At 38.1% G+C, this 461,979-nt stretch overlaps 3 protein-coding genes, 1 long non-coding RNA gene and 1 pseudogene across 37 annotated transcripts; 3 read left to right on the plus strand and 2 right to left on the minus strand.

The window, feature by feature from the left end:
* Nucleotides 1-6,679: 6,679 nt before the first annotated feature.
* SNRPD1 (small nuclear ribonucleoprotein D1 polypeptide) lies at nucleotides 6,680-20,472 on the minus strand. 7 transcript variants are annotated; one of them, XM_082418757.1, is made up of 6 exons: nucleotides 16,692-16,805; nucleotides 15,430-15,473; nucleotides 11,385-11,461; nucleotides 9,697-9,888; nucleotides 7,041-7,145; nucleotides 6,680-6,875 (listed from the first exon to the last, which is right to left on the minus strand). In XM_082418757.1, exons 3-5 carry the CDS (start codon nucleotides 11,452-11,454, stop codon nucleotides 7,069-7,071), a joined length of 339 nt encoding a protein of 112 aa, XP_082274883.1. In that variant the 5' UTR covers nucleotides 11,455-11,461; nucleotides 15,430-15,473; nucleotides 16,692-16,805; the 3' UTR covers nucleotides 6,680-6,875; nucleotides 7,041-7,068. The 7 variants fall into 7 exon arrangements, with proteins under 7 accessions (XP_082274883.1, XP_082274884.1, XP_082274879.1 ...); XM_082418758.1 differs by lacking the exons at nucleotides 15,430-15,473; nucleotides 16,692-16,805 and adding an exon at nucleotides 20,335-20,472; XM_082418753.1 differs by lacking the exon at nucleotides 15,430-15,473 and having other exon boundaries at nucleotides 6,680-6,855; nucleotides 16,692-16,847.
* A 248-nt stretch (nucleotides 20,473-20,720) lies between these two features.
* Nucleotides 20,721-86,850, plus strand: ESCO1 (establishment of sister chromatid cohesion N-acetyltransferase 1). 9 transcript variants are annotated; one of them, XM_082418664.1, is made up of 13 exons: nucleotides 20,725-20,861; nucleotides 34,251-34,340; nucleotides 38,198-38,278; nucleotides 42,085-42,187; nucleotides 45,729-47,860; nucleotides 51,801-51,918; nucleotides 53,525-53,585; nucleotides 54,497-54,611; nucleotides 57,354-57,485; nucleotides 74,635-74,724; nucleotides 77,270-77,413; nucleotides 80,177-80,364; nucleotides 85,693-86,850. In XM_082418664.1, exons 5-13 carry the CDS (start codon nucleotides 46,313-46,315, stop codon nucleotides 85,838-85,840), a joined length of 2,544 nt encoding a protein of 847 aa, XP_082274790.1. In that variant the 5' UTR covers nucleotides 20,725-20,861; nucleotides 34,251-34,340; nucleotides 38,198-38,278; nucleotides 42,085-42,187; nucleotides 45,729-46,312; the 3' UTR covers nucleotides 85,841-86,850. The 9 variants fall into 9 exon arrangements, 7 of the variants coding, with proteins under 7 accessions (XP_082274793.1, XP_082274788.1, XP_082274794.1 ...); XM_082418667.1 differs by lacking the exons at nucleotides 34,251-34,340; nucleotides 38,198-38,278 and adding an exon at nucleotides 45,385-45,487 and having other exon boundaries at nucleotides 20,721-20,861; XM_082418663.1 differs by lacking the exon at nucleotides 38,198-38,278.
* Nucleotides 86,851-88,370: 1,520 nt separating this feature from the next.
* On the minus strand, nucleotides 88,371-351,759 carry GREB1L (GREB1 like retinoic acid receptor coactivator). Of its 18 annotated transcripts, XM_082418579.1 has the most exons (38): nucleotides 350,927-351,074; nucleotides 350,737-350,839; nucleotides 329,675-350,137; nucleotides 329,516-329,606; nucleotides 251,074-253,380; nucleotides 224,492-224,599; nucleotides 211,802-211,966; nucleotides 211,397-211,594; nucleotides 202,893-203,069; nucleotides 190,641-190,817; nucleotides 188,243-188,365; nucleotides 161,309-161,437; nucleotides 158,273-158,389; nucleotides 157,557-157,676; nucleotides 156,389-156,526; nucleotides 154,622-154,807; nucleotides 150,120-150,446; nucleotides 148,947-149,075; nucleotides 148,273-148,407; nucleotides 145,692-145,889; nucleotides 129,214-129,394; nucleotides 127,194-127,386; nucleotides 120,353-120,486; nucleotides 116,543-116,882; nucleotides 112,427-112,542; nucleotides 111,504-111,748; nucleotides 108,658-109,229; nucleotides 108,362-108,464; nucleotides 105,587-105,742; nucleotides 105,174-105,313; nucleotides 103,150-103,311; nucleotides 102,803-103,010; nucleotides 97,876-98,041; nucleotides 96,686-96,913; nucleotides 95,625-95,766; nucleotides 94,579-94,779; nucleotides 94,004-94,142; nucleotides 88,371-92,981 (listed from the first exon to the last, which is right to left on the minus strand). In XM_082418579.1, exons 7-38 carry the CDS (start codon nucleotides 211,956-211,958, stop codon nucleotides 92,818-92,820), a joined length of 5,901 nt encoding a protein of 1,966 aa, XP_082274705.1. In that variant the 5' UTR covers nucleotides 211,959-211,966; nucleotides 224,492-224,599; nucleotides 251,074-253,380; nucleotides 329,516-329,606; nucleotides 329,675-350,137; nucleotides 350,737-350,839; nucleotides 350,927-351,074; the 3' UTR covers nucleotides 88,371-92,817. The 18 variants fall into 18 exon arrangements, 16 of the variants coding, with proteins under 16 accessions (XP_082274705.1, XP_082274704.1, XP_082274706.1 ...); XM_082418578.1 differs by lacking the exons at nucleotides 329,675-350,137; nucleotides 350,737-350,839; XM_082418580.1 differs by lacking the exons at nucleotides 329,516-329,606; nucleotides 329,675-350,137; nucleotides 350,737-350,839 and having other exon boundaries at nucleotides 350,927-351,076.
* Nucleotides 137,138-140,523, plus strand: LOC309640236 (tumor protein D52-like; annotated as a pseudogene). Its single transcript, XR_014268570.1, has 2 exons — nucleotides 137,138-138,518; nucleotides 139,612-140,523. The product of XR_014268570.1 is annotated as a tumor protein D52-like (transcript).
* On the plus strand, nucleotides 233,187-277,724 carry LOC309640259. Of its 2 annotated transcripts, XR_014252135.1 has the most exons (4): nucleotides 233,187-239,304; nucleotides 241,365-241,425; nucleotides 264,856-264,979; nucleotides 270,015-277,724. It is a non-coding gene; the product is annotated as an uncharacterized lncRNA (long non-coding RNA). The 2 variants fall into 2 exon arrangements; XR_014252136.1 differs by lacking the exon at nucleotides 241,365-241,425.
* Nucleotides 351,760-461,979: the final 110,220 nt, after the last annotated feature.

Below are 461,979 nucleotides of genomic sequence, written 5' to 3' on the forward strand. Positions count from 1 at the left end.
CATCCTGTCAGGACCATATCAAAAGAGGTCTAATTTACCAATCCAGATATAAACAATGAGGTGGTTATACTTCAAGCCAGAACAGAGAGAAAAGAGCTGAAGAGAGTAGGGAGATGTTCAGGGTGTGCAATACCACTGTAAAAGGGCAGTTTGTCAAAATTTCAGAAATGTTGTGAGCTGTTTAACAGCATGGCAATGGTTAAATTTCCAAGGCAGGAAGTCAGCAAATGCCACAAATTGTTAAACATTTACCAACACATCACAGGCTGACAGTGGACGGGCATCTGAAATTTTCTTAACAAGCTTTAACTTTTATCACCCAAACATAGTTATAGCAAATGTCCACCTCTTGTACCCAAAATCATCAATGTCATTTTCAGAGACAGTGTAGCTGAATATTTATTTTTCTTTAGCCAAATTTTCAAGCAGTTTAAAAAATTATATAACATTTTATATTAAAAAATGCACAGAAATAGTAAGCTGAACGATATGAAATCAATGTTTTTGTAGGTCAAGACAATCAAACATCAGCAATTTCATATGGTTCAACCTAAGTATACCCATCTGCCAGCTTGAGAAACAGAACATTACCCAGTTAAAACTCATGCATCCCCATCTGCTATCACACTCCCCCCCTTCCTTCCATCCCTCAGAAGTGACTGCTCTCCTGAATTTATCATTCTTGCACACATCTCTAAACTTTAGCCACGTCAGCATCCCTAAATACAGTTTACATCTTCCTTATTTATAGAGAATTTACATAGAATAACATATGTATTCTGCTACTTGCATTATTTGCTCAATGTTGTCTGACTCATCCATGTTGACACATGCAGCTCTAGTTCATTTTCAGTGATGTAGTTTACTATATACATAAACAATTTACTCAACTCTTTTCCTGTTGGACATTTAGATAGTTAGGATTTACTTATTTATTTTTTACTATTATAAAAATATTGCCTATAGCTGCTTTGAGCAGAGTTGAATAGTTGAGACAGAGACCATATGGCCCATAAAGCCTACAACATTCACTACCTGGTCCTCTACAGAAAAAGTTTGGTGACTCCAGGTTTATCCTTTAGGTGATTTAACCATTCGTCTAATTTTGGACAGACAGGGTTGTTTTCCTTTTTAATTAAGAAATATAATGAGCATGCTGTCAACGTTTTTCCCTTGGACTCTCAAATGGAATCCTGCATCAAAGTACGGAAAAAAATTTAAGACTTCTGACATATCTTAACCCGCTTAAAGTTTTTCAATTTAGATTCCCATTAACCTATTCCAAATGGTCTTCTACCTTCATAGCAATAAGCACTATTAAAAAATTACCTGATAAACCAAAAATGAAATCTGGCTGAAAACTGCATGCGTATCAAGATAATTTCCTTTGATTTTAATATTTTACAATGTTTGGTATCTAGTAAGGTTAAGTTCTCCCACACCTTTCTAATTCCTTTCTAGAAAGATAATGAATCTCCTACAGCCTATTCCTTCTTCAGAATGAACATTGGAACCAATTTACCAGTTAAAAACACAGGGTTCTTAGAGACTTGCATCTAAATTCTAGCTCTGCTGCTTACTAACTCAGACTTTAGGCAGTTATCTAACCTCTCTGGGCACAAGTTTTCTTTCTGCTACAGAGCTGCTCCGAGGGTTAAAAGAAATAACATGTAAGGGACTTCCCTGGTGGTCCAGTGGTAAAGAATCCACCTTCCAATGCAGGGGACGAGGGTTCAATCCCTGGGTTCCCACATGCCACAGGGCAGCTAAGCCCGTGCACTGCAACTACTGAGCTCACACAGCTTCAACTAGAGAGCTTGCATGCTGCAAACTACAGAGCCCACGCGCCCTGGAGCCTGTGCACCACAACTATAGAAAACCCGCATGCCACAATTAGAGAGAAGCCCGCGCACTGCAACAAAGAGCCCACGTGCCGCGACAAAAGATCCCGCATGCCTCAATGAAAATCCCATGTGCTGCAACTAAGACCCGATGCAGCCAAAAAATTTAAAAAAAAATAAAAAATTTTAAAAGGTGAGTTATTAAAAAAAAAAGAAATAACATGTAAAGGGCTTATTAGCACAGAACCTGGCAGAGTTAAGTACCCAAATATTTGTCAAATGGGAGGAATAGTTATTGTCCATTAAAAAAACCCTTTTGGCAATTTCATTAAATCTGTAAATTAATCAGAAAAACTGGGCACAGAATAAGCATTAAGTACGTATTAGTTGACATACTGTCAGTAAAGAAGTTACTTAAAAATTCACCAAGGTAATTGCACTAAACCTATAAATTGGAGAGAATTTCTATCTTTACACTGGTCAGTCTTCCTACACTGGAATATGGTACTATTTTTTACTTCATGGCTCAGGAATTTTTAAAAAGCTAGAACTGATTTTTGCCACTGTTCCTCAAGCACTCAAAGAGGAGAAAATTACAAAGTTCTAGAAAACATGGAAAATCTTTACTCTCCTTGCAGATTCACAATGCATATTATCCTTTAAAGACAAAGTAGAGTATGGCTCTACTTAAGAGCCATATGAATCACACCATAATTTCTGTAGTTCACCAAATCTAAGACATCAATTTTTGGATGCACTTGTTATTGTATGTACTACTAACAAAGAAAAAAGCTTGATGATTTAAGTTTGATACCAAATCTAAATTTATACCATTTAAGATGCATCTCAATTTCAGAGATATTAAAATATATTTTAAAAATCCATCTTAGAATAGGTGAAATTGTTAGAATTCAAATAGTGGGATAAGATATCCCTCACTATAGTAACAAAATACACAAAATACTTCAGAATAACCTTACCAAAATATGTTAAGTATGGTCAATCATCATTAATCATTCTGTACTCGGGAAGTCACTTCCTTGCTAAAATTTATTTGTAACTCCAAAATCAGTACTAATGGTGCTTCCATGGTCATGCATGGACCATGCATGCTTTAGAGCAGCAAAAAAACGCTACCTGATGTGCCACCTGGGTGCTCCAGGCTGAGGCTGAATAAAGTGACAGTGCCTTTTGTTTCTGGTCTCATACGGTAAACAAACATCCTTCATGGTCAATTTAGTGCCACAGTTTTTTGGTACTTTTGTGCTTTTTGGTGGTGAGTTTGTTTAAAATGGCCCCCAAGCATAGTGCTATCTAGTATCCATAAAGCAAGAAGGCTGTGATGTGCCATTTGGAAAAAATACATGTCTTAGAAAAACTCTGTTCAGGCATACATTACAGTGCTGTAGATTGTGAATTCAATGTAAATGAAACAATATATACTAAATAAGGTGTTTTTAAACAGAAAACACACATAAAACGAGGTTATGCATTGATGAGTTGATGAAAATGCCGTGACCAGAGACTCATACACAGAGAACCTGTGTTCCTCCTAGGAGCAATGGTTCACTATTCACTAATTCAGGGTTCACAGCAACTTTATAGAACCTAACTACCGTCAATAGCAAGAATCTACTGCATTTGACATCTAGAGCTTTTGCTATTATTCTTTTGTAAACTGAATCTCATGTTATATACTGACCTTACTCAAAATATAGGAAATACACAGAACTTTAAAACTTTTACTGAGAAGAAAGGCTGGTTCAGATAAATGGAATACTACCATGTTCCTGCAGAGAAAACAGTAATACTGCAAAATTTCTCTTCCTTCTCAAAAGTATACCTCTTATTTTGTGGATTCACAAAAATTTTCACATTAAATAAAGACCAATATCAGATATATTCTTTGGTTGTTTTAATTGGAATGTCTCTAGAAATGTCTGCTGTTGGTTTAAGATAGAAAAATCTTCCTTCACATGATGAGGAAAGTCCATTTTAGGTTTTCAGGAATGAGTGTTGTGTTATTAAATGCTATTCTGATATCTATTATAGAAGATTGTGTGTATTTTGACTGCTGAACATAATACATTTCAAAATACTAAGCCATCCTTGCTTAACCAACCTAATTATAGATTAAAACATGTTGTGAAATACAATTTCTCTATTATTTCACTTAGTTTTCTGTTTAAACTCACAATAACTTTCTTTAAACAAATCCCCAAATTTCACAAATAAAATCTTAAGCTTTAAAAGATATCAGACTGGGAATTCCCTGGTGGTCCAGTGGTTAGGACTTCGTGCTTTCACTGCTGAGGGCCTGGGTTCAATCCCAGGGTTGGGGAACTAAGATCCCACAAGCTGAGTGGCACAGCCAGAAAAAAACAAACAAAAAACCCCCAAAAACATAAAAACAGAAGGCATTACTGCTTCTTGTAATACCACACACATGGTGAAGCCTCCCCTGCAAAACCAGAGGGAACAAGACAATAAGGAAAGTTCTGCTGTCCAACTGGCCAGCTTCACTGCAAACCCAATTACTTCAAACAGGAAGAGACGTGGCCCTACATCTGGACAGGAAGGTGATGCCTACTTTGCTATCCAGCAGGAAGAAAACGGCTCTTTTCCCAAGGGCAGCCCAGCCAATCAGAAACTGTAGTCACCCAACCAATGAGAAGCCTCTTCCTGCAAAGGACTCTGCTTATTACTGCCCCTCCCAAGGTCCCCACCCACATGCCCTATAAAAGCAAGCTCCCCTTCCTGGTTCTCTGGATTTGCCTATGGCCTGCCATAGTTTGTATATGCCAAATTGCAATTCTTCTGGCTATTCTCAAATAAATTCACTTTTGCTGATAAAATAACTATTATTAAAGCTGAAAAACTCAATCTAGTACCCACTAGGGTTTAGCCTTACATTTAAACAGTGTTACTAGACTGGTTTCACACTACAAACTTATAGACGTTAAAATTCACAAAGACACAGTTAGGGGACTCCCCTGGCGGTCCAGTGGTTAGGACTCTGCGCCCCACTGCAGAGGGTACAGGTTCCACCTGTCATCTGAGAACTAAGATCCCGAGGCACGCTTAAAAATCCTTTGTTACTGGCATTCGACTTAAAATCAATATGAGCCTCCACTGCTTTTAAAACAGACAAGATAATACAAAGTATTCTTTATCAGAGTATTCATAATTTGCAATTACGTATCAATGTATATCTGTTTCCCTTTTAGCCTATAAGCTCCAGGAGGGCAGGAGTCAACTTATGTTTGTTTACTCACTACTTGTGCTTTTCTGTTTGTCCCCTTCAAATCTTTCCACCTTGATGCATCACTGTGTTCCCTTGCCTTCTGCTTGCGTTCAATTAATAGGAGTACCAACAAAGGATGGAAAAGAATGAGATACACACATACACATACCACACACAAATGCTCTCGCCATCTCAATTACATTAACTTCCCTACAAGGCCTAAACTTCCTTTTTTGACAACAGTCTTTGCAGAACATTTCCTTCTCATTAAACAAACAAACCCACATACATGATTATATGAAAACACAGATCTAGTTCAATCCTCAGTTAGGTTTTTTTCCTTAGTATATAAACAAACAGTAGTAAGCTTTGTAAGAAACAATACACTGTGAAGTATTTTTCCTCTAAATCTAACCAATTAAAACAATTTTTTAAAAAATCCTTATTAATGACCAGAAAGAATCCAGTTTTTGGCAAAGAAGTCTTCTTCCTTTTGTTCTTAAAGGACTACTTGTAAAAAGTATTTGGTTAAGAATCCGCCTGCCAATGCAGGGGACATGGGTTCGATCCCTGGTCCAGGAAGATCCCACATGCCGCGGAGCAACCAAGTCCGTGCGCCACAACTACTGAGCCTGCGCTCTAGATCCCGCAAGCCACAACTACTGAAGCCCACGCACCCTAGAGCCCGTGCTCTGCAACGAGAAGCCACTGCAATGATAAGTCCATGCACCACAATGAAGAGTAGCCCCCGCTCGCCACAACTAGAGAAAGCCTGCGTGCAGCAACGAAGACCCAACGCAGCCAAAAATAAAATTAAAAAAAACAACCCCCCCCCCAAACTATATTCTATTAAGAACCTATTAAAAAAGTAAAACAGGGACTTCCCTGGGTCCAGTGGTTAGGATGCCTCAATTCAAATGCAGGGGGCATGGGTTCAATCCCTAGTCAGGGAACTAGGATCCCACATGCCCTGCGGTGCGGCCAAAAAAAAGTAAAATAAAACCAAAAAAACCATTAACAATGACAACAAAAGCAATGACTCCTTAATTTAGAAGATGATCATCACCATTTACTAAGAACCTAAGTCTCCATGGAATAAAACTCAGGAAAGGAGAATCAATTTTATACCTCATTCCATAGGACTTTAGTTTCTTAAGTACCAAAAATAACTTTTTTCACTTGTAGGAAGGTTCCACAGAATGGAGTCAAGGTAAAACAATAAAACGCGTAGTCAGGGTGGGAGGGAGGGAGACGCAAGAGGGAAGAGATATGGGAACATATGTATATGTATAACTGATTCACTCTGTTATAAAGCAGAAACTAACACACGATTGTAAAGCAATTATACTCCAATAAAGATGTTAAAAAAAAAAACAAAAAAAAAAACGCATAGTCAGTGCATGTGATATAAAAAGGTGTATATTCTACATATATTCATAAAAGAAATATTTTAGTTCAAAAAATTAAAAGCCTGATCTAAGATTGGAATTATTCTGGGACTGCCTAGTAGTAATGCTTAGGTCTTATTGTGTTTGTATCATGAATATATATATGAACTATTAAAAATTAATATGATATAGTCAATAGACAACTCTGTCCTACATTTATGTTTATTAAAAACTGCCACAAACAAACAAAGCCTGTACAAAAAGCAGCCAGGGCATCGATCACTTTAAAACCATAACCTTGAGAGACACAGTTTGCTTAGGACTCCACCATCTTCTAACTTAGCCACGTAGTCTTCCTCTGCCACGTCTTCTTCTTCTTCGTCTGCCATAAACAAACAAAACCTGTACAAAAAATATCCCATAGTACCTATCACTTTGAAACAGTAATCTTGAGAGACATTATCGCTTAGGACCCCCTCTTCCTCTCCCCTGGCCATGTCTTCTTCCTCTTCCTCGCCTGCCATAAACAAACAAAACCTGTACAAAAAAATATCCCATAATACCTACTACTTCGAAATAGTAGTCTTGAGAGATATTATCGCCTAGGACCCCCTCTTCCTCTGCCTCGGCCACGTCCTCTTCCTCTTCCTCGGCCTCGGCCTCTTCCTGCAACTGAGGGAAGAGAAAAACAAAGTAAAGGAAATTCTCTTCTGTGCTGATGTTACCTGGCCACCACAAACAGCACCTACAGTAAAGAAAAGTTTAATTCAGCTTCTCTCAAATGTAACCTCAGTCACCCTTTCCCAACAGTTTACCATACAGAACCAAGAATTGCTGGCCTACTAATACCTTAATATTTGTTTCATTTGACTTTATTTACTGAGAAATTCATCAAGTTTTAAAATATTTTTTCTTTGTATCATGCCTCAAATTCACCACAAAATAAAATACAAATGATTTGAACCTCACACAAGATGAAAAAGATATAATACTAACGGAACAGAACACAAACACTATGCGCCAGATGTTTCTGTTACTGTATAGAATCCAAGTTAGTTAATTCATGCCAAGAAAACTTAAAACATATTACATCAAATAAAAACTTCCTGACTTTTCAGAATCTTAAGTCATCTGATCCAATCATAACCTAGTACTTTAATCCAGTAGCAATATCCTTGCTACCTGGTCATCCTAGCTCTGAACTTTTCATTTTCAGACATCTATGAATATTTAAAAAATCTTGACATTTCTACCAATTGTTCCTAGTCTTACCATTGAAAGCAACAGAGTAAGTCTAGCACTTCTCTTAAAACAAGGCAGATTAACCACACTTATCTCTAATTCCCTCTGAAGTACTATTCATGATAGAAAAGGAATAAAAATGGCAAATATCCATAAGGGGGAAAAAACAAACGCAGAAAAAACACAGTGGTTGAAAGATTTCAACAAATTTTTTAAGTCAGAAAATAGACTGAGAACTACAGATGTTTAGTAAAGGAAGAATAACTTCTAAAAGACCTAGGACCTTGGAAGCCAGGGGTGAGATGATGAGGCAGGGGGCTGAAAACAGGGTGGGGGGGAAAGCTTGACAATCCTTATGCAGAGCAGTAGATTGGCTAGTCCTCTTCCCCACCTTGCAAAGCTAATGATTATTTCCCTGACAGGTAGGTAGGAAAGAAAAGATAAAATTAACCCAAAGACCTTGAGACAGAAAGGCTTCAGATTTGAAAACACTTGGAAAGTGGATGGCAGCAAAAGTCACAGAGCTGGAGGGAAGGAACAGGGGGATCAAGTCAGCGTTTTTCAAGCTATGTGTTACAACCTGAATTTTTTTTTTTTTTTTAACTGAAAGAGAATAGGATAGGAAGGTTAAGGGCATCTGCATGTATTAAGACTAAATAATTCTTCCTGAAGCTTCTGTTTCATTTATATGTATGAATAGGTCATGATGCAAAGTACAATATATTTCTTAGTGTGAGTGGAAGGAAAAGTCTCAAAATCATTGTGTTTAATATCAGCCCCTTTCTCCTGCCCTTCTCCTGTAATGCTGGCTGCCAGACATATGTCTCCCACAGTAGGTGACTAGAATCTTTTTCTGAGAAAACCAGCTCCAGAAGAGACTTCCAGATCCTGAAATTTTAGGTCTCCTCAGTAGAGAAGCCAACTTACTTTGAACCCACACTCTAAGGAGTTCAGCCTCCATTCCCAAAAGTTCTCTTTTCAGAGTCCTTCTTAAACAACAGATGGCCAAAATGCAAGATACTATAGTAAAACCTTCAACATAAAGACCAAACTAAGAGATCAAATAAAAAGAGAAACCAGAGAAAACAACACCAAGTACAGAATAAAAGACAGAGAGGAAAAATAAAAGACTCAGAAGGAATCAGTCAGAAGACCCAATTATTAAGAATTCCAGGAAGAAAGAACAGAACGAGCAAAACAGAAGAAATTTATCAACGTTACACAAGTAAATTTCTTAGCTCTAAATGGCAAGAATATCCATACTGAAAGGGTCCACCAAGTACCCAGAACAACAGTGGACAAAATGCTAAGTCATTGAGAAATTTCAGAATAGCAGGAATAATGAGTCAATCTCTGGGCTTCCCTAGGGGCGCAGTGGTTAAGAACCCCCCTGCCAATGCAGGGGACAAGGGTTCGATCCCTGGTTCGGGAAGATTCCACAGGCCTCGGAGCAACTAAGCCTGTGCGCCACAACTACTGAGCCTGCGCTCTAGAGCCCGCGAGCCACAACTACTGAGCCCGCATTCTACAACTACTGAAGCCTGCACGCCTAGAGGCCGTGCTCCACAACAAGAGAAAACACTGCAATGAGAAGCCCGCACACCACAATGAAGAGTAGCCCCTGCTCGCAGCAACTAGAGAAAGCCCGCGCGCAGCAACAAAGACCCAGTGCAGCCAAAAATAAATAAATATAAATAAATAAATTTATTAAAAAAAAAAAGACTCAATCTCCAAATCTTTCAAAGTGTGCAGGGATTAGGGGACCAGGCCGTGCACAAAGGGACAGGAAGTAAGAACAACATCAGTCTTTTGAATAGCAATACCAGGAACTGTAAGAAACACTGTATGTACTCATGGTAAGTAGAAGCAATTAAAACAAACCAACCAACCCGTGTTGTTTGCAAATATAAACACATTTTCAATAGCGAATTAGGGTATAAATACACCAGACACAAAAATGTTTATAATCCTTCAAACTTACCAGCTTCCCTTTTCTTAGACTTCACCTTCGGTTCGACATCCACGAGAAGTGTATCCAGAGGTAAGCTGTCTGGCAGAATAAAATATCGAATGTTATTTCCTCGAATACTCAGTGTTTCCAGCTGTACAGGTTCTCTGTTCTTCAGGGTCATTTTCACAGCTTTAAGATGTGTATTCATGCTGACATCTACACCTGGAGGGAAAAAAGAGGGCAGTTATTAGCATAATAAGGAAAGCAACCAATTAATCTATCAAGCCACTTTTAGTACCATGTTACAGAAGAGTATTATCTGTTCTACAACTGGTAATGATGTCAGTATAAATCAGAAATCTTTCCTTCACTAGATTTTTCCTTAGCTTGCTGTTTACTAATCTTCTGTATTCTTCTTTCCCAAAATTAATAAGACTTTTGATACATTCCATCTTGTTGGGGAACTTGATACAACGAGGGACAGGGGAAAAAAATCCAAAAGATTTATGATCTCTTTCTATGTTCCAGGAACTGCATGCTAAGGCATTTTAGTTTAATCCTCAATGTCCTTATGGTAGATAATATGATTATCCCTATTGTGAGGACTAAAATATATATTAAGGATATAAGAAACTTGAAACAGTGGTTGTCAGTGGGGGAGGGAATTGGATTTTTACTAGATTTTGCTCCCCCAATTTACTAAATTTTCCTCCTGGGACATCATTTATTAAGTGCCTACTGTATGTGAGGCAAACCTTACATTACATTACTTTTGTGAGTGTCTTCCACCACTAGATTTTGAATTCCTAACAAGCAGGAAGAACACTCTGCTTCCTCTACAACATACAACACACAGCTCAGAAAAGAGCAGACTAAATCACTGTTTAAAATCACGGAATTTTAACAGGACAGAAATTACATTTCCTCAGATACGATCAGACCTTAAACTATACAGATTTCCTTTCATAGCAATTGGTGTTGCAAAGTTCTAGCAGACTCACAAATATTATCAGTTTAATACTATATATTTCTCAGATGCTGGATCTACATGTTACAAAATTATTTATAAATTTACAATTTAAATATTTCAGAGAGTAGAATGGTACCATATGCTAAGATAGCATTTTCTTTCATCAATTCTTTTAAAAATTTGCCCTTTTTTGGGGTAGCAGCTACTATTAGTGAAGAATCACAGTGGCTTTAAATATAAAACTACATATCATACATACAATATCATCAAAGAGTTAGACAGCTAAGAAAAAAGACAAATGTAATACTCTAATATGTTATGCTTAGATAAAATTATGGTTCTTCATCACCCCCATCCCATTTCCCACATATTTTTTACCCAGGATAATCAGACATGGAAACCCCATCCTCTATCTTCAAGGACTTTACAATCTAACAGGGGTCACAAAATTCTGATACAAGTAATATGTGTTTCGGAAGATGCAACATTCCAGGGGATACGTACAGGCAAAAGTAGAAAAGGCATAAAGCAGAAAAACAGCAGTCACACATAGGATAAGCTGGGGAATCCAGTCTGGTCTTAGCACAAGAACTTAAGGTGAGGCTTAAATAAGAAGGTCAATGAAATAATCCAGACAAAAGGAATGAGATTTGTACTATATAAAACATTCATAAACCAAAGAATTCTGGCCTGCAGGTGAAAGAGATAGGAAATTAAAAGTGTTATAAACGCAGTCCAACCTCCATACCTGTGATTGTTCCATGGACCTGTGTTCCATTCTTTAATTCAATGGTTACAGTTTCGTGACTCAATTTCATCAAAAATCTATAAAGACAATAGGAATAAAATGATAAATTTTCACTTTTAACACTTCAAAAACATGTTTATTAAGCCAAAGAGTGAAATTTCTAGATGCTGAAAACCTACTATGGACGCTATCTGCACCAATTCCTGTTAATAGCGTGCATAACAATTTCAGCTTTCCCTGAATGATACCCTTAACATTTATGAAAGAGCACAGTAACAGAAAGTGTCACTTGGACATTTCTGATTCTCTAAGCCATTATACAGCTTAACCTCTGATCCATGCATATAGATCCTGAAGTCACTATAAGCCACAAAACTGAAATCAAGAAATTACATGGATAAAAGTGCTCAAAAAACACAAGCTTCCAATTATAAGATAGTAAGTACTGGAGATATAATGTACATGACGGCTATAGTTAATACTGCTGTATGGTATATCTGAAAACTGCTAAGAGACTAGATCCTGAAAGTTCTCACGAGAAAAAAGCCATTTTTTTCTTTTCTTTTGTATACATATGAGATGATGGATGTTAACAAACTTACTGTGGTGATCATTTCACAGCTTATGTAAGTCAAGTCATTATCCTGTACACCTTAAACTTAGTATGTCAATTATATTTCAATGAAACTGAAAAAAATGATACATTATAATTGGTATTAAAAGATTATACACTTATTGTATGTGTATAAATAAGGTAAAAGTCTCCTTTTCTAACCCTCCTCCAGGTATGTGGGGATATTCTAGACCATTTTATATGCAAACATAAGCATTTACATAAAATTTACTTTTACAGAAACTGGGCCATACTATAATGGCTTCTATAACTTTTAGTTCTCATTTAGCATTTAGAGACATTTATGCAAACCCCCACCAAATTCATTTATGCAAATCCTCACCAACACTAATTGTCACCAATCTTTTTTTGGTCAATTTGATAGGGGAAAAAAGGCAATTTGCTTTTCCCTATCACTTGTTGAGTAATTCTTCATGAGTACAGGAAATCTGTATTTCTTCTGTTAATTTCCTATTCACGTTATTCACGACTCCAATTAGGTCGAATTCTTCTTTTATTTTCTATCAGTTTGCCACAGCAATTCAAGTTCATGGTTTTCTTTAGCCATACAATTTTTTTTCATTTTTATGTTGTTAAATTTATGAATCCTTCTTGGGTATGTAATTTGTTTAGAAAGATGATTCCCATCCCAAGATTATAAAAAGTCTCTTATTTTCTTCTACTGTTATATTTAGAGTTTTAATCCACCTGGAATTCATCTCTTTTCTGTGCAATGTGAGACAGGAAGCTGCCTTTATGATTTTCCCAAGTTGGATAGCCAGGTGCCTCAATAACGTTTACTGAATAGTCATCCATTCCCCTCTTCATCTATTCCTCTGTTCTCCAACTTTTTATTATGAAATATTGCAGAGGAAGCTGAAGGGTTCACACACTATGAAAATGTTACCATTTGTGTGTCCCCCTCCCCCCCACTTACACTGTCACCATATTATCTGAAAGTAAACTGCAGTCACTTCAGCATGCATTTTCTCATGAGGACCTTCTCCCACATAACCATAACACCGCAATCACATCTAGGAAAATGAACAATAATCCTACAATATGATCTAATATACAACTCATATTCAAAATTTCTGGTCTATAGTATGTACTTTGTATACCCTATCACACTAAATGTAGGATTACCTACTTTCCCCCCAACTAGTCTATCCTTGAGGTTAAGGATCATGAACTTTATATCTAATCCTGGATTGTAACAGGCACTGAATAAGTTGGCTAAAATGTTTCAATGATTAAAGGGAAATCAGCCTTAAAATACAACATATTAAGTGGTATAGACAGCCATCAAAAAAGGGGAAATTACTTGGTCTTGCATAAAGCAAGTCCCAAACTTGTTCTCATATAAAGAAAAAACTGTGTGTTGAATCCCTTCCCTTTCCATATTTGCTGTCAAGAAAAAAAGTCTCTCTTAATGAATTGGTAATGCTTTATTTCACCAGATAAGAATTCTTTAACTTAGCTCAAATTTAATATAACTATATTAGCCTAGAATTTTCACCTAATGGTTTCTTTCCATTATCAATTTAAAACTTGTTTTTACTTTAATTGTCCCATCCAGTAATAACTTCTACTTTTATAAAATTTCTTTCAAATCATTTTTAGAAACAGGCAGGATTCAAGTAAAAATAAAATACTTTATTAATCAAGCAGTCTACCATATGGAAATAAAAGGAAAACCAGCAAGTAAGAAAACCTCTGAAACAATTAAAATACATTTTATCAAGTCCAAGGATATTTCTTTGATAAATAATATTTATCATTATATATTATCTGGTAGTCTCTGTGCTTGGTAATGAGGATTAAAAATGAGTAAGACTAGGCCCCCAAGGAGCTCAAACTCTAGAAGGCAGAACAGACACATGAAAGATTTTTTTAAAAGTAATTACGTAAATTTAAATCACAATGGAGATATGCACAGGTTTTTACCATGAATATAATGTAGCATGGGTAGGAAGGAGTCAGATCTTAGTGGACTTCTAGTAAGAAGTCTGAAAAGTTGGAAATATGCAGCAAAGAGAGACAAGAACAAAGATAATAGTAAGAAACAGCACAAGGTACACAGAAATTATAGGTATTACTGTTGGAATACTAAGTCCAAGAAAATGTGTAGGGAAGAGGTTCCTTTCATGGAATGCCCAAGCTCTGTTGAAGAATTCCCCTAGAAGAACTACTGAAGGGTTTTCATCAATGGAGTGGTGTGCCACATCGGAAGACAAATTAGGCAGCTAGAGCAATAGATAGATTAAAGTAATCAAGACATAGGAACTACAAATAGATCAATGAAACAGAACAGAATCCAGAAGTTCACTATCCAGGCAGCGGTTTGGGTTTCACAGGTGTATACATTTTTCAAAATTGGGAAATGCACACTGAATTTCACTGTGTGAGATATTTACTTTAAGAAGCGAGATTAAAGAACACAGGTGGGAAGAAAAGGGAGCCTGAACAGCTTAGTGGTGTCGACTGGAGTGGCAAGGAAGGTTAATTGAGGGCAGGAGAAATAAACACAGTTATCCGAGCCCAGGAACCAAGCAAATTCAAATTATTTTCTGATGAATCCTTCACTACCTGAATTCTTTCTGCTTACTGTAACTTAAGATATTCAGATAATACTCAACTATTCAGATAAAATAGTATCCTTCAGTATAGCACTGAAATGGTATCCAAACTCACACTATTAAATTCAAAAATCAAAGAGAACGGGATAGTGAAAGATACTTATATTAGGTAGGTAAATTTGCCAAAACCTGGCACCTTATCAGATTATCAGGATTATCAAGAGGAAGAAGTCAAAGGTGACTCCCAGGTTTTTGGTTAGGGAGACAGTATAACAGTGTCACCAACTGAGATACAGAAATAACAAAGTCAACCAAAACCGCAAACCAGTTAGACAAACACCCATTTTTCCTGGCGTAAAATACATTCTCCAGTTATTAGAAATTTTGTTTCTATAGTGTAAGACACAGAATAGGATTCAGTACAGCCATTAAAATTTATAGGAAAATTCCGTCACAACACGGACTATCTTTAAATGAGACAAACTGATTCCAAAGAGTATGACATAAAACTTAACTACAGATTCAGACTGGCAGGTATTGAGAAATTGAAAAAATAAACTTTAAATTCTGAGATGTTTCCCCCCAAAGTTATACTTCAAATAAAAATGGACGAAGTCTTCCAGTTATAAGATAAATAAGTATTAGGGATGTAATGTACAACATGATAAATATAATTAACACTGCTGTATGTTATATACGAAAGCTAAGAAAGTAAATCTTGAGTCCGCATCACAAGAAAAAAAATTTTGTCTATTTCTTTAATTTTGTACCTATATGAGATGATGGATGCTCACTAAACTTATTGTGTTAATCACTTCGTGATGGATGTAAATCAAATAACTATGCCGTATACCTTAAAGTTATACAGTGCCGTACGCCAATTACATCTCAATAAAACTGTAAGAAAAAAAATGGACAAAAAGTTAACCTTAAATGCCCTCTCTACAAACGCCACCCTGAATATAACAATGAGGATTTTATATGTTATTTCAAACATACTACAAACGATCTACTTGTCTACCTTCACCACAAAACATAAAGCTCCAACAAGGCACGGACTCTGTCTTGAAAAAAAGAAAAAAAAGAATACATTATGAGAGCACAGTGTAACAGGTGCCCAATAACACTGACAATCCTTGACTGAACAGACAAGAAACTAGCTAAGCTAGTTTGTAACTGCCGGCTGGGTTATTAGAAACCTCTGCAGGCTCTCAGCCTCAAGGAAAAACACCAAAACCCAATCTATTTGCAAGTAGTTTAGAATGAATTGCTCCAATCAGTAAACAAGTCTTCAGTAGGCTCAGCTAACCGGCCAAATTTAAACAGAAATGAACGAGAAATCTCTATTATCTGTGTAATCAGTCAAAAAATACAGAAAAGAGATTCTGTCCCACGTTGGGAGACTTTTCCTAAAGCAAAGTCCTATTTTAAGGGGAAATGTCGGTTGAATAACATTAAGTCTAGTGAGTAACAACAAGGGGGAAAAACACACTAAAAAAAAACAACTTACGGAGTCAAAAGTCCATCCCTGATTTGAAACATTTCGGAATTGGGCTTCATTATTTCCAGATAAACTCCTGCAGCTTCTAAGTACTCTTCAAAGTGCGGTGGTAGTTTCATCACGAAAAACGCATTAACTTAAACTACTTACGCATTAGTATTTTTATGTCTCCCACATTCTCAGGGAGCGTGGACCTAGTTATATTTGCCGGCTCCTGAGGGCTGAGACGAGCCAGAAACGCAACCTAGACTAGAGCACAAGTTCTACTCAAAATGAAAGTCGGTAAGAAACCGGGAGTAAGAGCTTGTAAGTCTGGCACTGCACCTCTAAGGCCTCGAAGACTCTGTGTGGGAAAACATGACCCGACCTTTACCTCCACTTCTTGGAAAATACGGGGGATCCCCGCGCGACCCAGTCTGAAGCCCGGGCCCGAGCGGCCGCGGCGGCGCGGCCAAGATGGGACGGGAGCGGCGGGCGCCGGAGGCCGTAAGCAGGCCGCGCGCACACGCGGCTTTCGCGCCTCCAGCCTCTGGGGCAGTCCAGCCTCCCGCTCCCGGCCCACACCGTCCAGACCGTCCCCTCACAGTCCTCACCCCGCCTGGTCACCTCCTCACCTCACGAGCTTCATCCTAGCGGCGCCGTCACCCTTTCAGTCCGAGAGCGCACAAAACCGAAAAACCGAGCGCCGACCGGCTACGAATATGAATGGCCGGAAACACTCCCAGGGTTCCGACGTAAAGACCGCGCGTACCGCTGCGGACGCACGGCGGAAACGCCGAGACCACCCTTGAGCTACTCGCTTCCGGCCGTGAGGAGCGCCACTGCGGCCCCTGGCGGCTGGAGGTGTGCCTTGCAACTGCTGAGGGGGTTTAGGGCTGCTTTAGGAGGAAACTTCCGGTAAGAGGGAAATTTGAGGAGATTAAATCCCATTAGCGGGCATGGCTGAGCTCCGTGTATTAAGCAGCACGAAATTTACTCCTTAATGAAAGGAAGTTCTGGGAGAAGTCCAGAGGATTATGCTAACTCTGCTCCAACACCAGGAACCTCAACATTACTTAACGTGCCTGAAGAAAATCACACATTTTTTTTTTTAAATGTCGACTTTTAAAAAATTTAATTTTATTTATTTTTGGCTGCGTTGGGTCTCTGTTGCTGCGCACGGGCTTTCTCTAGTGGAGAGTGGGGGCTACTCTTCGTTGTGGTGCGCGGGCTTCTCATTGCGGTGGCTTCTCTTGTTGTGGAGCACAGGCTCTAGAGCGCAGGCTCAGTAGTTGTGGCACGCGGGCTCAGTAGTTGTGGCTCATGGGCTATAGAGCACAGGCTCAGTAGTTGTGGCGCATGGGCTTAGTTGCTCCGCAGCATGTGGGATCTTCCCAGACCAGGGCTCAAACCCGTGTGCCCTGCACTGGCAGGCGGATTCTTAACCACTGCGCCACCAGGGAAGCCCAGAAAAATCACCCGATTTAACTGATTATTTTCACTTTAAATTCTGGTCACAAACCTCAAAAGGGTTCCCCACAGTGCCCAGAGATCCAGAGATCGTGTTATGCTTCTCTAATGGATACTTTCTCCTTTAGCCTAGGTGATCTCCTCCAAAACTATGGCTTTAATTTGTATCTCCAGCTTGGACTTCATCGCTGGTCATCAGAATTCTTGAATGTTGTGAGGCAATTCTCATCAAACATTAATGTGCATAGGACTCAACTGGAGGAAATATTAGAATGAAAATTCTGATTCCGTTGGTATGGGGTCTGAAATTCTGCACTTCTAACAAGCCTTCAGTTGATGAAGATGCCCCTAGTCCATGGATCGCAATCTGAGTAGCAAGACTGTAATGGACATATGTGTGCTGCCTTCTCAACATCTATCCCCCTGTCTTCCCAACAGTTCCTAATAATCTCCTGGTGATCCAATGTGGACCAAATTGCTATAATTTTTCTTTGTTTTTATTTTTTAGCTTGAAAATTTTTTAGGATTTTTACATAGTATAAAATTTCTCATAGTATAAAACTGTCAAGAGTCCTGAAATAAAGTCAGCAAGAATGGAGCAACAAAGGAAAAGCCTTTATGTGCTGCTAGCAGGAGGGTCAGTCTGAAAGTGAGACTACTCTGTCTTCTTGGAGTTAGCTGAGGTTTTATATATTACAGGCATTTAGAATGGTCATAAGAAAGAAAAGGAACAAGGAAATGAGAATGTAACATGTGGGGCAATACAACTATTTCATCATTAGTTTTTAGAAGTAGATGTCTTAATGATAAGCATGCGCAAAAAAGTACATTCTGCAATTTGGAGTGAGCAAGGAAAGCAAACAATTTAAAGAAATCCAGATTACATTCACAATTTTAAGTTTGGCAAAAGAATTTACAAGTAGGGGCTTATGTTTCTTGTGTAGGGTTCTGAAAAAGAACTTCACAAATTTACAGAACCATAATGTTCAGCACCAAGATGCATCATTTAGGCCACAGCATTTGTTTTTAGCATGTGCACATGGCAAAAGATGAACCAATCACAGCTCTCCCCCCCGGGGACTTTCTCAGGAGCTCTCAGGAATGGAAGCCTCTCTTTTTACTAGGATAATTCGCTGTGAGCTTACATGATCTTTGAAAGCTCAATCAAGCAAGATAATTTATTCACTGGATCATGATTATTTTTTAGTAGACAACAAATCAAATGACCCAACTCTGAAGTGTATAATACAGTATTGTAAAAGCAAACTATTTTATATTTTCACAGCATGCTTCAACACCTGATTGTATTGTTTTATAAAAGAAAACCTAGAACAAATTGCACAGGAATTATACATCAAATATGAATTCCTTATGTATCAAAAATAAATACATACAATTTCATATGGTGTGACATTTGTAAGGATTCCAACGCTCCTGATTGTGGCCAATACAAGTATAGTGGAATAGATCACTCAGGAGCAGAGGCCCTGGGACTTCCCTGGTGGTCCAGTGGTTAAGACTCCATGCTCCCAATGCAGGGGGCCCAGGTACCATCCCTGGTCAGGGAACGAGATCTCGCATGCAGCAGCTAAAAGATCCCGCGTGCTGCAACTAAGACCAGATGCAGGCAAATAAATAAATATTAAAAAAAAAGAAAAGAAAAGAAGCAGAGGCCCATTTTTTGGAAATGGAAACTTGTAAATATGATTTGTGTATGTGTGTATGCCAGAATTTGAGTTACTACAGATAAAGTGGTTTACAAAGAGAGATCCCACCAATTGTCTGACAATCTGAAGGTGAAGACAAATATAGGTCAGATATTCTATCAACAGTAGATAACCAGCTTTAATCAGGTTGGCAGTCTACTCCTGAGTTTTTCCCCAATTCAAGCCGTTTGGTATATGCCATTAAAGTATATTGTTGACCCCTGAACAACTCCGGCGTTAGGGGCACAGAGCCTCTGCTCAGTGGAAAATCCATGCATAACTTACAGTCGCCCCTCCATATCCCCAGTCCCACATCCTCCGATTCAACCAACCAGTTGATGATGATTGTTCAGTACTTTAGTACTTACTACTGAAAAAAAAAAAATCCCCGTATAACTGGACTTGTTTAAACTTGTGTCGAACGAGGGACAAATGAATGTATCAGGCACTGGGGATGGGCGGGAGGGCGGGGAAGACAGGTTTTTGCCACAACACAAGCTATGGTGATGTGACCAATGGCTTCACCCACCAATACTTCTCATTTTGGTTTTTAAACCACAGAACCTCCCCAAACTAAACTGACAGGCAGCTCAATAAAGTTTTGTGGAAGATGTATTCTCATAAAAACATCAGGCTTCGCAAACTTAGAACACATTTTGTCTGGACTTGGCTTCAAAAAAGGAGGGACGGAAGAGGAGAACCTCTCTTCAGATTCTCAAGGGCAAGAGCACCCATTTACCCATCCTCACAGTTCTGCAAATGAGGAAAGAGTAGCACAGAGAGCGTGTTCAAAAGCAGGGTAGAACCAAGAATCCTAGTGCGAGAACCCTGGATTCTATCTTTAGGGGTCTCTAAGAGTCAAAGCTTTGAACACCCGCCATGACTAAACGTGGTGGAACTTTCTACAATTTCTTGTCGACTCTTGTGCTCTGATGCCCAGGGAGGAAAGTGTGCAAGGAGACGCTGAAGCCCTGCATTTTGGGGAGGCGCTGGAGTGCAGTGCCGGGAAGGAGAGAGAAGGGTCAATCGCCTACCCTTTTCTTTACATTGGCCCCTGTCGAAGATTAGAGGTATCTGAACTGGAAGTCGCAGAGAGCAGTACCTGCAACCAACAGAAGAACCGGTGGCGACGGATTTTCAACGCAAACCACCACCGCTGGGGGCGTGCGTGGCTTTACTCCAAGAGACGAGCGGGGAAAGGGAAGCGTCTGCCGCTCGCCGCAGAGGCGCCCACCCGCGGTGCGCGCACGCGAGGCCTCCCACCGCGCCTGCGCTGCGGTCCGACGCTGGCTCGTCTTGCCCCGACGCCCAGCAGTCCGGACCGGGGTGAAAAACTGCGTGACACGCAAGTAGCGTGGCGGCCATCTTCATCTTCTGGGCACGTCAGCTGAGCCGGTTCAGGCAAGAAAGGAGCGTTGCGCAAGCGCGCCCAAGACGGTCCCAGGTAACTCCCATCTGACGGGCGAGGCGTAGCCGTCATCGCCGGAAGTTTGGCGTTTCTGCGCCGCGGGAGAGGCGGCGGTGGCGGCAGAAGCGGCTGTGGCGGCAGAAGCAGCTGAGTGTCTCCCGATACCCGGATGTGAGGCGGTCTGCTAGCTCTCGTCGGACCCTCGGCCGGGAGCGAGGAAGGTACGGTAGCGTCCCGACCGCCCCGCCGCCCGCTGTCGCGTCGCTAGCGTCCTCGCCTCCCTGTTGCCAGCCCCTCCGGAGAGCCGGACGCTTCTCCCCCTTCCTGTCCGCCCCTCTGTGTCGTGCTGCCTCGCACGCCCTTCCTACTCCTCGGGTCCCGGCTCCTGGCGCCCCTGGGAGGGAGTGGGCGGCTCGGAGGCGCGGTCGCTTGAGGCAGGTAACCGAGCTACGCGGCTCGGCTGCCCAGTCGCCGCATCACCTGCCGCGGCCCGCTGGGTGGTCAGCGGTAGTAAGGGGCCGTGGCCGAGGACGGGGTCAGGCCGGGCCTCCCAGGCGGCCGTGCGGGCTTCCGGAGCCCCCGAGGTGGCGTGCAGCCATTGCGGCGGCCGGGGAGTTGTCGGCGCCGGCCCGCAGGTAGCCCGGCCTCGTCCCCACCCCCGGCGTCTTTCCTTCCGTGCGTCTCCCCCGAGCCCGCCATTCCAGCCCTGGCGGAGCTGCGGTCCTGCGGCTCGCTCCCCTGCCCGTCGTCCCCCGCCGACCCTGCGTGAACCCTGAGGCCTCTGCAGTCTGCGGGGCGGGATGTGGGGATCCTGGCCTCACGGTCCTTAGACTGGGAGGGGAGCTGTGGCCCGGGTCCAAGGTCATAGTGTGGTTCTGGTTGGACAGGACGGTCTGGGCGCAGGCAGGGCTGCTCAGGAGTAGAAATTGGGTGTGTTGAGGGGCATAGTGAAGTTTGTAGAGATAGATGCGAGCAGAAGAGAATTGGGTCCTCGATTTTGATCGCTATTCTTAAGATTATTTTATAACGGGGGTTTGTTTTTCTCGGGCAGAATGGGAGAAATAGCAACTCCAAAAATTGGAGAACATTGCCACTCCCACACACTTAACCTCCCCCTCCCTCATCCCCAAATGTTTTGTTTTGAAATCCCGGCACGTACGGTATTTTCCAGGAGTGGGGGCGGGGGAGGAGGAAGGAGTTAAATCCTTGAGGTTTTAGAAGTACTGTGCATCTTGTTTTCGGGTAGCCTTCGGTAGCTGAAAAGGGATTCTTTCAGCAGGAAGTAGTTGCAGCACACAGTATTCGAATAGTATTATCAAACGATGTTTCAGTAAATAGCCTTAACAGAAACCAGTAAAAGAATGCTACTTAGTGGAAGAGTAGGATGTGGGTGTGCTTTGTTTTTTCCTCACCTAAACGTTATTTAAAAAAAAAAAAAGGGTAAAACACAATTTCAGTTTAAAACATTTTGGATGCCGTGAATTATGTTATATTCAGCCTCTTCTGATTAAGTCCTTAGTTTTTGCTTTACACAGGGCATCAATACCAATGGAACTTTTTTAATTTGAAAAACTTAAAAAAATCTCACCGTGGAATTAGAAATGAGAGTGGAATAAAAAGTGCTTAATTTGGAATCTGCAAATTCAGACCTAGAGCATGTGCAGAAATGAGAAAGCTGTAACAGACACTTCCCCCTTTTGGGCAGAATGCAGTGTATGCCCCTTAGGTCAGATGTGTGTCTTTGGAAGTACCCTTAGAACAAAATCTCCCCTATGTTATGAGCTTCTGCCCACCTTACTAATTCCTGGGTAAAGAAAATATGCTGTCATTTTTCGTTGATTAGTATTATAATTCTGTAGTGAAAAAGTAGTTTTTTTAAATATCAGACCCAAACAAGATTTTGTGCTAGGCCTTTAAATCGATAAATTATGCTTCCAGAAGAACTGAAAAAGGACCCTAATTAATGAATGTCATTAACCTCTTTTGCTGGATGGCCTTTTTTAGCCTGGTAATTCATCACAGCACAAAGCTGACTGTAATTATTCTAATAATGAAGGAGACTAGCATTGCACAGTGGATTTTTTAATAGTTAAGTATTTTTTCGTGAGTTTTGTTAGCAGATTTATGTTACACGTTGAGTAATTTGAATAACCTCAGCTGAAGGTGATCAGAAGTTTAGATGGTAGGTAGAAACCAACTCCAGTAAAGTTGTTACCATACATAATTCGATTAAGGGCTCTGTTAACCCCTCTGAAGCTCAGACTTCAATGTTTTTCTGTGCATCCCTTTTTCTTGGCACAGCGAAAGTTCTTTGGCTCTATTTCTGCATAAGTTCTGTATATTAGCTACTGTGGTTACTTTTGACAAATAACATCATTCTATTTACTTGACCATCCTGTCTTTTTTGAGGGAGCTACATCTTAAGCTTAACTTCATTTTAGTACACCCGAAGAAATCAAGATTTATGTCATCTGCGCTCTTCAGCTTACTTTAAAGATTTATGGCTTCATATGTGAGATACACGAGAGATAAAACTCAGAATATAAATTAAAAATGGAGTTTTAAGTAATACTTTAATTTTTAATTAATTAATTAATTAATTTTTGGCCTTGCCTCGCAGCTTGCAGGATCTTAGTTTCCCTATCTGGGATTGAACCCTGGCCCCGGCAGTGAAAGGGTGGAGCCTTAACCACTGGACTGCCAGGGAATTCCCTTAAGTATTACTTTAATATAGTGGTCTCAAACTTTTGGTCAGGATCCCTTTACGTTCTTAAAATTATGTAGGACTCCAAATAGCTTTTGTTTTATGTGGGTTATATCTATTCAGTTATTGTATTTGAAATTAATTTAAGTATATTTATTAATTCATTGAAAAATAAATAATAAACTAGTTGCAGGTTAATATAAATAACTTTTTAAATGAAAAAACTATTTTCCAAAACAAAAAAAATTAGTGAAAGAATGGCAACTGTTTTACATTTTTGTAAATCTCTTTAATGTTTGGCCTAATAGAAGACAGCTGGATTCTCTTATCAACTTCAGCATTCAATCTTTATATGTTGTTCTGGTTGAAGCATATGAAGAAAATCCAGCTTCACACCAGTGTGTTGGGAGGAGTACTTTTTTTTTTTTTTTTTTTTTGGGAGGAGTACTTTAATAACATTTTCAAATAATTGTGATACTCTTCTTTGACTCTACAACAGAACTCAACAAGTGTGGTAATTTCTTTTTTTTTTTTTTTAATGAAGGTGTTTTTTTTTTTTTTTCTCAATATTTATTTATTTTGGCTGCACCAGGTCTTAGTTGTTGCACGTGGGATCTTCCTTGCAGCGCGCCCGATCCTTTTTTAGTTGCGGCATGTGGGCTCTTAGTTGTGGCATGCATGTGGAATCTAGTTCCCTGACCAGGGATGGAACCTGGGCCCCCTGCATTTGGGATCGCTGAGTCCTACCCACTGGACCACCAGGGAAGTCCCAACAAGTGGTAATCTCTTAAAGGTTAGTTGCAATGTGGAATCTGAAACTGTATCTATATACTTTTCACACAATGTTGCATTAAATTTCATTGGTCTGTTTGCACTTTGAATTGATCTTTTACCTGTGTATGATTTTGATCTCATGAACCCCCTGAAAGGGTCTCTGGAATCCCCACAGTCCCTGAACCACACTTTGAGAACTGCTGCTTTAATGTAAATAATTTAATAGTTTAGAATTAATGTAATTATTGAAGCTGAAAGGGATAAAAGTAATATTGAAATAGAGTTGATAAGTAGTTAAGTGAAATGAGTAACTAAGGTAAATTTTTTTTTCATGTTTTCTTTTCATCAAAAATATTATATCAGTAAATTAATAAATGCTTGTGTTGTGGCAGGAACTGTTCTAAGGACTTTATATTTGGAAATGTTTCTATTGTGTCATCTTTAGTGATGGTTAAGAGAAAGGCAAGTATAATTTAACTTATTTTTTTTCCCTACAGATAGTACAGTCTTTCTGACATATCCTTTATAATGTAGATATAGTTCCATTTTAGAAGATATATAATACCTAGATAACTTCTCTGTAAGGTATTTGAGATAGAAAATATGCTGATTCCTAGCATCTGTCACTGTTTATGTTTAAAATATATTGTTTTAGACTATATTAACCCATCAGAAAATTGAGTTATTAAATAAATACTAGTAGTTTTAATGAAGATAATCCTGTTGACATGGAAATTTGTTTTATTTTGTTAAATCATTTCAACTAGTATTTGAAACTTTGTTGTGACCATGGTCACTAAATGAAATTTTTCTTCAAAAACAAAAATAGATAATTTTCATAAGACAAATTTAGGTTTATTTAAAAAGCCTGATGCATACTAAAGTCTGTTTCATTTAAGATTCACTTTTTTGGTAATAGCTTTATGGCGATATAATCAACCCTTATAGAATACAACTCTGGGGTTTTCAGTATATTCATAGTTGTGCAACCATTACCACTATCTAATTTTAGCATATTTTCATCATTCCAAAAATGATGAAAATACCTATACTAACATGTTATTCCTTATTTTCTTTTTTTCCCTGCCCACCTACTACCATCAGTCTACTTTCTTTTTTTGAAGATTTGTTTGTTCTGGACATTTCAGATAAATGGAATCAAACAACACGTGGCATTTTGTGACTGGCTTCTTTTACTTAGCATAATGTTTTTAAGGTTAAACCATGTTGTAACATGTATCAGTACTTCATTCCTGTTTATGGCTAAATATAATACCACGTTTTATTTATCCATTCATTAGTTCATAGACAGTTGGGTTATGCCCACTTTTTGGCTCTTATGAATAATGCTGCTTTGAACATTTGTGTACAGGTTATTGTGTAGACATCCAGTTTCACTTTTGACCTTTCCCAATATATTTTACATAGATATAAACACTATATAGTTTTTTTATATGTATAAATTTATTCATTTATTTATTTTTGGCTGCGTTGGGTCTTCGTTGCTGTGCGCGTGGGCTTTTCTCTAGTTGTGGCGCGCGGAGGCTACTCTTCCTTGCAGTGCGCGGGCTTCTCATTGCGGTGGCTTCTCTTGTTGCGGAGCACGGGCTCTAGGCGCGTGGGCTTCAGTAGTTGTGGCTCGCAGGCTCTTGAGTGCAGGCTCAGTAGTTGTGGCACACGGGCTTAGTTGCTACGCGGCATGTTGGATCTTCCCGGACCAGGACTCAAACCCGTATCCCCTTCATTGGCAGGTGGATTCTCAACCACTGCACCACCAGGGAAGCCCTATATAGTTATTTATTTCACAGCTGATACGTACATTCTTTTTTGATGTGAAAGATTCAAACATTGCATAAACATATAAGTAAAATGGGAAGGTATTTTTAAAAATTCTTTGTATACCCTTTCATCTCCATCTTTTACCACCCTACTGGTAAGTACTGTTGATATTTTAGTATGTATTCTTTCAGTGTGTTTTTTTTTGTGTTAGAATACTTATATATGAGACATTAATTTATCTCTTTCTTACAAAATTATTTTATGCAATTTATGTACTTCTTATTTCTAATGACTATCAAAATTCTACCTTGGCATTTTGTTTTTTTCTCCTTTGGACATTTGGGCTGCTTTGGATATTTTTGCTAATGTAAATGCTACTGTTGTCATCGTTGCTGTCGTGTAATTTTTTTTTTTTTTTTTTTTGGTTTTATTTTCTTGATGTGGGTGGATGGTAGTATCATAAATTGTGGAGAACGGACATAGTGGAATGACCTGATTGTTAGATAGTTGAGTTTAAGGTGCTTTTAAGACATCAGGATGGACACGTCCAGTATGTTGTTGGATATCTGAGTATCACTAGGGATGGAAATTGTGTTGGGGATATTCATTTGTATGTTAATGGCTTACAGGTAGCAATTGAAAGTATGAGTATAGATGAAATTACTTAATGTGTGTCTTTTGTGGTAAGAGAACAACACTTGGGGAATGTTAATTTGTAAGAGGCCGGTGGAAGAAGAGAATTTAAAAAATTAAATTGTCCATGTCTGTCTTTTTTAGAGTTTTAACTAATAATGTTGAGTTTTGCTGAATATCTATTATAAGTCTAGTGTAAGAGAGTTTGTCTTTGAATGTTTGGAAAAATTTATTAGGGACAATACCTTTTATTACTGTGTGTGTTTTTGTTGCATTCTGTTAATGGTTTATTGTTGCTTCAGTTGTGACATTTTATGTTTTTGGTTAGTGGTAATTAGTTTATGTTCTTTAAAATGCTTTTTAGTCTGTAAGTATTAATTGGGCATTTTAGAAGGTGAGAAATACTTGGATTACCCTAAAAAGTGTGTGAATGGATTGGCAGGATACATAGAGAAATAAGGAAGAGAAGACTATTTGTAGAGCCAGATCTTGTGGAAGGAAAAAACAGGAATCACCAAACATTAGGCCTTATAGAAACCTGAAGATAATTCAGGACTCAGAAGGTTGCTGAGAAATTTCCTCTGGGGGAATTAAAACGAGGTAGGCCAAATGTTCAACCAGGGGTGATTTTTGCCTCCCAGGGAATATTTGGCATTGTCTGGAGATATATTTGATTGTCAGAACTGAGGGCAAGGTGCTCCTGATATCTAGCAGGTACAGGTCAGGGATGCTGCTGTTAAACACCTCCGTGCTCAAGACAACCACCACCACCACCTCCCCACCCCCCGCAAAGATTTTATTTGCTCCAAAATGTTAGTAGTGGTGAGATTGGAAACCTTGCATTATAGTGACTGTATGTTGGCTGCTCTTCTGTCAGTAATCTCTTTGGGGGCATAGGGGCAGGAGTTTCAGGATATAACTATTTATGAACTCCCTAAGGGCTGCCACTTTTTTTTTTTTTTTTTTTTAAAGCAGGTACATGTGGGCATGGTGAATTTTCAGAAAGGGGTTATGAACTTGACAAGCCCCCAGACTCAGATTTTCAGTGAATATTTCTCTTATCTCTTGGATGTGGCAAAAGGATTGTGTAGTTGAAATGGACTAAGAATTGGTAGGTTATCAGAGTTTAGGAGATTAAGAACCTATGGTCATTCATGTGAATTTTAAAACCTATGAGGTTTGTAATAGTTCGGTTTGAGAAGAAAATTATGCTTGAAGAGTTTTTGGTGATCAATAGATTACTGTAGTGAAGAAAGAAGGTATAAGAGCAGAATGGCATAAACCTTAAAAGAAAAGTGGAAAAAATTTTGCATGTGAGATGAAAAACTGCTGTGCTGGGAATGCTGTAGGTCCCTTGATGTGATACAGCCTGCTTAGGAAGTGTATTAGTTTCCTATGTCTTCTGTAACAAATTACCACAAACTTAGTGGCTTAAAACAACAAAAATTTATTTTCTCACGATTTTAGATGCTCAGAGTCAGAAATCAAGATGTGGGCATGGCTGTGCTCTCTTTATAGGTTTAGAGGGGAGTTTGTTTTTTGCCTTTTCCAACTTCTGGTGGCTGCCGTTGCATTCTTGGGCTTGTGAGCACAGAACCCCAATCTCTGCCTGTTTTCACATTGTTTTCTACTTTCTTTGTCTCCCTATGAGTGACTCTTATAAGGATACTTGTCACTGGATTTAGGGCCCACGTGAATGATCCAGGATGACCTCAAGATTCATATTTTCACTGGGAAAGGGTTTATGTGGGCTTCCAAAGGAAAGGGTTAAGAAAGAGTGAGATCCACTGTGGAAATAGAGTCAGGAGGAAGATAATAAAGGAGATGATAACCGATATGAGGAGCTTGCATTTGGTTGGTGGATGTGCATGACTTGTAGGGCCTTTGAGACTGGATCTATGCAAATTGAAGTTCTTCGGTGTTAGAAAAATGACGCTATTGATAGACCTTTTAGTCTTTGCTTTATGCCAGGTTCAAACTGAGGATTGCTGAAAAGTTGTCCTGTGATCTCAGAAGCAAAATCTTTTCCAGCTGGTTGGATGGCTTTCTGAATTTGTACCAGTGTTTTATGGAACTGAAGAGTCTTTTGAAGTAGTTGGGGAAATAGAACTTAAGTAAATTATTTTGGAATTGAGAGGTGTACTGAGCTGAATTCTGCAGTAAATCTTTTGACAGAATTACTACACCTTGAGATGGTTAGAAGTTTCCAATGATGTATGAAATACCAAAAGCAAGTTGGGCAAAATAGTCCTAGGGTTGTGTAGAAAAAAGGCTGTTTAATTTTAAGAAGTGTTTTTCTGGTGGGCATGGGGGTGGTTACATTGAGGTGATAGGGTAGTTGTTTTTAGTTGACTGGTTGATGTCATGTGTTACTAGAATTCCTAAAATTCGGTCATCTCTGTGTTCCTTTTATCAATTTTAGTTGGTAGTGGTGGACCACTTGGCTATGCCCATGTTGTGTTAAAAATGCTAACTTGTTTTAATTTAAGGTTTTCATGTATCTTTTTGTATATGAGATTAGAAATGTGTGTGTAGTGTGTGTGTGGACACACACGCGTGTGCACACTAGTTTTGTTATCAAGACAAATTTTATATTATTTTGGGTAACTTGTTTTTTTGCTGCATTCTGGAACAGAAAAGTTATCAGTTATTTGAAAGCAGAGCTGTTCCTTCTGCCTGGAACACTTTTTAATCTCAGGTGGGAATATGCTTAATGCAGTCAAGGGATAGCAAGGGGGCCAAGATAACTGGAGCAGAGTGACCAGGGGAAAAACTAGGAAGTAGTTAATAGTTAATATGAGCCTTTGCTTTTGCTCTGATTGAGATGGGAAGTCACTGGAAGGTTTTGAGCAGAGAAATAATGGAGCCTGACTTAAATTTTAAAAGGACTACCTTGGCTCTTTTGTGTAAGAAGCTGAAGGGGGCGGGGGATGCAGGGGAGGGAGGAACAAGGCTGAAGGCACAGTTACCAGTTAGGAAGCTGTTGCAGAAATCCAGGTGAGGGATAGTGATAGCTTGGACCAGGGTGGTAGTGGTTGAGATGCTAAGTGGTCAGATTTTGGATGTGTTTTGAAGGTAGGTGGGTTAATGATGGCTTGAGTGGATATGAAGTTTAAGAGAAAAGTTGGGGATGACTCCAAGGCTTTGTTCTAAACAATTAAGGATGAACGTGTCATTTACTGAGATGAGGGGGAAAATCCTTTGGAAGCTTTAGGTTTAGGAGGCAGGATTAGGGGTTCACTTATTGACATGTTAAAGTTTCAGATGTTTAGTAGTTTAGTAAAAATCTCTCTATGAATAGTATTCCTGTGAGTTTAAATTTTTTGTATTTCAAATTATATTCTCTTGCATTTCTAGATTCTAGATTCTTTTTGTTCTCATTTTCTTTGACCTATTGAGTAAATTGGGGTAAATTATTTTCAGAATTTTCATTTTGGTGAGATTTTAAAATACATTGTATGTGCATTCTAAATTTTAAAAAATGGTTAAAACCTTTATATGCCAGTAAAGCAGACCTGTTGAATGTCAGGATAAATGGACAGAAATGCAATAAAAGTGGAGAACTTTCTCAAAAATTTCAAAGTAATACATGTACATTGTTACTAAAGTCAAATTGCACTAAAAGCCTTACAGTGTTGAATATCATCCCACTCCTCACCTTTCCACATCTCCCAGTACCTTTCTCCAGGAGCTGCCACTTTCACTCTCCTAGCTGTTTTCTTTATATCTAGCTCCATAGTTTTGGTGGTATGCAACTTCTGTATTTTGATTGATCAACTTCAGATGTTACTGACTTTTTGCCTCCATAGTTGAGAATTGGCTGTCCTGCTTTCTTCCCCATATACCTTAATAGAGTTATATTTCATATTGGTTAAGCCAATAGTGAGTGGTACTATAACTATGCAAATATTGTTTACTGCTGAGCTAAGTATTTTTCTGAAACTATATCCCCCTTTTCATTTTTTCGTGGAGTTAGTAATTGCCTCACTTTTCTTTTGCTTAATTTTCTAAGATGCTAGGGCAATTTTTCTCCCCAAATGTCACATGTCTGACAGTATTATTTTTCATACTCAAACAGCAGGTCCAATCCCTTCTCTAACCCACCCACACTACCTTCAAGGTTCCTTTTGGGATCCTGCATTCCATCTATTTCATTGTGGGTTGGTTGCTCTCTTGGCCTGTTCTCTAAAGTGTTTGTGCAGTTAATACTGCCACTGGCAGCAAATTACTCACATTCTTTGAATTCTCAGACTTTTTTTTTGGGCCTCCTCATGCAGCTTGTGGGATCTTAGTTCCAGGGATGGAACCTGTGCCCCCTGCAATGGAAGCATGGAGTCCTAACCACTGGACTGCCAGGGAATTCCCAGAATTCTCAGACTTTTAAATTTTAGCCCATTGTGGTGGTTTTCCATTGCCTTTTTGGATTTCTTTCTCCTTTCATCTTTCTTCCTTCTTTTTTTTTGTGATGAGCTTGTTCAAATTTCCTGTCTGTTTTTTCCTTTGATTGGCTATTTTATTGATTTGTAGGATTTTAATAATATAATCTGTACATACTAATCTTCTATAGGTTATGTTTTACCTTTTACATTTTATATCTATGATCAGTCCATTTGGCATTGGCTTTAGTATATGGTTTGAGGTAGGAATCCAGTTTCACTTTTTTCCCCATATGATATCCAGTTGTCCCAGCACTATTTCTTTAAAAAATCTATTTTCCCAGCTGTGGTACTGTATATCATGAACCAGTTGACCGTAAACGTGAGCCTGATTCTGGGCACTCTGTTTTGGGATTTTTTTCCCCCAACATTTATTTATTTGTTTATTTGGCTGTGCCGGGTCTTAGTTGCGGCACTTGGGATCTTCGTTGCCTCGTGCGGGATCTTTTAGTTGCGGCATGTGGGATCTAGTTCCCTGACCAGAGATCGAACCCAGGCCCCCTGCATTGGGAGTATGGAGTCTTAGCCACTGGACCACCAGGGAAGTCCCTGGGCACTCTCTTTTGTGTTATTGGTCTGTCCCATTGGTCTATTTGTCTATCCCTGAGCCAATATCACACATTACTGTGGTTTTACAGTAAGTGTTGATATCTGGTAGGGCAGGTTCACCCACCTTGTGATTTTCTTAAGTGTGATTTCTTATGGTTTATGTAAAATAGATTTTTAAAATTTCCAAACATCTGGGCATTTTCTACTTAGACTTTTGTGGGTTATTCATTTCTATTATAATTGCATTGTGATCAGAGAGCACTTGTATCATTCCTTAGATGTTTGTGGAGGCTTGCTTTAGGACTTGTATTTGGGGACACCTTTGTAAATGTTCGATGTGTGCTTGAAAAGAATATATTTTGCAATTGTTGGGATAATGTTGTGTATATATTTGTTTCTTTAAATTTATTTATTTTATTTTTTGGCTGCGTTGGGTCTTCGTTGTTGCACGCGGGCTTTTCTCTGGTTGCGGCGAGCAGAGGCTACTCTTCATTGCAGTGCCTGGGCTTCTCATTGCAGTGCCTTCTCTTGTGGCGCATGGGCTCTAGGTGCGTGGGCTTCAGTAGTTGTGGCTCGCCTGCTCTAGAGCACAGGCACAGTAATTGTGGCGCACAGGCTTAGTTGCTCTGCGGCATGTCGGATCTTCCCGGACCAGAGCTCGAACCATGTTCCCTGCATTGGCAGGTGGATTCTTAACCACTGTGCCACCGGGGAAACCCTGTGTATATATTTATTAGGTCAAATTTAAAATTACTTGTCTTGTTCATAATTCTGTATAATTAGTTCATAATTCTGTACATTGGATTTTTTGTGCATTTGTTTTGTTTTTTTGTCTGCTTGTTCTGTCAGTTGCTGAGAGGGGTGTTTCCAAATCTCTAAGTTACAGTTTTGGATTTATATATTTTTCCTTGTAGTTCTTTTAATTAGGGGACTGTATATGTCAAATTTGGGAATTACACGTTTTCAGACTATGTTTTTAGGTATGTGCAGTTTGAAATTGTTACATCTTCCTGTTGAATTGAAGCTTTTATCATTAAGATATGACTCTTTAATATTGCTTTTTTTTTAATTTTTATTTTTATTTTTAAATTTATTTATTTATTTATTTATGGCTGTGTTGGGCCTTCATTTCTGTGCGAGGGCTTTCTCTAGTTGTGGCAAGCGGGGGCCACTCTTCATCGCGGTGCGCGGGCCTCTCACTATCGTGGCCTCTCTTGTTGCGGAGCACAGGCTCCAGACACGCAGGCTCAGTAATTGTGGCTCACGGGCCCAGTTGCTCCGCGGCATGTGGGATCTTCCCAGACCAGGGCTCGAACCCGTGTTCCCTGCATTGGCAGGCAGATTCTCAACCACTGCGCCACCAGGGAAGCCCTTTAATATTGCTTTTTGTTTTAAGGTTCTTGGTTTTTTGTTTTGTTTTTTGCCACACCACGCCACTTTTGGGATCTTAGTTCCCTGACCAGGGATTGAACCCGGGCCCTCAGCTATGAGAGCACGGAGTCTTAACCACTGGACCACCAGGGAAGTCCCTTAACAGACTATTTAATGCTTTGGTGTCCTCTAGAGCAGGCACTGATGAACTGTTTTTTCCCTTGGGCCAAATTTAGTCAGTTCTCCTCCTTTCCTTCATTCCTCAAAATGGTTTTACATTTTTTTTGAGGGTTGTAAAAAAAATAAAAAACCAAAGAAGAATACGTAATCATGACTGTATGTGAGCTACAAAGCCTAAAATATTTGCTATCTGCCCTTTCGAAGAAAGAGAATGTCATGTGAGTCCACCCATGACAATAAATAGTCTTATCAAGCCTTATATTCCATCTTTGTTGGTTTATTACCTTTAGATTCACTCTTGTTCTCCAGACTCCTGTTGACGGTTAGTATAGAGACTGTTTCCTCCTGGGACTGGTCTCTTATTTCTCTGGACTGTGTTGGGATCTAATTCTCATATGACTGGGGAGAACTGGTATGTATTTCCTTTTGAGGCACCTGCTCCAGGTGCAGTAACTGAAAGGTTTTAACTCAGAAGGCTGGTTGGGGGTGGGTGTACCTTTGTAGGCAAGGGATTTGGGAGTTTATAGAGTTTCAGCCTCCTTATGTCTGCCCTAGATGTCCCTGCATCTTTGTCTTGAGTTCCCATTTACTACCCACCTTGTCAAAAAATAAGAGCCCACTGGTAGTACTCAGCAGGGTGGGAACCTGTATCATTTCTAGCAGATATACACCAGAACAAATACTAATTTTTTATTCTAGGACCTTTAAATTTGCTAATATTTCTGTTTGTCCTTAAGCTTTGGGTGATTTAAGGAACATTCTAATCTGTACTTGAATGTAGATGGATGAATGCTGCTGCCCCTGTTTACTTCCTGCTTTTGAGACCTGTAACAGAAATGATCATGACCCATTGAATACTGGGCACAAATCCAAGAAGGAGGCTGTTGGTGGAGGACACTCATTTTTTTTCCTACTGTGAAAATTCCACTTTTTTCAAGTGCATCTTGTATTGCGTAGGTGTTGCACTGCTACTCTGTGTTCTGCCTATTTTAAGCATACAGAAATTGTAGTTGGATGGTCTGTTAATATCAAGCATAAAGTTCTCAAAATAGATTATAAACACAGGTCCCTCTGGTTAGGACCCCTGGCCACCCCCCCCCCCCACCTCGTGTATCTGGAGAAACTGAGTAAAAATTAAAAGTAAGTAGAAGCCTCGGGTTGATACTTAATTCTGTCTTTGGCAGCTACCCCATATGGGGCAGCTGGTTCACAGAGACTTTGCTTCTCAAGAATGAGAGATGGGATTAGAAGGATGGAAGCAGCTGCTGCTTAAGGTCAGTGTTTTTCTTATCTCCATGAAATTTGGTGCAATATACAGAATTGACAGTTTGCTATAGAGCAGTTAAAGAAACTGCTGATTTGCTGTTGTGCCTAGAAATTAAAGGTAGCCTAGTTTGCTTTTCTCTTTTTTAAAAAATGGTTTTAACAAGAAAAAAAGGACTCAGGTTACTAATGTGAGGAATGAAAGAGGGGATATTACTAACAACCTCACAGAAATAAAAGAGGATTGCAAGGGAATACTATGAACAATTGAATACACTAACAATTTTGATAACCTAGATAAAATGAAAAAATTCCTAGAAAGAGATTGAGTCAAGAAGAAATAGAAAATCCGGATAGACCTATAACAAAGAGATTGAATTAGTAACCAAAAAATCATCCAAAAAGAAAAACTCACTCCCAGATGGCTTTACCAGTGTATTCTATCAAGTGTTTAAAGAATTAACACCAACCATTCCTAAACTCCTCCAAAAAATGCAAGAGGAGGGAATACTTCTGAGCTAATTCTATGAGGCCACTGTAAAACCCTGATACCAAAATTAGACAAAGACATCACAAGAAAAGAAACTATGGTTCAATATTTTTTATAAATATACACATAAAAATTCCTCAACTCAGTACATGCAAACTGAATCCAGCAACATATAAAAAGGATTATACACCCTGACGAAATAGGATTTATCCTAGCAGTGCAAAGTTGGTTCAACATATGAGAATTAACAAGGTGATATACCATGTTAATAGAATAAAGGGGGAAAAAAATCACATAATCACCTCAGTAGATGCAGAAAAAGCATTTAACAAAATGTAACATCTTTTATGATAAAAACACTCAACAAAGTTGCAATAGAAGAGCATCTATGAAAAGCTTGTATCTAACGTTACACTTACCGGTGAAGGACTGAAGGCTTTCCTCCTAAGATCAGCAATAAGACAAGTATATCTGCTTTTGCCACTTTTATTCAACATTGTACTGGAGGTTCCAGCCAGGACAATTTGGCAAGAAAAAGAAATAAAGGCATCCAGATTGGAAAGGAATAAGTAAAACTATATCTGTTTGCAGATGATGTGGTTTTATATGGAGAAAATCCTAAGGAATCCACAAAAAACAACCTGTTAGAGCTAATAAATGAATTCAACAAGGTTATAAGATACAAGAACAACATACAAAAAGCAATTGTATTTCTCTCTACTAGTGATGAACCATCCAAAAAGGAAATTAAGAAAACAATTCCTTTTATAGTAGAATAAAAAACAATAAAGTACTTAAGAATAAATGTTTAAAATTATTAAAGATGACCTAAATAAGTGAAAAGATTAAAGATGACCTAAATAAGTGAAAAGATATCTATGTTCAAGAATTGGAAGACATATTATTAAGATGGCAGTATTCCTCAAATTGATCCTCAGATTCAGCGCAATTCTTTATCAAAATCCTAGCTGACTTTTTGGGCAGAAATTGACAAACTGATCTTAAAATTAACATCAAAAAGCCAAAACAATCTTGAAAAAGAAAAATAAAGTTGAAGGAGTCACATTTCCTCATTTAAAAACTTAACTGAAAAAAGAGCCAATGGGAGTTCCCTGGTGGCCTAATGGTTAGGATTCCAGGCTTTCACAACACTGTGTGGCCCAGGTTCAATCCCTGGTCAGGGAACTGAGATCCCGCAAGCGACGTGGCGTGGCAAAAAAAAAAGAGAGAGAGTGCCAAGAATATACAGGGGAAAGGACAGTCTCTTCAGTAAATGATGTTGGGAAAACTGGACAGCCACAAGTAAAAGAATGAAACTGGAACACTATCATATACCATACACAAAAATTAAATCAAAATAGATTAAAGACTTGAACATAAGATCTGAAACCATAAAACTCTTAGAAGAAAACATAGGCAGTTAGCTCCTTGGCATAAGTCTTGGTGATGATTGTTTGACAACAAAAGCAAAAATAACAAAAGCAAAAATAAGTGGGACTGCATCAAACTAAACAGCTTCTGCACAGCAAAGGAAACCAACAAAATGAAAAGGCAACTTACTGAATGGGAGAAAATATTTGCACATCATATATCTGAAAATACATGATGAATTCATATAACTCAATAAATAGCAAAAAAAACAGTTCAAATAAAAAATGGGCAGAAGGGGCTTCCCTGGTGGCGCAGTGGTTGAGAATCTGCCTGCCAATGCAGGGAACACGGGTTCGAGCCCTGGTCCGGGAAGATCCCACATGCCGCGGAGCAACTAGGCCCGTGAGCCACAATTACTGAGCCTGCGCGTCTGGAGCCTGTGCCCTGCAACGAGAGAGGCCGCAACAGTGAAAGGCCCGTGCACCGCGATGAAGAGTGGCCCCCGCTTGCCGCAACTGGAGAAAGCCCTCGCACAGAAACGAAGACCCAACACAGCCAAAAATAAATTAAAAAAAAAAAAAATGTAAAAAAATGGGCAGAAGATCTGAATGGAATTCTTACAAGGAAGACGTAACAGAGAGTCAACAGGAACATGAAAAGATGCTCAGAATCACTAATCATTAGAGAGATGCAAATCAAAATCACAATGCGATATCACCTCATACGTGTTAGAATGGCTGATATCAAAAAGGCAAGAAATAAAAAGTGTTGGCAAGGATGTGGAGAAAAGGGAACCCTTGTGTACTGTTAGTGGAAATGGAAATTGGTGGAGCCACTATGGAAAACAGTATGGAGGTTCCTTAAAAAATTAAAAATAGAACTACTATATGATCCAGCAGTTCCACTTCTGGGTATTTACCTGAAGAAAATGAAAAACACTACCTCAAAAAGATACATGTACCCCCATGTTCATTGCATTGTTATTTGCAATAGCCAAGATATGGCAACAATCTAAGTGTTCATCCATGGATGAATGGATAAAGATGTGGTATGTGTACACAATAGAATATTATTCGGCCATACAAAGAATGAAGTTTTGCTGTTTAAGAAAACATGGTTGGACCTGGAGAGCATTATGTTAAGTGAAATAAGTCAGAGTAAGATAAATACCATACAAATTAGGTCCCTGGACCCACTTACGTGTGTGTGTGCGTGTGTGTGTGTGTGTGTGTGTGTGTAGGTGTAGGTGTAGTGTTTCTCACGCCACACCAAGCAATTCTTAAGACACCAGCAGGGTGTAATTCAATTCAGTTCTGACACTATCTGCTTAGAGATAGCATCAGATCCCACAGGTTATGGATTCAGTCGACAAGACTGCCCCTCCTCCCCCCAACACTTCAAAAGCCCCAGTTGTTACTTGGGGTTCTTACTGACCAGCTACAGACTGGAGGTTCCAGCAACCCCCTCCAACTCAGAATGCCAGTCACAAGCCCAGTTTGTTACCTGTACTTCTGACCAACTGGCTGTAAATCAGAGGTTCCCACGACCTCTCCTCTGGTTCAGTTAATTTGGTAGAGCAGCTCACCAAACTCAGAGAAACATTTTACTAAGATCACTGATTTGTTATAAAAGGATATAACTGAGGAACAGCTAGATGGGAGAGATGCACAGGGCAAGATATGGGGGAAAGGGCTCAGAGCTTCCATGCTCTCTCCGAGTACACCACTCTCTCCAAATCTCCACATGTTCACAGTCCAGAAGCTCTCCAGAATCCTATCCTTTTGGTTTTTTTATGGCGGCTTTGTTACATAGGCAGGATTGATTAAATCACTGGTGATTGATTCAACCTCCAGCCCTTCTCTTCTCCCCAGATGTTAAGGGATAGGACTTGAAAGTTCCAACCCTCTAATCACGTGGTTGGCTCCACTGGCAACTAGCTCTGATCCTTAGGTGCTTTCCAAAGCCATGCATTAACGTAACAAAAGACATCTTGATTGCTCTCAACAGTTAATTCTACAAATTCCAAAGGCTTTGTGAGCTGTGAGCCAGGAACCATGGACAAAGACCAAATACATATGAGAAATACAGGTTGGTCATCTGATCAAATATATATATATTCTTATAAATCACAATGTTGTACTGTGTGACCTCACTTATGTGTGAAATCGAAACAACAACAAAAACCCCCCAAAACAAAAGAAGAAGCAAGCTCATAAATACAAAGAACAGAGACCAGGGTCAGTGAAATGGGTGTGGGTGGGGAGCCCAAAAGGTACAAACTTCCAGCTATAAAATAAATAAATCATGAGGATGTAAAGTACAGCATGGTGATTATAGTTAATAATACTGTATTGCATACTTGAAAGTTGCTAAGAGAGTAGATCTTAAAAGTTTTCATCATAAGAAAAAAATTTTTTGTAACTAGGTAAGATGACAGATATTAATTTAGACTTATTGTGATAATTTCACAGTGCATACACATATCAAAATGATTATGTTGTACACCTGAAACTAGTAAAATATGTCAATTATACCTCAATTTAAAAAACCCAAACCACAAAGCTACTATAATCAAGACTGTGGTACTGGCATAAGATCATATGGATCAGTGGAATAGAACTTAGAGTCCAGAAATTAACCCATATATTTATGGGCAATTGATTTTCAACAGGAGGGCCAAGGCAACTCAATTAGTAAAGAATGGTCTTTTTAACAAATGGCGCTGGTTCAGTTGGACATCTACATGCAAACGAATGAAGGTTTTACCCTTACGTCCCACCAAAAATGAACTCAAGATGGATCGGCGATCTAAATGTAAGCTAGAACTGTAAAACTCATAGAAAACATAGATGTAAATTTTCATGGTCTTGGATTAGGTAATAGTTTCCTATATATGACAGCCTAAATCACAAGCAGCCAAAGAAAAAGATAGATTGGACTTCATCAAATTTAAAAACTTTTGTACATCAAAGGACTCTTATCAATAATGTGAAAAGACAGCCAATAGGATTGGAGAAAAATATTTGTGGTTCATACATCTGATGAGAGTCTAATGTCCAGGTAAACTGTTTCAACTCAATGATAAAAGGAAAAATGACCAAATTTTTATTTAAAATGAGGAAAGGATTCAAATAGACATTTCTCCAGAGAAGAAATACAGATGGCCAATAAGCAAATGAAAAGATGCTCAACATAATTACTCATTAGGAAAATACAAATTAAAACTGCAATGAGATACTACTTTATACCTAAAAGGATAACTAAAATTTTAAAAATTAATAATAAATGCTAACAGGGATGTAGAGAAATTGGAACCCACACACATAGCTGGTGGGAATGTAAAATGTTGCAGCTGATTTGGAAAACAGTCCCTCAGAAGTTAAACATAGAGTTTCCATATGGCCCAATGGTTATATTCTTAGGTATATACCCAGGAAACTTGAAAACATGTTCACATAAAAACTCCTTTAGGATTATTCATAGCATTATTCATGATAGCCAAAAAGTAGAAACAGCCCATCTAACAATCCATCAACTGATGGATAGGCAAACAAAATGTGATATATTTATACAACGGAATAGTATTTAGCCATAAAGCACAAGATATTACTGAAACATGCTGCAACCCTGCTTGAACCTTGAAAACATTACGTTAAGTGAAAGAAGCCAACCACAAAAGGCCACATGTATTTATGATTTAATTTATATGAAACATCCAGAATAGCCAAATCCATGCAGACAGAAAGTGGATTTGTAATTGCCAGGGACTGGAAGGGGGGTGAGGAATAGAGAATGACTGCTAATGGGTTTGGGGTGGCAAAAATATTATGGAACCACTGGCAATTGTACAACTCTAAATATACTAAAACCTACTAAATTGTACACTATAAATAGGTGAATTTTATAGTCCTATCTCAAATTACATCTCAATTATAAAAAAATTTTTTTTTCTGACCACGCAACGTAGCTTGTGGGATCTTAGTTCCTCATCCAGGGATAGAACCCGGGCCCTCATCAGTGAGAGGGCGGAGTCTTAACTACTGGACTGCCACGGAATTCCGGATTATAAAATGGTTTTTAAAAAATCGCTTTAAACTTAAAAATATATTGGGTGATGTAATCTAAATATTTTAATGATTAAAATTTGAGTATATTTTATTATAATGTACTGTTGGGAAATTGGAGGTACTCTTAAATTCTCAGGTACTTTCTAACATATATTTTGTAAATTATCTTTCTATATAAATGTTATTGTGGGTTTTCTGAAGTGATCATTTTATGGGTTTTTTTGTTTTATTTATTTTTTATTTTTGGCTGTGTTGGGTCATCGTTGCTACGCGCAGGTTTTCTCTAGTTGCGGCGAGTGGGGGCTGCTCTTTGTTGCTGCTCTTTGTTGTGGTGCGCAGGCTTCTCACTGCGGTGGCTTCTCGTCGTGGAGCACAGGCTCTAGGCGCGCGGGCTTCAGTAGTTGTGGCACGTGGGCTCAGTAGTTGTGGCTCGTGGGCTCTAGAGCGCAGGCTTAGTAGTTGTGGTGCACGGGCTTAGTTGCTCCCCGGCATGTGGGATCTTCCTAGACCAGGGATAGAACCCGTGTCTCCTGCATTGGCAAGCGGATTCTTAACCACTGCGCCACCAGGGAAGTCCCATGTTAAGTTTGATTATTGTTTTTTGGCCCCAATATTGATTTTATTAGAATTCTATTAATAAGTTGGCTCTGGGTTGTGGAGGGATCTTGTCAGTTTGTTAACAGGTTAGAGAATGCATTTCAGTCCTTGATTGCAAGATTTTATTTAATGGAAAGGGATGTTATTAAGTTGTATAATGCTAGGTTGATAATGATTTAACACGTAGGGCAAACTAAAGTGAAGTGATCCTTAGCATACCTGAACAGGTGAGTGACAAGTACTATAGACTTGTGTATCAGTTAACCTTTTTATTATGGTAGGTCCCAACTGCTAAATGTTAAAATATTTAGAAATTGCGAGGAAAAGAAGTAAAGTAAGGTAATTCATCATTTTTAAAATTAAAATTCTTGGCGCTAAAGTAATAAAGGAAATTAAATGAATTTTCTGTTTTTTCAAGTTATTGTACTTCTGAGGCTTAATCTTGGGTAAATATGGAGCTTCCCAGGAAATTTAACTGCAATATGTATTAATCAGTTATTGCTGAATGAGAAACTGCCCTATAGCTCAGTGGTTTAAAACAGCAGTTATTTTTGCTTATATATCTGTAGAGCTGCTGTGGGTTAGGTGACTTAGGCTTAGCTGTGGGTGTGTGGGTGGGCTTTAATTCTCCCTTTGGGTTGGGCTTGGCACCTCATTTGGGGTTTGGCACAGTCTTACTGTTTGTGTTTCTTCTGGGGCTTAGGCTGAAGGGGCAGCATCTACCTGCTGAAACTCTTCTTGTGATGTTGACAGAGGTAACAAGAGGGCAAGACCAACTGCACAAAGATATTTCAAACCTCTGTTTGCGTACTTTCTGCTAACACCCCATTGGCCAAATCATCAGATGCAAGGCTATGGGGGCAGGAGAGTATGCTCTGTCCACCATGAGGCCAAAGTAAGACATATGGTCAAGCTAAGCATCTGATGGGAAGGAAAATAATATACTCCTTACATGGAGGTGGGGTTTGGGATAGAAGGTAGTGGTTATTTTTGAAGAAAAACCAAATCTATTATATGGTATAAAAAATGAGATGGTGACCGTATTGAGTTGCATGATTTTTGTATGTCAAGTGAAAAGTCGTCACTAGGCCATTGTTCAGTTAGTCTAGCTTAGTCTAAGTTGTTTTAACACTTAATAGACAGTTAATAGACAATACTGTTTCTGTATTCTCATGTTTTTTAATAGATTGTTTAGCTATAGAATTCTTCTTTTTGTTTTATTTTTTTAAGATTAACAACCAAACACACAGGAAGTTATTAGAAGCATCATTCATTAGAAGCATCATCCATCAACCTGAAGAAAAAAGTTATATGTGATTTTCATTTCAGGAAGGTAAGTGGCCTATACTGTTACAATTCAGTGCCTTCAAAGATAATTGGTCAGTGTGCCAAATATACTTAATATATTCAGAGAAATGTAACTTTTTTTGACAAGATTATATGTTTACATAATAAAATGGGGTAGTTAGCGAAAAGTAAGTTTTTTTGTCACACTTCTCACAGTTGGTCCCGTAGTTCTCTTTCCCAGAAGTCTTCACTATTACTAGTTTCTTGTGTATCCTTCCATACCTGTTGTGTGCATAAACAAGCATATGTTTCTATATCGTTCCTTCCTCCCACTGTCTCCCTTTTTTTCTTTTTACACAAAGGGAAGTACACCCTGTTATGCACCTTGCATTATTTGGCTTAACAATGTTTCTCGGCTGTAGGTCCATATCAGTTACTTACAGTTCTATTTTTTAGACAGATTTATTAAAGCATAATTTATGTATAATAAACTGCACCCTTTTAAAGTGTACAATTTGGTGGATTTTGACAGATTTACACACTCTTGGAACCACCATCATAATCAAGATAGAGATCATTTCCATTACCTCCAAAAATCTATCTCTCCCTCCACTTTTGACCCCAGGCAGTGACTCATCTGCTTTCTGTTACTGTAGATAAGTTTGCCTTTTCTAGAATTTCCAAAAGTAGAATCATAGTCTGTATAGTCTTTGTGTCTAGCCTTTTTCATTCAGCATCATGATTGTGAAGTTCATTCATGTGGTTCCAGTAGTTTGTTCCCTTTGATTGCGGAGTGTTCTGTTATATTGACATACCACATTTTTGTTTATCCATTCACCGGACTTTTGGGTTGTTTTCAGATTTTGGTTATTGTACACAAAGCTGCTTTTAAGATTTTTGGACAAGTTTTTATGTGGAATGAACAGGATTCCTTCCTAAAAAATCTTTGTTTACCTCAGAGTCTCAAAGATTTTTGCCTTTTTTTTTCTTTTAGAGTTTTATAGTTTTACATTATGTCTGTGATCAGTCTCAACTTATTTTTGTGTGTTGTGTGAGGTAAGTGTTGATTTTTTTTTTTTTTCTACTTCGATATCCAGTAGTTCCAACACTGTTTTTTTCAGACTTTTCTTTCAACTGACCGTAAATGTATGGGTCTATTTCTGGATTTTCTTCCATTGATCTCTGTGTCCCTTTGTCTTGATTACTGTAGCTTTTTAGTAAGTCTTGAAATCGGATAGTGTATTTCGAATTTTTTTTTTAAAGGGCTTTGACTACTGTATGTGGTTTTTTTTGGTTTTTTTTTTTTTTTGCTTTTTCACGTAAGTTTTAAAATCAGCTTGTCAGTTTCTGTATATAAAGCCTGTGGGAATTTTGCCTGGAATTGAGTTGAATCTCATCTCTGCTTTGACATGATTGCATGATATAGTATGAGTGTATCATTAATTATAAAGCAGTTTATAATGATGGATGTTGTGGATTTTCAGTTTGTTGATCCAGTGTTCCAATGAATTTTGTATTTACTTGTGTCTTTGTGCACTTGTGCAAGTATATCTGTAATATAAAGTCTTGAAAATGAAATTGTTTGATATTTAGCATTTACAATATAATATTGATTGATATTGACAAATTGTCCTGCATAGACATTGAATCACCTGCAGTAATATGAGAGTAACCTGTCACAAATCCTTGCTAAGACTGTGTTGTTAAACTTCTTGATCTTTTGCCAGTCTGATAGGTAAAAAATGGTATTTTGATTTGGTTCTAATTTGTTATTCTGTTATTATTTCACCAGCCATCTGTGGTTTACTTCCGGTGAATATATTATGGTGATAAGCTTATGCTGTTTCTTACCTTTATCTTCTATTGCTTCTATTGACTTTTTAATTTCTTTAATATTAGTTTTAATTTTCAGGAGTTCCTTTTGTACTGTGAACGTTCTTATATATTTGTTTCATGAATGAATTAACTTATTTTTAGTTTTTGTCTGTGCATTGTTTTTTTCTTCCAAGATACTTCCTCCCTGTTTTTTTTTAAGGTTCTCTTGTATGTGGTGATTCTGGTTTTGCTCATGGTTACAAGTGAGACACTAAAAACTGATTGGAAACTGTGTTTGGATGGTGGGTAGTCTCCTGCTGGTAGGGTGTGAGTGAGTGAGTGTGTGTGTGTCTCTGATTTATGACTGTGGGCCCTGTCAGTATTTTTTAGGTCTTTTCTCTAGTTTTGTCAAATTCATTAGAAAATGATCTTTTAGTTTCCTTCCTAGAAGGCATAGGCTAGGCTTCTGTCCTCTGGGAGTCTCTGAGTAGGCAAAGAGGGTTTGGGGTGGAAGGATTGGGTTTCAGTAGTCAGTATGTGTACTGCTACTTACTCCCTCTGTTGTCAGTATGATACTTCCTCCCTCAGCTGTGACTGTTGAGCCCACAGACCAAAGACCTTTTGTTTTACTCCTTCCAAAAATTTATACCAGTCTTTAGGGAGTGGTGCAGGGGTGGTCTTCTGGGTGGTAGTAATTGGAATGGCTGTGTGGCAGTCCTTCCCCTTTTGCGAGTCCCATTTTCCTCCCCATATCCCATCTCCTGGTACTGCCAATTTCTGCTTCTTGAGGGATTCTGTGGTTTACGTAGAGCTGCTTCTCACTTGGCTTTCCTCAATTTCTAGTTTAGGATCAGGTTTTTTTGAGTCTGGAGGTTAGTTATTTGTCCTTCTTTGTAGCTTCTGTACGTTTAATTTTTATCATCTACACTTTTGTTCTTCATCCTTTGGGTTTATAGTTTTGTCTTGCTTCGTTTTAATCTGTTGCTTTTTTTTTGGTGGGTATTACATGAGAGTAGAGGTAAATGTGTGTGTTTAAATCTGCCTTTTTTACTGTGTGTCACTGTTTTTCTATGAATATAGTTATTTATGTATGCTGTTTTTCCTCAAAATAGGATTTTACGAGCTTAACCATTATATGTCTATATTATGAATTGTGTTTTGTATTTTAAAACTTTTTTTAAAACATAAAATCGATTTCATCAATGAAATAGAAATGTTTTATTTCATTGGATACATGTACCATAGTTTACTTCAGGTTAGAAATACTAAAATTAAGTGCTATGTGTAAACTGAGCTCTGAAGACTAATGGTAGGATAGGATAAAATTATGGAGTATAGATTAACATGTTGGTTAATAGATTTGATGAGATGTAAATGAATGATTACATCTTTGTACCTTTTAAACATTTTTAAATATTTTACTTTTAGGTGCTGTGTAATGTGTTGAAAGGAAATTATAAGGAATGATTTTGTCAAATTTTTATGAGTTATGGTGGCTGAAAGATCAATTCTTTCTTGTGGGAAAGGAAATGTAAGTAACCTCAAGGAATAGATTGATTTTCAACTATTCTATGCTTACATAAGACAGGTTTTCCATTATTTATAAGACTGCACTTGGGATACTTTTTTCTGTTAGCCTTAAGTATACAGACTAAATAATTCAGAAAGAGAAGTTAGAGTTTATGTAAGTCATGGTTATTTCTGTATAGTATCAGCATTGCTAAATTTCTTGAATTGTACAAAATTTAATTTTTATTTTTTTATTTTTCCAGAAATGGCAGCACAAAAGGAAATCTATATTAATAGACTATTTTATTAAACGGAAGTGGTTAGATAAGAACTTTAAACGAACAGACTCAACAAACGAGGAAAGAAACGTGTTAACTGTAAGACATGTTTCCAATGAATCAAAGTCCAATAACTGTAGACTTCAGAAGAAAAAAGTTTTCAAAAACTTTGTCAAAACAGACAGGTCAGTGATAAATAACTCCTCCAGTAATAGGGCTAGGCCTGAAAACTGATATTAATTGAATAAAATTTAAAAAATAGATCAAACTTGAATTAAAATTTTTTCATAAAAAGTTCTGAAAATATCAGATTAGATTTAAATTTTCCTCAAATTTTTGTTGCCTCGTCCAAAGTAAAGCAAATATCTTTCAGCCTTCATGCCAGCTTTTCTCATGTCATAAGGATGACAGAAATCTTAGCAAACTAATATTTTTGTTGAAAATGTGTATCAGTATCAGTTGATTTTTAAGACCTGCTGCTCAGTAATAATACTAGACATTCAACATTTACAACTACCAGGACACAAAAATCTCAAAAACTACTCAGAAAAGGAGGACCTTACTCAGGAATGATGTCCATTCAGGAGAAATCAAAAGAAAATTCCTCCAGTGTTATTAAAAAGAGTGAAGATAAGAATCTAGAAACACAAATTCAAGGTTCTCAAAAGAATCTAGTAAAAAAATCAGGTCCAAAGCAAGCTGTAAAATCACTGGTTAAATCTTCCAATGAAAGTAAAGTCAATCAGCCTGAATTAGGAACATGCATGAGCACAAGGTCAGCATCCAGTGATAAAAAAGCTAGTAAGCCTATTAATAAAAATATGGTGACTGTAAAGGGACATTCACAACAAGAATCTACAAAGCAGAAGAAATTATCTCAGAAAAAGTCAGTGCACAAAACCCCTATATCAAATGAACAGCTTAACCGGAGATCACAAAGACTACGACAGTTAACAGAGGTTTCAACAAGGTCTCTGCGTAGTAGAGACATTCAGGGTCAAGTTCAAGCAGTTAAACAGAGTTTGCCACCAACAAAAAAAGAGCACTGTAGCAATACTCAGAGTAAATCTAATAAAGTTAAAACAAATCAGAAACATGTGAAAAGAAAAGTACTGGAAATAAAGTCTGATTCTAAAGAGGATGAAAATTCTGTAACTAATGAAGTAATAAATTCCCCAAAAGGAAAAAAACGCAAAGTAGAGCATCAGACAGCTTATACTTGTAGTTCTGAGTGCATAAAAGGATCTGAAAAGTGTCTTCAGAAGAATACTAGAAAAGAGGAAACAAAATCTGTGCCTATAACTTCTTCTGAGATAAAAAGATCAAAAATGGCTACTTCAGTGGTCTCAAAAAAGAATGAGATGAAGAAGTCAGTTCATACACAAGTGAATACTAGTGCAAAATCCCAAAAAAGTTCACAGCCATCAGTGCCTGAACAAAGTATAGATAATGAGCTGGAGCAAGCAGGAAAGAGCAAACGAGGGAGCATTCTCCAGCTCTGTGAAGAAATTGCTGGTGAAATTGAGTCAGATACTGTAGAGGTAAAAAAGGAATCTTCACAAACGGAAAATGTAAAGGAGGAGAAGCCTACAGAAATAAAATTGGAAGAGACTGATACTGAAAGACAAATACTTCATCAGAAGGAAACAAGTCAGGATGTTCAGTGTAATCGTTTCTTCCCCAGTAGAAAAACAAAGCCTGTGAAGTGTATTCTAAATGGAATAAACAACTCAACTAAAAAGAACTCCAACTGGACTAAAATTAAACTCTCAAAATTTAACTCTGTGCAGCAGAATAAATTAGACTCTCAATTTTCTCCTAAATTGTGCTTATTGCGACCCAGTTTTTCACTGCCTGCATTAGAAATGCATCATCCAGTGACTCAAAGTACATTTTTAGGGTCAAAACCACATGATGATAAAAATAAAGCTTGCCAGCAGGAAGAAATGAAAGAAATTAATTCTGAAGAAGTTAAACTTAATGATATTACAGTTGACATTAATAATACCCCCAAAAAGCCTCCTGAAAATTGTCGTTTGGGTAATCAGATAAAATCACCTCCTGATCAGCCATTGGATAACCAGAAGAAAGATTCTTTTGAATCAACACCAGATAAGGTAATCTATTTTCATCATGTACATAGAGGTGTCTGAGTACTTTCTGATAAGATTTAAGTGTTTACAACATATTTTAACTTAAGAATTAAGTTGTAAAATGTTAAGGAATTCTATTTTATTAACCCAATATTGTAGTGAGTGATAGAACTTACTGACGCCTTTAGATGTCTCATATTTACATGAATGCTTGTCATTGTTTCCTTATTTTCACCCTTCATTTTTATTTTATGTGAAGCATAAACCTGTTGTAGTCTAGCTTTTCTTTTTCCTTTAACACACTGATTTGTTTCCTTTTTCTATTAATTGTAACCACAGAACCTATGTTTCATAGTGAGTGACTAAAATGTAGAACTTGAAGTTGGGCCCAATTCTGAAGTTGGGCCCAATTCTGACCAAGTTGTTAAAATTAATTTCAGCTGGCACAAATCAACTTTCCCCACCTGATAAAATTTTAAAATAAAACATTTCTAATAGTAGAGATGCCTTTTGGTTTGACTTGTGTGGCCATTTTAAACAATTGGCAAATAAAATGTCTGAAAGATGTAAATAATTCAGTCCTCAGGCTAAGAATAAAATTGTAGTGGCCAAGAAGTTTTAAAATGGAAAAGTAAATTGAAAAACAGAATCTAAATAGCTGGAAGAAACTTGAATGATTATCTGAGAAGTAGTTTTGAAACCTTATAAAAGCAGCTGAGCCCATTTCTTTCCAAATTAAATCATAGGTAAAATACCAATATATAAAAGCAATAGGCAGAAATTTTATATGTGTCAAACTTTAGCACTCTATAATACTGATTTTTAGAACTCCACCAATTTGTTTTAGTTATTTAATTTTATAATGAGAAAGCTGAGAGCAATAGAGGAATGTGAGTTAGGTCATATGTTTGGTTGTGCAAATAGATTTGAATTCAGGTGTTCTGATTCTCAGCCCATCATTCTTTCTACAGTGAGATACTCTGAATATTAGAAGATCGTTTGAGAAAAAAATCCTGGGTAGAGAAAAAAGTCAAGTCACCTTAAAGTTTTAGGAGTGATTTAAAGTTCTCTTTTGAGGCATTTGGGTCCAGAAGCAAATTTGAGTAAGGAGTCAGGGCTTGTGTCAGAAGCCCCAAAAATAGATAATTGTCTACTCTCGTGGACTAAAATTGAAAGTGAACTTAAAGGGAACAGATACAATGTGGTACTCTTAGATTTTATTTTTTGTGCAAACGTGAATGAAAGCATCAATTAGAAGACAATTATTCAAATAGTGATAGTAATTAAAGTAAGTAGTGAGTGGTAGAATGAGTAATAAGTGTGGCCTCTTGAAGACACAGAGTGGCTCTCTCTTCAGGGTGTGCCTTTGTCAAAAATTGACAGCTACACTCCAGGTGTAGTTGCAGAATGTATCTTTCAACTCCTTGCTGCATAAATGCCTGTCAAAACTCAAAAGGCAGATAGTTTATGGGGAATATATTGAGAAATAAGAAATCCATTCCTTTGGACTAACTACTAGAATAGAGATGTTTAGTTAGACTACATTATTTTGATCTTCTGTAATGCTGCTTTTACTGAGATGTGCTTTGGATTTATGCAATACCTCTATCTTGAGGAATGTTATGAGAAACAGTCCTATGAAACTTGTGTTAAAATTTTTCTTTACATACAAGTTTACTTGAGAAGTCTTGAGTTTCAAACGTTTAGAATATTACAGAGAGACCAATATTATACTTGTGTCTACCACCCAAATTTGACAAAAATTAACATTTTATTGACTTCAGGTCTTTTAAAATAAGAAAAGTACATTACAGATATAAAGACCATACTTCCCTCTACTTTCCATTCACCTCTCTCCCCAGAGTTAAATATGCTTCTAAAGTTGGTATGGATATTTTACGTTTTTATTTTTGATTTCACTGTGTATGTATATATATCTATTATAAAGAATACTTAGCATTGTTTGTATCTTAAACATTTACATAAATGCTAGCATAGTTTGTGTGTATTCTATATATACATATTTTTTGCAACTTGATTTTGTGCAATCAGCACATTTGATATTTATTGATACATGGGTATTTTAATAGTTGTAAAGGAATATACCACAGTTTATTTATGTTTTCCTCTGTTAAAGCACTTTTAGGTTGTTTCCAACTTTTTCACTGACACCAGCAATGTGATTACTATCACAGAGTGGTCAGGAGATGTGGTGGTGACCACGTCATTTCAAGACATATTTGATTGCCTGCTGCATCCGAGACACTGTGCTAATAAGGCTACAGAAGATGATGTTTCCTGCCTTTAAGGAATTTACATTGTACTAGTCACTTAGAAATTTCTCTTCTCCCATAAACGCTAAGATGTTTTGGTTCAGCCATCATAGTAGCTTTTGTTTAATGAACACTGCCTCTTTGTTAGGCAGAGGAGAGCTTCATATAATTGTCACCACATTCTACAGCATGAGTTCTGTTATTATACATATATTACAGGTGAGGAGAGTGAAGCTTAGAGATTTAAGTGAGGCTTAGAGATCCATGTAAGTGATGGAGTCAGGCTTTGAACTGAGATTGGCTGGCTTCAGAATCTAGCTGGATTTATACTTGGGGAAATAGGAGAATGTAAAAAACAATCCTTAAATCATTTGAAAACTTTTTCTGTGGCTGCTTGTGATTTTGCTCTTTTTATTATATGGTGTCAGTCTCAGCAGTACTGAAAAATAATGATGGTTGATAAGACTGAGCATCTGATAGCCCTCTGAATTTTTTGGGCTGAATTTAAATTATTTGGATTTTATGAATTTTAAAGCTCAATTATTTTATGATTTGTTTTTTAAACTAGTAATTTACTAACTTCCTAATGGAGATTAAGTAGTAACATGTAATTGTTCTTACTGTTTTTAATTTTTCTGCTTTTTAATGACAAAAATAATGTTCATTTTTCAAAAATGTCATGTTCAAAAATAATGTTACATGTTCTTTGTAACAATCACAATACAGATAGATACACACACATACATACACATAGAAAGTTAATTGTTCACCTCCTCATTTCCATTTCTTTGAGACAGCTAATGTTGATAGAGTTTGTAGTATTTTCCTTCGGTAGTTATTGAGTATCTGCTTTGACAGAGTTCTCATTTAGGGGCTCTTGGGAATACAAAGATAAATATAATAATAATAGTCTTTGCTCTTAAGAGTTGTAGGAGATTAATAAAAAACAAATAACTAATTCAAAATAGGAAGTGATAAGGGCATGAAAGACAGAGATGAAGTAGATGGAAAATTTGGGGAAAGGAGATGGGAAAACTTGGAGGAGACTTCATGGGAGGGGTTAATATTTAAGTAATGACTTGAGTTTATACAGGGGGTAAGGTGTTCTAGATTAGCACTATCCAGTAGAAATATAATGTGAGCCACATAAATCGTTTAAAAATTTCTGGTAGCCACATTAAAAAAAAAAGAAATTGGTAAAATTAATAGATTTTATTTAACTTGTTATATAAAAATACTATTATTTCAATGTGTCATGAATTTTAAAAGTTGAGGTGTTTTACTTTTTTTGTACTAACACCTCAAAATCTGGTGTGTGATTTACATTTGTAATAAATCAGTCGTACTAACCACATTTTAAGTGCTCAGTAGTGAGATGTTACAGTGGCTATTAATGGACAGTGAGGTTTAGGTAGATGAAACTCAGAAAAAGTATAGAGCCAGGCAAATATGGAATATATCTGATGGAGAGGTAAATTTTTCAATCTAGTGTGAAGAGGAATAATAGAAGTTGATGCTGAGAAGGGTAGCTTGTAGGGAGATCATAAAGAGACTTTTAAGGCATATCTGTGTGAATTACTCCATGTATTAAATTTTCTTAGTATAGTGCTAAAATTCACTGAAAGTATTGGGATAAGACTCAAAGGTTGATATAAAAGCAAATATTAACGTTTTGAATTATATGTGCTTAGAATTGCAGCCTATGTTTGGAATCTAAGCTTGAAAACAATCCAGTGGAAAATACCACTACTACTGTTTCAACTCTGCTCAGTCAAGCAAAAATTGATACAGGAGAGAGTAAATTTCCAGGTAATACTTTGAAAATATTGTTTGGATTTCACAGTGGTCAGACATATTTTTGTCAGCATAACAGTAGACTATATCCACTACCAAATAAACCTGTTAAATCCTTCTTTTAACCATTGCTGATGTTTTTCTGATGTGTGATTATCACCATTCTTTGAAGGGGGAGAATTGCTTCTGTTGATTGGCTTGTTTACGGTACTTAAGATGATTCTTTGATTCCCTACCAAAAATTCTTTTGTTTTTCAATCTTTTGTTTGTGGACTTACTTTCTGGAGAAGTGTTACTTAATGAATTGCTTAAATTAGTGGTAGCAGTTTATTTCTCAAGTATAAATGACTGTGCTTTACCACTTCAGGTTCTTTAACCCTTAATTACTCAGTTTTCCATCTTAGTAATTCTATCTTTGAATTAAGAATTTAATCAGTTGCTGCAGTGTGTCCACTTATACCATAAAACAACTTTATTTTTGTAACCTTATGAAAATTTTGGGGGGAATTCCCTGGCGATCCAATGGTTAGGACTCGGCACTTTCATTGCCAGGATCCGGGTTCAACCCCTGGTCCGGGAACTGCGATCCCGCAAGCTGTGTGGCGTGGCCAAAAAAAAAAAAAAACTTGGGCAAGTATTATTTGAACTCTTGGATGGGGATTAGTTCACCTATATCAGATGAAGCACCAGGAGAAACAGAAAAGAAATTCCTAATTTCTGTTGTTTCTCTCTGGTAAAGGAAAGATACACTTGGAGCAAAATATTGAGTTCAGATAATTGCTTCTGTTTCATGTCATTTAACCTTTTCTCTTAGTGGGGGAAGGTGAAGTATAATATGAACACAAGAAATGCATTTATTCATTAGAAAATAAATTGATTATAGCATTATTTGATTAGTAATGTGATTAAAACTTCAGAGACTACAGGGTTTTTTTTGTTTTGGTTTGGTTTTTTATAAATTTATTTATTTATATTTTATTTTTGGCTGCGTTGAGTCTTCATTGCTGTGCGCGGACTTTCTCTAGTTGCAGTGAGTGGGGGCTGCTTTTCTTTGCGGTGCTCGGGCTTCTCATTGCAGTGGCTTCTCTTGTTGCAGAGCAGGGGCTCTAGGCTCGCGGGCTTCAGTAGTTGCGGCTCGCGGGCTCTAGAACGCAGGCTTAGTAACTGTGGCGCATGCGCTTAGTTGCACCGTGGCATGTGGGGTCTTCTGGACCAGAGATTGAACCCGTGTCCCCTGCATTGGCAGACAGATTCTTAACCACTGTGCCACCAGGGAAGTCCTACAGGTTTTTTTAAACATGTTTTCATTTATTTCCATTTAGAGATTGTATAATTAGGCAAGCATTTAAACAGTTTCCTTTATTGTTCAGTGCTAATAATTATTGGTGAAACTAGAGACAAACTTGATCTACCATTAGATCTCTTTGCAGCTCTGTAGAGCCTTTTTGCCTCTTCTCTGAAGAGTAATTTCTAGGAAGGGGCTCTAATTTTATCAAATGGTGTTTATTAAAAATAAAGCATTTAGTGCACTGAGGTTTTGTCTTTATTATAATTTTTAACCATTAGGTGGAGAGCTAGTACAAAGGCTTAGTACATAACCCATCTTTTGATTAAATCACAGGTTCAGCTCCCAAACAGCACAATATACTCACTAACCAAACATCTAAGACCAGTGATAACAGGTAAGGTATTAGTTTAATATAAGTATAAATATGAGAACTTAAGGATTTTATACCTGTAAGTTTTGAGTTTGGGGGTTTTTTCCCCTGAAAGGTTGTGCTAGTAACCCTCAGTTTTTCACATAGAGGTGATACAAGTTCTCTTTTCATTTTAGTTTTTTCTATGTCTGTACATACTATTTTGTAGCTTTTATTTTTTTACTTAATGTGTTACGGGCATCTTTTCTACATTCCTTCCTCATTCTTTTAAATTCTGCAGTAGATTTCATTGTGTGAATATTCCATTGTTTAACAGTTCTCTACTTTATAGAAACTTTGGTTGTTTCTAGTTTATTCCTATCAGAAAAAAAAAGTCCTGCAATAAACACATATATCTTTGTCCACTTATGTGACTATATCTAGGATAAATTCATAGCTATAGGACTTAACCTGCATTGCCAAATTTCCCTGCAAAGTGGTTGTGTCTTATACTCCCAGCAGCAGTGTTTGAGAATGCTCCTTTTTCCCCAAAACCCCCATGATACGAGTATTAGCAACATGTAAAAGTGTTTTCAGTAGCTTAAAAGCTTTTTGTTGTCTTTAATTTCAAAATTAAATTAGTATGATTTTTTGGCTTTACTCATTACTGAAAACAGTATGTAGGACAAACTGTAGTGACTCAAACTGCTAAAACTATGAAATGTAAAACTTATACTATAGTTAGTGCTGTAGTTTTTTGTTTATTTGTTGCAAGGTAGTTGTTTCTTTGGGTTTCCTTCCCTGTTTTGGTTTTTAAAAGGTTATTTTTCCCCCCTTGGAATTGATATTTGTCAGTGTTGTATAGAAAATAAGGTTTTTTTTTCCTACCAGTGATTTGAAGTGATATGGATCTATAACATTTAATAGTTTTTGTTTGGTTGGTTGTTTTTTTAAAGGGAGATACCACCAAATTATTCTTGGCCTAAGTGTAATTCCCATTTGGAGATAACAATTCCAAAAGAATTGAAACTAAAAGAAGCAGAGAAAGCTGATGAAAAACAGTTGATCATAGTAAGTATACAACTTGACCTTTTTGGTGAAATGTTATAAACATCTTACTTATGCACATTGTCAAGGAATAAATTCATTTTTTTCCTAAAGAGCTTTTTTGTCACCGTAAGTCTTAATTATGGAAATATTCTTGGTATTATGACAGCCACCCCCCCCCACTGATTCCATCCTGTAACAAATAATAAAAATTCAAATTTCCATACTTCTAGTTTTATTTACAGCAGATTGACACTTTATTTCACATTTGTTATTTATTAAATGTGTCATTTGATCACTACCTTTTTTTAGTAGTTTAAATATTAAAATAACATGGAGCTTAATAAATAAGATGATTTTAAATATCTGTATTTTAGTGTATGTTATAATTTTAATACTACATTTTACAGGAAGATAAACCAATAGTTAATTTGAATTAGAAAATAAGTACAATTAGGTGGCAAGGTGGAAAAGAGGGAGATATTTTGATTGATTAAAAATCTAATTTGAATGAGCACAGTATAAAAAAATGAAGAACCCAAAATAATAGGAACATTTAATGTAGTTCCAGTTAACATAATTAATAGGATTTTTTGGTACTAGATGATTGATTCTAACTTTAATATGGGAGAATAACTTTGTAAGAATTGTCTAGAAATTTTTGAGAAAGATTAGTGAGGGAAAAAGTTGTTTCATCGAATTTAATAATGTTTCTGTTGTCAAATCAGTATGATAGTGAAACAGGATTAGACAAGTAGAATCTAGAGCTGCACTGTCCAATATGGTAGCCACATGTGACTGTTGAGCACTTGAAGTGTTGTTTGTCACAACTGAGGTATGCTCTATGTGTAAACATATATATTGCATTTCAAAGATTAGTACAAAAGAGCATGTAAAGTATCTCACTAATTTTTTAAAATATTTAATACATGTTGAAATTATAACATTTGGGATATGTTTTGTTAAATAAAATATATTATTAAAATTAATTTTACCTGTTTGCTTTTGCAGTCTTTAATGTGGCTACTAGTAAATTTAAAATTACCTTTGTGGATCACATTTCTATTGGATAGTGCTGGTCAAGAGTTGATGGTAATGATGATGATGTTAATGATCATGATAGCAGCTAATATTTTTGAATGCATTGTTCCATCTCCTCCACTTAATTAAGTTAAGCCTTATAAAAAAGTATGAGATAGGTACTACTATTATTTTCCATTTACAAGTGAGGAAACTAAGGTAGCTGCTTACTCATTACTGTGAAAACTGCCTTCTTGAAGAGATATTTGTATGCCTGTATTCGTTATTCACAGTAGCCAAAAGGTGGAAGCAACTAAAGTGTCCATCAGTGGGTGAATGGCTGAACAAAATGTGTTGTGTATATATACAGTGGAATATTATTCAGCCTTTAAAAAGGAAGGTAATTCTGACATGTTATAATATGGTTGAACCTTGAGGACATTATCTAAGTGAAATAAGTCAGTCACAAAAAGACAAATACTGTATGATTCTACTTATATAAGGTACCTAGAATAGTCAAATTCATAGAGATAGAAAGTAGAATGGTGGTTTCCAGGAGGTGGGGGGGCGGTGTTGGGGAGCTGTTGTTTAATGGGTATAGAGTTTCAGTTTTTTGTTTTGTTTTTTTGGCCGCTCCTTGCGGCATGTGGGATCTTAGTTCCCTGACCAGGGATCGAACCTGTGCCCCCTGCAGTGGAAGTGCGGAACCCTAACCTCTGGACTGCCAGGGAAGTCCCTAGAGTTTCAGTTTTGCAAAATAAAAATAATTCTGTAGATTGGTTGCACAACAGTGTGAGTGTACTAAATACTACTGAACTGTACACTTAAAAATGGTTTAGATGGTAAATACTATGTTTTATATCTTAACCACAATTAAAAAAAATTTTTTTTAACTCCCTGAAATTTCAGGTAACATTTTGTCAATAGTTTGAATCTTTTAGAATGAACTTCCCTTTAGTTTTATATGCAATCTTTTATTTACCATTTGATTTCTCTTTGCTCTGTGACCCTAGCTGTAATGCACTAGCATACAGTTATCTGAGATCCTTTTTTTTCCCTGTAATTAGTTGAAATTACACAGTTTTAGAGCAGGGAAAATAAAGGGATTTTGCTTTTTTTAGTTAATATATTATTCTTAAAGTTAGATCATATTGCTGTAATTTTTCTTGTTAAGTAAGGACAAGAATAGAAAACCTTTTGGAAACAATTACTATTCTACAGCACAAGTATGAATTACTGGAGTACAGGTGATTATAATCAGTCTTTCATACTTATTTGATATAAAGAAAATAGAAAATGTTTAATTTTACCTTTTCTCAAGAGTTTCTGGTGACATAAATACTCTTTGTAATATAACTAGAGCAAAACCAAAGATGTCTCTGAAACATTATTTATTCTGAACTTTAGCAGTATAATTATTCACAGATACAAAATACATACTAGTTCGTATTTATAAAGTATTTGCTGTTTGGGGCTCTAGAACTAAGATTGTAGTGTTAAAGATACTTCTCAGTTCCTTTCAGTTGTTATTAAATGCTGTGTAGTGAGTGATTACTAAAATGGAAAATGGTTCGTAATAAAATTACATACAGATTTCAAAGATTAACATCTTAGTTTTTATAATCAACATTGAATGTTATTTTAAACACTTCTCACTCTATGTTCATGTTATAGCTTTAGAGGCTGATGTTCTGGAATTATTCTTTTGGGGGGGAAAAAAACCTTCTGTTTGTTTTTTATAAATAGGATGCTGGACAAAAAAGATTTGGAGCAGTTTCCTGTAGTGTTTGTGGCATGCTTTACACAGCTTCAAATCCAGAAGATGAAACACAGCATCTGCTCTTCCACAACCAGTTTATAAGTGCTGTAAAATATGTGGTAAGTGGAATTCATGACTTCTAAAATGCAGAATCAGATAATTAGAGATGAATTGCCAAATTTAAGTCATTGAAAAATTTTTGTCTTTAGGAGATGGTAATATATACAAAGCCCTTGTAGTATATATACAGGCTTATTTTAAAACAGAGCCAAACATAAAACCCAGCAAATTTATTCTGGCTGGTGTATGTTGTGGGATTTTTGAATTTAAGTTATATTTTTAAAGTGTTATTGAACCTCTTCTAACAAGTAATGCTGTTCAACTTGAGTATTTTAAAAATTTCCTTTGGTTTTAATAATTATTAACTATTGTTAAGCCTGTTTAATATTCAGTATAGCTTGACACGCTTTTTATTTGAGGAATTGATAGTGCTGTATATTATACCAAATAGACTGGGGATTTCCTTAACTTCTCTTTGCTAACATGAGAGCTTTTCTTAATAAAATTAAAGAGAAAAATTCTTGATGGTTAAAACCTCAGAATTTGTAGTATACTTTAAAAAAATCCCACAAAGTAAATAAGTTTTAGTATGTATTTTTTGATGTATGTGCATTTGAGGCATAATGGGTATTATTTAATACTTGTTTTTGGAAGTAGCAAAATTTTAAATAATTTTGAACCATTTCAGATATCTTGTGAAAATAGTAATTTAATGTAATTGCTGTTTACCCATATCTGAAATGGAATTTATTTTTATTTTATACATGTTACCTTCAGTACTGTACACTCACATTAATAAGACCTCCAGGATATCTGAACTGAGATCACCAATTCATTTCATATAGGCACCAGATGTTGGATTATTTAAAGATCTTTATTGGCTTCAGTTAAATTTGTATCCTTACCTTTGGTTGAAGGATTTATATTCATGGTTTTATTTATCCAGTTACTTCTTCCCGAGATAGGTGGGGTTTTCTTTTTTTGGTTCCCTTCTGTGATGATCATTTATATTCCTTATTTCATCTGCTTTTCCACACATACACCCTCCTACTGCTTAACTAAATAAAATATAAGGTGTGTGGACATAGAATATCTATAGCTAGATATTGATTTGTCACTTGAAATTTGTACTTTTCCAATTTGACTGTATTAATATCCTTACAACTTGAAAAGAAAAATAGCTCTATCAGGCAGCTAAATTATAGAATACTTCTTTGGCAAAAATATTTGTTTATTTTACATACGTGAATCTGGTAGAAGTTAAAATGTATTCTGCTCAAGTTACATTATTTGATTCTTGCAACCAGTTTCCTCAAATTATAAAAAGATTTGGTTTAAAAGACTTAATTCTTTATTTTAAAGGAGGTTCTTAATTTCTGACACAATCTGTAAAGAAATCAACCAGGAATTAATGTACTCTGCTCTTCCACAATACCAAAGGAAATTAGTTTATGGAGCAAGGTGGAGTCATCACCTTCTCAACAAATTCTGGCTCTTGCAAAACTGTAAAGCGGTAGAGCAACTTAGGGAAGACTTGATTCCTGCCCCAGACCCCACCCCCGCCCTCCTTGATGGGACAGAGCTATGGGTTATTTTATTTATTTTTGAAATAAGCTCAAGAGAAGGAATCGAGTTTAGCAGTTGGCCATCCTTCACTAACATCAAAGTTAATGTTCTTACCTTTTGCTGTTTTCAGATGTGTAGGTATACGTAGATTTTAAGGTAGAAACTCCTCCAGAACATTGTAGCATTCTTTTCTAGTGTATGGAGAGAGGATAAAAACATACCTATGTTAAAGATATTCTGCTGTGATCACAACCCTGGATTTTGGGTTGTGACATGAATCATTTATTGGGCACCTAATATTGTGCTTTTGCATTAAGTACTCTTAAGTGTTTGATGAAACATCTAAGTTTTTTAAATGCCAGTTCCATCTGTTGTGTCTGATTCTTGGAGAGAAGCACATAGAAAAGAAGTCATTTCGTGCTCTGGCTTTTATTTATTTCAAATGGGCAGTGTTCAGCGATTGGAAATCAAGTTTTCTTCCACTTAGAATAAATTAGAATGAGTTATACCTTTTATATTTTAATCAAACATTCTTTAAAAAATAAGTAGTTTTTCCTTAGGGTAAAAAGTTTCCCTTAGACATGGTAATAATCTATGACAGGTAAAAATGGCTGAAGTCTTCTTTTCAAAAGATTAAAATAACATATAAATTATATAGCCATAGTATCAATAGAAATTGATGCCACAGAGGCTACTTTTGGTTGACTAGAGTATTTTCTTTTTCTTTTCCTTATCCTCTTTGGTTTGGGATAGGGGAGAGAGTGATGGTGCTCTCTTTCTCTGTTCCATCATTGTACTCCATCTGCCTCATTGACACCATTTGAGGAAATGTATTTTATCTGACTTACTAGAAACTATTTAGGAAGGAGCCCCTTAAGCCTTCAGGGGGAGCCTGGATTCTGGTTTAGACCTAGGTTCATTTCAGTTTACCTTCATGAACTAAGATACTGTTTTCCTAAAGGTGTAAAGAGAAAGCAGGAAAAACTCCCCCAAGAACATTGAGCCATGTTGCTAGGCAAGGAGCCTATCCAGAACTCATCTGTATTTTGAGCTTTTAGTAACGCAGAAGAAGAATAATGTGTGGGTTCTTTGCAGAAAATCTCCTAACTTAATCTTTCTTACCTCTGTCTTTCCCTTATCTCCTTTGAACTGATTAACATTTGACTGAATGCTTTGTGGAGGACCTTACTCTCAGGGTATTTGATATACCCTTGCCTTCAAATTTAGGAACAAAGCCTGAAAGAAATGAAAAGTTAACAATAGAAGATTTAAGTAACTATTAAAGCAATAAATCAATATTAACTATTTAAATTAAATTATAAATTAGCTTTGCAATTTAGAAGTGATAATTACTTTGGGAGAGCAGTGGTCAGAAGAGGGGTTTGTTTTCATGTCTTGATGACAAGAAAAACTTTGAAGAAGGATTTGACAGATCCCTGATTAGATGTACAGCTGCACTATCCAGTATGGTAGCACTAAACCACAGAAATGAAAAATGCTGTTCCTCAGTTACAGTAACCAGTGCTCAGTAGTCACATGTTGCTAGAGGCTACGTGTTAGTGTAGATGTAGAATATTTGTATTGTCACAGTGAGTTCAGTTAGACAGTGCTGCTACAGAAAGCTGAGTCAGGGAAGCCATGATCCAGTAACCTTTAATTTCTTTTATGCGAAACTTGAATACATGTGAATTTACTTCTGCATACTTTTTCTATATTCCTTTTGAAGATAATTAGGACAAAGAGGAAACTGGGTGTGGAGCAGGAATAAGGATTTTTAAGTCTTGGGATTGGGAAAGGAATCCGAAGCAAAGTAGCCTTGGCTCTTAGAACTGTACTCCAGCATTGTTAGGGAATAGGGAGCCCAGGTATATTTGTAGGAGGAATTCAGAGAGCCGACTCAGAATTTGGTCTGAGTTTCATTGAGTTTCCCTGCTTAAAGGTTGAAAGTTGAAAGTTAAGAAGTAGTTTCTTTAGAAACAGGTAGGAATTTGTTACATAAAAATTACCAAATGTCTTATTTCAAGCATCCAAGTTTTTTTTCTCTTGCCTGACCCACATTTTTAGTTTTTCTAACTTATTATATCTTAAAGACATAAAATATTGTGGTGTATAAATGTAGAATGGGAGCAGTCAGAAAGTAATTTTCCTTTGGGATGTGAAGGCCATATATTGGAGAAAGAATACCTTTAGAATGAATGTTACATGCAACAAAATTTTACATTTTTTAAAATAAATTTATTTATTTATTTATATATTTTTGGCTGCGTTGGGTCTCCGTTGCTGCGCGCGGGCTTTCTCTAGTTGTGGCGAGCGGGGGCTACTCTTCGTTGCGGTGCGTGGGCTTCTCATTGCAGTGGCTTCTCTTGTTGCGGAGCATGGGCTCTAGGCGTGCGGGCTTCAGTAGTTGTGGCATGTGGGCTCAGTAGTTGTGGCTCGTGGGCTCTAGAGCACAGGCTTAGTAGAAAGTGTTCACAAACTCTGGGGAGGGAAAACATATCTAGTGGCAAATAAAAACTTCAATCTGTTTTTCCCCTACTTTTCTCTATTCCAGAGATGGTACCACCATTTACGCATATCCACAAGCTGAAAACTTCAGAACAGTCCTTCAGTTTTCTTTTTATTGTGCTTCTAACTCAATCCATTAGTGAATTTCACCTTCAAAATAGATTCCAAATACTCCCACTTTTGTCATGTCTACTGCTCCTGCTCTGAACCAAGCTGGCATCACTTTTTGCCTGGACCACTTTCCTAACTGGTCTCCCAACTTCCATTTTTGTTTCCCTGCAGTCTTTCTCCATGTTGTCCATAGCAATCTTTTAAAAACTTGAATCAGATTATGTCCTTCCTTTCTTTAAAATTTTCCAGTGAATTCGCATCACACGTAGAATAAAATTCAGAGTACTTAACTGTGGCATCAAGGCCCCACACACTCCCCCTTCTCTAATCGCATCTCCTTACACTCTTCCCCTTACTTGCTGTACTCCAGTCATGCAGATCTTTCTTGTGTTCTTAAACCACTTCAACCACATTCCATTCTTGGTGTATTTGTACTTATATTACTTTTTCTTGGAGTGTTCTCTCAGATCTTCACATACTGGCTCTCTTCATTCTGGTCTTAAAGACACCCTCCTTGACCACCCAGTACAAAATAGCTCCCCTTGTCCCTCTTCTGTCTGTATAATTTATCACACTCTGAAAGTTTGTTGTGTGTATTCCCCACTGGAGTAGAAGCTGTGTCGAAGCAGAGTCCTTGATAGTCTGTTTATCGTGCTGAAGAGCACCTGCCAATGCGTAGTAGGGGCTCAACAAATACATTGAATTAAAGAACAGATTTTGATTTGAAGCCACAGAACAAGAGTGGTGAGTCTCAGTTTTCTCATTTAAAAATGAGATTAAACCAGAAGATTTCTCTGGGCTTTGGCAACTCTGATATTTGTTGATATTAAATCATTGGGAATTAATAGTATAAATATCTTTGGGGGACATGGAACATATTGTAAGTTAGACAGAATAGTAACATACTTCAAAATATGTAAAGCAGCCCAAATTTGAATTCATTGTGGCAGTTAGAGGTTTATTAACTAGGTTTGCATATTGAATTATATATCTGACTGAATTTAGGTGCTAAAATTGTTTGTTCTTTGTTTAGAAAAATTGAGTAATTTAACTCTTTTTTTTTTTGTTTTGCTAAGATGTAAGAGGTCATTATAGATTATTTTGTACCAGTTTCTCTCCTGAAATTCTTCTTTCACATAGTTTGTCCTCTTGTCCTTTAAAATCTTTAGCATACGTGTAATAGCAATTTTAAAGTTCTTTTCTGCCAATTCAAACATTTGGGTCACACTGGGTCTGTTTCTATTGACTTTTCCCCTCTTGATCTTGGATCATAATTTCCTATTTCTGTCCATGGTCTTACTTTTTTTTATAGACTTTATTTATTTATTTATTTATTTATTTAGATATTAAGCTCCCTGTGCTTGCTTCACTAGCTTTATTTATTTATTTGTTTATTTATTTATTTATTTTAGGCTGTGATGGGTCTTCGTTTCTGTGCAAGGGCTTTCTCTAATTGCGGCAAGCGGGGGCCACTCTTCGTCGCGGTGCGCGGGCCTCTCGTTATCGCGGCCTCTCTTGTTGCGGAGCACAGGCTCCAGACGCGCAGGCTCGGTAGTTGTGGCTCACGGGCCTAGTTGCTCCGCAGCATGTGGGATCTTCCCAGACCAGGGCTCGAACCCGTGTCCCCTGCATTGGCAGGCAGATTCTCAACCACTGCGCCACCAGAGAAGCCCTAGACTTTATTTTTATAGAGCAGTTTAAGTTTATAGGGAAATTGAGCCTACGGTAGAGAGAGTTCCTGTATACTCCTGCCCCTACATATGCTTAACATTCCACACCAGAGTGGTACATTTGTTGCAATTGATGAACCTACATTGACAAATTATCACCCAAAGTCCATAGTATATATTAGGGTTCACTCTTGGTGTTGTACATTTCATGGGTTTAAAAGATACATAATGACATGTATCCAGTAATGTCATACAGAATAGTTTTTCTGTTCTCCCCTGCTTCATCCTTGCCTAACCCCCGCCCCAGCCCCTGGCAACCACTGATCTTTTTAACTGTTTCCAAAGTTTGGCCTTTTCCAGAGTGGTATGTAATTGGAATCATACAGTATGTAGCCTTTTCATATTGACTTCTTTCACTTAGTATTATGCATTGAAAGGTACTCTGCATCTTTTCATGATAGCTCATTTCTTTTTAGTGATGAATAATATTTTATTATCCTGATGTATCATAATTTATTTACCTATTCACCTACTGAAGAACATCTTGGTTGCTTCCACATTTCGGCAATTGTGAATAAAGCTGCTATAAATGTCCATGTGCAGGTTTTTGTGTGGACATACATTTTCAACTCGTTTTTGTAAATACTAAGGAGTGCAAATGCTGGGTCGTGTGGTAGGAGTATGTCTAGTTTTGTAAGAACTGCCAAACTGTTTTCCAAAGTGGCTGTACCATTTTGCATTCCCACTAGCAATGAATGAGATTTTCTGTTGCTCCACATTCTTGTCAACATTTGATGTTGTCAGTGTTCTGGGTTTTAGCCATTCTAATGGTTGTGTATTGTATCTTACTGTTGTTTTAATTTGCATTTCCATGGTGACAGAATAGGGAGCATCTTTTCATATGCTTATTTGCCATCTGTATATCTTCTTTGGTGAGGCATCTGTCCAGGTCTTTGGCCCATTTTTTAACAGGTTGTTTGTTTTCTTATTGTTGAGTTTTAAGAATTCTTTGTATATTTTGGATAACAGCCCTTTATGAGCTAGGTCATTGTAAATGTTGATATCTCCCAGTCTGACGTTTGTCTTCTCATCCTCTGGACAGTGTCTTTTGCAGAGCAGAAGTTTTTAATTTTAAGTTTAATGAAGTCCATCTTATCAGTTCTTTCTTTCATGGATTGTGCTTTTGGTGTTGTATCTAAAGAATTATTGCCATACCTAAGGTCATCTGGATTTTTCCCTTTGTTATCTCCTAGGAGTTTTTATAGTTTTGCATTTTACATTTACATCTATGGTCCATTTTGAGTTAATTTTTGTGAAGGGTGTAAGGTCTGTGTCTAAATCCTTTTTTTTTTTGCACATGGACATATAGTAGTAGTTCCAGCACCATTTGTTGAAAAGACTATCTTTTCTCCATTGTATTGCTGTTGCTCTTTTTACCAAAGATCAGTTGACTATATGTGGGTCTATTTCTGGGCTTTCTATTCTGTTTCATTGTCTCTTTGTTTCTTCTTTCACCAGTGTCACACTGGCTTGATGATTGTAGCTTTACAGTAAGTCTTGATGTCCAATAGTGTTAGTTCTCTGACTCTGTTCATTTTCAATATTGTGTTAGCTATTCTGACTTTTTTGCCTCTCCATATAAACTTTAGAATCAGTTTGTCAATATCCACAAAATAGCTTGCTGGGATTTTGATTGGAATTGCATTGACTCTATAGATCAAGTTGGGAAGAACTGACCTGTTGACAATATTAAATCTTCCTGTCTTGCCTTGTAAGTTTTTCTTGGACATTGGACATTGTGTATAAAAGAACACTAGCAACTGAAGTAGATAATCAGATAATTCCCTTCCCTGCCCCCACCCCCCGCCCCCTAGCCAAAGCTTTCCCTTCTTTCTGTCTGGCAACTACGTTAAGGGGCTGATCTCTTAGATTTCATTAGGAGTTGAGTTGGGTTGAAATTTTAGTTATTCTATCCATTTGGATTTTTAATGTCTTAAGGTTGGGATCAGGTGCCTCTCTCCAGCAGAGGTTGAGGATCTAAACTCCACAGTACACAGATCTCTCTATACCTCCTAGTGCCACTCAGCAGACGTCCCATGGGAGAGAGTTGGTGGAGAATTACCTCTGTGTTTCACGCTCCTCCAGATTTCAGACTTCCATGTCAGCTCACTTATGACCATTAAGAATTTGATTGATTTTTCCCTGTCCCAGTAGGAGACTTTTCTTGTTCTCTGCCTGTGGCAATCCTGCTCCTCTAAGACACTGATTGGTCAATGTCTTAGGGATAAAAATGGCTGCTGGTCTCTGCTCACCTAGGTAGGGTGGGTTCATCTCTGGAAATCAGTCCACAGCTCTTCATTGCCTTAAAAAAAAACATGCTTTTTAGTTTATTGGGTGTTTTCTTATTACAGCAGGACCAGTGATCTTTTTATGACCTTCTTTATCTTAACTGGGAGTGGAACTCCCAAAGATATACATTTTGAGAACATTTTTCACTAATGGATTTGGGACTTGGGGTGGAGTGGAGTTTGGGCCATGAATTTTTAAAAATCATGAGTGAAACAGAAGAGATCAGTAGATTTGCTCACTAAGCCCAGATGACCTTGAGATGAGACTGACATCAAATGAAATATTTCTTATATACTGGGAGATTATTGCTACAAGTTGAAAAGTGCTTAATTGATGAATCCTAATAAAGGGATGTTTTGGATTCCTTAGTATTTGCGAATGACAGGAGAGAAAAGAATCTCATAATTCTTCATTTGACTTTTAGTTAGGTCTGACCCGAGTATACCTTAAGAGAAATATTATTCCTATAGTAATAGATTTGATGATGTTTTCTTAACTGACACAATTGGGAAAATTGGGTCAGTTAATCAAAAAAGTTGATTCAAGTGTAGATCCTTAGTATCAGAATACCCAGCTAATAGTAGCTTAAATCATAAGGATATATGTTTTCTTAAGAAGAAGTCTGGAGGTACGTAGTCTTGGGGTTGTTCCATTCAGCAGTTCAACAATCAAAAAAATGTTTTTTAAAAATACCCAACATGAACACTGGGTATTTCTCCTTCAGTGCCCTCCTCGCCTTAGTGTGTTGACTTTTTAGCTTCATAGCTGTAACTTCATGGTCCATAAAGTAAACTTCTGTAGTCCAGATACCATGTTCAGATTTAAAGCAGGAATGTTGGTTGGAGTGGGTATTCTTTCAAAAAGAGTCCCTCAAGTGGTTTTTTCCTTTTATCAGTGAAGAACAGCATTTTTCCAGAAGCTCTTGCAAAGTTCCCTATGTCTCATTCACCGGAACTGGGCCTGGTAGCTCCCCTTAGCTGCAAGAGAGCTGGGAATGCAAGAATCTGTCAAAAAGAAGTAAGAGAATATGATTTATTATGCCAGTGGTTCTCAAGGTAGGGCAATGGGGTGTTTATTACATAACTTCTGTTAGGTAGCATCTGGAAATATGTGGAGAATATTGACATTTGGTGGGCAGGGTTTAGGGGTACTAAACTTTTTGCAATGCGTGTGACAGTTCCAAAGAAGGTAGAATGTCTAGCCTAAAGTGCCAGTAACAGCCCTGTTGAGAAACACTGGACTATTTGGAATTTATTGTTGGAAATACACATATTACCGCCCCAAACAAAATGGTCAAAAAAAGAATGGGAGAGAATGGCTTGGGATGGGCAAAGAACACTGTCTTCTATAGGGTCATTACACAGTTTACACGTTTTATTCTAATTTGAAGCCTATCAATGTATGTTAAATGTAATTGATGGGGGGAAGCTGTTTCTTTGAGTATGGATCCTCTAATTAGTTTAGCTTTGTTTTTTTTCCTCATATAAATCACACCCATAGCCATCCTTTATGAAGTACTTTTAAAAAAATAGAGGAAGAACTTAAATATTGCAGAGCAACCTGAGAATCTGGGTATAGAATTGTTCTTGTTGCATTTCTGATTTTTAAAAGAGACTTGGCCTATTTGCTTTTTTCCAGAGTGTTCTGCCTAACTTTCATTAAAACAATTATTTTTGCACTCGTTTTTTAAAGAGGAGATGCAGACCCAAATACCTGTGCTTTTCTTTTTTTATAAAAAAATAAGTTTATTTATTCATTTATTTTTGGCTGCCTTGGGTCTTCGTTGCTGCGTGCGGGTTTTTTTTTTTCTAGTTGCGGCGAGCGGGGGCTGCTCTTCGTTGTGGTCCACGGGCTTCTCATTGCCGTGGCTTCTCTTGTTGCGGAGCATGGGCTCTAGGTGCGCAGGCTTCAGTAGTTGTGGCGCACGGGCTTTAGAGTGCAGGCTCAGTAGTTGTGGCGCACGGGCTTAGTTGCTCCGCGGCTTGTGGGATCTTTCCGGACCAGGGCTCAAACCCGTGTCCCCTTCGTTGGCAGGCATATTCTTAACCACTGCGCCACCAGGGAAGTCCCTGCACTATAATTTTGTCAGTTTATTTGATTGCATTTTATAGTTAAAATAATAAATAAATTGGCATAAACAAGTTTAGGAACAAACAAATGACTCTTGGTAATCACGTCACTTAGTTTTGGAATTCCAAAGTAGTTGTTTACTGGTTGACAGTCAGTGTGCCCCAGGCATCAGCTTCTGTTACCCAGGGAAAACTAAGCATTGGTTAGTCCAGCAAGTTGATTAGGTGGACATCATTTAAGAAAGTTACTGCCATGTATTAAAATATCTAATTAGGTGAGCTCTAGACTTTTTTCCTGAATTATAAATTGGGTGACTTTAATAAAAACCAGACTTCATCACTTCTGTTTCTTTTAGATTTTTGTTTTTCTTAATCAGAAGCTATTAAAACTCCAAGTAGTTTTAAGATTCTACCATTTTACCCATGAAAATGTTTTGCTGTTCAGAACATATTAAGCACCTCTCATAAAAACCTATTTCTTAGAACTTAGATTTTTCTCAGGAAGTGGTGAAAACTATAATTTAAAAAAACATATATACACATGACAGGGATGTTAGAGAAATGGAAAATAACTGTTGAAAACAGATGTTGCTCTGTAAATCATTGAGTTCCTTCCAAAGTAATTTTAAAAATTGTGTTTCAGAATCAGATGGTCCTTAGTTATGAAAAGGCATTATTGAAAAAATTTTCTTATATACCATTGTATTACTTGCAAGAAAGAGCATTTAAATACTTCTCTTTTTAACATGTGCTTTTAAGAACATTTGTTCTTCAAACCTCCATTGTGGAGAAAATTTTCCTTTCACATTTTTTTCCTTAAAAAGATTTTAATTTAGGTGAATTAAAGGGTGGCCTTCAAAGTTTTTATTCTTCAACTCATCTTTTAAAAGAAAATTTATAAAAGCAGTATGTGTACCTGGAAATGGAAATTTCCAGAATTGTAAGGTATAAAATGAAAAAAAAAAAAAAAAAGCCTCCTTTTTCCCTCCCGTATTTCCAGTCTCATTCTCCACTGGTTAAGCACTTTTGTCTTTTTCAGTGTTTCCAACATTGTATGTATAGCTTATATGTATATATATATATCTCAAGCTGTATATAAATGTGTTTTAGTAAAATCTTCTTTTCCCAGTTTTTACTAGCTATATTTTGATGTTTAGTTTTGTTGATTGCCTTTAATTTTAATATTTATAAATGATATTTGACTCCTTGGTGACTGCATTCTCCCCCTCTTTACCTTCCAAATTCTGTCAGGTATAACTAAGTTTTGTAATTGTTCAGTAAGTATTATTTAATTCACTGTAACTTAGTGAAGTAGTTTTCATTCCTCTTTTATGGATTACAAAACTAAGACAGAGAGGTTAAGTTCTTGGTTTTACGAATAGAGGCTTTAGTCCTTCAAGCACACTCCAGCATTTCAAAAATATTTATTGGTTACTTAATTTTCAGTGCTATGACTTGGGCTATAGTGTGTGTCAAACGAAGTCTTAGTGGTTTTGGAGCTAATGGTCTATATTTATAGTAAGTCTCATTGTAGGCCTCAGCAGTCTAGTCATCCCAAAACTCCAGATCCCTGTAGCTTAACCCCTGGATCAAAGAAAATTGGTCATAGGATACAGGATTTATCAAAACAAATAGTTTTACTGGAGGAATAGAAGCTTTTAGGGCTTCTAGCTTCTGTTCAGTTCAAATATTGCAGAGAATGAGAAAAGTTCACTGGAGGAGATCCTGCTATCATAGCATACCTACAAAATGAAAAGTCTATAAAACATCTTTAGAATTGAGTCAGATTTTTCTAAAATAAAACAAATTCTTGTGTATATTCTTTGATTTGTGACTCACTTAATGAATTAAAAAACCCCACTGTGTCATGGGACTTTCGTTTTTCTGAATACCTTCTTTAAAACTATGAAAAATTAACTTAAACAGGTTGGCTGGCTTTTTAGTGGTTAAGTCATTTAAAATGGGAAGCCATGAATCTTGAAATACTCTAGTAGTAGTAAATATAGCTAACGGATTTGAAGGTTAACTTCAGATAGCATTGTGCTTAATTTTGCTTTAATAGACTGATTATATCATTCATGCCTGGTTGACTGAACACAAATCAATATATAAGATATCTTCATGTTTTTTAATTCCCAGAGGAATTTTTTGGGGGTAAATGAATTGATACAAATTAATTTATTTTACATTTAAGAGGGAAAAGAAATGACATTAGTTAAGGTCTCTAAGCATTTTACCCATATTAAACTCCTCTTAGTTCTTTTAGCAGATCACTAAGTAGTTACAATTAATTTATAAATGAGGAAACAGCAGAAAGAAGGATATGTATTTTGCCTGAAATCACACAGCTAGTGAGTGACGTAGTTGGCTCTAGGGTCCATGAGTAATAGACTAGGTTCTTATTATTTTATTTGAATTTCAACAAAATATATTGTGTGTACAATAAATTTAGCTCAGAAATAATTGACCCCATCTTCAGTGCTTGTCCTGACTCACAGCTCCCAAAACCTTTGGAATTTCCTAAGTGATGGGAGAAAGTGTCTTTTGTTACGTTAACGAGATGACCTTTGGAACTCACCCAAGGACGGGGTGTTGTTTGCCAGTGGAGCCGACTACAGAGGGTTGGAACTTTCAATTCTCACACCCTGATCCTGGGGAGGGGAGAGGGGCTGGAGATTGAGTTCTGTTACCAGTGGCCAATGATTTGATCAATCCTGCCTCTGTAGTGAAGCCTCCAAAAAACCCAGAAGGACAGGGTTCAGAGAGCTTTTGGGTTGGTGAACACATGGAGATTCGGGAAAGGTGGTGTGCCTGGAGAGGGCATGGAAACACATCTTCATCATTATTGTTGTTAATACAAGATTATTTTTGCAAAGTATCCAAACATGAATTAAAACCAACTGCTTGGGGGTAGTTAAAGTATATTAATACTTTTATTATACCATTTTATTAAAGTAGAAAAAACAGGAAATACAGATAAACTAAAAGGAAAAAAATTAAATCACTCAGATAACCTCTGTTTATATTTTGGTGTATGTCCTTGCTGACTTTTAAAATATTCATAAGTACATATTTACGTTTAAAATTCATTTCAACAAAATATTTTTATATATTTCAAGAGTCTATAATTTGTTTCTCTTACACAGTTTTTCTGCAGTTTTTTATGCTTTCTGCCTTGGGTACTGTCAAAAAAAGCATGTGACCGAATTTTGAATGAGTTAATTTTAATTTACTTTTGTTTCTGAAGACTTAAAATTTTAAAAAGAGATGGTGTTTAGAATATATCTATTTCAACATATAAAAAGTGTTAGACTTGCTGTCGAACTAAAAATGTCTGTTTTTCAAATTCCTTTAGTAATTTTAAGTAAAATTTTAATTGAAATACAACATGTAAAGAAAGGTACCCAAATAATGAGTGCTCAGCTTAATGGTGTAGTTTTGCAAAGTGAACACCCACATGACAAGAAACACCACTAGCATCTCAGAAGCCGCTCTGTGCCCCCACTGCAGTCAGTGCTTTTCCCAGCCTCAGGTCTAACCACTCTGCTGACTGGATTCATTTGACATTCATTTTTCACTTCTGAATAAATGGTATTTGAGCAAGCCTTGGGCCTTGGGCACAGTTTTGACAATGGGTGATTTGAACTTTCCAAAACAGTATACCCCATCTCGCCCCCCATCCCCACCACCAAACAGTGAGTCCCCAGGTACTCATCACTTAGCTTTAACAAGTCACAATTCATGGGAAATCTTCTTGCATCCAACCCTCCTAATTATTTTAAAGTGAAACCCAGGTATCACATTATCATTTTAGTGGATATTTTTAAATATGTATTTTTAAAAGATGAAAAGATTACTTTTTTTTTTTTTTTTTTTAACCATAAACAGGATTTAAAGAGTATAACCACACCTTTAAAATTTAATTCCTTAATATCAGATATTCCCTCAGGGTTCAGAATCTCCCCAAATATCTCGTAATTTTCTATACTGTTTGAATTAAGGTCCATATGTTGCATTGGTTGGTATGTCTCTTAAATCTCTTTTAATCTAAAGTTTCTCCCTCTAGGTCTTTTTTTTTTTTTTTTCCTTGCCATATTTGTTGGTAATTTTTTTGAAAAGCTGGTTATTGGTTTTATTTTTCAGGGTATTCTTTCATGGGTATTTCCATTCAGCCTTTTATGAAAGTGATTAGTATGAACGTATATAACTTGAACGCACAAATCTAAATGTTTGGTTGATGAATTTCAACAATTGTATACATCAGTATATTCACCACCCAATGTATTTTGTTTTCAATTATAATCTTTTTCAAATGGAAAAAGAGGAAAAACCCCTTCCATTCTTTAGACTCTGAAGTCTAGAGTAACTACAATGGGGTTGGGGCAAAAAAAAAATCATTGATTGCTATCAGCAGTGTAAAGCGTTCTGCTTTTCAGTAGCCGGATGGGTGAATTAAGAATATTTGGGGTTTGGAAAATACCACTTGCTAGCAGAGGGATATGTGTAACATGTTAGAGCTAAAGGTGAAAGGTGTAAATGCACTGCATTGAAATTTATATCTTTGCAAAAAAGCTGTGGCTATTTGGTTCTTCCTCTAAATTGCATTTACCCTTCCCAAAACCTCCACCTCTGCCTCAGTTTCAAGTAGCAGACACATTTCATCTCATCTAAGTATTCTAAAGATAGGAGGATCATGTGGTTATTGACTCCAGGAAAGAGTTAACTGCAGTTGAAGCATATAAATGTCTTTAGTATCTTATTTGACAGATATTAGCCAAATTGGTTCTTTCATCTTTGCCTTGTCCAGGATTTGAATTTATTGTCGTATTTAACTTTGGGGACTTTATTAATTGTGTTTTCTTAAAGTAGTACATGGATTTTAGTTTGATGCCGTTAGGAAGGTAGAGTGGAAGTTACTAAGAGTTACTGAGTGGCTACTCTCTGTGAGGTATCATCTCTTAAATGCAGTCCTCTAAACTCCTAAGTAATGTATGTGATGACAGCGATTTTGTCCATAGCCTAGGTCAGGAAACAAGGAGAGTTCCAGTGATTCGCCCAAGACCATGTAGCTAGCAACTACCAAGAAATGGGATTTAAACCCTGAAATTTTATTCCAGAACTCTTAAAAAGTTTTCACTTAAATATGCTGTCTTCATGAACATTAGAAACCTAAGCAGTAATAACTCTGCCCTTTGCAATTCCTGCTTCTTATACATGTACATGAAAAAACAATCATATTTAAAACATTTTAAAAAATTGTATCAAATCCAATTGTGATAACATTTCCTGTGTGAACACGCAAGTCTCAACTTGTTTCAAGAGAAAGTTTTGTACTAAAAAGTCAGTAAAGCAAAATAATGTATCTAGTGCCTACGGTGCAATATAATGACGTTAGACCAGTATTGTTATTTTTAAAGACAGTAGGAAAATAGCTTATCAAATTATCTTTAGGTAATTCAGTTCAGGACGTATGACTTTGTTATAAGTTGGGGTTACTTAAATTCTAGCTTTTCATTGAATTTGTCGTTTAGTTTTTAAAATGAAAAGTCTCCATTTTCATTTTATGTGAAATAGATTTATTTTTAAAACTTTTCCCAAAAATAACATATTAATGTAAATTTGTTTTTAAAGAGGGTGATATCTTTTATGCCTTTTTAAAGCATTTACCTATATTCAAGTCTGGATATGATTCAGATTTCGTTTCTAGTTTGAAAAAAATGACTTCTGTAACTATTGTTTCTGCTCCTTTTTTCTTCTCAAATCTTGGGAACGCATTACCATCATAATTATAGTCTGAATTTTACTTTACCTTTGGGTGCTCTGTTTTTTAAACAAATTCTGATTTTAAATACTTTAATCCAAATTGTGATTTATACCAAGTTTGTTTCTAGACTTTTTGTCCCCAGCTAAGATCCTGCCCTCTCCCAAAAAGACCATTCTGGATTATTTAAGAAAATCAACCTCCTTTCAGACTTGCCATAGTATTTTTAAAAATATAGTTGCCTTTTTCTTGGTTTCATTGAGCTTTAATATTCTCAAACAAATCTCAGAAAGAAGGTGCTGGTTTTCTTTAATAGAAGTACATATTGCTTCTTGAAAGGCATTTTTATTTAAAGTTGGTTGGGTAAGACAAATGGAACAACCAGTTAAGCTCATTCCTTCTGTACTTACTTTTAACTTCAAAGCTCCTAGTTTTAACCTCTGGTTCAGTCCCATCTTACTAGATTTAAGTGGCTTTTGTTTTGTTTTTTTTTTCATGCAGGTTCTGCTCATTAATCACCACGAGTGTGGATCTGAAGAAGAGTTTATTACCTCTCTTTTTTTGAGTATGTTTAACTTCAGATACACACAACGTAGCCTCTCCTTCCCTATTAGATTCTTAGAAGGTAGTTATATATTTTTATAGTATCCTTCTTGTGACTTTGATAGTTGTGATCAATAAGAATAAAAACTATTCCTTACATATTGGGCTACTGCATGCAAATCAGTTCATTTAAAACCTCCTGGAGGTCTTTGGCATGCCAGACATAAAACCATGAGTGTTTGTTTGTGGAGGTAACGATGTTCCAAAGAAATTTAAGACTTTAATTCTCTTATCAAGAAACTGGGTGAGTTATCCTTTAGGTGCTGGGAATCACTGACCTTAAGGGGCTTGCTTTTGGTGTGTCATTTTCAAAATTAATTTAAAATGGGAAATGATAAATTAGAAATGCTGTTGTGGTATTAGATCTCTGAATGAATAGTAGAGAGAAATTAGCTTGTATTATACCTATTATACAAATTAGCTGATTTATCATGTCTCATTAAATATTAACGAGCATATACTTTTCCATGTTTGTAATTTTTAGACACATTGATATATTTTTCTTATTGTACATGAATATGATGTATGAAATGTGATAAATAAATTAATTCTTTTTTTTAATATATATGTCTAGGGTTGGAAAAAAGAAAGAATTCTAGCTGAATATCCTGATGGCAGGATAATAATGGTTCTTCCTGAAGACCCAAAGTATGCCCTGAAAAAGGTAAATTTCCAGTGAAATTTCACACAGAATGAATAGTATAATTTTGCAGCTAATTTTAAGAGTATAACTTATTGCTGGCAGAGCACATTTAAAAACCAGTTCTGAAAACAAGAAATAAGCATTTTAGTCACAACCCAACTGAAAAATTATGCTTTAACTTTGTAGTGTATCTAGCATAAGTGAAATGAATTTTTAGTGGATTGATTGATTACTGTCTCATATTACCAGTAATTTGAGTGATGGTATGAAGGCATAGTAATGAATAATGCCACATAAGTGATTTCAAGAATCAAAATTAAAATAAAAATCTGAATCATAATTTATAAAACTAAAATTAATAAATGTCATTTTATTCTGAGAGTAAATTTCTAAATAAAAGCTTATTGCAGAAGGGGATATAGTAGTAGATCATAGTTATCCTTAAGTTAAACATGAAGTAATCGTAATCTTAAGGTAGAAAATCAGATATATTCTGATTTATAAATGTAACGGAGAAAACTTAAAATCCTCTTATCTAGTGTGAGCCAGGTTTTAGTCCAATTTAGGGTTCAGAGAAATGAACCAGAGAGATAATGAAGTCTGGAACCATTTTATTTATATAGAGTACCCTAAATGTCAGGAGGCCATAGGACAAACTTATTTTTAATGAGTATATTAATTACATTTTCAAATAATAAACTCAAAATGTTTTTCCTCCAGATGCTTTTTCAGAAGTACCTCATAATGTAAAGCAATGGGTCTGATTGTTTATCTGAAAAACTTAATTAAACTAGAGTGTTTTCAACATATCTAGAAACACAGGGAAAGTAGTTTATTTACTTTTCTCAGGTTAATAGTTGGACCTCTTTAGATTTAGGAATACTTCACCTGAAAGGGAGGTTGAAGAAAAACACTTTGAACCTGTTATTTGAAAATATAGCTAACTTTCCACTTACAGTACAGTTGATCCTTGAACAGCGGTTGGGGGAGGCAGTGTTAATCTACATATAATTCGGTGTGCTAGGTTCCTCTGTATCTTCGGATTCAACCAACCACGGACCATGTAGTACTGAAGTATTTACTATTGAAAAATATCCATGTAAAAGTGGACCCATCCTGTTCAAACCTGTGTTGTTCAAGGATCATTTGTATAAGTTTGTCCTGTGGTTCCTGACTTTTCAGGTACCCTGAATATATAACTGAACAATACCCGATACTCAAATAAGCCCCCATGTTACCACTGCTGAACAGTATAGACAAGTAGTATTTAGAATGGCACATAAACCTGTCTTGTATTTGAAACATTGATCCTTGCACAGAAACAAATACTTGTTGAATTAATGTTGGATTAGTAATTGACTAAATGAAAATTAAATTATGGAATTTTTGGAATTCCAACTGTTATCATTTGGAAATGCACAGTGGGTACTTTGCTTTACTGCATGTGGCGTCCAGACATTTCTTACCAAGACTCCACAGGAAATTCTAATTTCCTCATTTTCATTTCTCAGGACAGACTCTTAGTAACCTACAATTCAGTATGTTACTGGTTAGTAACCCATAATAGGTTAAAAATTAAAATCTAAGGAATTGTGAGTCATTTGCCTTTAGGAACTGAGTCAAGTATTGTATTGTGGGATATTGTTTTAGGATTAAGAGGACTTAAGTTTTCATCACTGAATAAGAGATGTATTACATGGTATTCTGCATGTCAGAGGTGTGAGTACTTAACCCTCTTAGGTGTTATTTGCATTTTAAACTTAGTGTCACAAATGAATGTTTATTGGACTGAATATTTACAGACTATTTTTTAACTGGGGAAGGAACTAATGTTTGAGTGCCTACAAAAATCTTGACTTTGAGAACCTATAAAAGTTTGAGCTTACCGTATTTGACCTTGACCACAATTCTAGGAGGTAAACAGAAAGAAGCAGTTTGATGCCATATTAACATTATAGGTTCAAATTCCAGAAATCTCAGCTTTTTGGTTCTAGATGTCCCATATCTGACATGGGAAAGTTACTTTTGAATTTTATTTCTTCCGTATGCAAAAGAAACTATAAGCCTCTAAGAGGTGTTGGATTTAAATGAGATACTATTGATAAAGTGCTTTGCATATGTCTGGCCTATAAATGGTTGATAAGGAGTAAACATTTATGTCTGTCCTCTGTGTTCACCTGCATTTTACTGATGAGAGTACTCATTAAGCCTTGCGAAGAAGAAAAGCGTGGCTTGCCTGGCGAAGATTCCAGTGAAGTTCTCTCCAATACTCAAACCCATGATCCTTCTAATGGGAATTCTTTGTTCTTATTACCTATTGTAGGAGCTCTCACTCCTGTTGTTCCCAGACTGCTGGGCTTGACATTACTCTCCATTCTTTCCTCCTTTTGCAAATTGGTCCACAGGGCTTGAAAAACATTTATTGGTCAGGACAGTCATTCAGAAGCACTCTTCAGAGGATATCCTGCTTGGAATAATATACTCAATTTATTGAACTGAAATAGTATATTTTTACATATATAAAATGCTTTTGTTGTTAAAAAAAATATTGTTCTTTATTTGGCAGGTTGACGAGATTAGAGAGATGGTTGATAATGATTTAGGTTTCCAGCAGGCTCCACTAATGTGCTATTCCAGAACAAAAACACTTCTCTTTATTTCTAATGACAAAAAAGTAGTTGGTTGCCTAATTGCAGAACATATCCAATGGGTAAGTGATTTTTAAAGAGTGGTCGTATGTAGTATGGTGTTTAAAGAGTTACAGGAATAACATAATCCTGGTAAATTTTTCAGCATTTTATGTAAGGAAGAGTATGAATGCAAGAATTCCTGTGTGTAATTCTTTACTACAGTGGAGTTGTATCTTGCATGGGAATTAGTTTCTCAAGTCAGTATAAAGTATAAGAGAAAAATTCTATAAATCAAAAGTACTATTAAATTTTGTTCGGGAAGTTTCCTTGTTGGCTGCTAACGTAATGTCTGTCTCAGTCCCTTCAGCACTGGAATAAATCAAGGGTTGGCAAATTACAGCCTGAAGGCAAAATCCAGCCTGTTTTTATAAAGTTTTATTGTAACACAGCCATGCCCATTTGCTTACATATTGTCTGTGGCTGCTTTCACACTACAAAGACTGAGTTGAGTAGTTGCAACAGAGGCCAGGTATGCTGCAAAGCCTAAAATACTTATTGCCTGGCCCTTTATGAAAAGTTGCGCACCCCTGCAGTGGATCACCACTTCTTTGGTTGAGCTCTAGATGAGGACTTGGCTTGTGTGTAAGAGCCAAATTGTGCAAAAAAACAAACAATAGTATCTTTTATTTGCCTGCAAGTGTATGCTTCATCATAAAATTTTCTAATAAAGTACAAAGTCGAAACAAATCTGCGTGAGTTAATTTCCATATGTTAAGCTGCATTAAAAAAATTCAACCTGAAATTGTGTAGTTTATGAATCTTGCTGTTTGTAATTACAAATTCGATTTAAATAGCTGACAAAGTAGTTTGGAGATACAAATTTGATATAAAATGACTAACTCATAGACGCTTGCCATACTGTAATTGAGTTAATTTTTGCGTAGTACAAATCGTGTGGGTTTATTTTTTCATTGCAGTGGATTTATTCTTTGCTTTATCATTTATCCGCTTGATAGGTCCCTGAGTCTTTTTTTTTTTTGAAATCGTACATTTTTTTTTTAAATTAATTAATTAATTTATTTATTTATGGCTGTGTTGGGTCTTCGTTTCTGTGCGAGCGCTTTCTATGGTTGTGGCAAGTGGGGGCCACTCTTCATCGCGGTGCGCGGGCCTCTCACTATCGCGGCCTCTCTTGTTGCGGAGCACAAGCTCTAGACGCGCAGGCTCAGTAGTTGTGGCTCACGGGCCTAATTGCTCCGCGGCATGTGGGATCTTCCCAGACCAGGGCTCGAACCTGTGTCCCCCGCATTGGCAGGCAGATTCTCAACCACTGCGCCACCAGGGAAGCCCAGGTCCCTGAGTCTTGATTGTCCCACTTTTAAGAGATATCAACAATGTCATGCTTGATTTTCCTGAATGCCACAGTGCTTTCAGTGTGTATTGAATAACTGTTGTGTGTTTAAGGATTGTCCTTAGCAACTCATCTCCCTTAATTTCACTCCAACTAGCATGATTTATTACTCCTGAGGAGGGTTAATAGTAAGATACCGACTTGAGGGAAGTATCAGTTTTTAGACAAAATTGATGATTGAAACAAATGAAGTTAATTAGATGAGGGAAATTAAATATTTGAAGTCAGATTTGCACAGTGACAAAGATATTTGCAAATTTTATGATAGAGCATTCTTACATCTGTTTGGCAAATGACTAAGCATTAAAAGAAATTGCAGACATCTGTCTTGTTTTTGACTGTTTCTTACAGTGTTTTTTATTTGGTTGTTGTTGTTCACAATGAATGTTCTTTAGTAAACCCTTGTAGTTTTCTGGGGTTTGTTTTTTTTTTTTTTTTTTTTTTTTTTTTGGCCGCGCTGCATGGCTTGCGGGAGCTCAGATCCCTGACCAGGGATTGAATTGGCCACGGCAGTGAAAGCACTGAGTCCTAACCACTAGACTATCAGGGAACTCCCCACCCGTGTGTTTTTTAAATTTTTATTCTACCTAGTTCCAAAAATGACTTGTAGCAGTGTTTAGATTAGAACATAGTTGTGTAATATTTGCTTATTTGTTCTTTGTTAACTCTCACTTGTGTTGTCTGATTGTTTTAACTTGTGTACCATGTCCCATCAGAAGGCTAGCCATGTCCCTTTTTGGCCACTAGACTGGCAGAAGAGATGTATGTTTTTTTAGAGTATTTATTTATTTTTTTAAGAGGTAGGAGTGTAGGGAAAGGACCTTTTTAACTCTTGATTCCTCTGCCATCCCTCATCCTAGTTCCTGCACAGCTTTGAACCCTAGAACTATGGCAACAGTCCCAGAAACAGTTGTGACTGCCGAGTTCTTAACATGTCCTTTTGCTGGTCCTAGGATATGGGAGGTAGAGAAAATTAGCATTCAGTTCCTGTTATGTGCCAGCTGTGATGGCAGGCTGCTTTGTATATATTTCCTTATTTAATCTCAGCAATTCTCTGAAGGAGGTGGTGGAGAGTTCCAATTTATTGGTAGGGAACCCAGAGCATAATTAAGTAACTTTATCTCATGGTCACATAACTAGTGAGAACAGAATGTAGATCCAGGTCTGTTTATTTCCTAAAATGAGGGTGAAAGCGTAAGTGGTTCCCATAGTTTGTTAAGAAGCCAGACAACAGTAGTGACCTCCTCACTAAGGTCAGTACTAGACAGTTGCTTAATAATATTCCCACTTTAAAATTCTCGCCCCTCCAACAATGTCTGTGTGTATAGTGGAGTCACTTTGCCATGCAGCAGAGACTGACACAACATTGTAAATCAACTATACTCCAATAAAAATAAAGTTTAAAATTTTCCCCCTATTTTGCTACATATAGGGCTACAGAGTTATAGAAGAAAAACTTCCAGTTATCAGGTCAGAAGAAGAAAAAGTGAGATTTGAAAGGCAAAAAGCCTGGTGCTGCTCAACATTGCCAGAGCCTGCGATCTGTGGGATCAGCCGCATCTGGGTGTTCAGCATGATGCGTCGGAAGAAAATTGCTTCTCGCATGATTGAATGCCTCAGGTAACTTAAGTGTAATTCTTCAAGTCATTTTCAGTAGTTTAGGATTTAAGCAGAGTTCTGTATAAAGATTGGCATTTAGTTAATCTTAAATGTGTAACCTTTATTTATATTAATTTAAAATCTGCATAAGATTGTCAGTATGTTGGATCTGTGAGTGCTTTTTATGTGAAGTTAACCTGAGGGGGAAGAAAGCACTATTGGTTAAGTATTATTAAACCATTTTAACTTTTTTAATTTGCATCTATGATATCAGGCCAAAATAACCCACTTATTTCAAATTGCGTTCAATATTAGAGAATTTTAAAGATAACCAAAGAAGTATGGGAAGTTTCTTGGGAGTTTAGCTTTTGGGAAAATTTGTCTTAAGAATAGTATTTATAAATAATCTAAATCTCTTAATAGTTTTTCTTCTTGCTTTTATTGCTTGATTTTTTAATCAAAGGTATAAAGGAGAAGATTCAGAAAATTACATGTTTTTTGCTCTTTAAATCATCTTTGCTAAAGGATTAATGAAAGAGGTTTAAATTAATCATGCAAATGAGGTTTTTTAGGTTCGTCTCTTGTGTCTATTTATTCATAGAATACCTATCTACTACTACTTATAGGTATAGCTTTCAACATAATCCATTATTGTTATAAGTGAGATCCTAAGACTCTTAAGTCTCTTAGAGCCTTACTGTGTTTCAGGTCTCTCTCCCTTATTTTTATTTCATCAATGAGTAGTGATCCAGAAGGGCTTAGATCTACCTACCCTTCTCTTGACAAGAGGCAGGTCTGTTTTTAGCTCTTTCAGAACTAAACCTGGAAAATGCAGCTGATTAAATAATTGTCCTAAATGAGGGTATTGTCCCTCCTTTAAATCTTGTAAAACTTAGGTCTTGTCAAAACCGTAAGATGGTTCTAGTTTATAAAAACATAAAACATTGTAGTCATTGTGTTTGTTCTGTGTGATACTGAGATTGCCACTCTAAGCTTCCTGTTAAAACCATAGAGGTTTCTAACTTTTTTCGTTTATTGTTCCTTTATGTACCCATCTCACCTTGTTACGATTACAATATGAAAATTCTACTAATAGTCTATACCCTGGCAAAATTTAAAACATTTAAAAATAACAGCTTTATTGAGATATAAGTACATAGCACAAAATTTATCTTGTTTTTAATTAACCATTTTTTCTTCCAATTTTATTGAATTATGATTGACATACAACACTGTATAAGTTTAAGGTGTACAACAAATGATGTGACTTAACATACATCATGACATGATGATCACAATAAGTGCAGTGAACATCCACCATCTCATATAGATGCAAAATTAAAGAAATAGAAAAATTTCTTTCCTTGTGATGAGAACTCTTAGGATTTACTCTCTTAACAACTTTCATATATAAATAACACACAGCAGTGCTAATTATGTTTATCATGTTATACATTACATCCCTAGTACTTATTTATCGTATAACGAGAAGTTTATACCTTTTGACTGCCTTCATCGAATACCCCCTCTCCCCAAATCCCCACCTCTCGTAACCATAAATCTGATCTCTTTTTATGAGTTTGTTTGTTTATTTGAAGTATAATTGACCTACAACACTATGTTAGTTCCTGTTACACAACAGTGTTTCCGTACATTTCAAAATGGTCACCACAATAAGTCTAGATACAGATATGTCACCATACAAAGATATTACGTAGTTATTGACTATATTCTCCATACTGTGCGTTTCATACCATTGACTCATTTATTTTACAACTGGAAGTTTGTGCCTCTTAATCTCCTGCACCTATTTCTCCCTACCCGCCTCCCACCCCTGCCTTCCCTCTGGCAACCACCTATTTGTTCTGTGTATCTATAATTGTGTTTCTGTTTTGTTATGTTTGTTCATTTGTTTTGCATCTTAGATTCCACGTATAAGTGAAATCATACAGCATTTTTCTTTCTTTAACTTATTTCACCCTCTAGGTCCGTCCGTGTTGTTGTAAATGGCAAGATTTCATTCTTTTTTGTGGCTGAGTAATATTCCGTTGTGTGTGTTTGTGTCTGTGTGTATGTCTCTGGTTGTGTGTATACACACAACATCTTCTTTATCTATTTATCTATTGATGGGCATTTAGGTTGCTTTCATATCTTGTCTATTGTAAATAATGCTACAATGAACACAGAGGTGCATATATTTATTTTAATGTGTATTTTTTTTCCTTTGCATAAGTACTCAGGAGTAGAATTTATATGGTCATATATGGTAGTTCTATTTTTAATTTTTTTGAGGACTTTCCATACTGTTTTCCATAGTGGCTGCACCAGTTTACATTTCTACCAACTGTGCATGAGTGTTCCCTTTTCTCCACATCCTCACCAACACTTGATATTTGTTGTCTTTTTGAAGTAGCCATTTCGACAGGTGTGAGGTGATACCTCATTGTGGTTTTGATTTGCATTTCCCTGATGATTAGTGATGTTGGACATCTTTCCATGTGCCTGTTGGCCCTCTTTTTGTCTTCCTTGGGAAAATGCCTTTGCAGATTCTCTGCCCATGTTTTAATCAGGTTTTGTTTTTGATGTTGAGTTGTATGAGTTCTCTGTATATTTTGGGTATTAACTCCTTACTGGATATATCATTTGCAAATATCCTCTCCCATTCAGTAGGTGGCCTTTTTGGTCATCTTTTTAAAGTGACACTTCACTGGGTTTTAGTATATTTAGAAGGCTGTGTAACCATCACCACTGTCTAATTCTAAGACATTTCCTTCAGTCTCCCCAAAACCTGATACCCAATTTCCCCATTTCCTTCTCCCCCAGCTTCTGGCAACCAATAATCTACTTTTGTCTCAATAGATTTGCCTATTCTGAACTGTATTTTTTTTTAATGTTTATTTATTTATTTAGCTGCATCGGGTCTTTGTTGTGGCATGTGGGATCTTCATTGCAGCATGTGGGATTTTTCGTTGTGGCGCATGTTGTGGCATGCAGGCTCTTCATTGTGGCATGGACTTCTCTCTAGTTGTGGCGTATGGGTTTTCTCTTCTCTAGTTGTGGCGCAGGCTCCAGAGTGCATGGCATGCAGCCTCTCTCGTTGAGGAGCGCGAGCTCAGTAGTTGTGGTGTGCGGGCTTTGTTGCCCCGCAGCATGTGGGATCTTAGTTCCCTGACCAGGGATCGAACCCACGTCCCCTGCATTGGCAGGCGGATCCTTAACCATTGTGCCACCAGGGAAGGCTGTGTATTTTTATTTCTCTTGGTTAAGAGAGAAGTACTTGCATATGTATATTTATTTTGGTACATACGTAGGAGAATTGGGCCATATGGTAACCATATAACATTTTGAGGACCTGCTGAACTATTTTGCAAAGTGGCTGCACTGTTTTACAACTCCACGAGCAATGTTACAAGGGTTCTAATTTCTCCTCATTCTCACCAGCACTTGTTATTATCTGTCTTTTTAGCCATCCTAGTGGGTATGAAGTGGTATTTCATTGTGGTTTTTGATTTACATTTCCCTAATAGGTAATGATGTTTATTGGCCATTTATATATATCTGCAGAGAAATGCCTATTCAATCAATCCTATGTCCATTTTTAAATCGGTTCATTTGTCTTTCTCTTGTTGAGTTGTAATAGTTCTTTATATATTCTGGAGATGAGTCCCTTATCAGATACATGATATGCAAATATTTTCTACCATTTTATGATTGTCCTTTCATCTTCTTAGTATTCTTTGAAGCACAGAAGTTTTTAATTTTGAACTCCAAATTACATATCTTTTTTTCTTGTCACATATCTAAGAAACAATATCCTCATCCAAGGCCACAAAGATTTAGGCCTGTATTTTCTTTCAAGAGTTTATAATTTTAGTTCTTATATTTAGGTCTTTGATCCATTTTAAGTAAATTTTTGTGTATGATGTGAGGCAAGATCCAACTTCATTCTTTTCAATGTGGATATCCAATTGTTCCAGCACCATTTATTAAAGAGACTTTTCTTTCCCATTGAATGGTCTTGCCACCTTTGTCAAAAATGATTGATCGGGCTTCCCTGGTGGCGCAGTGGTTGAGAATCTGCCTGCTAATGCAAGGGACACGGGTTCGGGCCCTGGTCTGGGAAGATCCCACGTGCCGCGGAGCAACTAGGCCCGTGAGCCACAATTACTGAGCCTGCGCGTCTGGAGCCTGTGCTCCGCAGCAAGAGAGGCCGCGATAATGAAGAGGCCCACGTACTGCGATGAAGACTGGCCCCCGCTTGCCACAACTGGAGAGGGCCCTCGCACAGAAACGAAGACCCAACACAGTCAAGAATAAAAAAAAAAAATAAAGATTGATCATAAATGTGAGGGTTTGTGTCTGGACTCAGTTCTATTCCATTGGTCTCTTATGCCGGCAGCCCACTGTCTGGAATACTGTAGATTTGTTGTAAGTTTTGAAATAAGGAAATGTGAGTTCTATAAATTTGTTCTTTTGTAAGATTCTTTTCACTATTCAGTTTCTCTTGCATTTTCATATGAATTTTAGGACCAGCTTGTTAATTTTTGCAGAGAAGCCCAGTATAAATCAAGTTGGAGAGTAATGCCGTTTTAGCAATATTAAGTCTTCTGATTCATAAACGTGGGATGTCTGTGTTTACTTAAGTAGGCTTTAATTTCTTCCCACAATGCTCTATAGTTATCATTTTTTAGGTCTTGCATGTCTCTAAATTTAATCCTAAGTATTTACTCTTTCAGTGTTATTGCAAATGGACTTGTTTTCTAAATTTCATTTTGAATTGTTCATTGCAAGTGTATAGAAATACAATTAATTTTTTAATATCGATCTTATATCCTACAGACTTGCTGAACTCATTCTTTATTAGATCTAATAGTTATTTTGTGAATTCCGGAGGATTTTTGTATATAAGATAATGTCATCTGTAAAAAGAGATAATTTTACTTCTTCCTTTCCAACATGGTTGCTTCTTATTTCTTTTGCTTGTCTTATTTTCCTGTTTTAATAGAAGAGGTGTGAGCAGACGTAGACTTATTACCCTGTTCCTGATGTGTGAGGAAGTTTTCAGTCTTTCTTTTACCATTAACTTTGATGCCTTTTGATACTCTTTATCAGGTTGAGGAAGTTCCCTCTATTTAGAGTTGTTGGAGTATTTTTATCGTGAAAAGGTGTTGGGTAAATGTTTTTAAAACTATGATTGCTTTTATAAGACAATTATTTTTAAGTTTCTAGAATATACAGCATTACCTAAAGTCTATTCAAATTTTATTTGACAGGTTTTTCCAATTTTAATGATTAAAAATAATATACTTTTTTTTTACCCTTCTACTCTCCCCCCCCTTTTTTTAATAGGAGTAACTTTATATATGGCTCATACTTGAGTAAAGAAGAAATTGCTTTCTCAGATCCTACTCCTGATGGAAAACTGTTTGCAACACAGTACTGTGGCACTGGTCAGTTTCTGGTATATAATTTTATTAATGGACAAAATAGCACCTAAAATAAATTCATGTCTGCAGTACGGAAGACATCTACTGAAGAGAATGGATTGGTTGCTGACTTTAACCAGGAACTAGGGCCATTTTTATTACAGTGAACTCAGGACTGGCAACAACTGTAAGGTTGTTCCATTTTCATAAAATTGGAAAAAATGCAGTAATTGCTTATTGTTGTTTTGTTTTTTAAAGAAGATATTTTATTATCTTTTACAGAAATTTATGATTGATGTATTTTATCTATAGTTAGACATGTTTACATGCAGCAGATAATTGTTCATAGTGGACTGAAACTAATGCAAGGACTATGGTCTCAGTGATAAGTATATTTTGAAGTTCTTAATTATGGAAATATACCAGTGTAGCTTGGTACTGTATTTTTTTATATTGATCTGCTGATACCAGTTATAGTTTTAAAGACTGTATTTTCAGAGTGGAAACCGATGTTTTTGCAGTATTGCTCAAGGAGGGAGTGATGTGACCTGTTTAGGAACTCAAAGCTAATTCGTAAAGGGTCTGGTATATAATTTAAAAGAATCCTCACAAAAAAGCAAAGCCGAACTTTTTCTTCCATTTCTCTCTTTCCGCTTCTTGACAGCAGCAAAAGGTGGAAGGTGGAAAAGAATTGAGGCTTTCCTTCTTGGAGAGCTATAAGTGACTAGAATTAGAATGGTACCCTCTAGTGTATTTATTCTTTCATTCTGGTTTCACTTTTTAAAATAAATGGCAACTGGCACACTTCAGCTGTTAACAATCCCAAAGAGATTTATAAAAACCTGGGGAATAGTTGCAAGCTAAATATGGAGGACTTGGTATCTGCTTCGTTACTCCTCAGAAATACTACACTGGGTATATGCCCTCATTATTGGACTTCATTTTGATACTTGTCTATCCTTCATAGTGCCCTCTACTTTTAAAGGGTTTATATGTTGAAAAACTGCTGTGGCCTTTTATGACCTGTATATAATGTAGAATAAAATAATAAAATACTTGATAGCTTTTTCTAAGTGATAAATGTGATAATGGTGTATTATTATTGTGCTTTTTCAGGAAGTTTGTTAGTTTTGATACCTTGAAATAAGATTAAAACACTGGCTTCTTAAGAGGTAGTTTTCACCAGTTTGCCATAGGATAAGTATGTCAGTAACATCTCCAAAAGACAAGATCCTAACATGAGAATTTTCTGCTCTTTCAAAGAAATAAAGAGCCATGGCCCAAGAGTGAAGCGCCACCGTGATTTAACGTAGGTTAATTTTATGAGCTGAAATTAAAACCAGCGAAAAATTAGGGCTTTTAAACTATGATTAACAGACAGGTATATATTTTATCACCCTTAGATGTGTGCTTTTAAAATTAATAGAGTGGTGTAAGGCTCTGTAGTCTTTATAGGGTGGGGTGGTAAGGCAGTGTAAATATTTCCCTCTGATTCATCATGATGGTCCAACTGTCAACACTGCTTTTCTCTTTGGGCTTGAGACTCTTCTAGTTATCCCTGGTCTCAACGTTTGCCTGACAGGGACCGTAATTTTTTAAAAACAGGATGAAATTTTCAGGTGTAGTGTAGATGTCCCAGTAACTGTTAATCTCATAATACAGGCCCAATTTCCATATAAGCAATAGTATGCTTCTTTGGGGAGCCAAACTTGGTGGTTTCAAGGGGACTTGGGAGTAGAGAGGCTATATTTATTGGTTGGTTTAAAGGTTACCATTAGTAGGAAAACGGTTTCTTTTCATGTTTGTATTAAAGACACAGCCCCTCAAATAAGTTTTACATCTAGCTATTTCTCTAAGAACAGAATTGTTAATCATATTTAACATTTGAATGTTTGCCATGTGTCATACCTTGTGTTTAGTGATGCATTATTTTATTTAATTATCATGACAACCCCATGAGGTAGAGTTTACAAGTGAGGAATCTAGAACTTAGACGATAATTAAGAGCTTACAGTAGCAGTCTTTGTGAAAGTTGCTGAAAACTGAGCTAAACCTATGATGTGTGGGTGAAGATGGGGAGACAGATGAACTCTGAGGAGATAAAACTGAAGAATTGATAGAGTTGATAACTGACCAGAGAAGGATCATGACAGGAGACTCTAGGGTAATTTTCATTTGGGTAATTGACTGAGAAGGGCATACTGGAGAATTAGGTTGGCAAGATTAGATGGGGAAGGATGAGCTCAGTTTTGCTCACAATTTTAAGGTGGTTGCAGAATCTCCAAGTGGAAATATCTATTTGGTATATAACTGAACATGTAGATCTAGAGTTTGCGAAAAGTTTGAACTAAGCAAATTTATTAATTTAGTTATTTGAAGGTTTAGAAGAGATCACCACCCTGAGGTTTATGAAACGAGAGGGTAGGAGAGAGTATTGAGGAACACCTGAGAATGCACGTGCAAGGGAAGAACCATAAGAGAGTGGTAGAAACCAAGACTCAAAGAACGGTCGACACTGTCACACCACAGTTGAAGGCTGAAGAGTGATGACAGAAGAACGGTCTCTGTGGAGTGGTGGAGGCACTGGTGGACACAGTGAGTAAACACTAACGGCCACAGACATCGAAACAGGTTGATTCTGTAATTGCTGATTATATAAAGGTGCCTGTAAATTTTTTCTCAGCTACCCTTGAATAGTTGTTGGTCCATTATAAAAATGTCTAGTGTATGGACATTATAGGAACCACCAGTATAGACAGGAACCATGAGCTTTTAGGGGTTATGCCCTTGTCTGCATGGACATACAATGGTTTTATTTCATTTTGTAAGCATTATAAAAATCAGTATTTTACCAGTTCGTAACATGCAAGAGTGCATTTGGTATATCTACTAAAAGCATGTATCGTAAGAACAGTAAGTACAGTAGACATGCAGTGATATTTTCATTGTTGCTTACTTTGCATGGCTGCCCAGCTAGGGCGTCTGGGTAGGAACACGGCCACATTCCTGCCTAGCTGTAGTTCACCGGCAGTTAAGATGGCTAAATTGATTTCTGGGATAGCGACTGCAGGCATACATATACCTTCTACCTGTTCTCATGGCTCTTGGGCCTTCTGGCAGATAAAGGGAAGATTCGGTCTTACAACAACAAAGAAGTGGTTAGAAAACTTGTTTTTTCTTTCTTATTATTCCACCTGCTGTCATAATCACTGAAGCACAGTTGACCCTTGAACAACATGGGGGTTACCCCACACAGTTGAAAATCAGGTGTAACTTTACAGTCGGCTCTTCATATCAGCGGTTTGCATCTGTAGACTCAGCCAACCATGGATTGTGTAGTATTATAGTACATATTTTTTTGGAAAAAATTTGTGTATAAGTAGACCTATGCAGTTCAAGCCTGTGTTGTTGAAGGGTCAACCGTAGATGCTTTCCTTAGCTTACTACTTGACAGTTAAGACATAAGGAATTTATAGTTTGAATGGCTGTTTCCTTGGCCTCAGAGGTTCTTCCTGAAGTCATCTTTAGTGACGATTATTTTGTTTCTTTTTTGGGTTTTTGTTTTTTTCAGGGAAGCCAGTACTTCATTGTTTTATCAATATTCTCTTAGACTCAGAGGAAGCTTATGGGCCAGTTGCCATGACTGAAGACAAGCCTGAGGAATGTTTGTTCCCTGATGTTGTTCAGCTCTACGTAGTTGAATACAAAGGTACAGCAGTCAGAGTTTCACAGCTGTTAGTCTTTTTTTTTTTTTTTTGCTGTTAGTCTTTCTAAGGCAGCTGCTTTGGAGCATGGAGTGGAACACTGGCAGTTTCTACTTGATCCTGAATCTGTCATCATACTTAAAATAGTTATTGCCCCTCCTGAGGTAACAGCCAGGGGGGCCTCTGGCCCTGAAGAATGCTTTTATGGTTCTATATCAGTCTATTATTTTAGCACTCTTGATAATAATAGAACTGAAAGGCATTTTTTTTCCCCTGGAATAACAAGTTAACTCCCAAAAGTTGGTGAAATTAGAGTTTAGAAATCAATTGGAGAGTAACACCTTAGGGTTATACTGCACAGTTCTACCAACCCAAAGTCTGCTTCTCAGGACACGGAAGTGAGTATAGTTGCCATCTGTAAAATAAAAGATTGGGGATGTACCATGAATATTTCTAACATCTCTTTAATAATCGTTTCTAGATCTGTTATTCATAATTGTGGCACTCTGCAAATGGGCATGGTATGTAGATACCTTATATGTGTGTATCTTCTTTGGATAAGCTACAGATTTTCAGTGAACAAATATTTACTTTCTTGGACTGTTATGCCAGAATAGTATCTTAGAGTCATCCAGCCTATGACATGCGGACTTCTCGCCTTTCTTGGACATTGCCGTGGTCAGCTCATTCCATTTTTGAACATACCAGAACATGTAAAGAAAACAAACTTTCTCTTTGGGGGGGTGGGAGAGAATTTTAATACGTTCACCAAATTAAAGGACAAGAACATACTGTAGACACAACTTAAGACAATTTAGAATCATAAACAAAATGTGAGGTAGACTGACTAGTGAAATTCACCAAATTTTGGTTAAGAAAATTTTACAGTAATAAAGTAACACAGGTGCCTCCTTTTCTAAAAATCACAAAAAGCATTTGCATAAATTACAGCCAAAAAAATTGAATACAACAATTCTCATTGTAATTTTAGTTTACATTCAGTATTAACCTGTGTGAACTGTCATATGTGGCAAGGTTCAACAGGTCTATAGGTCAGTTATTATGCAGGCCTAGTGAACACATTCACACCACAATATTCTTAAGGGATGGCAAGGCTCGAAGTGGAACACACCAAGGTACGTATTAACCAATCATGGTGTCCTGTGCTTGTGCAATTTTATCCTTGCAGGAGAACGACCTAACATTCTCTAAAGAATTATACTGATGATAAGGTGATTTTAAAAGATCCAAACCTTAGTAAGATAGGCATTGAAAAGAATAGGCAGGTCAATTTGAATTCTCCATCATTGGGGTGATGGGCTTTTGGCTTTATTCTGGCATTTCTCTTCCCCAGAGTTAAATAGTATTTAAGAGATCAGAATCATTTGATTTTTCAGAGTGCAGCTCTAACTAATATGGGGTCCCCTCAGGTCAAGTAACTACTTTAAAAATTTTTCCTTAGCCTATGAAGCTATAAAGCCTGAAGAAACCCTGAGAGGCCATCTGCCCCAGGTACAACTGTTTTAGGATTATTTCAAGTATTTTATTTGCCCTATATAGTAAATATTTTTGGAATATTGCACAAATAGTGGGTTTCTTGATATTGTCTGCGTTAGGCCCTTTCAACAAAACAGGAACAACTGAAATACATTCATATCTAAATCAGCCTGCCTCAGAACGTACCTCTTTGCCAAGAATTCCGCTCTACTAAAATTGAGTATTTTTAAAGCATCTATAAGGCAGGTCCTCTTTCAAGGTCAGTTAAAAATGGAGTTTAAAGGAATTGTTCATTTCAAGAGACATTTAAAGCATCATAAGTAGCTATATTAAAACCAAGAGATCTGAAACCATTTTCAGATTAGTACATGACATCTTTTCACTAGCTGTAAACTCCTTGTTATCACAAACTAATAAAGCTGGTCAGTTAACACTATTTGTTCGAAGTAAATGCAGGCTTCAGGCCATAAATATGACATCAATTCAAGCTAAAAATGGCCATTTAAAGTGGGAATAAAGTGGTACATATGGGCTAATGAGAAAAATGTCAGATTGTTTAATGATGAGAAGTGGAGTAATTTAAGAGTGAACGTCCAATAGACCTAGTTTGTTCTAGAACATTTTCTAAAAATCTGTTTTTGATTAAAATATGTGGTAAAAAATCTGTAGAAACTTACTTATGCCTCCTACTGTTGATACTGAACAGAGACCCCCTATTGATTTTAATGAGTCAAAGAGACTTACTGGCATCTTCTTTAACACACGCACACCCCACTGGTAGGATTAAAACAGCCTCTCTTTCTATGGCTCTGTTTCCCATTTCAGCAATTTCTGTGGTGTCGTCAGTATAAGGCAGCTAATATTCATTCAGTGTATTTTTTAAAGGAAACTTTGCTTTAGTCTTTGACAGGAAAGAAACTAGTTCCACTTCACACAGAAGCTAAGCCTCCCTGACATTTAGCTTTGCTGGTGCCAACTGCTAAATTCCAACCAAACAGGGTGGGTGTGGGGTGACTGCTGAAAGCTTCTGAATTGGCTCAACTACTGAATCAGGCTCTCCTTGTGCAAGATTAATCGCTGTTCATATTCTCACAGGCGTGCTTAAGAGACTGAAAACGAAGAATGGATAAAGCAAAAGAACTTAAGCCAGGAGAAGCTACATGAATACACACAATGCCTGCTCTGCATTTACTAATTTGTTTGTTCAGTTTTAATAGTAAACTTTTAACTCCTGTGGAAATTTTGCCAAAAGTTTCAATACATACAAGATTATAAATCTTAAACTAACACTGCACAGAGAAAGACAAAGCTACTTCTTTTTTTTTAAATACAAATATCTTCTACATTCTATCATTTCAGACCCCTGAGTAATACTGTACCAAAGTACAGATCTGAAGAGAAACTGAGGGTTCAGGCCTCAAACGTTAATCTTCAATTAATTCCACACCAACGGTGTGAGTCTCACGTAACACATTCAGGCTAGCTAATGCTGACAGTCAGTTTTCCCCCCCGACACAGCATAGTAAAAAAACAATGCAGACTCCCTGTGGCCTCTCCAAAGCATAATCCTCCTCAGCCTCCCATGGGCAGACCACGTCTTAAGTAATTAATTGCATAACTACCTAGGGTGGAGTTAACCTGAATTTAAGTCCTGAAATTGGAACTGAAGGAGAGTGATGCCCCCCAAGGATCTAGGTCAGATTTGGGGGGTTCTTTGGAGAAGAGACAAATATGTTGCACTTGGCTCCACAGTGATTGTACTTTAAAGGAAAAAAAACATCCCTAATAATCGTTACTGCCCCACCCCACCTAGGCATCCCTTTGCTGGTTTTGGTCTCTCCCAAAGCTCATACGTGACGCCCGGTAAGAAAGTAGAGGGGCTTGTCATCAGCACTGTTAGCAGTTTGAAACTCGTCCCGGAGGCGGAACTGCCACTCGTCCTCTAGCTCTAAGCGGACAATCGTTTGGCGTAAGGAACTTCGGTCTTGGCAGATGACACACAGAGTAGCACCTTCAGGAAGAAAGCAGAAGTGTGGCTTAGGCTCAGGGATTGAAATGATAAAGAATCTTACCACCTCCCTCTGATTATATCCCCTAAACTAACACATGTGAGAACCAACATGTAAAGTAACCTATCAGATTTGTTCATTGTACTATTTATTTTGAATAAAGTAGTTATTACAAATTCAAAAGTTGAAAAGAGTATAAAGTAAGAGCCCTCCTAACCACATCCCCCCTTCCCCTGTAGTAACCAGTGATAAAACCCACGTCCTAACATTTCATGTGTCCCTGTAGAGCAGGTGTTCTCAACCTTGGCACTGTGGGCCGGACAGTTCTACTGTGGGAGCTGTCTTGCTCTTGTTGGGTGTTTAGCAGCGTCCTTGGCTTCTACCCACTCTGTGCCAGCAGCACCCCGCCCTGTGACAACGTAAAATGTCTCCAGATATTGCCGAGCGTCCCCTGGGACGCTCCCTCCCACCCCCAATGCACACGCACAGCTCCATATGTATTTTACACACATAGAAGTAAATACAGTTTCTCCTGTTCTCATAAAAATGGTAGCATGCTGTGCACAGCATTATGAACCTTACTTTTTTCACCGACCTCAGAGGTCATCTTGTCAGGATCATTTGTGATGCTTAATCTGCAGTTTGTTCTTAGGCAAATTTAACTCTTTGTATGGTGCATACTTACTGAAACGACTTTAGCTTCTATACCAGAATCATACCTCATTAACCTGATTTTTATTAAAATTAGATTATATGAGAAGCATCGCTTCTCTTCTTACATTGCATCATTCCTTTCTAAAATTACTAGTGGCAAACATATTTAATATGGTCACAAACCTGGCTATATTTATCTGCATTTAGTCTTAACTCTCCCCCATTTAAAAACTCAGTGGCCAGGTTTAAAAGTAAGGTATTTAATTTACTGGCAAAATGATTGTTAAAGTGCTCTTTTATGTCTTTCCCACTGTATTTTGTCCAGTGGGAACTAATAGCATTCACAAGCAAGATGCTAAATTTGATTTACCTTTTAGAAACTTAAATTTCTTAAGAAGATCAGCACCTACAAAAGAGTCACAGAGGTACAAGAGGAGTCCACTGAAACACACCCCCTCACAGTTGACATTGCTGGAGTGGGGTCTGGAGCTGACGTAGCATATGGCCACCTGGAATCATCAAGCAGAAATAGCACAAGCATTTCAAAAGCAAGCAAAACCTCTGCAACTTCAGCTGAATGAAGTAGCGCCTGCCTTTTTAGCTGTCTCAGGGTCAGGTAAAGGAGACACCTTCCGCGCCCACCCCCGACCCGGCACGGGGGATCCTAGCTCCCCGACCAGGGATTGAACCCGCGCCCCCTGCAGTGGAAGTGCAGAGTGCTAACTAACCACTAGACTGCAGGGAATTCCCAGACAGTTTTTTTAATTGAAACTTCAATGGGCTGGTTAGTTAAGCTTTGTACTCCCTTTATTTTCTGTGTCAAGTTTTAACCTATTTAAAGCCTCTCTTCTTTATTTCTCATAATAAAGGACAGTTATGAGAGAAATTAATAGAAGCAAAACAAGCCCCTCTATCTAATAAGAGTATCAGCCCCTTCCCCTTTACCTCTGGTCCAATGTTAAGGTAGCAGTCGATGGCCAACACGGGACTCTTGAAGTTATGGATAGCTTTGGGGAAGAGTTTGTATGAGGCGTGCTGAAGGAACTTCTCCAGGAGAAACTGTGCAGGGGCTGCCAGTAGTGTGTGTTCGCTGTCGGGAGCACAGACATACTGAAGGGGCAAGATGGGTGCTAAGCTCTCTGACACCTGAAATCAGAGCCAAGATGATCATGGGAAATGTGTCTGTCACTATGTGAAACTGGCGAGGAAAGCACTGCATTGCATCCTAACAGTCCGCAAGTAATAGTAGCACAGAGACAGATACCAGGCTCAAATGTAAGTCTGTCATTCTTGGGTTCTGAAATTTTTTTCCCTTGGAAATAGTGCAGTTGGATTTAACAATTTATACACAGCAAGGGCAGGAGCAAATGCAAAAGTAGGCTTCTTTGAAAGTTAGTGCATTTAGCATGTACACTGTAAGAACCAACAGGAAGCCTTTTACAGCGCTGCTGGGTGTGGCTGGTCAAATCCCATCCCATCAGCACCAAAAAAAACAAAGAGGTTTCTAAGCTCCACTGGGGAGTCCACATGCTAAAAATGATGAGATACCAGTAAATCTCTTAAACAGAAAAGGGTAGGCCCATGGAATTAACCCTTAACAGGTTTTGATCCGCCTTACTTTAAAAAAAAAAAAAGACTGGCAAAGGACCATGCGAGCAGCTTGATGTACACTTCCTTCATGTGTTACATAAAGAATGTAAAAATGTTAACTTTGCCAGTTTAAGAATATAGAATACGTTTGAAACTAAAGCTTTGATGGCGTTAAGCCTTAAATCTAAAGAAAGGTAGTTTTGTTGAATTTTCAAAACTTAGATTTGGCCCTAGATGAGTCCTCAGTAAGGGAAACAAGACCGCAGATTTGACATGAAGAACAGGCTCCCTTGTGTTACTTTCCAATCAAGTGGCAAGTGCTTAATGCCAGTACCTGATAACAAAGATACTAATGAAAGATCATCTTATTTTCAAAAGTAGACTCAAGCTTGCAAACTTACCATGATCTTTGGTTTAATGATAAAGTCCCTTTGCCCTCCAACCTGAACATGTTTCTTCATGAGACTGAAGTTATTAAAGCGGCAGATGAGCAGGCCACTACTGTTCGTTCTCAGGTTAAAGTCAACATCTTCGCAGAAATACCTAAATTATAATCACAACGACAGGTTTCCTTGACTACCTGTCACATCTCAACTGTGATCGTTACACACCGAGAAATGTGTGGCAGATATTGGGAGACAGCCCCAAACAAAATCAACCTTTCCCCCTCATAGAGCTGGCTCTCTTGACACTGGCCTGTGAACCTCTTGATTTGGGCATTAACAGCCATTAAGGAAGGAGGAAGTGAGGTGACTGGTCCCAGACATTCCACAGCGCCTTAGGCATTCCTGAACTGAAATACGAGCGCACATTCTGTATACTCCTGTGGGACAGGAGTGCAGAGCTGCTCCAGGTTTTAAAATCCTGGCTGCAAACAGGATAAAGCATCTGCCAAATTTAAAACACAGAAGTGAAATAGCTACAGAATGTTCTAATAGCTACAGGGTTGGGGGTTGACATAAGAGGGACTTTATGGTCTCTGACATTCTTCCTTGGCCATTTCAGATTTTCCAAGATGTGGGCATAATTTATTCAGGAGGCAAGGCCAGGGCTAGCTGGCTTTTCCCTACAGGATCCAGATTTCAGGGTCTTGCTAACATCTAGGGAAGAGATTACCTTCTGAGTTCTGAGGGTTAATCTTGAATAGGTTTATGGGTCCACACACTGATTTCTGTTGATAAAAAGTTTTGTCCCTGTTTCAGTTCTTGTTGAATAATAAGATGGCCAAAATATGTTTTCTAAGCATTTCATATTGCAGCACCTATCATTAAGGGTCTGGGTCAGTTTGAAGGGTGATGAAGGGGCACTTTGGGGCTTGTGATCCCCCTTTCTCTGTCCATATAAAGAGAGTCTCAGTTTCTCAAAGACACAGAGACAGGAATAAAAACATTGCTGAGGCTAGACCTGGGCAGAAACAATCAGTGAATGCCAGGACCACATACATCCAGGAGGCCTGACTTACCTGTTGAAGTCATACTGCACATTCTGAGTCAAGTCTATGTTGAGGAGAATGAAGTCGTGCACATGGCATCTAGAGAACGGGGCCTTCAGGCTCTGAGAAGTCAGCTTGCTGCTCCATTTCTGTATGCCCAGGATTGCGTAGTGGATGATTTTCGGTGTTGCTTCAATATGCTGCAAGACACTCTTCAAGGACACATTCTTACTGGAAACTCCTGTTTCCATGGGCTGGCTATGAAATGTAGAGTTAGTTTACATAAGATACCACTCAGTATTACTGAAGAGAGGGTCACTTATGAAGAGCTAACAGCACTGTACAGTATTAATACCTGAAGGATACAATTAGCTGATTGACTTTATATTAGTCTGGAATGGAGAAGGATGTCAAGCCCGGTTTTCATGCTGCCTGTCACTGTTAACCTAGGGAAGCTGCCTTCTGGGGGCCGGGTTGATCACTTCCAGCCCATTTCAAAGTGAGTAATGAACAGGGAGTCACCAAAGAGAGGTAGCCAGAGATTAGAAGCACACAAGTATACTTCCCAGTTCTGGTAATTACGGAATAATAAAGGAATATTTGAAAACTTCACTGGCTTCAAATCCACAGGGGAAACAAGGGCACAAAATCACAATGCCTGAGCTGGAAGGGCCTAGAGACCATCTGGCACAGTGTTTCACTGGGGCTGTGAATACTCGGGGCCATTTACTGCATAGGACTTCTCCAGGCTTAGCATTTCACGGTCCTCATGGATTCCTGTCACCTCTGCCCCAGGAGGAGAACCACTGATTTGGGCCCAGCCATAATTTTATATGTGATAGAATTGAGACAGAGGTGAAGGAACTTTCCCTTTTCATCCAGATAGTTAGGAAGCAGAGCTGGGGCTAAAAAGCAGGTCTCCTGATTGAGAAGCCAGTGGTCTTTCTAAATAAACCATAGTGTCTTTCAACAGACTTTTATAGCAAACCTAAGCTGTGATGCACAAATGGTCCAGGAATTTAAAGGTAGGTTGAGTGTCTAAATTAAAAAATTCCTAAGCCACCACAAAATGTGCTAGTGAGAGTAGTCTCACAGATGATTGTTTTGCTCTGGAAAGCTGTACCTCTCTTATTTACTTCCCTGTGCAATGACAGCCAAGGAGAGGGTCTTCTCCATAGCACTGTGTCACACTCCTAGAACTGCATAGGAAGCACCACTACCTGCTCTGCTCCTGAGCACTGTGAATGTTCCATAGGACACACGAGTCATCCATCACAACGATGAAAGGCCAGACACACTGGCGTTTAACTCCCAGCTCTTCCAGGCGGTTCCTCTCCAGCTCCAGGTTGTGATATGACAGCTCCTTAATAAGAAACCTGGCAGCACCTGAAAGGCAACACAACCAAGGCTTGTACATCCTTCACTCAGGCTTGGCTGAGGCCCTGCACACAGCTCACATTCTCTCCGTAAGCATGCGTGTTCACGTGGTGACCATGCACATGGATGGGGGTCAACCAAATGTTCAGAGCAGTGGCTCTCAAACATCAGTGTAGATAAGAATCACCCAGGAAGTCTGTTTAAAATGCAGATTCCTGGAGCCCACCACCAGAGATTCACTCTAGTAAGTCTGATGAGGGGCCAGAAACCAGAGATGTCTTTGCAGGTGATTCATGAACTACACTTTGAGGAGTACTGCAAGAATCCAGCTTCCCTGATAGGACAAAGGATACCACATAGAGGAGATACTTACTACTGGTTTCTTAGAGCCATGATTAGATTCTCAGCAGCAGCCACTTGCATGTCCTGCACTAGGGAGCCACCAGGGCTGCAATAGTGGGTATGCCACTTACACTAATGTGTCCCCTGCTTTAGGCACCTTTAGGAAACTGGCAGCAGTGTCTTTGAAGAAGACTCTGGAAACTGGTATCCTTTCCCTAGGTCTGCTTTTTTGTAAGAGGCATATGGTACAGAGAAAGTAAGAGAAAAGACTGGAGCCAAGCTGCTTCGGTCTGAATTCTGATTCCACTGCTTTCTAGCTGTGTGACAGTGAAAAAGTTAACTCCCCTGTGCCTAGGCTTCCCCACCTGTAAGAAGGCGATGATAATGTCTACTTCATAGGATTGTTGTTTGGTGCTCAGGACAGTGCCTAGCACTTGGTAAGTACTCAGTGAGTGTTAGCGATTATTAAGATGATGATCATCAGGAATTAGCCAGGTTTTATGAGTGGGCCACCCTAAAATGAAACAAAATGTAGATGATAATGAAATAAAGAGGCTAAAAAAACCCATTAAGTCTATGGAGGAGCCAGGAAAACAGTTTGAATAGATCAAGGATAATACTAGGATTTAGGAAAATCTACCTTTCAATATCATTGTGTATAACAGTTTGCATTCTCAACATAAGGACCATATATGAAAAGCCCACAGCTAACATACTCAATGCTCAAAGACTGAAAACTTTTCCTTTAAGATCAAGAATAGGACAAGGATGCCCACCTTTATCACTTCTATTTAACATAGTACTGGAAATCCTAGCCAGAGCAATTACACAAGAAAATGAAATGAAAGTCAACCAAGTTGGAAAGTAAAATTCTCTCTTTGCAGACATGATTCTATATGTAGAAAACCCTAAAGATAACACGCACACTTAGAATAAATGAATTCAGCAAAGTTGCAGACACAAAAACAATACACACAAATCAGTTGTGTTTCTATATACTAACCACAATCTAAAAGGGAAATTAAGAAAAGTTCCATTTTCAATAGCATCAAAAGAAATACAATACTTGGGAATAAATGTTAAGCCAAGGAGGCAAAAGACTTGTACACCAAAAAGTACAAAATACTGCTGAAATAAATTAAAGACACAAATAAATGGGAAGACATCCCATGTTCATGGATTGGAAAGTGTAATACTGTTAAGATGTCAATATCACACAAAGCAATCCACATATTTAATACAATCCCTGTCAAAATATCAGGGTTTTTTTTTTTTTTTTCAGAAATAGAAAAATCCAACTTTAAATTCACATGGGATCTCAAGGGGCTCTGAACAGCCAAAACAATCTTGAAAAAAGAACAACAAAGTTGGAGGTCTCACACTTGGCTGATTACAAAACTAGAGTAATCAAAACAGTGTAGTAGTGGCACATAGACCAATGGAATAAGAATATAGAGCCCAGAAACATACACTTGGGGCTTCCCTGGTGACACAGTGGTTGAGAATCTGCCTGCCAATGCAGGGGACACGGGTTCGAGCCCTGGTCCGGGAAGATCCCACATGCCGTGGAGCAACTAAGCCTGTGAGCCACAACTACTGAGCCCATGTGCCACAACTACTGAAGCCTGCGCACCTAGAGCCCGTGCTCCACAACAAGAGAAGCCACTGCAATGAGAAGCCTTCACACCACAACCAAGAGTAGCCCCCACTCGCCGCAACCAGAGAAAGCCCGCACGCAGCAATGAAGACCCAACACATCCAAAAGTAAATAAGTAAAATAAATTTATTTAAAAAACAACAAAAAAAACCATACACTTGCGTATATGGTCAAATGATTTTTGACAAGAATGCCAAGACCATTCAATGGATAAAGGATAGTTTCTTCAACAAATAGTGTTGGGAAAACTGGATATCCACATGCAAAAGAATGAAGGTGGACCCTTACCTTATACTATATAAAAAAATCAAAATGGATCAAAGAGCTAAAACTATAAAACTCTTAGAAGAAAATATGGGGGAAAGCTTGATGATGTTGGTTTTGGCAGTGATTTCTTGGATATGACACCAAAAGCATAGGCAACAAGAGAAAAAAACTGGACTACATAAAAATTTAAAACTTCTGCACAAAGAATGCAATCAACAGTGAAAAGGCAACCTATGGAACGGGAGAAAATATTTACAAACCTTATCTTATAACGGGTTAATATCTAGAATATATAAAGAACTCCTAACAAGTCAACAACAATAAAAACTTTACTAAAAAACAGATTCTCCAAAGAAGATATACAAATAGCCAACAAGCAAATGAAAAGATGATCAACATCACTAATCATTAGGAAAATGCAAATCAAATCACAATAAGATACCATCTCACCCATTAGGATGCTTACGAACAACATCAAAAATTCCCAGAAAAAGCAAGTGTTGGCAAAGATGTGTTAAAACTGGAACCATTTTGCATTGTTGGTAGGAATGTAAAATGGTACACACATTATGAAAAACAACATGCCAATTCCAAAAAAAATTGAAAACGGCATTACCACGTGATTAAGCAATTCTACTTCTGGGTATATACCCAAAAGAATTGAAAGCAGGGTTTTTAAGAGATTTGTGTTCATGTTCATAGTAGCATTATTCACAACAGTCAAAAGGTGAGGAGCAGACCAAGTGTCCCTCAGCGGGTGAATGGATAACAAAAATGGGGAGTTAGCCTTTAATGGTACTGAGTTTCAGCTTTGCAAGATGAAGAGAGTTCTGGAGATTGGTTGCATAACAATGTGAATATACTGAACACTACTGAACCATACACTTAAAAATGGCTAAGATAAATTTTGTGGTTTTTTACCACAGTAAAAAAAATTTAATTTGTGTTTATTTTATTTGCATATATGTTGGTTTCTCTGCCCAGATTATTACAAAAATGACAAAACTGGCACTAAACAAATTCAGTCAGATCTGGGATGAGGGAACTTTTTCTCCTAAAGGTCAGTTAGGCACAGACAGGTGTAGTTTGAGGGTCATATGCATATAGAAAAAGATTTTAGATTGTTTGGAGATCTATCGTTTGGGGGAGGATAAAGGACCAGAAATATATGAAAGTCCTAAGTCATCTGATATTGTGATAAACTTGGGAAATAAAATTGCATTCAAAACAAACCAGTTGGGCTTCCCTGGTGGCGCAGTGGTTGAGAATCTGCCTGCCAATGCAGGGGACACGGGTTCGAGCCCTGGTCTGGGAAGATCCCACATGCTGCGGAGCAACTGGGCCAGTGAGCCACAATTACTGAGCCTGCACGTCTGGAGCCTGTGCTCCGCAACAAGAGAGGCCGCGATGGTGAGAGGCCCGTGCACCGCGATGAAGAGTGGTCCCCGCTTGCCGCAACTAGAGAAAGCCCTCACACAGAAACGAAGACTCAACACAGTCATAAATAAATAAATAAAAGAACGTGAATTTCTTAAAAAAAAAACAAAAAAAAAAAACCAGTTTTGGAAAATATTTTAATCCCATATTAAGGCTAAAGTTTAAGGATATGAAAAGGAATGGAATGGAGAACAAGAACGGAAGAGACCTAAGAAGAAAGGGAGAGAGAGACCTGGAGAGGAGGCCTGTGTGGGTCCAGGGCACTACTCAGGTCTCTTCTGTGTTCACTCCAGCTCTGGGCTGGATGTTCTTCCTCTAAAGCTCTTGATCCTCAGCCCTTCCGAGACTCTGCACTGAGATACCCACAGAAGCCAATGGGAAGTGAGTTAGATGCAGGGAGTGACCAGACAGTAGAGCTCTAGAACACTGGGTCCATGTGGAGGTTTCCTGCCTTCAGGAGGTAAATGAAGGAGCTCTAGACCGCTCTCTCCAGTTCCTCCCCGGCTCTGTCAATACACTCAACAACCAGGTGCCGCCTCTGAGAAATCAGCCCATTGCTCTTAAACTCCTTGGGGAAAAGCAGGAAAGACTTCTTCCAGGCACTTCTAAGGTAACGGCCGTAGGCAGTGATGGTGCTTCCAGTCTCCAGCTGTACAGAGCCCCCAAGAACTAGCTGTGTGCCTTTAAGATCAGTGATGACCCTCAGAGATCCCTCCAGACCGGAGTGTGAACTACTAACTCCCCTCCTCAGACTCTCCTCCTCGCTGTGACGTTCCTGCTGCCAGCCTGCAGCAAGGAACGTTTGGCCTATACTGGGAAGAGTCCCAATCCTTCCCAGAGTGCTCAACCTACCAGTGACTTCTTTGGTTACTAGTCCTCAGGAGTTAAAATTTCTGCAAAACTGCAGATAAAGAGAAATGAAAACTCATTTAAAGAGGAATGAAAAGTCCTTTGGTCTGCAGGGCGAGACACTATCCAGGGGCAGAGGAACCTCTGAAAGTTCACGCCTGGGGAATGGAGCTCAGTTTATCTTTCCAGCCCTTCCCCCCACCTGGGGGCCCCCTTACCCACGCCTGCATTATTGAACATGCCAGGAAGCACCAGCATGATGTGGTTGGGCCAGTACTTGCGGTACAGCGGCATCTCATACTCTTTAACCACCAGCAGGTGCAGGTGGCTGATGCCCTCCATGGCGTGAAAGAGGTTTAGGAGTCCGTGCTCGTGGCGACCACTGGAAGGAGTGAAAATAGGGCTCTTGACCGCATTCAAATTCTGCTGAAAGAGAAAAAGAAAAAGGGAAAGAAAGGACCAGAGACCAAAAAGAGAAATTAGAACCCTTAGATAGAAGAAGCTTAGAGAACCTGATCTAGTACCTGAGGCCTGTCAGTCCTTGTGTCCAGATGCTATCACCCACCTTGTCTGAAACCAGGGGCAGCCGCATGCTCTCCAGGTGTTTGCCCTGCTTGCTGAAGACAAAATGACTCTCTTTGGATTTGGGAATGATGAAATAGAGCTGCACCTCTTCTCCCAGCATAGAGGAAGAGAACGTGAAGGCATGAAGGGTAGAGTCGGACATCTGCGTTTGCAGAGAAGAAAGGGAGGGAATGTAAACTCACGGTTCGCAAACCTCCAGGCCACTCGTTAAGGCTGTTACTGAGAGAGGCAAACTAACCTGAACTTCTTCCTGCCGCCAGACCTGCTGTGCGTGCAGTGTCGAGAGGGCTGGAAAGGCAGACACCTCATCTTTTAGTGGCTGCCGCTGACAAGAGAGCCAAGCATCTTGCCCCTACACAGCCTCTCCGTGTGTGGAGAAATACCTGTTGCTGGAAACTATCTGCATTTCTCTCCTTCTTAGAACTACTGCTGCTCAGTCCTACGGAGGTCCAATATACCAAGGGGATGTCCTGCCACGTAAACATTCCCAAAGGTGCCCAGTGATGGGGGAAAACGCTTCTGTGTGGGTCAGGTCAAATGAATAGCATTTTTCTAAGTAAACTATAGAGACTGACATTATTAAAATGCCTCTGTGGCCCCATCTTTCCTGGCTACAGTGGAAGCTGAAGATATCTGAACAGTCATTTAGCCTAGAACTCTGGCTTCCAAGAGAGATCTCTGACTCATCCAAGCCAAATATAAACCTAACCTATTTTTTAAATTGCTGATAAGTTCACACACTCTCAGTAACCCATCTCAGTGAATGACTAAATAAAGGTCTTTACAATGCAGACAATACTTGGCTTAATGAAAAGATATCATCACTTTTCAGCAGCCACTAGAACCCAGGTAGTTTTCCCAAGAGTTTTAACCTAAATATTACATTCATAGAGAAATAATATTGTAATTCTTCCCTTAAATTCTCCTTCATTCTGCTTTGCAAGTATCGGAATTTACTACTTAGTGAGTACTGTAATCACACAGAAACTATTTAAATAGAGGGTTTTTAATAAATGTTCTAAAAACCAATGATTTATAGATCAGGGGACTTGAATCCTCTATATTCTATAAAGCATTGTGAACTGATTTCAAACTAGCCCACCAAAAGTTTTCAGTAACACAAGAAAACAAATGGGGTATGAAAGGTAACTTGTACCAGAAGAGCAGAATGATCAGTATATCCCTCCTAGTACCCTGTGGGGAAAGAGTGAAGACCTGGTCCTCCAGAGCAGATGCAAGTCTGGGGGGCATCCCCTCAGCACATCCTATAGGGAGGAAGAGTTGTTCTAGGTGTTCAGAGCCAAATAATAGAAGTCAAGAAGGTAAAGTAGGGGAAAGCAACATGGAGCTTATCCCCCAAACAGGCGCTGGATATGACCATCATTGGTTGCCTTTCCCATCTTTTGTGCTTAAAGACGCTCTGGCCAATAAGAAGCTAAATGCTATGGGGTATTTGCTCACCTTCTGTGTTCCTACCTCTCAGTTCTCTCCAAATAAAAAAAGCAAACACTGACTCCTCTGTATGCCTATGGTCAAAACCATCACTCGCTGGTGTTAAGAGTGAGACTAGGTCTCTGCAAATCAACAGACTTGTTCACAGCTCAAAGGGCGCACCCTACAAATTTGTAGATAATAGCACCCTTTTCATCAACAAACTAAAGGAGGGAAAAGACCCTTTTTCCAAACATACTGTAATATCCAGCTTTTTCAGGATCACAGATAGACAACCTCAGCTACTTTCTAATCTAAGCATGACACATGTAACCATTTTGATGAAGTGACTTAAGACACAAACTCAGTTTCTTTCACCCACCCTCCCCCGCCCATAATCCTTTATTAATAAACCCAAATCATCTTAATCAATTGCTTCATGCATTTTGCTCACAAATGAGTGGCTCCATCTCATATATAAGCCATCCTCTGTCTAGGGCTTGAAACTGGGACTTTTCCTCTCTTGCATACAAGATCCACATTGGGTAACAGGCAAGGGCAAAGGGGCGGCACCTGGGAGGCAGAGGTGAAGTCCATGTACTGGTGGCACTGCTCGCAGTGGTGGAAGGTGTTGTAGGCCGCGTACTTGGTCAGCATCATGGACACGGCTTCTCGTTTCCGGGGCTCCTCAACTTTGGATTCCTTTATTGCTTCTGTGTATAAAGGGGCAAAAGACCTTCCCATGATGTGCCTGAAGCCCCTATGCTTAGGAAGAAAGTCCCCCACTCCCTAGAAGGGCTTTTCCCAGGATTCTGTAACTTATGCCCTGAGAGGCAGCTATGAAAATGAAAAGGTGACATGTACGTGTGTAAAACGAGAAAAAAGCAGAGGAGAATGAATGAAGCCGCTCTCAAAGATTAAACTGCCCCAGGCCTCTTGCCCTCATTTAGGTGAACGCTTGACCTTTAGGCTCTACTTGCACTGACCTTGTTTGACCCCTGCCAGCTTCTCAGTGTATACCAGGCTCATCAAACTGTACTTGGGGTCATGCACACTGACGTCAAAGGGCATTTTACTGAAGCTCTCGATGTCAGGCCAGGGTTCTCCCTCTGACTGGCTCACTTCACTGCTTTCGCTGTGATCTAGGCCAAGAAGAAAGAAAGTGCACAGAGCAGGCAGACCAGACCGACTGGCCTCCCTCCCTCCCTCTCTCTCAAGTGTCAGGGAAGGAAGGTTGTATGTATGTATGTTGTCCGCCCAGGTGGGTGGACAAAGGCCTTTCTGAAAAATGAGCTCCCGTGGCCAGGGTAGAGGGAAGCAGACTGTCCCTTCAGATCCCCGCCGGGAGAGACGCTTGTCCTCACTGGTCCCCATCATTAGCCTCTGCACACCCAGTCCACAAACTTCCACAACTAGGAGATCAAATGGTCTCCCACTCCAGCCCCCCAAATTGCCTTAAAATCTTATTTAATTTTGGATGATCTGAATTCTGTCTTAGAGTTTTAGTTGTGGGGTTTTAAGACATTGATGCTGAAGAGATTTCAGGGATGCACTGAGCAAGATTCAGTGTCTGCTGCTTATTAGGAATCACCCGGAGCTTGTAAAATCCCTGTGCCCAGGCCACACTGCCCAGAACCTCCTTCATCACTCAGGCACCTATCGTGGTGTTTAAAGCTCCTTAAGTGGTTCCGACATGCAGTCCAGGTTGACAGCCTGGGGCCCTGGGTTTGAATCCAGGCCCCACCACTTGTGACTTCACACCTGCAGGCACCTTCACCTCTCAGGGTCCCCTGATTGTTGTAAAGACTCCAGATGGCATATCGAAAGTGCTAAGACAGTGGCAGGCACATGGTGGGTGTCCAATAGATGATATTTGTTATTAATACTAAAAACTATAAGATCAAGCTGAAGACAACGTTCAAAGGAAGAAACAAAGAAAAAATTCCAACAACAAAAAAGGCCTAAAGACTAGAATTACAGCTATTAGCTTTTAAACACAATACTGCTTACTTTTATATCCCTGAGCATTTTATTTAAAAGTTTTTTTTTTAGGGGCTTCCCTGGTGGCACAGTGGTTAAGAATCCTCCTGCCAATGCAGGGGACACGGGTTTGAGCCCTGGTCCGGGAAGATCCCACATGCCGTGGAGCAACTAAGCCCGGGTGCCACAACTACTGAGCTCGAGTGCCACAACTACTGAACCTGAGCACCTAGAGCCCGTGTTCCGCAACAAGAGAAGCCACCGCAATGAGAAGCCCGCGTACCGCAACAAAGACCCAACGCAGCCAAAAATAAACTTATTAAAAAGTTATTTTTTAAAAGTTTTATTTTAAAAGTATGCATTTTATTTAAAAGTTAAAGCTTATTCTAGTTTTAAAAAAAGGCGTCCCTGTGCCTCTCCAGAGTACCACTGCATTCACCTGCACTAAAATGAGGGTGAAGGAATAAAGCCAAACTAACAGTGCTTCTTGTTACAAAGGCCAGGTTTGACTCTCACAGCTGTAGGCCCTGTAGCAGGATCTGAGGCGAAAAGTAAAGGCATCACTCTCCTGCAGTGCCAAGGAGCCTGGGGGAAAGTCAGCGGATGACGGCCCTTCACTCCTCGTCTGCTTGGCTCTGCCCTTGCCCCTGGGGCCCAGTCCGCTCCATGCAGCCCAGGGTGTTTCAGTCCCCTCTGTGGTGGGCCTGGGGGTCTGGTACAGCTCAGCTGGGGACACAAACAAGGAGATGTGGATAGGAAGATGGAATTGTATGTGTCTGTGTCTGGAATCATGGATGTGAACTGGTAAGAATGGAAATAGAGCCAAAAGCCTTAGTAAAATGATTAAATATGGCTGATTTTACCTAGTCTTGTTCTGAACTAAACTAGTCCCTTGGGCTGGTCACAGAACAGATCCAACTATTCAGGAAAAGCAAGTGAGGGGAGGTCTCCAAGGGCTAATCTGATGGAAGATGACAAGGCCTTTCCCTTTTCTGGACTCATCTCTGAGGGGCCTGGGAAGAACTACCGCTTCTCTCTCCTGCCCCTGCCCCTCCCTGTTCCTTCGAGCACACGGTCATTCTGTTCTGAGATGTGAAGCCATAGTTTGAAGCCACACTGTCCCGGCTGCAGAGCTAATGCTGGCTGACCCCTGCTCATGCCCCCTTTCTGGCCTTGCTGGACGGGCTGCAGAGCGGAACTGCCTCCTTCACAGGTGACAGCCGGGGTGGAAGGGCCAAGAAGCCGGGCAGGAGGCACAGGCTAGTCTGTCAAGCACCAGCCCCTGCATCTTACTGCCAGTGCCAAGGGGTTGTTTACGGCACCAGGGTTCTGTTCTGCTCCTGGAAGTTTTCCTTTTGTCGTAGTAACCCACACACCTTCCCTCGGAGCCAGCAGGCAAAACATAACGTCTACTCTGACGAACCAACAAAGGCCTGGTTATCCAGAGTATAAAACATGCCCTGGACCCTTAAGCAGTAGACCACCACACTCGAACTTTAAACCTGGACAGTTTGACCATCTGAGCAGTGAACCCACCTGACAGGGCTTTACGACATACCTCTGCCCAGCGTCCCACAAGACACAGAGGGATGGGGGTCAAAAGAGAAGACCCACCCCGACCTCAGGGAGCTCAACGCGGCCACAGCTTGCCTACAACTCTTTGCTGGCTCCTGACCTTTAACCTCTCGAGAACCCTGCCCCTGAGTGGATGTACACATCCAGGAGGACGCGGGAAGCTCCGGCTGTGGTGTTAATACCCACGCGGCCGGCTCGGAACTCACCGGTGTTGATCTCTGCCTCGTCGTACACGTCCACCTCCAGGAGCCTGATGAGCATGCGGAAGAGGATCCTCAGGAACTGCAGGTAGGAGCCAGTCTTCCCCACCTGGTGGAGAGAGATTTCGGCAGGAGAGGGGCGGAAAGGAGAAAAGAGATTTCACACGTGCGCTCTTCCGCATCTCCCTGCCGGAGTGGGGGGCCTCTGTGCCCCGACCACCGGACCCCAACGCGAGACCCCCTCTCCCCCGCGCCTTTCCTCCGGAGCCCCCAGCCCCCCGCCCCCCGGCACCCTCCCCTACCTGCGGGGGCCCGGTCAGCAGCAGGCGGCGGGGATGGCAGGGCCGCGCGCCCGAGGCGGGGTCGGGCTGGTTGCCGTGGTCGGCGTGGTGCGGCCGCGCCGCGGTCCAGCGGCGGTAGTAGAGGGACTGCTCCTCGGCGCTCGCGTGCCCGGGCAGCAGCGGCCGCAGGGGGCTGGCCCAGGCCACGTCGGGGTGCGGCAGCAGGGCCGCGGACGCCGGCAGCTTGCCGCCCCGCCGCGAGCCCAGGAGGCTATAGGCCGCCTTGGACAGGATCACGACCGGGGGCAGCGCGGCGTGCGCGCCCCGGCAGCCCGGCCCCGGCTGTCCCGGCCACCGCGGCGCCCCGGGCCCCGACGAGGACGACGACGGCTTGGAGGTGGTGCTGCTCGCCATCTGGGGGCCCAGGGAGTCACACTCCTGCTTCAGGGTCTCTCCGGCTCCCGCCAGGCCCGCCGAGACCCCTTCGTCCAGCCCCACGCTGTTGGCCGGGCTCCGGAAGCTGGGGGTCAGGGGCTGCTTCTGGGACTTGTCGGCGGTGCTGGACGAGCTCACCCCGTTCTCCATGATGGAGCCTGAAAGAGGACGGACAACAGCCCGCCGCGTGCCCGCTCTGTCACCGCCGCCCCTGCCAGGAGGGACCGGCCTGGAGGCCGGGGGGCCAGGCGGTGCGCGGACTACAGAGCGTCCTGCCCTCGCCTCCCCTCCCCTGATCCTGCGTGGGGTCGGCCAGTGGAGACGCCATAGGAAATCGGTACTTCCCCCCCACCCCGGCTTCCTCTGGGCGGCCTTCCTCTGGGGCCCATGTCTGCCCACCCCCTCCCCGGCGTCTTCAGGCCGCGTGGTGGTCCGGGCGCCCTGGGGTCGACCACGCCACCTCCTGCTCCTTGGCTACATCCTACCCGCGTATTAAACTCTCCTCAGGTTACCTCGTTTGGGTAAGCCTTCTGATTCATTCCAGGACCCTGACCGACACAGGCTCACATCCAAGTCCTGCCCCAGTGCCACTCGCCTCCTTCTTGGGGTCCCAGGGCCCCACGCTTCTGGCTCTGGATACCTCCCCAGCGTGCAGCCCCTTCCACGGACGCCCAGACCAGCGTGGGAAGCGGCTCCGTGGGAAGGGAGAGTTTCATCTCCTCCCAGCTAGATGCTGCTCTTGCTCAGAGATCCCTGCACCTGCGGCCAATTCACTTCAAACATGTTTTCCCCTCTAATCCATCAGCCCCTCTTTGGCTTGAGGACAAACCAGAAGCTCATTACATTCAAGATTGCAGGCCGTCTCTGGCTCAGACCGGTGCTTCCCAGGCCTAGGGGTCATATCCCAGCCTTGGGAGATCCTAGATGAACAGCCAGTAACCAGAGGCTCGTGACACCGTCACTCCACTGCTCATCTGACTTTTGTGTGAGGGCTTTCCTCTCCCTTCATCGGCCCTGGAGTCCACGGGCCTGCACACCTTGGGCAGTGAGCCCCCCTGACGACCCTCAGAGTCACCCCGAGGCCGGTGGGGTGTGTGTGTGTGCAGCACGTGCATCCTGAAAGCGGGGGAAACTCTAAAAACAGCAGAAGGCAAATCATTACCTTTGTGTGAGTTAATCAGAACAAGGCCAGAATAGTGAGGCTTGTGGGGCTGATTAAAGAACTACAGGAAGGAAGTCCAACTCTCATCACCATCCCCACCCCTACCTTCCTTGCCTCTCGGTCACTGATGCTGGTATCCAAAAGCTTCTAGATGTGATAGTCCCCCTCCCTTCTATTACCCTTTACGCTCCTCCCAACCTCTCCCCTTTATTCTGACCTGGTCGCAGACGCAGAACTGGGGAGCCTGTAGTGATGGGGTGGGGGAGGTACAGCCCTGACCCCTGACTGAGGGGAGCAGCTGGGCAGACCCCAAAGGACAGTCCCATGCTCTTCCAGGCTGAGGGGCACCACAGAAAGTCAGAAAACCCCACAGATACCTGCCTTTCAGTTCTCATGGGGAGCCCATCCGACAGCAGCTGACAGAGTGATTAGAAAGACTGGTGCTGCTTTTGGCCATGAAATTGTGTGTGTGTTTGCATGTGTGTGTCATGGAGATGAGAAAAGGGAAGCACGGGGGAGAAGGAACACAAATGGTGGTTCCCTCTGTTGTGGAGTTTTCATTTTTTATCTCTTCTCTATACTTCATTACATTCTCCAAGTTTTCTATATAAAGCTTTATTATAACTTTCACAGTCAGAAAAAAATGGAAATAGTGCTGTATTTGCTTAATACAATTTATCAGAAGAAAACTGATGCCGAGCACTGCCATCAACCACACAGTAACACAATAAGAGAGTGGCTGGCAGGCTGCAGACTGGATCATCCCAGTCAACCCATGGTCCCAGAGTAGCCTTCAGTATACAAACACTTGCCATTAAGTACTTAGAAAAGCCACTCATTCATTCATTCATTCATTCATTCAAACACTTTGTGCCAGATACTAGGCCAATTAGCAAAACATTACAGCTTCAGGATCTGGAAGGAAAAGAAGGCCTTTGTGCAAATATCAGATGCATAATATCTATGAGATGATTAGGGCGAGAGAGACTAGGGAAAATGGTGGCAGCTGGGGTTGATGAAATTTATTTTTTGTATTATTCAGCTTATTAGCAAGCTCTTCATTAAATGCTTCCCCAGGAACGTATCTCGTGGCTGCACAAGAGTCATGTTTTCCAAGTATCTCTCCCAGTGAACCAAGGTCTGGACAGGACGCCTGAGTCACCCAAGGCTCTGAAAGCCTTGATGGGAGTCAGCAGATGCCTCTGCCTTCCATACTCCTACCCCCCCTCCTCACTCCTGCCTCTGATCCCTTGAAAGAGAAAGTACTGACCTGAGGTTCCAGTGACGGCACTGCTGTTGCTCTGGGGCCTCTCCAGGTCGATCAGCAGCTCCTCGGCATCGTTCTCGCTGACGGCGGCTCTCTCCTGCTCCTTGCCACTAAGGTCCAGGGCAGCAGTGGGCCCCCGGATGACCTCTTTTGAGACGTAGCAGCACGCCAGACCCACCTCCTGCTCCAAGGCCGTGCGAGTTAAATAGCTTGAATCAATTAACCGGAGGTCACAGTACTTCAAAGACCTGCACGAAAGTAATGATATCTTTGGCGAGTCTGTCTTTGGCGAGGCACGCCATGTTTATGGGTGTCTGGGTGTCTGGGTGCGGCGCAGCAGTCAAAATCGTGAGCTTCGGTGCCAGGTAATGCCTGATGTGAACCTCAGCTCTGCCACCTCCTAGCTTAGGACCTCGGGCTAGTCACTTCATTTTCTCCACGTACAAAATAGAGTAACAGTGTCCAGCTGACCCCGTTACTGAAAGGAATGAATGGCATGACAAAGGTAAGGCATTTAGGACAATGCCTGACACACGGTAAGCATTCAGTGAGTGCTATGATTATTGGTGCTGTTGCCTTCCAACCTACAGGCCCTGGATCCTTGAGGAAACAGCAGACTAACAGAGACACTTCATCCCCAAAACTCCTCATTGGGGGCAGTGCTTTTCCTCCCTGCCCCTCTGGCTGCCCTGCTTCGATGCATAAACACTTCTCATCTGTGGCTATCTCCCATTCCCCAGATTGCTAGGCTATCTCTGGAAAGTCAAAAGAAAGACTCAAGAAAGGCTAAATTTCTTACATCCTCGAATAAAACAATTCTCTTCTCACTTGCCAACTGAATGAAATGGGTGAGCATTAGCCAAGTTTTAACCAACAGCTCAGGTGGGCAGCTAATGGAAAATAAAAACTAATGATTCACATTGTACCTGGGAAAGGTTTCTCCAAGGGGATCTTTGCCAGTTAATATCACAATACAAGGCAGACCTTCTAGATCTTGGTACGTCCGAGGGGTCCACTCTTCTGCTTCATTTCCTCTCCAAGTCTGTAGAAAGGGACCCATACAATAAAATTAAAACCCTTCATTTAAGTTCCCACCTTCTTAAAGGTTTCTACAGCCAGACTTTATACACATCTGTGGTTCCAAATGACTTCCAATAAGTGTGTTTGTGTGCGTACATATATTTTAATTACTACTAAAAAACATACACAAAGCACTCTAGAAGAATGTAGCCTTTCGTTTTATCTCAGTAGGATAAAACAGGAGATCTTGGTTTATATCACACATTAGCCACACAGGTCAAAGAAACATACAATATGAAATACTCCACCAATGGTGCAAACCTTACAGAAATCCTAGTTAAACTAGTTGACTCAAGGCTCTTAAGTACACTTCCTTCATATAATGGACAGACTCTTCGGACTGATTGACTGAAAAAGACCATTTCAGTTTTAAATGACTAATAAAAGAATCTCAACAAAACTCATATGTAATCAACTTCTCATATATATTAACCCATATATACATATACACACATGAATATCTTTAATAAATGGAACATCAATCTTGAAAACATGAATATATCAAGAGGAAGAAAATCCCAACTTGAAAGATGTTCAAAAGTGAAAAGATCTTATAGATTTTTCTGTCTGTTTTAGATCAGAGAGAAAATAAACCATCTCTTAAGTAGATAAGGTGGTTTCTACTACTTTTTATGAAGTGTGTAGATCTGTGCTTTATATCGGCTTTCTAGAAGGAGTTATTATAAGAAATGAACTGGCATTTCAGATAATGCTTTTGGGAACAAGGACTAAGAAGTGAGGTATTAAGTAATGCATACAATTTTATTTTAAAATAGACTGGTACTTTCTTTGCTAAAATCAGAATGGGATAAAAAAGAAATATATCAGGCAAGATATGATATGATATAAGAGAGTTTGGTTACTGATTTGTTGATGTCTAGGAAAACCAGTCTTTGGAATTAAATATACCCACAATTACTTCGAGTAAAATGCGTATAACTTGTAAAATTGGAAGAACCAACCTGAATCTTGTTGCCCAATCTTTTATCATATGTTTGCATGCCAAAGAGAACTCAGTGGATCTACGTAACTGTTTACAAGTTTGGGAGACTTTCTATGTCTTAGAAAATTAATTTGTCAAAATATTTTTTAAGATATTAGAAGAAAGTTTCTCCCCCCCAAATTCAGTTTTCCATATATTTTCATGTCAAAGGGAACCAGAACATTACCTAATTCAAAGCAAATAATTCTGCAAATAGGAATCGTTTTACTCATAAGCCTTCACATTGGATTTATGATATCCCTGACACTGGGGTCTCCTCGAATACATTTCATCGTTCTAGCGAGAATGAGGTTGGGTTATAATGATGGGATAACAGATATTATGTTTTATAAGAAGATTTATTTTCAAAAGATGATTAAACAAATTCCACTTTTACTCTTGACCAATCAGAACTAGCTAAACCCCGTATAAAATGCTTTTCTGTCACATTGTGACTTCTGATGATTGATGGCTGCCATTCTTCTATGGATCTGTCATGCCCTCAGGATGATTTTCCTGCAGAGGCAGTAAAGACAGCACAGAAGACTAGGCTAGCATTGACTTCAGGCATAATATGGGGTCCAAGGCCAAGGAAATCTAATGAAAGCTTCAGAGGCCTTCTGGATGAACTGATTTATTTAGATATAAACCTTGTATCCTTCCAAAGTACTTGTTATCACTTATAAGTTAACCATGATTTCTAAAGGATAATTAGAGGTAAGCACAAAAATAAGACCATCTAATGGAAAAAGAGGCATTGGATTTTACCAAACGTTAGAGATAAAAGGCACACTGGTGCTATCTTGTCAGTGGTAAAGTTGGTGATTTAGAAATAAACAGGTGAAAAAGAAAAAAAGAGTGAATGAGAGTCAAAGAATGTTACAATGGTTAATTAATGTAACAAATTTTTACATGTGCCTCTTTTGTGCCTGAAACTTCATTGGGTGCTATTCATATTGAGAGGAAAAGTCCTCATGGAAATTTCAGGCTATGGGGGTAGAAATACAAGCCAATAAACAAACAAAATTTTTAAAAAAGAAACAGGTGAAACAGAGACCACCTGGCAAGTGGTCATCTTCCTTAGGATGTGAACATTCCAAAGGGATTTCAAACTTTCACTTCCACACAAATAGAGAATATAAAAAGGATGGATTGATGTGATCGAGAGGTTTTGAGCATGTGGACATCTCTTTTGTGTGGCTGGTGCCTGGCAGCGACTCATGAGAATTGAGATATAACTGCTTTGAGAAGTAATTACTTGAGACCCCCTTCGTGTATGGCGCACACTCCCAGCAGCCCTTTGGAAGCCCTGCAGGTGATTCTGATGTGCTAGCAGCCAGGCTAGGAAGCTCAGGTCTTGACTGCAGTTTTCAAACAATGGCCCAGAGGGGCATATTATTTAGGACTGCTGATTTATACTGACTTAGTGATTGGCATTCCTGAAGGGGCCGAATAAATGACCTAAGACTCTGTAAGTAGCTGCACTTGGTCAGGGTGAATGGAGACCCAGAGAAGTCCCTGCAGCCTCACATCCGTTTAGACCACCTCCCTGCAGTAGGTGTGTGAGAGACTTCACAGAGCAGTGCTGATTATCTGCTTTTCCAGATTCCTCATCATTAGCATTATTCAGATAGGTCTCACAACCTATGCCTCTATGAATTATACCACAAGAAGAATTTCAGGACTCTCATTTGTTAGTTATCCCAGGAATTCTGCTGTAATGTGGTCTATGACTCTAAATTAATATTGTGAGCATTATATCTATATATCCATATGCGAAATGTAAATGTTACAACTTCCACTAGAGGAGCTTCTATTTTTAGACAGATTTATTTGTTCCAGCTACGTATCAAGCTAATACAAGACATTTTGTTTGCATTTTGGATTATTCAAGATAGGTAATAGAATACAATACAAAGGCTTACATTTGCAAAATGCTTTATGAACACTAAATAATAATCCTCAAATTAGAGCTTTTAGAGATCATGCAGTCCAACACTCACTTTGCAGATGGTAAACTGCAGCCCAAGGTGGGAATGCAAATCCCCTAAGACTACGTGCTTTCTTTTCATACAATTTGTGTCAAACTAGGTTTTTCTTCACCCAGTTCAGCTCAGTGTTTAGTGTGCAAGGTGCAGAAACCATGTCGGTCTACCCCAGACACAGTACCTAGCTTAGTACCGTATCTATGTGTACGCAGGATTTTATGAAATGCTGTCAAATGTCTGGGACACACTGGATTATAAAAGTCCCCAGAAAAGTCTGAGCAGGGCATGAGGTAGAGATTTAGGTTAGTTGATTAAGACATTCTCCCCCGCCCGCCACGCCTGACAGGAGGGATTCAGGAAAAGCAGTGCGTCCCTGGCCGTGCAGAGGGGCGGGTGGGGTGGAGGGTGGGCGGCGCTTAGCCATGCACAAATCCCTCTGCAGGAGGCTCGGCTGAATCCCAGCCCAGCCCACGCCTTGGGGCCAAAGCAAATACAAAGAAACAGCAAATTGCTGGGGAATCCACATGCACGAGGGTGGGGAGTAGTTCTCTATGAGCACTGAAGATGAAACAGGATACTTAACCCACTCTGAGCAGATAGGCTACACGGAGAGAAAAGAGTCAGTGAACGGATGATACTTAAAGGCGTGCCCCACGGAGGTCCGAGAGAACAACTTACCTTTTTTTCTGAGAAAACAGATGGCCGTGGGCTAGATGCATCTCGAACAAGGTCAATAAACATGGGGTGAAATTGGGTCATCGCATTTTTGCACCTGCAGTTGGAGAGCATGGAAGACCAACTGCATGCATGTGCTAAAAGGGGGGCCGGACAGAATCTTATTAAACTAGGAAAGTGGACACGTCCCTTAGTTTAGCCTTAACATGGTCACGAAAATCACACTGACACATGTGCAAAACTCTATCAAACTCAGGCCTCTGAGCCACCTACACGGGAGTCCTAGAAAACAGAACAAACGTCTGTCCATTGCTAACCTTTAATCGCGCCACAAAGTGGGCTGCAACACTGAGTTCAGAGGCGGGGTTCCCGAGGATGATCTCGAAGCGGTACTGCAGCCCCAGCTTGTCGCGCACCTCCTGCAGCCGCTCCTTGGCCAGCATCGCCAGCTGCACGGAGGGCACCCTGAGAATGAGCATGTGTCCCCTCCCACTTTTGTTTTTTCCTGGGCAGCTGAGGAGGTCATCCACGATGCTGAGTGTTTCCGGCGTGCTGTGGTCTCGGAGGGACGCCATGGTGGTGAGAGCCATCAGAGCCTCCGAGTACTGCTGGATGAGGAGGTAGCAGCGGACGACCATGCTGTGCAGCCTGGGGTACCTTCAACAGAACACAGGCAGCTAGCATCTGGGCGTGGGGCCCACTGGGACAGCGAGGTCTGTGCTGTAGGAATGCAGACCAAGCATGGCGGGAAGGGGTTCGTGACACGAGTGGGGCTTGAGCTTTAGAATGACCTTGAAGCCCACATCACTAGAAGGAAAAGGTGAGCTCACAAAACCTGCTAGGATAGGTACAGCAAGTTCACGAGGTTTAGGGACAGTCTAGTGACCCGAGCTTCTCCCAGTGCGGTCTCTGGACCAGCAGCATCACCCAACAGCAGCCCCACCTGGGAGCTTGTTAGAACCGCCAAATCCTCCCACCACACGTGTACTGAATCAGAATCAGGCTGGACAAGGTCCCCAGGTGATTTGTATTACACTGCATTTTTTTGGGGGGGTATAGTTTTTTACAGTGTTGTGTTAGTTTCCACTGTGCGGTGAAGTAGAGTTCCCTGTGCTATACAGCAGGTTCTTATTAGTTATCTATTTTATACAATCACATTGCACTTTGAGAAGCACTGGTCTGTTCATATTTTCAACAGAGCCATAATGGATCCCTAGATCCTAACCTCTTGCTGGTGGCTTGGGGTTAGAATGCTTGTTAGCTTATTTCTCTCATACTTAAGATTACAGTTAAGGAAACTGAGACGCTAATGTAATGTCTGTGAAGTATCAGGAGTAAAAAGAGTAATTATTATTGCTAATTTGAGGTCAGCTCCTTTGTAGCAATAACAATATCTTCCCATAAAGATGGAGAAAACTTGGAGCTGGCTGGAGAAATAGCACCCCCTAGTGGTGTGGCCTCCTATCCACCTGAGCCCCTGCTCGGTGAAGGGTGCCCAGCAAACAGCAGGGGTGTCCTTGACTCACCTCAACATTCCCCTCCCTCCACCCTTCACTGGACTGCCAAATTGGCAGTTTTTACGATTACAGAGCAGGCAGAAAATAAATCTCTCATTAATGTGCTATTCCTCAGAAAGCCAGGCCTGCTGACAGAATGAATACAAATGGGCAAAGAGGACCCACTTGCAGGCATGAAGAGGTGCTTGCAGGTATCAAGAAAGTAGGCATGGGCAAAGCAAGGCCCTGGACCCGATCTTGGCCAAGCGTCTCGTGGAAGCTGCAAAACAATGGCGAGTCTGAACTTTCCTTCTGGATGCCAGCTGGTAGCACATACAGCCGCCTAGCAGCTGGGTAGGCCAGTGGGGGATTTCACCTTTGCTCCACTTTATAATTCTATTTAAAGTGAAACAGTCATCACCAGCCTTACACAGAAAAGCCCAGGGTCAAATACCAGTTAGGGTCATCAAATGACTAGTGTGGTTCTGAAGTACTTAGAGCTGGAAAGGACCACAGATTCCCTGGGTTATGACCTCTCTACCTTCTCACAGAAGGAGGCTGAGTTAAAGGTTGGGAGAAATTCAGCTCTTTCCCAAGATCATCCGACTGATCAGAGACAGAGTGTGGATTTTATTCAGGTCTCTGACAATGTCTTCTTACGTGGTAAGAATTTAGTAGATTGGGGAAAAGTAAAGAAATCCTTCAGGGCTTCCGTGGTGGCGCAGTGGTTGAGAATCTGCCTGCCAATGCAGGGGACACGGGTTCGAGCCCTGGTCTGGGAAGATCCCACATGCCGCGGGGCAACTGGGCCCGTGAGCCACAACTACTGAGCCTGCGCGTCTGGAGCCTGTGCTCCGCAACAAGAGAGGCCCCGGCAGTGAGAGGCCCGCGCACCGCGATGAAGAGTGGCCCCCGCTTGCCACAACTAGAGAAAGCCCTCGCACAGAAACGAAGACCCAACACAGCCAAAAAAAATAAAAATAAATAAATAATTTAAAAAAAAAAAAAAAAAAAAAAAAAAAGAAATCCTTCAGTTCAATCAGTCCTGGGCCAATCCCTTCAAGTGTTCAATAAATCATAGCTATTATTAGCCTGGGGTGGGGGTGACTTGGCTAGAGTAAGTGGGCACAGATGATCCAAGTTTAAGGCTTAATGTTTTTTGCTGGGCCATGTAGGAAAGCCAGAGTTAGTTCAAAGAGTAACTTTGACATACAGGCATTTAAGTTTCACACTGAAAGAGCTATGAATTTAGAAGTGAATAGCTTCCCTAGCTTGTTTTGTTTGTATTAAACTGTAACTGTAGTTTTGTAAGTATTACAGAAGTTGTATAGGAGTTGATGGGATCATCCATTAAAATACGAGTTATAAAACTTCGAGCGATGTTACTGGAAGAAAAGATAGGTTCCAAGAGGGCAGACGGAACAGGAGGGTGGGAAACACTTAAAGGGGAGACTCATGGGATGATTCTGGAAATCTAAGATCACATGTGCTGTGAAAGGATTAACATCTCACTGTCAGTTAAGTCTTCTCAAATCCAACAGCTGCAAAAATAAAAAATCCTACTCCAAGCCTGCTCCTCTTCCTGACACTGCATTATAACTTGCTGGGTAGGATGTATCCCCCTGTCCTCATCTTTATTTCTCTTTCTTTTTCTTAGCAAAGTTATAGGGCAGCTTGTTAAATAGATGGTTTGTGATCAATTAGAGCCAGTTTTAAGAACTAGAGCTACTAAAAATTAGAATGTGCCTCATCAAATAGTGCCCAACTGCCCCCATCACTGGATGATCAAACAGAATACTGTAGTGGAGGGCAGGGAGGGACCTCTAGTAGGCTAAATTCTTTTTTTTTTTTTTTTGGCCACGCCTCACGGCTTGCAGGATCTTAGTTCCCTGACCAGGGATTGAACCCAGGCCACAGCAGTGAAAGCTCCAAATCCTAACCACTGGACTGCCAGGGAATTCCCTATTACGTTAAATTCTAATGCCTCTGCCTATTTTTTGAGCCTATGATTCAAGATCAGGGAGGAAAAAAACCCAGAAAAACCCTTGCTCTTCCAGAGTTTGACCTGGAATTGGGGAAGAAAAAGGAGACAGAGAGTCATGAATCTTAACCCCAAGGTCGGGGATGGAGGAGGGCCACTTAGAACTGAACTCACTTAAATCATCTGTTTGTTCTTTAATTTTCTTCAGTCTACACTCCAAATCTCTCAGAATAAAGTTTTGTTTTTACTGAGGGTACTTGCCTGTGGTGGACAGAGGAGAAAAGACAGGAAAATGTAAAAGTGTGGGGAAGGCCAGACCTCAGAGGAATGGTCTTTAATAAGCAAATCCTTCTGTGCCCAAGTCATCTCTGGGTGCAGCAATGAAGGCTGCCTGGGAGACAATTCAGAACACAGAAAGTGGTTCTACCTCCCACTCTGAGTCACTGGTTTCCTTTGTTGGTCTTGGATGATCATAGAAAACCCATCTGAGTAAAAGGTCATCTTAGGAAAGGCTATTTTTATTCTGCCTTCACATGTCATTTGCACAGCCTGGGCTCCACCAAAATTCCCTGTGACACTGACACAAAAGACGTTTGGCTATTTCAGACATGCAAGTACAGCTAAAGAAAAGGTTGAAAGTCCTTATTTACCTCTCCAAGAGTGTGTTCACCATCTTTTCAAAAGTCTCATCACATCTCAGAAGTGGGCTCGTGATTCCCCACTGAAGAGATTTACTGTACTCGTTCATGCCGAAGTACAGCTTCTCCTCGCAGCTCATGTCCTCCTGGTTCAAAACAGAGCAAAACCCAGTGACGGCAGGATACAATGTGTCTTATTTTCTGGGGGTTGGGGGAGGAGGGACCTGTAATAGGCTATTGCCTGGAAGGTTAAAAAATTTGTGAATAAGCAATTAGGACTATGTCAAACTAAAAAGCTTCTGCACAGCAAAGGAAACAAAATGAAAAGGCAACCTACTGAATGGGAGAAAATATTTGCAAATCATTTATCTGATAAAGGGCTAATATCCAAAATCTGTAAAGAGCTCATACAACTCAGTAGCAACCCGCCCCCCCCCAATCCAATTAAAAAATGGGCAGAGGATCTGAATAGACATTTTTCAAAAGAAGACCTACAGATGGCCAACAGGTACATGAAAATGTGCTCAGTAGCACTAATTATCAGGGAAATGCAGATCAAAACCCCAAGGGGCTATCACCTCACACCTGTTAGAATAGCTATCATCAAAAAGATGAGAGATGATGTGTCAGTAGATGTGGAGAAAAGGGAACCCTTGTGCACTGTTGGTGGGAATGTAAATTGGTGCAGCCACTATGGAAAATAGTGTGGAGGTTCCTCAAGAAATTACATATTTGTATGTGTGTGTATGTATATATACATATATTTGGTGATGAATGTGTTAATTAACTAGATAGAAGGAATCCTCATCCTTTAAAAATGTATACATAAATCATCACAATGTATACTTTAAATATCTTTTACTTTTATCTGTCAGTTATACCTCAATAAAGCTGAACAAAAACTGTGTTTCCTTATATAACCTGATACCAACTCTACAATCATCTCTGAAGCACTAACTGAAATTTCCTTTCACTTCAAATGAACTTAGTATGTGATTAGTGGTATGTTGATATGCTTTCTTAAGGCAGATTATAACTACATCGATGGTTTGTTTTCTCTATCTTTTGTTCAGATGTTTTTAGAGGAAGAGAATTTCTTAGGCTTGTACAGTCAGAAGGTCAGATTTTTTTCCTTCTCGAAGCAGCTCTGTAAATTGATACATATATATGAGTTCTATAGAACTCGTTGGAGATCAAAAAACTCAAAAATGCCTCTATTACAGAAAATTTAACTTTTCTGATGTTATTTAATGATGGTGATTCTCTTGCCCTTTTATAAACAAAATTCATTTTAAAGGTGAAATATATAGTTTTCTTCCTTCTAAAACAGAATACACAGTATTTAATCTATGCCCCTTCTTGATGATTCACTCATCACTATGAAAATGAATAACTATTTTGAGATGTGACACAAAGATTTCCTCAGAGGAGCCTGACGTGTGACAGACTGCTTGTCCTTAAACTAAGTAGCTCCAGAATAATCAATAAACTTTGTGAGTTCATGTATCTGGTGTGTTTTTTTTTTAAATAGTTTTCCTTCCTCTGTTGTACACTACTTTTTCATAGTCATTTCTTCTTGCTGTCGTGTTGCCTGTGCATTTTATTCTCACTTTTATTTGTTATTTATTATGTACTGACGTTTTTCTTTAAACACTCTCCAACTCATAAAGGTTACACAGCAGCTTAAAATGTATAAGATGAAATTAGGCAATTAGAGGAAGAAAAAGCAAGGGTAAGAGCAAGGAGACTGGGTCAGGGATGAAGTTAGTACTCTCAAAAATGCATCCCAGAAGTTTCTGCCGTTTTGTTAGAAGTGGAATACAAATTTGGTTCTGAGCTTTTAAGTAACCCATCCAAAGAGATGAGCAATTGTGTCATTTATAAGGTCCATAAAATAAAAATAAAATACTATAATTGGCAGCTTTTAATTTCTTGAGGCCCCCCCCAAAACAGTTTATCCTGCTTATTGGAACAGGGTCTTATTTGAGAGTTAATATGCTTCATGGGAGGGCTAGAGTATGTTCTTATAAATATCAGAGCCTTACAGCAAAGATGAAGCGACATCTATAGTTTACTTGTTTGCTTGTTTCTTTCTGGATTCTTGGCTGTGTTCTGAATAGCTGTGTCAAATAAGTCATTTCAGGATGAAAGAAGTCAGTCACCTGAGTTTCCCTCTTTATCTTTATTGGCACAGAGTAAGGGGAAAAGCTTTATCTAACACGTATGTGGTTTTCACATTCCTTCTCATACACAATCATGTTTCTTTGGGAAGATGTAAAATCCTACTCCAAGCCTGCTCCTTTTCCTGACAGCATTATAACCTGCTGAATAGGAAACCTCCACCTATTTTCATTTTTACTTCTCTTTCTCTTAGCAAAATGAGAGGGCAGCTTGTTAAATAGATGGCTTATTATCAACTGGAGGCAGTATGGTTTTAAGAACTAGAGCTACTAAAAATAAGTGAATAGTTCTCCCATTCTGTTGTGTTTGCATTAAACTGTAAGTGCAGTCTTGTAAGTTTTGTAAGTAGAAGTTAATGGGACTATCTTTTAAAACATGAGTTATCAAACTCAGAATGATGTTCCTCTAAAGAAACACACATCCCCAAGTATCACAAATCATAAGTGATACAATTTATCGAATCCTTCTATCTTTGGGGATAATGTCCCTTCTCTTAAGAAAATTATCTCCCCTCTCAAAGTCCTGCCCTCTCAGTGACCCCCCAGCTGCAGCCCTCCCTGTTCTTTCACTACGGTCTCTGCTTTTCCTCCAGCCAAATGCTCTGCTCTGTGGACACTGTTCCCTGGAAGGTCACCAAGGATTCCTGAGGCCAAACCCTCAGTCCTTGGCCTCACTGCCCTCTCAGCCGTTCTCTTCATTACTTTCTTCCATGATTTTATCTACACCAGCTGCTTCAGTGATTAGCATTTCTGAAAACTATTCCAAATCCTCATTGTAAAGCCCTAATCACAACTCCCACTTTGCATTTGCGACGACGGTGCACTCGTCCCAGTCTTCACTCAGTCCACATCCGTCTCATCTGCCCTCCAGAGGTCCACCTTCCTCTTGACTTCTCTTTTCCCAATAAAGGCATTGCCTCAAAGATATCTCTGACTCTTCCCTCTTCCCCAATAAATAAATCTTAGAAGATTTACCATTTCTTCCATCCTTTGTATTTCCAGGACCACTATTCTGATTTAGGTTCTTGTTCATTCTAACCTGAATTATCAGAAAAGCCAGATGACACATCTCCCCCTTTCTAATCACTTTGACTTGGCCTCTATAGTTGATAAATTGCCTTAAAATGCAGCCTCTTAGTAGCTACTAAAGCTGAACTCAGAACTCAGCAATTTCACTCCCAAATGTATACCCAACAAAAATGCATACATATGTCTACTAAAATGCTTAAAGCAGCACTATTTGAAATAAGTGAATAGGATGAATAAATGAATTGTGGTGAGTCACCCAGCGTAATCTATATACAGCAAAAAGAATGAATGTTTTATGACTCATGCAAAATATAGAAGAATCTCACAAACAATGTTGAGCACAAGAAGCCAGATGTAAGAGAGTGCCTACTGCCTGACTGCATTTATATAACGTTCAAAATGGGGCAAACCAAGACAGAAGAGTGCTTCCCTCTGGAGAGAGAGTGCCTGGCTTCTGGAGTGGTGCTAGTGTTCTAGTTCTTCATCTGGGTGCTGGTCCCATGGGTGTGTTCAGTTTGTGAAAATGCATCAAGCTGTACATTAACATTGTGAATATAAAAAATAAAAGAAATATGTATATTCTGCTATTTCTTTTTTTTTCTTTTTGAATTTTATTTTAGTTACTTTTTTATACAGCCGGTTCTTATTAGTTATCCATTTTACACGTATTAGTGTATACATGTCAATCCCAATCTCCCAATTCATCACCCACCCCCTCCCGGCCCCGCAACTTTCCCCTCTTGGTGTCCATACGTTTGTTCTCTCCATCTGTGTCTCAATGTTATTTCTAATAATACTATGCCTTTGCTAAAATATCGTCCATGCCTGTGTAATAAGTGTAAGCTTTTCCAGCCTGGTCTCAAAGATTCCATATGTATATTTCCAGGTTTCTCTTTATCCCACTAAGTATTCTCTGAAAAATGCCTGATGCTTACTCCTCTGTGGTCCTGCCCGAGCTGTATGCTGCCAGGAGTGGCTGCTCTCCTGTCTGTCTGCTCTGTCCTTCCTCTCCTCCAAAGCCCATCCCAAGTGCTCTGTCCTCTATGTCGCCATTCTTGATGCTCTCAAATAGGTGGGACTTCTCCCTCCTTTCAACCCACAGAGCACTTTGGTTTTCTGCAATTGTCTTATTCTACTTTGTTTTTATTTCGTTACATTTTTTGTTTTGTTTTGACAAATCGTATATATTTAAGGCGTACAACTTGATTTTTTTCTTTTTTAAAAAAATTGAGATATAATTGACATAAAATTATATTAGTCTCAGGTGTACAGCATAATGATTTGCTGTCTGCATATGTTGTGAAATGATCACCACAATAAGTTTAGTTAACATCCACCCGTCACCACACATGGTTATAATTCTTGTTTTCTTATGGTGAGAAATTTTAAGATCTACTCTCTTAGCAACTTTCAAATATACCATAAAGTATTATTAACTATAGTCACCTTGCTGTACATTATTTCCCCAGGAATTATCTATTTTATAACTGGAAGTCTATACCTTTTGACCAGCTTCACTCATTTTGTCTACCCTCCAGCCCCCGCCTCAGAAAACCACCAATCTGTTTTCTCTATCTATGTCTTATTCTACTTTGGAATAATAGTGGCTTTTATACGTACTTTGCTTTCTCCTTAAACCATCAGCTCTCTGTGTGTTCTTGGAAAGATCTAACACAAGCCCACAAGTGCTCACTAATATTTTTTGAGTCTACTTTCTTCGCTTTTCTCTATTATTCCTTCTTTAGGACATTGGCTTCAGGATAACTAAAGGAAGCTAATCACTAGAGCTTCGCCCCTAAATGTGTAAAGTTGTTGTAAATTAGATTCAGTGTTTTTACCTTTTCTCCATGTTCCTCTCAATGTCACAGGGATGATTTTTTTAAAACCTTAATTAGAATATAATAACTCCCCACCCCTCAATTATTTTGAATATGATCCTGGGTATCATATCTCTAATCCACAAATACTTCACTAGATATCTCTAAGATTGGAATCCTTTAAAAAATATAACCACAATACCATCATTATACTTAAAAAAATTAACCACAGTCATAGGAATGACTTTTAAGGAAAATTATTTTAAGCCTGTTTCTCTATTATTTCACATCAGGAGAAAACAAAGGGCAGAAGCTATGAGCCCATCTTCCTATCACTGGAGTGATCCCTTCCAGAAAAAGACTGAACCAACTGTTCAGGATAGGATAGTTCTCCTTTTTCCCCCCTACCAATATGTTCAAGTTAACGTTTAGTTGGAGCCCTATCTGTTGGATTAAAAACAATGTTTCATTTTATCAGTTCTACTGGCTATCCCATTCCATGTCAGGACAACTACTGGGGTAGACCCTAGGCACACCATACGGTTTTGGTTCAGAGGCAAAGGAACTCTGGCAGCCTCTTATCTCAACCATAACTTGCCCACCCAATTCATGGACAGAGCTAGGGTGGAGAAGATACCAGCAAAGTGAAAGCTCAAAGCAACCCCCTTGTGACAGTCAACACACCGAGACAGTTCTCACAAGGGAGGGACTGGTGATGCCAACGTGAGTCAGGGACCTGAGCTTGCTTGACTGTAAGGGACACACCAATACTCAAAGAGAAGGGCTCCAAGTCTTCTTACCTACTTCATAACAGAGTGAAACGCACTGGGTTGAAAAATAAACAGTTATTCTTATGTAAGACATTTCTGGCCTCTTTTACTTAAACATGTTTATTTAAAAATATCTCACAGTTCAGTATTTCTAAACAAAGGTTCTATTGCTTAATGGCTGATCTTGTTTTTTTAATAAAACTCTCATTTTTTTTATTTGCTAATATATTTAGCGTACAGTTTATAGGTCACAGAAAATATCTTTTAAGTATTAGGGACTGGACCTGGATGTGTACAATGCTGAGCTATTCTCAACGCATTAAATGATACTACTGAGTAATTTAGAGTGTTTTGTTTTGTTTTGTTTTGTCTGTGGAGTCCTAACCACTGGACCACCAGGGAATTGCTGTTTAAAGTGTGTTTTTTTTTTTTTTCCTTTTTGGCCACACTGCGCAGCATGTGGGATCTTAGTTCCCTGACCAGGGATCAAACCCGTGTGCCCTGCGGTGGAAGCACGGAGACTTAACCACTGGACCGCCAGGGAAGTCCCCTGAGTAATTTAGAGTTACAGTACCAGCATCTTCTGTTTCAACTAGAAGTCTGTGAGAATTGATTAAAAGGAAAAATCCAGTTGCTGGGAAGCATGAGGATAATTAACATATAGATATACATCTAGATCAGTAAGACTGAAACAAGAGGACAATAAAATTTCCAGGTTTTAGATTGGAATGAATCATTTAAAGGCACAAAGCTAATCCAGGATATTGATGATGGTGTCTGATGACATCACATTTTAGGAGGACAAACAATACTGGATTGACAATTTTGTATCTGCATGATAGCCCAGAAAAGAACCACCGAATCAAATTTATAGAGGACACTATTCACTAGTTTTTAGTGAATAATAATTGTAATTATATGGAACTTTTAGAAGAGAAAGCATTATGTTAGTTAGTTTCTTGAACTCTTTTGCCATGACCATATTTTATTACAAGATTCTGGTCCCCGGGGGAACTGAGAACATGACTGTGTATCAGAGGGTAGAACAGAGACTCACTGTGCTGTCCAGCTGTATCCAGTGAACCTCGTTGTTGGCGCTGATTCGGGACTGTTGGGTCTGCAGAGTGTATGGGCAGGAGGTGACCTGGAGCACCAGGAGGTTGAAAGCTTCCAGAACCTCTCTGCAGTTAATGACTCTGTCAGCCAATCCATGGCCAGGTTCACCATGTGACAAAGAGCCCGAAATGACACTGTAGAAATATTGAAAGTCACATTAAAACCTCCTAATTTAACTGATTAGATGCAGAATCAGAATATCAAAATGGAGGTAATGTTTTAGCTCTTATTTTTCTAGTTCCTATTAATTGGGGGCAGGAGCAGAAGTAACCAACATTGGATTTGGAAGGGCAAAGATGACCCACCTTCTTACCCCTTTCACACAGATTCCAGGGATTTTTTTTTTCCTTTTTCAGTTTGTCGCTGATACACCTCAAAATGTAAACTCAGTTATCCAAGCCAAGGATATCCAACTCCGTAGCTGAGGTGGATCGCTTCAGTTTGAAAGCCCACCTGAATGAGGGAGCTCTCCATCAAAATATGATGCTTATAACTGTGCAATGATCTGTACCCCCAGAGAGGCCCCAAAGCTACAAGGAATCCCCTCTGTGTTAACACACTCTCCTTCCTCCCTTGAAGCTGCTAGACTGTGGGGAGGACTCCCCCGGCCTCCTCCCCACGACCAACATTTTCATATCTCTTGAGTCATTTTCCGTTCCGTTCAATGTGGAGGTACCAGGTTTCCATGCAGCCTCAAAACTCCCCACTCCCAATCCCGCTCTCTCTCCCTCTCTCCCACCCCACCCCACCCCTCTCCCTCTCTCTCTCTCTCTCTCTCTCTCTCTATATATATATATATATATATATATTCAAAAAAGTAATCTCAAGGCCCATGAGAATTAAATACAGAGAGATCCAATGTGTAACCCTCAGAGCTATTACCCCAAACTTTCAAAGATGAGGAATACAAGGTCAGTAAGCTATTTCTGCTCATAGATCATGAGCAGTAACTGAACAAGGTGTGGGCAAAATTTCTTTTCTTTATCTTTCCTTCCTCCCTCTCTCCCTTCCTTCCTTGCAAATCTAACAAGTTATACCAGATCATCTTTTTTACACCTACATATGGCTCTGGACTTCAGATTATGGAGTACCAAACACATTCTGGCTTCTGAACAAGTCTTTTTGCAATTCTGACATTTCTACCACAGATTAAAAAAATCCCAGATGCCTAACCTCAGTGTGTCCTGAGGAAAGAAAATCTATGAATGCTTGATGATGCCTGAAATTTCCCTCCCCCTACCTGGTGAGGACAAACCATGATATGTAATCCTTGACAACTATTTGCCCTTAAAAAAAAACAACAAAAAACAACTACTTGCTTTTTTCAATCCATAGGAATAAAGATACCCCCCTACTAGATAAGTACTGTGACTTGATCTGACTCCGTCACACCACACAAACTGTTATTTCATCAATAAGCCCATAAAGAGATAGGATGGTCTCTTGTTTAAACAGGTAAATTGTGGAAGGTTTTGGATCTGCTCTCAGATCATTGAAGTGGCATCTCCACTGCTGCTAGAGGGAAGAGGGAAGAGAGAAAGGCAAGGAAGAGGAGAAATAGCAGGAAAGGAAGGAAGAGAGGACAAGGAAAAGGAGAAAATGAGAAGAACCACGAGGAGGAGAGGGGGTGGGCGGGAATGCACATGGCCCTTCTGGGAGCTCACTCACCGCAACCCCCTTGTTGCCACCCTTTCGCTGAAGCAGCTGAGTCCCACAGTGCTCTTAAGACGTGATTTTAACAGGAATTTGTAAATTCGCCCACAGTATAGTTAAAATAAAATCAACATTAAAGCGGTAAGAAAAGTTGAGAAAGCAAGAAAAGGGTGGGAATAAGTTAACCATGAGAAGATGCCAACTGGTAGGGTCCATGGTCTTTCAAATCACCACCTTTTAAATTATTTAGTACATGACCATTACTGCTGTAGAAGAAATATTGTATTTGCTCACTCTGAAGCAATCACCTCGTTAGTTCCACATGGGAGTTGTCATGAACTAGCACAAACAGTGTGTACGGGTTCTGTTTCACCCTTCTCATAAAAACTTCAAACTTGGTTTGAATCTCATTGTCTAGACGAACAACATATTTCTCTGCTCTCTGATAGGCTGTCCCATTTTCCTCCAGACCCAAGTCTACAAGGACACCTGCCAAGAAGAAAAAAGAGTTTATCTTTTTTACACACATGTCTATGAGATTAAGTTCAGTGTACTGATATACTGGGTACTAACCATATATAGAGATTTACAGAGCAGATAGCTTTCCATTTCCATATTCCCCACAACAGTTTTGAGGAGGAAATATCAGGTTTCCTTTTCTTTAGAATACCGCACCCACCTCCCATACTTCATATAAATGACAACAGGGACTGACCTGATACGTTAAGTAGAAGCTTGAATGTATGAGACCTCTGTCTAATTAAATTCTATTTATATGTGAAATATAAATTTATATTTATATGTGAATTTAATTATGTCTAATTAAATTCTATTTGTCTGCTAACAGCTACTATAGGCCACTTGGAAAAAATGAAGCTTTGGACTACAGCTCTTGGCCAAATTGATATAATCGTGTAAATCTTCCTTACCCCAAACTTAGCGACAAAACACATATAAGAAAAAAGGAAAATAAAATCTGATGTCCAAAGATACATCGCTAGATCGTGAGCTTTTTTAGGTAGTATTTTACTCATTTTATATAGTGACAATGTCGCACAGTACCTAGAGTATGGGATGCCCTCAACGATTGTTGGATTATGTACCAAATTACTAGAATGAACTGAATTGCTCAAGATAATTATATTCTCAAAATGTTAGAAACTGTAAAACTTGTACTGTATCATTATCTCTGTCTATAGTAAAATTATTTCTACATACAAACATCTAAAATAGTTCTAGGCACATGAAGCTGTTGTTGGATAATTAAAACGCCAAATCCTCCTTTAAAATGAAGAGACAAAGTGACAATTATGTGAGGTGAATTATGTGAGATGAAGTGTGTGTTAACTAACCTTATTGTGGTGAACATTTCACAATACATACATGCATGAAAACATCACACTGTATACCTTAAACTTAGACAATATGTTAATTATAGCTCAATAAAGCTGGAAAAAAACACTGCCCCCAAACAAGAGTGCACAACACTCCCCTGCCCAAGACACTCAGCCCTCTGAGAGGAGAGCCTTGTGACTCAAGCCCATGACCCTCCAAGCAGAAGGAACCAGAAGACTGATTAGGGTTAGATATGTCACATTTGGGGGTTAGATATGGTCCTCCAAGGATATCTATTTAACATCCGATATCAGCCACATCCACCAGTCCCAACTGTGTGGAAAAAATTTAAATTAAAAAAGATAAACAAGTTAAGTGAAGAGACTTTTATGAATTATGTTGACTTAGTTTTGTTTGTCTAGTTTTTCTTTTCATATAAAACCAGACTAATTAACAGCTATATGCAATTAGCATCTAGATGCCGTAATACTAATAGCTCTAAATGGTATAAAAGAAAATAGGAAAAATGTTTTACCATATGAAAAATTCATTATACCAGAAAAGGTAAACAGAAAGGTAATTTTGCTTTCAAACTTTTTTCATTAGGAGCCTTTACTCAGAGATTGTTTTCAATTTCCACCCACGTGTAGTCAAATGATGTTGTGAATATTTCCAAAAGCAATTAATCAAACATTTAATTTGGCAAGTAGTCTGATTTTTTGGAACGTGGATTGCTTATAAAATTTATTCAACATTCGATAGAGATTTACTGAACATCCATTATATATCAGGTACTATGTCAGGTATTGTGTTCAGCCTGGGGATACACAGGAGGGCAGGACAAACAAAGATCTTAATCTCATGGAGCTTATGATGGAGAAGATGGATATTTTTGACACGTGTCATGATGAGAGACAAAGTCCTCTGGTGTAGAGGAGGTGAGCAGAGGCACAGAAAGAGGACCTACTTAATCTCTGGTGGTTTCTGTTTCCTTATTTGTAAAATAGGGAGAGTACAACCAGTTGAAAATTAGTCTATATTTCCTAAGTTTATCCTTAGGAAATAAGCAGTGAGAGTTAGGAGTCTCTTAATATGATAAGACCATAAATAATTCACAAAGAGGAAAAATGCATCTTATGGCTTATTGAGTTGATCACATTTCAAAACAAATGAAATGCCGACCAATTGTATGCCTTTGACAGGTCAAGTCCATACATGCCCTTAATGGAAAGACAAAGTTCCATGAATCTCAGAGGTCATTCTCTTAGACATAACATGGTATATTAGTCTATGCTGCCAGCTGGCTCTGCAGTGGTATATCTGGGTGGGGGGGAGGCACATCAGAGGTACTTGATTGTTTTATTTCTAATGGGGCATTTTTAGTATATCATCCTTACCTTTACATTTTGTTTTAGACTTGCTTTTAGTTTTAAGTTTTGTTTCTTTCCTGGTTATGAAAGTGATAGATACTCATCTTGGGAAAACTGGAAAGTATAGAGATATATTAAAAAAGAAAAAATTATCCATGATTCTTTAACTCAAAATAAGTCACTGTGAACATTTTTGTGCATTCCTTCCTACTTTTTTTAAATGGATATTCTGCTACCTAGCTCACATTTTATAACTGTATATCCTGACTTTTTTTTACCTATAACTGTAAAGTGATAAACAAAACTATCCACAACCAGTCTAATGATACAGTATTTATCCTTTCATAGAAGCTGGTGGTCTTATGCAGTGTATATTAAAATATAAACAGAATATAATTTAATATTCCATTTTAATTCCTTTCTCCCTTCACAGCTTCTCCTTAGTAAATATAAAACAAAAATGGATATTGTGTCTTCCTTCAGAGGGCCTCTTTCAAGAGGTGTTAATGGCATCATTACAAGCATTTTATTTCAACTCAATAAAAATATCTTATGCTCTTACTATATTTAGAAATAAATGGAACCACCAATTACTTAAAAAAAGAGAGAGAGAAAGAAACAAAACTATCACTATTTACTAATAATATGTCTTGGTAGAAAACATAAAATAATCCACCAATAAATCAATTAAATTAATAAGAATTTAGTTAAGTTGATGGATTCAAAATCAATTTATAAAAATTAGTTGTATTTCTTTATACCAACAGCAAACAGTTAGGAAATAGTATTTAAAAAAAACTATTTTACAATGACGTCAAAAAATATTATCTATGAATAAACCTTATAAAAGGTGTATAAGACCTTTATGGAGAAAATGATGAAACTATTAATGACATTAAAGAAGACTTAAATTAGAAGTATACCATAAACATATAGTTAAAATTTAAAATTGTTTAAAAATGTATATGGCAGAGCAAAGAACCAAGAATAGTCAAGACAGCCCTGAAGTAGAAAAGGTGGGAGAGATCTGCCTTACCAGAGACTAAGAATTATACAGCTGTATTAACAAGACAGTGGTTTTGGCATGGAGCAAACCCTGGAAACACACCCACATGCATATAAAACGGAGATTTATGATAAAGCTTGCAATGTAGATCAGTGGTAAAGGATGGGCTCTTCAACAGTCAGCACTGAAGAACCAAGAAATTATATTGGATCTTACCTGATATGCAAAAAAAAAAAAAGGAAAAAAAAATTCAGGTGGATTAAAAACTTAAATGTAAAAGACAAAACTCTAAAACTTTTAGAAGACAATAAAGGAGAATGTGGCAACTCATAGAGGATTTCTTAAACACAAAAGGCCAAATGATAGATAAACTAAACTTAAGAAGGTCTATTCATCAAAGATGTTATAAATAAAAAGACGAGCCTTCCAAATCTGTAACTAGTATTACTAAAAAGGATTAGTATTCAGAATACATAAATTACTCCTACAAATCCAAGAGAAAATGGGCAAAAAAAAAAAAAAACTTTAGCAGGCATTTCCTAGAAGAAACCCAAATGGCCAATAAACATCTGAAAAGATGTTCAGCCTCATTAATAATAAGGGAAATACAAATAAAAACCATAATAAAATGGAATAATACCACATTAATACAAATTTTAAAAAACAAGATAATTGTAAGAAAGAAGTGGATGAAAGAAAATACTTATGTATCTCATTTCTGCAAAACAAATCCAAGAAGGATAAACCACAACCTAAAGAGATTGGTTACCAGTAGGGGGGTGGTGGGAAAGGGGTGTAAAGAAGGGAGAATGGGAATGAGTAGGTATGAGGGAGAGATACTTCTCTGAATATACCGTTTTGTAAAGCTTTGGCTCTTAGAACCATAGAACAAAGTTAATCAAGAATGGAGTGGGGGGGTGGGGGTGGGGGTGGGGGTGGGGGGGACTTCCCTGGTGGCGCAGTGGTTGAGAGTCTGCCTGCCAATGCAGGGGACACGGGTTCGAGCCCTGGTCTGGGAAGATCCCACATGCCGCGGAGCAACTGGGCCCGTGAGCCACAATTGCTGAGCCTGCGCGTCTGGAGCCTGTGCTCCACAACAAGAGAGGCCGCGATAGTGAGGGGCCCGCGCACCGCGATGAAGAGTGGCCCCCACTTGCCACAACTAGAGAAAGCCCACGCGCAGCAATGAAGACCCAATGCAGCCAAAAATAAATTAAAAAAAAAAAGGAATGGAGTGGGGGGACTTCCTTGGTGGTCCAGCGGTTAAGACCCTGTACCACCAATGCAGGGAGCCCGGGGTTCGATCCCTGGTCAGGGAACTAGATCCCATATGCCTCAACAAAGATCCTGCGTGCCACAACTAAGACCCGGCGCAGCCAAATAAATAAATAAATAAATATTAAAAAAAAAAAAAAGAATGGAGTGGGGCATGGGGGGTTGGATGGGAGGAGAGGCAGGCAACATGGAATCCAAATGGTAACAAATGAAACCTAACATAACCACACTGAGGGGGGGTGAGCATGAAAAGAGCAAACCTCAGTAAAACAAATCAGTGTTTTGGCTGGAAACCATAAGGCTAAAGACCAAACGAATTGTACGGCAACACTTTAGCTGGCAATCTGTTTTCTCACAGGGGTGTGTGTTAGCAATTGTGTAACTTCTAGGAAAAAAAATCAAAGCAGTGAATATGTACATTGTAGATAACAAGAATCAGGTTTCTCCCTGTCAGAGAAAAAAGTTACAAATAGAGAAATGGGGAAGGACTAAAAGGAACCTTGCACTGTTCATATGGAATTGGAGATAGCAGTTAAGGCCATGAAAAACAAGGTAAAATTGAAGACATGTCCCAGGTTGCAGGAGACTAAGAGGACAAAAGAACTGAATGCAATGTTTGATCCTGGATTGAATCCTGGAATGAAAAATGACATTAAGGGAAAACTAGTGAGGTCTTTAGTTGGTTAATAGTTTTGTTCCAGAATTGATTTCCTGCTTTGATCACGGTACTATGGTTATATAAATTCTCATCTTTAAGAAAAGCTGGTGAAGGGTTTATGTGAACTCCCTATTTTTTAACAGCTTTATTAATATATAGTCCACATACATTTCACCCATATAAAATGTGCAATTCAATAGCTTCTAGTAAATTCACAGAGTTGTACAACAATCACTACAAGCAATTTTAGAACATTTTCATGAAACCCCAGACCCTTTAACCATCATCCCTCAATTCCCCCCTCAGTCCTCCAGCCCTAGGCAATTACCAATATATTTTCTTTCTCTATAGGTCTGCTTGCTCTGGACATTTAATGTAAACAGAATCATAACAATATCTGATCTTGTGTGACTGGCTTCTTTCACTTGGAATACCGTTTTCAAGTTTCATCCATGTTTTAGCATTCATCAATACTTCATTTCTTTTTATTGCTGAGTAATATTCCATTGTATAGTTTACCACATTTTATATATCCATTCATTATGGGCATGATAGACATTTGAACTGTTTCCACTTTTTGGTTATTATGAATAATGCTGCTGTAAACTTTTGTGTACAGGTTTTTTGTGTGGACCTATATTTTCACTTCTCTCTCATTTCATATCTAGGAGTAGAATGGCTGGATCATATGGTAACTCTTTGTTTAACCATTTGAAGAGCTGCTAGACTGTTTTCTAAAGTAGCTAAACTATTTACATTCCCACCAGCAGTGTATGAACTTCCAGTTTCTCTACATATTACTTGTTATTGTCTCTCTTTTTGCTTATAGCAATCCTCATGGGCATGAAGTAGTATTCATTGTGGTTTTGATTTTCATTTCTCCAACTGCCTAATGGTGTTGAGCATCTTTTCATGTGCTCTTTGGTCATCTGTATATCTTCTTTGGATGTGTGCCCATTCAGATCCTTTACCCATATCTTAATTAGGCTATTTGTCTTTTTATTATTGAGTTATAATAGGTCTTTAAATATTATAGATAGAAGTCTCTTATCAGACATATGATTTGCAAATAATTTCTCTCATTCTGTGGGTTTTCATTTTCTTGATGGTGTCCTTTGAAGCACAAATGTTTTTAATCTTGATGGTGTCCAGTTTATCTGTTTTTGTTGGTGGTGGTGGTGGTGGTGCTCTTGGAATCGTATCTAAGAAATCACTGCTTGATCCAAAGTCACGAAGATTTACACCTATGTTTTCTTCTAAGAATTTTATTGTTTTAGGTCTTACATTTAGGTCTTTGATCTGTTTTAAGTTACTTTTTGCTTGTGAGGTAAAGGTCCAACTTCATTCTTTCACATGTGGATATCAAGTTGCCCCAGCACCATTTGTTGAAAAGATTACTTTCCCCATTGAATGGACTTGGCACCCTAGCCAAAATTCAGTTGACCATAAATAGCAGGGTTTACCTCTGGACTCTCTCAATTCTATCCCATTGATTTACATGTCATCTTTATGCCAGTACCACAATGTCTAAATGCTGTAGCTTCGTATTAAGTTTTAAAATGGGGCAGTGAGAGTCTTCCAACTTTGTTCTTCTTTTTAAATATTGTTTTGGGTATTCTGGGTCCCTTGAATTTCCACATGAATTTTAGGATCAGCTTGTTAATTTATGCAAAGAAGTCAGCTGGGCTTTTGATAGGGAATGCATTGAATCTGAGATCAATTTGCGGAATATTGCCATCTTAAAAATATTAATGTTGGGCTTCCCTGGTGGCGCAGTGGTTGAGAATCTGCCTGCCAATGCAGGGAACACGGGTTTGAGCCCTGGTCTGGGAGGATCCCACATGCCGCGGAGCAACTGGGCCCGTGAGCCACAATTACTGAGCCTGCGCGTCTGGAGCCTGTGCTCTGCAACAAGAGAGGCCGCGATAGTGAGGGGCCTGCGCACCGCGATGAAGAGTGGCCCCCGCTTGCCACAACTAGAGAAAGCCCTCGCACAGAAACGAAGACCCAACACAGCCATAAATAAATAAATTAATTAATTTTAAAAAAAAGAGCCTCTTATTAAAAAAAAATTAATGTCTTCCAATTCATGAATGTAGACTATCTTTATATTTATTTAGGTCTTTTTAAATTTCTTTCAACAACGTTTTCTAGTTTTCAGAGTATAAGTTTTACACTTCTTTCATCAAATATATGCCTAAGTATTTTATTCCTTTTGATGCTATTATAAATGGATGTTTTTTCAGCCAGCATATTGTGATAATTTTCTTTTTTTTTTTTAACATGTTTATTGGAGAATGGAATTATTTTTAAATGTCATGTTTGGATCTCTTGTACTGTTTCTGTGACTTTTCTGAAGATATAAAATTATTTAAAAATTAAAAAAACTTAAAAATAAGCATGACCATATCAAACATTTGCAACTGAAACACATACATCGCTAGTGGGAATGTAAATATAACCAACCACCTTGGGAAAAAATTAGCATTATTTAGTAAGGTTGAAAGTGTACATAACCTATGCCCCAACAATTCTTCTCTCAGAAAAACTCTTGTACATGTGTACCAGCACATGTGTACCAGCATTCCTCACAAAACTTTAAAGGGGAAACAGCAATTTTTCAACCATCTAAGGGTCTTGAAGGGGAATAAAACCAAGAACACAGGCACCAAGTCCACAATATCTTGTGAGCACCAGTGTCAAAGCCATAGAGGTGAAAAGTCTGAATGAGCGGCCAGAACCCATCACTAGAAGGAGCTAATCAGCCTGAGTATCAGGTTAAACCAATAATAATCAGGGAAATCTAAAATGTCCAGGTATCAGTAAAAATGACCCAGGGTTCACCTCAATGCCCCACGGTACGCTTACTTATTTGGAGAGAACAACGTGGTCTGGCTTGAATGTTATTATCTCTTGATGTTTTTTAATAAAGAATTTTACTTCTAAATTTTTTATTTCTAATTTTTATTTCTTCCTCTTCCTGTCAAGAAGACATCCTAAAGAAAAATAAAACTACTCTCGGTTTTAGCTGTTCATCTTCCCTTGGGATCGAATTAATTTCTCTGAAGTTTTGGTATGCAAAAATATTCTAATGCTTAAAAGGAAATGAAAATCATGTTTATTTTTTAATTTTTGGCTGATTTTATGGGTTTGTTATAACTGCTTTTACTGATATGTCTTCAGATCCCTATTACAAAAAAGTAGAATATAAATAATCAATTGCTATTGTTGTTTTTTAAAAAAGGAAATGAAAATCCAGAAAATATTAAATCATTAGAGCATGCTGAATTTTTAAGTCTTATAACAATGGACATTCCTTCACCCTGGCTATCTCTTCTCAGCAAATAACCTGGGAGGAGGACAGGAGGAGCGCGGCGGGCGGGCAGGCCAAGCGAGGACTTGCTGCTGGTGGGCGGGAGACATGGATCGCGGCGAGCAAGGTCTACTGAGAACAGACCCAGTGCCCGAGGAAGGAGATGTTGCTGCCACTATCAGTGCCACTGAGACCCTATCAGAGGAGGAGTGAGAAGAGCTAAGAAGAGAACTTGCTAAGGTAGAAGAAGAAATCCAGACTCTGTCTCAAGTGTTAGCAGCAAAAGAGAAGCACCTAACAGAGATCAAGCGGAAACTTGGGATCAATTCACTACAGAAACTAAAACAGAACATTGTCAAAGGGTGGCAAGATGTGACAGCCACGTCTGCGTACAAGAAGACCTCTGAAACCTTATCTCAGGCTGGACACAAGGCTTCAGCTTCTTTTTCATCTGTTGGATCAGTCATCACCAAAAAGCTGGAAGATGTAAAAAACTCCCCAACTTTCAAATAATTTGAGGAAAGGGTTGAAAACTTAAAGTCTAAAGTAGGGGGAACCAAGCCTGCTGGTGGTGATTTTGGAGAATTCTTGAATTCGACTGCAAACGCTAGTTCCACCACCACGGAGCCTCTTCCAGAAGAGACACAGGAGAGCCTGTGAGATTCCACCTTTGTTCTGCTACTCACTGCCAGATGCTGCAAGCAAGATCCAAGCACATCTTGTCAACATTCATTGCCATGAATTTCCACCAGATGTGCCTTTGTGGAGCTTTACATATTCCTTTGACCAAATAGTTTGTGGGTTGAACAACGTAAAAATATCTTAACCTCTATTCCTGGGAGACACCCTTTCATGTGCATTTAAGGCCCTTTATTTAGGAAATATCATTATAAAAACACATACAGTACCTGGAGATCCTCACTAGAATGACCTAAGAAGCTGTGGGTTATCATAATTGCTTTCCTACTTTACAAAATTTGCTCTGGATCTGGGATACCAGTTTGATCTTTGTCTTCTATACAATTTTCTTTTTTCCTCGTTGAATCTCTGTATATTTGATTCCTACATAAGATTGCTCTTTAAAATTTTCTGTATCCTGGTTATTAAAAGTTTTGGCAAAATGTTCTTTACCTCCAAGGGAAGAACTACCAGCTACAAAAAATATTTTGAATAGATATTGTTTTGGTATCTTATATCTTGGGTGTTTGAAGACACCAGACTAAATATTCAATTGGTTATAGTTTTGTAAGTGACAATATGTACAGACAGTAATTCAAAATCCTAGGTGACTTGAGAGTGGAGCCCTCACATCCTTGTTTATCACCATCTGTGACAGTAACCATTTCAGTGTCATGGTTATTATGCATCATGGTTATTATGCCACTTATAGCTACTTATTTTTCACCAGATTAAAATTTTAGTTTTGGAGTAAATTGCAAGTTAACGTTCTGAATCAAGCATATCGTATTATCAATATGTTGAAATATGAACAGTCTCTGCAAATGTTCAGTTCAAAAGCCTGAAAGTTTTTTAGATCTAGGTAGCTGAAAAGTGCTAAAATCAATCACATTAGGGGAAACATTGTTGTCTTCATTTAATTCATTTAGCAGCATTTACAGTAAGTAGCACACCAAGTTATATGACTAATATAACTTGAAAAAATTTTATACTAAGGGGTTGGTGATAACTCCTGAGGATTTAATACATTAATAAAAATCAACTCATCATTTTCTACTTACTTGTTTTCAGTGTGTTAGAAATTACAAAATGATACTGTAGATATTGCCCCCTGCTTTGAAAACTGAGTGTCAGGGCTGAATGAACCAAAGCCTCTGGAAGTATCTGCATGGAGGCCAAGGTACTCTATTAATGCTAATGGCTACTTACTCATCACCACTATCTTTTCCTTATGCTGTGTATGGTTATGGCCTACAATGTTGTATTTGTTATTTATCAAGTTGTGATTGTTTTATTATTGTTTAAGCCAAATGTTAATTGCCAAGCTTGGAGTGACCTAAAGCATTTTTTAAAAGCATGACTAGATTTACTTTGGGATAAATGATTTTATCCAAATCTGAAAAGCTACAAGTGTTGATTGTTATAAAATATTGATAACATGCTGCCATTCTTGATTGCTGGAGCTTTTGTTAGCACTTCAGATGCAACTGAAACTATGCTCTATTACATGTGAAAAGCTTAATAAATTCTGTATATCAGTAAAAGAAAAATAAATATATAACCTGGGAACTGAAACAGCTGGTTAAAATTCCAGGTAATTGCTTTCGGTGCCCATTGCACTGGTGGTCCCACTGTTTTCTGGTGGCCTGGCTGGCTCCCTTCTGTCCTCCCGGTGGGAGAGAATTCTCTGATTTGGGTTTGGTGAGACTTCTCTGTGTGGGTGTATATGACTATGCTGTTTGTTTGGGTCAAGGAGGGAAGCAGCACTAGATCTGCATAAGAAGAGCATTCTGAATACACAGATACAACTTCAGAGCCCTGTGTGAACTGACAGATACACCTGATACATACCCATGTTAAGGGCTTTACTCTTGGCCAAAGTAGGTTTGCGAAACATGGTTTTATTGACTGAATTTGTTTTTGCCACAGGACTGCCACATCTTAAATATTAATTACTTCTATGTCTTCCTCTTATTTATTTATTTATTTCAGCTGTGCCACACGGCTTGTGGGATCTTAGTTCCCCAAACAGGGATTGAACCCAGGCCACGGCAGTGAAGGCACCAAGTCCTAACCACTGGACCACCAGGGAATTCCCTATGTCTTCTTCTTAAAATAGATTTTAACTTAAAACAACAGAATTTTGTTCAACAAAATTGTTGTTTGTTCAACAACATTCAACAGAATGTTACAAAACTTCAGTTCAACACATTTATTAAGTGTCTCCTGTGCCATAGACAAGACAGACCTATACCCTGAATATTTGCTTTCTAGCTGAAGAGAAAGATCATTAATCAACACACAGCCACTATGCAGTCTTGAGTGTCAGGCTGGAGCACCACAGGGTACACAGTAGCACTGGAGCATGACTTGTAGAAGGAAGGCTGGGAAAGGATGTGTCTTGGAAGCCAAAGGCACTGCAGTGCTTAAAGGAAGGAATGGAGGGCACCTGTGCTGTCAGGAGTCCAGATAAGGACAGAAAAGGTCATTGGTGACATTGGTGAGAGTCCTACAAGCGTGGCAGTGGGGAGTGGAGGCCAGTTTGCAAGGTGTTGAGTGACCGGGAGATGAGAAAATGAAGATGACAACAGACAACTGTCTCAGTAAGTTTGTCACTTAAGCCGAGGAGGACGAACTGGAGGGTTAGGTAGGATAACAGAGGCTTGTTTTGTCTCAGAGAGAGTGGGGCAGGTTAAAACTGGTGGAAGGAGCTCCAGGAGGGAAGGAAATGGAAGGTGACAATGAGAGAAGAGATCATCAGAGTGTGAGGTCCATGAGAATGAGGAGAGCACGGCCTCCAGAGCAAGGTGGGAGAATCAGGCTTACACAGAGGAGGGCAGCTCTTCACTGATCAGGAAGGAAGTGGGAATGATGGGTGTATATGCAGGTAGGTTTCCAGATTTGGAAGGAAGTTTTTATCTGAAGTTTTCCTCCTTTGGGGGTGGGGGAGGGGAGAGACAAGCGGCATGGTCCTTTGCTAAGAGAAGAATGAGGTCAGAACTGTGAGTGAAACGGAGTCTGCAAGAGCCAGTCACTGTGGAAAGCGGGAGAGAGAGCCAACTAAAGAACCAGAAAGAATTTATGAGGCATCAATCGGAAAGGTTGATTTTTTTTCCCCACACAGTGTATGTTGCAAAGAAGTCTGTAGTCTGGTGTTGGGGTTGTTAGAATTTACAATTCCAGGATCCAGCAGCATCTGGGATATGACTCGGGAGCAGGCGACTGAGGGGCAGTAGAGGTAAAGGTGTTTGCGGATGAGAGCTTAATGTAGAGAAGCTAGGATTTGGTGGGGTCATCCACTTGGATGGGAGGTGATGGCTGTGAGGCAGGTGCCAACGCTGTCTATAAACTAGGGGTGGGCACTGGGCAGCTACTACTTGGTTGGAAACTGACTTCACGGATGCTAACGTTAGGTACTTGTTCAGTTATATTTGTACAGAGGAATCTCTGGTGTTTCCCTACTCCACCTCAGGGCAGAGTGCTTTCCTAGTACTTTCTTCCCTGGGATCCCATTCCCTGCTGCCTTTCTCACTTCCTTTTTTCTGCTTACATTTTCTGCTGACTAACAAGGAGATATAAGGTTGATGAGACCAAGAAAATACATTTTAGAAAGTGAAATTGCCTTCCTTTATCTCTTCTCCTCCCCTCCTAATCCCTACCACTGCCTTAAAACCTATCTACATATCAGCAGACGAAACTGTCTCTCTGGTTCTTTTATGATCAGGCATGTAATTGAGGTGTCAAATTTATGTCATTCCCCTGAGCATGATAAAACTTCCTTGACTGGACACTCCTAGATCTGCTCCCATTTGCTGGGGGCTCCCACGGATACAATTTTAAAAGCAGGAAGGAGGAAAATATGGACAGTTATTAATCCTTCCTGTTTTCATCCTACTCATGTTGAGTTGAAAGTGGCTTGCATTTTGATCGCATTTTGATAACCTAGTATTCTAATTTACAGAATTTGGAGCTTCTTGAATTAGAAGAACTATGCTACAACATCAGTCTGTAAAAAAAATGACACTAAAACAAAAGAATTTCCTATCGTCTAAAAATTCCTTATGTTGCTTCTCCACTGATCACTGCAGCATTTACAAGTCCATCTGGGGCAAACTTAAAAATGTTTAACCCATTTCATTTCTCTTTTTTTACCTTCCAATTCTTTCTGTAATGTTTTCTTTTGTCTTCTTTTCCTCCCTGCCTCCCTTCCTTAGTTAGAAAGTAAGTTAAGGTATCAAATGCTTCACCTTAGTGCTGAGTCTGCAACAACGTGATGGTTTCTATTTTCAACTTTTTCTTTCAGCCACACAAGGGCTGCCAAGGATGTGGCCTTTCTGCATGTCCTGGCTGCTTCTCCCTGCCTGGTGCTTTTCCTGGCAGGCTGGCTGCTGAAATGCTTCCTTTAGGGAAAGGCAAATGGAACCAGAGAGCAAAGCACTTGGACACTGGTGTTCCCTCGGCCCATCCCTCCCCTTCCTCCCTCCAGCTCCAGCTCTCCCTTCGAACCCAAACCCGTAGTTGAGCCCCTACTGGTGCCAGGCCCAGGAGAGGCAGAAATGAGGCACCAGGCACACAGAGATGAGAAAACAGCCCTTGTCCCCAAAGCACTGCCCTCTGGACCTTAGGCAAATGTAGCTCTCCTTGATTCACATGGCAAAATATGAGGAAACTGAGTCAGATGACTTCTTGAGAATCCTCTGTGCTTTCATAGCAATGACTTTCAAGAGTTGTTTTAGTGGAGAATCTCTGCTCTGGACAATCTCTTTACACCTTAAAATGCTTCTGGTCCTTCGGGTTCTATCAACTGTTATGTGTTCCAAAAATACAAAGGTATTCAAATAAAAAAAGCAAATAAATTTTGGTGTTGTTATGATATGGAATATCATATACATTCATTACGAATGATGCTTACAAAAGCTTAATGATGTGGAAAAATGTGCCTGCTATAATATCAGACATAGGCAGAGAAGAGAGCCTGGAACACTAGGTATTAAGTCATTTTAACAGTGATTATCCTTGAGTGGTGGGATTATAAGTGTTTAAAACTTCCTACTTTCTTTTATTTTTCAAAATAAAGAAAACCACAATTCTGGTTTTTTCTATAATAAAAATGAATACAGTTATTTAAAAATATATAGAAGTGATTGTTTTTGCAGCAAAAATTTTCAGTATGTATGCCAAGGCCAGATGTGAATAATTTTAAAAATATGCTTTGCCTTGAATTTTCTGAATCTCTCTGTAACACTGATTTTCTTGGATTCTAAGCTTATGTAACTAGTCAAATACCAGTCCTTTCTAAGGAATGATGATCTCAAAATACTCACTTTGGAAAAATCTGAGGGCGTTGAGAAGGGAAAAGGAAGGACCAATAGAGTTTCTCTATCTGTCAAAAATGCAGGGTTTTATTTAGGGTCTTGCATTGATTAAGAAAGGTGAAAATACAGGTCATCAAGAGGTTATTTGAGGAAAAGGCTCTGGGGAGAGAATAACCACTTGCCCATGGATGATTTCACCCCTTGAAACAGGTGCTAAGATGACTTGGCTGGAGTATGACTGGGATATCAGATCACAAACTCAGGAAGGCCATAAATGCCCTTTGGTACAAGTAAAAAACCTACAAGAGAAGGTGCTCCCTCCTTAGTAATGAAGTGGAAAATCCACAAGAAGTAGCAAAAATCTGGTTAATGCCTGGTGTGACGAAAGCCCCTCCATTTCCCTCAGTGGAGGGGGGCGGAAAGAAAATGACGAATGGCCAGTAGCTGAGGATGTCTAGAACTCACTCCGGTTTCTGGGAGAGCTGTGAGAGAAGGCATTTGACCGTCTCTGGCTAATTCACCTATAAGTCAATATTTCTAACAGGCCATTTTGTAACTTGTCATTCAAAATTTTAGAGGCTAAAACGCAGGTTGCACTGTTAACCAGGCACTTGGGTCTCGACAAGGCATGGAAAGACTTTACATGTCTCAGTCACAGCCACTAAGAGATGTTAAAGAGGGAAAAGCCTTTTGTTATTCAGCTCATCTGGCCCATGGAACTTAGAACGAAAGATTTTTTGTAGAGCTGTGCTAATCAAAGAGTGGTCCTCTGACCAGCCGCCCAGGTAGCCCCTGGGAGCTTGTTGGAAATGCAGAATCTGGAGCCCACCCAGACCTACTGAAGGGGAATCTGCATTTTAACAAGATTCCCAGTGATCTGCATGCACCCTAAAGTTTAAGGAGCACTGAATGACAGGTGTGGAACACATAAACTGTATTTTAAGCTCTTCTGAAGTTTTCTGCTTCCTGTTTTCGAATATACTGAAAATAAATTTTTTTACTGTGGCAAAAAGATTTATCCTCCAGTTAAAATCTGTGTGTGTGTGTGTGTGTGTGTGTGTGTGTGTGTGTGTGTGTATGTGTGTTTTCCCCCAGCTAAGGTACTCAGAAGCAACTTCACATTTATAATTTCTTTTTCAAACCTAGTTTACAAAGGCAGGCATTTTCAGCAGTCTCAATTTTCTAAATTCCTTATTGCTTCTTGTAATTCTAAGCAACTTTTATGTTTGAGAGGGATGTTATTTACCACAGACTTCTAAAATATTTGCTCCCTACCTTTTCACATTTTCTGGAAAAAAATTTTTTTCCTCTCTACTTATTCTCTTAAGGTCATTAGGAGAAATTCTAACTTTGAATTTTTTTTAATGAGGTTTCTCATTGCTGACACAGGGGATGGGGTTCTGGTTTCTAGGCTGAAAATCTGCTGGCAGTGTGCAAAAGGTATAAGTATCCTCCTATGAGAATGACTCACTGAGCCACAGAAGGACTTCAGGTGGCACAGACCCCGTCATCCCAGGCAGGGCTATCTTTGCCTTGAGGAAATTTCCCTTCATGAATGAGTGGCCAGTTTCTAATCCACTGATGACATCACAGACTTAATAGAATCAGGCAAACATGCACAGCAATTTACCGTTGACCTAGGAGGGAAAAGGTCAGAGTACTTTGAGGAAATACTCACAGATAAATTTGAAGTAATATTTAAAGTACTCCTGTGATATTTATTACTGTAAAAAAGGATGGAAGTGCCCTAAAAATGTTTGGATTAAGCCAAAGAAAGAGGCAGAGGGAATCTAAGGCTGGATCTAGGTAGGGCCCTCTTTGAAAGTTCCATCTTACCTGATTGTCGAATCCGTTGAAGCGTTTGCTGGACCAGAACCTCTGATCTCGGGACAATGATGATGAAGTCCACTTTGCTGAAGTGGCCGAGGTCCAGGCTCTGGCTGCCGCTGTCTGCTATAGCACACACCTGGGACAAGAGTTTTCTGGCAACTGTAAGCTGCGGTTGATAAATCTGGAAGGGTTCATTATCTAAATCTAAAATTTAAAAAAGTCATAAGAACAAGATTAATTCACTTCTGTGATGGCCTCTATGAATCCATATAGGGACGAATAATACACATAGGGTAGAGTGATGCTCTATCACCAAGAATCCTCACTTTCTATCCTCACTCTATTGACTTTTAATAGATTTGCCCACTTTTCCCTGACAACTTGGCTGAAAGGATGTGCTCAAGAGTGAATGTAGTAGTTTTACAAATGTATTATTTTAATATCAATTGTCTCACAAGGCATGAACTCAGCACCCCTCCCCTGCCCAGAAATGGGGGGACAGACCGCACTCTTGCAGCAGGAGCCAGGACTCATCTCTGGAAAGGGGAAGAGTTTCTTGGTTTCTTTAGGACTATCAGCACAGGTCAGGTGCCTGAGCCCAGACCCAGTTCAGAGCTAATGCCATAACCATAATCATGCTGAGTTCCTCTGAGCTTTTCTGGATGGCACTGCAGTAAACATTTCCTCTCCAGCAAGTCAGTTGTAACATGGCTTGAAATTCTCCTCCCCATGACACTAACTTCACCTTTCTTCCCACTTGACTCCACTTTGCCAGTGCTTGTGACCTAGCAGGTCTGGGTGACTGTGGTCAACTCCCATGCTGATGCCTGTACTATCTGAAGAGACCTGACCCATGACATGGCCAGCTGGCTGCTCAATAGGTGACGTATTAGAAAAACATTGCCCAGATACTCTAAACAAGCCAGTAGCTTTTTATTACAAGTTATAGTCAAGCGATCAATCTCTCTTACACATGCGTGCATGCACACACACACATAATGAGAGACAGGCTTAGTCAGCTAAACACCTGAGCAGAAACATTTAATGCTTCTTGAAAGGGCTGCTTTTTATCAGGAACACATGTGGAAGTCTGACTGGAACACACAAGGGCCCAATTAACCTGTGCTAATGAATGTTTTCTAAAATAAGCTGCAATACTTCCCAGGCAAAGACGGTAGTCATGGGACCCCAGCCACCATGGAACCCTGACAGTGAGTGGAGATTTATACAGGTTGGGTCTCCCTACTGGCTGAGAGAACCTACTAGAAAAGCCCCAAACTGCAACTTTTAATAATAGCCCAAATAGTTTTTGACCCACAAAGATTACCAATCAAAATAAAAATCTGTCTTTGGATAGTTAGGCTGTTGTTTCTTTCATTTTGTGGGTTAGATGAATGGGGAGTAACACAGGGAATGGCATAACTTTGTAGAATTGAACTTAACAAATTTTGAAGTTGGAAACCTAAAAATATCTTTAAGCAATGTTTCTTTTCTTTTTCTTTTTTTTTTTCTAACCACCAAGATCTCTCATTTATTATTATTTTAAGCTTTTTTTTTTTTTTTTTTGGCCACATAGCTTGCGGGATCTTAATTCCCTGACCAGGGATTGAACCCAGGGTACCAGGGAATTCCCGAGCAATGTTTCTTAAACAGGGAATCAAGGATATGAACGTGGGCATCTGAGAATTTCAAAATTTTAACTTTGTTCACATAACACATTTCAGATCATCTGGATGATCACTTTATTGTCATGCAATGTCCAGAAGTCAAAAACTTTTGCCTTTGAATTCGTTTTTACGCCTGAGCTGATGGCAAGCCATGCTACTTTTCCTGCTGAGGTCATCCTAATGCATAAAGGGTGCATTCCCATCAAGTGGAAGCCAAAAGGCTGTCAGCATCCACTTGTATGGACCTGCTTCGTATCCATCCTTCTCCCGTTCTCTGTTCTGTCCTTTCTTATATTGTCCCTATCAAACAGGGAACTGGGGAAGGATTTGAACCTAAAGGAATCCAATCTAGCGATTGAACTCCTCACCCCTGGTCCCACCGTCCGCCTTGGCATTCTGCAAGCTCGTTGTAGGTCAGATGATACGTCAGTGTTTCTGCTCCAGCTGCCAGGAAGACCTCACTAACCCTGAGATTATGTGTGTTTTACACATTGGAGAGTAGATGCAGGGAGCAGAGAGCCAGAAGCCCTGCACAGACTGTAGTCTAGATTCTTTGAAGTAGTTCTTTGAAGCCCTACATGAGCACCCACAGTGATGGGCACAGCTGGTGGAGTTAAGGAAAGTACACCAAGGACCCCCGCTACCCCCAAAAAAACAAAAACAGAGAGAGAGGCACTGCTTAAAATAAAGTCTTTGGCTTTGATTTTAATTCTAGGAGACATTTACTAAGAACAAAGGCGTTGGGCCCAGGCCACAGGGTAAGGCATTTTTAACTTGAGCCAGATTTATCGTGTAGATAATGAGGAAAGGCCTGTCATAGTCTGTGACTTGAAGACAAGACCTCAAAACCCTCAGAATGACTTAGCTTCTATGTCTGTCCTGAGGACTAGTTTCTTCCTTTCGGCCTGAGGTGACATTACCCAGGTTCTGCGTGGGGATCATAGCAGCAGCCTCCTGAGGTGACACACATTCATTAAGGTCTCCATTGAAAGGGGTCACCACACTATCTCCTCTTCTCTGTTGCATTTTTTCTAGCAGCTTGTCTAGGTCATCACCTATTACAAAATAAAGTGGAGATAAGAGAGTCACAAGGAATGACATGTTTGTATCAGTCTCCAAGTTGGGCAGTTACGCTGGGCTCCCGTCAAGATCTGTTGGTCATCCCACTTTTCACGTCGGAATTTACACTCAGCCACCCCTGTAGCAGGATCTCGGTAGCCAGAGCTACCCTCGTTTGTATCGTGCTTACAGGTTCCATGCTCTCACAGACTAAATCTCTCTCAGCCCCTATAATACTCAGAGCAGGCAGGACGGGGTCATTATATCTCCATTTGACATATTAGAAAACTGAGATCTGGGGAGGCAGAGCATTGCCCAAGGTCACACAACAAAGCAGTGGCTGAGCTGAGGCCTCACATCCTTGTGCCTGGACCCCTTTGCTGTGTCAGTAACAAAATGCTTAGGAGAAACCATTCCAAATGAGGGAAGATCAGCGGGCAAGCTTAAGCTCCACACTCAGCTCACACTAAGATTTCAATTCAGAAAATCACGCAGCCAGGGGCCGGCAGTGTTGCTGAATCTGACTGCCACTCACCTAACGATGTGGTTTTGAAATGCGATGCCAGGAAACTGACCTTTCCTGTGATGAGCTCATAACTAATTTCTTTCAAAAACTCACTTGTGGTGAGCATGCTCTCTGCCAGAGCTCTGGACTGATGCTGACCTGCAGAACAGAGGGGGAGACAACATGCCAGTGAACCAATGTTCACCGGGAAGTGACTTAGAACAGCAAGAACTGGAAGCACAACTAAAGTATGTAGCTAGAGGGACTTGGCTAAGAAAAGTATGGCACATCAAAAGATGGGCAATTACACAGCATTTGAAATGACAGTTTCAAAATTTCATTTGAAAAGTTTATAATACAAAGTTAGGTGATCAAGGGAAAAAAATAACATACCTTATGTTTGTAATGGTGAGAACATACCATGTATCTATTTAAAAGGCTCAGGAGGAATGTGAAAAACCTTTAAAAAATTGTGTCTGCATGGCTATTATGAATATCAGTCTTAAAAATATAAACTTATGTTGTTTTTTTACAAATGAAAATTAGAAAATGAATGTGTTACACTTTCTGATGAAGCTTTTTGAAAGAAATATGTATCACAGAGAGATGGGCAGGTGGGTTTGGTCAAAGCAAGAGGGCTTGTCCCCTTTGCTAGGAAGAGGTGAGAGCCATTCACTGAGAGGAGAAAAGCAAAATTTGGTCCAAATGGCAACTCAGGACGGTGCCTGATAGAAAATCAGCACCAGAAACAAAAATCCATTTTGTAACATACCAACTTTCTGAACATTTTCTTTAGGGTCAATGTTATAACATTAAATATCCTCTTAGTGAAGAGGTGAATATATGAGCTAAGTTCCTGGCAAATATGATTAACTGGCTTAAACCACCTGTGGCAATGGCTTTATCACATGCTAGAGTGGTAACATTTCCAAAACATCTTAAGGACAGAAGTTACATGAGGCAAGGGTATCTGTTACTAGGGTGTGCTTTGAAATAATGCTCCCACACCAGCTGACAGGGACACCAGCCAAACTAAGGGCTACAAAAATCTGATCTGAGGAGCAAAGGAAAAGTTAAAATTAGGAGGAAGAACCCAAGTTGTAGCCCTTGACCAGAGATTAATTACATGGATGCCTGAAACACCCCATTAGTATTATTCAAATGGACAGATGATTGAATGAATGGATTGAAAAAATTACTCACCTAATACTACCACACAAAACTCATTTCCTCTGATTTTCGATGCACAAATTGTCACAACATAATCTGGTAGTTTTTGATAGTGTCTCATTTCACTGAGAGTCCTCAATGTCTCTGAAATGCCCTCTGCCAAGGAGTTCTGGGTCACAATCACATGAACCAAGTCTTGAGATACGCTGGCAATTAATCTAGCCAGCCAGGGGAGTTGTCCTGGTGACACAGGCGTGCACTGACCACCCATCTGCAGGGCTCTCTCTCTCAGAGTAAATTCCTGCATAGCTTTCAGCATAATTTGCTCAAATTCTTCCCTGAGAGGTATCTGATCAGGACCTAAATTGAAGAGAATTACAGCTAGAATTTTTTTATTTTTTTAAATCACAGCTAGAAAAGAGACACACACACACACACACACACACACACACACATCAGTGTGCAGTCTATTCCAGCTGGCAAATAAGCCCTTTTTCCTGTAGTGGCCTCAAGTATACTGCCTCTACTAACCATTTTCCATTGGTAAATTACCTTCTCTCTTTTCTGTTTGCCTTGATACACATTTTTTTAAAATGCAGACTTCTATTCTTGATATCTTTAAAAGAAGATGTGCTCAAAGACAGTATCAATTCCATTGTATGCCTTGGGAGATGGTCACCGAAGGTGGTATTTTTGTTGACATATTAAACTTGGCGTTACAGAAATAGTTAACGACTAATGAAGCAAGAAGCTAACCTACTGGTATACAATCAGCTTCAGGCTTCACTCATTTCTCATTTTATTCATAGGCACCTTAGAGAAACATTTTAATGTATTGCCTCTATACCTGATTTTGAGAATACTGTCCACGAGGAAAACTAAGTTTAATTATTTTTCACTCCCGATTTATATTTAGGCAGTTCCACGCTTTCCCCAGATAGAGAATGCTCTCATCACCTAGTTATTCCCCAGGGTTCTGGGTTAAGAATGGCATGCGGCCCTCCCTGGCCGAGGTTATGGCTAAGCTTACATGGGTGATCTGTGGTCCCTGGAATTAGGGGGATTTTGTTTCTTTCTAGAAACTCAACCAGTCTTTTTTTTTTTTTTTTTGGGCCGAGCCGCGCAGCTTGTGGGATCTTAGCTTCCCTACCAGGGATCGAATCCACGCCCCCTGCATTGGAGGTGCAGAGTCTTACTCACTGGGCCGCCAGGGAAGTCCTTCAACCAGTCTTTAAGACAAAGTAAGCAAGTCAATGTCTGGCATCCAAGTGACACAAATGAATTCCTACACTTAGTTTAAATTGAAACCGGCAAGACTATGTTCACTCCTGCTACTCAAAGTCCTTTCTTTTGCTGTGCGGACCTGAGATTTGAAACTCAGCCTCCTGAAACAGATATAGACCCCCTCAGTGTCTGTGATCTGAGATCAAGCAATAGCTTCAGAATCCAAAGCCAAAATCCCCTTGCAAAGAATACAGGGATGAGGGACTGGACTTCTGTATGGGAACGAGGCACCTGAGTGAGTCAGAAACCTTTCCTTCCTCTAACAGGGGTTTAAGTGGCCTCCCTGGACCCTGCCCATCTTCTCAGGGAAAGTAAAAAAAAAATGCAAGTTTAGTAATGGATAGGATAAGGAAAATTAAATAAAATATCATATATTTTAAAAATAAACAATTTTAATTGGAAAAAAACAGTTTTTTCCAGGATTGGTTGGAACCAGAAGGAGGCAGGAGAGTGAAGTCCTCACAGATTTCTCTCTACTATACATGGAAAGAGGGCAAGAAAATGGCAATGCTTACATTGTGTTTATGTTTTCGTACCTTCCCCAATCCCTTACTAGTGGATGCCTTATTATCACCTGGGAGCCACCAAAGCTTCTGATCTTCATTTAACTTTATCAAATTAGCACCACGGTTCGTGGCCACTGAGTACACACTTAGTAGTGAGCTCAAAGCGCAAGATCTGTACTGACTGCATTGAGAAGAGGGGAAGATGGTCATGTACTTAAAGCTTTCTTCCATCAGAACAAATGACAGCTCAAAAGCATGTGGCTGTGACTTCTCCAGTTCCCTCCTGCCTCTCATAGACAATCTGAGGAGGCTGGTTAACAGGTGTGTCCATAAGGCTCCCTCCAAACCACCATTGAGTAACATTTTCTGTTACGCAGCATAATTAATTCCAAATACAAAGGCATTCTGGGAAAATAAAATATCAAACATGTTCATAGCGTTCTCGGTTGCCTTAAAACTCACTTTTACAGAGTTTTGACTGAATTACTGTTAGGAATTGAGAAATGGAGGAAAATGTATCAAAGTTTAAATGAGGTAAGAAACTTTTTAGAGTAAATTGCCCTGCTTCCAATCACCTCCCATCATTTCTGCATCCTTAGCCTTTAGAGCTAAATTGCAGGAGCCTTTTCTCCACTTTTCACAAGCTTGATAATATATAGTAATTTTTTTTCTTCAAATGCTTATCTCCAGTAACTCAGCGTAGCCCAGGCATCAGGTCTGAAGGCTTTTCAGATAGAGTCACCATAATAGGAAAAGACAAGTTTCCAACAGACTCAGAGTCCTCCAAGAATCTCTGGATTTGCTGATTTCATTATCTACTTCAAAAGATTTTCAGATTGTGAAATAACAGAGACATTTTTTTTAAAGTGATTGTAGTGGAAAGGTCTGTTCTTTCTGAAAAATCTTGCTTTTCTTCTTCTCTGTTACCTTCAGATAACTGAGCCATCCAAGTATTACACCTGTCCTTTTAGAAGTTTGGATTTATTTTTTCAAATGTCAATTTATAATCTTTAGCATATGTGAAAATTTTCTTGCTGCCTTCTTCAAAACTTCTGAAGGCAAAAAAAAAAAAAAAAATTAAGGACTCCAGAAGAGTTAAAGAGAAGAGATGTCTCAATGTACAAAATTTAGATTAGGAAAAAGAAATATCTATTTATGTTGGACATTGAGAAACATAATTAATTGGTTGCAAGTAAAACTCTGGAGAGAACTGATCCTGCAGGGTAGAGAAGAGTTTTGTCTAATTGAATGGAGATTGTTCTATTTTTTAAGAAAAGAGCTTTTACTAATTTAAGGAAAGAGGTTTTGTTTTGACCATTTAGTTTCTTTAATTAACTTGGACTTTGACTATTTAAATTGTTATTGAGATTTTAAAAAATGCTATACTGATAGGTTTGGTTAACTAAAATAGCATTACTTTATGTGGCCTTGTATAACTGATTCTGGATACATCTAGAAGCTAGTTTTTCATCTTGGAACACGGTTGAAAGTCAGTATGTATCAATTAAAATTATGACATCAAATGTCAGACCCGGGTGATTTTTATAATTTTACTACCTACTAATAAAAATAATTAGCAAGTCCTAGATTTATCATGAAAGTGGCTCATGAGATACCTGAAGCCTTGCAGGTTTCAAAAGCCCATGTCAGAGCAGATCCCATTTCAAAGTAGATTCCATGTCAAAGCAGGCCTTTGGGCTCTCAGGGTACTAAGAGTTGCAGCCATGATTGCTAGCTGATCTCCAAAGACTGAAGCTGAAACTTGTGTGTGTGTGTGTGTGTGTTTAACATTGTTTGGCCCATGTTTTTTATTATTTAACACCAAAGTATTTTAAAACATTAAAAAAAATTCACAAGAGTGCAGATAAAATTTTTAATGTGTAATTTTACATCTTGAACATTTTCCTAAGTAAATCAGTGGTTTGAAGTCCTGGAGTATGTATATAATTAGGCTGCATATTAGATGGCCTACTGCAGTTTGCAAAATAAAGGACATTGCAATGTAAATGCTGTGGAGCCACTAAAGTACTGTCAGGGCACCTGCATACACCCACTGTGGGGCTCAGGAGGAGATATCAAATAGAGGAAGTGAAGGGTTCATGACCTAGGTATCCCCTTACCCTAAAGCCCAGAAAACCTTCCAGGGAGGTCCAAGTTACTACCTCAGTGAAAGGAAGCAGTTTGGACTACATCAAAGGGATGGAGCTGGAGAAGAAAAAAATGGGTGTAGGGGCAGTGGATAAACAAGATAAAAAGGCTAAGTGGAAAATTGGAAAATAATTGTCTAACACAATGGCTACATTTGCATTCCAGATGGTAGCTGCACTTTCAGAAAGGTGGCTTGGCCTGACTCACAAGGGAGGTACCCATGGCACAGCCCTTGGACAGTCTGCCTACATCAACTACTTTGGAGACTTTAGGACCATTATGGCACTGGACACCAGGTGGAGCAATTTATCTCTTCTAGGACCCAAAGAAGCAAAGCCAGGAGCAAGGGAGGCTCGATCTGAGAGAAATAGGGGGGAGAAAAAGAAGTAGGAAAGAGAAGGAAAGGAGTAGGAAAGAAATGGAGGAGAGGAAAGGGAAAAGCCATAGAGAATGGGGTTGAAGAAAAAGAATGTTAGACGTGAAAGAGGGGAAAGTAAGAGGTGGATAAATGTGAGAAAGTGGGTAAGAAAGGAAAAAAGTATGCTCCAAAAAAGAATAAAAATCGTCGCCATCAAATGATTATTGAAAATAGCTTACCCAGCCGCACGAGATACTGTATTGTCAGAAGAATCATGTTTTCCACGCTCAGGAGTTGGCTGCCAGTCAAACCTAACTGTTCCAAATCTTTGTTTTCCAACTGTGGAATCTTGTAGCAATTCACCAGCAGAGGACTCACAACAATGTCACCAACATTTCCATAGAAATAGGGTAAAGTGCCATAGCCTGCCCCCAATAGAAGCAGGTCAGTAAAGTTCAACATTTCTTTTTGAGGTCCAACCAGGTATACTTGCTCAACTAGGATCAACGATGCTTAACGAAGTTCCCTGCCCTCTGAGATGGCTACCAAACAAATCACTCAAATATATCAATCCCAGGGAATTCATGCGAATGCTCTAAATTCTAAATTCTACCCTTTCATTAAATTAGAAGAACAGGAAGCAAAATACTCAAATTATATTAATATTCAAACTATATTATATAAGAGACATGTTAATATTATATCTCTGCCATACAGGACTGATGAGAGTTTGCAGAAACATCTCTGTACCCTTTGTAAAACGGCAAGAATAAAATGTTTTCAGATAAAATTCCTGATCAAGTTTCTTTTCAGAAAAGAAGTCAGAAAACAAACAAACAGACAAGCTACAATAACATGTGTCACTTCTTGAGGTTTTCTTTTAAAAAATTTAAGCTAAATTCATTGATCAACAGCAATATTCTTCCAGCTGCAGGGACTTGGAGGTTCTTACTCTTTTTGCTATCTTAGCCATTTCTGTTGTGTTCTCTTCCTAATTGTCAGTAAACAGCCTTAAATCATCTTAGAAGTAGATAGGACACAAATGTGTTGAAAATACACCCTGTATTGGTGGTATGGTGAAGAGAACAGTCCCTCTGTGAGTCTTTCTAAAAGGCAGACTCCAGAGGGTCCTCATGTTTTATGTATCTTTCCAAGGCTTAGTTGCACTGTGCATGCAATTCAAATGTTCAGTAAGAACTTCCTGACTATATGGAATTTAAACAACTGGGATTCCCCCTAGTGCCTATAGGTCCAGGAGCAGTGGATAGGGCAGCCTGATAAAGAACAGGGCTCAAAGCGAAACCATCCATGTCTGGCTCAAGCCAACTGCAAGAAACAGATAACACCTCACATAGACATACCATAAAGATCTAGTGGGCTTAAACACCCTATCTGTTTAGTCCCGAAGGTAAAGCCGGCAGTCTTCTTCTTCTGGCCTAGGCTAGCCCCCTGACAAGGGCACTCTTGATGTGGGTATGAAAGGCACTAAATTAGTCATGGAATCTAGGGACCCCTACATTTCTACACCTCCACTTATAGAGAGCTTGGAAAGGCTCTCACTCCTAAATGCTACCCCATGGTTTAGATCTGCAGCTCTGGGGCCTCTTGGTTCTCCCAAGTGGGGCCTCTTCGCTGGCTCAGCTTGTTCCTTTTCTCTGCGGTTTGGCTCCCTTTGACTGAAATGAGCCCTCCCCAACCTTGTCTGCTCTCATCCCCCCCCTCAGTTCCCCAGCTGAAACATCACCTCTGAGATGATGGAGAGCTTGACTGTGAACCTCTAGACTGCCCCACTAAACAGTGCTCCTTGTGGGCCAAAAGACTTTGCCTTATTCCCAACTTCTAGTCCCATGTTTAGGATATCATGAAGGAGCTGACCAATAAATGCTTAAAGAATTAATAGATGGATCAATGAATACCTTCATGAACACATGAATAGACACGCAGTGAAATGGAGAAGTGTTCCTAGATTCCAGCAGACACAGGCAACTTGGAATTCCTTTCCTTACCTATCAGGATTACTGGTCTAACTCCTGAGTTACTCAGCAGATTTTCAGGAACAATTACAGTTTCCCCTGCAGGAATGGGTCGAGGTTGTAAAATTCCAGTTAATGGGGTCTGTGGAACTGGGGCAGATAAAAGGGACTCTGGAAAAAAAGTTGTTTGACAAGAAGGATTAGATAGGAAGGATAAATGAAATATAGTTGAAATCAACACAGTGTTAATACTTTTAATATGCAAGTTTTATAAGTTTAATGGCTTTTTTATTAAAGTAATTTGTGTTTATTGTATAAAATAAGAAATGAGAAAAACAAACAAAAATATCAACCATTATCAAATCGTCTGGAGATAACTACTATTTAGCATTTTGGCAGTTTTTCCTTCTAGTTGTTTTTCCACATACAGTATTTTGGATTCTGTTTTGTATTTTATCTCCCCCCACCCTAGATTATCAAGGCATATCTACTCATTACAGAAAATGTGAAAAGTATAGAAAAGTGAGAATAAGGATAAATTCATCATTAATCAGTACTACCTAGAGGCAACCACAGTAACATACCGGCATAATTTTTCTGTATTTATCATTTCTCTGTAGATTTTAGAATCATTTTTTAAACAAATGTAAATTTTTAAAGAACCCCATCTATGTCTTAGAATTGGTATATTTACATTTGTCTGTGTTTCATACAGCAAGGTAGATGAGCATTTGAACATTTAATTGTAAGCACCAAATGGCCACAGCTTGGATATTATAAAGGAGAACCAGTTGGTTTTTCAGGATTCTAGTCACAGACTGAACCATCCAATTCAGAAATAATAAGTATAGGTCACATAAGGAACCAGATCACAGGAGGATACATCAAATACCACTATTGGCAAAGCAAGTTCATTTATGCTCTATAATGGTGGATTGGTAGCATCACGCCCTACATAAAGAGTGGTTTATTGATACTATAGTGTAAAACAAAGACAGATGGTGAATCAAGATCTTTTGTGATGGCACATATGCTTATAGGGATGGCAGATGTGATGGGGACAAAATATTAGCTGCTATAGTACTGGACACAATAGTTAGTTAAGGAAATTTATCTTCAAGGGTTCATGGAAAGAACGAGAGAGGGAGATACCTTTGTTAATTTAAGGAAACTTAAAACCCATCTTCTGTTGAAATCTTACCAGTTCTTGAAAGAGGGCGAACTGCAGGAATAGGTACAACTAAACCAGGTTGGGGGACAGGTGACCCAGGATACCATCCTCGGTGTCGTTTCTTTGGTGGCCCAGAAATGAACATGGTAGCTGAATACAAAAAGAAAGATGAGCCTTGTCCTTAGTAATGGAAGAAGGGAAAGAAGCCAAAGTAACATAGGACCTTTACTATGATTATACTCAGAAAGTCGAAGTCACTTTTCTAGAGGTAAAGATAAAGTTAGAAAAAGTCACACACTAACAGCACTAACAGCTGCAGGCTGTTTTACAGTGTACCGTTTCACCCAGATTATTTCATCTGATTCTATCAACAACCCTGTGAAGTTGTAGGACAACTACATTGTTATACCCATTTTGTAGATGGTGAAAGGAAGGCTCACATTTACCCAGAGTCACACAACAGAGAGGAACTTTGAACCCTGTACTTTGGTCATCAAAGCCCATGGCTTTTCAAGACACTTCTTATATATTTGTTTCAATGTTATTTCCTAGGTAGGCCCACCCTTGTAGCATCACCAAGATATGTAATCGTAATTGTTCATACCAATCATAAATTTTCAAAACATTGCACGAGAAGCTAAGAAAAAACTGGGAGTGTGCTGCCAGATAATTCATCATTCCAAACTCTCTGGAGCACTTCTTCCATAATTAAGTGTTATTTCAAAACTCTAAGATGGGTATTGTACCTTGGTCTCCTGAGGCAAAGCTAGGTCTTGGTGACAAAGAGTAATTCCCTGGGCGGGCTGGAGTGGAGCTAGACGCACTGCTCTTTCCTCCATGGCTACTGTTTCCATTAGCAGCATCTGTGGTACACAAGAGGAGCCACTCAGAACAGAGTCTGGGCAGGACACTGCTTTCTGTGATGCCGCAACCATATGACAAACCTCACATAGGATTCAAAGAAATCCCACTGACGGAACAGCCCAGTTGTATAGAGTCAACTACAACCATCAGAGTAGTACTTTAACTAACATGAAATGTCACCCAAAATAATTTTCTAGGACCCCAAGAGATCTTTTAGAATCTCTTAGGTGTTTTTTTTTACCTTTTATCATGGAAATTTTCAAACATATATAAAAGCAGAGAGAAGGGTATATAAACTATGTACCCATCACCCAGCTTCAACATTTATCAACATGTGGCCAACCCTGCTTTATTTATACTCCCTATCTTTTCCCTCCACCCACATACACACATATGGGCTCTGGATTATTCTGAAGCAAACTCATTTGTCATATCATTTCATCCATAAATACTTTTGCAGGTGTTTCTAAAAGAAAAGGACTCTTAAAAAACATAACCGTGATCTTTTTTATACTTAAAATTAACAATGATCAATAATTTCTTAATATCCTATCAGTATTCAAATTTCTCCCAATCAGCTCAGAAATGGCTTTTTACATTTCTTGTTCAAACTGGGGTTCAAAAAATATCCACACACTGAATTTAGTTGCTATGTCCCTTAAACCTCTTTTAATCTATAGAATTCTCCTTCTTTTTCTTTCTAACAATTAATTTGCTGAAAACCTGGCAGAATTTCTCATTTCCTGTATTTTGCTGATTGGATATCCATGGTGTCATTTGATGTCTCCTCTAATTCCTAAACTAATCATTAGATATAGATGTTTGCTCAGATTCAAGTTTGATTTTTTTTGGCAAGAGTATCTCATAAGTCCTGTTGTATACTTCCATTAAGAGGCACATAATGACCAGTTTTCTCTTTTCTTGTGATGTTAAGATTCATCAGTGGGTTTAAGAGTTGTCAGCCTAATCTTCAAGTTACAAAGTTGTTCATCGGCCTCTCATCTGATGGTTTTAGCAATCATGATGATTACTGCCAAGATCCATAATTTCATTAATTTTTCTTCTATGCTGTAAAAACTTGGATTCAATTTGTTCCAGTCTGTAATCTAAACGGAAGGCAGATTCCGCAAGAATTGTTGGACCAGAGTAAGAACAAAAGTGGTCTGGATAAATTATGATACCTAACTATTGGAAAGTTTCCAAGAATGATAGGTTCTCTTTCTCTTTATTTTTCTTCTACCTCTCGGACCATTTTTTTTTTCTTAAACACTTAAATTTTCTACAGGTCTGCCTTTAGTTCATAGCTTGCCTTACCCGACATTTCTCCTTGGCTGACACTATCTACGTGGTGATTTTAACCATATGCTGGTGGCTCAACTTTATACCATTAGTCCTACTTTCCCCCTACGATAAATTAAATTACCGTTGAGTAGCTCCACTTGGATGCCTCATTGGTATTTCAAACTCATCATGTCCAAAACTGAACTCACAATCTCCTCCTGGGGAACCTGCTCCCCTTGCTGTATTCCCTATCTCAAGCAACGGTACTAACCATTAGCCCAGAAAGATGGACGTCAACTGAGACCTCTTCTTCTGCTTTACGCTCCCATTAATCAGTCAAGTCTGCTCATTTTACATCCTGAGTAGTTCTCCAATCTGTCTCCTCCACTCCAACCTATTCTCACCCTGGTCAAGGACCTCATCATTTCTCACCCAGACTACTGAATGACCTGCAACTTGTATTCCCAAAGCTTTCTTTTTGCTGCCAAAATGATCTAGCTTAAGTTAAAATAAGACCATGTCACTCCCCTGTGCCATAAGTTATAGAGTGAAATCCATACTTCTTATCCTGACCTCCTATGACCTTTCCCTTTTCTGCCTCTTGCTCACCTCCTGCTACTCCCTGAGTTTTACATTGTATGTTTCTAACCAGTCCAAACTGCTGGAAGTTCCTGCACATGTCATGCTGCTTCTTTCCTTTCCTTTTCCTTTCAAGCTTTGCTCCTGCTTTTCCCTGAATTTGAAATGCCTTTCCCCTATTCCCTGACCAGGGTTTGAACCCACGCCCCCTGCACTGGAAGCACAGCATCTTAACCACTGGACCACCAGGGAAGTCCCCAAGAACTCGTTCTCGATTACTCCCTAAAATGCTGGGCTAACCCCCCCTCCTCTGTGCTCCCCTAGGATATTATGTATTTATTGCAGTACACTGAAAATATCTTCTTTTGGGTTGATCTCCTCTGCAAGATTACAAGTACATTAGAGGTCAGGGATTGAGCCTTATTTATCTTAGGATCTATCCCCAGTTCCTCATTATAGCAGGTATCCAAGAAATTTTCATTGAACAGAATCAACCTGCTTTGTCTCCCCTGTGTGCCAAATGTCATTCACTGACTCTTCTGGATGTAACACAGAAAACACAAAGCTTTGTATAAAAATGCCTTATTGTAGACAGCCCCACTTTTGCCTTCAACTGGCGAAGAAGGAGCTTCTGTTTTCTTCTACCAAACTGTCAATTAAATTTCACACAAGTCTCTTATGGACTAGGTATTTACCAAATAAATATAAGTGAGGAGGGCTTCCCTGGTGACATGGTGGTTAGGAATCTGCCTGCCAATGCAGGGGACATGGGTTTGAGCCCTGGTCCAGGAAGATCCCACATGCCGCGGAGCAACTAAGCCTGTGTGCCACAACTACTGAGCCCGCGTGCCACAACTACTGAAGCCCGTGTGCCTAGAGCCTGTGCTCTGCAACAAGAGAAGCCACCGCAATGAGAAGCCTGTGCACCGCAACAAAGAGTAGCCCCCGCTCGCCGCAGCTAGAGAAAGCCTGTGTGCAGCAACAAAGGCCCAACACAGCCAAAAATAAATTAAAAATAAATAAATTAAAAATATATATATAAGTGAGGAAAACATCACCTGCAGCAAAAGTCTTCCCTACAACCTGCAAAGACAAAGCCAGTGGCTTCACAACATTCTTATTCCGGGTCAGGTCCTGAGCTCCACTTAAATTGATTGCAGAATTAGCTGGACTGAGAACTGGCGAATCTTTAAAATGAAAGAGGTTGTTCAAATTAGAAACTATATATGCAGGAAGGAAGTTAATTCAACAAGAGTGAGCTGAGAGAGACTATAGTAGACTATAGAATTTCAGTTTTTCCCTTGATCTATTTTAAGAAAGTCCATTTCTCTGTACATAGGTTTTATTTTCTTTTTTATGTATTTAACAAACACTCACTAGTGGGTACTATGTGCTAGGTGCTAGTTTTAAGTTTAAGCACTTTAAATATATCAATTCACCTAATTCCTATATGAACTCAATGAGGCTGGTACTATTACCTTAAATAATGGTAGCCATTTAACTTGGTCAAAGTCATATGATGTGGCATCAAGGATATCATCATGTGCCATATTAAAACTGTCTCCATAGTTTCCCTCAAAGCCATATTTTAATGAGATATATTTATCTCTATCCAGATAAGTTTGTCATTTGAAAAGTGTCGTGTAAGCTAAGTCATTGCAATGTAGGGGAAAGAACTTTTCTCTGAAGAAAAGTTGCTTTAATATTTGGAATAAACTAGAATTTTTCCCTATGTAATACCAGAGACATCCAAAAGAAAATTCTTATTTGGCAGAAAAACCATATGCCATTTCAGAGGCAGGTTATGGGAGAGATAAAGACTCCAGCCAACTAGAGTTTTCCGAAATGAATATAATAGACCCCAAATCCCTGACTCTACACCAGCAGAACAGCTTAATCAGGTAACACAGGAAAGTGTCAAAGGGACTGTTAAAACTCTGAGAGTTTGAAAAACAAAGTGTTCTAAAGAGCAGGATACTGATGGTGCTACATTAGAAATGATCTAAAATATTAGTGCTCATGCCACAATGTGATTCCTGATACATCTGATCAGTGCTTATCATAAGAACTCAAAAGACTGAAATGGTTCCCTACCGGCTCAGAAGAGTTATGTGCCTCTCTGAGGGACTGACTTACATCAGGGAGTGATTTTAAGGTCTACAGGAAGAATAGAGGCCAGCAACTGCACATAAAAACATTATAAAGTGACAGGAAACTGAAGAAAACCTGAGTTTTTCAGGTATTAACAGAGAAACTTACAGGACAGGAATCCCAGGTAAATTTGACATGTCACTACACAGGTTGGTTATTACATTTCAGGCCACAAATATGTTGTTTGGTGCAAGACTAGTAGCTTACTACACTAGTTTATACCTAGAATTTTAGCATATTTCTAACAGTCCAGGTGAGCATACAGGTGAAATCTGGTTAGCAAATTATAAAGGGTGGTAACCTTTTCAAGTCAATGAATTCAAATTAGCACAAACAAATATTTAAATAATAACAAAAGGGTACAAAATCAATGCACAGAAATAAATCTTCCTATATAAAAACAATGAACAAGAGTTAGATAAAAGGCCTAGGAATAAGCTTAATAAGAAATGTACACAACTATATGAAGAAAAATTTATCATATTTCTTATATAATGTCTGGGATTTGTTGTAAAACATTGAGGGAGGGAGGGAGAGAGGCAGTAATACTGAAAATATGGCCATGTGTTCATAATTATTTAAGCTGGGTAATAGGTCCACAGTGATGGTCCGTGATATTATTCTCTCTATTTTTAACTTTTCATATTAAAGATTTTTAAAAATTAAAAATTTTTTCTGAAGACCTTGAAAATAGGCCTGAACAAACGTTAAGACAACCATGTTTCAGATCAGAAATATTCAATGTCAAAAAAATGCCAATCAATCTAAGTTAATTCATAAATTTAATATGATCCTAGGAAAATACCAACAGGTTTAGATATTATTAGAATTACTATTAGAATTATTAGTAAGTAAGCAAATTGTTTAAGTAAGCAAATTGATGTAATGTTGATATGAAAAAAATAAGCACACAAGAATAGCAAGAAACATTCTGAAAAATAAGAGAAATGACAAGAGGCTAACATGATGATATAATAAGACATAAAACCACAGTCTGTAAAATACTGTGGTCCTAGTGCATTAGTAGACAAACAGAACAATGGAAGAAAAAAGACAGTAAGAAGCAGATGCAAATTCACATAAGAATTTAGTATAAGATAAAGGTAGCAGCTCAAAGCAGCAATGAAGATGAACCATTCAATAAACTGTGCTGTGGCAATTGGATATATAAGAAAAAAATTAAGTTGGATCTACAACTTACACCAAGTACCAAACAAAATCAAATGGACCAAAAGTAGAAACTTAAAAACTGATGATACAGAAATAATAGGAGAAAACATGGGAGAGTCAATTATCACCTTGAAATGGAAAAGGCCAAACTATTGTTCAAAATGCAGAAGCCATAAAAAATTTATATATTCAGCTACATAAAACTTAAAAAATTCTGTATGACAAAACACACTATATATGCAAACAGTAGCTAGAAGAGAGCTGGAGTGACCATACTAATACCAGAAAAAATAGACTTTAAGAAAATATTATTAAGAGAAGAAAAATGACATTTTATAATGATAAAAGTGTCAATCCACCAGGAAGACATAACAATTATAAAAATATAAACATATAAACAACAGAGCCCCAAATTCATGGAGCAAATCCTGACAAAACTGAAGAGAGAAATAGGCAATTTGATGATAACAGTTTGAGACTTCAGTACCCCACTTTCAGTAATGGATAGAATAACTAGGGAGACAGTCAAGAAGGAAATAGAAGACGTGAGCAGCACTATAAACCAATTAGACGTAACTGATATCAACAGAACATTCCCTGAACAAAAGCAGAATATACATTCTTTTCTAGTGCACAGGGAACATTCTCCAGGAAAGACAATATGTTAGGTGATAAAACAAGCCTCAATAAACTTAAAAGAATTAAAATCATACAAAATACATTCTCTAACCTCAGTGGAATCAAATGAGCAATCAATAACAGAAGGAAATTTGAGAAATTCACAAATTTGTGGCAATTAAACAATGCATTACTAAATAACCAATAGATCAAAGAAATCACAAGGGGAATTAGATATCACTTTAAGACAAATGAAAATAAAAACACGACAATTGAAAACTTATGAGATACTGTTTAAAAAGTGTTTAGAGGAATATTTATGGCTGTAAATGCCTATATTAAAAAGGGGGACTTCCCTTGTGGTCCAGTCAGTGGTTAGGACTCAGCACTTTCACTGCCATGGGTCCCTGTTCAATCCCTGGTTGGGGAACTAAGATCCCACAAGCTGTGCAGCATGGCCAAAAAAAAAAAAAAGGAAGAAAGGACAGAAGATCTAAATAGATATTTCTCCAAAAAAGACATACAGATGGCCAAAAAGCACATGAAAAGATGCTCAATATCGCTAATTATTAGAGAAATGCAAATCAAAACTACCATGAGGTATCACCTCACACCAGTCAGAATGGCCATCATAAAAATGTCTACAAACAATAAATGCTGGAGAGGGTGTGGAGAAAAGGGAACCCTCCCACACTGTTGGTGGGAATGTAAGTTGGTACAGCCACTATGGAGAACAGTATGGAGGTTCCTTAAAAAACTAAAAATAGAGTTACCATATGATCCAGCAATCCCACTCCTGGACATATATCTGGGGAAAACCATAATTTGAAAAGATACATGTACCCAATATTCATTGCAGCACTATTTACAATAGCCAAGACATGGAAGCAACCTAAATGTCCATTGACAGATGAATGGATAAAGAAGATGTTGTACATATATACAATGGAATATTACTCAGCCATAAAAAAGAATGAAATAATGCCATTTTCAGCAACATGGATGGACCTAGACATTATCATAGTAAGTGAAGTAAGTCAGAGAAAAACAAGTATCATATGATATCACTTGTATGTGGAATCTAAAAAAATGATACAAATGAAATTATTTACAAAACAGAAACAGACTCACAGACTTAGAAAACAATTTATGGTTACCAAAGGGAAAGGTATGGGGGGAGGGATAAATTAGGGGTTTGGGATTAACATATGCACACTACTAAATATAAAATAAATAATCAACAAGGACCTACTCTATAGCACAGGGAACTCTACTCAGTATTCTGTAACAACTTAAATGGGAAAAGAATCTGAAAAAGAATAGATATATGTATAACTGAATCACTTTGTTGTACATCTGAAACTACCACAACATTGTAAATCAACTATACTCCAACATAAAATAAAAATTAAAAAAATAAATAAATGAAAAGGAAGAAAATCTCAAGTAAAAAAAGTAAGAAAAGTAAACTAAACCCAAAATAAGCAGAAGAAAGGAAATAATAAAGACTAGAGCAGAAATGAATGAAGTAGGGAATAGAGAAACAATAGTGAAAATCAGCAAAACCAAAAGTTTGTTCTTTGAGTAGATGAACAAAATTGACAAAACTTTAGCCAGACTGACCAAGAAATAAAGAGAAAAGATGCAAATTACTAAAATCAAGAGTGAAAAAGAGGGCATTGCTAGCAAACTTACAGAAATAAAAAGAATTATAGAGGAATACTATGAACAATTGTATGCCTTTGTTATGGACTGAATTGTGCCCCATCCCCACAAATCATATGTTGAAGCCCTAATCTCTAGTACCTTAGAATATGACAGTATATAGAGTCCTTAAAGAAGTAATTAAGGTTAAATGAGGCCATAAGGGTAGAGTTCTAATCTAATATGACTGGTGTCCTTTAAAAAAGAGGAAGAGACAACAGGGATGTGCATGCACAGAGGAAAGGCCATGTGAGGATATAGCAAGAAGGCAGCTGGTTATCTGCAAGCCAAGGAAAGAGGCCTCAGAAAAATAAAACACCCTACTGCACCTTGATCTTCTTGGACTTGCAACTTCCAGAACTGTGAGAAAATAAATTTTTGTTGTTTAAGCCACTCAGTCTGTGCTATTTTGTTATGGCAGCCCTACTTAACTCATAAAGACGTCAAATTAGATGACTCAGATAAAATGGACAAAAAGGAAATACTAAGGAATACACTATAAAACTACTAAAGCTAATACATGAGTTCACCAAAGTTGCAGGATACAAGGTCAATATACAAAAGTCAATTGTATTTCTATGCACTTGCAATGAACAACACAAAAATAAAATTAAGATAAAAGTTCCATTTACAATAGCATCAGAAAAAATAACTACTTAGGAATAAATTTAGTAAGAGAAGTGTAAAACTTATACTGTGAAAACTATAAAACATTGTTAGAAGAAATTTTTAAAGACCTAAATAAATGGAAAGACATTCCATGCTCATGGATTGGAAGACTTAACATTGTTAATATGGCAATACTCCTCAAATTGTTCTACAGATTCAATAGATTCAGCAAGCCATACCAAAATTCAAGCTGCTTTCTTTGTAGAAATTGACAAGTTAATTTTAAAATTCATATGGAAATGCAAGGGGCCCAGAATAGCCAAAATAATCTCAAAAAAGAAAAGCAAAGCTAGAGGATTCATACTTACCTATTTCAGAACTTCATACAAACCTACAATTATCAATCAGTGCAGCACTGGCATAATGAAAGATGTACAGATCATCGGAATAGCATTGAGAATCCAGAAATAAAACCTTACATTTAATGGGCAAATGAATTTTGAAATGAGTGAGTGCCAAGAAAATTCAATGTATTAAAAAATCGTCTTTTCAACAAATGTTATGGGAAAACTGGATATCCACATGCATAAGAATGAAGTTGGACCTCTTCCTCACACCATATACAGAAATTAACCCAAAATGGATTATAGATCTAAATGTAAGAGTTAAAACTATAACACTCTTAGAAGAAAACATAGCAGTAAATCTTCATGGCCTTGGGTTTGGCAATGGTTTCTTAGATGTGACACCAAAAGTACAAGCAACAAAAGAAAAAAAAATATAGATGAATTGGACTTCATCATGATAAAAAAAAATTTGTGCTTCAAAGGACACCATCAAGAGAGTAAAGAGACAACTCATAGAGTGGGAGAAATATTTGTAACTCATATATCTGGTAAAGGACTTGTATCCAGAATGTATAAAGAACTCTTACAACTCAGTAATAGAGAGACAAATAACCCAACTGAAAAATGGGCAAATGATTTGTAATAGACACTTCTCCAAAGAAGATGTACAGATAGCCAATTAGCACATGAAAACATGCTCAACATCATTAGCCACTGGAGAAACACAAATCAAAACCACAATGAGATACTACTTTATATCCACTAGGATGGCTAAAACAAAACAAGACAGACAATAACAAGTGTTGACCAGGATATGGAGAAATTGGAACCCTCACACATTACTGGTAGGAATGTAAAATGGTGCAGCCACTTTGTAAAATAATTCCTCAAATGGATAGACACAGAGTTACCATATGACTCAGCAATTCCACTTCTAGCTATAAAATGAGAGGGAAGTGAAAACACACGCCCATACAAAAATCTGTACCCAAATGTTCATAGCAGCATTATTCATAATAGCCCCAAAGTAGGAACAACCTAAATGTCCATCAACAAATAAATGGAAAAATAAAATATGGTATATCCATAAAATGGGATATTTCAGCAGCAAAAAGGAATGAAGTACTGATACATGCTACAACATGGATGAACCTTGAAAACATTATGTCAAGTGAAAGAAGCCAGTCACAAAAGGCCATATGCTGTAAGCATGTAGTCAGAAAGCACAGTTAGGCATTAGATAAGGTCAGAGTTAACTTTCCAAAATGTAAATCCTTTCATGTTATTCCCTAATCTTTACCACCTTGTGCATGCTTCTATTCTTGAATTTATCAGGTATGGTGACATTGTCATATTCAGCATTTAACACTAGTGGTTTTGATTATTTGGGAGCAGCCCCAATGTCCAAAATGCAATAGCCTGTGATCTTGCTCAGACATGAATTTGAACTGTAGGCTGTTGTGCAGAATCTGGTGCTTAGATAGTGAGTAAGCAGCTGATTGCCCAGCATCTGTATCTCACCAAGGTCTGATTATCTCTACTAGTGAACTTGTAAGCACTGGAGGATTTGCAAACTTGGAAAATTCCTTGAGCAAGTCACAGCTCTATGCTCTATGTTGTAGGAGTCTGCAATTTCCTATTATTCCTTGAGCAAGTCACAGCTCTATGCTCTATGTTGTAGGAGTCTGTAATTTCCTATTTTTCATGAGCTCCTTGAGGGCATTCCCAGCTCCTGGCACAATGTCTGCCACATCATAGTTAAAGAAATAGAGTGGAAAAAAAGAAGCCAAAACGACTTATCCTCTTTATGCAATAGTTGAATAATTCTCTGTTAGTGCAAAATCACTGGGGGGGAATAACTTTCTAAAAAAGGGAGCAATGTGGACCTCCCTGGTGGCGCAGTGGTTAAGAATCCGCCTGCCAATGCAGGGGACACGAATTCGAGCCCTGGTCCGGGAAGATCCCACATGCCGTGGAGCAACTAAGCCCGTGTGCCACAATTACTGAGCCTGCGCTCTAGAGCCCACGAGCCACAACTACTGAGCCCGCGTGCTGCAACTACTGAAGCCTGCACGCCTAGAGCCCGTGCTCCACAACAAAGAGAAGCCACCACAATGAGAAGCCCACGCACCGCAACGAAGAGTAGCCCCCTCTCGCTGCAGCTAGAGAAAGTCCACTCGCAGCAACGAAGACCCAACACAGCCAAAAATAAAGCAAAAGAAATAAATGTTTTTAAAAAGGGAGCCATTTAAGTAGCAAGTTGAAAGAATCTGAATTCTGGTTTTCTCACTTAATAACTCTTTTTAAAAAAAAACAAATATTAACCTTTTCTGAGATTCTGATTCATAATCTGCAAAATGGTCCTAAAACCTACCTCATGGTAGCGATTAACATATTTAGCAAGTGCCTAGAACACAGTAGATATTCAATAAATATTTGTCTTGCTAAATCTTAAGTGTTTTCCAGATGCTTGAGAGCTTAAATCTTTACAAGCTCTCTTTTTGCCCTTGGCACCTGTATTAAACCTAGCCTACATAATTTGCTTCTTTCCTGAGTAAAGTACTCTGGACCTATTTTCACATTCAGACTGCAATTAATGTCCTTCTAATAAGACACAATATTTCTATTAATGCATGCTGAGGCTGCATCATTTATTTGTCAGCCATATTTTACTTTTGACTCAAAAAGTAGTATTTAATTAAAACATTATAATTAAAACACAATTACCCCTATAATTAATGTTAAATCAGATAGCTTCCTAACCTGTTCTTACACTATTCATTTTTTTTTTAACATCTTTATTGGAGTATAATTGCTTTACAATGGTGTATTAGTTTCTGCTTTATAAAAAAGATAATTAGTTATACATATACATATGTTCCCATATATCTTCCCTCTTGCATCTCCCTCCCTCCCACCCTCCCCATCCCACCCCTCTAGGTGGTCACAAAGCACCGAGCTGATCTCCCTGTGCTATGTGGCTGCTTCCCACTAGCTATCTATTTTACCTTTGGTAGTGTATATATGTCCATGACACTCTCTCACCCTGTCACATCTCACCCTTCTGCCTCCCCATATCCTCAAGTCCATTCTCTAGTAGGTCTGTGTCTTTATTCCCGTCTTGCCACTAGGTTCTTCATGGCCTTTTTTTTTTTTTTTTCCTTAGATTCCGTATATATGTGTTAGCATACTGTATTTGTTTTTGTCTTTCTGACTTACTTCACTCTGTATGACAGACTCTAACTCCATCCACCTCATTACAAATACCTCCATTTCATTTCCTTTTATGGCTGAGTAATATTCCATTGTATATATGTGCCACATCTTCTTTATCCATTCATCTGTCGATGGACATTTAGGTTGCTTCCATGTCCTGGCTATTGTAAATAGAGCTGCAATGAACATTTTGGTACATGACTCTTTTTGAATTGTGGTTTTCTCAGGGTATATGCCCAGTAGTGGGATTGCTGGGTCATATGGTAGTTCTATTTTTAGTTTTTTAAGGAACCTCCATACTGTTCTCCATAGTGGCTGTATCAATTTACATTCCCACCAACAGTGCAAGAGTGTTCCTTTCCTCCACACTCTCTCCAGCATTTATTGTTTCTAGATTTTTTGATGATGGCCATTCTGACCGGTGTGAGATGATATCTCATTGTAGTTTTGATTTGCATTTCTCTAATGATTAATGATGTTGAGCATTCTTTCATGTGTCTGTTGGCAATCTGTATATCTTCTTTGGAGAAATGTCTATTTAGGTCTTCTGCCCATTTTTGGATTGGGTTGTTCGTTTTTTTGTTATTGAGCTGCATGAGCTGCTTGTAAATCTTGGAGATTAATCTTTTGTCAGTTGCTTCATTTGCAAATATTTTCTCCCATTCTGATGGTTGTCTTTTGGTCTTGTTTATGGTTTCCTTTGCTGTGCAAAAGCTTTTAAGTTTCATTAGGTCCCATTTGTTTATTTGTGTTCTTATTTCCATTTCTCTGGGAGCTGGGTCAAAAAGAATCTTGCTGTGATGTATGTCATAGAGTGTTCTGCCTATGTTTTCCTCTAAGAGTTTGATAGTGTCTGGCCTTACACTTAGGTCTTTAATCCATTTTGAACTATTCATTTTTTAAACAGCTTTATTGAGGCATAATTGACAATAAATTGCACATACTTAAGGTATGCAATCTGATAAGTTTTGACATATGTATGTACTTGTGAAACCATCACCACAGTCAAAATATGAACACATTCATCACCTCTAAATCTCCTTGTCATCCCTCTTTCCTATGTTTCCCTTGCTCTAAACAATCACTGATCTGCTTTATTTATTTATTTATTTATTTGGCCATATGGCTTGTGGGATCTTAGTTCCCCGACCAGAGATTGAACACCGGCTCCCAGCAGTGGCAGCATGGAGTCCTAACCACTGGACTGCCAGGGAATTCCCTGAGCTGCTTTAGATTAGTTTGCATTTCCTAGAGTTTTATACAAATAGAATGATATTCTTTTTTCTTTTGTCTGGCTTCTTTTGAGTGAATTATTGCCTTAATTATTTTGAAATCCATCCATATTGTTATGAATATCAATAGCTCATTACTATTTATTGAGTTGTATATAACAATTTATTTATCTGTTCACCTGGATAAACATTCACCTGGATGGACATTTGGGTTGTTTCCAGTTTTTGGCTATTACAAATAAAGCTGTTATGAACATTTGTGCACAAATGTTTGTTGCATATACTCCTTTTCTCTTGGGTAAATATCTAGGAATGGAATGGCTAGACTATCTGGTAGGTGTATGTTTAACTTTTTAAGAAACTGTCAAACTGTTTCCCAAAGTGGTTTTACTATTTTACATTCTCAGCAGCGTACAAGAGTTCCAATTCCTCCACACCCACACCAACACTTGGTATAGTCAGTTTTTTAATTTTAGCCATTCTAAGTATGTGGAAAATCTCTTTGTTGTTTTAATTTGCATTTTCCCAATGACTAATGGTGTTAAGCATCTTTTCATGTGTTTAATTGCCATCATATATCTTTTGCCCATTTTAAAAATTAGGTTATTTCCTTATCATTGAGTTTTTTTTTTTCATCATCGACACAGTATACTTTTTATTATAGTACTTACACTGAAAAATGACAGAGGAAATGACATTGCATTCTGTGTATATGCATTTCTGTCAAGTTACAAATTTTGTTGCTGAGATTTTCTTTTAACCCTCCCACCACAAATATTTGTTTTACTTTTTTACTAAGATTTCATTTTATTGTCTTTTTTTTTTTTTTAGTTATTTCTGAGATATACATTTTAAAGTAATAACTAGAATTATGACTTATAACATTATACCGGAACATATAAGATTTTTAGAAACTTCATGTAATGTCTGAAACATTTATATTAACATATTTCCATACAAATAACCCAAAGAAAGTTTAGTATTAGTTGTTTTTTGTTTGTTTGTTTGTTTGTTTGTACTGCAGGTTCTTATCAGTCATCAATTTTATACACATCAGTGTATACATGTCAATCCCAGAATACATTTATTTATTTTAAATAAAGAATACATTTATTTATTTTACTTATTTATTTTTGGCTGCATTGGGTCTTCATTGTTGTGCACGGGCCCTCTCCAGCTGCAGCGAGCAGGCACACTCTTCGTTGCGGCGCGTCGGCCTCTCATTGTGGTGGCTTAGCTTCCGTAGTTGTGGCTCACGGGCTCTAGAGCGCAGGCTCAGTAGTTGTGGTGCATGGGCTTAGTGGCTCCGCAGCATGTGGGATTCTCCCGGACCAGGGCTTGAACCCATGTCCCCTGCATTGGCAGGCGGACTCCCAACCACTGCACCACCAGGGAAGTCCCTATCATTGAGTTTTTAAAAGTCTTTTTCTGGATATGATTCCTATATATGCTTTGCAGAGAGTTTCACCCAGGCTGAGGCTTGTCTTTTCTTTCTCTTAACAGTGTCTTCTGAGGAGCAGCAGTTTTAAATTTTAATGAAGTCCAATATATCAATCTGTTCTTTTATGGCTTGTGCTTTCCATGTTGTATATAAGAAATCTTTGCCTAACCCAGGTCACAAGTATTTTTTTCTACCTTTTCTTTTAGAAGTTTTATAGTTTTCAGTTTTACATTTAGATCTATGGCCCATTTGAATTATTTTGTATGTGGTATGAGATATGGATTGAAGTTCATGTTTTTTCATATTCATATCCAAGTGTTTTAGAACCACTTGTTGATAAGGTTATCCTTTCCTCACTGCACTGCCGTCTGTATTTGTTAAAGGTACATACACATGTGTTTGTTTCTGGACTTTCTATTCTGTCCCATTGATCTATTTGTAGAATATCTTCACACCAGTACCATGCTGTTTTGATTACTGTCACTTTATAATAATCTTGAAATCAGGTAGTGTTAGCCTTCCAACTTTTTCTTTCTTTTTTCAGAGTTGTTTTGGCTATTTTAAGTAATTTGCATTTCCATATGAATTTTAGAATTAGCTTCTCAACTTCTAACAAAAGAAAAAAAAAGCCTCTGAGATTTTGGGTTGGATTGTGTTGAATCTATAGGTCAGTTTGGAGAAAACTGACATCTTAACAATATTAGTCTTCCAACCCATGAACAAGAGATGTCTCTCCAATTTATTTAGGTCTCCTTTACTTTCAACATTGTTTTATAGTTTTCAGGGCACAGTTCTTTCATACCCTTTGTCAGATTTATCCCTAAATATTTCATGTTTTTAATGCTATTATAAATGGTAGTTATTTTAAAAATCTTAATTTCTGATAATGCATTGTTGATATATAGAAGTACAATTGATATTTGTATATTGATCTTGTATCCTGCAATGTTGCTAAACTCACTTAGTTTTAGTAGCATTTTTGTAGATTTCATTGGATTTTCTCCATAGAAAACCTACTGTCTATGAATAAAGACAGTTTCACTTCTTCCTTTCCAAATTGGATGTCTTTTTTTTTTTTTTCCTTGCCTTACTGCACTGGCTAGAACCTGCAGTACAATATTGAACAGAAGTAGTAAGAGTGGACATGCCTATCTTGTTCTGAGCTTAGGGAGAGAGGATTTACTCTTTTATCACTAAGTATGTTAGCTGTGGGGTTTTGTTGTAGATGACCATTATCAGGTTGAGGAAGTTTCCTTCTTTTCCTAGTTTGTTAAGAGTCTTCATCAGGAATAAATATTGAATTTTGTCAATGTTTTTTTCTGCATCTGTTGAGATAATCATATGGTTTTAGTTTAGTTTGTTAACATGGTAAATTACATTGATTGGTATTCAAATGTTAAACCAGTCATGCATTCCTAGGATAAACTCTACTTGGTCATGATATATTATCTTTTTAACATATTGTTGGGTTCAATATGCTAAAATTTTCTTACTAAATTTTGTATTTATTTCATGAAGGATATTGGTTTGAACTTTTCTTATAATGTCTTTGATTTTGGTATCAAGATAATGCTGGCTAGAATGAGCTAGCAAGTAGTCCATTCTCTTCAATTATTTGGAAGTTTGTGTAGAACTGGTATTATTTCTTCCTTAAAGGTGGAATCTACCAGTAAAGCCATCTGGGCCTAGAGGGTTTTTTTTTTTTAAGGTTTTTGTAGCTATTTTATTTATTTATTTTTTAACATCTTTATTGGAGTGTAATGGCTTTACAATTGTGTGTTAGTTTCTGCTTTATAACAAAGTGAATCAGCTATACATATACATACATCCCCATATCCCCTCCCTCTTGCGTCTCCTTCCCACCCTCCCTATCCCACCCCTCTAGGTGGGCACAAAGCACCGAGCTGATCTCCCTGTGCTATGCGGCTGCTTCCCACCAACTATCTATTTTACATTTGGTAGTATATAGAAATCTATGCCACTCTCTCACTTCGTCCCAGTTTACCCTTCCCCCTCCCTGTGTCCTCAAGTCCATTCTCTACATTTGTGTCTTTATTCCTGTCCTGCCCCTAGATTCTTCAGAACCTTTTTTTTTTTTTTTTTTAGATTCCATATATATGTGATAGCATACGGTATTTGTTTTTCTTTTTCTGACTTACTTCACTCTGTATGACAGACTCTAGGTCCATCCATCTCACTACAAATAATTCAATTTCGTTTCTTTTTACGGTTGAGTAATATTCCATTGTATATATACACCACATCTTCTTCATCCATTCATCTGTCGATGGACACTTAGGTTGCTTCCATGTCCTGGCTATTGTAAATAGAGCTGCAATGAACATTGTGGTACATGACTCTTTTTGAATTATGGTTTTCTCAGGGTATATGCCCAGTAGTGGGATTGCTGGGTCATATGGTAGTTCTATTTTTAGTCTTTTAAGGAACCTCCATACTGTTCTCCACAGTGGCTGTATCAATTTACATTCCCACCAACAGTGCAAGAGTGTTCCTTTTCTCCACACCCTCTCCAGCATTTATTGTTTGTAGATTTTTTGATGATGGCCATTCTGACTGGTGTGAGGTGATACCTTATTGTAGTTTTGGTTTGCATTTCTCTAATGATTAGTGATGCTGTGCATTGTTTCATGTGTCTGTTGGCAATCTGTATATCTTCTTTGGAGAAATGTCTATTTAGGTCTTCTGCCCATTTTAGAGGGTTTTTGTTTTGTTTTGTTTTTTTAGGAAAGATTTTAACCACACTTTCAATGTATTTAATAGATATTGGGCTATTCATGTGTATTTCTTCTCATGTAAGCTTTTATAATTTGTGTCTTTCAAGGAAATTGTTCATCTCATCTAAGTTGTCAAATTTATTGGTATAAAACTGTTCCTAACATTCCCTTATTATCCTTTTAATATTATTCAAATCTACAGTGATGTCACCTCTCTCATTCCCAATATAGGTAATTTGTGTCTTCTCTTTCTTTTTCCTCTGTCTGGTTAGAGCTTTATCAATTTTACTGATTTTCTCAAAGAAGTAGTTTCTGGTTTTATCAATTTTTCCACTGTTTTTCTGTTTCACTGATTGCCACTTTGATCTTTATTATTTCCTTTCTTCTCTTTACTTTTGTTTTAATTTTGTCTTATTTTTCCTAGTTTTTTAAAGTGGAAGCTGAGTTCATTGACTCAAGAGATTTCTTCTTTTCTAATGCAAGTTTAGTGCTATAAATTCCCCTCTAAATACTGCTTTAGTGGCATCCCACAAATTCTGATATGTTCTTTTTTCATTTCAAAATATTGCTAATTTCAAAATATTTTTTCATTTCAAAATATTGCTAATTTCCCTTTTGATTGATGGATCATTTATAAGTGTGTTATTTAGTTTTCAAATATTTAGAGATTTTCCAGAAATCTTTCTGTTATTGATTTCTAGTACAATTTCACTTTGGGCAAAGAACATTCTTTGTACTATTTGAATACTTTCAAGTGTATTAAGACTTGTTTTATGGCCCATAACCATGATAACATAATTATTTCTGTTCCTCTGTATGTAAAATGTCTTTTTTCTCTGACTTGGTAAATGTTCTATGTGAACTTGAGGAGAATGTGTATCTTGCTGTTGATGCGTGAAGTGTTCCATAGATGTCAATTGGGTCAAGTGGGTTGATACTGTTGTTCAGATATTCTATATCCTTACTGATTTTCTGTTTACCTGTTCTATCAATTGTTGAGAGAGAAGTACTGAAATACCTAGCTATAACTGTGGATTTATGTATTTCTTAAAATAATTCTGTCAGTTTTTGCTTCATGTATTTTGAAGCTCTGTTGTTAGGTGCATAAATGTTTAGGATTGCTCTGGCCTCTTGATTAATTGACCCCTTTATCATTATGAGGTTACCTCTTTAATCTTTGGTAATATTATTTGTCCCAAAATCTATTTTGCCTGATACTAATATAGCCACTCAAGGTTTCTTTTGACTACTGTTAGCATGGTAGATTTAAAAAATACTTTTACCTTTTACCTGTTTGTGTCTTTTTATTTTAATTGTATTTCATGTAAGCAGCATAGAATCGGGTCTTACTTTTTTCCAAAATGATAATATTTGCCTTTGAGTGGGGGTGGTTTTTTTATTAAAAAAAATTTTTTTTTTATTATTATTACTTTTATTTGACTGCGCCACACGGCTTGCAGGATCTTAGTTCCCTGACCAGGGATCAAACCCGTGCCCTCAGCAGTGAAAGTGTGGAGTCCTAACCAACCACTGGACTGCTGGGGAATTCTCTGAGTGGGGGTGTTTAGATCACTTACATTTAATGTGATTCTTGATGTGGTTCGATCTGAGTCTTTCATCTTGCTATTCATTTTCTAACTTGTTGCATCTATTTTTTGTCTCCCTTTTCCTCTTTTCAGCCTTCTTTTGGGTTAAGTAAGTATTTTTATGATTCCATTTTATCTTCCTTGTAGCTTATTAACTATAACTCTTAGGTTTTTTAGTGGTTGATTTAGGGTTTATAGTATATATCTTAACTTATCACAGTCTAACCTCAAGTAGCATTATACAACTTCATGTATATATAGTACAAGAATTTTACAATATATTCCATATCTCCCCTCCTGGCCTTTTGCTATCGTCATGCATTTTACTTTTCCATATGTTATAAACCTCATAATATATTATTATATTTGTATAAGTCAATTATCTTTTAAATAGATTTAAATAATAAGAAAAAATGTATATATTTACCCAGGTAGTTACCTCTCCCAGTGGTTTTCAATCCTTTGTAAAGATTCAGATTTTCTTCTGTCTGGTATTATTGTCCATCTATATGAGTGACTTCCTTTAGCATTTTTTTATAGTGTGAATCTGCTGGTGGTGAATTCTTTCATATTTTGTATGTCTGAAAATATCTTTATTTCACCTTCATTTTTGAAAGATATTTTTGCTGAGTATGGAATTCTAGGTTGACAGTTCTTAGCTTTCAGTACTTTAAAGATGTTGCTCCTCTGTCTTATTTATACTGTTCCCCATTAGAAATATAATGTCATGTTTATTTTAGTTCCTCTGTACGTAACAGAGGAACTAAATTTTTCTCTTGCTGTTTTAAAGATTTTCTCTTTATTGTTGGCTTTAAGCAATTTTATTATGACATGCTTTGTTGTGGTTTTCTATATATTTCTGTGCTGGGGATTCATTGAACTCCTTGGATCTGTGGGTTTATAAGTTTCATCAAGTTTGGGAAGTTTCTGTCCTTTATTTCTTCAAATATTTTTTGTCTCCCCAACTCCCACTCTTCAGGCACTCCAGTTTCAGTATAAAAGCCTGCTTGTAGTTGTTCCATAGCTCACTAATGCTCTCTTCAGTTTCTTTTATTTTTTCTCGCTGTGTTTCACAGTGGACAGTTTCTATTACTGTGTCTTCAAATGATTAATCTCTTCTTCTCTAATGACTAATCTGTTGTTAATCACATCCAGTGTATTTTTCATTTCAAGCATCGTAGCTGTCACCTTGAGAAGTTCATTTTGGGTCTTTTTAATATTTTCAATGTTTACTTAACTTTTTGAAACTATGAGATATAGTTATAACTGTTTTGATGTCCTTTTCTGCTAATTTTGACATCTGTGTCAGTTCTGGGTTAGTTTGATTGATTAATGAGTCTCCTCAATATTAATTGTGTTTCCCTGCCTCTGCATGCCTAGTAATCTTTGACTGAATGTCAGGCATTGTTAATTTTATCTTGTAGGATGCTGGATATTCCTGTAAGTACTTTCTCTTCTTCTTCTAGTTTTATGGAGATATAACTGACATACAGCACTGTATATGTTTAAGGTGTACAGCATAATATTTGACTTACATACATCATGAAATGACTACCACAAGAAGTTTAGTGAACATCCATCATCTCATATACACACAAAATAAAAGAAAAAGAAAAAATCTTTTTCCTTATGATGAGAACTCTTAGGATTTACTGTCTTAACAACTTTCATATATATAATACAGCAGTGTTAGTTATATTTATCGTGTTGTACATTACATCCCTAGTACTTATTTACCTTATAATTGGAAGTTTGTCTATAAATATTCTTGAGCCTTACTCTGGAATGCAGTTAAATTACTTGGAAACAATTTGATACTTTTTTTTTTTTTTTTTTTTTTTTTTTGCAGTTTTGAGGTAGTGCTCAGTCTAGGGCTAAGTATTCTCTATTACTGAGATAAGACCCTCCTAAGTACTCCAACCAATGCCTGATAAATTGTGAGGTTTTCCTGTCTAGCTGGTGGGAACAGTCCCTGGCCCTGGTCCTGTGTGAATGTTCCCTCTCATCCTTTTGGATGGTACTTTTTACCAGCCTTGAGTAGTTTGCTCACATGCATGCATCAACCAGTACTATGTTGAACATTTCAGGGGACCTTCTGCACAACTCGGGTTCTCTCTCTCTGTGCAGCTCTCTCCCTTCTGGCACTTGGTGCAATGAACTCTAGCTGCTTTGGTCTCCCTTCACTCTCAGTTTCTTCTACTCAACTTAGGGGACCTACTGGGCTCTACCACAGTTCCCCCTCCCTGCATCATGGTCTGGAAACTCTCCAAGCAGTAAGCTGGGAAAATGGTAAGACTCACATTTATTTGTTTCCCGTTGATCAGGAATCAATGTCATTTGTTGCCTGATGACAGTGTCTTAAAAATCGTTTTTCATGTAGTTTTGTCTTTTTTTTTTTTTTCTGGTTGTTTCAGGTGGGAGGGTAAATTTAGTCCTTTTTTATTCATTTTGGCCACTTATTCATTTTTATTCATTTTGATTATTCAGTATCAAAGTGGATATTGAGCTGATCTCTATGGACTTTTCAACCCTAGTGCTCCCCTCTCCTCTTCACATTCCTCCTGCCTTGAAATTTGAGACACAGGAACATTTTGCAGAATTCTAGGTAGAGATCAATATCACCAATGTATAACCCAGAAATTGCCTAATAAAATTGTCACTAGTGAGCAAAGAAAGTTCAAATTCTGGTTTTGTTACCTTCTAGCTGTAGCTTCAATGTGTCTATGTTAGGTACTGGTCCTTATTCCTACACAGCATTCCTATAAAGAATGCTGGAGATTGTGAAAACCAGGTCTTTTCTACTGACCTATACATTTGGCTTAATCCTGAGAATTTTTAGTGCTTAACTATGAAAAATATGACATAAAGGAAAATTCGTACAAACAAACATGTTAAAATCTCACTTCTCCCACAAACCATTCTTTATTCTCTAGTGTATGCCCTTCTATGTTTTATCCATGTTATATTTTTTACATGATATAACAAAAATACCCATAGAGTTTTAATATTACTTTTTTTACTTAACAGGATTATTTCCTATGTGGTTGCACCGTATTTTTTGACATCTTTGTCATGTGCGTATGCTATGATTTATTTGTTTCTATATTAAAAGATTGCTTTTCCTTTTATGCTAATATAAAGAATAACTGCAGTGAATATCTTGACTTTCTTTTAGGTTATTTTCTTGGCTAAGCCCTCTGGAGTGAAATTACTAGAGTAGAGGATATAAATATTTTAATGGTCTTGTTACATATTGCCAAATTTCTTTCTTAAAAGGTCATATCACTGCTTACCTCCACCAGCCTGAGGTCTGAGATTGTCAGTCTTACCACATCCTTGCCAGCCCTGTATATTATCACTTAAAATAGAGTATTGTGGCTAATGCAACTGGTGAAAATGACTTTTCATTGTTATTACTTGCAGCTTCTTCATTTCCGCAGAGTGGGCCATTCCTCCTTATACTTGCTAATGAGTTATATTTTCTCTTTTGTGGGCAATAGGAGTCTCACAAGCACATTCACGGCCCTGCCTCAGAGGAGTATGGTCACTGGCTTTCTTCCCTCTCCCCGACCCATGCATTCACTCATCAGATGCTTATTGAGCCTCTTCAGCAGGCCAGATAGTATGCTAGGCTCTGGGGATAGAACAGGGGAAGAAAGCAAAGATACAATCCCTACCCAAGGAATATACAGTGTAAAGGAAGAGCTTACGTTTTCTCAGTATCTGGTTGGGAGTGGGAAAATCTGCCAGCCAAAGGGTTCCCAACACATTTGGAAAAAGGAGACTGTGTTTTGGTAAAGTAATAATTTGAATATTCATGAGGAACTAAGCTTAGAAAAACCTGCTAGAGGAACTTTTGATTATTCTGACCTCAGGAAGTTTAGTGGCTAAAGGACAAATCAAATAAAGAAAGGGACAAACACAGTTACATTTTAGGGACAGTTAAATAATACATTCTAATGGAAACTGTTTTCTAAATGGCTGTCACCCTGGACAGAGGAATTGTAGTTGGGGGGCAAATGGAGACAAAATAGTAAGGTCTGGGTTGAATGTGGCACATCATGAAATATTCTGGACAAACAGAGGGCAGCATGAGAGCTCTAAACTCTTGGAAGGCAAAGGAGAGGAGGCCAAGACATTGTAGGGAAGGGAAAATATGAGCGCTTAGAGATTTCTATCAGGGTTGGCTCTGCCCCTTCCCTTCTTGGAGACGAAAGTCAGCTGAGGGGCTGCATGCTGCAGCTCTATCACCACAGCAACAACCCCACAGTAGATTCAATGCAGTGGGAAATAGAAAAACTCAAAAGGACTGAAACATTACTATTACACCATAGGATCCCTGGCCTATGATACCACTTGTTCTCAAAGTGTAACACTGCATACCATACATGTATGTAGTTTGAAAGGGTAAATTTGCCCTTTTTCCCAATGAGATATATCAAAATACAGGCGAGTTCACAAAATATTCATGTATAGTTTAAAAATTAATTATAGGGACTTCCCTGGTGGTGCAGTGGTTAGGAATCCACCTGCCAATGCAGGGGACATGGGTTCGAGCCCTGGTCCGGGAAGATCCCACATGCTGCGGAGCAACTAAGCCCGTGCACCACGACTACTGAGCCTGTGCTCTAGAGCCCATGAGCCACAACTACTGAGCCTGCATGCCACAACTACTGAAGCCCTCGCACCTAGAGCCCGTGCTCTGCAACAAGAGAAGCCACCGTAATGAGAAATGAGAAGCCCGCGCACCACAACGAAGAGTAGCCCCCGCTTGCCGCAACTAGAGAAAGCCCACGCGCAGCAGTGAAGAATCAACACAGCCAAAAATAAATAAATAAACTAATTAATTAATTAATTAAAAAATAATTATAAAGCAAATGCCTATGGAAATAACCACTATCCAAGTCAAGGGAAAAAAACAAAACAAAACACTGCCAGCAGCCAGTAGCCTCCTTTGTGCTCTTCCCCATCCCTTCTCCTTCCGTCTCCCCAGAGGCAACCACTGTGCTATGTACGTATTCTAAAATAATTTAGTTTTGCATATTTTTGAACATAACAGAAATAAAATCATATTGGATAGACTCTTCTGTAAGTAGATTTTTGTTCAACATTTTGGAAGATTCCTCCATCAGGATGCATGTAGGTATTACTTGTTCATTCTCATTGCCAAACAGTATTTCATTATATAAATACATCATAACCTATTTATCTATTCTATTGTTGATGAACATTTGAGTTGTGTTCAGTTTGTCATTTGCAAAGAACACTACTCTGAACAGTCTTGTACGTATCTCTTGATGCACAAGTACAAGAGTTTCCTTAGGGAGTGGAATAGCTAGATCATAGGATATGCATGTTTTCTACTTTTCTATGTATTGCTAATCACTTGCAAAGTGGTGCCATCAATTAACACTCCTACCGGCAGCATATGATGGTTTGTGTTGCTTGAAATCTTTGCCAACATCTACTGCTGTCACACTTCAAATCATTGCCAGTTTGGCATGTATATAATGGCATCTCACTGTATTTTTAATGTAATTTCCCTAATTATGAAAGTGGTTAATCATCTTTTCATGTATTTATTGGCCACTTGGATTTCCTCTTGCGTGAGGTGCTTGAAGTCTTTGCTCATTTTTCTATTGATGTTTCTTTTTCTTATTGATTCATAGGCATTCTTTATATGTCCTTTGTACTAGTCCTTGGTTAGTTTTATGTATTACATATCTTCTCTCAATTTATGGCTTGTTTTTCACTCTACAGCACCTTCTAAAAACAGTGAAACGTCAGTTTTTTCCTTTGTGATCAGCACTTTTTGTCTCTACTTTTAAGATATCTACAATATCTAAGCTATTCTACAATATCTTCTTAAAGCTTGACGGTTTTGCCTGTTGCATTTAGATCCTCCAGCTACCTGAAATTGATTTTTGTGTATAGAGTGAAATAGGGGTCCAGTTTTATTGTTCTTCCACATAGTATATCCAACTTCTGAGGACCATTTGTTGAAAGAAAAGGTTCTGCTGATGTGCAAGTCACTCTATACCTACGTGTTATATGAATCTGTCTGGGGACTTTCTATTCTGTTCTGCTGCTCTATGTCTATCCCTGTGCCAACTCCACTCTGTCTTTATTAGTAAAGCCTCATGAGCTTGATATATGATAGGGCAAGTCCTTTCATTGCTATTGTTCTTCCTTCTTTAATGCACAAGCATTAGATGGTAAGGGGTTTACATTATTTTAAGCCTACAGTGGTTCATCCAGAGCAAAATCCCATTTCATGGGCAATACATGTCTCCAGTAACAGGGCCAACTTCTCCATTAGGCATAGAAGTCAGTGCCTTGGGTCCACAGTACTTCTAGGGGTTCATGAAAATGTTTTAATTTCTTTTAAAATCATAAGAAATGTTTTAATTTCTTTTTGTCGAACAAAGTATTGTAGCATATAGTATTAATATATTCATCTTTATACCAACACAGTCATAAAATACAATTTTAAATACTTTAGGCAAATGTGCCCAGGGCCTAAGAAAGTCATAAAGTCATATCAGGTCCTGCCTGATAGCATCTTCTTAAAAATTACACTATTAGTCACAGGGGCAGAGTTTAGGTGGCTCATCCCTGTCCTGCCCTACGGGCTAATTTTTCCTCCTAATGGTAGATGAGCATACCATCTTCATTTGGAAAAAGAGTACACACCAGTAAGTTAACAATCCCCCAAATGCTAATTTAAAATTTAAATAAAGATGGAATTCAAATAACGTTTATTGGAAATTCCCTGGCAATGCAGTGGTTAGAACTCCGTGCTTCCACTGCAGGGGGCCACAGGTTCAATCCTGGTTGGGGAACTAAGATCCCACATGCTGCGAGGTGCAGCCAAAAAAGAAAAAAAAAAAAAAACAACAACAAAAAACACCGTTTATTTCCAGGCATTTGCCAGGTACTAGGGGGTACAGGGATAAATAAAATGAACTTACAGTTTCTAGCATACAAAAGAATACAGATGGTTAACAAATTATTACAATTGGGAGAATGGCACACAAATATAAGTATAGTAGCAAGGCTGAGCTAATCCTTAGTTGCAAAATAGGTATTGTTATTTTTAGTTGTACAAATGAGAAAACCAAGACATAGAACAATTGAGTGGCTTATCCCAAGCCTCAGCCAATATACATCAGGGGCAGTATTTGAATACCAAGACTCTGACTCCAAGCCCTGTGCAGTTTACCATCTGGTCTGAAACAGTGCTCATTCTGTAGTAGACACTCAATAAATTAGACTGGATTCAAATGAGGGAGAAACGTTGCCACTCCAGAGGATTTCACCTTTCTCTTAGAGCAGCTTTTTAATCTTTCCTCCCCACCCCCCAGCTTTATTAAGGTATATTTTACTTATCATAGAATATACCCAATTCAAGTGTACAGTTCAATGATTTCTAGTAACTTGATCAAGTGGTGCAACCATCACCATAAATCAGCTTTAGAACATTTTTATCCCCCAGCAAGAAACCTCATGCCCACTTTCAGTTAATTTTCATTCCCACCCCTTGCCCCAGGCAACCACTAATCTATTTCCTGTCTCTATAAATTTGCTTTTTCTGGACATTTCATATAAATGAAATCATATAATATGTGGTCTCTTCAGTCTAGTTTCTTTCACTTAGCATAATGTTTTTGTTGTGTTCTGTTTTTTGGCCGTAGCTTGAGGCATGTGGGATCTTAGTTCCCCGATCAGGGATCGAACCCAAGCCCCCTGCAGTGGAATCTCGGAGTTTCAACCACTGGGCTGCCAGGGAATTCCCAGCATAAAGTTTTTGAAGTTCATACACGATGTAGCATGTGTCAATAGTTTGTTCCTTATTATTGATGCATGGTGTTCCATTGTATGGATACACAATTTTGTCTATCCATTCACGAGTAGATTGACATTTAGGTTGTTTCCAGTTTTCGACTGTAATGAATAATGCTGCTATATGAACATTTGTATGTAAGTTTTTGTGAGGACACATGTCTTCATTTCTCCTGGGTAGATAGAAGTAATACCTTATTATGGTTTTGATTTGTATTTCCCTAACAGCTAATGATGTTGAGCATCTTTTCATGTGATTATTGGCCATTTGTGTATGTTCTCGGAAGAAATCTCTATTCCAAATATTTTGCCCATGTTTTGATTGGATTGTCATCTTATGACTGAGTTGTAAGAGTTCTTTGTAAATTCTGGATACAAATCCTTTATTAAATATGCATTTTGCAAGTATTTTTCTAGTCCATTATTGTCTTTTCATTTTCTTAATGTTGCTTTTTGAAGTGTAAAAGTTTTGAATTTTGATGAGGTCAATGAAATTCACAAAAAGACAGTCTGTTCAATAGATGGTGCTGGGACAATTGGATATCCACATGCAAAAAGATGAATTTAGATGCTCACCTCACACCACACACAAAAATGAACTCAACATGACTCACAGACTTTAATGCAAGAGATAAAACAATAAAACTTTTAGACAAAAAACATGGAAGAGAAACTTTCAAGATCTTGGGTTAGGCAAAGGTTTTTTTCATCTATTCCTTTTTTCTTTTTTTTCTTTTTTTTTTGGCCATGCCACGCAGCTTCTGGGATCTTAGTTCCCCAACCAGGGATTGAACCTGGGCTCTCGGCAGTGAAAATGCAGAGTCCCAACGACTGGACCACCAAGGAATTCCCATTTTTTCATCTATTCTTGAATTCTTGTCCTTATTAAACACAATACAGGTATGTGTATATGTTTGTATGTGGTATGTCTGTGTAATGTAGGTAGATAACTATGTAGCCACCTTCAATCACAAATCATAAAATATTTTACCAGGATTGTTGGCTAAAATTTGAATTATCAATCACACAAATATGTTGAAAGAAAATATGCAAAATATAAGTGGCAAGCCAGCCAGAACAGAACATCCAGAGCTTGGCAGTTGGAATGTGAGACAAAGCTGTGCAAATAGGAAATTAATCCCCTCTTCAAATACTTTGCAATGTGTGTACCTACATTTCAGGCTAAGAAATGTTGATTACAGGCAGTCACTGATTGTAGATTAAGAAGGCAATCTCCTACAGGAGGGTGAATCTCTATCTGCTAAGAAGATGCTGCAAACTCTAATCTTTGCAATGATATCATAGGCTAAGGTAAAATTCTTACAGTCTATTACTTTCAAAATACATAGGAAAATTATTGTTGAAGACTCCATAATTTGTCAAGAAGAAAGTTTTAGACACAAAGCTTTACTTTTAAAGGCACTATCTTCTATTAAATTCTCTGGATTGCACCTAAAAATAGGTAATTTCATGGTCAAATTACCATTCTCACCCCAACAAGGGATACACAAGAATACTGGCATAGCACTTGGCCACTTGTGTTCACTGTGAGTCAGTCAGTGTCTTGCCTGTGTCCCTTCGTGGCAACTGAAGAAGGCTTTGCTAAGCCTGAATCTTGAATTCCTCTATTCAGAGCAATATTCATTTTCAAAATATATTTCTGCATAATCAAAACTGCTTATTAACATTTCATTACTTCTTATTAATATTTCAGTATCTTTTCATTTTTTTCAGGTACAACTGGTTATTTATATATATTCACCTCTCCCTCTTAGAAAAGGTAACATGTTTTATCCCTTATATGAGTGGTTTTTAAGTCATTGGAGCCAGTAGTCAAGTACTGGAACCCTGCCTTACAGCCTCTGACAAGGGTCTGAGAACATAATAAACACTTGGTAAGTTTTTGTTGGAATGAAGTAAATATTCATTACTAATACTGTAGTTTTTAAATTGTATTTCATTAGCCCCAAGTTCTAATGGCAGAAAATATACTACAGAATCAATCAAATTCTAAGAGAGACATCACTGTAATGAAAGCTAATCTTTCAATGCCAAGAGCCCAATACCAATTTTTTCTTTCTTCAGTACCTAGTGACATGATCTTCTCTCATTTATTCTAAATGAGAATTTAGAATAGTCTCTTTCCTCTTAAATTACAGCTTCTATGTAAATCTCTCGAACAGTTTAAAAGTTAGACTTTTAAAATCCAGGATGAAGTGGATTTAGCTGAGTACAGACACATAGAAAGAAGTGCCCCAGATAAAGTTAGCTTTATTATCACTACAGTTGTTGTTAACATAGTCTAATAATCACTTCCATCGAAAATAAGTGCAAACGATTTACCAGCTCATTAAAATTTCATAAATTTGGAAGAGGATATTAAGTAGTGAAATGAATAAAGACAGCCTTTTTATCAACTTGTTGTGGTTGAGTGGATACTGGCAAAGCACATATGCTATGAAGTTTGTGGGTAAAATAGCACTTCTCAAAAAACAAGTGAACTGAAAAAAAAATTCACAAATTCTTTCAAAATACTTTTCTTCTTACCTAAGATATAACCTAGACTGGTTCTGAGTAATATTCTCAAATACTATCTGCAGTGATCTTTCCAGTTACAGCCCTCCAGCCTTTCAGCCACCTGGAAACATTAAGTCCCCCTGGAGTCTTATCCTGACCTGAGTTCAGGCCTCTATACTGGAGGAATTTTCAGAAGCTTTAGACTAGTAACTTATCTGCTCAGTATCAGATCAGCCACTCTGCTGATCCTGCTCTGATACCGTAACCTAGTTTCAGGCACATTAAAATTTTATCTGGTTATTTGTAACCAAGCTCCTATCTTGTACTACCTGAAACTAGGTCCTAGATTCTTCCACTGCAATCCTTCGTCCTACTTTGGGACTTTACTTTGTATCCAAGTTGGTGTAATACTCCCTATACTGTTGAGCAAGCCTAGTTAGAGCCCTACTGTAGAATTCCAGTCTTCATGAATATGTCTCCAATACATGCCACCTGATGGCTATGATGCAGACTTCTCTCACATCTGTATTTCTACTTATTGCCTCCTGTCAGACTCCTCTAGAGACAGGCCCTATGCTTGAACTAAATTCCCTACCAACTGTCAGATCCTTTTTCCATGCCTTGCCTAGCATCGGCAGGGCTGTTGGGATTTGGGGTCCTGCTCCTCCACAGACTGATCCATCTCAATGTTGAGTTCTAATTCGAATAGTAACTCAATACCTCTATTTAAAAATATATCTGTTCAAACCAGCCAACAGTAAGTTTAAAATGCCTCATTAAATACACATCTGCTGCTTGAAATTCCAAAAGAAAATACCCGATACCTGTCTGAATGAATCCTGATTTGTATCCATTAGTTGTGCCATTTTCTGGGGCCACGGTTGATGACACTGAAGAGTTTGGTTTAATAGAGTGGCAAATGGTAGAGGATTGTCGGCTTCTACATTCTAGAAAGGAGTAAGAATCACATTATGTAAGGAAAACAATATTCTGTTAAAACAGGTGAGGGAGACACAATCCATAAAATCTCTAAAATAAACTGCTGCTTCTCAAGTGGCAGCACTTTCTTTAATAGAGATCCCCCTTCCCCAACCTTGACTCCAACAGAATGTTCAAGCTGGTGAACACAATTCGTCTTCCTAGAGCCAAATGTCATGTTTGGAAGGCAAAGAAATGGTTACAAAGAACAATTAGACTTTTGTTCCTCACAGACTAGTTCCCAGGAGAAAAATTACTCATAACCTATATAATCATGTTAGTTTCATGGGTAATGCTGAGGTTAAAATATCAATAATTTATAAAAACCAAATAAGCTTTCAAGCACCAGTTAACCTTCTGTCCAGGATTGATTTACGTGTAGAATAGTAATCTAGAGTCCTTCTAGGCTGCCTTCAACCTTCTCTACTCAACCTTAATTTATGTCCAGAAATGGAAGCAAAGAAAATATTATACACAGAGGAGAAAAATTAGAAATTCTCAAATGCTTATTATTCTCAGTTCTTATTAGAGGAAATAGGTAGACAATATTCAAGGTACTTACTGATCATACAAAACTAAGCTTCATTTTAAATGAGCCAATATTACTTGAGGCTTTGGTGTAATATTTTAATAATACTTTGTACTGATTCAGGTAGATAGCAAATACTGTGACAACCTGTGTCACAGGTTTTCAGGGCTCTAACTTCCAACCAAATTATACTATATGTTGTACTATATTAGTCTTCAAAGGTAGCATGTGAAAAAGAAATATAAATGGTTGTAAATGACAAAGTTAATTATGTAAAAACGAAGAAGAATTCGTTTAGAGAATTTCCAAGAGAATTTCCAAGTTTATTGGTCCTTTAGAGAATTTCCAAGTTTATCGGATACATGCAAAAGTTAGAGGCAGTTTTCTATAACCTTCTATCTATGACCTTCCTTGAAGAGCTACTGTATTTTGACTGAAAAGGATATCTCCATGTTATGTATATTATATGCAAATATGTAGTTTGATAGGTATATACATATATACAATTCCATTTCCAAAATAGAATGGCTATAAATGTGAGGCTCCAGAAGCCACCCAGGATCATTGTATCACAAACTATTTCACAAATGTTATTATTTACCAGAAAGGTGAATTGTCACTGAGCACTAAATAAGAACTTAAAAATATTTTATGCAACCAAAACAAAAGCTAAAAAAGGCAGTTAAAAGGCAGGGAGGTGATACCTATCCTATTTTTACTCTTTTATTAGGGTTCACGACATTTAAAATGATTTTTCTAGAGGAAACTTCTTTAGACTTTATCAGGATAAAGAGTTATCTATAATTTACCACGCTTACGATTTAGTGGTCACAGCACTGATCACGGTCCTGATGACCCCTGGCTCAGAACATGTAGCCATTTCCTAAGGAGTTATATAATCTCTCCTCAAATGCAACCAGGAGTCATTATGGTGAAAGATTCAGAAACAAATCTTCAGTTGTAATTTGGATTTACTATGCTATTTTTCATGGTCAGGCCAAAATCTTGCACAAACAACAAATAGAAATATTAAAGACAATTATTCTATTCTCTTTAACAATATAATAATATTAATAATGGAGGGGAAATGTCAGCATCTAAGAAACTGCTCAAAAGAATAAGGATTAGATGTCCCACTGCATTAAACAATGTACAGAACTTGTGGCAAATCCTATCAACCACAAGATGATGTGACATTTCAACTGGATTCATTTTCAAAAATAAGTTTAAGTTCTTCCTAACTGAAGAGAAACAAAACTGTGTCAACTTAATACTGCCTTTTCCCAGGTATTATGAAGAGAGCATTATTTATTCCAAAGTTTGCTTAGTTCTAATAGAAAAATGAAGACTCAAGAATTACCAAAGACCCTAAATAAAGTAGAAAGAGCATCTGACCAGGAAACCGACACTTTGAAGTCCTCTCTAAATGACAGAAGAGCTAGAAAGAGCCCATTTTTCCCCAAGAGCTGTATTCCACACCCCTAAGTGACAAATACAAGGAGAAATGCCCTTTCCCAAATTTCAATAGTTTCTGTTAAAAACAAAAAGGAGCAAGTCAAATAACCTGCCAGAGGGCTTTACATTTTGGGATTGTCTTCTGAACTTGGGATATTTATCTATTCCACACCTGGATTCTGAACCCCGTATAGGTCACTTGTCAATACTATCGTAACATCCACATTCCCTTCCCGTTCCCTCCCAGAAGTTGACGCTACCTTTCCAGCAGATAAGAGGTCCCTTCGACAGTACACCCTGGGAGCTTCTGACTAGGTAGTACTTTAAGTGCTTCTGCTTCTTTGGCTGGGTGGTGAGCTTCAAGTTTATGTGGTTGGAAAATTCCGTGAAATACCGAAATCCTCTTTCTCCACAGCCGATACAGTTTCCAGAAAACCCTAAAAGGAAGAAAAACAAAGTTACTGGTGGCCTTGTATGTTGTTACAATACTTTCACATATAAAAAACATAGAAATATTCACCCTTTGGCTTGACAACTTCCTAATTTTGAGGAAATAATTCAAAGGAAAAAAACATGTACAACAATTTAGCAGTTATTTTATAACAGTGAAAGACTGAAAATAATTTTTAAATGCTCTAAAAGGATAATGGTTAAGGAAATAGAATAGATAGTATCATATGATAGAATTTATATAGTTAACATAAAAAATACGAAATATTCTGGTCCTAGAGATATCTATTATTTCTTCCTTACGTATTCCCTTCTTAACCTACTGCCTCTGGTTCTCCACCCTACCCACCATGTGGACTTAACTCCATAGCCACAACGGATTAGACTAAGGACCAATATTTGACCCAATCTAGGATAGTCAGAGTCTCTCTCCTGGAACGCTGAAATAAATACAAAAAGAATCAGTCAGATGGTACCGGACCCTGCATATGTAAGGTTTTGTAAAACTGGAACCCAAGTCAGGGCTATGCCATCTAGGGTGTGGGAGAGAGCAAACTGAGAATAGTGAAGAGGAAGCTGGTCTCCAGATAGGAGAGCATGAACAGAGTTGTATAAACTCAGGGCATTGTCAGCTTCCTAGTTTCTATGAGATCTAGGGAACACAAGTTCCCTAAGGGTCCCATTTCTTCTCTGTTCAACCCCTCTTTATTCAAACTAGCTCATTATTCCTTAGACTTAACATCCAAACAATTCTCACTCAGATTAATCAAACAAAATAAGACTTTCAGTGATCTTGGAACAGAGGACATGGAAAGAAGAAGGAATTGAGAAGGCTGGGAGGATGAGAGGTCATGCTTTGCTTGATTGGAAATCAACTTTTCAATCTCCCTTATTACATAGAAGAAAAGTGGACAGTAAGAGAGTGAGTTCTTCTGGTTGTGAGTTATGAGGACATGACATATGTATGGTTATATTGGCAAATAAGGGCATTCCAAATTTCATAAACACAATATCTCGATATACAAATAACTAACTGAAAATAAATTCACTTATGGAATAATACACTCTTTTAAAACCACCAAACCAACCTGTTTTATAATTAACAAAGATATATAAGGAGAGTAGAGAAAGACCATGAGGATTAAAGACAAAATATCTCACAATGTCCCAATCTCAGGATGCTGACAATCAATTCAGAACATTTAGAAATGGGCATTCCAATTTATTATTATTTATTCAATAATATTTTATTGAGCACCTAACCTATATGCCAAGCATTTTGCTAAACACTGGAAAAACAGTGGTGAACAAGAGATAGTCCCAACTTCTGGTCAGTTACATAAAATCAGTAATTCTATATAATTAGCTTATTACCATCACTTCATAGAAATATAAATATCAATATAATTTCATAAGTTATTTAAAACATATTCAGAGGTGGATTGCATTTGAGAGCATTTGGCTATTTGTCTAATACCTTGGAGCTGTCGGCCAAAAAAAGAAAGATGTCAATGACTGCCTAGTTCACCAAATTCCTAAAGCCAACCATCCATCTAACCATTCATCCACCCATCCACCTGTCCACGCATCCATGAATGCATGCATCCATCCACTAATCCATGCATCTATCCACCTGTCCATCCATCCATCCAACAAATATCTGTACTCTACTATGTGCTAGGCACTATTTCAGGTACCAGGTTTTTAGCACTGAACAAGGAAGACAAAACCACTGCCTCCACGGAACTTACTTTCTGATGTGATCATTATGCCTTGATAGAAAATTGGCTGACCTATGAGGCAGATGCAACATACCCAAAACACAATAAAACTAAGAACCTTCATCTGAAATAGAGACAGTGCCAAAAAATGAGGCTTATCTGATAGGTCCAAGTAGTTCATCAAAGATTAATGTGAGAATTAGAATTAACAAATTACTGGGGTTAGATTTTATCTTTTATCTTGTCCTCTACCTGTTTTCTGAGGTGAAAAGCAAGACTTGAGTATGAAGAGGGAGAAAATCAATGGATCTGGATAATCTTCAAAGAAGAGAAACTTCACATTAATGATGAGAATTAACAATATAAAAGAGTAAGAACTTTAGAGTCCGTTTTTAAAACTCTGTATAGTTTCTGTATTAACTTTGGTTCACGAGAGATTTTATCTGCTCAAAGTTCTTGCTGTCACTATCACAATAAATAATATCTCTTACAGCCAAATTACCTTTCTAGTTTTTCTAGCAATCAGGTCTTCGAATTGCATGGCAGATTTGGGGCATATGTGTGGCCAAGTGATCAATTTACTTTAAACTCAATTCCCCCCCAGTCTTTGGAATCTGTATAATTTATATAAAAATTTAGACAAATTGATATTGGAGTCCACAGGGATTCTAGAATATTTTAAGCTTAAAAAATTTTCCCAATATATCTTTTTAAAATTTTATTTGTTTGTATTTTTTATTTTTTTTGGCCACACTGTGCGGCTTGTCGGATCTTAGTTCCCCAACCAGGGGTCGAACCCAGGCCCTCCTCAGTGAAAGTGCGGAGTCCTAACCACTGGACCACCAGGGAATTCCCCCCACTATATCTTAATGCATACTAAAATCAACCATCATAAGTAAGAACTGTTAGATGAATATTAACTTTTTGACAATAGAGTAATGAACATATAAAAATCTCATTGTGCTTGTTCAAGAGAAAACTTTTATCATTTTATTGTACTACACTTTCACTTGGAGAAGTGGTTAATAAAAAATTATTAACAAAGTTCCATGTCTATAAGGGTATTTAATAAATATGACAGAATGGCAGAATAATTACCATTTAAAGAGCAAGGACTATATGCCAGGCACTGCGCTATTGGGTACCTTATAAACATCATCCATTTGATCTTTATAATCCTGCCAGGTGGGCATTATTGGCGCCTTTATATAGATGAGGAATCTGAAACTTCAAGAAGATAAGTAGCTTGCCCAAATTCTTAAAGTGCTAACTAGAAAATCTGGGATTTAAACCCAGTTCCAATTCCAAAGCCCAGGCTCTTTGGTTTCATATTCCCAATCACAAAGGATTATAAAATCTATTATTCTGATGGTGTTTTCTGTGTGAGTCCCATGACATATTCTAAGAGGATTCCTCTAGTCATGAAGAATCATTGAGCAAAAAGACATTATAAGAGATTTTTCTATGTCTGCAGTCAGAGCCACATATGAACTGTTCCATTCGATAAAACTTTGATGCTTTTAAAGTGCTAAAAAGAAGTTTCCCAAAGTTGTTCTACCAGAGCCAACTAGGTTCTTAGCTCTGTGATAGAAAAGACTATGTCTTATCATTCTTGTGCCCACATATCATAACCTAACGTGATTTTTGGAACAAATACTGTTGAATGAATGAATGAACAAACGAATCCTTGGATCTTCTTTGTTAATTTAGTCCAATGTATAAACTTTACTGTTAGGTGTCTATATTAAACCATCTGCTCAATTTCACTGAAAGAAAAAAAATGGATATTTTAACAAATGAGAGCCTATGAAAATGAAAATTACCACTTCTTTTCCTATGAACCAAGAGCAGGCTTTGAACTGTAGTTTAAGGAACGTTTATTAACCATGTGTAAGATCACTTTCTGACTCAAGATATTGACCTATGTATTTCTAGACTTTCTGATGATGCTTTATAACTAGGAAGACTGAATCAAGCTAAACAAACACACAGCTCACTGTAAATACAATTCTTTGCCCTCTTCTTTTTTCTTCATTTTTACTGATATTCGTGCTGAGGACATGTATCTGATTCTATCTACAGTAACAAATTCTGAGAAACAAAAGCAACTTCAGAGAAACACAGCAGCAAAAAAAAGTAACAAACCTCACATGCCCTCTTCTTTCTTTCTTTCTTCCTTCCTTCCTTCCTTCCTTCCTTCCTTCCTTCCTTCCTTCCTTCCTTCCTCCCTTCCTTCCTTTTTCTTTAGGCCACGCCACATGGCAGTCATGTGGGATCTTAGTTCCCCAACCAGGGATTGAACCTGTGCCTCCTGCAGTGGAAGCGAAGAATCTTAACCACTGGGCTGCCAGGGAAGTCCTTACATGCTCTCTTATTTGCCTTTTTAATTATTAAAAGTTAATTTAAGGGGTTTGAATCAAGATGGCAGAGTAAAAGGATGTGGAGCTCACCTCCCCCCATGAACACATCAAAAATACAAATACATGTGGGACAATTCTCACTGAAAACTAACTGGAAACTGGCAGGACTCCTGTACAACCAAGGCTGTAGCGATCAGGTCGAGACCTGTGCCCCTAGAAGAAGACTCAGAGAAAAATAGAGATTATGCGGGTGGACACCCACCCTGTGGAGTGAGTGGTCTGAGCCACAGATTGGATGCCCCAGTCCTGGGGTTTTACGTGGAGGAGACAATCCCACTTGGCTGGTTGGAGGGCCACTGAGACAAACAGGAGGGCTGAGGGAAGCCTAGACTATGCTCATGAGGAGTGTGCACGCTGGCTTGCCCCCAAGCAAGGTGGAGAGAGGTCTGCTCTAGCAGCTGCCAGGTTTCTCACAACCACCTTGCCATGTACCCCAGTCCAAGCTGAGCGAAAGCTCTGGTGCTGCTCACTCCATGTTACAGTGTGGCACAGTGTGGGATTTAGAGGTGACCTGGTGCCACAGCGGCGTCTGAGTGGGGTGGTAGCAGCCATCAGTTACTCAAGCAGCACGTCAGAAGTGTTCCAGATCTCTGACACAGCTGTTCCACCATAGCCCATCCCCTGATACACACTGAGACTCCATGTGGGTCCCACTTGCACTGCAGAGCCTGGGGGCAGTGACCGGCTGTGAGGGACAAAGGGGACTTGCCCCAGAGGCTGCATTTGAGTGGAGCTGCAGGCAACTGCACAGGCAGTGCATCAGACCTCTGTCTGTGGCCGACATGAGCCAAGAGCCTGCACAGGCCCCACTTGCTTCAGCACTCCACCCCTCTGGGGCAAGGGTCCCCATGCAGGGAGAGGAAAAAACACACACTTAAAGGGAACAGAGCCAGCATGAGCCCGACCCTCAGGGCTTCTGCTCCAGCAACTTGGGGTCAGACTCTGCCCCTGATACAGTGGTGATGGCCACCAAGCAGAGGGGAAGCCCTGTCTCACACCCAACTTCAGCTCTAGCCCCTCCATCTCCAGCCCCACCTCCTACCTATGTGACAGCTGCCAGCACACCCTGAGGAAGGATGTGACTTGCATCCACATCAAATCCAGCTCTCCCAGCAAAGGCATAGGCCACATGCAGTCTGTATAGGGATGCTCCCACATAAGGACACCCCTTCAAGACTGAAATAAGTAACTGTTTCACCTGAATTCATAGAGGCAGAGAAAGCTGAGCAAAACAAAAAGACAGAGGAACTACTCTCTATTGAAAGAGCAAGAGTAAACCCCCCAAAAAATAAACAACAAGACAGAAATAAACAATTTACCAGATAAAGAATTCAAAGCATTGGTAACAAAAATATTAACTGAATTAGGGAAAAGAATTGATGTATACAGTAAACACTTTAACAAGGAACTAGAAAATATAAAAAAGACCCAATCAGAAATAAAGAACTCAATAGCAGAAATAAAAAACACACTAGAAGGAATGAATAGGAGACTAAGATACAGAAGAACGCATAAGTGATCTGGAAGATAGAGTAATGGAAATCACACAATCAGAACAGCAAAAAAGAAAAACAAATTTAAAAAAATGAAAACAATTTAAGAGATCTCTAGGATATAATTAAGCATACCAACATTGTCATTATAGCGGTCCCAGAAGGAGAAGAGAGAAGGGGATCAAAAATGTATTTGAGGAAATTATGACAGAAAACTTCTCAAACCTGAAGATGGAAACAGATATCCAGCTTCAGGAAGCACAGAGAGTCCAAAAAATGATGAACCCAAACAGACCCACAGCAAGACATGTAATTAATATGACCAAAGTTAAAGATAGAGGATTCTAAAGGCAGCAAGAGAAAAACAAAGAGTCATATACAAGGGAATCCCCATAAGGCTGTCAGATGATTTCTCTGTAGAAACTTCACAGGCTAGAAGGAAGTGGCATAATATATTCAAAGTGCTGAAAGGGAAAAACCTGCAACCTAGGATACCAGCAAGAATATCATTTGGAATAGAAGGAGAGATAAAGAACTGCTTAGACAAGCAAAAACTAAAAGAGTTTGTCAATACTGAACCTACCCTAAAAGAAATGTTAAAGGGTCTTCTCTAAGTAGAAAAGAAGTAAAAATCTATAGAAAATGGAAAATCCCACTAGGAAAGGCAAATATATAGTAAGAACTGAGGATCAACCACTTAAATAAGCCAATACAAAGATTAAAAGACAAAAAATTGTAAAAACTGTAACTACAATAAATGGTTAAGGGATAAACACATGAAGATGTAAAATATGACATTAAAAACACAAAATGTGGGGGAGGGGGGTAAAAAAAGTAGATCTTTTAGAATACGTTTGAATTTAAATGACGACCAGTTTAAAACAGTAGATATAGGTCAACATATATGAACCCAATGGTAACCACAAATCAGAAACCTACTAGAGATACACAAAAACTGAAAAGAAAGGAACTACTGAAGAAAATCATCAAACCACAAGGGAAGAAACAAAAAGAAGAAATGAACAGAGAAGAACTGCAAAAACAACCAGAAAACAAGTAATAAAATGGCAATAAGTACATATCTATCAATAGTTACTTTCAATGTCAATGGACTAAATGCTCCAGTCCAAAGACATAGGGTAAAAAAATAATAATAACAAGAGCCAAACTTATAGTAATAGAGAGTAGAATGGTGGTTACCAGAGGCTAGGGTGTGGGGGGAAAGGGCAGATTAAAAAAATAAGGAAAAATGGTGGTTGTCAGGGGTTAGAGGTAGGGGGTAATGGGGAGTTAGTGTTTAATGGGTACAGTTTCAGTTTTGCAGGATGGAAAGAGTTCTGTGGTTGGATGGTGGTGATGCTTGCACAGCAAGATGAATGTACTTAATACCACTGAACTGTACACTTAAAATGGTTAAGGCGGTACAATTTATGTTATGTGTATTTTACCACAATAAAAAATTGGACACACAAAAAAGACATAGGGTGACTCACTGGATTAAAAAATAAGACCTTTTTATATGCTGCTTACAAGAGACTCATTTCAGAGCTAAAGACACACACAGAGTTTAAGTGAGGGGATGAAAAAAGATATTTCAGCAAACAAAACTGACAAGAAAGCAGGGGTAGTAATATTACATCAGACAAAATAGACTTTAATACAAAGGCTATAACACACAAAAGACAAAGAAGGGCATAATATAATAAAAGGATCAATACAAGAGGAGGATATTACACTATTTAACATATATGCACCCAATACAGGAGCACCTAAATATATAAAGAAAACACTAACAGACATAAAAGGAGAAATCGACAATAACACAGTAATAGTAAGGGACTTTAACACCCCACTTACATCAATGGACAGACCATCCAGACAGAAAATCAATAAGGCAACACAACAGACCAGTTGGACTTAGTAGATATCTGCAGGACATTACATCCAAAAACAGTGTAGTACAAATTCTTTTCAAGTGAACATGGCATGTTCTCCAGGAAAGATCACATGCTAGGCCACAAAACAAGTCTCAACTAGTTTAAGAGGACAGAAATTATATCAAGCATTTTTTTTCCAAGCACAACAGTATAAAACTAGAAATCAATTACAGATAGAAAAATGGGAAAAGAACAAACACATAGAGACTAAACAACATGCTACTAAAAACCAATGGGTCAATGAAGAAATCAAAGAGGAAATCAGAAAATACCTCAAGACAAATGAAAGTGGAAACACAGCAATGCAAAATCTATGGGATGCAACAAAAGCAGTTCTAATAGAGAAGTTTATGGCAATACAGGCCTTCCTCAAGAAACAAGAAACATGTGAAATAAACAACCTAACCTACCACCACAAGGAATTAGAACAAACAAAGCCCAAAATCAGCAGAAGGAAGGAAATAATAAGGATCAGAAAGAAAGAAATAATACAGAGATTTTAAAAAACAATAGAAAAGATCAATGAAACCCAGGAGCTGTTTTTTTTTGAAAAGATAAGCAAAATTGATAAACTGTTAGCCAGGCTCACCAAGAAGAAAAGAGGACACAAATAAACAAAATAAGAAATGAAAAAGGAGAAATAACAACTGATACCACAGAGATACAAAAAAAGCCATAAGAGAATACTACAAATAGTTATACACCAACAAACTGCACAACCTAGAAAGAAATGGACAAATTTCTAAAAACATACAATCTGCCAAGACTGAATCAAGAAGAAACAGATGATTTGAACAGACTGATCACTAGTAGTGAAATGGAATTTGTAATAAGAAAACTACCAGCAAACAAAAGTCCAGGACTGGACAGCTTCACATGGGAATTCTACCAAACATATAAAGAAGAGCTAATACCTATCCTTCTCAAACTATTCCAAAATTGAAAAGGATGGAACACTCCCCAAATTCATTCTATGAGGCCACCATTACCCTGATGCCAAAACCAGACAAGACATTATAAAAAAAAGAAAATTACAGGCCAATATCTTTGATTAATACAGATGCAAAAATCCTGAACAAAATATTAGCAAACTGAATCCAACAATATATAAAAAGGATCATACACCATGATCAAGTTGGATTTATTCCATGGATGAAAGGATGGTTCAATATTTGCAAATCAATCAATATGATACACCACATTAACAAAGGAAGGATACAAATCACATGATCATCTCTGTAGATGCAGAAAAAGCAATTGACAAAATTCAACATCCATTCATGATAAAAACTCTCATCAAAATGGGTACAGGGGCTTCCCTGGTGGCGCAGTGGTTGAGAATCTGCCTGCCAATGCAGGGCACACAGGTTCGAGTCCTGGTCTGGGAAGATCCTACATGCCACGGAGCAACTGGGCCCGTGAGCCACAACTACTGAGCCTGCGCGTCTGGAGCCTGTGCTCCGCAACAAGAGAGGCCACGATAGTGAGAGGCCCGCGCACCGCGATGAAGAGTGGCCCCCGCTTGCCACAACTAGAGAAAGCCCTCGCACAGAAACGAAGACCCAATACAGCCAAAAAATTTAAAAAATTAATTAATTAATTAATTAAAAAAAACTTAAAAAAAAAAATGGGTACAGAGGAAACATATCTCAACATAATAAAGGCCATTTATGACAAATCCACAGCTAACATCATATTCAAGGGTGAAAAGCTGAAAGCCTTTCCTCTAAATTCAGGAACAAGACAAAGATGCCCAATCTTGCCACTTCTAGTATTGAAAGAGCTAGCCGCAGCAATCAGACAAGACAAAGAAATAAATTCAAATTGGAAGAGAAGAAGTCAAACTGTCACTATTTACAGATGACATACTTTTTATAGAAAAACCAAGTCTCTACCCCAAAACTATTAGAGCTAATAAACAAATTCAGCAAAGTTGCAGGATACAGATTAACATACAGAAATGTGTTGCTTTTCTATACACCAATAATGAATTATCAGAAAGAGAGAGTGAAAAATTATCTCATTTAAGATCACATCAAAAAGCATAAAATACCTGGGAATAAACTCAACCAAGGAAATGAAAAACCTATACTCTGAAAACTATAAAACACTGATGAATGAAACTGAAGATGATACAAAGAAATGGAAAGATATCCCATGCTCTTGGATTGGAAGAATTAATATTGTTTAAATGGCCATACTACTGAAAGCAATCTACAGATTTAATGCAATCTCTATCAAAATACCCATGACATTTTTCACAGAATTAGAACAAATAATCCTAAAATTCATATGGGACCACAAAAGACCCTGAGTTGCCAAAACAATCTTGAGAAAAAAGAACAAAGCTGGAGGTATCACCCTCACAGACTTCAGACTCTACAACAAAGCTACAGTAATCAGAACAGCATGGTACTGGCACATAGACACATAGATCAATGGAACAGAATAGACAGCCCACACCTAGGTTAATTAATCTATGACAAAGGAGGCAAGAATATGCAATGGAGAAAAGACAGTCTCTTCAATAAGAGGTGCTAGGAAAACTGGACAGCTACATGTAAAACAATGAGATTAGAACATTTCCTCACACCATGTATAAAAATAAAATCAAAATGGATTAAAGACCTAAATGTAAGACCTAAAACCTAAAACTCCTAGAAGAGAATGTAGGCAGAGCACTCCGACATAAATCGTAGCAATATTTTTTTTGGATCTGTCTCTTAAGGCAAAAGAAATAAAAGCAAAAATAAACAAATGGGACAAATGGGACCTAATTAAACTTAAAAGCTTTTGCACAGCAAAGGAAACCAAAAACAAAATGAAAAGACAACCTATGGAATGGGAGAAAATATTTGCAAATGATATTACCAAAAGGGGTTACTATCCAATATACATAAACAGCTCGTACAACTCAGTATCAAAAAAACAAACCACCCAATCAAAAAATGGGCAGAAGACCTGAATAGACATTTTTGCAAAGAAGACATACAGATGGCTAATAGGCACATGAAGAGATGCTCAACACTGATGATTATTACAGAAACGCAAATCAAGACAACAATGATATCATCTCACACCTGTCAGAATGGCTATCATCAAAAAGTCTACAAATAACAAATGTTGGTGAGGACGTGGAGAAAAGGAAACCCTTGTACACTGTTGGTGAGAATGTAAATCGGTGCAGCCACTATGGAAAAGGGTAATGTGGGTTCCTCAAAAAACTAAAAATAGAACTACTACATGATCTAATAATTCCTGTACTGGGTATATAGCCAAAGAAAATGAAAACACTAATTTGAAAAGATACCTGCACCCCAATGTTCATGGCAACATTATTTACAATAGCCAAGATATGGAAGCGATCTAAGTATCCATCAACAGACAAATGGATAACGAAGATGTGACACACACACACACACACACACACACACACACACACACAACGGAATATTACTCAGCCACAAAAAAGAATGAGATTCTGCCATCTGTTGTAACGTGGATGACCCTAGAGGGTATTATGCTTAGTGAAATAAGTTAGACAGAGAAAAACAAATACTGTATGATATCACTTACATATGGAATTCAGAAAATAATACAAATGAATGTATATAGCAAAACAGAAACAGACTCACAGATATAGAAAACAAACTAGTGGTTACCAGTGGATAAAGGGAAGGGGGTGGATGATAGGGGTCAGGGATTAAGAGATACAAACTACTAGTATAAAATAGATAAGCAACATGAATATATATTTCAGCATAGGGAATTATAGCCATTATCTTGTAATAACTTTTAATGGAGTATAATCTGTAAGAATATTGAATCACTATGACGTACATTTGAAACTAACATAATATTGTAAATGAACTATGCTTCAATTTAAAAAAGAATAATTAAAAAGTAAACCCACTCTTTGTTATTTCCCATGATGTAGGAAAGCTATGTTGTGAAAAAAGTCCAAAGTAATACTAGAAAGTAAAACAATTCTGACATAAAGTTAAAACACTTTACATCATAGGTATATTCCTAGTTATCTTGATTGAACTAATGCTAAATATAAAATGAGAATCACATCAATCAAGTGTAGTTAGAAATAATGGGTGGTAGAGAAAAACTACCAATGACTTACAACCTGGATAATCCACAGCTGAATAATTGAGAGTTTATTTGATATCAGATCCAGATCAATGACTCTATGGAGAGTGAATCCTACTTTATTTCACAAAATATTTATTTTTGATAAATTGTATGGTGTTCTTTAATGCCTAGTTTAAAAAAGTCTCTTCATTAAGGTGAATGTTTTGAGAGTTAATAAAAAAGTGAAAGCTAATTTTTAAGAAGTTACTAAATGAAAAAGTGTTTCTTACTTAAACTAATATATAATCCCCAGCTAATTCTGTGATTTAAAAAATTCTGTGATAATTTAAAATAAACTTGTATTTTAACTCCTTTATCTCAGAAGGAATTTTATAGGTATGAAATACTCACCTAAAAGTGCATTTTTTCCATGATCATCTGGTAGAAATCGCTTGTCTACAGCACACACTAGGATGTGTTCAGGAAGATTGGGAGACTTGGCCCCCACCAGGAGGAATCCTGCTGGGATGTCGATTTGTTCCATACACAGAGATACCAAACGCAAATCCTTTCCTGCTTGACAAAAACCTAAAAACCAGTAAAAAGGACACAGTGGAATGTTTAGAGAGTTTATAACTCCTCATCACCCATTTGGAGAGTTGATTACCTGTGGGAATCACTATTAAGGACTAAATTTAAAGTCCATGTACTCCAACCAAGAGACACATCTATCATATGTGCTCCTCTGAGCAGAGCTAAAAAGACACTAAAAGGAGGTATTTCCAACTGTTTTAGCCAACACTGATGACTTTACATTTTCTGATCCACAAGTAAGCAAATGATAAATACACAGCAAACTCTGAAAAACATACGGAATTTTTATGTGCACATAATATAGTATTTTTACTTTCAATGCAAATTCACTTCTCTAAATGGGGACAATCATAGAACACAGATGTTCTCCATTTCATATAGGAAGAGACTGAAGCTCGGAGTTTGGTGAATCATAAATGAATGGATCAGAACTAGAACTCAGAACTGTTTAGGTTATTTGCACTAGGAAAGACATGACAAAACCTTACATATCAATTTACATTCCCACCAACAGTGCAAGAGGTTTCCCTTTTCTCCACACCCTCTCCAGCATTTATTGTTTGTAGATTTTTTGATGATGGCCAGTTAAAAAAAAACAAAACAACCTTACATAACCACTTTGTAACCATAATGTATTACATTAATTCATTAGTTTGTCATTTATTAAAAATGATTTGCAACAGATGCTGTCCTAGGCCTGGGGATAGAGCTGAACAAAGTACACTTCCTCTAAGAACTCACTTGTAGTCAATTAGAAGAATGTATAAGGAACTGATAATTACAAAACAATATTACAGAGGACAGCTATGTTCTGCTACAAAGCACCAATCTCCACATCTTCTGGGAAATGATTCCCACCACTCTAGTTATGTGATTTCCCTGGACAGCTGTGATATTCCAGATTGAGCTGGAGCTGGCACCCAGTCCAAGATGGGCTGCTGGAATATCCCACCTTTCTGGTCATAGCTGATCACTCCAGGTGTGGGTACCCGACATAAACCAGGACAATGGAGGATGGACACCTAACTCTCACACACAAACCTGAGGAGACCACCATCATTATTGCCCAATACAAAGTGGGCCAGAACCATGCTAGGTTCTCCCAGCATCAATTCATATTATGATGTTAACCAAATGCCAAGAAACAGTTGGAGGCCATCAGTTAGTATATGAGAAATAAAAAGAAAACAACATCCAAACACTGTATGAGGTTATGGTGCATAGGAATCTGCTGCATGGTCTGGATCATTAAACCTCAAAAGCAGACACAATGGAATAAGAAAAAGCAAGAAATCAAAGACTAGAATGATAAAGACACTGGGCTTCAACCATTTCAAGCTTGTAGATTCCCTTTTAACCTTAAAAAATTCAAATATAACTTCTAGTGTTCACAAATTGAGAAAAATAATATCAAAATGTTATTGTGAATTCTTTAACAATTTAAATCAATCTGTATTTTATTATTCACAATATCATCTATATTTATTTGGACAATAGTCATTTATACATGTGAGTCATATTATTTATTCAGTTTACAAACATATTTTGGAGCCTATAGATACATAGAACCCTTAAAAAAATCTGCTGTCCCCACCCCCATTAAGGGACAAAATTCACAGGTTTGAAAGTTGGGAGATGATGATGATGATGATGATGACGATGATGATACTAGTGACAGTTAAAATTTATGGAGCGCTTAACATAAGACAGGTACAGTGCTAAACAATGCAGAGATTTTCTCATTTAATTCTCTCAACAACTCTAGCTAGGTATCACTATCTCTTTTTCATATATGGAGAAAATGAGGCTCAGAAAGGTGAGAGTATTTGTCCAAGGTTACAAAATGAGTCCCATAATGTCCAGTGATGTTAGACATGGAAAGTTTGCTATATAAAAACAGGTAAAAAGCGTATTATTCAACTTGGCCAAAAAAAGTGCTTAAGAATAGTTATAATCCAGAGCTAAAACCTGGAGGGGTGAACACAGACTTTTTCATGAAATTCTGAAATACTAAATCTAGGAGCATTTTAAAGTCTCAAAAGGAGCATTAATTTTTTTAATCAAAGGAATTATTAATTTGTGTATAGACAGTAAACCTAGAAACATATCTCCCCTAGGAGGTAGCACCTTTATTATGACTTTCTCCAAAAGGCAAAACATAAAATACCCTCCCAAATGGTGTAGAAAATTCAATGATGAGAGGTTTATGATTACCTATTGATGGAAACAGGATGCTTGAGGAGCTTTCTCTGTCACTAAGAAGTAGTACTACAACCTTCTTAAACTTTCAGTCATTCAATATTAGAAAGAATAGACAAGTCTGTACCAATCTGTACCAATTTGCAAATTATTACAAGCTTTTTAGAACATCAGAGCTATATGGAACCTCAAGGTCATCTGATAACAGGATTTTCCAACAAGTAGTTATCAAAATCCCAGAGATTCGTAAAGGTATTCCATGATACTTGGGAACTATAAGTGAAACTAAAATAGATAACATTACCAATTTCTGAAAACTAATAAATAATTATTCTAATATCCTACTTTCACTTTGTTTACTATTATTATTTTTTATAAATTTATTTATTTATTTATTTTTGGCTGCATTGGGTCTTAGTTGCTGCGCACGGGCTTTCTCTAGTTTTGGCAAGTGGGGGTTACTCTTCGTTGCGGTTCGCAGGTTTCTCATTACGGTGGTTTCTCTTGTTGTGGAGCACGGGCTCTAGGGCACGCGGGCTTCAGTAGTTGTGGTGTGCGGGCTCTAGAGCACAGGCTCAGTAGTTGTGGTGCACAGGCTTAGTTGCTCCGCGGCATGTGGGATCTTCCCGGACCAGGGCTCAAACCCGTGTCCCCTGCATTGGCAGGTGTATTTTAACCATTGCACCACCAGGGAAGTCCCTAATATCCTACTTTTAAAACAGAATGTTCTAAGGGCTTTCCATGCTATACATGTAGGGGTAGTGGAAATCAGCTGAACGAACTCAGGACTCACTCAGCTGAACACCATATCAATATGTGGTTTTGATTACTACACACTTTAAAAATGATTTTATTATCAGTCACATGTATTGATGTGTTGCTTAATTTATATACCCATAATGGGCTGTTGGCTAATAATGGGAAGCTTAGGGAACACGGATTTCATGGACACAGTCATTTTATAAGTGTACCTAAGATGCTCTCTGCTAGATATGAAAGTTAGATTCAACCCCAACCCCACTCATCAAATTATAAAATTATATTAAATGCACCAATATGTTTCTAGGGCACCAAAAAAAAAAAGCAATGATAAGGTAAAATTTTAGTGATTATAATCCAATTTGGCTTTTCATGTAAGAGGGAAAAGGCTACCTCTTTCAGCAGCATGTTATTTGTACAGAAATTCTGCAAACAACAGCCTGAAATGTTTTCATAACGTAGAGCAAAAATTATAAAAATAAATTAGTACATCCTTTTAATCCTAAAGCATACAAACCCCAAAATTTGGGTATTAAAAGTAGATTTTGACTCTTTTTTTGATGCTGGGAAATATTTAAATACATTTGGCTCCCCTTCTCCACCCCCCAAAAGTATAACATTTTATTTTTGAATTTGTCAACAAAACATGCTTTTCCTTACACAACCAATTTAAAATAAATTAAACAGCAATGACTGAATGATAAAATTTAGGCAATATTTTCTCATGCATGAATAATATCAAAGAGTATATTAATATACTAATCTAAAATAAATATTTTCTACTTAAAATCTATTCTTTATCACATGCCATATAGTGACAGAATTAGTTTTTAAATTCCTAAGGGGTTCAAAAGATTATGTATTACTATAAGAGAGATTTGTAAGTCAAAGATTGGGTAACACTAATCTATCCCAATCTCTTTAGTATGCAAATGAGGAAACTAGGGCCCAGAAAGGTTAAGAAAACAGCCCAAGGTCAAATACCCAGCAACCCACCAAGTTGGGACCCAGGTCTCTTGACTCCAGGTTAGAGCCTCCTTCGTCCTCGTTAACATTGCTCTGACTCACAGAATGCTTCACCTTCCCTGGTCTGATGTAGGACCCTCTCCTATAGCTTCTTCCTTGCCTATCCTTGCTGAGTCTCATCACTCAACTTTCCAGGCTGAATCCTGGGGGGTACTTGACACAGTAGCCCCTGCCACCCATGGGCTATGTCAGCAACCATCTCTCTCACACCTGCTGATGAATCCTTAAAATTCATGGTTTTGCAAGTCACAAAGGTGTCCCTTGATTAGAGAGGGACATTTCTGGTGAGCTTTCTCAAAGCAATACATTGCAGCCAAAGGGAGATTAAGGGGGAAAAGTACAATTTCAGTTTTGGGCTAAACAGGGATAGAGTAGAGAAGACACAGTCAGTGTGGAAAATATCTGAAGAAAGCAGGATTTTCTCTGGAAGAAAGATGATTTCAGAGTGGTTTCTGTGGTATAATGAAAACTACACAGTCCACTCAAATTAAGAAGCACAAATAGCTTTCAGGGCTACAGCATTTGAAGGTTTTCCCATTTATGATATGAGGACACCTAGAGGTGAAAAGTAATAATTATTAATGATGATTCTAGGAGAAGAATGTTTTTCTCATAGAAGGAGGAAGCAAACCTCCTCTTAAAATTTTTTTTCAGAAAGTGCTTGTGACAATGAAAAGAGAAAATGTCCTATTTTATCCTAAAAAGAAAACCGTAATCATGGGAGCATATAAAAGGGGCACAGGAACCAACTGAAATTGCTACCAATGGCCAAAACTGGAAAAATTGGAGCAAAAAAATAAAGTAGTATTGGATTATAACCCAAAACATAAAATAAATATTCATAAGTGTATAATGATATAAATAAATGACTGTATAAATTAATAAACGAGGGAGAAGAGACAAATTTCCATGCAGTAGAATTCCAAATAATGTATTAGATACTCTGCCCTCAAGGATGTGGAGAATAGCTCCCTATTCCTTAAGTGTGGGCTGAGTGCAGTGACTTTCTTCCACAGTAATGGTAATGAGGGCGGGGCGGGGGGGAGCGTGGAGATAACACTATCTCAGCCAGGTGATCAAGGTCAACATCAATAGTCATAAATCATGTTGATAGTACGTACCCTTGATATAGTATGATGAAAATGGCACTTTACCTCTGTGATCTTCCTCCCCCAAACCCATACCCCAGTCTAATCAGGAGAAAAACATCAGACAAATTCCAATAGAAGGTCTGCTAGAATATACCTGACCTATAATCCCCAAAACTGTCAGGGTCAGCCAAAACAAGGGAAGTCTGAGAAACTGTCACAGCCAAGAGGAGCCTAAGGAGACATAACAACTAAATCTAATGTAGTATCCCAGATGGGATTCCGGAACAGAAAGAGGACATTAGGTAGAAACTAAAGAATACAAACTATGGACTTTCATTATTACTAGAATTACTAGTAATGTAACATGCTAACAATAGGGCAAACTGTGGGGATATATAGAAACTTTGTAGTATTTTAGCAATTTTTCTGTAAATCTAAAACTGTTCTTAAATAAAGTCTAACAAAGAACAGACTTGTGGTTGTCAAGGAAGGGGGAGGGATGGATTGGGAGTATGGGGTTAGCAGATGCAAATTATATACAGAATGGATAAACAACAAGGTCCTACTGTATAGCACAGGGAACTGTATTCAGTATCCTGTGATAAACCGTAATGGAAAAGAATATATATGTGTGTGTGTGTGTGTGTGTGTGTGTGTGTATGTATATATGTATAACTGAATCACTTTGCTGTACAGCAGAAATTAACACATCATTATAAATCAACTACACTTAAATTTTTTTTAAAGTCCATTTTTAAAATGTCCTGTTTTATCTTCTTGCCTTCTAGTTAATCACCAGCACAAGCCACACAGGTGATTTAATTAAGAGGAAAGAGAATAGGTGAGAAAGAAAAGGCAAGGCTGAGTCCAGGAACAGGGTCAGGAAGAAATCAATCCAAGGCCAGAAATGGTTGCAAAGTCAAGCAAAAGTTCCTGAGTTCACTTTGTAGCTAGTTTGAGAATATGCTCACAAGGGTCTGGACTGTTTCCTCCAAACCTTCATTCTTGGGATTCAGATCAGCTAATTATATACAAAATATATCATCAGGGATCCCCAATTAAGAAAAAATATATTATGCAAAGAGCAATATTTAATGTAGTTTTTTAAAAAGATTGAAAATAAGCTCTGTGTGTCTCTAAAGAAGTAGCTAAAGAATCTATGAAATGTGATTATATTTCAAGACCTATAGGATCCAGATATCTGGTGTAGCAGGTAGTTCAATTTCCCCACTATTAGAAATATGTCAGAAAATTAATATAATAAATATTAAATCTCAATTAAAACCTAAGATAAAATAAGAAGTAACCTTATTACTCCCCTCTAGGGTAATTTTAAATTATATCTGAACTAATCCTGAAAGAAAGATAGGATCTTTCTTTTAGAGGCTACTGGAGGACCTGGGAAACAGTACCCTAAGGCGGGGGTGTAAGCCTATTTACTGTAGTCAAGGAAAGAAAAGTACGTTATGGGGCACACAAATAATTTATTTGACAAACTTGCCCCTACTCTCAAACTCATTTTCTGGGAGTAATACTGACATGCTGCCTTAAAACCAAGACTCTTGCAGCAAGTGATTTTAATTTTAAAGGGGAGCCATAGTGCAGAGCCCTTCTTTGTAAACCTCATCTGCATTTCCTTAATAGCCAAGGTTTTCACTTCACAGAACCAGATTTTGCATTCTCCAATTATCTCCAGCTTGAAGGTTACAGAGTAATCTAAATGGGGGAGGGGAAAGTTTACTGAAACAGCTGTAAACACAAACTAATCAAAGCAGTATTTGGAGGCCTAAAATTTGGCGGCCCTTTACCCCTTTAGACATCAACTGCCTCCCAGCAGGGTAGGAACCTACCAATAATTTACATAAGAAATTAGCAGCCAGAATTTACATCTGAATGGCACCCCCAGAAGCCCGTGGGGTGTTAAGTATCTGCTTATCTAAATTGCCTCTAAAAATAGCTTTACCTTCCTTTAAGTCTTAGGAGTCTTAGGTAAATAGAGGATTTCCCATGAAGAGGTGGTATGCTGAAACAAATCCAGGCACTGTATTGCCCTATTTCACTGTCATATTCATAAGGAAAATTTCAGGGCTCTTCTGCCTTTGAGGGAGAGGACTCTTAGAACTACCTTAGAAGGAGCCAAGCTGAAAGAGCTACGGGCAAACTATGAACTATCAGATTATGAACTAATTAGAAATCAGGCTGGGATGGCCAGAAAACAGCACCGTATGCCACTAAATGGAGGGAAGAGAGTATAATTTAAGTTGTTACATCGCCAAAACCATGAAATACTGAAAACGTTTTATGTAGGATTTTCTTTTTAAAAGTGTGGTTGGGGCTTCCCTGGTGGTGCAGTGGTTGGGAATCCGCCTGCCAATGCAGGGGACACGGGTTCGAGCCCTGGTCTGGGAGGATCCCACATGCCACGGAGCAGCTGGGCCCGTGAGCCACAGCTACTGAGCCTGCGCGTCTGGAGCCTGTGCTCCGCAACAAGAGAGGCCGCGATAGTGAGAGGCCAGCGCACCGCGATGAAGAGTGGCCCCCGCTCGCCGCAACTAGAGAAAGCCCTCGCACAGAAACGAAGACCCAACACAACCAAAAATAAATAAATTAATTAATTAATTTAAAAAAAAAAAAAGAAAGGAGGGGGCAAATTTTAAAACACAATCTGCAGCTAAGTCAGCTGATTAGTTTTAAAAAAAAAAAGTGTGGTTAAAGCCTTGGTAGAAGAGGAGGTTGAAGATAAATAAACTGGGATTATCAAAATATGTTCATTTTAATCTTCTAGCGATAACAGTATACTGGATGAATGTTCAAAATATATGGAAAAGGTAAATATTAAAACACCTGATATTTTTGTAATTGTTTTGAGAGTGGAACAGAAAGACGTGGAAAGAGAGATCACTAAAATAAAGTTTCTGAAAGAGTCACATTCTTGCAGGAAGCACCTGGAGCATTGAAAAAGTCCTGAGCTAGGTCTAGGCTTGCCTCTGCCACATACCATCTCAGAGAAGTCATTCAATTGCTGTGAATCTCAGTCTCTTCATCTATAAGATGGGGTGATAATGCTTGTCTTTCTTAATAGACACCTGCTATGAAATCACAGGCAATAATGTGAGTGACAGCATAATCATTCCTCATTCCTTTCTGTAATTACTGGTTTCCAGCCTCGAGCATCCCATGCAATGATTGGAAACTAGCCAGACAATATTAGAGGAATTGGAAAAAAAAAAAAGAAAGGAAACCCACCATCTGTAGTGCAAGACCCTTCGGGGGCAGGTTTTTGTGAATAGGGAATTGGTGGGCTATTTGAATCAGACATTTCTTCATCATCTTCGTCATCTTCCATTTCATTTACTGTTAGATTGTTAGAAAAATCCAGGCTTCCATTTTGAGTGTAGCGGTGTACCAAATCTTTATCCAGATCCTCCACCTTGGGTTTTACATCTGGGTAAGCAAATAAATCATAGCTAACTTAATAAAAATGCTTGTGGGAAAATAACCAAAAGAAAAATTCATAGTTCTGAAAAATATCTGAGGACAGGGAGACTGGCATTGGCTAACATTTAACCCATTTATTTAGGATATCCCCAGATTTGGAGATCCCACTTCTATTAAAAGGAGTCTAGGAATGTGTGGGATTGAGAAACTCACCTGCAGATGAGAAAGGATGCTGGTCAGGGTCCAAGTAAAGCTGGGAAAAAATTGGTCGTGGTACCACACTACTACATCTGAGAGAGGCTTCTATGGAGTTGTGGAGAGCTTCTTCAAATCGAGCAGATTTCAGTTGCCCAGCATATGAATTCCCCATGGTCTACACTACCTCCCAAAGAAAAAGAGAAAGGAGAAAATTGATACAATTAGAGGGCCATATGTCTGCAAAGTACACAGATAGCTGATATAAACTATACCCATATATCCTAAGATTGGAACTATATGAACTTTACCTATATTTCTTGAGACAACTTATCTATTTATCTGTTATATCACTTTTGCTTCTTGTCTTTAGAATCCAAAGGGGCTTTCAAAAAGCCCCTTTAAGGGATCTTGTATCTGAGGATCAAACCATAATAAGTGCTTTAAGTGAAGGTTCTCCAACTAGTAAATCAAGATTGACCTGTCAATCGTGAAGCCCAGCATGGTGACAATGGGGCCACACCTTCTTAAACTGGTGGGCTGCCAAAACCCCATAGGAACACTATCAGTGGTTTCAGAGTAAATATCAAATTACTTCTCTCTCTACTAAGATCTTATTACCCTAGGAGGGAAAAAGAGTCTTCTCTGGAAAAAAAAATAAAAGCTTTATGATAATATATTTGACAAATTCCTGAAAGCAAGATTTGAGTCTTTTAAAATTCAAAGAACTTGTTCATGTATTATTAGTATTTATTTGAAAAACAATGTTATTCCTTATGCTTAGTTTGAATCACAGTCTTATTTGGGACCCTTTAGGAAAGTACAGAACAAGAAGTTTTGAAGCAATCGCTTTTACTTCTCATCACTAGTTACAAAAACTTCCATATATATCAATAATAACTAAATTTATTGGGTGCTAACTGTTAGCTATGCCAACGATTGGTCTGAGGTCCCCAAGGCCCTTTCTGGGTTCCATGAAGTCAAAACTCTTTTCAAACTATTACTAGGATATCATTTGCCTTTTTCATTCTCATTCTTTCATACGTTTACAGTGGAATTTTCCAGAGGCTATATGATGTGTGATATTGCAACAGATTGAATGCAGAAGCAGACAGACTACTCTTTTCACTAACTTTTGTTGGGGGAAATACAGTTATTTTTCATGTTATTTATGTTGCTATATAATGGGCTTATTGTTAATTTTTAAAATTAATAAATACTTTGAAATTTTCTTAATTCTAATAAATATAATATACATAAACAAAACTCAATCATTTTTAGGAGTATAAAGGGGTTATGAGATGAAAACTCTGAGAACTGTTGGGCTAGACAGTATACCAAGCACTTCCCAAAAATTACTTTATTTAATCCTCAGTATTCTGAAGTAGGTATGACCTCTTCCCACTTCATAAATGAAAAAACTGAGGCTTGGAGAAGCCAAGTGACTTGCCCACTATCACCCCACTGGTAAAGGTCAGAACCAGGACTCAATATCCAGATGACAAATCTTGCACTCCTAGAGGATGGGCTCAACATGGGTAAATCTCATTTCAAGAAACGCAATTTTGAGAATATCTTAGCTCCACTTTCCCCGTCAAGGAGAGGGGTAGATATTAAATTTCATCTGTATCTCCAACTCTGACTCCCTGGAGGACTATTTGAGAGGACCCTGAGCATGCATCAGGCTCAGCAGGTAAAGGGAGCCAAGATCCAGTGGTGATGACCCCTGAGCAGAGAAGGGGTGATGCATACCACATCTCAACCCTCCTCTCAGGTTTCCTAGATCACACAAAGGAGCTCCACAGATTTTGGTGGCCCTGAAATGCTTCTATATATAGCAAAGGAGGCTTCTTACATGATTCCTGGTAGCAGTGAATGGTATACAGAGATTCCCATCAGAGGGTCTCAGTTTATCAAAGCTTTGTTGGAGATTCCTATGATTTGGAGGAAAAGCTGTAATCATATTTTGACAACCTTTCTCAAAGTAGGTAATAAGAAACCAAATGCCATGGATTTAAATTACTAGGTTCCTCTTCACAAGAAAAAACCATTTTGTAACTATGTGAGGTGATGGATGTTAACTAAACTAATTGTAGTGATGATTTTGTAATATATACACATATCAAAGAGTTATGTTGTACACCTAAAACTAATATACGTTATATGTAAGTTACATCTCAGTAAAACTGGAAAAAATAAATTACTAGGTTCTTTCTTACAATAAGTACATACACAAAAGTATACATATAATACCCAATTCAAAGTTGTAAGTGGCAGAAAACCAACAAAGCCTGTCAAATGAAATTTTCCTGAAATACCAAGTTTTTGCCCAAGCTTCTAAAACCCCACCAGTACAACTATAAACATTTAATTTTTCTAAAGCAATTTATTTTTCAACAGAACCACGCATAATCAAAACAGGGTGCGGGTTGGAAGAGAAATATGCTGTGTCACTAGTTTATGCATCTAAAGTCAAAATCAAATAGCCATTTTACCTTTCTTCCTTGTTGAAGGGAGAAAAATACCAGGAACTAGCACAGTCAACCATGGGATTTTTTATCCGTGGAGAACAATGGAATAACTTCAAAGGTGGACCTTTAGCCTTTCTCCAGAGCACCAAATGCCTAGAAATCTTGCCTCTTCTTAATCTATTACCTGCTCAACGAATTATCTTCCTTTCATCATTGAAAACCTACATTCTCCAAGAGATCTTTTTAGTTGAATAAAGAAGTGCCCAATTATACATGGAAGATTGCATGATCTCAATCCCTTCAATTTAAGCATAGATAAGGAGTAATATGACAGCTATATCAAATGAATATTGTGCTGATTAAAATATTAAAGTAACATAAACATGGGCGATCCAGTTTCACCACCATAAAACATACACATAATCCTACAAGGGCATAATCCTGAGCAATACTTAGATGAAGACAACGGGAAGTACCTGTGGAACAGCCTTGGGAGAGTAAAAAGAAGGGGCTGACTATTCCAGATGAAAACATAACTGGGCAGTTTTAAAAATGATAATGATAAGGTGAAGAATAACAAAACTGACCCCAAACTTTTTTGGTGCTGAGTATGGAGTTCTTCATTGACAGTTCAATGTTACCCAAAGATGGGCAGAGTTCAAAGGAAAAAGCTTTTCTAGTGCAATGTATTCTTAATATTCTATGCCATAATATTTAGTGTCACTGAAATCATTGGCCTTATCCACCTAGATTACCAGCCTTCCTTTCCTCTGAATCTCAAACAGCTCCCAGGGCCTGCAATGACATAGCATCCTACTAAGAGTCAGTGTGAATAAATCTAACTTCAGGTCAGAAAATGGAGAAATACTTTTTAGAATCAGTTGTTAAATGAAATACAAAAAGAACAGACTTGTGAATTCTGTACATATGCAGATATTTTATGTCTCTGGCTGACATTAAGTTTGTGAGACTGCAGCGTATTGCTTTTCCATGTTTTCTTTTATTACTGTGGAATTACACAGGGAAAACTGTATTAAATGTTTTGTTATAGCACGACAGACCTCTGAGATGCAAATAGGCACTCTTGGGGTATTGAGGAAATCTCTAAGAAAGGGATGGTACCCAATATGAGCTCTTTCTGCACCACTAATTAATTACTCAAAATACAAGTGGAATCAAGTACAAACCACCATGACAGTGTGGTTTGGTGCCTCTCTGCTCTAGCCTTTTCTCTTCTCTACAGAAAGACAGACAAAAGAAGGGCGGAGTAGAACAGGCAGCTTCTATCACTGGTGGCTTTAGGAATAGGGACTGGAGCCATAAGGAAAAGAGTAGCTTTGGAAACAGGTGCCTGCTAATGCCTCCAACACCTCTCCTCAACTCCTTTTCTGCTGAAAATGGAAAGGAGAAGCAATACACCCTGCAAGAGGCTACAACTTGATCAGTAATGTTTTCATTCCCTTTTTGTCAATGGTTTCATGGTTAATAATTACTGTATTATTAATGCAGTAACTACTTTTATAGTAGTTATTAAGTACACAGGAAACAAGGAGAAAATTTTCCTTTAACCTAACTCTCCAAAGGCTTTTTTAAAGCGTCAGATCAGATTTCAGAATATATACATATATATATTCTGATTTTTCAAATGTTCAGTTATATGTGAAGCACATATCACAGTGGTAGGCACCTAGCAGGCAGATGATATAGCTGCTGCTGTCATTATTATTCTTACTAGTGATGGTCATAGTGGTGATGGTAGTAGCAGTAATTGTCATCATTGTTATTGGCAAGAAATGTGAAAGGAAACATTCTTCGTTGAACCATTATAATAATAGTAACATGGAGAACTTACTAACCGCCAAGAAAATACTGTTACTGCCCCCATTTTTAGGAGAACTGAGGCCTAGAGAAGTTAAGGCACTTGCCCAAGGTCATACTATGAGAAAAGGCCAAGAGAGACAGGAGTGGACTCTAATCAGTTTGTCTACAGCAGCAGCTGTCTTAGGCTATCTAATCATGTATGCCATTCAGTTGTTAAAACACCTACAATAATGACCCAACTGGGAAATGGATACTCCATAAAGTACTCCTAAATTGCCAAGCCAAGCCAAGCCAAAATAAATAAATAAATAAATAAAAATCAAGGAAGAAGATTTTTGTTTGCTGATTTGTCCTTGTCTACATATATCATGGCTGCAAGACAAGGCTGAAAAGGGAGTTTGAACGTAGGATATAGGATGAATAGACACAAAACCAAGCAACAATTTAAAAAATTGAAACAAAATAAAAACACTACCTCTCTCTTCAATTAAAAAAACCCAAAGCTCACTTTACATGTTAGATGAAAGGTAAAAATGAACAAAGAGTAAATTACTTCACAAAGAATAACTAAATTGCCCCTCGATATCTTCAGGGATTTGGTTATAGGACCCTGGTGGGTACCAAAATCGGCAGATGCTCGAGTCCCGCATACTAAAAGGCCAGTACAGTCGGCCCTCCGAATAGGCGGGTTGATTGAATATGTGGATGCAGAACCCTTGGATACAGAGGGCCGGCTGTGCACACATACAGGAGAGGAAGTACAGGCCTGCCCCTAGACTCCAAAGCATCAGATCAATTGGCATCATGTCCCCTGACTTTGGGAATTCTCTTGCTGATACCCGTTTTTCCCCATTGTTTTCAACTTTAGAAGATGCAGTCATATTTCATTAATTCATTATGTGGCAAATCTAGAAATCAAAAACATTCTTATCAACTTCCTAAAATATTAGGAATGTTTACATAACTCTTCCTATCTTCCTCCAATCTTTCCCCTTTGTAAAAGAAATTTTAATTTTTCTAGTGAAGACAAGAGAAAGTTTTCTAAAGAATGATAAAAAGAAATGAATTTGAGACTGTATCTTCCTTGTCTTTCTTCTCACATCCATGTAAAAAGAAGTAGTAGATTTCAGATATTGCCCAATCTATTACTGTTAAAAAGTTAACACAATTTAATTTCAATTTCCCTCATTCATCCATGGTAGGACACAATTTAGGTAGGTAGAAGTCACAAGAAAAAGACTACAATATTGATAATATGATATGAATTTACTAGAAATTTCATAAATACATTTCTTGTAAAGATAATATCAATGCAAGCAGAAAAAAGTCTAGAAGTACATAAAATAAACTGTTAATATTTATCTATTGGGGTGGAGTTGTTTTTAAATGATCTTTCTATTTCCTTATCGGTATCTTCCAATTTTTAAAGTAGTGAACAATATTATAACAATAAATGAAAAGGAAAATATCATATAGCAACTGAGTTAATCCCAACTCTATGACTATCCCTGAACAAGTAGTTTTAAAAATAGACTTATTACTCAAAAAGACAGTAAGAACAATGGAATTTGCAACGTGCACACCCCCACCCTCTTCCTGGTATTTTAGATTCCAGGGGAAATAAAATTCATTCCAGTGTTTAAACTAAGAAACTCCCATTAAGAGTTGGCATTTCTACTACTACCTTCTAGCATAAGACTCCAAAGCATTTTTTCCCAGTTATGATACACTTGTACTGACCCAACCATCTCCCCCAACAAGTTCTTTTGACCAAGTAAAAATATTTTCAAGGTACTGCACTTGGGCTGTTAATAAAGGTTGACTTTTAATACCAACTATCTGGAGAAGGTAAGCATTAATTTTTTTAAAAGTAGTTTTTTAAAGGTTTCATCGCAGTTAGTGACTAGTAAGAACAAGACGGACTCTGATTTTTTTTTTTTAAATCATGTACAGTTGGCCTTTGGTAGCAGCGGGTTTCTGCACCTAACCACGAAATCAGTCCTCAGTTGGTTAAATCCGAGGATGCAGAAGCCGGCAGATGTGGAGGACCAACTATTCTAGCCATTTTAAATAAGGGACTTGAGCATCCATGGATTTTGGTATCTGCGGGGTCCTGGAACAAATGCCCTGTTGATACCGAGGGAGGGCTGTAGGGTGTAAAAGAAAAAGAACTGAATCTAAGACACTAGGGTTGCCTGGTTTTAATAGCAAATTAGGTTATGGAGCAGGTAGATGGGAATATATATTTTTTAGAAGGTTTCAAATTTGTAGTTCCAAGCTTTGTCTACTGAAAAGTTCCAGAAGCAATGACAATTCAATAAACAATAAGCACTTCCTAGTACTCTGTGGTTTCCTACTAGCATACTCACTGAAAAGAATCAAGTCTCCCTGAAGGCTGCAATTCCAGGTCTGGGGCAGGAAATACCACATTTGGAACTACACATTATGTGGTTGGTTGAATCCGTGGTTACCAAGGGCTGACTATGGGACTCGAGCATCTGTGGATTTTGGTATCTGCGGCAGGTCATGGAACCGACTCCCCCGTGGATACTGTGGGACAACTGTACACACTATGATCCTTGAACATCTTGTGCCAGCAAGCAAAGAAGCTATCAGAGACTAATTGGTCATGTCAAAAGACATAGGAATCAACATGAAGGGTTCCCACGGGCCAAAGATGAGAGAAATTGAACATAAAAGAGAATAAATGCAATGGACTGAAGCACATTTAAAATATAAAAATGGGCAAATTAATTTTGCCTCTCAAGTAGAAAAAGAGAACTCCTCTTGGGGAAAAAAAAAAAAAAAAACCCCAAACAAAGCACCTGATTTCATGCTACTAAAAGAAAAAGGAAAGAGTGAAACATTTATCCTGCTCTTCCTATACTCTGAAGAATCCAAACAGCCCTGGTTCTTGAGAGTTTTTATTTTTTTGATGAAGAATTCCAATTAATAAATGTAGAAAGAATGACAGAATTTTAAAATGATCACTTCGCAACCCTTAATGCAAAATTCATTTAGGCAATGAGAATAAGTGAAAACATTAGATAAAAGGTTGATGCGGAGGGGTCTGTCACCTCCTGAACCACTGATCAAGTTTAGCATCATTAAAAGTGAGGCAATGAGACACCGTGTGCCTCCCCATGGGAGACAATATGAAGCACACACACTACCTAGGACGTATTCCTGCCAAAGGGTGTAAGGAATGTAGTCAAACTCTAGAGCTAACTTCCATGTATAGGATGAAGGACCAAGTTAAATGAAACCAAGTGGAAACAAGCAGATTCAGAAAGAGGGACAGGTAGACAGAGCAACTGATCCAGTTTCTGCAAGGAGACAAGGTTATCTAGTTTGTAGGTGATGGAACTAGATTCAAATTTAGACTCAAAAGCCCATGGGTTTTTTTTCCCCCACTAAACCAAGCTATTTGAAATAGAAAAGAAGGTGAGAGTGAACATGATACATTCTGTTTGTGTGTGTGTGTATGTGTGTGTAGTTGTCTTCGGTTTGAATTTTTTTTTTAAGGCACAATTTATTGACTGTGCCAGGCATAGTACTAAATAGACAACTTCGTATAACTTGTCAGTGGTTTGTTATCTTTTTCTCTATAGATGTTGTCACCCACTTTCCAAAGTTTAACAATCATCCACCCAGCCAGGCAGCATTTATAGAAATCCCACTAGTGAAGTGGTTAAGCACACAGGCTCTGGAGTCACATAACCTTAATTCAAATCCTGCACCTACTACCCTGCATGATATTGGGCAAGTTACTTAATCTCTCATCTGTAAAATGGGGTAGTACAATCAACATCATAGGTTTTTGTGAGAATACATGAGAAGTTATGCACATATAATATTTTTAAAATAGTGCCTGGCACAAAATAAATGTGCAGAAAATGTTTGAAGTAATATGTGGGGTTTTTTTTTAAGCTTGTGCTACATCGAGGATACTAAGAAAAGTTGAGGCACCTCCTTGTATGTGTTGGGCACAGCAGTAGATCTGGGGGCATTGTTCTGGGAACAAATGACCAGCAATGTAAAAGTTCCAAAAGCTGGTGTTTGGTGGTATATACAATTCACTTATTAAGAAATTTTACAATTATACATACAAATCGTTATTGTCCCTTATAGCTATCAGATTCTTTGACTTCATATAAAGAAGTTACTTGTTATAGGCATTACTGCTTACATGTCCTTTCTCTGTCAAAAATATTCACTGATGAGAGTGATAATGTGTAACTACTAGAGCAAGAAATCAAACATGGTTCTTTCAAGTTCTCAAAGAGTCTATAATTCAAAATTAAAAACAAGCGTTTTTTCACAGTTCTCTCTTTTGTGCTTTTTGCATTTTATTTATTCTTTTAAATTGATATTTGTTGCTCTTAATTAAAATTAGTTGGGTCTAGTATTTGTCTGACTCCCCCATTAAACTGCAATCACCTGGGGGAAAATATTGTGTTTACAGCTGGAGTCGAGTTTAAAAAAAAAAAAAGAATACATTGAGCTTTTTTGTGTCTTATCCAATTATACATTAAACAGGTTTGAAGAGATACTATCTCTTCCCAAGCACATTCCAAAAAAAGCACAAAATTAATGATGCATTCAAAACAAAAGTGTTCTATTTCATTCTTATTCATCCTCCTTGCTGAAAATCTTTAGAAAATGGAAACAGATTAAAACACAAAGTTTCCAACCTCTTTTAATAGTTCTGTACATTTAAATCTGGGTGACTTTCTTTTGACAGTTTCTGAAGCCAAAAGTATTTTAAGTACTGAAATAAAAACCTAGCCCTGTAACTTTATTCTAAAATTAACTGTTTTTACCAATATACTTACAGATATGCAATATGTCTTAAATTGCCATAGAAATAATTACTGTCATATGCGAACTAATTTCATGATTATGTAAAAACTGTCAAAATTAAAAGATAAAGGACAATGCTATTTTTCCTTTGTGACAAGGAGTTACGTGTTACCACTGGAAATTTTACTTTCTTCCTTGAAATACCAGAAATTCTTCTGTAAAATAAACACATCTCATCAAGACTCTCTGGAACTAGTATAATTACCAGAGGCAATTGCTGTGTTAGATCAAAGAAGCAAAACAATAGGCAATGTGTGACCTCTACCATGTCACCAGAGACCAATTTTTCAACAGGGAGAAGAGTCAATAATCCAGAACAGAAAACATTAAATAACCAGAAATGCTTCCAAAGTGTGGCTTACCACATCCATCAAGGCTGCCACACTCAGAGAGTTAGGAGTCTCTGTGGTTTCCAAGAGAACAAACTTCTGGGGATTTATCACAACAATCATTAAAATCTGCATAAAGCACCAGAGGCAAAAACCAATTTCCCAAATGCAGAGTAGAATTTCAAAAGATACTACAATGATTTTCCAAATTTCATAGGATGCTTTAACAAGTATAAGGGGAAGAACACAGATGATTAAATATTTTTCATATAACATTCACCTAATTTTTCTTATTTACCTATCCCTATTTAATTTTCCTAAGAAATTGTTTGGAAATCAGGCTATGAACATTAACCAGATAAATATAATTAGTAAGAACACATTAAAGACTTCTGCAGGTTTTTTGTTTTGTTTTCGTAATAATAAAACAAAACAGGGCTTTGGTCTCCTTTGTAATATATGCAGTTGACTAATAAGAATTATAAGGGTGCAAAGAGGGGGAAAGAAATTCCCACTCTCAGTAATTACAGTCAAATAGAAATACATTTAAAATTGACTTTTAAAAAGCACCACGAATAAAACTGTGCCTTGGAATCAGCAAAATCTGACTGATTTTCTTAGCTGCTACTGCTGTCTTCTTTCAAAATCAGATGTGAGTTAGGGACTGAACACACGTATCTGAATTATTTAACCTGCAAACACCCATTCAGCTGGTAATTCAGAGAGTAGTAAAATAGGGGCTTAGCTTAAAAGAAAAAGCACTGGAAATTCAAAGCAACTGTGAACATTCTGGTCTTATAGGGATGTGTTACTCCTGCTGCCTTCATCTTTCCACTTGGTCATCTGCCCCTGTCTTTCCATCTTCTTATCTTATTAACATTGCTAATTGTATTTGTCAGTTTTGCCACAATTTCAGTGCTACTTAAACAGCTGTGGGTTTTCTCTAGGCAATTATCAGTCACTACACTTAGGTTTCTAAATTAGTTGTTGAAAGGCACTTTAACCTTGAAAAAATAGACACAGAGCACACTGCACCGTTAAGCCTTACATTTATGTACATGTGGCTTTAAAATGAATAATTATTTAAAAGGATTTTAAAAATCACACATACAAGTAATTCAAACTTATTGTAAAGTTATACATTAGCAAGAAAATGCTTAACAAAGCCTATTCTATACTACTCATCATTTTATCTTTTCCTCTTTACTATACGATACGTATTGTAATACACACATTCTATGTCTAGGTACATGTATATAGTATATAAACTGGGCCATCAAAATACTGCCAAATTCCTCTACCTTTTACTACCTATCTGCCAGGTGGCAACACCCTTTGAAAGTCTCCACAATCATATAAGTGGTATCTTGAAGTCACGGGCTGCATGGCAAAGAGTTCTTACCACATGCAGATTGCTCCGCTTTCCCCATTTCCTTTCAAAGAGAAAATTACTTATTCTATTTGTTTTTCTTATTCTCTATTCTTGACTCTGACATTGTTTTTCTTCTTACTACTACAAAATGCACAAGAAACACAGTCAGGGAGAAACCCAAGGTTTAAAGTTATTCATCAACTGATACCCATTTTTATGAAATACAACTAAATTAAAAAAACAAAACTTCTGTAATCCAAAAATAAATGGCACATGAAGTGCCATGTATTCCCTTCGTATGTTAAAATAAAGTCAAAGAACTTTTTAGAGTTAAGTTTTGGCGTTTTTAAAGGTTTATAATAGCCTGCTTTGGGGTCAGTCAACAACTTGTTAGAATAATTTTAAAATTAATGTAAGCTCATTCCTTACCCACCTCCCTCCCCCCCCCACCCCAAGACCTGCCACTTTCTGCTCCAAGGAAAGAAAAAGGTGGTATTTCAACAGTGTAAAATTCTTCACTGAGAGACAAACATTAAAATGATAAACATTTTGGAAAGCAAAGTACACTTCAAACCCTAACTGTTCTTTCAGACCTATATTGACTCTTATAGTAGTTGCCAACATTTGGTAAGGATTATCCTTCCATTAGACAAAAGCAAGCATTCCTTAGATAAATCAGGAGTTTTTGCCATGAGACTCATAAAACCTTTTCACAACACAGATTTTCAAGAGAATCCTTTAAGGTTTTAGGAGGCTGCTCCTTTTACTCAGTAACAAAATACACCCCATGGTGTCTCACTGACCCCACTCAGCTGTCCTTTGACCTCTTCAATTGTTGAAGCCTAACTCCAGGGCCCGCAGAATTTGCCTCCCATATCAAAAAGGCAATGTTGCTTCCTCCTAGCACCTGGTGTAACAAAACGCAACAGTTCTCCCTCTCTCTGTCTCCTCTGCTCCTACTCGACCATTTTCCAGATGTTCCAGGCCCAAATGTTAAGCCAATACTAGGTTTCAGGATCTGCGTGGTCACCATGAAGGAGCAAACAGGGACCCGGCTTAAGTGGCAATGACCCTCTTGTTCTTTTTGGCCTCAAAAGGATACGATGGGTCATAAAAGAGGAAAAGATCTTTGGCCTCTTTTGGAAATGCCAGGCTATTGAAGCACATTTTAACTTCCAAAAGGAGGGAGCCAGTCTTGGGTTATGCCCTGAACAGACAAGAGTTACCTAAACAGTATCCCTAAATTCTCAATTCTAAGCAAACTTCTGATTTGCTTTGACATAGGAGGGAAAAAAGGACAGTATCACCGTTTTTTTCTTTTCTAAATTAAAAGGCTTCCAAAAATAGAAAAAGAAAACTTTTATAAAACTTTTAAAACATACATCTCAGGATACTATTATATGATAAAAAGTTTAAATATATGTGGTCACTAGATATGGTTTGGGTTTTTCTGCAGAGGCCAATAATCTAGATGTCTCTCTTGTTAGACAACTTGAAAGATAAAACCACAATCAACAAAGAAGAATCGAGAATTGAACTCTTATTGTCTTAATTTAGGTATACAGGAAATATAACACAGAGGCTGTTGTAAGAAAAAAAAAAACCTTAGAGCTGAGAAAGTGTTTTGTTTTGGGTGTTTTTTTTGTTTTTGTTTTTGTTTTTTGGTGGAGAGAATGGGGGAGGGGAGAGGAAAGCAGGGCGGAGAGAAAACAGAAGGAGAGGAGCTCTTAGAAATATCTGCTTCATCAGTTTAAGTACCAAAGATAGTAGCTTTATCTAAATTCTAAATATATTCCAAAAAATATTTGATCTTAAAAAATTTGGAAGGGGGCATATTATAATTGTACAATACCTTGGTTTATTTATTAACATTTTTGAATCACGTTCATGATTAAGTTGGGCTGTCAACACTTCAGGGAGCGTGTTGCCTAGATTTTACTTGTTTAAAGCTTTTTTGTACCTGCAAAAACATAAAAAATAATATATACGTAAAGACATGAGTTAATTTCCAAATGCATTATATTCCACAATACGGTAATTTAAATAATTACAATTCTACAAAAATTCCAATTAGAAGTGGATTATCAAACTCTTACACAACTCCATATATGTCATAAATGGCAAATACAGATATTCCTCTTTCTTAAATACTCCCCAGATGATCACTCTTTATTCTATATACTCAAAAAGAATTTCTGTTCTGAAGAGTTCCCCCTACTAAATGTAAGTTGAATAAATCTGTTAAGTCTGCATTTTGGACAGGTGTTACCATAATGCTTAAAGCCCAGAGACTATTTTTATTTTCAGAAATGAACTTAGTGAAAGGTAATTTCCTTACCCTAAGGAGTTTGAGTTTTATAATCTCTGGTGCTTGACCAAAATTTATCTTCCCAAAGAAGTATCAAAAATTTAAGACATAACTAATATTGATTAAAATTATTTTTCTACTTTTTGAAATGAATGCTTTAATAATTTCCAGGGAAGAAAGCCTGCAAGAATAAAAAGAGCTACAGTTTCCTACCCTTTTGAGTAGTGTATTCTTAGAAGAAATTAAAGTAAATAATTATAATTACATATAACTGGTTGAAAATTACAGTGTGCATATTATTCTCTCTGCTAGATTATAGTCAATATAAACTATTGCATGGAAAAAATAGAAAATACAGTCATAAGGCATCAAGTGAAATAAAAACTATTTGTCATTGTTTTTTACATGACTTAGAAGTGTTTCTATTTTGTTGCTGTGTCTAAAAAGAAAAGAGGATTTTCCTAAGAATGTTCTAATTTCAAAATGCATATTTATGGCACTAAAACATTTAAAGTAATATTAATGTATATTTCTAAAAAAAAAGCTTTCATTTTATTCTCCTTTTATGCCAACTTGAAACAGAGAAAAGAACCATTTTAGATTTTGAAATAAAAATATCTTACCTCTCTTACTGTTAGAAGAACGTCTTCAGGCAAAAGAACAATTAAAAATGCAAGTCGCAGATTTTCAATCTCATGTATTTTGCACCCACCCACCCACAAATAGACATCTTTGTAAGTCAGGAGTCTTGCTCCCTCCATCCGAACCCAAGATTACCCCATATGGTCAGCAAGGTCAAACTGCATTACTGCCAATGAAACTATATGACTCCACAAGGACCTTAATGATTTTAAAAAAAGGTCAGTAATCCAATTCCAATGGCTTCAGAGTCTAAAATTGCTAATTTTTGGCCACGTGCTGCACACTTCACCTGCTAGTAATGACATTTTTGTATTTTCTTCTAATTACACTCAAAGCTAAGACCTTTGGCCCCGGGCCACAGACCCCTACTCAGGCTGCACACATTCTCTTAAACGACCTGATCCTTTGTTGTCACTCTTACTCTTTCATCTATTATTTACACCCATAGAGAAGGAAGATACTCCACCATTTGTATAGCTTAAAGCTTCTAATCATCTTAATTTCTTTGCCTTTCAACCTATGGTCTTTTTCATAGACAAATGCCAAAAAGTTTGACAAAATCATTTTTTTCAACCGCATACACACACCACCTTCCCCTGTCTTACTCCCCGGCCAACCTCCCTCCTGTTCCTTCTCTACCACAGAAGGGACTTTGTATCAGCTGGGATTCACAAATTTTGACTTTCACCAACAAAATGAATTTCTAAATATAATACAAAATCTCCACCTTGCTCTCACAGATCGATAACGATTGTATTTCTTTCATCAAAGAGCCTATTAAATTAAGTGGAAGGTTACTTAAAATTACTTAATGTCTGCCCCCCAGCCTCCCTAAGGCATAAGCATAGAATTTTCAGAATTCCACTGCAAAAATATCAAAGAAACTTCAGTAAACAGTAAGGATGTTAGTTATGTAGCTGAAACTTTTCAAACGTTTTATTATCTACAGAAGCTCAAATGCTTACAAAAAAAGAAAAAAAAGAAAAGAGGAAGGAAAGCATAACAAAAAATACATATAAAGAATATTTATATGTAATATATTACAGATAGAAGAATTTGTAAATCTTTACCACATTTTAAAAGACTAGTTCTCCAAATAGCAAAATCCTTACATAAAACATTCTATATCTTTGTTATTTCCCAACACTTTTCCCACACTTAAAAAAAAAAAAAAATGTCCAGACACATTTTGAAAATCCAAAGCACAGAATTGTTTACCATGATGCAGATGTCCCCTTCAGATCACGGCAGCCACCCCAAGACTCTGATTTCCAAGATGTTTATAAAAGGACATATGATCCATCTTTGCTCTCTCTTCCTCTATTGCTCAGCTTACTCTTGATTTCTAACAGTATTTCCTTGTTGTCTGTACTCTCTGCAGACCCTGAAACCCCTTGTCTTTTCTTATTTTCACCATTTGCTTCAACCAGCAGTTCACTGGAGACCCATCCATCTTGTAATGCCTAAAGTGACAGATGCTCTCAGGAACCACCACACTGCTGAGTGAACAAAAGATAACATCACCTCTAGGAACTCCAGAGAGAAATACAACTGCAACCTTAAGACAGGGGCTGACTTGACAGACATTGGACCATAAACCTCTTCTAAGCAAAAAAGAAAACAATTGCCACACACACAAAAAAATCTGACACAATCAAAGGCAGAAAAGAGTGATTATTTGTGGATTGCCTTTTCACTGCGGCTCACTTTTCCCCCCTCAACACTTTTATATTGGGGCAATTCACTTGCCAAGAGGCAAGAGAAGTTCTTGGGGAAAAAAGCCTTCCTCAAGTATCTTCTTTCATTCAACAATATTCAAAGTGAAATTCATTTACATGTGTGTTTCAGTAAATCTAAGGCTTATGATACAGCATCCTTAAGGCTGACCCATCTCGTTTGCATAAAGCAATATCTAGACTCAGAAATGCTGGCTCAGTTCTGCCTCTGTGAAAGGCATATGCATACTTTGCAATTAAAAACACGTTAGAAATTAAAAAGCAATACATAACACAATGTCAACAATACGTGTAGCTCATAAAAGAAGCTCACCATTCATTCATCAGACAACCTCCAACTTGGGTTAAAGAGACAGTTAACAAGAGGATTCTGGGAAGGACTACAGCTCTCTTTTTTAACAAAGAAAAGGTCATATTAACATCTCCCAGCAACAAACTAATGACATGGATGCTGTAGATGCAGGGGACTCTGCTTGATGTCATCTAGGTTTTTTTTGGGTTTTGGTTTTCATTTTTTTAAGCATCTTACTTAAAATCTTCATGCAGCTAAAGGCAAATTTAAACTCTAACATTTAAATTTAATTTTAAATTAACTCTAACATTTAAATACAGTGAAGGGAAATTTTAGAAGAACAGAAAAACAACAACTGATTTGGAGGGCAATTAAGAACATTGTGATCAATGTCAATTATGAGGATTAACAACCCATTTTTATAACAGATATCAAGGAACACAGAACTCTGCTGCAGCTAAATTCATTATCATTTTCAAACAGGGTAAATGATACAAATATCTTTGTTAAATCTAAAATAAAGAGTCAAGTGCTCAAGAAAAGTTCTGTCAACCTTATTTCTAAGAAGAAATGTCAGCATTTACAATGGCATTTCTTTAGTACAAATATTTTAATTTTTCTTTAAAATTTTTGTACAAAAAACCTTTAAGTTACACTTATTTTTCTTTGGAGTCACTAATGACTCTTCTCATCCCTATTTTACTAAAAAATATATAAAATTTAAAAGATACTTTATTTTATCTCTTGCATTTGGATTATTTGTGGGGTAAAAGAAAAATTTTCAACTTGATAAATCAACATATCTTTTTCTTAAACATTGTTTTATGTTTCCTTTATTTCCTCAAACGCTTCAGTGTATCTGTGCAACTAAGATAATACAAATATTTCACAATCTCAGAATTTTCTGATTTTTATTTTAATACTGGCAAAACATAATGCATATAAAATAATTAAATGAATATATACAATTAGGTAACTCAATGGGGAAAAGATTAAGTAATTACAGACTGCTTATCAATATATAAAGGACTTGTTCTAATATGGACTTGATCTTTAACTAGACAACTTTGTTTAATACATATTGACCTTAGGTAATCCCCCCAAAACTCCTGGTCCAAAAGCACCACATCGTTCAACACTCTCAAACTTTGGCATTAATATCAAGACAGAGACGTGACCTCGAAATGACAGTTCCATTGAAGAAACTCAAAAAAAGACCCAATTAAAAGATCTACTTTAAACACAATAGGATCAATATTGCATGCAGGAAAAGTACACCCTTGTGGGAAGTTCTTATTGTCTGATTGATCAAAAACAAAACAAAACTTTTCTTTTTTCAGGGCCTCCTCCAGATCACAGTCAGTGCCAGAAATCCACACAGGAAAAAAATCCATCAAAATGAAACCCTAAAAGGGTTTACCCTTCACCATCCTATTTGCACTTCAAAACCCTGTAAGGCCTTCAGTTAAAGCCCAGGGCTGAACCATTTCAATAATAAGAGAGGTGGCCAGCAGTGATTTATCTCCCATTTGGCCTCTGGACAGAGCTGTAATGTCTAGGAAGCTTCCCTTCCCTGACTCAAACCCTCCCCCAAGTCTCAACCTTCATTTGTGCAGCTTTGGATCTGCAATACCTTATAAACAACTCATATGCCCCTTCCAATCAGATGCAAGAACAGTTTGTAACTCAAGATTTGAGTACATTTTCTTGGCCATGCTTTCACAAAATGGAATGCTGCTGAGGTAATCAGAGCATTGAAAATACCAGGTTAAATTTCAGGTTCTCTTTGTTGTAATAAGTTGGAGAAGAAAGAAACTTCCTTAACTTCAGCCTTTTTCTTCTCACACATGTTGATTGTTGTCAGAACTTCTTAAACTTTTTCCAATTTATACCTTGATATCCTTTACATTTTGGGCTACATCAGCCAACTTCCTGCAGTGATGTTCATGTAAATTTAAATCCTTGCATTGTAAAATATCTTAACAAATCCAAAAAAGTGGAGATTTCACAGGTCACAGACTCCTGGGTCAAAAAGACCTTAAAAACAGATATCAGACCACTATGACTCAACTGATTTATTCTACATTTGTTATCAAATTTGAACAGTAACTGTCATCACACGCACTCACCCAATTTTCCTCTAGTAAAATAAACACCAAACAATGTCAACAGTTATTTAAATTGAAATATAGGTCCAAGAAGTTATCATATGGGAAACAGTGAAGTTACTCCTTAAAAATGGAGAACATTTTGTCACTAGGCATGAATTTTCTATTTTAAAATTATGTTCATATGCTTGCTAGTATAAAAAGAACATGAAAAATATATGCACCCTTTCCCCTACCTGTTCATTGTTTTCTGTTTTCATTTCAATGACAGGAGTTTGTTTTTCTAATTGATTCTGATAAATTCCATCTGAATGCCACATTAACAACTTGCCCTAAATGATTCCACTATAGTGATTCTGGTTTTATAAGATGAAAACTTTCAAGTTATTTCATCAACTTTATAAATTTAGAGACTCCACAGGCAAATATAAAACATTTCATTTAAACCTAATATCAGTTAAGAGAAGTTTAAAAGAATAAAATTAAATATATGACTGATAGTTAAAAATACAAGAAACACAGATTTTTGTTAATTAAAAGAAAAGAATTATTTATGTTTTGGTGATATTTATCAATAAAAAATATTTTCTTCCATTAAAAAGGTACAACTAACTATCCTTACACCTTGTTAGCAAATATTTTTCATTTTCAGAGCTCCAAATACCACAAATTCTAAAAAAACCAACTCTCACAGCCAATGACTTTACTGCATGCTACCAGGTCAATGAACCTCAGATTTGTATATGAGATAACATAAAAATCCAAACTGCATATATAAACCAAGAAAAATAGATAACTGAAAAAACCTACGGGACATGAATTTTTATATAACTGAAACAAACTTTGTCACTAATAATAATATTCAGGAAAACAAATTTCTTAACCTACCACATGACATTAAAAAAAAAAGCTTTCCTTAGAGAGTCAACAAGAGTAATTGATCCACCACAGAGGAAATATTCAATCTTCATTAAATATTTATTCAGTGCAATAGGTTGTTAGGTCTATTTAGACCTCAAAGAAGAAATAATTCCTGTCCGGTAGGAATCGGGTCTTGGGAGAATTGAATGGAGATGAGAGGCAGTTCCCCAAGTCATGACACTATACTTCAAAATGACAACGCTAAAAACTGGAGGTGTGCTACAAAATGTATGCTACTACTTTGAAATCTGACACAGGGACTTCCCTGGTGGCACAGTGGTTAAGAATCTGTCTGCCAATGCAGGGAACATGGGTTCGAGCCCTGGTCCAGGAAGATCCCACATGCCGCAGAACAACTAAGCCCCTGCGCCACAACTACTGAGCCTGCGCTCTAGAGCGTGCAAGCCACAGCTACTGATCCCGTGTGGCACAACTACTGAAACCCGCGCACCTAGAACCTGTGCTCCACAACAAGAGAAGCCACCGCAATGAGAAGCCCGCGCACCGCAACGAAGAGTAGCCCCCGCTCGCCGCAACTAGAGAAAGCCCGAGCAGCAACAAAGACCCAACACAGCCAAAAACAAATAAATAAATAAGTAAATTTATTTAAAAAAAGAAATCTGATACAACTGATACTTTAAGGGAGTATTAATTTTAATAAGGTTCGACTGGGTAAGTGAGCAACTTGATTTCCTATTAATGTAGCACAATAAGATTTGGATGTCCAAGATCTGCGGTTCCCAACCCTCCCACCATAGTCAAGTCACCTGTCTTCTCTGGGCCTGTTTCCATATCCATAAAATGAAGGATAAAAGTAATACATTTCCAGATCAAAAACACTATGGTTGTAATGGGGGAAGGGAAAAGATCCCATTCACAATGGCAACAACAAAAAGAACACTCAGGACTCATCTTAATGACGGACCTGTGATGACATTTTTTAAATTGCCAAAGTTGATTTGGGTGATTTAGTGAAAATTTACACACACAGAGAAATATGCTGAGTAGAGAAGCCTAATTGTAAAATTACTTGTTTCTCAAACAAAATAATAAACAACACAATTCCAATCAAAATAGCCGTAGAATTTGGGGAGAACATTATGAAAACATCCATAAATTCATAAGGAAGATTATCAAAGAAAAGATGGGAAAAACATCTTTCAAAAAAGGTTATAAGGGGAGGTGAGTCAAAATAAATGTTAAATTATAACATAAGAGCTTTTGGCCATTAAATCCATGCCACTAAATCCAGTGAATACTTTTCGGTTCTCATCTAACGTTCCTTCTGAGTATATTTCTTGAAATTTCCTTTCCTTCCACTGGATTTCACCTTACAACTTTCTGGTTTTCTTCCTTTCCTATGTTGCTTTTCAATTTCCTTTGCACTCCCATATTACACTACCCAGCAATGAAATGTTGGCGTTCCACTGAGTCTAGTCTGTGGTAGCCATCTTCCAAGAGGGCCCCAATGATTCCCGCCTCCTGTGTAATCCACTCCCACATCAAATCAGGGCTGACTTATGTGATCAATAAAATATGGAACAAGTGACAATGTGTGATTTCCAAGGTCATAAAAGACATTGCAGTTTCTGCCTTGACCTCTTGGATCACTTGCTGTAAGACGGGGCAACCACCGTGTTATAAGGACACCCAAGTAGCTCTCATAGGTCCTCGTAGGTAGGAACTGAGGCCTTCTGCCAACAACCAGGACCAACTTCCCTAGTTGCTCTCCTTGCCTCCTCTCTGGCACCCTCTAATCACTTCTCTGCATCACAGTGCAAATATAATCATGTCAACTCTTCGCTAAAGACTTTTGAAGTTTTATACTAATGAGGATAAAAATCAATATTGGAAATGTCCCTGCCTATCTCTCCAGCCTTATCTTGCACTCTTCTCTTCCTAAAGGTGGTGCTCCAGCAACACTGACCAACCTTTAGACACTTACGTTCCCTCTGTCTGTGACACCACCCATCCTTTTACTTTGCCTACTTAAATCACCTCATCCTTTAGATCCCGACTGAAGCACTGCTTCCCTAATCCCCTCAGCACTTTGCTGAAAGCTCTCATAGAAACTTATTCATCTCCTGCTTAACTTTTAATTCACTTTTTAGCTATATAATTTGTATGATCAATTGTTTTAATGTTTGCCTTTCTTCCTAAATTCTAAGCTACATTGAAAGTAGGGACAATGTTTTTGGGGTTTTGCCTATTATTGAAATCACAGCACCTATTGTAGTATCCTCCTACATAGCAGGCACTCAAAAATATTGTTTGAATAATTTAATAATTTAAAATATAGGGCCGGCATATGAATGAGAAGCTCATTGGTGACAGTCCAAAGAAACCTTATTATATATAAGAATTATTATATGATAATTGAGGCATTATAAAACAATAAAGGGAAGGAGGAATTGTTCATTTAATTATACTGAAGTAATGATCAACAATTTAAAAAGTAACAGCTAACAAACTTAGAGTAGACACTAAAAATAAATACCAGAGAGACAAAAGATTAAATTTAAATATCTATACCTAAATACATTTTTATGCCTACCCACATAGGACCATATAAAAACTAAGAGGAAACAGAATTAAGTATTTTTTACACTGATATTTATCATGTACCAAGATTTATTATGGTATCATAGTGAGAATTTAGCTTTCTAAGCCTGGAAATCACAAAGGATAAGATTGACAGATTTGACTAGTGAACATATCAAACTTCTGTATATTTAACACCTAAAACAAATAAAAAGAAAAATTTTTCTAGCTAATGAAAAGAGTTAATGTCTACTATGTATATAATAAAGTAGAACATTAATATCCCCAGTCCCGGGCACAACTTACTATTCCATCCATAGGGAAAGAGTTAAGCACATTATAGTAACAGCAACAACCACTACCATTTACTGAGTACCTACCATGTACCCCATGTACATTGTCTCATTTAACCTCACAAATCCATCCATAAATGGAATTCTATAAAGCTATAAGAAGTATATTTTTGACATAGAACTATGTTCATAATATATGAAATGGAAAATATAAAACAGTAGGTTCCCATTTCTATGAGGAAAGAAATACATAAGTAACCTATTAAGAAAAGAGCTAACAATATAAATCCAAACAATGTGATGTAAATTTAAGACAACCCTCAGAATGGGAGAAAATATTTGCAAATGAAGCAACTGACAAAGGATTAATCTCCAAAATATACAAGCAGCTCATGCAGCTCAATGTCAAAAAAACAAACAACCCAATCCAAAAATGGGCAGAAGACCTAAATAGACATTTCTCCAAAGAAGACACAGGGAGGGGGAAGGGTAAGCCGGGACGAAGTAAGAGAGTAGCATTGACATATATACACTAGCTATCTGTTTTACATAGCTAGTGGGAAGCAGCTGCATAGCACAGGGAGATCAGCTCAGTGCTTTGTGACCACCTAGAGGGGTGGGATAGGGAGGGTGGGAGGGAGACACAAGAGGGAGGGGATATGGGGATATATGTATACATATAGCTGATTCACTTTGTTATACAGCAGAAACTAACATAACATTGTAAAGCAATTATACTCCAATAAAGATGTTAAAAAAACCACAGATTTATATAAAATATATAAATACTGGGTGATGTGTTTATAGAATGTAATTTTTTTCTTCATGCTTATCTTTATTTTCCAATTTTCTATAAGAAGTGATTTCAAATTTTATGCATGCTGCAACTTAACTAAGCTCTGTATTCTTTTATTATTATCAACGTCATCACCATTACTATCTTCATTGACTTTGACTGAACATTCGATATTTGCAAAATATTGACTTTCTTATTTGACAAGTAATACCTTTGCACGTTATAGGTTTATTGCAGACAAATGGACAGTGACAAATACAGTTTTATGAATGTGCACATAGTAAAGACTATAAATAAATACATCTTCTCCTAATACCCCATAAGATATCATTTTTACTATCATAAGCCAGTGAATTTGTTAAACTTATTTATAATAGCTTGCTTATGTGGAACTTTGAAAAAATTTTCCATGACAATATAGGAAATAGTCCAAAACTGAAAACCCCTAAGATGAAAGACAAAGTTCACAGGAAAAAGTGTCAACTGGGTTTTTTTTTTTTCCCAGTACAGATGTTTTTGGATTTTCTCCATTCATATCTCAAATTCCCACTCCTAAGCCTTCCTCTACTGCCTATAAATGTTCTACCTTTCTTTAGTCCATACTTGAAAAACATGGGATCTAATCATTTGTTAATTATTGTCTTTGCTGGTGACCCTTACATCTAAATCATTGGCCATAAAGTCTTTTCTGCTGAGTTGCTGCTCTCCCCTCAACCTCACTATGACCATTCATTATGTCTAAAATTAATGTCTAAAACAAACTCATTAAAGTAAAAGCTATTCCTAGTTTCCAATTTCATTATTTTCATTTATTCACCTAGAAAGTACTGTGAACTGTGCTAGAAAGGATGATAAAGGCAGTCCCTAATCTCAAAGAGAGTCCCAATTTAAAGGTGAAGACACCTGTACATGCATAAATGTTTAGTAGCGTAAGAACAAAGTACTATGAAAGCACAGAGAATGTAGCAATTCTGTTTAGAGAAATGAAGAAAATATCAGAGAAGAGATAACATATGAGTGTCTTTAAAGGATAAAGTAGGAATTCACCAAATAGAATTGGGAGGACCTCCCAGAGCAATATAACAGAATGTCAAAGGCATGGTATATTTTAAAAATACGGAAAAGTTCATTGTTGGAGGGCACTGTGGCAAGAGAAGAAAATTTAAAAAGTAGGTTGGGGCCAGTCTGCAAGGGACCTTATAAACCAAGTTAGGAATTTGAATTTAATCCCAGAAGCAGGAGAAAGCCAATGGAAGTTTTCAAAAAAGAAATTAACATAATTGGATTTTTTTAAAAAATAGAAGGTAACTCTGGTGATAGTGCAAAAGTTGGATTAGAGATCAGGAAAGTTGGATTGGAGACCAGATAAAAGGTTCTGCAAGAGTCTAGGAAGTGGTGGTGGAGACTGCCCACAATCAGGGCAGAAGGAACCGAGAGGAGGGGCCCTTTCAGTAGGCAGTTAGAAATTCGGGACTCAGGAGTGGGGACTGAACAGACAGATCCTGGAGACAGACAGCTGCCATACAGATAACTGAAAGCAGTACTGGTGAGATTTCCTAGGGGCTGCCGCTGTAGAGAAAGCATGTGGAGTAAGAGGGTCAATGAGGGAAGCCCCAGAAACATCGTCATTTCACTGTCAAGCAAAGGAAGAGGAAAACCCAGCAAAGCAGGTGGAGAAGGAGCAGTAGGAAGGAAACCAGGAACCAACGGGGTTGTGAAAGCCAAGGGACAAAAGGGTTTGGAGAAATGGGAGGTGGTCAACAGTTTCAACAGGTAAGAGAGGTCAAATAGGATCAAGAATGAAAATGTGCCATGGCATATAGCAATGACTCTTCCAGGAAGTATGGTGAACTAGGATGGAAATAAGTTGGCAGCTGTAGGAAATGTAAAATGGCAGGGAAGAGTAATTAGAAGGAGGGATGCTTGTAGGAGGAGACTCTTCCCTCAAAGAAAAGGGAGAGGTGACAGTACAGAAGAGAGGAGATGATTAGTGGAATAAGGTTCTAAAAGGGATAGGGAAGGGAGAGAGGAACAGGATGGAAGCCACCCATACATGGCAGAACCACAAGACAGGAGCCTGGGTCCCTGAAGACAGCAGAGATGCTTTATCAGCCTTAGACAATTACCTCCAAACTTTATGTGGGAAAGAAATAAACTTCTAGCTTGCTGTTTAGTGTATCTTGTCATTTGCAGACAAATGTAATCCTAACTGATATAGGAGAGAAGGGTGTTGAAAAAATAAGCAAACACCTCTCAAAAGCATGAAATAGCACAGTATATACAAAAGACAAGACCAATCTGGCATTACTAGACTACCAAGTGGGAGAGAGGGAGGGGGAGGAAAGGAAGCCATGTTTTTAATCACTTGACCATGTTATCCTTCATGCAATTACATACAATGTATTGAAGGCCCAAGTGTGAGGAGTTGAGACTGGATACTGTAGATAAAAAATAGCCACACAAAAGGGTGTTAAGCAAAGGAATGATATGTTCCACATTTCGGCTTTGAATAGATTCCTCGAGTGTCAGCCTGGAAGGGGATCATGAGGAGGCAAAATAGCATGCTGTGAGAGTGTTGAGAAACCTCTACTATAGTCCTGGGGAGAGATTATGATGCCTGCATGGGTGCAGTGATGGTAGGGTTAATTAATACTTAGGAATTAAACACTTAGGAATTAAATAATTCCTAAGGAATTATTAGGAAATACTTAGGAACTATATCATTAGGAATTGGTGACTAATGAAATGGGCAAGCAAATCAGGATGAAGCTTAGGTCTCTACCTTGCATTGTTTTTCTCCATCGCCACTGTTAGTGCTTCAATTCAGGCATGCCACGACCTCATGTATTCATTTAACAAATATTTATTTAGTGCCTTTTACACGTCAGGTCCTGCAGATACAATGGTGAACAAGCTAGAAATGGTCTTTGTCCTTGTAGATCTTAGTTAGGGATACCAGTGCTGAAAGCTTCGTAAGTGCTATCTCATTTCATCCTCAGAACACCCTAAGATATTAGTATTATTATTGTCTCCATTTTTCAGGTGAGGTAACCCAGTCTTATAAAGTTTAATCATTTGCTCAGGATCACATGGCTAGTTGATAAGTGGTGGTGTCAGGAATCAGACCCAGAGCCATCTTACTTCAAAGCCATGTTTTTAATCACTTGACTAGGTTATCTCTCATGCAATTACATATAATGTATTAAATAGTATGACAAGCAATACAATGCTTTGGATTATTGCAGCCTCCTAACTAGGACACTCTTTCAGCATTGGCATGTTCTGGCCAAAATAGTTTTTCTAAAATGCAGATTGGGGAGGATGATGGTGTCTTCTCTGATTAAGGGCACTCTGAGGAGGAAGATGAGGTTTTGAAGGGAAGGTGGTGCACTCAGGCCTTAGAAACATTGATTTTGAGATGGCTGTGAAATATCCAAATGGAGACATCCAGCAGTAATTTGATAGATGAATCTGAAGTTTAGGGGGAATCGGGTTGGAGATAAAGCACTTGGCATCACTAGTTCTTAGAGGTCAGCTGAAGTCAAGGCAATTACTAGGACTCTTTAGGGGCTCCTAGAAGTGAGAGGAGCAGCCTGCTGAGAAAAGGGCAGTTGGGTAGAGGCTTGAAGAGAATGGAGTAGATTTGAAATAATTACTTAAGAAAAAGGAGACAGACTCAGTCAAGGATAGTCAAAGGTATAATTAAGTTGTATTTAGAGTTAGGGAAAACAAATTTATAGGGATATCAATCTAAGCGGTGGGAGGATTTTCTACCATAGCAATCACTAACTCAAGAATAGGAAAACTTGCCAAAATTTCATTATTTTACTAGCTTCTTTCTTTTCTCCCAGTGTGAGTTCCCAGAGCACCCTGAATTGACTTGCTAATGAACACTTGACCTGTCAGGTTCTATGTAAGTCCATCTCCCCTTTGGACTTTGAAATTTTCAAAAAGTCCTTGGAGACTTGGAAAACCTTTTTTAAAAATCATTTTTATTCCTAGCAACTTGCAAAGCATTGTGTGTATACTTGTTTTATCTCCAGGTTGGACTATAAAGTCTCTAAGGGCAGGAACTGTCTCACGCACAGTATGTCCTCATTAAACGTTTGTGGGATTGGAAAAACTTTAATCGGTAAACCTCAATGTAGAAACTAACCAACTGTCTATTACTATCAAGCAGTGATTTTTAAGTTTTCAGACTCGGAATAAACAGTCTCTCCCTTCAAACTTTCATTCTCTGTTTTTCATCAAGAGGTAATTAGGACGCCTCCACCCTAGTACGTGCCATTTTGTCTTTGGAGTTCGGGTGGGCCCTGCTAGCAGCTCTTTAGGCTCTGTGACCATGGATGAGTTACTAAGCATTTCTTGGCTTCCTGAATCCTTGTTAGTAAAACTCAAGAGATTGGACCTGATGATTGCTGATGTCCCTTCTCATTCTAAAATCCAGAGATTCCATGACCCCTGGAAGACCTTTACACCACACCTGAGAACCACTGCCTTATAAAATGCAGTTAAAACGCGGGCTCCATGTTTTACCATCGGAAAATGGGCAAATAAATCTCTCTCCCTATAAAACTGGGTTATAATCTACAACGCATATTACTTCTAAAATGAAGACACTGACACTTTATTTTTAATTATTGATTTGACCACTGGTTAAAACATTTTATCAGATGCACATTTGTGTTTCAATGTAGGTTTACCCAAAAATCAAATAAAAGGGCACTTTGGTAATAAAAAGAGAAGAAAGCTGGAAGAATATGAAACATCATCTTGGATCTCATGTGCACTTTGGTAACACTTTCCTTTCTTTCTTTTTCTTTTTTTTCAGATGAGAAATCAAAGAGTGTGACTCAAGATTATAGAAGTACTAAATGGCAAGCCTGGCACTAGAAACCAAGGCTCCTAATCATATACTTTTTTTTTAAAACAACCAAATTGGTCAAAAATCCCTGAAAGACAAAAACAGATGAAGCTGAAATGCCAGTTGGTTGAGTTTAAACAGAGGCCCCACTTTGTTCTTTCCAGGTTCGATAATAAACAATTCTAGTGATTAGCATGAAGGGCTGGCAGATGAAACATTCTGACTCCTAAAAAAAAAATTTGTATTTTTGCACCACAGTTAGTAAATCAATTGTAAAAATTAAAGTCAACGGAAAACAAGGAGAATTAGCAAACCCAGAACACAATTTTCCTTCACTCTTTTGGAAGACAGATTGAAAAAAAACAAAACAAAATCCCCATGGCTCCCTTCATTAGCAGTCAGGGTGGTGAGTCCCTTTGTAAATCCCACATATAAAGGCTCAGGGCTACCTGCAGAGCCTAGGAGTACCAATCACATTAGTGAAGACACCAGATGACCAAAGGAAGCCGTGAGGGTCTGGGAAAGCTAGTAAACAAAAGGCAGCATTCCAAATGAATGCCATTGCTAGAGCCTGCATTGTAAAATGCCTGGATTTAAGAACCCTAAAGCAGATTAGCTTAAGACAACAAAAGATTCAAGTAAGATACAAAGAACTCATTTTGACACATTAAGAAATTGTCTTCATTAGATCATCAGGTAGTTAAGAGTAATTATTAAAAAAAATAATTCCACTTAAATTGCGTTTGAGGCAGTGAGGCCTAGAAGAACAGAGTTCAAAAAATTGTTCTTGAATACGTGTTCTTGACCAAAATTCATGAACCAGACACATGGGCCTTTTCCCTTTTACTCTTCCTGACATTTTAAAGGGCTATAATGACTTTAAAATTTGTTGTACACATCATTTCAATTTTACCACTCTACTTACGAGTGCTACTTTAAATACCAACTAGAAAAGCTCAAATCTCTCCAACTGTAAGTGACTTTTCTTCCACGTTGTTACCTCATTTACAAAGAAAATATATAACAATTTTGGGGTATGAATGGTCAATATGAAAAGAAGCAAAATATTAGGCCATGGTACAATTTCCTGAATATTTTCCATCACTTTACATGCTTGTTTTGCTTTTGTTGCAAAGTTTAAACTCAGCTGCAATTTAGATACTTAAATTTGAAAATGTGAAAGGAAAACTTACTTCCATGTGGAGAAGGCTGAGATTTGCTGTTATTTGTTTTCTTATTGGACGGGGGGCAATTAAGAAATTATGTTAAATATATTTAATCACTTCCACTATTGTTTGCCATTTTATTCACTAAAGAATCCATATTGCTAAGACTAATAACATTGATGTAAAATAGAAACAATTACTTATTGAAAGTCCTGTAAAAAGACATGGCCACATATGTGTAAGATTAGACAAAATGGCCTTCCACTCAATATTTTCAGGTGTTCAGACCATCAATCAGTCTGAAATTGTATAAATGTATTTAGAGACCCCCTTTATCAGTAGCAGGTAAGCAGATGGGCAAAAGTGGTTCTGATAATTTAAACAGTCCTAAAATCCTAAAGCCAAAATTGAGATATAATAATGATAACTTTTCCCTGTAAATTTTATTTTTTGAAAATTAACTGCTCATCGTCGGTTTTATTTGATTATAATAATCAACCCCTCACCAAAAACAAAAACAGCTCAGCTCCCACTTTCCCACTTTCCCTTTGAGAGGTGCTCCCAGTATTTTGTCAGACCCTAATAGGGTCATAAGCAAAGCTGCACAGACACAGAAGGAAACAGTTTACACCTAATGGGCTGGTATCACCTGAGGCTTTTAGGCCAGGTGAAAACTTTTGACTTCATTTGTGTTCAAGTGGAAAAACATTGGAAAAGGTCCATGAGTCTGAATTCCAAAAAGCTTTTTGGCTTCCCTACTCTTCTAGGTTTAAACATTATGTAATCATCATAATAAAATTATAGTAAGGTTTAAAATTCTTATAATATTTATACAAATAAATAATCATCCAACCACCCTTATTTGACAGAGGAAAAAAGAAGTAGGGAGATAAAGGGACTTGTGGTTGAGCCACATTGCAAGTTGGTTGTAGTAGATGAGGACCCTGTCAAGTCAGTGACAGTGTATTTTCTCAGATGGCTCCTTATTTGCTGACTGCATACATGGAGAGTCTCCTTCATTTTCTCATCTACGCCTTCCCTCTCTCCTTGATACTCAGGAGGCAGGACCAAGAAGGCCTGACCTGTGCTGCTCCTAAAGCAATAAAGAGAGGCAGGGTGGTGAGTGATAAATCTGATTCAAATCATGCTCTGCTATAATACTTTACAATCATGTGGCTTGAGGCTAGTTATCTGCAAAATGGGAATAATATCTCCTACTTCATAGGGTTAAAACAGAGAAGATAATATATGCAAAGCACCTGGCATATATCAGGCATATAATAAATGTTAATACCCTTCCTTATATAAATCCCTAACCATAGGAAGAATAATGCTTCAGAGTTCTTTCATGCATGTATATTATCTCAGTTAATCTCTGTATGATCACCACACTCATAAATAGCCAAACTGATGGATGTCCTCAAATGCATGTCCTCTGACTCCAGAACTAATGTTTTTTTCTATTGTGCTGCTACGTGAGGGGTTGTGCTGGTGGAGACCACATTACATTCCTTTATCATCAGTTCCTGTGGGTGGGATAAGGAGCATGGGCTGAACTGAGAGAGATCTTAGAAGCAAGCAAAGGAAGTAAAAAAAATACGATCCAACAAACCCATGCCACTTAGGGTAGTTGCCAGAGGGATATACTGCCCTTGAAGTTCATCAATAAAGTATCTTTTATTGGTAAAAAAGGCAATGAGAACAAAAGTAAAACCCAATTGTAATGTCCTAGGCTCCAGATCTTTATAAGAATGTGATTATTTTAGGTTGGCCAGAGAAAAGCTCATGAAAATAATAGACCTTGCCTAAAATCTTGTCTAGGTCTCAGGTTGAGAAAGATTTCCTAATTGTCATTAGATATAACCAACAACTAAATTAACCAAAAATTTCTAAACACACCTCAGAACTATACAGGGAACATGGATACACTTTACTTCATTTAATCCTCACAGTAACATGCTAAGATACATACTATATTCATTAAATACAGACTCCGAAAGATTGAGTAATTTGTTTGAGAAAATTTGCAGCCCTGAGATTCAAACCTACAACCTTTAAACCCTATATGTCATGCTCTTCAAGCTAAGTCACACTGTGTTCTCTATAGCAACAGAAGAGAATATATGAAATGGCCCAAACTGTTATCAAAATTGTTAATTAAAACTCAAGAGAGAACTAACAAATTTTAGCTGGTTAAACATGAGCTTACTTACCCAAATTGTGGAAATCCCTATTTAGAGAATTCTGAGGTTAGAATGACATCCATAAGGAATTGCTTTAGATTTTAAAACAATTTTAAAAGTTATTCCTGGTTTACTACAGAAGTCAGACTAAAAAAAAAAGGGGGGGGGATTCTTACCTCACTCTTATATGACTACACAATTAAGTACATTTTGACTCTACTAGTTGCATTTTTTTAATCATCAAATTTTCTAATAAGATAAATTTAAAACAACCCAGAATGACAATTTTTCATCAAGGAATACGATCTTCACTCTCCCTTATAACCTTTCATTCTATTACCTACCCTGAGAAAATCTTTGTTGAGAGGTAATACATATAATGGACCTGAGGAATGTGGAGCAATGGCCTAGTTGGAAGGCGAAGTGCTCTTTATTTTTGATATAAAGTAAAGAAACTATGGAAACTCCTAGGAAGAAAAAGCATGGAGAAAAGTGATCACAGCTATGGATAGAGGCAACCAAGAGCCAAGTGAGGTGGAATGAATCAGTCCTGCTGACCTAGAGGCCCAGAGAGGCTCTGAAGGTCATTCTGCAGGTCAGATGGTGATGGTGGTAGAAAGTGCTGAACGAGAAATCAGGAGGCACAGTGAGGAAGAACAGAATGGATGTTCCCTTTTGTTTCAGCAGCTGCTGCAGCATGGGCTATACTTGACCCGAATGTAACAAAATAGAAAACCTAGTTGGATTGACTACTGATTTTCCTGATGAAACCAGTGTGGCCACTGAGACACCCTTTAAGCTCAGAATCCTTTAGATGAGTTTTTCACAAAGTCTAGTTCAAGGACTACAACAGAATCACCTGAAGAACATATTTACTCTGTACATTCCTTATCTTCTCCCTCAGAGATTTACAAGTCACTGGTTCTAGGGAAGGACCGAGGAATCTGAATTTGAACACCCTTTTAGAAAGCACTGCCAGATTTAGCAAATAAGCAACCCTAACCCCACATGATTCTATGACATTAGAGTTTGAAAACTACTTATTTGAATAAGAAAAGAGATCAAAAGTGTGTATGACTGTTAAACAGGATGCTTACTTGTAACAGTTAGCCAAATACATTGAAAAGAAAATTTAAAACTTTGCTGCCTGATCTTAGGGCTGGATATTAGACTGCTTTGTGCTTCAATCTCCTCCTTTGGAAAATGGAAACAAACTAGTGATGGTGCCTGCTAAGCCCCTTGTCATTCTGTGGTTATGCTCAGAGGAGGTACCTGAGGGCAGAAGAGAGTTAGAAAAGGCCATTTTGCCAGGACAACAGAAACTCGCCCCAGGGATAATCATCAGGTCCACCCGGCCCACCATTACTTGGATGCCGGTGGCATTTGACCTTTACCATTTCCTTTCAGGCTGGCCCTAGCAGGGAACAAGAGCATTAAAAATAAAAATTATAAACACTGTTTATCCACTAAGTTTTTAACTATAATACCTAAAAAAAAAAAAAAAATCAATCAATTGTAACACTGAAAACAAATAAAAGAATCCCAACAACGTCCTGGGAAGTATTGTTCTCATAAAACTTCATAAACATCATTGGGATAAAATATTATGCTTAGGATCCAAAGGAAAAAACCCAACTCCTCTAGGTTTTGTATTCCACTTTTCCTTTCAAAATGGCTTCTAACCAAACTTTAAGTAATGACTGGATTCTGCATTAGATGAAGGGTATATTTCTAAAGAACATTGTGGAATGTTCAACTATGAAATAAGAGGCATCAAGTCTGTGGCATTGAGGTAAAGGAGGCTGCAAATGATACTCCCATTTCATGGAAAAGTTAAACAGAAAAATTGCAATATTATTAAATACCAATTATTAAAGTCTTTCATTAGAGAAAGAAAGCCAGAAAGAAGAGAAATCCTCAGAAAGTGGTCCAGGAGCACAGGAGGGTGGAGGTGGGAATAAAAAGACATACTGGGGAATCTGCAAAGATAAATCTTGACCACCCACAGTATCCTGGTGGTTAGTAAATGCCAGTGTGCCTCAGAAATCATGGTACTGCTGCCTGTGACATCTTGCTCGCCACAGTTGGTGTATGCCATAAAGGGAAACAAATGGAAAAATTAGTCACATTAAGTTGAGCTCATGCACACAAATAAGTATAATCTGACTCAATGTAAGGGGTACCCAGCAGAATTTGTTTGCTTACTTGGATTTCTGGCCGTTATCACTGTCACAAGGTCCTGTCAGTTTACTACTAACAGGTATGTGGGAGCTTGGGTCGAACATCATCTGATGTCATTCCCAGTGCTGAGGGCTTTATTTTGTTTGTTTCTATATAATGATGTTCTTGGACTGTGAGAGCAGCCAGGGTCTTTCCTTATTATAGTGACACAAGTCACTTTACAGAAGGAAGGAAGACACCTGATTCACACAACCAGGCATGGCAAAGGGAGCATGTGAACTTTCAACAAAAGAGGAAGCTTTGTACCAGATGTGAAGAAGTTAAGTTTATTTTTCCATTTAGCTTGTTTATTTAGGTAAGAAGGAAGGAGACAGTGCCTGCTTCCCATTCCAAACTGCTCATGGAATGACTTCTCTTTTTTTTTCTTAATAAATGAACAAAGTTGGCTATTGCAGTTTCCAGAGGGATCTGGAAAGAAGCCAAGTCACTAATGATTACACTTCATCTATAGCTAGTTTAACCTTTGAAACCTGCCAATCTACAGAGAAGATCAAGAGGGGAGGTCAAGGCAGCCTTGCTCATCTAGCATTCTCTGTTTAGATGGAAAACGATTTATTAACGAAATTATTTTAGGAAATGCAAAGCACATTATAGAGACTTTATTCAAGGTCTCACAAGATTCATTTGAACATCTAACAGTTGAGAAACTCTCAAGTCTTAGTCTATTATCCCTTTTAATCATTGTGTACAAGAAGCAGAGTGATAAAGCTTTCACATTGAAAACAAAATATCCAGAGAAAAACATCTTTTGTCCTTGATTCATCTATCTTTTCACAGTAATTTGGTCTGGCACATCATTTGTTTCTAAACTGAAGATCTTCTTGGTATATATGCAAAGACACACGCTATCTTTTTCACAAATTGTTGAAACATTCCTCTTAATGCTGAAGTATGATATGCTACTAATAAATAATATAAAATATGCCACAAAACAATCATTAGTATTTCAATCATGTATTCATTATCAAAAAGGCCAGGCTACAAAATATTAAGTGACCTTCCCTTATTCTCTGTTTACATATCCATTTTTTAAAAAGCTGACCTCCTCTCCTTCCCCCATAGTATCCCCTCATCCCACTTCTGGCAGGAAAAAAAAGAACAACATCACTAAGATTAATGGAGCATCAGTAAAGTATTTTAGGTACAAATGACCCACTTTTATGTACTGCCAGAACAACTCAGCAAGGGTTTAGGAAGGAGAAAACCTGAAGTTCTTTTCCATTGAATTTATGCAGCTGGTGGTGCTGAATTGATTGTTCTCCTTTAATGGCAGGGTCAGAAAGACAGAGAGAAACATAACTGGCTATATTTTATTAATTAGTAAACTGGTTTTTTTTTTCTTCAAATGTTCTATGTCATTGAGATGAATTATCTCCAGTTTTAATTAAAGCCCTCTCAAAGGTTAACTCATCCTGCTAAAAGAGAGGGCAAGAGTGGCATAACAGAATGATTTTTCTTTCAGAAAGACAAAACACAAAATATTCTCTTTATAAAGGAAGGAGAAAAGGTATTCCATCTACTCCCCAGATTTCTATTTCTTAGAACTGTTTCTTAAACATATGTATTCAAGAAAATCATCACTTTGGTTTATCAGCTTCAAAAATTCAAACTGAAAATAGACTGGTAATACCTCAAATTTTAGATCCTGCCTGAAAGTCAAGAATCCCAAAGTTTGAACTTAAATCTATTCATCTAAGTATGACTATCAAGTGTGAATTAAAATAAAACTCACTTAGTCTTGGCTATGAACTCTCACAAAGATCTGAATCTGGTCCTACAATTACTACAGTTACTACAAAACTTACAATTACTAACATCAGCTAATATTTAATGCTCAGTTTAAAGATTTTTTTTGCCATGCAATCTAGTAGTTGATTTTTATTTAAAACCATGGTGTAGCTACCATTTTACAGCATTAGTGTTGGGGTCCCAGGAAAGGTAGGGAAGAAGTGTCTACAGTGAGATGGTCACTGCAGATCTATTCTTAAGGCTGGGATATAAAAGCCTGCCACTGGTGATACACATTCACAGAGCCTCTAAAACAATACATTATACACCGTATCAATATTTGATACAATTAGTAAGTAAACACATGCATATGTGCATGTGTATACATGTGGGTACGTGCATGTGTGTGTACACAGTAATGCCTCCTTCCAGACATCAGACTTCTGGGAATCCTCAACCACTTAGCCTAGAACCAGTCACGTAACCAGAAATAAGAGAAAAATAAAAATTTACAGCAATGTAATGAAAGGAATGTAACTGGTTTGTATTGTAGGTACAGGCGACCCTCAGGTATAAAGTCAAATAGCAGTTTACCAGCCACATGATGCACAGATTCCAAGGAGAAGTAATAATTTATCTGAAGGGAAGAGACTCCATATCTATTAAAAGTAGACAGTAAAAATAAAAATATGGCTGCTCAGGCCATTTAGCGTAGAGGCAAACAAGCCTACACTAAATACTTCAACAGTCACTGAGGACATCATTGTATTTCAGTGCAGCACAACTGTAGGTCTTTATAATCAGGACCCTGAGTAAGTTAATGTGCATTATTTAAAAGACGGAGTATTAAGTAATGTATTTTAAGGAAGATCTTTCACTGAAACAATTTTTTTTTAAGTTTAAAGGCTTTAAGTTTAAAGTTATCCGGAAAATAAAGTTATCTGAAACAATTTTACTATTGTAATATTTTATGCAATGTATTTTGTCTCTAACTTTCAAAGGTTTTTCTGAATACCGATTTGTCAGGCTCAGAGAGGTTTCAAGGAAGGTAAATATCTTAAAGAGTATCACTATTTACAAGCAGGTTAAATTATACAATAAGGAGCTGATTTTTTTAAGGATACCTTTTCAGATTATAGAATTATTTGCCCAGTTAAAAACTGTGTTTATTAATCTGTTATACAAGTTTTACATTGTACTGCAGGGTCTCTTCTTCTACATTACTATAACAAGATGCCATTCCTAGCTTGTAATAAGTTATCACTTGTACTATTATTATACGTTATTTTAAAATCTGACACACAAACTCTGGTATTAAGGCCTCTGAAGAGATTTGCATGAGGAACAGGAGGAGGAGTTGCTTAAAGCAGAAATTCCTGATTCATTAATTACTTGTTGAGTATCACAATGTCATGGATGTAATCCAACGGTCCTGGAGGATGCTTAGAAGGCAACAGAATAAGAAGATTTCAGAGTAGCTGAAATCTTTAACTCTCTTTCTTTGAAAATCTTCTGTCACAAGTCAGAAGGATAATGTCTCTTTTCACCCAATGAGAAAGCTGTTCTCACACGAGCATAATTAATCTTCTGACACCATGACAAAGAAATTCCTTAAAAGGATTTCTCCGATTTCCTCTCAAGACAGAAGATTGTCTTTATCCATCATCTGTTCTTCCTGATCCCTTCTTTTTGAATATCCACATCAGCAGAATTGTCCATCAGAAAGGACAGCAGGAGGGAAATCTCTGCATGATTGATAGGGCCCCAATGCTCCACAGGCCTATTTAAGTGTGAGCATCTATTGTTGCAAACTTACTTTACAGCAGTTAAACAAATATAATAGTCACCAATTCAACCATTGTGCAGCTTAGACTTGACTAAAACTAGTAAGTGAAGTTTACTAATGACAAGGCACTGATTTTGAAGCCAGATAAAACTTTGCAGTTAGCCTGATGTCTACTTACAAAAAAGAAAACTCTCAAAGTTATGCAACAGCATACGTATATTAGAAAGCGTTATATACTATACTGTATGTAGATGGACATTCCCATTAAAAAACAAGAAAACTCTGATACTTCTTATCCTAACAGTCACTCAGTACTTCTTACCTACATCATGGTTATCTGGAAAGAACTCCCCCCGAACTGCATGTGTCACCATCCAAGGAAATCAAGTGCGGCAAAGAAAAAAGTACTACAAAAAACGTCCTTAAATTTTTTTTTCAGACTCATCCCAGTAAAGTTTTTTCAAAGAGAGATGTAGGTATGTCTATGTGTTCTTACTCCCATCTGTGAAAGAAAACCAAAGGCCATTTGAGGCTCCTTGTGAGTACCTGCTACTCCCTTGGGTAGAACTAATGAACCAAAGTACCATGGGTCAGTTCCAAGTAGAGGAGCAAGGCATGCTGGGCAAAGGCCCTACCAAGGACAATGCAAGCCTGGCTGCACTTACAAAGTGACCTATGTGAAATGGAAACAGATCTAGAAATCTCACTAAGCTGTAAGAGGACACCCAATATCAACAGCAGAGGTTACGGCATGCTCTGTGTTCTTTATAGATGCTGCCAAGAAAGGCCACTTAAGCCCAGACACTGGGACACACTGACACCATGTGTTCTGTTTGCACCACAGTGACCTTGACTACTCAGCTCTGGACGCACCCTGTGAAAATATTTGTTTATCCTTCCAATCCCCAAACAGTGAGGCCAGCCCATAGGCCAGGGACTTGGCTCATTGGTGCTCCCCTGGGCACGGTTAGAAGGACAGGCTGCCACTGCCTGACCCACCATGAGGCTTCTTCTCCAGCTGACCTGCCTCATCCAGTGAAGGACCGCAACTGACAGGTGGCCCAAAGCCAGGACCCACGTGTTCTGCAAAGAGTGGCTTAGTTTCGGTTTTTCTTAAATTATAGGGTTATGTTCAGGACTGGTTATCCTTTTGAAGATCTAGGAAAAAAGAGCTCTATCCAGGATAAAGACCTAGGAAAATCCTTGTGGATAAAGACTCTAAACAATTGGAATATAGAATATAGCCCAGAGTCTGAATGTAGAGAAGCTGGAAGTCAACAGAGAATGACTGGTAGTAAAAGTCACCCAGGAGAGAGGGCCAGATCGGAAAGGCAGGCGAGCAGCCCAGAGGGGACTCTGAAACGTTCCCTCACCAGCCGAGGACCCACAAATCTCTCAAGGGCTCACATCACCAACAGCTAGCTCCACTTTGTTGGTCAGTAGTTCTTTGGTGAACAACTTGTCTTTGCAACAAGATTGTGTGTGTTGGAGCGGAGGTTGGGGGGCAGGGAGGGTAGCCAAGAATCAATCCCCATCACTTTTGTTTGCCAATTATATATTGTACAGAATCTTGTCAAGATCAATAAACACTAACTGGTTAGAATGGAACTTGAGTAATAGGCCATTAGTGCTGCCCAAGGCCAGATGTGTAGGATGCAGGACCGGGACAGGCAAATCTTCCCATACACTCTGGGTAAAAAAGCAATGAGGTCCTTGAGTTTAAGTCCAAGTTCAAGACAGAGAAAACAAACTAGTGGTTACCAAAGTGTCGAGGGAAGGCACAGGGAAAATTAGGGGTAGAGGATTAAGAGATACAAACTACTATGCATAAAATAAATAAGAAACAAGGATATAGTGTATAGCACAGGGAATTTTAGTCATTATCTTGTAATAACTTTTAATGGAGTATAATCTCTAAAAATACTGAATCACTATGTTGTACACCTGAAACTAATATAATATTATAAATCAACTATACTTCAATTTTAAAAAGTCCAAGTTCAATAGGAATATCCTCTTTCCTATAATGAACCTTGGAGTTAAATCCTTGATAAGAAAACCTACCAGTGTATATGGGAAATCTCTGTGCCTTCCTCTTAATTTTCCCATGAACCTAAAACTGCTCTAAAAAAATAAAGTCTTTAAAAAAAAAGCCCCAAACAAAATAAAACCCACCAGTGTTCACAAAAACTAAAGGGAAAACAAACATTTCATTCTTTTGCCCTTCAGAGATATCTTTGTAAGATGAGGATCAGTTGTAATGTGGTCCATTACAAATATTTAAGACTAATCATGTTCACAGAACTGCCTTTAGATTAAGACATGCATTGACTGGATCCGAGCTCTCCCACTTCCAAGGGTGCACACGATTCAGTCTCTCTTAGCCTCAGTTACCTCATCTGTAAAGTAGGAATAATAATGGTGTCTATACCTTACAGGGTGTTGTTGTGAGGATTAAATGTAAAACCTGATGCTTGGCAAACACTCAATACAAAACAATGGATTATTTGACATTCTCTGTTGCACTTTTTCTCCCCTCATTCACACAACTCTCTAGATGGGCACACCCAGCTCTATTTCTGGGAGTTTATCTTCACATATACACACACACACACACGTGCGTGCGATATAGTAACCTTTAGTGCTAAGGAAGGAGCAGACCCAATAGATTGAGCTAAATGGACACTTTGGAGCTGTTGAGAGAAAGGAATGAGGAAATTAGGCAGAACAAGCAAAGAACAGAGCAGGCCAGGGTGACACGGGGGCCAGCAACAATTTCTCAGGATTCTTTTTTTTTTTTTAAAGAATCAATTTTATTTACTTATTTACTTTTGGTTGTGTTGGGTCTTCATTGCTGCACACAGGCTTTCTCTAGTTGAGTCCAGCGGGGGTTACTCTTTGTTGCGGTGCGCAGGCTTCTCATTGCGGTGGCTTTTCTTGTTGCAGAGCACGGGCTCTAGGTGCGCAGGCTTCAGTAGTTGAGGTGCGCAGACTTCAGTAGTTGTGGCGCACAGGCCTAGTTGCTCTGTGGCATGTGGGATCTTCCCAGACCAGGGCTCGAACCCATGTCCCCTGCATTGGCAGGAGGATTCTTTAACCACTGCGTCACCAGGGAAGTCCCAATTTCTCAGGATTCTGAACTACTGCAGGCCTGTGTGAGCATCATTCTGCTTTATCCAGCTCAGCTTCACCACCTGGTTTCCTGGTTATCTTGGCACTGTTTTCAGATTGGGGTCTTACTGAGATACACAAAGCACATTCTGTACTTGTTTTTATTTCCACTCAATTCAATGAATACTTATTTTGTTCCTGTAGTTGCCAAGCATCGTGACAGATGCCGAGGATACATCCGGGAATAAAACAGTACCATCCAGAAGTTCACAGCTCAGGGTGACTGACGTGACAATTACATACAGTATTAGAGAGAACATGCATAGTTTTCGAGAAGACTGGAGTGAGGGTGGAGGCGGCACGTGGTTAGGACTTCAAAGATGAGAAGGAGTTTGCATGACAGAGAAGGGGGGGTTTCACATAAAGGAACTGTGGGGTGAAAGAAGTAGGTGTCACATCGTATGTGTGTCCGAGTCATAGAGTGCATGAAGGCAAAATGCCAACAAGTTAGGCTAGAGAGTGAAGCTAGGCCAAGAAAGGCAATTAGGCTTTAAAGAAAAAACATTTAATAGATACAGGGCGTCCTTAAAGATTGTAGGCAAAAGAGTGACACAGTCAAATTTGTTTTTCAAAAAGATAATACATGGAACCAAATGGAAGACATTGGAATGGGAACAGGAAGAGGAACAGTCAAAAAGTAGAGAGCTTGGTAAGATTAGAATGGTCTGGCAGGAGACCGTTAAGGGCTAACAAGGAGAGTGGAGATGAGATGTCATTTATTCAAGACTTAGTAGGATGCTGAATTGATTGGGTTCAGTGCCTTACTGGACACAGAACGTGAGGAGGGGAGAAGCCCTGGATAACTGGGAAGTTTCTAATTTGAGCACTGGGGTAAATATCATGCCATTAATTTGGAGGGGTGGTAAAGGAAGAGTTGCCCTGTTTCTGTGTGTGTGAATTTGTAGAATAACATGCCTGAAGGCCTTTTATTTTTCTTATTTAACATCACACTGCAGATTAATTTATTGATTAGTTTTTGTTTTTGTGTTTTTATGGGTTTAATGTGAATTTAGTTTTTTTTAATTTTTAAAATTGTATATATTTGAAATATAACATTGTGTAAATATAAGGTGTACAATATGTTAATTTGATACCTTTATAGACTGTCATATGATTGCCTGAAGGCTTTTTGTTTGCCCTATGTCACTAACACCTGGACTCCCCAGGAGAGAATTTAAGAATAGATTAAAACTTTAGGAAAATAACATTTCTCAATTTGTCATTAATAGGGTATTCCTTTACTTCTACATCCTTTCCGAGGGAATCCTATGACACCCACTATTAATTCTAATTTTAATGGTTGCCCCAGAAATTCAAAGTTTCATGGTTTATTTTATAAAATGAATGGCTCAATGGGTTTTGTGGCTAGACAAGTCTGTTAGGATGAGACAACTAGGCGAAAAAAGAAAAAAAGAAGAGCAGACATCTGCCAAAAGGCTGTATGTGCCAAATGGGAAATGAGAGGACGTTTGGAGAAAGAGGAAGAAGGAACAACAGGCCACTTGATACCTTCATTTTACTGCTAAGGAAGTTTCTAAACTCTGATCATTGCTTAATGATCAGTTTCAGACATAAGAGGTCCAGGCCAAACATGGGTACTTTTCAGAAGGTAGCAGCAGGCTTAGTGTCACATTATAGTTTTATGAGCTATGTCAGATTAAAAGATGATTTGTATTAACAATTAACTAAGGTGTTACAAATGTAAACAAAATGAATGACATTTTAATGAAAAGCACCTTGGTTTATTCACTACACTACATGATTACCCAGCACATTCATTTTGATAAAAAGAATATAAAATTACTACTGAGAGTGGGGAAGGATTGTGGACCAGATGTTTGGAGCTCCAGCATTCAGATACCTTGGACCATGAGGTGTCTTTAGGAATGGAAGGCATAGTAGTAGAGCAAAAGATGGAAAGAGACTGGGACCATCTCAGGCCTAGATGATCTCCCCTGGGAGTTCCTAAAAAGTGAGAGAGAAATAAATTCTATTTTATTTAAGCCACTATTTCTTAGATCTTTGTTGCTCATTATCAAACCTAGTTCCAGCAGAAAGAACTCCTTTTTAACATTCTTCCTATATTATCTTAGGGGCTTTTTTTTGGTTTAGTTTTTGTGTATGTGTGTATAATTTCTCTCACAAAAAAGTAGGTATTATATTGTACACACCGCTCTTTTAAAAATCAATTTATGATGTTACACTAAAAAATAATCTATGATAATCTTTGAAGATTATCATAGAATTCTACCATATGAACGTACCATCATTTATATAACCATTTCTCTGTTTGAGGACATTTAGTAAGTAGTTTTACTTATCAGTGGACTCTCTCAATTTATTAAGTTTATTGAGGACCAAAAATTATATGGCTATATCTTCACCATAAGCCAGCACGGTAAATATTCTCTGCCATATAGTGTTGAGCTGTGTGGCCATTATTTCACTCAATTCAATTTCTGTCTAAGTTGGATTCAAGCACAGAAGAGAGGTACAGAGAGAAATGTGGCAGATATTTAGTTATTTATCCACCAAAGATGAAGAACAGCACATACTGCTGCCAATCGATATAAACTTATGATAATATTTTATCAAAAAGTTTCAGACTAGAAGGTTCACCTCCACAAAAACATTTTCTTTATAAGCTCCTTTATGACAGCTTCCCTAGCCTAACTGGGCAGAAATAGATAAAACTTAGACAGAACTTGTCTACTAATTAGGTGACATTAGGAAGCTCAAAAACTATAAAATTATGTCTAAACTCGACATAAAGATCAATAAGACAAACTCTTACCAATATTTTTATTCAAAATCATTCTCAAATCCCAGTGAGCGTCCTAAGAGTGATGAAAAGTTAGTCTTGTGTATTAAGTCATCAGAATCTACAACTCTACCACGATGTAGTGACAAGTGCCATTGAGAACTGTAACCCTAGGGGCCCCGAGGAGTCCTCATATGCACCAACTAGCTTATGTCAGGTATGGTCTCCTTCTAGAGCAGGAACGTGGACTAATTCCCCTTGGACACATTTTCAATAGTAAGAGTTAAAACAAAAATTTTCTTCTGGTTGATTTTTATACAAAAATTGCCAGTTACCTGGCACAAAAATAGAAATATAGATCAATGGAACAGGATAGAAAGCCCAGAGATGAACCCACGCACATATGGTCACCTTATTTTTGATAAAGGAGGCAAGAATATACAATGGAGAAAAGACAGCCTCTTCAATAAGTGGTGCTGGGAAAACTGGACAGCTACCTGTAAAACAAAGAAAGTAGAACACTCCCTAACACCATACACAAAAATAAACTCAAAATGGATTAAAGACCTAAATGTAAGGCCAGACACTATAAAACTCTTAGAAGAAAACATAGGCAGAACACTCCATGATATAAATCACAGCAAGATCCTTTTTGACGCACCTCCTAGAGAAATGGAAATAAAAACAAAAATAAACAAATGGCACCTAATGAAACTTAAAAGCTTTTGCACAGCAAAGGAGAACATAAACAAGATGAAAAGACAACCCTTAGAGTGGGAGAAAATATTTGCAAACGAAGCAACTCACTAAGGATTAATCTCCAAAATTTACAAGCAGCTCGTGCAGCTCAAAATCAAAAAAACAAACAACCCAATCCAAAAATGGGCAGAAGACCTAAACAGACATTTCTCCAAAGAAGGTATACAGATTGCCAACAAACACATGAAAGGATGCTCAACATCACTAATCATTAGAGAAATGCAAATCAAAACTACAATGAGGTATCACCTCACACCGGGCAGAATGGCCATCATCAAAAAATCTACAAACAATAAATGCTGGAGAGGGTGTGGAGAAAAGGGAACCCTCTTGCACTGTTGGTGGGAATGTAAATTGATACAACCACTACGGAGAACAGTATGGAGGTTCCTCAAAAAACTAAAAATAGAACCACAATATGACCCAGCAATCCCACTACTGGGCATATACCCTGAGAAAACCATAATTCAAAAAGAGTCATGTACCACAATGTTCATTGCAGCTCTATTTACAATAGCCAGGACATGGAAGCAACCTACGTGTCCATCAACAGATGAATGGATAAAGAAGATGTGGCACATATATACAATAGAATATTACTCAGCCATAAAAATAAACGAAACTGAGTTATTTGTAGTGAGGTGGATGGACCTAGAGACTGTCATACAGAGTGAAGTAAGTCAGAAAGAGAAAAACAAATACCGTATGCTAACACATATATATGGAATCTGAAAAGAAAAAGAAAAAGAAAAGGTTCTGAAGAACCTAGGAGCAGGACAGGAATGGACACGGGGAGGGGGAAGGGTAAGCTGGGACAAAGTGAGAGAGTGGCATGGACATATATACACTACCAAATGTAAAATAGATAGCTAGTGGGAAGCAGTTGCATAGCACAGGAAGATCAGCTCAGTGCTTTGTGACCACCTAGAGGGGTGGGATAGGGAGGGTGGGAGGGAGACGCAAGAGGGAGGGGATGTGGGGATATATGTATATGTATAGCTGATTCACTTTGTTATACAGCAGAAACTAACACAACATTGTAAAGCAATTATACTCCAATAAAGATGTTAAAAAAAAATTGCCAGTTACTTAAAATTTCCAGTTACCTGTTATTTTAGCATATGAATAATACCTTTCCTATTTAATCAAAATTTAACTTTCTCCTAGTACACCGTGGAAATAGGGATGCATCTGCACTCAACCTCTCACAAACCAAGTTCTCTAATGCAGCTTTTACTCTTGTCCAGAATAATAGGATAATATAGTGCTTCTTCAGTTAGGTTCAGTAAACATGAACTGAACATCTGTGTGCTGAGTGTAGTCATTTCATTAAATAGTATTTGTAAGAAGCATTAAGTATGTACACATTCAAATTTTCCAACAATTCAAATACAGTAACAACTTCTCTCTCTAGGGGTCACTGACCCAGAATTATCAACTACTGGAAACACAGTCCAGTGTCTAAAAGTAAGCAAACAAGTATACAAACAGACACAACAGACAGCACAAAGTTCACATTCTGAAAGTATCTGCACTTCACTCAAGGGGAGCCACTCAGGCACTCACCCAAATTCGTTTCCTCTCATTTTAGACACATTTGGAGGAATTTTGATTATATGATTCCTAGCTTTTGGCAGACTAATAGGAATGAGATGCCAGGGGCAAGGACAATGACAGTAAAACAAAACAAAAAAAAAGTGAAGCTTTAAATCTGACACTGACAATGAAGACAGAAGAATAATTTTCAAAAGGAGACAAGGAGAACTTAAAATACACAACAATCTGGAGACACTTAGAAGTACATGGTTCTACTCTATAGATTGGCCCAAAACTAAGATGTTGAAAATAGCCAAAATAATTGATAAAGTTACACTTATTAAGCAATTAATAATCTATAATAACCTTTTGAAAGAGGTGTATAAAATTGTTACTTTTAGCGGCTTCCCTGGCGGCGCAGTGGTTAAGAATCCGCCTGCCAATGCAGGGGACACGGTTCGAGCCTTGGTCTGGAAAGATCCCTCATGCCGCAGAGCAACTAAGCCCGTGCTCCACAACTACTGAGCCTGTGCTCTAGAGCCCGCGAGCCACAACTACTGGAGCCTGCGCGCCTAGGAGCCCGTGTTCCGTAACAAGAGAAGCCACTGCAATGAGAAGCCTGTGCACTGCAATGAAGAGTAGCCCCCACTCACCGCAACTAGAGAAAGCCCGTGCTCAGCAAAGAAGACCCAACGCAGCCCAAAATAAATAACTAAAATAAATAAATTTATTTTAAAAATTGATACTTTAAAAAATCTAAGCATCTCATTGAATAAATTCTAAAGGTCCTTTACAACTAAAAAGTTCTATACAGTCATGATTTTCTGGAAAAATCAGGAACTCTTTATTTCCCAATGATGTGGGTTATACACTTCTCTTAAAATTAAAAAAAAAATACGATTTTAGTAGGCAACGTACACTCACAGTAATATATAGAGAATGAAAAGTAACTTTTCTTCCATTTAATACCTCTCCCTAGGGACAACCACTATTATCAGTTTCTTATTTATTCTTCTGAGGCAAGATGGAATGTAACTGTAATATAAATACATACATGTACGTATATCATATATATATAATGTATGTGTTGACACACATGGTAGCATACTACAAACACTCTTGTTGGACATCTTTACATATCAGAATATAAAGCGCTTCCATATCCTTTTTTCTGGTTGAATAGTATTCCATGATTGATTTAAACAGTTCACTAGTGAGTATCCAATCTTTGGCTATTACCAAGAATGCTGCAATGATTAATTGTATACACAACCAGTTCAAACATGTACCTAAGTAGGATAAATTCCTACAAGTGGAATTTCCATGTATATGCACTTAAAATTTTGATTGATATTGCCAGATTGCTCTTCACAGAAATTATATTGATTTCCATCAACAATGTATGAGAGAGCCTGTTATGGTCACCATACCTTTACCCACAGAATCATAACTTTTAGAACTGATTATTCAATTGGAAATTGAACTGAAGAAAATAGTGTTATTTCATTGGAAATTGAAATGAAAAAACAAACTGGAAAAACAATAGCTCACTGCAGTTTTAATTTGTATTCCTCTTATTATGAGTGAGGTTAAGCATTCTCTCAAGTTTAAGAACAACTTAGGCTCCTTTCTATGAAATGTGTGTTCATATTCTTTACCCATTTTTCCACTTTTTGTTGGCTGATGTAGAAACACTCTTCACAAATTAAGGGAACTAGCTATTTTGTCTGTCACATGAGTTACAAATACTTTTCCAGTTTATCATTTGTCTTCTGACTTTTAGCAATAGTGTTACACAATTTTTATTTCTATACAGTTGAGTTTATCAGTCTTTTATTTTCAAACTTGAAAAGCCCTTCCTAATTTAGGTTAATGGAAAATTTTCCATGTTTACTCCTATAATTTTTATACTTATATATTTAGTTCATTTGTAATTTATTTCAGTATAAGATATAGAACATGGATAATTTTCTTTTCCAATTGCATCCAATTAACTTAAGCCCATCTACGGAATAGTGCAACTTTCTCACTCTGATTTGAAAGGTCTTCTTTATTATATCCTAAGTTCCAGTGTGTATTTGGGTCTCTTATAATGACTTCAATGTTATATTTGTCATAGCTTCATACATAAGTTTTAATATCTGAGATTGTCCTCTACACCACTACTGTTTTGTTTTGTTTTGTTTTTATAAATTTATTTATTTTATTTATTTATTTTCGGTTGCGTTGGGTCTTCGTTGCTGTGCGTGGGCTTTCTCTAGTTGTGGCGAGCGGGGGCTACTCTTCATTGTGGTGCGTGGGCTTCTCATTGCATTGGTTTCTCTCTTTGTGGAGCACGGGCTCTAGGCGCGCGGGCTTCAGTAGTTGCGGCCTGCAGGCTCAGTAGCTGTGGCTCATGGGCTCTAGAGCACAGGCTCAATAGCTGCCGCACACGGGCTTAGTTGCTCCGCGGCATGTGGGATCTTCCCGGACCAGGGATTGAACCCGTGTCCCCTGCATTGGCAGGCAGATTCTCAACCACTGCGCCACCTGGGAAGCCCACCACTACTGTTCTTACTCAAAATGTTTTTTGAATTTCTTGCTTCATTTTACATGTGAACTTTAGGATCAGCTTTCTGGTTCAAAAAAATCACTTTGTAATTTTTATTGAGATTTCATAAATTTATATATTAATTTAGGGAAATTTTATATTTTACCATTTTGGAACTTCTTATCCAAGAACATGATTAGCCTTCCTTTGTGGTCCTAAGTAGCATTTCAAAGTTTTCTTCAGCTAGATCAGGGTTTCTCAACCTCAGCGCTATTGATGCTGGACATTCAAAAATGTCTCTAGATATTGCCAGATGTCCCGTGGGCTGGAGGGGGTGGGGGGAGGGCAAAATTGGCTAGTTTGAGAACTACTGATCTAGATCAAGCATACTTCTCTTTAAGTTTAATACCAAGTATTTTTGCTTTTTCATTTTCTCGCTAATCTGAATGATATCTTTTCTTCTAGTATGTCATCTAGTTAGTTGCTTGCATATACATATAAACACTACTTATTTCCACTTTTAGATTATATATCCAGCCACTTTCTGAATTCTCGTTGTATCTTATAGCTTTTCAGTTGATTCTCATAAGCTTATGAGGTAATCACATCATCTGAAAAATGATAGTTTCACCTCCTCTTTTTCTATTTTAAAAATATTTTTCCCTTTTTCTTTTCCAGCTGCATTATCTAGAGGTCCACAATGATGATAAATCAAGTTGATAATAGTGAACATCTTTATTCTGAATGCTTCTAATATTTCCCCATTAAGCATGGTGTTGGTTTGGGGTCAGACACATGGTATTATATATCATGCAAAGGAATAGTGTATCATGCAATTGAAGTATCCATCTCCTATTATTTTTTTAGGAGTATTCAAGGGCCTCTGTCAAATTTACAAATTGCCTTTTCAACATCTGTGGAGAAAATTATATGCTATTTCTTTGATGTAGAAAATTTTTTAAATTTTTATTTTATTTATTTATCTAACATCTTTATTGGAGTATAATTGCTTTACAATGTTGTGTTAGTTTCTGCTGTATAACAAAGTAAATCAGCTATACGTATACATATATCCCCATATCCCCTCCCTCTTGTGTCTCCCTCCCACCCTCCCTATCCCACCCCTCTAGGTGGTCACAAAGCACTGAGCTGATCTCCCTGTGTTATGCAGCTGCTTCCCACTAGCTATCTATTTTACATTTGGTAGTGTATATATGTCCATGCCACTCTCTCACATCGTCCCAGCTTACCCTTCCCCTTCCCCATGTCCTCAAGTCCATTCTCTACATCTGCGTCTTTATTCCTGTCCTGCCCCTAGGTTCTTCAGAACCTTTTTTTTTCCCTTTTTTTCTTTTTTTTTTAGATTCCATATATATGCGTTAGCCTACAGTATTTGTTTTTCTCTTTCTGACTTACTTCACTCTGTATGACAGATTCTAGGTCCATCCACCTCACCACAAATAACTCCATTTCGTTTCTTTTTACGGCTGAGTAATATTCCATTGTATATATGTGCCACATCTTCTTTATCCATTCATCTGTCGATGGACACTTAGGTGGCTTCCATGTTCTGGCTATTGTAAGTAAAGCTGCAATGAACATTGTGGTACATGACTCTTTTTGAATTATGGTTTTCTCAGGGTATATGCCCAGTAGTGGGATTGCTGGGTCATATGGTAGTTCTATTTTTAGTTTTTTAAGGAACCTCCATACTGTTCTCCGTAGTGGTTGTATCAATTTACATTCCCACCAACAGTGCAAGAGGGTTCCCTTTTCTCCACACCCTCTCCAGCATTTATTGTTTGTAGATTTTTTGATGATGGCCATTCTGACTGGTGTGAGGTGATACCTAATTGCAGTTTTGATTTGTATTTCTCTAATGATTAGTGATGTTGAGCATCCTTTCACGTGTTTGTTGGCAATCTGTATATCTTCTTTGGAGAAATGTCTATTAGAAAATTTTTTGAACAATTCTAGAATCCCTAGAATAAGCCCCACTTGTTAATATTATCGCATTCTTCTAGAATGCTTTTGAATTATCTGTAGTTAATCCATTTTGTGCTATCTTTGTTGGTTTTTGATACCACTGTCATGATAGTATCATAAAAAAATAATTTTAAAGCTTTTCAAATAGTTTAGATGTAACTGAAAATTTTTTTAATTAATTAATTTATTTATTTTTGGCCACGTTGGGTCTTCGTAGCTGCGCATGGGCTTTCTCTAGTTGGGGCAAGTGGGGGGCTACTCTTCATTGTAGCACGCAGGCTTCACATTGCGTTGGCTTCTCTTGTTGCGGAGCACGGGCTCTAGGCGTGCAGGCTTCAGCAGTTGTGGCTCGTGGGCTCAGTTGTTGTGGCTCGTGAACTCTAGAGCGCAGGCTCAGTAGTTGTGGTGCATGGGCTTAGTTGCTCCGCAGCATGTGGGATCTTCCTGGACCAGGGCTTGAACTCATGTCCCCTGTGTTGGCAGGCGGATTCTTAACCACTATGCCACCAGGGAAGTCCCTGAAATTTTTATTTCTTAGAAATTTAATAGAACTGTCCCATGAAAACATCTGGGATTTGTGCTCTTTTGAAGAGCTCTTCAACAATTTTTTCTATTTTATTTTTTGTGACTGGTAAGTTTACAAACTCTCTGTCTTCTGAGATCAGTTTTGATAATTATATTTGTCTATAAAGTTGTCTCTTCCATTCATATTCTAAAATTTATTTGTATAGTTGATCAACATTATCTTTTAGGATTATTTTAACCACTCTTTTTTGTGTGTGATTGTTTCCTTATTAGCATTTACTTTGTGATTTATATTTTCTTCCTCTTTTTGTATTAAATTTTTTATCACAAATCTTACTCCCCCTACCCCTGCCAAAGTTCAAGTTCTTGCATTACTTTGTCATTGCTGCCTTTTGTTGTTTTCTAATTTATTTATTTCTGCTTCTACCTTTATTATGCTTTGATATGCTTTCCTTGTGTTTGTTGTTGTTCTAACTTTAGTTGTTTGCTCAATTCACTTATTTTCATTCTATTTTGTTAACTAATTTATGCATTCTAGATAATAAATGTTTCTGTGAAAGCTGCTTTAACTGCATCTAGGGCTGTCCTGCATAGCAGTTAAGAATCCAAGCACTGGAGCTAGACTACGTGGATGCAAATCCTATCTACTTCATTTACCAGTGGTAAAATTAGGAAGCAAGTCACTATTCCTTGCTGTGGCTCTATTTTCTCATCTATAAAATGTGGATAATAATAGTTTCTTTACTGAATAGTTATTATGAGGATTAAATGGGTTAATACATAGAGCAATGCCTGACACATAGTAGGGGTGTTAAAAATAGTTCTTGAATGAATTAATTACATGATGGATAGGTTTAATCTCAACTTTAAGTCATCTTTTATATTATGCTTTCTATTTTTATTGTTTCTTTTAAAAATCATCTTTTACAATGTGAGCTGTATTTGCTTTCTGTATGTATGTATGTTTTTTTCTGGTAATTTTGAAGTATTTTTGTGTTTGGTTATTTATAACTTTATAGATTACATTTAATCTTCTATTTCCTTATACATTATCTACTGACTCCATACTGTAATGACAAGTTTAGTATATTTCTACTCTTTTCTTCCACTCTTTACTCTTTCATCTGGTTTTATTATAATATTTTTTTCTGAGTTTTTACCCTCATAGTTTAAATTACACTTATACCTCTATTTTTGATTTAAATCATATCTTTTGACCATTGGCTATAAAAGATAAGGAAATCAGCGTTCTTCAATTGTCTGCAACATTCCTTCCCCGTTTCCCCTGAATTTTTTTTTTTTTATATCGGTTAGGTTTTAAAATTTTATTTCTCTTTCCAGATATTTTAAAGTCTTATTTCCAGAGTTAAATGGGTTCAATATACTCCTTCAGTTGATCCTGTGACAGTTTATTCAATAGTCACAAAAGACTCATGGGAGCTATATTCCTGAGTTCGTACATGTTTAAAAACGTTCATCTATTACCTTTAAAGGTTAAATGATAGTTTGCCTGAGTATGAAATTTGGGGGTAGGAAGACACAAATTTCCTGGCTGATCTATAATATGTCACCTATCTTTTAGAATTGAATACTGCTGTGCAGAAGTCTCAGGCTGGCCTAATTTTCCCCTTTCCAGATGAGTTGATCCTTTTGCCTTTATCTTTGAAATTCATTCAGTTCATTAGGATATGTCTTTATGCTGATTATTGTGCTTTAATTTTTTAAAAGCTGGGAAATAACATTTTCAATCTGTTGATCAAAGATTTCTTTAGATTCTGATAAGGTTTCTTAAGTTATATCTTTAAATATTATTTTTCACCCTTTAAAAAAAATCTTCTTTAGGGACCATAGTTATACAGTTCCGTATTAGAGTTGCCAGATGTGGAGGACGTTGGTGTGAGATTTGGGAGGTGGAAGTGAGGAAACAGCCATTACCAGAGTCCAGAATACTTCTAGATTTTTAGGGTTCCCCCATCAATATCTTTTACAGAACTTTCACCACATCTATTTCAACAGTAATTGTTTTTGGCAACTCACCTTTGCGAAGTCTGCCCAAATTGCTTAACATAGTTTTCACAGAAACAATAACTGTCTTTGTTTTTTTTAATCTATATTTCATTGGTTCTTTAATGTCTAATTAAAATGTGCATTTATAGTAACAACTGGCAAGTACACGTTTGGGAACAAACAAATAACTCCTGGAAGGAGAAATGCATGGGCTACCGGATAACAGTCATGATTATTCAGCTATTGGTGTGCTACCCATGGGTATCTGGTAAGCAGTTTTACATGTGTGATGGAGAACCCTGGTTACTCCTATGCAGTTAAAAGAGTTATCACTATAATCTGAATCTGTCACATCCCACAAATCATTTTTGGAATAAATCTGTCATGTTTACTTATCATTTACGTCCTCTCTATGAAAACAGAAAATAGAATATGCACAAAAAAGTACCTGAGTTTCATAATCATTAGACTTACATTATTTTGAGTTTTCTAAATTTTAGGTACTGGAAGGTAGAGACCGATTATGACTGCGTTTTGACCCATAGATGTGGCCTTGTTAAGGTCACACTAGTTCTTTGGAAGAATCTTGATCAGATTCTTATAAGAGGTGTGTAATTAAAAGAATGTAGAAAGGATAAGATAGAACTTTTAAGGTCATTTTGCTGTCTATATTTGGGGAGAAAAAAAGCAAAAAAACATCCAAGACACCCTAAGGATTGTGGAGTCTTCATCTGAATTTAAGAACTAGTCCACTATTACTTATTTTTAGTCTTAACCTTCCTTCTTTTGCTGCGGCCTGATCAAACGATAAATCTAAAGATTCTCTAAACATTGTTGAATACTTACTACATAGCAAGTTCTGAAATGGCTATTTTCACAGGTACCATCTTATTTAACGCTCACATCAATCCTGGAGGACATGATTTATTCCGCTTTTCTATATGAGGAAACAGATCAGCAGGGTTGGGGACTTAACCAAGGTTACTCCGATATAAGCAGTCAAGCTGAAACTGACTCCAGGTCAGCTCAATGGCTTTTCACTTCAGAGCTGGAAAGAATATGAGTAGGAGATCGTACTTCTTAGCCCCATGAAATACAATTGCTAAACTTAGATTTGTCTCACAAATACAAAATTATTGTGTAACGAGTTTGCAATTATTATTTTTTAAACATTATATAACGTGGGATAGGGGGATTTTAAAAATGTATTAGGAAAAGGGTCCTATCTCAATAAACTGTCTAGTTGCCAAGAAATGGTAATAACCAGATAAATTTTTAAAAGTCATAGTAATAAGTGATGTAAGTATAACTCTGTATTTCCATTCTCTCTTTTCAGCAACTTAAAACAACTTCTGGAGACATTGCCTACTATCTTTCACAAGACCCCAATAGCAAGAGGTGGTTGTTACTGCCAGTTAACATGGGAGAAAGCAAGCTCAGAAAGTCCCAAGAACATAAAAGTATGTGGCTAAGGCAGGAATAATCATCTCTGTGCCTGGTGTTCTGTCCATTAATACTGGCTACATCTCTTCAGCCACCATCAAAATGAGTCACTACCATTTGGCAGAGACAAAAAGATCTGGGAGACAAATTTCAGCTGTAATCTTAAGAGTATTCTAAACATAATATTGCACCTTTTCTGATTTTCTGTAATTTGAGTCAGACCTCTCTCTTAGACAATGACTGGAACAAAAGGAAATTGCTCATGTCCCAGTTCTGCTGAAGTCTTCAATAACACAAATGCTAAAGGTGGCGGATTTGCTTCTTGCTTGTCACAAATACATGCTTCCCTGGTTTACTGCAATAAGCAGGCTGTAGCTAGGAACTTACTCTGCAGTAAAATTAATAGCTACATTCTCCACCCAGCCTCTCAGTGAATTTTTAAGAGATGGGTCTGGATAGAAAAGGATGTGCCTTTCTATCCAGTTAACAAAGATACCCAAGATGATGGAAACTCCAGTCATAGTCTCTGGGGAGTTCTGGGTTTAAATTTTTTGGTTTAAGTTATCTTAACATCTATGCATAAACATCAAAATAAATTATGAAACTCTCACCAGACCCAGAAAAAATGAATTGCCAACAGCTCCCACCACCTCCAAACATGTTCATCTTAGTTTCACTCTTTGTACTTAGATTTTGCTGGGATACTGTTCTCTAGCTGATCATTCTATGCTTTATGTGTTCTCTTTCCCATTAATTTGCAAACATCCCAAGAGAACTTCTATCTTTGTTCTGCTCCTAGCTCACAAGTCATAGAAACGGGGAGAGGCTGGTACAGATAGCAAAGTAATACTGATGGCCCACTGCACATCAAGTCCTCTTCATATGCTATTACTTTGACTCCCCACAAACATCTTATGATTCAGCTATTATTATCCCCATTTTACAAAAAGGGAACTCGAGGTTCAGAGGAGTTGAAAGATTTCTCCAGTGTTACAGAGGTAGTAAACAGTCAGGATAAGATCCAAGCCAAGATCTCCGCCCTCTCTTCCCACTGTCCCACACTGCCTTCCTCTACACATTTTTAAGAGGTCCTTCATGGTAAGACTTTCATCATAGAAAGGCAATGAATGCCATTTTAAAGATAAAAAGGAGAAGAAAAATAACTTTTTCCAGCCTCCTGAGAACTATGATAAAGAAAACCAGTTATTGTACAACTATGCTGTACTTATTAACACTCTTGTCAAAATTTCAGAGTGTTTTATGTTATTTTTCTCCTGATTATCAACACAACAGCATGCTCACTGTAGGAAATAACAGATGATCCCTGACTTACGATGGTTCCACTTATGATTTTGTGACTTTACAGTGGTGAAAAAGGGATACTCATGTGGTAGAAACCATACTTTGAATTTTGATCTTTTCCCAGGCCAGCGGTAACCCCAGGATGCTCTCTTACGATGCTGGGCAGCGGCAGTGAGTGTAGCTCCCGTCTGCCACGTGATCACGAGGGTAAACCCTGATGTGCTTACAACGATTCTGCACCCAGACAACCATTCCGTTTTTCACTTTCAGTACAGTATTCAATAAATTACATGAGATAGTCAAAGTAGGAGGGTGAAACATAGTCTGGTACCTTGATTTATAGCTTCTAAATATTTAGACGTGTTATGTGAGCCTCCATTTTTCCTCCTGCCCTAGGCTCCAAACATGTTGTGGCAAATATATTTTTTCATGGGCGTATATCATGATACACTTAATCCTTCTCCTAATGTTGAACATTTAAGTAGTTCCTAAATTTTTATTTTAAATGACATATATTAAACATCTGTCTATATATATATATTTGCCTTCATTACTGATTGCTTCTTATGATACACTCTGAGAAGAAAAATTACTGGGTCAAAGGGTATAAACTCTTACTATCCAATATCTTAAAGTAATGGTTAGATTAATGGGAGACCTCACTGAATGCAAACCCTACCTCTCTCTCTACCCTCTACCTACATACCAATTCCGTTGACTTCCATTAATGGTTACAGAGACTATGCCTATTTTTAAAGACTTTTATACATGGTCATTTTGTTTCAAGATAGGATGCTGACTCGCAAAGTATCTTTTTTTTAATTGAAGAATAATTGGCAAATAATATATTACTTTCAGATGTACAACAGAATGATTTAATATTTGTACATATTGTGGAATGATCACCACAATAAGTCTAGTTAACATCCACAAAATATCTTTTGATATTCTTTCGAAGTCCATTAAATTTCAATCCTTTAAATCAGGAACGGGCAAACCACGGCCCTTGGGCCAAATCCAGACTGCACCCATTTTTGTAAATAAAGTATCACTAGAGCACAGCCCTGTGCATTCATTTCCATATTGTGTACATCTGCTTTCACACTACAATGGCAGAGTTGAGTCACTGCAACAGAGACCATATATGGCTGGCTTACAACGCCTATAATATTTCTATCTGAGTCTTTAGAGAAAAAGTTTGCCGACCCCTGATCTCAGAATACAAACCATGAAACAGGGAGTTAGAGAATACTGAGTAGTAGTAAATCTGCAAGAGTTTCTTCCCCGTTTCACAAATCAGGTGCTCTGGCCTGAGCAGGCATGGCATTTTTGTTTTGGTGTTCCTGCTGACATCTTGATCAAGCTGCTGCTATTTCCTCTGCTTCACAAACATTTATCAAGTACCTACTATGTGTCAATCAGACTTTGTACCAGGGGCTGAGGGCTCATGGAAGAATAATTCACCATTTTGGGGCTGCAAGGAGATGACTGGTTTTCCAAGGGCATGTGTCCAAGCTTTCATAAAGCCAATGGGATCATTCCAATCTTCCTAGACCATCTCCTATCACCTTGGAGGTTCTAAGAATGAGTTGTGTAAAGAGCAAGTGTTATAAAGAAACTGTGGCAGAGAGCAGAAGCATCTTTACTGTAGCAACTTGGAGTCTGAACTGCAATAATTAAGCCACCTTGGTGAAAAATCACTGATAGCAGACACAGGAAGAGCAGGCAAACAGGCAAAACAAACAACTCCTGTGTACCAAGTAATTCCTCCTGCATAAATTCCTTTGATGTTTCTGCCTTAGCCAGTCAGAGAAAAGAATTGCCCACTTTTTGACATCAGGATGAGCAAGAGATTGATAAACTGTTATCCTGTTTTACTTAAAAAATTAAAATTCCTATTTATAAGAAAGAGCCCATACATGTGTAGTGAGGAAAGAGACAAATAAAAGAAGCCAGCACTATTGTTTTACTCTCCATAAAGATGGGGGCAATAACAGAGTAATTTGGCTTTGGGGAAAGACAAAAACCTGAGCCAAGTATTTCAGAAGATTCTAAGAAATGTGGTTTGGATCCAAGTTTGAGGGAAGTATTTTTTGAGTTTTAATGAAAAAATAAAAGGGAGAAATTATTTACAACCCAGATACTTTCTCACTTTTTGTTGGCACAATTAATTTGTCATAAAATTATATTAGAAAACTACAAACCAAAAGCAAATGTCTTGAGGGACTTCCCTGGCGGTCCAGTGGTTAGGATTCTGCGCTTCCACTGCAGGGGGCACGGGTTTGATCCCTGTTCGGGGAACTAAGATCCTACAAGCCGTGCGGCGTGGCCAAATAAAAGCCAATGTCTTGAATGCTCTGTTGTCTTGGATCATCACTGGTACAGCTATCCTATATCACTGGGGTAAAAGAGAGAAGAGTTTGTGTCTGTAGACTTGCTCTCCTCCTCTGCCTCTTATTAGCTGGTCAACCTTGTGTAAGTTTCTTCACTTCTCAGAGCCCCGTCCTCTGCAAAATTTTGATAATAACACTTACTTTGCTGGGTTCTCTCAAGGACTAAGTAAGGTAACATGAGTCAGCTCATAAGACAGTTACTGGCATTTATTTGCTGAATAAAATATATTTCTGTTGTAGTCATCATAATTTACAATATATGTTAAAGCCCCGAAACCAGACTTCACAGAGTTCGTGAGGTAGGCACTTGCCTCTGTGGTTTGCCTTGGCAATTACCTGCCTGGCTCCCATTTTTCTTTTTCAGTCACTAAAATTCTACTAACAGAGATGTCTTCCTTTGGCTATTGAAATCTTTTCTCCCATTGAGAGTGGTCAGCAAAAATGTGTATGCCTCCTCATGCTTGACATCTTGACATGTTATCAGCTGAGCCATCTCTGGGGATTAGGTGGTATCTGGCTGAACATAATGTCTTCAGGATAAAGTTCCCTCGTTAAGCAGCGTATGTGCCTGGAGAAGGGCAAGAAATATTTAGCAGGCAGGTGGGTGGGTGTCAGTTTGGGCATAATTTATCATTTTGTCAAGGATCTATCTCCAATGGCTTATTTGTGGAAATATGCTCATTTGCGAAGAGGAATACCTATCTGCAAAAGGAGAGACCAGTCCTCTGGGTTCATGGCAATTTAGAACCATTAGAATGACTTGTTCTGACCTACTCAGAATAAACAAAGCTCCATGCAACTATTAACTATTTGCATTGCCCAACTCTGTTATAAAAACACAGTTCTCAGAATATCTCCAAAGTCTCTGCCAAGGTCTTTGTTTTGTTTATTTTGCTCTTGTGAGAGAAGTCAGAGATAACTAATACTTGCATTACCAGTTGGCTTCTGTAAAGTGTCTTGATTATTACATTCTTTTTCAAGTGCTTCGAATGTCCCTTCTACCTAGTCTTTGCCTGGCCAAAAAAATCAATTATTTTCCTTCTGTCCCTCACCAAGTATTAGAGCAGTTTGTCTCGACTTCCTCCTCCTCCATCACTCCCCCTTCACTCCTTGTAAATGTTACTTATATATTCACAGCTTTATGGATTTTGCTTTCTCAAAGTTTGCCCATTCAGGCCCTCTACTCACCAAACCCAAAGGCCTCATGTCTATCTTCATCCTCTACAACAATGGGTCTCTAATAAGATGTGTGCTATGCAAGACAATACTTGGGGTGCAGAAAGAAAAAAAAAATTAACTTTTATTAACATTTAAAAATTTAACCTTAAAATTTTGACTTTGTGTATTTTTTTTACAGAGACTCCTGGGGGCATCTGAGATCCTTTCAGGGCATCTGCAAGGTCAAAACTGTGCACAATAACACTAAGATGGAATTTAACTTTTTCACTCATTCTCTCATGAGTATAAAGTGGAGTTTTCCAGAAGCTACATGACATGGGATATTGCAACAGATTGAATGAGGAAGCAGATATGAGAACCCAGTTGTTTCTGTTAAGCCAGATATTAAAAGGATTTGTAAAAATGTAAAACACTGATGTTCTTGTCATTAAATTTTGTCCTGTTTTAGAAAAGTTGTTTTTCATCAAAGTGTTATTTATATTAACATGTAATGAATGGTTATTGCTATATTTAAGTGAAATAAATATTTTTAAATCTTAGTTTTAAATATCAATATGGTAAATATCAATAGATATACTGATACAATAATGTGTTGGAGCTGGCTCCTACCAGTTTGCAAGAGAGCTATTCATAGCTAGAAATAGTCCATGGTGAGAGTTTACACCACAGAAATCGGCAAATGCCACAAATCAAAGCTTTTGTTTTGAAGAACTGGTTTACCAGCACACCACTGGATATAACTCACTTAAAAATTCTTTGGGATCCTTAATAATTTTTAAGAATGTGAAGAGTTCCTAGGACCAAAAAAGTTGGGAACCTCTGCTCCACAGCATCAACACTGTTAATAGCTACATTCTTGGTACTCTTTCCATACCCCCACCTCCCTCTTCACACCGGGCACAGCACAGAATCCCCTTCTGCTCATCTCATCCTTATTCTTCACTCCTCCCATTTCCCCTCTAACCTGACAGAGCACCAGTCATTCTCCTAAATTAGTCTCTGAAACGTCTCTCTGCTAAAATATATTGCTTCTCAAAGTGCAACAAAATCACTTGGGGGTGCTCATTAAAAATGAATATTTTTAGGACAATTGTATTGACTCAAACCCACTGAAACACAAGTCTCTGGAGAGGGTAGAGTAGTCAACTTTTTAATATCCAGGGGTGATTCTTAGGATGACCCTAAGTTTGAGAAGCCTCTAGTCCTCTCTTTGGGGATCTCACCCATTTCCATATTCTAAATACCTCTTCTTTGTTTTCTAGCCTCAGCCACTCTCTTAAGCTCCAGACATACATCTTTAAATGCTCCTATGACATCTCCATAGATTGTTTTGCCACCACTTCAAGTTCAGTATGCGGTACACATAACTCCTCAACTTCCCAAGCAAATCTGCCACTCTTCTGTTGTCTTTCCTTAGTCAATGACACCACAGTTATCTCAACTACTCAGATCTGGACTATTGAAATGATGGTTACCTGTTACTTCTTCTCCAGTGCTCCCACATTTAACTAGGTTCCCAGGCCTATACATTCCATCTCCGAAACATCACTTGCTTCTCTCCCGTCCATTTCCAACCTAGTCTTGGCCTTCTTAATTCTGCCCTAGGTGATTAAATCACCTTTCTCTTTTGTCAAGAAGTTCAAATTCTCAGTGATTTGAAAACCAACACCCTTTAGTGCCCCTATGACTTCTAATGCCATCTGCTGTCAGGTAAATACTGTAAAACAGTCTTGGAAAGTTCTTTTGGAGATTGCTGTGTGGTCATTCATCATTCACTCTATCACTGGGTGTAGGTACATGGCTGCTTCCAGCACAGAAAAAATGACCTCAAGATGGACAGAAGCAGGGCTTTGGTATGGGACAGAGCCTGAGATTCTGCTGCTAGGCAGTCAGAGCAGAGACACTGAGGAGTCATCCCAAAGGGTTATAATGACAATACTACACATGCACTTGGGGGAAGGACAGACTAGAGTTAACAAGAGAAGGCTGAGTAACAGTGGGAGAAAAAATTACATGTAAGGTCAGTGAGAAGGGAAAAAGGTTGAGAAAAAGAGCAGACAAGGTGTGCTGGATATCTCCTGTTCATCCCTTTGACCCCACCTGTCCCCATCTCCACCCTGCTCTGTGCTGGGAGGCTGACCTGCATGCACCACATCCACTGAGGTTACCTGTGCTCTGGCTTCTGGTTGGGGTTGGCCTAGGGGAGCCCTGGAGGGAGGGAGAGTATAAGGAAGGGGGAGAGTGAAGTCAGAGTATTTTCCTACGAGCCAGCTCACCTGTGGCTGGCTTAGTCCTCCACTGAAGGCTGCAGCACCTGCCAGGCAGCCCTGTCCTCGGCCCCCACGGTGCTGGGTCCCAGTAGTGGCTCCCTCCCTGGAACCTCAGGCCTAGGGTGGTAAGCACACCCTGCGGTTACCAGTCTTGGGGTCCTTACTGCCCCTTGCGCTGCTCTACCTCCTGCCTACACCTTCGTAAACAGTCACTCTATGAACCCCTCAAACCATTCCAATTTGAGTATACCATGTGTTTCCTGCTGGACCCTGATCGATATATGTGGGTACAGAAAAAAAATTCAGTGAAACTAAATAGAGAGCAGAAGGAGAAGGAGAAGAGTTGATAACTAATTTTCTTCCAAGAAACATGCCTTTCACCTGTCTTGGCCACATTCTTCCTCCAGCCCCCTTCCCATCTTAAGTTACCTTCTTCTCCTTCCATGTTTTTCTTATCCACCTTCCTCATTACTTTATCCATCATCATCTCTTCTTTCCATATCCAATCCTTTTAATTCACTAACTTAAGCTTCTTCTTCCTCCTGGACAGTTTATCCAACTCTTTGTCCATTCTGAAATAAATATGGGGCTTCATCTGTCAACACAAGGCACCACATGGCTTTCTGGGCCCTGCTTCACATAAACTTCCTGATGATGGGGCCCCTCCAAACCTTCTGTCTTCTCCACAGGAAACCAGCACTGACTTCAGCCTCATGGCTTCTTTAAAGACACCCCCCCTTTTCAGATTCCTCTAAATATCCTCTAAGGTACCAACCTTTTCTGTCCATCATTTTTGTAAGCCAAGGTATTTGGACAGGGGACCCATGGTCTAGATTTGCACTGTCCAGTATGGTAGCATCTAGCTATAGCGTGGCTATTAAAGTTAAAATTAAAAATTCGGTTCCACAGTTGCATTAGCCATGTTTCAAATGCTCAATAGCCACATATAGTAATAACAACTATACTGAATATTTCCATCATCACAGAAGGTTCTATTGGATAGATTAGGGTCTAGATTAGGGTTTCTCAGCCTTAGAAATATTGACATTTGGGGCTGGATAAGTCTTTGTTGAGGGGCTGGGAGGGGCCGTCCTGTGCATCGTAGGATGTTTAGCAGCATCCCTATCGTGTACCACCAATGTTAGTAGCATTCTTCCAGTTGTGACAACCAAAAATGTCTCCAGATGTTCCCAGACTCTGGTTTAGATGAAACCATTCAATTATAGATTGTGTTTTGCTCACCCACAGAGAAGGGCAAGATAAGTCAAAGAAAAAACTACGTTAAGATATACTTGGAGCAGGAGTTGAGATATATCTGGAGCAGGAGATAGAGTAAGGAAAGGAGACCAGAGAGTAGAAGATTTCCACAAAACTCTTGTGCAGTTTATTACAACATTTTAGTAACAAGTCCTAGTCCTTCAATAAAGTGCAGTGAATTTTCTTTGGCTGCTCCCATGACACTTGGAACACTCAAACAGGGTCATCATAAGGTACAATGCCCCCATCCCACACCCTGAAAATATCAGGGAGAGTTTTGGCTGACGTGTAGATTGATGATGTCTCCCATTGGGAGCATGAAGTGCAGGGCTGCCAAAAATCATCACATAATGATGTCAAAGATAACCAGGAGGCCTTACTAACTGGACAGGGTCACTCACACACATTCCTCCTCCCAACACAGGAAGGGACTGTCACATCCTCCTTGACCTGCCCAATTCTGTGGCCTCTGACTTTTACAGCTCTTCAGGGTTAGCAGGCATTGAGAGCAATGTAGGGAAAAGTTACCACAGCCTGGGGTTCTACTGGCTACAAGTCAACTATGCAAAACAGGTTTCCCAAAAGGTGGCCACCCATCCTAAGGGATGTCCTACAGTGAAGACACTTTTTAAAGACAATTGCCCACATTTATTTAACCATGGGCCCCTTCTTCTGAAATAACACCTATTGAATATGTTTTACCCGATGTTAACATAAAGAAAAGAAGACCTGTATTCAACCTGAAATCTTCCATCTGCCCAGAAGGGTTTCCTTGACACTCTAAAAGATTTCCGTCTAGCAAGATGAAGGCACAAAAGAGGTCCTGTTATGGGCTCAGGAAATGGTCACGCTTGAGAATCACAGAGGTCACTGTATGGAACCAGGAGTTGGGAACTAAGAACAGAACAAGCCAGGATCAGGCATCAGGCACAACTAGATAGGCTGGTGATTTTCTGCTTTCTTATCAAGCCCTCAAGGCAGGAGGCCACTGAAGATTAATAAGGTCTATAGCACCTGGGCTGTAGGGACACAGAAATCAGGCTGACACCTGCTCACTCAGTCCAGGGCCAAAAAGAGCAGTGACAGAGGTTCAGGAACTGGGCATTAGAGAGGTTTAGAGAACTAGTGGGATAACTCAACAAAACAAAATAAATTACAGGGTGAAAGTCTCCTGCAGGCTCAAGCAAGGCACTGTGTGGTGCTAATACTCTAAAGATGAATAAAGCAAAGCCCATGCCCTCCATGTGCTCACAATCAGCCCCTATGGACCAATGCTGACGGTGGTGGTGATACTCTTAACGTATTGTTTAATCCTGGCAAATGTGTGAGGCTGGGATGGAGGGACTGCCTGGTTCAGGATCATGAATTATAATTATCTGAAAACTAGAATGTTCTGTAAATACACAGTTAAAATAAAGATATAAGAGGGCAGGGACTAAATAGTGCTCACCTGTGTTTTAGCCTCCATATACCATGTCTGGTTTACAGAAGCCATTCAATAAACATTGACTGAATACTGAATGAAGTAATAAAGGTAAGGCTTGTCTATCTCACATGATAGATTCCCCCAGAAGGCAGTGACTTTTTCTTTTATTTTGTGTGTGCTCCATAGATTATTCAGGTGATAGGTATACAGTAGATACTTACACAAGAATAGTTGATAGTATCCAAAATACAAGAAATGATAACATTTGCATTAGACAGGATCCCAACAGGAAACAGACGGAACATTTAAATTAGGATAGTTTGCGGAGACTAATTTGAAAGGGACTATTTGCAAAGTTGGGGACACAGTGCTGGTGATACTGTTGAAATTCAGGATTGTAGCTGCAACACTGTTACCAATCCTAGAGGAAAGAGATGAGAGGAAGGATTGATTACAAGAACTAGAAAGGAGAAAGTCTTAGAGTGAAGAACCATGACCTTAGGTCGAGGGCCACAGGCAGCCCAAGGCAACCCCACAAGGAGGGAGCTCGGAGAATAATTAGCCTGACCTCGCTCTCCCTCCCTGGATCTCCTACGGGGACTCTGCTGTTGGCGGAAGGCAGGGGGCACAGGAGCCCTTGTGTAGTCCTCACAGGCAGCCTCCCGGGTACAGGGAGGGAGAGAAGAGAAGGGTAGAGAGCAGAACAGGAGGAGCAAAAGGAAGATTTCCTTAACAATAGGTGATTGCTATCCCTGAACTGGTGGTGTCTGGAAATGTTTAACATGCCAATTCATGGGACTTCCCTGGTGGCACAGTGGTTAAGAATCCACCTGCCAATTCAGGGGACGTGGGTTCGACCCCTGGTCCGGGAAGATCCCACATGCTGTGGAGCAACTAAGCCTGTGCGCCACAACTTCTGAGCGCATGCACGGCAACTACTGAAGCCTGTGTGCTCTAGGGCCCATGTGCCACAACTACTGAGGCTGCGTGCCACAACTACTGAAGCCCGTGGGCCTAAAGTCCGGGCTAAACAAGAAGAGAAGCCACCGCAGTGAGAAGCCCGCGCACCACAGCAAAGAGTAGCCCCCGCTCGGCGCAACTAAAGAAAGCCCGCGTGCAGCAACAAAGACCCAACGCAGCCAAAAAAAAAAAAAAAAAAAAGATGCCAATTCATGATCAATTTTTCCATGATGTAATGAGAAAGAATCACTTTAAAACTCTTATTCTATATTGATGGTCAATAACTGAGTGTTAGGTGTACCACTCTAATTTAAAAATGGGATTTCATCCAGGCCAAAAATCAAATCCCAATCAACAGGAAAGTTAAGTTCAAATAACAGAGAAATTATGAACCTTAATTCTGCCAGACCTGAAGGTCAGCCAAAAATACACTCACTCTGGACTCCTGGTTAGAGGTGAAGGTGTGGTACTTCCCATCAGGAAAACTGATCAAAGGATAATATATTGCTGCATATAACTAAAGCTTCTATTGTTAGAGAATATAGCAGAACTCAGTATTTGGGGGTTTGTCAATGGAATAGGGGGAAGGAAAGGTGCCCAAAGCTCCTAAGGAAAAATTACTACCATGCATTAGAACACAGACAGTTGAGGACTGGGAAATTCGTGAAGAAAGTCAATGAGAAAAACTCTCTTACCTTGAAGGCTGCTACTTTTCCAAAGCGAGTGGAGAGGAAAACATTATCCATCAAATGACAAAAAATAACACAATGGAATACTGGAAAGAAGAGGCTAAGAAGAATTCTGATGTGGTCTCAGCAATAAAAGAAACAAAAACAAAACATCTTTATCATATTTTAACTTTGGTGAGTATACGGCCTGCAGCCTTTTGACATTTATTAGCAAACCACAGCAAGGGAAAGAAAAAGATCCTTCAGTTTTCTCCTCTCTTCCGCCTTAATCATAGGCATACAGCCAACGTATTATACTTGATTTGCAAAGATTTACAGTCACAAAATAAATATGTAAGTGTTCATTATCTACATGTTCATTAATTCCTGGAAAATCATAATATATTCAGAATCTTTACAGTTAAATTAATTGCTACTTCCCATACTCAGTCTGGAATTTGATGTTTTCTTTCTCAAGAGAGACATATGCATGGCTACTGCCTGTTCAGTGCAAGCTGTACTCATCATAATGAGCACTTATCAAAATTTCAGACTCATCTGCAAGGAGTACACTTTGTTCCGTTGTTCAAGCATATAACACGCACAGCAAGTTGCAAATACAAGATATGCACAACTGATAAATGATGACTAGTTTATATGCACAGATACTGCAAAGCCAACTACAACTGGCAATCTCATTTGCCTTGCCACAAATTAATAAAATTACCAGAAGAGAAAGGTCTCTTCCCTTGCCTTTGGGCCATTTAATTATCATGAACATTTGACAGGAGTATTCTAACTAAGATACAGCCTATATTCACTTTTATGGATTCAGTAGTTTATATTCTTCATGGAACTAAATATTCTTTTTTTTTTTTTGAACATCTTTATTGGAGTATAACAGCTTTACAATGGTGTGTTAGTTTCTGCTTTATAACAAAGTGAATCAGCTAAACATATACATATATCCCCATATTTCCTCCCTCTTGCATCTCACTCCCACCCCCCCATCCCACCACTCTAGGTGGTCACACAGCACCGAGCTGATCTCCTTGTGCTATGTGGCTGCTTCCCACTAGCTATCTATTTTACATTTGGTAGTATATATATATAACCATACCACTCTCTCACTTCGTCCCAGCTTACCCTTTCCCCTCCCCGTGTCCTCAAGTCCATTCTCTACATGTGCGTCTTTATTCGTATCCTGCCCCTAGGTTCTTCAGAACCACTTTTTTTTTTTTTTGGATTCCATATATATGTGTTAGCATACTGTATTTGTTTTTCTCTTTCTGACTCACTTCACTCTGTATGACAGTCTCTAGGTTCAACCACCTCACTACAAATAACTCAACTTCATTTATTTTTATGGCTAATATTCCATTGTATATATGTGCCACGTCTTCTTGATCCATTCATCTGTTGATGGACACTTAGGTTGTTTCCATGTCCTGGTTATTGTAAATAGAGCTGCAATGAACATTGTGGTACATGATTCTTTTTGAATTATGGTCTTCTCAGGGTATATGCCCAGTAGTGGGATTGCTGGGTCGTACAGTAGTTCTATTTTTAGTTTTTTAAGGAACCCCCATACTGTTCTCCATAGTGGCTGTATCAATTTACATTCCCACCAACAGTGCAAGAGGGTTCCCTTTTCTCCACAACCTCTCCAGCACTTATTGCTTGTAGCTTTTTTAATGATGGCCATTCTGACTGGTGTGAGGTGATACCTCATTGTAGTTTTGATTTGCATTTCTCTAATGATTACTGATGTTGAGCATTCTTTCATGTGTTTGTTAGCAATCTTTATATCTTCTTTGGAGAAATGTCTATTTAGATCTTCTGCCCATTTTTGGATTGGATTGCTTGTTTTTTTGATAGTGAGCTGCATGAGCTGCCTGTATATTTTGGAGATTAATCCTTTGTCAGTTGTTTTGTTTACAAATATTTTCTCCCATTCTGAGGGTAGTCTTTTCATCCTGTTTATGGTTTCCTTTGCTGTGCAAAAACTTTTAAGTTTCATTAGGTCCCATTTATTTGTTTTTATTTCCATTTCTCTAGGAGGTGGGTCAAAAAGGATCTTGCTGTGATTTATGTCATAGAGTGTTCTGCCTATGTTTTCCTCTAAGAGTTTTATAGTGTCTGGCCTTACATTTAGGTCTTTAATCCATTTTGAGTTTATTTTTGTGTATGGTGTTAGGGAGTGTTCTAATTTCATTCTTTTACATGTAGCTGTCCAGTTTTCCCAGCACCACTTACTGAAGAGACAGTCTTTTCTCCATTGTATACTCTTGCCTTCTTTATCCAAGATAAGGTGACGATAAGTGTGTGGGTTTATCTCTGGGCTTTCTATCCTGTTCCATTGATCTACATTTCTGTTTTTGTGCCAGTACCATACTGTCTTGATTACTGTAGCTTTGTAGAATAATCTGAAGTCATGGAGCCTGATTCCTCCAGCTCCATTTTTCTTTCTCAAGATTGCTTTAGCTATTCGGGTTCTTTTGTGTTTCCACACAAATTGTGAAATTTTTTGTTCTAGTTCTGTGACTAATGCCATTGGTAGCTTGATAGGGATTGAATTGAATCTGTAGATTGCTTTGGGTAGTATAGTCATTTTCACAATGTTGATTCTTCCAATCCAAGAACATGGTATATCTCTCCATCTGTTTGTATCATCTTTAATTTCTTTCATCAGTGTCTTATAGTTTTCTGCATACAGGTCTTTTGTCTCCTTAGGTATGTTTATTCCTAGGTATTTTATTCTTTTTGTTGCAATGGTAAATAGGAGTGTTTCCTTAATTTCGCTTTCAGATTTTTCATCATGAGTGTACAGGAATGCAACAGATTTCTGTGCATTAATTTTGTATCCTGCTACTTTACCAAATTCATTGATTAGCTCTCATAGTTTTCTGGTAGCATCTTTAGGATTCTCTATGTATACTATCATGCCATTTGCAAACAGTGAGAGCTTTACTTCTTCTTTTCCTTTTTTTTTTTTTTTAAATTAATTAATTAATTTATTTTTGACTGTGTTGGGTCTTTGTTTCTCTGCGTGGGCTTTCTCTAGTTGCGGCGAGTGGGGGCCACTCTTCATTGTGGTGCATGGGCCTCTCACTGTCGCGGCCTCTCTTGTTGCGGAGCACAAGCTCCAGACGCGCAGGCTCAGTAGTTGTGGCTCACAGATCTAGTTGCTCCATGGCATGCGGGATCTTCCCAGACCAGGGCTTGAACCTGTGTTCCCCGCATTAGCAGGCAGATTCTCAACCACTGCGCCACCAGGGAAGCCCTACTTCCTCTTTTCTGATTTGGACTCCTTTTATTTCTTTTTCTTCCTTGATTGCTGTGCCTAAAACTTCCAAACCTATGTTGAATAATAGTGGTGAGAGTGGGCAGCCTTGTCTTGTTCCTGTTCTTAGTGGAAATGTTTTCAGTTTTTCACCATTGAGAATGATATTGGCTGTGGGTTTGTCATATATGGCCTTTATTATGTTGAGGTAAGTTCCCTCTATGCCTACTTTCTGGAGGGTTTTTATCATAAATAGGTGTTGAATTTTGTTGAAAGCTTTTTCTCCATCTATTGAGATGATCATATGGTTTTTATCTTTCAGTTTGTTAATATGGTGTATCACATTGATTGATTTGCATATACTGAAGAATTCTTGCATCCCTGGGATAAACCTCACTTGATCATGCTGTATGATCCTTTTAATGTGCTGTTGGATTCTGTTTGCTAGTATTTTGTTGAGGATTTTTGCGTCTATGTTCATCAGTGATAATGGCCTGTAGTTTTCTTTCTTTGAGACATCTTTGTCTGGTTTTGGTATCAGGGTGATGGTGGTCTCATAGAATGGACTGTGGAGTGTTCCTCCCTCTGCTATATTTTGGAAGAGTTTGAGAAGGATAGGTGTTAGCTCTTCTCTAAATGTTTGATAGAATTCGCCTGTGAAGCCAACTGGTCCTGGGCTTTTGTTTGTTGGAAGATTTTTAATCAGTTTCAATTTCAGTGCTTGTGATTGGTCTGTTTATATTTTCTATTTCTTCCTGGTTCAGTCTCAGAAGGTTGTGCTTTTCTAAGAATTTGTCCATTTCTTCCAGGTTGCCGATTTTATTGGCAGAGTTGCTTGTAGTAATCTCTCATGATCCTTTGTATTTCTGCAGTGTCAATTGTTACTTCTCCTTTTTCATTTCTAATTCTATTGATTTGAGTCTTCTCCCCTTTTTTCTTGATGAGTCTGGCTAATGGTTTATCAATTTTGTTTATCTTCTCAAAGAACCACCTTTTAGTTTTATTGATCTTTGCTACTGTTTCCTTCATTTCTTTTTCATTTATTTCTGATCTGATCTTTATGATTTCTTTCCTTCTACTAACTTTGGGGGGTTTTTGTACTTCTTTCTCTAATTGCTTTACGTGTAAGGTTAGGTTGTTTATTTGAGATGTTTTCTGTTTCTTGAGGTAGGACTGTATTGCTATAAACTTTCCCCTTAGAACTGGTTTTGCTGCATCCCATAGGTTTTGGGTCATTGTGTTTTCATTGTCATTTGTTTCTAGGTATTTTTTTGATTTCCTCTTTGATTTCTTCAGTGATCTCTTGGTTATTAAGTAGTGTATTGTTTAGCCTCTGTGTATTTGTATATTTTACAGATTTTTTCCTGTAATTGATATCTAGTCTCATAGTGTTATGGTCGGAATAGATACTTGATACGATTTAACTTTCTTACATTTACCAAGGCTTGATTTGTGACCCAAGATATGATCTATCCTGGAGAATGTTCCATGAGCACTTGAGAAGAATGTGTATTCTGTTGTTTTTGGATGGAATGTCCTATAAATATCAATTAAGTCCATCTTGTTTAATGTCATTTAAAGCTTGTGTTTCCTTATTTATTTTCATTGTGGATGATCTGTCCATTGGTGAAACTGGGGTGTTAAAGTCCCCGACTATGATTGTGTTACTGTCAATTTCCCCCTTTTATGGCTGTTAGCATTTGCCTTAACTATTGAGGTGCTTCTATGTTGGGTGCACAAATACTTACAATTGTTATATCTTCTTCTTAGATTGATCCCTTGATCATTATGTAGTGTCCTTCGTTGTCTCTTGTGATAGTCTTTATTTTAAAGTCTATTTTGTCTGATATGAGAATTGCTATTCCAGCTTTCTTTTGATTTCTATTTGCATGGAATATCTTTTTCCATCCCCTCATTTTCAGTCTGTATGTGTTCCTAGGTCTGAAGTGGGTCTCTTGTAGACAGCATATATATGGGTCTTGTTTTTGTATCCATTCAGCCAGTCTATGTCTTTTGGTTGGAGCATTTAATCCATTTACATTTAAGGTAATTATTGATATGTATGTTCCTATTACCATTTTCTTAATTTTCTTGGTTTTGTTATTGTAGGTCTTTTCCTTCTCTTGTGTCTCCTGCCTAGAGAAGTTCCTTTAGCATTTGTTGTAAAACTGGTTTGGTGGTGCTGAATTCTCTTAGCTTTTGCTTGTCTGTATAGGTTTTAATTTCTCTGTCAAATTTGAATGAGATCCTTGCTGGGTAGAGTAATCTTGGTTGTAGGTTTTTCCCTTTCATCACTTTAAATATGTCCTGCCACTCCCTTCTGGCTTGCCGAGTTTCTGCTGAAAGATCAGCTGTTAACTTTATGGGGATTCCCTTGTATGTTATTTGTTGTTTTTCCCTTTCTGCTTTTAATAATTTTTCTTTGCATTTAATTTTTGATAGTTTGATTAATATGTGTCTTGGTGTGTTTCTCCTTGGATTTTTCCTGTATGGGACTCTCTGTGCTTTCTGGACTTGATTAACTATTTCCTTTCCCATATTAGGGAAGTTTTCAACTATAATCTCTTCAAATATCTTCTCAGTCCCTTTCTTTTTCTCTTCTTCTGGGACCCCTATAATTTGAATGTTGGTGCATTTAATGTTGTCCCAGAGTTCTCTGAGACTGTCCTCAATTCTTTTCATTCTTTTTTCTTTATTCTGCTCTGCAGTAGTTATTTCCACTATTTTATCTTCCAGGTCACTTATCTGTTCTTCTGCCTCAGTTATTCTGCTATTGATTCCTTCTAGAGTATTTTTAATTTCATTTATTGTGTTGTTCATCATTGTTTGCTCTTGAGTTTTTCTAGGTCCTTGTTAAACGTTTCTTGTATTTTCTCCATTCTATTTCCAAGATTTGGGATCGTCTTTACTATCATTACTCTGAATTCTTTTTCAGGTAGACTGCCTATTCCCTCTTCATTTGTTTGGTCTGGTGGGTTTTTACCTTGCTCCTTCATCTGCAGTGTGTTTCTCTGTCTTCTCATTTTGCTTAACTTACTGTGTTTGGGGGTCTCCTTTTTGCAGGCTTCAGGTTTATAGTTCCCGTTGTTTTTGGTGTCTGCCCCCAGTGGCTAAGGTTGGTTCAGTGGGTTGTGTAGGCTTCCTGGTGGAGGGGACTGGTGCCTGTGTTCTGGTGGATAAGGCTGGATCTTGTCTTTCTGGTGGGCAGCACCGTGTCCGGTGGTGTGTTTTGGGGTGTCTGTGACCTTATTATGATTTTAGGCAGCCTCTCTGCTAATGGGTGGGGTTGTGTTCCTGTCTTGCTAGTTGTTTGGCATAGGGTGTCCAGCACTGTAGCTTGCTGGTCTTTGAGTGGAGCTAGGTCTTAGCGTTGAGATGGAGATCTCTGGGAGAGCTTTTGCCATTTGATATTACATGGAGCCGGGAGGTCTCTGGTGGACCAATGTCCTGAACTCGGCTCTCCCACCTCAGAGGCACAGGCCTGACACCTGGCTGGAGCACCAAGACCCTGTCAGCCACACGGCTCAGAGCCATGTCCTCCAACTTCGATGTGCCACAAAAGCCCTGGAGACACTGTGAAGGAAGATTCTGGTTTGGTCTCTTGGACGGGGGCCGAGTTGCTGCATTTTTAACAAGCACCCATGTTACCCATGCTGCCAGCCCAGAACCACACTCTGAGAAGGGAGACCTAAATATTCTTATTCACTAACTTAACCACAAGTTTTAATTGAGCACCTACTGCACATACCAAACAGTGGTGCAGATACTGGAGATATATCAGCAAAGAAGATAGGCAAGGTCCCTGCCCTTGTCGAGCTTACATTCTAGGGGAGATGGCAAATTATAATAAGTAGGTAAAGAAGTTAATAAGAACTTTAGATAGTGACCTTTCATCTAAGAATAAAATAAAATAGGTAATGGGATGAAGAGAAACAGGGGAGGGAGAATTTAGGTGAAATATTCAGGGAAGGCCACTCTGAGGAGTTGACAGGTGAGGAGTTGACAGGTAAGCAGTTGATAGGTAAGTCCTGAACAATAGGAATAAGTCAGCCATGTGGAGCTATGGGGAAAGAGCATTGCAGACAAAGAAGAGCTAAGGTATAAGCCCTGAGGTGGGGATGAGCTGGGGACACTTGAGTAAGAAGGTCAGTAAGTGAGAGGGAAATGATAGGAGATAAGACAGCACCAGTAGCCAGATACCAGACCATGAAGTGCCTTATAGGGCAAGGAATCTGGATTTTGTTCCAGGAGTGATGGGAGGTTGCCGTAGGGTTTTGGGACAGAGGATATGATCTCTGTTAAAAGGATAACTCTGGCTCTGAATGGAGAAAAGATTGTAAGAGGGAGAAGGCCACTGCAGTCATTCAAGTAAGAGAAGATGGTGGTTGGAACTATGGTGGGAAAATGGACAGACTGAGGACCTATTCTGGAGACACACCTGCTGGCACATTGCATGCGGATAGGCTCAGGGAAAGAAAAACATAAAAAAATAACCCCTAGGCTTTTGACCTAAGCAACTAGGTATTTTCATTAACTGAAAGGGGGAAGAAAAGGAGAAAAGCAGGTATGAGGTAGGTGGAGTGGCTATGTAGGGGATTCAAGAGTTGCATTTTACACATATTATATTTGAGATACCTATTAGATATACAAATGGAGGTATAAAGCAGACAGTTGCACGTATGTATCTGGAGTTCTGGAGAAAGGTCACACATACTTTTTTTCATCTAAATGAAAAATATTATTAGAAAAACAAACTCAAGAGCGGTGGGGACTGCATGTTTAAATTTACTCTGGAGGCAACTGTACCTCAAATATTGAAGTGCTGAAAAAACACAGGACAGTGTGAAGTAGTAACTATAAAACCCAAACCTGAAATATCACTTTTGATTTGTCTGCTTGATGTTCCTACCAGCTTAGCTCTAGTATTCCTCCACCAAAAAACATATGACTGACAACTCTTTGTAGCAGAGAATTACCACAATCAGGAAAACAATAATATGGGCTTAGCTAATGAAGATTTGAAATACTGTACTGATTCAGAAGCAAATGTATTGATTTTCTAGCTCAAGCCTGAACACAACAGTCCCTCACTGACAATATCTAGTAAGAGGCAACCTCAGGAAAGATCTGTCAGTGTTGCTACTTCAAAAGAAGAGAAAATTCTATGAGGGGCAACTGACTAAAAGGTGTTAATAATGCCTTTTTGGGGGGCGTTGTAGATCAATAGAATTTCATAGAGATATAAACACCTTCTGACTGGTTGCTCCTCAACACAGTCTCAGCTCCTGCTTGATTGGCTTTCTTACTCAACTACACATTCATCCATTCATCTTACTCAGTAGATGATTCATCATGGATTCAGAAAGGGAGAAAAGGAAGGCAAAAAGCATTTCAGCTCTTATAAGTAGAACTCTTAAAGTCCCAATAAGTATTACCTTATAAATTATACAATAAAACAGGTTCAAATAAGAAGCCAATGTGTTGAATTTAATAGACATGCAAATATCGAGAATTTTTACTTGGGCTGATTTCTTTACAGTGAGGTCTAACCCCACAAAACCCCTTTGTAAGATCAATAGGGCAGGAAGTGGCAAAGTCATAATCAGTGACCTTAGATCTTTTTGAAGTGCAAAGAAGCAGAGTAACAGCCTACAGGATAAAACTAACATCACACCTTTGAATCAGTAAGTGAAGAGAGAAGATCATTAACAGCTAACCTATTCTTTAGTGAGACTTTCAAAACCAATTAGAAAGTCTCTGAAAAATGTTATATTTATGCTTAATAGTTCAGTCCTTGTAAGAAATCCCCCCCACACCCATACATTTCAGAATTAAAAAAAAAAAAAACCCTACCAAAGCATAGTAATTTTCCTTTTGGGAACTTCTTTTTCTACTTTCAGTGTAAATCTGAGAGATTATTTGGTGGTTTCTGTGCAAGTCTAATAAATGACAGTAACGGCACCCAGGGGCTAAGAATAGTGTATATACACTTCAAGTTTTACCTTAAACGTGCCCATGTGAAGATCTAGACTTTAAGAACATGCTGCATTCAAAAGGCTTGGCAACATAGATTGAAAGTGATCATTAAGACCCTCTGAATACGGAATTCCCCCCTCCTTCCATAAAGTATATTACTGCAGTTCAATCCTGAGACATCCTTTGGGCAGTGTGTTATGTTTCTCCAATCTTCCAACCCCCGCCCCCTCAAAAAATCTTGTGCATCTTAGATCTTAGTCTGCTTTTCCTTAGTTTCAACATATTTATACACCCATAGAGAGGACGGGGGAAAAAGAGAAGAAAAAAGAAGAGAGAAGGAAGAAAGCAAAAGGCCATCAATGTTTAACATGGCAGAGTTAAGAAGTGGTAAATGCTGTCAAAGGCACATGGTCTAACAGGGCGTCCATGCTCTCAGCCTCTCTTCTCAAAGTTTCCTCCTCTTCTGTCTCCCTTCCTCTGTTTTCCTCCTTTTAGCAACCTCCTCCCACCCCAGTCTCTATGCCACCAATGGATACCGTGCCGAAGCAGGCCGAAAATCAAATGATGGATATGTTTCAACAGTCGTAATAAATTAGTGTAGCATATTAGAATTAGCCAGTTTAAAGATTTGGTAATTGGTTTGAGCCAAGCTAAGTATTCCAAATTAGTAATTCCTCATTCAACAAATTTGGGAAAATAAAACAACGATGTTTTGTTATTTCCAATCAGACCTCACAACCAGCAATAAAAGTCTGATAGGATTTATCTGACATGTAATCAAATCATGTCCTCTAGCTATTTCTAGTCTTTTAATAGGAAAAATGACCACAGGAGACCTAAATAATATTTCAGTTCCACCACTTCTAGGCTTTCTCCCAAAATTTCGCCAATGTTTAGGGTTCTAGAGCACGAAAAGAATGCAGGTACCTCAAATGCTTCTAATTCATGGGCCTAAAGTTCTCTGGGAACAAGCTATACATGGATACTATTTGCTAAAAGGAGTAGTTGGGCTCCCAGGGTGGGGGGGCAGGGGGAAGGAGGTGGATCTGCTAGGAACTAAGATGTTCTGAGTCAAAAGACAGCCTCTGGGAGAGAGTTTCTGCACACAGGCTTCCCTCCCAGGATACCAGCAACCAAGGATGCGCTTCCTCCTGTTAAGTTCTACAAAGCAAACAAAACTTGCCATCCTCGCTCCAACAATGCACATAGATAAGGGAGGCCAAAATTCCTTTAAGAACCAATGAAATAAATGGCAAATTATCTCAATTACACTAAATGATTCTACGACAATCTGCAAGAATATTTATATGTTCTTTTCTGAATAGCGTTCTGCCAGATATCAAACACTCTCCAAATGCCAGCAACATGGAGGGTATCACACATACTGAATTAAACACAGGCTCTACCTTCCAAACACGGAGACAACACAGGAAAGACTCAAACTTCCTTTAGGCATATGCTAGGCATGGCTGGATCTTGGGTAACCCTTACAGTGCCGGAAAGGCCTCCCTGAAATTAAGCTGGAGAATAATTCTCTAAGAGTGAGAGTCTAATTGTAGGGTAGTGTGACTTTATTCAGATAGGCAGCCTTTTTCCTTCCTACTCAGAAATGTTGTGTGTGTTCGGGAGGGTAGGGAATAGGGAGTATTTCAAGGTAATATTTCAAGAAAAGATGATGAGAAAGGGGAGAAAATAGCATAAAGCAAGAACATAGCAGTGAAAGAAGTTTTCCATAATAGTTTTGTATAATGCCTGGCATGTAGGTGGACATATGAGTTAAAAGTTATTCCATTCTTCCTACTTATTTTGGGCTGATTTTATAGAACAAAACAACGTAACTACATCAAAGCATCTGCAAAGATAAAATCTAGGGACTTTTCAAAACCCAAAGCATGTTTGGAGAGGGGGAGGGGAAGGGGAAGAGGCAACGGAAGTTAGAGGAGGATAAAATAGTTACAAAACTGGCTTTTGAACAAAAGCAAATAGCATAAAACACTTATGAGTGTTTTCATTCATACTATTTCTTCCTAAATCAATGAAAACATTGGCTTATGATAGATTTACACCAGAGTGAAACTCTTGACAACTTCAAAATCAACTTCATGTTTGGGTTCCATTCTTTGAGGTGATGAATAGTGGGAAATCAGTGAAGGAATGTCACTTGAAGTCAGTAATTTATCATGAACCAAAATGGCTAAGTGCCCCATAAACTGCAATGATCCATTTCCTATTAGCATCACACAACAGAAGGCAGCCTCACCTGCATTAACAAGTCTTATGACCTCCGCAGGCAGAGAGGCTAATGTTAGGAAATAGATTATTTTTGTTCTGTTATAAATGTTCATTATTATACCATAAAAAAATTTTTAAGGATATAAACTACTGATTGATTTATTAAGGAATTCTTTTAAAAGGTTTTCCCCATCTTAGGCTTTTTTATTATATTTTTACAAATTTAATCCTGGTAAAGTAGTTTCACTCTTTTTGGTCAAGCTCTACCTGGTTTTCTGTATGTAATACATGCTTCTTTTACCATAATGTCAAATATCAGGACAAACTACAATCAAAATAATTCCCTGCTCCCTACAAAATTTAGGTGACACTGACAGTTTTTCAATGTCCCAAGTTTCAAAATATATATCCCTTTTAAATTTGGGCAAATACTAGTTTTCCTAATTCGAAGAAAAGGCATGAAAATAGCATGTCATGATTTGAAACTAAGTAAAACTGTTAAGGTAGTTAAGTTCAATACTTTCCCATAAAACAGTCTAACTAACAGTTTAAACGTGTTAGTGGGTCACATCCATATGACTAGTGACACTCTTGCCTACAAACATGGTCAGGAGTTACCTTCCTCAAACAAATGGTATCACTTCCAAACAGAAAGAAAAAAGAAAAACAAACCCAAATGGCAAGATGAGAAAAGCAACTAAGGAAAATGGGTACTATATAAAAAGATTAGGAAAATAGGACTATTTACTAAGATACTATACATCTATAATTTTTTAAAACCTCCTCCTTTGAAATGAATCACACACACAAAAATCATTTTATCTGAAGGTACCATTTTTGCTTAATTTTTAACTGCAGAATATAGTTTAAAATGCCCTATGTATTTTTACTGTATCTTTGAAGATTCTTCAGCCTTCCCTCCACCCCTTCATTTTTTTCCCTCAAAAGAAACATTAACAAACTTGGAAAACAAAAAAGTATATGGCAAACTATTTTTAATCATTTACACTCAATTATGAGCACCCCGAGAACAATTTCATAAAGTCACAAGTTCCCAGGGGGACAAAGAGGAATTAGACATGGTCCATGTCCTCAAGGTGCTTATAGTCTATTGAGGGATATAGGATACACTCATAAATAAGAAAAAAAATTTTAAAAACCCTAAGTGCATTATTATAAAATAAGTATTGAATATATTAAATATATCACAGAACTTTTCAAGTATCAGGACTAAAAAAAATACTTGTTGACTCATTAAAGAGAATTTTAGGAAATAAGAGAGAAAAGGAGAGAGAACAAACTATGACCTGGGGTGATGGGAAGAATTCATGGAAGGGGACAACTTAAGATTGGTGTCTAAGAATGAGCAATTTAGTGTACTGATAATTTCAACATTTTTTTTTCCAAACAAAATAATCTCCTGGAACATACAGGTTCCCATGTAAGTGTTGTCCCAGCTAGAATGTATCATTCTGAGTCTCCACATCAGCCAGCCTTTCATACTTGGACTTTTAACCTCTCCATTTCCTGAAATTCTCCCTCGCTGCCCATTCACCAAATGATGACCATCATTGTTATCCTTTCTCCTTTGCAATCACTAATAACCCTCAAGTCAGATGATCCCACCCACCAAGAACTAGAGGATCCTGAAGAGTTAAGGGCTGAATGTTTATCACCTTATTTATGCCAAGTAGATTTTAATCATCAGAAACTTTCCTGACTCTTTGAGAGAATGCCATACAAGGATAAACTAAAATAAAAAAAGTTATAAGGTGTCTCCAAAAAGGTACAAAAATATCTGTTGTAGTTCCTTCCAAGCTTTGCCCTGGATATTTGGGGACAGGTATTTACATGTTATACAGATTCCTAAGCATGACCATGCTCTTAACTCTTGCCCTCTCTCACCTTGTGTGGGTATTACAACTGCCCTCTACCAGGTCTCCTAGACCCTACAATATCCCCCACCCAGTGCATTCTCTATGCTTCTGTCAGGAAAATCTTTCTAGACCACAGCATGGTACACATAACACCCTTTGATAAAAAAATCTTCAGGGGATCTCAACTACTGATAGAGTGCAGTCCAATTCTTTAGCTGGTACTGCCCTGCCACTTTTCGCCTCAAGGCACCCAGAGAAAATGCAAGAATATTTATGGAGCACATATAGATAACCAGAGACTTCTTGCAACAAGAAGTACAAGCATCCCTAATGGCTTGAGGGCAAAGCAGTATCACTGCCTAGCACAATTCATTCCTAGCCCAGCACAAGGGCTGGGAAAATCTGGTTAGGTAATCTGCCCTCTTCAACCATATCTCTCATTTTTTCTCTACAGCAAGGCTTCTCAAACTTTACTGTGCATACGGGCCACTTGGGATCTTGTGAAAATGAAAATTCTGATTCGCTAGGTCTGGGATGAGACTTGAAATTCAGCATTTCTAACAAGCTTCCAGGTGGGGCCGGCTCTCCTGGTCCGAGGACTGCACTCTAAGTAAGGAGACTATGGCAATGGTCCTCAACCGAGGCTGTACCTGAAAATCACCTGTGAAGCTTAAAAAAGCCAGCTGCCCAGGCTACAACTCAGACCAACCAGAATCTTTAGAAAAATTGTTTTTAAAGCTCCGCAGGTGACTTTAATGTGCTGTCAAAGTTGCATTTTCTACTTCAGCCAAACAAACCGTTCTCTCATTATTCCCCCTTCCCTGTATCTCTGCCCCTTCTCTGCTCAGGTAAGTCCTGCCCTCCTTGTAGGACCTGTTGCTAGTCCTCCCTCTAGGAAGATGTCTCCAACCCTGGATAATATCTGCTGGACCCTCTGAGACCCTCTATACTGCCTGTCCCGTCCTTATCCTCTGTCCTGCATCAGCAGTGGAGTGTGTGCTGATCCAAACAGGTGCTGTTTATTACCCATCTTCACACTCTCAGGACCTGGCAGGTACAAATGTTAGATGTACCTTGCTATGACTTTGAGATGCACTTTTCGGGAAATTCAGCAAATAACAGCAAATGAGTTCTTTCGTGTCTGAAGAGAAAAACACAAAACAAAAAAGTCCTCATAGAGCACAAGTGCTTTCTCAGCCAGGAAGGGATATTTTCAGGACTTGACCCTGTCTGCCAGACAGGTGCAGAGATCTCTCAGTTAAGTTCCTCTTCGTTAAGGATAGCAGAACTTCTAACCAGTCACTAAGATTAGCTCTCAGAAAAGGGTAAAAAGGAAGAAAGAAGCCAGAGCCCAGGGTCATGACCTTTAGGGTAAGATGTGAAGAGGCTCAAATAACAAGCCACTCCCCCCATGGGGAAGCAAGAATTCTCTGGGCATGATGGTCACGGGAGCCCATTCAAATCTGGGAATGAATGCACTGGGTCCTCCAATTTAACGAACTAATTCCCTAACCACTCCATTTTTGGATATAAAAGGCTCTTAGTGCCATAAATATACAGAAAAAGAAAGGAATTGTCAATATAGGTATTTTCAAAACCTGAGTTCATGAAATGCTTAGTTAATGGAGTAACTATCTCATATCAGTCTCTTGGCCAGAAAATATTTTCAATATGAAATAAGAAAATTAAAACAAAAACAGAAACAGGTGGACTTCTAGTGATGAGAGTGAGTCACAGAAGACAGACCAAGGGAAATCCATCACAATTCCAAACTGAGAAAAATTTAAATTGAGAGATTGAGGGTCACTGATAAAGATATTGATCTCTGAAGTAAAATAGGCCTGGATTCAAATCCTGACTCTGTCTACTCTGTGTCCTCAGGCAAATTCCTTTGCCTTTCTAGGCCTCAGTTTTCTCTCTGTGAAATGGGGATCCTAAGGGCAACTCATGCATCTATTTTAAATGATAAATGTGGCCATTTCTCCAACAATGTCTACCACACAATAAGTGCTAAAAATGTCACATAGTGGTTATATTACAGTGACCTACACTTAGACCCTACCAAGCCACACACATTTTCCTGAACTTGCAGACATGTTTTTAATGCCTCAATGCTTCTGCACACTATGGTTTTGGCCTGGAATGACCCTCTCAACTTCCTCCCCTCCTCCTCTGCCAAAATAATAATAATTATTACTACTATTATTAATTATTGCTACTATTATTATTAATTTGTTTTGAAGTCACACTTCCATACAACCTCCTCTCCTCTGGGTGTTTTCCCTGTCACCTCCACCATCAGAGGCTGTCTCCTGTGCTCCTAGAACATATCAGAGGGACCTGTATTGGAGTACACGTCACACTCTGAATTGTGAGCACCTGTGTTTCTTTCTCTTCTTTGTGAATTTCTAGAGCCATGCTGTCCAAAGTGGTCACCACTAGCCTCATGTGCCACTATTAACATTTAAATTAATTAAACATAAATTAAAATTAAAATTCAGTTCCTCAGTCTCATGAGCCACATTTCAAGTGTTCAAGAGACACATGTGGCTATGAATACTGTCTTGGGCCATCATCACAGAATATTCTGTTAAACAGCACTGTTCAACCTCTTGGGCAGGGATCATGTCTTGTTTATTCCTAGTGCCTAGCACTTACTATAGTGAGTTTGTAAATGAATGACAATATCGACAAATACAGGCATGTCTATACATACTCTTCTGGCTGAATGAGAAAGGATTAATTATTCATTTATGTTTAAGCCTAGAAGAGAAAATGTGTATGAAATACCTAGCATGAAGGCCACCACAAGGCAGGCAATGAATAAAGGGTGCTTAATCATATGAATGAGTTGGTTGAAAAGTCGACCCTTGCTTTCTGATATAATTCGTAAAGGTATTCTGCCAGAAGACCATTAAGATTTTATTTTAAGGGAAGTCTCTACAATGGTTGAATGGTCAGTCCTATTTGGTAGTTTGGTTGTATCTTACTTGCCTAATCTTGCCAAGTCTACTTGCTCCTTAATCTCAGCACCAGAGTATATTCCTCCTCACGAGAGTGTGAAAATCAGCTCTGTGATGTCTCCAACGGACTCAGACCAGGCCAGCAGCATGGCCAACAGAAAACATTTCTCCTGAGGCCGGGTCAGGCTGCAAGACAACTCCTGTGAATCGTGCTTTCTTCCCTATGATTTCCCCAGCCTCTCTCTGTCCGTTGCCCACACTGAACAAAGATTGCTGAGATACCCAGCTACTAAACTGCCCCTGCTTCACGATACCACCCAGTCTAGTGTTGGTCATCTCTTCCCTTGTCCCTTCTAAAATCATTCAGCCAAGTCCAAACCCTACAAAAAGACCTGTATCTTGCTGGGTGTCCCACAGTCCCCCTGCTGTGCTCTCTCCTCTGCTGCATCAAGTTAATAAATTTTAACTATGATTATGGTAGCTTTCCCGTGGTCTTTCCCCTGTGACCAAACTTCAGGACCTATCCTGTAATGGCATTCATTCCATGCCATATAATTTTCCAAGCAGAAAGTGACAGAATTTCTTTTGCTCATTGATTTTCTGGTCAAGAGCCATGTTTCTGAATTCAGCCATAAAAAGAATTGAAGCACTGATACATGCTCCAACATGGATGAACCTTGAAAACATTATGCTCAGGGAAAGAAGCCAGACACAAAAGGCTACATACTGTGTAACTGTATGTATATGAAGTGTCCAGAATAGGCAAACTCAGAGATAGAAGATATTAGTGGTTGCCAGAGGCCAGTGGGAGGCAGAAATGGGAGTGACTGCTGATGGGGATGGACTTTCTTTTTAGGGTGATGAAAATGTTCTGGAATTATATAGTAGTAATGGTTGCATAACTTTGTGGATATACTAAAACCATTGAACTCTACACTTTGAAAGGGTGAATTTTATGGTATGTGAATTATATCTCAATTTTAAAAAGAACTGTTTCTGCCTTTGACTGGGAGTACAGTTTTCTGTCCAAGTGACAGAACCATCAAGGAAAAACAGTGTCTTAAAGCAAGCTCATCAAACTATTTTGGATGGAGTTACTAATTGATCCCAGTAGCACCTCACAAGGTTTCTCAAGTAAATCATTCTATCTTGTCTTTATTCATGTTCATGCCTAGTTTGTTTCCTTCTCATTTGTTGATTCCACCTATTTCTCTAAAGCCCATCAGTTCTGTCTTTGGAAATTTTACAATAAAACTGCCCCAGCAGATAAAACTCTTCAAATGTTGTTCTATAATTAAAACCAATGCACAGATATCGCTTTTCTGGCCCTCTTGTCTCCACCTTACCCAAAGTACACATCCCAAGATGGTGTTGGGCATAGAAGAGTTAAACAGGGATGCCCCAGAGCTGCCGGTATTGGAGCAGGTCTAAGGATGCCAGACAGGACATATTCAGGTTCTATGCAATGCAAGATCTACTTTCAACTGGAATTACAAATAGGAAGTGGCACTTCCCTCAGAAATAGCTTAAAACACCCCATCTACTGCCATGCCACACAAACATTCATCTCACAGAGAAAAAAGGCACCTAATCAAGAGACCACTGAAAACAAAGAGGCACAGAATGGCAGCACCATAAACGGATGATGTGGACAACCAGTACTAGGCAAAGCATATTCACAGGAAGGATAGCCTTGTACAAAAATCTAGCATGTGGAAATGGTATTTGAGCCTGCTCTGGAGCAAGTATCAATACATTAGTAAAACACAAGGACTTTTCTACTTTTCTGTGGTTTGTAATTAAGATTCTCAAGCAAGGGGCAGGCATCCCCGTACTAAAGCCGGCGATGTAGGACACAAACAGAGTTCAACCCACATCACGGCAGAGAATGGTCCCTGGCTACGCGGTAAGAGCTATCACCAGCTTCCCAGAGAGGAAGAAAGTGAAAACCCATTAAAACATTTACAGTTCATACTATAGAATATTCAGAGTAAACTATGTAGAGCAGTGATTCTTACTTCACAAGTGTGGCTTCTGTTATTCTTCATAAATCTTTCAGCCTTTTGGTGTCATTACATAGAGATACCTGCACACATGGGTGTGCTGGTGGTTTCAGGGCCCCTAGAAATTCCACAATCCACCCCTCATGCCCCAAAGTAGTCTCTACTTAATTTATTCTCTTTCTTTAAGGTTTGAGTCCCCAGTGAAACGCTTGAATTTAGCCCTACAAGGAAAGCCCAGGCGACCAGTTACTTCGCCTACTTCACAGTTAAGTCCAAGATTGGCTGATTCACAATTTCAGCATGTTGTTTAATACAAAGCCATCCTGTTCACAATATCTTCAGGAAACATTGGTTCCTCTCTTCTTCCCTCCTTTAGCAGTATAAAAGAATAAAAATATGGGTTTTCTCTGACCCTGTACTCATTCACCCAACACACACTGAGTACCAGGTACTACACCAGGTGTCGGGAACACAAAAGAGAAAAAGCACTTACTCCGTAATGGTGAAACACGCATGTGCCCAACAGGGAAATGCCCCAGGTGTCCCTAACTCAGGGTGACAGTGAGTCAGAGAAGGCTTCACCACAGAGGTAACACTGGAACTGACTTGAGCCAGGCTTTCCTCAGGCAAACGCGTCTGAGAGAGCAGGGGCAGGGAGTGCATTCCAGGCTAGCCAAGGGGACAGTGTGTGCAAAGTCACTGAGATGTGAGAATGCTTTGGGTTTCAGAAACAAAGGAGCAAGTCCTCAGTGAGGCTCGGGCACAGCCTGGGCAGGTGGGAGAGGAGATGAAACAGCCTGATTATGATCTGTGATCACCTGGCTGAAGAATATGGCAGAATATTGGCCTCGGAATCATTTTTAATGACATCAGTGGAATGATACAGAAAACTCCTTTAGAGAATGAATTGCTTGCCTGGAAAAACATCCTACAGTAGGACAAATATTGCTCATAGTAAAGCACTTTGAAAAAGGGAAATCTCTATCTAAACGACAGCTAATAATGTCACTTGTACAGGTCTGCTAAATGTTACACACCTTGAACCTACAATAAAGTTTCACCATAAACTTGAGATGTTCTACTTTAAATAAGCTGAGTTTTGGGGGTTTTTTGGGAATATAATATCCAAATCATGATTTAGAAAGAGAAATGGAACCATCGGCCCAGTAGTTAGGAATTAGATAAGCATTTATATAAAACGTAATTTTGGGGACTTCCCTGGTGGCGCAGTGGTTAAGAATCCACCTGCCAATGCAGGGGACATGGGTTCGATCCCTGGTTGGGGAAGATCTCACATGCCGCAGAGCAACTAAGCTTGTGCGCCACAACTACAGAGCCTGCGCTCTAGAGCCCACAAGCCAAAACTACTGAGCCCGTGTGCCACAACTACTGAAGCCCGCGCACCACAACTACTGAAGCCCACGCGCCTAGAGCCCGTGCTTCGCAACAAGAGAAGCCACCGCAATGAGAAGCCTGTGCACCGCAACGAAGAGTAGCCCCCCGCTCACCGCAACTAGAGAAAGCCCGCATGCAGCAACGAAGACCCAACGCAGCCAAAATTAAATAAATAAATTTATTTTTTTTAAATGTAATTTTTCTTAAAAAGTAACAACATTTTTTACATTCGAGTATTGTGATATCAAGATAAAGCAAACTTAGTGGTTTAAATACCAAAAGATGAATCATCCATTTCATACAAAATACAAGCAACTTATCTGAAAACTAAAGGCTAAAAAACTTTATCCTTGAAATATGGTAAGACCATTAGAATTCACTGTAGCCTCCTCACTCTCTTTTTTGGCTACATCTGGAAGGTAATTAAAATGATCCATTTGGGAGTTGAATGAAGAAGTAGAACAGGAAACCAGGTGTTCATGCTATTATATTTTCCAACACTCCAAGGCCAAAGCCCACTTTACCTTTTCCATTTCCCAGAAGCCAGGTAGCAGCACAGCATTTGTCAGCAACCATGAAGACAGAGCAGTAAGTCACTACTAAGCTCCTATAACACATCCAGCTCAGTCAATATAGCCAGTGAGCTGCTGGTTATGAATAAAGTAGCTCTGATGGAGCCCTTTTTTGCATTTTCTACAAACACTATGCATTGTCAGCAGGAAAACCTCCTTGCCTTCATAATTCTGGAGGCAATTAGCAGCAACCAAGAATGCAGCCTGTTGCTGTATTCAGCAGCAACTGTACTTTTCTCATCCAGATAAACACAGACTGTTCCCCTTCCTACGTAAAATCAAGGGCAAGACTGAGTGCAAAGTAAACTTGAATCAACCGGCACAAGATAATTATTTAAGCCAGTGTCAGCAAAATGGTAGTTTACATTCTATCCAAATAGGTACATATATTAAGAACAAGACTAAAATGCATATTTTACTGAAGCTCCCCTCTGGTGAATCTTCACCATTGTACTTCAGGGAACCAAAAAGAAAGAGAGATGGCTGTTAGCAGTTTCCTTTCAGTAAATCAGAGTCCCCTCAATGGGTTGGGTAGCTCAATCTCTAACTGATGGGTATGATGTGCAGTCTTCATCTTCTCGTCCTCAGCCCTAGGAGGGTGAACAAGAAAGAGAAAGAAAGCATGGTGGCCTTAAAAAATTCACGTCAGTTTTTTCAATTCCTCAGTCAAGAAGAAGTCACCATAGGCTAAGTCTACACAGAACAGTTATGGTGACCCACACGCTCAGTGATAAAAGGAGTAATTTCTAAAACCAAAGCAAGCCGCTTAAATCAGGGGCTACCCCATACTCCCTGCCAGGCATGGACTTGGGAATGGAAGGAAGAAGTCTAGGAAGAAACGTTCCCACATCCATTCCCCCGGAAAGAAGGAAGAATAACAAGAGAGGTGGGAGTGAGTGTCTTCTATTTGAAAAGTATGTCTCTCTTCTGGTGTATCTCAGACTTGCTGTTCTCCTGCTACCACATGGTCCCTCAACATCCTCATTACACCAGTCTTGAGACACACACTGTGTATGGCTATGTAAATGTGTTTTAATTAAAGGGCCTGGTTGCTATGACTATCATTGCTGTTAACGTAACTTTCCTCATTTCAAAATGGGGATAGTAATATCTACCTCACGTGGGTTGCTATGCGGAATAACTTAAATCACTTTATAAACTGTAAAGGATTGCCTCAAATGTTATTTCTGAGTATAATAATGCCTTCATTTCATCATTACCTTATTGGCATTATACTTTATCAACCTCCCAAAATATATATTACAAAGTTAAATAAAACGTTTCTGTATCCCCGTGCTATTTTTCACTATTAAAAAAGAACTACACGGGATTTATTCTTGTCCATTTACATAAGTGCTATAATATTTACTGGGCAAAAAGCAGGCTCTTAATTACTATCCAAAGTTCTATTTTACAATGTAATTCCCTCTGCTAAAGTCAAGACAGGTAGAATGTCATCCAGAGAATACCAGAAAAGTAGAGGAGAGCTGTTTTTCTTAAATATAACTTCCCACGTTTCTTTGGAGTTTCAGAAGTGTAGGTTATATAAAAGATATTTTCACCTCAGCTCTCAAAAATCTCCTAGATGTATGCTCAGAGACAAACTATGAAAACAATAATATTTAATTAATATGAAATGAAGCCTTTTCATTTTTATTTGCTGTTGAAAAGTAAGAAATAACCCCGTTGGCATTTTTCAAAGCTGAGCTCACCACCATTCATTAATACGCAATACTGACTGGTCAGCTCAGAGGAGTGGTACTTGGTCCAAAAGCAGCCATCTGGCTGCAACCCTGCAGCGGCACAAACGCTTTCACTGGAGAAATGAGGGACTGTAGAATTTTGCTCCACAGACAGGCACACACCCATTCCCCCCAAGTGGAAAAAAAAGACTTTTTCTGGATAGACTTTTTGTTTATCTGGGTAAAAAAAATCCTCATGGACTATTTTCAGCTAACACAACCCAAAATGTCTTATGCACAACAAACAAAAAACAAAGCAACAACAACAAAGGCAATAATATTACACTAACATAATAAGTTAAAATAATTTTTAATTTATTATATGCAGATACATTTAAATTGATTTTGATATTCTTTTTCTCATACCACAAAGCTGTTAAAACCTATTATAGACTCTTCCTCCACTTCATTAGATTTTTTTTTTAACGTCTTTATTGGAGTATAATTGCTTTACAATGGTGTGTTAGTTTGTTCTTTATAACAAAGTGAATCAGCTATACATATACATATATCCCCACACTTCATTAGATTAACACCTCTACCAAATGAAAAGATGGTAACTTTAACTCTCATGCTTGGTATAGAAATATATTCAATGGCAGTGTTTCTCTAGTTAAAGGTGGGAGTGAGTCCAAAGGTACTTGGCTGTTACAGGGAACAAACATATGGGGTCTTGTTTTTTTTTTAATTTTTATTGGAGTATAGTTGCTTAACAATGTTGTATTCGTTTCTACTGTACAGCAAAGTGAATCAGTTATACATATACATATACCCACTCTTTTTTAGATTTTTCCATTTAGGTCACCACAGATCATTGAGTAGGGTTCCCTGTGCTAAACAGTAGGCTCTCATTAGTTATCTATTTTATACATAATAGTCTATATATTAAATTAAAAGTTATTTTTAGTAACGTAAGAAAAATAGATAATTTCAATTAAGCACAGATGACAGGGTTGAATCTGAATGTATGATAATAAACAATTACAAATATTAGGGTCATGTATTAGGGAATATGTATTTCAAATAGCAATGAACACTGTAGTCCATTTTAACAAAAGACTTCCTCGCCTCCCCTAGGAGCTACTTTTACTGAGTACCAGTAGTGTGGTGGAGTGTACAGCTCTTTAGAACAATGTGTACAAGTTCTTGTTCTAAGTTCTGGTGTGGGAAAAAATAGCATGTGTGACTAATTACACACTCTATTTCTTAAACAAACAAATAAAAAATTCACACCCCAAAATAGTTTCACAGAATTAATCTTTTAGAGGGTAAGCTCATTTGGAAAGCCATGGCACCAACTGGACTTAACACAGCCTACACAATGGAGAGACTACAGAACTACATGATTAGAATTAGATTTATAAAATGCCACTTAAAAATTGGAATTGAGAATCTCTGGCCTATTGTTATCATCCACTCTAGGTTCAATCAACTTCGCAGGGTTAATTTGCTCCAGCCATGACTACAACCCTCAGAACTGCCTCTTGCTAAACCATTTCATCTCTTCTATTCAAGGCCAAATCTCTAAAAATTTATACAAAAAACAGTTGAAGTGCTGAAGAGAACGGCAAATGGGCTATCTGGTATCCAAGGACAGTGATAATCCTCAAGTCCACGGCTCAAAATGTTAAGCAAGATTTGTCAAAACCTCTATATTTAGACACTCACTTAAGAACCTAAGAAATCCGGGTTCTGGGTTACACACTCCAACCAACTGACAATCACTCCATTCATCTGAAGCGACCTTGGGGCAAGTTACTCAACCTTTTTTAGAGCCTGTTTCCTCATCTGAAAAATGAGGTTAATAGTACTACCACACAGGATTGTTGTAAAGATGAAACGAGATAGCCTATGTAAAGAGCTTAGTACTATATTTAGTACATAATAGGTAGTCAGTAAATATTTCTGCTACTGTTCCATCTTCACTTCTGCAGCCTCAGAATTGACCAGGTATTTATTACTCGTCTTTTGCTTAAACTCTCACGACTTAGTTCTTGAAAGTCCCACTGTGTTTCATTTTACCCCTAAAATCAATCTTAAACATGAAAATCATTTCCAAAGGTACCATTTCAATTACATCACAGACTCCCCCTTCCTGCTCAAATCCTTTCAGCCTACAGAATGAAGAATAAGCTCAATTTTCAGCCTGGTGTCACCTCAAAACACAAAGCACCTTTTCTTACCCCTGAGCATTCATTCTAGTCAAATAGATCTCCTAATCAATTCCATGGACACGTGATCCAAGTCCATGTGTGGGCACATCAGGACAGTCCACCCTCTAAACCAGTGCTACTCAAAGTGTGGTCCAGCAATTTGACTAAGTAATTTTAGTCTGCTGGATCTAATATTTTTTAAATGGAGGTTATATTTTGTATGTGTTTTAAACATTTTTTTCTAGTTATTTTTGCTTGTCATATTTTACAAAATTATTAGTCTACTTGAATTGAAAAGAAATAAACTGGTGCTTTACCACACACAGTTTGAGAAGCACTGCTTTAATGTACTGTCCTGCTCAATTAAATGCTATCTTCCTAGGACCCTAGAGCAAAGCTAGTCTCCCTTACCCAATGTGGTGGGTTCCAGGTAATCTGACCACTGAAGGTAACAGTAAGCTCTAAAGAACCCACTCTGCCTCAGGAGCAAACACAGTCGTCTATTATATACCTGTGTTAGTTGTTTTGCCCACTGGAATCTTGCTACAAGACAACTTACTATGGCATGGAATTTAATATAGGGTTAATCCATTTTGGCTCCTTTTAGCCATTCTCTAAGTTTTTTTCACTCCTTCAATGAGATGCTTCAGTTAGAAAAATATTTAAATAAGTCCTCCCACTGCATGAACCCTGAGGACAACATTATGAGGAAGGTCTAGTTGGTTTGTTCTTTCATCAGTAGTGTAGCTTCACCAACATCATCCCCTTATCTGTAAGAGGACTTTTACTAGTGCATTTTACATGAATATAAACCCCAGCCCCCATATGCAGAGCCAGGTACAGAAAGCTTCTATTGGAGATTTCTGATGATCAGGTGCACAAAAAATGGCCACCTATTTAAGCGGATGTCTGGCTAAGTTCCTTCTATCTTGAGTCAGAAATTTAATTTAACAAACTTTTTTTTAACATCTTTATTGGAGTATAATTGCTTTACAATGGTGTGTTAGTTTCTGCTGTATGAAAAAGTAAATCAGCTATACATATACATATATCCCCATATCTCCTCCCTCTTGCATCTCCCTCCAACCCTCCCTATCCCACCCCTCTACCTGGACACAAAGCACCGAGCTGATATCCCTGTGCTATGCAGCTGCTTCCCACTAGCTATCTATTTTACATTTGGTAGTGTATATATGTCCATGCCACTCTCTCACTTCGTCCCAGCTTACCCTTCCCCCTCCCCATGTCCATTCCTGTCTTGCCCCTAGGTTCTTCAGAACCTTTTTTTTCTTTTTCTTTTTCTTTTTTTAGATTCCATATATATGTGTTAGCATACGGTATTTGTTTTTCTCTTTCTGACTTACTTCACTCTGTATGACAGACTCTAGGTCCATCCACCTCACTACAAATAACTCAGTTTCATTTCTTTTTATGGCTGAGTAATATTCCATTGTATATATGTGCCACATCTTCTTTATCCATTCACCTGTTGATGGACACTTAGGTTGCTTCCATGTCCTGGCTATTGTAAATAGAGCTGCAATGAACATTGTGGTACATGACTCTTTTTGAATTATGGTTTTCTCAGGGTACATGCCCAGTAATGGGAATGCCAGGTCATATGGTGGTTCTATTTTTAGTTCTTTGAGGAACCTCCATACTGTTCTCCATAGTGGCTGTATCAATTTATATTCCCATCAACGGTGTGAGAGGGTTCCCTTTTCTCCACACCCTCTCCAGCATTTATTGTTTGTTGATTTTTCTTTTAAATTTTATTTATTTATTTATTTATTTATTTATTTATTTATGGCTAGTTGGGTCTTCGTTTCTGTGCGAGGGCTTTCTCCAGTTGCGGCAAGTGGGGGCCATTCTTCATCACGGTGTGCGGGCCTCTCATTATCGCGGCCTCTCTTGTTGCAGAGCACAGACTCCAGACGCGCAGGCTCAGTAATTGTGGCTCACGGGCCTAGTTGCTCCGTGCATGTGGGATCTTCCCAGACCAGGGCTCGAACCCGTGTCCCCTGCATTGGCAGGCAGATTCTCAACCACTGCGCCACCAGGGAAGCCCTGTTTGTCGATTTTTGATGATGGCCATTCTGACTGGTGTGAGGTGATACCTCATTGTAGTTTTGATTTGCATTTCTCTAATGATTAGTGATGTTGAGCATCCTTTCATGTGTTTGTTGGCAATCTGTATACCTTTGGAGAAATGTCTGTTTAGGCCTTCTGCCCATTTTTGGATTGGGTTGTTTGTTTTTTTGATTTTGAGCTGCACGAGCTGCTTGTAAATTTTGGAGATTAATCCTTTGTCAGTTGCTTCATTTGCAAATATTTTCTCCCATTCTGAGGGTTGTGTTTTCATCCTGTTTATGGTTTCCTTTGCTGTGCAAAAGCTTTTAAGTTTCATTAGGTCCCATTTGTTTATTTTTGTTTTTATTTCCATTTCTCTAGGAGGTGGGTCAAAAAGGATCTTGCTGTGATTTATGTCATGGAGTGTTCTGCCTATGTTTTCTTCTAAGAGTTTTATAGTGTCTGGCCTTACATTTAGGTCTTTAATCCATTTTGAGTTTATTTTTGTGTATGGTGTTAGGGAGTGTTCTAATTTCATTCTTTTTCATGTAGCTCTCCACTTTTCCCAGCACCACTTATTGAAGAGGCTGTCTTTTCTCCATTGTATATTCTTGCCTCCTTTATCAAAGATAAGGTGACCATATGTGCATGGGTTTATCTCTGCGCTTTCTATCCTGTTCCATTGATCTATATTTCTGTTTTTGTGCCAGTACCATACTGTCTTGATTACTGTAGGTTGTAGTATAGTCTGAAGTCTGGGAGCCTGATTCCTACAGCTCCGTTTTTCTTTCTCAGGATTGCTTTGGCTATTCGGGGTCTTTTGTGTTTCCACACAAATTGTGAAAATTTTTGTTCTAGTTCTGTGAAAAATGCCATTGGTAGCTTGATAAGGATTGCATTGAATCTGTAGATTGCTTGAGGTAGTATAGTCATTTTCACAATGTTGATTCTTCCAATCCAAGAACATGGTATATCTCTCCATCTGTTGGTATCATCTTTAATTTCTTTCATCAGTGTCTTATAGTTTCCTGCATACAGATCTTTTGTCTCCTTAGGTAGGTTTATTCCTAGGTATTTTATTCTTTTTGTTACAATGGTAAATGGGAGTGTTTCCTTAATTTCTCTTTCAGATTTTTCATCTTGAGTGTACAGGAATGCAACAGATTTCTGTGCATTAATTTTGTATCCTGCTACTTTACCAAATTCATTGATTAGCTCTCATAGTTTTCTGGTGGCATCTTTAGTATTCTCTATGTATAGTATCATGTTATCTGCAAACAGTGCAGCTTTACTTCTTTTCTAATTTGTATTCCTTTTATTTCTTTTCCTTCTCTGATTGCCGAGGTTAGGACTTCCAAAACTATGTTGAATAATAGTGGTGAGAGTGGGCAACTTTGTCTTGTTCCTGATCTTAGTGGAAATGGTTTCAGTTTTTCACCATTGAAAACGATGTTGTCTGTGGCTTTGTCATATATAGCCTTTATTATGTTGAGGTAACTTCCCTCTGTGCCTACTTTCTGGAGGGTTTTTATCATAAATGGGTGTTGAATTTTGTCAAAAGCTTTTTCTGCATCTATTGAGATGATCATATGGTTTTTATCCTTCAATCTCTTAATATGGTTTATCACATTGATTGATTTGCGTATATTGAAGAATCCTTGCATCCCTGGGATAAACCCCACTTGATCATGCTGTATAATCCTTTTAATGTGCTGTTGGATTCTGTTTGCTAGTATTTTGTTGAGGATTTTTGCATCTATATTCATCAGTGATATTGGCCTGTAGTTTTCTTTTTTGTGGCATCTTTGTCTGGTTTTGGTATCAGGGTAATGGTGGCCTCGTAGAATGAGTTTGGGAGTGTTCCTCCCTCTCCTATATTTTGGAAGAGTTTGAGAAGGATAGGTGTTAGCTCTTCTCTAAATGTTTGATAGAATTCGCCTGAAGCCATCTGGTCCTGGGCTTTTGTTTGTTGGAAGATTTTTAATCACAGTTTCAATTTCAGTGCTTGTGATTGGTCTGTTTATATTTTCTATTTCTTCCTGGTTCAGTCTCGGAAGGTTGTGCTTTTCTAAGAAATTTGTCCATTTCTTCCAGGTTTCCCATTTTATTGGCATAGAGTTACTTGTAGTAATCTTTCACGATCCTTTGCATTTCTGCAGTTTCACTTGTTACTTCTACTTTTTCATTTCTAATTCTATTGATTTTAGTCTTCTCCCTTTTTTTCTTGCTGAGTATGGCTAATGGTTTATCAATTTTGTTTATCTTCTCAAAGAACCAGCTTTTAGTTTTATTATCTTTGCTGTCATTTCCTTCATTTCTTTTTCATTTATTTCTGATCTGATCTTTATGATTTCTTTCCTTCTGCTAACTTTGGGGTTTTTTGTTCTTCTTTCTCTAACTGCTTTAGGTGTAAGGTTAGGTTGTTTATTTGAGATGTTTCTTGTTTCTTGAGGTAGTATTGTATTGCTAGAAACTTCCCTCTTAGAACGGCTTATACTGCATCCCATAGATTTTGCGTCATCGTGTTTTCATTGTCATTTGTTTCTAGGTATTTTTTGATTTCCTCTTTAATTACTTCAGTGATCTCTTGGTTATTTAATAGTGTATTGTTTAGCCTCCATGTGTTTGTATTTTTTACAGATTTGTTTCCTGTAATTGATATCTAGTTTCATAGTGTTAACAAAGATATTTAAACACCCAGTATGTCCAAAGAATTATACGAGGAGCTGAGGGTATACCAAGATTAACAATTCACAGTGTCCAGACTCAAAGAGCTTACAACCTAGTTGTGGAATAATATAAGTACACAAACAACTGTCATACAAAGTGACATCTAGTTGGTGCTGTGAGAGATTTATAAACCTCTGTTTATATAGAAGTTCAAAGAAGATCATCTCACATCTAGCTGGGAGGGTCTGGATAGGTTTTATGGAATAGGGTGCATTTGAAAGAAACTTAAGAGGATGGATAAGACATCAACAGCTAATAGGATGAGGTGGAGAATGAACAAATGAGCATGAGATTAGTTTTACACACACACACACTCGTTAGGTTATTGCCCATAAACATCCTCCTCAAAGTCTGTGGGAATTGTATCAAAAACTATTATATCGGGCTTCCCTGGTGGCACAATGGTTGAGAATCTGCCTGCCAATGCAGGGGACACGGGTTCGAGCCCTGGTCTGGGAAGATCCCACATGCCGCGGAGCAACTAAGCCCGTGAGCCACAACTACTGAGCCTGCGCGTCTGGAGCCTGTGCTCCGCAACAAGAGAGGCCGCGATAGTGAGAGGCCCGTGCACCGCGATGAAGAGTGGCCCCCACTTGCCACAACTAGAGAGAAAGCCCTCGCACAGAAACGAAGACCCAACACAGCCAAAAATAAATAAATTAATAAATTAATTTTTTAAAAAAATCTAAAAAAAAAACTATTATGTCATTTGTAAAAGCTGTAAACTGTTAAGGAAATCCCTTCTCTCATTACTGGATTATATCGTATTTTACGATTGTTAACTCAAAAAGTGAATATAATAAATCAAATTTCCAATGTTAGGAAAAGGACAGTCCACTCAAAGAAATGTTCAGTTTACATTTATAATATTAACAAGGTTCTTTAGTTATAAAGTATTAACATCAGCATCTTTAAGTGCAGAAGCCCAGAGCAACATTCTAGCGTGAAAGGTGACAAGCCAGAAGAGAACTTGTATCACCTAGGAATTCTCAGACACTTGAGGAGGGGGCTGGACTGAGGAACAGACCTAGTTGGGTATGAAAGGAAGCAGACTCTTCCTGCAAGCTGGAGAGCATGTGACATTCAGATCACAATAAAATAAACACAGGTAATCTCTACCTGACACTTCATCTCAGCAGACTCCCAGGTTCTCCTTATATGTTAGCTCCTGACTGGCTGTAAATCATGAGTGTCCAGTCTACCAAGACCAGGAAACTGAATTTCTTAAGGATCAAAAATATATATTCCAACAGTTGTTTCTTTACTCTCCACTTCCCTGGAGCTTAGAAATGATATTTTTTCCCATTAAAGTCTTCTTAATGAAAAACATCCTTTTTGCTACATTTCATAAATATTCCTTACTTTCCTTGTTTTAACCTATCATGTATATCTCAATGTAGTTGGAAGAACATGGGCTTTTGGGAATCAGATAGATGCAGGTTTTCCCAGAATGCAGATCATACCTGATACAGCAGCAGGAGATGAGACCAATGGATGAAGGACTTGGAGAATCAATCTAGATAGAAAGATGCCTTGGAGTATAATTGTTATTATTATGGATAACATTTATCGAGTGCTTGCTGAGCACTTCACATGGATTCTCTCATTTAATCTTCACAATATCTTTGGACATAAAAACACTTATTAACCCCATTTTACGTAAGAGGAAACTGAGGCAGAGAAAAACGCACTAAATTGTTATCATTTATATGAATGCTAACATTTATATGAATTTTATATGAACTTTTCTCCTTTTCTCTCAGTACTAAGGGCAATGATAACCATGTTGACTCGGAGAAGAATAAGAAAGGCAGGTTCCTAAGATGCCATTTTGGTGCCCAAAGCAGCCACACAAAACAAGGCCTGAGATCTACAAATTCAGTGCAGTCCCTATCAAAATTCCAACTAACTTTTTAGCAGAAATTGACATGCTTATCCTAAAATTCACACAGAAATTCAAGGGACCAAAAATTGCCAAAACAATCTTCCAAAAGAACAAAGTTGAAGGACTCACGCTTCCAACTTCAGAACCACAGTAATCCAAAAACTACAGTAATCAAGACTGTGTGCTACTGGCATAAAAATAGACGTACAGATCAATGGAGTACAACTGAGGGTTAAGGAAAAAACCTTATCTTTATGGTCAATTGATTTTTGATAAGGGTGCCTAGTTAATTCAATCAGGAGAGAAGAATCTTTTCAACAAATGGTGCTAAAACAACTAGATATCCACATACAAAGAATGAAGTTGGACCCCAACCTTATACTATACACAAAAATTAACTCAAAATGGATCACAGACCTAAATGTAAGAGCTGAAACTATAAAACTCTTAGAGGAAAACACTGGTGTAAATCTCTGACACTTGGTTTAGGCAGTGGTTTCTTAGTCATGACACCAAAAGCACAAGTGACAAAATAAAAAACAGATAAACTAGACATTATCAAAATTAGAAATTTTTATGCTTCAAAGGACACCACCAAGAAAATGAATGCTACAGCATGGGTGAAGCTTGACAACATAAAATGAAAATTTGAAGTGTCTAGAATAGGCAAATCTGTAGTGATAGGAAGTAGATTAGTGACGGCCTAGGGCTGGGGGATTTGGGAGGAAATGCAGGTAACTGCTAATGATTAAGTATTTCTTTTTTGGGGGTGATAAGTTTTCTAAAATTGATTGTGGTGATGGTTGCACAACTCTGTGGATATACTAAAACCCATTGGATTATACATTGTGAATGAGTGAATTTTATGACATGTGAATTACATCTCAATAAAGTTGTTTAAAAATAACAGGTACTTGAATCAACTAGAGGGTGAAAGGCTGATGGGCACCACACACAAAGGGGAAGGAAATGGAGTGCTCCCTGCCCCTCATGTTGGGTTTTCCTGGCCACTCAGGGACTGAAGAGGGTAGAGAAAGAGAAGTAGCTGCCAAGGGGGGAGCTAATTTTACAATTTGGACAATCTTTAAAAATTACACTTTAAAGTGTTAGTGACAAGGTCCCAGTTGTCATGCCCTGGTTATAGCACAGAGGGAAGTGCAGTGAAAGTTGCAGACAGCATGCCTTGTTTCTCAGGAACCAACTTGACTTTGGGCTTCCTGAGACCCTACCATCTAACTCATCCATTGAGCACAGTGTCCTAAAGACAGTGAATTCAGGCTGCGGGTGGCTGATCATTTCAGAACAAAACCCTCAGCCTCCCTCCCTCCAGGGACCTGAGTATCTGCTTATGTAAAGGGTGAGGTATATTTCGTGGATGCTGAGAACTCCTGGAGCCTGCTCCAGAATGCCCAGTCTCTTCCTCACTTGGCCAAGTAGTAATCCATTAATGCTAATTTTTAAAAAATTGTAACTGAGTTTTTGGTTTAAAAGAAGGCTTCTCAGCATGTATTCAGTGAAGCACAGCTACAAATCAGTGATGAGATATCCCAATACAGACAGAAATCTGAGGCTGCCCAAACTAAGATGGGTACCGTACCCCTCCATTTGGAAAATTTAAGTAGAGTAAAGCACTGTGAGGTTGCTTCTGCCTTTCTGCAAAAGAAGACAATATCTAGAGTTTTTTTTTTTTCATAGAATTCCCGCTTTTCTTCACTTCTTCAAATCAATATATCTGACTTAAAAAGTATGTTCAGGGCTTCCCTGGTGGTGCAGTGGTTAAGAATCCGCCTGTCAATGCAGGGGACACGGGTTCGAGCCCTGATCCGGGAAGATCCCACACGCCGCAGAGCAACTAAGCCAATGCGCCACGACTACTGAGCCTGCGCTCTAGAGCCCACGAGCTACAACTACTGAGCCCATGTGCCACGATTACTGAAGCCCGTGCACCTAGAGCCCATGCTCCACAACAAGAGAAGCCACCTAAATGAGAGGCCTGCGCACTGCAACAAAGAGTAGCCCCAGCTGGCTGCAACTAAAAAGGAAAGCCCGCATGCAGCAACGAAGACCCAACGCAGCCAAAAATAAATAAATAAATTTATTTTAAAAGAAAGTATGTTCAGCAAAACGTCAGAAGCCATAACACAGAACAACTTAAAAGGTAATAGTAACAAATGATAGGCTCCCCATATACATAATCTTCTAAAATAAACTGAAAGGAAATTATATATGTAAAAGCCAACTTGTTTTTCTCTGAACTTATTTATGTTTACTTAAGTTCAAGAGCAGTAGAGCCTTTCTAGGAATTATCCTAAGTAAATAATTTAAAAAAGGAAAAGCTATATGCATAAATTTATGCATTATATAATTATTTTTAACAATATAAATTTTGAAACAGCTGAAATGTTCTAACATAAGGATATGGTAATTAGTGTATGACACATGTACTCTATGGAGTATTTTGTAATTGTCAACAATAATTATGTAGCACATGGGAAAATGGTTAGGATGCTGTTTTATAATCACTGCACTAAACTGTATGTAATAATTACAACTGTGCATCAATATATAAGTGTATGAATAAGAATGGAAGAAGGCAAAAATATATTACAAAAGTGGGATTTTACATGTTATTGTTTGCAGGATGAAGGGAGAAGAGCTGGGAGAAGTGCAATTTGTTAATTATGCACATAAAATTTCTATTTTGTAGGTCTAAATTTGTTGATGTGAAAAGTGTTCATGTTCAGATTTTTAAGTGAACAAGGATATATATGGTATAATAAAATCATGTATTGTTTTGTTTGCTGGCCAGTAGGGAATTTTTAAAGCAAATTTATTGTTATAATTTATATACCATAATATATACACATCAATGATTTCTTTTTAAGATTTTTTTTGATGTGGACCATTTTTAAAGTCTTTACTGAATTTGTTACAATATTGCTTCTGTTTTATGTTTTTTGGTTTTTCTGGCCGCGAGGCATGTGTGATCTTAGCTCCCTGACCAGGGATCGAACCCACACCCCCTGCATTGGAAGGTAAAGTCTTAACCACTGGACTGCCAGGGACGTCCCACCCATACAAATTTTAGTAAATTTATAAAGTGATGCAATGAACACCACGATCCAATTTTAGGACATCTCCATCACCCCCAAAACTTCCCTCATGCCTGTTTCCAGCCAATCCCCACTCCCAACCCCACTGATCTGCTTTCTATCTCTATAGACATAATTTATATTTTTGATACAAACAAAAAATTAATAAAAATACATCACATGTTTATGTATTCATACAGAAAAGTCATAATGGACATGCACCAAAATTTTACGCAGTGGTCCATTTATAGATAATGTTAATTAAACATTTAAAAAAATTTTTTTTTCTTAAGTTTTAAACCAATTAACATCTATTGCCTATAGAGAAGGGTATTGGTTTTGCTTTCCTTTCAAAAACGGATATAAGAATTTCACATAAATATGGCAGATTATGCAAATGTATTTACTTTCATTTCCTATAAAAACTTAACTAAAAGCATAGCAAAGGATTTTTAAAGGCATGAAATCATAAGGACAAAAGAGAACAGAAGCAAAAGAAATAGCAACAAAAAATTTAAACTGGAAAGCGGATAGATAAGCAGATGACCTTGCAGAATTGAGAAAATTGAGTCCCATGTCAAGTTTTAGAAACAACCAGTTTACACAGTAAACCGCATACCTCCCCCAAAGGCACTGCAAGGTTAGGTTCCAGGTATGAGGATAAAGGTGAGGCTAGAAACAGGAGGATTAACTGAAATTCTCTTTTAAGAATCAGATAAGGCCCCAGAGCTCTTCCCCAAGTCCAAGCAGGTAACTCTATCTCCTGCATCTGCAGAAAGCTGGACAGGCACAGTTACAGGGGGTGGCGGCAGGGGGCAGGGGGAGCAGTACCATTCTGCAAATACGAGGATTAGGTGAACATTTTATACACTGAAAGCTGAGTCCACCCACCGCCAGACCTCTTCTCCAACTCAGCTTCCAAAAAGGTGGTATCCAGTCCTACACCATCAAGTGAGAAGGTCAGAAGATTTTTCTCCAGGGAATCTAACTAGTCCAAGAGGAAAGTCTTAACATACCAACAGCGAGCATTTCTTAGTGAAATGGCCCACAGGTGGCAGGCCTCACCATGGGATCAGAGCTTCTTATCAGCTTTATGGGGCATTGCTCTTAAGTAAGACCAGACAACCAGGATCACCAGACAACTGAGGAATATCTCAGACATAGAAGATAGCGACCAAAACAAACAAACAAATGAAAAGCAATCTAGAGAAAACAGAGACTCTATAGGCAGAAAAAGGTATTTAAACATTTGTTTCATTAATATATTCAGAGACAGAAGAGACCACATGTCTAAAACAATATAAGGTAGATATAAAAACGCACTTTACACAATGAGTTGAAAAGTTATGTACATAAAAAAACCTGTACACAAATGTTTATGGCAGCTGTATTCATAATTGTCAAAACTAGAAGCAACCAAGATGTTCTTCAAAAGGTGACTAGGTAAACTGTGGTACATCCTTATAGTGGAGTATTATTCAATGATAAAAGGAAACAAGCTATCGAGCTATAAAAAACATGGAGGAAATATAAACGTATATTGTTAAGCTAAAGAAGACAGTTTAAAAAGGCTTCCTACTGTATGATTCCAACTATATTAACATTCTGGAAAAGGCAAAGCTACAGAGACAATATAAAGATCAGTGGTGGGCTTCCCTGGTGGCGCAGTGGTTGAGAATCTGCCTGCCAATGCAGGGGACACGGGTTCGAGCCCTGGTCTGGGAAGATCCCACATGCCATGGAGCAGCTGGGCCCGTGAGCCACAATTACTGAGCCTGCGCGTCTGGAGCCTGTGCTCCGCAACAAGAGAGGCCACGATAGTGAGAGGCCCACGCACTGCGATGAAGAGTGGTCCCCACTTGCCACAATTAGAGAAAGCCCTCGCACAGAAACGAAGACCCAACACAGCCATAAATAAATAAATAAATATTTAAAAAAAAAAAAAAAGATCAGTGGTTGCCAGGGTCTTATGGGGAGGAAGGATGAATAGGCGGAGCACAGATTTTTAGGGCAGTGAAGCTCTTCTGTACAACACAGTAATGGTAGATACATGACATTAAACATTTGTTAAAACCCACAGATGTGTACAACATGAAGAGTGAATCCTAATATAAACTATGAACTTCAGTTCATAATAGAGTATCAATATTCATTCATCAATAACATTCATTCATCAAACAAATATACTACACTAAGGACTTCCCTGGTTGCGCAGTGGTTAAGAATACGCCTGCCGATGCAGAGGACATGGGTTCCATCCCTGGTCAGGGAAGATCCCACATGCCGTGTAGCAACAGGGCCCATGTGCCACAACTACTGAGCCTGCGTTCTAGAGCCTGCGAGCCATAACTACTGAGCCTGCGTGCCACAACTACTGAAGCCCGTGCGCCTAGAGCCCGTGCTCGCAACAAGAGAAGCCACCACAATGAGAAGCCCGTGCACCGCAACAAAGAGTAGCCCCTGCTCGATGGAACTAGAGAAAGCCCGAGCACAGCAACAAAGACCCAACACAACCAAAAATAGATAGATAAATAAATAATTACAAAAAAACCCAAATATACTACACTAATGCAAGATGTTAATAATAGGGAAAACTATGGGGAGGGGGTAGCGGGGGGATATCTGGGAGCCCTCTATACTTTCTGCTCCATTTTTCTGTAAACCTAAAACTTCTCTAGAAAACAAAGTTTATAAACTAAAACAAGACAAAACAACCAATAAGGTACTCATTTTAAAACACTTGCTAAATTAGCAGTGAAATTGGTACTCTTACACTTCAGGGGGAACTATTAATTGCAAGAATCCTTTGGAAAATCATTATGCTATTGTGTCTCTAAAAGTATAACTTTCAACTGAGCAATCTTAGTTTTGGAAATCTACCATAAGAAAAAAGTACAAAGTATTGTGGGGAAAGATCCATAGTACCAAGTAAAAAAGTGGATCTCATCTAAATTACCCAGTGGGTAAATGGTTAAATAAATTATGGTACATCGTTAGATGGTATTAGGCAACGATAAAAATTATAATCATAATTATTTAGTAACGTCACAGAAAATTTTTCATGAGAGGAATACTAATTTTAAAAGCAAGATACAAAATTATATACGCAATTATAATTATAAAAAAAATTTCTGCAAAACGCTGTGTGAAGTTGGTGGGATTATAGAATTCCCTTTTTCTCTATCTCCCAAACTCCCTAAAATGTTATATTTGATTTAAACAAGGAAGGGGTTTGAAGTGATGAGACAAATTGCATTGTTGGTATTACTTTAATGTAATACTGGATTTAGTGATGTCTTTTTTTTAATAAATTTTTTAATTTTTATTTATTTTTGGCTGCGTTGGGTCTTTGTTGCTGTGCGCGGGCTTTCTCTAGTTGCGGCGAGCAGGAGCCACTCTTCATTGTGGTGCGCGGGCTTCTCATTGCCGTGGCCTCTCTTGTTGCGGAGCACGGGCTCTAGGCACGTGGGCTTCAGTAGTTGTGGCACACAGGCTCTAGAGCACAGGTTCAGCAGCCATGGGGCACAGGCCTAGTTGCTCCGCGGCACGTGGAATCTTCCCAGACCAGAGCTCGAACCCGTGTCCCCTGCGTTGGCAGGCGGATTCTTTAACCACTGAGCCACCAGGGAAGCCCCTAGTGTGTCTTAATGATACTTTTTTACCCTATGGAAGACTGAGACCTTAAATGCTTACTTTTACAATAAATATTTGTCAGAAAAATTAGAGAAACATGGAGTTAGTTGTAGATAATTTACTTTATAGGACATGTGTTCAGTTGTATAGGAACTATTACTATTCTAATATGACTGTTGGGATATTCTAATGTTCATTAATTTCAAATTTCCAAAAGTCTTGAATTGACTTTTTAAAAAATAAAACATTACTATTGGCATTAAGACAATCTGAGTTTACAACATATAAACATGTTGAAACATGACCAGTTTCTGGCCTGAGTGTGACATACATATCTTTTTTTATGACTTCTGATTGCCACTTTATTTATTCAAATCTAGGCTCTGAAGATCATAATTCCTCTACTTTATAATACAATGTGACTGGTGTTTTCTCTCTTGCCTATTTTTATAGTTGGTGTTACAAATTGCTCAAGGATTAGTACTCTGACTTAAACATTCTAAGAACACTTGATACTAGAACATTTTACACTCAGAACATTTTACACTGTGTTCTCAGTGCTGCCAAGTACCAAGAATTCAGGTACTAACTGAAACTGTGCTAAGTGCTAAATGTAAAATTTTCAATGGTTACTGCTAAACTTCATGTTTTGAGGAGAACACTGTTGTAGCCTCTGCGTCCTACAGTCTACAAGCCTAAAAGGCTTCAGTACTAAATAAAAGTCATCTGTCATAGCTATTTAATCAGTTTCAACAAGTCTCATGAGTTTTTGTTGTTTTATCAACAGGCCCTAGAAAAGAAGAATGTTTTTTGCACTTCATCATCCAGCCAATTTCCCATCCTCAGTTCATTTCAGAGGACAATCTACTGATTGATTAGTCATGATTTCTGTCGGGAACACTTGAATCCTAAATAGGTTCCATCCTTTCTTGTTTTCACTCATCTTCCTTACTTCCACTGTCTCACACATTTATTGAGCAAACTCAGTGTACTGGACACAGAGATACAGAGATGAAACAAGTAGTCCCTGCTCTCGAGAAGCTCAGAATGGAATTGGGCAGAGATACAAGTCACGGAGCATTACGGCACAGCGGTTCATGCAATATGACAGGGAATAGGGAGTCACAGTGTGGAATGGCATGAGGGGTATTACAGGGGGCTGAATTCTGCTGTGTTCAGTTTTCAATGATCTTAGGACATTAAGGCATGTGGATATCCTAGTAGGCACTTGACTGAGGAGTCTGGAAAAAAAAGTCCAGGGTAGGGGTAGAGATTTGTGAGTCAGTAGTATAGAGGTAATGAGATTGCCTAGGAGAGAAGAGGGGCCCAAGGATGGAATTCTGTTTAAGAGGAGGGAAAATGAGTAGCAGCATGCAAAGTTCTTGAGGGAAAAGAAAGAGGAAAACCAGAAGACAGCAATACCAACAAAGAAAGTGAAGCCAGTTTTAAGAATGAGGTAACAGTCAACTGTATCATAAGCTCAAATGAGTCCAATAAGGCAGGGATGGGAGGGGTACACACTGTGTAGCAACTTGGCCAGGGTGCCTTCACGAGCCTCAGTGGGAGGTAAATCATATGACACTATGTGAGGAGACGGTGACAAGCGGGGAGTGTGTGTTCAAAAAGCTTGGCTGTGGGCTTCCCTGGTGGCGCAGTGGTTGAGAATCTGCCTGCCAATGCAGGGGACACAGGTTCGAGCCCTGGTCTGGGAAGATCCCACATGCCGCGGAGCAACTAGACCCGTGAGCCACAATTACTGAGCCTGCGCGTCTGGAGCCTGTGCTCCGCAACAAGAGAGGCCGCGATAATGAGAGGCCCGCGCACCGCAATGAAGAGTGGCCCCCACTTGCCGCAACTAGAGAAAGCTCTCGCACAGAAACGAAGACCCAACACAGCCATAAATAAATAAATAAATAAATAAATAAATAACTTAGTTTAAAAAAAAAAAGCTACAAAGATCTACTGTACAACACAGGGAATATAGCTAATATATAAAAAAAAAAAAGCTTGGCTGTGAAGGGAAAGAGAGATGTGCAGGGACAGCTGGTGAGGAGTGTAGGGTTCAAAGGATCATCAAAGAGCTTCCTTTCTACCTTTCTTCTCTTCTTTCTTTATTTTCCTCTCCCTCCATCCTTCCCTTTGTCTTTATCTCATCTTTCTTTCTCTCTCTTTTTTTTAAAATTTATTTATTTTATTTTTGGCTGCATTGGGTCTTTGTTGCTGCACGTGGGCTTTCTCTAGTTGCGGCGAGCGGGGGCTACTCTTTGTTGTGGTACGCGGGTTTCTCATTGCAGTGGCTTCTCTTGTTGCGGAGCATGGGCTCTAAGCATGTGGGCTTCAGTAATTGTGGCACACAGGCTCAGAAGTTGTGGCACATGGGCTTAGTTGCTCCACAGCATGTGGGATTTTCCCAGACCAGGGCTTGAACCTATGTCCCCTGCATTGGCAGGTGGATTCTTAACCACTGTGCCACCAGGAAAGTCCCTATCTCTCTTATTTCTCTCCTTATTCTTTCCTTCTTTCATTTTTTGAAATAGAAGAATAGAGGTGAAATAGGTCTAAGCTACAGGAAGGAAAACAGTTTAGAGGCAAACGCTGACAATAAAGCAGGAAGAAGATACAAATGGATTCCTCGTCTGAGGAATCAGAAGAGGTTGGGAGCCAGTATTTACTGCATGAAGTTGTCCTCTTTTTTTTCCTCTGTGATTTAGAAGCAAGTGCATTTTCAGATAGCTAAAAAGGGAACAGGAGTGGTAAAGTGTGAGAAGAAAGTGAAGGAGATAAGGAAGTTTAGGTGGGGCAGTCGTGAGATGTACTTGGAGAGATGTACTTGGAGAGATGTACTTGGGGTCACGTAGGAATTCAGGACAGAGTTCTAGCAGAGGTAAGAGATCATGAATGTAGTTGTATCACCAATTGCCCTAGTTGTGTGAATTTCTCCAGCAAAAGTCAAAAAGATATGGATGCAAGAGCAGAGAAAAGTAGATGGTTGGAGAGTCCGGTATTGATGAAGGCCAGAGAACATGTCTTGAAAGCACTGAAGACTCAGGGTTTGTTTCCCATGGAAGAGGTGGGGCTGCAGAGGAAGGTAAGGTTAGAAAGACAGGTCAACAGGAGGACTGACCTAGCAGGAATCAGTGCATAAGAGAGGACAGATGTCTACAGGCATTCAACCCAAGATGAGTTCAATATAAAACAGGATGAAAAAAAAAAAAAAAAAAACAGGATGGAGGTGAGGGAGGGACCTCAAGAGGCCAACTGGACCACCTAAAGCCATTCCAAAGGGAACAGGCTCTCTCTTGTCTTTCAAGACCACCAGAAGTGGATATTCCTCCACATCAGAGGTAGGGAACTTTTTCTGTAAAGGACCAGACAGTAAACAGTGCAGCCTTTGATGTCACAATTATTTAACTCTGTTATTGTAGCTCAAAAGCAGCCCTGGACAGTATGCATGCAAATGAGCATGGCTATACTCCAACGAAACTTTATTTTCAAAAACAGATGGTGGACTGGATTCAGTCCAGGACCAGTTTGTTGACCCTTGCCCTAAGCCATTTTCTTCTGGGGGATTCGTTCTTTTTTATTGATTCTAACAATGCTTTATATACAAAGAATATTAACACTCTGTCTATTACATATACTACCAACCTCTTTTTCTTCTTGTTTATATTTTTCATTTGGGCTATTTGGGGGAAATGTAAAAGTTTAAATAAATATATGTTCATGTAGTCAAATCTGTCAATCTTTTCCCTTGTTTTTGACTTTATAATCATGATTAGTGTGATCTTCCCTATACCAAGAGTACATATATTTTTTCCTAGAACTTTAGAGGCAGTGTGTGTATGACAGATTAGAACACAGACTCTGGAGCCAGAATGCCCAGGTTTATAGTGCCTGTAGCCCTACTCATTATTCTTTCTAAGCCTCCATTGCTCTAACTGTAAAATGGGGGAAAATAGTTGCTAATTTATAGGGTTGCTCCAAGGAGTGAATGAGTAAAATATGTGCAATATAATAAAAAGTGCTCGAATCAGGGCTTGACACATAGTACAAGCTAAATAAATGTTAGCTATTGTTATTTTGGTGTCTTTAATTCATCTGGAATTTCTCATTAAAAAAGTGAGTCTGAGGTCAAACACTATTTTCCCTCCATTTATTTAAATCCATCTCCCACCACATTTCTCTCAATCTAACTTCCAGAATGTAACCAATATTTTCAGGGTTTTTTTTTTTTCATTGTTGCTACAAGGGTGGTATTTTTTTTTAATTTACAAATAAAAATTGTACTTATTGAATGTATATCCTTGGTGTTTATATATTTTATTGTTTTATGGTGGCTAAAAGGTCAGGCTAAAGGGTTTATTATATGCTGCCATCTAAAACAGCTAAGTTCTTTTTTCTCTTTTTTTGAATCACATGAGCTAATAGATTAAAGCAAAGGTCCAATGAGGTCCGTGAGGCCTGGCCGTGCCCACCTCTCAGCCTCTCCCCCTCCAACCTGATGGCCCTGGGCTTCTTTCTCAGGTCCTCCCACCCATCAAGCGCTTCCCCCAAGAACCTTCACACATTCTGAAGTGCTCTTTCTCTTTTCTAGCTTTGTCTCACTCTTCCTTTTCATCTTAACACAGACAGTACCTCCTCAGAAACATCCTTAAATTTCCAATATAAATTATGTACTCCCTGTCACTCTTTGCCCTTCTAGCATTCATTCCAATTATAAATCATACAGTTATATAATCACAGACTAGTGTGTTTATCAGTGTCTTCTGTTTAAGAACTCATTGAATATTGGTTGAGTTAATGAATAGAAAATTTGAATAGTATCACAAATATTACTAGTGAAATAAAAATCTCACTAACTTGTTCTCCACAGGTGTAAAATTTAAGGTCACTCAAATTGAAATGTATTTAATCTATTTATGAAAAAATTTTAAGATCTTTGCCTCATAAACATTTGTATACAACTAGATGCTGTTACTACATATGCTAATTATTTTCGAGCAGCTCGTTCATATGATTTATGCTCATAAAGAGAAAAACATATTTTTATAAATATTCTGTAAATCAAAATTTGCATGAATTCAAAACGAGCCTTTTCCCCCTTTAGTCTGATTTGAAGTTTTACTATTGTCAATACATTCATGCATTTATCCATTTAATCATTCATTCAATTACACGTTTATTGATTACCTTCTTGGCATTAAACCTTCGTGACTGAAAGATGAATTGTACATGGTCTGTGCCCTCTGGGAGTTTACAGCCAAGTGAGATACATGCTAACTGGTTATTACAGCCAAGGGGCAGCACACACAGAATTAAAAACAGCAGGCTGCTTGCCGTCTTGAGAGGTCAGGACGGCTCTTTGGAAATAATGTGCTTGAGACTTTTACTCTCCATATTTTAATTGTCTATAAAGAGGAATATCGGGACTTCCCTGGTGGCGCAATGGTTAAGAATCCACCTTCCAATGCAGGGGACACGGGTTCGATCCCTGGTCCGGGAAGATCCCACATGTCGCAGAACAACTAAGCCCACGTGCCCCAACTACTGAGCACACACGCCGCATCTACTGAAGCCCACGCACTCTAGAGCCCATGCTCCACAAAAAGAGAAGCCACCACAATGAGAAGCCCGTGCACCGAAACGAAGAGTAGCCCCCACTCGCCACAACTAGAGAAAGCCCGGGCACAGCAATGAAGACCCAACACAGCCAAAAAATAAATAAAAATTAAAAAAAAAAAAGAGGAATATCTGGTGAAATACCTTCAAGAAATATCAAAAGATAGTAAATCTCATTTATTACTTCTTGCAAAACTCACAAATTTCACATTTGTAAAGAACGCCTTTATCCATTTTGTCAACTCTCTTCAGTGAAAACCGGATTTCACTCAACTGTAGTGTGGCAGAAGCTGGCTAGAGGCTCACCAAACCCACTTTCTCTCCCTAGAGACACGGCCAAACATTTCCTAGTTCTCACAATGGAATGTGCCTGCCGTGGTGACCAAGACAGTTAAGTGTTGTGTGCCTTCCCTATACTCTCTCCTCCTTCTAGAGCAATCTTGGTGGCTGGAATTTGAAGATGGCTGTTGAACAATACAGAAGGAACCTGGATCCCTGAGCAACTGTGAGGACTTCACCATGATGGACTGAAGTGTCAGCAAGTAACTAATTAAGCCACTGGAATTTTGAGGATGTTTGTTAAAGTGGTCAACTCATTCAGATGAATCATTCCACTGTAAGTGTACTATGTAGACAATCAGAATTTTAAACAACACGATGATGACAGGTATTCTTAGTCCCTTTTCTAATACCCATCCCCCTTCTTTGCTAAATACGACCCCAATTTTGTTTGGTGTGCTAATGCACACAGCTCCAGGAGAAGGATTTTGACTGGTCTAAACTCATCATGAAAATCCTGTTCCCTACTTTTCTAGCCTTCCCTTCAGTGAGGGATGGCCATGCAGCCCAGTTCTAGCTGAGGTGACCTAAGGGGAGTGGATTGCAGGGGTTTCTGGGAAAGGCTTTCCTCTCCTGATAAAAGGGGACCTATGTAGACGGCATCATCTTCATCCCTTCTTCCTTCTCCTTGACTCAAGCAGGGACCTACATTCTGAACTAACATAATAAAATGCATTCTGAACTAACAGAACGTGTCTTCCAATGCCATAAACTTGCGGGCTAATATGGGATATTCATGAAAAGAAGACTGCATACCCCATCTAAAAGCATTCAAAAATAATTTTTTATTTAAACGTTAATATGATAAAACGAAGGCCTCAGTGGACCCATAGCCACTCAGTTCATGAAATTTGACATATAAAGGTCTATTAATTTAACACTAACTCTTAATTTTTTGTCATCATCTACTGGATATGGAACAACATGTTTATTGCTCACACTTTCTTTATTTATTTTTTTTAACATCTTTATTAGAGTATAATTCCTTTACAATGGTGTGTCAGTTTTTGCTTTTATAACAAAGTGAATCAGCTATACATATACATATATCCCCATATCTCCTCCCTCTTGCGTTTCCCTCCCACCCTCCCTATCCCACCCCTCTAGGTGGTCACAAAGCACGGAGCTGATCTCCCTGTGCTATGTGGCTGCTTCCCACTAGCTAGCTGTTTTACATTTGGTAGTGTATATATGTCCATGCCACTCTCTCACTTCGTCCCAGCTTACCCTTCCCCCTCCCTGTGTCCTCAAGTCCATTCTCTACATCTTTATTCCTGTCCTACCCCTACGTTCTTCAGAACCTTTTTTTTTTTTTTTTAGATTCCATATTGCTCACACTTTCTTAACGTCCTTTTTTTTTTTGGCCTTGCGGCATGCAGGATCCTATTTCCCCAACCAGGAATCAAACCTGTGCCCCCTGCAGTGGAAGCACGAAGTCCTAACCACTGGACTGCCAGGGAATTCCCTTTAATGTGTTTCTTTAAATCAGTATAATGCACTGGCTAAAAGCTCAGGTTTTGGAGTCAGACTGCCTGGATTCAGGTCCTGGCTCTGGCATTTACTGTGCGAACTTAAATGCTACTGAAGTTTTGTCCATTTTTTTCATTATTAAAATTGAGGTAATAATAAATATATGCTTCTAAGGACGGTGATAAGGACTAAATGACACAATCATTAGAAAGTTCTGAGAAGAATATTTGGCACGTAATGCTTAATAAATAAAAATTTTTATGTTTATTACCTCCAGATTTCATCCATACAGCTTCAAGTAATGAAATAATCTATTTTCTGGGAGGGGAGTCTCTGCTTCCTCTGGGTGTAAGCGTGCTTTATGTTCAGGGCCTCCTGGTGAGCAAACTAAAGAATAATTAAGATTGTCCGACAGCCTTTGGACTTCTTGGGTTTTAAGCAGGGTTAAAATAACATCACAGCTAAGTTGTTTTAAGTAAAGGATTAGAGTCAATGACTAAGAGTCAAGGGCGGGCAGAGAGAGGACAGTGGTGGCTGTGCCCTCTCGTCCCTGTGAACTCTTTAACCCTGGACGTGTGGACTCTGGAGCCTCACCCCAGACAAGATGACAAAGAGACAAGAGCAAGTAATAGCCACAGATGATAATCCTAACAGCGGCAGTGAGTCAGGCTCCCCTCCCACCTCTCCATTCACCTCCCCCATGCTTCTCCAAAACAGATTATTCACCATTACAAGGACACAGCCCACCTCCACATTTTCCTGCCTTCACATCTCTGCTAGTGCTACTCCCTTCCTTAAAAAAACCCACCAGCCTGTCAAAACCCTATTCATTTATCAGTCTAGCATAAATGCCTCCTATTTCAAAATAGCATCTCTAGTTTTCCCCTCTCAGATAGTCTCCTTGACTTTTCTGAACCCTTGTTGAACATTCAAAATATTTTTTAGTATCTACTATGATCTTGGAATTATTCCATGTGCTGAGGGGAAATGGTCTTGATGCTTTGGGAATAGTTTAACAGTTATAACAAATTTAATTTATTTGTACCTTCTCTCTCCCCCAACAAGATGTGCACTGGCTTACAATAAGAGATATACATTGTATAATAGAATAGTAAGAGAAAGTTCAGGTCTAGAAGAGAGAAGACATAAAAAATACTAACCAAAAAATATACAGTTCAGCATCAAATGTAGCTCCTGGGGAACAGAGTAAATAAAAAGGGGAACACAATGCTCTTTTACCACAACACTCTCTTATCAACAGAGAAGAGGATGCATACCCGTTCCTCAGGGCAAATAAAATCTATCCCTCACCCTAAAATATCATATACTTTCTCCCTTGGGATGTTACAGAGGTTTCAAATAATTACATTTCAATGTGCAAGCTGTTAAAAGAGAGGCATGTACAATTATGTCACAGGATACAAGCTAGTTCACTAAATTTCAAACTCAAATAAGTGCTACATTTATTAATAACTATAAAGACAATAATACTATATTAGATGGTAACTCACCAGAACACTACTGTAGACCTCTTTTTCAGAATCCAACAAGCTGAAACAGTATGCAAGGATTTAAATGACTCTCAGTCACAGTAGGACAAAACACATTCCATAGAGATGAAATGTAATGTTTGAGTCAAATAAAAGTCTACTTATTTTTACATTTTCCTGCAGTGGTCATTACATTGCTACTAGTAAACAATTCCCTCCCACTTAAACTGATATGAGTCTGATATGAAATTAGCTCGCCTTCTCAGGTGGGTTGATGGGGCACTCAGGGGGCAGTTGTGGACCTAAAGGTACAGAGTTGGGGATGTGGCCATCCACAGTTCTAATTTCTTTCAAGAGCTTTATTTAGTCCCACTATTTCAACTACGCGCTTTTATCTGAATCTCTCTGATCATGTCAACTTTAATCTAAAATCAAGTTCATCACCTCTGTCCCCAAAACACCAATTTCTGTCTTCCTTATTTCTGTTAATGGCACCATTTTTCTCCCAGGCAAATGGGGCTTGAAGACATGGAGTCATCAGTCTTTCATTCCCTGCCCTTGACTCCAAAATTCAATCCGCAGTCACATATCTCTTTTCATTTTATTTTTTTTATTCTCTTTCTCTTTTATCGCCAACACTAACATTGAGGTCTGTTTTACCCTGACCCCATATTTATGCAACAGGATACACTCACTTTTCTAACACACCACACTGTCACGTTCCTGTTCAGAAACTTTCAGTGGGCCCTTGTCACTCCCTAAACGTAGGCTACCCTTCAGAGCCTTGAATTCCCCTGCTCCATAACATGGTCCCAACCACCAGCTCTATTCCCTGTCGACTTCTTACTTCCTCACTTTTATACTGTCCTACCCAGTGTCCCTGTACTCACTTTCAGTGTTCCTCAGTGCCAAACTATTCTGCTTACCTCCTCCCTGTCAATCCAAACTCAATTCTTCAAGGCTTAGGTACAATCTCATTCCCCAGCCCCCCAGGCTTCTCCACCCTTCACTTAACTCATAGTACTGACTGTCATCTACCTGGCTCATTCAACAACTATTTGTATATAGAGCTCTGTGATATCATTAATTTTTTCTTATGGAATTTTTCACACTTCCACCAATGGTGTATAGTCTCCCCAACTAAAATGTAAGGTCCTTATACTTCTTTTTTTTAATTGAAATATAATTGACCTACGACATTATTTTAGTTCCAAGTGCACAACATAGGGGTTCGATATTCCTATACATTACAAAATGATCACCATGATAAGTCTAGTTACCATCTGTCACCATACAAAGTTATTACAATACTATTGATATATTCCTCATTACAATATATACAATATATTCCCCATGCTGTACATTTCATCCATCATTCATTTATTTTGTAATTGGTAGTTTGTTCCTCTTAATCTCCCTCGCCTATTTTACTCATCTCCTCCCCTCTGGCAACCACCTATTTGTTCTCTGAATCTATGAGTCAGTTTCTGTTTTGTTATGTTTGTTCATTTGTTTTGCTTTTTACAATAGATTCCACATATAAGTGAAGTCATACAGTATTTGTCTTTCTTTGACTTATTTCACTTACCATAATACCCTCTAGGGTACCCTCTAGGTCCATCCATATTGTCACAAATGGCAAGATTTCATTCTTTTTTATGGCTAAGTAATATTCCATTGGAGTGTGTGTGTGTGTGTGTGTGTGTGTGTGTGTATATATATCACATCTTCTTTATCTGTTCATCTATTGATGGACACTTACATTGCTTCCATATCTTGGTTATTGTAAATAATGCTGCAATGAACATAGGGGGATGCATATATATTTTCGAATTAGAGTTCTGGTTTTCTTCAGAAAAATATCCAGAAGTGGAATTGCTGGATCATATGGCAGTTCTATTTTTAATTCTTTGAGGAATCTCCATACTGTTTTCCATAGTGGCTGCATCAATTTACATTCCACCAACAGTGCACAAGGGTTTCCTTTTCTCCACATCCTCGCCAACACTTGCTATTTGTAGTCTTTTTGATAATAGCCATTCTGACAGGTGTGAGGTGATATCTCATTGTGGTTGTGATTAGTGATATTGAGCATTTTTTATGTCTGTTGGTCATCTGTATGTCTTCTTTCAAAATGTCTATTATACTTCTTTTTTTGACCCACAGTGCTTAGCACCTAGTAGGCACTTAAATATATCAGAATTTGAGAAGGGGAGCCTTGGAGGTCATCTATTGCCAGCGCCCACCTAGGATGGGAATCTCTTCGACATTCCTCAGACCCAATCCTCCAGCCTTTCTTGAACACTTGATGACACTTCTCAGCTACATCACAAGACAGTCTGTTCCACTGCTAAAGAGCACTAGTCAACAGAAAGGTTTTCATCAATCTCCAAAATACAGCTAAGTGAGTGAAAGTGCAATGTACTAAACAGTACATTCAGTATGCTTCCCTATGTGCATGTATATGCCCAGAAAATCTCAGGAAGGATATCCAAGAAGCTGGGGTTATCTCTGGACAGGGAATTTGGATGGCTGGGAGACAGAAGAAGACAATTTTCACTTTTAGATTCTTTGGTATAATTAAAAATTAATAAGTGAAATATGATTTAAGTTCTTTCTTATTAGATATTTAAATCTTCTTCTGTGAAACTTTCATCCTGATCCTATTTCTGATCTCTGGAGCTGCCCAGCATAACTCAACTATGTTGATGGATTGATTGATATTTTAATGAACTGTTGCTAAGAATCATGTACATATGCACATTCAACTGAGGTTTATTAAAGGCTTCAAAAGTAGCGTATTCTCTTAAATGAGTTAAAAATTGGCTCCAGCATGCTTTTTCTAAAAATTTATTTTATTGAAGTATAGTTGATTTACCATGTTGTGTTAATTTCTGCTGTACAGCAAAGTGTCAGTTATACATATATATACTCTTTTTCATATTCTTTTTCATTATGGTTTATTACATGATATTGAATACAGGTCCCTGTCCAACATGCTTTAATATGCTTAAACAATACTTATTGTTTTACACACACAATTTCCAAATCAGTTGCCTTAATCATCTTAAATTTTTTACATAGGTCTTTTATTTTCACCCATATTGCATAAGAAATTTGTTGCCTAAGGCATTATGATGTTATCCTGTATATTATGTAAGCAGCTTTGTGATGTTCTTGACACCTGCAGTGCCCTCTTACTACCTGAAGCCCTAAGACATGTTTAGCAGTTTTAAGGCTATATTAACAGTTGCAGAATTATGCATAATCCCCAAATTTCAAAACAGCCTTGAGAAGAAAGGCCATTTCTAAATATTATGAAAAATTTACAGAATGAATAAAGATATTCTCTCAGCATTATGAATAAGCATTTATCTCAGGAATCAAATAACCTATGTTCTGGCTCTTTAAGTAAATCTGGGCCCCCAATTTATTCTCCATCAGTATCACAGGTACAGGTATTAGACTATTTTTGAGAGCCCTTCCCTATTGAGCTTTCTGTCTGTCTACGACATCTTCACTCCAGAAGGTACTCAGGTATTACAATACACATAGTTTGGATTTATAACTACTCACCTAACAAAAGCATCCCTAGGGGTATTCCAAGGCTTCCTTAATGCTGGAATCATTACTGGCTCCAGGCATTTTCCTTGTTATTTATCAACAACAAACTTGGACAGAGATCCTTCACAAGTCTGTTTGTATTTTCAGATGTGACCAATTTCCCCATTTGAATTATAAGATACTGACACCATGAAACCTGTCATCCTGACACTCAGGTTGTGAGGTTGCAGAGGTATAAGCAGAGACTTTAAGCAATGATGTCAACTAACACCAGCTACGGTGTGGACTGTAACTGGTAATTGGCTGAAAGTCCCGTTAATAAAATTCAGCTCAATTAAATAAGCACTTCTTGAGTGTCTACTGGGCACAAGGCAACATGCCCTGAATTGGGGTGGGGGAGAACCCTGTCCTTTTCCACCCAGTACAGAGAGAAGAAATATAAAAGGCCTCCTATGAGTGAAAGGGCTTCTTGAGAGGATGTTGTGTTCATCAAGCACCTGCCTGCTCCTATCAGTTCTATCACGATGACTAGATTCAAATCTTGCATCTGGAAAATTTTCCTGTAATTCATACCCTTTAGTTCTAGTTCTCATAACATCAGAACCAACAGAATCATGAGGCAAAGAAAAAAAAAAAAAAACCACACCTGAAGTCCAGAGATGTGATCCTTTTATAATGCATTCCCCTATCTGCACTTGGGATACCTGTAAATCTCATGTTGCCTTCCTACTGTGTCTCAGTTTCTCAATTTGTATGGAGAGTCATGATTTCCACATTCAAAGTTTCACCTTTTAGCACCCCCCCAACGGTGAGGGTAGGGGGCGCCTAGAGGAGAAGGGAGAGGGGAGAGGTCATGTTCACTTTTTCAGACACAGTAGTACACAATAGTATTCTGGCCTCCTGGCCAAAAATATATATATATATATAAATGCTTATCTTAAATCTCCTTTGTCATTTCTACTATTCCTAGAGGGCAGAAAGCAATAGTTAAAAACCAAAAAACCCTTCAAATACCTTCCCTTATCACCCTTTATAATTTGAAGAGGTCATAAGGCAATCAAGCATATATTTCTTGCAGTTATTTCTTGTATCAACAAGTATTTACTGAGCCCCTACATCTATGCTGGGATCTAAAGAATCCAAAAGCAGTAAAGACATTGTTCCTACCCTCTGGAGCCTCATGATTTAATGGGGAGGTGGGGTTTACCCAAATAACCAATTGAGAACAGCTAAGTGCCAAATCATCTGATACTGACAATAAAAGAAGAAATCAACCACACAATCTTAGAACTGTAGGAAACCTAGGAAGGATCCAACACAACTTCTCCCCATAAGCAGAAATCTTCCATCATCCTTGTCAGAGCCATTAAGCTTCTGACTTAACGTGGAACTCACATTTCACAAAAGCAGTCCATTTCATTTTTTGAAGCCTCTTATTGCTGAAACATTTTATCCTACATTGAACCAAAACTCTCACCTATACAGTAAAGTTTTTCAAAACTTTATTTTTTTTAACCAGTGCAATGTGCCTTTAAAAGAAATAGTAGGCACAAGCTCAATATATAAAGCAGTTAGAAGTGGAACTCTTCTGTTGGGAGCTGCAGGGGGCCCTCAGCATGTCCACTTGGGCCCCCATCTCCTCTCTGCCGCTCCCCCTGCAGCCCAAGGCACACCACAGAACGCCTGCAGCTCTGCAGAGAAAAATTTGCAAACCACTGTTTTAAAGGTAATTAGAGCAAATCTAACTCGAGATGCATATGTCAGCCCTTGAAGACAGCTATCTTGTTTCTAAATCTTCTTGAAATAAACTTGCCCCTTTCAAACTGTCTATTCCCTTTATGTCATTTTCCCCCATAACTCCCTCTTCTTGATCACTCTCCTCCTAAAAAGGCAGAAACCATATCCGAACACAATTCTTTAGAGACTGTGATCAGCTAAGGATACGGTCTCTCTCACTCTCTGGACAGTAACAGAAGTGGACAAGGGCTTAGTGGATGAAGAAGGACCTGAGCTGGACCCTGAGAAATGTAGGATTTAGATAGGTGGGGAGAACAGAAGACAAAATTCCAAGCTGGGAAACCAGCATGAACAAAGATACAGAAATTAAAGTGAGGGCCTCCTGACACACGTTGAACAGTTCTCTTCCAGACCCTTTCTGGTTCTCCATTTGGTCAGCTGCCCACTCTCTTGTATTCTTCAGAAGAAAATTAAGCCAGATCTATCTCCATGAATTTAGATTTCTATTGTGTCAATACCTAATGAGAAAGAACCTGCTGTATAAAAAAAAACACCACCTAATGAGAGCCATGCTCTAATCAGTACTAAAACTAGATCATTTCAATATTATAATTAGTGCCACAGGGAAAGAGTACTTGAAGATATTTAATAAGCCTGTAAAAAAATAAACTGTCATCTTTCAATGAATAAATATCTTGACAAGAAGATTCATAAAGGCTGTAACACTATTGAGGAACATCCCTGGGGATTCTCAAATCTAAAGCAAATCCAAAGAACACCTTGCCTCTAAGAAATTACCTTGTTTATCACTTATCACACCACAGGTAATATGTGCCCCAAATGGTCTCCTGACTATAAAAACAATAGCATTTTCATATATAGGAGTGCTAATCCACCAAGGCAAAATACCCCGTGAAAACAAATACTAAAAGATCGATTGGGGGAGCAAATATTTTCATCAAAGTCTATCTTCTCATGTTACTTAATTTTCCCATTTACAGGTAAGAATGCAAGCACATCAGTGTTTCATATAACTTGGTTTATTATTCAAGAAGTAAGATCTTAAAGACAGAGTATTTCATATATATATCTTTTCCTCATAAAAATGTATTTGTTAGTGATTATATGAATATTTACCATTTTACATTACAGAAATGGAATTTTCACACGGACACAGCACTTACAAGCTGGGGAAATTGATTTTGTCCTAAATTTTAATGTGTGTTATGAATCTAATAATTTTAAGGTGTTGAGAAAAAAAGAATGATCTTACTAGCATTCAGTGAAATTGATTCAGACGTTTTATTTCCATTATTTTTCTCTTTTCCTTCATCTCGAAAGAAGATAATCTGAATTGCTCTAATCTGAAAAACAACAATACGTGTAACAAATACTTGACAATGAAGATGGAAAGCCTCTAAAAATCTGTTACCTTAGTAACGGCAAGAATGTGGAAGAATAAGAATACACTGTCAGGACATCATTTCAGATTCCGCAGATTTGAGGCCTAAATACAGTCAGCTTTCATTAGCTTTTTGTTTTTCCCAGCAGGTCCTTGGACTTTGAAACAAAACCTGAATGACAGCTATGAGCAATTCCAGCCTGGCTCCTGATTAGCTATGCCAAACAAAACAACTCTCTGCAGTGTAAACTTTCCAGGCATCTGCAACCAAGCCTCTGTGGAGACTATAAGTCCTCAGTGAGATTTGAAGGAGAGTCAGAGGTTGGGGGGGTAAAGGGTGAACAGGAAGGGGGAGGGGGAGAAAAGGATAAGACCTTTCCCTCTACCTGGAACTAGTTCCCTGAACTAGTCTCTGATAAAGCAGGGGGGCAAATTAAGTAGAACTTGTCTTGGCGGTATTCTCACTATAGCTTTTTAATTCTGCCTATTCTACGATTTAACTAACCAGTTCTCTAAATCTGAATATTCCATTCCAGTTAACATCCATAACATTCTCATATTCCAAACCACCCATGCCTTTACACCAAACAAGCAATTCTGAGGCCCTATTAGCATCAAATAGAGCAAGCAGTTGATTTAAGAGATCTAAAAGAGAACAGGAGCAACATATATGAATAGACAGTGACCCATATGGATGCAAACTAAGATTATGTGCCATTTGTTGTTATTCACTTTCACTGCAAGCGGACCTAAAATTAATTACATCAAATGACAGTGCATTGTGCTGTGTGGTCCCATCTGCTACATAATTAGATCCCAGCGGAACTAACTATTAAAAAGCTTTTTTCTTACGATCAGTCCCCTTGATTCTATCTAAAGAACATTCCTTTATCTACACAAAAGAATTATAGATTAGATCTCAAAGCAGATCAGATTTCCTTTTGGTCAGGTGCTTGATTTTAAAAGTTATAAGTGGTTTCAGAAAAAAGTTGTCTGGAGAAAATTCTGTATTAGATTGCTTGATGGAAATTCAGCTGTAAAGAGAGGAGTTAAACTAAAAGTTTGACTTAAACTCTGCCAATAATCTCTTAAAACTTCAGAAGTTAAAAATGAGTATTTTTGTATTTCTTGGCCACACAGCAAAATGGTAGCATTGACATTTCCTCTTGTCTTCTGGAAAAGTGACATTTAACCACACTGTGATCTCTATTGCTTCTGAGATAACCTACAATAGCTGATGGTTGGCTTACTTATAATGCTGGGCAACAAAGGACCCTGCTTCTAGTCAGTAACCATTTTTTTTTAACAGTTTTGTGATGATTTTATAGCATTTAAAGTAAGGAAAATAGCTCTAACACCCTAAGATGTAATTTGCAGATATATGGCAACAGATGCCACAGAAAACTTAACCATTTACATAACCACATCATAAAAGCCTAGCCTAGATTTAGGACATTAAATTTAAATCATCAAAGGTTCAAGTGGAAAATTCAAGTTCAGACACAGAGAAGAGAGACTATATAAAGATTCATCAAAAATAACAATCAGGGAGAGATTAATTTTGGAAACTAAGGACAAGGAAAATTTCAATCTTTGAGATGGGTACTATATAACAAGAAAGCTACATTCCCAATTATTTTATTTGACTTGTCTGCAATGCCACCACTTTATTAAACTTATAGAAAAGAACCTTAAGAATATTTTTATAATAAATAAAAAGTTAGTGCTGTCAGAACAACAGAAATCCCCTCAATGTGAGTCTATGCTTGAAATCCCAAACCAAACCTGCTGATTCAGCACAAAGTCATCAAACAGCGTTCTTATCTGTTAAAGGAACAATCCATTGTCTGGCCGAAACAAAGGGCAGTGCACAGGAAATCAGCCAAATCTGGGCCAGATGGTCACTGATTCAAGTTTCATTCTCTCCATCCCCCACCCTCCCTGGCACTACAGAAATAGATTCAGACAGCATTTTTGGTTACCAAGTAATAACCCTGAGTGTAAGGTATAAACCTCTTACAATTATCTATACCACCCCCCACCTCAACACCACCTAATTTACTGAAACTGAAAGTCCTTATGAAAAGTTAAAAGAGGTACTATGCAGCAGTTATTGAAAGGAAAATACCTCTGAAAACCCAATTCCTGTTTCTTAGGCATGGCATGGAGTTTTACCAGGAGGGATGATTTAAAATATTCACACTGATTTGTTCTCATCTACTATTTTTTCTCAAACCATGACACAAAATAGAAATGAACGCAGAGAAAACTGATTTATCACACTCATTTTCTACAGGTTGACCACTGGGCCATCACCTTGCAGAGTCTTGTGGTTTGTAACCGAGGAACACTTTTTACCAGTGACAAACTACCAACAAAAGTAATCACTGATTTTGATTATAAACCAATGTGTCTGACCTCGTATCGCAGAATCTGTAAGTTAGGATACTGTTGTAAATACACATTTCACACCCCTACTGGGTACTGTAAAACTCAGTTTTAAGTTCTAAAGAGCAACTATTAATTAAAGCAAAACATGCAGAATTATGTCTTAAAATTTGCAAGCACTCTATGGAAACATAAATATTAAAAAATGGCATAAATAAAAATTCAGGATCTCTCAATTAAAATACTCAGAAAACACTCCTTTACGTTTCCTAATTGTGTAAAAGAAAGATACTTAGATTAAACAAAGGTCTTTTCTTTGAAGAGAACCCATGACCGTAGTGGTTTCTTGGGAAGTAGTTACATTTATGTGACCTAAGTAAATTTTATCAACCAACAAATAGCAATTCCTTTAATAAACTTTATCATCCTTTGACGTTAATTTGGAAATGTCAATGAGTACATTTTATTGGTATGCTACAGTGCCACTCTTTACAAAATTTACATATAGAAAGGTTAGGGTAGATCAAAGAGTTTTTTTGTCTATTTGTTTGTTTTTTTTACACAAGATAATCACAGGCTGGTAACGCAATGGCTAAAGAAAAAAATGACTTCAAAATATGCAGTCAACAGCAACTCACACAAATGGCCTGTTTTATTGTAGGGAAGTAGAAAAAGTGAGCACAAATAACCTCCATTAAGAGAGCATTCATGGTAGCTTACACAACGCCCACAAGTAGGTATAAAATGAAGCCAAATAACAGAGCTTCAAATCTTGAACTTCTGTCTTAAAGGGAATAGTGGTAAGTGGAAACTTTTTCAAAAACTTGTCCTCAGAAATTGTTCCTGAAAGTTGAGTTAAAATTAAAGTATCACACTAAGTTTTCAGCAGTGGTTAAAAATATAGTCTAAATATATACATAGCACTGTATATAGATTGGTGCGTTATGTATGTGTGTGATACATACGTCAGTGTGCTTCTGCTAACTTCAATAGTTTGTTTTTAACATCTCAGATTTATTTGAAGTGTATTTCTACGATTTGTACTACAAAATAGTACTCAACATCATACTGGAAATTGTTGAACTATTGTTATATGTGCTTCTATAGCATATAAATTTATTTTCTTTTAATAGGATTATATCATATTAGAAAAACTGCTAATGAGAAAAATTAATAATCCATTAAGAAGCTTTAAAATAAGGTAGTTGAGTACTGTCTGTTTAACAAGTTCTTTTTCTTTAGTGTAAAATAGGAATTTATTTCAGTATTCATGAAGAAAGAAGTAAATGACTATTCAAATTAAGATTCTCTACCTTCTGAGCTCATCTTTAGAATCTCTAAGATAAATTTACATTTAAATGAAACACACACAAAGACAGCTGGACTATCATAACCATCCCACACACATGAGTGTTCTCAGACACTTAAATCTCTTGTTCTTAGGAGACAGAAAATTGTGACTTACAACTATTTTTAATCAGTCAGCTTTATTTATACATCATTGCATAGGATTTATATGCTAATGCTTTAATCTAATATAAGAGTTAAGGGAAAAGTATCTCAACAGTTAGTTCGAAACGGAATTCTACCAACAAAAGTCAACTCTGAACAGATTTCTCATGCACATAAGTTTCTGGAAAGCTAACTTTTAAATAAAATAAAAACAAAAACTATATCAACAATAAATGTAACATGTTAGAATTCAACAGACTAAATTATGATCTTGTTCTTTAATAAGCCCTAATATAAAGGAGTAATAGAGTTTAAAGCTAAAATATTAATGTGTAAGTACTAAGTTCTAGTTATACTTTAAGTCTTTTTTTTTTCTTTCCTTAACGTATATCTTCCTTTTTCTGGTGGTCCACAAATCAGGTAGAAAATTTAATTCCATTCAATTCAAAGAAAACTTGTAAAAAGACAACATATTTATAATAAATATGGCACTGATTAGTCTTATTTTTTTTTATTACTATACATAATAAGAAACATATATCAGGGGCCAAATTAGAGTGTGTATAGCTTTCACTGATGAAAAATTGACAAGAAACCAAATTTCTAAAGAGTGAATTGTATTTATAAGAAAATGCTTTATGATTGATGCTTTAAATGTTTATTATTTCTCAATATAATCTATATATGCATTAGTAAAATAGTAGTGTATTAATCGTATGACTGTAAATGTGCTTTAAACATAGACTGAAGGTCAAAATAAGCTTTCACTCATTTTCTCTCTCAATGATAATTTCTCATACCTTATATTACTACATAAAGAACATCTCAAAGGGAGCTTATTTAATAAGCTTATTTAATAAAATTAATTTCTGTTCTACCAAAAAAAGAAAAAAAAAAAAGGATATTAGTAGAATACTTAATGTCCATGAAGTTTTACTAACAAACTTAAGGCTCATACCAGGATTTCCTTAACATCACCAGCACTGTTTCAAATTTTACATTCAGTGCCTCATGAACAAAGTTTAAAATGTCTTCTAGTTTAAAAAATGAAATGGACACTAAATTTCCACTAGATATCAGTTCAACTGAATTCTTTTTGTAATTTTGGTATTTAGCAACAGAATAAATAACATGCTTACATATTATGTTGTATAAATCTTTTACTATATGAGTTATGATTTGAGAAACATAGTTAAAACAAAATTAGATCTAAATCTACCAAACCACAAGTCACATAACTGTCTTAACTAGACTGTAGGCTTCCCCAAGGTCAGGGATAGTTCTTTATTTTCCTTTCTCTCTCTGGAAGGCACCATTCCAATTATAGGTACTTGATAAAGACTTATTAAGTTGACTTTTATCGTTAATTTCCTGCCCAATGGAGAATTCTTTTATCCCCACTGGATATAAACTTCTTGCTCAGTAGGAAAACTGTGAAGAGAAAAATCATTTTTAAGGAAGTAACAAATGTATTTGATGCAGTAATTACTTTTTATCCAAACGAAAACTGAGAGGCAGTTTGATATTACAACTGCTGCTGCCAATTATTACTTCAAAGCCTTAAAAAAAATCAGTACAGGTTAAACACAAACTTTACTCTAAGACAGAATTATGGTGTCTGTTTGCAATACGTGAACTTTAGCTTCCCAAGGGTAAACACCATACAGCTATCTTGTAATCTCCCATGTAACGGTACCTAAAGTAAGTCCATGCTATTTTGATTTTGGAAGACTTATCAATTTAAAATCAAATGAGCAAAATGAATTGTAATATTTAAACAGTACAAAAAATTCGTCCCATTTTCCAAAACACTTCTTCCAGACTACCAATTCCATGGTTCTCTTCCACTACGCAGTATTATCCTGGAAACATATGGCTTTCAATCATTTTTTATTAACTAGTATATTTATTGACAAATTTAAAGCCCATATTACCTAAATTATGTATGTAAATTTGTAAATAAGTAAATATGATGATAAACTGAACATGCATGAAGGATTACAAAGACATCATCATTTTGTAAAACTCAAAAAGAAGAGAAAATAAAATGCATTTCCTTTCATCTCTGCCACAGTATTGTTTTGGATTTATTTTTTCTTATTAGCATCCTTTATGCAAAAGATAATGTTACTAGGTTCTGAAGGGCCTGGGCCTCATCTTGGTATTTCCAGTAGAGGTGATAAGCTTATGTTGTTGCATCTGCCCTCCCTTCTCCCAGCTCCACTGGAGTCAGTGGCTTAGATATGAAAGAAGCTTGGCTCAGGTTAAGGATGGATTCCACAGCCATAGAAGAAAGCTAACAGGTCCCTACAGAGGTCATTCATTCATTTGTTGACAAATATTTATTGAGGGGCAACTATGTGCTTGTTCTAGGTGTGGAGATATAGTAGTGAGCAAAAGAAACAAAGCACTTCCAGTCATAGAGATTTCATTCAAGTTTGGTGAGTAAATCCAAGACTTGACCTCCATTACACTCCTCACCAACCAAGATACAGCCTTGGTACAGTCTGTTTCTCAAAAATTAGGTACTTAATGATCCCTTGGTGGCCTGAAAGAGTTAATATGCCCCTTAGCACCTATGTATGCCATCTTCAGCAAGAGCAGCAACATTTTCCGTAAGATACAATTCCTGATATCTAGATCTTACCTTCTAGTTGAGTCACAAGATAGGTACCCAAGAATGTGACATGGAGGAAAGAACAAAGGTTTGGAATTAGCCAGCCCATAGGTTTGAATTCTGACTTTTCTACTTACTACCTATGGGAGCTTATGAAATTTACTTAAACCTTTCAGAGGCTTGGTTTTCTTAGCTATAAAAATGAGGATCATGATGCATACTTTACAAGGCTGTTGTGAAGATTAGAAATAATATGTGTACAACGCCTGACGTAGTGTACATTAATTTTTATTAATTTATTGGGTTAAATTATTAATTCCTGCTATAAATTAAATTATTAAATAGCAGAAAAGGACTAGGCAGAGAAGCATATATGGGTCATAAAGACCTTTATGGTTGTTTTTTAGTAAAGGTTATGTTTTGTGCCTACACATATTCTCTGACATACACACATACTTTCTCTCTGATGTTCCAGATACATAACTATGGGATGTATTACACTGTTCTGTTACATTTCCTGTTCTGGAGGCAGAAGTTGAGATAAGGCATACCACTGACTCACGAGTCTTTATGATGGCAAAAAACCTCAAACATTTAGAATATGTGAAATACCATAACCCAGACACTACACTTCCAGACTCCGAAAGATCTTTAGCTTTAGCTTTAGATTGTGCACTTAATACCTGCCAATATCAAAGAGCTCCTATACATCTTTTGACCAAAATACTATGAAAATATTACCCCTAATATTAGATTATTCCATTATACGAATGAGGGGGAGAAAGGTGATTTTTACATGGTCTAACTTTTCTAGAACAAGAAGAACTCAGTAATATTAGTTGGGAGGCAAAACATTTAACGCTAATTGCTACTCTCTGATGAAGTCTGAGGCCTGTCATTCAGCAAGTCTGGTGAGGAAAAAGAACTGACATTTCCTGAGGGACGATTTTGTACTAGGCATCCTGCTTGGTGTATTGATCCATTATCTCAGAAATGTGACTGTTTTGGAATCCAATTATAAGTCAACTGTCTTAGCATCAAAAATATATCAAGAGTCTCAGTGGAAAATAGTTACTTTTTCAATAAAGATTTTATTTCTTAAAAAATAAATTAGATTCATTTTGTATTACAAGGTAATGAGCCTACCACAAAATGTTGTCGTTTGTTTTCATGTCAACCCATAGAATGATACAATCTGTGAAATTATGCACAAGAGAATATAAGAGGAACATTCCTTACATTAGTCCTAAATAAGATGCTGCTGCTCATGGCTACCATTACTAGTAATATTACTATTACTAATATTAGTTATATTATTAGTCTAACTTGATCCTTCACTGTGCTGCAACTTGTGAAGATACAGGTCTAGTCATTCTCTAATATACCAAGACCTTAACCTCCTGCTCCAACAATTCTCAAGTGATTATTAAATAAAGTAGAGGAGAACAGTTACTGGATTCTCTAGATAGGAGGTGAACCCTGATCCACATGGGGAGTTCAGTTGCAACAGGAAGTTTCTCTATCAGCTATGGATCTGGAGGTTTGATTAGCTTATGTTCCACAAGAGAACCAAGGGATCAGAGCACTTTAAAAATAGCCATTTTTTAAAATGCTGCAAATCCAAACCTTATAGGGAACATCATCATATAATATTTGTTAAAAATCTAACCAGAAAATTTTCAGGTTTATTTCTAACAAACGAAATTGAGGAAAAATATTGTGGAAATACCCTTACCATCATCCGTCTTCTATCACCAATACTGCAGACAGTATTATGACTTTTCAAAGAACTGCCAACTAAATATAGACTGTACACAGTCAATTCTGTAGAATGTAATTAATCAGTCAATACTTTGTATTACTATGTACCCAACATTGTATTAGACATTTTGGAGAATGCCATAGTACCTCCTCTCAAGGGGCTTACAGTCTAACATTCAGAAAAAAAATGCTTTCTGGAAGAGAGATTATAAATAGCTATAACGAAAATCTAAAAATGTGATACATAAACTACAAATGCTATAGAAGTTTAGAGTAGAAGAAAATTAATGAAAACTCCAATATTTAGTATATTTCCATAAAGGAAATAAACTAATAAATAGACTTAAATAATAAACTAATAACTAGACCTCATAGTGGTTCTTCAACTTCTTTGGGCATAAAAGTGGCTTGGGGCCAACACTTAGATCTTGGTATCTGCATTTATAAAGCATTTTCATGTATCCAATAAGTAGTTAATATCCAAAATATACAAAGAACTCATACAACTCAACATTATAAAAAAAAACAAACAACCTGATTAAAAGATGGGCAGAGGATCTGAATAGACATTTTTCCAAAGAAGACCTACAGATGGCCAACAGGCACATGAAAAGATGCTAAACATCACTAATCATCAGGGAAATGCAAATCAAAACCACAATGAGATATTACATCACACCAGTTAGAATGGCTATCATCAAAAAAGACCACAAATAACAAGTGTGGGGGGAGCATGTGGAGAAAAGAGAACCCTCGTACAATGCTCATGGGAATGTAAATTGGTGCAGCCACTATGTAAAACAGTACAGAGATTCCTCAAAAAACTAAAAATAGAGCTACCATACAATCCAGCAATTCCACTTCTGAGTATTTTTCTGAAGAAAACAAAAACACTAATTGAAAAAGATACATGCACATTTATGTTCACTACAGCATTATTTGCAACATCCAAGATATGGAAGCAATCTAAGTGTCCATCAAACAGAAGAATGGATAGGGCTTCCCTGGTGGTGCAGTGGTTAAGAATCTGCCTGCCAATGCAAGGGACACGGGTTCGAGCCCTGGTCTGGGAGGATCCCACATACTGCGGAGCAACTAAGCCCGTGAGCCACAACTACTGAGCCTGCGCGTCTGAAGCCTGTGCTCCGCAACGGGAGAGGCCGCGACAGTGAGAGGCCCGCGCACCGCGATGAGGAGAGGCCCCCGCTCGCCACAGCTGGAGAAAGCCCTCGCACAGAAACGAAGACCCAACACAGCCAAAAATAAATATAAATAAATAAATAAATTAATTAAAAAAAAAAAAAGAATGGATAAAGAAGATGTGGGAGATTATATATATATAATGGAACATTACTCAGGAATAAAAAAGAATGAAATTTTGCCATTTGCAAACATGGGTGGATGAAGAGGGTACTACACTAAGTGAAAAAAGTCAAACAGAGAAAGACAAAACTGTATGATTTCACTTATATGTGGAATATAAAAAACAAAACAAATGAACAAACGTAGCAAAACAGAAAGACTCAGAGATACAGAGAACAAACAAGAGGTTGCCTAAGGAGGGTGGGGGAAGGAGAGAAATAAGTGAGGGAGATTAAGAGGCATGAACTTCCAGTTGCAAAATAAATGTATCACAAATATGAAATGTACAGTGTTGGGAATACAGTCGATAATTATGTAATATCTTTATATAGTGACTGAGGGTAACAAGATTTATTGTGGTGATCATTTTGAAATGTATAGAAATATAGAATCACTATGTTCTATAACAGAAACTAACATAGTGTTATAGGTCAATTATACTTCAGAAACAAACCAACAAATAAACTCATAGAAAAAGAGATCAGATTTGTGGTTACCAGAGGTGTGGGGAGAGGGGAGGGGGAATTGGATGAAGGTAGTCAAAAGGTACTAACTTCCAGTTATAAGACAAAGAAGTACTAAGGATATGATGTACAACATGATAAATATAATTAACACTTCTATATGTTATGAAAGTTCTTAAGAAAGTAAATCCTAAGAATTCTCATCACAAGGAAAAAAATTTTTTTCTTTAATTTTGTATCTATATGAGATGATGGATGTCCCCTAAACATTCTGTGGTAATCATTTCGTGATATATATGTCAAATCATTATACTGTACACCTTAAATTATACAGTGCTGTGTGTCAATTATAGCTCAATAAAACTGGGAGAAAAAAATAAAACATCTCTAGCTGATTCTGATATAGGTGGCCTATAGTTTGGCAAACACTGTTTAAATAATAGGTATGATTTGCAAAAATCTCTAGAGTAGTGTTGTCCAACAGAACTTTCTGCAGTGGTGGAAATATTCTATACCTGTGCTATCCAATACAATAGCCACTAGCCGCATGTGGCCATTAAGCTCCTGAAATGCAATTAGTATGTCTCAAGAACTGAATTTTTCATTTTATTTAACTTTAATTAATTTTAATTTAAATAGCCACAGCCAGCTCTAGGGAATAGGAAGAGATTTCTAAGAGAAACGTGAGCCAAGCCATAGGTAGGAATGCACATGAGAAAGACAAGAAAGACAACTGATTGGCTTGCCTAAAATAGAGGTTTTATATTAGATTATCATTAGGTCAGATTATAAAGAGCCTTGAAGGGAACTGAAGAAATTGGATTTCATGGCACACGCTGCTAGTTGTCTAATCGAACCATCTCCTGATCTTCTTCAATATTAACAACCCCTGGGTTTTACATGCTCATCTCAGAGAGTGGACCTTTCCTCAGGCTCTGGGGTGAATCTTGATTATTCTACACCAGTCATGGTATTTCTGTTTTCCTTGTCAGCGACTGGCTTACACGTGAGCACGTGGTAAATTCTAACCAATGGGATTTGGGACATCTATGTATGTGGGTAAATGCTTTAAAAAGTATTTAGCTTGAAGACACAGAACTTTTTCTGACTCCAGTCAGAGCTCTGTGAGGCTTGAGTGTGCTGCTGACACCTTGGTATAATGCAAGGACAAGATGGAAGACAAACACCAACAAACTAAGGATGGCAGAGAATGAATGAAAGAACTTGGGTCCTTGACGACATCACCAAGCACCTGAATTAACCCAAGAATTGTCCTCCCCTCCCCCTCCCCATATATTTTGGGGATATAAGGAATTAATTACTGTTTAACATCTTTAGCTGTTTGTTCGGTTCCATGCAGCTGACAGCATTAGACTGGAATACTAATGCTTAGGGTGACAGCCTCTGGGAAATGCTAAGGTAGGCAATTGGAAGCCACTGAAGGCATTTGATCAAGGTTGAGACTGATATGAAATAATGTTCAAGGCTTAAAAATGACATGCATGAAAAACAGGTCAGAAGAAAGGAAAGACAGGGTCAGGCAGACCAGTGTAAAAGGCTTGAATCAAAGTTACCAAAAGATTTTGGAAATATTAGTGAACTCTTCCCATTTGCAAAATCATTAATGAATATAGATTAGTACTTGAGGTAGAACTGGGGAAGCAGCTCATTTTGTAAGGGCAGTAGGGTTGTAAGTGATATGTGTCTTTGCTGATTTTTTAAATTATTCTCACATGTTATTATTTCTACTTAAAATCTAAACAACTGAATTTCTCTAAATGCTGTACATTCAATACTTTTTTGAAAAATGGAAAAATTTTTGAAATGTGATTTCTCTGCATTAGCTGCAATTAAAGGCATGAAAAGATACTGAGGAACAGGACAGTAAACCAGAAAGAATGCAGGAATAGCCAGGTGACCTTGGGAAGTCAAGTAAAACCCTGTGGCCCTGTTTTCCTCTTAGGATTGACCTATGGCTCTAAAATCCAACAATTTCTGTCTTCAGATGGAAGAAAACCCTTAGGAATAAAAAAAAAAATTTCCACAATTGATATCAAACTTCAGTTTTCTAAGCTCTGTTCTCACTCCTTGTGCTACGAGTTGAGTCTAAAAGGGAATAAAAGTCAATCTCCCCTCAAATTCTCTGAGCAAACGAGAAAACCTGGAAGATAACTATGTTTTATAGCTTTAATATAACTTTCCAGAAAAAAGTTTCTGCATAGATTTTCAGTGAATAAAGAAACTAATTCTGGAAATTTCAGTGTGGACTAAAGTTCTATATTAATATCAAGTCGGTGTCAAGTGTAGCTTACTATTATTTTTAACTTGCATTTCCAAACAACTGATAAGGCTAAGCATTTTTCATACTTATTGATCATTTGGAATTGTGTTTCTGTGAATGACCTAGGCATATCATTTGTAAACAACTTTAAAATTATGTTTTAGAAAATATTTTTATTATCATTTTGTGAAGAGTTCCTTATATACTGGAGATGCTAATCTTTTGCCTGCATATGTAAAGATATTTTTTCCAATCTATCATTCGTCTGTAGTATTTGTTTTCAGTTCTTTTTTGCTTTACAAAAATGTTTTTAAATTATATAATCAGATATGCCTCACATTTAGTATACAGCTCTAGTTTCTTGTTTAGTTAAAATGAATATCCTTCAGTAAAGTTAATGGTTGTTTGTGGAATATGTATACCACAGAATATTATGTAGTCATTTAAAAGAATAAATAAGAGCTTACCATTTGACTTAGAGGTATATCCCTGTGTTTTATTAAGTATTAAGTGAAAAAATAAATTATATATATATGATATACGACAGTATATATAAGATGTTGAAGATATACAAGGTTTATTAGGTTGCATGATCATGGAAAAAGTTTTAACAAAATAAACAGCAGATTGGTCACACTGTTGAGGTGAAAAGGGAGGGTAAAGAAGGAATTTAGGCTTCCTGAATTTTTTAAAAGACGAGACTACAGTTTTTTAAAAAAACATATGACCCTATCATGTAAAGTTGTTTGTGTTGGTAAATATATATAAATATGCATGGAAATGCATAAAATAATGGTGACCAAAACATTAATGGTGTTTAATTTAGGATGGTTAGATTTCAAGAAGGGAAGAGGAAGAAGAAAAGAAACAAGAGGCAGAGAGACAGAGAGACAGAGAGAGAGGAGGGACCAGAGAGAAAGACAGGAAGAGAATGGAAAGAAGAAAAAAAGAAAATATGAATTTAAAAATCAATTAAATTTAAATTCGCCCTTTCCAAAAAGCAGAACAGACTGGATGAGGGAGAGACAGAACCCTCAAGTGAAAAGGTTCCCCCATCCTCTGACGTGGGTAAGAATTATGACAATAATCGTACAGTTGCTGAATACTCCAACAGAGATATACACGTAAACTTACTATAAGTAGTGTTGATTTAATCAGTTTAAAAATGCAGGAAGTAAATGAGACACTATATCAATTACACCTTCTCATTATGACCTCCACAGGCAGTGGTGAGAATTTTAGGCACACCTCCTCTACAAAAACTAAACTTACAGAATGATAAATGTGAGGTGTGGTTCTAAGACTTCTGTGTCCATAAAAACTACCTGGGAAGATCACTAAAATGCACATTCCAGGGTCCCACCCCAGAAACTCTAATTCAGCAGGTCGAGACCAATAATCCACATTTAACAAGCACCCCAGGCAAATAAGGCAGGTGTTGACAGATCATACTGAAAAACAGTGAATTTAAGGATGTCTGATCTCTTTACAAACTGATTAACCAAAGAATTCGAGGAGTGTGGTACACTAGAGAGAACAAAGAATTTTGAAGTCAGAAGATCTAGATTACAGCTCTGACCTAATCCCCCCTCACTCCCCTCACTAGCCTCTCCTCTTCAGCAGCAGTGGCCTCCTAGTTACCCCTCTCATGACTGCCAAGAATGCTCTGCCTCTAAACTTCCAATGGTTCAGTCCCTCACAGCCTTCAGGTCCTCACTTAGGTGTCACTTCTCAGTGACATCCTGGAGAGAATCTCAACTCCCATCTCACTTTCTAAGTCCCCTTTCTGCTTCAGTTTCCTCCGTAACACTTCTCACTACCTAAAATATAACATATTTTACTCAGTTTTTCCTTTGCTTATTGTTTGATTCCCATAAGGACAGGGATGTTTGTTAGTTTTCTTCACTGCAGCCTCTGAAGCACCTAGAATGGTGCCTGGATAGAGTTCAAGGAGATCTCACTTGGCCAAGATAAAACAAATAAAGCTTGAGAGATTCAGTGATAGGAGGCAGATACAGGCAGGAAGTGGAAAGCTTGTTACTACACAGATTGCTGGGCCCCGCGAGGGATTCTGATTCAGGAGGCTTGGAATAGGGTCTGAGGCCCTGAATTTCTCACAGGAACCCAGGTGATACTGATGCAGCTTGGCGAATTGTCAAGTGCCTCTGCTTGTTCTTTAGTGAAAGTCAACCTAGTCTACTACATGACAAGAGCTCTAGGCTAGAAAGGGAAAGTTTTGTTAAACCTACAATCATTTGTGGGAAGAGAAAATTTGTTCCCCTAATCTCTATGTACCTAAGCTATCTACCCAAATAAATAAAATCATTCTACAACAGGGATATTTTCACATAACAATATATCATGGATATTTACTGCAACCTAATTTTTAGTAAAAACATGATGTTTAGTTTGTTTCTAATTTTTTACTGTTATAAATAATGTTTCAGGTGATGTTTTTACTATCTGCATTTGTTTAGTTATTTCTTTCTAACTAATTCCTAGAAGGGAAATTTCTGAGTCAGAGTTTAGACCAGTGCTGTCCATAAGAACTTTCTCCAATGAAGGAAATGTTCCATATCATCACAGTCCAATATAGTAGGCACCAGCCACATGCAACTATTGAGTACTTGAAATGTGAATAGTGCAACTGAGAAACCGAATCTTTAGCTTTATATAATGTTAATTAATTTAAATTTAAATAGCCACACATTGCAAGGGACTACCATATTGGACAGGGTAGGTACAGACATTTATTTTTAATTTTTAAGTTTTTTTAACAGCTTCAGTCAAGCCTCCTTTTTTTTTTTTAAAGTCTTTATTGAATTTGTTACAATATTGCTTCTGTTTTATGTTTTGGTTTTTTGGCCCCAAGGCATGTGGGATTTTAGCTCCCCAACCAGCGATCGAACTCGCACCCCCTGCATTGGAAGGGGAAGTCCTAACACTGGACCGCCACAGAAGTCCCAGTACAAACATTTAAAATCTTGATACATGATGCCAAATTGCTCTCCAAAAAAGCTGTAATATTTGCCTTCATTTTATAGTGTATAACAATAACCGTTTTTTTACCCATTGCCAATGTTAGATATTATTGATCTAAATCTTTATAATCTGAAAGTTGAAATATGTCTGTGGGGTTTTTATGTGCATTTCTTTATTAATAATGTTGAACAGGGTGCTTTTTTCTGTCATCATACTCATTCAAATGCAAATATTTTCACCCATGTTAATTACTTGAGAAGTTGGAAATTATCCAGATTTGTTTTGTTGGGTCCATATGTTTTCTTTAAAATTTATTACCAACATTAAATTCATACAAAAATATGAATTTCCAGTTCCACTTGAAAAATCAAATGATCTGGTAACAGTGACACACAGGGCAAAAATCAGTGCAGTCTTAGAAATCATGCCACCTTCAGACTTTCTTGCCCACCAGGACTTAGCATCCCCTATTATTTTACAGGTGTCCTGCTTCACTCAGATTACCTGCTTGGCCTCTAAAAGCACCTGAGTTTACAATTCCTGCTCTGAATTAAATTCTGAGAGGTTAAAAGGCAAACAGCAGCTAATGATAATAGCTAACTTTCATTTCATACTTAGCATGCAAAAGTGATGTTATGATATCTCTGGATTATCTTATAACTAATTTTTAACTAGCAAAAGAATACTTTTCTAGTGGTTGTTGACATTTACTACTCCTTAGAGCAGTGGTTCAGCATCAGAAGGGCTGTTAAAAGACAGAACAGGCCCCACCCTCAGGGTATGGATTGGGCCCCAAGAATGTTCATCTAACCCCAAGCTCCCAGTGCAGCTCCACATTGAGATGAGGCTTTCTCAAAGATATGGGCACTCCTGGAAGTGTAGTGATAATGTGTAATTATGACATCACTGTACGGATTTGTGCATCCTTTTTTTTCTAAAACATGTCCACATTTATTATTTCATTTTATCTTCACAACAATTCTGTGCAGAAGGTTGATAATTAGAGCAATATTTTAATTGTTAATCCCATTTTACAGAAGAAAAGAAAGGCACAAGAGTTAAGAATCTCCTCTAAACACAGAAAAAGTTACACGGGCCATAACAAGTACGTTCCCTAATTCCTAACCTTGGTAATATAGGCAAACACAGTAATGCAGCACACAACCAGAGCCTGCTTTTTATTTTTACCTTAAAAATAGAACCATGACCAGGAACAGAGAAGACCATACAAGATATGGTTCGCAGCAACAAACATTTATCCAGTGCTGATTATGTGTTAATCTATGCTAATTGTGCCTATAGTTTCCACTGTAGGGACTGTTGAAGACACTCATAAAGCATAGCGATAAATTAAAAATAAAATCTGAAACCACAACCTTGCGAAGAGAGTGAATTCTCTATGTCATAGGACAAAAGCAAAGGCACTGAAGGGGTGGGTGGTGGAGATAAATACAGAGCTGGGTAGAAGAGAGGCATCCCTGTGGGAGCTTCACATCTGGACTTGGAGGAGTTGCTATCACCAGTCAGTCAAGAATGGGAGGGAAGGAAGAGTACACAATAGGAAGCCCTCCTGGGGCTCAGGAGCACAAAGAGCTGCTGTTATCCACATTGGGTGTGTGTTTGCCAGAAATATCAGGGCTGCTGGAACTCCAGAACTTACAAGAGCATGCTTTTGTGTAGTCTAAATTACCTTGACTGTATAAGAACTCAAGTTAGAGGGTATAACTTCATTATCCATTGGTAGCCAAAAGATAACATGATTAGTGATCATGAAACTTTCTCTGATTTTTTCCCCCGAGTTTTAGGAAGCATTCCTAGCAAAAATCCACCAAATTGGATCATAATAATGCTAATTATAAATCAGTCCTTCAAGGGAAAAAAGAGAAGATTGCATTTTCGCTTAAATAGAATTGATATATAACATTATTTATCAATTTTAAAAGCTATATTTTTAAGATTAAAAATAATAATAACGAATAAAAACTACCATCGGCTGAGAATACAAGAAAACTACAACTAATCTGAAAGAACCTATTGGAAAATTTGGTTCACTTATTAGTGTTGTAACTGACCTGTCCTATTTGTCTGTCTTACAGTCTAGTTCAAAATGACTGAGGTGATGAAATTGCCACCACTCCAAGTAGAAAACTGTAGCAATACTGCTGAGAAAACTACCTCTCACTTTGCACAAGACCAAAGAAATACAAATCAAAACAAAGGGATACAATTTTACACTGATCAAATTAGTCACAATAATATAAATGTTTAAAATTACATAAATAAAATTACATAAGCACAAGCATTGTTGTTGTGTGTAATTTATGTAATCCTCCTGGAAAGTAATTTGGAAATTACAAAAATTTCCTAATTAAAAACAGAGCTAACATTTACATGTGTTTTCATGCATTACTGCTTTTTATCTTAACCTGGTAGAGAGCTACTACTATACCCACTTTACAGATTAGAAATCTCTAAGAAAATAAGTTACTTGCCCAATATTACCCGTAAGTGATGGAGCTATGTTTGGACACTGAACCTTTAAGTTTAGAGCTCACCTATACTGCCTCTCTAGAGAAATAATTCTAAGTTTGTTTTTTTTTTAATTTTAAAGAAGAAGAATAAGAAAGTCACATTCATGTGGGTGGCCATTATATTTTTTTAAAAAACTGGAAAATCATAAAATAGAGAAAGCTAAGTAAATTATGATACAATAAACTAATTGCAAACAATAGAAAGTAAATTATAGAAAACTGTTTATTAAAAAATCAGAGTAAAAATGTGCCTGCAATATGATAAGACATCTGTAAAAATACATATTCATATGGTAAGGGTGGGAAGGAAGCTGCAAAAAACAAAAACTATTCCATTTTAGAAGAACTTCATTACTAGTACTAGTACTTAATTTTCTTTTGTTTTTGTTAGTTTTGTCAATCAAGATTTCTCTAAGCACCCTTACAAATCTACCATTCTAGTTCATATTCTTATCACCCCAATCAAACAATTCCTAAAACTCCATTATAATTTATTTATATTACTGACATTCAAACTAATTACATAATATTCTTTATTATTGACTCGGAATTTTCAAAGTATGAGATCTCCTTCTTTAACATGAATGATTTTTGTAACCACCACTTACGGTGTACGTTTGAAATCCCTTAACTGAGATCATATATAGTGACTAAAATCACCTAATTCTTTTTACTTTCATAACCTTGAAATCACTCCTCAGCTCTCTGCACTCATCCAGGAATCATTAGTTTCAGGTGTTTTAGAGATTAGAAAAATTTCCTGCTAAGAACATGATCTCTAAGTGAATACTTATAAAGTAACTAAAATAGCTTAGCTATAAGGATTATTCATATTCTAAATACTTTGTAGAATCACTAATTAAATTATGTAAAGTCCCTTTGAAGTAGGCCAATGAACTTTATTTCCACATTACCAAAAAGAAAAGTAAGAGTTTGGTAAGAATAATTTTCCTAAAAATGGCACTGTGAGCTGTGAAGAAAATTCACTCTCCTTAGCCATACAAGGTGATGCACAGAGGGCCATTCAGGGTTTGGCCTCTATCAGTAACATAAACAGACATTTTGTGGGAAAGTAAAGTAGCTGTTCTTCAATGATATCAATCTCATAAGAGCAGAAATGTTGTTTAAACATCTCTGACTTCCTCTTTATGAATCTACCATTTAGGATTTTTTTTTTTTTTTTTGTCACTCCACTGTCTAATACCCACAGATCCAACTGGTTTATCCTTAGCCAGTCTTAGGACACCTACAGAACTACCATTTTACCAAAAATCACAGGATTTTGGAGTCAGAAGGACACTCAGAAGCCACATGGTTCAATTCCTTTATTTAACCGGGGTAGGAAACAAAAGCATTTCTTAGAAAGTTACTTCATTTAGCTAGTTTATGGCAAATTCAGGCCTGGAACTAAGAGATGTGACCAAATGTCTTAAACTTGGCCTTCGTATTTCTCCCATACCACTGAAATTTTTATATTATCTCATGTCAATGGGAGTATTCATATGTCCTTTCAATGCCTTCAGATGTGCACTGCACTGGATAGAATAAACTACAGTTCTCATTCTCTACTTCCTAAAGAGCTCCAAAATGGAAGAAAAATCCAACAAAGGTTATAAAAAACCAAGTATAGAGACACTAGTGATGGAGGGAGGGGGGAGATAACAGTTTAATAGTTCTGCTTTGCACTGAATACTGTTATAAGATTTTTAGCACTCTGATAAGTGCCTTAGGCTAAATAAAAGGATCTAATATCATCAGGAGTGGATATCAAATTAAGAGCCATCACCGCTGAGACACAGTTCCGTCTTATATATTCAGTTCCCTTCATCCTCTATTTCCACAATGTCATTCCATTCTAATAGAAGGCTTATGGAAGGATATACAATTGAGGAGAGTGGTTGCCTCTGGGGAGGAGGACTAGGGCATTGGGAGTAGGGGTCTCTGAGACAGAGGGCGTACTTTACACTGCTGTTTGCAATTTCTACCCTATGCATATAACTTTCCGATATTCGTTAATTAAAACTTTCCCTTTAAACACGTGCCTACATGCACGTAATTCTAGTACTATTTTTAAAAAACAATTTAAATTTTTTCTACATTTTAAGTTTTCAGTATTGCAATTTGTAAAACTACATAGAAATATTCCGAAAGAAAAGGAAGCAACACAGTCACAAAACTCAAAGAGAATTCCAGGATTTAAAGTTTGTTTGTTTGTTTGTTTTTTTTAATGTTCAGAGGAAAGAGGTTTCTAAGGGGGGCATTTAATTCAAAAACCTTTTTCGGACAAGCTCTTCCCCATATTTAAATGGCTAGGTTTTAAAATGAGATTTAAGCGGGTTTTCCCACCTCAAGGGCGAGGTGGAGAGGGGACTCTTAAGGGGTGAAAAAACAAATTAAAATGTGGTTTCTCTCTTCTCAACAGGAGACAGAAGGCCGCGGTGGGGATAAGGACCTTGAAACAGTCACGTTCCTTGAGGAAAGGAGAGGATCGAGGAGTTTCTCCGGGATCCGGGCTCCGTTGCCTCCGCGGGAGGCAGCAGCTGTCCCCGCGCAGATGAATCGGGTTCTGGACCCGACTTGGGCTCCGTTTAACTGAGAAGCCCCGCGAACTGCATCTGTACCGATCGCTTCTTTTCACGGAGCTCGAAAGAGGGACTGAGGGAATTGATTAACTTTCACAAACCGCCTCCTCATCACCCTCCCAGGCCAGGGCACACACCGCACCTCGCTGTCTACTCGTGTCAGGGTCAGCTGTCAACACAACCCTTTGTGTCTCATTCAGCTCAAGAGTGGTCGTCCTCACTCACTCACGAAAAAGGGAAATGATGGCCGGAAGACACGCGCGCGCGCTCGTGACCAAGTGACATTTGGTGTGGAGCAAAGCAGCCCAGGGACCCTGAGCAAACGCCCAGCCACCGCTGGACGCTCTCAACTTTGCCCCTCTGAGCGCTCTCCATCCTCCCGCGTCACCTCCGCGCCTCCCTACCTACCGTCCCCCCGCCCGGGCCACCCCCCTCAGCAGCCCTCGGGCTGGGGGAGCCGGTCCCGGGCGCTCCCCGCCGCGCCGCGCCGCTGCCTCCCTCAGCCCCCTCTCGGGCTCCCTCGCTCCCGCCACAAAGGCGGCGCCGAGAGCCGGGGTGACAGGCCTTTGGCCTCCGGGCGCGGACCGCACGGGCTGGGTCTCCTCAGGAGGCTGACGCGAGGGTTCGGGTCCGGGGCTGGCACGGGCGCCCGCCCTCGCCACACAAACGCACCGGCGCTCACACCCCCGCTCCGCCTTCCGATTCCTCCAGAAAAAGTCAGCCGCTGCGCCTCCCCGCGCAGGAAGGGTGTCCACAGCCCGCCAAAGGGCAGCCCCTGCCAGGCAGAGGCGTGCACTCGCGCCCGGCGGGCGACCTCTCACCTCCCCGCCTCCCCGCGCCCAGAGTCCCCGCAGCCGCTCACCTGGCCCTGGCAGCGCGCGAGGGCAGAGGACCGGGGGTGGCCCTCGCCTCGGCGGGGCTCGTCTCCCCACCCCCAGTCCGGGTCGCAGCGCCGCGCTCCGCTCGCTCCGCCGCCCTCCTCCGAGGTGCTAGCGCCGCCGGTGGCTGGCGTCTCTCTGGCAGGCAAGCTGGCCGCGCGCTCAGTTCCCCGGGGCGGAGCGAGGCGGCGGCCGCCGCGGCCGGAGGCGGATTCCTCAGGTGCTGCCCCTCCCGCTTCCCCAGAAGCTCCGCGGCGGGGACCCCCGCGCCCCCTCCCCCCCCGCCCCGCCTCTCGGCCTTCCGCCGCCTCGGCGCCCGCGAGGGCCCTTCAGGGCTCCCTGGCCCTCCGGGAGTGGAGCGGGTGCACGGTTCCCTGCTCACCCTCCGGGAACGCCCCCACGCCGTGTGGAGCCGGCAGCCCAGTGTGCTCGCGCCTCCATTTCCAAACTCCGCGGTACCAGTGATGCGTGTGGCCACTGAGGGGTGTGGAGGGCGGCGGGGTGTGGAGGGGGTCTTCTGGGAAGGAGGCCTGCCCCCCGCGGCGGCTGACGCGCGCAGCCAAGAAGAAAAATGATTTTCTCGCCGACTCCACCTTCGTTCACAGAGTGCTCTCGCCTCGTTGCGCGATTGCTTTCTCTGTCCTCTGGACGGCGGCGAAAGGGCCCTAAGGGTGAACTCGGTCTGGGCGATGGTGGGTCAAAACCCCTTGGCCTTTTGCATGAAGGGGAGCGGGGGAGGGTGGGGCGGGGGCAGGATGGGGACAAAACTATACCGACCCGGGAGCTCCGGCCAGAGCCGTCTGGGCACCTCCTGGACGAACACGCCTTCCGGCCCGCCGACCCCGGCCGGGCGCTCACGGAGGCTGCCTGCTCGCGGTGGCTCGTCCCGAGCCTGCCGGGACGAGAGGGCTCTTCCGCCCGCAGGGCAGCCACTAACCGCGTTCCCAGGGCCTTGACGGGCGCGGCGGGAGCAAACGTTCTCCAGAGATGCTGAGGCCGGATAGTGACAGATGTGGCTCCACTTTTCACAGCTGGTGGGTTTTGTTTTTAGAGCTGTAGCTCCATTTTTTTTTTTAACTGTCGTTGTTGCCAGAGATGGGCGACTAGACTCCTTTACTGGATGGCCCACACTCTGGAAGAAGCAGGTCCATACTGGATGTGGTGGAAGAGTCTAGGTTAAGAAAAGTTGCTCAATCTGTAGTGCCTTTGGGGCCCGTATAGCCCCTGGTCAGCTGGTTCCTGGCAGTGGGGATGCTACAGCCGTGCCCGGCCCCGAGCAGGTTGTTTATCAGTCTGTTGTTTCGGTATCATTGTCAATTATCGTTTAAAAACAGCTTCAATTAAAGTAGATCTCATATGATCTCTAAGTCAGTGGGTTTTGTTTGCTCGTGTTGCCCTTTTTTTTTTTTTCTTTTCTTTTTTTTTAAGAACCGAAATGCATTTTTTTTCCCCCCTGTTTCTCTTTTGGTCAATACAGATGGAATTGACTCTGACGGGAAGTCCGGAATCACCAGAAGATAACTCAAGGCATAGTTCAGTTGTGACTTGCAAAAAGTAAGCGATTTGTTTGTGATCTGGATTGTCTTCTCTCCGTCCTCCACTGGGAACACATGCCCAACTGCCATCTTTTTTTTTTAATCGTTTTGTTCCTTATGGGGATAAGGAGCAGAAATGTTTTTTGCTTTGTTTTACAATTGAATCCCTATTGTCCAGTCTTTTAAAACACATAGGAACACTTTTATGTGCCACGAGGGCAGGAACCATGTCTTTCTCAGTCATGGCTGTATTGCCACAGTCCTGGATCTTGCACACAATACAGGCTTACTGAATGAGATCAATGTGGTTTTTAAATAACGACAACACAGAAAGGTGCAGCAGATTAAGAGTATAGCTCAGGTATCCAAAAGGAATCAAATGTCAAACTCAACTGGAAAACCAGTCATACATGTGGAAAAGATAGTAAGTAGAAACTTGAGATTTCAAGTTCACCTCCATGAATAAAAACTAAGCTCATGAGAGGTTAAAGCAGGTGAGAATCTTTTGAAAAACCCAGTCTGTCACACGGTCTGTAGAGTTGAGGAGGGGAACACCTTCCATTTTAAAGAAAAGGGAACTGGGAACAATGAGCAGCCTTTACATAAAACCACAGTGCAGTTTTCTCTTAGTTTAGTTCAAGGACCATTCGTTGAGCGCCAAACACACTAGACTCTGAAGATGTGAAGGTAAATTTGGCACAGTTGCTCAAGGACCTTAGACTAATATTACAGAACTCTGGTATTCATTCTTCATTCATTCAGCAAATATTTATTGAGCACCTACTGTGAGCCAGATGGCGAAGTGAGAACTGGTGATTCATCAGTAAACAAAACAAGTCCCTAACAAGGTTAAAAGTTAGTGATGGTAATCTATCTATATTCTGGTAGTTTGAAAACGTTTCACTGTCTCCTTCATTAGATAACACACTCCCTTGCCTTGAATTTATTTGTGTATATGTCTTGTCTCCTTTTTGAGGTTTATGTATCCCTCATCATGTCCAATAGACTTCCGTGATTATAAAATGTGACAGAATTAAGTGTAAACACTTTGGAGTTAGGCCCCATAGTTTTGAATCCTGGCTCCAAGACTTACCTATTATATAACCTTGACCAAGTTACTGGACTCCATCTCAGTGTCCCCATTTGTAGAATAGCATCATGATAGCACATACTTCAGGGAGTAGCTGTGCGGATTGAGACAATGCATAGTGCCTAGCAGACTATAAAATGTTAACTGCTATCATCTGCGAATCCCTCCTCTTCTCCATAACAATGATTCCCAAATGCTTCTCCACAGATACACTGCATTAGAACCAAGTTCAGTGAAAAATATGACTCATAGCAGTCAGGGTCCATATAAATGATGGAATCCTTCTGAGTGATTATTGGGAAGATCCTCCGTCTCAGTGATGGGGGAAGTTCTATGATTACATCCTGGTTCTGCTCTCAAGAATGAATACCCTTTTGCATTAATTTCTGTGACCCTTGGCTCAACACTCTGGAAGTCTCTTCCTTGCTCATTTTCCTCAATGGCCACATCTGAAGTGGTTATTGGGAAGTAAGCCCTCCTTGGAGACTTCACAGTTTTCACAGCCCATTTCCTGTTGGTTCAAGTTCGGGGTCCTGAGAGTTCATTTACAGTTAGTTTTTTAAAATTGGGTTTGCGATTCGGCCATACAATTCCCTCATACACTTAGTAGACTTCATATTTATTTGCTTCCGTTGAGTTCTGTGTGCCAATAGTCCCATGTAAAGTTCTTTCCTGGGCATAGTTTCAAATAATTAATTTCTTTGCTTCCTCGCCCTGTTCCTTTCTCTCTCAGCTTAAGGTTTGAGACTTGGTGGCTCAGCATCCTGTGCACCATCATAACCATTATCTTCTATGAGGAAGGGGGATACTATTTTCCTACTCAAAGCCAATTCACTGGTTTCACTACTGAATACCAACCTCCACCCTGCCACCATCATCCTCAGAGGGTAAGACCCACTATGGGGACTTGAACAGTGGTCTCTCCAATTCCAGATGGGATGTCAGTTATTGATGCTGAATGATCTAGATCTCCACTTATAAATATGAGCAGATAAAAAATATCACTAATCATAAAGAGAAGATCCACCATTTGAAAGAAGAGGACCAAATTAGAGCAGCTATCACTCACTAAAATGGAATTAATGCAGGAAATAGGAGAAAACTTTTTTTAAAAATCCTGTTCATGTTCTTAACTGAAATTTAAAGAGCGACAAGGGCAGCTCATTGTGAAAATGGAGCATCTGAGAACCAGAATGTCCTTGGAAATTAAAAAATAGATGAATATTTAAGTTGAAAAGATTATAGAAGTTAACAGAAAAATAGATGCTGCTGAAAACTGATTTAGTGAATTATAAGACCATATCAAAGAGTCCTTCCAGAGTGCAGAGCTAAAAGATAAAGAAATAGAAATTGTGAAAGAAAATATTTTAGAGATATTAAAAATAGATCCAGGAGATCTAATATTTATATGTTGGAAGTTTTAAAAGCAAAAATGGAATATTATATTTTACAGTACTTATTTTGTAGTATACCAATACCTATTCGTTTTCGTATACTACAAAATACAAATAGGTATTTGTAGACTATAAAACATCATTAAAAGAAATTTAAAAAGACCTAAATAAATGGAAACACATTCTGTGTTGTTGGAGTTAAAGAGTTAATATTGGTATGGTGGTAGTACTCCCCATATTGATCTACGGATTCAGCACAATCCCTATCAAAATTCCAAAACTGCTTTTTCCTTTCTTGAAGAAATTGACAAGCTGCCCCTATAATTCATACAGAAATGCAAGGGACTCAGATAGCCAAAACAATCTTCTTTTAAAAATAAAAAAATTCAGACTACACTTCCCAATTTCAAACTTTATTACAAAGCTATAGTAATCAAGATAGTGTGGTACTGGCATAAGGATAGACATATAGATCAAAGGAATAGAATTAAGAGTCCAGAAATAAGCCCATGCATCTATGGTCAACTGATTTTCAGCAAGGGTGTCAAAATAATGCAGTGGCGAAAGAATAGTCTTTTCAACAAACAGTGCTGGGACAACTGGATATCCACATGCAAAAGAATGAATTTGGACATCTGCCTTACAGCAGATACAAAAATTAACTTAAAATGGATCTTAGATCTAAATGTAAGAGCTGAAACAATAAAACTCTTTTCATAGAATTCTTTGACATTAGGTTAGATAATGGTTTCTTAACATGACACCAAAAGCACAAGCAACAAAGGAAAAACTAGATAAATTGATTCATAAAATTAAAAACTGTCCTATGTGCATCAAAGGACAGTATCAAGAAAGTGAAAAGATAACCCACAGTATGGGAGAAAATATTTGCAAATCACATATCTGATAAGGACCTATTATCTATAATATATAAAGAACTCTTACAATTCAACAATAAAAAGACAAATAATCCAAATGAAAAATAGTCAAAGGATTTGAACAGACATTTCTCCAGAGAAGATATACAAATGGCCAATAATCACACAAAAAGGTGTGCAACATAATTAGCTACTAGGGAAATATAAATCAAAACCACAATGACAAAAAAAAAAACAAACCCCACAATGATATACCACTTTATACCCACTAGGATGGCTATTATTTGAAAAAAAAAAGTAACAGGAGACATACAATGGAATACTATTTAGCTTTAAAAAGGAAGAAAATTCTGACACATACAATGTGGATGAACCTGAAGACATTATGCTAATTGTAATAAACCAGTCACAAAAGGACAAATACTGTATGATTCCACATATGTGAGATACCTAGAGTAGTCAAATTCCTAGAGACAGAAAGTAGAATGAACAGTGGTTCGTTTGGGGATGAGGAGCCTGGAGAGGGCAGGAGGTGATGGGGAGTTATTGTTTAATGGGTACAGTTAGGGTTAGGGTTAAGGTTAAAGTTTCAGTTTGGGAAGATGAAAAAAGTTCTAGAGATGGATGGTGGTGATGAATGCACAAAAATGTGAATATACTTAATTCCACTAAACTGTACCCTTAAAAATTGTTGAAATGGTAAATATCATGTTATGTATAGTTAACCATAATAATAAAAAAAGAGACTCAAAAAATTTTTAAGCTATAATAACAAATGTTAGCAAAGCTATAATAATAAATGGAGCATTATACATTGCTGGTAGGAATGTAAAACAGTGTAGCACTGTGGAAAACAGTTTGGCAGTTCATCAAAACAGAGTTATAATATGATCCAACAATTCCACTCCTAGATATATGCCCCAGAGAATTTAAAACGTATATTCACACAAAAGCTCATACATGAATGTTCATAGCAGCATTATCCATAGCCAGAAAGTAGACACAATGCAAATGTCTATCAACCAATGAATGGATAATTCAAGTGTGGTCTATCCATACAATGGAATATTATTCAGTAATTTTAAAAAAATGAAGTACTGATACATGCTCCAAAATGGATGAACCTTCAAAACATGCTAAGTAAAATAAGCCAGACATTAAAGGTCACACATTGTATGATTCCATTTATATGAACTATCTAGAACAGGCAAATCCACAGAGATAGGAGGTAGATTAGTGGTTATCTAGGCTAAGAAGTTTGGAGGGAAATGGAGAGTAAGTGCTAATGGGTACAGGTTTCTTTTTTGGGTGATGAAAATGCTCTAAGACTGATTGTGCTGATGGTTGCACAACTCTGTGAATATACTCAAAACCACTGGATAGTACACTTTAAAAGGGTGAATTTTACTGTATGTAAATTATATCTCAATTTTTAAAATAGAATGCATAAAGGAGAAACAGTATTAATACAAATAATAGAAGAAAATTTTCCTGAGATAAATATAAATTTGTGTATTCAGTTTGAAAGGGCAAGATTATTTCAAAAAGAACCACATTTACACATATCCTTGTGAAGTTTCTGATTTTGAATATAAAGAATAAAATTCTAGGGAGTTCCCTGGCAGTCCAGTGGTTAGAACTCTGCACTTTCACTGCCGTGGGCCCAGGTTCAATCCCTGGTGGGGGAACTAAGATCCTGCAAGCCACGTGGTGCAGCCAAAAAAAAAAAGGATAAAATTCTATGAGATTTCAGACCTCCCATAAAAGGGTATATATAAAGAAAAATAATCAGGTCATCATCTGAGATCTCTACATTACATGAAGAAATATTTATGGGACTATGTTCTGAAGGAAAACTATATCAATTTGAACTCAAAAACTATAGCACAGTTGCCTCCCAAGCAACTCTTCTCCCACTGGGCAGCAGTTTAATGAACATTGCAATTTCCTTCCCCTCACCCCACCCTAGTGATTGGATCAGGGATGGACAATAATATAGGTCTGAACCAATGAATACATGGCATTTCCTTGCCACTGAGTTTGGTTAGTGTTACTCTCATTAAAGTGAAGGGCAATGCTTTATTCAATGATTAAGGAAAAACAATTCTCCCTTCTTAGCTGTGTGTCCTGAATTGCTACAACCATCCTGATACAATGAGGGAAGCTAACACAAGGAAGAGAGCAGATTTAAGAAAATCAAAAATCGAGTTGGAGCCCTCAACAAACTGTGTTTGCAACTTGCCTCTGAACTCTGTTAAATGAGACAAAATGCCATTTTTTAAAAAATTTAAGTTTCTTTGTGATGCCTTTGATGTTTCTTGCAATTAAATAAAGACTCAGTAAAAGGGAAGATAGGGTATACAAAAAATACCGGAGAGTAAAAACCCAGAGAATTATAATTATTGATAATGTTTTTATAAAATCTAATGTAAATATTAAGACAGGATAATTACATAGGAAAGCAAAAATTAAAATAGCAAAAATAATGTAGAATTTAAATTCCAGTTTATTTCATAAAATGTAGGAGGTATGGGTTCCTGGAGAGAGGATTATAACTGTTAAAAGTCTCATCATGTTTGGGGAAGAGAACAGGGCATAAAGAATAATCACTTTTTTTCTTGATATTTATATGCATATTCAGTTTTTTTAAATTTAAAGATAATGGCCACAATTGAAAGTTGTAGAACTTTCAAATAATTTGAGGGAAAAAACATACAAAGAAAACTTCACCAGAACCACAACAGTCAGGAAAAGAGGCAAAAACAATAAAGAATAATAAAGAGAAAACAAGATGTATGAATACATTCTTAGCATTAATAACAATAAACTCAGTGAGCTAAATTTCCCTATTAAAAGACAAAAATCTCTGAGTGAAAAAAAAAAGAAAATTTAACTATATTCTCCTTATGAATTGTACCTGAAATAAAATGACACAGAAAGATTGAAAATAAATGGATGGCCAATAAAGTTACAAGCAAATGCAGGGAAAAAAGTGGCAATATAAAATCAAAGTGAAAGTCATGATTAAAAAATAAGAATCAAGTAGGACAATAAAACCAATTGACTCTGAAGGATAGCAGACATTTACTGTACACTCACTACATGTCAAGCACTCAACTGAGGATTTTCTATAGTAATTCTTACGGCACTACGCAGTGACTGTGGTTAACACTTCCATTTTGCAGATGAGGAACTAGGCTTTAGAGAGCTTAGGTGTTTTCAGTGTCTGACACACAGTGATAGACATGGAACTCAAACCCTAATCTGCTAATTCCAAAGTGTAAATTTATAGCACCAAAATATTTAAATAAATAACTAGTGGAAATAAAAGAAGAATCTATTTTTAAAAATTTAACCCATTTCTCTAAGAAATGGACAGATCTCATAGACCAAAAATAAATAGAAAAGAGAGGATTTGGGGGCCTTCCCTGGCAGTCCAGTGGTTAAGACTCCACGCTTCCACTGCATGGGGCATAGGTTCGATCTCCGATCAGGGAACTAAGATCCTGCATGCCGTGCAGTGCAGCCAAAAGTTTAAAAAAAAAAAAAAGAGAGAGGATTTGGATAATGCAAGAAAACACATATATAGTACATAGAGTTAAACCATGGTGTATGCATTCTTTTCTAAAGTCTAAGAATATATACAAATACTAAAATATTTTAAGCCACAAAGAAAATCTTATCAAATTCTGATGAATGGAAATCTAGGGCCTAGGCCATAGTTTTTGATCCTAAAATTGGAAAGCTATACATTAATTATAAAAGAGATAACTAATATAAAACTACTTGATGATTAAGAAATCTTTCTAAATAAAAATAAATCTAATCTGCAATTACAGATTAGTTTAAAATTATGAAGAGTGAGAACACACACATTAAAAACCTAGGGGTTCATGACATTAGATTTGGCAATAATTTCTTGATATGACACCAAAAACATAGGCAACAAAAGTAAAAATAGAAAAAAATGACTACATCAAAATTTAAAACTTCTGTGCATCAAAGGACACAATCAACAGAGTAAAAAGGCAACCTACAGAATGAGGGAAAATATTTGCAAATCGTACATCTGATAAGGAGCTGATATACAGACTATATAAAGAGCTAATACAACTCAACAACAGCAACAAACCCAACCCAATCAAAAAATGGGCCAAGGATTTGAATAGATATTTCTCCAAAGACATATACATGTCCAACAAGCACATTAAAAGATGATCAACAGGAACCAATCATCAGAGGAATGTAAATAAAAACCACAAAGAGATATCACCTTACACCCATTTAGGATGGCTACTGACAACAACAACAACAAACCAGAAAATAATTAGCGTTGGCAAGGATGTAGAGAAATTGGAACCCCACTGCATTGCTGGTGGGAATATAAAATTGTGAAGCCACTATGGAAAACAGTATAGCAAATCGCAAAAAATTAAAAATAGAATTAGCATGGGAACCAACAATTCTACTTCTGGGTACATATGCAAAAGAATTGAAAGCAGAGGCTCAAAGAGATATTTGCACACCCATCATTCATAGCAGCATTATTCACAATAGTCAAAAGGTGGAAGTAACCCAAGTGTCCATCAACAAATGAATGGACAAACAAACTATGCTACATACATACAACAGACTATTATTCAACCTTAAAAAGGAAGGAAATTCTGACACATGCTACAACATGGATGAACCTTGAGAGTATTATGCTAACTGGCTTTTAAACTCTAGGATATGTTATCCTTTCCTCCTTACATGTTTGAATCTCTTTGTAGACACTTTTTTTTTTTAATAAATTCATTTTATTTATTTATTTATTATTTTTGGCTGTGTTGGGTCTTTGTCTCTGTGCGAGGGCTTTCTCCAATTGCGGGGAGCAGGGGCCACTCTTCATCGCGGTGCGCAGGCCTCTCACTATCGCGGCCCCTCTTGTTGCGGAGCACAGGCTCCATACGCGCAGGCTCAGTAATTGTGGCTCACGGGCCCAGTTGCTCCGCGGCATGCGGGATCCTCCCAGACCGGGGCTCGAACCCGTGTACCCCGCACCGGCAGGCAGACTCTCAACCACCACGCCACCAGGGAAGCCCTGTAGACACTTTTTATAGAAAGATCCTGATATCTGTGATTTCTTTGAAACCATATAGAACTAGTTGTTGGAATTTCTTACATTTCCTTCAATAGGTTTTCTGAGAAATTGGGTTTTCCTTTGTACCATTTTGCTTATGTTTCTTTCCTCCTTTTCATTTATTTATTTATTACTTTCCAGTTTTTTTTAATACACACACATGTTCTATGCTGATATTTTCTTATCATTGCTTGTCTTTGTTTGAAGTTACCTTTGTTTGCTGAAGAACAGTGCGGAGTGGAATAATTAGGAAAAGTTTTTTAAAAATTAATTAATTAATTAATTTTTTAAAAAAGATAAAATGAATTTGGGCAGTCCCAGCTGTTTGGATTTTTTGTTGTTTTTAATACACTCTCACCAAATTTGACATATCCTTTCCCCACAGGCACGTCTCCTTTTAGCTTTTGACCTTTAAGAAGATAGTGTTATGCACAGTGAAGCTTCTGTGTCACAGGCTATTTTCCCTGTGATCTAGAAATCAGTTCCACCTCTCCTTCCATCTTCTGACAGTCTCCCTTGGCCTAGAGACTAGGTTGTTAATGACAAAAATGACATGTTTATGGAATATTAGCCATAAAAAAATGAAATAATGCTATTTGCAGCAACATGGATGGACCTAGAGATTATCATACTAAATGAAGTCAGACAAAGACAAATACCATATGATTTCACTTATATGTGGAATCTAAAATATGATACAAAAAAACTTATTTACAAAACAGAAACAGACTCACAGACATAGAAAACAAACTTATGGTTACCAAACTTAAGGGAAAGAGAGGAGAGATAAATTAGGAATTTGGGATTAACAGATACACACTATGATATATAAAATAAATAAACAAGGGCCTACTGTAGAGCACAGGGAACTATATTCAATATCTTGTAAAAGAATCTGAAAAAGAATAGATATATATATATGTACAACTGAATCACTTTGCTGTACACCTGAAACATTATAAATCACCTATATTTCAATTTTTGTTTGTTTGTTTGTTTGTTTGTTTGTTTTATTTAAGTTATACAATTTTTATTTATTTATCCACCTATCTATGGCTGTGCTGGGTCTTCGTTTCTGTGCGAGGGCTTTCTCCAGTTGCGGCAAGCGGGGGCCACTCCTCATCGCGGTGCGCGGGCCTCTCACCATTGCGGCCTCTCTTGCTGCGGAGCACAGGCTCCAGATGCGCAGGCTCAGCAATTGTGGCTCACGGGCCCAGCCGCTCCGCGGCATGCGGGATCTTCCCAGACCAGGGCTCAAACCCGTGTCCCCTGCATTGACAGGCAGATTCTCAACCACTGCGCCACCAGGGAAGCCCCTCAATTTTTTTTTAATGACATGCTTACATTACTTATTCAGCTCCACTTCCCTCAGATGTTCTGTGACATATAATTTGGTTTCTATAGGAACATTCTCAGCTTTTACTGAAGTCCAATCCACATTCTGTTAAAAGCATCTTGTAGCACTATAAAACTCTTAGAGGAAAACATAGGAAAAACACTCTTTGACATAAATCACAGCAAGATATTTTTTGATACACCTCCTAGAGTCATGGAAATAAAAACAAAAATAAACAAATGGGACCTAATGAAACTTAAAAGCTTTTGCACAGCAAAGGAAACCATAAGCAAGACGAAAAGACAACCCTCAGAATGGGAGAAAATATTTGCAAATGAAGCAACTGACAAAGGATTAATCTCCAAAATATATAAACAGCTCATGCAGCTCAATATTAAAAAAACAAACAACCCAATCCAAAACTGGGCAGAAGACCTAAATAGACATTTCTCCAAAGAAGACATACAAATGGCCAAGAAGCACTTGAAAAGCTGCTCAACATCACTAATTATTAGAGAAATGCAAATCAAAACTACAATGAGGTATCACCTCACACCAGTTAGAATGGGCATCATCAGAAAATCTGCAAACAACAAATGCTGGAGAGGGTGTGGAGAAAAGGGAACCCTCTTGCACTGTTTGTGGGAATGTAAATTGATATAGCCACTATGGAGAACAGTATGGAGGTTCCTTAAAGAACTAAAAATAGAATTACCATATGACCCAGCAATCCCATTACTGGGCATATACCCAGGGAAAACTGTAATTCAAGAAGACACATGCACACCAATGTTCATTGCAGCGCTATTTACAATAGCCAGGTCATGGAAGCAACCTAAATGCCCAATGACAGACGAATGGATAAAGAAGATGTGGTACATATATACAATGGAATATTACTCAGCCATAAAAAGGAACAAAATTTGGTCATTTGTAGAGACTTGGATGGATCTAGAGACTGTTATACAGAGTGAAGTAAGACAGAAAGAGAAAAACAAATATCGTATATTAACGCATATATGTGGAACCTAAAAAATGGTACAGATGAACCGGTTTGCAGGGCAGAAATTGAGACACAGATGTAGAGAACAAACGTATGGACACCAAGGGGGGAAAGTGGCAGGGGGTGGGGGTTGTGGTGTGATGAATTGGGAGATTGGGATTGACATGTATACACTGATGTGTGTAAAATGGATGACTAATAAGAAAATAAATAAATAAATAAATAAACTTTTTTTAAAAAGCATCTTGTAAACAATAAGGTCTTACTGTATAGCACAGGGAACAATATTCAATGTCTTGTTATAACCTATAATGGAAAAGAATCTGAAAAAGAATATATATATATATCAGATATAGATATATAGATATATAGATATATAGATATCTGAATCACTTTGTTGTACCCTAGAAACTAATACAACACTGTAAACCAACTATACTTGAATTAAAAAAATAATAATAATAATCTTGAACATGTTTTCAAGTCCCTGACCGTCTCGCCCAGAGCATGAGGAGGCTCCTATTGAACTCTTAAGCACCCTCTTTCTCATGGCCCCCAGCTTTAACAGCATTTGGCAAGCACATTTCATAATGTGTGGCTTGGGATTGTGACTGTGATGTTTAGTTTATTTGTCAACCTAACTAGGCTAGAGTACCCAGTTACTTAATCAAACACTAAGTGTTGCTGTGAAGGTATTTTGCAGATGTAGTTAACATCTACGTCAATTTACTTGAAGTTAAGGAGATTACTCTTGATAATATGGATGGGCCTCATCAAATCAGTTGAAAGGCCCTAAGAGCAAAACTGAGGTTTACCTAAAGAAGAAATCCTGCCTCAAAATGGCAGCATTAGCTTCTCCCTGAGAGTTTTCAGCTTGCTGGTCTACCCTATGGATTTCAGACTTGCTGGCTCCCACGATCACATAAATTAATATCTTGAAATATGTAAGTGTTGAAAGTACCTTTCTCAATTTTGCATCCTGTATTTTCACTCTCTTTATGGTGTCTTTTGATGAGCAGAAGTTCTTAATTTGAATTTATTGTGTTTATCAATCTTTTACTTCTCATAGTTTATAGTTGTTGTTTAAATCTTTCCCTATTCCAAAGTCTTAAAGACATTTCCCTACATTTTAGAAAAAATGTTAAGCTTTTCCTTTCACATTTAAGTTCTTACTCCAGATAAAATTAAATTCTTTACAAATATGAAGTAGGACTCCAATTTTATTTTTTCCATATGGATAACCAGTAATCTCAGCACCATGTATTGAATAGTGTTTTCCTCCACTGATCTGAATTTCCTACATTGCTTATCACACTTCCATATATGCGACAAATTTTTCCCTGTGTTTTCTAATATCCTGTCATTTTAAACCTAAAACTCTACCATTGACTTCTCATGTGCTCACACACTATTTAAATCTTTAGATCTGTCTCATATCATCAATTAACAAAGACTTGCCATCCTCTAATTGCCGTATCCAATAGCCTTCTCTTAGTTCCCATTCTTTTCAACTTCAAGGCAGTACTTAAAACATTTCACTATTTCTTCCCTCTTAACACTGTCTTCTACTTTGTTTTTTATTGATCTGTTATTTTCTTGGTTATCTTTTTACTCTTCCTTGTCTGACTCTTTGATAACTCTTTGATAACTCCTCTGAAATTTCTCTCTACATTTATTTCTTTGACAATTTCATCCACTTTCATATCTTCTATCATCACCTCTTTTCTAGCTCATCTACTCTCTTCAGAGGGAGGTCCACATCTCTAACGGGTGGTTAGATGTTTGCCCCTTTCTTAAACTCAACATAGGGCCTTGAACTCAAGATGTCAAAAGCTGACTTTAATCCCTCTTCTCAAGCCTAATTCTCTTGATTATACATTTTTCACTGACATGACCATCTTGCTGGCCAAATCAGGTTCAAAAGTCATAGTTATAAGTTAGTTTCTTCACCTTCCCTTCTCTACCACCTTCAACCAGTGGGCAAATACTACAGATTCTTTCTCAACCATGTTTGTGCCAAGAAATCCTCACTTTTCCTTTTCGACTTTCTCCCTCTAGTTCAGAACTGTGAGGGGATCCCCAGGATGAGTCAGATGCCCAGTGATCTGAGTATCATTCAGTTTGGAGGTCATCAGAAATGAGTAATCAAAAATACAGAGTGAAGTAAGTCAGAAAGAGAAAAACAAATACCATATGGTAACACATATATATGGAATCTAAAGAAAAAAAATGGTTATGAAGAACCTAGGGGCAGGACAGGAATAAAGACGCAGACATAGAGAATGGACTTGAGGACACGGGGAGGGGGAAGGGTAAGCTGGGACGAAGTGAGAGAGTGGCATGGACTTATATATACTACCAAAATAGATAGCTAGTGGGAAGCAGCCGCATAGCACAGGGAGATCAGCTCGGTGCTTTGTGACTGCCTAGAGGGGTGGGACAGGGAGGGTGGGAGGGAGACGCAAGAGGGAGGAGATATGGGGATATATGTATATGTATAGCTGATTCACTTTGTTATAAAGCAGAAACTAACACACCATTGTAAAGCAATTATACTCCAATAAAGATGTTAAAAAATAAAAAAAATTTTTTTTAAATACAGAGACTAACTGAAAGCTAACATTCTACCCTGGTGGGATTTTTTAAAAACTCCTTTCTGTTTTACTATTAAACTGGTTTTGAATCAGTCTATTTCTCTCCATCTTCCTGTACCCATCCCAGTCTAGCAGTCAGCAGCATCCTTCTCCTGGACCATTCCATCAGATGCTTGGCTAGCTTTGCATTCACTCAGGCCTGCCTGCAATCCAGTCTTCTTGACAGAAACCAGAGTGGTGTTTAAAAATAAAAATCTACACATATCCCTCCCCTGTTCAAAATATATATGTATGGCAATTTTTACATAGTGCTCAAGATAGGCTAGAGACTCTTCTAAGCTCTTTTAACTAATTTAATTGGTACAACTTTATGTGTTGAGTACTATTATTATCCTCATTTTATATAAAAGGAAACTGAGGAACAAATAGGCTAAGAGATTTTTCCCTGGTACCACTATCAATATGTGGTATATCTAAGATACATGAACCCAGGCAATCTGTTTCCAGAGTCTACTGTGCCTCTAAGAACATTTTGATGGCTTCTCTTTGTCCTTAAGAAAAGATGCAAAATTAGCCTGTTGGGATCTTAAGGCTTAACTGTTAAAGGAAAGAGATTTGACCATCTACCTTTAGGAATAAAACACTGCAGAGGGAGGTTGTTATGGGTTGAATTTTGTCCTCCCAAAATTCATATTTTGAAGTTCTAACACCTGTACCTCAGAATGTGACCTTGTTTGGAAATAGGGTCATTGTAGATGCGATTAGTTAAGATGAGGTCAGACTGAAGTGGGGTGGGCCACTTCAATAAGACTGAAGTTCTTATAAAAAAGGAAATTTGGACACAGACGTGCAAACAGGGAGAACACCATGTGAAGATAAAGGCAAGATTGGGGAAGACATCTACAAGTCATAGAACACTAAAAATTGTCAGCAAACCATCAGAAACCAGGAGAGAGGCATAGAACTGATTTTCCCTAACAGCCCTCAGAAGGAACAAGCCTGCTGACACCTTGATCTTGGGCTTCCAGTCTCCAAAACTATGACACAATAAATTTCTGTTGTTTAAGCCACCCGATTTGTGGTACTTTGTTATGGCAGCCTGAGCAAATTAATACAGAGGTTTCTCAAGAAGATTCATATTTACAACTATCTCAGGCATGAAGTCATAATTAAGGCTGTTAAAAACTTTAAGGAATTTCTCTCTTTCCTTTTTCTTGTTTTTCACCAATACAATTATTTTGAGGTATAATTGACAACATTATATTAGTTTCAAGTAATGATTGAAACGTAATGACAACATAATGATTCAATATTTGTGTATATTGTGAAATGATCACCATAGTAAGCCTAATTAACATATGTCACCATACAAAGTTACAGAAATGTTTCTTGTGAAGAAAACTTTTAAGATCTAGTCTCTTAGCAACTTTCAAATATGCAATACAGTATTATTAACTATAGTTGCCATGCTGTACATTATAGCCACATTATTTATTTTATAACTGGAAGTTGGTACCTTTTGACTCCCTTCACCCATTTCATCCACTCACTAAACCCCCGCCACGGCAACCACCAATCTGTTTTCTGTATCCATGAGCTTGTTCTTTTGGTTTTTGGGGTGGTTTTTTGTTGTTGTTGTTGTTTTGGTTTTGTATTTATTTATTTATTTATTGGCTGCGCCACACGGCTTGCAGAATCTTAGTTCCCTGATGGGAGATTGAACCCGTGGCCCCCGCAATGGAAGCACAGGTTCCTAATCCCTGGACCACCAGGGAATTCCCTTGGTTCTGTTTTTAGATTCCACATATAAGTGAGATCATATGGTATTTGTCTTTCTCTGTCTGACTTATTCCATTTAGCGTAATGCCCTCAAGGTCCGTCCCTGTTGTTGCGAATGGCAAGATTTCCTTCTTTTGGCTGAATAATATTCCATTTTATATAAATATAGATCATATTTTCTTAATCCATTCATCTGTTGATGGACACTTATATTGTTTCCATACTTTGGCTATTGTAAATAATGCTGCAATGATGTGAAGATGTATATATTTTTTGAAGTTAGTATTTTCATCTTGTTCAGATAAATACCCTGAAGTGGAATTGTTGGACCATATGGTAGTTCTGTTTTTAATTTTCTGAGGAACTTCCATACTGTTTTCCATAGTGGTTGTACCAATTCGCATTGCCACCATGAGTACACTTTTCTCCACGTCTTTTTGATGATAGCCACTCTAACAGGTGTGAGGTAGTATCTCATTGTGGTTTTGATTTTCATTCCCCTGATTAATGATGTTGAGCATCTTTTCATGTACCTGTTGGCAATCTGTATGTATTCCTGGGGAAAATGTTTATATTCAGATCCTCTGCACATTTTAAAATCGGATTGTTCATTTTTTTGGTGTTAAGTTGTATGAGCATTTTTCATATTCTGTATATTAGGAATCTCTTAGCTTTGTGATTTCTCTATATTTATTAGATTCTTTAGTGATTAACAGTAAACTCCATAAAACCTAAGGAACAGGTTGTTTGCCTTTGGGCATCTGAAGAAGAAGGAATTTATGGAAATTCCAAGACTCTAAAGCCAGTCTTATTAAAGACAATGACAAAGTATGCAGGGACAATGGCAACATAAAAAAGGAAAGACAAGAAGGCTACCCTTGGGGCCTCCACCCCTCCCACACACAAAAACAGGAGAGGATAGGGAGCTGCCTAGGCACAACAGCCTAGAAGCTTCTCTGGTTTCCCAATACTTTTAACTCTTCTTCTCCAGAGAATTGCAGCCATCTTTTAACGAGCCTCTTATGTCTCCTGTCTTTGCTCCTGCCATTTCTTCAGCCTAAGTGCTCATTTACCTCTTCTCGAGTACCAGAGCTGGCACTAAGGGTGAGGCAAACAAGGCCCTATGGTACAAAGTGTAAGGAAGCATCACTTACAGGTGCCAACCCTGCATTTCCACCACCCTGGGAGTGAGAGCCTCCCTAAATTTTGCACCCTGGGTGCCTGTTGAGTACAACAAGGCTATTCATGCTTCAGTGCTCATCTACTCTTTCTCCATAACCCCAGTCAAAAGTAACTGCTTATCCTATGTGCTACCATAACTCTTTGCTCATTTTTCTATTAATTAAAGCACTCGTGTCACTCCATGTCAAGATCTGGAGTCATCCTTGACTTTTCTCATTCTTTCACACAGCTCATTAATTCTGTCAAGAAATATTCTTGACCCTGCCTTAATAATATGCCCAAGTCTGACCACTTCTCACTCTCTGCACTGTTACCACCTTGTTCTGAGACCCTGGACATTTGCAGCAGCCTCCTAGTTTTCACTGACTTGCCCTCTCCCCATGACAGCCCCCTCTCCAGGCTGTACTCCACAGAGCTGTCAAGGGGATCATCTTTTAAAATTTGAGACAGATCACATCACTCCCCTATCAAAACCCCCAATTGGTTCCCCACTTACTCAGAATAAGAGCAAATCTCCTTACCAAGGCCTCAATGGCCCTACCTGAGCCCGGCCGATCTCTCCAACCTGACTTCCTACCACACTCCCTCTTTCTCTCTCCATTCCAATCACATTTATTCCCCTCCCCGGTGTTCCTCCAAGCCCACTCCTGCCTCCGGTCTTTGCCATTTCAGCTGACTCTACCTAGAAATCTGTTCACTCAGAAAGTAACACAGTTTACTTCTTAATGTTTTTCAGTTCTCTGCTTAAACAGCACATTCTCAGAAGCTATCCAAAATAGTACCCTTATCACTGCTTTACATGGCTTATCCCTTCACATTGCTTTGCTTTTCTTCAAGTACTTATTATCTGTATTTTATTATTTATTTGTACATTATAGGTCTTCTCCACTAGAATGTGTGCTAATGAGGGCAAGGATTTTTGTCTGTTTTTTTCCATGCTTTGTCTTCAGCACCTAGAACTATGCCTGGCGTAGGACAAGAGAAAAATAATATTCATTGGATGGATAGATGAATTCTGCTCAGTTTTATAGCTCGTTTGCGTAATTGTTTTATCCATTACAAGCCTTTATGGTAACTGTCAAGATCTCGCTCTGCTCTGTATTTCCAAGGCATCTAGCATAGTGCTCTGCATTTCATACATACTCAGTAAATGTTAAATTGAATCAAATCTACCTCTCTGTAACTTTTTCTCCCTTACTCTTATCCATCACACATAATTCTACAAGATTAACCTACCTAAAATCCAGGTCTGATCATGTTTCTGTACTATTACTGTAAAGCCTCCAAGGAATTTTTTTCTGAATTTTTCATGAAACTATTGTTTTGGGAAATCTTCTGTTTATGAAATACAGATAGAGTGCATACATGTTACTTAACCCTCACAATTACCCATAAGACAAATAATACTCTTATCACTTGACAGATGAGGAAACAGAGCCTCAGAGACGTTTAATACTTTTTCCCAGGGTCAATTACCTAATAATTGTCAGATCTATTTGATTCCAAGAATACAGCTGTTACACTACATTTTGCTGTAATTTCCTTGGCATTCAAAGCCTTCCACAATATGGTCCGTATCTATCTTCTCAGTCTTACTCCTCTACTCCAGCCAGAAACTACTATTAAACCACAGAAATGTATCCTTCCTATGAAGTCTTATATAAAATAGTGGAAAATGAGAATTGAGCAATCAGTCAATAATAGGGAAATAATTTAAAAGAAAATAATATTTCACTCCAAGGACTGTTCATGAAATTAATATCTATAAGCTTACTTTGAAATACATCAAAAATAAGATGATTGATGGATGAATAGAGAGATAGATATGCAACAAAGCATATATAGTAAAATGTGTTTTTTTAATATTTTATTTATTATCTATTTATTTATTTGGTTGCACCGGATCTTAGTTGCAGCAGGTGCGCTCCTTAATTGCGGCATGTGTGCTCCTTAGTTGCAGCCAGCAGGCTCCTTAGTTGTGGCTCACAGGCTTCTTAATTGAGGCACATGTCCTCCTTAGTTGCAGCAGGCAGGCTCCTTAGTTGCGGCATGCAAACTCTTAGTTGCAGTATGCATGTGGGATCTATTTCCCAGACCAGGGATCAAAGCTGGGCCCCCTGCATTGGGAGCACAGAGTCTTAACCACTGCGCAGCCCTGGAAGTCCCTATAGTAAAATATTAACTATATTTATGAATCTAAGCGATGAGAACATGGGTGTTCATAGTAAAGTGTTTTTGACTCTTCTTATGCTTCACAATTTTTATAATAAAATCTTATGAAAATGTATTGAATAATAAGGAAAATTTTTATAAAAAGTAGTATATTTTAAAAGCATGAGAAAATTGTATATAAAAAGAGACTCTGCCTCTCCCCCCCACCAAGAAAACTAATTTACTAAATTATTACTAGTAGATGTGTTTAGACAGCATCATATGGGTAATTTTAATTTTTCCCTTTTGTACTTTTTAGCATTTTACAAATGTTTAATGAGCATGTTGTTCAATTCAAATTTAAAAAGTAAAGTGTTTTAAAAAGTAAAAATGCATAGTAAATTGCACTTTACAATCCTATAATAAAATCAGCAGGATTCATGAGAAAGAATAGGAATCATCAGATAGAGGAAGGTAGATCAGATGGAGAATTGGCCCTAAGACTGCCTAACTGCTTTGATAAATGTTACCTGAATTACTTATAGGATTGCACCCCCCCTACTTTATCAAAAAGAATCTGCTATTAAAATATGCCTATTTTCATTTTTTTCCTTGATGATCAAAAAGGCCATTTCTAGTGGAACTCTCTCACACCCCTATAGGTCCTATTGCTTAGAGCTGAACCACATCCACATAGCCCTTGATAGCAACCATTCACTAGAATCCACTTTGTGTGTTAGTGGAGGCCTCCCAGTCATGTAGGGTTGAAGATTTGGTAAATACATCTTGGAGCTTCTTGTAAGAATATTCCTGGAATTCTGACTCCCTACTGTTAACATAAATAAATTCTCTACATCAACATGCCAGAATGGAGTTGGGCTTTGGAGCTAAGGTCAAGGGTAGGGTCAATCAGCAGGGGTCTTACAAAACCTCAGAGGCTATGACATCTCAGTGTAGGGTGAATTTTTTCTAACATAAAAGTGAGTGTTTGCAGATTCTTGAAACAAACAAACAAATGTGACTTGGCATCTTTTTTTTTTTTTTTTTGGTCTCTTTTATGTAAAAAAAACTTTCCAGCAGTTATCAGATGGCAAACTCACAAATAAAGGTTCAGGCCTCATTTACTTAAAAGATAACTTTTCTCAGACTTAACTATTATTTTAATCAGGTAATTTTCCACCATATATCAAACAGAGCCCATTTAATGGATAAATTTAAGCACAAAAAAAATTGTCTCTAAGGCAGTATCTTTGGAGAAACACTAGAGAATCAAGAGACTATAAAATTAATACCAAAAAAATTATTGGGCTTCAATTATGTACTTGGCACAATTTCAGTGTTCTAGTATCATACAGATTTACCCATAACTACAATTTGGTTTGGATTACCTGAGGAAGAAAATGAACATGTTCTTTAAGTTTGCAACTGCAATTATTTCTTCCCATTGAAACTTTGCTTTGCACTATCAGTGATCATAGGCAAAAACAATCTAGACTTCCCTTGGTTTCTGCAGCTAGACCCTTGGTAAAAAATACTACACACTCCAGTCTTCCTTGGCTCTTAAATTGGTTTCTGTAAATCAAGTAACTAGGCATCTGAGGTAAATTAAATTTTGGGGGAGGGTAAGTTACCTGTTAATGACCTAGCTACGAAAATATCACTATACATATCTCTTTCAGATTTCAGTAGGGTTTCCAGCCACCCTGCAAAGTCTTCCCTGACAACTCCCATTCAGTGATTTTGCCTTTTTCTGATCAGTATGTAATCAAGTTATATCATCTATTGTTACTTACCTGGCCCATGTGTATGTCTTATCACCCTAAACAGATTGCAAGCTCCTAGAACGCTAGAATTAATTCTTACTTTTCTTCTGAGTCACCTTAGGCACATGATAGTTTCTCAAGAAATACTTTTGAATGACTCACAAAAGACTAGTTGCGTGGAATAGGGGGAAATATTCAGCCTAAAAGATTGGAAAAGGAATCCAGCCTTTCACCTTCTTTCTACCTTCAGAACTCCCTCTTTCTCAGCTTGTATGGCTAGCAATTCCCTCTTGGCAATATTGTTTAGGGGTCCATGGTAAGCTAGGTTGCCTTTGCTCATAAGACACTGCTTGAACCTACCAACGTTCCAGTGGATCAGGGAGAAGCTCATCAAATCAGCAGGACAAGTACATGTCATGCCCCAAATCTATTTGGAGATCAAATGGGCCTTACTCAATAATAAAATGGAAGCCTGGTTTTGTTTCTATTTGCTTGGCTTCAGATTAATTAAATATATTCCCCACAAGTACAAAGCAGCTACTTTTCTGACATTCAGTTAAATTGTCTTTCTCAATGAGAAGCTGATCCCAGAGTGTGGATAGTTCTAATTATGTTTTAGCCTGTTTTATGGCAAAACCCTAAAAAAGTTGAAAAGGAAGAAAGGAAACTCCCTATCCCTCCCTGTCACTGATGATCCAGGCCGAATTTGGTTAGAGGACAAACTCTGTACTAAAAAGGTTTACACAAACCCAGTAGCCACAAAGTGAGATCTTCCACTGTTCCCAGGAATTATCAATACAACTTTTGCTATGTATGCATCTTTGATTGATATGGACCAATACAGTCAGATTAACTCATTGTTTTTGCCTACAAACAAACCAATGTGTGTTGTTTGTGTAGACAGCATGTTTTCAGCACTGCTATAGGCACTGTGGGGTGTAGAAGATGAATAAAAGTATGGTTCCTCTCTTCAATGGATTTACAGTCTAATAAAGTGTAATGAGACTAACATTGAAAACAACTGTGGAGGACTTCCCTGGTAGCACAGTGGTTAAGACTCCATGCTCCCAAAGCTGGCATCCCGGGTTTGATCCCTGGCCAGGGAACTAGATCCCACATGCATGCCGCAACTAAGAGTTCGCATGCCACAACTAAGGAGCTCACCTGCTGCAACTAAAGACTTGGTGCAACCAACCAACCAAATAAATAAATAAATATTTAAATTAAAAAGAAAACAACTGTGAACAGTACAAGGCATTATATATGATCCAGTGCTGACTTGGAGACCTTAGACTTTAACTGCAACAGAAATTCAGTGAAGGGGGAAAAGTCATTGGGAGTTTCAGTCATAAAAGAAGACTTTGTGAAGAAAATGGGACAGCAAGTGGACACTGAAGGGGGGATGGGATTTGAGGCAAAGGAGGTAGGCTGTCCATTCCAGTTTCAGAAAACATCATTTTGTTAATTCCTTAAGATGCCCAATTCTTGATTGGCAGAACATATATAAACAAATACACTTTCAATCACTGGGCTATTACCTTTCTAAAAAACTACCTTTAATATACTATTATTTTAGTGGTCTGTAAATAAATTTGCTCAATTTTCCATTTCCCAGTTGGCAGAGTCAGGCCAATAATTTGGCTTATTAGCTTTAAAGTTATTAGTTGTGTGCATATAGTTGATTAACAAATAAAAACAAAGTGGTCACTATGTGCAAGGCCCTTTTTTAGTTGTTGGAGATAAAATGGTGCACAAGTAATTAAGATGCCTGTCAAGTTTAAATGTGCTGGTGGAGACAGACATACAAAGAAAAACATGATTACAATTATAGTATGTGTCATCAAAGAAAAATATAGAGAGCTATGAAAGCATATATCAGGAAAGTCTAACTTAGAGAAGCAGTGACAAATTTCTTGAGAAATTGATAATTTAGGCTGAGGCCTGAAGTGTATAGGAGTTAAAGGTAAGGGTAGCAGGAAAAAATTACTTTAGGAATAGAGAAGGCAATTAATGTGGTTGGAGGTTAGCAGGAGATAAGGCTGGACAAATAAGTAGAGCTGGGTCATGCTTATCTATCTATATAATAAACAAATTATAAATTATAGCAAGCTGAAATATTCAGCAGCCGTCACATTTAATTTTACTTTTTTAATCACAAACTATGATGAGAATTAAATTGCTCTTATGATATAAACAACTTGAAAAGATAAAACAAGAATGCCTTGTTATTTCATTCATGTTGACTTCCTTACAGTAGACATCTACAAGATATAAACAGAATTTTAGAATGCCAATTAAAGTAGTTATCTCTAAAATTATGAAATAAACTGGGAGAAATCATACTCCCAAGAGGCAACATAGTGAAGCAATTAAGTGTATAGAATCTTGGAACCAGACTTCTTGGGTTTGAATTCCAGCTCCTGTACTTACTCATTCTATGACGTTAGGCAAATCTGAGCTCCAGTTTTCCTACCTTTAAAATGGGGATGGATTACACCAAAAGCACAAGAAGCAAAAGGAAAAATAACTAAGTTGGAGTTCATCAAAAGTAAAAACTTTTTTTCTTCAAAGGACAAAATCAAGAAAGTGAAAAAACCCACAGAATGGGAGAAAATATGTACAAATTATATATCTGATAAGGGACTTGTATCTAAAATATATAAAGAATTCTTACAACTCAAAAACAAAAAGATAAATAACCCATTGAAAACTTGCCTGATGATTTGAACAGACATTTCTCCAGAGAAGATATACAAATGGGCAAAAAGCACATGAAAAGATATTCAGTGTCATTTGCCATCATAAAAATGCAAATCAAAACCACATACGATACTACTTTACATCCACTAACATGACTATAATTAAAAAGATGGGCAATAACAAGTGTTGGTGAGGATGTGGAGAAATTACACTGCTGGTGAGAATGTAAGATGGTGCAACCATTTTGGAAAACATGCTGGTAGTTCTTCAGACAGTTAAAGATAGAATTACCATATGACCTAGCAATTCTACTCCCAGATATATACCAAAGAGAAATGAAAATGTACATCTGCATAAAAACTTTTATATGAATGTTCATGACAGCATTATTCATAGTAGCCAAAAAGTAGAAGCAATCCAACCAAGTGTCCATGAACTGATGAATGGATAAACAAGATGAGGCATAACCATACAACAGAATATTATTTGCCAATAAAAAGGAATTAAGTACTGATATATGCTACAACATGGATGAACCTCAAAAACATTATATGAAGTGAAAGGAGCCAGTCACAAAGAACCATATATTTATGATTCCATTTATATGAAATGTCTAGAACAGGCAACTCTATAGGACATACAGTATATTAGTGATTGCCTTAGGGCTGGTGGGATAAAAAGACTAGGGAGTGACAGCTAAGGGGCGTGCAGTTTATGGAGTGATGAAGATGTTCTAAAATGGATTGTGGTGATGGATGCACAACTCGAAATATATTAAAAGCCAATGAGTTGAACACTTTAAGTGGGTAAATTGTATGTATGTGGATTATAGCTTAGTAAAGCTGTATAAAAAAGTGGGGTTTCATTAAATAAAGTACTATGTTTAAAGGGCTGAAATAGTGCCTGACTCATAATTAGTGCTACATAAGTGTTTGTTATCCACTAGAATATAAGCTCCCCAAGGGAATGGGCATTTTACCTGTTTTGTTCCCAAGTTCCTGGCACACAGCTGGCCCTCAAAAATATTTATAAATGAATAAATGATCTGGAGAAATTAGAACTTATTTTTGTAAATGCAATATATACTCATAGCCAAAAAAAAAACAAAGCAGCTAAGAATGTGAAATGCCAAGTAAATGTCCCCTCACTCACTAATCCCACTCTGCTGCTATACCCAGTGATCCATGAGATTTTAACTAGAGCAAAACTGGTCTATGAAGTCCAGACAACCAGCTTCTTATTTGGAACAGCTAGAGCCACACCTAATCAGACGTGTCCTAGAGTTTGGAGGTTAAGGAAGTTTAGAAATATATACTTAGGACCCGGGCCAGATGTGTGTTCCCTTCTTTGTTGCAGTTTGGTCCCCAAATTTCTGACTAAACCCAAACTAAAGGCATAGTGGTAGGTTACCAATTTATCCTATACGATGAACTGAAGCATGTTCACTGCTGGAAAATAATCCCAAATACAACATTCAGTTATGTGCAAAAACAAGATAAAACAAAACAATATAGTTTTAGAAAGAATAGAATATTTCAAACCAAGTCAGTTTATGGGTGAAACTGACAAATTCAGCTCATTCATTTATTTTTGCATCTTATTGAAACCCTATTAAAAGAATAATAAAGGGGGTGCTTCTCTGGTGGCGCAGTGGTTGAGAATCTGCCTGCTAATGCAGGGGACACAGGTTCGAGCCCTGGTCTGGGAAGATCCCACATGCCGCGGAGCAACCAGGCCCGTGAGCCGCAATTACTGAGCCTGCGCGTCTGGAGCCTGTGCTCCGCAACAAGAGAGGCCACGATAGTGAGAGGCCCGCGCACTGCAATGAAGAGTGGCCCCCGCTTGCCGCAATCAGAGGAAGCCCTCGCACAGAAACAAAGACCCAACACACCCATTAAAAAAAAAAAAAGAACAAAAAAGGGATTTTTTTGAAGCTAGAAATGCATAAGGACATAAAGGACCAGAAAGGAGACAACAGGAACAAAACTCTGGAAGCTGGAAAGAGATGGGTGTCTGGCACCTAACCTAGCAGATCTGAGTAAAGCTAATTCCTAAACTGGTGGTGGGGAAAACCTAGAAGTAACTCAATTTACAAAGACCTTCCACAAGACTTGGGAATTGGTGGCATCAGGAATGGTTGGAAGTTGGGGCTTGAAATAGGAAGCTAAGTTGAAACTTTATGAAGCAGTTAAATTCTTAGATCTCTTCCTCAATTCCACATGGCTGGATGACTGTCTTCTCTCACCTGGCAAAATAGTGGAGATTTATTCTTTTTTTTTTTTTTTAATTTTTTTTTTTAACTTTTTTTTGGGGTTTATTTAGTTATTTAGTTATTATTTATGGCTGTGTTGGGTCTTCGTTTCTGTGCGAGGGCTTTCTCTAGTTGCGGCAAGTGGGGGCCACTCTTCATCGCGGTGCGTGGGCCTCTCATTATCGCGGCCTCTCTTGTTGCGGGGCACAGGCTCCAGACGCGCAGGCTCAGTAATTGTGGCTCACGGGCCTAGTTGCTCTGCGGCATGTGGGATCTTCCCAGACCAGGGCTCGAACCCGTGTCCCCTGCATTGGCAGGCAGATTCTCAACCACTGCGCCACCAGGGAAGCCCCTGAGATTTATTCTTTGAAGAGGGTAAAAAAGAAAGTCCCAGGCCTTAGGCACACCAGGGACAGCTGTAGGTAAGGGTATTATTCTGAAGACAGAGGTATTAAGTGAATATCTGTAAATTGCATGCTGAATCCTATAAGCCCTCTTTTCTCATTGAGCTCAGAGAACTCTAGCACCTGGACATTACCCTCTAGGAAGGTGATTAGAAGATCTTCTCTGGGGAAAGCAAACCTCTCCAAGAGGAAAGACATAAAGGTATTTGATGGAGAGACTCCTCAAATGATTTACCTAGTCAGATCATCCTACACTGAAGCGCTACCCACATGCTCAGAGACTCCTGCCAGCTTCTTAGTGCTCTTCTCTTAAATGTGAATTCATAACTAAGGACCACCAGACATTAGAGAAGAGTCTCTGACATGAAAGATAAAAACCAAAACAAATAAACTAAAAAAGAAACTTGGAGAAAACAGAACTATGCATGGAGATGAACATGTCAAAGAATTAATAGCTTCAGAGAGATAAGAGAAGATATTGAATATATAAAAGAACAGGATGATAAAAAGAGAGCTCTTGGAAAATGAAAATGTGATGGTATAAATGAAAACCTAAATAGAAAAATTGAAAAACACAATTTAGAAACTCTTCCAGAAAGTAGAGCAAAAAAGCCAGAAATGAAAAATTGGAAAGAAAAGTTAAGAAAACTAGAGCACCGTCCCTAGACATCCAACATACACATCTAATACGAGTTCCAGAAAGACAACAGAGAAAATGAAAGGACAGAAATCATCAAAGAAATAATTAAATTTTTTTCTAGAAATGAATAATACAAAATTTTAATTGAAAAGGCCCAACACTCTGAATAAAAATACTCACCCCAAAGCATACCATTGTGAAATTTATTAAAATTAGGGGTAAAGAGAGGATTCTACAAGCTATTGGAGAGAAAAAACCAGGTCACATACAAAGAATCAAGAACCAGAACAGATTTAAACTTCTCAATAGCAACACTGAAATCTAGAAGATAATGGAGAAATGCCTTCAAATTTTTGAGGGAAAATTATTTCCAAGTGATAATTCTAGATCCAGCTAAACTATCAATCAAGTGGAATGGTCAATTAAAGACATTTTCATTCATGTGGGGTCTCAAAGATTCACCTTCCATGCATTCTTTCTCAGGAAACTATGAGAGGATGTACTTCATTAAAACAAAGGGGGAAGTCACAAACATGCAAGATATAGAGTACAGGAAACAAAGGATCCAACACAATAGAGAGGCAAACAGAATCCTCAGAATGATGATGAAGAAATAGTTCAAGATAATGCCTAGCTATCAAGGATAGACAGCAACAAGCCAGAAAGTTCAGGGAAGGATTCTTAAGGAGATTAAATTTATGGAACACCTGATGCATGACAAATGTGTTAAGAGATTTAGACAATTAGTGGAGACCTTGGAGTTGAATTAGTGAAAATATAAAGAAAACAAAGCAAGCAAAAGAAACTATACAATGATTAATCCTAAAGAAACTAAAGAGTGATACAGAAAAGAAAAAGTAATAATTTCCCTATATGGCTTGACTGTGAATAGTATTTGCATAATACATACATTATATTACATATATAATTAAGTATTGTATACATTTATGTATAATATGGATCTAACAAAAATTACAGTGTAACTGCATTGGGAGGATGGAGGGATGGGAAGGATGCAAGGATGTTATGGGAACATGGGAGTCAGGGTGACAGAGAGCTAAATCTTTGTCCTCCATAATGGAGTTCCAATTATTGTGTCTAAAACTAAAAAAAATCATAAAATAGTAGTATAAGTTTATTATTTACATAAATAGAGATAAATAGCAAAATTATTAGATAACAGGGGAATTAATGGAAGAGAACTAATTTTCTTAATAAGCCTTATAGAACTATTTGGCTCTTTCAACTATATGCATGTATAATATTTTTTTAATTAATTAATTAATTAATTAATTTTTGGCTGCATTGGGTCTTCGTTGCTGTGCACAGGCTTTCTCTAGTTGCTGCGAGCAGGGGCTACTCTTCGTTTTGGTGCGTGGGCCTCTCATTGCGGTGGCTTCTCTTGTTGCGGAGCAGGCTCTAGTTGCACGCGGACTTCAGTAGTTGTGGCGTGTGGGCTCAGTAGTTGTGGCTTGCGGGCTCTAGAGCGCAGGCTCAGTAGTTGTGGCACATGGGCTTAGTTGCTCTGAGGCATGTGGGATCATCCTGGACCAGGGATGGAACCCGTGTCCCCTGCATTGGCAGGCAGATTCTTAACCACTGCACCACCAGGGAAGTCCCTGCATGCATAATATTGACAAAAGTAAAAGTAACGTTTATACTGGTTCTGTGGAGGATAAAACATGAATAAGATCAGGTCCCTCAAATTGCTCATTGTCAAGTTGGGGGAAGAGGGATATTCAGCTATTGTGTATGAGACTAAATGTGACATGTGCTCTAAGAGGTTAGAATAGAAAGCTGTGAGAACCCTGAGGAGAGAGAAAGTACAGGCTTTAGAGATAAACAATTTAGAAATAAAAAGGTTTTTAGTGTCAGGTCTGGAAGGAAATGGGGGAATTTTAGCAGGTAGAGATTAGTGTGGTGGGTATCCCAGGTAAAGGGATTGTGTGAGTAAAGGCAGACAGGTAGAAAAGCTATGCTCTTGTCCAAGGAGGAAAGCATAATCTGATTTGATGGAGTATGCAGTGCAAGCAAGATGTGCTGAGAAATAAGGCTGCGGAGGGAAGTGGAGGACATACCTTTGGATGACCTTGAAAACTCCATTAAAGCTTTTGGAAGGCAATGGGAAATTGTTAACTTTTTGGAGCAGGGAATTGGCATGATCTGAGCTGTAATTTAGGAAGATTATCTGGCAGTAATACATGAGTTGAACTGGAAAGAGAAATAAAAAGAAGGCAAGGAAATAAGGAGGAACCCAATTCAATAACCCAGGGCAGAGGTATGAGGGTCTGAACTTGAACAGGGTTGGTGGAAATTGAAAGGCAGGGATGGATAGGAGACATTTCAAAGATAACAGTTAAACCTGCTTTTAACAATGTATTGGGACTTCCCTGGTGGTCCAGTGGTTAAAAATCCGCCTTCCAATGCAGGGGATGTGGGTTCAAGCCCTGGTCGGGAACTAAGATCCCACATGCCACGGGGCAACTAAGCCTGCGTGCTCTGGAGCCCGCACACCACAACTAAAGACCCGATGCAGCCAAATAAATAAATAAATAAAATATTGGGATTTACCTGGTGGTGCAGTGGTTAAGAATCTGCCTGCCGGTGCAGGGGACACGGGTTCGAGCCCTGGTCGGGGAAGATCCCACATGTTGTGGAGCAACTAGGCCCGTGCGCCACAACTACTGATCCTGTGCTCTAGAGCCCGTGAGCCACAACTACTGAGCTCACGTGCCGCAACTACTGAAGCCCGCACGCCTAGAGCCCGTGCTGTGAAACAAGAAAGACCACCACAGTGAGAAGCCCGCGCACCACAACAAAGAGTAGCCCCGACTCGCCACAGCTAGAGAAAGCCCGTGCGCGGCAACAAAGACCCAAAGCAGCCCAAAATAAATTAATTAATTAATTAAAAAAAAAAAAGTCAGCTAGTTAATAAGCCTTAGAACATCCTGATCTTGGTACAAATACTTGATGTGTTAATGTTTTCTTATATCTTATTTCAGTTGGCTTTTTAAATGCGTAGTTACTATACTGTTGACAGAGGACTTCAAAAAGAACTTAATTATGCTTTACTTTTTTCATCTCATCATTCTTGTGAGCCAAAATTATTTTTAAATAAATCAAGAGACAAGCCCACAGTTAACATCATACTCCAAAGTGAAAAGCCGAAAGCTTTTCCTCCAAAATAAGGAGCAAGACAAGGATACCCACTCCCACTGCTTTGATTCGACATAGTATTGGAAGTTCTAGCCAGAGAAATTAGGCAAGAAAAAGAAAGAAAGGCATCCAAACTGGAAAGGAAGTAGTAAAACTGTCACTATTTGCAGATGACTTAATATTACATACAGAAAACCCTAAAGACTCCATCAAATAACTGTTAGAACTAATAAACAAATTCAGTAAAGTTGTAGAATACAAAATCAATATGCAAAAATCTGTTGCATTTCTATACACTAATAATGAACTATCAGTAAGAGAAATTAAGAAAACGATCCCATTTACAATCTTATCAAAAAGAATAAAATACCTAGGAACAAATTTAACCAAGGCAGTGAAAGACCTCCTCATAATAATAAATTGGCAGGTCTGTAACATTTAACCGCTACCGGGGCTACATACCTAGTCACACTGACTTCAGTCTCTCCCATATTTCCAAATCTATCCATCATTCACAACACTGCCGGATAAATGTTCCTGTTTAATATTTAATCACCCATTCAAATTTATATAGTGGTTCCCTAATGCCTGCCCCCCCAAAATTACAAATTTTCTGCTCAGTATTCAAGGCCAACAACACCTGGTCCCAGTCACCTCTGCAGCTTTGCTGTCGGTGACCTCTAACACCACACCTCCACTCCAGTCTTCCTGACCTCCTTATTATCCCCTACTCTCAACAATGCACCCTTTGCAGTTCAGTGTTTTGCCTTCAGGCTTTTCCTACCTGGAATTCTCTCCCTTGACCTTCTCCCTTATTCAAATTCCTACCTACCCTTTAAGGCTGACTCAGTTTCCACCTTCTCCATTACCTCCTCTCCCAGGGACTTCAGAGAAAGTTGATCTCTGTGTTTGCTACCTTTATATAGCATTTAGAGTCTACACCATATAATTTGACATTTAACTACCTGTTTATTTTTACATGTGCTGCCTCCCTCTCCTTTCCAAGCAGGCTATCATTTCCTGGAGAACAGGTTAACTCTATCATGTACTTCTCCTGATTCCCTCTACCTTTACTCTCTGCATTAGTCAGAATTATTTTGGTTGCAAGTGACAGAATCCCAATTCAAATTAGTTTAAATGAAAAAGGGATTTTTTTTTTTACTCAATGTAAGTAAAGAAGCTACGGGTAGAGCAGAGTTTAGAAGCACATTTGACCTCAGGTGTTTAAACAACATCATCACAAGTCACTGTCCATCTCTTGGCCCTGCCTTCCTCTGAGAAAATGAGCTCGGGCAGTATTAGCAAAGGCGGCCAGAAGCAACTCGGAAGGTACATCTGAAGGGATTAGTAAACTGGACAGAAAGAAGACATATTTTTCTCCCCTGTTTTAGAAAAGACCCAAGGCTTACTCTCATTGGCCTGGAGAGGATCACATACTCACTCCTGAACCAATCACAGCAACTCTGATTAATTAGACCCCGGTCACATGATCAATCCTTGAACTGGAAAGAGGCGGTAGAGCCAGGGTCTCACGTTGATGCAGACCACACCCACCGAGAAAGGTTCAGGTGTACTATTCCAAAGGAAAATCCGGACATCGTTTACCCAAAGAAGTGGAAATGATTCTGGGCAGGCAGAAATAACCGATGACAGCAGACACGTCCCATGTCCCATGTCATTTAGAACATTATAAAAGCTCTTTCAAATAAGATCAACTTTCTGAGCTGTTAAATTGTATTTATTTTTGATGCACTGTGGTAAAGGCATGGATGGGCAAAATGCGGCATCTAGGAGAGTGGCGAGTCATCTTTTTATTCTCCTTATGTAAACATTGGAAGTCATGGCAAGCATAACTTGTAAAATAGTATCACCAAAAGAATTCTCTCTGCTTAAAGCAAATTTGAAAAGGGCTGATTAATGCACTACAAATCATCTTAAAATCAGGCATTTTGTTCTTGTTTCCTGTGCTGTAAGAGCCTGAGGAACTTCAAGAATAAAGACCTTCACATTGTGGAGAATTCGAAATAGAAAACAAATTTAGTGATAAGTCATAATAACCTAGTTATCAAAAAGTAACAGTAATTTAGCTCTAATGTTTAGTCACCATTAAAGAAGCAAATACTCTTTTATTTCTATTCTCTTCAGGTGTTGTCAGAATCCCTGTCCCCACTCCCTCCTCAGGAAATTAGACACAAGTTGAACATAAGCTTTGGTGGCTGTCACCATGGGAAAAGTCAGGACATCGATGGTGGGGGAGAACCTGGCAGCCTTGAATGGTAAAATGGATGCAGTTGTACAAGTAAGTCATTAACAGGGCAGATGCCAATTTGTTGAGAAATGCCTTATTAACTAGAGAGAACCTAGAATCAAAAGTTCAATTTGGATAAGTTCATCACTCACCTCAAGAGAAAAATACAGGAAAAAAAGCATTAAGTTGTATTTCACTAGAAGCTGGAAGCTAGAAGCCAGATGATATGATGGGTGGTGACCAAACGGCAGCACAATACCCTTGCCACAAATTAATTAAGTGAATAAACAACCAAAGGTGTTTATTAAAACCAATCAACAAATTTGGTTAATCTGGCCTGGGATAGAGCTAAAAATGAAAGTGATAGTCCCCAGAGTAATGAAAAATCCCAGATTAAACAGTTCTGTTAATGATCCACATGACAGAAAAAAGCATCTGTGCTAATTTTAAACTAAAGTAGAGCGGAGAGTGGAGAATAGGAAAATAAGGAGAAAAATTGGAACTTTGAAGTCAGACAGATTCAAAGTCAATTTTTCACCACTTACTAGGCATAATCTTGGTGAAGTTTTGCATTCTTTCCAATCCTCAGTTTCTCTTTTTTTAAAATATGGAATAATAGTGACAGTATATACCTCATAAATTGTTCTAAGGATTAAATGAGAAAGTGCATGAGAGATATTTAGTACAATACCTGGAATATAGTAAGTGCTAATTAATTTTCAGCGACTATTACTATTATTATTAATTCTAAGGTGAGTTCTTTGAAGAAAAGGATGAACCATCAAAATAACTTTGTTTTATGGAAGCAGGATTAGAGACAAACTGAGCGGGTTCAAAGGGTTCAAAATCTTGACAGTAAACTTGCAAGCATAAATCAAGATGGTTCTGACTAGATTCTGCAGCAAAGAAGGAACAGTTTCCCTCCAAGGGGATGAGGGTCAGCCTTGCATCCTTTTGTAAAATCAGAGATTGTGGTGTCTTGTTCACATCTGTACCATGTGTGCCTGTATCCCAGCACACTTGTGGAATGAAAGGAAGAATGCTCTAGGACACACTCGTGAGGACATATGTCCCCTCAGAAATCATGAAATGATTCTGTAAGTGTCAGAATTTAATAGACAACCCGTAGTTTCTAGAAAAGGAGCGATCATGATAACAATACCCATTTCCCTAAAGGATCGTTGTGTCTGAATGAAACAGCCTAGAAGCATAAGGAACCCTAGAAATTGTCAGTCATTGTGTTACTCTCAGTTTTTATGCTTCTGTTGCTTCCAGAATACTGGAGCTTTGTGCAAAGATAAGGCAGAATGGGCTGTGAGGCTGGGGTCAGATTCAAAGTATGATTCATTTTCAAATTCAAATCAAATGAGTGTATACTCAATCTCCACAAATCAAAGCTACTTTAGGTAGCTTTAAGTACTTGGGTTTGTTTCCCTTGTTGTTGCCTGTTGTGGTTGCTGTTGTTTAGCATTACTGTGGTGTACCTTCTCTCCATGTTCAAAGCTCCTACTGGCTGCCATTTGGGAATATTACTTAAATGTGCATTGACACTGTTTTCATATAAAACAGTGACAACAACAAATTTTAATCCATCTACCTTAACATTTAAAAAGATCATATACATTGGGAAAGCAGTATACAAGGACATAAAAAAAGTCAATTAGCTCTTAACACACAGCTAAATGCTGCCTAAATAAGGTTTAACAGTGGTTAGTGATGGAAACTGAACCATAAAGTTCAGTAGGTTCCAATGACGTAGCTGTCACGTGATTTTTACAGGTGATATGCATGAGAAATGACGTCCTCTTTTAAATGCAGAGCCTATTCTATAACTACTAAACAATTAAATGTTGGCTTAAAATTATTGGGAAATAGAAGGATAAAAGAGAACATAGGTAAAGAAGGCTAATATGATAAAATAAAAAATAGATGACAAATAAACATGAAATTGCAAGAAATAAGGGTGATTAAAGGAGAGAATAAAGAAAAGTTTAATGGGTTTTTGCTGAACCTGCCTTTTGGAAGAGGAATGGTGAGATGAAGGGTTTGGGGAAGGGCAGGGAGGATCCTCTAGCCCTCCATATCAAAGAGAAACCAAGATTTTAAGCCCAGAGCCTAGAATTCTCTTGGGACTCTATACAGACCAGCATCTGCCACCGTAATTACAAAAGGTGTCATCTGACCAACCTCAGGCTGCAATGTTAGGCTAGTGGTGTGAAACAAAATTTTACTTTCTTAACATCCTTTAAATAGGTGTTACTTCCCTTAATAGCACTGCTGTGCTTGCTCAGGGAAGGAAGGATAAACCTAAATCCTCATTCAATAGCTTTAATAATGTTCCATCTATTATTTTTAAGTCTACACGTTTTACCATTTCTCTAAAATCCTCTAACTTCTCAAAAGCCTATACGTTTACATAGTGTTTTTCCTTCTTACTTAGATGGTTACAGAGTAATTTTGTTTAATTAGAAACACTGAATAGTTATTAAAATTTCTTTAGATCTTGCCTTTAGAATGCGTAATTTATATAATTCTAAATTTTAGTTATCTTATAATCAGGACAAAATTAATTTCCCTTTAATTTGTGTGGCGCCTAGTTTCCAGGGTTGTTGTTGTTTTTGGTTATGACTGAATATCACAGCTAATATAGGGAGGAAGAAAAAATATATTTGGTGATCAAATCTAAATTTAATTTAAACATTTTCCCTGGGGGTAAAATAAGGGATGAAAAATTAAGTTATACGTGCCTCTAATTCTGGTGACAGTTTAAATGGACGATATTTCAGTTTTGAATGAAGCTTGCATCTAATAGCCAACATTGATTAAATAAATAAAGCAAACCTCCTAGAGAATAACAGAAATTAAGAGTAACGTTCTGCAAATAAAATGATGAATTAACTATTGCTAGTTACATTTATGTTTATATTCTTTTTTTTTTTTTAATTTATTTATGGCTGTGTTGGGTCTTCGTTTCTGTGAGAGGTCTTTCTCTAGTTGTGGCAAGCGGGGGCCACTCTTCATCGCGGTGCGCGGGCCTCTCACTATCGCGGCCTCTCTTGTTGCGGAGCACAGGCTCCAGACGCGCAGGCTCAGTAATTGTGGCTCACTGGCCCAGTTGCTCCGCGGCATGTGGGATCTTCCCAGACCAGGGCTTGAACCCGTGTGCCCTGCATTGGCAGGCAGACTCTCAACCACTGCGCCACCAGGGAAGCCCAATATATTCTTTTTTTTTTAAGATGATAACTACAGTCATAAATTGACTTGTATAGCACCTCAGTATAGCACCTCTTTGGGCCTTTCCACATGGTCCACTGACTTCACTTGTGATCATCTGTCCTTTCACCTTTAATCTATGTTGGGGTCTTGAGTTACTGCTCCTTCAGCATATTTATCAACATAAACTTTCATAGTTTTCCCTGGTAGTCTGAGCAGAGGACTAACAGCCCTTGAGGCTTCTAAGGCTCTTAGACATCTACAGGATTCTTTCCTACCTCACAATAAAAATTGAGTGTTCGGGACTTCCCTGGTGGCGCAGTGGTTAAGACTCTGTGCTCCCAATACAGGGGGCCCGGGTTCGATCACTGGTCAGGGAACTAGATCCCACATGCATGCTGCAACTAAGAGTTCACATGCCACCACTAAGGAGCCCATGTGCCACAACTAATACCTGGTGCAACCAAATAAGTAAATAAAAAAAAAATTGAGTGCTCTACCAGATTTCGGCTTTTATATCAACTCTCATGGACACAGAATGTAGATAATGGGGAAAGACTTTTTTCAGTAGTACAAAGGGTATCTAATCTCTCAGGTTAATTTTGAAAAATACTTTGTATGTCTTACTTCTTTTTGTATTTTAAAAGACAATCTGGTAAGTGTTTTCTAAAATTGTCCACTTGACTCAGATAAGTCCTCTGTGTTTCATTACATTTTAGACTAGCTCATTGAAAGTGACAGAAAATGCCAAAGATTCAAAATCTCCCAAACACTTGAAGGTTGTAAGTTATTCGTATGATTATCTACTTGAGAATATTTTGGGGGGAAAGGCATAAAAGAAAGTACAGTGTGGTTAAAAACAAACAAACATACTTTGGGTTCAGAAAGAACTGGGTTTGAGTCCCTGTGCTGTCACACACTGGCTGTGTGACTTTAGCTGGTTACTTAATGTCACGACCTCCATCTCCTCAACTGTAAAACAGAATAGTAAAGCCTAGCTCATAGGGTTGATGTGCAGACTAAATAAGTTGAATGAAAAACACAAAAAATGCCCAATTTAACAAATGACACATAGAATATGTTCAATAAATGGCAACCAATATTATTAAAAATATATTAAGAGAAGGAAGAAATATCTAAGGCAGGACTCTATTTATAATGTAGGCTACCATCATCTGGACAGTTTTTCCCAATTTCCTCTATCCAATCTTGGAAAAAATTTTTTTGGAGTAAGGATAAAAGCTTTCTATATATATATAAATATATACTTTTACACAAATATTAGAAAAAATTAATTTTAATTTGGGAACAAAACACTCTGCATTAAAAGTGGTGCTTAAATCTTATTTTCAGATAGCTGTATGTGTTTAATGTTCCTTCTCTGCACTAAACTGAGAATGAAGGAAGATACTGAATCAAAGCACATGGCAAAATATAACCAGAACCAGAATCAGAAGACCCTGAGAGACAAAGGAAAACTGAACACTTCATCCAATACCTTAAAACATGATTCTTAGTTTCCCTCTTAAGTCAGGCAACAAAATACAAATGTTGCTTAGTTTCAGGCTCAAGGTTGATCTCCTAAATGAAGCCAATAATAAATGTCAGGAAAATTTAATAGATTAGCCTACCCTATATTGTATCCAGTAAGTTTTATGGGAGAAATTACCCCTCTTTGAGGAAAGGAGTAAAATGTTACTTTGTTTCTAACTCAATCACTAAAAATCACCTTGGAACTGGAGGCTTGTCAAATAGATATTCACCAACAAAATGAATTACAAAGAGGCTGAACTGCTTGATTAAAATAAGATGAAATTTTCAATTATTTGCAGAAGCTGCACTCACAGTATAACAAAAAACATTATTACCACAAGAGAAATGCTTTCAAGAATCAGTGTTGGGAATTCCTTGGTGCCAATGGTTAGGACTCATCAATTTCACTGCTGTGGCCCAGGTTTAATCCCTGATTGGGGAACTATGATCCCACGTAGTGAGGCCAAAAAAAAAAAGACTCAGTGTTCTTTCACTAATATAAATAACACTATTTTGGCAGTTCAGATCATTTAGAATCCAACGAAGAAAAGAACATGATCAGTAACATCTGCTGTGATCAAAAGACAGCAATGTCAAATTCTCTTTTCTTGAAGCCCTGACTGAGATGAACCATGATGTTCCCAGGACTGGTCACCTAAAGTGTTTCATAGTTCTTTATAGCATGTGAATTTTCTTAGATTAGTTCAAATTTACAAGGAGTTTCTACCTGAGTTGTTCCTTAAGGGTTCTATGTAGGATTATTTACAATGCAGTTGGTCTTTTTTCCCCAGAGTTGAGGCATCCTAGTGGCTTGAGAATTATTTCCTTAGAAATACTTCTCAGGGACTTCCCTGGTGGTGCAATGGTTAAGAATCCGCCTGCCATTGCCTGGGACATGGGTTCAATTCCTGGTCCGGGAAGATCCCACATCCCACGGAGAAACTAAGCCTGTGCACCACAGCTACTGAGCCTGCACTCTAGAGCCCACGTGCCACAACTACTGAGCCTGCACGCCTAGAACCCATGCTCCGCAACAAGAGAAACCCGCACTCGACGCAACTAGAGAAAGCCCGTGTGCAGCAACAAAGACCCAACACAGCCAAAAAATAAATAAAATTAAAAGAAAAAAAAGAATGACCACAAAATTTTAGGTGATAAGTAACTGCAAACCAAAACTCTATAATAGATATACACACAAAAAAGAAAAAGGAATCCAACATAACACTAAAGAGTCATCAAATCATAAGAGAAGAGAACAAAAGAAGAAGAAAGGGGAAAAAAAGACCTACAAAAACATTCAAAACAGTCAACAAAATGGCAATAAGAACATACATATCAATAATTACCTTAAATATAAACGGACTAAATGCTCCAACCAAAAGACATAGAGTAGCTGAATGGATACAAAAACAAGACCCATATATATAATACCTACAAGGGACTCACTTCAGATGTAGAGACACATACAGACTGAAAGTGAGGGGATGGAAAAAGGTATCCCATGCAAATAGAAATCAAAAGAAAGCCAAAGTAGCAATACTTATATCAGACAAGATAGACTTTAGAGTAAAGACTTTACAAGAGACAAAGAAGAACACTACATAAGGATCAAGGGATCACTCCAAGAAGGAAATATAACAATTGTAAATATATATGCACCCAACATAGGAGCACCTAAATACATAAGGCAAATATTAACAGACATAAAAGGAGAAATCGACAGTAACACAATAATAATAGGGGACTTTAACACCCCACTTACATCAATGGACAGATCATCCAGACAGAAAATCAATAAGAAAACACAGGCCTTAAATAACACATTAGACGAATGGACTTAAATGATATATAGAGAGCATTCCATCTGAAAGCAGCAGAACACACATCCTTTTCAAATGCATATGGAACATTTTTCCAAAGAAGACTTACAGATGGCCACATGCTAGATCACATGCTAGACCACAAAACAAGCCTCTGTAAATTTAAGAAAATTGAAATCACGTCAAGCATCTTTTCTGACAACAACTATGAGACTAGAGATCAACTACAAGAAAAAAACTGCAAAAAACACAAACACATGGAGGCTAAACAATATTCTACTAAATAACCAACGGATCACTGAAGAAATTAAAGAGGAAATTTTAAAATACATAGAGACAAATGAAAACGAAAACATGATGACCCAAAACCTATGGGACGCAGCAAAAGCAGTTCTAAGAGGGAAGTTTATAGCAATACAAGCTTACCTCAGGAAACAAGAAAAATCTCAAATAAACAACCTAATAATTAGATAGGAGTAGAACCATTTACAAAGCTGGTAAACTGGGAGATTGTTAGTTTGAGAAGGAAAATAAAAGTTAATATAAGGTGAGTCTTTCTGTGAAAAGAAATATTTTAAAAATACTTTTAAAAAATGAAAGCTCTATCAAGACTTTCCTTCTGAAAGTATGTTCTAAGTCTTTTTCTTTGGTACAGTGTTGTTTTAGTGTATCCTTCAGACCTCTTTTAAATTATTTATTACTTTGAAGTTTCTATAGATAATTATAATAAATCATAAATAGTTACCACCCACTCTTACTGCAAAGGTGAGAATTTATAATCACATCAAAAAGTATAAAATACCTAGGAATAAACCCAACCAAAGAGGTGAAACACCTATACTCTGAAAACTATAAGACTTTGATGAAGAAAACTGAAAAAAGATATCCTATGTTCATGGATTGGAAGAATCCATATTGTTAAAATGTCCATGCTACCCATAGCAATTTACAGATTTAAAGCAATCCCTATCAAAATACCCATGACATTTTTCACAGAATTAGGACAAATAATCCTAAAATTCATATGGGACTGCAAAAGACCCCGAGTTGCCAAAGCAATCTTGAGAAAAAAGAACAAAGCTGGAAGTATCATGCTCCCTCAATTCGGACTACACTACAAAGCTACAGTAATCAAAACAGTATGATACTGGCACAAAAACAGACACATAGATCAATGGAACGGAATAGAGAGCCCAGAAATAAGCCCATGCACATATGGTCAATTAATCTATGACAAAGGAGGCAAAAATATCCAATGGGGAAAAGACAGTCTCTTCAGTAAGTGGTGTTGGGAAAACTGGACAGCTACATGTGAAAGAATGAAATTAGAACGTTTTCTCACACCTAAACTCAAAATGGATTAAAGACCTAAATATAAGGCTGGAAACCATAAAACCCCTAGAAGAAAATGTAGGTAGTCCACTCTGACATAAGTCTTAGCAATATTTTTTTGGATCTGTCTCCTCCGGCAAGGAAAACAAAAGCAAAAATAAACAAATGGGGCCTAACTAAACTTAAAAGCTTTTGCTGAGTGAGGGAAACCATCAGCAAAATGGAAAGACAACCTACTGAATGGGACAAAATATTTTCAAATGATGTGTCTGATAAGGGATTAATATCCAAAATATATAAAGGACTCATAAACTCAATATCAAAAACCAAACAACCCAATTAAAAATGGGCAGAAGACCTGAATAGTCATTTTTCCAAAGAAGACTTACAGATGGCCAACAGGCACATGAAAAGATGATCAACATCACTAACTATCAGGAAAATGCAAATCAAAACCATGAAGAGTTATCACCTCATAGCTGTCAGAATGGCTATTGTCAAAAAGAAAACAGATAATAAATGTTGGCAAAGATGTGGAGAAAAAGGAACCCTAGTACACTATTGGTGGAAATGTAAATTGATACAGCCACTATGGAAAATAGTATGGAGGTTGCTCAAAAAACTAAAAATAGAACTACCATGCTATCCAGGAATTCCACTCCTGTGTATTTAACTGAAGAAAAAGAAAACACTAATTCAAAAAGATACATACACCCCCAATGTTCACAGCAGCATTATTTACAATAGCCAAGAAATGGAAGCAACCTAAGTATCCATCAACAGTGGAATGGATAAAGATGTGGTACATTTATATACACTGGAATATTAGTCATAAGAATGAAAATTTGCCATTCGCAACATGGATGGACCTGGAGGAACTTAAACTTAATGAAGTAAGTCAAACAAAGACAAATACTGTATGTTTTCATTTATATGTGGAATCTTAAAAAAATAAAACAAATGAACGAATATAACAAAACAGAAAGAGACTCATAAATTCAGAGAACAAATTAGTGGTTACCAGTGGGAAGAGGGGAGGAGAGGGGAGGGGCAAGATAGGTGAAGGGGATTAAGAGGTACAAACTACTAGGTATAAAATAAATAAGATACAAGCATGTAATTAATGTACAGCACAAGGGATATAGCCAATATTTTATAATAACTTTAATTTGAATATACTCTATAAAAATATTAAATCACTAAGTTGTATATCTGAAACTAATATGACATTGTAAATCAACTATCCTTTAATAAAAAAACAAATGAAATAAAATTATGATGTACAAAACAACAAAACAAACAAAAAACACAAAGAAATCCCAGAAGATTAGAAAAAAAATCTTAAGACAAAATTTTTCAGCCTTTTTCTGAAGTTCCATGATTTTTCAAGGAAATACAATTAATTACATGCTTTTTGAAATCCATATGTCTGTTCTGAGAGTCAGCAAATACAAGCTGGGCTGGTGATGAGCTAACTCATATAACGTTGCTCAGTAGATTTTTAAAGATAAATTACAGTCGTTTTTGTTTTGAGCTTTAAGCACTGCTGAACCTATGAAAATCTAAAAAGTTGGTTTCTTTAAAAGAAAAAAAAAACACTTCAAGATGAGAGCTTTTTTTTTTCACTCCAAGATCTAATCAGAAAAAGAATTTTTAAAAACTGACTTTAGACACAGAATCAGTGGCTGTTCATTTGTTCAAACAAAAGATAAGGGTGACATCTAGTGTTCATTGGGAGTATCTGTCATTTTTCATCAATTTACCCCACCTGCAAGATATTGACTGCAGCATGAACACGAATGAGAGGGAGCAAATGAAAAAAGTCACTATGGTAGCTGTGATAATAATGGGAAACAGACAAGATGGACTTAACTGATATTTATAGGACATTCCATCCAAAAACAACAGAATACACTTTCTTCTCAAGTGCTCATGGAACATTCTCCAGGATAGATCATATCTTGGGTCACATATCAAGCCTTGGTAAATTTAAGAAAACTGAAATCGTATCAAGTATCTTTTCAAACCATAACGCTATGAGACTAGATATCAATCACAGGAAAAAATCTGTAAAAAATACAAACACATGGAGGCTAAACAATACACTACTAATAACCAAGAGATCACTGAAGAAATCAAACAGGAAATCAAAAAATACCTAGAAACAAATGACAATGAAAATACAACAACCCAAAACCTATGGGATGCAGCAAAAGCACTTCTAACACGGAAGTTTATAGCAATGTGGCATGGACTTGTATATACATTATACCAAATGTAAAATAGATAGCTAGTGGGAAGCAGCCACATAATATAGAGAGATCAGCTCAGTGCTTCGTGACCACGTAGAGGGGTGGGATAGGGAGGGTGGGAGGGAGATGCAAGAGGGAGGCGATATGCGGATATATGTATATATATACAGCTGATTCACTTTGTTATAAAGCAGACACTAACACACCATTGTAAAGCAATTATACTCCAATAAAGATGTTAAAAAAAAATAAAGAATCAGATATCCAGTTGCTTGTTGGCAACCACACATCACTATTTCCCAAGCACCTCAAAGTTAACTTGTCAAAACGGAATGGATCATCTTTTCCATTAACCATGCTCTTTTTCTTATAATTTAAAAATATTTACTGATGAACAATCTACCTGACCTCTGAAGGATGGTGACATCTTTGAACCTTTCCCTTTCTACTTCTATGTACAATCAAGCCATCAAACCCAACTATTGATTTTGTCTCCCATTTTATTAAATCCTTCTTTTCTTCTCCTTACCACTACCATCATCTACTTCAATAACATCCAGTTTTAGTCCCGACCCCCCACCCGGCATCCCCCAAGAACTGCCACGGTTCTATCTGAATCACAAGTCTCTCTCTAGGGTGGCTTCCCATTACGTAGAAAGTACAAACTCTGCTTGATGTCAGCTTAGCCTCCCTCTCCTGCCTCCCTTCCAGATGCTCACTGTCCCCTGCTTTTCCCCAGGGCAGTGGGACTTGTCCCATAATATCATGCTGTTACTTGATTTTCTACCTTGACTCATGCTGCTGTCTCTTTTGACAGCAATGCTCTTCCCACCCTTGTCACCTGTGACTTTTCTGTTTTATTTGCGAATCAGCTCAGGAAGCAGCTACTCAGGGTGCCATTCCTGAGTCTCTGAAACCAGATTAGGGATCTGAGCTCTCAGAAATTATGCACCTATTTCCCATTATTATTATTATTATTATTAATTAAACAAATACCTTTTATTTTTCTGATTTTTGTCCTGAACAGGAAGTAATACCAAAAACATTTTAATGCTGAGGATTAAACTCCAAATTGCAAGGTACAAGATGGTTGGCGAGAAGTAAACAAAATTAATTGTATACCATCATATGAAAAGCAAGTCACATACAGAATAAAATTTGTTCCTGTACTATAACTACTAATTTAAATCATGATGCTAATAATTATCAAATTGCTACTAAGTATTTTCTAAGGATATATTATATGTATAGGACTATATTCTAGGCTATATTCTAGTTCCTGAGTGGGTACACAAAAAATATAAAACCTAGGTCTACCATATGTTCTTTTCTTCCTTTTTTAAATTGTGTTAAAGATAATATAAAATTTACCAATTTTAAGCGTACAGTTCAGTGGTATTAAATTCTTTCACATTGTTGTGCAGCCATCACCACCATCCATCCACATAACACCATGTGTTTGTTTGTTTTTTTAATCATCTTTATTGGAGTATAATTGCTTTACAATGTTGTGTTAGTTTCTGCTATACAACAAAGTGCATCAACTTTATGTATACATATATCCCCATATCTACTCCCTCTTGCAACTCCCTCCAACCCTCCCTATCCCATCCCTCTAGGTGATCACAAAGCACGAAGCTGATCTCCCTGTGCTATGCAGCTGCTTCCCACTAACTATCTATTTTACATTTCGTAGTGTATATATGTCCATGCCACTCTCTCACTTTGTCCCAGCTTACCCTTCCCCCTCCCCCTGTCCTCAAGTCCATTGTCTTGTAGGTCTTCAGCTTTATTCCCGTTCTGCCCCTAGGTTCTTCATGACCTTTTTTTTTTTTTAGATTCCATATATATGTGTTAGCATACAGTATTTGTTTTTCTCTTTCTGACTTACTTCACTCTGTATGACAGTCTCTAGGTCCATCCACCTCACTACAAATAACTCAATTTCATTCTTTTAATGGCAGAGTAATATTCTGTTTTATATATGTACCAAATCTTCTTTATTCATTCATCTGTCGACGGACACTTAGGTTGCTTCCATGTCCTGACTATTGTAAAGAGAGCTGCAATGAACATTTTGGTACATGACTCTTCTTGAATTATGGTTTGCTCAGAGTATATGCCCAGTAGTGGGATTGCTGGGTTGTATGGTAGTTCTATTTTTAGTTTTTAAAGGAACCTCCATACTGTTCTACATAGTGGCTGTATCAATTTACGTTCCCACCAACAGTCAAAGAGGGTTCCCTTTTCTGCACACCCTCTCCAGCATTTATTGTTTGTAGATATTTTGATGATGGCCATTCTGACTGGTGTGAGGTGATACCTCATATTAGTTTTGATTTGCTTTTCTCTAATGAGTAGTGATGTTGAGCATTCTTTCATGTGTTTGTTGGCAATCTGTATATCTTCTTTGGAGAAATGTCTATTTAGGTCTTCTGCCCATTTTTGTATTGGTTTGTTTGTTTTTTTGATATTGAGCTGCAAGAGCTGCTTGTAAATTTTGGAGATTAATCCTTTGTCAGTGGCTTCATTTGCAAATATTTTTCCCATTCTGAGGGTTGTCTTTTCGTCTTGTTTATGTTTTCCTTTGCTGTGCAAAAGCTTTTAAGTTTCATTAGGTTCCATTTGTTTATTTTTGTTTTTATTTCCATTTCTCTAGGAGGTGGGTCAAAAAGGATCTTGCTGTGATTTATTTCATAGAGTGTTCTGCCTATGTTTTTCTCTGAGAGTTTTACAGTGTCTGGCCTTACATTTAGGTCTTTAATCCATTTTGAGTTTATTTTGGTGTATGGTGTTAGGGAGTGTTCTAATTTCATTCTTTTACATGTAGCTGTGCAGTTTTCCCAGCACCACATATTGAAGGGCTGTCTTTTCTCCATTGCATATTCTTGCCTCCTTTTTACTTTCTGGAGGGTTTTTATCATAAATGGGTGTTGAATTTTGTCAAAAGCATTCTCTGCATCTATTGAGATGATCATATGGTTTTTCTCTTTTCAATTTGTTAATATGGTGTATCATGAGAGATTACTACAAGCAAGTATATGCCAATAAAATGGAAAACCTGGAAGAAATGGACAAATTCTTAGAAATGCACAACTTTCCGACACTGAACCAGGAAAAAATAGAAAATATAAACAGACCAATCACAAGCACTGAAATTGAGACTGTGATTTAAAATCTTCCAACAAATAAAAGCCCAGGACCAGACGGTTTCACAGGTGAATTCTATCAAACATTTAGAGAAGAGCTAACACCCATCATTCTCAAACTCTTCCAAAATATAGCAGAGGGAGGAACACTCCCAAACTCATTCTACAAGGCCACCATCACCCTGATACCAAAACGAGACAAAGATGTCACAAAGAAAGAAAACTACAGGCCAATATCACTGATTAACATAGATGCAAAAATCCTCAACAAAATACTAGCAAACAGAATCCAACAGCACATTAAAAGGATCACACACCATGATCAAGTGGGGTTTATCCCAGGAATGCAAGGATTCTTCAATATATGCAAATCAATCAACGTGATACACCATATTAACAAATTGAAAGAGAAAAACCATATGATCATCTCAATAGATGCAGAGAATGCTTTTGACAAAATTCAACACCCATTTATGATAAAAACCCTCCAGAAAGTAAGCATAGAGGGAACTTTCCTCCACATAATAAAGGTCATATATGACAAACCCACAGCCAACATCATCCTCAATGGTGAAAAACTGAAGCCATTTCCACTAAGAACAGGAACAAGACGAGGTTGCCCACTCTCACCACTATTATTCAACATAGTTGTGGAAGTGTTAGCCACAGCAATCAGAGAAGAAAAAGAAATAAAAGGAATCCAAATCGGAAAAGAAGAAGTAAAGCTGTCACTGTTTGCAGATGACATGATACTATACATAGAGAATCCTAAAGATGCCAGAAAACTACTAGAGCTAATCAATGAATTTGGTAAAGTAGCAGGATACAAAATTAATGCACAGGAATCTCTTGCATTCCTATACACTAATGATGAAAGATCTGAAAGAGAAATTAAGGAAATACTCCCATTACCATTGCAACAAAAAGAAAAAAATACCTAGGAATAAACCTACCTAAGAAGACAAAAGATCTGTATGCAGAAAACTATAAGACACTGATGAAAGAAATCAAAGATAATACAAACAGATGGAGAGATATACCATGTTCTTGGATTGGAAGAATCAACATTGTGAAAATGACTATACTACACAAAACAATCTACAGATTCAATGCAATCCCTATCAGAGTACCAATGGCATTTTTCACAGAACTAGAAAAAAAATTTCACAATTTGTATGCAAACACAAAAGACCCTGAATAGCCAAAGAAATCTTGAGAAAGAAAAGTGGAGCTGGAGGAATCAGGCTCCTGGACTTCAGACTATATTACAAAGCTACAGTAATCAAGACAGTATGGTGCTGGCACAAAAACAGAAATAGAGATCAATGGAACAGGACAGAAAGCCCAGAGATAAACCCACGCACATATGGTCACCATATTTTTGAAAAAGGAGACAAGAATATGCAATGGAGAAAAGACAGCCCTTCAATATGTGGTGCTGGGAAAACTGCACAGCTACATGTAAAAGAATGAAATTAGAACACTCCCTAACACCATACACCAAAATAAACTCAAAATGGATTAAAGACCTAAATGTAAGGCCAGACACTGTAAAACTCTCAGAGAAAAACATAGGCAGAACACTCTATGAAATAAATCACAGCAAGATCCTTTTTGACCCACCTCCTAGAGAAATGGAAATAAAAACAAAAATAAACAAATGGAACCTAATGAAACTTAAAAGCTTTTGCACAGCAAAGGAAAACATAAACAAGACGAAAAGACAACCCTCAGAATGGGAAAAATATTTGCAAATGAAGCCACTGACAAAGGATTAATCTCCAAAATTTACAAGCAGCTCTTGCAGCTCAATATCAAAAAAACAAACAAACCAATACAAAAATGGGCAGAAGACCTAAATAGACATTTCTCCAAAGAAGATATACAGATTGCCAACAAACACATGAAAGAATGCTCAACATCACTACTCATTAGAGAAAAGCAAATCAAAACTAATATGAGGTATCACCTCACACCAGTCAGAATGGCCATCATCAAAATATCTACAAACAATAAATGCTGGAGAGGGTGTGCAGAAAAGGGAACCCTCTTTGACTGTTGGTGGGAACGTAAATTGATACAGCCACTATGTAGAACAGTATGGAGGTTCCTTTAAAAACTAAAAATAGAACTACCATACAACCCAGCAATCCCACTACTGGGCATATACTCTGAGCAAACCATAATTCAAGAAGAGTCATGTACCAAAATGTTCATTGCAGCTCTCTTTACAATAGTCAGGACATGGAAGCAACCTAAGTGTCCGTCGACAGATGAATGAATAAAGAAGATTTGGTACATATATAAAACAGAATATTACTCTGCCATTAAAAGAATGAAATTGAGTTATTTGTAGTGAGGTGGATGGACCTAGAGACTGTCATACAGAGTGAAGTAAGTCAGAAAGAGAAAAACAAATACTGTATGCTAACACATATATATGGAATCTAAAAAAAAAAAATGGTCATGAAGAACCTAGGGGCAGGACGGGAATAAAGCTGAAGACCTACAAGACAATGGACTTGAGGACAGGGGGAGGGGGAAGGGTAAGCTGGGACAAAGTGAGAGAGTGGCATGGACATATATACACTACGAAATGTAAAATAGATAGTTAGTGGGAAGCAGCTGCATAGCACAGGGAGATCAGCTTCGTGCTTTGTGATCACCTAGAGGGATGGGATAGGGAGGGTTGGAGGGAGTTGCAAGAGGGAGTAGATATGGGGATATATGTATACATAAAGTTGATGCACTTTGTTGTATAGCAGAAACTAACACAACATTGTAAAGCAATTATACTCCAATAAAGATGATTAAAAAAACAAACAAACACATGGTGTTATGTGGATGGATGGTGGTGATGGCTGCACAACAATGTGAAAGAATTTAATACCACTGAACTGTACGCTTAAAATTGGTAAATTTTATATTATCTTTAACACAATTTAAAAAAGGAAGAAAAGAACATATGGTAGACCTAGGTTTTATATTTTTTGTGTACCCACTCAGGAACTAGAATATAGCCTAGAATATAGTCCTATACATATAATATATCCTTAGAAAATACTTAGTAGCAATTTGATAATTATTAGCATCATGATTTAAATTAGTAGTTATAGTACAGGAACAAATTTTATTCTGTATGTGACTTGCTTTTCATATGATGGTATACAATTAATTTTGTTTACTTCTCGCCAACCATCTTGTACCTTGCAATTTGGAGTTTAATCCTCAGCATTAAAATGTTTTTGGTATTACTTCCTGTTCAGGACAAAAATCAGAAAAATAAAAGGTATTTGTTTAATTAATAATAATAATAATAATAATGGGAAATAGGTGCATAATTTCTGAGAGCTCAGATCCCTAATCTGGTTTCAGAGACTCAGGAATGGCACCCTGAGTAGCTGCTTCCTGAGCTGATTCGCAAATAAAACAGAAAAGTCACAGGTGACAAGGGTGGGAAGAGCATTGCTGTCAAAAGAGACAGCAGCATGAGTCAAGGTAGAAAATCAAGTAACAGCATGATATTATGGGACAAGTCCCACTGCCCTGGGGAAAAGCAGGGGACAGTGAGCATCTGGAAGGGAGGCAGGAGAGGGAGGCTAAGCTGACATCAAGCAGAGTTTGTACTTTCTACGTAATGGGAAGCCACCCTAGAGAGAGACTTGTGATTCAGATAGAACCGTGGCAGTTCTTGGGGGATGCCGGGTGGGGGGTCGGGACTAAAACTGGATGTTATTGAAGTAGATGATGGTAGTGGTAAGGAGAAGAAAAGAAGGATTTAATAAAATGGGAGACAAAATCAATAGTTGGGTTTGATGGCTTGATTGTACATAGAAGTAGAAAGGGAAAGGTTCAAAGATGTCACCATCCTTCAGAGGTCAGGTAGATTGTTCATCAGTAAATATTTTTAAATTATAAGAAAAAGAGCATGGTTAATGGAAAAGATGATCCATTCCGTTTTGACAAGTTAACTTTGAGGTGCTTGGGAAATAGTGATGTGTGGTTGCCAACAAGCAACTGGATATCTGATTCTTTATTTTTTTTTAACATCTTTATTGGAGTATAATTGCTTTACAATGGTGTGTTAGTGTCTGCTTTATAACAAAGTGAATCAGCTGTATATATATACATATATCCGCATATCGCCTCCCTCTTGCATCTCCCTCCCACCCTCCCTATCCCACCCCTCTACGTGGTCACGAAGCACTGAGCTGATCTCTCTATATTATGTGGCTGCTTCCCACTAGCTATCTATTTTACATTTGGTATAATGTATATACAAGTCCATGCCACTCTCTCACTTCGTCCCAGCTTACCGTTCCCCCTCCCCGTGTCCTCAAGTCCATTCTTTACGTCTGCCCCTTTATTTATCTTTATTCCTGTCCTGCCCATAGGTTCTTCAGAACTTTTTTTTTTTTTTTTTAGATTCCATATATATGTGTTAGCATACAGTATTTCTTTTTCTCTTTCTGACTTACTTCATTCTGTATGACAGTCTCTAGGTCCATCCACCTCACTGCAAATAACTCAATTTCGTTTCTTTTTATGGCTGAGTAATATTCCATTGTATGTATGTGCCACATCTTCTTTATCCAGTCATTTGTCAATGGACACTTAGGTTGCTTCCATATCCTGGCTATTGTAAAGAGAGCTGCAATGAATATTGTGGTACATGACTCTTTTTGAATTACGGTTTTCTCAGGGTATATACCCAGTAGTGGGATTGCTGGGTCGTATGGTAGTTCTATTTTTAGTTTTTTAAGGAACCTCCATACTGTTCTCCATAGTGGCTGTATCATTTTACATTCCCACCAACAGTTGAAGAGGGTTCCCTTTTCTGCACACCCTCTCCAGCATTTATTGTTTGTAGATATTTTGATGATGGCCATTCTGACTGGTGTGAGGTGATACCTCATTTTAGTTTTGATTTGCATTTCTCTAATGAGTAGTGATTTTGAGCATTCTTTCATGTGTTTGTTGGCAATCTGTATATCTTCTTTGGAGAAATGTCTATTTAGGTCTTCTGCCCATTTTTGTATTGGTTTGTTTGTTTTTTTGATATTGAGCTGCAAGAGCTGCTTGTAAATTTTGGAGATTAATCCTTTGTCAGTGGCTTCATTTGCAAATATTTTTCCCATTCTGAGGGTTGTCTTTTCATCTTGTTTATGTTTTCCTTTGCTGTGCAAAAGCTTTTAAGTTTCATTAGGTCCCATTTGTTTATTTTTGTTTTTATTTCCATTCCTCTAGGAGGTGGGTCAAAAAGGATCTTGCTGTGATTTATGTCATAGAGCGTTCTGCCTATGTTTTCCTCTAAGAGTTTTATACTGTTGGGCTTTACATTTAGGTCTTTAATCCATTTTGAGTTTATTTTGGTGTATGGTGTTAGGGAGTGTTCTAATTTCATTCTTTTACATGTAGCTGTCCAGTTTTCCCAGCACCACTTATTGAAGAGGCTGTCTTTTCTCCATTGCATATTCTTGCCTCCTTTATCAAAAATAAGGTCACCATATGTGCGTGGGTTTATCTCTGGGCTTTCTGTCCTGTTCCATTGATCTCCATTTCTGTTTTTGTGCCAGCACCATACTGTCTTGATTACTGTAGCTTTGTAGTATGGTCTGAAGTCCAGGAGCCTGATTCCTGCAGCTCGTTTTTTCTTTCTCAACATTGCTTTGGCTATTCAGGGTCTTTTGTGTTTGCATACAAATTGTGAAATTTTTTGTTCTAGTTCTGTGAAAAATGCCGTTGGTAGCTTGATAGGGATTGCATTGAATCTGTAGATTACTTTGGGTAGTATAGTCATTTTCACAACGTTGATTCTTCCAATCCAAGAACATGGTATATCTCTTCATCTGTTGGTATCATCTTTAATTTCTTTCATCAGTGTCTTATAGTTTTCTGCAAACAGGTCTTTTGTCTCCTTAGGTAGGTTTATTCCTAAGTATTTTATTTTTTTTGTTGCAACGGTAAATAGGAGTTTCCTTAATTTCTGTTTCAGATTTTTCATCATTAGTGTATAGGAATGCAAGAGATTTCTGTGCGTTAATTTTGTATCCTGCTACTTTACCAAATTCATTGATTAGCTCTAGTAGTTTTCTCGTAGCATCTTTAGGATTCGCTATGTATAGTATCATGTCATCTGCAAACAGTGACAGTTTTACTTCTTCTTTTCCAATTTGGATTCCTTTTATTTCTTTTTCTTCTCTGACTGCTGTGGTGAAAACTTCCACAACTATGTTGAATAATAGTGGTAAGAGTGGACAATCTTGTCTTGTTCCTGATCTTAGTGGAAATGGTTTCAGTTTTTCACCATTGAGGACGATGTTGGCTGTGGGTTTGTCATATATGGCCTTTATTATGTTGAGGTAGGTTCCCTCTATGCCTACTTTCTGGAGGGTCTTTATCATAAATGGGTGTTGAATTTTGTCAAAAGCTCTTTCTGCATCTATTGAGATGATCATATGGTTTCTCTCCTTCAATTTGTTAATATGGTGTATCACATTGATTGATTTGCATATATTGACGAATCCTTGCATCCCTGGGGTAAACCCCACTTGATCATGGTGTATGATCCTTCTAATGTGCTGTTGGATTCTGTTTGCTAGTATTTTGTTGAGGATTTTTGCATCTATGTTCATCTGTGATATTGGCCTGTAGTTTTCTTTCTTTGTGACATCTTTGTCTCGTTTCAGTATCAGGGTGATGGTGGCCTTGTAGAATGAGTTTGGGAGTGTTCCTCCCTCTGTTATATTTTGGGAGAGTTTGAGAAGGATAGGTGTTAGCTCTTCTCTAAATGTTTGATAGAATTCACCTGTGAAGCCATCTGGTCCTGGGCTTTTGTTTGTAGGAAGATTTTTAATCACAGTCTCAATTTCAGTGCTTGTGATTGGTCTGTTTATATTCTCTATTTCTTCCTGGTTCAGTCTCAGAAGGTTGGGCTTTTCTAAGAACTTGTCCATTTCTTCCAGGTTGTCCATTTTACTGGCATATAGTTGCTTGTAGTAATCTCCTGTGATCCTTTTTATTTCTGTTGTGTCATTTGTTACTTCTCTTTTTTCATTTCTAATTCTATTGAAATGAATTGAAGACTCTATTGAGTCTTCTCCCATTTTTTCTTGATGAGTCTGGCTAATGGTTTATCAATTTTTTTTTACCTTCTCAAAGAACCAGCTTTTAGTTTTATTGATCTTTGCTATTGTTTCCTTCGTTTCTTTTTCATTTATTTCTGATCTGATCTTTATGATTTCTTTCCTTCTGCTAACTTTGGGTTTTTTTTGTTTTTCTTTCTCTAATTGCTTTACGTGTAAGGTTAGGTTGTTTATTTGAGATGTTTCTTGTTTCTTGAGGTAGGATTGTATTGCTATAAACTTCCTTCTTAGAACTGCTTTTGCTGCATCCCATAGGTTTTGGGTCATTGTGTTTTCATTGTCATTTGTTTCTAGGTTTGTTTTGATTTCCTCTTTGATTTCTTCCGTGATCTCTTGGTTATTTAGTAGTGTATTGTTTAGCCTCCATGTATTTGTATTTTTTACAGATTTTTTCCTGTAATTGATATCTAGTCTCATAGTGTTATTGTTGGAAAAGATACTTGATACGATTTCACTTTTCTTAAATTTACCAAGACTTGATTTGTGACCCAAGATATGATCTATCCTGGCGAATGTTCCATGAGCACTTGAAAGTGTATTCTGTTGTTTTTGGGTGGAATGTCCTATAAATATCAATTAAGTGCATCTTGTTTAATGTGTCATTTAAAGCTTGTGTTTCCTTATTTACTTTCATTTTGGATGATCTGTCCATTGGTGAAAGTGGGGTGTTAAAGTCCCCTACTATGATTGTTTTACTGTCGATTTCCCCTTTTATGGCTGTTAGCATTTGCCTTATGTATTGAGGTGCTCCTATGTTGGGTGCATAAATATTTACAATTTTTATATTTTCTTCTTGGATTGATCCCTTGATCATTCTGTAGTGTCCTTCTTTGTCTCTAGTAATAGTCTTTATTTTAAAGTCTATTTTGTCTGATATGAGAATTGCTACGCCAGCTTTCTTTTGATTTCCATTTGCATGGAATATCTTTTTCCATCCCCTCACTTTCAGTCTGTATGTGTCCCTAGGTCTGAAGTGGGTCTCTTGTAGACAGCATATATACGGGTCTTTTTTTTTATCCATTCAGCCAGTCTATGTCTTTTGGTTGGAGCATTTAATCCATTCACATTTAAGGTAATTATCGATATGTATGTTCCTATGACCATTTTCTTAATTGTTTTGGGTTTGTTATTGTAGTTCTTTTCCTTCTCTTGTGTTTCCTGCCTAGAGAAGTTCCTTTAGCATTTGTTGTAAAGCTGGTTTGGTGGTGCTGAATTCTCTTAGCCTTTGCTGGTCTGTAAAGGTTTTAATTTCTCCATCAAATGTGAATGAGATCCTTGCTGGGTAGAGTAATCTTGGCTGTAGGTTTTTCCCTTTCATTACTTTAAATATGTCCTGCCACTCCCTTCTGGCCTGCAGAGTTTCTGCTGAAAGATCAGCTGTTAACCTTATGGGGATTCCCTTGTATGTTATTTGTTGTTTTTCCCTTGCTGCTTTTAATATATTTTCTTTGTATTTAATTTTTGATAGTTTGATTAATATGCGTCTTGGTGTGTTTCCCCTTGGATTTATCCTGTATAGGACTCTCTGCACTTCCTGGACTTGATTGACTATTTCCTTTCCCATATTAGGGAAGTTTTCAACTATAATGTCTTCAAATATTTTCTCAGTCCCTTTCTTTTTTCCCTTCTTCTTCTGGGACCGCTATAATTCGAATGTTGGTGCACTTAATGTTGTCCCAGAGGTCTCTAAGAGTGTCCTCAATTCTTTTCATTCTTTTCTCTTTATTCTGCCCTGCAGTAGTTATTTCCACTATTTTATCTTCCAAGTCACTTATCCGTTTTTCTGCCTCAGTTATTCTGCTATTGATTCCTTTAGAGAATTTTTAATATCATTTATTGTGTTGTTCATCATTGTTTGTTTGCTCCTTAGTTCTTCTACATCCTTGTTAAACTTTTCTTGTAATTTCTCCATTCTATTTCCAAGAGTTTGGATCATCTTTACTATCATTATTCTGAATTCTTTTTCAGGTAGACTGCCTATTTCCTCTTCATTTGTTTGGTCTGGTGGGTTTTTACCTTGCTTCTTCATCTGCTGTGTGTTTCTCTGTCTTCTCATTTTGCTTAACTTACTGTGTTTGGGGTCTCCTTTTCGCAGGCTGCAGGTTCGTAGTTCCCATTGTTTTTGGTGTCTGCCCCCAGTGGCTAAGTTTGGTTCAGTGGGTTGTGTAGGCTTCCTGGTGTAGGGGACTAGTGCCTGTGTTGTTGTGGATGAGGCTGAGTCTTGTCTTTCTGTTTGGCAGGACCACGTCTGGTCGTGTGTTTTGGGGTGTCTGTGACCTTATTATGATTTTAGGCAGCCTTTTTGCTAATGGGTGGGTTTGTGTTCCTGTCTTGCTAGTTGTTTGGCATAGGGTGTCCAGCACTGTAGCTTGCTGGTCATTGAGTGGATCTGGGTCTTAGCTTTGAGATGGAGATCTCTGGGAGAGCTTTCATCGTTTCATGTTATGTGTAGCATGGGATGTTATGTGTATGGATGTCTCTGGTGGACCAACGGCCTGAACTCGGCTCTCCCACCTCAGAGACAGAGGTCTGACACCCGGCTGGAGCACCACCACCCTGACAGCCAGACAGCTCAGAAAAAAAGGGAGAAAAAGGAAAGAAAGAAAGAAAAAAATAAAATAAAATAAAGTTATTAAAATAAAAAATAATTATTAACAATAAAAATTTTTTAAATAAAATTTAAAAAAAGAAAGAAAGAAAGAGCAACGAAACCTAAAAGCAAATCCACCATTGATAACAAGCACTAAAAACTATATTAAAAAACAAAACAAAAAAACAAAGAAACAAACAAAAACGGACTGACAGAACCCTAGGACAAATGGTAAAAGCAAAGCTATACAGACAACATCACACAAAGAAGCATACACATACACACTCACAAAAAGAGAAAAAGGAAAAAAATATATCTATATATATAAAAAAAAGGAGGAAGAGAGCAAACAAATCCATAAAGAAATCTACCAATGATAATAAAGTCTAAATACTAAACTAAGGTAAACATAAAACCGGAAACAAATTAGATGCAGAAAGCAAACCCCAAGTCTATAGTTGCTCCCAAAATCCACTGCCTAAATTTTGGGATGATTCGTTGCCTATTCAGGTATTCCACAGATTCAGGGTACATCACATTGATTGTGGAGATTTAATCTGCTGCTCCTGAGGCTGCTGGGAGAGATTTCCCTTTCTCTTCTTTGTTCGCACAGCTTCCGGGGTTCAGCTTTGGATTTGGCCCCACCTCTGCGTGTAGGTCGCCTGAGGGCGTCTGTTCTTCACTCAGACAGGACAGGGTTAAAGTAGCAGCTGATTAAGGGGCTCTGGCTCACTCAGGCTGGGGGAGGGAGGGGTACAGAATGTGGGGCAAGCCTGCAGTGGCAGAGGCCAGCGTGATGTTGCAACAGCCTGAGGCGCGCCATGTGTTCTCTCGGGGAAGTTGTCCCTGGATCACGGGACCCTGGCAGTGGTGGGTTGCACAGGCTCCCTGGAAGGGCAGTGTGGATAGTGACCTGTGTTTGCACACAGGCTTCTTGGTGGCAGCAGCAGCAGCCTTAGCGTTTCATGTCCATCTTTGTTGTCCACGCTGATAGCCGTGGCCCACGCCCATCTCTGGAGCTCGTTTAGGTGGTGCTCTGAATCCCCTCTCCTCTCACACCCCGAAACAATGGTCTGTTGTCTCTTAGGCAGGTCCAGACTTTTTCCCGGACTCCCTCCTGCCTAGCTGTGGCACACTAGCCCCCTTCAGGCTGTGTTCACGCAGCCAACCCCAGTCCTCTCCCTGGGGTCTGACCTCCAAAGCCCGAGCCTCAGCTCCCAGCCCCCACCGCCCCAGCGGGTGAGCAGACAAGCCTCTCGGGCTGGTGAGTGCTGGTCGGCAGCGATCCTCTGTGCAGGAATCTCTCCGCTTTGCCCTCCGCACCCCTGTTGCTGCACTCTCCTCCATGGCTCTGAAGCTTCGCCCCCCATCCACCCCCCGTCTCCACCAGTGAAGGGGCTTCCTAGTGTGTACAAACTTTTCCTCCATCACAGCTCCCTCCCAGAGGTGCAGGTCCCATCCCTATTCTTTTGTTTCTGTTTTTTCTTTTTTCTTTTGCCCTACCCAGGTACCTGGGGAGTTTCTTGCCTTTTGGGAAGTCTGAGGTCTTCTGCCAGCGTTTAGTAGGTGTTCTGTAGGAGTTGTTCCACATGCAGATGTATTTCTGATGTATTTGTGGGGAGGAAGGTGATCTCCACATCTTTCTCCTGCGCCATCTTGAAGGTGTCCCCGGATATCTGATTCTTGATGCTTTGAGGAGAGGACTGAGGAAGAGATGTGAATTTACTTTCATCAGCATATAGGTGGTTGCAGAAACAATGAGAGTGGATACGATTGCCCAGGAAGGGTATATAGTATAAAATAAGAGCATGGATAGAAAAGGCATCGTTAATGCTTAGTGAAAAAATAATAATAATTTGGAGCTGGATTTATCTAGAATATATTAGAAGAAAAGGATACAGTTTCTTCAACATCAAAGTATAATTTACCGAAAGGATCGTTATTTCAGAGGTTGCCTTTTGAGGTGTATCCACACAAAGACCACTGTAGTACCAAATGCATACATGTTCTATTTATTAACTATATTAACCAGGACTCCTTCATCAAGAAATAGGGACTTACCTGAACCACCATGGGTAAGACTTCATTGCTAGGTAACCTGAAGTCTCAGGGGATGGGCTGGCTCCAGGTGCAGCTGGATCCAAATGCCATGTCTTCAGGGGGCTCTCTCCATGTCTGGATTGTACTTTATTGTGTTGACTTCATTTTCATGCAGAGGCAAAAAAAAAAAAAAAAAAGAATTACAGGACTAGTTTGAATGTAAAACTAATGACAACTGAGAAAAGAACAAACCTCTCTTTCCCTCCCTTGTCACATTGACCTCCCCAAAAAACTCTGATTGGCTGACTTTGAGCTTGTGCCTATCACTGGAACCAATCACGGTGTCCAGAGGGACGAAATACTCCGATTGGTCCCCCTGGGTTGTGGTACACCCCAATAGCATTACAGACAAAGCTCTCTCAGAATTGCAAGGGAAGGTTGTTTCCTCCAGGAAAGTAACCATTAATATAAATAGTTTGGATACGAGGAAGAATGTAGATACTAACATACAAGCAAAGACTATGAAAGCTCAGTGGAAGGAACATCTCCTCACTGGAGAAAGCTTCTTGAAAGCCATATTGTCTCAGGATGTCATTCCTGAGAGCTGGCGTCCTCCGTGCTGGGGCTAAACACACATCCACTCTGGAGTCAGGAAGCTGACGGGGCTGCAGGGGAAGGCGGAGTTTTTGCAGGCCCGCCTCCTTCCCCCCACCAACCACATGAGCCAGCAGATACCGTGTGTGAGCTACACAAGTGCCTGCCCAGACTGCCAAGCATGAAAACACAAAAGCTGCTGCCACTTCACCTCCACCAAATATCATGTGAAGATGCCTCTTGTGGCCTCTCCTAACTGGAAAGCTTCAGGGAGTGAATTCTGGGACATGTTACCCTGCCCCCATCCCAAGCTGATGCATCACAAAACCACCACACTCTTTCCTTAGACTTGAACCACTCAGGAGGAGAGATCATGTCTAGTTCAGAACATTTCATTTATTCAGCAAATTTTTGTTGGGCACCTACTATGTGCCAGGCCCTGTGCCAGATGCTGGCAACACAGAGGTGAATTGGGCCCAAGCCTGCCCTAAGGACCTGCAAGAGAGAGAACCTCTCTGGTTTCAGGGCTGGATTCCAATCCTTTGTCTTGCTCTTCTCCTTGGAGGGTGTGTGTCCCTGGACCAGTCACTTCCTTTCACTCTCCGTGCAAGGTCTCTGTAAGGATTAAGTGAGGTCTGAGTTTGAGCCCCCCTGGCACTGTGTCTGCATGTGGACATTGCTCTGACCTGTTAGAGACTCTGATTTCTTCAGCATCAGATTGACCTGTGATCCCAGCAGCTCAAAGGTGACTATCAAGGAGCCTGGACAACTGTTGGGTTTGGCTTTTTTTTTTTTTTTTAAACCAGTTTTTTTAAATTGTGATAAATTACACATAACATAAAATTTACCATTTTTAGGTATACAGTTCAGTGACATTAAGTACATTTACATTGTTGTGCACCCATCACCACCATCCATTTCCAGAACTCTTTTCATCTTGTAAAACTGAAACTCTGTCTCCATGGAACAATTCCCTCCTCCTCCAGCCCCTGGCAGCCACCATTCTGCTTTCTGTCTCTATGAATTTGGTGACTCTAGGTCCCTCATATAAGTGGAATCATGCAGTATCTTGTGTGTGTGTGTGTAACTAGTTTATTTTGCTTGGCATGTTGTCCCCAAGTTTCATCGATGGTGTAGCATGTTCAGAATTTCCTTCCTTTTTTAGGGCTGAATGGTATTACATTCTATGTATATATCACGTTGTGTTTATCCATTCACCCGCTGATGGACACTTGGGTTGCTTCCACCTTTAGGCTATTGTGAATAATGCTGCTGTGAACATGAGTGTACAAATATATATGTATATATTAAAAACTCACATGGAGTTGGAAAAGGGCAATTCCAAAAAGGAAGGATTACAGGGTAGACAAAAGGTAATAGATGTCTACTGCTTTTAATTTTCTTGTTTGCTAAGTAAAGTGAATACACTAGACGGAATCTCTACACATTTTGAAACAGGTTTGCACTTTTAATATCTTAAAAGGGAGACTCATGGTACTTGCAATTTCTTTTAACATTTTAGTTTTTAAAGTTGCAAAATAGTTCAGAGAGTTCCCATATATCCTTCACCCAGCTTCCCCTAATGTTAACTAAGAGCAGTACAGTCAAGTGACCTCAATACAGTCAGTTGACAATTTTATTATTCTGGAGAAGATGGCATTCTTTCTAAAGCACTGTGACAGGAATTCCTAGTCAACTAAGATGTGCTATTACTGTATATTTAGTAACATTTCCTTAGAATTAAAGGAAAAAAGTTTTAATCTTTTTTTGCCCTTAGAAACAAGTTTATTTTTCTGATTCTTATTTTTCCCCCTAGTTTTATTGAGATATAATTGACATATAACATTATATAAATTTAGGGTGTACAACATAATATTTTGATACATGTATATATTAAAAAATGATTACCACAATAAATTTAGTTAACATCCATCACCTCACATAGCTAAAATTTTTTCTTACAGTGAGAACTTTTAAGATCTACTCTCTTAGCAACTTTCAATATACAATGCAGTATTGTTAACTATAGTCACCATGCTGTACATTACATCCCCAGAACTTATTTATCTCATAACTGGAAGTTTGTACCTTTTGACTACCTTCACCCATTTTGCCCAACCTCCACCCACCTGCCTCTGGCAACCTCCAATCTGTTCTCTGTTTCTATGACTTTGAGTTTTTCAGATTCCACATATAAGTGAGATCATACAGTATTTATCCTTCTCTGTCTGATTTATTTCACATAGCATAATGCCCTCAAGGTCCCATCCATGTTGTCACAAATGGCAGGATTTCCTTCTTTTTTATGGTTGAATTTCATACATATATATAATTTTATATATATATAATTTCATATATATATAATTTTATTTATCCATTCATCCATAAATGGACATTTAGGTTGTTTTCATGTCTTGGCTATTATAAATAATGCTGCAATGAATATCTGGGGTGCAGATATCTCTTTGAGACAGTTGTTTCACTTTTCTCAGATATACACCCAGAAGTAGAATTGCTAGATTAAAATCTTGAGGTTCTCAAAGTCAAAGACATTTGACATATTTGCTCCTTTCCAATTATATTTTAGATTATAGTTTGCTTGTCTAGATAATAAATAGGGTTTTTTTTCCTCTAGGAAAACTGATGAAAAGTACTGGAATAATGACTGAATAGTAGATGGGTGATGTCAACAGAGAAATGGAAAATATAAAAAAGAGCCAAACATATTTTCAATAACTGAAAAGTACAATTTCTGAAATAAAAACATTCACTGGATGGGCTGACTAGCAACTGGGGATAGCAGAAGTCAGTGTGTTAATCTGGGTCTTCTGAGGAGTAGATACCAAGAAAGGATTAAACATGCAAGGATTTTATTATAGGAAACACTTGTGAGAGGAAACGGAGAAGGAGCTGGAGAAGGCTGGGCAAGCCATTGATTGTATGCAGGTCTGGCTCCAAGTGAAGGAGGGAGGGAAGGAAAATCTGAGCGGTGGACTGTTTGTGCAGTTTAAGGAAGGGTTGGAAAGGACAATGAAGAGTCCATGAAGCAAAGTCTGACGTCAGAGAAGTCCTGTGTCTCCCAGGAGCAGTTTTGCCTTAGTTCCCTGCCACACTCATTCACGGCAAGTGTGCCTTTGATGCAAATGCAGCCATAGGTTCCAGAGCACAGTCTGTCTTTATGTCTGTATTGTCTTACCTTTCACAACATTACTCTCCTCTGATACATTTTCCCAATTCACCACCAGTAAAACCGTCAGCAGTTGAGCTACTACCTTTTGCCAGGGACTATCCTTGTTCCATCTGCCAACAGAATAGCATCCCATTTGTCTGCCATGTGCTGGGAAAGCCAGTCCCAAATCCTTATCTTACCACCTGATTTCTCAGACTACTCCTGATTTTACCTGTGTTACTCCAGGTGCCCACCTCAAAGCAGACACTAAGAATGGATTAAACATGAAAGGCTTTTATTCAGAGAAATGCTTATTTTAGAAAATGGGGAGGGGAATGGGGAAGGCTGTGATAGCCATCAGATCACACTGCAAGACTGACCTGGAGTGAAGAAGAGAAGGAAGGAAGGTGAGATGTCATGCAGTCTAAGAAAAGTTCAGCAAGACCAACAGGGTGTCCTGGAGCCCAAGTCAGTCATCAGAGGAGTCCTTAGAACCACTGCCACTCTCAGTGTTTGACTGGCAGCAGCCCGCAGGAAGTGTGGCCTCAGCACAAACACATGATGAATTTCAGAGAATAGCAGCTCGTGCCCTCAGTCAGTTATGCTCCTGACAGCTGGTGGTCTGAGAGGCAATTCTCATGACCACCATAGTCAGTGAACTTGAAGAAAGAACATTAGAAATTATACATTCCGGGGACTTCCCTGGTGGTCCAGTGGGTAAGACTCCATGCTCCCAATGCAGGGGGCCTGGGTTTGATCCCTGGTATGGGAACTAGATCCTGCATGCATGCCGCAACTAAGAGTTCTCATGCCTCAACTAAGAGTCCTCATGCCACAACTAAGACCCAGTGCAGCCAAAATAAATAAATAAATAAATAAATTATTTTAAAAGAAATCATACATTCTTAAAAACGAAGGGAAATAAGATTGCAAAAAATGAACAGAGCCTCCGTAATCTGTAAGACATCTTAAGTGGTCTAACACAAGTGGAATTCTAGTCCCAGAATGAAAAGAGAAAGCAAATGAGACCCAAAAATAGCTGAAGAAAAAATAGTTGAAATTTCCTCAAATTTGGTGGAAATAATCTACTTACATATTGAAGAAGGTCAATAAATTCCAAGCAAGATAAATACAAGAAAATCACAACTAGGCACTTCATAGTTCAACTACCAAAAAGGAAAATAAAGAGACTGTATTGAAAGCAGTCAGAGGAAAATGTTACATATTGAGGAACAATGGTATATGATGGCATTTCATCAGCAAAGTGATTTTTCATGAGAAACAATGGATGCCAGAGACCATGGAAACCCATCTTTAGAGTGTTTCTGGAACATCCACCAACATGGTCATGTGCTAAGCCATAAAACAAGTCTCATGAAACTGCAAATATTGAAATTTTACAGAGTAGGTTCCCTGACCACAATGGAATTAAGGAATAGAAAGGAAGAAGTAAAATTGTCTTTATTCAGAAATATCAAAATCAATGTACAGAAAAACTAGTAGGTCTAAAATCTGAATTTAAGGTCATAGGATGTAAGGTCAATATACAAAAATCAATTACATTTCTGTTTACTGTCAAATAATTGGAAAATAAATGTTTAAATACCATTTACAATAGCATCAAAATATAAACTATTTAAGAACAGACTTACAAAAATTGTGCAAGACTTCTACACTGAAAAATACAAAACACTGATAAGAGATATTAAAGAAAAGCTAAATAAATGGAGAATTATATCATGATCATGGATTAGAAGACACAATATTAAGATAAACAGTCTTACAAAAGTGATCTGTAAATTTTACACAATTCCAACCAAAATCCTAACAGGTTTTTTCTAGAAATTGACAAACTGACTCTAAAAATTATATGGAAATGCAAAAGACATAGAATAGCCAAAACAAACTTGAAAAAGAACAAAGCTGGAAGACATACACTATCTTATCACTAGACTTTGTTGAGAGAGATAGAAATTAAGACAACAGAGTAAAGATAAGGACATAAGTGATAAGGATATAGTGATTGATAAATAGATAAAGGGAACTGAAATTGAAAGTTGAGAGATAGACCCACAGTCAGTTGATATGTGACATAGGAACCAAGGTAATTTGATGCGGAAAGTAAAGTCTTTTTAAAAAATGGTGCTCCACAAATTCTAGCTGCCTTGACCTCACCAAACTCTGATCTCTGTCCCTTCAATTTAGTAAGACCTCCAGGATCTGTTTGGATGTGTGCTGCCTGCAAACTGCCTCAGGTAACCAGGACAACCATAGGGCTCACCTTATTGTTTCCTTTGTCTCAGGGATAACTGTTCTGTGCTGCCAGTTGTCTAATGTCTGAAAACCGTTGTCCAATATATTTTGTCCAGTTTTCTAGTTATGGGGGAAGGTAAATCCAGACCCTGTTACACGATTATGGCTGAGACAGAAGCTGGTGTGTACTTTAAAAAGAGCTCTCTGACTGCTCTGTGAAGAATAGGTTGTCATGGAGCAAAAAGGGAAGAAATGGAAGCAAAGAGTCTATTCAGGAAGTACTGCAGCAGTGCAAGTGAGAGGCGATGGTGCACAGATCCTTGGAGTGGCAGTCAAAACGGGAACCGGTATACTATTGAGTGCATTTTGAAGTTAGAACTGGCAGTACCTGTTGATGGATTGGATTGGAGGCAGAGAGGAAGAGACAGACACTGACATTAATAGCAGAAGTTTGGTGCCTGAAAAACTACCTGAGTGCCATTTACTAAGAGGAGAAGGCAGAGATATGAGAAGATACAGGTTTAGTTGTTTTTTGGGGTGAAGGGGGGCAGTGACCAAGGAGTCTGAAACCTCCATGCTTTGTCTGGAAGTGTCTGGAAGTATAAAAGAGAAAATTCATATTCTCCCTATAGGAATGAAATTTTTAATGTATTTTTCTTATATTTTTCTTGTATATTATAGTTTTATGTCTCTCTTCTCTAGACCATGGGCTCTTTGAAGAGTTGGTCATTGTCTTATTCATTTTGATATGACATACAATGCACATAGTAGTCTAATAAGTATGTGTGAGAGAGAGAAAGTGGGGGATCTGATCAGCTGGGTGTCAGAGGTGAAGAGCTGAGTGTTCTGGGTTGGAGGAGAGATAATACTGAATCTCTGGAGAAGATCTGGAATCCTCTGCTATTCTTTCTTGGAAACCAACTTAGCCCAGTAAGGATAAAAAATGTGTATTAAATCATAAGTACTGTGTGTTTATATAACCTTAGTTGGAGATAATCTAAGAAGATGTCAAATCTTGTGATTTTGATATCATTTATTTCCATGAAGAATAAAAATCCTTCTTTGAATTGAAAAACACGGGGTGAAATGGGGAATGGGCTCAAGTATGTGTCTAATAACACACCAACATACCTAAATACACTGCTTAAAAACTAGTCTTTCTCAGTTATAGTTTATAACGTAGCTTCCACAGAGCTTTTCATGGTCAGAGGTGGCTTTATTTTTAAATCTTTAACTGCAATGTTAAAAATGCCAAATCAACGTGGCATTCTGTGGGGGCCGGATGGAAGAAGGTAACTCTAAATGGCAGTGAAAGGCCCTACTGCCTGAAACTTTTGATGTATTTGAAATTTTCGCTATTCAGGTTAAAGTACTGTCTTGAAAAATAGCCATTAAAAGTGTTTAATGTCTTACTGTGTGAGTTAGCCCAGTAGATATTTTCTAGTATAGGGAGACTGTATGCAGTGGTTAAAAGCTGTTGTGCTGTAGACCCTCTTTGATTTACTAGCCTTGTGATCTTGAATGAGAGCATCTTAACCTCTCAGCCTCAATTTAGTCATCTATGAAATGGGACTAATAGTGTCTATCACACCAGGCTGTTGTAAAGATTAAGTCAATAATGAATGTAAACTTCCTCTGAAATAGTTTATGGTACCTTTTGTTAGCTAAGAAAGAGCAAAGAATAATGAAATAAGACCTTGGACAGGTAAGTTTTGATGTGACGGATGGGATCAGAAAAGGTTTGAGGCATATGGAGCTACCATGAAAAGCAAGAAAAGGCCTTGGCTGAGAATGTTTGTTAACAGGTGCCATCGTGGAGATTCTGAAAGGCACTGGGGACACTCCAGAAGGAGGGCTAGGCCATATCACCAATAGAAGACTGAGGGCTGTTGCCAAAAAAAACACATGACTACTTGACAGTTTTACTTCAGACAAATCTAAGTATTTACCTAATCCTACTATGGGAAAAAGACTTCTTAATTTTGGAAACAGTGAAAAAAATAATACATACAAGTTTAATTATGTTTGACTTAAAAAAAAACTCAACTTCTGTAGTTTAAAAATATTTAAAGAATTTTAAAATGAATGGCAACTTCATAAACAGAAGCTATTTTTAAAGATCCCAAAGAGGGTCTTGCAGGTAAAGATAGTGGATTATACACAGGCACCTGCTTTTGCTCCTTCTCACAACCCACTAAAACGCCAGTGAGGTGATTGTCATAAACACATAAACCCACAAGGATGGAGAGAAAGTGAGAGGAGGCAACAGAAGTAAGATTTTGAAGGTAGAAAACAGATGGGATGATAAATGGATTAGAAAAGCACCCCAAAACAGAATCTGAAGTCAGCAGCAGGGAAAGCTGATACCCACCCCAGTTTACACTATGGAGTCTCCAGGGGGCTCGGGCTGGGGCAGCGTGTGGAAGCAGGAAGTGGAGTGGGGAGAGGTTGAAAATAGGACCATCGCTTTGAGAGTCTGTTAAGTAACTGGACCCCAGGTCTCCCCACTGTGCAGCTGGGCCACTGGTGGGACATGGTGAAACCTGGGAGGTTCACTCTCAGGAGAGGTGAAAACAGAGGACATTAGGCATGATCGAAAGTGGGACACATAGTACTGAACACAGAGATTAAGGAAACTTCTACATCTGCATCCTGAGACACTTGGCCTTGTCTCCCAATCAGCAAACCAGAGCCCTGTCCTTAAGAAAGGAGATCAGAGGTTTCCTTTGAGGAATTTGACCAGCCTAATAAAGCAGATCTAAACAGACTGACAGTGGAGGTTCCCAATTATGTGATCTGGCCAGACCTGTTGTAAAGGTCACATTCAACACATACTCTCTTCCCCCTTCCCTGTCAGAGCGTGCAAGCAGCGTTTTAATTCCTTACTTTTGAAGATATGAAAATAACCAAGAATTTATCAGACATCTGAGAGAATTCTCCAATATGAAAGATAGAAACCAAAGAAATAAACAGAAAAGAGCAACTTGGAAGAAATGAACGTTGCAAGAGAAAAAACAAAACAAAACGAAACTAAATACTTTTTAAAAGAAATGCCACCATTAATATCCTGAGACAGATGAGAAAAGGTATTGCCGGCTTACACTGGGGTCCAGGCAGGGGTTGACGGCCAGGTTGGCCCCAGGATGAGCGTGACATGAATATCTCTGCTAAGAAGTGATTGAGATCATATTTTTCAGGCTGGAATCCCAATAAATTAGCTATTCAAAGGATTATTCCTAAAACGTTAGCCGAGTGGCTGACAGGGACTTGGTGCTCTGGCTGGATGTCAGGCCTGAGCCTTTGAGGTGGGAGAGCCGAGTTCAGGACATTGGAGCACCAGAGACCTCCCGGCTACACGTAATATCAAATGGCGAAAGCTCGCACAGAGATCTCCATCTCAATGCTAAGACCCAGCTCCACTCAACGACCAGCAAGCTACAGTGCTGGACACCCTATGCCAAACAACTAGCAAGACAGGAACACAACCCCACCCATTAGCAGAGAGGCTGCCTAAAATCATAATAAGGTCACAGACACCCTAAAACACACCACCAGACACGGTCCTGCCCACCAGAAAGACAAGACCCAGCCTCATCCACCAGAACACAGGCACTAGTCTCCTCCACCAGGAAGCCTACACAACCCACTGAACCAACCTTAGCCACTGGGGGCAGACACCAAAAACAACGGGAACTACGAACATGCATCCTGTGAAAAGGAGACCACAAACAGTAAGTTAAGCAAAATGAGAAGACAGAGAAACACACAGCAGATGAAGGAGCGAGGTAAAAACCCACCAGACCAAACAAATGAAGAGGAAATAGGCAGTCTACCTGAAAAAAAAATTCAGGGTAATGATAGTAAAGGTGATCCAAAATCTTGGAAATAGAATGGAGAAAATACAAGAAACATTTAACAAGGACGTAGAAGAACTAAAGAGCAAACAAACAATGATGAACAACACAATAAATGATATTCAAAATTCTCTAAAGGAATCAATAGCAGAATAACTGAGGCAGAAAAATGGATAAGTGACCTGGAAGATAAAATAGTGGAAATAACTACTGCAGGGCAGAATAAAGAAAAAAAGAATGAAAAGAATTGAGGACACTCTTAGAGACCTCTGGGACAACAATAAATGCAGGAACATTCGAATTATAGGGGTCCCAGAAGAAGAAGAGAAAAAGAAAGGGACTGAGAAAATATTTGAAGAGATTATAGTTGAAAACTTCCCTAATATGGGAAAGGAAATAGGCAATCAAGTCCAGGAAGTGCAGAGAGTCCCATACAGGATAAATCCAAGGGGAAACACACCAAGATGCATTAATCAAACCATCAAAAATGAAATACAAAGAAAATATATTAAAAGCAGCAAGGGAAAAACAAATACCATGCAAGGGAATCTCCATAAGGTTAACAGCTGATCTTTCAGCAGAAACTCTGCAAGCCAGAAGGGAGTGGCAGGACATACTTAAAGTGATGAAAGGGAAAAACCTACAACCAAGATTACTCTACCCAGCAAGGATCTCATTCACATTCGATGGAGAAATTAAAACCTTTACAGACCAGCAAAGGCTAAGAGAATTCAGCACCACCAAACCAGCTTTACAACAAATGCTAAAGGGACTTCTCTAGGCGGGAAACACAAGAGAAGGAAAAGAACTACAATAACAAACCCAAAACAATTAAGAAAATGGTAATAGGAACACATATATCGATAATTAGCTTAAATGTAAAGGCATTAAATGCTCCAACCAAAAGACATAGACTGACTGAATGGATACAAAAACAAGACCTGTATATATGCTGTCTACAAGAGACCCACTTCAGACCTAGGGACACATACAGACTGAAAGTGAAGGGATGGAAAAAGATATTCCATGCAAATGGAAATCAAAAGAAAGCTGGCATAGCAATTCTCATATCAGACAAAATAGACTTCAAAATAAAGACTATTACAAGAGACTAAGAAGAACACTACATAATGATCAAGGGATCAATCCAAGAAGAAGATATAACAATTGTAAATATTTATGCACCCAACATGGGAGCACCTCAATACATAAGGCAAATGCTAACAGCCATAAAAGGGGAAATCGACAGTAACATAATCATAGTAGGGGACTTTAACACCCCACTTCCACCAATGGACAGATCATCCAAAATAAAAGTAAATAAGGAAACACAAGCTTTAAATGACACATTAAACAAGATACACTTAATTGATATTTATAGGACATTCCACCCAAAAACAACAGAATACACTTTCTTCTCAAGTGCTTATGGAACATTCTCCAGGATAGATCATATCTTGGGTCACAAATCAAGCCTTGGTAAATCTAAGAAAATTAAACCATATCAAGTATCTTTTCCAACCATAACACTATGAGACTAGATATCAATTACAGGAAAAAATCTGTAGAAAATACAAACACAGAGAGGCTAAAAAATACACTACTAAATAACCAAGAGATCACTGAAGAAGTCAAAGAGGAAATCAAAAAATACCTAGAAACAAATGACAATGAAAACACGACGACCCAAAACCTATGGGATGCAGCAAAAGCAGTTCTAAGAGGGAAGTTTATAGCAATACAATCCTACCTCAAGAAACAAGAAACACATCAAATAAACAACCTAACCTTACACGTAAAGCAGTTAGAGAAAGAAGAACAAAAAGCCCCAAAGTTAGCAGAAGGAAAGAAATCATAAAGATGAGATCAGAAATAAATGAAAAAGAAACGAAGGAAACAATAGCAAAGATCAATAAAGCTAAAATCTGGTTCTTTAAGAAGATAAACAAAACTGATAAACCATTAGCCAGACTCATCAAGATAAAAAGGGAGAAGACTCAAATCAATAGAACTAGAAATGAAAAAGGAGAAGTAACAACGGACACTGCAGAAATACAAAAGATCATGAGAGATTACTACAAGCAACTATATGCCAATAAAGTGGACAACCTGGAAGAAATGGACAAACTCTTAGAAAAGCACAACCTCCTGAGACTGAACCAGGAAGAAATAGAAAATATAAACAGACCAACCACAAGCACTGAAATTGAGACTGTGATTACAAATCTTCCAACAAACAAAGTCCAGGACTAGATGGCTTCACAGGAGAACTCTATCAAACATTTAGAGAAGACCTAACACCTATCCTTCTCAAACTCTTCCAAAATATAGCAGAGGGAGGAACACTCCGAAATTCATTCTATGAGGCCACCATCACTCTGATACCAAAACCAGACAAAGATGTTACAAAAAAAGAAAACTACAGGGCAATATCACTGATGAACATAGATGCAAAAATCCTCAACAAAATACTAGCAAACAGAATCCAACAACACATTAAAAGGATCATACACCATGATCAAGTGGGGTTTATCCCAGGAATACAAGGATTCTTCAATATACACAAATCAATCAATGTGATACACCATACTAACAAACTGAAAGATAAAAACCATATGATCATCTCAATAGATGCAGAAAAAGCTTTTGACAAAATTCAACACCCATTTATGATAAAAACCCTCCAAAAAGTAGGCATAGAGGGACCTTACCTCAACAATATAAGGGCCATATATGACAAACCCACAGCCAGCATCATTCTCAAAGGTGAAAAACTGAAACCATTTCCACTAAGATCAGGAACAAGACAAGGTTGCCCACTATCACCACTATTATTCAACATAGTTTTGGAAGTTTTAGCCACAGCAGTCAGAGAAGATAAAGAAATAAAAGGAATCCAAATTGGAAAAGAAGAAGTAAAACTGTCACTGTTTGCAGATGACATGATACTATACATAGAGAATCCTAAAGATGCTACCAGAAAACTACTAGAGCTAAACAATGAATTTGGTAAAGTAGCAGGATACAAAATTAATGCACAGAAATCTCTTGCATTCCTATACACCAATGATGAAAAATCTGAAAGAGAAATTAGGAAACCCTCCCATTTACCATTGCAACAAAAAAAATAAAATACCTAGGAATAAACCTACCTAAGGAGACAAAAGACCTGTATGCAGAAAACTATAAGACACTGATGAAAGAAATTAAAGATGATACAAACAGATGGAGAGATATACCATGTTCTTGGATTGGAAGAATCAACATTGTGAAAATTACTATACTACCCAAAGCAATCTACAGATTCAATGCAATCCCTATCAAACTACCAATGGCATTTTTCACAGAACTAGAACAAAAAATTTCACAATGTGTATGGAAACACAAAAGACCCCAAATAGCCAAAGCAATCTTGAGAACGAAAAATGGAGCTGGAGGAATCAGGCTCCCTGACTTCAGACTATATTACAAAGCTACAGTAATCAAGACACTATGGTACTGGCACAAAAACAGAAATATAGATCAATGGAACAGGATAGGAAGCCCAGAGATATACCCACACACATATGGTCACCTTATTTTTCATAAAGGAGGAAAGAATATACAATGGAGAAAAGACAGCCTCTTCAATAGGTGGTGCTGGGAAAACTGGACAGCTACATGTAAAAGAATGAAATTAGAACACTCCCTAACACCATACACAAAAAAAAACTCAAAATGGATTAAAGACCTAAGTGTAAGGCCAGACAGTATAAAACTCTTAGAGGAAAACATAGGCAGAACACTCTATGACATAAATCACAACAATATCCTTTTTGACCCACCTCCTAGAGAAATGGAAATAAAAACAAAAATAAACAAATGGGACCTAATGAAACAAAAGCTTTTGCACAGCAAGGAAATCATAAACAAGATGAAAACTCAACCCTAGAATGGGAGAAAATATTTGCAAACGAAGCAAGTGACAAAGAATTAATCTCCAAAGTTTACAAGCAGCTTGTGTAGCTCAATATTAAAAAAACAAACAACCCAATCCAAAAATGGGCAGAAGACCTAAATAGACATTTCTCCAAAGAAGATATAAGATTGCCAACAAACACATGAAAGGATGCTCAACATCACTAATCATTAGAGAAATGCAAGTCAAAACTACAATGAGATATCACCTCACATCAGTCAGAATGGCCATCTTCAAAAAATCTACAAACAAATGCTGGAGAGGGTGTGCAGAAAAGGGAACCCTCTTGCACTGTTGGTAGGAATGTAAATTGATACAGCCACTACGGAGAACAGTATGGTGGTTCCTTAAAAAACTAAAAATAGAACTACCATATGACCCAGCAATCCCACTACTGATATCCTGAGAAAACCGTAATTCAAAAGGGAGTCATGTATCACAATGTTCATTGCAGCACTATTTACAACAGCCAGGACATGGAAGCAACCTACGTGTCCATCAACAGATGAATGGATAAAGAAGATGTAGCACATATATACAATGGAATATTACTCAGCCATAAAAAGAAACGAAATTGAGTTATTTGCAGTGAGGTGGATGGACCTAGAGACTGTCCTACAGAGTGAAGTAAGTCAGAAAGAGAAAAATAAATACTGTATGCTAACACATATATATGGAATCTAAAAAAAAAACAAAATGTTCTGAAGAACCTAGGGGCAGGACAGGAAGAAATATGCAGATGTACAGAATGGACTTGAGGACACAGGGACAGGGAAGGGTAAGCTGGGATGAAGTGAGAGAGTAGCATTGACATATATACAGTACCAAATGTAAAATCGATAGCTAGTGGGAAGCAGGTTCATAGCACTGGGAGATCAGCTTGGTGCTTTGTGTCCCACTAGAGGGGTGGGATAAGGAGGGTGGAGGGAGACACAAGAGGGAGGGGATATGGGGATATATGTATACATATAGTTGATTCACTTTGTTATACAGCAGAAACTAACACACCATTGTAAAGCAATTATACTCCAATAAAGATGTTAAAAAAAATTAGCAGAAAAGATCAGCTAAAAAAATAAAAGAGAGAAGGTATTGCCACATAAAAGAAGAACAGAATACTGTTTTAAAAGAAAGGAGAGGCCTCTCAACAGAAAAAAATCTCTTGAAACTAAAATTATGATAGAAAAAATTAACACTCCAGTAAAAAGTTGAAAGAAAAAATTAAGGAAATCATTGAGAAAACAAGGTGAAAGACTAGCAGAGGAAAATAGGAAAAGTAGATAGAAATATTGGAGGCCCAATAGAAGTTCTAAAATCCTAATAATAGGCCTTCCAGAAATACAGAACAAGGAAAATGTATAAGAAAGTATTCAAAGAAAAGATTCAATAAAATTTCTCAGAACTGAAGCATCTGAGTCTGTAGATTAAAAGTGTCCATTGAGAGCACAGCACAGTGGGTAAAAATAGGCCCTCACCAAGGCACATGCGATGACTAATTTTATTTTGTCAACTTGGCTGGGTCAGATACCCAAACAGGATATTTGATCAAACATTATTCTGGGTGTTTCTGTGAGGGTATTTTGGATGAGATTAACATTTAAATCAGTGGACTTGAAGTAAAGCAGGTTGCCCTCCGTAATAGGAGTGGGCCTCATCCAATCAGTTGAAGGCCTGAGTAGATTGATGTACAGCCTGGCCCACGCAGCAGACTTCTTCAACACTCATGAGGATTCCCCTGGGGCTTTTACCTTCTTCATGATCTGCCTCCTAGGATATTTCTCCCTCCACCCCTGAGTCCATTAAACACATCCAATTGTAAGGAGAGATCAACTCTTTTTCTATAGGACTCTTCAGCCCCATTCAAACATTGAAATATCTCTGGGCACATGTTTGACTGTCCCCAAACATCCCACTGAGGGCAAACATAAGGGAGTTCCCTGGAAGTCCAGTGGTTAGGACTTGGCACTTTCACTGCCATGGGCCGGGGTTCAATCCCTTGCTGGGGAACTAAGATCCCACAAGCTACACAGCCAAAAAAAGAAAAAAGAAAAGAGGGCAAACATAAAATCCTTGAGGGAGGTGTTTCCTAGCATGTTATACAATAAATTTATTATTACATGGAGTTCTTATTTTATACTCCTGTCTTCTTAAACTTTGAAACTATTTTATTTTTACATAATTATGTTCTGAGATAAATGGTTTTCACCAGTTAAGATGCTAGTGTTTGTACAGAAAGGGGGGAAAAATGTATGTTCTTTAAAGAGAATCATCAAAATGAAACTGAAGTACAAAAGCATTAAAATTATTATCATCCTTCCCCTTGAAAACAGGTGATTATAATGCTTTAAAAAAACCATGGGCCCATTTTGGCTGCCTCAAAATACACACAGACCTTTGGTATTTATTGTACCAAGGAGAACCTACGTTACCACATGGTGCCTGAGCTGGTGACACCAATTGATATAATCCTGCTAATGTTCTTTGTACATGTGTTAAAGAATCAAGGTGAAATTCTATCACTATCAAAGATAGCCAAATGAAAAGAGGCACTTATAAGCAGCTGGAACCAGAAAAAAGAACTGTGATAATCACGGTCATTTTGTGTTCAAGCTTGTGTTTCTGCAAGTACATTTCCTACATATGGGTTATACTACCACTAGATAGCAGTGCAGTGATGTTCTGACGGTCTAAACTGCATGTCAGTCAGAACCAGGAAACTGGCTTGAAGATTCCCATCAACCTGGCTGAATCTTAGAACAGAGACTCACACTGCCTTCAGCCACCCATCCATTCATCCATGCACCCACCCAATCCAATCATCCATTCATCATCCCTTCATCCCACAAATATTCACTGCCTTTAAAAAGAACTCTTGATAATGATACAGTTGGGTTTAAAACAATATTACCAAAATCATATTTTAAAACAACTGAATAATTGATTGGTTGACTGATTGATTGACTGATTGAAGGAGCCCAGATATAAAAGAAACAGATTGAAGTACAGTGTTCCTGCACAATTGGTATAGATGAAGAAGTCAAAAAGTAAGCACTGCATGTTTTTAAGCACAAGGGATCAAGCATTAGATTTGACTCAATGAGGGAGCCTTGAGAGCCATTTCTTGGGATTAGAAACCCCAAATAATATAAGGTCAAAGCTTTGGAACTAGAGGGAGTGAATCATCATCAGAGTCAGGAATAAGATGGTGTTGATGAAATTTGGCCGCTGTTCTTTGTGAATCCAGGCAATTTTATAAAGGAGTCATACCAATAACTGCTGACAGAGGCAGTTTGGTACCCAGCTTACCAGTTTTTAACTGTAATTATTTTCCTTGCACATTATCAAAGAGGAACATTTGGTTCCTTTGCTTGCATATTTGTCACTTGTGTACTTCATTCCCACTGTTTTTTCTAGCCTAAACCTCACTTTCATCTGCTAGATTTCTCTTCTCTACTAAGAGACCTTTGTATGACTACTCCAAAACTAATGAGAAAAATAGGTTAGTCTCCCAATTCGACTTCTTTAGTTCAAACTGCCTTTTTCAAACATATCAAAATGGAAATGTTTGGCATCTTCTAATGGTCAAAATTTCGATTTTATTCTTTATTGTATTCTTTTATATAGAAAGAATAGCATAAATTGGAGAATATCTTTGCCTTCTAAAGCAATGGCTTTTAAACTTTTTAAAATCTGACCTTCAATCAGAAATTCCTTTTATTTCACATCTGTGTCAGTCCCTGGCCTGTTTGCTGTCAAATCTGTCTCTTCCTCTGCTGTGTCACAGGGATGCTGATCCCGACAGGCTATGTTTCCGAGGCTCCCAGGTTATGTACTGACTTCTGGCTGGGTGCTACCCATTGGCAGCCCTGCTATGACACTGGAGGGTGGGAGGAATGGAAAAGCTAGGAAGATTTTCCCCATCTTCCTCTGCCTGTAGTGCATCTTTGACAGCGGCTGAGTTTCCTGGTTCTAGCTCCAGCCAAATAGGCACATTCTGATTTCAGCTTCTGCTGGATAATCCCAGCTCCAGGATCCACCAACACTGCCCCCTCCCTGGGTCCCTGGTCCTTGGTCCCTGGGTATTATGGTTTCTGCCACTGCTCGTCTCTGAGTTGCCTCACCTTCCCCTGTTTTGCTTCTCAACTTTTTCATCATTTGTGTAGCCTGTTTCCTGTATTAAATTCCCTCTATTTTGACAATGGTTTCTGTTTTCCTGATACATTAGTTTCCTGAAGCAAATGTTTCATTAACAATTTTCCTTTCACCTTGTGCAATGGCTCTGATATTTCCTATTCTATTTCACTTTTATAAAATACCAGTCACTACCCCAAAACTGAGTCCACAACTCACTGATGGGTTATGTCTCACTAGTGGAGATTTGAAAACTGCATTAGAGACAGTATTTATTCATTTATTGGTTAACGTTGGTTTTACTGAGTTATAATTTTTGCACCGTAAATTCACCTTTTTAGGTGCACATAAGATTTTTGGCAAATGTTTACAGAATATTTTTATCACCCTCAAAAGTTCCCTGTTCTTTTTTGTAGTTAATCCCTCCTTCCCTCCCTAATCCTGAGTAGCTGCTGATGGGCTTTTTTTTTTCTTTTGGTTCCTTATAGTTTTATCTTTTCCAGAATGTCATATAAATACAATCATACAATATGGGGTCTTCTGAATCTGGTTTCTTTCACTTAGCGTAATGCTTTTAGATTCATTTGTGTTCTTGCATCTATAAGTAGTCCATTCCTTTTTATTGCTGAGTGATATTCTATTATCATGTTAAATCTTAGAAACTTTTTTTAGGTCCAAAATGTATATTTTACTTTTGTTATTTGTTTTGTAAGCTATTAGTCTGAAACCATACAAAACCTTTGTGGAGGTCTTAATTGCTAGACCCAGTGATTGATGGCATGGAGATGGGAGTTCATCACAGAACAGCCTCTTGGTACCTCATGATCTGGAGCAAATTACTTAACCTCCCTTAAGTTGTAGTTTCCGCGTCTGTAAAATGAGATGGTAAGAACGGTATGTGTTTCCCTAAATTTTTGCAGGGATAATGCAAAATGAAGTAAATTGTGTAAAGCACTTAGTACAATGACTGGTCACAGTAAGTACTCAGTAAATTAACATATGTACTATGAAAGCTGGTATGAATTTAGCCAGGCTAAAAAGCCAAGAGGGACAACTTTCATCAAGATCAAGTCGCTCCCTTTAAGCCCCTATTGCTCACTTCTGAGTGTCTGGGAGCCGTGTCATTGCCAACCAAAGAGGAGAAAAGGCCTGATTCAGTCCACGAGGTCAGGAAGAAATGTCTGTGAAACCAAATTTGGGGACTGCCCATTTACTCTGGCACCTCCCAACATTAAGTTAGATGGTCACTGGACTTTAAATCAACAGACATGAGGTCTTATAATCTCTTCAATTCATATGACTTTGGATCTCCAATGCACGTCTTGAAAAGATGCAGGCAGCACAGTGCAGTGGGAAGAACCTTGGGTTTAAAGCCAGAACACTTTGGTACCAGCTTGGACTTTGCCACTTTTTACTGATGTGACCTTGAGCAAGTTACTTAGCATTTCTGTGCCCTGCTTTCCTCATCTGTAAATGGATATATGATTATTTCCATAAGTGTTCCTGAATCAACTGTCACTTGCAGTGCTTTCAAAATTAACATTTTATTATTATCTTATGTAGAAAATACATTTTATTTTTCAAATGTGGCCATTCAGATTTGAATTATATGAACTCTCTGTGATATGATGACTATGGAGATTATTTCTGTGAAAGTATTTGTTATTGCTTCTGTAATAAAGACTGCATTTATAAAACACTGTTCCACCTGACCCCTGAATGTCCACGCTTAATACTCACCAGGCATGCACATTCTAACAGCTTTTGTGTTAGTATAATGGACCAGCAAATTCTATTTGCTGCTGGGGATTCGATCATATCCTACAAACAAAGACAAGATTGTTTTGAATTAATGTTTGTTGGGCAAGGATGTTCAATTGTTAAATTACTTTAAATATGTGTGAGTTTTAACCAACTTGAGCCTATTTACTTTACAAATTATATTTCTCTGCAGATTAAAATTTTTCTTTATGAATTAAACTAAATTATTGATATATTTCTATTATATTTTAAAATCACACTTGCAGCATATGCTGTCATTTTTTAAAATATGTTTTGGAGCTTTCAGAAAGCCATTAAAATGTCAGTGTTCTGAAAAAGGAAGAAAGTACAATAGCCACAGCTTAACAGTTTTCTGGAGAGTCACATGTGATAAATTTGTTAAGGTGCCTAAGAAATGACTATGTATAACATCCATTCATTCATTCTATTATAGAATATCTATTATATACTTGTGATTGTGTTGCCTGAGGAATACAAAGATGAATAAGGGTAAGAAGCTCACAACGTATTGAAGAGATGAGGATAAAGGCAATTTATAATACAATACAAGGGGTACTATCATTGAGATATTAATTAATCAGTAAATATTTTTGAATGAATTTACTGCCAGCATATGCCAGACCCTATACTAGCTATTAATAATAAGACATAAGACTTTAAGAGCTTATAGTCTAATAGAGGAGACAGACAAATACAGAAGAATTTACCCAAGGGTGCGTAACCTAACCTTGTGAGATACTGCAGGAAAAGCTTCTCATAGGTGAAAGTTAAACTGAGTTCTGCAAAACTAACAAGAGAAAGAGGAAGAAGAGGGATAAGGATGTTCTAGACAGAAAAGCAACTTTTGCAAAGGTACAAACGTGAGGAAAACTGCAATTCATTTAGTATGTATGGATCTTTAGGTACATAGTATAATAGAAGGTGGAAAGAGGTACAGCTGGGATGAATAGAAGCCAGATAATGAAGGGCTGTGTGTGCTGTTCTAAGGGTTTGTGTGGTTTTTTTTTTTGGCTGCATTGCGTCTTCATTGCTGCGCGCGGGCTTTCTCTAGTTGCTGCGAGCAGGGGCTACTCTTTGTTGCGGTGCGCGGGCTTCTCATTGCGGTGGCTCCTCTTGTTGCGGAGCACGGGCTCTAGAGCACAGGCTCAGTAGTTGTGGCACACGGGCTCAGTTGCTCCGCAGCATGTGGTATCTTCCCGGACCAGGGCACGAACCCATGCCCCCTGCATTTGCAGGCAGATTCTTAACCACTGCTCCATCAGGGAAGCCCTAAGGGTTTGTATTTTATCCAAACCTTTGAAGATTTTTCATCACAGAATAGGTACACACATATATGTATATATATTCATATATATATATTTGTTCATTCATATATATATTCATACCTATATGTGTGTATATATGTACTTTATTGAGATGTAATTCACATACCCTACAGTTTTTAGTATATTCACTGTTTTGCTACCATCACCACTATCAATTTTAGAACATTTCATCACTCCAAAAGGAAACTCTTTACCCATTAACAAATCACATCCCACTCCACCCTCCCACCCCACAGGTGTAAGCAATCACTAGTTTTTCTGTATCTATAGGTTTGCCTATCCTGATATTTCATATAAATGTAATCATGCCATATGTGGGCTTTTGTGACTAGATTTATTCACTTAGCATAATATTTTCAAAGTTTATCCATGTTGCAGCATGTATCAGTATTCATTTCTTTTTATTGTTGAATAATATTCCACTGATTTCATTTTCTGTTGCTGCTGTAACAATTTATCACAAACATGTTCGCTTAATGCAAATTTATTATCTTACAGTTCTGTAGGTCAGATGTCTGGTGTTGGTGTCACTGGGCTAAAATCAAGGTGCTGTCAGGGATGCATTCCTTTCTGGTAGCTTTAGAGGAAAATCAGTTTCCTTGCCTTTTTCAGCTTCTAGAGGCTGCCTGCATTCCTTGGCTAGTAGTTCCCTTCCTCCTTCTTCAAAGCCAGTGACAGCAGGCTGAGTCCTTCTCACATTGCATAACTCCAATGTTTTCTTCTGCTTCCATCTTCCACTTTTAAGGATCCTTGTGATTACACTGGGGCCACATAGATAATCCAGAATAATCTCCTTATTTTAAGGTCAGCTGATTAGCTATCTTAATTCTATCTGCTACCTTGATTCCCCATTTGCCATTTAATATAATATATTCACAGATTCTGGGGATTAAGATGTAGACGTACAATGGTTTGCCTACTACCCTTTGTAAGATATACCACATTTTATTTATCTGTTCATCAGTTAATGGATATTTGGGTTGTGTTCACATTTTGGTTATTATGAAAAAATGCTGTGATGAACATTTGTGTACAAGTTTTTGAACGGTCATATGTTTTCATTTCTCTTAGGTATATACCTAGGAGTGGAATTGCTGGGTCATAAGATTTAATTTTTAGGAAGATCATTCTGGATCCAAATGGAGAATGTTTAGAGGTGATACATACTGAGTGTTATGTGAACATGGAAGGGCAATAATTAACACCTGTTGGTGAAGGCCTCAGAGAGGAAACGTCTGAGCTGGATCTTTAAAAAGTTATAATATTGCTTACTGGCTTTTTTTTTTTTAAAGTAACAAATACATTGTAGAGAAATTTTAAGTTACAGAAAAGTCTCTAAAAGAAAATAAAAATCACTTAATACCCCACCACCCAGTGAAAACCACTGTTATTCTGCAGTAATTTCTTTTGTGTAGGTGAGTGAATTGAGTTCATATTGTATGTATAGTTTTGTTGTCTATTCTTTTGAATCAACATTATGTCATGGGCTTCCCTGGTGGCGCAGTGGTTGGGGGTCTGCCTGCCGGTGCAGGGGACATGGGTTCGGGCCCTGGTCTGGGAGGATCCCGCATGCCGCGGAGCGGCTGGGCCCGAGAGCCACAACTGCTGAGCCTGCGCGTCTGGAGCCTGTACTCCGCAACGGGAGGGGCGGCAATGGTGAGAGGCCCGCGCACCGCGATGAAGAGTGGCCTCCGCTTGCCGCGGCTGGAGAAAGCCCTCGCACAGAAACGAAGACCCAACACAGCCAAAAAGAAAGAAAGAAAGAAAGAAGCTTTCATTTAAAAAAAAAAAAAAAAAAAGATGTAGCTTCTCAATGTATCCACCTTAAGACATTCTGTGATTTACCTACTAAATTGGTTCTGGCACCAATTCGATGTGAAGTCAGGTTGGGGGAGGGGAGGTCCTCACACCAGCTCACAATACTCAGGACACCAGCTGGGCGTCCTACAATTCAACTCAGTTCTGACACTATCTACCCAGAGATACCATCAATATTCCACAGAAAAAAAAAACAAAAAAAACAAAAAAAAAAACAACAACATTATGTCATGAGCAGTTTTCCGTATCATTAACTATCAAAAACAGTGAAGATAGCCATATAGTATTCCAGAATAAGTAACTATCATCTCTCATTTTATTAGACCTCTACTGTAGGATAGTTAGGTGGATTTCCAACTTTCTATTATGGTAGGTAATACTAAGAGGAATATTCCTGTACTTACATATTTTCTTTGATTTGGATCTTGAAGAATGAGTAAACTGGGTATCACAAAGTTTAGCAGGATAGTAGTCCCCCGAGAACATGCCAACAGGTGCCTTTGTGCACAAATCCTGAAGGATATAGGAATTAAAGCCTTTGAAACTTAAACGTTAGAGTTTGCCTTCCTACATATAAAATTGAATTCTTGATGATGCTAAATTTTATTCCCGCCATGATAATACTCTATCACTGTTACTCATAATGTGAAAGTATCAGTCTAATGTTGGGCTGACCAAACTTTACTTTTCCTCTCCCAAGAGTTTGGTTTCTTTTAACCAGTATTGCAAGTTTAAAAAAATACTTTATTATTGACAAAACCATGCCTATTGATAGACACTACTTTACACTTCCAAACTACAAGATTAAGTCTTTATTTTAAAAGAGATCTAATTCTTCAAAAAATTCCATAAATAAGTTTTGTTGTTATTAAAAGCATGTCTGGCACTTCAATACTAACTACCTTGACCTCAAACAATTCCTGTCCCAATAAGTTTGTGACTTCTGTGTCAGGGACAAGCCATAGATTCACATGCAGTTACTGTTTATTGTCTTTACTATTTATCATTCACACCTGTCAAATAAGTAGTTCATGCGATGCTGGTATTTCAAAATGTTTTGACCCTCGTACATTGTTATTACCACCAACATGGGTGAGAATGCAGCCACTGAGTCAAGAAAGACAATGGAAAGAAAATGAGGAGATGATAGTGGCTGAGATATTGTATACAGAGTGCAGCTAGCCTTGAGGAATTTTGAAGATAGAAGTGATTTTAAGTCCAGTGGGCTGAAATGGAGGATTCTTGATCTTCTCCAGTTATATGGAAGAAAATTTTAATGTGGCCACATACCTTTTTTTTTCAGATATAAAAAACAGATCTCTTAGTAAAATTAGAGGTGGATTTCCTTATGAGTCAAAGCATAATAAGTAAATTTACTGTTCCTTTAGAGTCTGAGAAGCAATCTTCCCCCATGTATCACTGGTAGCAGCCCCTAAGGTATAGATCCTAAGTCTGATCAGTGACTAGTATTTAGCAGCATGATTTCTAAAACTATGTTTAAATATTATTTTAATGTGACATAATCAGTCACTTCCACTGTCACAAAGTTCACAGACCAAATATCTCAAGTTAGGAATCTTTTGTGGAGAGGACTCCTAATCATAGTGACTCTTCATTTATTCTGAATCCATCTCAGCTGCCTTTTGCTCTTCCCTAACATTCCATCTCCTCAGCCTCTTTCTAAATGCTATTTTTTTAGTCTTTACTTTTTTTCCTCCATACTTTTAAGTTTCTCCCTATTCCTCCTAAATCATAAATTCTCAAACTGAAGGAATTAAAATAGAATTCCTGGTAATATACTCTAACATTATCTTAATAGTTTTATTACATACTCGAGGCACCTAATATTCTGTGAAAAATGTGTTTTCTTTCCTTCTAACACAAGCCCATATGCTTTGATTACTAATGCCTGAGCCACCCTTCCCCGGTGATAACACAGCTCAGATCATTTTTCTAGTGTGTTGATGAGGCTGTCATGTGGAATGGAATCAAAGCCCTAAAGAGCAAATCATATTGACTTGCTCTCCCATACAAGACCCAGAAGGAAATTAAACTGCTTTCATGTGGCTTGTATTCAGATGCACTTAGGCATAATATGCTGTGTTGCCAATATAGTTCCCTCTTCTCCGTGTGAATGCATCTAAAAATCTTACTGGGAAAGACAGACAAGCTTTACAACAAAAAGAAAAACAGACCTCCAACTTCTAAGCAGTAAATTTAACTTGCACAATTTTTGTAAGGCCAGAAATAATCTGGTCAAATCTTATTGAGGGTGTGTAGCCAAGCATCCTCAAAACTTAACACAAATGCTTTTCATTTAACACAAATGCTTTTCCTCCTTTGGATGATGACTCGAGAAAAGTAGTACAGCCCCGAGAAAAATGTCTCATGGCTGAGGTTTTAAAAATTATGTGTTATGGAAAAAGTAGTATAAAATTTTGGAAACCCAGGTCAAGGGAATATCATAGGTATAATTAATCCCTATCAGGCGAATATTTTTAGGAGAGTAAATGGTCATTATTGTGCTGGGGAGGAGGCGGGGCAGGCAGCACGGTAAATGCAAAGGGCAGCAGGGCTCCGAGTCAGGGGGCTCATTCTAGTCCTGGCTCCATCATTTACTCGCTGTATTATCTTAGACGAGTTACTTCACTCTCTGAGACTTGTTTTCCTCGTCTGAAATATGGGAGTAATAACATCTACTTGCCTACCTCCAGAGTTCTTGTGACAACCAAATTAATTGAGGTAAGAAAGTGAAAGTGCTTTCAAACGGTAGAGTGATTTTATAAATGTAAGGCATTATCACTGGTGTAATATTTCAAGATTATTACTAATGTGAAGAACAGAAAAGAGCGGGGAGTTGGAGCCGTGGCTGCGTCAGGGGCGCTGTGCCTGGGCGCTCACCGGCGAGACGTTACATCCGTCCTCCAGTAGAGAAATGCTGCTCCCCGCAAAAACAGCTCCAGGCAGATTCGTGAAGGAGACAGTCTCTATTTGACATCAAGTATCTCCCCTTCCCTTAGTCCTCGTCCCCTCCCCTTCCCCTGTTCATTCCAACAGTCTCTTCCTTTCTGTTCTCAGGAATATATCAGATATATTCCCAGCGAAATACACATGGCTAACAAGGCTTCAATCCGTTTCTTCCCAGAGGTAATTACGGAGATCAAAGCCTAAGCGAAAGCAAGTGTAATTGAATCACATGCCACAGGGGCTGGGCAGGTGATGTAAATGAGCAAAGGGAGTAGCATTTAAGGAAAGCAGGGAGGTGGGACCCGGACAAAGAAGATCACTGGCCTCTTGCAAACTGGGGGCACCCCAGTTTGTGGGCTCCAGTATTCCCCCCTTCTTCTGACATTTCATTTACAGTTCAGATTTTTGTGAGAAAACCCCCAGTTTAAAAAATTTCGGACTTCCGCCGTTTGAGGGCTAAACTTAACACACCTGACAGTTGCATTCATCTGTGGGCTACCTGCTTGTATCTTTGGACTGTAGGAAGACAGTCAAACCATGGAAAGGCTATATGGGCCAATGGAAAGAGACTGGAGTGCCCCACACCTGTTGAAGTCCCTGTTTTGTCCCCCACAGGCTGAGTAAGCTAGAGCAAATTATTTAATGTCGCTGAGCTTAATTTTCCTTGTCTGTAAATTGGGGATAAATCATTCCTGCCTGGCAAAAATTCTAGGTTAAATTATATAACGTATAAAAAGCATACATCAGAGTCTAGCACACAGTAGTTGCTTAACATGTGGTCACTACTACTACTTTTTTTTTTTTTTTTTTTTGGCTGTGTTGGGTCTTCGTTTCTGTGCGAGGGCTTTCTCTAGTTGCAACGAGCAGGGGCCACTCTTCATCGCGGTGCGCGGGCCTCTCACCATCGCGGCCTCTCTTGTTGCGGAGCCCAGGCTCCAGACGCGCAGGCTCAGTAATTGTGGCTCACAGGCCCAGTTGCTCCGCGGCATGTGGGATCTTCCCAGACCAGGGTTCAAACCCATGTCCCCTGCATTGGCAGGCAGATTCTCAACCACTGCGCCACCAGGGAAGCCCTACTGCTACTTCTTACTACTACTACTACTTACTTTTAATTTAGTGGAATTTCAGGCATCAACCAACACATGGGCAAGGTACTCAAAAAGGGCTACATTCCCTGAACCCCTTAAACACACCATGAAGGAGGGTTTCCAATCTGTATATAAGATGATTCCTAGCTATAGAGTCAGATGAGGATATAGTCTAACCGTAGATGTGCCAAAGAATTCCATGATTGCAGTTTATTGGATCGTTGACATGAGATATCAAAATATACAACTGGGACTTCCCTGGTGGTGCAGTGGTTAAGAGGCCGCCTGCCAATGCAGGGGACACGGGTTCATGCCCTGGTCCGGGAAGATCCCACATGCCGTGGAGCAACTAAGCCTGTGCGCCACAACTACTGAGCCTGCGCTCTAGAGTCCGTGAGCCACAACTACTGAGCCCACGTGCTGCAAGTACTGTAGCCCATGTGCCTAGAGCCCATGCTCCACAGCAAGAGAAGCCACCACAATGAGAAGCCCGTGCACTGCAACGAAGAGTACCTCCCCCAGCTCGCAGCAACTAGAGAAAGGCCATGCGCAGCAACGAAGACCCAATACAGACAAAAAATAAATAAATAAAATAAATAAATTTATTAAAAAAAAATACAACTGTATTTGAACAAAGAGGCTAAGTTGCTATGTACATTGAAAGCAACAAAGCAACAATTTTATTTTAAACCTGGGTTCTAGTTTTTCTTTTTAACTGATACCTTTAGCTCTTTCCTCAATGTTTTGATATGTATATTATGCAAAATTTATAGCAAAACTTTATTTACTTAATAATTCTATGGAGCGAGAGAGATGACAAAAAAGACAGCATAAAGGCAAATTTATGTGAAAGCGAATTATAGCATATTTTTAATCTCAAAATTTTAAGTCTCAGTCCATAGCGTAAAGTCCTTATAAATAAATAAGAAAGTTGATTCAGTCCTAATAAGGAAAACAAAGAAAATATAATTCAAACTAACTTTATTAAAACAGACTAGAATAGTCCCAGTTATCCCATTTTATTTTCCTAATTTCAATCTGGATCCTGCCAAAACTTTAGGAACTTTACCATGGATTCTTCCCTTAAAAAAACACAAGGGAGAAAAAAGACCAGAAATGCACAGGATAGAATAAGGCAAAGGAGTCTGATGTCAGCCATGTTTATTCTGCTACATGGTAAGGGATTGGTAATAAATGTGCTGAGTCTGAATACTGAGGACACTAGTACAGAGATATTGGGAACAAGATTCCTGGTACACGTAGGTCCAATAGGTAACACTGCTAAGGATTAATCCATTTGTGTCGATTTCCATGAAATAGATCTTCAAATTTTCTTTTATCAACCTTCCTTTCAATTCTTCTCTCCAGCTTTATTACATGACAACATTCTCAAAGTCCTGATAACTCTTTTAATAAGGTGAGTTTGTTTATCCTTGGATGGGGGGAAGAGGGGAAGAAAAGAGTGATGTATCAGCAGTTGTTCTAAGTTAAAGCAGAAGAGAAAGATGACTGTCAAAGAATTTAAGACTATGATAATCAAGATAGGTGATTGGTATTCTACATAAATTTTAAACAACGTTAGCATACAAGATTTATCTGTTTACTACTTCAGGACAAGATTTGTTTGTTTATGGTGGCAGCAGTAATTCCATCAGTTTCAAAGGACTTTTGCTTACAATTATGCCTTATTTTTTAAATTTAGTTTACATAGAACACTCAGATTTTCTTTGTTTTATTTTTTCCCCAAGAATTTTGATTCAGAGCAATACTATAGTTGAAGTGGTTTTTGTGAGTTTCTTTATGTTTGTTTTGATATCTAATTGGGACAAGGTGTGTTCTTCTGGAGACTTTCTGGTTTCTGGAAATTATTTTTTCATTTTTCCATGCCATAAATCCCCTTACATTTTTCTCCTTTTATAGTGAAAATATCCTATGGAAAAGGGGAAGGAATAGTTTGAGTAAATATGACAGGAGGTTTTAGAAAACCACCATCCTCTTTTCTCCTCCCCTTTTTTGCACAGCATAAATTACTTTTGGTGCAATAAGAAACACAAATCAGTCACTGTTTCTCACTCAATTTGTCTGCTTCTTCAGACCCTGCTGCCCATTGACCTCTAACAGGCCTTTATAGTAGAACAGTGAAAAAAAATGTATTCATGGGCAAATAATAATAATATGCTTTATATTTCTAGTATCTGTGGTAGTAGAATATGAAATGCAATAAAGTTGGACTAGCAAGGAAGAGACAAAGGTAGAGATCCAGGAAGCAAGAAATATGTCATAAAATTCTCAACAAATTTTTATTGAACACTTTTTATGTTCAGGAACCCAGCTGACCACTGGTGAAATTACAAAGGTGTGTAAAATGCAGTCCTTACATTTGATGAACTTAACAGTCAGATGTAAGAGACACATTCACATACCCAAATAATAGCACAAATTATAAAAGATACTCGAAGATGACTTCAGTGATATAAGGGTGTCTACAGAGTGTGTGTGTGGGGGGGGGTTGGTTATTTGTTACTAGCTTTATTGAGATATAATGTATTTGTGATAAAAACGCACCCACTCATCATGCACATTTGAATGGTTTTTAGTAAATTTATATGATTGTGCAATCATCACCACAATCCAGTTTTCGATTACCATCACTCCAAAAAATGTCCTTGTGTGCCCATTTACAGTAAATGTCCGTCTTCTACCCCAGGCCTCAGAAGCTCATTGATCTGCTTTGTCAGAACAGCCTTGAGTCTAGGGCTAATTTGACCTCACTACTGAGACAGTGCCCTTCTGGGGACTTGACCCAGTGCTGGTGGGAACATGAACTATTCTTAGCTCTGGATGGATAATCCTCTAGGGACTTTTCCTGCTGCCCCTTTCCTGTGGCTCTTTCCTCAGCCTCGGTAGTTTCCTCACCCTCAGCCTAAAACTCAGGAGGGGCTTCTCTGCAAACCTCTGAGAGCAATGGCCTCTCTCTGTGAGGCTCTCTCTTCTCTGAAGATTCCCCCATTAATTTCAGTTGCTTTGTTCTCAAGCTCTCAGCTCAGGCTCCTCAACCCAGTGACACTACTGGGCTTGGTTTGTCTTCCTCCTCCCCGTGTTGTGGCCTGTGAGCTGCGGTAAATCTAGTTTCTATTATTCCATTATGACTAAGAAAACAAGTTCTAGTTTTAAGGTTTTTTTTTTTTTTTTTTTTATTCCCATGCGCCACCTACCTATGGCCAGTTCCATACAATAGAATTAATTCTCAATAAATCAGCAGTGGATTGATCCAGTTTTGAGATCAAACATGGTAAATACATATACACACACAATATATGTGTATATCTATACTTAAAAAGCATAAAAATAATGATGAATCAGTGAAAACCTCTACATATTGTTATAAACTACAATATTTGCCACATTATGTGAACCTAGCAGCAACCCATCCCTTTCCAGTTCACACGTAGATAAATGTTATCTTGGAATGGGGATCAAATGATTAGTTTGTTTTTAGATTTTTTTAATGAATTTATTTTGTAACCTCTTGCATGAGGTTGCAAGTTTGCCTAGTGGAGAAGAGAATAGCAGCAATAGAAGAGTGGAAGTGCTGAGTACCACAGCCAACATCTTGTATGATGTACTTAACTGTATGCTCTCATCCAGACAACTGCGTTTGTATTCTTGCGATATTTTTGAATGATATTTACAGACCAATAAATGTGTTCTTTTATCAGGATTTTATGGTTCCTAGTGACAGAAATCCCCACCCAAACTAGTTAATCATAAAAGGGACTTAGAGGACTTCCTTGGCTGTCCAGTGGTTAAGACTCTGTGCTTCCACTGCAGGGGGCACAGGTTTGATCCCTGGTCAGGGAACTAAGATCCCACATGCAAAAAAAAAAAAAAAAAATTATATCTATATATAAATTTTTTTTTAAAAAAGGGACTTAGATGGCTAGCTAAACTTAAGGTCTACTTTCAGATGTGGCTGGATATAGAACACCAAAAAATGTTATCAGCTTCCTGATTTTCTTTCTCCAATTCTGGCTCTGCTCTTTTTTCTGACTTCATTCTCAGGAGATTTTCCCATCCTAGTTGCAAGATGGTTGCCTGGGGCTGTATATTTCCACTTCATATTTCCATGTATTCCAAGCAAAAGTCCCAAGATTCACTCTGGATCAGCTGAGGTCATATGTCCACCCTGACCACTTTGGCAAAGGAAGTGTAATGCTCTGATTGGCTTAAGCCAAGGTCATGTACTTTACCTTAGACTGAGGGTAGAGTTCTTCTCAGATCGTGTGACCTGAGGCTGGAAATCAGACTATGGTTAGAAGTTGAGTGAATGGCTGCTGGAAAGGCAAGTAATAAATGTGCTCTCTGTACACGAGATGTAACCGTAGCCAAATAAGTTTACATTAAATCCACTTCTAACCATATTTTGACTATGACAGCCTGTATTATTTCCTCCTCCACTCTTGCCACCAACACACATATAGTCTTATTACCCTAATTAGCTGAGGGCTGATTATATTGTGTAAGAGAGAACAGATAAGGAGAATATATAATCAGACAATGGAAATCTTGGAAGACCTCATGGAAAAGGGAGGACTTTAATATCAAGAGATAGAAGGCGATGGACATTCCAGGGAAAGAGAATGTCACAAAGAAAACAAGCTGGAAAATATAGAACAATAAATAGTTCAGTGAAAGTACAGATTGGGATCCAGGGTAAGATTGTAAAGAGGCTGAGGGAAGGTCATGCAAGTTCTTGAGCCTCAAGCTAAAGGATTTGAATTACTCTGATGTGCTTAAGGCATAGGTCAGCAAACTTTTTCTGTAAAGATCCAGATAGCAAATAATTTAGGCTTCGCAGGTCAAGAGGCAAAATCATGGATATTATGTAAGAACTTACACAGCAAGAGAGAAAACAGGGACTTCCCTGGTGGTGCAGTGGTTAAGAATCTGCCTGTCAATGCAGGGGACACAGGTTCGAGCCCTGGTCCGGGAAGATCCCACATGCTGTGGAGCAACTAAACCCGTGTGCCCCAACTACTGAGCCTGCGCTCTAGAGCCCTCGAGCCACAACTACTGAGCCCATGTGCCACAGCTACTGAAGCCTGAGTGCCTAGAGCCCGTGCTTGGACACCAAGGATCCTGCTTGGACAGTCAGTGTTGTGGGACAAGGATGGTTCTCAGTAAGGCAGTGTCTGTCAATTAAGTTGTCCTCTAGCCTGGTTCCCAAGACTTATCTTTAGTATTAGAGTACTGGGGAGACAATGAAGGAGGGATTAAAACTGCGCTGACAGATTAAGAACCCTTGGAATTCGAGATTTCATCAGTAACAGGAGACTTGCTCTTGACACAGATCTCAGTACCCTTGACTCAGGTATTTACCACCTTTGGGCAGGTGTTGGCAGCAGGGCACATGCATGTCCCCAAAAATGAGGGCCTCCTTAAATTTTGTGCCTTGACACCATGGTCCCAGCCCTGGTTAGCAGTCATAGACAGCAAGATGGCAATTTCGGTGACAACTAGATGCTAGTAGGAGGAGGAAAATGGTGAGTTCCATAGGAAGCCATCATGGGTTGTCTTTGAAAAATTCATGAAAAGATAGTCACCCCATGAGCACATATGGGGCAAATGTGGGGTGGCCTCAGAATATGCCTTGTTGCCTTATATCCTTGGTGGCACATGGTGGGCTAAAAATACATATAACAATGACTCAAACAATCATACATTTAATTACATATGTAGACTTAGGTGTTACATAAATACATGAATTCCTCTTCCACAAATCAAATTATATTTGGTGTATTACATTCCTCCTGGAAAACTACAGAGAAGTTGCAGCCATGCACCTATGTTATTTCCCACTTAGTGTTTGCTTTATAATGAAGGAAAACAAGCATATTTCTTAAGGAATAGGTGTAGTGCTAGCAGTTAGGAGAATAGCAAACAGCAATGGCCTGCTGCCTTGGAAACAGCCTGGTGTCCTAGCAACAAGCACATTCATTTGCCTGGCCTGCCCTGTGGAGTTCTGTCAACACAGGTAAAGGGCTTGCCCACAGAACTTAAGTGACAGCCTTTCTGTTCCAGAGTAAAGCTAGGCCCATCTATGTAAACTTGGAAGTGGATGAGAAACCAAATCATTCTGCCAAGAAGCCAGTGGTTTGGAAGCTAAAATGTCAGCAATGTAGGAGTTAAATTTATTCACATCTACTCTTCATCTAGATGGTCTGGACATAAGTTTCTTTCTTTATTTGTTCGCTCTCCTAAAGGAAGGATCAAAAATATGGTGGCCGTGGCTAAAGCCATGACTATGGCTCTGCCCCCTAGGCTTTCTTTGGGTTAAGAATTGTAGTATTTTCCCCAAACTTCGTTTGACCTCTGCCTCTTTGTTTGAAGCCACAAAGCCTAGGAGAAAGAGGGCAGGACAGTGGCAGTAATTTAAATGTGGTAGCTTCCCTTTTCCCACATATTTTAATTATAATCGCTAAATTCTGTGAGAATGATTGAGAAGATTTTTGATCTGGAAAATGTCCAAAATATCTCATGAGACGCATAGGAAATTTCAAACTATTGGAACTAGCTATGGGATAGCATGAAGGGCAAATTTCCTGAGGTCAGGGAAGAAACTATATATATATATATGCTTTATATATATAATTTTAATGATTGCATAAAAAGAAATTAAATACTTAAAACTTTTATTCCTTTAGAATGGTTTAACTTTTTTATTAGTGAGTGTCATAGTCTAGTAGGTCATGTACACACATACGCAAAATGTTTAAAAGTTTTTCATAACTAAATCAACCAGAAGGCAAAAGAAAAATAATGAATCTTAGCTGTTAGTTTCTAAAAGAAATTCAGTCTTTCATTTTGCCTCAAAATGATATCATAAAGTTCTAGTGAATTCATATTTTAAAAAACTAACAGGAACTTCCCTGGTGGCATAGTGGTTAAGAATCCGCCTTCCAATGCAGGGGACACTGGTTTGATCCCTGGGCCAAGAAGATCCCACATGCCACAGAGCAACTAAGCCCGTGTGCCACAACTACTGAGCCTGCACTCTAGAGCCCGAGAGCCACAACTACTGAGCCCATGCACCACAACTACTGAAGCCTGCATGCCTAGAGCCCGTGCTCCACAACAAAAGAAGCCACCACAATGAGAAGCCCATGCACCGCAATGAAGAGTAGCCCCTGCTCGCCACAACTAGAGAAAGTTGCGCTCACAGCAACAAAGACCCAATGCTGCCAAAGATAAATAAAATAAAATAATAAATAAAATTTTAAAAAAAACTAACAAAGTGTAATGAAACGAATTATAAAGTTAGTTTAAAAATTCAAGTGGATGCCTGAAAAATGTCTTTGGTAACTGGGGAGATAGTTGTTTATAGCAACATGTTGAATAACTATGCTGTGATCATTATGACAACTTAGGCTTTTAGAATGAAGTCTTACACAGAAGGAAATAATTCCTACATCCAAGTTGGGGAACAGCCAACCAATTTAGAGATTAAAATTGTAAACCAATGGTATTATATTTCAGTTGATTACATTAAAACATATTTATTTATTTATTTAGGCTGCAACGGGTCTTAGTTCCCTGGGATCTAGTTCCCTGACCAGGGATTGAACCCCATTCCCCGGCATTGGGAGCATGGAGTCTTAGCCACTGGACCACCAGGGAAGTCCCTCAGCTGATTACATTTAATTGATTAGTAAAAGGAAAGCACAAACAGATGAGGCTTTTTTGGAGTATGATTGACAAGGAAAAAACAAATGATACTGAGTGATGATATAACGCAAGTTTCAGCAGAGCATAAGGAGAACCTAGGAAATAATCACAGGTAAAGCCAATAATATAAGGCAGAGAGTCTTGAAGAAGATAGCGAAAGAAAATCTTTGTTACAAGTGAATAAAGAGAAAGTTATGTGTGTGTATGTTAATAGCTTAAACACCCAAATATATTTTACTTTAAGCAATGCCTTTAATTAAATGTAAACAGCAAACTCAGTAGTTATGTCAACTTCTATTTTAGTAACATGTTTAAAGGAGATTACAAATCTCCTAGTAACGATGTAGCCAGAGTTTTTCCTGGAAAAAAAAAAATATTTCTCTTCAGCAGTTGTTTCTGAAAGACGATGTATTTGTAGAAAATGAAATTTAACACCGAAGAGGTATTATTTTGCAGGCAAAGTATGTGAATGTTAGCTTGCGTTATGCTCATCGAAATGCATTTAATTTTCCAAAGGACAATTCTACACAAGGTTCAACCAAAGGTTTAACTAAAGTTTCAAAGTCCTGTTAAAGATTTCCTAAGAGTCCTCATCTCACTTGCTTCCATTTTACTTCTGCTTCTCTGTGGTCACTACTAACGTGCAAGAAGCAATTTTGCAAGCATTTATGTGGCTGTGAGCCATGTATGAGTCAATTAGATTGCCTATTTTTTAAATCTCTCTAACAGTTTATGAAACAGACTAACGCCTTCTTTCACACTGCATCAGGCCTGGATTCTGCCCTTTTGAGGAAGAATACATTACACCAAAAAAAAAAAAAAAAAAAAAAAAAAAAAGCATCTTGGTGAGATAAGGGCAGATAGTACCAAACTCTTCTCCCTCTCCTTTTAAAAATGATCTATAAACTCTTCTTGAGATCTATTTGAAACACACATGCAATGCTCAGAAAACAGCAATTCTTTAGTAACAGGGCCCAGCAGACTCCCCATCCCTAACCATCCCCTTAATGCCTTATTCTTCTAGATTTGTTTATTTTAGATCAACTAAACCATGTTGCTTAACAAAATTGCAAATAACTTCCCATGAGAAACCCACTTTCCATGAATACAGGTCTCTATAGATAGAAGAGAAAGTCAGGGATGTAAAACACAGTCTGTTCAATATTACTCTAGGCCAGTATTTACCTAAATATAATGAACCAATAAAAAGAGTAGCATGGATAACACAAAAACAGGAGGTTAAAAAAATGCTTTAATTGCCTTCGAGGGCAGCAGACTTGCCTTCCTTCCTCTTTTCTTCCTTCCTTCTGCCCTTCATTCCTATGTGCTGATGCAGCTAATATTAGTATGAGTTTGTATTCCCTGAGCACAGGGCAGATGCTGAGGCTACCAGTGACGAGAAGTGGACTAATAGTGTGCTGAAAAAAATTCAACCTGGAATTTCTGCTTCGTGAACTTACTTGGCCTTCCTTAGTAAGACAACTGGATGCTATTTTACTCTACATATACATTCTGTATTAGGCAATATAGCAATTGATGTTGGCCATTAGTTACATTGGAGCAGGGATAGGACCTCCTTTTGCTCATCATTATAGCCCAAGAATCTAGCAGAGCATGGCATACAATAGGTACTCAATAAATACTGAGGGATAAAGTGGCTTTGGTTTACGCTTTCTGAACATTTCCAAATGCAAATAAAGAAAGAAAACAGCATTGAAATAGCCATGCTAAAGCTATTTGCCCTTACCCAAACACACCATGTTCTTTACATCTCCCTGTATTTTGACCCATTGCTTACTCAGTGTAGAATTTTTTTGAACTAGCCTTTTACCTACAGATTGCTACTTAAACCTCAAGTTTCAGATGGAGGAATAACACTTCTGTGACGCTTTGACAGACTCCTCTGTTTTGTGATGTTTCTTCCTACACACATAGCATCCTGTACTTACAGCTCTCTTATGGAGTTGTGATTGCTTATTGGCCTAAAAAGATGCCCTCTCCCTAAATTGTGAATTCCTTAATAGTAGGGAATATATCTTTTCATCATTGTAGTCCCAATCCTAACATGGGTCTGATTTGTTGGGATATATGCAATGTCCATTGAATAAAAACTATTTCCTTTCACATTCCAACAGGAAAATCAGACACCTGATCAAGCAGTCGGGTTATAATATGATGCATCTTATAGTAGAAATATGATACAGTGAGAGTACAAGGGAGGGGATGATTACTTTTTCCTGGAGGTTGGGATTAGGCTGTATAGAGAAGATAACATTTGACCTGTCCTTGGGACATGAGAAGGAGCTCACCAAGTAGATAATCTAGAAGAGAGAACACAATGAGAAAAGACAAGAAGATTTAAAAGTACAGAGTATGGCACTGTAATTCTGCTTCCAGACAAGATGGCATAACAAGAAGCAGATTTATCCTCTCACCTGAACCAACTGAAAAAGCAGACAAAATATATGAAATGATGTTTTCAAGATATTATACACAGGTGACAAAGGACAGTGATGGATGCAAGATGGGAAACAAGATGAGCCCTGTGACTGTCCCAACTTACCTGGAGTTTCCAGGCCATGGTTCAGGGAGAAGGAACCCAATCAAGGCTCACTGGTCTCCCTGACCAGAGAGATGGAACTAGGAGTCTCAGGAGGCTCCATTTTCCTTGAACCTGAAGAGATTCCTTCTGGAGTCTACAGCTGAATGCTGATTAAGATATTCGTGTGAAGAAACTACCTGAGGCTGGAGAAAGAACAGCCAAAAGGATTAAAAGGAATAATCTCTGGAGTTAATCCATTGATGAAAATGGTTTCTGTTTCCATAGCCAGAGTGGAAAGCCTCATAATTCACAGAGACTGGGCAGAAAGGTTTTGCATCAGTAGTGGGACAAAATTAGCCCTAGACACAAAGCTGCTGTAGTTCCACCTAACAAAGCTCAAAAGCAGGAACTGTGTATTAGTTTTTTATTGCTGTGTAACAAACACATACACAAACAGCAGTTTAAAGCAACAATAAATTTATCTCACAGTGGTTGTAGGTCAGGAGTCCAGGTACAAGTTAGCTGGTTCCTCTACTTAGGGCCTCACCAGGCTGAAATGAAGTGAGGATATTGGCTGGGGCTATGATTCTCATCTGAGGCTTGGAGTCCTCTTCCAAGATCATTCAGGCTGTTGGAAGAATTTACTTTCTTGCAGTTGTAAGAAAGAGATCCCCATTTTCTTGCTATCTGTTGGTCTGGGACCACTTTCGGCTCTCAGAGGGCCCCCAGAGGCAGCAGACCAGCAGGAGTGTGGCCTCTGATGCTTAATCTTCTTTAAAAGGCTCCTTTGATTTGGTCAGGCACACCTGGGATGGTGCCTCACTGCCTGACCTAGTTCTAAATGCATATAGAGGAAATATTTAAGACAACTATATTAAAAACAGGGGATGGTAAAAGGATATAAATAGAAACATGGTTTCTACACTTTATTTAAACTGATAAATTGTCAACCCCAGAAAGCTGTGATAAGTTCTACATATATAAAATGTAATACCTAAAAAAATATACGAAATGATATATGTAAACACACCATGGATACATAACAATGGAGTTGTAAAACAGTTCAAATAACCCATTGGAAGACAGGAGAAAGAACACAGAGAAGCAAAAAAGAAAGAATGAACATAAAACAAAAAAAATGGCACATTCAATTCCTAAAATAACAATAATTACATTAAATGTCAATGGTCTAAAATACTAATCAAGACTTACTGTAAAGTTAAAATAATCAATACAGTTTAGTATTGGTGGAAGAACAGACAAATAGATCAATGGAACAGAATAGAAAGCCTAGAAATAGACTCACATAAATATAGTCAACTGATCTTTGACAAAAAAGCAAAGGCAATAAAATGGAGCAATGATTGTTCTTTCAACAAATGGTACTGGAACAACTGGACATCTACATGCAAAGAAATGAATCTGGATACAGACCTTACACCCGTCACGAAAATTAACTCAAAATGGATCACAGACCTAAGTGTAAAATGCAAACTATAAAACTCCTAGAAGATAACATAGGAGAAAACCCATGATCTTGGGTATGGTGAAGACTTTTTAGATATGATGACACCAAAGGCATGATGCCTGAAATGAATAATTGATAAGTTGGACTTCATTAAGATTAAAAACTTCTACTCTGAGAAAGACAATGTCACAGAATGAAAGAAAATATTTGCGAGTATTTTGCAAAATAGCTGATAAAGGACTGTTATCCAAAATATAGAAAGAATTCTTAAAACTCAACAATAAGAAAATGAACAATCTGATTTTTAAAAAATGGGCAAAAGACCTTAACGGACAACTCTCCAAAGAAGATACACAGATGGCAAATAAGCACATGAAAAGATGCTCAACATCATATGTCATTAAGGAGTTGAAAATTAAAACAATAATGAGATACCACTACACACCTGTTAGAATAACCATATATTTTTGAAAACCCTTAAACATTATATAATTATTTGGTCTCTTATACTAGATACTAGAGTAAAAAAATTTTTCCTAGCTTCCTCTTTTAATACAAGTGAAAATAGTACAGTCTTTACTTGTATATTGACAGACACACACACAAATACATATAAACACAGATTAACAGACTATGAAGTCATAGACCTTGTTCAAAATTATGTTTCTGTCATATACTAGCTTCCTGACATGTATAAGTTAATTCATATTCTGAGGTTCAATGACTTTATCTATACAATGAAGATATGTCAGAGGGTTATGATAATTAAAATAAGATAATCAAATAAAATTCTATGGATGTACAAGGCACATAGTAAAGGCTTAATAAATATTGATAAATAAATATTCATTAAAATTATAAATTTTAACTATTATTACTAAATTCATCCAACACCTTTCTCTGCATTTTCTTCCATATAATTTACAAAGTTTAAAATTAATATATCTTAATGAAATATCTATAGCTGTCTCTTAACTGTGAAAAAATACAAAACATATTTTTAATTTTTTAATCTTTTTGAATGCTTCAATTTGAAAAATCTAGTCATTAGGCTTTAATAGTGAGAAAATGAATAATGAAGTGAACAATCCACTTATTAATGATTGTGTTTTTAATCTTACACAAATGCCAATTCTTAGTCATTATGAGTGCATTTTCCCTCTCCCAATTGCCTATTTAATGAAAAATGCATAAAACTCCAGTTTATTTCGAGTGCAAGCAATTGAGATAATCAAATAATTGAAAAAATTTGTACACTTCATATTTTCAAAGAAAATCCCAATCAAAATGCATTCCAAATAGTCAAGCTGATTTGGAGAACTTTTTTATTTTATTTTATTTTACTTTATTTTATTTATTTTATTTTATTTTATTTATTATTATTATTATTTTGGCCACACCACATGGCTTGTGGAATCTTAATTCCCCTACCAGGGATTGAAACCGGGCCCTCAGCAGTGAAAGCACTGAGTCCTAACCACTGGACCACCAGGGAATTCCCCCAGAGAAATTTTTTTTAAAAAAATTCCAGGTAGCTACTATGAACAGTCATGTTCCTATTGATACATGATGTTAAAAAAGATGATGTTGAAGCTCACTAAAAATCTTTGAATTATTGATATAAACTGTACTAAGTAAACTATTTTAAAATATAATTTAGGACTTCCCTGATGGCACAGTGGTTAAGAATCTGCCTGCCAGTGCAGGGGACACAAGTTCGATCCCTGGTCCAGGAAGATACCACATGCCGCAGAGCAGCTAAGCCTGTACACCACAACTACTGAGCCTGTGCTCTAGGGCCCACGAACCACAACTACTGAGCCTGCATGCCACAACTACTGAAGCCCGCGCACCCAGAGCCCATGCTCTGCAACAGGAGAAGCCACCGCAATGAGAAGCCCATGCACTCCAACGAGGAGTAGCCCCCGCTCACCACAACTAGAGAAAATCCCTGCACAACAATGAAGACCCAACGCAGCCAAAAATAAATGAATAAACAAATAAATTTATTTTTAAAATAAATAAGTAATAAAATATTTGTCCTAGGGTTCTGTCTGTCCATTTTTTGTTTCTTTCTTTCTTTCTTTCTTTTTTTGTTTTGTTTTTTAATATAGTTTTTAGCACTTGTTATCAATGGTGGATATGTTTTTTGGTTTGGTTGCTCTCTTCTTTCTTTCTTTAAACTTTACTTTTTAATTTTTTTATTGTTAATAATTATTTTTTATTTTAATAACTTTATTTTCTTTCTTTCTTTCTTTTTCTCCCTTTTCTTCTGAGCCATGTGGCTGACAGGGTCTTGGTGCTCCAGCCAGGTGTCAGACCTGTGCCTCTGAGGTGGGAGAGCTGAGTTCAGGACATTGGTCCACCAGAGACATCCCGGCTACACGTACCATCAAATGGCGAAAGCTCTCCCAGAGATCTCCATCTCAATGCTAAGACCCAGATCCACTCAACAACCATCAAGCTACAGTGCTGGACATCCTATGCCAAACAACTAGCAAGACAGGAACACAACCCCACCCATTAGCAGAGAGGCTGCCTAAAATCATAATAAGGTCACAGACACCCCAAAACACACCACCAGATGCGGTCCTGCCAACCAGAGAGACAAGACCCAGCCTCATCTACCAGAACACAGGTACTAGTCCCCTCCACCAGGAAGCCTACACAACCCACTGAACCAACCTTAGCCACTGGGGGCAGACACCAAAAACAACGAGAACTACGAACCAGCAGCCTGAAAAAAGGAGACCTCAAACCCAGTAAGTTAAGCAAAATGAGAAGACAGAGAAACACACAGCAGATGAAGGATCAAGGTAAAAACCCACCAGACCAAACAAATGAAGAGGAAATAGGCAGTCTACATGAAAAAGAATTCAGAGTAATGATAGTAAAGATGATCCAAAATTTTGGAAATAGAATGGAGAAAATACAAGAAACGTTTAACAAGGACATAGGAGAACTGAAGAGCAAACAAACAATGATGAACAACACAATAAATGATATTAAAAATTCTCTAAAGGAATCAATAGCAGAATAACTGAGGCAGAAAAACGGATAAGTGACTTGGAAGATAAAATAGTGGAAATAACTACTGCAGAGCAGAATAAAGAAAAAAGAATGAAAAGAATTGAGGACAGTCTCAGAGACCACTGGGACAACATTAAATGTACCAACATTCGAATTATAGGGGTCCCAGAAGAAGAAGAGAAAAAGAAAGGGACTGAGAAAATTTTTGAAGAGATTATACTTGAAAACTACCCTAATATGGGAAAGGAAATAGGCAATCAAGTCCAGGAAGTGCAGAGAGTCCCATACAGGATAAATCCAAGGGGAAACACCCAAGACGCATATTAATCAAACTATCAAAAATGAAATACAAAGAAAATATATTAAAAGCAGCAAGGGAAAAACAACAAATAACATACAAGGGAATCCCCATAAGGTTAACAGCTGATCTTTCAGCAGAAACTCTGCAAGCCAGAAGGGAGTGGCAGGACATATTTAAAGTGATGAAAGGGAAAAACCTACAACCAAGATTACTCTACCCAGCAAGGATCTCATTCACATTTGACAGAGAAATTAAAACTTTACAGACAAGCAAAAGCTAAGAGAATTCAGCACCACCAAACCAGCTCTACAAAAAATGCAAAAGGAACTTCTCTAAGTGGGAAACACAAGAGAAGAAAAGGACCTACAAAAACAAACCCAAAACAATCAAGAAAATGGTCATAGGAACATACATATCGATAATTACCTTAACCATGAATGGATTAATTGCTCCAACCAAAAGACACAGGCTTGCTGAATGGATACAAAAACAAGACCCATATATATGCTGTCTGCAAGAGACCCACTTCAGACCTAGGCACACATACAGACTGAAAGTGAGGGGATGGAAAAAGATATTCCATGCAAATGGAAATCAAAAGAAAGCTGGAGTACCAATACTCATATCAGATACAATAGACTTTAAAATAAAGAATGTTACAAGAGACAAGGAAGGACGCTGCATAATGATCAAGGGATCAGTCCAAGAAGAAGATATAACAATTATAAATATTTATGCACCCAATATGGGAACACCTCAATACACAAGGCAACTGCTAACAGCTCTAAAAGAGGAAATCGACAGTAACACAATAATAGTGGGAGACTTTAACACCTCACTTACACCAATGGACAGATCATCCAAAATGAAAATAAGTAAGGAAACACAAGCTTTAAATTTGATTTATTTATTTATTTATTTATGGCTGTGTTGGGTCTTCGTTTCTGTACTAGGGCTTTCTCCAGTTGCGGCAAGTGGGGGCCACTCCTCATCATGGTGCACGGGCCTCTCACTGTTGTGGCCCCTCTTGTCGCGGAGCACAGGCTCCAGACGCTCAGGCTCAGCAGTCGTGGCTCACGGGCCTAGTCGCTCCGCAGCATGTGGGATCTTCCCAAACCAGGGCTTGAACCCGTGTCCCCTGCATTGGCAGGCAGATTCTCAACCACTGCGCCACCAGGGAAGCCCGGAAACACAAGCTTTAAATGACACATTAAACAAGATGCACTTAATTGATATTTATAGGACATTCCATCCAAAAACAGCAGATTACACTTTCTTCTCAAGTGCGCATGGAACATTCTCCAGGATAGATCACATTTTGGGTCACAAATCAAGCCTCAGTAAATTTAAGAAAATTGAAATCATATCAAGCATCTTTTCTGACCACAATGCTATGAGATTAGAAATGAATTACAGGGAAAAAAACATAAAAAACACAAACACATGGAGGCTAAACAATACGTTACTAAATAACCAAGAGATCACTGAAGAAATCAAAGAGGAAATCAAAAAATACCTAGAGACAACTGACAATGAAAACATGACGATCCAAAACCTATGGGATGCAGCAAAAGCAGTTCTAAGAGGGAAGTTTATAGCTATACAAGCCTACCTCAAGAAACAAGAAAAATCTCAAATAAACAATCTAACCTTACACCTAAAGGAACTACAGAAAGAAGAACAAACAAAACCCAAAGTTAGCAGACAGAAAGAAATCATACAACTCAGAGCAGAAATAAATGAAACAGAAATGAAGAAAACAATACCAAAGATTAATAAAACTAAAAGTTGGATCTTTGAGAAGATAAACAAAATTGATAAACCATTAGCCAGACTCATCAAGAAAAAGAGGGAGAAGACTCAAATCAATAAAATCAGAAATGAAAAAAGAGAAGTTACAACAGACACCACAGAAATAGAAACCATCCTAATAGACTTCTACAAACAACTCTATGCCAATAAAATGGGCAACCTGGAAGAAACAGACAAATTCTTAGAACAGTATAACCTTCCAACACTGAACCAGGAAGAAATAGAAAATATGAACAGACCAATCACAAGTAATGAAATTGAAACTGTGATTAAAAATCTTCCAACAAACAAAAGTCCAGGACCAAATAGCTTCACAGGTGAATTCTATCAAACATTTAGAGAAGACCTAACACCTATCCTTCTCAAACTCTTCCAAAAAATTGCAGAGGAAGGAACACTCCCAAACTCATTCTATGAGGCCACCATTACCCTGATACCAAAACCAGACAAAGATACTACAAAAAAAGAAAATTACAGACCAATATCACTGATGAATATAGATGCAAAAATCCTCAACAAAATACTAGCAAACAGAATCCAACAACACATTAACAGGATCATACACCATGAGCAAGTGGGATTTATCCCAGGGAGGCAAGGATTCTTCAATACACGCAAATCAATCAATGTGATACACCATATTAACAAATTGAAGAATAAAAACCATATGATCATCTCAATAGATGCAGAAAAAGATTTTGACAAAATTCAACACCCATTTATGATAAAAACTCTCCAGAAAGTGGGCATAGAGGGAACCTACCTCAACATAATAAAGACCATATATGACAAACACACAGCCAACATCATTCTCAACGGTGAAAAACTGAAACCATTTCCTGTAAGATCAGGAAGAAGACAAGGATGTCCACTCTCACCACTATTATTCAACATAGTTTTGGAAGTCCTAGCCATGGCAATCAGAGAAGAAAAGTAAATAAAAGGAATCCAAATTGGAAAAGAAGTAAAACTGTCACTGTTTGCAGATGACATGACACTATACATAGAGAATCCTAAAGATGCTACCAGAAAACTACTAGAACTAATCAATGAATTTGGTAAAGTTGCAGGATACAGAATTAATGCACAGAAATCTCTTGTATTCCTATACACTAATGATGAAAAATCTGAAAGAGAAATTAAGGAAACACTCCCATTTACCACTGCAACAAAAAGAATAAAATACCTGGGAATAAACCTACCTAAGGAGATAAAAGACCTATATGCAGAAAACTATAGGACACTGATGAAAGAAATTAAGGATCATACCAACAGATGGAGAGATATACCATGTTCTTGGATTGGAAGAATCAATATTGTGAAAATGACTATACTACCCAAAGTAATCTGCAGATTCAATGCAATCCCTATCAAATTACCAATGGCATTTTTTACAGAACTAGAACAAAAAATCTTAAAATTTGTGTGGAGACACAAAACAACCCAAATAGCCAAAGCAGTCTTGAGGGAAATAAACGGAGCTGGAGGAATCAGACTCCCTGACTTCAGACTATACTAAAAAGCTACAGTAATCAAGACAATATGGTACTGGCACAAAAACAGAAACATAGATCAATGGAACAAGATAGAAAGCCTAGAGATAAACCCACGCACCTATGGTCAACTAATCTATGACAAAGGAGGCAAGGGTATACAATGGAGAAAAGACAGTCTCTTCAATAAGTGGTGCTGGGAAAACTGGACAGCTACATGTTAAAGAATGAAATTAGAACACTCCCTAACACCATACACAAAAATAAACTCAAAATGGATTCGAGACCTAAATGTAAGACTGGACACTATAAAACTCTTAGAAGAAAACATAGGAAGAACACTCTTTGACATAAATCACAGCAAGATCTTTTTTGATCCACCTCCTAGAGTCATGGAAATAAAAACAGAAATAAACAAATGGGACCTAATGAAACTTAAAAGCTTTTGCACAGCAAAAGGAAACATAAACAAGACGAAAAGACAACCCTCAGAATGGGAGAAAATATTTGCAAACGAATCGACGGACAAAGGATTAATCTCCAAAATATATAAACAGCTCATGCAGCTCAATATTAAAAAAACAAACAACCCAACCCAAAAATGGGCAGAAGACCTAAATAGACATTTCTCCAAAGAAGACATACAGATGGCCAAGAGCACATGAAAAGCTGCTCAACATCACTAATTATTAGAGAAATGCAAATCAAAACTACAATGAGGTATCACCTCACACCAGTTAGAATGGGCATCATCAGAAAATCTACAAACAACAAATGCTGGAGAGGGTGTGGAGAAAAGGGAACCCTTTTGCACTGTTGGTGGGAATGTAAATTGATACAGCCACTATGGAGAACAGTATGGAAGTTCCTTAAAAAACTAAAAATAGAATTACCATATGATCCAGCAATCCCACTACTGGGCATATATCCAGAGAAAACCATAATTCAAAAAGACACATGCACCCCAATGTTCACTGCAGCACTATTTACAATAGCCAGGTCATGGAAGCAACCTAAATGCCCATCGACAGACAAATGGATAAAGAAGTTGTGGTACATATATACAGTGGAATACTACTCAGCCATAAAAAGGAACGAAATGTGGTCATTTGTTGAGGCGTGGATGGATCTAGAGACTGTCATACAGAGTGAAGTAAGTCAGAAAGAGAAAAACAAATATCATATATTAATCCATGTATGTGGAACCTAGAAAAATTGGTACAGATGAACTGGTTTGCAGGGCAGAAATTGAGACACAGATGTAGAGAATAAACGTATGGACACCAAGGGTGAAAGCGGCGGGGTGGTGGGGGTGGTGGTGTGATGAATTAGGTGATTGGGACTGACATGTATACACTGATGTGTATAAAATTGATGACTAATAAGAACCTGCTGTATAAAAAAATAAAATTAAATTAAAAAATTAAAAAATAACAATATATAATTTATTGTGTATTAAGTACCTCTGTCAACCTCACACATTTCAAAAAAACCCATATGCTATGTGTGCAGAGACTTTAAAAATATGCTTTGCATAGACTAAAAAGCTGGATTACCCAGTAAGACTATATTCCAACTGGCCTTATCTGAAACAGAAGATATATATATATGCCTCTTGAGCTGTAGTGATGATTGGATATGAATTCTGAGAACTTGAAGACTGGTATTTATGGGCAAAGTATTCTAGAAATAGCTGTGGAAAGATTTTTAGCTTTTCAAATTTAGTCTTTAAAAGTTAAGATGTACCATGTATATTTGTGGAAATATTTTGTATTCTTAAAATACCTTTAAATGAACATGGCTTCATTGAAAATAATGTGAACAGATTGAATCATCTTGTTGAAAATAAAAAGCAGAGGAATTAGTATAGCAGGTAAAGGACTTTTAAAAATAATTTGCTTACAGTATAAGTCAAATCATTATGCTATACACCTTAAACTTATACAGTGCTATATGTCAAGTATATCTCAATAAAACTGAAAGAATAAAAATTCCTGAAATGCCAACTGCTTTTCTCCATAAAGTAAAAAAGAAATTTGAAAGAAATATAAGCTAAAAAAGGTATCAACTTTTCCAATTAAAACTAAATTATTAAGGTGATAAATCTTACAGGTGCATATAAAAAGCAATATTAATAACTAACATTTACTTAGAGTTCTACAACTTATTATTTCTTATCAGTTATCTTTTTGTTTTTCAGAACCATCTGAGGCAGGCATTATCATAATCTTCATATTCCAGATGAGAAATCTGAGACTCAGAAAGAATAATCCTCATTTTCATTATTTAACTTTTCTGCCAAAACACAACAAAGATAGTTTTCCCTTTCTTTAGGCAGTAAGAGCTGTTTTCTGGTTTTGCAGTGTTTTGTTTTGTTTTTTAAAGTCCCATGCCAGGGAAATAACAGTCATAAATAGTAATGAGAGGATACTATTTTCTTCACCATTGAAACAGCAGCTATTGCTGCCTTCTTAGGACTAAAAACAACCTAACAAAACTCTCCACTATTCTAAGATCCAGAAATAGAGATCAAGTCGATCTTGGCTCCCTCAGGAATTTAGGTTGGCATTTAGGGAGTGGGAGTGTGTGTACTCTGGCATTAGGGGTCACTCTGATGCTCAGTCCCACTGATGTTTACTAGAACATTAGTTTTGGGGAAGTACAGGACAAGGAAACAGTCTAGAGGTCCTAAAATGTAAGAAAAAAATACAACCAAGATTCCATACAGGATTTCAAATTTCAAGTACCACTATAGAATCCCTTCTAAAATTTTTCTCTTTTGCTAACGTGAGATTGCCTTGTTTTGGGAGGGCATATGTTTCAGTTACTACACAGCTCTCAACTTGTTCTGTAAGCCACATAGTTCTGTTTTTAGAAACACATAAACTACTGTAGTTATCTGACAAAATTAGATTTAGATATGTGACTGGGAGTGTGAAATGGGGTACTTCCAGTTCATGAATCTGGAGAGCTTATATTGAAGAAGATTTGGGAAAAGAAGTTTTAGCATGGATAAAGAAAGACATTACATAATTATAAATGGGTAACATCTAAAAGATGTAACAAACCTAAATGTGTATGCACCTCAAAATAGGGCTTCAAAATATATGAAACAAAAGCTAGTAGAAATAAGCGAGAAATCCACATATATACATGAAGACATCAACATTTCTTTCTCAGGAATCAATAGAACAATTTAGTATCAATAGTGTACAAAAGAACAATATTATCAACCAACCTGACCATATTTACATTTATAGAATATTCCACCATCAGCAGAATACACTATTTTTTCAAATGCATATGGAATATTTACCAGAATAGACTGTAGTCTGACCCATAAAACAAATCTTAACAAATTTAAAGAATTAGAAATAGGCAAGTTCATAGAGACCAGAAAATAGAATAGAGATTACAAGTGGCTGAGGGGAAGGGAGAGTTATTGTTTTAAGGATGCAGTGTTTTTATATGGGATGGTGAAAAATGAAAAAGTTCTCGAAATAGAAAGTGGTGATAGTTACACAATATTGTGATTGATACTTAAGGCCACCGAATTGTACCCTTTAAAATGTTTAAAATGGTAAATTTTATGTTATGTATATTTTACCACAATAGAAAAAATCAGTTGGGGAAAAAACCCCACACATACACAGTATATAATCTGACCAGAACAGAATCAAATGAGAAAACAATTTTAAAAATCAGGAAAATCCTCAAATATTTGAAAATTAAACAACGTACTTCTAAATGAACCACTCGCCAAAGAGGAAATTTCAAGGGAAATTAGAAAATATTTTGAACTGAATGAAAATACAACATATAAAAATTTGTGAAATGTAGCCAGAAGAAAATTTATAGAACTGAATGCTTGTACTAGAAAAGAACAAGAGTTTAAAATCAGTAGCCTAAGCTTTCAGTTTAAGAATCTAGAAAAAGGGAACAAATTAAATGCAAATCAAGTAGAAGGATGGAAATAAAGATAAGAATGAAAATCAATAAATTTGAAAACAGAAAACTAATAGAGAAACCAATGAAACCAAAAGCTGATATGTTGAAAAGATTAGTAAATTTTATAAATCTCTAGCCAAACTGACCAAGAAAAAAGAGATCATGTAAATTGCCAATCTCAGGATTGAAAGACAGTACATCACTAGAGACACTATATACATTACAAGGACAATAGATTATGATGAAAAAAATTGATTCTCAGAAATTAAAAAGTTAGATGAAATAGACAATTCTTTAAAAGACACAGATTAGCAAAGCTCCCTCAGGAAGAAATAGATAACCTGATTATCTACTGATAATAGCTTAAAACTACTGAATTTATAGCTTAAAACTTTCAACAAAGAATACTCTAGGTTTCACTAGTGAGTTATACCAAACATTTAAAGATATTATAACAATTCTACACAAACTCTATGACAAAATGGTAGAGGAAGGAACCTTTCCCAACTTGTTGTATGAGGCTAGCATTACCATGATAGTGAAACAAAGAAGAAAAAAGAAAGAAAGAGGGAGAGAAAGAGGGAGGGAGGAAATATAAACATAGACACAAAAAACCTTTAAAAAAAGTAAATTGAATCCATCAATATATAAAAGTGATAATATTTCATGGTAAGTTGGGGGTTTATCCAAGGAGTGGAATGTTGGTTTAACATTTAACAATCTATGTAATTTATCACATCAACAGAATAAAAGAGAAAAACCACACAATTATCTCAACAGATGCAGAAAATACGTCCATACTTGAATTTTTAAAAAGCTTATCAAGCCAAGAATGAAAAAAAAATCACCGTTTTAATAGAGGACACCTGTAACTAACATAATGGTGAAAGACTGAATGTTCCTGTAAGATAGGTAAAAGGGAAGGATGTCCATCCTTATTGCTTCTATCTGATACTGTTCTGGAGGGTGAAGCCAGTACAGTAAGACAAGATAAAGAAATAAAGTAAATGTAGATAGAAAAGAAAGGAAGAAATCTGTCTCTATTGGCTATCAACAGACAGACTATCCCAAAGAATGTGTAAAACAGCTACTGGGACTAATAAGTGAATTTAAGAAAGTCATAGGATTCAAAGTCAATGTACAAACATTCATTGTGCTTCGATAAAGTAACATAAACTATTAGAAATTGAAATTTGAAAAGAGTAGTATTTACAATAGTGTAAAAATATGATATATTTTGGTATATAATATACATGTTAAAAATTATAAGCTATTGATGTAAGAAATAAAAGATCCAGATAAATGGAAAGCATACCGTATTCATGGATTGGAAGGCTTAATATTATTAGAATGTCAATTCTCCCCACACTGATCTACAGATTTAATGTAATCCCATTGTAATCTCAATAGTGTATTTTGTAGAAATTAGCAAGCTGATTCTAAAATTTATATGGATAAACAAAGGCTGTACAATAGCCAAAACAACTTTGACATAGAAGAAAATTTATATGACTTGATTTATACTTATTATAAGGCTACAGTTATTAGGAGAGTGTAGTGTTGGTAAACATAAACATATAGATCAATTGAACAGAACAGAGAGTCCAGAAGTAGATCCATACAAAAGTGGTCAATTGATTGATTTTTGACAAAGTTGTCAAAGAAATTCAATGGTGAAAGGATAGTTTTTCAGCATCTGGTGATCAAACAATTTGACATCCATATGCAAAACTAAAAAAGAACAATCTTTCTGCTGTTGCTTTATAATAGTATAATTTTATTATGGTTTAACATACTTTGTATGATTTTAATTTATTTAAATTTGTCAAGGTTTGTTTTTGCTTCATGTATTTTATTTAAAGCCTTGTTATTAAGTGCATACTCATTTAAGATTGTTATGTCTTCTTGGTAAAGTGACCATTTTATAAATCTGTAATGTCCTTTTTTTATCCTAAATAACATTCCTTGTTCTGAAGTCTACTTTGTCTGATACTAAAATAGCCACTCCAGCTTCCTTTTGATTATTGTTTCTGTGGAATATTTTTTTCCATACTCTTAATCTATCTAAGTCTTTATGTTTAAACTGAGTTTCCTGAGACCAGCATGTAGATTTTTAAAAATTTTAATACAACTACTTCAATCTTTTAATTGGTATATTTAGACCATTTACATTTAATGTAATTATTGGTGTGGTTAGAGCTAGGTCTATTATTTTGCTATGTGGTTTTTGTTCTGTTTGCTCTTTTGTTTCCCTATTCCCCATTTCCTTCCTTCTTTTGGATAGTTTGAATAGTTTTAGTATTCCACTCTATTTTATCTACTGCTTTTTTGGTGTTCTCTTTCTCTCTCTCCTCCCTCCCTCCCTCCCTCCCTCCCTCCCTTTCTCTTTCTGGTTTTTCTAGGGAAGAATTTCTCAAACTCAGTACAATTTCTATTTTGGACCAAATAATTATTTGTTCTGGACAGCTGTCCCATGCATTGTAGGATGTTTAAAAGCATTTCTGATCTCTACCCACCAGATGCCAGTTGCACCTCTTCCCCAATTATGGCAGTCAAAGTTGTCTTTAGACATTGCCAGTTGTCTCCTGGTGGGCAAAATCAGCCCAAGTTGAGAACTATTGCTCTAAATAATACAACAGAAATACTTAACATTTCAGAGTATAGTTAGAGTAATGTTTTACTATTTAATATTTAGAAGCTTTACAATCATATAAGTCTCTTAACCTCCTCCCTTTATATTATACTTGTCATATGTATTAATTCAACATGCATTAAAAACCCCACAGTTTTCTATGTTTACTCAGATTTTACTGTTTTTGTTCTTCTTTGATTCCTGAAGTTCCAGGTTTCATCTGGTATTATTTCCCCTCAGTCTGAAGAACTTGCTTTAGCATTTCTTTTAGTTGGCTGTATGTTCTCTTAGTTTACCTTCATCTGAGAATATCTTTATTTCTCTTTCACTCCTAGAGGATATTTTCATTGGATTTAGAATGTTTGGTCAAAATTTTTTTCCTATCATTTTGAAGATGTTCTACTGTCTTCTGGCTTCCATGGTTTCCAATGAGAAGTCCATCATTTTTTTTTTTAACGTCTTTATTGGAGTATAATTGCTTTACAATGTTGTGTTAGTTTCTGCTGTATAACAAAGTGAATCAGCTATATGTATACATATATCCCCATATCTCCTCCCTCTTGCGTCTCCCTCCCACCCTCTTTATCCCACCCTTCTAGGTGGTCACAAAGCACCAAGCTGATCTCCCTGTGCTATGCGGCTGGAGAGGTCCATCATTATTAACATCTTTGTTCTCCTATATATGTTGTGCCATTTTTCCTTAGCTGCTTTTAAGATTTTTTCTTTACATTTAGTTTTCAGTAGTTTGATTATAATGTGTCTGTGTGTGGTTTTCTTTGAGTCTATTCTGTTTTATGTTCTGTGAATTTCTTGAATCTGCAAGTTAATGTCTTTCACCAATTTTGGG

Source organism: Balaenoptera physalus (genome assembly GCF_965194825.1).
Source record: "Balaenoptera physalus genome assembly, chromosome: 12".
Classification (NCBI taxonomy): domain Eukaryota; kingdom Metazoa; phylum Chordata; class Mammalia; order Artiodactyla; family Balaenopteridae; genus Balaenoptera; species Balaenoptera physalus.

Coding starts and splice junctions, on each gene's coding strand:
- SNRPD1 (XM_082418753.1), bottom strand. Junction 9,889..11,384: donor GGTCCATGGAACAATCACAG/GTATGGAGGTTG, acceptor TTTTCCCTCCAG/GTGTAGATGTCAGCATGAAT. Junction 7,146..9,696: donor GTCTAAGAAAAGGGAAGCTG/GTAAGTTTGAAG, acceptor CTCTTCCCTCAG/TTGCAGGAAGAGGCCGAGGC.
- ESCO1 (XM_082418667.1), top strand. CDS start 46,313: ATGATGTCCATTCAGGAGAAATCAAAAGAAAATTCCTCCAGTGTTATT. Junction 47,861..51,800: donor TTGAATCAACACCAGATAAG/GTAATCTATTTT, acceptor ATATGTGCTTAG/AATTGCAGCCTATGTTTGGA. Junction 77,414..80,176: donor TTGCAGAACATATCCAATGG/GTAAGTGATTTT, acceptor TGCTACATATAG/GGCTACAGAGTTATAGAAGA.
- GREB1L (XM_082418584.1), bottom strand. CDS start 211,958: ATGGGGAATTCATATGCTGGGCAACTGAAATCTGCTCGATTTGAAGAA. Junction 109,230..111,503: donor TGCCGTCACTGGAACCTCAG/GTCAGTACTTTC, acceptor GTCCTCTTTCAG/GCTCCATCATGGAGAACGGG. Junction 103,312..105,173: donor ACTTCACCTCTGCCTCCCAG/GTGCCGCCCCTT, acceptor CTGCAAACGCAG/ATGTCCGACTCTACCCTTCA.